General features: G+C 38.7%; 10 protein-coding genes, 1 long non-coding RNA gene and 1 pseudogene across 25 annotated transcripts; 5 read left to right on the forward strand and 7 right to left on the reverse strand.

Moving 5' to 3' along the window:
• Positions 1–7,000: 7,000 nt before the first annotated feature.
• Positions 7,001–10,896, forward strand: WDR5B (WD repeat domain 5B). 2 transcript variants are annotated; one of them, XM_037525450.2, is made up of 2 exons: positions 7,001–7,143; positions 7,365–10,896. In XM_037525450.2, the coding sequence occupies exon 2, from the start codon at positions 7,572–7,574 to the stop codon at positions 8,559–8,561; it is 990 nt and encodes a 329-aa protein (XP_037381347.1). In that variant the 5' UTR covers positions 7,001–7,143; positions 7,365–7,571; the 3' UTR covers positions 8,562–10,896. The 2 variants fall into 2 exon arrangements, with proteins under 2 accessions (XP_037381347.1, XP_037381349.1); XM_037525452.2 differs by having other exon boundaries at positions 7,001–7,092.
• FAM162A (family with sequence similarity 162 member A) lies at positions 10,126–34,201 on the reverse strand. Of its 2 annotated transcripts, none has more exons than XM_037525453.2 (5): positions 34,051–34,201; positions 18,914–19,036; positions 15,933–16,041; positions 13,384–13,492; positions 10,126–11,295 (listed from the first exon to the last, which is right to left on the reverse strand). In XM_037525453.2, exons 1-5 carry the CDS (start codon positions 34,073–34,075, stop codon positions 11,203–11,205), a joined length of 459 nt encoding a protein of 152 aa, XP_037381350.1. In that variant the 5' UTR covers positions 34,076–34,201; the 3' UTR covers positions 10,126–11,202. The 2 variants fall into 2 exon arrangements, with proteins under 2 accessions (XP_037381350.1, XP_054556496.1); XM_054700521.1 differs by lacking the exon at positions 34,051–34,201 and adding an exon at positions 33,567–33,699.
• A 207-nt stretch (positions 34,202–34,408) lies between these two features.
• MIX23 (mitochondrial matrix import factor 23) lies at positions 34,409–55,233 on the forward strand. 3 transcript variants are annotated; one of them, XM_054700522.1, is made up of 5 exons: positions 34,409–34,625; positions 40,987–41,112; positions 47,194–47,340; positions 51,168–51,227; positions 54,930–55,233. In XM_054700522.1, exons 2-5 carry the CDS (start codon positions 41,002–41,004, stop codon positions 54,978–54,980), a joined length of 369 nt encoding a protein of 122 aa, XP_054556497.1. In that variant the 5' UTR covers positions 34,409–34,625; positions 40,987–41,001; the 3' UTR covers positions 54,981–55,233. The 3 variants fall into 3 exon arrangements, with proteins under 3 accessions (XP_054556497.1, XP_037381351.1, XP_037381352.1); XM_037525454.2 differs by lacking the exon at positions 34,409–34,625 and adding an exon at positions 35,193–35,270; XM_037525455.2 differs by lacking the exon at positions 34,409–34,625 and adding an exon at positions 35,285–35,685.
• A 5,671-nt stretch (positions 55,234–60,904) lies between these two features.
• CSTA (cystatin A) lies at positions 60,905–72,136 on the reverse strand. The gene is made up of 3 exons (XM_037524566.2): positions 72,045–72,136; positions 63,197–63,298; positions 60,905–61,124 (listed from the first exon to the last, which is right to left on the reverse strand). Exons 1-3 carry the CDS (start codon positions 72,108–72,110, stop codon positions 60,999–61,001), a joined length of 294 nt encoding a protein of 97 aa, XP_037380463.1. The 5' UTR covers positions 72,111–72,136; the 3' UTR covers positions 60,905–60,998.
• Positions 72,137–98,953: 26,817 nt separating this feature from the next.
• CASR (calcium sensing receptor) lies at positions 98,954–168,096 on the reverse strand. 2 transcript variants are annotated; one of them, XM_054700523.1, is made up of 7 exons: positions 167,976–168,096; positions 125,485–125,911; positions 122,964–123,270; positions 118,679–119,557; positions 106,456–106,686; positions 103,344–103,467; positions 98,954–101,813 (listed from the first exon to the last, which is right to left on the reverse strand). In XM_054700523.1, exons 2-7 carry the CDS (start codon positions 125,667–125,669, stop codon positions 100,318–100,320), a joined length of 3,222 nt encoding a protein of 1,073 aa, XP_054556498.1. In that variant the 5' UTR covers positions 125,670–125,911; positions 167,976–168,096; the 3' UTR covers positions 98,954–100,317. The 2 variants fall into 2 exon arrangements, with proteins under 2 accessions (XP_054556498.1, XP_037381353.1); XM_037525456.2 differs by lacking the exon at positions 167,976–168,096 and adding an exon at positions 140,983–141,139.
• LOC119257475 (uncharacterized) lies at positions 109,650–120,335 on the forward strand. Of its 2 annotated transcripts, XR_008553859.1 has the most exons (4): positions 109,650–109,688; positions 111,715–111,911; positions 119,051–119,594; positions 120,019–120,335. It is a non-coding gene; the product is annotated as an uncharacterized LOC119257475 (long non-coding RNA). The 2 variants fall into 2 exon arrangements; XR_005128034.2 differs by lacking the exons at positions 119,051–119,594; positions 120,019–120,335 and adding an exon at positions 112,114–112,472.
• A 26,197-nt stretch (positions 168,097–194,293) lies between the features above and the next one.
• On the reverse strand, positions 194,294–253,430 carry CD86 (CD86 molecule). Of its 6 annotated transcripts, none has more exons than XM_054700524.1 (7): positions 234,524–234,598; positions 219,291–219,340; positions 211,477–211,809; positions 208,563–208,874; positions 205,809–205,958; positions 198,038–198,080; positions 194,294–196,543 (listed from the first exon to the last, which is right to left on the reverse strand). In XM_054700524.1, the coding sequence occupies exons 1-7, from the start codon at positions 234,565–234,567 to the stop codon at positions 196,447–196,449; spliced, it is 1,029 nt and encodes a 342-aa protein (XP_054556499.1). In that variant the 5' UTR covers positions 234,568–234,598; the 3' UTR covers positions 194,294–196,446. The 6 variants fall into 6 exon arrangements, with proteins under 6 accessions (XP_054556499.1, XP_037381354.1, XP_054556500.1 ...); XM_037525457.2 differs by having other exon boundaries at positions 198,038–198,083; XM_037525458.2 differs by lacking the exon at positions 234,524–234,598 and adding an exon at positions 253,305–253,430 and having other exon boundaries at positions 194,295–196,543; positions 198,038–198,083.
• Positions 253,431–258,679: 5,249 nt separating this feature from the next.
• On the reverse strand, positions 258,680–271,889 carry LOC119258109 (ATP-dependent RNA helicase DDX18-like; annotated as a pseudogene).
• ILDR1 (immunoglobulin like domain containing receptor 1) lies at positions 271,888–305,553 on the forward strand. The gene is made up of 8 exons (XM_037526609.2): positions 271,888–271,942; positions 287,013–287,183; positions 288,606–288,755; positions 293,005–293,124; positions 293,405–293,551; positions 300,119–300,250; positions 300,475–301,295; positions 305,410–305,553. The coding sequence occupies exons 1-8, from the start codon at positions 271,888–271,890 to the stop codon at positions 305,449–305,451; spliced, it is 1,638 nt and encodes a 545-aa protein (XP_037382506.1). The 3' UTR covers positions 305,452–305,553.
• Positions 305,554–317,511: 11,958 nt separating this feature from the next.
• Positions 317,512–352,580, reverse strand: SLC15A2 (solute carrier family 15 member 2). 2 transcript variants are annotated; one of them, XM_037524567.2, is made up of 22 exons: positions 352,397–352,580; positions 351,272–351,359; positions 350,535–350,676; positions 346,445–346,537; positions 339,754–339,853; positions 337,874–337,964; positions 337,510–337,587; positions 334,683–334,765; positions 334,183–334,269; positions 333,917–334,006; positions 333,779–333,823; positions 332,741–332,773; positions 331,934–332,022; positions 330,784–330,865; positions 329,925–330,059; positions 328,664–328,828; positions 328,466–328,509; positions 326,865–326,975; positions 325,279–325,375; positions 320,635–320,781; positions 319,955–320,059; positions 317,512–319,313 (listed from the first exon to the last, which is right to left on the reverse strand). In XM_037524567.2, exons 1-22 carry the CDS (start codon positions 352,529–352,531, stop codon positions 319,137–319,139), a joined length of 2,217 nt encoding a protein of 738 aa, XP_037380464.1. In that variant the 5' UTR covers positions 352,532–352,580; the 3' UTR covers positions 317,512–319,136. The 2 variants fall into 2 exon arrangements, with proteins under 2 accessions (XP_037380464.1, XP_037380465.1); XM_037524568.2 differs by lacking the exon at positions 334,183–334,269.
• A 10,016-nt stretch (positions 352,581–362,596) lies between these two features.
• On the reverse strand, positions 362,597–387,644 carry EAF2 (ELL associated factor 2). The gene is made up of 6 exons (XM_037524569.2): positions 387,459–387,644; positions 381,459–381,553; positions 375,160–375,296; positions 373,314–373,459; positions 370,598–370,858; positions 362,597–362,721 (listed from the first exon to the last, which is right to left on the reverse strand). Exons 1-6 carry the CDS (start codon positions 387,562–387,564, stop codon positions 362,675–362,677), a joined length of 792 nt encoding a protein of 263 aa, XP_037380466.1. The 5' UTR covers positions 387,565–387,644; the 3' UTR covers positions 362,597–362,674.
• A 108-nt stretch (positions 387,645–387,752) lies between these two features.
• Positions 387,753–434,575, forward strand: IQCB1 (IQ motif containing B1). 3 transcript variants are annotated; one of them, XR_008553860.1, is made up of 17 exons: positions 387,753–387,854; positions 388,625–388,707; positions 392,425–392,536; positions 392,756–392,918; positions 395,348–395,477; positions 398,968–399,061; positions 403,205–403,304; positions 410,503–410,681; positions 412,907–413,010; positions 413,619–413,728; positions 418,047–418,189; positions 419,880–420,028; positions 425,374–425,505; positions 429,265–429,288; positions 429,511–429,667; positions 430,849–431,625; positions 433,878–434,575. XR_008553860.1 is itself a non-coding variant. In XM_054700526.1 (16 exons), exons 3-16 carry the CDS (start codon positions 392,437–392,439, stop codon positions 431,076–431,078), a joined length of 1,815 nt encoding a protein of 604 aa, XP_054556501.1. In that variant the 5' UTR covers positions 387,753–387,854; positions 388,625–388,707; positions 392,425–392,436; the 3' UTR covers positions 431,079–433,841. The 3 variants fall into 3 exon arrangements, 2 of the variants coding, with proteins under 2 accessions (XP_054556501.1, XP_037381359.1); XM_054700526.1 differs by lacking the exon at positions 433,878–434,575 and having other exon boundaries at positions 430,849–433,841; XM_037525462.2 differs by lacking the exons at positions 429,265–429,288; positions 433,878–434,575 and having other exon boundaries at positions 430,849–433,839.
• Positions 434,576–441,506: the final 6,931 nt, after the last annotated feature.

The following is a 441,506-nucleotide window of genomic DNA, read 5'->3' on the forward strand; positions in this document are numbered from 1 at the left end:
CAGTATGACTTCTTGGTGCTAGTTGGCTATCTTGATTCAATGTTGGGACACACTTATCAGAGAAGATTTTTTTGTTGATGTGATGTTAAAAATGAATTCTGAAGGAAAAGTCACTTCTGTTTAAGAGAATACCCTTTTAAACCTCTTTAATCTTGTCCTCTTACTAGAATTTATTATAACTCCAAAGTGTAACTTTTTAGGATTTCCCCTGACAAGCTATTATACATCTCTGATAAATCCTACTGAATGTTAAGGATACTCAGAGCTTTCATACCTCATCATGTTATTTAAGCAGCCAATTTATGTGACCTGATTTAAACTAAAAAATCCACTTCGTTCAAAGTAGAAAGATACAAAGACAAAGGACATTTATCAGCCAAGTGTGTGAAGCATCCTTCGCATCTAGTCTGTAGTTGTGTCTGTGCTCTGGATGGATACCGTCTGCTGTCCCTCTGTTATTGATGGAGCAGCCACTGCAAAACTAGTCAACTTCCATCGATAACTGTTACTCTTTCTAGTGCTGCTTTGTGCTGAAAGAACAATTTAGTTTACTGCACTTGACCTGTAAAAGACTTTGATTCTTTGTAATTATAGGGGCAAATTAGGTGGTTAATTTAAAGAAAAACTTTCAATGTTGCCTTTACATCACATTAAAATATACTTCTTTCAGAAGGGTAATAGAAGCACTGATTCATAGTAAAAATCTTGTTTTTAGCTTTGACCTTTTTTGTGGCTGAGTTTTTTTAAATTGTAAATTACTGGTAATACGTGATTTCTATAGGATGTTTTAAATTATGTACCTTTTATTGGATAATTTAAAATACTTCATTTTGACAAAAACTAGTTTGAATGAAAAAAATCTAAAGCACATAAGGCATTTCCCACGTTAGTAAGAATAGTGTAGACTAGAAATTTTTGCTAGTGATTGTAGGTGTCTCAATGATGAATTAAAACAAAGAAAAATTGATTTAACTAATGTGGTCTACTTTCTAGCTAAAACAGTGGATTTTATCTTACTCATGCCCTAGAAGTGTGTGAGCTATGAGATCTGAGCTAAATTTTGTAATAAAATGTTTTTTTTTAAATATAAAAATTGGAATTGACTAAATTTAAATCCCAGCCTAGTTGTTGGAAATGATAGAGCAACATTTGTGGTAACAAAAGATATTTTAGGAGGTAAGTGTAAGTTCTATTTTCAGTTCTCTGCCTGGCAGATTATTGATGTCAATTTATTGAATACTCTTCACTAAGATGTTACTTATTACAAAAGCATGTAAATTTCAATACAGGAAAACTCCCGCAGTTTTAACTACTGCTAGGGGGAGGGAGAAGTGGTTTGATTTTTTTTCCCCTTTCCCTTTCTTCCTCCAAACTTTCAAAGTATATTGCTTGTAATGACAACCTTGGTGGAAAAAAATGCATCAAGAACATTTGGGATGTAAAGGCACCTTGTATTTTAAGTACCAATAGGTAAACGTGGTTAGATTGAGAAATACCAGGAAAGGTAAGATGAGATACATGAAGAAGGATGAGATTTCGGAGACAGAGTTCTTCACGGAACCACTTTAATTCACGTTCTTGTCACCGAGTAATTAGGACCATTTAAAACTTAATTTTATCAACTGTACTGATTTTGAAAAAACTGTTGCCCTAGGACTGTTTCTTCCATCTGCCAGATAAAGCTAATTGGGCTCTCTGGGTCGTTTTCATCATTATTGTCGCAGGTATAAACATTGACAATTACCCCATAATAAATCTGAATTATTCCAGATTGTTGCTGATTTTACCTAAGAAAAAATTTGTAGTATATTTTAAAAGTCAGACTTTGTCAACTAAATCCTGTTGTACCTGACTGCACATGGGCAACTTTAACTTACTTCTCTAATGCTAAATAAACATTTCAGTATTTAATCCCCCAATTTGGGGTTTCATTATGAAAGGGTTTTTCTTGGGTTAAAGAACTGTCCTTTTTGCTGATTAGTTTTTTTTAGATTTTTTTTTTTTAATCAGTAGGTGGTAAGTCATAGCTATTCTAAAGCTTGGGGCTTTTTATACATAATGGAAATTGTGATGTCAAAAGATGATGTCCAGTAAAGGAAAATCCACTTTTAGAATGGGGCATTGTTAGCTTTTCAGTAGATTTACTCGTTTGAATTTCTTGCCATCTGAAATCAACAGCCATTTCTGTTGTGAGATGAACAGAATAAGTGACCCATTGGGAAATAGGTTGGGCTACCTTTTTTTGCTGGTAGTTATTTTAAAAAGGTAACACCAGTGCAATAAGTCTGCTTAAGGGGAGAATATTCTGTAATATCCCTTATTGGCATAAAAGGTAAGGTAATAACAGTGGGTGCCAAGGTATCAGAAGAATGTGATATCCTAACTTAAAAAATATCAAATTGCTACTGGAGGGTTGGGATAAAGGAAGAATAGATGAGGTTTTGTTTCAAGTACAGGTGGGCTAAGAAATTATTTTCCTATAGGTTAAATAAAGGCTTGTCTTTGAGCCTCTCCTCTGGCTTTCACTATTATTTAATTCTCCAACTGTTCTTTGAGGTGAATAATTGTCACAATGTCACAGATGACAAAAGTCAAGGCCAGAAGAACTGACTACCAAGGTCGCAACCCTGTTTGCCCAAAGATGGGGAAGAGCCCAGCATATGTGTCTTGAAAAACAGTAGTAGTCCTGGAGGTGTTCTCAGCCAGGAACTCCTAGAAAGAACTTAAAACAGCCACAGCTGGACCAGCTCTTTTTTGTTGTTGGATCATTCTTGTTCACACTTCCTCATAATCAGCACCCTTAAAAATGATTAACTTCATACATAAATTGCCCCTAGATACATCTACTGGCCTCTACACCCTCTCAGAGTATCTACCAACATCTTACTCTTTCTGTGGTGCTAAAATTCTGAATGACCTGATAAAACAGCAGAAGTTAAAAAAAAAAAAAAGCCAAATGCTGATGTTAAGTTTAATGTAATGGCTAAACTCGGAAATGTTTTCATTTAACACTCAAATGCAGAAGGTACTGACACAGAAGTAAAGACTTTCACTCAAGGAAAACAGTGCCATAGATGTGAATTTAACACAACTGACTTCCTAAAGGTACACTGTACTAGTCAAGTTAAAAGATCACTGAATATGTTGGGTTTACCACATCATTTTGACTATTCTCTAACTTTTTCAAAGTACTCTGAGAAGCTTTCATTTGAATGGTTCTAATGATTCTTTGTATTTGAATGTGATGAGCACCTTGGGGAAGACCTTGCAGTAAGCAGACATGAAATACTTAAGGGACTGAGATATTAGCCAAGGGTACTTAGTTACCAAAAAAAAAAAGTTCAAAGAAATTTCCTTTATGTGCTGTTTGAAACCAGGACTAAACTCTTTGAGCAGGCATGCAACATGTGTTTTTGTGTAACCTTTCAGGAGTCATAATCTGAAAAGTTTACAAAAGCAAACACTGTCATAGGAGAGGTTATATAAAAACAAAAAAAGCTATGCTCTCTGATAAAAGGCAGTATGTTTTAATATAAAATCAACCTAATGTGTTTATATATACTAAAAATAGCCCATCAATATGGCATAGTCTAACACTAGGGGAAAAAAACTTCTTGCTAATTAATCCAACTAATGTGGAAGGTGACTTAGGCTAGGTAGGAATTTTTCACATACATTGTTTATTGCATGTGAATATGCAATTTATCTTTTTTTTTCCCCACCTCCCCTGAAATAGGCAATTTCTTTACCCATTCCTCCAATTTAAGTGACAGATCAGTAAAAACAAAGTGGTGTATTTCTTCATTCTAGGATTGTTTTACCACCATTTTCGAGATTCCACTGGCAGGCATTTTTTTTTCCTGAAAACTAAATCTTTATTAAAGTGAAACATAACCTTAAGTTCCTGCAGACCACAGCCATCTATATACAAAATTTGGGGGCTTACCAGTTTATTAAAACTAGCTTAAATCACTGTTGTGCCTATCTCATTTGCTGGTGTGAAAATATTATTTTCCAATTTAAAAATATAAATACTACTGTAAAGTCATTTCTGTGACCCTTAATGCTTTTGCAAAGAATAAAATTACTCCTATACACCCTTTTATCTACCCACTTAACTTGAGGAAGCCAATGGAGTTCAGTGGCTGCCCACATTACAGGTGACAGGCTTATCTAAACCACTTGGGCCCACCATTATTTCGAGAGATGTGTAAGGGGCGGTGGGGGAGACCACAGTGGTGGGGTTGAGAGATCTGAGCAGGCTAGGGTGTAACCACTATATAAAGAGTAGAATTTTTCAAGATTAAGTTGTAAATTGTGAAGACAATCCTCAGGAAACAGGAGTGACTACTGGTTTGCTAGGGACAGTCCAATTTTTAGATTAACAACTAATAACTTTAGAGACTTTCAAGTGTCTCAGTTTACACAATAAATAGCCAGCCCATATTTAACCTGACTAGATTTTCATATATTTAAATGGCTAAGTGGTCTTAAGCAACTCGATAGGAAAAAAGAGCATAGTTCTATTAATCTTGATTTTTGAGGACTGCATTTGGTAACGAGTCTAGTAAAGATGTCAACATTCCTTAATATAGTAATCACTTCCAGGTCATGGTTAGGTTTGACAATTTTTTAAAAATAAAAATCCATTTGTTAGACTATTTGAAAACTACACTGAAGGGTGAGTAATAAGTCAACCACATGAGATTTCCAGTTCTAAAACTTGTACGGGAAACTTGAAAGCTAATTTCTATAGGGAGAGAAACTTCCTAATTACTTCATTAAAGGCAGCAAAGATAGAAGTTGTTAAAAATGGCAGCACCATATAAGGCACTGCTCAAGGATCCCAAATCCAAGTCTTTTTGGTTTGTCACTTTGGATTCACCTGTATTTGTGTTCCCTGCTCCATACCTGCACACACGCCACTGTGTGTGTTGCTCCCCTCCCCCCCCAGGAAGTAACCTGAAATTCTATTTCATAAGGACTGCAATATTAGGACTACATAATAGTTTTACAACACAACTAATGAATAAAGATTTTAGTTACATTCACAGATTTAATGTTCTTTACTCAAGTTCCTGATGTTTATTTGTAAACAAATTGTGACATCAAGAAATGGGATGCTGGAAATTGCTTGAGTCAAATTCTGGGGAAATCTCAAAAACAATTTCTGGATACTCCTATGATGCATTCTTAACTGTGTACCCCAATATCCCTGTTTGTATTTCTAGTGGGCTACGTGTGTTCCAGCACCAACACCCCATCCTAGTCTTCTTGTCATGTGTTTGTTTAATTTCTTTCCAAGAGCAGTTATTGGAAAAACTTAAATTCTTTGAAACAAAGCCTAGAATTTTTTCCTCTGAAGTGCTTTAAAATTTACTTTTAATGAGTTAACAAAAATGGGAATAGTTTCAGTTGATGACGTTAGACTTTCTAAGAGTTCCAGTAAAAAAAAAATAATAAAAAAATTGAACTTTAAGAAAATGGGGGAGAAAGTTTTCTTTTATAAAAAATGTTACGGAAGGGAGGTGCAGCATGTCCTTGCCAATAGCCAGAAAATCCTAATGTATACATGAATGCTTGGGGCTGTTTTAAGAGATGTTCTTCCCATTCCCAGCCCTTCCTCATTGTGCTTAGACCACTAATTTCCACTAATAAGACGAAAGCATCCACTTCCTGCCTAAATTCCAAAGTAGAGTAGTAGTCTTCAAGTAATGAAGTTTTTTAACTACAGTCAATTAAAACAGAGGACATAATTATGCTGTTGTGTCTTGACTTTCAATTACCCCTAATAGCATATCTGACCCCTTGTTTCCAAATGCTTAAATACTTGATAGAAAATGTGAGACATCTGCCTCCTGACTTCAATTCTGACTTTTAAACAGCACACTTACTGCGTCTCTCAGGTATTCTTTATTTACCAATTACCAAGCTTGCAGTATTTTGGTAAATCTAGTTAATTCTCCTTTCAATGTCTTTAAAGCTTACGTCTGAATAGCCTGTAGGTTTACCTGATACTTGAACGACCATAAATTATTCCTTAAGGGGGTAGGGGGAAGCAAATATTGCTTAAAAATGAACAATGATGTAAAAAAAAAATTAATATAAAAATATAAAATATTCCTTAAAATTAGGGAAATTTCTCTAAAACCTAATTATGAGTAATCTTACCCATTTTTAACCAACTTTTTAAGTATTTAAACCAACTTTTGTCCCTTTTGTCTCAAGCTCCTGTACGGATCTTAACTCCTTTCCCTCATTTTTCAGGGAGTTTAAACCACAAGGAAGCTGCTACACGCTGGTCAGCAAAGGCCCTTTAACATCTTACCCTTCCCGAAACGTTTAGGGAAAACTTTAAACCAGATGTCTTGCCATCTGAGTATAAACTCAGCAACACCCTCCCCGCCTACCCGCAGCCTAGGGAGCACCCGCCAGGCTCTGCACGAGGAGCGGCAGCAGAACTGCACCGCCGGCGGGCCAGCGGGCGACACCGGGCCAGCCGACACCGGACAGTGGGCGACACCGGGCCAGCCGACACCGGGCCACACCGGGCCAGCCGACACCGGGCCAGCGGGCCACACCGGGCCAGCCGACACCTGGCCAGCAGGCCACACCGGGCCGCCCGCGCCGCGCCGGACCCCGCCAGCCGCGGGGACGAAGCGCCCTCCGCCCGGGGCGCTCCCGTGCCAGACGTGCGCTGACCCCCGCGGCTAAGGGCTTCGGACAAGCACTCCTCTCTCGTGTCAGTTTTCATAAACAAGTGAATGGTTTGGGAAATACTAACTGCCTTCCACGCCGCCGGTGAGGTTCGGCAGAAGCCGCAGTCACTTCCCGGGTCGGAGCTTCTGACAGTCCAGCGGCCCCCCGCGGCGAGACGGCGGAGCGAGGCGGAAGAAAACGCGGAAGCCGCCTTCTGCGCAAGCGCGGGCACGCCTCTCCCATTGGTTATCTCGGCCCGGAAGTATTGCTGGGTCTCCCTCTGCACATGCGCACAATCGTTCTTCCCTTTGGGTTCCTGATGGACGCGGCGGTCTGGACCCGTCAGCCTGCAGAATGTAGCCCCCAGCACGAGCCTCAAATAACTGTGCCTACGTAGGTTTTTTTTCTTAGCTTCTGAAATCTTCTGTTTAAAGCACTGCTCAGGTACCTAGAGTCTGTGTGACTGGTAGGGTCGCTTACTCTTCTGAAACATTTCGGAGCTGGGGGGAGGGGCGCTGAAAAATACTTTGGACCGAGCTCAGCTCGGCCCCCTCGGCGTCTCTTTGGAAGGTTTTATGCATTCGCAAGATACCCGACATTAAAACCTTTTGGCTGGCAACGCCTAGGACCCTTTTAATAATATTTCTTATGTATTTGTTACAAAGGATGAAGAGGAAAAATTGAAGTGGTCCAGGACGTACTCCAAATCAGTGTATTATCGTAAAAACGATCCAGAAATTATAATTATTAAAAGACCGTGTGTTTTTGGGTGCATTGATTTTATCTTCATTTTGCTGGGCAGAAAGCCAAGACACCAGTCTGCCTGGTTCAGGGCGTGACCCCTAGCCAGCCAGGTTTGGAGCTTCAGAGCCATGGCAACTGAGGGGTCAGGAGATGCCAAAGCAGATTTAGCCCTCTCATCAGCCGATCAGATCAAGCAAGTGTCTGAAAAAACAAACTATGCTCTCAAATTTACTCTTCTGGGACATACGGAAGCAGTATCATCAGTTAAATTTAGTCCAAATGGAGAATGGCTAGCAAGTTCTGCTGCTGATAAATTAATTATAATTTGGGGAGCTTATGATGGAAAACATGAGAAAACATTTTATGGTCACACTCTGGAAATATCAGATGTTGCCTGGTCATCAGATTCCAGTCTTCTTGTTTCTGCCTCTGATGATAAGACTCTGAAGATTTGGGACGTGGGATCTGGACAATGTTTGAAAACGTTGAAGGTGCACAATAATTATGTCTTCTGCTGTAATTTCAATCCACCATCCAATCTCATTGTTTCAGGATCTTTTGATGAAAGTGTGAAGATATGGGAAGTGAAAACAGGAATGTGTCTTAAAACGTTGTCTGCTCATTCTGACCCAGTTTCTGCTGTTCATTTTAACTGTAAGGGGTCCTTGATAGTGTCAGGTAGCTATGATGGTGTCTGTAGAATCTGGGATACTGCATCAGGTCAGTGTTTAAAAACACTTGTGGATGATGATAACCCTCCTATCTCTTTTGTAAAATTTTCTCCTAATGGTAAGTATATCCTCATTGCAACTTTGGACAACACTCTTAAACTGTGGGATTATAGCAGAGGCAGATGCCTGAAGACATATACTGGCCATAAGAATGAGAAATATTGTATATTTGCTAATTTCTCAGTTACTGGTGGAAAGTGGATTGTATCTGGTTCAGAGGATAACCTAGTTTACATTTGGAACCTTCAGACTAAAGAGATTGTACAGACACTACAAGGTCATACAGATGTTGTAATCTCAGCAGCTTGTCACCCTACAGAAAATATCATTGCATCAGCAGCATTAGAAAATGACAAAACAATTAAACTGTGGATAAGTAATTACTGAATCCTTTAAAAATCAAATTAGTATGGCCAAGTTGGCAAAGTTGCATACTTTAAAAGGTGGTTTCTCCTAATTTGGAATGGTTTTGGATTTTTTTTTTAACATCTTGGATTAGAAGATATTAAGACTTACATTCTAAATTTACAAAGCAAGATGGTTGGAAAGCAGAGCTAGAACTGAGGGTGCCTGACTTAATCTCGAGGTCTGTTAGAATCTTTTGTGTCTATCTCCATGTATTTCCATTCACTTCCGCTTAAAGACTAGAGGATTTTCATATTTGAGAAATATTTAGTAGTAAGGTTCACAAGACAACTTAAGAAGGAGCAAGGAATTTTGTAATACAAATTTGTAATACAAAATCTGGGAGCTTAGATGAGTAAAAGCATAAGCCGGAGATTGTGGAAGATTAGAGATGTGTATTAATTGCCACCCCCAACTTTAGGTGATAGCCCACAAACTGGACATAAAATGGTTCATAGAATCAAGTGTGCAAATTGGGAAATAAGTCATGCTTAGGTTCATTCCAAGTAAAAACTAAGTTGTTACAAAGATCAAAATTGAAAACGGCATTTCCTGAAGGCCCTCTTACTACCTTGTCAGGTTGTGCCCCCATGATCTTCAGGCAAGCTAAATGTCTGAATGTTAAAGGTGCTCTCTTCCCTTCTGTCAGATCTACTCACTTCTGTTTCACACTTAGCTCAGAAATCACCATTTTGTGGAGCTATCAGTGCTTCTCTGACTTCAACCACAGTTGATAACCAAGTTAGGTTTACTTCCTTTTTCCATAACTTGTTATATATAAAGATCAAGACATATCATTTACCACTTGATAGTGTATTGGTTTCATGGGCCACGTTTCCAGTAAATAAGATACATGCCAGGTCTGCAGTTAAGAAGTATGTTTTACTCATCTTTGTATTCTTGGTTTTTGTACATAGAAGGGACTCCAGTAATGTTGGATGAATGATAATGATGCCAGGACTACAACTTCACTGATTCCCCACCTGCTTTCAATAAATTTTAGTTATCAATACCCTATACTATTGACTAAAATGTATCTGACCACAGCCTTACACATACTCACTTTATTCAAACAGGGCTTCTAGGAAATACAGAGTGGAAAACTTTACCTGAGGAAACATGATAAACATGCAAAAGTATATCTCCAAATTAAGCAAAAAATAGCGTAATTTAACAAAGCAACACAGGAAAAATTGTCGTAGTTCCTTTGTATCTTTATCTTAAAAGAATACTAATTAGATTTGTGTGAAAGTTCTGAGAAATACTGGGGTATGATTAAGTTGTTAATGTTAGGACACTGGGAGAGATGTGATTAGATAAGGCTATGGACAAGTCTGAAATTCTGGCCAAGAAATTCCCATTTAACCCATACAGAGGTAGTCACTATAGTTAAAGAACAGGGGAATGACACAAGATGAAAAATTATATAAACTCATACTGCATGGTAACATTGGTGTGCTCTGATTTAATGAAACATTTTTATTATAATTTCCAAGATAAAACAAATGTTTCTTCAGAAGAGAAAATACTATTCTATGAAGAGAAAATACTTTATTTTAAAAGAAATACACGAAGATTTACCCATATTTAAAATACTGTATTAGTTAAGATACAACATTCATAAGTGTGCCAAAATAATTAAGAAATCTGATAATACATAAGCAGTTCCTTTTGATAAATTTGCAAGTGGTAACAGTCAAGGAATGTAGTATCTAAAAAAAGCTAAGGTTAAATTACTCAAAGTACATACACAGATATTAATGCCATCAGATGGATTATAAAGCTATAGATTGGTTTTATTAAACTGAGTTCCCAAACAACTGTAGCTATTACTTTCTAATGTGTTATAACCCTCTGGGGAGAACTAGCAGGTTAGGATGGCTATGAGAACTTGTCATCCACAAATACACATGAAGCATGTGAGAATAAATGTTTAAAAGCCTGCATTCACACTGGACAACTTGGCACCCCAAAGTGTAAATAAGATACATACCAGGTGTAAGTGATGCTGGGATTTCAAAGTCCTCAGAAACGCATGGTCAGACCGTACCCATCACCCTGGCAAGACTTTTTCAAACACTGTTCTCCTAAAAGCTTGTCTGCTGCCCCACCCCCCAAGAGGGCAAAGTGGGTTCGGATGCTTCCCAGGTTGCTGAGAAGCACCACTGCACAGGGGGTGGTTGGCTCTTTATGGGGCACCTGAGCCGTGTACTCAACTGACTTTCCCCAGAAATGATGTTAAGAGGGAAACACAGAACTAGACGTCACTTTGGCATCTAGGTAAAGTTATTTTGGCAATAGGATTTAAAGTAAGATATGGCACCTGACTCTAAAAAGAGAGTTAATATGAAAATTGAAATACAACAACAAAAAAGTTGAAACACACTATCTCATTTTTCATTCATTTTCTCCAAAAAGCTGAGAGGTTGCATTTTAACTTGGATCAAGCCATAAAGTACAGACAAGTCATTTCTTTCAGAAAATTTATTTGTACCTCCAGAGCAAAAATAGGGCAATGGTATAAATTTGTGCAAACCATACTTTTAGGAAATGGATCCTTACACCACATTCTTGCTGCAGCATTATCCTGGATTTCAAAATACAGCCAACACAGATACCTCCGCTACTCTGTTTTGGCCTTCATAGCTGCTTCCTCTCTCAGACGTGCTTTCTTTTCTAAATTCATGCTTGTTAAAGACTCGTGTCTTTTTGCAGCCTACAGTGAAAAAAATTTGAACAGGTGATTATGCCAGTTTGGGGAGGACTGACGGCAGCAGGTGAACTAGCGCAGTGAAGGCATGGACTGCTCTGATGCTCACGCACTGGACACAGGGGGCGGGGGGTGCCCGCCTGTGAGTCCTTGCTTCACTGTTCCACAATAGACCATCTGTTCAAATGTAAGGGAGACATACCACACCTCAAGCTCTCTTCTTTGTGACTTGTCAGTCTTCTAGTCTCCCATTACAATTTATCCCGGCTTTCCCTTTTTCCAACTACCTTATTTCCCTTTCTGTCCTTTTTTTCTTTGTTACCGTCTATCCTTCCCCAGCTCATTGTGTACTATCACACCCCTGTAGCTCCTTTTTCCTCTTTACCAAAAATAGTCAGCTATGGAAAGCCCAAACTACCAAAGCATACTACAGATGACTTCTAGCAGTATCTACCCTACTACTACCTCTTTTGAGGGCAAACAGGAACCATTCTCTTCCCTTGTTCTTCCATGTGACCTGGTGCATTTCTGAGAAACTTAAACACACTATGCCAAGTAAAGTTAAAGTAGGCCCCTATAAGGTAGCATTTTCTTGTATCTGTAATTTCATATGTAAAGAATTAGGTATGAGTATGGAGAGAGGAAGGAGAGTAGAATGGTACCTGATGATGAGGATGGAACATACAATGGCTAATTTCTTCCAAATTGTATTGTTAAAATTTTCTCCAATTCAATAGTATTTACTAATTTTTTAGAAATGGGTAATTCTATAAAAGATGAATAGTTCAATTTTATGCACTAGAATGGGAAAGGAACTCTTTAAAATACACAATGCATATCTCTGGATGATGCTAAAGGGGATCCTTGGGCAGAAATTTGTTTTCTGGAGTACTTAAACTCAGTAGTATAATCAAATATACAAAAACAATGAAACTTGGAATTCCAGAAGCTTGTACGTCCTGTCCACATGCTGCTTCTACTCAATCTGAGAACAGGAGAGGCGAAAGTGGGAAAAAGAGAAACTGAAGTAGGACAGCAGTAGAGTTGTCAAGAGAATTTCACCCAGGTCTGCACACATGCCCTCTGTTCCCACAAGGGCAGCCTAAATGGCCAATATTTCCATTTAACTGCAATACTGAGCAGCCAGAAATTCATTTCCTTTTACCCTGAACTCCTGCAGATAAGAATAAGGATACTATGATCAGATTTAAAAACCTTTTAAATATCTGAATATAAGATGTGAGACATCTCCTTCTACACTGATATACAGTATCAGAAATGGATTAAAACAAGGATGTGACCAGTGCTGCTTCATAAAAAAATAACTATCTCAATCATATGACAATATTTTATCAAGTTTAGTAACTTACAAACTTGGCTCTAAATTTTTACCTATATAATAAAGTACTCAATAAATGGGAACTATTTACTGTCACCTTCACTAGACGGGGCTAGGTTCAACTGTGGCTCTAGCATTAGGAAGATGTGAGACCATGGACAACTTACTGAAGCTTTCAAAGCTATAGTTACCTCATCTATAAATGAGGTCCTCATAGCACTACCTATCTTGCAGTGTTCTGGTGAGGTTAATATGAGACAACTGTAAACTTCCTACAATAGAGTGAGTATTCCATCAGCGACAGTTGTTAATATGACCTTTGTTAGAGTTTTAGACTTAAATTCCTATATGACACTTAGGAGTGATGATCCTTAGACACAGCCCAGATGGGCTGAGCTTCAAGTAAAGAACAGTGATAAGAACACTCACCAGGATTAAGGCAGTTAGAGTTAGGTTAAAATAAACTCATGTAGAGAGTGCTCTATAGACATGCAAGGGGTTATCACAAAGTACACCATGTCCTAATTCTTGTTTCACATTATTTATGATATGTGTAATAAGCACTTTTTTTTTACTTCATATGAAATCTAGTTGTCCACCTTGCCAAAAGTTGGATGTGCAATTTATGCCCTAGATTTGTCTATCTACTCTGTCTTTGTTTCTTTCATAAAAAGTAGAAAGAATAGCCTCCTTTTCTCAGAGAATATATACAAGGAACAACCCCTAACTTCCTTACATAGAAAGTTCACTCTCACCTGCTTTCCCTGAATAACCATCAGGATGCACCCTGCCACTGTCAAGGCGATCATTATGTAGCTGACCTTCACCCGGACCTTATTCTTTGCAGCATCGAGCATCTCAAACCTAAAGACACAAGGAGATCATGAGAGAGAGTTAACTTTTATTTTTCTGATGTTTCCAGGATACAAAGCTCTGTGTACCACAAACCAGAAGTGCAGCAGTGCCTGTAAATATAAAAAAGGAAGTGGGGCTTGTAGACCCACAACTTATTACATGTTTATATATGAAACACAGTGAAATAACACAGATTTAAAGTGGGGAAAAAAAGAAAAAGGTATGAAGACAAAGTGGCCAGGAATGAAACAAAAAAGGGGAAGAAAACAATGTATGTTAATCTATGCTTGTCATGGCTGGCCCTGATTTTAGATCTCAATTTTTTTTTTAAGATTTATTTATGCATACAAGAACTGGGGTACAGGCCAGAGGTGCGGGGGGTGAGAGGATTCACCAGAGACAGAGTGGGGAACAGAACAGGCAGATTGACCGAAGTACACTGCTGTGGTTAGCTGTATTTCACTGCTGTGAAATATACCATGTGGGTTGCTCCCTGGCTGGGGATTGAACTCGTGCTGCAGTGGTTGTGGATAGCTTCGTAAGTTGCATCTTAACTCCTTGCACCACCAGGGAAGCCCAGATCTCAATTTTTACATTAGCAACCAAGGCTCAAATTTTACATTAGCAACCAATGCTTAAAAGTGAAACCAGGAGTCATTTCTCTCTGAGGTTCTTAGGAGATGTTACATGATGTTAAATGGTCAAACAACATTCTGACAATGAATACTTCAATGAACTTCCTAAGTTTCAACACAAAGCACAATTAAGAAAGAAAACACACATGGGGGAGAATTAAACAATTTGCTCTCTATATCCATCTTTTGCTCTCTGACTTAAACCAGGTATATATTTGAGAATATTGTAACAGTAAAAAGATCTTTAAGCAATGTTCTCTTAAAGTTTATATTTTAACTAATGTTTTGCTAAAAGTGACAATGAACTTGAGGCTGTGCTCTAGGGCAAGTGCCTCTTTAACCTGTCTGCAGAGTGCAGTCCAGGTGCCTTGACAGAGAGCTGAGTTGGATCATTCTTGTATGAAAGCTAGCAGCCTGACAAGGAAGAGTGAAGGAGAAGGCCCCTCTCCACCTTGCTGATCATGCAGGGAGACAGTGGGTCATGGCTCTTATTACCTGAGTGTCAGAGCCTCAAGGCAGGCCATGTGGATTTCAAATGGGCACAGGATAGAGTACTGGCCTCCTCAACAGGAAGTGATTTTCTCTAGATGACACAACTGGAGTGCTTTCTTTAACCACCTCCTCCCCCTAGTTTTTAACACATACCATTTTTGAAATCATGGGGAATACATGTTATTTTTTTAATGCCTAGAAGGAGATACAAGGTCTGGGACGCTGGAGAAGAACCCTGAAAGCATACACAATGTGATATAAGAACTGGGACCCAGTGAGCTAGTAATGTGAGCAGAATTCTTCAGGCACTAAAGCAGGGTCTGCAGGGTGGTAAGAACCAGGGACAACTGCTAAGGACAGTGAATTGCTCAAATGACAACTGATAATTCATCAGCCATAAACTATCCATGTAGACAATATGAATTGGCATTTCCATGAAAAGCATATTTTAAAGTTGAGGGGATACTGAAAACATAAAATTCATTTTAGTAAGATCATGAGGTTGCACTCCACTCTACAGGGAATAATCAGAATGGGCAAGTTAAGCAGTGCCTCTTCAAAACTACCAACATACGGATAAACAGTTACCTAAGCCTAGAGACAAACCTCCCAGGTAACTCAGTAGATAGAACATTGAACTTGAAGGGATCTTGGAACCGCCTACATGGCAGACTGATGGTGGTGTTCCACAGCAAAGTCTAATTGAGCACCTATTAGGGCCATGGATTTATAACAACTTGTTTTCTCCTGGAGATATTCAGGGAGAAATTTATCAGCAAGAACTTCATGTCAATGTTATTTCCATTGTGTTCTTATTTCCCAGGAGAGTACACTTGAGCTAAGAAAGACCAAGTACTTTCCTACTGACATAATTTTAGTGAAAATAACATGTTATTTACTTTGGCAGAAGCAGAAAGGATGTGTTGAAAGCAGAAAAGCAGTACTACTAATCTCTCTGGAAAAAGAAATTCTGAATGAACCCAGATCCTTTTCAATCATGATTTGAAACCAGAAGCTAGAAGTTCCAGGAATAGTTTCATGCTAAAAGGAAATGTCCAGGAGCTTTGTCCCAAGTCCCTGTCTCTCCACAGTATGATGCCCTATAGGGGAGACAGGATCCACTTCCCACATTAATGGTAAGAGACAGATCTGTCAGCACTGTTGTTATTCCAGGTACTTGCCAAAGAGGAAACACCTGTCACAGTGAAAACTTAAAATCTGTTTGAAAGATTTTAGATAATCAGACTCAGAGGAACTGTTTTTCCTTTAAAACAGATCAGTGAAAAATATAAGAGCTGCTTACAACCCTAAGTTGCACTCACGAGATTGTCTCTGGTATTTCATCTTCCTTTTTGAAGCGACCTGACCATATCAGGATCTTCCTCTCCCAATCCGTGGGTTTGTGTAATGGCACTCTGTGGCTATAAGTGTCTAGGAGGAAAACAAAACAAGATCTTACTTACAGATTATGATTCTCAAATTTTGCAACAGAAAAATTCTATTTGTGCTTTCTAGCTGTCCACTAAGTATAAACATGAAGAAACCAACCACGAGCTAATTAGAGTTTTATTTGGATGGAATTTCTATGGATGGCTCCTATCCTAAATGAGATCCTAAAATTCTGTGAACACCAAGGTAAAAGCATTACTTCCCGGGCCTCCCCTGGTGGCGCAGCGGTTGAGTGCTGGGCTGCGAATCTGCCTGCAGCCTCTGCAGCGCCGGTTCGATCTCCGGTTGACGGGCAAGGGTCCCACATGGCCCACAGACCTCTCCTGCTGCCCACTGCTCCCCTCAGCAGTGTATTTTGGTCCTTCTGCCTGTTCTGCTCCCTGCTCTGGCTCTGGTGAATTCTCTCACCCTCCTGCGCTTCTGACTGTACTCAGTGCTTGTATAAATAAATAAATAAAATAAAAAAAAAGGTCAGTCTTAAAGCATTAACCCATTAAAAAAAAAAAAAAGCATTACTTCCCAGCAAAAGTCCTAGCCATTGAAAACTGAAAGGACATGGTAAGCAAAGACATGAAGGTAAGGATGAAATAAGAATGAGCAGTGAGGAGCTTAACTGATTATAGAAGACATTGACTGTCACACAAGTTCCCTTTGATTTGGGAACTTAGAAGCATGTAAGAAGTTCATGTTTTAGGAAAATCAATGTGCACATTGGCTGGAAGAGAGAACAGAAGGAAAGGATAGTGTGGGCAACAAGTCCAAACAAGAGATTGGGATATAGGGTAAGGTGATATGCTCTGAAATAAAGTGAAACAGTGAAAAGAGACAAAAGAACCAATCTGAGGATAACTGAAAGAATTTGGAGAAAGATTAAATTAATTTAAAGACAGAGATCATGAAGAACCTCAAACTAAGCTGACTAAGACGACTAAGACAAAAGCGGTACTGTTAATCAAAATAAGGAAAACGTGAAAGAGCCAGTTAGGAAAGGAAAAGCATGAATGCCATTTTAGATCTAATGGGTCTAAATTTATGTCATCTGAGTCAGTTTCATTTGATTTCACTAATAAATCAGGAGTAGAGATATCCATTTATGCAAAGGGAGAGTCAGCAAGGGTGATAAAGAAAGGCTGAAGGTCAAAGGCATCGCCCAAAAATGGAGATGGGAGGGAAGGAGGCAGGGGAGAAAGAGGCAGCAGAGACAAGTGGAGTGGTCAGACAGACAGAAGAACAAGAGAGATACAGAAACACATACTGTCAGAGTTGTTCACAGAAAGAGGAAGTTGAAGATAAGGAGGAGAATTTGGGAGTCACAGAACATCATCTCACAGAATGGACAATCTCATCCAACTTTCATGTCCTGTATGCATCTCTCTTGCGATGAGACCATCCCCTTGACTGTTAACTCTGTCACATTCATTTCCGCCTTCCCACCTCTACATCTTTGCTTATGCTACAGCTAAAGGAACAGGAGAGTCACTTGGAAATACACTCACAAAGAACTAAAGATGAGAAAAAATGTTTAGTGGTATAGATACAGCATTGCTGTAGTTTTATCTTTTAACCCTTTGAGAACTAGGAGCAATTCTCTCCATAGGTTTTTTCATTTCATTTTAAGTACTAAATATGCACTGAAGACAATTCATAAAATATGGATGTGAAAAAAGAAAGATAAAACCACCCCTAATTCTCTTGTCATAGCATAATCATTTTATGTTGGTGTGTTTACTAATTTTTATCCCCATAAGTCTATATGCATGTGCAATTTACATGTGTCTCATGCTTGTGCTTACACAAAAAGTTTTGCATCCTGCTTTGTTCTAACATAAAAATAAACTTTTTTTTATCCTGGTATACGGTATTTCCAAGTACCACTTCTAACAGCTGCATAAATTCATCCACATAATTAATTATTCTTGGATTATATGACATTTAATATTTCTCATTTTCCTATTTATATATAGGAAAATCTTTATATTCAAAGTTTTTCTACATCTAGGGACAGTTAGGACAAATCCCAGAATTGAAATACCAAGTCCACGGGTATAAATATTTTTAAAATTCTTGATAAATACTCTTTGAGGATAGTTCCTCTACAATCACCAATACCTACCTGCCCCTAGAGTATTCCCATGAAGAAGCAATGAGCAAACAGGTCCTGGGACCCTACAATTTATAGATTATGTCCCTTCTTCCAATAGCCAATTCCCTTAGTGACAAAAATTTCACTTGTTGATAGGGCTAAACATAGCTGATGTAAATGCTCAAGTCAGAGCTTAGCCCTGGTTATATTTTACCCAAAACATAATTTCTTAATTTGGTTCATTTTTGAGGTGAGTCTTTTTTCTTTTAAGATTTATTTTATTTATACATACAAGAGCTGGGGTACAGGCCAGAAGTGTGGGGTGTGTGTGAGAGAGGAATCACCAGAGACAGAATGGAGAGCAGAATGGACAGATCTACTAAAATACACTGCTGAGCAGTGGATGAGAGAGGAGAGGTCTGCTGTGCTATATGGGTTAGCTCCCTGGCTAGGGACTGAACTTATGCTGCAGTGGCTGCTGATGGCTTCATAGTGCTGGACTTAACCTCTTGTACCACCAGAGAGGCCCCCTAAGATGAGTCTTAAAAGATAATTTCTAGACCTTTCTTTGGTGCATCTATTCTGCTATATAATATTCCAATCTAAAACCTTCAATCAAGAAATAAAAATTACAAATGAGGAAATCACAGGCACAATTGGGAGGCCTGGATGACAAGATAGGGTATGATCACTTCTTTTAGGTTCTTTTGGTTTCAAGTTAATCTTTGGGAGCTGCCTAAACCAAAAATAGAAAAACAAATGAGAACTTACGGGATGGAGCTTTTGGACTTCCCTGTGGTTTGGTACAAAATCCATTTATTCTCTTCAAGTAAGAGTTTCTGGTAAGCCTCAGCAATGAGGAGGCATCTCTTTCACATAACCTAAAACAACTTCCTAGAAAAGAAAGAAAACTGTTTCAGAGAAATAAAACCTAATGTCCTAAAATGAGAAATAACTTGCAAGGTATACATTTCATAAAAGTTAATGCATTTAAAAATACACACTCTGTATGGAAAATACATAAACTATTTTAAGGTGCTACACTTGCTGCTGCTTTTAGAACCTAAACAGTTTATCAATAGAATAAGTTTTATAAAATTACTTCTCGTGTATGCCTTTTCATTACAAAAATGGTTTTGGTGGAAATATTCTGTATCGGGGACCCATCTGTCTAAGTAAGTAGACAGAAGTGATAAACCAAGAGGCCAAGTTGCTAACACTATTCTAGTAAACACTGGTTAAGGGGGCTGCCATGGCCAGCAAGAGGCTCTAGAAAGCCTCATTCTTTCCAAGCCATAATTCTCTAATTAGAAATCAACCATAGATGAATTGTATAATTTTAAAATTATAGTCATGAATTGTATAATTTTAGTCATGAATTGTATAATTTAGTCATGAATTGTATAATTTTAAAATTATATAAATACACAGAACTATATATGTAAAAGTGTATATGAGTATACATAGTTAAGTTTCAAAATCTAAATTTTAAGCACCTATAGAGAGTAGCATTACAAAGCTCCATGGATGGCCTCCCCTGGTGGCGCAGCGGTTGAGTGCTGGCCTGCGAGGCTGCCCGCAGCCTCTGCAGCGCCGGTTCATACCCCCGCCACCGGTGAGGGCCCCCCCCCCAAAAAAAAACCTCCATGGATTCACTACCCAGTTTCAACAATACATGGTCAATAAATATTGTTTCCTCTGAACACCATTTACTCTCTAGACCCTAACTGGTTTATTTTAAAGCAAACTGAAAACATTTTATCACTTCATTCATAAATATGTATTTAGTACGCATCTCAAAATAACTTTTCAAAATCACAATAAGAATACCATTAATACAACTAAAAAAATTGTCCTTGATATCAACATTCTGTGATCAAATATTTATAACTCAATTTCCTGAAGGGTTGCATAATTTTATTTTTACAGCTGGTTCATTCTAAAAAAGTACATATATTGAATATGATTGATGTGTCCTGTGTAAATCTCCCCTTTTTTTCTTGTCATTTATTAGTGGAAGCAAAGTTATTAGTTTTTTAGAATTTCCCTCATTCCAGATTTTGCTAAATGCCTCCCATAGTGTTAACATATTTTTCTAACTCCCCTATTTTTTGTAATCAGATTTTTGAGGTTTGATCATATTCAAGTTAGAATTTTTAGCAATGTCACAGGTGGGACTGTGTGCTTCCCACCACAAGGCGTACATGCATTTTGTTTTCTTGTGATAGTACAACTGATCAGTAAATGCTCTTAGGCTGACTCATCTCTTAAAAGTTCCCCATGTACTTTTTCGTGTGATGTTTTAGCACACACTAGTCATTGTTACCTAGAGCTATTTTTTCATTAAAGGTTGAAAAATGGTAGTATTTTTTTCCACATTAACTATTTGATTATGCCAAGATAAAAGTCATATAGGAAATGCAGAATAAATGCTTGATTCTTTCCCTGTATGTGGCAGTTTTCAAATTAATAAATTTGTTTCTATGCAACCTCCCCTAGAGACCTTTTGTTTGAAAGTAGCACAAGGGACCCTTACATGTAATGTGCTCCAGTCCATTTCAATACATTTTCTTTTTGATGCTTAAATGCTATCACATTTAGTCACTGGGAACCCTTTTAATTTGGCTCCTGAGTTCTTCAACACGTGTCATTACAGTCTTCTCACTTTCTAACAAAATGTTCTAGACTCCTTTTGGTAAGTTTCCTGGCCTTCTATTTGGAATTAGACATTTCTCCAAGGTGCTCTGATTTCTTTAAATGTTTTTAGACAGGCCCCCGGGAGGCAACGTGAATTTTTTCATTGTTTCCAGGCCTTTTGAGGGAATAAAAATAGACCTGCTGGGTTTTTTTTTTTCCTGTCTTGCCTCTTAAAACCCTTTCGAGGTAACACTGGTTTGTAACGTTACATAAGTTTCAGTTATACAGTTTAATATTTCAACACCTGCATACACATTATATATACCATACATGAATACTTCAACATCCATATATACAATATACAGCACAGATGGCAGGAGTATAAAAAGCCCAGTTTCCATCTTAAAACAAATGTATGCTGAAGGACTTAGTTTCCATTAGTAGTCTTTAACTTTAGCCTTAGCATGAAAAATTTCCATCAGTTGATAATAATTCAAAGCAGATACAGCCAGAAATAATTCTGATGTGGGTGACAGAAAAGAGGGTAACCTTGAGTATGTGGGGGAGGGTTATGGTCTGAGAGAGCAGGAATGAAATAAGATTTCAGAGTCAGAAGACCACAAAAGAGCGGTAGCATGCTAAGGAACAGAAGAAAGGGAGTACTGTGAAATAGAATGGATCAGAAAAGCAAATGGGAAAGGCACCAATAATACACCTGCTGAGGATGCTGGCAATTCACTATGCCCGAGTAACAAAAGGAATGCCTGAAAATTGCCTTAATGCAAAGAGCATGCCCTCACAGCATTGTGGTTAAAAGCTCAGAGTTCAATAGTTTCTAAATCTATTTGTTAGGCGGCTAACAGTCTGTATCTTTGATGTTCCAAACTCATATTTGGTCTTTCTAACTTCAATTTGGAACAATAAGGGGAGGCAAGAAACAAACAACACACACAAAAAAACCCACCCCTTGGGAGTGCAAACTGGTCCAACCACTATGGAGAGCTGTGTGGAGATTTCTGGACCTACTAAACATAGAGCTTCCATATGATCCAGCAATTCCACTCCTAGGTATTTACCCAAAGGACACAGAAACATCAATTCCAAAGAGCACCTGCACCCCTATGTTTATAGCAGCACTATTTACAATAGCTAAGCTTTGGAAACAGCCCAGATGCCCAAAAATAGATGACTGGTTCAAGAAGATGTGGTACATATATACCATGGAATATTACTTAGCATTTAAAAAAGATAAACACATGCAATTTGCAGCAACATGGATGGCGCTGGAAGGGATCATGCTCAGCGAAATAAGCCAGAAAGAAAAAGAAAAATACCGGATGGTCTCACTCATAGCAGGAATCTAGAAAACTTAAATAAGGGACCAGGAAAATGAATATAAGAAAGTGAAAATCAAAATCAACAAAAAACTATGAACCAGAGACACTTTTTGGGGGGTGGGGGGGGACTGGGGTCAGAATGGGGGGGTTGAAATTGTATGGGGAATATAAAAATAAAATTTATTATTAATTAAAAAAAAAGAGTAATGGAAAAAAAAAAACCCACCCCTATATTTGCATCAAGATTTAAAAATAAGACTTTTATTGATACATAATACCATAATTCTAAAATTCATCCTTTTAAAGCTTTAAAACCACAATTCAGTGGTTTTTATTATATTGACAAAGTTGTATACTGATTGCTATCTAAGTTCAGAGGATTTTCATCCTCCCAAAAAGAAATCCCAAATCCATTAGCAGTCACTCCATGCTAACTACTTCCTTCACCCTTCCCTAAGACACTATCTACTTTCTATCTCTATGGATTTGCATATTCTAGATGTTTTATATGACATAATATGTGGCCTTTTGTGGCTTGCTTTTTTCCCACAGCATACTGTCTTCAACTCCTGTGAGTGGCTTCTTTCCCTTAACAAGTTTTCAGGTTTCATCCATGTTGTAGCATTTATCAGATTTTTTAATAAATTTTTTTGCACAAATTTTATTCCATTGCATAGATAGCCCATGTTTTAACTACAGAAAATTTTATTTGATGAAGTCTAACTTAACCATATTTTCTATTGTTGCTTGAGCTTTTAGTGTTATGTACAGGTCACAAGGGGTTAACGCCTATGTTACCATCTAAGAATGTTATAGTTTTAGCTTTACAATTAGGAATGTAATCCATTTTGAGTTAATTGTATTGTAAGAATGATATCCAATTTCACTCTTCTGCATGTAGATGCTAACTTTTTCCAGCATCATTTGTTGAAAAGACCATTCTCTCCCCTCTTGAATTGTTTTTGCAAATACAAAAAAAAATCAACTGATCATAAATGTGAAGGTTTACTTCCTAATTCTTAATTCTATTCCACTGACTTCTATTTCCTTGTATTCTTTGTTGTGTCTTGCTACACAAGTCTATGTTCTATGTTAGCTTAATGGTCAGCTAATAACTGGACAGAGACCTCCTTAAACGTCTTTTATCAGTAAGTTGCCAAGCTTTACTAAAGAGCTTTGTGTGAGTGCTGGCACAATCCAGGGTGGGGGTAAGCTGTTTTAAAGTTTTTTTATTTATTTATACAAGAGCTGGTGTACAGGCCAGAGGCGTGGGAGGGTGAGAAGATTCACTAGAGAAAGAGCCGGGATCAGAACAGGCAGACGAACCAAAAGCACTGCTGAGGGGAGCAGCAGGTGGGACAGGAGAGGCCTGCTGCGTCATGTGGGTATCTCCCAGGCCAGCCAGGAATCGAACCTGTGCAGCAGAGGCTGCAGATAGCTTTACAGCCCGGTGCTCAACCTGCTGCGCCACCAGGGAGGCCCTGAATTAATTTTGAGTAAGGTCAAAAACAAACAACAACAAAAACCCAAACAGTAACAATTCTCTTGCCCTGGAAGGGGGGGCTCCAAATCCATTCTTCCTTTTCAGTGCCTGCCAGCCTACTGGTTTTCATAGCTGTGGTGATCTCAAGATTTCAATGCTACTGTGAAGCTGAGGAGACCGGAGTCAGTTCAAACTCCCCAAGGCTTGCTGTTCTTACCATGACTCAGGCATTTTTCTTTCAGATGGTCACAAGCCTCTGGTTATTTTCTGGACTTGTGAAGAAGCTGATTTTAATCATCTTTGGCAGTGTCTTTATTGCTTTTACATGGGAGCGGATTTTCAGTGGTTCTTATTATGACACACCAACAAAAATGTGTGGTTACCTATTATCTGACTTCTTTCATAATTAGTCTCATTTATTTCAGTTTTCTAGGTTGGTGATCCCAGAAAGCTTGGCCAAGGTCTGAGTCACCACACTGTTAGCACCACCTAGTGGCAGCAAGTGTACACGCGAAGGAAAGTAGATACGGGCTGGTTTCCTTTTCTTTGCCAGGGCTGATTTGAGAGTTAAAATGGAAAAGCAAACATGAAAGCATTTGGCAAGATGCTTGAAAAAAAGTTCTGTTTTGTTTTTTTTTATAAAACACTTATGAAAATATTAATCTTTATGGCATTTCTTGAGCCCTTTCCAATTTTACTCCTCAGGTGTAAGAATTTCTGACCAAGGTAATTACATGTTACCAGGGCATGAGGGGATTCTATGGAATTCTTTTCAATAATTTTTTATAGCTCTTGATTAAAATGAAATTATTCAATGCTGTGATTCTCAAACATCAGTGTGCATCTGCACTGCCTGGGTGGCTTGTTAAAGACACACATACCTCCAGTTTCAGAACCAATAATTCTGGAGTGAAGGTTGGAAATTTGTAATTCTACCAACTTTCTATAGACACAGCTACTGCTGGTTTGGAACTACATTTTGTGAACTGTGTTTTGGGTTTTTTTTTAAAAAAATGTAAAATATACTATCACAAAATTTAGCAGTCTAACCATGTTTAAGTAGACAGTTCTGTGGCATTAAGTACATTCACACTGTTGTATCACTATTACCACCATGCTTCTCTAGGGCCTTTTTTAATCTTCCCCAAAGAACTACTGATTTAATGTGACTGACAAGGCCCTGTCTCACATCATCCTGCCCTATCCCCTTCTGGCAGACACTGATACAGAAAGGATCAAGGTTAACCATGAGTGAGCTAAAAGGGTTCTGTTCTCTAAACAGGAAACAGAAAAACAAAAATTATCTCTAGGTGTAACTGTTCTTTCCCATCCCTCTTAACTGGAACAGAGATTAGGTCAGAGACTAGATCAGAACAGAGAGTGTAGACTATAAGACAAACTGCCTCTCAGTTCAGTTTGGGTAATACACAGAGCCAGAGAGGAAAAACAAATGATGGAAACAAGAAGTATTTGTGTGCTTGGAATGGGGGTGTGTGTGTGTGTGTGTGTGTGTGTGTGTGTGTGTGTGTGTGAAATTTTAGATGAGACAGGGGAACTTCTCTTTGAGAATAACACTTTCAAAGCAAGTAACAGCTAACCATTCAGATACTTGGTAAAGTCTATTTCAAATGGAAACAATAGTAAATACAAAGGCCCTAAAGAGGTTCTTGGGACCACAAAAAGGAGGCCAATGTGGCCAAGATGAAGTGACTTATGGGAAGAGAAACAGAATTTGAAGTAACAGATATACTTGGTTGGGGGAGGGAGGTGGCCAACAGGGACTTGAAGGCATGAAAGGATTACATAAATCCTCCTGCTTTTTCTTAATACAACTTCATACTGGATGCCAATAATTTTTACTTCCCTAAAGAATGAATGCTGATTAAGTCAGCCACAAGTACGATCATATTATACACATTAGAAATAACAGACCAATCTGTGAAATAATTTAAAAAGGTCAACATTACTAAAAAGGATCAAGTACTTGAGATGATCTTGGTCGGCATTTTATAATTACAAAAAAAACGTAAAGTATAAAAGTTTTAATATCATCAAGATCTTTTTCTATCTCAAAGAAATAGAATATATTGTCCCAAACATCCAAGTCTCAAATTTTCCATCTTCTAGTGGATTACAATTGAAAATAAACATAGAAACCAAAAGAAAAACAGCCCTTTAACCCTCTGGCTGCACTTGTAGCCTTTCCCTGGCTGGGCTGACCAGTTCTACATCTCCAGGGTCCAGCAGGAAGTCAAGATGAGGCTTCACAGCTTCTCTAATGCTCTTACTGGTAAATGACTGCCTAATCTTCAGAGCAGAGGTTCTCAAGTCATAGTGTGCATTAGAACACCCAAAAGACTTGAAACACAGATCACAGAACCTTATTTCCAGAGTTTCTAACTTAGTATGTATAGATGGAGCCTAAAAATTTATAATTCTAACAATTTTCCAGGTGATGCGGCACTGTTGGTCCGGGAAGCTCATCATTTGAAAACCAGTGCCCTAGGGGGTTATTACTGTTAGCTGGTGGCTGTAGCAGGTTGAGATGAAATTGCTTAAGTGCTGGCTTCTGCCCTGTTGTACCTTTCGGTAAAAATCCTTTCCAACTCCAAGTTGGACAGTGCAGAGAAGTGGGGATACCTTTTTCTCAAAAACTTTCAATACTCTTGTAGATATAACCAACAGTGATATGATCTGGGACATGACTAATCTTTGGAAACCAATATCACATATCTAAAATCTAGAACAAAGCCTTTCAACCTTGGCTGGAAGCTTCATAAAAATACAAATTCTCAGACTCCCACCCCAAACCTTCAGGAGCCCCTGGGATGGGGGCTAGAAAAATAATTTTACAAGACCTTCAAGTGATATTTACAGATACTAAAGTTTGGAAACACTGCCATAAAAAAAAAAGTAAATTTCAAACTTTGCATATTGGAATCACCAGAGTACCTTTAAAAAAACAACCTCAATGCACAGGGTCATCCCAGATCAATGAAACCCCATTTCTGGGAGCAGATATTTTTTTAAAGATTCTCTTATTGGGTCTCCCTGGTGGTGCAAGGGCTTAAGCACCGCACTATGAAGCAATACTCAGCCTCTGTAGCACGAGTTCGATCTCTGGCAGGCCAGTGAGCAACCCACATGGTGCAGCAGACCTCTCTTGACTCGCCTGCTGCGCCCCTCAATCTGCCTGTTCTGTTCCCCACTCTGTCTCTGGTGAAACCTCTCACTCCCAGCATCTCTGGCCTGTACCTCAGCTCTTGTATGCATAAATAAATTTAAAAATAAATTAAAAAAAATAAAGATTCTCTTAGTGATTCTAATGTGTTCCCATGCTTGAGAACTGCCGCTCTTCAACACAACCAGCCGGGGGGGCCTATGGAACACAGGCTATGGGAATGACCAGGGCATACCTACGAGCTTAATACCTATGTCTCTGGCTTGGTTAAAAACCTTTCTTTTCAGCTAATTTACCAAAAAGAAATATGAATTTATGTCTAACTTCTGCATATTAATAAGTGACTCGTCACATTGAAAGTTTAGAATCCCTGAAAAATATATTAAAATATGGCTACCTTTTGGATTTCTAGAACTTGCAATCTCAACTAGACTACTCAGTGCTCGATGACAAGCAGTATGAATTCTTCCACCGTTTTCTTACCCATGGAAAAAAGATTTCGCTTCATTTCACATCCCTCCTCCACAGCAGTTGGCTGCCCTTCATGGTTAAACACAGCCACTGTCTCATTATCTCACACTTAATGGCCTGAGTCAAGGCTGATCCTACTGAAAGGTTGTGAGACTGTTTGCCCAACCACTTCATTCTCTTTTTCTAGTGTTCCAGGAGGCCTGTATCTACCATGACCTTGGCTGGGGGAGGAAACTTATTTCTGGGGCAGCAATGTTCCTTTTTCATGTCCCATGGAAAGATTTTTATTTTTTTATTTTATTTTTTGAAAGATTTATTTTTATACAAGAACCGGGGTATAGGTCAGATGCGCGGGAGGGTGAGAGGATTCATCAGAGACAGAGCAGGGAACAGAACAGGCAGACTGAAGAAATACACTGCTGAGGGGAGCAGCAGGCGAGACAGGAGAGGTCTGCCGCACCATGTGGGATTCTCGCTAGCCGGCCGGGATCGAACCCGTGCTGCTGTGGACAGCTTCACAGTGCGGTGCTCATCTGCCTGCGCCACCAGGGAGACCCTACCCATAGAAATATTTTTAAATTTAAATATTTAGCCAGTTCTCATGTTAGTCTACCAAAGCCTATTTAATTCTTTTAGCACTGAAGTAGGATACTGCTAGTCGTAAACTGTTTGCTATAAGTTCAGAAAGGAACTTTGAAAGTTTGTTTTATGAATCAGTCACTGCTAAGCCTTAAGAGGAAAAAGCTAAATGTATGTTTATCCCAAGGAGAGCAAAGTTCACACACATACTATCTAATCAATGTTTTATAATTATGATAAAATTGCATATTAAATGTAGTTGTTCAGTAGAGCTAGTAGGAAAAAAATGATTGTTATGGTAATTACGTCAATCAGAGAACTTGGGACTTTTATTCCTATCCACAGCTCATGTCAAACATCAGAACCATGATTTAGTTTGTATATTAGAAGCAAGCTGGGCTGCCCTAAGGGCTAAACACACCAAACAAATGAACTAACATGAAACATTAACTTGCTTTGAGCTTTTTCAATGATAGGACCTGACCAGCTTGATTTCTCTGTAACTATTCTGACAAGGGATGATTTTTTCTGGCTTCAAATGCCGATTTGCCAGGTACTTGTATGTAAGAGATTTCTGGATCTGCTTGTCACACTACCAATGCTCACAAGTCTTAACCTTTCCTTGTAAATGAGCTCCATGCTGATGTTCTGTGCTCAGATTTTAAGTGATGATACTGGCCTAACTCACTCAGGCTCTGGGTATTCTATCCATGCCGCACCCCACAAGGGCTTTGGGAAGCAGGCAGGAACAGTTCTGAACAGGAACATTAACAATGGTGTGAAGACTATAGGAAAGGCCTGGGGTACAAAAGTTGGGTAAAAGGAGGTGTGGAAAACATGAATATGGACACTCCCTTTTGGATACTTTCACAACACTGTAGTATAAGTGGGTGTGTAAAGGCAAATGGAATAGCTATGGTCCTAAAGGAGAGGCCCTAACAGAGGCAAGAAATACTAAAGGAGAAAAATGTGAAGACAGATTAACAGTATGAGTTTCCCTCGGTTTGGCTAGAACCCTAATCATCATTTGTAATGTTTCTATGGGAAAAAAAGTTGAGTTAAAAAAAAAACAAACAGATTTACAAATAGACCTTTGAAAACTAGCCAGTTTTTAAGCTGTGGGGTATTCATGTGTGCGGGGAGAACTCTGGGGAAGAAGTTGCAATTCTGTGTATCTGGTGACCAAAGTTCAGTGAGATGGGGTCACTTCTTGGTGATTTTTTCCTATTAACATCCAGCCCACCCTTACCAGTGGTTGTTTGAAACTCTCTCAGCTTAGCTGTTGACATTAACCTGCTTAGTGATAGAGACAGATTCCCTATCTCTCCATCTGCTTTCTCATCCTTTTCTGCAGGCTCCAAATAACCCAGTCCTTCCTTCGCTCTGAATTAGTGAACCCTTCCATCTGTTACCCTCTCACCGACTTATCTCAAAACCACTAGATTCTACTTTCTACCCCCCTTTCCCTGCCCAAAGTTTGTTTCCTCTCTTTTAAGTGATATTTGCTCACTATAGGTAATTTGGAAGTTATATAAACATATGAAGAAAAATAACAGCACCCATAATCATACCATCCGGTATAACAACTTAGGGTTTTTCTTCTCAGACTTGTCTTATGCTTATATACAAGATATATACTTTTCATAATTAAATAATACTAGATCTTGCTGATTTCATAAACACATTTCTAACATTAACTAAAAAACACTTTTGATAAGTGTATAAAATTCAACGAATGAATATAACCTGAACTTAATCATTCCTTATGGCTGGATTTGTTTCCCATTTTTCAAAATTATAAGTAATGTTTCAAAGAACATAAATTTTTATACATTTCTGATTATTTTCTAATACAAAATCCTGGTAGTGAAGGAATAAAAGATATGAGGGTTAAAGGTTCTGAACACTTTTAGATTCTTAACATATATAACAAACTGCTTTCTAAAAGGCTGAATTGATTTACATATCTACCAGTCTCGTTATATCACGCTGGGGTCGAGGATTTATTATCATGAACAAAATATTCACTTGTTCTTAACAGCTCCTATAAATAAAATACTAATCTCTTTTTCGGTCTTAGATCAGATGACTGAGTAAGAGGTATGTATCTGCTACCTTCACCTCCCCACCCATGAGTTTTACTACAATGTTTCTTCCCCCACTCATTTTATAAAAATTGCTCTAACAACTTGAGTGACCTCTAATCTTATGAATATATTTTTAAAATTCTCATCATTCGTTCATTTGACTAAATTGAGTCTCATCCTTCTACAAAGACACAGACCCTCCTTTCATTATAGCTCTACACTCTCTCCCTTCACCTCTGACCTCTATGATCTACCTTTTTTAATGTCCTCTTTGCTACTTTCTAGTTCTCACACTATGTTAGCCTTCCAAGTTTAGTTTTACCAAGTTTAGCAGTAGTTTTATATGACTCTCAGAGAGGACTCCTCCATTCTGGTTTAATAATTAGCTCCACACTGATGGTTCCCATATATTTCCTAATTTTACTTTCGTCCTCAGGCCTTTCACTGAGAGATTCCATTCTCACCTATAACTCAATTTGCACCCTCCTTTCTGCCAAACCAGCATATCCCCAACTTTCTTACTTCTGACAGTGGGGCAATACTCCTTTACAAAAAAAAAAAATAAATAAATAAAAAATCAGTCTTTAAAGTCCTTCCTTAAATTACTGCCTGAAAGTCATACTAGTAATTTCTTCAAAACACTTCCTATGTATGTATTCCTTTGTTATTTCCATCATCATCTCACACATGGATTACTGTAATATCTTCACAAGGAGCTATTTGTGTTATATACAGTGGCAATGTTAATCTTTCAAAAATATCTCTTTAATAATATCTGCTTGAAGGCTTCTTTTTTGTCCTTCATATGGTTCAAAATCCTCAAAAGGCCATAACTTATCTCCTATACCTCCTGGACAAAATTTAAGGTAATCCTTTTCTTTTCTCCCTGGATACTCTCCCAGGCTCATAATTTCCCCTCCCTTTGTTCATTTCACTTGCCCATTCCATCCTTTTCAGTGGAGCCTTCAGTAGATAACTCTAACCCCCATTACTTTTCCTTTCTCTGAATTCTTAAAGCCAGAGGTATGCTGGCTCTTGGGAGGTGGTTGGCAGAGGAAAAGCCAATAACCCTCACCATGACCAATTTCCAGCTAACTCTGTAATATCACTGACTATGAGATTGGGAAGAGATGCGCACAAAGACAGTAGGGTCTGGCTACCAGGCACTAGAGTAGCACTGAAAATCTGTTCTATAATCTGGAATTTAGTAATATATACTGTCTTGGTATAAGCTCTTTAGGTATATTATATAGGTATGGTCACTGCAATGCACTCTAGCCTTAGGAAGCTCATGGCAAGCTCATTTTAGATATTTTACAATGTACAGGGCACTGTGTACTTAATAAAAACATGCGTATCTGGAGATATTGATAAGCAAAGCCAAAGACTAAAGCAGTAAAAATGGGCATTCAGAATTGGTTAGTTAAGAACATGAAGCAGAATGTAATGGAAATTAGAAAGGGAGTCAACAAATGGTGATTATGTTTAGACTTATACCTTTGTGACCCTTGGCAAGTTAGTTTCTTCTTGGGCCTAGGTTTCCTCATTTGTAAAACTAAGGGAACAGATAACATGACTTCTCAAATTATATCTGGATTCTAATGCTCTGGTATATGGGTTAAACTGACAAAGATATTGCTTACTGTCCACTGCATTGTTGGGACAATACTTCATTTTAAAGTCTGGTGGTTAAGTCAAAGGAGTTGAGGGCAATAAAACTTCTTGAAGGTGTAAAGAATCATCCTAGTAAGGCTGTTCCATTCCTTGAACTAATAATTATTCTATAGAAAGATAATGTTCTGAAAATAGTATCTATTCTATTCTACTTTTAGAAAACTCACTTTATTTATATCTGCAGCATGCTTCAAGATATTTCTTGGTGTCCCTCATTTGTTGCCTGTATACTATGGGATGGACATAGTATTCATCTGTTGGGGGTTTAGTAAAAACAAAACAGACCCAGTCTTTACTCTCATGGAACCCACAGCAGTATAGAGCAATAGTTCCAAATCACCTGTATCAGTGCTTTTTAACTTAAAGAACACACACTGCTCTGAGTAATGGAGGCAAGATACGGTATCATTCTCAAAAGAGGTATATAATCCTTAATTATTTGAATGTAATTTCACTCACAGAACCTCTCATCTGTGACTGGATCCAAGAACTTCAAATTAATAGCTCTGACCTACATGTTCAAAACAGTAAGGCTCAAGTTCATAAAAGTACATTCTGTTTGCTAAGGAAATATATAGCAAAGATTTCCAACAGAAACAATTAAAAATAAATTTTTGTCACTTAAAGAATTAAGCTTGGTTATTTGAAACTTCACTCACCCAGATTATCTTATTCCAAACAACATTCTGGATGAGAGAGGTACATTTCTAGTTGATCAACCATTCCTTTGGTTATAGTTGTTTGTTAAATTGAGATTTATTTGTATGAATGTGTCTTCTATTTCACAAGTAAATCAGCATTTCATGACTCTTCCATCTCACATCAAAGAATTCCAACTAGCCACAAAAAATACATATATACATGTATCCTGAATAAGTTTGAACAAAGTCAAGAGAACAAGTTCCAGAATTAGAGGGCACTGTAATATTTTCTGACAAAGTGATCCTGGACAAGTGATTTAACACTCTGACCTATGAGTCATTTGTAAAATAGAGAGAAGATAAGGCTTACCTGAGAGGGCTGCTATGAAAGGTCAATCAAGTAAAATAGTGTTTGTGATTAGCAATAAAATGGTCAGAAGTAGGTTAAAGAGAGCAGATCATTTGAAATTGACTCACCCAAACTATTCAGAGATCAAATATTTAGAGATCATGTGGAAACTGTTGCTCATATAAGTCCTTAGTTTATCTATTAATAAAGGAACCTGTTCTTAAGTTGCTAAAGAATTTAAACGTGATTGCATGCCCAACAGTGAAGTTCTTAAACACCAAAAGTCTGCAAAGGGGCTTTGTAATCTTTCTTAAGGCGAGATGAAATACTTGCACACACTCAATCTTAATTCCTATGTAGTCAAGTCCCCTTCACTCAGTTTTTTTGTGGCACAAATCATTCACTCACTTGCCCTATTGAAAAGCTGTTTAACAGTTAATGGAATGTATACCAAAAAATTTAGGCAAATTAGCTCAACAAAGATGAACAGTGTCAATGAAGCTAATCTCTTTTAGTGGGGGGAGGTATTTGTTTTAAAGGATATAAATAATATTCTCCAGTTTATAGGATGTTTTCCAGTGTATTGTTCAAGGGAACACAACATAAATCAGGTAAAGGGTAGCTTGAAAGAAAAATTACTTCGTTTACAATGCATTGTACGTTATTTCATTAGCCAAGTTTAAAATCTGAATTAACTTTTAATGTGATACCACAGAACATAAGTTCAATTACACCTATTCAGGCCCATAAAGGTGACCAAAAAGGAAGATCTGCCTGGGTGACTAAAAAAGAGCCAAGAAAAACCAAAGAAGGCCCAGTAAGTTGACTCCAAATACCCATTACACAAATGTCTACTAGGAAAACCAACTGGGTAACATAACACTTTGCTCCAAGAATCTCAAAACACTGAACTATAGAATTGTTTACATGCAGGCCCTATTTTCAGAACACAACTGCTATTGAGGTGAAACCTTAAACCCCTTACCTAGTAGAACACTGGATTGGTAAGAAACCCTACATTTTCTCTTGAGAGTAGGAATAAACTCTCGAGATGAGGCGAGGAAGGGGAAGAAAGAAGGGTGTCTCAGGGCTAGTAGTAGCATAACAGATGACAAAGGTAAAAGGGGGAAGCTGCATCACCCAGGCAACGGGGAGCTCTGAGGATGCTAAGAGTATTAAGAACCGAGCTGGGCAGAGCTGTGGAAGGGGGGGGGGGGAGAGTAGGGAACCTTAAGTTGGATGTGAGCCAGGTGCGATGGTCCTTCCCAGCTGGCCCGAGTCTGCTAGTCAGCTGCTCGCTCACTTCTTGCTCTCTCCGGTTACTACCACCAAGGGGTAGAATCCTGAGCACCAGAGTGAAGCGTTGGGTGAGCCAAGCGATTCACCCGGGGCCAGGGGAAGCGCAGGATCCCGGCACCCCAGCATCCGAGATACTTCTCCGCCCTCCCCCGGCACGACCCGCGTCTCACCCGCCAGCAGGCGGAGGGTCCCCATTGCCGCCTACTTCGTCGGCCCAGACGGCTCCCTGGCGTCGGCGGTGACGCGGAGGAGCTCAAAGTCACCGAGCGCCGCGGTGAGAAACGTGAGGGCAGCGGCAGGCGGGTCTTGTAGGACGTGTGGGCGGAGCTAGCGGGTCGTGCGGGACGCGCCTGCGTGTGGGCGGGACGTGGCAGACGCACGGGTCGTGTGGGACGTGCGTGACGCGCAGAAGGTGAGGGCGGATGGCCCTCACCTGGCGCGCCGGCTGGGGCTCGGCCCGGGGGCTGTCCCCCCGCGCGCGCCTCGGCTTGCTCTGTGGCGTCTGCTTAACGCGGGCCTTGACAGTAGAATTCGCGGTTCCTAGCAAACCACTCGTCTAAGTAGAACTTTTGTGAACTGCAGAGTCCGGAGATCACCCAGCCTAGATAAAGGAGTATTTCACTGCACGGCTCTGCCTGTGATATTGAGAAATTGCACGTGTGCCTTTACAGAAACACACATAAATGGGCTCCTAGGGTGCATCACTTAATGACTTGGGAGGACCTCAGGCTCCTCGGAGAAATTAGTATGTATTCTCCCCACTATGCTTTCCACTTAGCTATTTTAATAAAATTAAACATTTTCACCACTAAGCACCCTACTCAACACTTAGTTAGCCACTTAGCCACCAACACGGCCAGAAATGTTCTTTTTTTCCCTTGACATCTCTTTTGGTCCCAAATTCGTAACGAACAAAGGCGCCTCTGCTCTAGGGACTGGAGGCAGGGAACGGAATAGGAGGCTTCAAGAAAATCTCTTCTCTAGAAAGGTCCTTGTCGAGCCACCTGGTTGGTGTGATATGGAAATTGTTTCTCCTTTTTTGTAAGAAAAGGGGACTGGAGTAAAACTATCCCTTCAAGTTCTGGCATTATTCGATCCAAGCATCTGGGCCAGTTTTAGGAGAACACATTGAAAGAGCAGGAGTGAAAATGACCAGGGTTACAGGATTCGACAGACAGACATCTATACAAATGGGGCGGTGGGGGGGAAGATCTGGGAAAGAAAACTCGGCTCTGCTTTCTCGCTGACTCCCCTCGGCATATTATTTGGTCAGGCTGCGCGGCAGACACCTTTGCCTCGCGGGGATTGGCTCGCGGTGGGGGCCTAGCGTTCGTCCAATATGGCGGCGCCCAGTGGCGGTGTGAACTGTGAGGAGTTCGCCGAGTTCCAGGTGATGGGATTTTCCTCATATTGCAGACTTATCCTTACTTTGTCCCCGAATCCTGTTCTCTGCTCTGGCCTGGGGGGAGAGTGTGGACCAGTTGTGGAAGAAGCGGGCAATTCAAGGCTTATTTTTCGAGCCATTGGAGGTCATGGGGGGCGCGGGCTTGGCGTTAAGGAGTGAGGCTCCCGAGTGGGGGTCATGGTTCTTCCAGAGCCTCCCAGGCCTTGAGTAACCACATCGGGAAACCCCGGGTGGTTCTGCGGTGGTGAAACCGAGCTCGGGTCCGGTAGGTAGGGATTGTAACAGTCTTGAATTCAATCTCTAGCCTCTGTCATACCCCTCCAACTTTAAAGTTAGCATTTATAGGCGAGAAGAAAGTGAAGGAGATCGATCTACCTGACGACAAAACAAAAAACTCGGTGTAAGTTTTACTATTTTGATGGGAAGAAGATTTGGAGCCTTGGAGGGGCATTTCAGTCTAGTACCTATTGGCAGTGTACTGCCTTTCTAACCATTAAAGAAAAGGTAACACTTAAGAAAAAGGCTGTTTCTTGTATATATTCAAACACCAGACTTCTAGGGCTAATTATTAATCCATAAAATGAAGAACAGGGGTCTGGATTTTTACCAAGTTGTTGTGAAAGCTGTCTGTTCCAATGTAGGCGTGAGTGTGCAGCTGTCGATAATAAGAATTTAAAAATGAATTAAAAGATCATGGCCGTACAAATGTGTTTTTAACTAAAGATATTGAAAAGTCATTTAAGGTGTTATTGACCTGTCTGTAGGAAGCTTTGTGTTTTGACCATTGTTTTGTAGGGAATCTTCACAGACTAGTTATTTCACAAACATCATTTAGCCAAAAGAAGTTTAGCTTCCTACCATCATTTGCACCCTTTTCGCTAAAGCTTCTTTCTTAGTTTACATCAGTACAACAGCAACCGACTTCAGATGTGTGATCAGAGTGCCCAACAAATACAAACACTTACAAAAATCCTAAGTAGGATAACAAAAAGACTGTTCAATTCTAAAACAAATTATGAAGTTAACTGGTGCATTTATTGCCTTGGTCTTGTTACTATGATTTTACTTGAGTTGACGAACTCAGATAATTCAGTAATGATAACCTTAAAATTTATGGAGAAAAGCCCTTGAGCTAATCACTGTAATTATTGAATCTCTAAAACCAGATTTCAAAAGCTCTCATAGCTGCTTAAGCATTTGGCAGTGCTTAAAGAACAATGATTTTCCTTTTGGAATGTCAGATAAGATGTTATAAGTAGAGTAAAAGCTAAACTGTCTTGCAAAACCATTCTGTTCACAGAGAGAATATAAGGACACAGATAATAAAATTAGTCTAGTTAGTGAAACCTTTGAGAAGTTTTTATGTAGTTCCTCTAGCACTTTTCCAAATATGTAATTTATAATGGAGAACACCCCAGCTTAAAAATCAGATCGGTTTTCAAGAACTGGCTTGGCAGGTCGTTTAACATCATAAATGAGTACAAGAACATTTGCTTCTTTTGACTCAGAGGTATAGAACAATGTAAGTGAAGTACTGTAAAAATGTATGACATGTAGGTTTAGATGAGCTTGGTAAAATTATAAAATGTAGTTAACTGGCATACTCAGAAATTATTGGTTTTTAAACCTATGAAACCATTACATTTTGTGTGGGTACATAATCTAATTGTGAAAACACTACAATGAGTACTGTGGAAGAGAAACAGGATCATGTACTTCCTTTATAAAGATTAGGTGCATTCCCCCACCCCAGAATGTTATGAAAATATTGAAACACTACAGGAAAGTTGAAAAAAATTGTACACTTGCACTTCCAGGACTTAGCACTCCTGGAAAATATCCCTCATCCAATTGAACTCATGTATTTATCAGCTAGATTCTATAGTTATTTGCTGTATTTACTTTATCACATATCTGTTTTTCAGTTTACCCATCGATTCACCTTTTATTTTTTTTATGTTTCAAAATAAGTTATAAGCATCCCTACTCTACCCTTAAGCATTTTACCATACTTATGATTAACTAGAGTTCAGTATTTTACTTTCTCTGTAAAATCTGCATACAGTGAAAAGCACAAATCTAAAGCTCCTCATCCAACTGAGTTTTGACTTTTATATACATATGTAGTGCAAACCTTCATTAACATAAAGAATGATACCATCACTTCCAAAATTTTCCTCATACCCCTTTCAATTCCTGTCTGTATCCTTTCTCCTACTCCCCTCTTGTAACTACTATTCTGACTTTGTTCTATATTATGCGTGCTTTGTAGTTTAAGAGTTTTAAAAATTTTTAATTTTGCAATTTTTACTTTCCCATTATAAAAGTTGACTTAGCACTCCTGGAAAATATCCTGTTTTCAAAATGAGATAAAATTCAGAAAAAAAGTTTAAAATTGAGGGTCGGGAATCCCATTGTAACATTTAACAGCAAAAATTTATGGATATTGTATTAGTCTGTTTGGGCTGCCATAACAAATAGCACAGACTGGATGTAAGCTTAAACAATCAAAATTGGTTTTTTTGCAGCTCTGTTTTTTTGCAGGCTTGAAGTCCAAGATCAGGGTCCTGTTGGTTTAGGTTCTGATTTGGTCTCTCTACTGCTTTGCAGATTGCCACTATTGTTCTGTACTCACATGGTCTTTATACACAGAGGGAGAGCGAGCTCCCGTGTCTTTCCCATAGACACCTGTTCTATGGGATTAGAGCTTCACCCTTATGACTTCATTTTACCTTAACCTATCTCTATTACCTCTGAACTTGTATGCCTTTTTGTGTATGATGTCTGCTTAGGGGCATCTTCCTTTTACCTTCTTGATGAATTTGTGTGAGAGAGAATATGCTATTGGAGCTAGACATCAGATATTCAGTCAGTAATTGATTTTGAGTTGTATGATAATTAGGTACAGACTATTATTTTGTGTCATTCCCTAGGAATGATACAAATGATTTAATGACAACACTTTTGTACCTGCACGAACCTTAATTTGCTCCCTATCTGTGAGGGTCATCCAAGCTTTCCTTTAGACTTTGGAGTCTAATGTAAAGAATAGTGTGCCTACTGAGGTAGTTTATAGTTCTTTTCCTTCTCCCTTTGCAATTTTGAAAATTTTCCTGTTATCTTTAGCTTTTCTGCGAACATTTAAGACTATAGTTTATAGTTCTCAGCAATTCCTATACATAGTCAGTTTAAAGAGTGTTCAATTTTCTCAAATTCAATACTATCCAAAAGAACTTCTGTGATAGGAGAAATACCTGCTGGCCAATGTGGTAGCCACTGGCAACATGTGTCTCTTCAGTACTTGAAATGTGGCTCTCAACTAAGGAACTAAATTTAAAATTTATTTCAAATAATCTTATGGGTAGTTTATCATATTAAAAACCAAGTTCTAGATCATATGTTAATGATTCTTTAGAATTTATGTATTTGATGATTTACATTTGTAGATACCATTGATAGGCTGTAGCTGATTGCTCTGTTACTGACTTAATGCAGATAAATTCCCATTGCTGTATAAAGAACTTGATAGTATGTTCAAATTGTTTTATTGGAGGGGTCTATGGCTACATAGCTAATGATCAAATTTAAAAACTGGTTAAAGTTCAGAGTAAAGAACTCTAGGGCATGTCAAGCTACATAATGTTTCGTCAATGATGAAACTATCAGTGATGATACTACTGACAAAGGAAGGTACAAGAAGAGATGAGTCAGTGAGTTGAACTGGTTTTAGACCTGATGTTTGCCTGTGTTTCATTTATCTAAATTATGCACCTCCTATAAGGTATTTTACTTCTGAATTGAGATTAGAAAAGGCCAGTAAATTGCTAATTAAAAAAATCGGGCTGATAGGAACAAAATCTAAACTGTAAACTTAGACTGAATGGCCTAGTTGGTTATTATAATTGGAAACAATCTAGATGTTCATTAATGAGTGGTAAAATAAGCTGTGATACCTCCAGGGGGTAGAAAATATATGTAGCTATTATAAATGTCTTCAGGCATATTTAGTAACAATAGCAAAACACTCATTGTATAATGACATAAAGCAGGACTTTAAAATGTTACATAGTACCTCCATTTTACAAAGGTATTCAGAGATAAATAGAAAAAAATTAAAGGGGCATGTTCAATTACTGATAATGGCTAACTGGATGAGTTCTTTAAATTTTTTTCTAATTTTAAAAAATGAATGTATAATACTTTAGTCACAATAAATGTTTTTATTTTAACAAATGGATAAAGAAAAATGAAAGAGGTGCTCTAAGTCGTGGAATTTTAAGTTTGACAAAGGAAAGCGTTCTGTTGATAGAGATCAAGCAAAGTTGTGTTTAACACAATATTCAGTGTCAGTGTCTTAGATGTTTTCAGTAATAAGTGTATTTCTAGTATTAAATGTTTCTATTTTCCTGATGATTTTTCAGTAATCATGGATTTGGGAGAGTTAGTTGTTTTTTTCACAGGAGCGTGTAAACTTTAACATTTTCTGAAGTTTATGCTCTCTGGAGACAGAATCTAGTGATACCTAGCCTTTTTTTTTGTCATAAGTAAAAAAAAAAGTACCCTAGTCCAAATGTGGGGGAAAGGGACTGTGCCTTATAGGTCTGCTCACCAATCTTTCTAAATCTCTGCCCCTTTGGTTACTTTCCCCGTTTTTCAAATGGGGAAATCCTTGGGAAATGTGAGGTAGGATTACTAAGAAAAGGTAAAACTAATTCCCACTTGTTCTGTGAGCAAGACAACTGGGAAGAGATTTTCATTTTTTCTCTAGCAGTATGTTTTGTCTTAACTTATTTTTGTTATGAAATTAATACATAAACCAAATATAAACTGAAGACCTAAAAGGGTACAGATTAATTTCTGCAAGTTAACCACGACTGGTAGTTTCTTGTATATATGTTTCCAAAAGTTTTCTACCTAGCATCACCTTTTAAAGATAGAGAAAGAGGGGTAAAGCAAGCAATTACACTGATTATTTTTGGAGAATATGTGACAATCAAGTTCAGTGGCACCCTTTGTTGACTATATACTGCAGATGGAAAGAGCCTGCAATGTTTGACAAGTGGGGTTTTTAAATGAATAAAACAATTTTTACCTTTGTTAACCTTCTAAGTAAAGTTAGTGGGGAAGCTGGCATGTTTATTTGGAAATAGCAGAGAATTGCAGTTCAGGGTACACAGATTTAGGCAGAGGGAGGGATCCAAGTTTCCGGGAAAAAGAAGGATGAGGTAATGATCAGATGCAGAAGTCACAAGGTGAAAATGGTCAGATGGAGGGGTCACAAAGTAAAAGTTGGTAAAAGTTCTGTTGATCAGTCCTTTCAAATGCAATATTCTTGTTCTTGTTGGCTTCTTGGAGCGTTGGTAGTTTGGCCCAGTCCAAGAGTCAGATCCCATTTAAAGTAGGTGGCTTTCCCCAGTCCTATTTTAATATGGCTCCAGTGATGTCACTTCTCATGGCCTTACACTGGACCCAAGAAAATAGAGTTGGTGCCCACTGTTAAAATTACTGTTTCATATTCCACCTGTCATGATAAAAATAAAAATAAAGGTTTTCCTATGGCAGCACTGTATTGGCATGGTTTCCCCACTCCTGACTTAAAGAGTTGTAATATATCCAAAGCTTTACTTTTTGTTCAAATGCTTCTTTTTTATCACTTAACTTTTCCATTCAGGTTATTATTTTTTATTTTAAATATATATAGGAATTACTCAAGGTGATGAGGACGATTGATGACAGAATAGTACATGAATTAAACACAACGGTTCCAACAGCTTCCTTTGCAGGGAAAATTGATGCCAGCCAAACCTGTAAACAACTTTATGAGTCTGTAAGTGTATCTTTTGAGTCTTTCTTTTGTACTTCTTTTGTGGCTTTCTTTGCAGGTAAAATAAGAAATCATTTGATATATAATTAAACTGGATACAGCTACAAACCAAAGAAATTAAAGAAAACATGTCATCATGTGCACAAGTCTGAAGACATGGTTATAAGAAATGATAGCAGTTGTTTTTTGCCCCCCTCGTGGGCAGCCTTTAATTTAAGGAAAGTTTAGGTACAAAGAAATGAAGGAGAAAGTGAAATAGAGGGACAAGAGGAAGTGCTTCAAAAGAATCAACCCTAGGTACTCCAGATAGCTGATATAAGAATGAAAACCCTTCATATCTGTTATAGCTTCTTTCTTTCCTTACTCATCAGGAAGGAGAATAGAAGCAGTTGTCAGGAGGGAGAGAAGAAAAGCCATAGATTAATTGTCCTTTCCTAGGACTTTGGCTTCTTTTGCTTTATTTCTTTTTAGTTTCCAAAAGCAGAAGGAAGTAATGATGTAGTTAAATATTTTTACAGAATTATATCTTTTCATAAATTTGGGAACTAAAGTTTTCCTTTCTTAGGGTATAGCACAAGATTATTTGGATTCATGGTCTTATAAAGAAAATATTACTGGGCCTCCGTGGCGGTGCAGCAGGTTGAGCATAGTGCTGTGAAGCTGTCCGCAGCCTCTGCAGTGCCGGTTCAATTCCCGGATGGCCAGGAAGATACCCACATGGCACAGCAGACCTCTCCTGTCTCACCCCTTGCTCCCCCCAGCAGTGTATTTCAGTCAGTCTGTCTGATCTGTTACCCAGTCTGTCTCTGGTGAATCCTCTTACCCTCCCACACCTCTGACCTGTACTCCAGCTCTTGGATAAATAAATAAAATCTTAAAAGAAAAGAAAGTATTACCTAACACCTAAAGTTCATTTCTCAATTATGAAAAAGGAATCATTTTGATATTTATATCTGTTGAATTTAGAACATTAACTGTAGATACTTTCTGCTTTTATATTATTTTATTAGTGGTCAGGTAATTTTTATGACTTGAGAAAATCTCAAGGTTGCGGACTTCAATGAAAACAATCCAATATTGAAGTAGAGAATGTGGTCTATGTCCTCATTTATTCCGAGGTTGTTTGATAGTTCACTTAGTGTCTTGAGGTAGCTCTATCGAAGGAACTAGATATTTATGGTCACTTCCCCCAATGCCCATGTCATCTATAATCTATTCAATTGCTTCCGTTTACAACTTATCTACCTAGAAGTTTGTAGTATAATGATTAACACCATGGATTCCAGATCTATTTTAAATCTCACCTCTGCTGCTTCCTAAGTGGGTGGCCTTGAGCAAGTTCTATAATCTCTGCCTTAGCTTATTTGTTTAATGGTGTCATAATAGTACCTACTACTTAGAGTTATTAGAGGTTTAATTGAGTTAAAGTGCTTATTATATTAAATGTTTTATATATAAATGCTGGCTGCTTCTGCTATTGTTATTATTTGTTACTCCTTGTTAAAAGGAGTACATACTAAAGCCTTACATACTAAATTGGAGATCTTTTTGCTTTGGAAATCGTTGTGTTTGGATTTTCTCTGTCTATATCCTAAATGGATCCAACAAAGTGAACATCATATAAAGGATTGTTATGTATTTTTGCATCAGGTAATTAACCTGCGGCAGAATGTTCATGCCATTAAGTACCATGAGTTCCCTTAAATATTGTCTTGGTTAAGAAATGGAATTCTGTGAAACATCCAGGTTGTTCATGGTCACCCCAATTTATTTTAGTCCCTAACTTTTCCTTCTGTAGCAAGGCATGAATAATTGTACTCTGTAGTGATAATACTTCTTCATAGATGATCTGCAAAGTTATTTTGAAGCCTAATTTTAGAAATTCTAAATCTTAAATGTGTACTATTAGTAAAAATTTAAAAATTTCAATGAAATCCCCTTATTAAAGCATACTCCCTTCAATCTGAAATTTTTCTAACTTCACATTGTTTATTCCCACGATAAGAAGCAGTTGGCAGGAGGGAGAGAAATCAACATTGAACAAGAAAAATTTTATGAGCATGAAACAATGCTTAACAAATGCAAAACAGTTACTGGTGCCATAGAGATTAATTTAGAGTAGTATTTCTTTAATGTAATAAACTTTTGGTATATATGTTTAAATGCAATGCTTCCCCTTACATCCTTTTGTCAGGAGTTCTGGAGGAAGATTTAAAACACAAAAAATACCATGAAAGAAACTTAATAATTTTTAGTTTGTTTTTAATGATGATTAAACTAAGGGTTATTTCAGGTTTCCAAATGAAATGATGTTTGAGAAATGAGAATATGAAGTTAATTTAGAGTCAACCTTTCTTCTAGACAGAAAAGCACCAAAAAACTACAATCAGGAGAACTGTCGACTTTATATAGTCCTTGAAGGCAAAAAGCATTGTTTTATTTATTTGTTTACTTGTTTTTTCAGGTTTATAACTTACTGTATAAATTATCATATGACTTGAAATTAGCTTCTCCAGGCATGGGTACTGAACAGATGGGCTATAGTTTAGAACCTCTTTATGTTGCTTTCACAGCTAGAGTCTTAAAGTATAAGACCAGCAAAGTAATTCTTCTTTATAGGTAGAAATTCATTCTACCATGCAAGCATGTATAAGAGTTGAAATACTTTTGATACCAGTGAAGTGGAATAGGATATCAGTTTCTGGACCTGCCATGATTTCAATTTTGTGGAATGCACAAATCCCATCAAAAACATTGTTTTAAATAAGGGATCAAGGAAAAAAGACAAAACTAGCAGACAACTATAAATCAGAGACATTCAGCAGGGGAGGAGGAGGGGAAGGGAAGAGCACAAGTGACTAGTAATGGTGCACAGGTGACTTAGTGGTGGGAATTTTACGGGGACTACACCTGAAAGGAGAAATCAAACATTGTACAAAAATGAACAATGATGTAAAATATGTGTGTGTACATATATATTCACATATATATGTGCACACACACATATATACACACATATATAAATATTAAAAAAATTAAAAAGCATGGTTTTAAAATAATGATTGAGGGGCCTCCCTGGTGGCGCAGGCATTGAGCGCAGCACTGTGAAGCTGTCCACAGCCTCTGCAGTGCCGGTTCGATCTCCACCGGCCTCGGAGCAACCCACATGGCCAGCAGACCTCTCCTGCCTCGCCCGCTGCTCCCCTCAGTAGTATATTTCGTCAGTCTGCCTGTTCTGTTCCCTGCTCTGTCTCTGGTGACTCCTCTCACCCTCCCGCGCAACTGGCCTGGACCCCGGTTCTTGAATAAATAAAAATAAATAAAAAATAAAAATAAAATAATGATTGAAAGATAGTAGGTGAAAATTTTAGACCAAAAGAAATCCTTAAGGCTCAGGTAAAGTAAAACTGAGAGACGTTTTAGATGCAACCGCTTTAGGTTACCTTTTGAATCATTCTTCTGGCCCACCCCAAATGCCTTCAAGTTGGGTACTTGCATATCAGAAATAATTCTCATGTGATCAAATCCTTGAGCATATATATATTATTAGTGAACTAAGCCTGGTTTAGTGCTACATTTTTCTCTAGTAGGCTTACATTTTGTTTTCTTTATAAAGCATATGTATTTTTAAGATTTTTATTTATTTATTTTGCATAGAACTGAGGTATAGGCCAGAGGTGCGGAGGGCAGGGAGAGGATTTACCAGAGACAGTGGAGAGCAGATCAGGAGGATCTACTGAAATATACTGCTAAAGGAAGCAGTGGGTGAGACAGGAGAGGTCTGCTGCACCATATGGCTTAGCTCCCTAGCTGAGGCTCAAACTCAGGCTGTCATGGTGGGCCTTCGAGGTCATAGTGCTTATGTAATGCAGTATGCTTATGTAATACAGTCTATTAGTTATCAAAAGTCCTCATTTCTTTGACATACTTGTACTGGAGTCCATGCATATTCCTTTTGCATATGCCACTTTGTTCTGAATTTTATTGAAGGCTAGTCAGGCAAACCATACTTAGTAAGTGATTACACAGAGTAGAAGATGATTTATGTAGTAATTTCTGTCCATATGGAAGTGGGTTCCCAGTGGAGCTCATTTGAAGGCATGGTAGGCAAGTGTATCCATAGGAACGGGACCTGGTTAAAGAGGGAAATAGTGAGGAAAGCCCAACCAAGGAAGACAGCTTTGTGGTGAGAGAGACTAAAAGTAAAGTACTGAACATTTCAATAAAGTATACACAATTTGAATTTTCCTTTTTGAAATTTTTTCTATACATATAGAAAAATAATATTGTGACAGATTTCCAATTGCTACTAGTGCTGTTTCACAAATTGCTGGGGTGGGGGGTGGGTAGACAATAGCTAAGTGATGAGCATCTGATATCGGAGCTGTGGATCAAGTCATGTTTCCCTTAAATTTTAGAGGTAGAAAGAATATCAGAGTTTATTTATTATAATCTATCTAGCTTAATAAAAGAGGAAAATGAAGCCTGGAAAAGCAAATTATTTAATCAGTCTCAAACTGTTACTGGGAGAGCTTAATTCTGAGGAGTTAGCTTTTATTCTGTTTTAGGAAAAGTAGTTCCCTAACTTCAGTCTTCCCTTTAATTTTCTGTAATTGTACCTAAAGGAGTGAACAAGTAACAGAAGGAGCATATTAGGCAATGAAGTATGGACCTTGAGCGACTGCCTTTGTGAATCTTAAATGGTACAATGGAAAAAGCTAGCATTGGAGAAATTTACTATAGATGAAGTTAAAGTGTATTGGGCAGTTTAAAATTTTACTCTGTTCACTTGGATACAATTTATAATTAATGCACTTTTAATTTTACAGTCAAGAAACGCACGGGCCTCCCCTGGTGGCGCAGCGATTAAACGCTGGGCTGTGAGGCTGCCCTCATGGCGCCGGTTCGTTCCCCGGCTGTCGGCGAGGGTCCCACAAAAAAAAAACGCAAAGGTTTATTCTTTCCTGGTGTATATTAGACCAGAGGTTCTCAACTGCAGGATTCCAATATAACTCAAGAGATGTATTTTACGTAACTTATTTTGAAGAATACTTATAGAATGGTTAGGTTATCCCTATTATAACTGTTACTAATGTAGCATTAAAATATTCTTCAGGAGGAGGAAGGAATGATACTACAAGATTACATGGAACAAGTTAAACATTTAAATTTTAGCTGGAGGTAAACCTAAGTACCATTGCCTGGTACTTAAAAGTCATGTTATAATGACAAGTACATATTATATTAGTATTACTGCTTTTCCTCTCCTCCAGGTTTTTGGAGTGTCACCAAAATTTGGCTATTTTCATGGAACCGTATTTTAAAACTTGACTATCAGACTTTGTGAATCAAGTCAGAAAGCAGATGACAGCTGTTGTATTAGATTTGTTACATTAACATGAAAGTTAGTAAAAAATTATTCCGTCAGGTATCCATTCTTTGATGTAACCAAAATATGTGTTTCATGTGCAGTTTTTCCTTGTTAATTATTAAACTTTAAAAATCTTGGCCAGGATTCTGCCTTTCGTAGGTAAATGTAACATTCTTTGTTCTTCTTCACTGTAACTGAGGCTTCTCTGCATTTCTTAGTTTATAATTTCTTCTACATGGTTACATTGCACATGATGACAGCATGGGCCTTTAAAAAGTATGAAAGATCGAAATAAGAGGAAAAACCAACAGGAAGTTGCTCAGAAGGTACTTGAGAGTGGGTGTCAGGTAGAGGAAGAACACATGGATGTATTGATGGGGAGAGAAGATGGGTATGGGGAAAAGGAGACTGCAATCAATGGAAAGTCTGGTGCTGAGAGTGCAGTGGGAGGAGTAGGAGCATTGGGAGCAGACCGAGGAAGAAGAGGCAGAGTTCACACCTCCCCCATCAGGGTGCTTCCTTTGGGCTGGTTCTAAGTGATTTAGCCAATTCTACACAATGTTCTCTTCCATAGATTAGGTTTTTAAAAATTGTTTTAGAAAATTCTAAATACCTCTAATCTAAAAATAAAACTTTTTTTAAAAACAAGTTAGGGAGTACAGTGTCACATCTCAACATGTGATTTTTCTCTTTTCATTCCTTTTTTCTTTTAGTTGATGGAGGCTCATGCCAGTAGGGACAGAGTTATAAAAAATTGTATAGCTCAGACCTCATCAGTAGTAAAACACCTCCGAGAAGAGAGAGAAAAGAATTTGGATGATTTAACGTTATTAAAGCAACTTAGAAAAGAACAGACAAAGGTAAGTTCTCTACTTCTGCGGTGAAGTTTTTCCTAACTTAGTCTTCAAAGTGAAGGCAGTTTTTAATATGAAAAGTTTAAAGTAGATTAATTTTTTAAAAAAAGGACCAGGATATTAATACTTCATTTTTAGTGACCTTTATTTTATTACATTAGACATTAATTGGTAAGTTAATGTGTATGTCATAATGTAATAATGATGTGCTGTGTAGCAGCTTTAGCAAAAATAAGCATGTAATCATTTTTCATTCCTTTATATATTTTATTAAAGAGAAAAGGATTAACACAGAACAATACCACATCAGGAAATTAGGGAAATCACATCTATATCTACTTTTTGAAGCTTGACTTGAGAAGAAACGTTGCTTTAATGGTATTTGTATTTTGAAGGTTTTACTTCTGGTTTCATTCTGTAGAAATCTACTGAAATGTAACAGAAATTTAGCTTAAGGCTATAACCCTTTACAGTCATAAAAATATAGTACTATTTTAATATAACCAGATACACTAGAACTTCATTATAATTTGCCCCCACTACATCCCCCCACTAGATTGATATAATTTTAAGTTTACAGAAAATTTTCAAGGATAGTATAAGAACTCCCATGCACCCTTTATCTACAAGTCACCTATTATTTATTTTGTCCCACCTGCTATGCAATCCTTTCCACCATTCCTTCTCCCTCCTTCCTCTTTTGCCCTGTCTTCCTCTTCCCTGCTCCTCCATGTACACATTTTTCCCCCAGAACCATTTTGAGCATATCTTAGGCAACTATATTCTTCACTCCCCCACACACATTGGTATTTCCTAGAACAAGGGTTTTTCCTTCCATGATTACTGTGCAATGATCAAAATCATGTCTGTACTTTAAGATGGCCCAGTAGGTTATTGAAAATACAATGTGGGATACAAAGTTTGCCCATTAATTAGTAGATGTGACCAGCCTCTAAAAAGGGAACCTGTCTCAAGCCTTTGTCCTTGTAGCTGCACACAGGTGAGTATGTGTTTTCTGCCACTGTTGGTTCAGTATTTCCCAGTGAATATAGTATTCTCCCACTGTGTTTCTGCTCTTTGTTCGTTACTGCTGTCAGCCCTATATCCCCTACCTGTTCGTTTATCAGGGAGTAGTAGGTTCTGCAGAAGGTGAACATAGGCTGTACTGGTTATCTTACCCTACCCTTGACATTTATAAAAGCCTTTGGATAATTTATATAAAATTGCTTAAAATCTAGTCACTTTTGGATGGTGGATTTTAATAGATTCTTGAAGTCACTGATAAAGGAAACTGCAGAGCAGGGCTGTTAAATTAGAAAATGAAAAATCACTATTTGCAATTAAGCCAAACAAAAAACAGTAACTCTTGTTAGTGGAGAGCAAAGTTCAAAAATCACTGAGTGTTTGCTCAGCCCTCTTTTTCGGGCCCAGAGAGAGTTTACCAATCATTTGCAGGCAGGTTTTAGAAACCAGTCAGTGAATTAAGAAAGGCTTTCTTACCTGTTAATGTGCAGGAGTAGAGGGTAACTATAGGAGTACTTAAACAAATTAGGAAACTTATAAGTTGAAGATTAGAGAATCAGAAAGAGATGGCTCTCAGAGATGTTCCAGCTCTGGCTCTTCTTTTTCCATATGAAGCAACTGAGATTCAGAGATACTAAGTGACACCTCCAATGTCACAAGCTAGTGAGTGATAGAACTGGGACTTTAACCCATCTCTTTTGACTCTGGGTTCAGTCATTGTTTTTAAAAACATTGAGTTGTGACTAATCAAATTCTGATTACGTCCTTACTAAATCCTTAAATCAGAGACTGCACATTCCTTGCCGGAACTAAATAGTTGATAATGCCTGTTAGCAGCCTTTGTGGAGAAATTTACCTGTTGAAGACCTAAAGTCTCGGAAATATCTGAGAGGTAGCATTTTGTTAGTGGCACTGAAATTGTATTAGAAGTTGGCTGTAATATCTGCAAGAAAGAAAAAAGCATGAATTGTCAAGACAGATAGCTCTAAGGAAATAAATCTGATTTATTGCTCATGTCTTTTTTTAGTTTGTAAAGTGGCTTTGACATTTAATAATTTATGTTTTTTTTTGAGAGGGTGAGGATTAAACTAATGTATATAAAAGCTAGCATATTGACTTTTACAGAGTCAATACAAAACAGCCTTTTTCTTTTCCTGCTCTCTGGGACTTCATATTTGTTACCTTAGTCTTTTCTAGATGTCCCCCAATCATAAACTGTTACCTTTTGTTTGTTTACTTAAAGGGGTGGAGGGAAGCTCACAGTCTTCTCTGGCAGTGCATTCCCATTTTTGGACAGATACAGTTGTTGAAAGATTTCCTTATATATTGTGAAAATCTGCCTCCCTCTAACATATCATTACTACTTCCCTCTGGAACTGTATAGGATAAGTCTTAACCCATTTATACATGACATCCTTTTAAATTTGACAGTAGTTATGAATTATCTTAGTGGCATGTTGTGACCCTATTCTTTGAAGATGTTATTTCTTTGGCAATAAGTGCAGGTTTTGACAGAACAATGAGGCTTTAATAGTTTCTGGCCTATGTAGGTGATTAAAGTCTGAGACCAAAGTTGCTTTGATTTAAGGGGTAAACTTCTCTAGGCTGTTACTATTCCACAGTGACCAAATGTCAGAAATAGTTCTTTCCAGCTTTCTACAGTGTCAATTCCATGTACCTGAGTCTAGGAGTAGAGTTTTCAGGGATCTCTTGGGCCAGTAACAAGTTACAGTCTTAACATTACATGCACATTACTCAAACCTCCTGCCCGAGTTACACTCCTCGCTGTTGAGATTTTTTGGCCTGAGTCCCAGACTCATGGTTGCCTAGCTTTCTGGCATTTGTCCTCCAATCTCCTGCCTGGGTCTTGACTTTTGGCCTGGTTTTATCTCAGCCTGTAGTTCATGATTTCTATCTTAATTTTCTTGAGTACTTAAGAAACTAGCTAGCATTTTTCTCCTTTCTCTCTGATCACAGGTGACTACGAGTGTGATGGATCCTGCCATCTAGGTCTGGCAGTAGGATTGACTACTTTTCTGATGGAGTAATTAGGGTAATAGTTATAAAGAAAGTTAGAAAGGCCTCAGCATTTTTAGCTCCAGGCCTCTGGCTGGCTATACAGTTAAGTAAGGTATAGGGAACTTAAGATGCTTTCCAGAGGCTTGGACTTTCTTTACCCTCTTTTTTTCCCCTGATTTTTTTTTCTCTGTTCAGTCAGATTGCCACTTCTCCTTTTTATTCTTCTGTGCTGTCGTTGCAGATCCATTTTGTAAGATTAACTCCTAGAACTGGAATTATTGATGCTAGAATATCTGAATTTGTATTTTTGATAAATTTTACCAAATTGCTGTCTATTGAGGTTGCAACAGATTATGTTCCCACTAAATATGTGCATAAGTATATCTTTTCCCATGCACTCACTAATGTTACATTTTATCAGACTTTATTAAAATTTTTTGTCACATTATGGCTTTATTTGCATTTCTTTATAGTAAGTAGGATTTTGCATTTAAACATGTTTATTGGCCATTTATATTTCTTCTGTGATCCACCTGGCCATTTTAGCTCTTTAAAAACTTTCAAAGTGATTATAATATGCAACAAAGATTGAGAACCATGGTGTTGTAAGAGTTAACAATTGATTAGAAAAAATAAAAAGACACTGTAAAAGAAGATTCCAAATTCTAATGGAGGTAATTCCATTAACAGAAAAGCAGGAGAAACAGCTGGTTTTGTTGGAAAAACATAATAGTTTGCTTTTAACTTTTAACATTAAAGTTTTCATAACTTGTTTTTATTTTTCCTTACAGTTGAAATGGATGCAATCAGAACTGAATGTTGAAGAAGTGGTAAATGACAGGAGCTGGAAGGTATAAAATATGTTGATTTTCAGAGAGAACTAGAAGGAAAACTGAAATGGCAAGGGGAAACTTAGGGAGGCGTCCCTTGAGGCCCCAGAATACTAGCAAAAGTTCACTTATAAACAGCTGAAGGTTTTAACTGTGGCATAAAGTGGTGGTGGGGGTGGGTTCTGGTGGTGGTTAGCCTCTGGATAGAGCCATTTTTTGGATGCTATTATTTTTTAACTTTTTGTTCTGATATAACTTCTTATAGAAAAATTGCAAGAGTAGTTCAAAGAATGCCAGGTGGCATTAACTAGATTTCCTGGATGCTTAGTTTCCCTGTTTGCTTTACCCTTCTTTCTCTATAGCTCTTAAAACTTTTAAAATAAAATTTTATTACCATTGGTTTACAATACTGTTTAAATTTCTGCAGTGCAGATCCACACCTCCCTATGAGCATATGCCTCCCCTCACCCATCACAAAGTTCTGTTACCATTCTCTGTCAAATTGACCACCTCTCCCCTTTCTTGTCCCTGCTCTTCTCCCCCTCTGAAATCCACTGTATTTTTTAGGGTCTAAGAGTTGTTTTTATTGTGTTTTGATAGTTTGTTCACTTTGGTTATTTCCACATATGAGAGAAACCATCTAGTAATTTTCACTTTCTGACTTATTTTGGTTAATTTGCATAGTTCCATGTGCATTGTTAAAAAAAAAGGGTAAGATTTTATCTGTCTTTTAATAGCTGAATAATATTCCATTGAGTGTATATGCCACACTTCTTTATCTGGTCATCTATCAATTGTTTGTTTCCATGTCTTGGAACTATGAATAATGCTAGAGAAATACCTAGGAATGGTATCATTGAATCATATTCTCATATTTAGTTTTTTTGAGTAATCTCCATATTATTTTCCATAACGGCTGCACTAATTTACAATCCCACCAATGTTGTACAAGATTTCCTATTTCTCCACACTCTTGCCAGCACTTTGTCCCCCCAGTTTTTTGATATATGCCATTCTCACAGATGTGAGGTGATTTCTCATTGTGGTTTTGATATGAATTTCTGCAGTAATAAATGAAACTAAGCCTTTTTCATTTCACAGTCATGTGGTAAGATTATGGTATCATAATTGGAGATATTTTTTATGCCTCCTAATACCAATTTAATATTTAGAGTTTTTACTCTAGTTAATTCAGACTCTTCAATGCGGTTATTGTTAAAATTAAATTTTCTGAGCTCAGTTATTTTTCACAAATGTTCCTATCATTAGCTACCCTTCACATTTACTTTTATTCTAATATCTGATGGAAATTTTTTTTGTATATAGCTTTATTGGTATCTAATAATAGGACTTATTATGGCTCCTAGAATCATATGACTCTTACTACCACTTGAATGTTCTGGTTAGCAATAGGGGAACTAGGATCCCAGGACTTTACATGTAGTCAAAAATCACAAAACTCTTTTTCTGAAAAAGTTTATATACCCCTCTAAAAGTTCAAAGATTTACAAAGCACAAAATTTGTTAAATTTGAAAGAATGAACTGAAAATTCTGTTTTCTCCTTTGAAATTAACCGATGGAATGGCATTAAATCCAGAGAGAGGTTAACTGAACCAAAAACTAGAATGTGCCAACTCACCGGGCCATGAATAAATTGCAAAATACAAACTAATTTTTGTATTTCGCTTTATAACATTTCTTCATCCTATTCTCTTTTTCAACATTTCCTATACCTTCTCTTTCCACCAATAAGAAGTTTGCTACTTGAAAGATTTTGGCAATATTTGTCCATTATGGTCTCTGAAGAGATATTTACTCTTGGGGTGGAATGGAGGAGGGTTATAATGAACATCTAGTTTGAAAAACCATGTCCAGAAGTTGGAAAACCAGGAAACAGTTTTGGATTTGATAGTAAAAGTTTTAAAGAAAATGTTCATCTATTCTATAGAAAGTGAGACTCCCTAACTTGTCCTTAAAAGAAGAAATGTAGCTATGGTACAGCGGGCCACTAAAAGTGGTTAGGAAGGCATTTAGGAAAAGTATGTAGAGAGGCTCCACAAAAAGATATCATTCCAGTGAGTGTGTTAGGGCCACTAATGGAAGCCTCCTTTGAGCATTGGTAGCTTTAAGGAAATTCCAGGGCTGGAAACTGACATGAGTTGAACTATAAAGAAGAACGAGCAAGAAAGAGTCTATGTCATTTTTACATGTTTTCTTTTAGTTTTAATACCAGAACCTTAAAAGCTACCTATGTAGTTCTTTTTTTTTTTTTTATGATCATCCACAGAGGCCAACTTTTTTTTTTTTTTTTTAACTTGTAAAAAATTTAAAAATGATTTGCAACTTACATCTTGAAGTCTGAGGGTAAATTCTGAAATTCTTTGATATTTTTTATAACTTTTTTTTAAAGATTTATTTATTTATGCATACCAGAGCTGAGGTGCAGGCCAGTGGCGCGGGGGGTTGTGAGGAGTCACTAGATACAGAGTGGGGAACAGAACAGGCAGACTGACTGAAACACACTGCTAAGGGGAGCAGTAGGCAAGACAAGAGAGGTCTGCTACACCATGTGGGTCACCTCCCTGGTTGGGGATCGACCTGGTTCTGCAATGGCTGTGGATAGCTTCATAGTGTGGTGTCTTAACCCCTTCGCCACCAGGGATGCCCATTTGTAACTTTATTAATGGAACACTCAATTTCTAAATATATGATTAATTTTTTTTAATATTATAGGCCATACAGTAAAAAATGCTAACTCTTGTCTTTCAGCCACCTCATTTCCCTTCCCTCTGAAAAGATGTATATACTTTCAGATGTTTGTATCTTTTTAAATTTTATGTTTTTGTATGATTGTATGTATGTATACACACACACACACAGATTTCCCCTTTGTTATACAAATGGAAATGTATTGTCCACATTTGTTTTTCCTCTTACTGTATCTTGGAGAACTTTTCAGTCAGAACCTAGTTTCCTTCTTATTTTTTATGCTTGTATTATATTCCATTGCGAATAGATGGCTCTGTTTTCTCAAACAGGATTAAAGATTTGGATATAAGATCCAAAACCGTAAAATACATACAAGGAAACATAAGTCACAAGCTCCTGGATATCTACTGCTGAGATGTCTTTGGGGACTTGACTCCTATGGCAAAGTTAAAAAAACAGATTTTTATTGAGGGGAGTTCTGTAATGATGGAACTTGATCATAGAACATTCTGTTGACATTTATTTTGTTTATTTTTTTTAGGAAGTAGGTTAATAGAACAAAAAATATATTTAAATTTAATATATAGAATATACACAATTTAACAAAGAAACTGACCTCTCTTCCGGTATACCTACTTGTGAGAAGGATCTGGCACTCATTTTAAAAAGCACAGCAGTTACCCTAAATAAAACATATGCTATAAAAGGGCAAAAAAACTTTGTCTTAAACTTATTTTAGATTTTTTTCCTAATTGTCAAAAAAATGTCCAGAATATATGTTCATGAACTAGCTTATGATGATTTTTCCTTGAGTAATTTAAATTTTACTAGCATATTGAAATTGTTAATAAATGGGTATCAAGGCCTTCTGTGTTCTTTGTGCTCTTAGCACTAATAAGTCAGTTTGACCCATGAGGAAAATGGTATCCTCCCAATCAATGCCAAATGTAATTTAGTTCTAGGCCTGTTTATACAGGATGACTTGACTACTTTTGTTTGTTTAAACATCTCAGGTGTTTAATGAACGCTGCCGAATTCACTTCAAACCTCCAAAGAATGAATAAGAGGATACTGTTTTTAAAAGGACCGAATCATCTTAGAAGAGCAAAGAATGACAGACATTGGCAAGGTGGACATCCTAGAATGATTTCTGAGCCAACAGTCCAAGACATTTGGTTGATTTCAGCCCTACTTAACCAAGACCTCAAGTATAAATAATTCTGATAATTATGGAGAAATCAACTGCTATTTTATACTGATTCTGTAAAAAAGAAAAGATGTTTTATAACTATTAAAATAATTTTCTGACTCAGTGTACATATTTATTTGATTGTTTTACAGATTGAGATAATAGGTCTTGAAAGAGTTTGAATATAATCTCAATATCTGATTTGATTTGTATTGTGCCTTTTTTGATTTTTATAATTTATTGTCATGCACATGAACTTTTTTGGCCATTGGCAATTTTACCCCTTTATATATTTTTGTGGGTTTATTGCTTTTAAGTAATACTTAAAATCTTAAATACTGTCCAAAGAAAGTTTGTCTCAGTACTGTATTTTCATCTGCATAAACTGAATTTGAGTATAATATATTGCCTGGACAGTATTTCCATGGACAATGAAAATGGTAACAGTAAAACAAATTCAGAAAAGGAGATAAAAAGATGGTTTACATAATATTCAAATGAGTCATTCCTGTAATTGTAGCATGTCATCATTGCAAAAAACACATTTTAATAAGCATGATTGGATTACTGTTGCGCTTAATTTATTACTGCAGTTTAGCAGCTTAAAATCATACCTCTTTATTATAGTCCCATAGATCAGATGTTCAGGCAAACTTGACTGGGTTCTCTGCTTAGGCTATCAACAGGCTGAAATCAAGTTGTCAGTCCAGTAGTCTCTTGACTGGGAGGAATCTTCTTCTAAACTCATTCTGTTGGCAGAATTCCTTGGGGCTGTAAGACTGAAGTCCCCATTTTTTTCTGGGCTACTCTGCTGCTGGAAGCCACCCATATTTTTTTACTTGCCCCCCCCCCATCCCTCTTCAAGCTAACAACAGTCTGGAAGTCTGGAATCCTTCCAATTCTTGGAACCTTACTTTCTTTTTTGTGATAAGTCAGATGAACTGCTTTTAAACATGAACCATGTCTTATGTTACAGCGGTTCTTTTTTTTTTTTTTTTTTTTTTAGATTTATTTATTTATTTATACAAGCACTGGATACAGTCAGAAGCGCGGGAGGGTGAGAGAATTCACCAGAGCCAGAGCAGGGAGCAGAGCAGGCAGAAGGACCTAAGTACACTGCTGAGGGGAGCAGCGGGCGGCAGGAGAGGTCTGCGCGCCATGTGGGACCCTCCTCTGGTGGCCGGGGAGCAGCCGGGGATCGAACCGGTGCTGCAGAGGCCACGCACAGCTACGCAAGCCAGCGCTCAACCGCTGCGCCACCGGGGAGGCCCAGATGAACTGCTTTTAAAAGTTTTATATAATTAGATTAGGGTGAACACAATAATACTCCTTTTGACTAACTCAGAATCAGCCGATTACAGTTGATTATATCTTCAGATCCTTTTGCTAAGAAATGTAATATCACTGATGGAGTGTCTCATTCAGTCTTGAGTGATAGGGTGGGATATCTTGGCTAGCCATTTTAGCATTCTGCCCCCCTTTAGAAGCCACCTGATAAGAATGACCACCTGTATTAAGGGTTGGCCTTGTGAGTATGATGCCCCTCCTCAGATTATGTCAGCAATAAATGGTACAAACAAAACTTTTGAGCACCTAACTGGGAGTCATACTATTCCAGTTACTGGAAACAAAACCTTTTGTGGAGATTGTAATCTAGTCTCATCAAGAAGAAACTTAAAACCAGCAGTGAAATAAATTTTCTATAGGACTTAGATACCAATATTAACTGGCAGAAAGTTGAATAATAATTGGATGGAGGAGTGAATTGAAAGGGTACATGACAAAATAAAACAGGACTTAGCAAAGATCTGGATGCTCAGTAGAGAATTCAAAAACAATCCTTAGAAAGGACTCCTAATAGCCTTTATAGCACTTCAGTTCTGCTAAAAATATTGCCTAACTAATCCAATTATGTTTGTAGAATGTCTTTTCATTCCAATATAACATTAAAAATGTGCAGTTATGGCACAGTGAAGTGACTGAATATTTGTGATGAATGGTATTTAAAGCCTCAAATATGAAGAAACAGATTGTGTGTTGCTCTTGAGAGTTGATTTGCCTGCTGAAACAGTCTTCCATGTTATTGCTGCTTTACAACAGTTGATTTTGGTGTTTGAAGGGTCAGCAAGATGTTGATAAGGGAGGAAAGAGAATGTGTAAAAGCGCAGAGATTACTTTGACCCTTCCTCAGCAGTACAGAAGATTGTCTCACAAATGTCAATAATAATCCTTTTGCAAATTCTTCTAATAATTGATTGCTGTTCACATTCTAGGATCTATTAGCCACTACAAATACATTACTAAACCAAATAGGTAAAGCTATCTGTTCCAAAGATCTTAAGCGTAGTGTAGGGAGATAGGTGCGCACAGCTGAGCGAAGATTCTGAGCATTTAAGGGGGGGTGCGGCAGAGGGCTGTTTGACAGAGTGCGGTGGAAAGGGGTGAAGTGCGTGGGAGAATGGCTACAAGAGGAAAAAGTATATAGAGGTTCCCAGAGGTCCCAAATTGCTGTCTCCCAGCTGGCTTGTCCCCCTAACCTGTGGGGATGATGCCAAGGGCTCCAAGGTTCTCTTTCAAGCTGCCTGAACTGACGATGCACCTACCTGGCCTGGGATGGTTGCAGAACACCTTGCAAATAATTTAAGTTCTTATTAATGGATAAATAGATAAAGTGACAGCATACGTGCACATTAAAATGGAGGAAACTACTATTTGTGACAACTTGGATGGAATTTGAGGGCTTTATGCTAGGTGAAATAAGCATAAATAAGTGAAATAAGTCAGACATACAATGATTTATGATCTCACTTGCATGTGAAATCTAAAAAAGAAATGATCCCAAAAACAAAAGCAAAGAGATCAGACTTGCCATTATAAGAGGCAGAGGTGGGCCTCCCCTGGTGGCACAGAGGTTGAGCGCTGAGCAGCGAGCTGCGAAGCTGCCCACAGCCTCTGCAGCACCGGTTGGATCCCTGGCCCTCGGCGAGGGTCCTACATGGCGTGACAGCCCTCTCCTGCCGCGCAGGCTGCTCCCCTTGTAACAGGGTGGTTCCCAGGAAAGGGGGAGGTTCCAGGTTTCCTGCCCCACCCAAAGGAGGGTGGAGCTGAGCAGATAGAGAAGAAGCTGAAGAGGAGAATGAGGAAAGAAGGAAGCAGGATGGAGCCAGAAGGAGACCTGGAGGAGGCACATGGAGCCTAGGGACACGTGAAGAAACTGCACTTGCCTTTTGGTCGTGGACTGGGTGACACAGATGTGGGTGAGACCCGTGGGGAGGGGCCATGGCAGCTTTTATCTTGATTTTGATTTTGCTCTTTTCCTTCCGGGCTTGTCTGGTTGTTTCTGACCCTTTTCTGTGGGTCCCCACTGGAAGATGCTTTAGACTTGTGGCAGGCTTTGGGGCCTTGCTCTGGGCCAGTCCCATTTGGATGGACTTTTACCCACGAGGGGACGGGTAACTTTGGGTGCTTCATTTAGAAACTAGATTCTTTGCCTTTCCTGTCTTGTTTCCTAGTTGTATTAAAGTTCCTTCCCATTCAAGTCTCATATGATTTGTGTTGATGCGGCGGGTGGCAGAACCCATTTAGAATAGGCAGGTTCGCGGGGTTTGGGCTGCCCCTCTCTCTGCCCTGTAACACCCTCAGCAGTGTATTTCTTCATCAGTCTGCCTGTTCTGTTCCCCGCTCTGGCTCTGGTGAATTCTCTCATCCTCCCATGCTTCTGACTACCCAGTGCTTGTATAAATAAATAAATAAATCTTTAAAAAAAAAAAAAGAGGCAGAGGTAAGGAGGAATTGAAGGAAGGTGGTAAAAATTATAAGAGAAATACTTGAAGACATCACGACTATGTCTTCAAATGGTATGATATATCAGAAATTGGTTAAGAGAGAAAATCCTTAGGGTGCCCATATATGGGGAAAATTTTATTTTCTTTTTAAAATTTTGTGTGAGATGATGGCTGTTAGTTGAACCTATGGTGATCATTTCACAATATATGGTAATCAAACCTTCAAGTGGGTACCTTAAATTTATAAAGTGATGTATGCTAATTATTTCACAAAAAAACTGGAAAGGTAAATAAACAAAAATATAGTCTGGCAGCAAATTCTGGGAGTGCCTGACAGACAGCTGGGGTTGAGTCCCTCAACTTTGCAGGGCAAAAGTGTATATTCTCTCAGTCTTTTGACAGCTACAGGGTGTGGGATTTTTTTTTTAGAGGGAAAGGGAAAATGTTTTAAAACTGGATGGTTGCAAACATTTTGAATATACTAAAAACCACTGAATTACATACTTTAATTGGGTGAATCGTATATGTAAATTATATCTCAACAAACTTGTTACAGAAAAAAATGGCAACTAAATGAAATACATGGTTTTGCACTGGCTCTTTTTGCAATAAAGGACATTTTGGGGATGATTAGGGAAATTAAATGTTTTCTGAGGATTAGGTGGTAGCAAATGTTTCAGTTTTTTTTTTTTCCCTGGTTGTATTTCATTTATTCAGGAGAATATACTTGTCGGCAACAGACACTCCAGGTCCGCTAACCCTAAGCGGCCTGTTCGGCCACCATTTTGTTACCTACAGTTCTAAATCCTAAGCAAGATCAGAACCGCCTAGTCAGTTAGGTACAGGAGCCCAACCCTGCAAGGTGCCTTTCAAATCAATCAAGAGCACAAAGCTGGGAAGGCTATGCACCACGAGGTATGGCCGGGAACGCCCTGGGGGCCGAGGACCGATGAATAGCAAGGGACCCCAGAAGCTGATCAGTGGAAAACCTTGTTGATAAGAATGAAACCAAGGCTGGGAACTAGAGCTTGATCCTAATTACAATACCAAGTCATCAAGCAGATTAGAAGTGCCTGGAGAGCCGACTCACAACCCCTGATACTATAGATGACAGAGCACTTTTTCTAGTTACAACCTCTCTTTTCTCTTTGTCCTCTTTCCTCTCAATTGATGCTGTATAATTCTTCTATCAATAAGAAAGGCCAGGATCTGCTCTTCGGCAGCATCCTGTATTATGTAGCCTGCTCCACGACTCCCGTTTCCTTATCAGCGTGGTGTTGCCTGATGCAACAAGACACTAAAGTATTTTGGTGATGGGGCATCTTTATAGGTAAGTTACTCTCAAATGTCCAGGGAAAATACTTTGAAACTTTTGAAACTTATCTGTAAATTTGATATTGTTTCAAAATACAAATATATTTTGTAAGATAACTGATTTAATTTTTCAAATAAGAAGAGAGTGTAAATGGAATGTTGGATTCTCAGCAACCACAGGGCACCGGTTGCTCATGATCTGGCCTGTGGCAGTGGCTTATCTTATATTAGCCAGTTATAGTGTGCCCAATTTTTATTAGATTTCCAATTGACATTAGTTTGTATGGAGTTTCTACTTTAAAGCAATAATATTGGCTTTGAGGGCCTCCCCGGTGGCACAGCGGTAGAGCGCTGGGTTGCGAAGCTGCCCGCGGCCTCTGCGGCGCCGGTTCGATTCCCGGCTGCTCCCCGGCCACCGGAGGAGGGTCCCACATGGTGCGCAGACCTCTCCTGCCACCCGCTGCTCCCCTCAGCAGTGTACTTCGGTCCTTCTGCCTGCTCTGCTCCCCGCTCTGGCTCTGGTGAATTCTCTCACCCTCCCGCGCTTCTGACTGTACCCAGTGCATGTATAAACAAAAACAAATGAACAAACAAATAAATAAATAAATAAAACATGCCTCTATAAAAAAAAAAAATAATAATAATATTGGCTTTGAGAAATAAAAGGCAATTACTCTTTAATACAAAAGACCACAAATAGTTGATGAAATCAATTTATTCATTACAGTTATTAGCTGGGGTCGTGAACACGGAGCCAGTGGAAGGACTCAAACTACCCACTGTGGAACATGACCTTAAAAGCCTGTCAGCTCATCATCCTTGCTTTTGTCAGTCTGATAACCAGAAAGTGACACACCCTTTTCTCGCTGAAGACCGCTGAAGACCTTCAGGTGAATGTAACGATTATCACCTACTCGCACCTGGAAATTAAACAAAGAGGAAAGTCATTCCCATGGCTCTACATCAAATGAAGGATCTGCAGACCTATAAAAACGTCACAGTAGTAAAAACTGATTTTAACAAATGACGTTTATCAAATGTTTGCTGTGAGTCAGACACTGCGATGAGCACCTGGTGTATGCGATTATATTTATTTCTTACAGCCTGAAGAAAGGTGGAACAATGTCACTTTTATAGGTTCAGCAGCATATTCAGAGATAAGTACTTACCATAAATCTCTCAGTTAATAAATGTCAGAGCCAAAATTCAAATCCAGACTCCAACATCTATGTTTCTTACACTCTGCAGTGTAACCCTTTAAAAGCATATATTCTGTGCTTTGATGCAAAGGGCATCAGTCTTCGCTTACATTTTTAAGATGTCACAGCTAATTGCTAAGCACAAGTCTCCTTGGGTTCAAGTCCTGGCTCTGCTCTCTGAGCTGTGTGACTTTTTTTAGCTACCCTACCTCCCCAAGTTTCAGTTATCTTTTTAGGAACACAAGGGAAATGATCATACTTTTCTCACACATTCAGTGAGAGGATTAAATAAGGTAATACGTGGCCAGCTCTTAGAACAGTGTCCAGCACATTGTAAGTGCTCAGTAAATTACTTTATTCAACACAACACCCTAGAAGTAGGTTATCATTATCCACATCATGCTGATAAGAGAATTATCTTCAGAGAAGACAAGAAACTGCATCACACAGGTTTTGACAAGTAGAACAAGTCCAACGGGGACTCAAACTGGAGACTGCCTGACACCAAAGCCTGCAAGGCTTCCATTTTGCCACTTACCCCCTGATAGGTAAGTGAGGAAGGCTTTGAAGGCAGTATTTCATTCATGTGCAGGACTTGGTGTATAACAGGAGCTCAGATTTGGTAGGACTGGGATGACCCATTTACATAACCCACTAGGAGATTTTCTCATACTGAGCTGGCTGGTTTTTTACTATCTTTTTTTTTTCTTTGCTGAAAACATTAGAAAAATTATATCTTACGTAGTTATTGTTTGTGAGAGAAATAAATCAGACTGTATTCTGGTCAAATGGTTTAGTAAAAATTAAGTAAATACATTAACATGTCTCTTGTTATTATGTATTAAATCAGAACAATCATCTTCTCAATATAAAAGGGTAGAAATGACTCCAAAATATCCAAGGCTGACTTACTAGATTGGTTTCTTCTCAATTTCTTCACACATAGTTTCTTCAATTAATTTTTGATACAGGTACAATTAATTTAAAAAATACTTTAAGTGTTCCATTGCTTTAAACCAAATTTATAGAGTCACAAGTTGAAACTACTTATTTGAGTTGTGAAAATATTAAATTATATTAATCAAACGCATGTTTAAAAGAAGGTTTAGTGATTCGTGTTGTTCCTTTAATCTAGACACAGAATCACAAATCTTTGAGACTAAATAAGCTTCTAGTCAGCCCAGGCCTTTTGCCAATTGAGATATTTTCTTCTATTTTATGAAGCAGCCAAGCTAAACATGTTCTTAACTATTATGGTATTTTTTCTTTGTAATTTCTGGAAATTAAGAATCAATATAGGAGGGACTTCCTGGTGGTGCAGGCGGATGAGCGCTGCACTGTGAAGCTGTCCACAGCCTCTACAACGTGGGTACAATCCCGGCCGGCTGGGGAGAAACCCACATGGCGCAGCAGACCTCTCCTGTCTTGCCCGCTGCTCCCCTCAGCAATGTATTTCTTCAGTCTCTCTGTTCTGTTCCCTGCTCTGTCTCTGGTGAATCCTCTCACCCTTCCGCACATCTGGCCTGTACCCTGGTTCTTGTATAAATAAATAAATCTTAAAAAAAAAAAAAAAAGAATCAACATGGGAAAACTTTCTAAATTCACAAGAAAAAGATGGTATAAAAATACCATCATCTGCCAATCAGAAAGTCTGTCTCTTGGGCAGTATCATGCTAGGTAGACATCTTGATTGAAGGTAAGAAGAAGAAACTACATGGGAGAGGTGACAAGAAACCATCACACAGAGACAAGTAGAATATCTTTTAGTGCCAAAGTACATCTTGAACACTAACCTTGATGTAGTAAAATATTCCAGCGACCACTTGGGTTTTGTATTCTACAGCTTCAAATTCTTCATAAGCCTCATTTGTTTGTTCCTCAAGCTGTGGTTTAACCTTAAGAAAAGAGATGAAAAATTATCTGAGCTATGTTGGAATCCATTTATGTGACTTATATATCCAGAAAATCACATTCTTGAAAGTTCTCCATGATAATGAGCTCTATTAGCTATTTTCAGCATTTCAAAGAAAGGAAAAGACCTATCTTTAATAAGATTGAATGGGTTAACTAAAATGTCCAATTTTGTTTCTAATTCAGCCTAAGTTGAATTTACATCAAGTTGATGTGATCATATAATAATATCCACTGTGCCACAGAGCCACCTAGAAAATAGAGTAATATGCCAACAAGTTAACACTGACTAGTAAAGTTCTACTATGTCTGATTCATTAAACAATAAAGGGGGGGGGCAGAGAATCATAAGTACCACTTCATTTCAAAATCATTTATTTTGAAATTATTTCAAACTACAAGTTGTAAAAATAGGATAGTCTCTCTCAGGATTTCATTTGATTGCAGCTGCAAGTCCCTTTTACATGTGTGACTTTTGTTACTCTACCTCCCCAAGGCGCAATTATCTCATTATCAGAAGAGATGAGGTAACATATATTTAGGACATTCAGGGAGTAAGATATGACCATCTTTGGAGGGCCCTCAGGCTGTTTACCTCAGAGGGATACAAGCTCAGATGCCATCATTGCTGAACCAAGTGTGAGAAAGGAAAGTCAAATTCAATATGTCAATTTCTACTTAATCCACTAGCATCCCCTCTAAGTCCCTCTTTGCTGCACTCTTCTGGGCCTGATCTGCCTGCGTCCACTCAGCAAGAGTGGACTGAATTTCTGCAAAGAACACAGCTCCAGTCTTCTGCAGAGATGAGGGTACACAGTACTTTGCCTTCCAGGGTGGTGAAGTTGAGAGAAAAGGATGCGGGGAAGTCAAACTACTCCTCACACGGATCTCCCACGAACCCCTGCTTCTAGCCCCATCCTCACTCTCAATTTGGTGAGCTCTGGTGTGGCTAGTGCTGGAACAATCTCGGAGTTCTGAGCATGAACCTGCCTGCTCTGACCCAGACGTTCCCCCTGGAGTTGAGGCACTCTCCAGATGTTTAGTCACCTTCCATTGTTCACCTGTTTTCCATCTTGCAACATCTGGTTATATCTCTGAGGTGGTATTTGCCACTCTCCTGTTGTCTTTATATTTATAGATTGGTGCCCTTTCCTCCCAATCCTTTCCTATCATGCAAAAGGAAATTAGTGTGTGGGTTTTTTTTTAAATCAACTTTGCTTATTGGGAAGTTGTCTCCCTGCCCTTTGCTCAAGCACTTGCTGTGCTTACAATGTCCCTGGCCGGATCTTCCAGCGCATCGAGGGTTCTTCCGAGGCCACCCCATCCTTTCGCATCAGTAGGCAGGTATTTTGAATCCTTTGCTATTGGTGCCTCAGCTTGGGGACCAGAACTGTTTTCAAAGATATAGATATTGGCAGATTCTTTCAGTTCTCACCAGTGAGTGGCAAACACTTAACTTGCCATTCCTGAACTACCAACCATTTCTCTTCTAGACTCAGAATAATGGGAAGCATGTGATTGCTTCCTTGAGATGGAAAACGACGCTCCAAAGTGGAGACAGGGAGAAGACAAATAGTGAGGAAAAAAAGAAAGAAAGAGAGAGGAAGAGGCAGGTACAGGAGAGAGGAGAAAAGTGGATAAGGCTGCAGAGAGAGGCTGAATCAGGAAAGGGGTTGCTGTCTTTTTGCGCCCCCTGGTCTAACCCTTTCATGCCAACATTGACTTATTAGTCTAAGTAGGAGCTGAGTTGAAGAGGGTTGAGTCAACACTAAACCCAAATTATCAATATAAACCTCATTTGACAAATCAGGATCTTGAGGTTATGAGAAGATGACAAATTAAAGCTGATCTAGTTATTTAAAGTTTAAAATCTCTTGCCTGACAACTTAAGCATCTGATTTATCTGTTATTTTTCAGATTTCCTGTCTTTTGGTCATGTTTTCTTTTAAGCACGTATCAGAAGTTCTTATTTCTCTCTGTCCTGAAAATAGATCCAAGTCTATAACCTTTCTGTTGTAGCTGTGCTGTCCACAAGTCCAGAATTTTCTGGGACAGAGTTGATTTCCAATGACTTACTTTGTTTGCAGACATGCACCGGCCCTTGTCAGATGGTGTGTCCTGGTCTCAGGCTCACTGTACTTCTTACCTATAGCCTTACTCCTGCTTTCCAGTAAGACAGATTTGTATTGTTCTGCTGCTGTATAGATGCCATGACCCTAGGGTGTAAGATCTAAGCTGAAGAGCAGGAAAAGGGACAGAGTAGAAAGGAGGTGGTCAGAAGGCAGCCTGGTGCTGAAAACCACCCCAGGATGGATGCTAGGAGGGCGAAGGTGGCTGGGAGTGGTGGTCTGGCTGGTAGTAAACAGACAGACGTCAGCTGGCACAGGTGGTGTTCACCTTCCTCAGTCTGCCATGCGTGGTGGCAGCAGAGGTGCTGAAGGAACAGTGTGGAGTTGCTGCTTGGGCCGCAGCCAGTGGAAAGATGCTACCAAGGAGGAGCTGCTGGTAAAATCCAAGACTGAGGTTTTGTCATTGCCACAGACACAAATCATCTTGGTGGAGTCACTTCTCTGGGACCTGTGACTTCATGCTGCTCCCAACACCCAGGCACTTCTACCTATAATCATTCTATGCAAACACTTGGGCTGTGCCTGATTTAGGAAAAAATGGATTGAGAAGCTGGTGGCAACATGGATAGACCATATTTGGAGAAGTTTTACAGAGTGATGAAGGTGGGTTTGGGCAATAGCTTGAAAATACAGTAGGGCTGATGAGAGTTGACTAGTTGACATTTACCATCTAACAATGTTTTGAGGGAAGGGAGAAGTCTGGGCCATGGTGCCTGGTATGCAATGAATAATGCCACCCAGCATGAGAGGAAGGGTTGGCTGAAAAAAACACAGAGTCAGGCTGGAGGGAGGAATGAACTCCAGGAGGGGAGAAGTAAATCGGGGTATTCTCACCGAGGGGAACTCAGTCTGCTAAGAGAAGGCCTGGAGACACCTGCTGGAGGGACCATGGGATGGAAGGAGCAGGAAACAGGAGAAGAGACTTCTAGAGCCACCTCTGTGGAGGTTCTAGAGGGAGGCTGCAGGGCAGCTGAAAGGGAGCTCAGCATTCCCAGGGCCCTGCTGGGATTGTTCTATGGCATGTGTGAATCCATAGACTTGTGATGGGGGAGCTCTCTGTGGTTCTGCACCTTCCTTGGGCTCAGTTCTGCGAACACAGGGCAGAAGCTGAGCAGGAAATGGCAGTGGTGGGAGTGACCTTTAATTGAGGATTGTATTGCCAAAAGCTCATGGGGTCATGGCTTTCTGGGGTGGAGGAGAGTGTGAAACCACCTTCCTGGGGTCCAGGCTGTGAGAGGGATTGAGTGGGCCCAGACTTGTTCCCATGAAGATGGGAGGGTGAGTGCTTGGAGGATTCTGATGTTGAATGGCAGGTTCTCTGGCTGTGGGAGTGGGAGAGGTGAGTGATGAGAAGGCTGCGGTGAGGAGAACAACAAATTTGTGAGTGAGTGAGAACCATGACATGCTGAGCTCCAGGGTGTGCCCAGGATGGTATGCAGATGGGGCGTTTATGTGGTGTCCTGGGAGACCAAAGTCATGATCTGTGGGTATGACAGGAATGGTATTCAGCAATCAGGTTCATGACTTAGGGACGTTGCATAGGTGTATGTGTGGCTGTACTTGTGCATGTGTAATAATAGCACTTGTTTCTGAAAATAATTATTGCAATAGCATTTCTTTGATACACATAAACATACTAAGAATTCTCATTCAATTTTTTTTTTACATATAAGATAATGGATCAGCAGTAATAATTGCGAGGCTTTTGCTAGTAGATAGCCATTGGTCTTCATTTACATATATTATGGCTTTTTGGGATCACGTATGGCTCCTTACTTCCCTGCGTGTATCTCTTATATCCAATCTGTTCTGTTAATTTCCTTGGGGGGGCAAGGACTATTTTTTATGACCTTCTCCCCCAAAACAATTCACAGTACTGTGCACATAATATTCAGCAATTCACAGTACTGTGCACATAATATTTTCTGAATGAAGAGACCAGGATTGGTTCCCCAAAACAGATAAGAAGGTAGAAAAGGAATATTGCAATGAATCTCAACTGATAGAAAGAATCTTAGAAGAGGGGGTTTCTTCCTGGTACTCTGGACGTCAGTGTCATTTCACCCTGTGTTATGTGACACCACAAACACTGTTCTGTCTGGCTTTCTTCCAAATGGAGAGATTTTTCTCTTCTGACTTAAAAAAGGTTCAAGTCTTAAATCCAAGCCCTTTGTCTTTCTTCTGTTAATATTTATATATTTTTCACTTTAGTTAAAACTACATTTGATGGTTTTGTTAGAAGGATCTACATCGTAATTTTTTCCCCATCTCCTTTTTCCCAGTTTTATTGAGATAATGACATATATCACTGTTGAAGTTTGGGTACACAGCACAAGGGCTTGACTTACATGTGCTGTAATAGGATTACCACAGTAAGTTAATTATCTCATATAGATACGTCTTCATCCATGATCTCATATAGATGCAATAAAAAGAAAGGGCAAAAAAAAATATTCTTTTTGACAAGAACTTTTTGGATCTACTCTCTCTCTCTCTCTTTCTTTTAAAGATTTATTTATTTATGCATACAAGAACTGGGGTATAGGCTAGAGGTGCAGGAGGTGAGAGGATTCACCAGAGACAGAGTGGGGAACAAAACAGGCAGATCAACTGAAATAAACTGCTGAGGGGTGCAGCGGGAGAGACAGGAGAGGTCTGCTGCGCCATTTGGGTCCCCTCTCTCTCTGGGGAACGAACTCCTGCTGCAGTGGCTGGGGATAGCTTCATAGTGCTGAGACTTAACCCCTTGTGCCACCAGGGAGGCCCTGGGTCTATTCTCTTAAGTACTTTTCTAAATACCAGGCAGCAGTGTTAGCTTTAGTTATGATGCTGTGTTCCATCCATAGTATTTATTTATTGTATAGCTGGAAGCTTTTACCTTTTAATCAGGTGTCTTCAAGTCTGATCTCTTTTCTGAGTTTTTTAAAATTAGATTTTACGTATGAGTGAGCTAATATAGCATTTGTCTTCCTCTGATTTATTTCAATTAGTATAAAGCTTTTAATGTTCATCTTTAATATCTTCTCTTTCTGACATTCATTTTTTATTTTGATGTCAAATTTCTTGTACCTGCAGCTATTTATCTTGATATTTTCTCCTCTTCTACATGATAACCTTCCCTTCCTTCCTTAACTGAATTCTTCCTTCAGTTGGCATTCCACTAAGAACCTCTCTGAAAAGGACAGAGAAAACTGATACATTTCAGCTCCTCCAAAAACACTTAAGCTCTAATTTTTTTAAAAAAAGAAAGAATTTTTAATACATTAAAAAAAATATCATAGAGTAAATGACAGGCAGTGGAGGCCATTCCTCGGACCCTCTCCAATCATCCTGGGGATGTGATTACCAACACCTACCCATTGCCTGGTCCTTGCAAGGGACTTAACGAATTCTGTAATCTTGGAGGTGTGGATTAAATCTCCTCTACCTATAAACAGGCAGTAATACCTGCCTGTTGGGGTTGTTTGTGGGTAATAAATGGTATAATTAATGTTAAAGTGTCTCTAAAACTGACTGTTCCTCTACGTCCCACACTTAGTTGGGAATTGTCCCCTAAGGCTGTCTCCTGTTAGGGAGGGCAGATAAATCATAATTGGTAATTTTATACCTAAGAAGCTGAGCTATCAGCCAGTTATTATTTACCTGAAAGGAGGTGTGACAATCTCTAAAGTCCTTGCAGATTCAAAACTTATGATTATGAAAAAGTACTTAATTGCAGACTGTTGTATGGTATATTCTAGATATCTTGACTTCTCTAAAGGGACTGTAAACTCCTCAAGAGCAAAGGCCCTATCCTTACGGGTCTTCTATGACACTTAACACAATGCTGGAGATATTCAAGAAATGCACCTAACCTTGATTCATTGATACTTATTTATCATGTGGATTTAAATCTGAGGCTGGCTGCTTGCATAGAGTAGGCAATTTTTTTTTCAAAGATTTATCTATTTATGCATACAAGAGCTGGGGCACAGGCCAGAGATGTAGAGGGTGAGGGGATCACCAGAGACAAGAGTGGGGAACAGAACAGGCAGACTGACTGAAATACACTGCTGAGGGGAACAGCGGGTGAGCAGGAGAGGTCTGTCTCACCTTATGGGTTGCTCCCTGGCTGGCTGGGGATCGAACTTGTGCTGCAAAAGCTGTGGACTACTTCATAGTGCGGTGCTTAATCCCTTGTGCCACCAGGGAGGCCCAGAGTAGGCAAATTTATACCACACTTTCAACTCCAAGTCTCTACCCACAGACTTTTCCATGTTCTTGCTGTTGTGTGGTAGAAAAGTCAGGTGGTCAAAAATCTGGAGACAGACTAGCTTCTTATGCAGATGGTTCAAATCTTGAATCTCAGTGTCATCATTTGAAAAATAAGCACAACCCTTCCCTCCCTGGCCCAGAGGTTTTGAAGATCAATGAGAGGTTGATTAGAGGGCAGGCTTTTAAAATGGCAAAGTATCTGATTTATTTCAATTAAGCTTTGAATGTCCATCTATGTCTTCTCTTTCTGACCTTAGCTGACATTCCTTTTTTATTTTGGTGTCAAATTTATTGAATCTACAGTTATTTTTCTTGAATTTTCCTCTCCTCCATGGTCCTTAGGAACTGAAGTAGCTACTATTAGTACTTATCTTTCTTATTTTTTTTTAAATGCTTGTTTTTTTTTTTTTTATTAAAGATTTATTTATTTATTTATACAAGCCCTGGGTACAGTCAGAAGCGCGGGAGGGTGAGAGAATTCACCAGAGCCAGAGCGGGGAGCAGAGCAGGCAGAAGGACCGAGGTACACTGCTGAGGGGAGCAGCGGGCGGCAGGAGAGGTCTGCGCGCCATGTGGGACCCTCACCCAGCGGCCTGGGATTGAACTGGCGCTGCAGAGGCTGTGGGGCAGCCTCTCAACCCAGCGCTCAACCGCTGCGCCACTGGGGAGACCCAGTACTTATCTTTCTTATTCTACTTCTCTGTCAGGGTTGGAGACTGGGGTAAGCAGCAAGAAACACACTTTCACATTAATTTTGTAATTTCAGAAATAACTCACAGTGGGATATTATTAACAACAAAAGGCCTTCTGACAGTTTCCTATTTAAAAAAAGATAATTATTCTTGCTAACCAACATAGACTTTAAAAAATAATTAAAATTTCCAGCATTAGCTACATTTCAAATCTCTCTTACTCCCCATCCATTTACAGCTCTGGTCCCTGCAACGTCTCAAGGGGATTTTCCAGGGTCAGAGATGATTTTAGGCAAAAATTTGGGGAAAAAAACATCTGTGACACCTACCTGTGCATATTTCTTTCTCATTTTAGAGGCATTTTTATGATCTCACTTAGTCCCTACAGTTTTGAGATTAGCAGGGCAATAGGTGTTATCTTCATTTTATAGATGCAATTGAGAATTTTTTTGGGTTTTTTTTTTTTTTTTTTTTTTTTTGGCAGTACTCTGACTTTAGAAAATACATCTCCCACAGGTCCCTTGGACATTATGAATCTCTGGTCCTGTAGATAAGTGAAATCATAGACAGCATGGGTATCATCTGGGAGATGGTTAGAAACACAGACTTTCAGGCCCACCCCAGATCTACTGAATTAAAATCTGCATTTTAACAGAATCCCCAGGTGATTCATGCAGTGTTCTCATGATTGCAGTGTTCTCATGATTGAGAGCACTGACCTAATATAGGGATTCAAATGAAGATATTAAAAACTTAATATTATCTTCTCCATGAAATAAGAATTCTGAGTTATTTGTATTTTGAAAATAGTTAGTTTCAATGTATGAATGGTAGAGTTCTAGAATATATTCTCTTAGAGAAGTTTCCGGTGTTGATACAGAGAATCCCAAGAAGCTATATTGTTTGCCAGTGTCATAGAATCAAGTTAAAGAGAGAAAGAATTAAGAAGCGATACCCCAAAATAAGGCAAAAAATTACAAACCTGAAATAGTAATTCATAGACCATATTTTTTCTTCTCAGAAAATATGCAATACAATAAACTTGTTACATTGGTAGTAGCTAACCAAACAACACTTAAAAATGTATCACCTTGCTAAAGACTAAGTTCTATTTCCAACATAATCAATTTTGAAAGAAACCATGAACTGTGCTACTTCTCTAGTAGTTTAATCCTTCTAGAACTACTAAAAGCCTAAATATTGTTGATTTAGTCAAATTTGCAGGAAGTTTGTAAATGGATTACCTTAACAATATTGTTTTTCATTAAATATATTTTAAAAAATTCTTTGAAGTACAGGGAAGTCCAGTTCATAGAATTGTTAACAACCTTAGACTTTAATTACACATTGGCTCCACTCGGTGAGATTAAAAACATTTCACCAGAAACTGAATTAGCAATCCTAGACTCATCCTTTGTAAAAATTTTAGAGATGGGGAAACTGGGGCTCAGAGAAGCGACTTGACTTACTCCTGAGCACGCTCACAGTTGGGATTACTAGAGATTTCACTGAATAGACTTTTAGCTGTAAGGAAGCCTGAACACAAATGCTACTTCCTAACATTTCAGTTTTCACACTTATCTGTATCCTTGCCATGGGGCCAACCTAGAAAACAAGATTTTGGATCAAACCTTTTCATGGATGTATCAACGTACCTCATTAGCAATCTCCTGGATTTCTTGAGTAGCAGGTTTGACTTCACTTAAGCCTCCAGGCATCATTTTGGCTAACTACTTCTTTGCTGGGCAGTATGCTGGAACAGAAATGATCAGGTAGGTGTGGAGACTCCGTTTTTAAAGAGGGTGGTTGTTCACAAGCTCCGCCTATAGAGTAAAAAAGTGTGTCTTGAGTCAAGGCTCCGTACCACCCCTACAAAATATGCTAGCAGGAATTTGGATTAATGAGGGGCTAGGGAGGGGTGAATGGGTGTGTGTAAGGAGTCACACTTTAATCAGTTAAACTTCCTTTTTTTTTCTTTGGACAATGTTTCTAACATGTTGCATCTGAGGTATGAAATCCGAGGTCACAACCAGAGTTTCTCACTGTTTTAAAATCTCTAACACAAATTTTTACTTTTTAATGGAATGCTTACTAACAATACCAAGGCTGACTGTGTAGAATTTACTTGATCTTTAGATAGAAAGTAAAAGGATCTGTCTGGAGACCCTTGGCTGGATATTTGTTCTTTACTTTCATTTAAATTTCTAGAACTGTTTGAAATACAGAAAAACACAAAGAATAAAACAAGAAACACATATTTCTGTCACCCAAAATTAAAACTTTGTTCTGTCATAATTGGTATTGATAGCCATCTTTTAAAAGATTTAGTTTTTTTAAGGAAACTAAATATTACAGGCTCCCCATTCCTACCCCCCACAGAGGTAAATCACACTGTGATTTCTAATTCATGTTTACATATTAGTGTGTTGTTAAAAGTGTGCTTAAATTGCATGCTAAACATATATTCTATACTACGCTCTTTTCATTTTCAACGTGTTTTTGAGCCATTTCTTGTTGATACACAGATCAACTTAATTTACTTCCTTTAACTGCTGTTCTATGATCTATCTATCTATCTATCTATCTATCTATCTATCTATCTATCTATCTATCTATCTATCTATCTATCTCACTACCTACCTACCTACTTATCTCTCTCCTCCTCCTCTTCCTCCTTAATCATCATCATCATCATCTATCCTCTCTAACTCTATGCTTTTCCATAACTTATATACTCATTCCCCTAAGGATGAAGATTTTTGCTATTCCTGTTTCTTTCATCCTTATAAATAATACGTATTCTTTTCCTTTTGTATATCTATGAAGGGCTTCTGCAGGCAACTTATTTTTTTGTAAATATTCATTTGTATTATTTTATTCAATTTTTGGATTACGTAACACATACACATGATAAAAATAAAAGGGAACAAAAGTTTACAGTATAAGGAAATTTCCAACTTCTCTATTCCTCAGCCACTCTTCTACACTTCAGAGACAACTGTCATCAGTTCTTGTATTCATCAGAGGTATTTTTACACATACATATATATAAATAATTAACTGCACATACATATGCGTGTATATACTTGCCACTTACACAAATAGAACCTTACTACATAAAGTATTATATCTGTTTGCTTTACCTCTAACAGTCTATTTTGGAGATTGGTTCATGTCATTGCATGGAAAGGTGCGTCATTCCTTATAATGTTTGGCAGGGGCTCAACAATTTCTTGGAAGTGTTTTACAATTTCTTGGAAGTGTTTTACTGGATAACTGAAGGTATGCTATTCAGGTAGCTCTCTGTGGATTGCCTTCACTCACATATTGAGAAGAATAGCAAATGTGGGTGATGTGGTGTTGATGCAAGAGGCAAGTTGTCTCAAGACATTGGCTCAGCTTTGGCCACAGATAATCCTTAACATCTTCCTGAGACCTTTCCAAGTCAGTCTTTTCATACCGAAACCTCCAACTTTTTTCGAAAGCTCTGCCCATTTCTATTCCTCTGTTCACCAAATAGTCCGGGTTCTCCTTGTCTTCACCCCAGTGCTCAGATATGAGGTAAATAGCATCTCTTCAGTTCTCTTTCTAGAGTTGTGCCCTGTTATTCTTTAGGTATTCATTCTTGAGACTCAATCATTTGTTTTAGAAGTAAAGACTGTCCAAAGCAAATAATGCTTTTGTGTTTGAGTTCCAACTGTGATATTACAGGCATTCAAGGTAATAAGGGTGCTGACTGATGGGAAGAGTCATGTACAAGGAAATTCAGAAAAGAAAAGCACAGTTACTGTTATATCTGTGTTAATCATTTAATTAATTAAACATAATTAATTAATGCAATTTATTAAAAGCACATTTATTTCTAAAGTACCTTTCAGATTGCTCTATTGGATCTTTCAAGGTTTCAATTTTCAGGCTAATTTATAGAACTGTACATTCTTATATCTTTTGCATTACTTATCTATGAGCTCATCTTTCAAAGGAATTATTTTTTATGGAAGATTTCTTTTTGTGAGAGGCTGGGTTGTGGGCTTCCCTTTGGGGTAGTAGTCTCTACTGGATCCCATGGGCTTAGGTCTATTGGCCTACAGGACTTTTGGCTTACAGCTCTTAAAATGATGAAGATACTGAGAATTTGAGTTTGTCTCCAGCTTTTGGTACTGACTGACCCAGGTCTCTGAATTTCCGCCAGATGACTATGCTTCCACCAATGGCTGGGATAAATGTAGGGCCCCATTCATGAGACAGCCCATAATTCTTTTTTTTTTTAAAGATTTATTTATTTTATTTATACAAGCACTGGGTACAGTCAGAAGCACTGGAGGGCGAGAGAATTCACCAGAGTCAGAGTGGGGAGCAGAGCAGGCAGAGGGACCGAAGTACACTGCTGAGGGGAGCAGCGGGCAGCAGGAGAGGTCTGCGCGCTATGCGGGACCCTCCTCCTGTGGCCGGGGAGCAGCCGGGGATCGAACCAGCGCTGCAGAGGCTGCGGGCAGCTTCGCAACCCAGCGTTCAACCGCTGTGCCACTGGGGAAGCCCAGCCCATAATTCTTATTCCTAAGTATTTATGTGAGAGAAAGGAAAGAGATTTCCACACAAGGACTCATGTACCAATGTCCATAGTACTCATACTAGGCCCAAATCAAAACTTATCCAAGGCTGTCTGGGGGTGGGGATGGCAGAAAGGATTGAATGGAAAAGGGCACCTGGAAAAGTTTCATGGAGAGGAAGTTGTCCTATGTGTGGATTATGTTGGTGGCTACACCGTGATAAACAATTGCCAGAATTCATCAAATTGTATACTTAGAATGGGTGACTTTATTCTACATAAGTTACACTCCCTAAAAGTTTCTTTAGGTGTCTCCTGGTCTTGCATTTATAATTCTCCCTCCAGTGTTTTTCACTAGTCTTAACTACCATTGCATCGGCATATTGCCTTAAAAAGCAGTTGTAAAGGCACCATTTGAAGTGTGTGCTCAAAAGAAGGTTATTCTTGGGTGGAAACAGAAAGATTGATTAAAAAGTTATGACAATGGAACAATAAAAAGTTAATCCTACTGCAATGTTGTGGGAAATGGACTGGGGAGGAAGAGAAGAGTCTGATGACTTATTAAAATATTATTAGGAGGGAGGGAGGGAGGGACAGGAAAAGTCAGGTGACCAATTGACATGCTTTGGATGACTAAGAAGATAACTGTACTATTAATAGAATATGGACTACAAAAGAAAGAGCATGTTTAAGCAAGGAGGCCAATAGTAAAGATATAATATTGGAAACTATTTCTCCCCTCTTGTGGGCAAATCCTGGGGTGAATAAAGATCTTAGTACAATAATTTAATCAAATTATTTACTAATGCAATTACTTTATTAATGTAATGTGGAAATCAGAACTATTGGGCCTTGATACGCATGACTAAGTTATAGAAATTTAATTTTTAGTAATATTTCATGAAAGCTTTCTTTTATGCCATTACCTTTTCAGTAAAGATGAGGTAGTAAAGGATGGAGACCATTAATATACAAAGCACAAAAATCAACAATGGGTAGATTGTTTAATGTAAATTAATTCCATCTTAGCATGTCATCAATAATTTAAATTTCCACCTGTTACTTTACTAAGAAGTACAAGAATTTCTCTCATAATAGTCATATGTTAGCTATAAAATGCATATACCATATACCTATAACTATAAAATATAACTTTTCAAATATGGTTTAGGACAGAATCTTTTTATATGATATAGTTCATTATCTCTTTCTGAGAAGAAATTTTCTTTCCTGATGAAATACGCAAGCAACTTTCTGATGAGATTTAAGGAAATTGAGACTTGTTCTGATCACCTACTTACTTTCTCATAAAATGATTAGGTTTTTTTTTTTTTTTTTTTCATAAAAAACCTCATTAACTTGAATGTCTTAAATTTCCTACGCTATGAATTCAGCAAATTATTACTGTTCTAATAAAATGTTCAAAATTACATGTCCTACTAAATTGAATTATAATAACTGCTATCTTAAAATGATTTGTCTTATAAATTTATTTGCTGCAAACCATAAGGATTTAGTTATTACCTTTATGTTGTCTAAGTAAAAGTTTTAAATGCCTCTTTGACAAACTTTCAATATCAACTTTTGTTTCTCTGTGGTTTGTCACACAAGGGAGAAAATAAGAGAAGTAAAATTCAAGACACAGATTTTCCTGAGATTGGCAGGGGAGGAGGAAAGTTTGAGAATAATGAAATATTAAAAATAAATTAGTTACACATGTGAATGTATTTAATGGCACTGAACTCTACATTAAAAATGGTTAAAATTATATATGTTATATATATTTCATCACAATTTAAAAAAAAAAGGAAGACCACAGTGGGGGATGCAAGGCTAGTGATTTAAACCTGAGGTTGTTAACATCTGAACCAGAAGACAATGAATTGTTTTCTGTGTTTGGTGATTGCTGTGGTATAGGTATCACCTTGCATTACAGTTAAGTCCTTCTCCTTGAATCTCCTGCCTTCTAGTGCAGGGCACTGCCACCCAGCCAGATGTTCAATCTGTGCTTTACTGCCATCTTTCTCATCTAATCCATCAGAAAATTCTGTGGACAAGATTTCTTGGACAAAGAACATTATGTGCTATTTGTTCTCCATAAAATATTCAGAGTGATATCTTCCAAATTAGATTTCTTGGACCAAAAAATATTATGTGCTATTTGTTCTCTATTAAACATTCAGGGTGATGTCTTGTAAACACTAATTAGATTGTGTTAGATTGTATTATCCTCTGATAAATCCCTTTAATATCTTCCCCCTGAATTAAGAAAAGAAAAAATCCACCCCCTTACCATGAACTACTAGCCTTACATAATTCAATCTTTGCCTAACTCTCTAATCTCATCTCATGACATTTCCTACCTAATACCTTTAAGATACAATGGCCTCATTTTGTTCCCAGAATGTGACAAACTTTTATTCACCTCAGCCTCTGGGCACTTGACATTCTGCAAGCTAGGAGTGTGCCTTCTCAGGTTCTTCACTGAGTCTTCATCACATCTCAGCAGAAATACTATGTTGCCTTCTTCTACCCTGCCCCGCCATTTTCTCTTATATCATCTTCTTTGTTAATAGTACTGTTCACAAGCTGTGCATATTTTAGTTGCTTTTGTACTCTTTTTTTTAGGGGGAAGGGCCTGGAAAGACTACTATATTTCTAAAACCCAGAACCCAGAACATGGTTGGCAGTTATAGCCATTCAATAAGTGTCTCCTGAATGAATAACTAGTTGCCTGCTTACTATTCTTTCTCCTCCATTAGGCTGTACATACTGTGTGTGGACGATTCACTGTTTGTTTTCCTTGTCGTCTTAGTGCCTAGCAAGAACGCCCAGCACATGGTAAAAGGTCAATAAATATTTGTTGAATTAATGCACATATTCAACCTCTCCATCTGAATTCGAGTATGGCTCTATCCAATAGCTCTTTATCTCACATGGGAAGCAGAAACTGGAGATTACTCAGTGGCCTCCTGGGAGAGGAGGGCAATGGAGCAAGGATGTACAGGAATAGGGTCTGATGCCCCATCCTGCTTCAACTGGAGCAACTCTTAGTTGTCTTATGAAGTATGGTTCCATGCAAAAATTACTTACTCCTAACTCTGCAACCCCTCTCTTTTTATTTGCTTTTATTACTGCTAGTTTAAACTAAGCCCTTCTTTTTATCATGAGAACACTGAAGCCAAGAGGCAAGAGTATCCTGCTCAAGGTCACATACTAATCAGTGACAGAACTGGACTGGAGTTCAGTCAGCTGATATCTGCTCTCTCAACTGATACCCCTGGTTCTCTCTGTCCTGTCCTGAGTACTATTGGCAATGACCTATAACAGTGGGATGTGGGTTGAGAGAAAGGTCTGGTTTGTGTGTGCACTTGAAGGCAGATGGATGATTGATCCTCCAGGCGTGATTTTGGGGCATGGATAAATTCCCACTGGACTTAAACCAACCCTCTGTTGGTTAGCCAGCATTAGAACATGGGCATGTCCTGTAACTGAGTCCTGAGCTGCTCTCCTAGCCGGTTCACATGAGCTCAGTGGGAAGCTCAAGGTACACATATGTGCCAAAGTAAGCATATCCTGGTTACCACCTAAGTGTATTGATCATCAGCTCCGTAAGTAGGTCCTTGATGGCAAAATCTGAAGTAAGAAGATGATCAGCAGCTCTGTTTGCTCCACCTTACTCATGGGATTGATGCATATGTTAAAAAACAGGTTGTTCTCAACTGATAGGAAAGGTGTTTATAAGTCAGTTTTATGGAACTTGGTATTTCCTTTAGAAGTGCCATCTGCATGGTGACACATAAGCTGGCTTGTCAAACCCATTTAATCTACATTGCATCTACCTTGTGCAAGGAAATCTCACTGTTGAGTAAACACATGTCATTGATTTTCCCACTATATTCCATATGGATCCCATAGATCAGAGAGGAAGATGAATACATGAACTATGCTTATAATTACTGCATAATGGATTCCTTAACTGGGTCCCACCCTACCTGGAGAGTTGCAGAAGGTACTTGAGAGGAAGAGGGATGTGGTGAGCTAGCCTTGAAGGATGAGTGGAATTGGTTTGCACTTCTGCATTTCTTTGTTTCTTTCTTTCTCTTTTCTTTGCTATTGCTCATTTAATCTACTCCAATGTATACCTAAAAACAAATAAATCCCAAAATTATTTTTTTAATTTTGCACGTAGAAGAACTAGGGTATTGGCCAGAGGTGTGGGGGGTGAGAGGGTTCCTGAGAGTCAGAGTATGGAGCAGAACAGGGAGATTTACTGAAATATACTTCTGAGGGGAGCAGGGTGAGATAGGAGAGGTCTGCTGTGTCATGTGGGTCAGCTCCCTGGCTGAGGATCCAACTCAGGCTGTTGTTGGCACCAGATGATGTGAAGAGTCCCATGTTGGGCACCATATGATGTTGTTTTTGAAGTTAGAGTGGGGTCCTTGGGTTCACTCTGGGAAAGTTTTACCAGAGCTCTGGTTTTGGTGGCACTTGGTGAGTTTCTCCACGAGACAGAGACGGTAGTGATATTTAAAGAGCAGGTTTATTAGAAAAGGGATAGGATAGTAAAAGACACTTGCATAGAAACAAGTGGGCAGGAAGAGCTGCCCCAAAAGAGATAGGTTTGCTAAGAGATGCTCGCGTGGTTGCAGGTGGGAGGCCTTGAGGAGAGCGGCCTCCACTGAGGGAGGTCAGTGAAGAGAATTCCTGGCATAGACAGGTCACGAGCAGGCAGGGAGGCTGCTGCCCTGCAGAGGGAGAGAGCTGGTGAAAAGAGGCACCTGCATTGTCACAGGTGGGCAGAGGGAGTGCTGCTCTGTGTTTCTTTAAGTGTCATTTAATCTTTTCCATTCATGTATCTTCTTTGGCGACTGATCTATTTAAACAGTTTGCCCATTTTTGAGGGGAGATCTTTTTATTTTCTTACCAGTAAATTTTGAGAGTTTTTAAAATATATTTTGAAATATATTATGGATACAAGTCTGTCAGATATATGATTTAAAAATATTTTCTCTCAGAAAAAAATTCTAACTAAGACAAGACAAAAAAAAAAAAAAAAAGGTCTGGCCACAGAAGTCTCTGTGTTTCCATTGAGGGTAGTTTCCAGTAATGGGTGGAGTGAGATCTCAAATAGATCCCCAAAAGATGAATGCTGAGCCTTCCTAAGTTAGAAGTTAGTACCATTTAGTGGGTTAGGGGTAGAGAGGCATTAGGGGGAAGAAAGACTGGGGTTCAGATGTGGGGTAATTGTTTAACTTATTCCTACTTCTATGGTCTTTGACTTGGCTAACTCAATGAGGCCTTGGAGATATGCTGAGACTGAAGGTGGGGACTAAAGTAGCTAAAGTCAATGAGTCTGGATACCTTGGCTGCCTGGGACACTTCTTTGTTGGCAGGAATCTAAGGGTGAGGGTGGGAGCATTGTAGAAAAAATGTAGAAAAAATGCTGTTGTCAAGCAGTCTTCAAGAACAAAGCTTTCAGTAACATGTTTTTATTGCTTCAAAAATCTGTGGCAAATCAATAAAATCCTATTAAAAAGAAATGAAAGTGAATGTACGAGCTATCATCTCCTCCTTCCTCACAGGATGAAGAAGCTGTGATCTCAGCAACCCCAGAGGATTTGGGGACTCAGAACAACACAGAAAGCTAGTGTGACTGCACACATCACTCAAACTTTGACTCACTAGGCTGATCTATGAATTGAATTTTTCTTTTTGCCCTTTGAGGGGAATAGGGAAGGAAGTTCCTGTCCTAGATACTCTTCAAGTAGCTTGGCCATATTGGAGTTGACGCAGTCAATTTTTATGAGTAATCATAAATGCCAGTAATAATATGAAGTAATAGTATACAGTCAATATTACTGTACCTCCCCTAGGGAGAAAATTTGCCCCTGCTAACATTACCCACTGGGATCAGAGGCATCTCCCAGAATGACTTTGCCTCAGCTCAAGCCCTGTTCAAAGCAGACATAAGTCACAAACACAGGCCATGCTCTCACAAGCTTCTTCTTCTTTTTTTAAAAAGATTTATTTATTTATGAATACAACAGCGAGGGTATAGGCCAGAGATATTGGGAATGAGAGGATTCACCAGAGACAGAGTAGGGAATGGAACAGGCAGACTGACTGAAATATACTGCTGAGGGGAGCAGTGGGCGAGACAGGAGAGATCTGCCACGCCATGTGGGTTGCTCCCTGGCTGGCTGGGGATCGAATTCATGCTACAGAAGCTGTGGATTGCTCATAGTGAGGTGCTTAACCACTGTGCCACCAGGGAAGCCCTCACAAGCTTCTTGATAATGTTAACTTATCAGTTTAACTTTGGGATGGATTAATTGTGTTGCTGGATTCAACCTAAGCAGTGTTTCCCAACATATGATTAGGGAACCACATACACCAGAACACCCTGGGATGCTTGTTCAATGAAGATTCCTGACCCCCATCCCAATTTATTAAATTACAGTCCCATGGGGGTTAAGTCCTAGAATCTGCATTCAAAGAAAGCTCCCTAGGTGATTCTTGTGTGTATTAAAGTTGCTAATGTTGGCAAATTTTAATGATGGCATCCTTTAATGTTGGCATCCTACGCTTACAGATGGAGTAAGGAGGTGAAAAGGTGGAAATCTGGAAGAGCTGTCCATTTCAGATGGAAACCATTTTCACAAAGAGAAAACAAATGGAAAGAACCCAAGGAAAGAGTTAAAGGAAATATTGGCAAAATTATACTCATATGACATTAGATGCAAGTCCATTCTGGGTTCATGTTATAGAACACCAGCAAGGGGCATGTTCTGAGCCTGTTAGAAGTATTTGCCTGGCCCAATGGCCTTACCCCCAGTCCTGCTGAGGACCCTGTGTCTAGGCAAGTGGAGCTCTGTAAGCTGCAGGGAATAGACAATGGTCACAGCATCATAGCAGCACCACACAGTCAATAAAAAAATCAAACTGATCACTATTTTCCACAATCAGTAGATTTCCTTGGTTTTCTGTGTCATTTGCATTTTAAACTTCCTAGTATTCTTTACCCCTGCACTGATCCAACCCTCTGGGAAGGAAGGGAAGGCAGAGTTAAACGTTAAATCTTCTCTTAATATACATTCATTGACATTTAAATGTAATGTATTCTTATAGAGACCTTTTAAAGACTGAAATAGAACATTAGCAACTCAAACTTTACATCAAATTGAATAAATGAGGTGTTGGCATAATACTTCTGAGATGCTGGAAATTCCAACTTAATGGTTCATTGCATAGAAACCCAGGAATAATATTACTAGGAATTACCCAAATATTCTGGAAATTATGATTCCACAAGGTGTCTCAAATTCTCCCCTTCTAACATGTTTTAGTATGTCACTCCATCAAAGTTTTCATCACCCCCTTACTGGATTCTTGCTGACACTTCCTTTCTGGGTCACTCTTCTTGTTTCTCCTGAAAATCGAACTCTTTCTTGCGCACCTTTAAAAAATATTTGCTTTGTAAGTTGGGAATTTCCTGTTATCTATCTAATCCATTCTAAAATCTTAAGAATTGCACTCAAGAATAGCAACCCAGGATGAGCTGGGCAGCAGGCCAGAACTGAGAAACCTGAGGAACAGCTGAAGCAGGTTTTGAAATTTCAAACTGATTATCATTTCTTACATATGTGGATTTAATAGAATTCACAACACCCTAATGACAATTTCTTGTCTAGAATTGATTATTTATTGCAATCATGCAATATTCTACAAAGGATTTGAGTCAGCATATCTAGGTGCTTAAAACACAGCAACAAGATAAACTTGTACTATATGTAGTCTGGGGAAATTAGGTATGAAAGACAAAAGAAAATAAGGGCAAGAAGAAAAAACACTGATGCCAAGGTGAGGTTATTCCAGTAAATGCTGGTTTCTCTAAGGTAGGGTTATTTGCCAGAGCCATCCTACAGATTTGGCTTTTAATGTTCTTGGATCCAAAGAAAAGAGAGGAAAAAAGTCAAGTTCACAATTCATAAAAAATAAATAAATAAAACTTGTTTCTTATTATAAGCAGAGCTACTTTCTAATTACAAGACTTGATGAACACTTCTCCCACAGTCCTGGAAAGAGGAGATACCCAAAGTAGTGAGGGCTGTCTTCAATACATCCCTATGCTCAATGCAAATCCCACAAGACTTAGAAATTCTGTTTCTTACATATGGGTTGGAGGCAGTTCAGAAAAAGCTGTTTAGAGTAGCAAAATGATGACTATGAAAATCCCTTGAACTAGCTTAGTCCAAAGATAAAAGTATCTAAAGTATCTAGATACTAGTATCTAGATAAAAGTATCTAAAGTTTTTAGAAAAATGGATTCATTGGATCTCCTTTAGGCAGTCTTCCATAAATATCTCACAGGTAGGCAGCCAAGAGTTCAAGATTATACCTACTAGTGAATCAGGGGCCTTCTGGTTTTCTGCAGTAGATCTGCTGGCCAAGGGCTGGTCCAGATGGCTTGGCAGTTTGATCTGTCATTCATCTGATCTGTTCTTATAAACTGTTGTTTGGCAGTCTGTATGCTTTGTCCGAATTGAAATAGTTTGATCCAAGCCAGTGCAGAGCCGAGGCTAGAGGCACAGTTCCAGGGGTTATCATTCATGCTGCTGTCTGCAATGAGCTCAGATAAAGATTTTTAAAGATTTATTTTATTTGTTTATACATATAAAACCTGGGGTGTAGGCCAGTGGCGCAGGGGGTGAGAGGATTCACCCGAGACAGAATGGGGAGCAAACAGGCAGATCTACTGAAATACACTGTTGAGGGGAGCAGCGGGCCAGTCAGGGCACAGCAGCGGTTGTGCCATGTGTGTTAGCTTCTTGGCTGGGGATCTAACTGGTGCTGCAGTGACTGGGGATATCTTCACAGTGCTGAGACTTAACCCCTTGCGCCACCAGGGCGGCCCCTACATGTCTGTACAAAGCATACTGTCTTACTTTTCAGAAAAAGTATATGTGAAGGGCAAGAAATCTTTCATGAGTTAGACTGAAATTCATCCTAGTTCTCAAAGGAGGACTCACTGCAGATACAATAGCACAGAGATTAATATAGTGGGTTTTGGAGTCAGAGGTGGTTGGAATTAAGAATCTATGTGGTTCTGTGATCTCAGGTAAATGACTTCATCTTTCTGAGCATTAGCTCCTTATCTGTTAAATGTAAATAATAATAAGTACCTCACAGGGTTGTGAGGATTTTTAAAAAAAAATGTAGATAGAAGATTCACCTCAGTTTCTGGCATGTACATTGATAAAGTTTCACAAATGGAAGTTAGCTGCATTTTGATTTCCAGACATCATTACATTTTGCATCCACAGCTGCATCTTGAAAGAACTAGAAATGTTAAGAGAGAAGAGAGTAAAACAGGATAAAAGAATACATTTTAATTTTGGATTCATTTTTAAAATTTGAAATAGATGGGGTAAAAAGTCTCAGAGATTATAAAGTCTCTGTTATAATCAAAGTAAGCTGGGCACTGGAGCATCTGAGTACTTTTTTTTCTTCATATGAGTGCGGACCTTAGTGGAGGTGTTGCATGGATAATGCTGAATGGGTTGCAGCACTTTGCTATGGTAGCTGGTAGCTCTAACTGTTAAAAGGCCTAAGCCATTTGGACACCCTCCCCTCACTGCCCCTCCCCTATCTCTGCCTCTGCTGCATTTGCCTGTAGCACTTTATTATAATTTAATTTCTCTATCAGAGCTCTGTTTTTTAAAAATATTTTTATTGTTTATTTTGTATTTACTTTTTGGTCTGTACTCCTATCTAAGGCCTAAGCTTCAAAGGCAAGGCCTGTGTCTGTTTTGCTCATTGTTTCATTCAGTGGTAATTAAGGGAAAATGAGTGGCTCACGTGGTGACTTGCACATTCCAGGCATTCAAATAATAGTTGAATGAATTGAGAATATCTAAAATCCTAGAAGTTAAACTGATGTTCATCAAAATTCACCTATATCTCGAGACCCAGGATGTACTTTTGAGGCTTTCTCTAAAGAGTCAGGGTCAAGAAATAAGTTAAAAGTACATTAACAAGGTTATGGTTCTCAGCACCAGTGATAGAAATCATCCCCTTTCTACCACTGGTTGTACACTAACCCTAAAACCAAACAGAAGAAAGCAGAGGATGGCATTGATCTACTTTATAAATGGAGCAAAAGATAAATAATTCAGATAAAGAAGAAAAATAAAGTGGTTATAGGTAAAGGCAGGCTGAGCTCCAGATGAACTCATACTCTTCACAGCCATATTTCTTCGCTAGAGTGCTGGGAAGTGCCATTCTACCTTCTGAGAACCATTGCTCTTCATTCAGCCTGTAAACCTATGAGAAGGTGGGGCTGTCAGACAGAGAAGAGTCTGGAGACAGAGGGTAGAGTCAGGAATTATGAAATCCAAGACAAGTAGTCAGACCAGGTTTTGATCCAACAGGTTCTCAATGACTCACTTAACCTCTGAATCAGGATATTTATAACCTGCAAGATTGTACAGGCTTTTCCTGGTTCTTCAATCACCTATTGGGAAACTCTGCAATCTAGTACAGCTCTTCTTTGGATCAGCAGTTAGTGAATATGTGATTTGCAAAATGCTTTTATTAAGACATTATTATCTGCAAATTTTAAAAAAGCACATTTTTTACTATGGGACAGCCAAGAAATTTAATTAGCACAAAAGGTTTTTTGGTGAGCAATGAAGACCAACCAGGACTAAGACTATCTCGAGACATTTTTTCTTTTCCTTTCTTATTCTTATTGATGAAGGTCCTTGCTCTTGTTTATTTTCCAAAAAACTTTTATTGAGATATAGCACATACATGATACGCAAATCATAAGCTCAATAAATGTGTGTTGCTTTTCAATAGCATTACTTTATTTCTCTGTTTATGAAAACAAGATATGTGTATTGTAGAAATATTTGAAAATATGGAAAGAAAAGTGATCTCATTCGTAAACTCACCACACAGAGATCCATTTTAATATTCTGCTAAGGAAATTTCCAGCCTTTTCCTATAGGCTCTATTGAAGTATATACTTTAGAAAATTGTGATTGTACAATTCAAGCTGCTTTTATTAATTTTATGGTGAATATTTTCCTATATTATCAATATTCTACAACTTAATGTTTAACAGTTTGACATAGAATTCAACCAATTCTTATTATTGAAATCTGTTTCTAATGTCCTGCCAATATAAATAATGCTGCTTAAACATGATTTAAACTCCTATTCACATGTTTATTAGAGGATATTAGCATTTCAGTTTCTTCAGTGAAGATGATTGGATACCCTGATTTTTTAGGTCAGGTTTAATTTATGTAGTGATGGGAATTTTGTTACCCCTTTGCAGCAGGAACGCAGTGAGGGACACAGCAGTCGTGGAGCAGGTTTGCAAGGCAAGACTCTGCTACTTGAGCAGAAGTTCTTGTGCCATTTATTGAAAGCGTACAGGCTGGTAAAAGCTGATCATGCAACAATGGTATGAGGAATAAAGTATGGAGGATGGGGTAGGAATGCGGACAAAGTTTTACCAGGGACATGGAAGGAGACATCGTGACCATTTGTTAAGAGACATTTGCATCACCAAAGTATTTGATGTTATCACGGGCCAACTTATCCCAAGACCACCATGGAGATAGTCACATAATCAGGTCAACAGCGGCCTAGGCTTCCCAGGCCTGCCTCATGATACAGCTATACTCCCTAGGTAGTCAAGGAATGCTCTGCTGTGATTTGCAGATAGCAAATAGGTCACAGTTGCCCATGAGTGGCCAGCTTGTAGCCAGCTCATAGGAACCCACAGATTTATGCTTGTAAGTCCCAGGATTCTTGGTATTGTGGTATTATGGCCAGAGTAGGGAGAAATACTGAATTGAGAAAAATGGGATTAGAAGTAGAAAGCAAGGGCCTCCCTAGTGGTGCAAGGGGTTAAGCATCAGCACTATGAAGCTATTGGCAGCTACTGAAGCACAAGTTCCATCCCTAGCCAGGGAGCTACCCACATGGCGCAGCAGACCTCTCCTGTCTTGCCTGCTGCTCCCCTCAGCAGTGTATTTCAGTCAATCTGCCTGTTCTGTTCCCCACTCTGTCTCTGGTGAATCCTCTCACCACCACCACCCTTAACCCCCCGGCCCGTACCTCTGGCCTGTACCCTAGCTCTTCTATGCATAAATAATCTTTTTTAAAAAAAAGGAGTAGAAAGTGAATTTACCAACTTATTTTAGTAGAGATGATAAGAGGTCCAAAATTGTGTGAGCCAGGCATCTAAGGACCAATGAAAATGCTGCAAAATAAAAGTTTGATCAGATAATATTTCAGATATTTACCTATATTTTTGCTCTTCTTATATATCTCACCTGCCCATTCAAGTCACTGGACACCCTGTCCTCACTGTCACAAGAGAGGACTGTTACATGTTAGAAAGAGAAGTCTGTAAGACTTCTAGGAGGTTAAATTTTAGAGAAAGGGGAGGCTGGGCTAAGTATCTGAAATAAAAGTGAGAATTTTTTCCTGGCTACAGGGAAGGGAAGTGTTGAATGAGCAAAGACCTCTGGATCTAGAGCAAAATGGGTGGTAGCAAAACCCTGAAAAAAAAGTAGCCTCAAGAAGTAGCACTCAGGCATATGGGATGCCAGGCAACATGCAAAGATCCCACAGGATCTAACACTCATCTAATTTTATCCATTTTTCTATGAGGAGTGTTCTGTTTAAATTTTTTTGTCTCTATTGTAGTCAATTTTGATAGACATGAGTTTAGGAGGAGATAATCCATTTCATGCAACTTTACAAATGTGTTTGAATAGAGAGGTACAAAGCAGTTCCTTATGATTTTAAAAAACAATTTTCTGCTTTGGTGGTTATTTCCCTTTAGTAATTTATTATTTTGTTTTATTTCTGTTAGTTTTTCAGAAGACCAGAATTTTTTTTTAAATAATAAATTTTATTTTTATATTCCCCATACAATTGCAACCCCCCCATTTTGACCCCAATCCCTCCCCTCCCGCCCCCCACCCCCCAAAAAGTGTCTCTGGTTCATAGTTTTTTGTTGATTTTGATTTTCACTTTCTTATAGTTATTCATTTTCCTGGTCCCTTATTTAAGTTTTCTAAATTCCTGCTATGAGTGAGACCATCCGGTATTTTTCTTTTTCTTTCTGGCTTATTTCGCTGAGCATGATCCCTTCCAGCGCCATCCATGTTGCTGCAAATTGCATGTGTTTATCTTTTTTGAATGCTGAGTAATATTCCATGGTGTATATGTACCACATCTTCTTGATCCAGTCATCTATTTTTGGGCATTTGTGCTGTTTCCAAAGCTTAGCTATTGTAAACAGTGCTGCTATAAACATAGGGGTGCAGGTGCTCTTTGGAATTGATGTTTCTGTGTCCTTTGGGTAAATACCTAGGAGTGGAATTGCTGGATCATATGGAAGCTCTATGTTTAGTTGGTCCAGAAATCTCCACACAGCTCTCCATAGTGGTTGGACCAGTTTGCACTCCCACCAGCAGTGCAGGAGAGTTCCTTTTTCTCCACACCCTCGCCAGCATTTGTTGTTGCTAGTTTTTTTAATATGTGCCATTCTCACTGGTGTAAGATGGTATCTCATGGTAGTTTTGATTTGCATTTCCCTGATGACAAGTGATGTTGAACATTTTTTCATATGTCTGTTGGCCATTTGCATTTCCTCTTCAGAGAAGTTTCTTTTTAGCTCTTCTGCCCATTTTTTTTTTTTTTAAATAGAGGCATGTTTTATTTATTTATTTGTTTGTTTGTTCATTTGTTTTTGTTTATACATGCACTGGGTACAGTCAGAAGCGCGGGAGGGTGAGAGAATTCACCAGAGCCAGAGCGGGGAGCAGAGCAGGCAGAAGGACCGAAGTACACTGCTGAGGGGAGCAGCGGGCGGCAGGAGAGGTCTGCGCGCCATGCGGGACCCTCCTCTGGTGGCCGGGGAGCAGCTGGGAATCGAACCGGCGCTGCAGAGGCTGCGGGCAGCTTCGCAACCCAGCGCTCAACCGCTGCGCCACCAGGGAGGCCCTCTTCTGCCCATTTTTTGACTGGATTATTTTCTTTGTTGTTGCTGAGTCTCATCAGCTCTTTGCAGATTTTTGTGATCAGTCCTTTATCATTAATGTTGTGTGCAAAAAAGTTCTCCCAGTCGGTGGGGTTTCTCTTTGTTTTTGTTATTGTCTCTTTTGCTGTGCAGAAGCTCTTTAATTTGATGTAGTCCCAGCTGTTGATCTTTGCCTTCACTATCACTGCTTTGGGTGATGTGTCTGTAAAGATGTCTTTGATGTGAATATCACGTAGTGTTTCGCCTATATTTCCTTCTATGTATTTTATGGTTTCAGGTCTTATGTCTAGTTCTTTAATCCATTTTGAGTTGATTTTTGTGTATGGTGTGAGGTAGTGGTCAAGCTTCATTCTTTTGCATGTAGCAACCCAGTTTTCCCAGCACCATTTATTGAACAAACTTTCTTTGCTCCAATGCATATTCTTTGCTCCTTTGAGAAGACCAGAATTTTGATTTTTGAATTTGTTCTCCCTTGCCAACTCTCCTCAGGTTTTTCCTGTAATTCAGTAGTGCCCCACTAGGTGGTAGCAGATATCTTGACTGTGCCATTAATGAGATCAAATTATAAATTTTTTTACTTAAATTCCACTGTAGATGAAAATAAATTCTGGTTTATTTTATTTCTAATTTATTTACTTGATATTTGGAAGTGCTATTTGAAAATACAAATTGTATTTTATAAACTAATTTCTGGCCTCTGGTGCTCAGCTTTTTAATTCATGGCACCAGGCCCTGACATTGTCCAGGTGAAGCAGGTTGACCAGTGCTATTTTCCAGAGCTATGGAGGCATCAGCATCTTCTGAAGTTTTATTGTCATTGTCATTTTCCTGTGCTGTCTTTGGTTTACAAAAAGCTTTGTCCTCTTTCACACATCTTTTTGCTGGTCTACTTTGTTGAGATTCTTTTATAGTTAATGTCCTTTCACTCAAAGTCCTCTCTTTACTGACACATGTCTTGTTGGGAAGATTTTCTTCCTCCAACTTTGTGGAGTTCCACTCCTTGCCTTTTGAATTCTCCATACTCACAAAAGAAGTTGAGGCTAATATAAACTTCTCAGTTCTGAAATGACCAATGAATGGCCCAAGATGGTTCTTTAAAAGCCTCCTCATTTTCAAATAAAAATGAACTTTATTTTAGTAAAAAAAACCTTAAATTATTAAGTATTGCTTTAACATAATTAGAATCAGTATTAACCAATCATGTTTTTTAAAAAAAGGCTAATGGGCAAACTGTTCAAAATTATTTTTCATGTTTTAACTAGTTAATCCTGTTTTTATGTCTCAACTGATAACAATGCTATTCCTAATTCTGATGTTCTCTTACAGTACTATGTCAGTAAGAAATGGCTGACACAGCTCTGGGATCCCAGTTTAACTGGGTAACACAAACTTTCTGCAGTTTCTTCCTGTGGCCGGTTCTAGGATATTGGGGTTTAGGGGATAACTTTTTTTAAAAAAAGATTTATTTATGCATACAAGAGCTGGAGTACAGGCCAGAGGTGTGGGGGGTGAGAGGATTCACCAGAGACAGAGTAGGGAACAGAACAGGCAGATCAATGGAAATACACTGCTGAGGGGACCAGTGGGTGAGCCAGGAGAGGTCTGCTGCACCATGTGGGTAGCTACCAGGCCAGCCGGGGGATTGAACTCGTGCTGCAGAGGCTGCAGACAGCTTCATAGATTGCGTCTTAACCCCTTGAGCCACCAGGGAGGCCCGGGAAGAACTTCTTTTGTTTACCTTCTTTTACTTGTCTATAAGTTTCCATTTCTCAGTTTTAGAACTTTGCTTTGATCCTTTCTACTGACAAAATCAAGAAATGAAAATCTTCAATCTTTTGTGACCAAAAATCCCCATTTCACCAGGTTACTTTCTTCAATTAGAAGGCAGTAATTTTCCACTGATTCACAGAATGACATCACTTTCTTTCCCATCAGCTTTCTCACTGAAAACTCACTTAAGACTATTTTACATATAATAGCACATATCTTGCTACATCTTACCTGCAAATCAGAGTTGCTACAAAAAATTTTCAGAAAGTTCTATACAAAGAGAGCATTTTAAGCCAAAATACAAAAGTTCCTGAGCAATAGTTCAACAAACATTTATAAATAGTTTTTAAAAAATAATTCCCTAACTTTATTATAAAATGTCTAAACATTCAGATAGTGGAATAAGCCCTCCTATACCACCACTCAGATTAAATAATTAATATTTTGCTATCTATTCTAATATAAATCTATATATTTTTGTGAAACATTTAAAAGTATATTGTAGATATTGTGACCTTTTAAAGTAAGGACATTCTCCTATATAACCACATTATTATCCTTAAGAAAATTAACAGTGCTTCCTTAATTTTATTTAATAATCAGTCCATATTCATATTACTCCAATTTTCCTCATATTCAAGTTTTACACATTTCTTTTGGTTGCTATTTAGAATTTTAGAATCTAAAAAGGCCTATTAAAAATATATTGACTTTTTGAATAAACCAGAACAGGTGTCTAACTTTTTCTGGCAGTTTCATTTAATTCTAACAGCATGTTGTCAAATTAATTTTATGACAACCAACTGCTATTCTTTTTGCAAATTTTTCAGAAGTTGTAGTGACTTGAAGCACAAGTCTTGGTCTGACTAATTCTCAGTTCAGGAAGAACTGCAACTATAGAAAGTCAAGAACAGGAAAACCTGCTCCCCACTGACATATCAGAAAGGGGTAATTTTAACAGCTTCCTATTGTTGCTGTAACAGGTTGTGCCAAACACAATGGTAGAAAACAGTAAGAGGTTGTGCCAATCATAGTGGTAGAAAACAGCACAAATTTGTTATCTTATAGTTCTGGAGGTCAGAATTCCAAAAAAGGCCTCCCTGGGCTAAAACCAAAGTGATGTCAAGGCTGTGTTCCTTTCTGGACACTAAGCAGAAACTGTTCTGTGCTTTTCCCAGCTTCTAGAGACCTCCTGCTTTCCTTGGTTTGGGGTCCCTTTCACTGTCTTCAAAGCTAAGAGTGCAGGTTTTCAAATATCTGATTCTGACCCTGAATTTCCTGTTTCCCTCTTCCACTTAAGGACTCTTGTGATTACATTGGGCCCACCTGAATAATCCAGGATACGGTCCCTATCTCAAGGTCTGTTGATTAGCAATCTTAATTACATATATTTAAATACATATACAACTTAACTCTTCCTTGCTGTGTACATAACATCACAGGTTCTGGGGACTAGGGTGTAGACTTCTTGGGGTTATTATTCTGCCTACTACAGGAAGTGACCTGATAGAGATTTGTAAGTTACTCACAAGAGTACTTTCTGCAACTTTGTTTGTTTGTTTTGCATTAGAATTCTGTAAAAGTTGATGCTATGTTGAATTCTATTTGAGTCTGATAAAAGAGATGCTAGAAGGCTTTTCTTATAAAATTACATTCTCAAGTGGATCTACAAATTGGTTCTGGAGGATAGATTTGTACATGATTTATCTGAAGTCAAATTTTTCACTTGTCAGTTTTGTTTCATTTTGATAAAATAGTTAAGTGCTCAGGCCTCCCTGGTGGCGCAAGGGGTTAAGACACAACCTATGAAGCTACCAGCAGCCACTGCAGCATGAGTTCGATCCCCGGCCAGGGAGAAACCCACATGACGCAGCAGACCTCTCCTGACTTGCCTGCTGCTCCCCTCAGCAGTGTATTTCCATTGATCTGCCTGTTCTGTTCCCCACTCTGTCTCTGGTGAATCCTCTCACCCACCACACCTTTGGCCTGTACCCCAGTTCTTGTATGCATAAATAAATAAATCTTTAAAAAAAAATAGTTAAGTGCTCTCTGTGACACTCAATAGAGAATCCAAATGGCTTAAATCTTATTGAATTCACTTTAACTCAGCACTTTAAATTCTAGTTCTCTTCTTCTATCATTTCAAAATATAGTAGAAGAGTCCAAAAATGTAGGTGGGGTCATGTACATCTCCTCCTGGGTTCAAATCTGATCAGAGGTGGATCTTCCTGCTGACAACCCAGGTTCATGTTGTATGACCTTGGCCCACTCAGTGCCCAAAGGGATCACAGGAGGTCCTCTAATTTTTATAACTTTTAATGCAAAAGAAAATTTTGTTTCTGTTTCAAATATTTTGATCAGCTTTAAGAAAAATCAGACTCTGATGTCTCATTAAATACAATAAAATCTGTCCCACTAATGCTGGTGGCCTTTTTTGATGTAGTTAAGTGAAAATTTGGGGGTATTATTGATCAGGTAGGGAATCTAGTTTATTGACAAAGGGAGATTAAGTGGTTTTAGTTAGCAGAAGGGAAATACTTTAAGTTAGTGAATACAGAGGGGTTATTGGGAGTCAGAAAGCATAAGAGACTTCAGAATCTTACACAGCAGGGAGCTGAACTGAGAAAATAGAGTTGAACCAGGTGGATTTTAGTTCAGTTCTACTTCAAAATCTCCATTGTTGAGTGCCTGAGTACGAGGCCTACTCTACATTATGACAGCATGGAAAGGAAAAAGCCACACTGTAGGGTAAAGAAAATGTCAGGCTTTTCTGCCCTCCCGCCATCAGGATAGATGACGGATCCTTGTGGTCCTGAATGCATGCCTGATGGCGGGCGCCTGGAGTAGGGTGTGGGCATAGGTAGATGGGATTCACCTGGGCTAAGACTATGCTTTTAAGGGCGGCGTCACGGGGACGCCAGCAGAAGCTGAGAAAGCAGCAGTAGTGATCGACAGGGCTGGGGGGCAGTTGTAGCAGGAACAACCCCATATGTCATGTGCAAAGTTCCAGTTCTCCAGGCCAGAAACCCCAGCCACACAGCCCCCCTACTTGGCTGGCAACCGCAGGGGGTACGTGGACTCAGCACAGGGACGAGGCTAGGCCCAGAGGCAGGTGACAAGGCCACTCAGCCCGCCAGGCCACCCCATCACCCAGTGGCAGCAGAAGCTGAAGAGAAGCCAAGAGAGAAGCAAAGAAGCAGAAGCAGAAGCAGAGAACGCCAGAGAGCCCAGATAGAGTGAGGATTTGCTGGGGGCTGGGAGGACTGCCAGCCTCCCGGCCCTCCAGCACCCCTGCCTGCCATGTGCCTGGTGAACCCCAATAAAAGACCTGCAAAAAACCGACTGAGGACTCTGATTCCTCCTTTACCCGGTCTGCATGGGATCAGAAAACCTGCACCGTGTCCAGTCCTGCCCCTTACACACACCTTTTATGGGAAGCCTGGAAGGAGACGGGGCGGGGGGTGGGGGTGTGTGGCTTTTGCTGTGGACCAACCGGGTGATCTTAAGGGTAAATAAAGGTGATTATGTTACTGGCAATAGGCCAGGGGTCTGCTGCCTGTCTCTACCAAAAAGCCAACAAGCAGAGATGGAACTGAATCTCTAAGTGCTTTCATTTTTCAGAATCGCTGACCATTGATCTGAGATAACACAGGGACCGTTCTGCCTCGTCATCGTGAGCTGGCCTTTCTACAATGACTTAAACAGAAACACTCATAAGCAAACAGCCCATCAGAACAGCCCATCATAGTAGATGTTCTTGGTATTCTTCACTTTCTGCTTCCAGAACTTGTTATCAGCCTCCAGGTTATCTTGATCCTGCTACATGGGTGGTATCCACATCTGGTTCTCATTCAGCATCACCAGGGCAGGAATTTCAGTTTTAAAGCAAGAGTTTTAATTTAAAGATCATTACTCATATAGTGTATACGTGCAGTCTGTGCCGTGTGTGCAGATTCCTACACTAGGTATGGTGCCTTCCCTTCCTCCTTAGCCCCTGTCACAATCACTAGTATGCATTTGTCTCCAGGCTATTAAACAGGCATAAATACTCCCCTCCACCCCCGCCCCATACACACACAAACAAGCATATGCATACCATGTAAAAAGTCCAGTAGTACTAATGGGCTTATAACAAAACACGGGTTCCTGTCCTCCCAGCCCCTAAACCACTTGCCCCTGTTTGCTTTCTTCTCTGCCAGCAGGCTATCTCTCCTGGCAAAATGCCAGCTGCAGCTGTGTTTTCAGCATACTAGCCTTCTGATTCAGCATAGTATCTTTCTGATCTACCACAGTTGTTAAGATGAAAGGACATCGTTTTGTTTCTTTTTCTCTGGGGAAGGTTTTTTATTTTGTGTTTGATCTTAAAAATACTTTGTGGGTGGTGCATGTTCAGATTGGCTTATTCATCACCTCCATTGACCCTCCAGCATGTCTTCCTATTCTATTGAGGCAGGAAGCAAAAGCCACACTTCCAGACTCCCTGATAGTTAAGGGTCCGCGAGTGACTGATGTGAAACTTGGAAGGTGGAGTGAGGAGAGCGAAGCACAATGGCAGGGGCTTTGGTTCTCTAGCTACAAAGAAGGTTTTGGTGTCTAGTTCTTTGTGTCATGGGTGCTAAGTGGAAGGCAGGGGACATAGTGAGGTTTTTGCCAGAATGAGCCCATGATTATGCATTTCTCTTGGCTGTTGTTTCTGATTGTGTAGCATCCGCCCTTGTGTCATGGGATATTCATAGACTTCCTAATTCCCTATAATAAATCCTTTTCTGTTTAAATGAGCCAGTGGATTCTATTATTTCCAAATAAGAAACTCTATAGCAGAAATCACTGAACTCTACGATAATTCTCAAGTATTCAAAAGCAAACCCTCTACCTTTCACTCCACTGTGGTTTTAATGATCATCCATATTTTATCTATGGTCCTAAAGGTGATATTTTCACAAATTATTTTCGTTTTCAAATAACTATAGTTGATAATTATGTCAGATAATAGTATAGTTACATTATATAAGAAACTGAAACAAAGAACTCGAATACCTTGGGGGGAAGCTGCCTTTGCTGGCCTGCAAGAGACACAACTGCATAGGCACAGGTGGGCAGAGGGACTGCTGTCCTTGCCAGTGCAGAAATTACACCGATACAGTCTTCTTTCTTCGGGAGGGGCTAATTCCTTTGTGGAGTCGTTAACTTCTGTTAATCTAATTACTTCTAGGGTGTGACTGGGTTGATTTGTAAGGACCATTCATTCATTTTCTACAATGGCACTCCATCTCCCCACCTCTGCCCTGCGCCTGCCTCATCCTACTTTCTGTAGCACCTGATATTTCCTATAACAGTTGGCGCCTAAGGGGCTTTAGTTTCTATAACTGGGTTAATAGTTTTCATTTCCACAGCTGGTTTAATGACTATGTTAATCACTTCTACCCCCACCACCAGCTTTTGGACTTATGTGACCCACGTTTCTGTCTTGTGATGCCTCCTTTCCCAATTTTCTATTCTTAACCTCTATCACTTCGATACACAGGCCTCCCAGAGGCCCCACCTGAAAATGTACCACACTGGTGATTTGTATCTTGGTATTGGCATTTGAGCGCTGTTGGTGCTCGTGATGTATATACATGGTTTCCTGAATAGACTTGCTCACACATTACAGCCACAACTAAACTGTAAACTTTCAAGAGTCATGAAGCCTGTGATCCTTCAAGAAGGTGAGTGTAGTCATTATCTGGAACCAACAGTAATTGTAGTAAAAGAAGATGGTGGGTGTAAGGGGCTCAGGTGTGCTGTGCCTGCTTTTGTTACAGGGAGCGAGAGGGGCACCCCAAACCCCGCAAACCTGCCTGCTCTAAATAGGTTCTGCCATCCTCTGTATCAACACAAAACATATGAGACTTTAATGGGAAGGAACTTTAATATAATTAGGAAACAATACAGGAAAGGCAAAGAATCTAGTTTCTAAATCAAGTACCCAAAGTTACCCATCCCCTCGTGGGTAAAAGTTCACCCAAGCAGTATTGGCCCAGAACAAAGCCCCAAAGCCTGCCCTAAGTCTAAAGCATCTTTTAGTGGGGACCCACAGAAAAGGATCAGAAACAACCAGACAAGTCTGGAAGGAAAAGAGCAAAATAAAAATCAAGACAAAAACCGCCATTGTCACCTCCCCACGGGTCTCTCACCCACATCTGTGTCACCCAACCCACAACAAAAAGGCCAGTGTAGTTTCTTCACGTATCTTTCAGATCCACATGCCTCCTCCAGGTTTCCTTCTGGCTCTCCATCCTGCTTCCTTCCCAGTCTCCTCTGCAGCTTCTTCTCTGCTCAGCAACACCCTCCTTTTCGGTGGGGCAAGAAATCTGGAACCTCCCCCTTTCCTGGGGACCACCCTGTTACACTTTCTCTATTGTACTGATACTAAGTGTAGGTCTGGGGGAGCAACATCAGCACAAACAGGGAACTTGTTAAAGATGCCAATTCATGGGTCTTGCTCCACACCTGCAGATTTACTTTTGTTTTATGAAGCCTGGAACACAAAATAATTTCTATACGCATTAAAAGTTGAAACACCAACTTACATGAGTGATCTCAGTCCTGACTTACAATAAAGAGCAGATAGTGAGTTTTAAGAATGACCATCACTTATGCCCTCCCTCGCCAATCTGTTTTGGTCTGCGTAGGAGCAAATGTCATTCAGTGTTACAAGTGGAGATTTTAAGTGAGTATGGGTTAAGCCCTTCATATCTTTCCATCCACTTTAACTCACTGTGCCCATTGTGTTCCCCAGCCTCTCTCTTACCCTGCGCCACTTTCCCCTCTGGTTGAAGCACTAAATTAACCTGGGATTCCATTCACAGCCAGGCATCCCCCTTCCATCCCTATGATTTTTTAAAAAAAGATTTATTTATTTATGCATACAAGAACTGGGGTGTAAGCCAGAGGTGTGAGGGGTGAGAGGATTCACCAGAGACAGATTTGGGAGCAGAACAGGCAGAGTGAATGAAATACACTGCTGAGGGGAGCTGAGGGCAAGACAGGAGAGGTCTGCTGAACCATGTGGGTAGCTCCCTGGCCGGCTGGGATCGAACTTGTGCTGCAGTGGCTGCGGACAGCTTCACAATGCTGTGCTCAACCCCTTACGCCACCTGGGAGGACCCCTAATGATTCTTCATCCTTACAGATGTTAAAATTGCTGGGCCTTGTAACCAAACTTGCCTGAGAGTTGAGCTGCTACATATACATGATGTCAAGGCCGCCTTTCTGATGGGATTATTGGGAGAGACTACTTTTATTTGCAAACACTTAGTGAAGTTGAGTTTAATGTAAGTGTATTTTCCTGGGCCAGCTTCCTTCTCTAGATCAGCTCCATGGGGGAGCAACACACTGGAGCAGCACTTGGGACAGTTGAGGGTATGACATTTTGCACAGCTAAATAGGTATTTCCATAGAGCTATTTTGACACATAAAAGCCAATCCATAAAACTTTCATGTTTTTGTTCTTTTTTTTCCAAAAGGTCACGTAAAATGTTAGATATAATTCTTCACTCAGCTCTGCTGCCTTGCTCAGAGGCATGACCAGGGTGGCAGAGGCAGGCTGGGCCTGGCTGGACCTGGCACCCCCTCCTGCCCTGGAGAAGCAGATGCCTCTCCAGGATCTTCCTGTGGGAGACTGTGTCTCACATGGCACCCTCTGCTGCCTTTTCATCTAAATGAACAACCAACACACAAATAAGTTACAGCAAAAAATCATGGAAAGGCAGCCCTTTGGAAGAAAGTGCTCAGAGGAAGAAGTCACAAGGAGCTGTATATTCTGAGGCCTCATGCAGATTTAATTACCGCAGTTTGGCCTCCACTTAAAAGCAGCATTTAGAGTGATCTGAGAAACTACCATGAGACGGGTGACAGTGTTCTTTGGTGATGGAGACGTGGGTGTGGACACCATGGACGCGTGGAGCATGGGGCCTTCGGGGGACTGATTTTCTGACTTCTTCACCATGAGAAATGTCACTAGGACTGACCCCCGTATCCCAGAATTCTTGGGTTTATTATGGAGAAATGTATTGCCATCTGTGGGCTTGTCATTAAAATCTGAATGGTAAATAAGCTTAGTACTTTAAACAAGTGAAAAACAATAATTACAACATTTGTAGTAATTGTAACTAATATTTATTGAGTGTTACTATGTGCTAGGCACCATGCTAAAGTACTTTACATACATTATCTCTTTTAATCCACGTAAGAGCTCTGAGGGAAAAGAATGATTACCTCCATTTAAGAGACGAAGAATCTGGAGCTGAGTGAGGTTAAGGTTCCTGGCTGTGGTCACCCAATTTGTCAGGAAGAACCCAGATCCCTCTGACTCCAGAGCCTGGATGCTCAGCAGTATGGCACTCAAGCCTTTTAACCACCCTGGGACATGCTCTGCTGGCGGCAATGTAGTTATGGCACTTGGGGGTGAAGCGCTGGGTGACTGTCCTGTGAGAGCTCTCTTGGAACCACATATTCTTACCCCAACAACTAGCAGGGGGCCATGGACTGAGAGCTTATTCTTGTGAAGTCAAGGACAGGTGTAGATCTGGCTACCAGAAGCCTTGCAGTCAGGGGTGGGGGAGCCTCTGGACCACTGGGGTTCACAGAGGGCTTAGATCATGGATGGAGGGTGGGGGGCAGGGAGAATGGAGCTCAATAATACTGCCTCATATAAACCAGACCGTGACATTTTTTTGCAGTTTATATTGTCCATGGATTATTATAACAGAAACATTTTTAAAAGGATAAAGCTACATACAGCAATATTAATTAAAGATACAGCTCATTGGATTCGTGTAGTCCCGCCCCAACAATTTGAGGTGATTCTTGTGATCCTGCAATCTAAACACGGCATCACTATCACATTCTGGACAACAGCAGGTGCTCTGATACAGAAGGGATGCTAATCTAGATGTCACATGATAGCAGCAGCAAGTAAGAAACCAAATATCTATGGTCTTCATAAATAGGAGGGGACACACAGCCTTAAGATCTTGAACATTCATTCTGTTGTCAAGGTGTTGGGCAGCATTGGTGACAGTCTATCTTTTGGTGTCTCAACTTAAGTGGGGAGCAGACCTGGCATCCTGCCCCTCTGCACATGTTTGTTTCTGGGCCAGGCTGTCCACAGCTTCAGGGCAGGTATTTCAATATGAAACAGGGAGGGGCTAGGCAGGCAGCCTAAAGCCTTGGTTTCATCTCTGGGCCGTTGGGTGGGAAACGCAGAGGAAGAGAACAGAGGAAGAAACATAAACAGCAAATCTGTCTATGGTGTTTTCACCTCCCTTACAAACCTGACCACAGAAGCACAAGGCTCTTCTTTTTATTTTAAACTTTAAAGGGAACATTAGTCAACTCACTGTCATTTAAAGCAGTGCAACTATGCTTAGGTCGTTTGGCTGTCTATCATCGCTCCTTCCCCTGAGGAAAGGAGTCTGGCGCAATTCTTCACTCTGGTTGGAGAGGGTGATACCAGGAAACTTCTTGGATTCTTCTGGATTCGCCTTTGTCTAGATTACGAATGCAGTATGTTTTCTGTGACAGTGCTGCCTCCGCCGCTGATGACAAAGCTCTGTGAACTGGACACGACTAGTGCCGGGGACATATCGTCAGTGTCCTTCATCTCTGGTTGACAGTCCCCACCTACAGGTCCTGGGAGGCCTGGCTCCTGGGGGCTTGGTTCTGAGTCTACCTCCCCACACTGCAGTGGGAGCAACGCCTGGTGTTTGGTCAAGGTATCGTTGCTTTTCTGGGCCTCTAGGGAGTTCTGGTGTGTGGAATTCCCGTGAGCCATGGCGCTCTTCTGAGGCTCATCAAAGCTCAGCGAGAAGGTGACTGTGCCACTGCCGAAGATGACCTTCTGCTTGCATCTGGGCTGCTCCTGCTGCTGGAGGGTCAAGGGCTGCTGTGGCTGCGGCTCTTGCTGGGTCAGGGCGAGAGGCTGCTGCTGTTTCTGCCTCTCGGGCGGTGGGAAGGGGTCTTCGCTGTTGCTCTTGCTGCTGATGGAGGAGGAGGGTGTGGATCCCGTGGAGCCCCCCAGGCTGCTGGACCGCTTGCGGGAGACGTTGCTGCGGCGCAGTGTGGCCCGGGCTGCCACCTTGAAAGCGTGAGCAGCGGTGCTGCAGCGCACCTCCTCGATGGTGTTACGGGATGGCTTGAAGAGAATGATGTAGACCTTGTTGAAGAAGATGCAGGCCAACAAGCCAAAGCTGGCTGCCAGGATGGCGATCACCTCCACAGCAGAGACAAACTTGCCATAGGTGCTGGCGTAGGCAGGAATGAAGGAGATCCAGACGATGAAGAAGATAAGCATGCTAAAGGTGATGAACTTGGCTTCGTTGAAGTTCTCTGGCAGCTTCCGGGACTTGAAGGCAAAAAAGAAGCAGATGGCAGCCAGCAGGCAGGTGTAGCCAATCAGGAAGCCCAGGGCCATGAGGGAGCCCTCGTGGCATGTGATGAAGATGATCTCGTCCTCCAGCTCATGGTTGCGGTAGCTGGAAGGGGGCGCAGTGTAGAGCCAGATCACACAGATGACGATCTGCATGAAAGTGCAGAGGAAGACCAGCAGGAACTGCAGGTTGAGCCCCCACCACTTGCGGTGGAAGCTGGTGGGGATCTTGGCCTCAAACACCAGGAGAACACGGTTGGTTTTCACCAGGATGCATGAGATGCAGAGCACAAAGCTGATGCCAAAGGCTGGCTGGCGCAGGCGGCATGTCCAGTCTTGAGGCTCACCGATGAAGAACAGGGAGCTGGAGAAACAGCAGAGCAGGGAGAAGAGGAGGAGGTAGGAGAGCTCCCGGTTGGTGGCCTTGACGATGGGCGTGTTGCGGAACTTGATGAAAACACCCAGCACGAAGGCTGTCAGGAAAATGCCCAGCACTGCAAAGAGGGTGAGTGCAATGCCAAAGGGCTCTGTCCACGATAGAAACTCAATCTCCTTGGCGATGCAAGAAGTGTGGTTCTCATTGGACCAGAAGTCACTAGGGCACTTGTCACAGGCACTTGCATCTATAAAATGTCCCAGTGAAGAATTAGTTACTGTGTGGCCTAGACTAACCTCTGTTAGTGACGATGTGGTGGATGAGTGTACACAGGCTGTTGGATGCAGTCACCTTAAATTTCTTTATTGATGAAATAATTATGATTTCTTTACATTATCAAATAATATATTAAGGCCTGACTTATGTTTATTAACATACTTAGTTAATTTTATTTTTGCCCTTTGTCCAAGAGGTGAGGGCAGAGAGCTAGCAGGTTTCTTTTAGTACTACCTGCATATGATCAGTTTTGCTGGAAAGGAGGCTGTCTGAATACCAAAGATCTGGCATAGTCCATGCACTTTCATAGTGATTCAGGCCCAGTTTGGGTTATTCTGGATATAGGGATGGAATTTGTGGACATGCCAGAGCAGACGTCCTTTTAATCAAGGGAATGCATCCTCCACAGATGACCTGTGCCAACCTCATTCCACATCCGTGGTTTTCCAGTGAGGAAGGCTTCAGACTCAGTCAATGAACACTTATTAAGTCTGCTATGTCCCAGAGAGCGTGCGTGCCTGGGTGTGAAAGAGGCATGGTTTTGTGGTCCGAGATCTGGATGGGAATACTGTGACTTTGGTCAAGCTCCTTAAACTCTCTGAGCCCCAGTTTCCTCAGGTGTGAAATGGAAGCAATCATAACCCCATCATTGTGATGAGAATGATATAATGATAGTAATAATAACTATAGGTAATTTCTATGGAACGCTTCTAATATGGCAGTTGAGGTTTTTATTTAATAAATATTTGTCTAGAATTTACTATATGCTTCACTAATACTAACTAATTTAATCCCCAAACTCTATAAGATAGAGTCATTATTATTCCTACTTTATAGAAGAAGAAATTGAGGCATAGGAATAAACATAAGATAGCAAGTGACGTGCCCACCACCCAGCAGGCAATCACAGCCTAGTAACTCTGGAGGCTGGAATAGACAGAACCTTGCTTACACAGAGCCACCGAGCTATAAGAAAAGGAAATCAATATGGAGAGCATCATGACAGTGAAAGAAAGATGTGGAACAGATGTGTTTATAAGCTCTTATACAAAAGGACTATTCCTTTTTTTTTTTTTAAAGATTTATTTATTTGTGCATACAAGAGCTGGGCTGCAGGCCAGAGGTGTGTGGGGGGATGTGTGTGAGAGGATTCACCAGAGACAGAGTGGGGAGCAGAACAGGCAAAGTGACTGAAGTACACTGCTGAGGGGAGCAGTGGGCCAGTCAGGAGAGGTCTGCTGCTCCGTGTGGGTTGCTCTCTGGCCGGCCAGGAAACGAACTCGTGCTGCAGAGGCTGCAGACAGCTTCATAGGTTGAATCTTAACCCCTTGCACTACCAGAGAGGCCCTTTTTGATCCCCTATCTGTGCCAGCCCAGCATGATCCGTGGGCATGGCCTGTCAAATGAACATCAACTCAGTCCCGTCCTTCTAGGGACTTCACTGACCCCATGACCCCAAAGTGGAACAATCCCTGAAAGGATTCATGGGCTGTTCCTTTACCTGTCTCATCACTGTACTCCCCATCTGGACACGCTACACATTCAAAGCAGCAGGTGGGCTCCCCCTCAATGATTCCTTTCCTGGTCCCTGCCAGGCAGTCTCTGCTGCAGTTGGAGAAAGGCACCTGAAGGACAGAGAGTACACAAGTGAGTGTTTGCAGTTTTGGGGTGAGTCTTACAGTTCTTTTGACACATATGGCAGGGATTTGTTGGGCACAAGGACCAGGATGGGAGATTTGAGTTCCTTCCAGGCAGTTCTTACTTTTGTTGTTTATGAAGGAAGGGGAATGCCTATGGGCAAGTGCATGCACGTGCATGTGTGCACGTGCGCGCACACACACATACATTCACACTCACACTCCTCACTCACATCCATGAGATGCTAGGAAGATTACTTGTTGGGAATCTACAGAATGACCCAAATTCTCTTTAAATACTCTCTCCTTTTATGCCTTTCAGGTCCCAGAATGAGACACCCAGTCACTCTCCATGGAAGTAAAAGCCCGAGATAAACAGAGATAACGGGACATGAACCTACACACTGGGGGACTGTCACAAAGGAAGATGCTGAGATGAGGGAAATTTGACCTGAGTTGAAGGGGGTGAGGTTTCCACACTTCCAAACCACTCATTGGTTAAAATGCATCTCCTGGGAATGTAAGCTCTTAGACTCTTCTGCCTCCCTGAACCTGTGAGCCAAGTGGGCTCCACTGACCTGCAGGCATCTTTTGTGAAAAAGAAAGCAGCAAATTCTGGTTATTGGAAGCAAAAATATACATAAGTCCTGGAGACACATGTAGAATGTTAGGGATCTGAAGGGATCTGGGAAGAGTATAACTACTTCCCACCATTTGAAAATAGATGAAAACCATTAAAACATCAAACAAACAAAACACACAAAAAAGAAAATATACCATGATCATGTTAGATTTATGCCAGGGATGCAAACACATTTAAAACTAGAACATGTGACTGTATTAGTAAATTTACAGAGAAAAATCATATGATAATCAATAGATAAAGAAAAAGCATTTGGTGAAATTCCATACAAAGTAGTTACAGGAGATGTGGTAGAAAAGAGTGGGAAGAAATCTCTTCAAATCATGAGAAAGGGTAACAAAAATTTTCTAAACATATTCTATAGAGAAAATTTTGAAGTATTTCCTTTGAAAAATGCAGATGTCCATTATCACTATTATTAAATACTGCAGTGGAGTGCCTCAGTGATGGAATAAAACAAGAAAAATAAGGAATATTGAACATAAGTAAATTACACATTATATTTTCAGTCTATATGACTGTCCACATAGAAAAAGTTTAAAGAATCAAGAACCAAATTATTAGAAATAACTGGAGGTCAACCTCAGGTTAAAAATGTCATGGCTGCTGCTGTTCCTTTGTCTTTTTTTTTTTTTTTTCCAAATTTAGTAATAATGAGATTTCATTTTTTGTTATGCCCAAGTTTTGATGAACGAAGTTTTTTGCTGTTACAGTGAAATGAAATATAGTAATAGAACATGAAGGTCAAACAGGTAACCTGCATAACAGAAAGCAGAAGTTGCCAAACAAATGTAGTTTCTCATCAAGTGGGGCAAGTAAACTTTGCCATACTTTTGATAAGCTACAGTGTCATTGTCAATTTTACTGAAATTCTCTAAATCTTGGCATTAACAGAAATATATATATTATATATAATATATATATATATATATACACACACACACACACACACTACATAATTCAACAGTGGGGAATAGGTGATAAGAATAGTTGATCACTTAGAACCTAGCTAGTTGAAATGTGATCATTTAGAAAAAGGTATAATTAGTGGGCAGAAGAATACACTTGCTGGTATCCCCAAATCTTTGGAAAATGTCTTGGTGTTTATATTTGAGATTTTACCCTCTGAGGCAGAAGCTAATGAAGACTTACTGGAACAAGTAAGTCCTGTGTGGGTGAGTTTCACTATCTATAGACTCACTCACTTGGGTAATCTCTCCTATATGTTGAGAAACAATGAAATTGTAGCATCTTATCAGAAACCCATCAACCTAAAAAGTATTTGGTAAAAAAATGAAATTGAGTTTAGACATGTTATAAAAGAATGGTCTAAGATTAGCAGCTCCAAAGAAATCATTTAAGGTAAAAGCAAAGCAAAATGTAATCAGTCTCATGCAGTCTTTTTGGGACAGTTAAAAAAAGAGGCCTTTTTCAGGGACCATTCCTACAGAAAGTCTGACTACCAGGCAGCCTACTGCATTCTAAGACACAGCCATTACAGAACGGCCATTGATTCAGCATAGTGTGTCTTTTCCCGAAGTGCAAATTCATGAGGTGATGGGTTTCTCATTGTTAATCAGGCATCTAGCTGCAGTGATATTCAGGGAAGGGGGTTCCTGATCATGGTCATAAGCATCATCCGATTTTTTTTTAAAGATTTTATTTTTGCATAGAAGAACTGGGGTGTAGGCCAGAAGTGCAGGTAGAAAGAGGATTCACCATACAGAGCGGGGAGCCGAGCAGGCAGATTTACTGAAATACACTGCTAAGGGGAGCAGCAGGCAAGACAGGAAAAGTTTGCTGCACCATATGTGGGTTAGCTCCCTGGACAGGGATCGGACTCAATTGGTGGAGGTGACAGTGCTGAGACTTAAGCTCCTAGGCCACCAGGGAGGCCCCATCATCCTATTTGTTACAGATCTCCCATAGTAGGAAAATAAATTGTCCTTTGATATACAATGTAGCCCTACGCCTTTTGGATGATAGGGAATGACCTCATGTGAATTATCAAGGCCCTCCCTCGAGTAATGTTTATGTTTTCTTAAATAATTTGCTGTTGTTGGAAAAAGTTTTAGCCAAGGAAACTGTTACTAACCAGAGAATCATATTTGTAAAGAGTAAAACAGTTTTAGTCTTGGGGCTCAGATTCCAAGGAATCTGTACACTAAACACTCATGGATTCCACAAGGAGCCCTGGAAATGTGGAGTTAATGTGTTGCAGGAAATGGACTTATCATTTTGGAAGTCCAGTCGTGAAACTCAAAGCCCTCCCAAAGGCCCAGCAGTTTCCTGTGCACAGTGGTGGCATTGGCGTTCTCATGGACAGCACATACCTCCCTGGAGAACCCACTCCACAAGATTTTCTCCTCATTGATGAAGAGCCTTTCTCCCTTCTTTGCATAAACGTTGTAATATCCGACCTCCTTAAACACAATGGAACCATCCTCGGGGGAGAGGTGCCAGTTGATGATGGAGTAGTTCCCCATCAGGTCACCACACTCATCGAAAGTCACTTGTTCTCCCATGTTGTTGGTAAAGTTTAGGTGCCGAAGGTGCTTCAGGACCTAAAGAGGAGCAAAGTGGATGTTCTGAGGATAAGCCACAAGGCTGCCAAGTATAGTTACACAGGTTGTGTACTGCACAAGGACAATAAACAATCTTGTTCTAAAAAAGTGGAAGGAACATGACTTAAAGAAGAGGTGTCTTTTTCTAATTAACTAAGGATTTGCCTGTGTAAGTAGCAACCCTGGTAAACCATGGACTTTACTTACCTTGGCCATTGGCCAAATTAAGGCTTCTGCGGGTGCACCATCACCTGGTTATGCCTTAGGATGGGTGGGGTTTGTAAGCCAGAGTCCATTCCTGGCATCTTCTGAGATGAGCTTTGGGGAAGGGCTGAAGGTGCTAAGTACTCTATGACCTGCACTGTCCTTCCCTATGGTACTGCTTCTGTGGAAGTGTCTTGCTGCCCGAAATCACAAAGAAGGGAATGGAAGGAAGAAAGAGATGAGGCTATGGGTAGAGCCCTGACAATCACTATTGCAATGGTCATGACTCATTCCTTAATTTTTACATGGTTTTTATGAGTCACAACACCCTTGTATGAAACAAATAATGATAATCATCGCTAAATTTTACTACTAGTCATTTTACTCACTTTGAGGCACAATGCAAATATTCACCACCTAATCTAATCCTCACAACAAATAGTACTATTACCCCATTTTATTGCTGGGGAAACTGAGGCATAGAAAATGGAAGCCTTGCCTAGGTTCACACAGCTAACAAGTGGTGCAAAACTTGTGTTCACAGCTGTTCTCTAAGGCAGTATCCACTGGCTCCTGGCTCTCCATGCCAGCCACTCACAGGGGTCAAGAGGAGGCTGTGGGCACTTAGCAGGTTGTATTTTATATGGGACCTGTTAGGATCAAGGGGTCATGGAGGCGCAGAGAGAGAGAGAGAGACAGAGACATGGTCGACCTTGTGATTGTGGGGGCGTTTGCACTGCACCTCCTGAGTTACCAAGGCTCAGCACTCTGGCTCTCAGCAGAGCGCAATGGGCCAGAGAGGCTATAGGCTATAGAAGCTCTAGTACTTTTAGAGATTCTAGAATGTCTCTCTGTTTTGTGGTTTGGAAGCCCCAGGAGTACATATAGAGGCATCCTCTTCCTCTTGTCAGATTCATTATATTTAAGGTACCTAAAAATCTGACATCTAATTTGACCCTGGGGGAAAGCTTTCGTGGAGTCCAGCTGCTGGGTGGCCTCCCTGGGCCTCTCTGAGGCTCAGCCCCAGCTCCTATTATCCACACTGATCTAATGCCCATGACAAACTGACTGAGCTAAAACTCCAAGGGCACTTTTCATGCTCCACTTGACTCTGGAGTTGCCACTGCTTTTTGGCAATTTGCATCTATATTGATTTTATTTTTAAATAAACATTTATATAAGGAAAATTACTTAATGAGGAGTCACCTGAATTTGCCCATGAACACCTCTGGAATGAGATGGGGGAGGAGTCTGTGGCAGACAAAACATGGGTGCCTCACACTGTTGCATTGGGCAACACTACACTGACAAAGTAACGGGAGTTGGGGAGCAGGCCACATAATGCAGGATGCTGCCGAAGAGCAAGATCCTGGCCTTTTTATTGATAAAAGAATTATACAGCATCAGTTGAAAGGAAGGAGGACATAGAGAAAAGGGAGGGGTGAAACTAGAAAAGGTGCTCTGTCATCTATAGTATCAGGGGTCATGAGTCTGTCCTCCCTGCGGCACTTGTCAGCTGCTTGATGACTTGGTATTGTAATTGAGATCAAGTGCTATTTCCCCAGCCATGGTTTCAATCTTATCAACAAGGCTTTCCACTAATCAGCTTCTGGGGTTCCTTGTATACATCAGACCTTGGCCCCCCTGGGCGTTCATACCCCTTGATGCATAGCCTTCCCAGCGTAATCCAACTTTGTGCTCTTGATTGATTCGAAAGCACCTTGCAGGGTTGGGCTCCTGTACCTAACTGACTGGGCCCTTCTGACATTGCTTAGGATTTAGAACATAGGTAACAAAATGGTGGCCAAACTGGCCACTTAGGATTAGCAGACCCACATCACATCACTGTGTAGAGTTTATTCTTTCAGTGTCCTCACTGCTACCCTGGCTGCCCTGGCTTTTGTTCCAGCCTACAAAGGACTAGGGTTCCTCAGTTCCTGTTACCAGGTTCTTCTGTTTTGCAACCAGAGTTGCCAAAGCATCCTCAAAAAGGGTGGCGAATGCATCCTACTGGGCTGGCTGTGTTCTTCAGATCTTCCTTGATAGTCATCAATATCATATTTTTTCCTTAATTTTTACTGAATCCTTGGGTTCACTTGGCTTCCTCCTGTTTTGTTCACCTCTTTTCTCTGCCCCAACACATCCCTGTCTTGTCATATCCGTTTTTCCCTTAGAGAAGTGCACAGCCTTTGTGCTCTATGAGACAGACCCTCTCTTGTAGCACTTAGTACCTCACTTCTCCCACCTACTCTGGGACCTGTTTGCACAACCAATGGTGCTTCTCCCTGCCAAAGTCATACCCTCCCACTTCCTGCTGGGGACCTACCATGGTTCAAACGACATAAGCTTCAAATTTCTCTAGGTATCTTCCAAAGACTCCCATATTTGGGGTCCACATACCTACCATTACTTGTCAGTGCAATTATTTTTTTAAATCATTATTCCACTATCCTTTCCACAATTATGCTAACTCTGTTTTTTCTCTGATATGTGTAAAATGACATGAGAAGAGTGGCAAGGAGAAGTGATACATCTTATTTGCAATTCCTGTGTGCCAGTCACTATACGAATGCTTTACTACACTATTCCATTCAGTTCTCACAGCTCTGTGGATAGGAACTATTATCATCTTCATTTTGTAGTTGAAGAAACAAAGGCATAGTGATGTCAAGAAACTTACCACCATCACAGAACTATTAAGTGCTGGCTGGAGTTGTGATGTAAGCCTGGTGTCTCTGTGACACCGTTAGCTTCCAATATAAATTGTTTAGAGTGCCCATGGCAAGTGCTTGTCAAAGGTCAGTAATTTTCCCTCTCTCGCTGTCTTGGCATACACACACACACACACACACACACACACACACACATTTAAAGTTTTCTTCAAATAAAAGTGAATTTATACAAGCATCACTTTTATTTGTGGGCATATGTACAGTAAAAAGCATATACAGTAGAATTTGAGTATTAGCATAAAATTCCTTCCTCCTTAGTTCTTTGTTTCTTAAGGTATCTAGTAACACAGGTATCTCTCCACAGGTTCTCTGCAATGAAACTTTCCAGGCACAATGGGTGTATAGGGAGGGGACCTGAAATTAGATATTTTCATAATTTTCCATAGTGATCAGACTAAAAAGATAGGTATCTTAAAGATCATCACTGACTATAAATATTATGCCTTGCTATTGGCATGGACTGGAGATTTCCCCATAATCCTGCTATGAAAGAAGGAACTGTACCTTATTTATTTATTTTTTTCTGATTTGAAAAGAAACCCTCTAGAAAAGCAAACAGGCAAACAAGTGAGCAGGGAAATATTAGCAGAATGTTTTGAAATGTGCTAAAAGATTTTATTTAAGAGTGGTATGGTAGACATATCAGAAGAATTGTTGTTTTCATAAGGTAGAATGTCAATTTTCTCTTCATAAAGGAAAAAAGAGGAGCTTTGGATTTTTCTGGGAAAAGAATTCCTTTGTTATATGGGGTTTTTTTTTTTTTTTTTTTTTTTTAGAAAGGTCAGCTAAATATATTTTGCATGTCACAGTTTTGGTTATAGGCATACATTTAATTCTCAGTAAATATTCAAAACATGGAATGAACTGATGATAATACTTCCTCTAATTTGTTGAGGAAAAGAGAAGTTGGACTCACCATAGTAAAATAATGTTGGAGTAATGGCTAAGAATTGCCTAAGAGAAGGGTGTTTCCAAAAAACAACTGTTCTATGTAAGAATGATGACAGGAATACTCCAGAAAATGAAGGGAGCAATCAGCACCTAAAATCTAGAACTGAAGTCTCTTAACATAGAGAGAAAACAAAATTATTCAATTAGCTATAATAAATTAATTCAAACCAGTTACAGGAAAAACCAGCCCTAAATTTCTAAATGAAAAAGGCCAAAATAGATTTAAAACATTTTCTTTTCTGTTTATAGGTGTGTTTATAAGGAAAAATTAAGTCAACAAATTGTTCCTGATAAAGATTCAATGTAAAAATTAAGCATATTTTCAAATAATTATAAAATTAAATTAAGTTTAATCTAAGGGTTTCTCTCAAACTGAATTGGGAAAAAGACAAATCTTGCAAGTTGACCATATAGCTGAGGCATATAGCAGGGGAGGGGGAGGGAGAGGAGCCAAAACAGGGGAGGGAAGAGCACAAGAGTTTATGGTGATGGATCATCGGGGCGATGATGGAGGGAAAATTATGGGGACTACACCTGAAGGGAGAAATCAAATATTTTCAAAAATTAACAATGATTTAAGAAAATAATAGGAATTTTTTTTGCATTTTTTAATTTTATATATATAATTCTTACATCATTTTTCATTTTTGCACAATGTATGCATTTTCATTTTGGTTATTTTTTAAAAATTAATGGTTTTCAGTCTCTATGTCTATCTCAATAGACTTGCTTATACTCTTTACATTCTTACCAGTGATATTTCTCTCTTTCATTTACTTCATTGGTAGTGAAGAGGTAAGTTTCAGTCTATATTCATGAAGCCAGAAGTACTGGGGTTTTATCGCATGGGAGTTTTCTCAGAGAAGCACGCTCACCTCCTTTATCTATGCCTGTATCCATGTACTATCCATGTAAGCCATCTTCTCAGTATTTACCTCTGCCTCTTTCTCTTCCTTTAGTTATGTGTTCATTCAACAAGCATTTATTAAACAATCAATATGGCCCTAGCAGGCACTTTTATTAGGGACAAGAGATACAAAAGTATTCAAGATGGACACAGAGAGATGTTCAATATAATCTAACTCGGTCAGTTGTGCCCATTGTCACCTACTGCTTTCTCTTTGTGTCTGTGTATGATCAGAGTTTTGGGACCATCAGTGACCTCTAATGAACATCCAGAGTTTTAGGCTATGAACCGGGGTCTTCACTCTGAAAGCACTGGCTGACCTGACCACCTCTGGGGAGCTAGAAAGCTTATGTCCAGAGCGACAAACTGGATACCTGATCCCTTTACCAGTTACCTTGGCTCCATCAAGGAACAGATAACCTCTGGCAGAGGTAGGCTTTCTTACTCGCTAAATATATGAACATAGACAAATCATTATTTGCTTCTCTGGATCTTACTTTCCTCACCAAAGAAAGAATAATACTCAGGACTAACATTTACTGAATATGTGTTATGTATATCATAAACACCATACATAGTAATTACTAGCATCTTCATAATTGACTTATAAGTTTCATTATCTCCATTTTTCAGGTGAGGAAAGTGAGGCCCGGGCACATTAAATGACCACACAAGGCCTTCAAGCTGTTAGGCATCAACTGGGATTTAAATCCAGCTGGTCTGGCTCTAGAGTTCAAACTCTGTCATTTCACTATATACCATGGACCCTGATGCAGAAGTATGATCAGATAGTCTCTCTCTAGTTACAACAGGGTAAATATTATAAAATTTAGGTTGAGAAGATGGACATAACTTGCAGATGAGACAGTGGGTAGATGAATAATACTTATAGCAACACAAGAGGTTGTGATTAGAAAAGTGGTCCGAATCAAATAGCATCCTGATCTCCATGCATGCATGGCCTGTACTGTTCCACAGGGACTTTGCCAATGCTTTCTAATTTAGTCAGTTTTATTGCAGTATAGTTTACATAGGATAAAATGTACCCATTTTAAGAGTATAGTTCTGAACTTTGGCAAATGTGTATGCTTGTGTAAATACCACTACCATCACCCCAATGGATTCTGTGATGTTCCTTCTGAACCAATGCCCACCCCACTTGCAGCCCTAGGCACCACTGATCTATTTTCTTTTTATCATTAGAGACAAAACTTATATGAATAAGTCATACCGTATGTACTTTTTGTGTGTGTAGGATGTTTTTGTGATTCATTTATGTTGTATATGTTGCCTTCACATTTGACACTTCCTGCAAGGAATCACACACACCTAGATGGTCACATATTATCTTGTACGTGGTAATATTTCCATCTAGTGGCTTCTTATGGTATTTCCTCTAAAGGGTTTTAAAGTTAAAATTGTTACTCATTGTAAGCATACATGGGAATCACCTCTTGGCTTATACTCAATTGAATTAAGTCAAAGACTAGAGCTCAGAAAGAAATTCCACTGGAGCCCAGAATTCTCCACTCTTACACATGGCATCACTTCACAGCACCCCATTCACACTGATAAAGTTCCCCACAGATGAGGACTGTATTGCTTTTTGTGCTGTATCACTTAATGTGCTATGAGTGTAGGGAAGACACAGGACAAATTCCCTTTTCTAACCTCACTAATTTTTTCTTCTCTCTCTTCCATCTGTTCTGGCTCTTATCCCAATAATCAGAAAGTGTGTGTGGGAGTATGATTTGAAAAGACTTCAAGGACAAAGTAAATTTTGAAAGTGATTTAAAAGTTTGTGGTGGATAATGACAAAGGAGACAAAAACTGATAACCTTTCTAGTGCAGGATACTATCTAAGAAAATATGCTATGCCAAAAGCTAGTAAGTGATTGGTGGGGTGGTGCCAGGCAGATTGGCTTACAAGAGAATAATTGAGAGAAGGTAGAGTGAAAATCCAGGCTAAAATGCGTGGATTAGATTGTATAGGTGATAGGTTTCCATGTAGATCTTGAGTGAATTATTGACAGCTCATTTCTTGATCAATAGAGACATGATCAATATCTTAATTCCAGAATGCCCACTCAACTGTCTGGCTTTCTGAGGCTCTCATGAGATTTACAGCAAGTACACAGGACATTCTGGGAAATGTCCATATGTTATTCCTCACTAGAGCTCTGGCTCCCTGTTCTTTCTGTTTCCTCTCCTGGATGGACAGTGCGGGACAGTGCCATATGTGAGCCAGGAGGACATATCTTTACTTGTATTAGGGTCAGCTGAAGGGTCCATGTAGTAGATACTTTTTATTTTGGCCTCTTTTCTTCTCTTTCTTTTTTAAATTTTTTTTTTCATTGAGGTAACTGGTTTGAACACTAAATGTCATTTGGAGGTATGGGTTCATGTCTCTTCTAATGTATGTTACCACATCCACCGCCAAAGCAGATTGATATGCTTCTGTTTTGTTTTTAATTTTGGGCAATTCTCAAATGGTATCTCAAAGATACCACTCTCAAGGAGATGGTATCTCATTGTGGTTTTGATTTGCATTTCCCTGGTGATAAGTGATGATGAGAATTTATTTTTGTGCCTATGAATTTCTATGTATGTCTTCTTTGGAGAAATGTCTAGCTTTCCTGTCCATTTTTTAAAAAACATTTATTTATTTATGCATACAAGAACTGGAATGTAAGCCAGAGGTGTGTGTGGGGGGGTGAAAGGGTTCACCAGAGATAGTGGGGAGCAGAACAGGCAGATCTACTGACATACACTGCTAAGGGGAGCAGTGGGCGAGACAGGAGAGGTCTGTTGCGCCACGTGGGTTGCTCTCTGGCTGGCTGGGGATAGAACTCGTGCTGCAGTGGCTGGCAACAGCTTGATATTGCTGTCTTTAGCTCCTGAGCCACCAGGGAGGCCTGCTTTTCTGTCCATTTTTAATTGGGTTGTTTTCTTTTAGTGGAGTTATATGAGTTCCTTGTAATCTTGGCTATTAGTCCCTAGTCAGATGTCTGATGTGCAAATATATTCTGTCATTCAGTAAGGCTTCTTTTTATTTTAATGGTAATTTCTTTTGCTGTGCAGATGTTTTTTAGCTTGATAAAGTCCAATTTGTTTAATTTTGGCTTTGTTTCTCATGCTGCAGGAGTGGAGGGAACTAAGATATCTCTGAAGCCAAAGTTGTGCAGTTTTGCCTATGTTTTCTTCTATGTACTTTATAGTTTCAAATCTTACTTTTAAGTCTTCAATTCATTTTGAGTTAGGTTTTGTGTACAGATTAAGACAGTGATCCAGTTTCATTCTTTACATATGACTGCCAGTTTTCCCAACACCATTTGTAGAACAGACTTTCCTTTATCCATTTTATACTCTTGACTCCTTTGTCGTAAATTAACTGTCCATGTAAGTATGGGCTTATTTTTGGCCTCTCCATTCTATTCTGTTATACTACAGAATAGTATAACTTTGTAGTATAATTTTGTAGTATAATTTGTAGTATAATTATAGTATATACTATACTTTGTAGTATAATTTGAAGCTTAGGCATGTGATACCTCCATTCTTGTCAGGATTGTTTTTACTACCTAGGGTCTTCTGTGGTTCCATAGAAATTTTAATAATGTTTGCCCTATTTCTTTGAAGAATCCCATTAAAACATTGATAGGAATTACATTGAATCTGTATATTGCCACGAATTAGCATCAGTAAAATGCTAATTCAACTAATCCGTGAGCAGGGAATACCTTTCTATTTCTTTGTGTCATCTATTTTTTTAAAACAATATCTTATGGTTTTCATTTGGTCTACTTTGGTCTACTTTGTTAAGTTTATTCCTGGGTATTTAATTATTTTTTTGATGAGATTATAAATGTGCTTTCTTTATTTCTTTCACTTCTAGTTTGTTGTTCGTATATAAGAATGCAACTGATTTTTGTATATTGATTTTGTAGCCTGACACTTCACTAATTTATTGTTTCTAATAGTTTTTAATGGAGTCTTTCTATGTAAGTTATCATGTCATCTGCAAATAATGATAGTTAACTTCTTTTTCCATTTAGATTTTTTTTTTATATCTTCCTCTTTCCTAATAGCTCCAGCTAGGACTTCCAATACTATGTAGAACAGTAGTGGTGAATGTGGACATCCTTGTCTTGTTCCTGATCTGTGAGGAAAAGCTTTCAGTTTTTCACAATTGAGCATGATGTTATCTGTGGGTTTATCATATTTTCTTTTACCCACATTTTTGAGTGTTTTCATCATAAATGGATGTTGGATCTTGTCAGATGCTTTCTCTGATTCTCTTGATATGATCATGATTTTATCTTTCTTTTGGTGATGTGGTGAATGTGTCATGGTCTAGATCTCACTGCATTTAGATAATCAGGTTTTCCTTAAGCTTCATGGACTTGTACACTTCCTTCTGGTTTGGAGGTTTTACACTATTATTTCCTTGAATAAATTATCTGTTCTACCTTCTCTCTCTTTGTCTCTCTCCCCCTTCTGGGATACTCATGATCTTTATATTGCCTTACCTAATAGAGTGGACAATTCTCAAAGAGTTTCTTCATTTTTTTTTTTTCTTTGTAATTCTGTCTCTTTCAGTTGGTTCCTTTGTGTATAACTTTCCTCAAGCTTTTTGATGCCATCCTCAATTTGATCTATTCTGCTTCCAAAGTTTTCTCTAGAATTTTAAAATCTTATCTATTGAATTTTTTACATCCACATCTCTGTTGTTTTCTTAGTAAAAGCTTCCATTTCTATTTTCTATTCATTAATTTGATTTTTCATTTCATTATTTTTTTAAAATTTTTTGAACTCAGCTTTTCTGAGTTCTTTTCTTCTATTTGACTTCTCTTTCTGCATTTTCCTCCACATCTTTGATTTTTTTTATTATGGCAATTTGAACTCTATTAGATAAAAATCTTCCATGTCTTTGTGATTAGATTCTGGAGAGTTATTCTTTCCCTTGATGTCATATATTTGATGTCTCAGTGTGCCATATATTTTTTTGTTTGCCCATTTTGGTGCTTTAAATTTCCCTATCTTTTAAAAATATCTATAGCAGTAACTTACATCATTGAAATACTTTTACTTTTCCAGCTGGTGGCGCTGTGGTTTTGTTTTAGTATTTTGGCCTTTGTTGGCTTCCATATGTACTAAACCATTTTTGCAGTTGCTTAGTCACAGGGTGAGGCAGAAGCTTGGTGGTGACCATTCTCTGGTGTAAATGTCAGGAAGAGCGGTCTCTACTCCTAGCTTCAGGGATGGATATGTGACCTTATACTAGTCAACCAATATGGTTTCTGGAACTTTCTTAGAGATACTGGGAAGAAAGAAGACCCTTGCAGTGATGATTCTATGAACCTGAAGTTCTAATCTGAGTCTGAAAATGATTAAATTCAAAGAATAAGCAAGAAAAAGATGGAGATGAAATCATTGAGTTGTACCTGAAATATTTCTGAGATTTTCAGTACTATGAGTTACTAATAAGTGCCTTCTTTTACTTCAGCCAGTTTTGTTTGGGTTGTGTATAATATGTAAGTAGAAGTCTCAATCTTGGCGATAGCCTGATTCTTAGCTTCTTTCTCATATGCCCAAGCTTTGGTCTTTACCAGCTGGGTCTTATTTTCTTGTTTGAAAGAGAAGTCTTTGAAGAGCTGAACTGTAAAACTACCCACATGAAACCTCTTTTCTCTTCAAACCCAAGCTGGTCCTACAGACTTTTTAAGAGATTGGGGGTGGGGGGGTTCTCCTTCCATGGGACATGTAAGGAAAGGGAGGAAAGACAATAGTTTTTACTACTCAGAGATTGTCCCTTTTTCCCTCTTTCAACAATGATGTCAGAGAGATTCTGCCCCATCTCCATCCCTTCCCTGCCCCTCTCCCCCCACCCACACAAAAAGGGCTAAGAACTTGTAGGTCCTGGCTCATTCTACCAGTCTAAACAGTCACTCCTCATGTCTAAAAATGACTGACATAGGATATATATTCTTTGTTTCTTGTTATCTTTTCCCAAGGGTCAGTTGTGGTTGGGATCTTTGTATAAAGTGGTTTCAGTTGTTATTTTTTTGTCTAACAAACTAATTAGAGGCCTACTGAAATCTTGCTATTAATACTCACCATCTGTTTAGAGGTTGAAATATCTACAAATTGCTTTCACATGTATCATTTCATTTTGTAAACAAACAAAAAGAAACAGGTAGAAAGTAGGTTAGATATTAAGGCCATTTTACAGATGAATAGAATGTGACTGAGAGCAAAAGTTTGGTTAAGATAACGCAGCTAGTAAATCAGAGAACTACAGCTAAACTTGGAAGCTAGGTCATTCAACTCATTCCGGGAGCCCCCAGCACCCCCTTTGTCATGCATTCTATCTGATAAGTCAGTAGTCTGAAACTGAAGAGTGCAAAGCAAGGTCTGATTTAAATATTAAGGTATATATGCATGACATGAATAGTTATGTAGCATATAGTCAGATCATACTTTTATCTTCAGATGTTCTATGAAAAGAAAAAGATTATGAAGTTACTCTTAGTATAATTGCAAAATACAGAACAAGACTAAATTATAAAATGAGTGTAGGAATTCCACGTTAGTTCTAATGATTTTCAATGATAACTATTTCAGTGCTTTTTTTAAACATCCACAATAAAATTGTTTTAAGAAAAATTTTTATGTACCTTTGATTTCCTTATATCCTAAGTTTAGCTGGCCTGTTGGGTGGTCTAGCACAGTGTGTAACACAATGGCAAAAGTATGGTTAATCACAATAATGCTAGTTTTATGTCCTATAGGAAATGGAATGTAATAGTATATGAAAGTAACAAATCCTTATTTACTTATAGGGAGACTCAGAAAAAGATAGCATTAGATAGCAAAAGATAGCATTAGAAAAAGATACTTCACTCAGTAGTACATCTGTTTTAGGGTATTTAAAAACTTTTAGGGGCCATTCTCTAGAATTTTGACCCACTGGACTAAAGAACAGTTGAGATTTTAAACAGATAATCACAATAAATTACTATCAATGTTGCAGAAATCAGTTGCTCAGATGTTTGAAAACACAATTTGAATATAAAACTACACTTAGTAAGCTCACTTAGATATTGCCTTTTTTGGGTAACCATTTTATCTGTCTCTCTTGGATCATCCCAACTCAGTTTTATCATACAATGAACTGTTATGTATGTAAAGGATGTACCTGCCAAGCCTCCACCTTCTTTATGTCTGCACAGGAACCATTGGTGAAGAGCCCTCTCCCAGGCAAACAAGTATATATATCTTGCAAGGCATGAGCAATAGAGTAGACTGCTAAGTAGACATTGTAGGATATCCGTAAATGTGTATAATCCATGTAAGGGGTCTCAACACTGCTGATGTTCTCATCTCCTGTACAGAGAGGTCGGAAGGCAGTGGAACTATTGTTTATTCTGCCGCCACCTTCTTCTCTCAGGAAGGTGTCCATGGGTAATGGTCCTTTAGCACCTTCTTGGAGGTGGCAGTTAAATGTTTCTTCCCAAAATTCCTTGGCAAAACCATTGTGGATAGACTTCCTGGGATGAACTTTCTGCAGGAATTCCCGGAAACCTGGGATCTGGCCGGCCTTCAGAGCAAATCCAATGGTGCCTCCGACCACATGGAAGTACTCGGGCATAGCAATCAGGGAAGAACTGGCCCATGCCTCGCTGGCTAGCCAGATCCTGCCTGTGATATTGCGCCGGACAATTTCCTTGATGAGGGGTTCAAGGTCTGGACCACTGGAGAAAACTACGATGACTTTAGCTGTGGAATTCTGGATCACCTCCACCACTTGCTGGATCTCTTCCTCATCAGAGTACTGGGAGATGAGCTCACTGAAGTCAATACAGATGTCCCGCTCTTCAGCTTCCTCTCGAAACTTCTCAATCCCCGGCCGGCCATAGTCATCATCAGCAGCAATTGTGCCCACCCAGTTCCAGCGGAAATATTCGATAATGTCTGCCATGGCAGTGGCCTGGTGTTCATCATTGGGGATGGTACGGAGGAAGGACTTGAATTGATTCTTGTTGCTGAGTAGTCTACTGGAGGAGGCATAGCTAACCTGGAAAGAATCAAAACCAGAGTGAATGAGATGCCAGGTGGGTGTTAAAGCTGTATGTGGATGGCTTTCTGAGTTTTCATTAATTCTCATTTACTTTATTTTTTTATATTTTATTTTATATTTTTTACATCATTTTCCATTTTTGCACAATGTATGCATTTTCATCTTGGTTATATTCCCTGTTCAATTCCCACCTCCCTTATTTTCACCCTAATCCCTTCTCTCTTCCCCCCTCATTTACTTTAGTACTTAAGATAAAAGTACTCTTCATTGCAGTCATTTCTAAGAATTGTTTATCATTTAGGCTCAATTAGTCACTTGGGTTCATTAGGCTTACTTCCTCTGCACTGCAATAACAATGATGTATGTCATCTAATGTAGTAAAAAAAAAAAATCCTTTCTTCTGGCTTCACAATGAATTCAAGCACCACCCAGAGCTCTTTCCTCTGTTCTTTTTTCAGGTGATGCCTGAGGCTACTTTAATAGGCTTTTGCTGTGGGTTTCCAAAACCTAGAGAGGCTGAAAAGGAAGCCTGGAGAAGTTGCCTTGGTTATTTCCATTTTCTAAGATATAGCCAGTTCTTCATCTGAGCATGGGTATGGGGCACCAAGGAAAGAGAGCCTTTAATGGTGAAAGATCGTTGTCTGAAGAAATACTCAAAATCATGCAAAGCATCCCTTAGTGCAGAGCTTCCACTTATTTTCACATTACAGCAAACAGAAGATGGAATGAATCGAAGAGGCTGACCCAACCTGGCAGGGAGTGCGCTCACCACTGTAGGCCCCACTAGCCAGCCCAGAGGACCACATCTTGGTCGTCTCTGGCCCATCAGCCACTCTCTGGTGTGTCCTGGATCACCAGTTAGGAAGCTCCAAGTTACTGGAAGATTTTTTTCACAAGTGGAATGCATTTTTACACTTTATAGAATTTTTTCTTGTTAGAGAATGAGTGTTTGCTATCTCTTGTTCTATAGTTTCCTAGAGATAGGTTAAGTCTAAGGAATTTGAGGGAATGCCTTTTTAATATTTCTCACCATTGAAATAATTACTTCATATGTTCAGCATTTCAAATGATTTTCCCATATATTCCTTCTTATCAATACTTTCTACTTCAAAAAACTTAATAATTACTGTGCTTAAAAGAACTGGGCCAACTTTAAGAGTGGACTTGACTTTTCTGACGAGAACATTGTGAAATTAATCTTTTTTCTCTTATCAGAATGAGCCCCTTCTCATTCCCACTCTACTGTGGGAGCTCACAAGGTAGGTAGTTTATTTTGAAAAATGGGCAAAAAAGAGCTTAAAAGGATAAATCACGAAACAAATATATCCCTATGGGTATTTTTCTCACAGAGAATGTATTTATGGTACTTGTCCAGTTTTTAAAAAGCAAATTAAGAAATTGGGGGTAAGTACCACTTTGTACCCCTCAAAAAACCCCTTAAAAACACACAAAACTTTTTTTTATTATAAGCGGGGAGAATTTCATGAATGACTCAGAAAACTGTTTCAACCACAACTTGCTCTACCTGGTCTGTTCGTTCCATCCACTTGGTGGCATGTGTCTCCCGAGAGATGCCACTGGGCTCTGCCCCCATGCTGCAGAGCTGCACTTCACAATAGCTTGGGACATTTCCAAAACTCCTGCTGCTCAGGTTGCATTTTATGTCAACTAAACCAGGATTTCTGGGGGATGTGTGTGAGACCCAGGTATCCATATTTTAAAAGTCCCCCAAATGATTCCAATGTGCAGCCAAGGCAGAGAACCACTGCAGATACAATCTTGGTTCAGAGTGGTAATCATGAATATCTCGGCATTTTTATAATTCAAATTCAGCCTAATTGTTTATCCAAACCACAAGGAAACCTTTCCTTTCAGGTTCTTTGTTTGATGGCAATTACATCGTATATCTATTGGCCATGACAATTTAATTATGTATTAAAATAATACTGCACGATACTTAAAAGATGCTTGTTTTCATATTGCCCACCACATTTAATGATGTGTGCCTTCTTTGATCATTTTGGGACAAAAGTTGCAGAGCCAGGGCTTCCCCATGGGAAGCACCTTTAATTCTCTGAAGTAAGGATTTGAGAAGTGATGACAAGACTTTTTCAGTTGCCATGTGTATATAAAGGGATAATGGCTATCACCAAGGACAGACTCCCAAGCTAGAAATGTTGAATTTATCTAAGTACTCTTACAAATTTCAAATCTTAAACATTGAAATGTAAATTTAAAGTGTGATTTATAATTTAACTTGAAATTTGATGTAAGGAATGCCTCACAATTAAGCTGTTTCTCCTATCTACAAATATCTAGGTTGGCTCCAATTTTGCAATATTATAAAATAATGCTATGGATCTATAAATATTAGTATAAAAAGATTTTTTTCTATAATGTTAAGGGAAAAATAAAATGGAACTTAGAATTTGCTGTCTTTTTGCTTTGGTGAAAAAATTTTTAACAAAAATGTTCATAAATAACTTGTTTCAGTGAATTGTCAATATTTGAAAATGGAGATATCTTTTCACCGAGACTGAGTTTCTGAGGAGTGGAGGCTGCTTATTCATATACACTCTATAAATATCTACTGAATGAAATACAATATTTTCCAATTCTAGAAAGTGCATGACAATATTTGCATATTTTTTGTTAGAAATTGGACTGTTTCCTTATGGTTGAACTAAATTTTCAGTCAAACAGTAGAGAGACAGAGACTTAAGGAAGTAGGGTTAAGGATAAATGTTTTGGGGCCTCCCCGGTGGCGCAGTAGTTGAGCGCTGGGTTGCGAAGCTGCCCGAGGCCTCCACGGCGCTGGTTCTATCCCCGGCTGCTCCCCGGCCACCGGAGGAGGGTCCTACATGGCGCGCAGACCTCTCCTGCCGCCCGCTGCTCCCCTCAGCAGTGTACTTCGGTCCTTCTGCCTGCTCTGCTCCCCGCTCTGGCTCTGGTGAATTCTCTCACCCTCCCACGCTTCTGACTGTACCCAGTGCATGTATAAATAAATAAATAAATGTTTAAAAAAAAAAAAAAAGGATAAATGTTTTGGGTTTGAAAGGTATGATTTATATTATATAACTTCATCCCTTTTAGTAAAGGCCAAACAAAGGCCACTTATTAAAGGAATTTAATGGAAAATAAATAAACAATTTGGTGAAAAAAACAAGTTTTATACAAGGTATATTTAAAGGAATTTTAGAAGATTCCCAAAGATCTAGTTGACATTGTAATCTCAGAATCCTAAATGGTCATAATATAGTGCCCTGGGGACTTACAAGTTTCTTTTATGCCATGGTAAAATCAGATATAGGAAATTAGCTAACTGCAAGGCCACTGGGCATGGCACTACTTGGAGCGCGTTTCCTGACTCCTGCCCACAAAGCCCATCTAGGAGGCACAGTACCTGGGGAATGTAGAAGAGCCCCAGCAAGTTCGCCACTGCAGTGGAGATGCCAGAGCCAGTGGCTCCCACCACTGCGATAGTGGAGGGAATGTGCTCTGAGCAGTTGCAGAACTCATCAAGGTTCAAAGAATCGATTTTGTTCTGGGCCACAAAACTCAGCGTGGCCTCCAAAGCTTTAGAAACAGTGTTGCAAGTGTCAAATATCCTGTATCCCAGAGTCATATTAGGTAGAAGCGCAGGGCTGCTGTTTATTTCCTCTATGGCAAATATCATAGCTTGTAACCAGCGAAATCCTCGGAAATTGTACCTGGAAGAAAGAAGGAATAGGAAATAGAGATTTTCTGTTCTATTCCATTAAATGCAGATTGGACGAAGCTGGGCTTGGCGCTTGTCTTTGTTAGCTTTGGTTTCATGACATGGTGTTCCTTGAGACTCAGTCCTCACTGTAAAATGGGGAGCACACCTACCTCACAGGGTGGCTGTGAACTTGAGATAATTATGCACAATTGTCAGCCTGGGCCTTAACAGAGCTAGGGCACAATAATAATGAAGACTGTTATTAGTAATAGAATGAGTAATTTCTATCTGCCTCATCTGGCAAAGAATTCAAAGTAGCTGATGTGAGCTACTTTACTGAAGTAATATATAGAGACTTAGGAAGAAAAAGAGCCAGATTAAGGTTTTAATACATGGAGCTTAAATAACCTCAGAATGCAGAGTAAAAAAATCTAGACTATGACAATCCTGGAGGCCAAAGGGAAAGAAAGGGCAATGAGTGGTTGTATTTTTGAAAAAGAAAGATTATATGTAGAAGGCTGTACATACACAGTGGTTATTTCTGGGTTGTGAAATAATAAGTTTAATATATGTGCTTTTAGCATGTTTATACTATTTTAAAAATGAAGATATTTTTAAAGAAGAAAATTATTTTAAGTAAAAATCAAGCCAATTAACAAAGAAAAATAGGGCCAGAGACATAGCTTTTGTTCTTTTAAGACTTAACTCTGAGTGAGGGCTTGACAATTGTGAAACACTCGTGTATCTGTGACCAAAAGAAAAAATAAAAAACTTTGCAGTTTCTTTATGTGGTGGGTGTCACCACTTGAACTAAATGACTAAATGAAAGAAATGATCGTTTACATTCCATAGTACTGTTTAGGTTCCTAAGAGTGCTGCGTAATTTTTAATGCAACGGCTTCTCTTAGTCATTTTCTTGTTTCCTTCATTTATTTGTTTCATTCTTTCTTTTAAACCCACATAAAACATCTATACTGCCAAGCTGATTTTACTACCTTTAATCTAATTAAGAAAATAACCTATTTCAGGGCAATCTTCTTTCTTGATTTTTGGGTAAATACGTGGCACATGCACAACTCTATCCAGCAGGTTACAAAAAAGAGGACATTTGTCCACACAGGTTATGCTAAGGATGTAATCAGCTTCAGTGAAATTCTGCTTCGTTTTTTGCATTCATAAATGTGAAAAGGTTACCTATTATTTTGTGAGATCACACTAGAATATGAACAGAAACCCAGTTTTATTGCAACAATTCTAGTTTTCCTTTTCATTTTCCAGTTAAAGAGATATTAGTGAAAAGTGCTGGATCCTTCTGGAAGTGGCAAGTCTCAGAGAGAAAGTGCTAGTCTCTCTCAGAATGTGGGTTAAGATTTGTGGTGCAGTAGTGTTCTCCAGATTAAGGGAAGTGACATATTGAAAATTGTCCTCTGCAAAATCAGATCCCATTTGAAGGAACTGGGCCTAGTTTTAGATGCCGTATTCTAAAAATATCATAATAATTAGTGAGCAGCAGATAGAGGGCAACTAACAGTAGTTGAGGGGTCTGGAAAACTTGTCATGGAGGAACTGGTGAAAAAACTGAGGCTATTTGGCCTGGAAGAGAAACAATTTAAGGAGATATGTTATCTGTCTTCCAGTGAGAGAGTGAGATGTAACTGTGTTAGGGGCAGGTTGGTGGGTGTAGGGGTGGGGAATGGGGTGGGGTTTGTGCTCAGATTCTCTAAGGAAGACTGTCTAATGGGAGTGATTCCAGCATGCTATGGGCTGCATTTTGAAGCTGCCTGGGTAGTGTGGACCACTGAGTGCCTTACACTATAAAATCCTTAAAAAAAAAAAAAAAAAAAAAAAGACTGGGACAGCCCACACTTATTTAAGTATTAGTGACAGTGGGGTATGTAAGGCCAATGGGAAATTTTACAACTCAAGTTTGCAAATTAATTTCTTCTCGGTATTTATCTCCCATTAGGCAACACTTGCTGCCAGGTAAACAGGAATATGCTCTGACAGGACATAGGGGTTTTTATTCAGAATCTCTGACATTTTGTATTTGGAATTTTTTTTAGAAAAGGGGAGAGGGAAATAGTAAGCTTTTAAGCATGATTTTAATCACCATTTTTTTTTTTTTGAAAAGAGAGAACAAGTTTGGAAAAATAATTTGGGTTTGTTTGGTACAGCATTTCTTCAATCGCCCAAAAAAGGCTCTCTGACCCACCTCTTCCCTTACCTGATACATTCCACAGACTCTGGCCTTGATTTGAGATCTTGATCTTTGGCTGCTACTCCAAAATGAATAGGAAAGAGTCCCCCAAGGATAATGTCCCCTTTCTTCTGGGCTCGCTGATCAGGCCCATAAGCAGAAGCATGCCAGGTGAATGCCCAGAGGATCAAACAGCAGCTATAAAATGCCATAGTTCTGCTTTGTCTCCAGGGGGAGAGACAAAAATACTTGTGGTTTGGGGGCCTTAAGAACTTTCCCCCTTGGTGCAGTTTACTCCTTGTGGTGGGGACACATGTCTATATAGCTATGAATATCAAAATGGAAGCTTTGATGTTTGAATTTCCATTTTTGTCTTCTCCACTGCAAACTGGCAATTTAGGTAGTTCTTGAGTTTTTAAAAGCCACATCATGCAGAGGCCATCTTTGATGCTTCCTAAAAGGAAAGAGATACAATGAATTTAACTGACCCTAAATCCCATCTTGTTTTGATGACTGCCACAGAGGTGGCTCAGAATTTCCATTTAGAGAGGCTGAAGCTCTTAACCATTACCATATGTTGCTCCTTGTCCCTTAGGGACCCACTTCCTTTTCTTTTTTTTTTTTTTTTTTAAGATTTATTTATTTATGCATACAGGAGCTGGGGTACAGGCCAGAGGTGTGGGGGTTGAAAGGATTCACCAGACACAGAGTGGGGAAAGAGAACAGGTAGACAGACTGAAATACACTGCTGAGGGGAGTGGTGGGCGGGACAGGAGAGGTCTGCTGGTCCATGTGGGTTGCTCCTTGGCCAGCCGGGGATCGAACTCATGCCTCAGAGGCTGTGGGTTGCTTCACAGTGTGGTGCTTAACCCCTTGCGCCACCAGGGAGGCCCCTGGACCCACTTCCTTTTCAACAGTGATTCCAGTAGAGGGTATGGGGCCACCCCATTTTGAAGGAGTATTCCAGCAGACACTCAACATTCTTGGAATTATCTCTGATAATGTCTAAACATCCATAACCATTCTGCTTCTCTGACTCTAGTCCTGCTTTTGGATTTTTGGCTGCATTCTTTGGCCCTTGGTTATATATTCATCCATACATTTAATATGTACATGTGTGAAAGCCTGGGACTATAATGGTAACAAACACATATCCCCCTTCCTCAGTAACTCTGAATCTAGGGGCAGGCACACTAGTGATGAGGATTAGAATTTAACTCAACATTCGAAAGTGAAAAAAATATTGTAATTTTTTGTTTTCTATGACTTAAGTTCAACTTAGCAGCGCGTGGAATAGTAACAACTGAATGTTTGTTGGATGAATGCATAAAAAAGAAAGTACTTTGAAAGAAGATAGAAACTAGCATTTATTGAACCAGGCATTGTATCAGATCTCCAAATATTCTATGTATTTGAAACCCCACAGTTGTAAGAGGGCAGTAACAACTCCATTTTGTAGATGAGAGAATAGATTGTCCATATATTCTGCTTACTCAAGTGAAAAATTCTAGCACTTCAATTAAGAATGCCTCAAGAACTCAGAATTTAAAGGAGTTTCATGTAGTGTACTGAATTAAGAGAGGGGACATTACAACTGGTTAGGGTGAGTCATTAAGATCTGTTAAGTTTTTCCTGTGAAAAATTAACTACTTGGAGAAATTTATTAACTTCATTAGTCCATTTAATAGAATATTTAAGGCAAGAAGTAATAGATGAGAGATTTCTGGTCAATTTACACCAATTAACTCTACCAGTCTAATTGTAGTCTCCAAACCACCAGTTTTAGCCTAATTACCAGAGTCTAACTGAGATTCATTCTAGATCCTCCCTTTCCTTTTCCTCTAACATCTATCACCCTGTTGATAGATGGTAGATCTCCCTGGGAGGGGATCAAACTTGTGCTGCAGTGGCTGCAGATAGTTTCATAGGTTGAATCTTAACCCCTTGTGTCACCAGGGAGGCCCGCTATCTGTAGTTCTTTTAATGCTACAATAAAAATAATTTTAGCTGGCAAGTTGTTGTCCAAAATAAAGCCCTCTTTCCCCAACTTTATAAAACGTGTGGTCATGTGACTAAGTGTTGGCCAATGGGATTTAAGGTGAAGTGCTCTATGGCTGCTTCCAGGAGCATTAAGTAAGAAGGAAGAGCTGTTCTATCATCTCTCTCCATTTTCACTTCCCTATTCCATTCCTGTTGCCACTGCCTTAGTCAGCCTTCCATTGTGGCACCATCAATCCCACCTCACCCCCAACTTCCCTGTTGCAAACGCTTTCTCTTCTGTGTCCTTACTCCGTCCATCCTCCACCTACATATCAACAACCAGAGGAGTACCAAGCATGATCGTAGCACAATGGATTAACAACTGGAATTCATACCTGTGACTTCCGTTGGCATTAATTAGAACACAAAAGTTCTCATATAATCACTAACACTTCAGTTTTAGTGTGGTGGAGTCTTTTAACTGTATCCCTTCTATCTGTAGTTCTCTTAAATATTTTTTTAAGATGTATTTATTTAAGCTAAGCTAAGGAAGCAACCCAAATGCCCAAAAACAGATGAGTGGATCAAGAAGATTTGGTACATATACACTCAGCAATCAAAAAAGATAAACACATGCAGTTTGCAGCAACATGGATGGAGCTGGAAGGGATCATGCTCAGCGAAATAAGTCAGAAAGAAAAAGAAAAATACCGGATGGTCTCACTCATAGCAGGAATTTAGAAAACCTAAATAAGAGACCAGGAAAAAGACTAATCATTACAAAGTAAAAATCAAAATCTACAAGCAACTATAAACCAGAGACACACTACAGGGGGTGGGGGTGAGGGAACGGAGGGGCAGGGAAAGGAAGGACTAGTGTCAAAATAAGGGGGGGTGCAATTGTATGGGGAATATAACCAAAATGAAAATGCATACATTGTGCAAAGATAAAAAAAGATATAAGAATTACATAAAATAAAATATTTAATTAAAAAATAAAATAATAATAATAATAATAATAATAATAAAAGATGTATTTATGTACACAAGAACTGGGGTACAGGCCAGAGTATTGTGTGTGGGGGGTGAGAGAATTCACCAGAGTGGGGAACAGAACAGGTAGACTGACTGAAATACACTCCTGCGGGGAGCAGTGGGCGAGGCAGGAGAAGTCTGCTGCACCAAGTGAGTTGCTCCCTGGGCGGGGATCAAACTTTTGCTGCAGTGGCTGCAGACAGCTTCATAGGTTGAATCTTAACCTCTTGCACCACCAGGGAGGCCCGCTATCTGTAGTTCTTTTAATGCTACAATAAAAATAATTTTAACTGGCAAGTTGTTGTCCAAAATAAAGCCCTCTTTCCCCAACTTTATAAAATGTGTGGTCATGTGACTAAGTGTTGGCCAATGGGATTTAAGGTGAAGTGCTCTGTGGCTGCTTCCAGGAGCATTAAGTAAGAAGGAAGAGCTGATGTGTGCCCCGTGTCTCTTCAAGGCCCCTTCCTCCATTCTGCTGCACGGAGGTGGACATGGAAGTTGGAGCCCATCCCATGAGCTACATCCCAGGCAATGACACTGCCAACAGCTGAAGATTCACGGGGCACAACCACAATTTCAGGTTATTCCTGGACTTTAAGATGAAAGAGGAAAAGAAGCTTCTGGTTTGTTTAAACCATTTGTTTAAGTATTTTTTCATACAGCATTATATTAGCAGTATCTATCTGAGAAGTACAAATAAGCTCATTTGTTCTCTTTATTTAAGCTTATTTGATTTAAATCATATGTAATCATGTTTGCCTTACTGCAAAAAAAGGATTGCAAATGAAAGACAAAGCAAGTATTTGTTCTTTTCCTCTATGGCAGATATATTCTGGAAGAAATGACCCATAGGACCAGATGGTTTCATGTTTAAAAGGTCCTTGAAATCATGAGGAGTGTTTCAGTCCTGACAGATGATTACTCATTCAGTTCACCACCCAAGAGACATGAGCTGGAAGATCAGGCCAGACTGGACCATGATTCCATAGGTTCATAAACTTGTAAATTCATGCAGTTGTTTATTCATTCAAAATACATTAACCTGACTGCGCGGACACTACAGAGCACAAAGCTCTTGGGGAAAGAAAGCTGAGATTCCTGCCTTCAAAGTGCTCATGGTTTAAAAGGAGACAGAAAAATGTATTATAATCACAGTGATGATGGGCCTCCCCAGTGGCTCAGGGGGTTGAGCGCAGTGCTGCAAGGCTGTCTACAGCCTCTGCAGCGCAGGTTCGATTCCCGGCTGGCCAGGGAGATACCCACATGGTGCGGCAGACCTCTCCTGTCTTGCCCGCTGCTCCACTCAGCAGTGTGTTTCAGTCAATCTGCCTGTTCTGCTCCCCGCTCTGACTCCGGTGAATTCTCCCACCCTCCCACGCCTCTGACTATACCCCAGTTCTTGTATAAATAAATAAATGTTAAATAAACAAACAAATAAATAAATAAAGTGTGCTATGGTTTAAAAAAAATAATCACTGTGATGCAAATGTTCTGGAGGGGCATGAATGAAATGTTGAAGGAGCACAAATGAGTGAGTGATTTTCTTTATGGTAACTGCCAAGAGAGCGAATTAAGTCAAGGTGGGGACTGGAAGTTTCATGAGGGTGGGCTCTGTCTCTTCCTCAACATTGTAACCTGCCACGAAGCAAAGTGCCTGGAACCTAGTAGATGCTCCACAAATACTAGCTGAATGAGTGAATGTAGCATAACCAGTAAAACCAGGAGCTGGTGGAGCAATTTTAGGATCGAACTTTCCTCTAAGACTGAAGATTCACAAGGGCAGGGTCTTCATCATGATCACAGTTGTATCTCTAGTCTGGAGCTTGGATGGCTCAGGCCATCCAAGTTCCATGGCTCATCCAAGTTCCAGGCTCAAGGACAAATTAAAAGAGGACAACGAGGTAAGTTTAGGAGTCAACATCCCAACTTTTCAATTTCATGAAAGTAAAAACCACATCTGGCTCTTAACATTTCAGAGATCTGGTAACTCTGGAAAATGATTTTGTCCATATTTCAGCTAGGAAAACAGAGTTGAACATAAAGCCATTCAACAGAGGTACTACAAACTCAAAAGCTACAATTTCTTACTTCTTGAAATGCAGAAAAAAATTTCTAGGTTGTCAAGAGAAAGTAAGGTTATGAAACCAAAATCAATTTCCAGTAGGTAGTTAGTACACTGATGTGTCTCTGGCCTACTGTATGGTGATCTTTACCTTCTTGTCACTAATTGTAAGGTGTGAAGCCACCAGTGCAGAAAGGTGAAATGTGCATGTTTTAATGTAGATAAATAGGGAAAAATCTGAGCAAGTTCAACCAATAATCACAAACCCTGTGTACCTGGCTCTGGTTACAGCTTTCTTTACCTCTTGCTGAGGACAGATCCACAATGTGGGTTTTTAAACATGCCAGGTACACATTTGCCAAAGAATTAGGGACATCTTCTCTGTCATCACCTTTGTGACCAAACTCAATTCTATGTCAGACTTCATTTCTTCTGTATTAAAGTAAAAGACATTTTGCTTTAAAATGAGGGCCCTCTTTCAGCACTGGGGGAACACAAACTGCCTGGTCACACTCGGCTGCCTCCCTCCACCCTGCTTGCCGTCCACCTGCCAGCTGCACGCGCTCTTACTCTCCATCTCCCTGACAACAAGTGTGACTTTTGGAGAGTCCATGCCTCATTTAGCTCTGGTAATGGCTTAATTGAGTCGGAAAAATGCAAGGACAGGAGCGTGATAAAAACCAGCTGAGCTGGGTTCCTGTTAGTCATTGGAAAAAGCTATTGGGGAAGGGAGAAGAAAGGATGAATAAGAGTTGGGAGGGGCAGCATGGGGCATGGGGCAAAGTGGGAAGAAAGAGCCCAGACAGAGCAAATAGAGATGATAAATGAGAGGAAACAAACAGGCTTTAATGTGCTGGGAGCTCCTTGACGACAGGGCCTGGCTGGTCCTGCTCCTGGTGGAGCACACAGAGGGCTTCAAAATGATGGTGAGTGAGGAATTGAGTACATGTGTACAGGGCCCATGGCATGATAAACTCTGTCTTAGCAATATATGAAGCTGTCTCAAGAGAGAAAATGACAGAAGGAAAAAGGAGATAGAAAGGGAGTTGAGGAGGTGGTAAATTCAAGGTTTAAAAATGATGAGAAATGCCCATCTTCTTTAGGGCAATCACATGATATAGTTGTGAACATAGTAGAACAAGTCTCAAAACACTTCCCACTTTAACTAAGGGAGATTAAGAAACTTGATGCAATCAAAAGCAATAATCTCTCTGATATACTCTACTCTCACATTGAGACCAGAGAGAAATTTACTTCAGTTTCTTTATCTGCAAATGGGTTTCTGACCTCTCTCAAGGATTTTCAAGGTACAACTGTTAAAGGTTATGATGAATCATTCATTGCTAGGAAAAGAATAGAAGTTTCAAATTTTTTTTCTGTTGCCTCTACTTGGAAAATGTTTTGTTTTATAGAGTCCATAAGATGCTATTGATGGTCAAAAATTTTAAAAGGTGCAAAATCATTAAAAAGGATTTTTAAAATTCTGTTTAATTTGATTGCAAGATTTTTTTTCTTTTTTTAAAATTATTTTTATTTATTTATTTATTTTTTGTAGAGGCATGTTTTATTTATTTATTTGTTTGTTTTTGTTTTTGTTTATACATGCACTGGGTACAGTCAGAACAGTCAGAAGCGCGGGAGGGTGAGAGAATTCACCAGAGCCAGAGCGGGGAGCAGAACAGGCAGAAGGACCGAAGTACACTGCTGAGGGGAGCAGCGGGCGGCAGGAGAGGTCTGCGCGCCATGTATATATATATATTTTACACCATTCTTCCTTTTTGTGCAATGTATGCTTTCTCCTCTCAGGAGTAGTCTCCGTAGAGTTCTCACCACCAATTCACCTGTGCACTGTCACCATAGTCCCTTGTGCTTTTCCCTCCCGTTTTGACCCCGCTCCCTCTCCCTCCCCTGCAGAATGTCTCTGATTTATAGTTGCCTGTTAATTTTGTTTTTTGATTTATTATTTTTTTCCCGGCCCCTTATTTGTTTTCTCTACATTCCCCCTATAAGTGAAACCATCCGATATTTTCCTTTTTCCATCTGGCTTATTTCACTGAACATATTCCCTTCCAGCTCCATCCATGTTGCTTCGAATGGCATGAGTTTATCTTTTTTGATTTCTCAGTAATATTCCATTGTGTAAGATACCATGTCTTATTGATCCAGTCATCTATTTTTGGGCATTTGGGTTGTTTCCATAGCTTACCTATTATAAATAGTGCTGCAATAAACCTAGGGGTGCAGGTATCCTTTGAATTAATGTTTTTGTGTCCTTTGGGTAGATTCCTAGGAGTGGAATTGCTGGGTCATATGGAAGCTCCATTTTTAGTAGTTTGATGAGCCTCCACACAGCCTTCAGTAGTGGTTGGACCAGTCTGCATTCCCACCAGCAGTGCAGGAGAGTTCCTTTTTCTCTACATCCTCGCCAACACTTGTTGTTTCCTGTTTTTTTAACATGTGTCATTCTCACTGGTGTACCATGATATGTCATTGTGGTTTTTGATTTGCATTTCCCTAATTACAAGTGATGTTGAACATAAAAAGAAAGAACTTTAAAGAAGACAGTTTTCACTTTTCCTAATATGTTTCACTGGTGACAGTCATGATAATATTTCCATATGTAACACAGGGATGATTGGAAAAAATAAGATTATAAATAACACAGTTTCTTAATTATAAAAAGTGATTAAGTAACTAATTATGAAATAATGTAATTAATATTACAGAGCCACTATCTGATCCTTATTCTGCTAAGAATATCCATGTCTTACTGCTTCATGCTCATCCTGGGGTCCAGCCCGGTGTTTTCAGGAAAACACCACATTCTCTCACGCTCCATCTTTTTATACACTGTCCCATTTGCCCTTACTCCCTTGTTTCTCCTCAAGTCTCAGCCCAAACTTTGCTTCCTCTGTGTAGTCTTCTTCTTTTTTTTTTTTAAAGATTTATTTATTTATTTATACAAGCACTGGGTACAGTCAGAAGTTCTGGAGGGTGAGAGAACTCACCAGAGCCAGAGCAGGGAGCATATCAGGCAGACTGACGAAGTACACTGCTGAGGGGAGCAGCGGGCACAGCAGGAGAGGTCTGTGCGCCATGTGGGACCCTTGCTGGCAGCTGGGAATCGAACCAGCGCTGCAGAGGCTGCGGGCAGCTTCGCAACACAGCGCTCAACCACTGCGCCCCGGGGGAGGCCCCTTTGTGTAGTCTTCTTGACACTTCAGTTTCTTTATGGGCATATGGGTTTCTGACCTCTCTCAAGGATTTTCAAGGCACAACTGTTAAAGGTTATGATGAATTATTCATTGCTAGGAATATAACAGAAGGTTCCACAGAGGTGCCCCCTCCCCCCACCCCTATTCCTCCAGGGCTCCCATAGCACTTTGTGTATACTGCCATGCTAGCGTTTATTTCCCAGGGTCTTGTAATGTTTGTTTCCTACACTTGACAATGAGCACCTTGAGGCCAGGGATAATCTTTGATTCCTCATTATATCCTTAATAAATGTTTGTTCAACTAAAAGAAGGAGCGAAAGAGAGAGAATGGGCATGCATAAGAGCAAGCAATGCTTCTTTGTCCATAATCTTGTGAATCAAAAATGTATGCTGTTGGGTTTTGGCATTGCCAACACCTGGTGTGGCATGACAGGACTGGGTTCTTGGGGACACAGACTGTGAGTTAAGAAGTATCTCATACACCAAGATTGAAATCATACCAAGCATCTTTTCTGACCATGAAGGCATCAAACTAGAAATAAACCATAAAAAGAAGGCAAGGAACTCTCCTACCTTATGAAGATTGAAACCCACACTACTGGAAGACCACTGGACTAATGAGGAGATCAAAGAAGAAATTGAAAAATTCTTTGAATTGAATGACAAGGAGGACACCAATTTCCTAAATATATGGGATGCAGCAAAAGCAGTAATAAGAGGAAAATATATAGCAATAGAGGCTCACATCAAGAAACAAGAAAGAACTCAAGGAAACAACCTAATCTCGAAGCTCAAAGAACTAAAAAAAGAACAACAAAAAACCCCCAAAACCAGTAGAAGAAAAGAAATAATAAAAACCAAAGCAGAAATAAATGAAATAGAAACTAAAAAAACAATCCAAAAGATCAATGAAACCAAGAGCCGGTTCTTCGAAAAAACAAATAAAATAGACAAACCCCTAACCAGGCTCACAAAGGAAAAAAGGGAGAAAGCACAAATAAACAGGATTACAAATGAAAGAGGAGAAATCACAACGGACACAGCAGAAATCAAAAGAATAATCAGAAACTACTATGAACAGTTATGTGGAAACAAGTTCAACAATCTAGAGGAGATGGACAAATTCCTACAACTCTACAACCAACCAAAGCTAGATAAAGACGAAAGAGAACACCTAAACAGACCAATTACAAGCAGCGAAATTGAAATGGTAATCAAAAACCTTCCCAAAAACAAAAGCCCAGAACCTGATGGATTTACAAATGAATTCTACCAAACATTCAGAAACGAATTAGTGCCTATCCTTCACAAACTCTTCCAAAAAATTGAGAAGGAAGGGATAATACCAAACACATTCTATGAAGCCAACATTACACTAATATCAAAACCGAACAAGGACAACACAAAAAAAGAAAACTACAGGCCAATCTCCCTAATGAACACTGATGCAAAAATTCTCAATAAAATTGTAGCTATCAGAATCCAACAATGTATCCATAAGATAATTCACCACGACCAAGTAGGATTCATTCCAGGGACACAAGGATGGTTCAACATCCAAAAATCAATCAACATTATCCAACACATCAACAAAAAGAAATATAAAAACCATATGATAATATCAATAGATGCCAAGAAAGCTTTCGACAAAGTGCAACACCCATTCATGATAAAAGCCCTTGAAATTCTTGGGATACAAGGAACATACCTCAACATCATAAAGGCTATATATGACAAGCCAACAGCCAGTAGCATTCTCAACGGTGAAAAGCTGAAAGCATTTCCATTAAGATCTGGAACAAGACAAGGATGTCCACTCTCACCACTGCTTTTCAATATAATACTGGAAATCCTAGCCAGAGCAATAAGACAAGAGAAAGACATACAAGGAATCCAAATAGGAAAAGAAGAAGTCAAACTATCACTATTTGCAGATGATATGATAATATACATAGAGAACCCCAAAAACTCCACAGAAAAACTAATTCAACTCATCAATCAGTTCAGTAAAGTGGCAGGATACAAAATCAACACGCAAAAGTCAGTAGCCTTCCTATACACAAACAATAAATCTGAAGAAGAAGAAATCAAAAAAACCATCCCTTTTATTATTGAAACAAAAAAAATCAAATATTTGGGAATAAATCTAACAAAAGAGGTAAAGGACCTATACAAAGAAACTATAAAACACTGTTAAAAGAAATAGAAGACACAAAGAAATGGAAAGACATCCCCTGCTCATGGATTGGCAGAATAAACATTATTAAAATGGCCATCCTACCAAAAGCAATATACAGATTCAATGCTATTCCAATCAAAATTTCAATGTCATTCTTCAAAGAAATAGAAAAATTATTGATGAAATTCATATGGAATCACCAAAAACCCCGAATGCCCAAAGCTCTCCTGAAAAAAAAAAAAGAAGGGAACGGAGGCATCACACTCCCAGACTTCAAATTATACTACAAAGCCATAATCATCAAAACTGCATGTAATTGGCACAAGAACAGACACACAGACCAATGGAATTGAATAGAAAATCCAGAAATAAACCCACAGATTTATGGTTAACTAATCTTCAACAAAGGAGCAAAGAATATGCATTGGAGCAAAGAAAGTTTGTTCAATAAATGGTGCTGGGAAAACTGGGTCGCTACATGCAAAAGAATGAAGCTTGACTACTACCTCACACCATACACAAAAACCAACTCAAAATGGATTAAAGAACTAGACATAAGACCTGAAACCATAAAATACATAGAAGGAAATATAGGCGAAACACTACGTGATATGCACATCAAAGACATCTTTACAGACACATCACCCAAAGCAGTGATAGTGAAGGCAAAGATCAACAGCTGGGACTACATCAAATTAAAGAGCTTCTGCACAGCAAAAGAGACAATAACAAAAACAAAGAGAAACCCCACCGACTGGGAGAACATTTTGCACACAACCCTAATGATAAAGGACTGATCACAAAAATCTACAAAGAGCTGATGAGACTCAACAACAACAAAGAAAATAATCCAGTCAAAAAATGGGCAGAAGAGCTAAAAAGAAACTTCTCTGAAGAGGAAATGCAAATGGCCAACAGGCATATGAAACAATGTTCAAATTCACTTGTAATCAAGGAAATGCAAATCAAAACTACCATGAGATACCATCTTACACCAGTGAGAATGGCACATATTAAAAAAACTAGCAACAACAAATGTTGGCGAGGTTGTGGAGAAAAAGGAACTCTTCTGCACTGTTGGTGGGAGTGCAAACTGGTCCAACCACTATGGAGAGCTGTGTGGAGATTTCTGGACCTACTAAACATAGAGCTTCCATATGATCCAGCAATTCCACTCCTAGGTATTTACCCAAAGGACACAGAAACATCAATTCCAAAGAGCACCTGCACCCCTGTGTTTATAGCAGCACTATTTACAATAGCTAAGCTTTGGAAACAACCCAAATGCCCAAAAATAGATGACTGGATCAAGAAGATGTGCTACATATACACCATGGAATATTACTCAGCATTCAAAAAAGATAAACACATGCAATTTGCAGCAACATGGATGGAGCTGGAAGGGATCATGCTCAGCGAAATAAGCCAGAAAGAAAAAGAAAAATACCGGATGGTCTTACTCATAGCAGGAATCTAGGGACCAGGAAAAAAGAATAAATAAGGGACCAAGAAAAAGAATAACTATAAGAAAGAAAATTTCAAAATCAACAAACAACTATGAACCAGAGACACTCTATGGAGCCTGGGGAAAGAGGGATTGGGGTCAAAATAAGGGGGTTGTAATTGTATGGGGAATATAAAAATAAAATTTAAGTAAAAAATAAAATAAATAAAATAAAATAACTCATTAAGCTGTATGTTTTGGAGCTTTTGCCTGTACTTGGATCTTATTTTACAATAAAATGGCAAAAAAAAAGAAGTATCTCATATTGAAATGTTCCCTTCATGCCTTAAGTAAGCTCTGCTGATGGATGTGAAGATAACCACAGGCTCAATGAAACGGTTAGAGAAAAAGCAAAGACAAACAAGTCATGATTTCATTAAAAAATAAAAGAAAAAAAGCAAGAGTTTCAAGTCCTATATGAAAGAAGTATTTCTGTGGAATCCTGATGTTGCCTTTCAAAATTGCAAAGAACACTGACTACCCAGGTAGTGGTTTGTTTTTTCAGTCTTGTGTCCTACGATGTGCCATCACTAAGTGTTCCAGGGTAAAAGAAGTTCTGGGTTTGGTGTGCATTCTGTACCACAAGGGCACATTCACCTCCCAAGAAAGTAAGAAGTCCTGCAGTAAGGAGACCTGCTGAACTCTAATCCATTCACTCCTAAGTTGATAGGGGACACTCTCCACTTATCTGCCATCTACCACTTGTTAGCATGCTGTGAAACACAGGCTTTGAGAAGGGCTGAGTAGTGGAAAAGTATAAACTTCTTCATCGGCACCTCTCCCCATCGCTATGGATGCATTTTTTGAGTGGGGAGATAGATCTGCCCCTCACTGGACATAGCATTTTTTGTTACATTAGGTATGAAATGCCTGGGTAGTACTGGTAAGGAGGGTTGAATGAGCAAGGCAGATTCGGAATGCTGATGCGGAGACTCCTGTCATTCTCTAGCCAGGGCATATGTTCCTGCACTCTGCTCCTGAGAGAGGTGCCTGCTGCACACTGAGCCTTGCTCCCCCTGCTTGCAGCAACTCTGGACTTGCATAGTGCCTCTCTACAAGACCACTGGATCATGCAGTGTTGTGCTGGTAAACTGGCTCTCTGAAGACAAAAAGGTTTTTTTTAAAAAAAAGGGGAAGTAAAGAAGGAAGGAAGGGAATAAGGCCCTGATTTATAGTGTTTGCTGAATATTTCCTGTGGTTGATTTCAAGCTAACAATGGTTTAATACTTATCTTGCAAAAATTCTTGATAGTTAACCACTGTCTCTCATGAGCTGGTAGAAGCCTGCTCCAGCATGCCACTTGGATATATCTTTAAGCAAACAGAAACACTGGTCTTCTTTGGAAAAATTATTTTATGGTCCAAATTATTTTATGCACATTGTGAATTTCCATCTCCTCCTTTTTCCCTCTTTGCTTTATTAGGAAGCTGCAAACCATATTTGGGGCCCAGATTTAGCAAGATAAACCAAAAGCATGCATTTTTCTGTTATTATTCATGGTCTTACTTTTTTCTCCTGCTCTTATTTCATCCCAATTTCCTTGCCATCAGACATTTCAGTTTTTTTTTCTTTAATTGAGGTAATGCTGGCTTGCAACACTGTATATGATTTAGAAGTACAGGTTTACACCGCTTCGGATATGACTTACCTACCACACCTGGACCATCACCCAAGCACCCATAATCCTCCATCACAGTCCTTGGGGTCCCCTCCACTCTTTACTCCTATCATCCCTCCCTCTAGTAACCTAAGTTTTATAGACACAATCCAAGGATTTGTTTTGGTTTGGTTTTGTCTGTCCCTCTGCTTTATATTATTATATTCTACTTGAGTGAGTGAAATCATCTGTATTTGTCTTTCTCCTTCTAACTTATTTCTGCTCAATGTAATCCCCTAAAATTCTACCCATGTTGTTGCAAATGGCAAGATTTCTTTTCACAGTTGAATAGTATTCCACTGTGTATATCTGCCACAACTTCTTTATCCCCTTATCCACTGATTGGCATTTAGGTTGCTTCCACATCTTGACTATTGTTCTTCCAACAGGCCAGTTCTTTATTGTCTCTGGCACTTCTCTCAGCTGCCCCCTCTGCTTGGAATGCTACTCCTGCACCTTCTGCTCACTTCATTCCTACTTACACTGTAGGGATTGGCTCAATTCCCAATTCTCCAGGAAGCCCCTCCTGACTGCAGGTTCACCCTAAAAGTGTTCTGTGTGTCTTCTGAGCACTTCCCTGCCAGTGTCTCCATGCAGTCAGGGATCTGTCTATAACATTCAGGCTGTGTGGCCAGGGTACGGCAGACACGCAATCAGGAATGCATACTTTTCCCCAAGACTAGTGGAGTTTCCACAACTAGAATTTTTTTTATAGTCCAAAAAAATTATACTGAAATCTTTTCTTGTAGTCTCTCTATAAACTTAGAATCTGGTTGTTAGTTAAGAAAACAACAGGCTAAAGCAAAAATGCTGAGTTGCTGTAAGTAGGTCAAGGATGAAGTTGATGATCCCATCCCAATGCTGTCCTTCCTGTGATTGCTATCTGGGCATGCGGGTGTGCTGGAAAGGCCGTTGTGCAGCCAGGAGCCCTTCACACCAGAGAGAGGTTCCAGAGTCTGAACCTGCTATTGCCTCATTATTTTAAATGTTAGAAGAGGGTGTAGATCACTTAAGATGAAAAAGGTAATCCTACCAACTCTAAATTGAGGATTCTTATGTGACTACATTGGGAGTAAGGGGGGAAGGGTTATAAGGTATATAAATATCTCCAAGATGCTGATGAAAACTCTGGCTGCTCTTCCCATGAAAAAAAAAAAAAAAGCACTACTGCACAAAATTTTATTGGTTTCAGATATTTCATATCTGAAAAGCAAAGTTATCTGATTTGCCCAGAGATAGAGCAAGAATGGGAAGCCAAATTTCCTTATTCACCTTCTAGTATCCTCTCCCTTACAGTAAAATATTTATTCCATCACAAGTGGCAACAGAGCATAGCGGTTGAAGACACAGATTCTGGATGAATCTGGGGCTTAACTCTCTGCTTCTATAACTATTAGTTGGGGACTTGGAGCAAGTTGTTTAATTTCTGTGCTCCTTGTTCCTCAGTTGTAACACAGGAATAACAATATCAAGCTCCCTGAAAGAATTATATGAAAATACTTTATATGAAAATACCTAGCACTTAGTAAATGTTCAATAAACACTCGTTAATACAACCATAGAAAGCCTACCTCCTCTTCCCCACTAGAACAGAACAGTCATTTTGTGTCTCCTTCTGAACCCCAGAAAGTACCTGATTTAGCTCAGCCAGGACATGGGTACCATCTTAAGAAACAAATGTATCAAATAGGACTGGACAAAAAGCCAGACAAACTCTCCACAGCTACACTGGAGAAAAGGTCCCCTTTGAGATGCAGTTAGCATCCTGTCCACAGGGTGGATGAGATTAGCTATGTGACATCCTACAACAGATGGTGATCAGGACTTTTCCCAAGTTCTCCAAGGTGACCACAAGCCTGATGATGACACTCATAAACCTACAGAAAGTCTGACCTGATGGCAAGCCGAATACCTTCTGCTGTAGATTCCATAGAGAGGGATTTCAGCTCCAAATGAGCAAATCTCGCACCATCCTTCATGTATTACTCTAAGAGGTCAAGGTCACCGTTTGCAGCAATGAAAGCAGAGGACTAGGCTTAGACGGGGCAATTCTGCCTGTCCCCTCCCTCGCTCTTTTAGGGTAAGGAGGTCTCCCTCCTCCCTTAACCCACGGGCCACCCCCCGCTGGGGTCTCAGCGACCGCGATGAGGCTGGAAGAGGGCGCGGGGAGAAGGGGAAGCGGGATCTTTCTCCCGCGTCAGCAGCCCCCGCCAGCCGGTCCCGCGCAGCCTGCGCAGTTCCGCCCGCGCGTCCACGCGCCCGCATCCGCCCCGGGCCGGCTGTGCTGGAGCAGAACGATCGGAGATCGATTTTCAACCCCAGCGGGGCTGTGGCGTCAGCAGGGAGAGAGGTTGTTTTGACTTATAATGCCTGAAGCTCTGTGGCCGAGGGCAGCCACACCCGTGGCGAGGGGACCCGGCCTTTGAGATCTCCCGGTGGAAGGGGACCTCGATGGCGACCCTCGCGCGCCGCCCCTGGGCTTGGGGCCTCGCGTCCCAGTATCTAGACTCGCTGAGAAGTTACTGACAGCTTAAGACCAGAGACACAGGCTGAGCAAAAGAAAGACATAATTGGAATGCAATAATGCTCGGGCCTATAAGAAAGAAAAAATCAAAATCAACAAACAACTATGAACCAGAGACACACTATGGGGGGGGAAGGCGGGAAAAGGAGGGATTGGGGTCAAAATAAGGGGGATCAATTGTATGGGGAATATAAAAATAAAAAAAAAATGGAAATATATATAAAAAAAAAATTCTCGGGCCAGAAGGCATCTCAGAATATGTTCAGTCTAAATCATTAACAGGTAAACAGGTTCAGAGAAAAGAAGCGGCTTGCCAAAATCAATGGCCGGACTCCGCCAGGAGCAGGATGTGAATGTTGATTCTTTTGCTTCATTGAGCTAACTTAGGTAAAAAACGGAAGGCTTTTTACTTTTAATTTTCAGTCCGTAAACTTTTTACAAAACAAAGTAAACCACAATGGAAAGATCCATCTCTCTGGAACATTGCAATATAATGTCCAAAGGATATAGATTTTTAAATTTGGAGTCACCTCCGAAAAGAGGGCTTGTACAAGCTTACCCATTTCAGTTATGGACTGTGAAGTGACAGAAAAGAACACAGACCACGGGTTGTCTACTGCCACAGCAGTTACTACATCTACAAAGGAGCTCACCTTAATAGAAATGCAAATAAACTACACACACACACACACACACACACAAACACACACACACACACACACACTCTAGTAAGAAAGTAGAAAATTTTGCTTCTAGCCTGTGCAGGGATTTTGAGGATGGAGTGGAGGGTGAGGGAAAAGTACAGCCAGACCCAACTGAGAAGGATGTTTAGCAGACATAAAAAATGTATATTTTTAAATAAAAGACTGTTTAGAACAAAATATACACGCAGCTTAGAGTATCTTCATGTTGTAGTGGTTTATTAAATGTTAAGCTTGAACATGTGGTTTTCTATCTCATGGGAAAGGCTGTATAAATCAACTGTGGTAACTCTTAAGAATCTGAGTTGGATCATTGACAGTAAAGTGTTAACTGTCGTGAGCATCTGATAGATATATTTGGGAGGAATGAGGGTGTAGGGGGTGGAAGGAGAGAGGAGAGTCTACTTGGGAGGAAAAGGCATAGGAGGGAGGGTGGCACAGTGGGGGGTCCTGGTCCCCTCTTAGTTTCCCCTCTCAACTTAGTCCTTTATTTAGTTCAGTTCTTGCTAAAACAAATATAATGAGGATAACCCTTCCCCTCATTGGGTTACTGTTTTAACACAAACAAAATTGTCTCATCAGTCCAATAAACAAATGCAGCTCCTGCCCTGTTTTATTTAGGCACTTTTTCTTTTCTAAGAAACCAGCTCTCAGTCCTTTCTGTTTGAGGGACTCCTGATTCTAGCCTGAGATAGGTGGGGCTATGTAAAAAAAAAACACAAGGGGTGTTTTTCTCTGATCTAACAACACTATTTCCAACCGCAAATAATGGAGCTCCATGTCTAACAAGTCAGTATTGGCGTGAAAAGATGGTATAATCTTAGAACTGAAGGTTGTACAGTCCTTAAAAATATAATAAAAAATATAATAAAACAAACTTATGGAACTTCTACAGTGAAAACAATTTTTTTAAAAAATATGAATAGATGTAGGAAGAAAAATGGAGCATTACTAAACACCTGCTGAGCTAGACAGGAAAGAGATTACTAGTGTTAGCCCCCAAGGTGCTGAAAACATGCAACATCAACAACAAAATTTCATGAGATGCAGGGGGATTAAGTGACTGGTTCAAAACAGGCACACCACAGAGATACTGTGGTTTTGTTTCAGATAACTGCAAAAAAGGGAGTAGCTCAATAACAAGAATCACATGATTTTTTTTGGTTCCTATTGCATATAAAAGTTATGTTTATACTATACTGTAATCTATTTCGTGTGCAATGTACATGTACACTGTACATACCTTAATTTAAAAATACGTTATTGCTAAGGATTGCTAACCATTATCTGAACTTTCAGGGAGTTGTAATCTTTTTCCTGGGGGGAGGATGGGTGACTTGCCTAGATGTTGATGACTGCTGACTATTAGTGAGGTTTGCTGAAATTTGGAGTGGTTTGGCAATTTCTGAAAATAAAACAACAATGAAGTTTGTCTAATCTATTGACTCTTGTTTTCACAAAATATTTTTCTACAGTGGGTAATATTGTCTGATGGCATTTTACCCACAGCAGAACTTCTTTCAAAATTGGAGTGAGTCTTCTCCAACCCTGCCACTGATTTATCAATTAAGTTTATGTAATATTCTCAATTACATAACAAGTTCTCTTGTTATTTCTACCACATCTCTAGTTACTTCCTCCACTGAAGTCTTGAACTCCTTAATCATCCACGAGGGTTGGAATCAACTTCTTCCAAACTCCTATTAATGTTGGTATTTTATGAATCATGAATGTTTTTAATGGAATTTAGAATGATGAATCCTTCCCAGAAGGTTTTTAATTTTACTTTGCCCCAATCTATCAGAGGAAGCACTATCTATGGCAGCTATAGCCTTATGAAATGTATTTCTCAAATCATAAGACCTGAAAGTTGAAATGACTCCTTTATCCATGGCTGCAGAGTGCATGTTGTGTTAGCAAACATGAAAATGAATCTCCTATGCATCATGAAGTTTTTGGGTGATCATGTGCATGGTCAATAAGAAGCAGTATTTTGAATAGGATCTTTCTTTTCAAAGAAATAAATCTCAGTAGTGGGGCTTAAAATAGTCAGTAAACTATGCTGTAAATAGGTTTGCTGTCACCCAGGCTTGATTATTACAACACTAGCAGAGTAGATTTAGCATCATTCTTGAAAATCCTAGGATTTTCAAAAGCAAAAAATGAGCATTGGCACATTATCAAAAAACAAGCAACAACAAATGTTGGCGAGGATGCGGTGAAAAAGGAACTCTCCTACATTGCTGGTAGGAGTGCAAACTGGTCCAACCACTGTGGAAAGCTGTCTGGAGCTACTAAAAATGGAGCTACCATACGATCTGGCAATTCCACTACTAGGGATCTACACAAAGGACACAAAAACAGTGATTCAAAAGAGCACCTGTACACCTATGTTTATTGCAGCACTATTTACAATAGGTAAAACAATCCAAATTGGAAACAACCCAAATGCCCAAAAATGGATGACTGGATCAAGATGATGTGGTAAATATATATATACAATGGAATATTATTCAACAATCAAAAAAGATAAACTCATGCCATTCGCAGCAACGTGGATGGAGCTAGAAGGAATTATGCTCAATGAAAAAAACCAGAAGGAAAAAGAAAAATATCAGATAGTTTCACTTATAACAGGAATATAGGGGAATCAAATAAGACATCAGTGTAAAAAAAATAATAATAACAGTACAAAACACAACAAAGCAAAAACAGACAACTATAAACCAGAGACATACTGCAGGGGAGGAGGAGGGAGAGGGGTGAGAGGGAGGGAGTGAGGAGCACAGGGGACTGTGGTGATGGTGCATGGGTGCCTTGGGGAAGGAAATTCTAGGGGGACTCAATCTGAGGGGGTCGGGGGAAGCAAATATTGTCTAAAAAATGTAAAAAAATGATAAATGTTAAAATAAAATTAAAAAAGAGAAAAAAATGAGCATTGGCTTGAACATAGTCGCCAGCTGTATTAGTTCCTAATGAAAGAGTCAGCCTGTCCTTTGAAACTTTCAAGTCAGGCTTTGACTTCTCTCTAGTGCAAACATCCTAGACAGCATCTTCCAATGGAAGGCTGTTTCATCTACACTTAAACTGTGTTGTTTGGTGTAGCTACCGTCATAAATGATCTTAGTTAGATCTTCTGGATAAGTTTATGGATATGAAGGCAAAGGCTGTTGGGTTCACTGTTATATCTCCTGTGGATGGCACAATGTCTCATATATAGTACACAATAAAAGGAATTTGAATGAATGCAAATAAAAATGTTCCAAATGATGAAATTTTATTTATGCTATATATGAGTAAGGGTAGCTCATTGTTGATGGGGTGCTCTTTCATGTACCAAAAATCACCAACAGAGTATACACTGATATCTTTCTAACTTATAGTATCTTATAATTCTAATCTTTCATTAATAATACCAAAATCAGTGGCCTCCCCTGGTGGTGCAGCGGTTGAGTGTTGGGCTGCAAAGTTGCCAGCAACCTCTGCAGCACTGGTTCGATCCCCAGCAGCTGGCGAGGGTCCCACATGGTGCGCAGACCTCTCCTGCCGCACCTGCTACTCCCCTCAGCAGTGTATTTTGTCAGTCTGCCTGTTGTGTTCCCCGGTCTGGCTCTGGTGAATTCTCTCACCCTCCCATGCTTCTGACTGTACCTAGTGCTGGTATAAATAAAATAAATAAATCTTTTAAAAAAAATACCAAAAGCAACAGATAACATTTACTGAGCAATTTTTAGATGCCAGGCTGTTGTGGTGCCTAAAATTTAGTCCTCTAACCACTTACTAGGATGATATAGTTATTATTTCCACTTTTACAGATAACTATAAATTTAAATCTTTCTCTTTTCTTATGCATCATGGAAATTCCTCAGAAAGCTTTTAGAGCTCAGATTCCCTTGTTCTGTGAAAGATGAGTTAATGAATTTCAAACATTAAAAAGAACTTTTAGGCAAACAGTATATTGATCAAATTCTTTTAAAATTCCAAAATAAAGCATAATGGACTCTGGGGATGGACATTGGGTAACTGGTGGTGAGAGCGCTATGGTGGTGATATCTGATTGGGGGGTAGTGGAGGATCCTAATATTACCTCAATTAAAAAATTTTTTAATTAAAAAAAAAATCCAAAAAGAAGGCCCAGGTTGAACTAATTCAGTGCCCCCCACCCCATGCCTCTGGTTACTGAAAGCTAGAAATGGTGTTTCAAACTGTGTCCCATCAGCCTTTCCTGATTTCCCTTACCCACAATCAGATTCTGGATAAATCAGGTAAAATAATCATGAAGTCAAAGGCAAGGTAGCCTTGAAACATGCAGCCTGAGGAGAGCAAATGGGGACAGAATAATCTTGTCCACTTGTGTTTCGATGATATGAGTGTCCATGGAGTGAATAGGAGGTGTGCCCATCAAGAAACAAGATTAATTTGACTAACATACTTAAATAATAGTGCTTTACATTTATGTAGAGTTTGCTAGTCTGCAAGAGAGCTTTAATGTGCAAGACCTAATTTGATTCTCATTACAGCTTGTGAAAAGTGGACATTATGAACATCCAATTAAAGATGAGCAAACAGAGGCTTTACAAAGTTAAGAACCTCACTGAGGCCCACAGCTCTCAAGGGGCAAAGCCCGAGCTCAATCGCAGAGGTTAAGGTTCCCAAGACTTCAGTTACCCCACGAACATGACCTTCAGAGAGAGTCATTCAGCGGGCAGTTCTTGTTGACTTAGAACACTTCTGACATGGCTGCCCCACTTAGAATCAATTTCTGAGCTGTCCAAAAAAACCAATTACACCTGACTTGGCACCAAAATCTTGTTACTCAGTTTAATAATTACCTTATTTATCAGGCTTAGCTGGCTCCTGACAACTGTGACCTAATTTTCAAAATCAAATCTTCCCTTAAACATGGAAACTTTGCCAAAACTGATGCTATTCAAAAGAATGAGATACAAGGCCTCCCCTGGTGGTGCAGCGGTTGAGTGTTGGGCTGCGAAGCTGCCCACAGCTTCTGCAGCGCCAGTTCAATCCCTGGCCACCGTTGAGGGTCCCACATGGCGTGCAGACCTCTCCTGCTGCGCCCGCTGCTCCCCTCAGCAGTGTACTTCATCAGTCTGCCTGTTTTGTTCCCTGCTCTGGCTCTGGTGAATCCTCTCACCCTCCCGCGCTTCTGACTGTACCCATGCTTGTATAAATAAATTAATTAATTTAAAAAAATGAGATACATAGAGAAATGTCTGGGATAATTTTCAGCAAATATTAATGATATTAAAAAAAACCTTTAAGTCTTATTATTTTCTGCATTACTTGAAACTTCTACAGGTCATATTTAATAGGAAGCAATAGAAATTTCTTAATAAAGAAAAATGTTGGAAGCAGATATGCCAAAATGTTAATGCAGCTAATTCTGAGTTGTAGATTTAAATGGTGGTCGTGTGTGTGTGTGTGTGTGTGTGTGTGTGTGTTCACCTATTTCCCCAATAATCTTTTGAGCAACAGAAAGATAATGGAAGAAATGGTAGGATTTTCAAGAGCCTTAACTTAAAAGGAGACCACACTCATTTCACTGTGTGCACACCAGTGTTTTGGTTTAAAATAAATTATTAAGTTATTTTATGTCTATCCATAGCCCAACCATCCCATTGTGCCAATGGCTCATTCCTGGAAGCTGAGGGCTATAATCAAAGCATGCCCCAACATTCTCAAAGGTATAGGCAGAAACTCTTTATCCAATCTATCATTCAGGGTGGTAGAGGCAGCCATGTTTGGGACCGTAGCAGAGGCAAGGATAAGCTTGCTCTCTCCTGTCTTCCAATCTCACCCTTGGAGGTTCAGAAAACTCTGGTTTATGTCCTTTCAAGTGGGATAGATTAGTCTCTTGGTAATGCATTCTACACTCCTGAAGTTAATAAATGACTGAAGAAAAGCAAGTCATTTATCATGGGATTTTGCGTGACCCTCAGTCCAGTCAATGAAAAAATAATATGCTATGAGTGCTTTCAAACTAAGATTTGGTCTTACTGCCCCAGTGCCACGTGTCCCATTAGGGCACATGGTTTTTTCACTCCAAGGACTCCTTAGCAGTCAAGAGAGATTTTATTTGGCTAAATTCCATAGAGTCTAGACTGTCAAGCATGCCTGTAACAGTCTAAGTACAAAGTGAAGCACAGTGAATGTTACTACACCTTTCTCTGTTGAGCCAGAGTTGGGATGCAGATATGTTTAGCATGTGGCATAAGATGATTGCTGTGTTTGCAGTCCCCGGTATCCCCAGCTCTATGAGCTCCCTGAGGTTTATGAACATTGCATTAAAAGAAAATAGTAATATTGTGTCTATCTTCTTTCTGAGTCATACAAGTAAGATATAGGAGAACCAGGTTCTCTTACTGATCTGAAAATGCTTGTCTACATCCCTGCAAAATACCATAATGCTATTGCAGCATATTTTTAGAGAAGTTTTGAAGAAAGTTTTTATTCTCTTTAAGTAGAGAGCACAACTAAAAGATTTTATTGTGTTAAATGGATATTCTCCACTAAAGAATCTTCAAATACTCTTCAAATGGACACTGCAGGTAGCTAAAGAGAGAGCAGAGTAAAAATGTAGAATTAACAAGCCTAAGAGAGCCGATGACAGATTCTGGCAAAGGGATCAGTGGAATAAGAAAAGAGTATGCAACAACAACAAAAACAGGCACTTCCAAAAGTCATTCTGGAGTTTTCAAGAAGGGGAGATGACACAGGGTGAAGAGTAGAGGTGTTAGATTTGCGTAGACAATCTATTGAAACAGTAGGACAATTGGCACAATCTGGTCTAGAGGAACAACCACTTGGAAGAAATTAGAAAGATATTTTCAATTAGAAGATATTTTCAGGGCCTCCCCGGTAGCGCAGTGGTTGAGCGTTGGGTTGTGAAGCTGCCCGCAGCCTCTGCAGCGCTGGTTTGATCCACGGCCGCCAGGTGAGGGTCCCACATGGCACGCAGACCTCTCCTGCTTGCCCGCTGCTCCCCTCAGCAGTGTACTTCAGTCTGTCTGCTCTGCTCCCTGCTCTGGCTCTGGTGAATTCTCTCACCCTCCCGCACTTCTGACTGTACCCAGTGCTTGTATGTATAAATAAATAAATAAATAAATAAATAAATAAATAAATAAATAAATCTTTTTTAAAAAAGATATTTTCAATTAGAAACCAAGCTGAAATAGTGGGGAACTAGCTTGAGCAAGCCACCCTACACCATCTACACTATACTGTCTATGACCTCTCTTTGCAGCTTTTTCAAGATGGGGGGAAAATAAACAACAGTGCTGGCTTTAGTCATTCTGATAAGTGTTATGATATTGGCTTAGCAACTGTACCTAAATAGTAAGTAGAAGGGTCTATAATGCCTGTAAGCAAGAGATGAGCAACAGGTGAGTGCTAAAGCAGTGGGTTGTTAACATGATCCAGGAGGATCAAGAGCCCTACTGTACTCAGCTGTGGCCTGGACTTCATATGTGGAATGATGTGTAAGTATACATATTTTGGTCTTAGAGAAGGAGACTCTGACAAGTTGGTCTATGTCCAGGGAAAGCAAACAGAACAATGTAAGCTTGGAAATGATACCACGAAAAAATTTATGGGAACTAACCCTGAAAGCTTACTTGGAGAAAAGAAATTTTAGTGGGGAAATGACTGAGGTCTTCAAGATGAAGAATGTTTTAGATTTTTTCCTAGGTTGGTATGGAGTACAAGACTGGGCAGATAGGCAGAAATTTCATAGAGACAGATTTTGGTGTGATGTAAGGAAGAATTTTCTCACCATAGAAACTGTACAGTAATGCACTGGGTTTCCAACACAATTGAGAAAAAAAAATTATCACAGTTAGGACAATGCCACATTGGGAATACATGTCTCCCAAAGTAGAGGGCGTTCAGAAAGAGGCTGGATGAGCAGGTGTGAAGGAAACTGATTGGGCATCTGGCCCTAGGTGAATGTGGAGCCAGATTCGCATGTCCTACTAGAAGAATCTGCATTTCCAATAACTATCTTGGATTTATATTGCATGTTTCTTTCTTGGAATTTAAAATGCTTTTATTTTTATTCTCAACAGTGTCAGTGATTCACCAAATAATGAAGCAACTTTAAAAAAAAATCGTTTGTAGCTAATTTGAATCAAAACCCTTTCTAGGAAAATGTCTCATTGGTTCTATATTGGTTCACAAAGTTACTTGATTTATGTAGGCAAGATCCTACATAAATCCAAGGCAAGCATTTCAGATTTATCAGAGTAAATATGCAGGACTGATCTATATATTTTAATATTAGTCAACAAATGGAATCAAGAGATCCTGATGACAAATACACAAAATAAGTAAGTGCACTATGGTTGACTTTCAGCAAATCACTCCTGCTTTATGGCTCAATGAGGATCATCTATGGTTCCTTGCATTTCTGACAGGTTACACTCTTAACTAATGAAACCAAAGGCAGCTTTAAGACATGATATCCCTTGAGTGAGGCATGTAGACATATGGAGGTGTGACGCTGTATTCCCTGAATTATACAGTTAAGTAGTAAGTGGAAAACTGGTGACACTTAAGGGGCAAAACAAACAAAAAGGGGACCTGATGTAGGAGATAGTGGGCTAGCCCCTTACAGACAGGTGGCTGGCAGCAGATATGGAAGGGGAATGGAGAACTTATCCCTTCTATTTTAATAAATTGCTTATTCACACTGTTGGTAGGTAAAATCCCAGTATTGAAGGTTTCATATGAGTCCAGTACTTGGGCAAACTTAGCCGCTGCTCTGCTTGACACCTCTGGTATTGCTTTCCATCCAGCAGGGCAATGGCCCCAACCTCTTCTTCCTTGTGACTGTCCCATCAACCCTGCTTTTTCACTGGCACTGAGCCCAAGTCAAAGTGTCTGTGGCAAGGACTGCAGCTCCTGAAGCGATTAATGTGATTTTAAATCCTGTTTGCTTGTAGTGCTTCCCCTTTTCTTTGCTACTTTAGGAATGAATCCAGTCTTCTGCTTAGTAGGAAACTTGCATTAACTCTCTTACCTCCTTGGGTTTGGTTTCTGGTTTATTCAGCACTTGCTGTTTTACTTGACAGTGGTCCATCTCCATTTGGAATAGTCACCTAAATGGTTTGTTCCCTTCTACAACTATGAGGTGTGTCACACACTGTCATCCTTTCCCCTCTATATTCTTTGTGGGATGCGAACTTAAGTCATCCCTACCTGGTGTATTATTTGTAGTTCCCCTCCATACATTTCTATGTGTTCCTTCCATTATTCTCTCTCAAATCTCCCACTTTCTCTTGCAGCTCCCGCTCCTTCCATTCTCCCATGTTTGTAGGTGACCCTGTGTTACCCTCCAAGAGCCACCGCAAAGAGCTGCTTTACTCTTTGTAGTATTCCTCCTTCTTAGACACTTAAATAATTTTGTTTCTTAGTTTTGGAATGTTGCATATTTGGGGTTTTAAAGGAGAGAGCATTAAGACCTTGGATTTCAAAGTGTGATTCCAGGACCAGCATCGGCATTACCTGAGAACTTCTCAGAAATGCAAATTCAGGTCCCACTTCAGACCTGTTGAGTCATAAACTCTGGTTGCGGTCCAGCAGTGTGTGATTCTGATACCCACCCACTGCATTAGGGGACTCAAAATTACCCAAATCCAGTCCCTCAACCTTTCAGAGGAAAATGCATGAACAAGAAATTGTTAGCTGGGGCTTGGGCCCCAAACCCAATGTCAAATTCCAGAGACTGGTGGACTACACAAGCAGTCTTTACTAGATTAGCCTAAGTAAACTAGATCTAAGGCATGCACTCTTGCCTCCTTGTCCAGGGCTAAACTCAAATTGAGCTCTTACAATCATGTAGGAGAAAAGTGTGCTTTAAAATACACTGCAGGGCCTCCCTGGTGGCACAGCAGTTGAACGCTGGGTTGCGAAGCTGCCTGCAGCCTCTGCAGCAACGGTTCAATCCCTGGCCACCGGGTGAGGGTCCCACATGGTGCGCAGACCTCTCCTGCCGCCCGCTGCTCCCCTCAGCAGTGTACTTCGTCACTCTGCCTGCTCTGCTCTCCCCTCTGGCTCTGGTGAATTCTCTCACCCTCCTGTGCTTCTGACTGTACCCAGTGCTTGTATAAATAAATAAATAAATCTTTAAAAAAAAAACACAAAAAAAAAACCACTGCAGTTCAGTGCGGGGAGTTCCAGAAACCATAATTAATGATGAAATGTTAAAAACTTTGCCTTCAAAATCAGGATGAAGACAAGGATGTCCCATCATCATTTCTCTAACATTTTCCCTGAGATGTTAGCTAGTTTAATAACATAACAGACAGATTATCAAAAGTGTAAGATTTAGGGAAAAAGTAACATTTTCATTAGATAAGACAATGTAGATAGTCTTAGACTCTACATACAGAGTTGGAATTAATAAGTGAATTTACCGCAGTGACTAGATCTATAGTACATATACATAAATTGTATTTATGCATTTATGTTAATCATCAATACAGAAATACGCTTTGAAATAGATACCACAGAAAAAGTAATTTTCTCATGAACAGAATGAACTAAAGATGTGCAAGGAATTTATGAAGAAAATTTCAAATGTCTAAGAAAGACATTAAATAAAATCTAAATACATGCTCTAACTGTTCATGAAAAGGGAGATTCAATATTATTAGGTTGTTAGTTCTTCTCAAGTTGATCTATTGATTAACTGAAATCCTAATAAAAACCTCAACAGGCACACACGCGCGTGTGTGTGTGTGTGTTGCAGGCATACAACTTGACAGATTGATTCTAAAGTTTATATGGATAAGCAATGGGCTGAGGATAGTCAATACTTCTGAAGAAGAGGAACACTGAAGGTAGGTTCATTCTACCAGCTGTCAAAACAATAATATGCTGGAATAATTGAGACAGTTGATAATGGCAGGGGAGATAAGCACTATAAAACAGAGAGGCCAGAGACAGACTCATGAATACATGGATCCTTGACAATTTGGACCTGTACTCACATCACCACACACAAACACCTATTGCAAATGGCTTGAAGATTAAATGTGACAGGCAAAATTTTAAAAATTTAGAAGAAAATGTAGAATATCATTTTAGCTTCACATTGAAAATATTTTTGAAAAAATAAAAAGCACAAACAATAAAAGATGATAAATTCAACTCTATTAGGCTACAAACTGTTAATAAAATGATCCTAAAGAGTGAAAAGACAAGTTGCAATTAGAAGGAGAATAGTTCCACCAATATAACTGGAAAAGGAGTAGTATTGAGAATACAGAGCATTCCAATGGAAAAACAATGGGCAAAGACACAGGCATGTCATAGAAGTCAACAACTATGAATACACAAAGAAAGAAACATGTTCATGTTGGTAAGCAATTAAAACTGTAACACTTTGGCAACACTTCAACTGTTGACAAGAATGTGGGTACATGAGAACTTTCATAACTTATGGTGTAAGTTTAAATTGGTAAACTCACTTTGAGAATGCATTTCTCGCTGCCTAGTCAACATGAAGAAGTACATACCCCAAGCCTAGTACTTTTACTGTTAGGTAGAATGTTCTAGAGACTCTTGCACATGTGCAAAAATTATGTACAAAATGTTTATAACAACGTTCTTTTAAAATAGCAAAGAAATTGCAAATACCAATTGCTGATGGAGCAGAGAAAAGACAAAATTTTGGCATACTCATATAATGAAATTCTAAAGAGCAGTGAAAATGAATGAACCGCAGTTATAGTCATTAACATGTGTTACTCTCACAAGTATAATATTTGAAAAAATGCACCTGGAAAAAGAATGTAAAGAGCATTTGACTATACAAAATTGAAAACAATGCAAATTAAACAATGTTAGGGTTACAGGTTTTTCTGATATAATATATGTTTTTAAAAATACAACACTCTCATTCTGCAAAACCATGCATTAAAAGTAGCAGATTAATCAAAACTGCATGGTATTGGAACAAGAACAGACATACAGTCCAATGGAATTGAATAGAAAATCCAGAAATAAACCCACAGATTTATGGTCAACTAATCTTTGACAAAGGAGCAAAGACTATGCATTGGAGCAAAGAAAGTTTGTTCAATAAATGGTGCTGGGAAAACTGGGTCGCTACATGCAAAAGAATGAAGCTTGACTACTACCTCACACCATACACAAAAACCAACTCAAAATGGATTAAAGAACTAGACATAAGACCTGAAACCATAAAATACATAGAAGGAAATATAGGCGAAACACTACGTGATATGCACATCAAAGACATCTTTACAGACACATCACCCAAAGCAGTGATAGTGAAGGCAAAGATAAACAGCTGGGACGACATCAAATTAAAGAGCTTCTGCACAGCAAAAGAGACAATAACAAAAACAAAGAGAAACCCCACCGACTGGGAGAACATTTTGCACACAACCCTAATGATAAAGGACTGATCACAAAAATCTACAAAGAGCTGATGAGACTCAACAACAACAAAGAAAATAATCCAGTCAAAAAATGGGCAGAAGAGCTAAAAAGAAACTTCTCTGAGGAGGAAATGCAAATGGCCAACAGGCATATGAAAAAATGTTCAACATCACTTGTAATCAAGGAAATGCAAATCAAAACTACCATGAGATACCATCTTACACCAGTGAGAATGGCACATATTAAAAAAACTAGCAACAACAAATGTTGGCGAGGGTGTGGAGAAAAAGGAACTCTCCTGCACTGTTGGTAGAAGTGCAAACTGGTCCAACCACTATGGAGAGCTGTGTGGAGATTTCTGGACCTACTAAACATTGAGCTTCCATATGATCCAGCAATTCCACTCCTAGCTATTTACCCAAAGGACACAGAAACATCAATTCCAAAAAACACCTGCACCCCTATGTTTATAGCAGCACTGTTTACAATAGCTAAGCTTTGGAAACAGCCCAAATGCCCAAAAATAGATGACTGGATCAAGAAGACGTGGTACATATATACCATGGAATATTACTCAGCATTTAAAAAAGATAAACACATGCAATTTGCAGCAACATGGATGGCGCTGGAAGGGATCATGCTCAGCGAAATAAGCCAGAAAGAAAAAGAAAAATACCGGATGGTCTCACTCATAGCAGGAATCTAGAAAACTTAAATAAGGGACCAGGAAAATGAATAACTATAAGAAAGTGAAAATCAAAATCAACAAAAAACTATGAACCAGAGACACTTTTTGGGGGTGGGGGGCGGGAGGGGAGGGATTGGGGTCAGAATGGGGGGTTGCAATTGCATGGGGAATATAAAAATAAAATTTATTATTTAAAAAAAATAAAAGTAGCAGATTGATGGACTATTTTCTTATAGGGGTGGGGAGGGGGAGCAGAAAAAAACCTACATAATTTTGTAGCCAAAATATTAATAAAACTAATAAAAATCTTAATAATTCCAATGAACTAATTTTCTTAGGATTATGGTTGCTCAGGTGTCTTTTATTATTATTCTTTAAACCGTATGTATATATTACATATTATCTCAACAAAGAATAACATATTTTGTAATAAAAAGGCAGGCAAACAATATTTGATATATTCATGGTGAACTGTTGGGAAAATATGAAAGAAACAATCAATATGAAAACATGAAAGCGGTAATGCAATTTTCTAGGTAAAAAAACTAAGATTTTTTTGGTTTAAAAACAATACTAACTGTGCAATACACAAACAATACATGAAAGTATAAGAAAAACATGAAAAGAATCCCAGAAAATTAAAAATCACCAAGAAGTCCATCACCAAGACACCTCATTTTGGTGATTAGTATACATATACATGAATAATTTTATGAAAATGGAATCGTATTACACATTCTGGTCTGCAACACATTTTTCCTCATTCATTAATTTGCATTTATTGCCATAAATAAAAATAATAATTTTTATTGACTTTATAGTGGCTTATGGCATGTCTGAATCAAAATTTACACACAGCTAATCATTACTTACCTAGAGGTATGACAGATGCTATGTCATGAATCCTCCACCCTCTTAAATTTTTGATTGGTCAGGAAAAATTCACTCTTCATAAAGATAATTTCCTTTTCAAAACAATAATATCTTGGGTTTTTCTTTTATAGAGGGAAAGCTAATTGATGTTTTGTATCATACCTTAATTTGGCAATTCCCTTCTTTTGGATATGAAGCCCATTAAAAATTTTTCGAATAGGGCCTCCCCGGTGGTGCAGCGGTTGGGCGCTGGGTTGCGAAGCTGCCCGCACCCTCGGCAGTGCCAGTTTGATCCCTGGCAGCCAGGTGAGGGTCCCACATGGCACGCAGACCTCCCCTGCTGCACCCGCTGTTCCCCTCAGCAGTGTACTTTGTTGCTCTGCCTGTTCTGTTCCCTGCTCTGGCTCTGGTGAATTCTCTCACCCTCCCGCGCTTCTGACTGTACCCAGTGCTTGTATAAATAAATAAATAAATCTTTGAAAATAAAAATTTTTTTTTCTGAATAGTGCTTCCTTAGGGTGACATCATTGCACATATTCATGGTTATAAATATAATAAATATATAAATTCAGATATGGAAATTATTAAAAGATAAGAACATGTTAGAAGTTTTCAATATGTATTGCCAAATAATCCTTAGAAAGGATTTATCCTTTTATACTGTCTCAGCAGTGTATGAAAGAACTTAGGGCAAAATCATTCTTTTTTTAAATTATAGAAGAAAGCTCTCATAAACTTAATTTTGATTACGGGCCTTGGAATTATATGATGCAGCTCTGAATCCAGGTTGTTTCACTTACAACACTTGAGATCTTGGGCAAGTTACTTAACCTCACTAAACCTTTGTTTCCCCACTGCACTGAAATAATACCTAACTGAAGGTTTGAATAGGATTAAATAAAAGCATATAAAGAGGTTTGACACAAAGCCTGATACATTGTAAACACCAAATAAATAGTAAATGGTATTTCTCAGAATAATTTTTCCCCCTACAATTCCATTATGAAAGCTACCAAGAATAGTACAAGAAAGGAGGGCTCCCCTGGTGGCGCAAAGGGTTAAGACGCAGCCTATGAAGCTATCTGCAGCCTCTGCAACATAAGTTCGATCCCCAACCAGGGAGCTACCCACATGGCACAGCAGACCTCTCCTGATTTGCCCACTGCTCCCCTCAGCAGTGTATTTCAGTCAGTCTGCCTGTTCTGCTCCCCACTCTGTCTCTGGTGAATCCTCTCACCTCCCCCCCCACCTCTGCCCTGTACCCCAGTATGTATAAATAAATAAATCTTTTAAAAAAAGAAAAAAAAGAAATGAAGCACCACAGAGAAGGAATTCATTGCAGGAGACAGTGAAGGGGCACAGCAGGGCCACCACAAAGCTGATTCATAAATGTGGGTCACAGAAAAGCTGCCTGCAAGAAAATTAATCACATCTAAACTTATATACTAATGGTGGTGTCAGCTGAAGCTGTGTGAGAAGTAAGGCAAACACAAACAGCACTTTCCTGCTAACAGATAGGGAGGAAATGACGGCACCATGAGAAATCTTCCCCTTTCGCTAAAGACCCAGCTGCAATGTGGACCACTTATAAAGAGATAATGACAAGTCTTGGGAAAATTACCGAAGGAAGATTACCAGCCCTGAGATGTGTAAGCTGTCATAGTGGGCTGATAGCATCAGCCAAGCAATAACAGGAATAATGACCTCAGGAAGAAGGAAGGGAGGAATAGTGGGGAGAGGGAGGGAAATGTTATTTATTATGGTAGAGGGAGGAGAGAGAAGAGGAAGGGAGAGGAGAGGGAAGGAAGAAAACAACCCAACTGTACAAGTGTGTGTGTCCCATCATACTGGACCCAGCAGCAATCATGAAGCTGGGAAGTAGCTCCACGGATATATGAGCTAGGAGTAGGCAGGTGAGAACTCTTGGCCTAACTTAAATGAAGACAAGGACGCAGAGTGAAACTGGGAAGTTCAGTAAATGTGGAAGGAGGAGAGGGATGTCTGGAAACACTGATGAAAAGCCACGGGTTACAGGCATTGCCAGTGCTTCTCAGCCAAGGATCGGACCTTCTGGTTAAGTACCTTGTCATGATTCTATGGAACAACAGGATAAGCACCATACACTGCTGCAGATGAGGGAAGGGGATTGTGAAGGGTTAAGCCTGGCTATTTCCTGCCTCCTTGGTGTGTCTTGATTTTGCCAGGTAAGAAAGACCAAATGGGGTCAGAAAGGGAGAGTGGGAAGGAGGGTATAAAGGAGGCAATCAGTCCCCACCATGGCTACTCCCAGAAACAGGCTCTGGCTCAAGAAGTCCCAGATCCAGTTAGGAAGACAGATCCCTTGATGTGAAAATACAAAGACACATGATAAATGGCCAGGAAAGAACAGAAGATTCAGCGGGGTGTAGGCTGCGGGTAGGCAAAGTGGCCTGAGTGGGATCTGGATAGATGAGGGGAGAGGCAGTTCCAGACTGGGGACTTGGCAGAAGCCAAGCAGCCAAGCCAGGACTGAGCAGGCAGGTCAGACTAGAGACCTGGCAACCTGCACCACTCAGTGGAAAGGGCAGGATAATAAAATGGAAAGAGTTTGTGCTTTGGGCCAACAAAACTTGTTACTCCCACTTAGTAGGAGTCCCAGGAGCTCTAAAATGAGGAATATAATACCCCTCTTTCAGGGTTGTTGAAAGGATGAAAAATATCCTTAGTACTTAGAATAAAGCAGTAACATAGTTACGAGCACATGGTCAGTGCTCAAAAAGTGATACTTTTATTATATTACTATTCCCCGAAAGGCCTACATACTTTGTCCACTTTTTTGAAACAAAAAATTATAATAGATGAACAAAAACTTAATCTTCCTATTAAATTCTATGAGTTCTTTAGAAAATGAACTTTTATCCTTTTGGCATATTTGCTGCAATTTTTTAAAGACTACTTTGCTTTTAATTTAATTATGACTTTTTGCATGTAAGCATACCAGCACAGCTTAGAAATGAGAGGAGAAGGAAATAATAATATAAAAAATGAGTTGAAGATTTCCAGAAATAGAAATATTCAAATTAAAACAGTAGTGTGTAAGGGGAGATCAAGATAAAAGGAGGGAGGATGAAAGGGGGATACCTAAAGTGTGGTCCTGCTCAGCATCTTCAGTGAGCTGGAGACATCTACAGACATTTGGGCCCACACCACATCTCCTTACTCAGAATTTCTGGTGTGGGGGTGTGGAACTCAGCAAACTACATGTTATTTATATTCCCTGAAGGATTTGGAAAATTTTCTTGACTAGAGGTTAGCTCAAAGCAGAGACACCTGATTTCAGTTAGTTTTGACCTCAAAATTAATCTTTCACATTTGCCTGAGGTTTATTAATTTATTGAGAGAAATCTGGCAATTCTGCTAGGAAAGTGAAACTATGGAAAAAAATTAAGATTGACTACAGTCACAGTAACTGAATAAGGTTACATCAGTTTTATGCCAGATCTATTGTGTTTTGATGTTAATGAAATTACCAAAAAAAAGAAAACCTTTAGGTTTTTAGAGCTTTAAGGATTTTAAAATTGTAGACCTATATTGACTCTTTTAACCCAAAAAACAACCCCGTGTGGTAGGAACTCTTGTTTTCCCCATTGTACATCTGAGGAGAGTAAGGCTTCCAAGGTTGCAGTTATGATGGCTTCCAAAGCTGCAGGATTTGATCCCAGGTGGTAAGAGCCCAGAATATATACTTTTAGTGGCCAGTCACCCTCACATAATTTATTTAATATACTGGGCACATAGGCTGTATCTAGAATTTCACAAATAAATATGATGAAGAACATCTTAGGTCATATTCTTAGTCATATATCTGATGATTTCTTTAGGTTGGTTTCCCCAAAATGGAATTCCTTGGTCAAAGGCTCTAAATTTTAAGGCAATACTTTTCCAGATAATTTGTTATTTTATCCCACTCCACCACCATTAATTTTGAAGACTCGGTATTCTTGATAAGCAAATTGATATACCTTTAAATTTTTTTTTTTTTACTCTACAAGTAAAGTTAAAATATTTTTTTATGTACCCCAGTCACATACTTTTCCTCATTTGAAAACTGTTACATCCTTTGTCCACTTGAAATCAAGATCTTAATGTCCCTCTTGTTAAATTCTATGAGCTCTTTAGAAACTGAAACTTTTAACCTTTTGGTATCTCTGTCACAATTGTTAAAGTTTCTTTTTAATTTAATTATGACTTTTTATACATAGTTTTTTAACTGTTTGTATAATAAAACATCAATATTTTCCTTTATGATTTTTTGCTACATTCACACTTACAAAGAACATGCTCATTCCCATAAAATATCTTTTGCTTTCCTTCCACTCCGCAAATAGAAACTTTCCTAAATTCAAGTTCCAACTTAAAGTTAAAATTTGTGTGTATTTACAGTAAGAAGTCCATATCTTCAGAAAGCTAAATATGCTGTGTGTTCAATTTGCTGGTGGATATCCCTTGAGTTCCATGAAACCTGCTTAAGGTGGAGAGGCAGCCAGGAAGTGGGAAAAGCAGGTTAGGAATAAATGGAGTCAGAAGCCCTAATCAGGTCTGTCATTTATAAGCGTGCTTTCCTTGGCAAGTCACTCCACCTTTCAGTGCCCTGGTTCCTCATTTGTAAAACAGAGAGGATGATACGTATCTTCCCATATTCCTTATTATCTTTTGAGAAGTTCTGAGGATCAAGTGAGTTAATGATAGGAAAGTGGTCTGTCAATCACTGACTGTGATACCAATTTGCATATTGAGATTTATCTGCTCATTGACTCAGCTCCTCCAATGTACCAGGTACTGTGCTGGATTCTGGGCTTTCGATGTTGAATTAGACTTGCTCACTGTGCTTGATGAACTTGAGCAATGTGTGTTAGCTCATTTAAATCTTTTAACAAGCTATGAGGTGGGTAATATTAATAACCCCAGTTATAGATAAGGAAACTGGGGCACAGAGAGGTTAATCATCTTGCCAAAGATCACACTAGTTAGCTGTAGAGCTGGGATACAAGGCCAGGCAGTCTACCTCCAAAGGCTGCATTTTAAACCAACTATACTGTGCTACTTCTCATAAGATAGTGTGATGATTTTATAGAGCAAAATTTTATTTAAGATATTTTCATTTTCAAGAGTACAGAAACAGGGCCTCCCCGGTGGCGCAGCGGTTGAGCGCTGGGTTGCAAAGCTGCCCGCAGCCTCTGCAGCGCCGGTTCGATCCCCGGCTGCTCCCCGGCCACCAGAGGAGGGTCCCGCATGGCGCGCAGACCTCTCCTGCTGCCCGCTGCTCCCCTCAGCAGTGTACTTCGGTCCTTCTGCCTGCTCTGCTCCCTGCTCTGGCTCTGGTGAATTCTCTCACCCTCCCGCGCTTCTGACTGTACCCAGTGCTTGTATAAACAAACAAACAAACAAATAAATCTTAAAAAAAAAAAAAAAAAAAAAGAAAGTGGGTGATTGTGCAGTGAGCACTTTAAAAAAAAAAAAAAGAGTACAGAAACAGAAGACTACTTGACTTCTTCACTACCTCTTTCTTTGATCTCTCAAATCACAAACGCTTAGCACAAAAGGGCCCCTGTGGGCAAGGACTTGGGGTGTAGTAATCTGGATCCGGGCTGGAAGGAGCCAATGATGTGATGCACTGGCAGTCTGTCTGAAGCTGTGGTAGAGAACCTTGGCCTGAGGGTTCCCGGCTCACTGGCTCTCTCAAATCATCTGGCATCCCTCCCTCCTCTCCCAACCAATCCTCTTCCATAGGGACTACCAGAAGGAGATCTGGGGCACCAAGGCGACCTCTCTGAGTGTTTGGTGCCAACTCAATGCCTGACATGCAGGTGGAGCTCAAATGATGCTTGTGAACTAAACTAAAATCTTCTTCCAAATTACAGAATATTTAGAAAGACCACACTGAGAACTTCATAATTCTTTCAGCCATCAACTTCTATTAACTGGAGAAAAACAAAACCTTTTTTTTCCTAAGGACAAACAGCTCTCAATTATTCTGGGACACAACTACATTCTCTTTGAGTCTGCTTTTCTTTTTACATGAAAATCAAGAAATAAACTAGCTGGGCATTGTACCCCCCCAAAATGGAGAGAGAAGTTGTATCATTCTTTTTTTGTATTTGTTAGTAATTTTGCCTGTATGGATGTGAAAGACCTGTTGAAAGAAGAGTAGCTAAAATTAGAATCCTCGCTGCAAGTATCATATTACCTTTGGCCCCACCATCACTGATAAGAGTTCCCTGAGGGTGGAGGAAAACAGGTTTCTACCAGGTTCCCAGGGAAAAAAATCAATTATAGATGAGAAACACATAAAAGCCAATTAATTCAGGCTATTTAACCTGAGAAATTGTCATTCTTCCTGATTTTTCAAAGTAAAGACCTCAAGACTTGCTGAGCCAAAGGGATATAGGCCAGTTAAGCACTTCCTGTATGCCAGGCCAATATTCCATATAGAGCTCATTTAAATCTCATAGCCACACTTTGAACGAAACATTACCTCAGTTTTACAGATATCAAAGGAGTATCCACTAGTAAAGACTGAGGCTCTGAGAGGTTGGATATCCTGCCTAAGGTTACAGAGATAGAAAGTCCACTTTAAACCAAACTCTGGAATGTCCATGGCACAGGAAGACCTTATTTTTTTCTCATTTCACATTTTGTCATCTCACACTTTGGCCCTACAATTATAAAGTCTGTTCATTTCTGTGGCATCCAGTAATGATACAGTTGTTTAAGCAACTGAATTTACCAATATGACATTTGATAAGCATTTCCCAGAACCCACAATTGTGGGAAATATTTGTTTATCCATATAATGGATGTTACCAGCAACTTTTCAGCAACACTACGACACACATCTACATTATTTTTAGTCTTATGGATGGATGGTGTGGTTACCAAGGCTGCACTATAAAAGAGGGACCACGTATATCCTCTAATACTTTCTGGCTTTAATAAGGCTATCCCAATCAGTGCTTATTGGGAGGACACTTAAGAAAAAAGAGGAAAAATCAGTCAGGCTAGTGTTACGCAAGAGTTGAATCAAAACGAGAAATGAATAGAGTTATATGTTCAATGACAATGGCAAATTGATGAAGTAGTCTAGTGTTCATTCACCTTTAATTGAAATTCTCCTAGTAGAGAGAAAGAATTAAATTATATTTGTTATGGATCAACTATACCTTTCTTATCCCATTTTATGTTACAATATAGATGTTACCAAGGTGTCTTCTGAATAAGAAAGACAGCTTTTCTGGTACTAATCATTAAGTCCTCTGTGCATAAGCACTTCCCAGATACCTTATCTCCAGTCCGGTTAATACCAGGCTTCCTTTTGTTTATCCTGCAATCATTTTGATGACAGAACCAAAGGATGATAGACCAGAATCCCACTGCCCACATCTAATGAGTAACTGAGTTCTGCAGAGTCTACCTCACAGACATTTCAAGCATTTGGCTCCTTTTCTCCATGGCCACTATTATAGCCACCATGGTTCAGGCCATAATCATCATCATCTGAATGGCTATAATCTTTTTAAGTGGTTGCTCTGCTCCAAAGGTATCCCTCTTTAACTCACCATGACCACAAAGCCAAAATGATTTGCACTTTAAAAAAAATTACTCAGTCACTTCTCTACTTGAACCCCTCTAGAGACAACATTTACCCTAAGGTAGATAATGAAAATAACAGTCAATGGTAATTGGGTGCATCATCTACATGAAGTCTCAATTCTTGCAGCAACCCTCTGAAGGAGGAACAACCCCATTACCATTACTTATAGAGGCTAATTAACTTTATCAAAGCCCTACAGCTATAGAGTGGCAGTGTGGTGACACAAACCTTGGAGGACATACTTTAACCACCTTGCTATTCAGGTGATGGGTGCAGGTTCTCTGTGATCTGGCCTGCCCACCACTCCAGAGTCATCTCTCAATGAGTCCCTCTTTGCTCCTTATACTTCAGTTCTATTGAGCTACTTGCAGATCCTGGACCTTGACATGCTATTTCATGTCTTGGTTTTTGTTCATTTTTTGGACATGAATCCCCCTTCTAGAATGCTCTCTGCCTTTTGTCTATCTTGTGGAATGTCACAGTTTTCAAGATTCAATTCCAGTGTTAAATCTTCTTTGAGCTTTTTCTCCATCCCTCTTCCCCTTAGTAGAATTTATCACACTTCTCATTATGCAACACTGTCCCAATATTATGCTTCCTTTACAGCCAGATAATACTTTCCTACCCTTACACAAATGGATATGACTTCCCTCTCTTAAATGTCTATGAATTCCTTAAATGGTGGAACTGTCTTACCAATTCATTTTATCCACAGTATCTAGCACAATGCTGAGACTATAGAAGGTTTATTGTAAATATTGCTGAATGAATGGAAATACTTGTTTTCACAGGACATATGTTGCTTGTTCAGAGTACCCCATGCCAAAATGTGAGATTTTTACAACTTTGACTTACAACAATTATTATTTTTTTCTTCACCTAAGAACTGTATATGAAATTTCAAAGGGGTACATGTAACTTTAGGGTAACTGAAAATTTTGAAATCCTTTCAATGGTGGTTAGAGGTGAAGAGAAAATATTGTAGTTCAACTGCCACACCTGGAAAAGTACTGTGATAACAGTGTTGTCACTGTACAAGCCAAATTGGGTATGGTAGTTATATACATATATCTACCTTAGCAATGGGCATATAGATGATTCACATTTGAATTACAATGCACACATTTCACTGTGTGCAATAAAATAAACTGCTCAGAATAAGATGAATTTAAACATTTAATCTTAAAGCAAGAATAGCAGCAATGGAAAACCATGACCAACTCAAGACAACACAAAGTTGTGATACAAAGCGTCTTTCTCCCAAATTCAAGAAATGCCAACTTTAGTGCCTCCCTGGTGGCACAGGGGATTAAGATGCAACCTATGAAGCACTCCGCAACCACTGCAGCACGAGTTCGATCCCTGGCCAGGGAGCTACCCACATGGCGAACAGACATCTCCTGCCTCGCCCACTGCTCCCCTCAGCAGTGTACTTCAGTCAATCTGCTTGTTCTGTTCCCCACTCTGTCTCTGGTGAATCCTCTCACCCTCCACACCTCTGGCTTGTACCCCAGTTCTTGTATACACAAATAAATAAATCTTTAAAAAAAAAAAAAAGAAATGCCAACTTTACAAGTGTACACCTGAAGAATGGAGAACCCTCCATGGCTGCCAGACTTCCTTGATTACTAACAGCCAAATGGCATTCCTAACAGATACATTGTAGTCTTACCTCAAAATTAAATATATCCTCAAATTCCCACCTGCCCTTAAATGTCAAAGCAAAGAAAACCTTCTTTAGAAAACTTTCCCTGGTCTCCCAGTACAGTTTGTATATTCAAAGAACTTTATTTTCTTTTAGAGAGCTTATTTTAGTTTGTAATTACACATTAAATACTTAGTTATATCAGTAACCATTATCTCCCCAAAGCAGCTCTAAGCTCCAGATCAGGGACACTTCCTGGTGTCATTCAGCCATTCCCCCTCTCCCCAGCGAATCCACATGGCAATCTATAAACAAGTTGAATGAATAACTGATGAATAGCTCCTTCACCTCTCACTCATTTCTCTGTTGTTTTAAGAATTATACCTGATTCCTTACTAGACTCAAGCTGCTGCTAAATCCATTCCTCCTCATCATTCCCCTACCCAATCATAAGAATCAGTCCGTATTGTCTTATGTTCTCCTTTGCCAAGCCTCCATTCAAAAGGTTTTTAGAAGTGGCATCTTCTAACCATCCTGAACTATATGACATGTGGAATCCAGGTAAGGACATACAACATGTATAACTGAACAAAGTAAAGGAAAATGTAGTCTAACTAGAGTAGGTAGTAGTTCTCTTGAACAGGTAACGCATCTCATAAGAAACCCATTAATTCAGTAAAAACTAATTTAAACCACATCCATTTTATCATGTAGATAAAAATGGATTGATTTGCTAGTTTTGAATTTGCATAGAAAAGGTCTTGGAGGCCTCCCTGGTGGCGCAAGGGGTTAAGCACAGCACTATGAAGTTATCTGGAAGCCTCTGCAGCAGGAGTTCGATCCCGGCCAGCCAAGGAGCAACCCATATGGTGCAGCAGACCTCTCCTGACTCACCCCCTGCTCCCCTCAGCAGTGTATTTTAGTCAATCTGCCTGTTCTGCTCCCTACTCTGTCTTTAGTGAATCCTCTCATCTTCCCATGTCTCTGGCCTGTATTCCAGTTTTGTATGCATAAATAAATAAATCTTTAAAAAGAAAAGAAAAGGTCTTGGAATATAGTTGATTGTAAGAAGCAGTCACACATGTTGTCTCCTAGCAAAATTTTCTGGAAATTGTTAGTAAATGACAGCAATCTGAGGTCTGGGATTCTTCTTCACCCAAAGGTCTGTTCCTTTCTTCCTACTTTCTGCTCCCCTCTCACTCCTTCTACATCTCCCTTACCTCTGCCCTTGTCTACCACAAATCTAAGTACCTGAGCCCTTTCACAAGTGTAAAACATCTACCTGTTCAGGGTCCTGTCCAGCAAAAATCTTATGCCTGACACTGATTGTCCTGGGTGGAAGGAGAGGCAGTAGAAAAGGTGTAACTGGTAGAGTTCTGCTTTAAGGAAAGGTGTTACTTTTTGGAAATCAAAGCATTTAAAGGAATGCCCTTCATTAATTCCCCTCAACAACTGACTCTTTTTAAATTGCATTTGGGAAGTCCAATACAAGAGAAAGAACAGATAGAACAGAATTTGTCATGGATTATTTCTTCTACTGGCTAGTCAAGTTATGGCAAATAAATGAAAACATTCTCTCAACAGTGGGTTCCCTACCCCAGGGCCACCCCAGTGAAGACAGCAGTGCTGGAGCCAGTGGGAACACCAGTGATTAAGGGATGCGGGCTGTGTTGGTGACGTCATTTTCCTATGGTACTTTCATTAGGCAGGAGATGGGATTAAGAATCAAAAGGAGGGGACAGAACAAGAAAAGGACATGGTTTAAAAAAAACTCGAGGGCAGTATAACAGACACAAATGCGAATATAGATAGGCATTACCTCTGAAAGATACTATTTTTTTTAAAAAAATATGCATGTGTTATCTACTGGGTCTACAATTTAAAAGTAATTTTAAAAGCAACAATAAAAGATTCCATCAGTCTGGTACTGTTTTCCTCCCCAAGGAATATGGCGGCTGGTCAGGTCAGGAATGACACCCTGATGTCGTGCTACTGAGGCAAGGACCCCAAGAAGGCTGGGGGCTTACGCCTGCGAGCCCTCTCTTCATCTGCGTAGAAGCTAGAAAGCTGCTTGTTCTCTAGTTAACACACAGAAAGGGAGTTTCTTCGGACCCTGTCACAGGTAGAAAAGTGGAGGCACAGAATTCTACGACTTCCATGCAACTGGGCGGCCCACCGCCCCCTCTAGAAGTAACTGAACAGTCCGACCATACACCCTAAAAGCCAGGGGGTCCTGTAATCTGGGCCCTGAATTCCCCCGCGCCCTGCGCCCCCTGTGCCCAGGGCAGAGCTGCTCTGCACACCCCTCCTTTGGGCCCCCGCGCCCACACTCGCGGCCTCCCCACCGCCCCTCCCTCATTGGGGCGCTCTCCGCCCGCCCTCCTCGCGGCCCCTGGCCCTACCTGGCGCCCGGACTGGGGCTCCCTCCCCAGGGGCTGCGCTGGCCGGTCCGCCACGAGTCTCCACGGGCGTGGGCTTGAGGTTGAGCTCTGGACGGCGTGCGGTTCCCCTTTTCGATGCCAAAGTGAAGGACTCAGAGAGGCGCCCGCCCTCGGGTCGGGCCCCAGTAGCCCCCGCGGACCCTCTGGGCGGCCGCGGCTGCCCCGGCCTCGGAGCTCCGCCCCCGCCCGCCCCCCGCCCGCGCGCGAGCCCTGCTCCCCTCCCAGCCCTCTCGCCCGCTGCTCTCTAACCCGCCACCCCCGGCGCCCCGACGCCCTCACCGTCTTCCCAGCGCGGATCCAGCTGCGCCGACTCCGCGGAGTCTCCCCGAGGGCGCGTCTTGCCTCCCCCGAGGGCCGCGCGTCGGGTCTGGTCCCCTGGGGCGGACGGCGGCTTTCGTCCTCTCGGATCCTTTCCGGTGCCGCCCTGGGAGTTCCCGGACCCCAAATCCCGCTCCTGTGGTGGGAGACCACCCTTCCCCCCACCTCTGTCCCTCCTCCTTGGAGATGGATGGACGTTTCTAAGGTGGGAGGCTTGCTGCGCCTCCAGCGTTCCCTGTGCCAAGAGTGGGAAACTTTCTTTTCTGATATAAGGTCAGAGAGTCACAGTAAAATAAATATAAATCCTATGCCAGAATTCTTATTCATTCTGTAAGACTCAGGTCAAGCGCTGCCGAAGCTGTGAGACCTGGATGCTCACGGGCCGCTCTCCCTCCCCGCCGCTGAGGACAGGCGCGGAGCTCCCTGCAGAGGCAGGCACCTGGTCCCCGCAGTCTCCTCCACAGACCTGACCACGGGCTCCCTGAAGGCCGGGCCAGTCAACCTTGCTCATCCCTGTCCCCAGCCCCTGGCATGGTGCCTGCCTCCTATCATTTCCTCAAATATTTTATGTATAAGTGGAAAATTGATTTCTTTTGTAGAAAATCCGTCCCCGCCCCGCCGCCCTTTACTCTCGTGTAATACATACTCCCTTGAGTGGACAATTTACTGGTTTCTGTAAAAAACCTCAAAAATATTACCGCCTTTGTTCTGGAAATTTCCTCAAGAATGGCATTACTGGATGAAAATAATACTCATGTGCAGATGTTCCTAGCAGGATCGCTTATTACAGAAACTAAATTTTGAAACCACAAAAAACAAAAACAAACAAAGTTATACTGTCGACAATAGGAAATTGGTTAAATAAATTATAGTTGGGTAACCTAGTGGGATATTATAAAAGCCACTCTCAAGACTGGGGTGCCTCAAAATGTTTTTAGAACAAGGGGCAGCATTTATTTATAAAAACAGAGAAAAATATGAAGTAACATGATGAAGTAATATTATTACAAAATAATATTAAGCCTAAAAGGTAAAAAATTGCAAAATTACCACAGTTAACAACTTCAGATAAAAATGTATATTTCCTCTCTGAAGAACGCTTACCTTAAGGGGTTCTTGGAGTATTAAATGAGATATGCAAGAGAAGGTCCTGATACAAGTGGATGCTCAGCAAAATATTTCCTCTACCTTGCTCTTAGGGAGCACAGATTCACCTCTAGAGCTCAAATATATCCTGTCATAGCCCAGTTCTGCTCACTTGACTTCCTTCCCCTCAAATGCAGGGTAAGAGACAGAGTCAAACAATGTTCAAGCACTGTGTTAAAGTGAAGCAGAGAACCAAAGTGCCAAGTTCTTCCTCAGACCCAAATGCCCAGCCATACACTTTTACAATAGGGGATTTGACTCGGTATAGCAGTACACTTAATTATCTTTTTTTTTTAAATAATAAATTTTATTTTTATATTCCCCATACAATTGCAACCCCCCCATTCTGACCCCAATCCCTCCCCTCCTGCCCCTCACCCCCCAAAAAGTGTCTCTGGTTCATAGTTTTTTGTTGATTTTAATTTTCACTTTCTTATAGTTATTCATTTTCCTGGCCCATTATTTAACACTTATGTATCTTAAGAGACTTTAGTTGGTTCCAAGCACAGCCTAATCAGTACTCAAAAGCTGAATTAGTTCAGCCCCAAGCTGAATGACCCTGTAATCTTCGACTGAATTAATTCTCTTCAATGACCAGCTTATACCTGAGCATAATGTTCAAATATCTTTAAGAAAGCATCCCTCTGAAGAGCTATTATTACTCCCATTTTAAAGATGAAGAAACTGCAGCTTACAGAGGTTAGCATCAGGCAGCTAGGAGGTGGCAGAATCATGATCTAAATCTGATTAGCTTGACCACAGGCAAGATGCTTGACCACCTCGCCAGTGGGTCTCAATGTTTAGACTAGAGATACAGGAGATGCTGTTGAGTGGTACACGGACAATGATGCTAAATAACATTGGATCACATGATGAACATTGTTGTGCCCTGTTCAATTCTCTTGATCCTATGGATTATGTCAATGAAGAAGTATCATTCTTGTGGTGCTGTTTCTTTATACCTCTCTAACACTTGCTAATCTCTGTTTTAACAGAGAGAGACTGTCTCAGGCTCAGCACATTTTCTAGGCAGTAGTTCTTAAATAGACTTTAATAGCATCTTTTTCTCTTTTGATATATTTTCTTATGTGGCTAATATCTAAACGATATGTTTTATGTATGATGACGTAGCTTCTATTTTTAAAACACTTTTAATTGTGGTAATGTTGTTGTACACCATTGTTTCTATTTTGGAAACATAGGATCCCTCCTTTCTGGTTGTTACCATAGTGCTCCTACCACTGACACACCATAGCCCACCATTTTTGCTTTTTTACCATATCCAGATATCACTGGTTCTATTAATTCTTGGGTGGTTTGAAAGAAAGATATAAAGGATTAATAGAATTAATAGGACCTGTGATCTTTGGATATGATAAAAAATGCCTAAATGGTGGTGGTGGTGGTACACACCTGTCTGAAATTTGGGAAACAGTGCCCCATGCTATTAAAACCAGTGAATAAAAGGTATAGTGAGGCAAATTCCAGTTCAAAATGAATGAAAATTTTCTGACAATCAGAGCTGACAATCTGAGAAGATGCTGAAAGGCTACCTTGAAGATATTAACCACATTCCCATCACTCTAGGAACTGAAGCAGAGATTACATGTCTGTTTGCAGAGAGGCTAGAATCTTTTAAGTTCCTGCTAGTGAGGAGAATCTGTGATTCCTGGCTATAGAGATTCCCAGGCACTGGACCCTGGAGAAACTGAAATTTAGAGTAAGTTGCATCAACTCCTTGGAGACAGATCCCAAAAAAAGACTTCTAAGTGATTTTTGAGCAGTAATAGCACCACTAAGACAATAGTATAACTTAAGGAAAATCAACAGATTATATCCAAAGAGGGTGCTTTAAAAGAGACAAGATTTGAGGGATTTGAAAATTTTAGGGTCTTTGTTTACAAGTCAATCATCCACCTTTTATTACACTTCCTTCTAGAGTACCCTCTATTCATAACCATCCCCAAGGACCAAGATGGGGCTGCTCCTCCTTCCTTCCATAGATCAGCATTTCCCAGCTCCAGGCTTCACTTTATGTGGTGTCACTACCCAAGACAGTTGCCACTGATGTTCATTTTCATCTATTTCGCCAGTTTAAAAATGTGTATGTGATGAAAAATGCACAAAGCAGCTGAAAAGTTACTTTGGAATAGAAAATTGACTTTGCAACCAATTATTCTATAAATCCATGATGTACAGAAACATGTTTGGACTGCTTTAAAGTGCCAGAATATTTGGCACATGAGAGAGCTTGGAGGTCCTCTGTGTGCATTGCCTCCAAGGATAAAAATCCCCTCAAAAGTGTATTTGGCAGGTAAATTATAGGGGGAAGAACCTTCAGTTTACCATATGGAAGGAGTAACTGCCTCCATTAGAACAACTATATCAAGGTGATGCTCATTCAATAGTCAGGCAGCTCTTTGGGTTAAGAAGGTCTTTCCTGAACTATTCATGATGTCTCTCCCTCACACTCTATACCCAATCCATCTGCAAGTCTTACTGCTTTAATTTCAAAATATATCTAGAATCAATCTCTTTTCCCCAACTCCACCACTACCAGTTTCACCTGAGACAGCATCTGTATCTCAGAAAATATGTTTCCTGCTCCACTGTTCCTTCTCTACAGTTCATTCTTCCCACAACAGCTGGAATCATATGTTTAAAACTTAACATGGGGCCTCCCTGGTGGTGCAAGGGGTTAAGCACCACACTATGAAGCAATTTGCAGCCTCTGCAGCATGAGTTTGATCCAGCCAGCTGGCCTGCCAGGGAGCAACCCACATGGCATGGCAGACCTCTCCTGTCTCGCCCACTGCTCCCCTCAGCAGTGTATTTCAGTCAGTCTGCCTGTTCTGATCCCTGCTCTGTCTCTGGCGAATCCTCTCACCACCCCCCTGCCCCACATCTCTGGCCTGTACCCCAGCTCTTATATACACAAATAAATAAATCTTTAAAAAAATAAAATAAAACTTAACTTTGATCATGTCATTCATTTCCCTACTCAAAACCCCATCTATAATGGCTTCCTATTTTACACAGCTGTCCATTGCCCATAAGGCCAGCATTATCTGGCTTCTGGCTAGTTCTGTCTCATTTCCTACAATCTTTCTTGGCTCCACACAAACTGGTTTCCTTGTTGGTCTTTGAATGTGCCCAGCACATTCTGCATTGGAGTCTTCGCATTTAATTTTCTCAGTCTGAAATGCTCTTCCCTCTCACTCTTAGTGCTATTTATTACCTTTTCAGAAAGGGACTTCGCTGGGATTCCTATCCCCCTACTCCATCCCTATGGAGCTCATGTCCTCTTTTAATCTAATTCCTTTAAAGATACTCTAAGAAATTCAAATGGGATCTATCCCCTTTTTAAATGTTTAAACTAGTAAAACATTTTAATAATATTATTTCTTCCAATCCATGAACATGAGGTATCATTCCACATGTTTTTTGTTATCTCTTATTTCTTTCATTAATGTCTTATAGTTTTCAGTGTACAGGTCTTTCATTTCCTTGTTAAGTTTATTCCTAGTTAATTTATTCTTTTTGATGCAACTGTTTCTACATACAAATAATGTATTTCTACATACAATGAATTTTTTGTACATTGATTTTGCATCTTTTAGCTTTACCAAATTTGGTTTATTAGTTTAAAAAGTGTTTTTGGTAGCATCTTCAAGGTTTTCTATATATAACATGCCAACAGAGACAGTTTTCCTTCTTCCTTTTCAATTTGAATGCTATTTCTTTCTTCCTTTTTTTTTCTTTGCCTAATAGCTCTGGTCAGGACTTTTAATATGTTGAATGAAAGTGGAGAGAGTGAGCATCACTTTTTTGTTTCTGATCTTAGAGGGAAAGCTAAAAGCTTTTTCATAGTTGAATATAATGTTACTTGTGAGTTTGTCATATAGAGCCTTTACTATGTTGAGGTATTTCCTTCTATATATACTTTGCTGAAAGTTTTTATCACAAATGGATGTTGAATTCTGTCAAATGTCTTTTTTGTATTTGTTGAGATGATCATATGATTTTGTTAATGTGGTGTATTACAGTGACTGATGTGAGGATGTTGAATCTTTGCATCCTTGGAACAAATCCCAGGTGACCCTGGTTTATGATCCTTTTCATGTATTGTTGAATTTGATACTCTGTTGAGGATTTTTGCATCTATGTTCATTGGATATATTGACCTCTAATTTTCTTTTCTTGCAGTGTTCCTGTATGGTTTCACTGTGTGAAATATTTGTCTAGTCAGTTAATGTAACCACGTATACTCTATTGCTCCCCTCTGTCTCATGCTGAGACTCTGAATATTTGCCACTTCCTCAAGCTTCACCCAGGAAGCAATCTGAAGGTCCTCTCTAATCATGTGTCCTTCAACTCTGTCTGGAGTTTTCAGTAAGTCCTCTAATGATAGCGAGTTAGTTTAGCTACCTATTATAACATCGGTATTCTCACAAATCTGTTTTATGGCTTTGAGTTTCTAATTCATTATGACAAATCATTGAAACCCAGGCACATGCAACTCAAAAAATTTTGATTTTCTTTTATTTTTTTTTCTGCAACAGCTCCCCTCTCTTGAAACAATGAATTATTCAAAGTCTAATTTAAATGGAACAAGAAACACTGGGGGAAAGGATATTGCTAAGAGCAGAAAGCATATCAGTTAATATCCCATTATTATCTTGAAACATAAAACAAAATGTACTAGAAATATGAAGATTATTGTCAAATTGACACTCATAGAGGGAGAATTAAGACCTTTAAAAAGATGTTAAAAGATCAAGTAGAAAAAAATAAGGACATAGAGCATATGAGTACTACAACTGTGCTTGAGTACAAACACAGAAACAGATGTATAAAACTTTGTATTCAAAGAGAATGTTCATTCTTTTTGGCAACTTCTAGAATATATTTTAAAAAGTAATAGTGTATTAAACCACAAGGAAAATCTGAAGAAATTTTCCAAAGTATTCACATTTCCTAATTACATTAAAATAACCTAAACACACACAATTTAAAATCTCTACAGTTGGATATTAACAAAAAGTATTCTTACTCTTGGGTTATTTTTCATTTCTTCAAAAGGAGAAATTAAAACTGGATGTAATAGTTTCAAAACTATGTGATTGAGGCTAACAAGAAGTTGATGTAAAACAGAATAAAAGGGAAAATCTAGAGAATAACATGCCCACATTAAAAAGTTCTGACATATTCCTGGAAATAGAAGGCAACAGGTATGTGCAAGGCTATGCAAGAGCCCAGGAAAGACTTGAGAAGGCTTTCACTTCTCACTTCTGACCTTGACGTTTTGCACAAGCAGGAAGTAAAGGCTAAAACAGTTGTAAATGACCATCGTAGGCACATGCCACACATAGAGTCCTTCAGCAAGGCTGAAAGGCTTATGGGGTCCAGGCACTTAAAGAAATCTCTGTACAATCATTAGTTAACCATTAAATTAACTAAGCAGAGATTTCACTGTTCACAGGCAGGGATGAACTTTATGGTATGTTAATGGTACCTCAATAAAGGCATTAAAAGTTTCATCAAGACAAAATAAGAAATTTGAAAACATTTATAAAAACAGAAGAAATAGAAAAGGAGTCCAATAAATAAATACCCAGTAAACATATAAATAGAGAGTATGCTATTTTATGCATAGAAAGATTTAATATTTTTACCAAGGTATTTTTATTCCCACATTAATATGTAAGTTCAGTGTAATCTCAACTAAAAATTAATTGCTTAAAAAAAATCTTCTCTAAGATGATTCTAAAGTTAATCTGGAAAAGTAAACACAAGAATTGCCAATTAAATTTTAAAACAGGAAAAAAAATCAAGGGGTTATTTGTTAGAGCATAATAAAACCATTATGAAGTTAATTAAAGAATGTAACACTAGATCCTAAAAGACAGTGGATTCAGTTTGTGATAGATGGACACATACTAATCTTTTTTTGAGAACTACAGTAAAATCATACTTTGAACTTACATAAACTAAATTCTGTATACTTAAATATAAAGAACAAAATTATCAAAATAAAACTTTCGAGAGTAACATTTTAAAAAGCCAATTATACATGGAAATTTAGCTGACTTACAGCAAAACATGTGATCACATCATTTTCATCAAACTTTTCTCCATAATCTTCAGTCTCACAGTTGCATGTTTTTATTCCTTTCAAAGAATACCCATAAGAAAATTCTTCTTCACCTAAGAAAGTAACTTTCATTTAGTCATTTTCAAACAGTCCCAATAGCCCACATATTACCTCCCTCTTAAACTAGATAAAAACACAGGTGGCAAAGGTAAAGATGGGTAGATCTGATTACATACAACCAAAAATATCTATATAGTAAAAGGCATTAGAAACTAAGAAGACAGGGAGAAAATATTTGCAGTATATATGATAAGCAATATATTTTGCTAATATGTAAAGGATTTCTATCATCCAATAAGTGAAATATGAACAATCATATATTAATGAACAAGGTATGGGGACAGGCAATTCACAAGTAAAAATAAGACAAGGAATTAATAATATGAAAAGATGTTCAGCTACTCTAGCATTTGTGAAAATGTAAATTAAAATAATAAGAGCTTTCGATCATCAGATTGACAAAAAATAGTTAAGTTTTATAATACTAATGCTCATATACAAGTGGAGGAATGAGTATTTTATACACTGTTGAAGGAGCTTTAAATATAGTTTGTTTAGAAGGTGATCTGGCACTATTTACCAAATGTTCAAGTATGAGTAGATTTTGACTTAGTCATTTCACTTCTGAGAATGTAGCTCCTAAAAGTATCTATTGGTCTTAACAACATCTCCCTCCAGAGCATAAGTGGAACTTAATAGAGTTGCTTTTATGCAGAGAAACTGGGATTCCCATCAGTATTGTTGAAGATAGAAACAGCTTTATCAATATTTGTCAAAAGTTAAAAAATTTCATATCCTCTGACCTAGTAAATTCCATTGCTGGTAATTTATCAAGAGGAATTTATCCTAATGATATGATGACAAAGATTTATACAAAAAGATATTCATAACATCCTCATCCTTAATACTAAAATTTTACATTTAAAAGTCCCAATGAGAGAATGTTAAATAAAGCAAGATAAATCAGCTCAAAAAATTGTTATGACATCACTGGAAATGAAACTTCTGAAGATAGAAAGTGCTTCTGAGGTTATATTTTGCAAAAAAGCCAGGGTACTAAATTGTATATGAATTATCATCACAAATATGTTAACCAAGTAAATGTCAACCACTTGGAAATCCCCTTTCCATATAATAATACAAAGCTTTCTACCCCCACCCTCCAGTTTCCCAATTTCTAGGCCCCCTGTCAGCAGGGTTATCTTATATCTGTCTGTGCTTGGCAACTGACCTCTGCTGTTTTCCGGGCTTCCACCATGTCTTTCAGTATCTGCAGCTGTGGCCCCCTCTACTCCAGGCTTCATACCACACAGGCACTTCCTTCTTTTGTTCCTGAAGACTTCAGGGGTACAATATGGGTGTCTACACTAGGCTTTCACTGAAGAGTTAGATACCAGAGGGGAATTTGAAAATAGCACTGAAAGAGCACCCAAGTGAATGTATTGTTGCCAGGACTGGTGATTCTGGTCCCTCAGTGGGATTCTGATGCCGACTGTTAAAATAATAATGTTTGTCTCTCCTAGAGAAAAATAATATGCACCTTTGAACTGAGAAAATATATGATGGTTTAATCACATATGCCTTCTGTGGTTGGTGGGACTGCTAGTTGCTCTGTGTTCTGAGGTTGGGCCTATGTTCAGCCAGGATCAGTGAGCTGTCTGTGCTGGCCCAGGCAAGGGCTACAGGAGGCCATCTTAGTCAGGTTAGTGTTAGCACTCTGTGATTAAAGAGCATTCTATACTAAGCCCATTTCCACAGGCAACAGAGGAAATGAAATTCTCTAGCCTCAGAACAGGAACAGCCTGTGCTGTCCCAAAATCAGACAAAATAAAACTGCACTTTCCTGTGAAAAGGCATTGCCTTCATATTCATGTGCTGAAAGAAAGATGAATCATGCTGTTCGGTGCCCTGGTCAGCCATGTCCACAGGCTGCAGCTGGTAGTCAAGAGAAGGCCAGGAAGTCACCCCAAGTTGTTCACCAGAATTTGCTGCTGGGGAGGGAAGCAGCTAGTGTCTTCAGGATATTTAAAGAGGGCTACAATCTTATTAAGCTCCAGTTAATAAGCACAACTTCCTTATTTATCAGGATAATGCAGTGTATGCGTGGAGAGGGAGAGAGAGAGAGAATGTGATACAAAAACATGGATTCATCAACTGCATGTTGTTCTGTCTTCTATTTTTTTTTTCACAATCCAAATATTTAGGCTTGATTTTGTGACAAGACCGACCTCTGTTATTGTCAGAGACTTTCTCAAGGCATAGGAGGCATTTACCTGTCACTGTTTCAAACAGTACTCAAAGTGTACTTTTATTTACTTCACTATCTGTTTGTTCATCTAACAGAGTATTTTATCTGGATCAGGTTCATCTGACAACCCCGGAGTGATTTTTCCACCCCTACATGCCCCAAATCCCTTACGCTAGGAGTTTTATTTTTCTGTCACCTGTTTGTTGGCTCAGTTTTCTTAGAACTTCATTTCTCAGAGCAGGAGTGACTCATGCCATGCTAAGTCAGCAGGGAAGTGAGGGACAGGAGTTCAGTCTGGAGTCTACCCTGTTAGGAATCATAGCTCAGAGAAAAAATATATTGGTGGATGAGAAATAAAAATCCATAGGACTATTAGATATTTAGAATTAGACAATGAGAATTAATTGTGTGAGAGCTATTGTGGAGGTAAAGCCAGACACAGAGGAAGCTCCAATATCCATTCTCTCAGCTACTTGTTCTTTTCTTTAATTATATTTACTGCAATGTGCAATTCATGTGTACACTTTGCACTAGTCTGTGAGCTCCATGAGGGCAGGGGTCATGTCTATTTTATTCCATTATATGTCCAAGTCCATGTGCATGGTACATGGTAAGTACTAAGGATTAATTGAAGTCGAAGAAATGAATGAATGAATGAATGAATGAATGAAGTAAAACAAGGTTGTATCTTGTAGGAAATTTAAATTGAAACAACCACTTTGGAAATCAGTTTGACTTTATCTAATAGAAAAGAAGTAAGTGTATTCCATGACCCTGGGTATGAACCCTAGAGATACTCAAGCATATGAGCGCTAGGACATTGAATTAAGAATGTCATTAACAGTATTCTTTAGAACAACCCTAATATGGGAAAATTTCAGCTGTTCACCAAGAATAATTGGATTCTTACAACCATGTGGAATGAAAGAAGCCAGTCACAAAAGAATATATAATGTGTGATTTCATTTATGCATAATTCTTGAAAATCAATCTAACATCTATTAACTAAGCTATAATGATCAAAAACAGATCAGTAGCTATTGGGGTCAAGAAGGGAGGGAGGGATGATGGACTGCTAAGGGCCTGAGAAATCTTTTGGGGGTGAAAGTGGGTGTTGTGTGATGACATACACCTGAATAGGTGTGATCCTATACCTCTGAATCATATACAGTGCTGTAAACCAATGTTACCTCAGGGGTGCTCCTGGAGCAAGAGCAGATCCTACCGGATACTTCCCCACCTCGTGCAACCCTGAAATCCACCAACTGCTGGGCTACTCCTTCTATCAGCTGCCAAAACTAACCCCCAAATGTTGAAGCAGTGATCTCCCCTTCCCATGAACCACTATTCTAACTTCAATGTACTGCAACCTCTGTGCTTGGTTGTGCTAGGTTACTGGACATGAGTAATAATAAGAGGCTTGCATCCACTAACGCACCTACAAATTCACTTTGGCACTGCCAGCCTGAGGCATTATACCCCATCCCAGATACCGCATGGCATACCCCTAACCCTATCTGTATGCTTGCCCAGGTTCCCAACGGGGCAGCAGTGGTGGTTGGATGGGGCAGGAAGGGGAAGCTTTTCTTGGGATGCCAGGGGTGGAGATAGGTTGGCTGAGAACCATTTCAGGAAAGCAGTAGAAGTGATTATTGGTTGTGAGCTAAGGCTCTGAGCTCCCAAGACACGGCACTTTGTTCCTTTGGACTTTCTTTATAAAACTCAAATTTAAAGACAAAATTTTAAACCAAGAACAGCCCTTCTGCACACAAGGCCTTGTAGGACTGCCCTGCTTGCATGCCCTGTGAAGATGATCCTGTTTTGGAAGTTCATACTGTAACTGGTGGCTGAAATCAGACTGTTACTGGTGGAGCCCCCTGGAGCAGGGTGCTGATGAGAATGATAGCCCCAGGGAAAAGGTGAACGAAGTATCAGTGAGGTTGGAGCCTCTGATAAGAAACATAAAGGACTGCAGAAGCAGCCCCCAGCATTCAGTGTTTGGGATTCAGTATTTTCAGATATTCAGGGATTCTGGGGTCAGCGATTTCTGCCCCCACCATGCTGATCTTTTAAAAGGCCGTTGTGGGCCTCTGAAGAATGTCGAGAAGCTTCCAGCAGCCAACCTCAGAGAGGAAAAGTTTGGAGGATTTGCGAGCAGCCAAGCAACTGAAACTGTTCCCAGTTTTGCTCTTGTTACAGTCTGGAAGGCAAAGACCAGGAGCCAGACACCTTGCTGAACTGTGAGTATGGCTGTTTTTCCTGTAGTTCGTCTGCTGCAGCTGCTGTTTTGAGTGTTGCTTGTCTGGTGCAGTGCTGGCACATCTCCGCAGCTCTGTGAACATCTCCTATGTCTTCTGCTTTCCTTGTGAGTTGGAACCTGGCCTAGAGTCTGGCTGCCACATGCAGTGGTGGGATGATGCCATTGATACCGGAATTGTCAGGTCTAGTCTCCCAGCCAGGAACGGATTCCAGGCTGCAGGGCAGCGCTGAGAACCAGCCGCTAGACCCCCACGGGTTGGTGTCTCACGAAGCCGCAGCAGGAACTTCGCAGACAGACGCTCAGGCAAGCAAGCGAGAAGAGGCAGGGCAGGTTTGTTTAGAAAAAGTTTATTGAGAAGAAAAAGAACAGAAATAAAGTGGGACTCCCAGGCCAGGGAACCAGGCCTGGGAGGGGCAAGGAAGCCAAAGTGGAATTGTGTTTCAGGGAATATATACCTTTTTTCCCTCATTATTCTAAAGCTTTACCAGTCTCTCTGTGATTGGTTAGTTCTCGGCTGTCTCACTCAATTTGCTACTGAGTGGGGATCTTCACATTCCTTATCTAACAGCTTTTTCTTTTCCCATTTGTTGCATCTTTAAATTTATGGCCCAGTCTTCTGGATGGGCATCCCTGCATTGAAGTTAAACAGTTGCCCTTCTAAGTTGTCCATAAATTAAACCACTCTCCATTTCTCCAATCTCCGCCTCCCTTTACCACCTGAAGGAAACCAGGACCAGCATTAACAATGTTGTCCTTGGTCCTGGCATGTTTGTTTTTCCTAATGGAATTGGTTATATTTCTTTGGTTGTCCTTATCTCTGAAGCCTCCCTAAATTCTTCAGAGGTCCCCTCCTGCACTGTCCCTAAAACTGCCTAATAACCCTAGCTTGCCCTGTCTCACCATCTTGGGAATGTGGCTTATTGTTCAGGAGAGGAGCTCTGTGTCTTCAGTGGCAGGAAGATGTCATCTAGGGAGCATTGTGTTTAGGACTTTAAAACACTGCACACTGTTTCAGGTGCGGTAAATGGCCATTTTGGGCCTCAGGAACTCTTTGTTTTTCCCTGGTTTGTTAAATAAATCCCATTGTTGTTGTTCTCTGAGCCTGTGTAGTTGTGCAATTGTGTGCACAAGAACTCAGACGTGGGCCTCCCTGGTGGCGCAGCAGTTGAGCGCTGGGTTGCGAAGCTGCCCGCAGCCTCTGCAGTGCCAGTTCAATCCCCGGCTGCTCCCTGGCCATCGGAGGAGGATCCCACACAGTGAGCAGACCTCTCCTGCAGCCTGCTGCTCCTCTTGTTATAGGACAGGGAGAGGGGCAGCCCAAAACCCTGCAAACCTGCCTATTCTAAATGGGTTCTGCCATCCGCCGCATCAACACAAAACATATGAGACTTTAATGGGAAGGAACTTTAATAAAACTAGGAAACAATACAGGTAAGGCAAAGAGTCTAGCTTCTAAGTGAAGCACCCAAAGTTACCCGTCCCCTCATGGGTAAAAGTCCATCCATATGGGAATGGCCCAGAGCAAGGCCCCAAGGCCTGCCATGAGTCTAAAGCACCTTCCAGTGGGGACCCACAGCAAAGGGTCAGAAACAATCAGACAAGCCCAGAAGGAAAAGAGCAAAATCAACATCAAGATAAAAGCTGCCATTGTCACCTCCCCACAGGTCTCACCCACATCTGTGTCACCCAGTCCAGACTAAAAGACAAGCGCAGTTTCTTCACGTGTCTCTAGGCTCCACGCGCCTCCTCCAGGTCTCCTGGCTCCATCCTGCTTCCTTCCTCAGTCTCTTCTGCCGCTTCTCCTCTTCCTGCTCAGCTCCACCCTCCCTTGGGTGGGGCAGGGAACCTGGAACTTCCCCCTTTCCTGGGGACCACCCTGTTACACTCTCAGCAGTGCACTATGGTCCTTCTGCCTGCTCTGCTCCCCGCTCTGGCTTTGGTGAATTCTCCCCCTCCCGTGCTTCTGACTGTACCCAGTGCTTGTATGTATGTATCAATCATTCAATCAATAAATAAATCTTTAAAAAAAAAAAAACTCAGACGGTGACCTGTAAACTCTTTGGCCGGTGTCCTTGGCCAATTTTAGTGCCTCTTGCTGCCCTGGATCAGTAAGTACAATGTGATAATATGGAACAAGAGAAAGGAAGATTCTGTAGGTATACATACAATATGTATAAATCTCAGAGCCAACATATTGAGTGAAAGAAATGAGTCACATACACACAAAACATATAGTATAATTACTACTTATATAAAATTTGGAAACTGGGCAAATTGAAATATATTGTTTAGGGTCCAGTTTCAGGTTATAAAGCAATAAGTCAAACAAGAACATGTTTATCACAAGGGCAGGATAAGATTTACCTGCTTCGGGGGAAGGAGGGACCTCACTGTTTTCATCCATTCTGAATCTTAATATTTATATTAAACAGGACCACTGAGGGCGATCCATGTCCTCACTTCTAGCGATACCATGATCTATGAGATGTTTCTAGGCATCTCTGAGGCCTCCCTGGCTGCTGTCCCAAACTTGGCTTCTCATCACATTAATCATGGCCATTGTCTCTGATGTTTTAAGATTCCAGGATGATGTGATTCCCATAGAAATTGTAAAGCCTAATTCTGTGACAGCATCTTCTACTGTCATTCCTGGCCTCAGAGAGCAAATACTACTGGACTTAAGAACAGTGCATGTCCTCCCTTGCACCAGCAGACTTTAACTGCCTTGTTAACTGCATGTCTTCTAGGCTCTTCTGAGAAACAGACAGGTTTGTATAGATTTTTTTTAAAGATTTATTTATTTATGCATACAAGAGGCCAGAGATGCTGGGGGTGAGAGGACTCACCAGAGACAGAGTGGGGAACAGAACATGCAGACTGACTGAAATACACTGCTGAGGGGAGAAGCGGGTGAGCCAGGAGAGGTCTGCTGCACCATGTGGGTTGCTCCCTGGCTGGACAGGGATTGAACTCGTACTACTCCCTTGCGCCATCAGGGAGGCCTGGTTTGTATAGATTTGTAGAGCAGACTCTTTCTAGCATTTCAACTTCTCTAAGCTTTTTGAGCCTTTCCTCTACAGCTTGCCTCTCTTGCATTTACTAAAGGACATTTCCCCTTCAACCATCTGTAGTTATCTTAGTAGTATATTAGAACTGTCAACCCGGATCCTATAGCAACAAGGTGTTAAATTCCTTATTTAAATTTTTATTCTCCCACTCTTGAACCAACACCCCCAGTTCCTGCCAGTATGTTAGCCAGATTCTGTAACTGTTGTGGTATCTTTCCTCTATTTTCCTTTAGCAAGTCTAGTACGTCCCCACTCAGGTTTTGCTGAGATATGATCTTAACTATGTATCTGGGGGTGGCCGGTGGAGTTTGGGCAGACCCTGAAGAAAACAATGATTGCCTTGAGGATATAGTTGCCAGTTTAGCAGATAATAACAAAGGATACAGGAAATTAGAATACTAAAATGCTATTCATTGTTTATCTGAAATTAAAATTTAACTGGGTATCTTGCACTTTATCTGTCTCATTTGAGTCTTTATATCTTGAAGCAGTGGGGGCGCTCTCTTCCAAGGAAGATTTGGTGACGTCCATAGGCCCAGAGGCTTCAGGCGATTCAGCCTTATTAAATCCTCAGCCTGATCTTCAGCTATTCCTTCCCTCAGGCTGTAGGAAATGAGCATCTCTTGAAGTGCTGTCAAGGAGATACTCTGATTCTTTAACTGCTTAAAGTTGTTGAGTAATAGAGCAGAGCCTGTGGTTTTCTTTCTGCAAAGAATAGTGGTTACCCACTGCTTACCAATAGTGGAAATCAATAGTGATTACCAACCACTAACCAATTCCACAGTATTTCCTTACAATTGCTGTTGCTCCCATACTCCTTAACTGCCTGAGACTGTAGTTCTGAAACTTGTCAGCACATTGAAATCACCTGGGAGCTTCTAAAAACATTAGTGCCTATGTTCTATCCCCCAAAATTGTGATGTAATTAGCCATAGGTACGGACTGGGCAGACTTGAATGCTTGGATACTGTATGAGTTAGCACACCCCCTCAGATCTCTATCACGTTCCAGAGCACTCCAGCTAAGTTGTAGTAATCGCTACCATAGTACCCCGTCAGAATAATCCAACTACAAAATCTCACCTTAGTGTACACTTTCTAGGACCCTTCCTGGTATCAACTGTCTTGGTTAGAGTTCTTTAGGAAATAGCTGAAGATAGACTTGCTGGGATGCTCTCAGGAAAGGGAGTGAGGAAGGCAGGAATAGGGCAAGAATAAAATCTTGCAAGAATGTGATCCTTGCTGGAGACTAGCAGTAAAATTTGACCCCATGGAGAACTCTAGAACACAAATTCTTGTGCAGTTAGTCCTTTCTTGAGGCAAGGGGGCTGACCTTTTGTAGCCTTACATTGGTTAATCAATGGCTAAGTTCTGCCCGCCAGAGAGGTGAGAGAAGATAAAGTGCAGTTTCTTAGCCAGGGTCAGGACTAGCTGAAAAAAAAAATTTTTTTTTTTTACATTACTTTATTTTTTTATTTTTTTAAATATTTTATTTTATATAATTCTTACATCATTTTTCATTATTGCACAGTGTATGCATTTTCATTTTGGTTATATCCCCCATACAATTGCACCCCCACCCTTATTTTGACCCTAAGTCCTTCCTCTCCCCGCCTGCCCCCCCCCCCCCGTAGTGTGACACTAGTTTATAGTTGCTTGTTGATTTTGATTTTTACTTTGCATTAATTAGTCTTTTTCCTGGTCCCTTATTTAGGTTTTCTAAATTCCTGCTATGAGTGAGACCATCCAGTATTTTTCTTTTTCTTTCTGGCTTATTTCACTGAGCATGATCCCTTCCAGCTCCATCCATGTTGCTGCAAATTGTATGTGTTTATCTTTTTTGATTGCTGAGTAATATTCCATGGTGTATATGTACCACATATTCTTGTGTATATGTACCCATCTATTTTTGGGTATTTGGGTTGTTTCCAAAGCTTAACTATTATAAATAGTGCTGCTATAAATATAGGGGTGCAGGTGCCCTTTGGAATTAATGTTTCTGTGTCATTTGGGTTAATACCTAGGAGTGGAATTGCTGGATCATATGGAAGCTCTATCTTTAGTAGGATGAAGAATCTCCACACAGCTCTCCATAATGGTTGGACCAGTTTGCACTCCCACCAACAGTGCAGGAGAGTTCCTTTCTCTCCACATTTGTTGTTGCTAGTTTTTTTAATATGTGGCATTCTCACTGGTGTAAGATGGTATTGCATTGTAGTTTTGATTTGCATTTCCCGAACAGGGTAAAATTTAAGGGGTGCCCAAAACTCAGAAGTCAATATGATGCTATTGTAATGCCATATTTGAAATAAATCACGATTAATGGAAAATATTCACTTTGAACTGAAATAAATTTTAAATAAAGATAGAATTAGAGCAGGAGACTTCTGTTTAGCCAAGTGCAAGGATAAGAGAGAGACATGGGGGGCAGCTATTATCAGTCAGTGGTCATAGCATCTGGGGGATGGGTGCTTTGGTCAGGGAAAGGGGTCTTCAGTAGAGCACCAACAACATCCAGCAAAGCACCTTTCCCCTATTCCCTGCATTTTACTTAGGGAGGTAGCAGGGGAGGACAGTACTTGGGCCTGCTTAATAAGGTGCAAAATCCCTGGCCATGGTGATTACTTTACGGATGAACTTTAAATCCCAACAACCCCATTCTATACCCTACTGAGGATGAAGCTAAAAGATGAACTGGACAACATAATATGAAGCTGTTTGTGGCCACCTTCCCCAGCTACTTGAAGGGATCTACCTATAATAGGTGATGAGATCAACATGTGAAGAAGCTCTAAACCCAAAATGAAGCCAGGAAGAGAAAGAGTGGTCTGAAAATACCATCTGTACCTTTGGATTCAACTGTTTTTTTGTTTGTTTATTTGTTTATTTTTGCTCTATGATGTATCATTAGGAATATTTTGTATAGGACAGAAAGTCTCATTTAAGGAATAAAACCAACTTGAGGGATAAAAAAGGGATTGGAGGAGAAAAGGAGAGGGAAAGAAAAAAAAAAACCAAAAACCTCAATTCATTGGCTGCCATAACTGAAGAGTCCAGGGATAGATTTGTTGGCTAGAAATGGGGTCTGCATGACATACCCATGCTGGATCTCCTAGATTTCTCCTAGGACTGACTCCAACTTCCTGTTACACATTGTAAAGGCCGGACTGGACATGGTGCAGGTTTTCTGATCCCATGCAGACCGGGTAAAGGAGGAGTCAGAGTCCTCAGTAGTTTTGCAGGTTTTTTATTTGGGGTTCACCAGGCATATGGCAGGCAGGGGTGCTGGCTGGGGGGCTGGGAGGCTGGCAGACCTCCCAGCCCCCAGCAAGTCTTCACTCTATCTGGGCTCTCTGGCGTTCTCTGCTTCTGCTTTGGCTTCTCCTTCAGGTTCTGCTGCTGCTGCTACTGCTGCTGCTGCTGTTGCTACTGCTGCTGCTGGCGTCCCCCCGTGACGCCGCCCTTAAAAGCACAGTCTTAGCTCAGCTGAATCCCATCTACCTATGCCCACACCCTATTCCAGGTGCCCGCCATCAGGCATGCATTCAGGACAAGGATCCATCATCTATCCTGATGGTGGAAGGGCAGAAAAGCCTGATTTTCTTTACCCTACAGTCCACCCCCTCAGGGTTTTCTGCCATACAGTCTATATACATATATACAATTTTCTAAGCAAACAAACAATGCAGCCATGGCCCACAAAAGCAAATACATCAAATATTACAAAATACAATATAACAAAATACAACAGAACACAAGTAAGTCCAGGCAGGGCACCAACCTAGTGCAAAAGACAATTATTGGTACCAGCAGATGAGCCACCAAATCTGCTGCCAAAGGCACTGCTCATACGAGGGAGGGGAATCACTCACGGCATCTATTATATCACACCAGGAGCCGTCAGGCTTCCTGGCCTTCTCTGGCTGTAGTCTCGGCTACAAGGCACACACAGCATCCACCCCCAGGATGCACTAGCTCTGGGATTGGCAATTTTATTCTGTTGGGGGTAATCACCAACCCTCAGGGTTTCTGTCTGCAGTCGCTCCAACACTCGGCCTTCACGGCCACCAGTGCGACTCACAGACCCCTGCACTCAAGCCAACCCACTGCACAAGCACATGGGTCAAGGATCCAAACTCTGCATTCGGCTTGGGCTCCACCCCAAGCCACGTTCCCCACCCGTCCCCCAAGGACAGGTTCCTCAGCTCCTCACCCTCACTCAAGAATGAACAGGGCATCACCCACAGGTGATTTTACGAGACTCACAGTTCTTCAGCATACCCAGGCTGCTTAACAGCCACTTAGGGCTTCTCAACTTAGCATCAGTACCAGCTTTTGCCTTCTTATTTGGCTTTTCTCCTCCACCTGGCTGCTGGGCATAACAGGCTGCTTTTGGCCATCTAGGCCCACTGGCCACCCCCAGATTCTCAAAAAAAAAACATAATCTGCCAAGGTCCTCTGCCTTCTGGCGGGATTGTCAGTCCAAGTTTATCAGTCCATGTCCATCAGTTGAAGTCCATTGGCCTCTCCTTGCGTCAGCAATGGCCTGCTACCTCAGGGGTCATTGGCTGGTCCTTTCCATTGTCGTTGGCTGGTCCTTTCCGATGTCGTTGGCTGGTCCTCTGGGGCGTCTCCTCCATGCGAGGTCTCGTCCCACAGCTCCGGACCGTATCCAACTTCTGTGCCGCCATGGCGCCTCCAGCGTCTTCACAGGCAGTCTGTTCTCCTTAGTCCCTCCAGGTCTTTGGAGGGCTCCAATACCCGTCTGCATGGATCCTGCCGACTACGCCAATTGAAAAGGCCGGACTGGACACGGTGCAGGTTTTCTGATCCCATGCAGACCGGGTAAAGGAGGAGTCAGAGTCCTCAGTAGTTTTGCAGGTTTTTTATTTGGGGTTCACCAGGCATATGGCAGGCAGGGGTGCTGGCTGGGGGGCTGGGAGGCTGGCAGACCTCCCAGCCCCCAGCAAGTCTTCACTCTATCTGGGCTCTCTGGCGTTCTCTGCTTCTGCTTCGGCTTCTCCTTCAGGTTCTTCTGCTGCTGCTACTGCTGCTGCTGTTGTTGCTACTGCTGCTGCTGGCGTCCCCCCGTGACGCCGCCCTTAAAAGCACAGTCTTAGCTCAGCTGAATCCTATCTACCTATGCCCACACCCTATTCCAGGTGCCCGCCATCAGGCATGCATTCAGGACAAGGATCCATCATCTATCCTGATGGCGGAAGGGTAGAAAAGCCTGATTTTCTTTACCCTACACACATGAATCAGTTAATAAACTGAGTGACAATACTCTGGTTTCCCCAAAAGTCTATGTACCTCTTTAGAAAATAGTTCCAAGATTCCCGAGTCAAACATCCATATCTGGACCTGGATATTCCCTCTCTCTTCTCCCTCTCATTTTCATTGAGGTATAATTGACATATCATATCAGTTTCAGATGTACAATACAATAATTCAATGTTGTATATATTGGAAAATGATCATCATAGTAAGTACAATTAACGTCTGTCACTGTTCATAGTTATAAAATAATTTTTGCTCATGATGGTAATTTCAAGGTTACTCTTAACAACTTTCAAATATATAATACAGTATTATTAAATATAGTCACCCATCCTGTGTGTTACATGGATTCTCTCTTTCTTTAGGTACTAGGAATTATTTCCTGTTTCTACCACTTCTTCTTCCCCAGCAATCCTCTCTTCATGAGAGGATTCCTGTATGCTGGTAAAGGACAATTTAAGTTCAAATTACACCTCTGCATCCTGCCCCATGCAATTCTTGTTTACTGTTTTGCTCTAATTTTCTCTTTCTTTTTCAAATTCTTACACTCTCTTACTTCACATCACTTTCCCTTTGGTTCTGTATTCTCTTTTTAAATGACTTCTTAAACTTTTACAAGATGATGCAACCACTCTTCCTTCTATCACATGAAAAAATTCTTTCCAAGATAATATATGTCAGCTGTTTAACATATTGCCCTACACATGGCATGCTCAATAAATAGCAATGATGATGGTGATGAAGATGATGATGACAATGATGAGGCATCACTCCCAAGGTGGGTTTGGGTATATCTGACAATTGTTTCCAATGCCTAACACCTTGATGCAGACTTTTCTTTTTATCTTACCTATATTTCCTGCAGCAAATCACTTCTGCTAAGTTCTGAATAAAGCAATTGCTCCAGGAGAATAAAAGTTCTTGAAATTTTCATTGATCTGCCATCTTGTTTCTTTAAGTCTTGCTAGAATATATTTTTCCCCCAGTCAAGACTCTTTAAACCCTGGGGATATTCACTCATGTTAATATGCATGACTGGTTTGGATACAGAGCATGATTATTTTAACATTAAAAGAAACACTCCTTTTTTTCCCCTCTTGCTTAAAATTGACAGTCTCCAGTATAATTCTGAGACTGTGACTCCAAGAGTGTTTAACAAATAAATTAAAAAAATGGAAGATAAAATGTATGAAAGGACCGATTTAATTGTTTGGATTAGTTTTTTAAAATAATTTTAACAGGATGAACTTGATGTTTTCTCACCAAGTGGGCACAGTGCAACTGTTCTTACAGAAGTTGTGAAGCCTGAAGCCTTAGGGCAAATACTTTATGTGCAGTTAAAAAGTAGCAGGTGAACTGGCTGAAACAGCATGTAACTAGTTTGTGTTATCAGTAGAACTGGCAACCATACTCTGGCATGTTCTAATAATACACTTCAGATTTATGCTCTGGTTTGTAAATATGAATTTAAGAAAGTTTTAATTATTTTGCAGCCAGTGATCTACTTCCTGTTCTGTGTCTCTGACCCCTTCTCTGAGCAAAGTAAACCTTTGCTCTGACTCTATGCTGGGTCTATGATATAGAAAAAGATCTCTTCACCCTAATGACAATCATAGACCGATTTGCATACTATTATCAGTCTGTTAGCTGTGCCTCGATCATTACACTTTTCCAGCATCATGTTTTAGGATTTCTTTCCTCCTTCTGATTGAGTGCAGAGAACTCCTGTGATCCATGTCTCCTAATGCAGCTCCCTTAAGTTTCCATTTCCTGTCACTTGGGTCTGTTTCTGTAAATGGGGTCTATTGCCAATGGCCCTGGATTGATGTGTCCAGGTACCAGGATGCACTCTAGAAAATTTCAGGAGACTTCTCCTAGTTCAGCTCCTCAGAAATGCCAAACTTGTAGGAGCTAACTATGCCAGTTTCCTAACTGGTTTTCCTGCCTCCAATTTACAACAAACCATCCTTTGAGATTGCCCTCTAGGAAGAGGTTTCTGACTATCTTGACTGAGACTCTTGGCCCTTACGAGACCTTTTTGCTTTGAGTTTGACTGCTAAGAACTTCATATTATGTAAAGACAGCGCTCTCTGCCACCTTGGCAAAGAAGTAGATATTATTGAATGTCTCAAAATAATCTCAGCAAAGGGAAGTCTTATAAAGGAAGTCTTATAAAGATGGCTTTGGTTTCAGACAGTAAGGATGACCTCATGAATCATCTTAGTCTCTGCATTGAGATGCTGAGAGAGCAATATGGTCGAGTGAGACTGATACAGGAAGATATGTGGGAACATTTCTGGCTGTAAGAATTATATGAAGGGACTTCTGGGTTGAATGTTAAATGAAAGAATCCTGTAGGGTAAATGGTTTTCAGGCTTTTCTGCCCTCTCACCTTTAGGGTTGCCCTGCCTTACGGGGCACCTGCAGCTGTTACACTGTTGTGTTGTTTACTTCTGTGGGCCATGGGAGGAGTGTTGAGATATTCACTAAGAGAAGCAGAAGAGGCAGGAGAGAGAGAGGAGGGAAAAAAGAATGCCAGACAAGCCCAGATATAAAGCTCACTACATATAAAGCTCAATAAAAGCCTGAGAAAGCCACCGAGGGCTCCAGGACTCCTGCTTTACCTGCCTGGTCTGCTTGAATCATAGAAAACTTGCTGAGTGGCCTGTCCTGCCACTACAAATCCCCACCACTATTATTCCGTGAGGGTAACCATTACTCTTCTCCCACTACTAGTTCTCACTCACCACCCCCAGCCCACCCTGCTGTAACAAGCTACTCAATTACTTGTTTGCTGGGCTTTTCGTCCTCCTTCCTCTCCTCTCTTCTCTAATTATATAATTCTCATATCTTTTGAATCTTTGATTATTCCTTGATCCCATGAGTTGGGTAGACATGATTAATTCTATTTTACACATAATAAAAGTGAGAATCAGAGATACCAGGTAATTTTTCCAAGGTTACATGCCAACAATAGCAGTGTCAGGTCACCTGACACAGCATCTATGCTCTTACTGTATTAGACTTTGTTAATGCCCTTTTCCCAGCTCTTCTAACTAACAAGTGCAGAAGGGCTTGGTAAGATGGAAAGCACCGTGACATGAAGATTGGGAACCTGAGTCCTGGTTGTGGTTTTTCTTGATGTTTGGTGAATCACTCTATTCTCTATCTTTGCCATACGAAAAAAATTGAAGGACTTTTTTGGATGTTTTCTACATTTCTTTCATTTCACAATGAGCTCTGAGGATAATATGGTGACTTTTCCTCTGTATTCTGTGTATTAAAAAACCCATGTGTTCACAGCATTTAATCTTGGAAACAATGATATATGATTATATATATGTGTGTGTGTGTTTGTGTGTGTGTGTGTGTGTGTATACACATACATAGAAGGTCCTACAAATACTAAAATATATTCTCCTTTCCTCATCCAATAAAAAATTTATTTATCACTATAATAAAGTGTAGGTTGATAGAAAATAATTAGAGAAAGGAGAAATATTATGTGCCTCTTTATAAGATGTGAAAAATTACTGAATCTGATATCCTTTCTTTTTCCTTCATTCTTAATGTTTGTTTATACACTGTTTGCAGAAAGATATTTTTTAAGGAACAGAGATAAATGCCTGCATAATTTGAGGTGTTTTGTTATGTGTTGGCAACCTAATGTGTAGCAAGATTCAAAAATGTTGCTGTAAAAGAACATCTTCCCTGTCTTAACCTACTTTAGCCCTGCTTCCACCCACTATCTGTAAATGAGTTGTCACTTTCTATTTCCCATCTCTCCAGATTCTGTCCCCCAATTCCTGTGGTATCCAGCCTCCACCTGCCATGAAGGCCACAGACTATTTTACTTCTTGTAAGTTCTAAAATTATATGATTCCAAGAAATGAGAAGCTTTAATTTAGTTAATAAGGATGTCTACTAAAATTGAGGGGTAAGCACTGGGCACACCTTTACCTCTTGTGCAGAGCCACGTACTCTGTAATTCTACTACCTGTTGGCTGGGCAGAGCCAGTCTGGTGTGAATGCTCTGAAATAATGGGTTCTGAAACTGAGATGGATAAGGCAGTGATTATTCTGGATGACCAGAGGCAGCTTTTTTAGGGAGATAATCCAAGTCATACTTAGAGTGGGAAACTGAAGATTGAACTTTGGAATGAGAGCTGATTGTCATTTCTAAGTGGTGTGGCAAGGACAGAAGAAAACCACGTGGTAGAAAGCCAAAGTCTGGATGATTTGGAGAAGGCAAATGTAGAGCATGAAACTGCCCAGACTAAGAGGTTTAGGATTAAGGCCATGCACAAAATAATAGCACTGCTTATCTGATGCCTTGAAGTCACCTCTGGGAAACCTGGAGTTTTTTTTATAGCTAGAATCATGCTTCTTGGTGGAGAAGGAATCCACAGTTTTTGGTCTTTCATGGACAATGGAAAACTCATTGATGGGACTTCTGGAGGCACCAGAGGGCTGAGGTAGTGCAACAGGTAGTGTAAGCCCTCAACCTACTGCCAGCCAAAATGCTTTCTCTTCTGTGGCCAGAAAACACACAGCAGGAGATAAAGTGGTAGAGAGGGTGATGTTTCATAAAGTGGCAGAACAGCCACTTTATGAGTTAGTGACCTTCGGTAAATTGCTTTAACTTCATTGTGACTAGGTTTCCTCATCAGCAAAATGGGCATGTTATCCCTTACCCTACCTGACAGGGACTAAATAAGATATTGAGTTGAAAGGTTTAGACGAGTGCCTTGGACAAAGTAAAAACAAAATTACAGCAGTAATTAGTACTGTTGTTATACCTAGTGACCTTTCCTTAACTTTTCTTGGTTTGCTTTCTCCCAAACTTGAAACACAGAATTGTGGGAGAATTTAATATACACAGGAGGGATGTTTTCACCAGAGGGTTTATTAATTTTATATTTAATCTTTAAACAAGTTTCTTTCCCAATTATGTTTATTGATGTAATGTTGGTTTACAATGTTCTATTTGTTTTAGGAGTTACAGGTTCAAATCTCTACTAATGTATGTTTTCACACCATGCCCACTAACAAAGGTTCATTGGACCTCCTCACTCCCCTCCTCCCTTCTGGTTGTCTCAGTTTTGCAGTCAGACATCAAGGGTTTCTTATTAAGTGTTTTTTCTCTTGACCCTTTTTTCTCTATATTCCATATATAAGTGAAACCATCTGCTATTTGTCTTTTCCATCTGATTTATCTTGCTTAATCCTTTTTAGTTACATCCATGCTGTTGCAAATGACAAGAGTTCTTTTTTTTTTTTTTTAATATAGTTGAGTAGTATTCTATTGTGCATACACACAGTTTTTCTAATCCACGCTTAATGTCCTTGGGCACTAGAACTGTTTCCATGACTTGGCTGTTGTAAACAGTGCTGCTTTGAATGTTGGAGCACATATATCCCTCAAATTAGTGTTTTTTGCATTCTTTGGGTAGATACTTAGGAGTGTAATTGCTGGGTCATACGGAGATCTATTTTCATTATTTTGAGAAATCTTCATACCAAATTAGATAGTTTTGAGGTACTATCTTAGGTGCCTGGGATCCACTGGTGAAGAAGTTAGCCATCCTTGCTCTCACAGAGCCTGGGCAGTTTTTTCCCCCTAGAACTGCCCGGGTTCTTCTTATATGACATATATATATTTTACTTAGAAATAACTGACATGTAACATTGTATTTATTTTAAATGTACAACATAATGATTTGATATATATGTATATTATGAAATGATTATCATGATAAGTTTAGTTAATATCTATCACCATACATAGTTACAATTTTTTTTTCTGTAATAAGAACTTTTCTATTCTTAGCAACTTTCAAATATACAATATAGTTACATGCATTAGTTTTATAATGAAGCTATTTTCAAGGAATATTTTTACATAAGTTTTTGTTTAATAAACATATAAGTACATACTTTTAAAATTGCACAATATAAAACGTTACAAACTGAAAAGCAGGTATCCCCTCCTTAACTCCAAATTTCCCAGTTGTCTCCAGAAATACCTCTCTTACTCGATTTTTAAAAATGTCTCACTACTGAGACCAACCTCTGTAAGAATGCCCCCCTTTCTTGTGCAATGGTTAGAGGAAAGGAAGGGAAAGGGCTTGGGATGAATCATAGGCCTCTGGCCAGGGTGGCTAGAGAATGGGGCTGCCAGAGACATATTGAGAAGAAGGAAGTGAGCTACAAGGACAGTGGGGAGTAACATCAGACTACAAGGGGTGAAGAGTAAAACTAGAAACAGAAACTGTAGAAGCAGAAACAGAAAATGGAGACTTGAATCAATTTAACAAAAATTGACTGAGAATTACTCTGTACAAAACATGTTAGGAACCAGCAAATGCTGCCTAATGAAGGCAGGGGGAGGACCCAGCAGACAAATGGTAATATTGCAGGGATGAGCTTAGCTTGCACAGCCATCTACAACCTTCGAGGGCCGTTACCTAGAATCAGAACTATTTCTTAGTTTGGGTCTCCCACACTTCTCTTTCAGTTTGGACAGAGCGCTCCATTCCTTAGAGATGCTGCCTTCGAGCTGTGCTCTGCTAATTCACTTCCACTGGGCTCAGATATTCCTCTTTGGTGCTCAGATCTCTCAGAGTTGAGAATGGCACATAGATAGTCCTTAGATACAAGTTCGTCAACCTTACTTTGGATCAGCCTATATCTTCTTCAGACATCTGTAGGCTAAATCAGCCTCTGCCTGATTCACTTCCAGGTCCTCTGAATTTCATTCCCGCTCTTTTTCTCTCAGCCACTAGTTGAAAGGATTCTAAGGCTACTTCCATGCATCCCATTAACAAGATAATAGCTCTCTCTTTCCAATTCTGCCTCTAGCCAGATGAAACATCACAATAACTTACATATCATCAATTTATAATCATCAAAACTCCTCACCAATCAATGGGGGACACTGCAATTTTCTTAACTCCGTTTGGACAGGCTGTTCATCTGTGGCTTGTCCCAAAGCTTGGCAAAGGAATGGACAGATGGCCAGCAAGGTGCATCTTTACTGTCAAGATCTTTTTTTTCCTCTTTGGAGTATTGTAACCTTTCTATTGGCTCTCACACAGGACCAGGCCTGCTCTTCAGTGACTTTTTACAAGCAGAGAAGTAGACTCATGATGCACAGTGCTCTCTGCTAAGGCTTGTTAGGCAGGTTGATCCTCCTGAATATTAGCAAGAGCCCAGAAAGAAATGGGGTGCGGACCCAGAGCTGCTACCACTTCTCTCTTAATTTCCCAGATTTTAAGTTAGTCTGCCCTTTGTTGTTAGGACACAAAACACCACTTACTTTACTGACCCTCAAAGTGGGAAAAGGGAAAAGGAGTTCTTAGCAGATGTTGGAATTTTCTCAGCGCATAGTAATTACATTATTATTGTACACTTTTCTCTATATGTTAAGACATTAATATTAATACTGCAAAGCAAGTGTAAAATACTCTGCATAACACCACAAAGCCAATGTAACACTACAAAGCCAGTTATATAAATATGTAACTCCCACTCAGATCGAAGGTCAGGAGTTGTGCATTCCCAATTATGTCTGATCGGAGGGGGCTCTACCTCACAGTTCAGAGGGTGTAAAAGTCACTACTCCAGGAGTTGGGAATTCTGCATAAAACACAGTTTACAAACTTAACAGTCTGAATCTGAAACAAGTGTTAGTCCTCAACACTATTCCCAAGCCAGGAATAAGGCAGATGGATTTGGCCCACAAATGTGCTCTGACATGAAAAGAAGTAGATAAAATCTTCTTTTGGCATGGGGAACAGAGCTGGTATTAGAGGAAGGCTATTTCATTTGGAGGAACCCTGGAGCCCCCACCATTACTGATGGTAATATTTTCTTGCCTTCTAGAAGGTTTAGAGACATAAGAAAAAAGAAAGGAAAAGTGTATAAGAAATAGACTGTCATATAGACTTTACTCTTTAATTAAAAATGTGTAGCACTTTTGTCATCTGTGGCTGTCTTCTGAGTGTTAACAACACAATGAGCTTCATCAGAACTTTCAGGTACATGGTATTTTACCCTGGAAAGATAGAACAAAAAAGAATTGAGTGAGATTTTACAGTAGAGTTACTTTCATTTCTAGATATCTGTGACAGGGCAGAACATGGAGGGCCACTGCAATAGCAAGGAGAGGAAACAAACTATTGAAAAGCAAGGTTGAGAAGTGTTCAGTATCTGTATTGTCCTTCAGTTTTGTCTAGGCCTGTCCCTGCCCTGTGCTGATTACCTGTCACATTCCCTTTGTAGGCTCATCTGAATGATTTCTGAGCCAGGCCTGATAGGACAGGCAACATCTCAGAGCCCTGGCTTACCTTCCAGGATGTCTAGATTCATAGTAGCTGGTGTGTCCTGGTAAGTGTGGGGCACTCTGGGGTCTCTGTGACTAGGCTTTTCACTGAGAGTTGCCTTGGGGCCACAACTATTTGGAGCCTTGATAACTGAGAGACCAGTTCCTCAGGGGGACAGAGGTATAGACAGTCTGAGTGTACCATGTTGTGAAAGAACAGGCTACCAGCAGTCTTTGTGCATGCCTCATGCATACCTTTACTCTTTCAACACATTTATTGAGCACCTCCTATATGCCAGACTAGGTGCTAACATCACAAAGATAAGTCGAAGTTATATGGTCCTTCCTCTATAGTTTAGTTTAATAGTGCTTAATAATATAATTATACATGTATATAGTCTTATGTTATGAAGAAAAAATATAGGGAGCCACGTGATGCTATAGTAGTCTGACATAATCTAGTTTGGGAAGGGTTTTAATAGAGTGGTGCTGGGATCAAGAGATGAAAAATGAAGTGAAGTTTGTGTCTTTGTATTGACATGCTTTTATTTCTCTTGGGTAAATATCTAGGATTGCTCTGTTGTATAGCATGAGAATTTCAGTTGTTTCAATCCCTCTCCAATAGTTGGTATTCATCAGTTCTTTTAATTTTAGCACTTCTTGTGGGTTTAATGGTATCTCTTTATAGTTTTAATTTATAGTTCCCTAAAGGCTAATTTATGTGACTTTGTGACTATGCTTACTAACCATTTGTATTTGTTCTTCTGTGAAGTATCTGTTCCATTCTTTTGCTTCCTTTATTTTGTTAAATGGATTGTGGCAGAAGAACATTCCAAGCAAAAGGCATAGCAGATACAAAGATACTGATTCACTTATTCATTTAGTCACTCACCTATTCATTTATTCACTTCATAATGTGTCTAGCCCAGGCACCGTGCTAGCTTCTGGGTTTCTATGATGAATAAATCCATGTTCACCATGTCAGGCCCCTTTGATACTTATTTTTTCACTTGACCATGACTGAACTTGCCATGCCCTTGGTAACTATGTGCTGGATATCTTGCCATCCATTTATAACTAGGACATTTCCTTCCAGGTCCTAATCAGTCTCACTTTATTCTCCCTCTCCATTAGCTTGTGTTTGTTTGGTTTCAGCATGGCTCAGGCACAAGCGAATGTAAGTTATAGACCTTCTGGGTGGCATAGCTGTTTAGGGTCAGGACTCACCTATCTTTGAGCCGCCCACGCTCTCCCTCTTCCATTCGAATGGCTGCTGAAGAGAAGAAAAACAAGCCCAGTTAAGGTATTGGTCATAGATACTAAATGAGGGAAAGTTTGGGGAAGATCTGAAGTCCTAGGACTCAGAGAGTAATTACTGTAACCTTATATGTGGTTACCTAAATGATGCAACTTCCGGGAGATGGCAAAGGAGCTCCTTGCATCCCTAAAGTAAATAACCTGCCCTCGCTCACTGTACCTTAAGTTCTAATATTGGAAATAGGTTTTCCACTTATAGTTCTATTCTTTGCTAAAATAAAAATACTACTGGGAGGGGTAACTGATTTAATTGAGCAATCATTAATGATTGAAAAAGAGTTTGCAATCCTTTCGAAAGTAAGGTTTTGAAAGAGGAAAAGGGAATCTTGAAGATGTAATTCCAAAGTGGATTAGCCAGCTGACACTGCCAAATATTACACAGTGTTACAAGAATGGGCCTAAGCGTGAGCAATCTCTAGCTGACTAGGTCTCCTAAAGCTTGAATAGCTATTGGTATGGACTTACTAGTGATGCAACTTGGGGTGTAAATTCTAGGTGAATGTTGTGAAGGTGCTATTGTCCCACTTAGAGGTGCAGAATTGGGTTGTTAATCTGGAAGAATTTAGGGGCTGCAGGAATCCTTAAAGCACCACTGATGGGTTTGAGCACATCCTATCACCAGCAGTTTGTGTGTGTGTGTGTGTGTGTGTGCGTGTGTGTAAATAATCAGCTTTATTGAGGTAAATAATACACAATAGAATCTAACCATTTTCAGTAAATACTTTGGTAAATTTAACAAATATATGCAGTCATGTAATTATCACCATAATCAAGATATAGAATATTTATACAAATTCAAAAAATTCCCTCCTGCTCCTTTACAGTCAACCCATTTTCTCCTGCCCCATTGCTTAGTAATCAGTGATCTGTCTGCTTATTGTCACAAAAGCTTTGCTATTTCTAGAATTTATGTAAATAGCACCATGAAGAGATAGACTCTTGGTTCCTGACATAATGCTTTTGAAATTCATCAGTGTCGTAGCGTGTTACCATCAGTCTGTTCTTTCGTATAGCCAACAGTGTTTCATTATGTGAATATATCACCACTTATTCACTCATCAATTGATGAAAAGTCTGGAAGCCAGGCTTTTGGTCTTATGAAGACCGTGTGTGTGTGCGTGTGTGTGTGTGTGTGCATCTTTGTTTTGACATGCCTTTATTTCTCTTGGGTAAATATCTAGGATTGCTCTGTTGTATAGAATTTCAGTTGTTTCAATCCCTCTCCAATAGTTGGTATTCATTGATTCTTTTAATTTTAGCACTTCTTGTGGGTTTAATGGTATCTCTTTATAGTTTTAATTTATAGTTCCCTAAAGGCTAATTTGTGTGACTGTGTGACTATGCTTACTGACCATTTGTATTTGTTCTTCTGTGAAGTATCTGTTCCATTCTTTCACTTCCTTTATTTTGTTAAATGGATTGTCTTCTTATTATTGAGTAGTAATATATAACTATATATTCTGGATATAAATCTTTTATCATATATATATATATATATATATATAACATATATATATATAACATTTCCTTTCCAGTCTGGCAACATGGTGAATTTTCAAAATTTAGAATGTTGAACCTACCTTGTATTCTTGGAATAAACCCTACTTGATCATGATGTGTCATATTTTCAATATATTACTAGATTTTAGTTGCTAAATTTTGTTAAGGACTTTAGTGTCTATGTTCAGAAGGGATGTTTGTGATTTTCTGTTCTTGTAATATCTTTTTTTTTTCTTGTAGTATCTTTTTTTAGTTTTGATATCAGAGCTCCCCCTGCCTTCAGAATAGCCTGAAAACTGACTTCAGCAAGTTGAGGGGCAATTCTAGGATGTGCCTCATCTTCTCTCTTTCTTCAGGCTAAAGTTTTCTGTCTGAAAATGGTTGTTTCAGATAGTTTGTCTGATTTCTAGTTGTTTATAGCAGGAGTGCAATTCCTGGAGCAGTTTATCCTTCATAAGAAGAAGGAGAAGTCAGAGTCTTCAGTATAAATTTCAAAGAGCTTTAATTGCTTAGAAGTCTCTCTTTTTGCCGCACACCTTATTACCTTTCTCCATTGAGATGCCCTTTACAGACAGTTAAGAACAATCTTTGTAACCTATGGCAACTCTTCAGGTGTTTAAAGGCCTTACTTGTGTCCAAGGTTTTTTAATTTTTTTTTTTTCCTGGCTAGTCATCCTTAATTTCTTGAGCTATTTTTTATTTGACTAAGTTTCCAGATACTTCATAAAGCTGGTTAGGTTCCATTTTTGTCAAAGATCCTTTTAAAAATAATGATGCTTAAATATATAAATAAGTATAGATGAATATGTACAGCAAAATGGAAGTAACCTGAGCATACTATTCAAAGCAAAGAAAGCCAGAAAGATAAAGACAAATAATGGAGCATTTTCACATGTATGATCTGTATAAGGAAACAAGGCAACAAGGCAAATGCACTGAGCAAATAATGCTATACAAAGAAAACAACAACAACAAAGAAACTGACAAAATTAAAACACTCTAGAAATATGGCTGCAGGATAAAGGCTACTGGAAAGTGAGGTCAGGGGTGGAAACAAAGAGAGAGAGGGCCAATAGTCAATGATAAAGAGAGCAGGTGCCTTGGTGGTGGTGGGTGTGGGGATATACATCTGAGGAGTGCATCTATTCACGTGAATCACGTACTGGGTTGTAAACCAAAGTTACCTCAGTAAAAAACACCACCACAATAAACTTAGTGGACATTGATAATTGAAGGGAGCTTCCTGAGGTCAAGAGGTGGGGCGGGCAGGGGTTGGAGAAGGGTTAAAGGAGTACAAGGGGTGGTGGTAGGGAAAAATAGAAGATGCCATCATTTTGGTATCTTACTTGACCAGATTCTAAATTTTAGTAAAAAGCAATATTAAAAAATTACAAAGATAGGGCCTCCCTGGTGGCGCAGCGGTTGAGCGCTGGGTTGCGAAGCTGCCCGCGGCCTCTGCGGCGCTTGTTTGATCCCCGGCTGCTCCCCGGCCACCCGAGGAGGGTCCCACATGGCGCGCAGACCTCTCCTGCCGCCCGCTGCTCCCCTCAGCAGTATACTTCGGTCCTTCTGCCTGCTCTGCTCCCTGCTCTGGCTCTGGTGAATTCTCTCACCCTCCCGCGCTTCTGACTGTACCCAGTGCATGTATAAACAAAAACAAAAACAAACAAATAAATAAATAAAATAAAAAACATGCCTCTATTTAAAAAAAAATTACAAAGATAAAAAATAAAAGGGGAATACAGAAAATAATAAGAATACAGAATATATACTATAACAATAATGATGGTTATAGCTGAATATTTCAGATGTCTGTAGACCAAAACAGAGTCATTAAGTCATCTTTTTATACTTATAACAAAATCATCACCACTAAAAAAATTTTTTTGCTTTCAAATGAAGGCAGATAGTGAAAAGGCAGGTTGAATTTGAGTATAAAATTAGCATTTTGAAGGGCAGGTGTGATGATATCATCAACTTTTTGTTTTTTCCCAAGAAAGTTTCTGTTTAAATAATTTATTTTGGGAAAAACACTTGCCCTTTTAAGAAACCATTCCTGAGAGAGCTCAGAACTCTCCTGGGTTTGCAGAGAAAGGCAAGTTGTAAAAACTGTTAGGTGCTAGGACCCTTTACATATAGATATCAGTCACACAAGACCCAAATGAGGAAGTAAAACTTTAGGAGGAGCTTTTTTAGTCTTTCTCCCCACTGGTAAGCTGATAGGGTAACTTCTGATTGGGAAAAGACAGCAATTCAAGGCTACAATTTCGCATGCCTTATCTGCTCTATTTGACAAAACAAAAAAAGAGAAGAAAGATTAGAAACCAACTAGAATAACCATGGCATTTCCCTTTTATTCACTTAACAGGGCAAATGTCTGTTTGGGCCATAGAACAACTATGCAACTGGTCAAATACTCAAAAGGACGTTGAAGCCAAGTTTATCAGGGGGCTATCTCCTCTGAGACAAGGATTAATTCTGGATTATGAGGAAGCCCAATTTTTGGAGACATTCCTAATAGTTATCAATAGACTTGTGCCTCTGTGGATGGGTCATGACTGCTTCCCTTCTGTGTCTTTCTGTTGGCAGAATTTAGTTTCTTATGGCTATAGGACAGAGAGGCCCATTTCCTTGCCTGGCTCTCAAGTGAGGGCCATTTCCAGTTTCCTGAGATTGTCCATGTCTTTGACTCAGGGGGCCCTTTCCTCCATCCTCAAGGCCAGCAACACTGGGTTGAGCCTATCTTAAACTTTGGTTCTCTCCACCTTATTTCCTCTCTTCTCTGTAACTCACTTCGAGAAGGTCCTCTAATGATGTGATTAAACTGGACACACCTGGACAATTCAGGTTAACCTCATCATCTTAAAGTTCAAACCTTAATCACATATTCAAAGTCCCTTTTGCCATGTAAGATAACATTTTTTAGGTTCTAGGGTATAGGAGGTGGACATCTTTTTGGGGTGATGATTCTGCATCTTATGCTGCCAGTGCTATAAATATCCACAAGGAAAAGGTAGACATTTCTGTAGATTACAAACATTTAATATCTCCGTGGCAGGGTATCACAACACATCTCTGTTGATGTCAAGGCTCTTTGACCAAACTCACTAATATAGGTGACCAAACAACTTTTGTCTGAGCGAACAATTTTTCCCACCCATATGCTTTCTCACATTCTTTGTGTGTGTGTGGGAGGGGGGGGAGGATTATATGTTTGCCATGTTCCTTTTTTGTCTTGACTTCTGCCTTTTACCACTAATAACTCAGTTTCACCACCTCCTATGAATGCATGCAGCTTCTGGAAGCCTCCTCCAACTCTCACTTGTGTACACTAAATAACTCCCTTGATTAGTCTCCTTAATGTTTCTGACTGCCTCTTAGGAACAGAAACATTCTTATTCTCTTTTCTCCATTTCTTCTTTTTGTTTCATTTGTAAGCTAATCATTCCAATTTGAAATATATTTAAGAAACAGCTTATTGCCAAACTGAAAATTGCTTCTTCATGTTTAGTTAATTCTGACAATGAGACTGTTAGAAAAAGCTCAAAACTAACCTTGAAGTCAAAATCTGGACTAACACACACACACACACACACACACACACACTTACACATATCTATAATACAGCCATACTCTGGGGTGGATTCTAAATTTTGTACTTTTATGTCAAAAATCTCTCAGCATATCCTGTACTTAGGGATTTGAATGCCATATGGTTTCTGTTAATTTATTGAGATGGGATAAACACGGCTCAATTTCCTGTTTTTAAAGTGTAGCAAGATGAAATGAATGGCAGCTAATGTCATCTATTTCTCACATGGATCTTAAGTTCAGTACATTGAAATTGTAGCTAAGGTGCTAACCAGAAGTGTTACTCATCTTGTGCTTTGTTACTCATCCTGCGCTTTGTACCATCAGTGAATAAGAAGGTTCCCTTAATTATTAATACCAGCTGTACTTCTACAGGAGGTGATTACTGAGATAAAGTCCAACTTGATCTTACAACTTCACCCAAACCAGCCCAAACCACAATCAGACATGGGATTATAAAGGCAGGAATCACTTTGCCCTCCAGTGAACACAGACCACTTTTATAACAGAAGCCAATAAGAAGTCTGCCCAGTGTTTACAACAGCAAGACTATGGGAACAACCAAAGGTCAGGCATTATAAATTAAGGTGTGTCTGTAGGGTAAGTAAAACAGTATCAGGCTTTTCTGCCCTCCCGCCATTAGCATCAATGATGGATCCCTGCGGCCTTACATGCATGCCTGCTGGCGGGCACCTGGAGTAGGATGTGGGCATGCAGAGGCACACATAACTGGGCTGAGACTGGCTTATAAGGGCAGTGTCACGGGAACGGAACCAGGAGAACGAGAGCAGAACCAGCAGAGCAGCAAAGGAGAAGCAGAGACTACGAGAGAACACCAGAGAGGCCAGAAAGAGTGAAGATTCGCTGGGGGCTGGGAGGCCTGCCAGCCGGGCCACACACACACCCCGCCCCCGCCCCAATTGTTAGGGGGAAAGGATGTCCTGAGCTAATCCCATACAGGCTTTGTGGACTCCACCCCCACTCCAGACCAAAGTCATCAAGACATTGGGAAAGACTAATCCCGTCACCACCAAAGGGAAGGTGGCTGGGACCTGAGGGTGGAGTTAAGCAGCCAGGTTGGGTATAAAAAAACCAAACACGTGGGCCTTGGGGTCTCTCGCTCTGTCACTCGCCTCCTGGCTTCACGGCTCCTGGCTCGCGGCCAGCACTCAGAGTGCCATTTGGGATTCCAGATCGGCAGATCAGGTAGGATGCATTTAAAACGTTGTCTCCCACTTTTCTCCCTGAGTTGTACATTTCCTCATTTCCCCTTCCCTTGTAAATAAACCTTTTATTAACCTTTCGCGTGTGCCTGCAGCAGAGCATTGATAAGTCCTTTTAAGCGCGCGGGTGAGGACCCACAGTCAGGCACCCCGTTTTGTATCGGGGCTGCCCTATAACACCTTCATTGTAAAAAGCTCAATAAAAGCCTGACAAGCCACCAAGGGTACCAAGATTCTCCTTTATCCATCTGCTCGGATCATAGAGATCTTGCTCTGTGCCTTCCTGCCACTACAGTGCCCATGTAATGAAATCTCAAAGCCATTTAAAATGATTACATTTAAAATGTAGAATTATATTTTATGACTGAAATTTTTTGCCTACATTTAGTACCAAAAAATTAGAAACAGTAAACGTGACACTATCCAAATTGTGAAAAAACAATCCTCATATTTCTCCACTAATGGAAAATAACAGATTTACACACAGAAAAATAAGCACTATTGCCTGCATAGTCATTAGTTTCTTACTGATGGAACTGTAGGTGATTATTATTTTCAGTCCATTTGGTAATGGATATATATTAACAATAATTGGTAATCAATAAGAGTTAATAATACTCTTTAAAAGTCAGTGGTGATGGGCCTCCCTGGTGGTGCAGCGGTTGAGCGCTGGGTTGCAAAGCTGCCCGCAGCCTCTGCGGTGCCAGTTGGATCCCCGGCTGCTCCCCGGCCACCAGAGGATGGTCCCACATGGCGCGCAGACCTCTCCTGCCGCCCGCTGCTCCCCTCAGCAGTGTACTTGGGTCCTTCTGCCTGCTCTGCCCCCTGCTCTGGCTCTGGTGAATTCTCTCACCCTGCCGTGCTTCTGACTATACCCAGTGCTTGTATAAATAAATAAAATAAAATAAATAAATAAATCTTTAAAAAAAAAAAAAAGTCAGTGGTGATAATTCATCTAACTTACTTCTCAGGAAACCTAGACTTTTAGACATGAGTAGACCGAATCTTATGGTTACCTAACCTTCCCTTGCCCCACCAAACAATCCGGCTTGAGCACTTTTAGAAGTGTTTTCATCATTTTCATTGAATTCGCACAAAGACCTCGTGAAGTAAGTAATAACACCAGCTGTATCTGCAAGCCTGAAGTTCATCTGGAAACCTTAGGTTAGAAAAGTTGCCTTCGCTAGAAATCCATTACAATGGTACCAGTGCTGAATCTCAGTGTAAGATTCCACCCCCTGAGGGAAAACCTTTTTCCTCCAAACACTGACTTTGTCAGTCTGGGCTCCCCCAAGAAGCTCCTGAAGGCAGCTGATTGGGAAGTAGGTGCAAGTGGTAATCTGCAGAAAAGATAAGCACTGACTCACCATTTTCATGAGAGGGAGCAGGCTGCTTCTTCTTCTTTTTCCTTTGTATTACAAAGAGCACCATCACAACCACAGTGATCACTACTACAATTATAGCCACTCTCCCGAGGGTGTGGTCTGGATCAGACGGTGGTTCATATGGCTTTACATCTAGAAATGACCACACGTTTTCAATCAGCCAGGAAGGTTGATTATAAAAACTTTATAATTACTGCTGCTGTCTTTATTTATATGCCAGCATCTCCCCAAGGCTCTACTGCCAGAGGAGCCTGACATCCACAACTTAAGGCCAAAGGAAGTTGCAGTCTCATGGCCTCCGTGGCTCACTCAAAGAATCAAGCCTGTGCCTCTGGACAAATGCCTGGACTGAGCTGCCTTCCCTCTTAGTGGTGGGGATGACAATGACGGGTCAATCTGGCCCTTGGTTCTAGATTTTGAGTAAGGTGTCTGTACTGAGATTCTGAATGTATAGTCCCCTGTGTAGTACCTGCTTCGTTAGCCCCCTAGGCCATCAGACCATAAGTCCTGAAGTTTACCTTGTAATAATTCCTCCATCCAATATCATCTCTAGACTAGGCTCCAGATACCTTTAACTTGGACAAACAATCTCCACAGATCTCCTAGTTCTAGTTTTGTTTATTTTTCCATTGATGTCTCAGAAGACTTCCACCAGCATGGCTTCCAGCATGTCTCACTAGAAGACTTTTGCTAATGTCTTCATGCCCTACAGACTCAGGGCCAGAATCAGCTGGTCTGATTTTACCAGAATTAACTTCCTTGCACGAGTGCCTAAGTGTCTGGAAAGTTGAAAAATACTCTTGGTGGGGAAACTAAGAACTGAGTGGCTCACTTTATAGATATTTATGGGACAGTTCGGGTAGTTAATCTCAAAATTATAGGAAAATAGGACCAGCTGGGCTGGTCCATTAATTTAGCTGCAATTTGAGGGGCACATGCTCTATTCCTGGCATTAAGAAAAAGAGTTGTTGGCATTGAGGCTATATTCAACAGTCTTCAAGTCAATTTGAACCTATTTGGCATGCCCAGTAAAGGCAGTTGTATTTATTAACATGGAGACTGAACCTTTTGACACCCAAAAAGATTCTTAGCCTCAGGGTCTACCTGTCTAATCAAGTCATCAAACAGGGTCACAAAGGCAAGCTCCATCTTCCTGAGACTGCGTGCACTGAAACATTTCTGAAGATGGTGGTAACTGGAAGGATTTGACGGTAGTTGAAAAGCAGCAGGAAAGTTAGCCATGATAAGGCTGTAGTGGTAGCCAGATCCTGTTCTTCTATAGACTGTGGGAGAGGCAGAGAGCTGCAGAACATGTCATGTTTAGTGATGTGGCTCTGAGAAGGTGCTGAACTTTAGGAATAGCTTGGGAGAAGCTTCTATCAGGCCAAGAGAGGGGTTACAGTAGAAGCAATCAGGACAGGCTAGGTGGCCTCATGATTTATCAAACTCTCAGAGATGGAAGAGTCTGAGTAAAAGGAAATCAGCACCAGGAGAGAGGATTGACCCACCGGTAATGCTAGCTAGGGGGATGGGCACTGGGTGCTGCCTAAGAATGTTTCCGTATGCCAAGTTATATATAAACAATGAGATACCAAAAGAGAGAAGGCAGCAAAGCCAGAGGATGGGCAAGGAGCTGGATGGAAGCCTCAGGAGGGGGTGAACCAAGAGACCAGAGGTGGGGGAGGGGTCAGGGTCAGGGTCAGGATTAGAACAAGCAGTGATGGGGCAGCACGGGCACAGAGTGCCTTCATTCCAGCAGAGAAACTTGCAGCTATTGTTCTTCCAAAGGGAATCTAAAATATGGCTGCATTCCCACCAGGCTGAAGCTGGGACTTACAAATGACAGGCTCCTCTTAACAGATATTGCTGAATTTCAAGACTTTGCCCCAGCTGGATTAGTCCCATATTACATCATCAACACATCACAAACATTTCTACTTCTGAATCTTTCCATGAATCATGCATACTGGTGCCTGGCACCATTGCCAGTGCCTATGTCCTCTTACTTTCTGAGTCTGGATGCTGTCTCAGGATTTTTCTTTCTGCTCAGGAAATCATCACATATGTGAGGATCTGTCATCTCCTCACTGCACTTACTAAGCTCAATTATTTCTTTGATAATATTGTAAGGTCTTACTTCCTTTAGAAAGATTTCCCCGATCCTCAAGAAACTGCCTATTCTGAATGCCTATGAAACTTATTATCAATCATTCTTGTCTGAAATTTAGTTACATATTTCCATGGGATATAAGTTAGACTCCAATTTCATCTTTTTCACTTCCAGTTTTCCATATGTGTACATAACTGAGTTCTGATTCTATTGAATTCTCTTTAAGGGCAGAGAATATGGCTTATACCTTTTAGTTTTCATTCCTCTAGCTAACAATGTCTAGAATGGTCTGTACTCACAGTATGTGTTGTATGTATGTGTGTATATTTGTGTGTGTATGTGTGTTTGTGTACGTGTGTCAATGTTTTAACAAATCTTCTAAGCAAACATAGCCCAGATGACTGGGTCAGTTTCAGGGCTAACATCATGCTTCCTCAAGTGCAACTTAGGTTCATAGCTTTCTGGACGTTACAGCATTCAGATGAAGCAGGCGTCCTTTCTCTGGGTTCCCCCTAATTGTATGACAAAATGGCCCAGTTGAAGGTACCCTGGCAAGCAGGATGATCTACCTTAATCATTTGTATATAATACCTGATGGAAGAAATAATATTGGGAAGCAGCTTTACCTATAGAGAGAGATGAGGAATAAAGCATTGCCACTGTTGCTTTAGATTCCAGGGCACAGGAGACGTTCACAGTTTTTGCTTCAGGAGGGACTGGAAAAGACAGGCTGGCAGAAACGGTGTATAATTCTGTGACATTATCTTGATATTTATTCATTTCAGCCTCAGATGTGTCAGATGAATTCTCTGTTTTTATAACAAAAAACATTCTGATAGGTTCTGGGTAACCTTGTTTAGATGAGCAGGTAACATTTATGATGCCTGAATTTTCTGTTCCGTTAGAAATTTTCATTATTTCAGGTTGACTGAAGTTAGCTGAAAGAATAGAGATATAAAAAGTAATCAATCCAACTTTGGATATAGTTAGAAGAAAACAGCCAAAAACTAGGTACCTGTTCAAGGAACTCACCTGGGCCATACCTGGTAGCCTATGATTGTCTAAAGGGTGGGCTCAGCCCATGGCGAGAACCACATAATGACCCCATATTTATTTTTCAAGAATGGAGTTTAGGGCCATTTTACTTCCTGCTTACCCTGCTTACCTATCTACTTACCCAATCAAGGGGTGTACTCTGAGTGACAGGAGGGCTGAAACTGAGTTACCAAAAACTTATATACCAATAAGCTACATGTATTGTGAGACTTGTGAGGCTGTACCTAGTGAAAACAAAGAGGTCACTGTTTTAGGGAGTAGAGTCTTGACAAGGAGAAGTGGTTTAACTTTAGAACCCAAGCATTCAATTGGGGATACTCCCCTTGCCAGACTAATGGGCAGAAAGGGATTGAGGTTAAAGTCCCACCAGGAACACAGACAATGGCTAGGTCTGGGTCTTATCTTCCAGAAACCCAAGCAAGTGAGTGGATAGAGAATTTGCAATAAGAAATTCAGAATACTGGTTTTTGGAATAACTGTCAAGATGTCTTCATCATATACTATAGTATATGATAAAGTAATGGTTTAAGTAGTTTTCCTAATATACATATTAAAATAAATATAAAATTGTTTAAAAAATTATTGTCTGTGTCCCACCTAAAACACATCACATTCTTCTATGGTACCGGGTCACACTTGGAAAACAATGATTTAGCACTTAAATCTTGCAAAAGCCCTGCAGCTTGGTTTGAATCACACAACCACACACAGGGTTTAAAGGGAACAACTCTCCATTCTATTTCTACTTTTGCTTTTGCTTTAGTCTGTGGTTTTAGAATCAGTGTTGATCTATCTTCTCCAGATTCATAAAAAATTAACTTGGATCTAGTCATCCCATTCCTGTGAAACTACCCTAGAGAAATGAAAACTTCCATTCACACAAACCTTGTACAAACCTTGCAGCTCTATTCATAATAATCCCAACTGAAAACAACCAATGTCTTTCCATGGGTTCAATGGAAAGCAATAGAATGATACTCAGCAATGAGAAGGAACAGACTTTGGATATGTGCAAAAGTTGGATGAATCTGACAGGCATTGTGACGAATAAAAGAAACCAATCTTAAGAGGCTATTCACTGTTGACTCCATGTATGGGGCATTCTCAAAAAAGACAAGACTATGGATGCAAGGCAACAGTTAAGGATACGGAGAGGGTATTATTATAAAGGATGGCATGAGGAAACATTTTTTTAGAATAAGAGAATGTTCTACATGCAATTTGCAGCAATATGGATGGAGCTGGAAGGGATCATGCTCAGCGAAATAAGCCAGAAAGAAAAAGAAAAATACCGGATGGTCTCACTCATAGCAGGAATCTAGAAAACCTAAATAAGGGACCAGGAAAAAGAATAACTATAAGAAAGAAAAAATCAAAATCAATAAACAACTATGAACCAGAGACACACTGGGGGGGAGCGGGGAAAGGAGGGTTTGGGGTCAAAATAAGCGGGTTGCAATTGTATGGGGAATATAAAAATGAAATTAAAAAATAGATAAAAGAATAAGAGAATGTCTTATATCCTGTTATAGTGGCAGTTACATAAACCAATATGTAAGTAAAATTAACAGAATTGTGCACCAAAAAAACCCCTGGCTTTACTATATACTATATTATAATTAAAAAAAAAATCTGTGGTGACATTTAGGTGTTTCAAAACTTGGAAACAGTTGTTGGTTTATCGGTTTTTTAGTTATGTGCCTTCGGGTTTTTTCCCTTCTGCCTACCCAGCTCAGGGTTAGGCAGCAAATAACTCATAAGCAGCCTCTAGGAAACGGAAGGGAAAACCCAAATCAGTCGGCTACCACCCTCGCTAGGAGTTTTAGGCAAAGATAGGAGTGTGAGAAATCATGGACCAAAGGAGAAAATGAATGTAAGAAAGAGTGGAGGTCTATCTGGTTATATAAACTTAGTAAAGACCAAACTATTCATGGCTTTCACTTAGCCTTGTTACCTTTGTTTGGCTAGCTCTATTTCGCTCCAAAGCAGATTTTTACGGCTATATATGCTATATAAAAAATACAAAGGATGGGCCTCCTGGTAGCACAAGGGTTAAAGTCTCAGCACTATCAAGCTATCGTCAGCCACTGCAACTTAAGTTTGATCCCCAGCCAGGGAGTGGACCCACATGGAGCAGCAGACCTTTCCTGCCTCTCCCACTGCTCCCCTCAGCAGTGCATTTCAGTAGATCCACCTGTTCTGCTCCCTACTCTGTCGCTAGTGAATCCTCTCACCCCCACACCTCTGGCCTACACCCCAGTTCTTCTATGCATAAATAAATAAAAATAAATCTTTAGTAAAAATGTAATACAAAGGACTTTCAGTTCCCTATTCCCAAACTGCATTCCCTTCTAATGGATTTCCCAAGAAATGGCTGATGCCTGCCTTCTCTCCACAGGCCCCCCCAGCCCCAGCCAAATTTCTCTGGTTATTGCAGTCTCTGCTGAGAAGGCCAGGGATCTGAGCCCCACACTGACTACATACCAAGAACTGATAGGACAATATTCATCTGGTGGAGGGGAACCATTCCGTTGGGCTGCAGACGATGGGCATAACAATGATATGAACCCTTGTCCTTGATCTCAATGTTGTGGAGGTACAAGGTCCAGCTGTCCAGGTCAAAGCTTGTGCGACCCTTGTATTTGGGATGAACATTGTCGGGCTTTTCTTTGCCTTCGTATAGCTCAAAAAGAACCTTATCCTGGTTCTGCCAAAATACGACCAGCTCATTCAGGCTTATATTCTGAGGATTTTTAAAGCGGCATGGCAGCTCTCCGGTGTCACCGAAATATGCCTGATTCCTCTCCGAAGCAGAGTCTAAAAAAAGGAAAGGTGGACATCAGGGATGGATAAACAAGAGAGAAGTAAAATTCTAACTAATTCTAATTCTAATTTCTCTTTATACAATCCCAGAGACTTCCTTATCAATGATGACACTGAAGAACTCAATGTTAAATTCTGGAACTCTGTGTACACCCAGATAGCTGAATGAGCTTCAGGGACGCTTGTTCTCATGGCTCTGCTAACTAAATGTGAGGCCCTGTGCAAACTGCATCCACTATGAGGTTCAGTTTCCTTCTTGTTTAATGAAGGGGAGGACTACCTAACTGTTCTAAAAATCTTTCCAGTACTATGGGTCTGTGATTTCAAATCCCAGATTAGGGAAAACCAGCAGAATCAGGGAACTTATTCACCCATCTATTACCTTCTTATAACCTGAATGCTGATTGATGCTTTTTCCTGTAGCTTTGGCTTCATCACTTCTACACCATCACTAAAAGGTCTCCCCTCCCTATCCCTTTATTCCTTGGCCTGCTTTAGCACAATATTTGATGATCATAGCAAGATAGATATCAGCCCCTTTCATTATGTCTCAGTAGTTGGGACCCACATTGAGTAAATATCTTTGAAACTCAAATAGTTACCTTTATAAAGCTGTCTGCATGACTACTGATTCCAATGATATGAAATAGTTTGGAAATAACACAATAATCAACCAAAGTCTTTATCCTTATTGACCTCTCTAAGCTCCTTCAGGGATCAGAAAGAGAACTGGGCAAGTGTAATGGTTGTTTTAGGATTGTGGTCATAAAATATCATTTAAGATACATGAATGAAATGCTTAAATGAATCAAAGATGGGAAGGTCTGAATGTGCTTCTGGAGCATGGGGAAACCCCAGCTACCACAAACTTGCTCTTCCCAATATGCATTGTCCCTGGAAATTTTTACAACCTGGTAGAATTTAAAGAAAGGCTTTGTCCCCATGGGCATATCGAGGCTTGTGCAAAGGATTTGGGTTGCCTTACTTCTTAAATGTGGTTGATTACAGGGGTTTTGTAGGACTTATTCTGGGTCATAGAATTACTTGAGACTTGGCCGAGAAGTTAAGAAGTTTTGGGTGAAAAGTGCAGGGTGAGGGGTAAATGCTGTTTCTTAGTTGATATGAAGTTAAATGACACTTTGGGAAGGAAGTTAGGGTGGGATCTAAATAAAGCTTCATTATTCAGGTCAGGACATAGTAATGGCGGAATGGGGAAAATAGGTTAGTAAGAGAGATGAGAGGGGTTTCATTTGAGGAGTTCTTTGGGGACTGGTAGCAATCATTAAATTGATTGGATCAATGTATATCTATTCCAAGAGGGAGTAGAAGGACAAGTAACAGTGGTGTGCACTTAGCAAAACTGACCCCTGTGCACACTGGTATGAGAACACATAATAAAGAGGGCTGGTAGTCTTTAACTCTCAGAGAAGAGGACTCTAGGCATAAGTGAGAGTTTGAATTATTGCCTATTATATTATACTCATGAGAACCCTGTAAAGCACTTGGAAGTATAAAATGCAACATTTGAACAAGATGTTTTCTCATAATAAAGGGAGGTGAAAAATCTACTTGGGTACCTGGAACAGTGAAAGGGGGAACTAAGGAAAATTTGCTGTATTCGATAATTACCTTACAAGGCAATAATGGGACCCTCACTACTCCTTTGTTAAATTCTGAATGATAATGCAATAGTGCCACCTACTGTGAAAGTGTCTAGCAGCTACCTCTGGGTAACTCATTCTGGTTTTAGCACCAATTTGCCATATGACATAGGGCAGATGACCTAATGGAGAAACCAAACACGCAGTTGAAAATTCTGTCAGTTAACGGTCAACATTATGTTATTACTCAGCAGTCAGTTGTGCCTTCTGAGCCTGGAAATGACTTATCTGTCTTCTTCTGTTTTGATTTATGCTTGCTTCTCTGCAGAGCCTCACAGTACCTCCCTCTTTCCCACTCACCCTCTCCACTCACTGAGGGATTTAATTGTCTCACCCAGGCCCCTTCTTCCCAATATATTTTTTTAAAGATTGATTTATTTATGCATACAAGAGCTGGGGTACAGGTAAAAGGTATGGGGGGTGAAGAGGATTCACCAGAGACAGAGTGGGGAGAAGAACAGGCAGACTGACTGAAATACACTGCTGAGGGGAGCAGCAGATGAGACAGGAGAGGTCTGCTACATCATGTGGGTAGCTCCCTGGCTGGCCAGGGAGCGAACTCGTGTGGCAGCGGCTGTGGATAGCTTCACAGTGCTGTGCTTAACCCCTTGCACCACCAGGGAGGCCCCCCTTCTTCCCAATATTATGAGACTTTTTTTTCCACCAATCTAACTGCCTCTTCTTTCCCTACCAACAAAGAGTATGGTCTGTTCTAGAGGCATTGATATCACCTAGGGGTGGTCAGAAACACAGACTCTCTGGCCCATCCTAGACCTAGAGAATGTGTATTTTAGCAAAAGTTCTTGTTTCAGAAGCTGCAATAGAGGATCACTGTTACTGTCTCCAGAGTGGAGCAGAGAAGATAATGACAGGAAAGATTTGTTTCCGTCTATCCCTCCCCAAACCCTTTCTTCTCCCTTTGCAGTGAAAATCACTCTGAAGCACATTCTAAATGGAACTGAAAGTATTTCACAACTGACTTTCCATAGTTCCTCATCAATCACTGGTTCCATGACATGACTCAGAGATCAGCAAGCTAATCCCCTCTCCGAATTTTCCTCAGTGCTGTCTTCATCGTCTCTCCTGTTATGATCCCAAATATCAGAACACCCAGGTAACGTAGTCACTGGGACTCCATTACTGGGTAAGCATTGAATTCTCTTCCTATCCCTGTACTTGGGAAATAGAAATGGTCTGCATCTAGTTAAAACTAATTAATATCATTAATTAATTATAATTAATAACATTAGAAACTAGGCACTCAAGACTCCATTTGGCTACTTCCCTGATCGAGTGGAGGAGGTTGTTTCAAAAGATATTTGAAGTCTTCCTCACCAATATAATGTCTGATGTCACACAAAAGCTATAGTCTGCTGACCTTATGAGTCTCTGACCTCATCTGGCCCTTCAGTTTTCCCATGTTGAAATGCAGGTCTTACGTATTCAAGGGCTATCTCTTCTTCAAAGTACTGTGCTCATGTGCACACATGAATCTTCCTTCTTCTGCTAAACTTTTTCCAAAACTTTACCAGGTGTTCTGGAAGTCTCATTCCATTGTTTTTTGTTTGTTTTTTTGTTTTAAGAATTATTCCTTTATTCTAAGATTTTTATTTATTTTGCACAGAAGAACTGGGGTGCAGGCCAGAGGTGGGGGGATGAGAGGATTCACCAGAGACAGAGTGGGGAGCAGAACAGGCAGATTCACTGAAATACACTGCTGAGGGGAGCAGTGGGCGAGGCAGTAGAGGTCTGCTATGCCATGTAGATTTGCTCCCTGGCTGGGGATCGAAGTCAGTTCACTGAAACTTTGTCTCAAAGTTCTCTGCTCTTTTCCACTTCAAAGATCTTCATCCATAACTATTTCATCAGCCCTGTCCTGTGACATACCCATGAGCTTTATCACCAAGAACAGCTCCTCTAAACTCTTAAATCTCAAAGTACTTATCTCTGCCCATAGGATATGTTCCACTAAGGTTTTCTCATTATTACTCTCCTTACATCTATGTTGAGAACATCTGTGAAATGTTCTCATCCTTACATCTATGAGTGATAACAATCTCTCTGTTCATTGACTTCATCAAAATCTCAACCCTATCCCAGCTAGGACCTATAGAACAGCGCTTTGCAAAAGAACTCTCTACAATGATGGAAATGCTCTCTATCTGTTCTCGCCAATATGGTAGCCACCAGGTACTGTGGTCATTGAGCACTTGGTGAGTAGCTTGTATGACTGAGAAACTAATTTTTTTTAATTTAATTTTAGCTAACATGAGTTGTAATAGTCACATGTGACTCGAGGCTATCTTATTTGATGGCAGTGATAGTACATCTTTTTCAATCAATCTTTTGCCAATAACTTCAATAAACATGCATCTTTGTTTGTGCAGTTCTTCCCAAGAACACTCTACTTTTGTTCTTCATAACCGTTCTAACAACTGAATGGGTAAGCATTCCTGGAGGAAGTTATTCAGGTAAGAGTGGCGACATTACAAATCTGTCATTTTCTCAACCCACTTAACTTGGCTTCTGGGCTTCCTACCTGCTTATCACCCTCTCCCTCCCAGCAGTTACTTCAGCAGCACCCTCTTTGTTACTGCTTTTAGTTTCTCTTTCATTTAGAGTCAAAGTTCCTGAAGGAGTAAGCAACAATTTCTGTCTCCACCCCCATACACCATTCCCCACCTCCCCACCAAAACTTCCCAGGCAAAGGTTGTCAGTGACTTCCCACCATTTCCAAACAGAACTCTTTTCAGTCCTCACTTGATCTGACCACTCCATGTAATGTCACACTGTTAGCAATCTCTCCTTCTTGAAATTTTTCTTTCCCAATCTCTGTGATCCTGATCAATTCTGATCATTCCTTTAATGGTGATTCTCTTGAGTGCTTGCTCTTTTTTTTTTTCTGTGGGACCCTGGGGCGGGGGTGTTGGGGAACTAACTGTTGCGCCACCAGGGGAGGCCCTTGAGTGCTTGCTCTTAATCTTCTCCTTATTCTCCACACACTCTCTGATTTTCCTGCTCTGTCCTCATGGAGTCAACTGCCAAGGATAAGCTAATAATTCAGAGATACTTATCTGCAGCCCATCACTTTCACTAGGGTTCCAGATATCCATATCCAACTGCCCGCTGGATACTACCCTTTAGATAGCAACAGGTGCTGTCTTCCCTGTATTTGAACCTCCTGTCCTCTATTCCAGTGAATGATTCCCCTGATCGGCGATCATCTGAATCATCTGTACAAAATACCTGTGTGAGGGTCTGCACAGCTGTGGCTGAGAACTATAGCAGTCAGAGCTGGACTCCAGAATGGTAAAGGAAGGATGAGGAGATAGTATGGAGCAAAGAAAAGGAATAATGAGAGGATAACATTTTTGTATTTACCTGAAGTTCTAGAAACATTATTTTTTAGGTTATGACAAAGATTCTTTGCTTCATCAAAATTTAGGCAGGCTCCTTACCTTCTCCCAGGCCCATCTATTCACGTCCTTATAAAATACAATGTTAGCAAGAATCCTCCTACATCAGTTTCATCAGAATTCCCCACCATCTATATCTGATAACTCTTGAATATCTCACCAGGTTCTTTATCCTCCATCAACTATAGGGTGATGTCTGACCATCCTTGCCTGGCTTTAGCAAGAATTCTATTAGGTCAATTTAGCTGGAACTCCTCTTATCTGTGATGTTTTCTTAGGAATTTTCCATCCACTGAGCCCCCATTCTTTTTTTTTTTTTTTTAAAGATTTATTTATTTATTTATTTATACAAGAAACCAGGGCACAGGCCAGATGTGTGGGAGGGCGAGAGGATTCACCAGAGACAGAGTGGGGAACAGAACAGGCAGACTGACTGAAATACACTGCTGAGGGGAGCAGTGGGCGAGACAGGAGAGGTCTGCCATGACATGTGGGACCCTCGCCGGCCAGCCTGGATCGAACCCATGCTGCAGAGACTGCTGACATCTTCACAGCACTGCTCTCAACTGCCTGCAAGGGGAGGTCTCCACTGATCCCCCATTCTGCTCCTTGGCTATACATTCCCACTTGCCCATGCTGTATTTGGAGTTAAATATCTCGCCTTCACAGTGAAGTCCCATTGCAGTGGTCTTTATGCCTATCTCAATACATCACCTCCTTGAATAAAGTCTTCTTTACTGTGCTGTATCAATTACTGATGAGAGAGTCTCTGCTACAGGGAGGCAATTGTTCTCAAGAGTTTTCATGACCTAGATGATATATCCACATTTCTTCCTTGCCATTACATTGACAACTATATTCAGTCTTTCCCAGAGCCTACACCATCTCATGTAATCTGGTCCTTGATGCCTTTCAGACTCTTTCTCTTACTCTGCTCCAACCACACAGGTTACTTGCCATTTCTCTAAAAGGTTAGACACACTCTATCTCAAGGTATTTTCTCAGATTTATCCCTCTGCCTAGAAGATTCTCCCTCCAGACAGTCTTAGAGTTATTCCTTCACTTCATATAGGTCTTTTACCAAATACTACCTCCCAGGGAGATTTCTGTGACCAGCCTATTGAAGATAGCATCTTTGTCAATCTCTATTCCTTATGCTGACTTATTTATTTATTTTTATCACAGTACTAATTATCATGACTGGACGTAATATGGTATGTTTGGTTATTGTCTATCTCCTGAGGAATCTAGCTTCAGATTAAAAGCCTTTGTGTGCTTTTTTTTTTCAGGCAAGTTAGTCAGGGATATCCTGCACACTGGTATAACCAAACTGTAGGCTCAGTTTATCCTCCCTGTTTGATTCTAATCAGCACTGGGACATCTTCTTTCTCAGACACAGGATGCGTGACAGGAACCTTAGCCAACCCCAATTTACAGACAAAAAACTGAAACTCAAATAAGAACAGTAAATAAGGAAGATTCAAGTTTTGTGAGGCCTGATGATTAAAAATTTCTTTTGTAGGGAAAGTGGCTCTTTAAGAAAAAATACAGAATTCAAAAACAAAATGCCATGGCCACTACACCACCACCCAACATTCCAAGGAGGAAAATGTGATGGAGAGAAAAGTCACAGTGCAAAGAGACAGAGGTCTTAGTATGGTTAAAATATCTTACAAAAATTTTCCAAAGCATGAGGCACAAGACCACACTGCTAAGACCCCTGACCATGCCCCAGAGTGGGGTTTGTGCATATGAGGAGCCCTGAAGCTCATTGGTATCATGGTAAAATGATGATACAACTAGCTGAAAGTCACTGGAGTAGGTGGAGCAGGGCTGGGTTTCTGGATCCTTCTGGTGAACAGTGACAACTGTGATATATGGGTGTGGGCTGGTGAAGAAAGCAGTAGAGGGAGAGAGGGAAAGTAGGGAACATGGAAACAAACTTTCTAACAGCAGGAGATTTTTTTGAAGCCCAGCAACTATTGTCTAAGTCTGAGAATGTCAGAAATGGGGACAGAGACCAGAAAGGAGTATGTATTAAACAAAAGTGCTAAGCCTCAGGCGTGGGGTGTCAGGACAGGGTCCTTTTCCTGGCTCCCAAGCACTGCTGGGCAGGCCAGTCTACCTTACAGCATCCAGGCCTCTGGGTGTGGGGTGGCAGAGGAGGAGGATGCACAGAAGAGGTGAGTCTCCACCCCAGGCAAGGCCTGCCGTCAGCTGAGCTACCTGTTCTCCATCATGATGCTGCCTTTTTATCCAGAAAAATCTTTTTAGCATGTGGTGATGTGCAACACCTGTGAGAAAGTAAGTAAAACTCAAGACCCAGGCCTAGGGTTGGAGTGGTCAGACAAAGACAGTGGAAGGATTCTAGGACATTACAAAGCCAAAGTGTTCTTACCAGCAATCAGGAGGACCATCACGAAGAGAGCATACTTCAGTCCCATAATGCTAGAGTTCAAAAAAGAAACAGTAAGACTTAATTAGAATATGAAACCGAAAATCAAAACAAGACAAGTGAAGTTTGGGACTCACTTAAGTCTATGGGTGTGGCAGAGATCTCGCGATATGTTCCCAAACCCATTTCCTTTTCCTCCCAGCTCCACAGCCTTTTCTGCAGTTGCTTGGGCCATGTGATTGGGCTCTGGCTAGTGCACTTGTGGACAGAAAAGATGGTGTTACTTCCAGAGCCGACTGCCAAATTTTCTCTCTTTCCTCTTCCTCTGCCTTTTTAGCTTAGAGATCCAGAGGAGAAGGCTCAGACCTAGAGGACGGCAAAACCTGACTCTGACAGGAAACTGGCTTGCTGAATAAGTTACTAAAACGCTTTATCCCACACCTACCCATACTGGATTGTGACATGAACAAAAACTAAGCTAGTGAGGATTTATTGTATTAAGCTAATGAGGATTGTTATATTGTTTAGTATAGTTGCTACATTATACCTTGACCAAAACAGTGGGTATGATGCAGCAAATGGAGAGTATATGTTTAGAAATAAACTTTCTTTTTATTTTCCTGGGGTTCTCACACTTTAATATAATTGAAAATCTCCTGGAGAGCCTGTTAAAGCAGTTTCCTGGGTCTCATCCACAGAGGTTCTGCCTCATTAGGTTGGGTGGAACCTAAGTTTCACAAACCACAGGTGATGATGATGTTATAGGCCTAAGGATCCCACTTTGAGAACCAGTGCACTGTAGTATACACTTAATCCACATGATGGCATTGAGGAAAATGACAGGCTTACTTGATAACCTCTGTCCATTCTGCCTCCCTTCTCTCCCTCCCTCTTTTCTACTCACCCATTCACCCCAACTTAGACTAAAAGGACTATGGAGTGATTTATAGGAAGCAGAGGATAAGGAAAAATAACCAACATTATAAACAGGAGCAGAACAAACCAAATACAGGACTATTAAATGGAGCCAGGTATAAAGTGGATGCTAAATGCTTACTATAGAAATCCACCCACATTTCATGGCCTGAGTCTCAAATTTGGCTTGTAGCTTTGTCACAGCCAAAGTAAAAAGGAAAACCTAATTGGTAAATTAATTTATAGACCTGTTCATACCAATACCCAGGAGAAGATGCAATCCAATAGCAGAAATTTCTTATTTGCAGGTGGTTGTTTAGAAGCCATCCAAGCCCCTCAGACACCGTTTCTCTGCTCCACAGCACCCAGAGCTTTGCACTGGATGTCATTTATGTTTCTTCCCTTAAAGACTGTTTTTTTTTTTTTAATTTAAAATATAGAGTATACCAGCATGATACTAAATTTAAAGGGTAGAGGTGAAAAATAGTGGAATGCAAGTCTTTTCTTCTACTCCTGTCCCCAGGTGTCTATTTGTCCCCATAGACATAAGTGGAGTGACTTTGGCTGCCAGTTTCTTGCCTTGACTTAGTTATTTTAGGCCAAAAAAGTGAAAGAATAGAGCCATATTTTTTTTTAATTTTTAAACACAAGTAGTAACATACTATACACACAGTTTTGTACACTTATATCACCTCGGTGATTGTTCTGTATCAGCAGGTATATTCTCTTTCTAGCAGTTGCATATTGCTCTACTGCATTCAATTGGTGGCAAAAATTTACTTTACCAACCCCTACTGATGGACATTTACATGGTTGCTAATATTTTGCTACATTAAAAATGCTATTGGTATGCCAAATTACATGTGAGAGTATGTTATCTTCCTTGACATAGAATGACTTGACCAATTTTAATCTTTACAGATATTGAAAAATTGTCATCCCCAAGATTCTATGCTTATGTTCCCACCAACAAAACATGAGTGTGTTTATTTTCACATTGCTCCTGCACAGAGTATGTTTTCTAATTCATGATCTTTACTAATAGGGAAAGTTAAAATGGCAACTTTGCAAAAAATTGCAAAATCACTTGCAGTTTTTAAAAATCATTTCTCATTGTAGTAAAATACACAAAATTTATATCTTACTCATTTTTAAGTACGCAGTACTATTAAGTATTCATGTTGTTCTGCTACCATCCATCTCTAGAACTCCTCCTCTTGTAAAATTGTAACTCTATTCCCATTAAACAATAACTCCCTGTCCTTCCCTCCCAGCCCCTGACAACTGCCCTTCTACCTTTTTTCTCCATGAATTTGACCACTCTAGGTACCTCATACAGAGGGAATCACATAGTATAGGTCTTTTTGTGATTGGTTTCTTTCACTTAGCAAAATCATTCAAGACTCATACATGTTGTAGCATGTCAGAATTTCCTTCCTTTTAAAGGCTGGATGATAGACCACTATACATATCACTATATACCACATTTTGTTTATTTGATCATTTGTTCTTGGACATTTGAGTGCTTCCACCTTTTGGCTATTGTGAATAATACTATGAGTGTGGGTGTATAAATATCTGAGACCCTGCTTTCAATTTTTTGGGTGCATACTCAGAAGTAGAATTACTGAATCATATGATAATTCTATATTTAATTTTTTGGGGAATCACCATACTGTTTTCTATAGCAGGTGCACCATTTTACATTCCCATTAACAGAGCACAAGAGCTCCTTTTTCTCTACATAATTGCCAACACTTAATTTCTGTTGAGAAGTATTAGCTCTCACTGTAATTTCATTTTTTTTAATCTTTGCTCTGATGTCTGAATTAACTTTAAAATGAATTTCTTTTACTATGTTTCTTTTCAAATGTTTAAGAGATAATATTTCTTTTTCCATGTACTGTCTGTACTTTTCTTTCACCTCCTTTTCATTTGCAACTCCTGTCTTTTTTTTTTTTCTTGTTGATTTGTAGGAGCTCTTTCATATAAAAAATTGGTGCCAATTAGTAATTAGAAAATTAATATTTTGTGACAATGAGTTGCAAATATATTCATTTGCTGACAGGCACTGTAGGTTTTCAATAAGTGAACCTCACACTGGTTCCCAATTATTTTTTTCCTTCTCTTCCAATGACTTTTATAGATTTCTGTTGGGCCAAAGCTGACATGACAAGGTGGTAGAGCCTAGAAAGTTCTCCACATGATTTCCTTGTACTTCCTTATACCAAATCACCTCAGCATCCTCTTTATCACAGAATCTGAGAACTGGGAATTTTGAGTCAAACTTCCACCAAATAGAGGGCTCTCCATTGTTGGTAAACCAAAAATCAGTATGCTTGACCTAACCAAAGATAGTTATTTTCAGATAAATATGGGGTGATGTGTTGAACAGAGACACAAAGTCAAATTGTATTTCATTTTAAAAATAAATTTAACAAATCACCTTTAATTCAACAAATTACCCAAAACCAGTAGGCCCTGGGAAGCTTGGACAAGTGGTCTCTACAATTCACATGGCAGGATGAAGCCTTGGGTCAGATAAGGAAGTCTATACCATTTTAACTTCTCTATTTGGGAACTATTTCTTCCCTTGAGTGAAAAACTGACTCTCCTTAACTTTCACTACTGACACTGGTTTTGTTTTCTGAACTACCCAGAATAAGCCTAACACACTTCTGTCAAAGACTTTCAAGGACATGGGGACAGCTATCATGTCCATCCTTGAAATCCTGGCCCAGCAGTTACAGTCCTTCTAGTTAACTTCACTAACATTAATTTGGAGACGATACACCATCCCACTGTTCTGGATGACACTTCTGATGCTTAGTTGCCGGGTCAGACACCCTGCTAAAATATGGTGTAAAAATACATGAGATTGACGTGATCCTTTTTTATAATCAATGCCCCATGTAAAGGATTTCTCTCAACTCTAGCCAGGAGGAGTCTGACAGTGGGGACTGGGTTAGGAAGTCAGTTTCTCCAATGTCCTTGGCACTGAAGAGGAGCAGAAATGTCAGTGCTCCCTCGGGAATGAACCCCCAACAGCAATCACAAGTCATTGCTTTCTCCAGGTGGTCTATGAAATGGAAACTCCTGCTTTTGGAAGGAGAGAGCAAAAAGGGGAAAGGGAGAGGAAAGACCCTAAAATTTATGAGGGGATTATCAGAAAAGCTTTCTGTAATCTGTGAGAATCTGGTTTGTGAGGTGAGTGAACTGGCCAAGAACCATGAATGAGCAGCCTCTGTCTAGCTGGAGGTTCGCTTCAGAAACCAAACAAGAACACCCACCAGACATCACTTCCCTTTATTTTGTGTGCCTGGGCCATCACAGACCATGAGAGAGACAGCTGAATGACTAATTCTGTTATTATTTCTTACAATATGGGATTATTTGCCCCCATGTTACAGAAGAAGAAATGAAGTACCAGAGAGATTAAGAAACTTGCCTCAGGCCACCTGGCTAGAAGGTGGTAGAGTTGAGATTTAAACGCACACAGCATCACTGTATTCATTTAACACTGATGTCATTCCTTTAAAAGTTCCAGCCAGTTTCAACTGTGCTTAGAGCAAGGATTTCAGTTTTACCACCATCACGATAACAGGGTAGCAGCACATCTCCAGGGTGAGGTCGATGGAGGCTTCTAGAATTAGATTGGGACACCCAGGCAGATGAGCTATGATGGGGGTGGGAAGAGGCCAAATGTGTCACTTTCAAGGGAATTACTGTCCTGACCTCCCATTCATTCTACAAATACTGCTGGAGCACCCATAATGTGTCAGGCAGAGAATGTTCCTCTCCATTCCAGTCCTACACAGGTAAATTCAGTTACTTAGCATGGGTTTAGCTCCATGCATGCATGGCTGTGTTCCAGCTCAGCCTCACTAGAAGAGCTCTGGGGAGATATGAGTATTTGAACAGAAAAAAAAAAAGAGAGAATAAAGAATGGATCTTTTATATCTCAGGTCTGAATGAACATATGGGATCCAATTCAGGCAAAATGGTACATGAAGGGACACGCAGTGGTTGGTAGTGGCCAGAGTGGGGTGGGGTCAGGTGTGTGTGTGACACGTCAGGTGATACAGGGAGTGAAGGCTTCCAAAGCAGAAGTCGGGAAGCAATGAAGTTCCCTATTTAACAACTTGGAAGGCAGCAACACCTTCTCCTCCTGGAACAAACAAGGATCCTTATTCCGGGTAAAGCAGGAGATGCCACAACCTCCGTGGAGGGAGGACTAGGTCAGCCTCAGGTGGAGGCTCAGTGCCTGGCCCTTTGCCTTCTACCATAATGTGACTAGACAAGCCAGGCTTGCTGGACTGGCACTGTGAGCTGGGTGAGGAGAGTGAAGTCCAGGAAGAGCACAAGCTGTCCAGGGGATTGGCTTGCCTCTAGGTATGACGTGCACATATTTACCTCTCAGAGCTCCAAAACCTAAAAGTATCTCTTTGAAGTAGCAATCATTACCTTCAAAGCTCTGGGAAGGAGAGTAGGCTCATTTCTACTTTTATAAAGTGTCTGAACTGCAAAATAAGAATGTGGCTAGGAATTGAATATACCTGAATTTTAACAAGTTTCTGACAAAATATCTCATGATGTGCTTGAGAGCAATATGGAGAAATGTGGGATCAATAATAGCACAGTTACTTGGCTCACAAGTGCTGCCGTTATATCATCCATTCAACAAGTATTTGTGGAGCCAGCCATTGTGCTAGGTGCTGGGAATGGATCCATGAGCAATACCAGACAACATTTCTTCTTGTGGCTGCTTCCTGTTTATTACTCAAGCAAGATAATGATCAAATAATCATATAAATAAATGTGAAATTATAACAAGGACTAGTGCTACAAAGGGGAGGTCCGTAATATTTTGAAAGCCTATAACAGAACGAGTCTAAATTGAGATTTGCAGAATGATGTGGTAGATTTAAAAAGGACACATATTCTTTACTACTCCTCCCATGAAGAGGTGGAGTCTAGTCTTCTTTTCTTGACCTGGGGGCCTTAGAGATTTGCTTGAACAATAGATGCAACAGAATAGATATTTGGTATTACCGAATCTTGGTCGTAGAAACTTTGCAGCTCATATCTGTCTTTGGAATAGTCTGTCTGGAGCTCGGAGCCATGATATAAGATGTCCTATTTCTCTGAGACCAGCATGCTAGAGAGGGCATATGTAGGTGTTTGGCTCTGCTTTCTCTGACCAGCTGAGCCCAGCTTTCTCTGCCAAACCACAAGACAAGACATATAAATAATATCCTGTATCCTCTAAGTCAGGGGGCAAATGCAGCCTGTAGACTAAATCTGGGTACAACCTATTTTTATAAATTGTTTTATCAGAATGCAATCTTATTTATTGTCTGTGGCTGCTTTTACACCACAATGGAAGAGCTGAATAGCTGTGATAGACACCACATGGATTGCAAATAGAAATTTAACACAAGCCATATGTAAGTTGAAGTTTTCTTGTAGCCATAATAAAAAAATTAAAAGAAATAGGTAAAATTCTAATTTAATATTACTTAATCCAATCTAAAATATTATAATATCAACATGTAATCAATAGAAAAAAATTATTAATGCATATTTTATATTCTTTTTTCTGATTTTGATTTCTTCAAAATCTTGTGGATAGTTCATATTTTCAGCACAGCTCAATTAGAGCTAGCAAGTGATCAGTAACCACATGTGGCTAGTGGCTGCTAAATTGGAGAGTGCAAGTCTAGATAAGTTTATTCATCAATACCACCTAGTGACCTCAGTTGATAACCTGAGGTACAGAGGACTCACTCAGAAGTTTGCCCAATTTTCTGACTTCACCTTTATTGTGAGAGAAAGCAAAAGATTCATTATTTTAAGTTGCTAAATTTGGAGGCAGTTTGTTACACACTAATAGATAAACAGAACAGATTAAATAGGTGTTAAATAGGTGAAAGGTTGTGGGGGGTGGCAGTAGCTTAGAAGGATTCTAGGCAAAGAGAACAACATCTACAAAATTTCTGAGACTGGAGGTCATATGAGAGATAATTGATGTGGCTAAAATGAAATGACAGGTGGAAACAAGTTTGGAGAGTTCAGCAGGGGCCAGACCAAGATTAATTTATGGCAGAGTTAAGGATTTTGTCCTTTATTCAGAGAACAATGTGAATGTGAGCTGGTGAGAAAATGAAAGCAGAGGAATGACATAATTGGGTTTACATTTTGAAAAGATACCGCTGGTCACTATTTAGCAAATGGATAAAAGGGGAGCCAGAACAGAGGCTGGAAGACTAATTTGGCTACTATAGTCACTTAAGAGAAAGCAGATGGCTGTTTGGTCTAGGATGGTGGCAGCAGAAGTGGAAAAAAGGAATAGATTCAAGCAGTGTTTAGGAGTATAAGTAACAGGATACAGGACAGATTAAATATGGAGGAGGACGAGATATTGATTGACTGAGTCATTCATTCATTCATTCATTCATTCAACAACTGAGTGCCAGGAATCATTTTAAGAGTCTGTGACTGCAGTGAATGTGACAGAGCTGTTTTTCATCTTTCCACTTTCACATATTCAGTAAAAATATGAATGAAAGCAGAGAAATTGCACTTCTGCTTTCAAATATGCAGATGAGACAATGAACCAGATAGTCATTAAGTTGGCCAGCTTAATTAACATTCATAAAGCCTGAAAAGATGGATCTCATGAGGATAAGAATAAAGATGTGTACTTAAGTTTTGAAGTAACAACTGTGGAGTAAGTAAACAACAAAGAAATTACACATTCATAGTAAATATAAAAATTACATTTAGTGTGGCATGGTTAACTTGGCATTAATTCAATCTTTGTGTAGAATTTAGTCACCATACTCTACTAATCAGACCACATCACTTGTAATATAATTTGGATGAGGTTGGTTCTATTTGAACGACACTGCTAATTAGAGTTCATCAAGAGAAGGAACAATATGATTCATTAGGGAATAATGAAATTATGTCAAATGAGGAACATTGAAACAGACTGGGGGTAATGAACTTGGAGAAGAGTAGCTTACTACATAATGGCCATCTGCAAATTTTGAAGAGCCCTCCTGTGTGATAACACATGTACCAATCCTGAGGGGCAAGTAGTTCAGTAAGTAGAAGTTATAGGGAGGCAGATTTCCATTTCGGATAATGGAGAACTCTGAATAAAGTGCTGTGATCAAAGACTGGGCTTTCTTGTGAGGTAATGAACATCTCATCACCAAAATTGCTCAAGCAAAAGTGGGATGATAATGCAGGGGAGACATGTGAGGAGGGATTCTTGAATTGGGTGGGTGGTTGAACTCCCAAATTTCTAAATTTGCCTTTAAAACTCTCATTACCTTCCCAGGAAGAAAGAAAGTTAAAGGAGAAAACCTGGACACATAGCCTTTCCTTGTCCTCCACCCTGAGTCCTTCCTCATTTAGAATCGTAAATAGTGTGGTACATTTAGAAGATTCTACTGTTTGTGGGGGGAGGGGGTTTGCTGAGCTGACTACAAGTGAACCAGTGATTCAGAAGAGATGGAAAAGAGGAAGCAATCCTGCAGTCCAGAAGAGAGGGGTGATAGTGGTACCATCTGAACTGGGCCTTAAAAGTGCTCAGACTTAGTCTCAGAACTATACACTGGTCACAGAAAGAGGGAGTCAAGCATGCTAGTGCATATAGGAAAGTCAATTTCTATTAGGGCAGATGAGACTTTTATCTTATATTGGCTCTAACTAAGCCCACTTATTCTGATACTCCCACTCCTGAGAGTTGTCAGCCTTGGCCACAGCACTGCTTAATAAAATCTTTCTGAGAATTGCTATCTCCCACTCACAAAGGCAATTGTTGGTTTTCTAGAACTCAATGCATTGGCCATCTGCCTCTGTCTTTGAAAGGCTTTGCAAACTTACAATTCTTCCCATGACAGTCCTTCAGACAGGTCCCTAAAGAGATACAACCCTGCCTCCTTGCCATCCTGTTAATGGGACTCAGAGACCTACTGCTTTCTGATGTATCATCATTACACATTTGATTAAGTTAGCTAGAAAACTATCAGGCCATGCTCCTGGACACATACTTATGTGTGCACATGCATGGAGGAACAGAGGCAAAATCTTATGTTCAATGCTACTTATTGCCATAATATTTTTTGACAACTACTTTCTGAACCACAATCAAATACAAAAAAGACTCTAAGGACACATGGAACTAGTGGAATGACCGTGACCTTTATATAGGACAATAAGAAAAGCTAACTGAACTTTAGGAGAGGTTGACTTTGGACAAATAATGGTAAATTAGTTTCTGTAAGTAGAGGAGGATAGCTTAGTAGGATCTGAAAAGTCAGACAAAGAATTTATTTGATTTGATAGAAAATTGGGATTTTGGTACTAATAGTTTGGGAGCAGAAAGCAAAATGCAGTGAAAGTTTAAAGAAAGTAAGCCTGTCAGGGGCCTGAGAGAGGAAGTTGGGGCTATTATTAGGAATCAAGAAAACCAAAGCGAAGGCTGGTAGACCTGAGGGGAAGAGATTGAGCAGGTGTAGGAACACTGAGCATAACCAGAAAAAGGTGAGCAAGAGTCATGCCTTGACAGAAACGTGAATAGCACTTGGTGTCTGGTGGACACAGAGATGATTGCAGTGGATACATGTCACCCAGTATGAGCTCTGCTTCCCTGGAGGTCCCTTGCCAGTCTTGTCTCCTTCTAGCACAAGCTGGATTGAAAGGTTGATATGATTTCTAATCTCTTGCTGGAACAAATATTCCTGGGGTCCCATTTGTGGAGAATTTTCTTTTTTTTTTCTTTTTTAAAGATTTATTTATTTATGCATATGAGAACTGGGGTACAAGCCAGAGGTGTGGGGGGTGAGAGAATTCACCAGAGACAGAGTGGGGAACAGAACAGGCAGATTAACCGAAGTACACTGCTGAGGGGAGCAGCGGGCTAGGCAGGAGAGGTCTGCTGCGCCATGTGGGTTGCTCCCTGGCCGGCCAGGGATCAAACTCGTGCTGTGGGGGCCACGAATTGCTTCATAGTGCGGTGCTTAACCCCTTGTGCCACCAGGGAGGCCCTTGTGGAAAATTTTCTACCTAACAGTTTCTCTCCTTTCATTAGCTGTCTTTTCCCAAACCCATTTGGGAGCACAGGGTTTGACACAGTTATGAGGAGAACAACATCAAAGATGCACAGCAATGAAGAAGGCATGTTTATGAAGATTCACAAGAGCAGAAAAATGCTTTTATAATTTCCCAATATTATAGGTAACTGACAGCATTACAATCAAGAGTATGTTTTCCTCACTAACCCAAAAGAAAGAACATAGCATGGCCCTGGCATTATTAAGATTTTCCAGTCCCCCAAAAGCAAGTTTGTGTATGAGATAGATGCCCAGTTCTTGCGGGCATATTTAGAATTGGTCTTGTCTGAGTTAAAGAGAACACCCTTTCAAAGGATCAGTGGCTTTAGAATACATTTTTCCTTTTTGCCATAAAAGGCCTATTAAGCATCATGAAAAGTTTTACAGATACCTCGTCTTTGAGTCTGTATCCATCTCATTAAGGCTCTGCCTGCCATTATAAATCCCATAGAACTCACTAAAATGCAGCTGTGCCAATCCTGACCCGTGAAGGGAGCACTTTTCCATTGTCTCAGAACCAGAATCATGGTCAAAGACAGAAGCCAATGCTTCAAGGGCACAAATGAGGGATGTCCCCCTCTCCCCATGCGAGTACCAGCCTTACATTGGTGCTTGGAATTCCCAAATTACTCATTCCTTGGGTTAAGGCATTTTTGAAAGCCCCTGTTAAATGCTAGCTGAAAGGGAGAATGTGTTGTTGTTGTTTTTTTCAAGTCACTAAGTTAATTTATCTAAATAAGGAATGAAACTCAGAAAGTAATCATACTCGTGAAAGGAGGGAAAAGAATATGGAATGTTTTTTCCAGTCTTGCTGGAGAGATGGCTGAGAACACACTTTTCTTTCTCTAACACATTTCAAAATGGTGTCTTGTCCCTACACCACAGCCCAATTGCTCTGCTGTATAGTTCAGAAATAAGTCTCTATATTAGAGATGAAGATGGGTCCAATGAAAGAGCATATGCTCAGCTGGTGGCCCTATCCTTCCTTCCTGCCCCCAAATATTATTATCTGACTGGCCATGGAAGATGAATTGTCAATCCTTGCTTCAATGCTGGATAACGACCAAGTAATCTTCTCATCACCCTCCTTTCTTGTTTCAACTATTTCCCTCTAGTTCTACGCCTTCACAACTTCAATCTCCTGGCCCAGAGACTCCTACACTCAATTCCCACTTCTATCTGATTTTTGAAACATGGAATTTGATTTTCCCCTGAAGACTCTGGCTTGGCTGACTTTTTCACCTTATGTGTTCTTCCCCCGCCCACTCTAGCCTCAGTTCCATAAAACCCAATCCCACCTCCACCAGGAAGGGACTTTTGATATTCAGGGATATTACAGTAACTTGAAACATCAAGCTCAAAGACACAGTTAAGAAAAGTGAGCACAATCATAGAACCAGCTTTTCCCCTTTAAAGCAACATTCCTATATAGTCATTTTTACTGTGATTATTTAATTCATGCTAATTTTCCACTAGGCTAGGAGCTTTAATAGCTCAGGGACCATGTTTCTTGAGTTCCATATTAAAAATCCAAATTACTCAATAAATGTATTTAAAACATGCACATGAACAGTGATTTTTAAAAATGAGTCATTATAAAAGTTACCAATATACATGTGACAGATAGCTCACATAAATAGCTTGAATGGCATCTGTAGTAGCAACGAGAAGACATAAAGAACTGCAAACTTGTGCACACATAACTACGTAGACACATTTTAGTCCATGGCCTTTGTCTCAAAATTGAGTTTGGATGTCAGAGGAATGGATCATCTCTTAGTTATTACAATTTGAGAGCAGCAGGAAGTTCCCTTGGCCAAAAATTATATTCACCTGTCTTTCCAGAACTTTAAATAAGTATTAATGGAGGCACTATTTTAACCCTATTTGCAAATGCAAATATGTTCATGGTATACAGAACATGGTGAACCACAGCTCAGGCTCTTTTTTTGACCTAAGGCTATTTTTTTTTCAAGTGAATTATTGGTCTCTCATGCCAAGAGGGTCTAATATTGGGATGGGGTAATTGGATGGGAAGGAAAACTGGGGAAAATTTTCTGGATAGAATAAATATCCCCCAAAAAATATCCCAAAATATCCCAAAAAGAGGCCTCTGCAGAGAGACTGGATTTTACCCCTGCTTTCTGGATTGACCACTGGCAACAGGGGGTCAGACAGGCCCAGCAGCTTTGGATAGCTGCTCCTGAAAAGAGCTGCTTGGAGTCCACAGCACTCCAAGAGTGGCTACCAACTCTAAGTGGTACCTTCTATTTCCTGCCTTCCTTTTAGTTCATCAAAGCAGATGAAGAAATGTTCTGAAAGAGACAAGTTTTTGTAATGTCTCACCTCCAGTGTAGGTAGTCTGAGAATCAAGCCTGATGATCAGAGGTTTTAAGCCCGTTCTCCATACCCCCTCTTACCCACAGCATGATCCCCAGGCATGTGGGCTTCATAGAAACATACCTGTCACAAAGGCCCATCCACTGCAGCTCCCAGAGACCAGGTGCATAAACCCAGTGACATTCCCGAGGAATACAGAAGCAAGGTATTAAGAATCAACTACAAGGAGGGCCTCCCCTGGTGGTGCAGCGGTTGAGCACTGGGCTACGAGGCTGCCCGCAGCCTCTGCAGCACCGATTCGATCCCCAGTCACCGGGCGAGGGTCCCACCAAAAAAAATAAATAAAAATAAAAATAAAAATAAAAATAAAAATCAACTACAAGGAGCAAGCACACTTTACAAAGAATCGAATAGTGTAGAGCCAAAGCTAGAATTCACATACAGAAAGGGGAACTGACAGAGAGAAACAACACCGCAGACAGAAGCAGTTTTCTTGCTGGTTCCAAATAATTTCTGCTGGCAAGTGGGCATTTCCACTGATGAGAATGACTGCAAATGCAGCCTCAGAGAGTGAGCGAATGTAAAGCCCTGAGGAAACCCCCCAAAGACAACCCCAGCCACAAAAATGAAAAACACACCTTCCCTGACAGATTGACAGATCCAGGAGTACAGCTTTTGAGCCCATAGATAAAGATCCATCTCAATTCAACAAATGTTTTACCAGGCAGCCATGTGCCAGGCACTGTGTCTGACTCACAGAACTGCAGGAGACTTTCCTCAATCAGAGAGATCAGAGTCCAGATACTGCTCATCTCAACTCATTCACTGAATACCTCTCCATGGATATATTGCCTGCTAAAAGGTAATTAATATGCACAACCCCTATTTGCAGATTATCCCAATCAAATCTTAATCGTCCTACTCTAGAGTTTTTCTGTTACCTTGGTCCACAATTCCTTGAAAGTGGGCAGTGTACTTGAGTCTGGGGGTGGTCACAAGCAAAACTCTGAAAAGCATATGGATGCCGAGTGGATTTTTCCAAACCTAGTGCCTTGGCAGGGACAGCTTTCTCATTAAAATGCTGCCCAAATCTATGGCTTCTTATCTCACCCAATCAAACGCTCCAATCTATGTGGGGTGCATTTATGTGCCTCTGAGTCTGCAGCTAGCTGTTCCCTGCCAGGCAGGAGAAATGAAAAGTGAGTAGGTGAAAGCTGTTACAGCTCCCCAAGCAAGGATAGGCGGTGCAGCATAAGTAGCTTGGGTTTGGAACTGGCAGTCCAAGGTCAAATCCGGGCTGGACCACTGGGCCCTGAGCACATTACTAAACATCTCCAAGTGTCAGTCTTCTCATCTGTGAAATGTGATTAATAATATCTTCCTTGTTGCATTGTTGTGAAAATAGAGATCTCACATGTAAAAATCACTTGGCACAGAGCATGTCACACAGCAATTTAGTCTTTTATTACTTTCCTATTTTCTTTTCAGACTGTCCAATTCTCACTTCAATCTTTCCACAAAGATCTTCCTTCTATCATAGGAGAGTTGATGATCATTCTTCCCAAAACAAACCCTTTCACCATCTGTCCAGGCTCTTATGTGGGCTCTGGGTCCTGACTCACAAGGTCATCACTTCCCCCCAGCCATTCTATATGCATACCTTGGAAACTTTATCCTTTATTCAGATAGGCCCCACCTGGGGTTTTCCTCTGGATTTTACGATAAGATAGTTTTTTTTTTTTTTTAATTTGAAAGGGTCCATTTGGTTTCTTTATTGTAGCACTTAAAATTACCCACCTACTAGCACACAGAAGAATTCACTCACACTTCACTTATTTTTTCAATTTTCCTGTACTCAGTCAAAATAGAAGCTAGGCTAAATTGGAAAATTCTGATAGCAAAATATTTGGGATAGTATTTCCTAAATTTAAGTATTTCCTAAATTTAGCTGTTAGTGCCACTTTATATCCATGTAAAGTCTATACTTCTCCTTAAATGATATTTCCCTCTGAACTTACTTTATATAAGTAAATTTACTTAAAAGGAATCTTAATGTTAAAAATTTTTTTATAGCAATATCATTTGCCATAAATAAAGGATGAGTAAAAATAATTTATCACACTGGGCTTTAGAATCACAGAGACCTGTTTAAACCTATTTAAACCCTGGTTCCACTAGTTAATATCTGTGTGTTTTTTGGAAAGTTACTTAACTTCTCTGGACCTTAGTTTCTTCACAGAAGTAATACTAAGCATATCACACACTTGTGATATAGATGTATATAGAGAGATACACTCACATTAGCCCCCCATCCCATAAGTAACATTTAGTTGTTACTGTCCTATTTTTTAGAACTCCCAGAAGATAGATACATGTGTGCATATTTACCCTTTTATGTAAAACCTCTTAAATAGTTGAAAACATATATTTAAATTGCCTTAATAATTTCTTCTCTTAGCTAAATATTATCAGTATCTTCAACTGTTTCTCGTATGATGTGCTCTCTAGAACACTAATCAGTTCGGCACCTCTCCCTCCAGCCCGGGTCTCCCACAATTTGTCAACACACCTCTTTGCAGAGAGGCTCACAGAATGGAGTGGGCAGTGACAAAATCACTTTCATTAATGAGTCACAGATCAAATTACCCATAAACAGTTCAACTGGGAGGTTGGCTGACCATGACTTTTTTCCACGGCAAGTCAGATCACCACTCCCTGGCCCAACTTGCTTGTGTGTCAGTGTCTGAGGCCAGTGTTCAGCCAATCAAAATTACTCTAAATCCCATATATGTCATCCATTTTACTAGCCACCCCTCCAAGTCTTATGTCACTCGAGAATCAATAAGAAGGCCTTACCCAAGGGTCATCAGAGCCAAGAACACAGAGGTCAACAGTATCATATGCTGAGAGGAGGTGAAGCAGAATGAAGAAGATCAGTTCCTTGTGTTTAGTAAGGAGGAAGTTGCTGGTAACCTCAGAAAACTGCTTTCTGTGTGGGGCTGCTTCCTCCACTGTCACTCCCGGATGTTCTCAGGCCTGAGGAGGCTAAGGCTGTAAGGAAAACCAGCAGGAAGGGAGTGGCTAGAGATGGCATCTAGCTGAGGGAAATATACTTAGCTGCTGTCCTTGTTCAGCTTTGCCCAGGAGATATTTCTCTGGGATCATAAGTTTGGGATCTACTCTGGAGGCAAAGCTAGAAACCTGTGGGCATTTGGAAACATCCAAACACCTGGTTGAACTTCCCAATTCCAGTTACATATTTGTTGCTCTATATAAATAAATACCTACCCATGGTCAGTGGTCAAGAGGCAGCCTAAAGGTATTTTAGGTGATAGTGGTGCTTCTTTTTTTTTTTTTTTTTTTTTTGTGGGACCCTTGCCGGTGGCTGGGGATCGAACTGGCGCTGCAGAGGCTGCGGGCAGCCTCGCAACCCAGCACTCAACCGCTGCGCCACCAGGGGAGGCCTGATAGAGGTGCTTCTGAAATAGAATAAAATGGTTTCCACAAATAATTATAGCTGCCTTGTTCATCTCAATGTTGGTATTTGCTTTCTGAGCTTTCTTGACAGAGATCTTTGCATGGGAGAAAACAAGAGGCCTAAAGTCTAAGATGCTTCTGGACTTCTGTGAAAGCCCATCGGAGAAATAATATAGATGCACTACAGAGAGGGGAAGAGAGTGCTTTTAAGATGCAAGAGAAAGGAAGGGAGTGGCAGAAGGGTATGGATCGTGCGAGTAGTGGGGTCTGAACACCCCTTTCTCAGTGTTTTCACTGGGATAGAATTCCCAAGGATGACGGCGCATGCCTACAGAGGCAGTACTCTTGGCTCATGTTTGGAGGCTTGGAGGCATGGGGGCAGAAATCTGTCAGAATTTACAGGCCATGGTGGACTTAGATGGTGAGGTGGCCAATAACAAGCAGGACAGACTCGGGACTTGAGCCCTTCCACCACTTTCTAAACATCTGACAAACTTTATGCACTCTAACTAGACTGCAGAAGGGGACAGGCACCCCAGTATGCACAAGATGAGATCTCCTATCCAGCTGGCAGAATGGGCATATGGAGCTGGAATTAGGCTGAATTAAAGGAAGTGAGGAAAATGATTATTTCTTATGTACTTGGGTTGAAAGACAGAAATTAGCACAGTTTGTATAGAGTAATCCATGCAAGGAGATCCAGGATTGGACTGTAAATACAGTTCCTGAATTGTTCTTAATCTAAAAATGATACAGCTAAGGTCCAGGCCTTGTTTTTCCCAGAGCTGCTGCAATATCTCTAAGAACACAGGATAGTCAGTCACAGCACCCAAGACCTGACTCTCTCCTTTAAATAAAAATTCTAGGTTCACAGACAGGAACCCTATCACCACATGAATGAGATCATAACTGTTTACTATGAAATGTTGCATTTATTGCTGTTATGAGATTGTAGTTTTAAAAACTTTTCTCAGTAAAGCATAAGAACACACTAACCACTAAGCAAATGAAAACAAAAGTCAAAGACTGGGAGAAAATAATTGCAAAATATATATCTGATAAAGGACAAATATCCAAAATGTACAAAGAAATCTTAAACTTAAAGATAAGAAAACCAATAGCTAAATTTAAAAAAGGGTAAAAAATCTGGATGTACATTGTGCCAAAGAAATTACACAAATGACAAAGAAGAATATGAAAAGATGCTCAGTATCAAATGCCATTAAGGAATGCAAATTAAACAATGAGCTGCTGCTACATACCTATTAGAATGGCTTAAAACAAAAACCTGACAATTGCTGATGAAGGTGTGGAGCAGTAGAAACTCTTATTCATTGCTGGTAGGAACGAAAAATGATATAGGTCATTTGGAACAGCATGTGGCAGTTTCTTACAAAATTTAACATAAACCTGTCATAGGACCAGCAATTGTGCTCCTAGATATTTACCCAAAATCTGCACCTAAATATTTATGATAGTTTTATTCATCATCAACAAAACTAGAGTAACTAAGCTGTCCCTCTATAGGTGAATGGATAAACAAACTGATATATCTGTACAATGGAATATTATTGAGTGATAAAGAGAAATGAGCTATTAAGTCATGAAAACACAATGTGAAACCCTAAATGCATATTAATTAGTGAAAGAAATCAGTGTGAAAGCCTGGATGATTCCAACCACATGACACTTTGGAAGCAAAAAGATCAGTGGTTGCCAGGGGACGTGAGGAGGCATAAATAAGTGGAACCCAGGGATTTTGAAGGCAATGAAATTATTCTGTTTGATAATATAATGGTGGATGCTATTATAAATTTATCAAAACCCATAGAACTATAGAACACAGAGGAAATCTTACTGCAAAGTATGAATTTCAATTAATAATATTGTATCAACATCAGTATATTAATTTTAACCAATATACCACACTAAGGCAATATGGTAATAATAAGGGAAACCTTGTGGAGAGGAGGAGTATGTGGGAATTCTTTGTAGTATCTGTTCAATTTTTCTGTAAATCTAAAACTGTTCTAAAAATAAAGCATATTAATTTAAAAAAAAGTACACATATTAACCACATGTACTGATTCCTGGTAAAGCCACTAAATTAATAATGTGACATTTTAGAGGGCTTCTGGATGAGGGGGTAAGAAAATTAGCATTTATTTTACAGTCCAAAGGTTCACTTCTCCATGTTGCATAGTTGTAATCAAATGTCATACATAAAACCTTGCTGTGGGGCCTGCCCAGTGGCGCAGTGGTTGAGCGCTGGGCTGTGAAGCTGCCTGCAGCCTCTGCAGTGCCGGTTCGATACCCGGCTGCCAGGCGAGGGTCCCACCTGGCACGCAGACCTCTCCTGCCGCCCACTGCTCCCCTCAGCAGTGTATTTCGTCAGTCTGCCTGCTCTGCTCTCCCCTCTGGCTCTGGTGAATTCTCTCACCTTCCTGTGCTTCTGACTGTACCCAGTGCTTGTATAAATAAATAAATAAATCTTTAAAAAAAAATATTCCAGCAGCTCTTTAAAAAAAAAAAAAAAATTTAAAAAAACCTTGCTGTGAAAAATCTCCAGTTTTGTATTTCTGCCATTTATCTTTGTAACAGGGTGGTCCTCAGGAAAAGGGGAAGTTCTGGTTCCCTGCCCCACCCAAAGGAAGGTGGAACTGAGCAGGGAGGAGAAAAAGCTGGAGAAGAGACTGAGGAAGGAAGGAAGCAGGATGGAGATCCAGAAGGAGACCTGGAGGAGGCACATGGGGCCGAGAGACATGTGAAGAAACTGCGCTTGCCTTTTGGTTGTGGACTGGGTGACACAGATGCGGGTGAGAGACCCGTGGAGAGGTTAATGATGGCAGCTTTTATCTCGATTTTGATTTTGCTCTTTTCCTCCCAGACTTGTCCAGTTGTTTCCGATCCTTTTCTGTGGGTCCCCGCCAAAAGGTGCTTTAGTCTTGTGTCAGACTTTCAGGCCTTGTTCTGGGCCAATCCCATTTGGGTGGACTTTTACCCATGAGGGGATGGGTAACTTTGGGTGCTTGATTTAGAAACTAGATTCTTTGTCTTTTCCATATTGTTCCCTAATTGTATTAAAGCTCCTTCCCATTAAAGTCTTATATGTTTTGTGTTGATGCGGCGGATGGCAGAACCTATTTAGAGCAGGCAGGTTTGGGAGATCTGGGGTGCCCCTCTCCCTGCCCTGTAACATCTTGACATTTTCTGACTTTCTTGTACAGAGCAATAGATTTTTATGTCAATTCCTTAGGTAAATTAAAGAAAAAGCCCCATTGTTTTCTAAGGGCCAGATCAATAAAAAATAGCTTTCAGTTCCATGTTTCTGGAGGAACATTCTTAGAAATGTAGTAAGTTTCTTTTTTCTTTGAGGGGGAGATGCAATTTTGACCTATATTTAAAAAGTAAATTACATACAGAAAAGCATTAAAATTGATTTTTTTTCTTGGTCTGGCCAAAATTTTGCAGCCTTAGTATTTGTGTCCTACAAGTGAGTTACTAAGATAGGGAGGAAACCCCCTCACTCTTACAATCTCTCCCCTTAGGCTGGCTTGTTCTGTCTCCATAGCTGCCCTGGGCTGCCTTTTTTTATCACTTTCTCTTGATGCAAATTCACACCCATCATTCATACTTACTAAGAAAGAGGCAACATGTACTGTTTCTTAATTGGTATTTGATCACCTTCTGAACACAGAAATTAGGACCCAGTGACACACTTTTGCATAGATGTCCTATAAGGAGAAGTTAGAAAGGCAAAGGACACCAATAATTGCTTGCAAGATTCTATCAACTGAATGCAAAACTTTCTTGTCTGCACTTTTGTTTAATATCAAACGTACTTGAACTTCAGCTGCAAAGTACATTTATTTGAATTAAAGATTAAATTAGCATGTATTAAAAGGTAGGTTAAGGTGAAAAAATTGCCCCTGAAATTGTCAAAAGTTGTCAAAAGCATTAGGATACATGCATTTTAAAAAAAAGAAGTTCTAATATAATCAAAAAAAAAAAGAGAGAGAGAGAGAGAAAAAAGAAAGAAAGTACAGGCCTGGGTGTGGCCTGTAGATGAGCTGCTACTTTAAAGGCGTGGGTGAGCGGGGAAGGTGAGGAAGGTGGGACTGCTTACAGTTCAGGTTAGGGACAACCCTGGCAGGGGAGGAGCCATCATCCCAAACCCGGTCCGAGAGGGGTCTGTGATCTGATGGAAACATGGCAGGGCAGGCCCGGAGTGTGCTGGGACACACCCCAAATCAGGAGTTCTGGGACTTGTGAGAGCTACAATGTAGTGGGTAGAGAAACTTGATTGTTTCTGTGGAGCAAGGTCACTGGATGACAGGCCTCAGGGGCTCGTGGGAAACTGGAGCCCACGTCAGGAAGCAAGGCTAAGCCAGAAAAGAGCTGCAGCCTGGGGAGCCGAGGGAGTCATGACTCACCCTATAGACATTAGAGACCAGGTTTACAGCAGCCAGAACACATCCAGAACACCCTTCCTGCCAACAAAACTATTATCAGATTCAAAACATTTCTTTTCAGTCTTTAGTGTTACATGGGCTCATTAAACCCAATTTTAAAATATTGGGGTCTCTGAATCTATAGGGCCCATTTGGGTATAGTGTACATTTACACATTCTGAGAAACTGTCATTTCTTTCACAAAGCCTCTGACATTTGCAGTTTCCTTTATAACCTCACTTAGAAGAAGTAAAATGAGGTAATATTCTAAATGTAGAAGTTTTTTGAAGAGTTAGGTCCATATGTTTTTTTCTATGTGTGCAGAGGAGGGAAAATAATACATAACAAAACTAACACATTTTAACAAATTGTAGCATATCTCAAATTTAGGGAAGCAAGAAGAGCTGTGAAAACACCTTTTTATGCAAAATATTTATATAAGAGTATAAATAAAATGTGCACTGCAAAGTAAAATGAAATAGATTGGGGCATACAGAACACAGTCAATATGAGTAAGCTTGTTCAAAAAAAACACTGGATTTTTTTTAAGCTTCCATTTCATAACAGGGGCTGGAGGGGAGCATTGCACCTTCAAAGGTTCACTTCCCTGGGGCTTCTTTGTAACTTAAGCAATGCACAGAGGATTTCTGTGAATCCTTAACATAGGCATTTTCAACCTGGATTTTCAGTTTTCAAGTTGATGTTGCAGAAGGTGGAAGTGTGATTTTTGCAGTTGTCCCACATACCTTTATTTTATTAATTTTTTAAAAGACTGTTCTGCTTTATTCTGTCACAGGTGGCCCTATTGCATGTTTATTTAATCAATCTTCCCATAGCCACCGAGTTAGGGGTGGGAAGAGCCTAAAGTTGGGAGCTGGGAGGGCTTGGTAGGACTATGCCCACTTCTTATCTAAGTGGGTTGTTATATTTCACACACCTTTATGTGGAATTTTCTAACAATCCACCACGCAAAAGTGTAGCTACTTGAAAGAAGTTTTCCAGTAATGAAAGATGTCGTTCCTCCTACTCTTGTGAGTAAGGAATGACCTTTGAAAAGTGCCTTAAATAGCTTTCCTTAAATCTACTTTAAGATTAAAAAAAAAATCTCAAATAAGTCTTGTCCTGATTGGCCAAAGTTTTAAAGTCAGGAGATTTGCGCCTCCCCTGCTGGCGCTGGCAGTTGAGCGCAGTGCTGTGAAGCTGTCCACAGCCTCTGCAGCACGGATTCAATCCCGGCCGGCCTGGGAGAATCCCACATGGCGCGGCAGACCTCTCCTGTCTCACTCGCTGCTCCCCTCAGCAGTGTATTTCGTCAGTCTGCCTGTTCTGTTCCCCACTCTGGCTCTGGTGAATCCTCTTACCCTCCCGCACATCTGGCCTGTACCCCGGTTCTTGTATAAATAAATAAATCTTTCAAAAAAATAAATAGGAGATTCGAATTTTTAAGGACTGTATTTATAAACCAATTTGATCTCTGAGTTTCATGGACTGACGACAAAATATTGCATTTGTCATCACACTTGAGTTGCATTTTCACTGTGCATGGCCTATTTGCATACAAACAAAAGAGATTATTTTTTAAAGAGGTTTTCTGTGTTTTTGTTTTGGTCCTTTGGGATGACTGTGGTAAGAAGGGACCAGTTCATTTTCATACCTTCACTTTGATACATTGTGTTTATGGCACCCTTTATCTCTTCATCCTCACCGCCCACCTCCTATTCCTTAGCATACAGTTGTGGGGTCTTGGTCACCTCCTGCAAAATCTACTGGCTGACTGGTTCGTCTCTTGATCTTTTAGGTTATGGCTTTCTTTCATTAAAAATAGTATGATTATGAAACTCAGTTGCTTTAAAGATTTGCTCCTTGTTCCTTCTGGGCAACTGGTTATACTTCTTAGCAAGACACAAGGTCCTACGCAGCCTAAACCCAATTTTTCTCTTATCAGTCAACCCATATAACTTACCCCCTAGTCACACTCAAACTGTTTGTTATTCCCTGTCCCTCTTGGATCCTTCAGGGATTTTGCCTTCTTTGAGAAAGCTCTTCCTTCTGCCTGGACTGCCTTTCTTGCCTTCTCTGTCTGCAAAGCTTTCTTCCTTCAAGGTCCAGGTCATAACTCATAACCAAAAGTTCCCTGCCAGCCTTCTCTCCTTTTTTCCCCCATATCTGTGTTTTCCTCCCTCCCAAATCACACTATTTATTCTTCTGTTATAATAGTTTCCTTGTTGTGTTAAAATCTCACCACTCCTATGCCAGTGCCTCCCCGAGCACCACAAGACAGGAAGCATGTTTTATTTCTCTTTAATTCTTGCTACTTAGCATTGTCACAGGTTCAGTAAATATTATTAAAGTTGATATCTGTTACCCCATAAGCCAGGTACTCTGCTAAGTTCTTTCAATGTGAAACTTCATTTAATCCACATGAAATATGTACAAAATTTCTGTAGATGAGGAAACTGAGTTTCAGAGAGGTTAAGCTAGAGGTTAGGCCAGAGACACAGAGCTGGTGACCTCAAAAATTTAACAAAATATAGAGGCTGAACTTCAATCCAATTTCTATCATTAATTTCTAACTTTATGACATCATTAAAATGTCATATGTCAGTGTACTTTTTTGGTCTAAATTTTGTAGGCATGGGTTCATACTTTTTGAGTAAGTCTCTCACTCTCTCCCTTACTAATAGTGTCACCTTGAGTAAGTTACTAAACCTCAATTTCCTCTTTTTTTTCTCTTCTAAAATTGTATTATTTTTATTGAGCTAACACAGTATATGATTTAGGGTTATATGTTCAAACGTCTTTAGATGTATGTTAACACAACACAACCACCACCTGGGACCCAGAATTCTACATCAGTTCATATACTCACTTCCTTCTTCACTGAGGTTGAAGAGACCTGTCTTGCTGAGGTCATGCCATCTCCATGGAAAGGGTTACCTCAGTCCTAGAGAATCCTGGTATAGGATCAGCTGAGATATCTAAGTAACAAGGTCACTGTAAGGACCCAAGAAAAATTCCTACGTAAGGTTTCTAATCCTGTCTTTGCTCATTACAGCAACCACTTGTTTCTTCCTAATGTTAAATGTGTGCTTCATATTTTCTCCATTCTTTCACTGAATATTCAATCTCTGAAAACTAGGAAATTTTGAACCTGGACCTCCCAGGTGCCACAGCGGTTAAGGTCTTGGAAGTGTCCATCTACCCTAGGCACTGTGGCATGAATTCGATCTCTGGCAAGAAGCTGACCCACATGGAGCAGCAGACCTCTCCTGTCTCGCCTGCTGCTCCCCTCAGCAATGTATTTCAGTGGATCCGTCTGTTTTGCTCCCCATACTGTCTCTGGTGAATCTTCTCACCGCCCTGCACATCTGGCCTATACCCCAGTTCTTGCATGCATGCATAAATAAAATAAATCTTAAAACCTTCTAACAGAGGAAGAAACTCTTAGGCTTAGCAGAGTAATCTGCCTAAATTACCTTTAATCTAAGGAAATGTTTTTCTTAAGCCTCCATAGAACTGAATGGGGCCCTCAGATCAACATCTAAGAGATGTATGCAAGGGATCACTCTGTTGGTGCATATGAAAATTAGACTAGGGCATTCAAGAGACTGGATTTTGTTTTCCTTTTATTCCTGGCAACCAGGAAATTTAATAAGCCAGAGAATTCTCTTGGAAATAGCTAGGGAATTTTGGATGAGCCACTGAATGGGCACATTTATATTTCTGTCCCCTCCTGTCTAAATTCTCCATGTCTCTCAAATTTCCGCCTCCTTCTTTATTGAGCCCTCAATCAGGTCCCCCCAAACCAACTCACATCCTTATAACCACGAGGCAAAGGTCTTGTGGCCACTTCCTACCCAGTCAGGGGAAAAGAGGAAAAATGGCATCCTCGGGGAATTGTCTTACTGCGTCCAGACTTTCAAAAACCCTTAACTTCTATATTCCCAACTCTCACCTGCCTTGTTCCATTTAACTGTTCCTGCCCACCTGCTGATGCCTCACTTGCTAAGTCAGTGCCTTTAGACTCAAGCAACTTCAAAGTCCTTACAGATAATGTAAATGAGCAAGGCAGGCCTCACAGGAAAAGTAAAGTTTATATCCCACTGGAAATTGGGCAACTTCTGCCACGTTCATTGGTTATTATTATGTAGGAATTTGGCCCCAGTATTACCAAGTAAACTCTTCAGATTTTTTCAAGTATTAGCAATTAATTATAATTGTTTTTTTCAAGCAACTGTCTGTACATTCTTTTTTATCTTCCAGTCTTTAATTTTCAACCTCTACTGCAGACAACTGGTTCCCTAGCTATTACTGACATTATTTATTCATGAAAGCTCATTTTGGACCCTGACCCAATATAGCTCTGCCTAAGTTTCCATGCACAAGTCTTTCTTGTAAATTATTCCTCCCCTGATCTTCTATTATATACAGTATACTGTTTAGATGTTAGATCTAGAGTCAGATTGGGGTCTGGAATCTTGGCTCTGTTAACCAGCTATGTGAACTTCATATCTCTAAAATTAAGTTTTCACTTGTGAAAAATGGAAGGTAATACTATAACTAACTCCTGGAGTTGTGTGAATTAAATGAAACAATATATATGATGTAATATAGTATACCATCATGCCTGCCATATGGCAAGAACTCTTAAGTTATGAGGAAACCTCTTGCTTAGTAGCTTCTATTTAGGATCTCTTATCTGTTTCATCTTTATTTCCTCAGCATTCAATAAAATTTTATTGAATAAAATAATATGCAACTACTCCCTCCTTTCTAACCCTGATTCATTAATAAAACCTTCTAACACACCTCTAACAATGACCTCTGTCCTCTGAACCACTATTGCCTTAACAAAAGTAAGAGGTCAAAACTGGTGGCCTGAGGCAAACCATCCCCTCCAGATATTGGAGTATTTTGTAAATATCAGGATATTTCACCTGGAAGTCTGCCTTTGAGTTCTCTTGAAAAATCAGGTTAGCAGTCCATCGCCTTAACCACTCCGCCACCTCGTCCCACTGAGCGCTGCGCTGAGAAGCTGTCCACAGCCTCGGCAGCTGGGTTCGATTCCCGACCAGCCAGGGAGAAACCCATATGGCGCGGCAGACCTCTCCGGCCTCGCCCTCTGCTCCCTTCAGCAGTGTCTTTGGTCAGTTGTCTGCCTGTTCTGCTCCCCGCTCTCTCTGGTGGATTCTGTCACCCTCCTGTGCCTCTGGCCAGTACCCCAGTTCTTGTATAAATACATAAATCTTAAAAAAAAAAAAAAAAAGAAAAAGAAAAATTAGGTTAGGTTTTTCTAGACCACGTTCCTGCATACAGGATGGAGTGGTGACCAGCAGGTCTCTGGAGATGGGGCTCCACTGTCTGCTGATGAGGAACAACTTCCACCATTCATACGTCATGGGGCAACGCTAAACCACAGACTACATCACTTACTTCTGTTATCTCAGGGTCTCTGTAGGCGTTCTGTGTTTCCCACTCCTCAATTAAGAGTCTACCTCATCAGCAGAATACTTTGAGTTTCATCATGATTAGCCAAAAAATATAAATTCACTGTCAATTGGGCAATGTTAATCAAAGGATGAATTCTATTTCCATACGCTCATCAATCTAGAAGAAAGGGCTACGGTTATTGATATATTTCCTCACTAATTTATTCCTATGTACTTTTTCATTTATGTTTTCTTCTGTCATCATCAATTTTATTTTTAATTTACTCAACCAATCACCTACCATGCTAAATTTAGGCGGATTCTTATATTTCATTCTATTAAGTAATGCTATAATAAATATTTTGGTTCACAAATCTTTTTCCATGTTTTTTAATACTTAATTATCTAGATACCTAAAAATAAAACTATAAGAGCAAGATATCTAAGCATTTTTATGATAAAGAAAAATGATAAAATGTATATATCTTCTGGAATTAGAAATGCAAATTTGCATACATTACTCATGAACAAAAAAAATCTTTATAAATTAAAAACACATATATCAGATGTAAAATATTTGAAGTCCAGAAAGCTAAAGAGGGAGTTGCATAGACAACTTCAGGAAGACATGTGTATGATCACCAATTACAGGACAGGATTTCAACTTAACTTTTTTGTCATACTTCCTTACATAAAATTATTTTAAGTGGACTTGTCTGGATTTCCCCTTATTTATCCTGCCCTCCTCGATAATTAGCAGAGCTACTATAGCAACTTCTGGGTTATAAATATGAATTCATTTGCTAGAATTGTATCAGATATGGCTGAGTTAAAAACATTTAAGACTTAATTTAGGGCCCCCCTGGTGGGATCCGCAGCCTCTGCAGCAGAGTTCGATCCCTGGCCAGGAAGCTACCCACATGGCGTGGCAGACCTCTCCTGTCTCTCCTGCTGCTCCCCTCAGCAGTGTATTTCAGTCAATCTGCTTGTTCTGCTTCCCACTCTGTCTCTGGTGAATCCTCTCACCCCCTGCACCTCTGGCCTGTACTCCGGTTCTTGTTTGCATGAATAAATAAATCTTTAAAATATATACTTAATTTAAAATATAAGAAACAGCAGATTGTAAAGCCTAAAATATTTTATTTCCACATGGCTTTGTACCCTTTTAAATTCTTATAGCCCTCATGGCATTGGTAAGTGTATTATGGCTTCACTTTACAGAGGAGAGCACTGAAGTGCAGGGGGCTTCCCCAGGGTGATGCTGATAACAAGTAGTTCTCTGCTAATTAGCTACCTATTATTTGACACCAGCCAGACTGACTTAAAAATCTTATCTAAACATAATACGGCCTATAGATAAATGGAAAACAACAATCTTTGTTTTCCTGTGCTACTTTGTACATGTCACTGGAAAAAAAAATCATCGCACTTTGTATATTTCCACTCAACCTAGCTCCTTCAGCGCAGAGATTATCTCTGTGGTATTTCTAATGTGTAGCACAATTCCTAGAACAAAGGTGTTAAATGAACTGAAAACATTTCTAAGAACATAAAGAACATAAGCAGTGATCAGGTGTTTACTTGTGTAATCAAATCAACAAGCAACTATAAACCAGAGACTCACTATGGGGAGTGTGGGGGGCGGGGAGGAGGGATTAGGGTCAAAATAAGGGGGGGTGGGAATTGTATGGGGACTATAACCAAGATGAAAATGCATACATTGTGCAATAATGAAAAATGATGTAAAAAATATATAAAATTAAATTAAATTAAAAAATAGAAAATAAAAATGTAAAAAAAAATTTAAGGCCCTTTATATATGCTGTTAAATTGCTTTCCAGAAAGATTATAGCAATTCATCATTCCACAATCAGTAGTATATGAAAGTATTCACTAGCATTATTATTATTTCCCCCGCCCCCCCCGATTTTTTTTTTAAAGATTTATTTATTTTTTTATACAAGAGCTGGAGTACAGGCCAGAGGTGTAGGGGGTAAGAGGATTCATCAGAGACAGAGCAGGGAACAGAAAAGGCAGATGACAAAAATACACTCCTGAGGGGAGCAGTGGGCGCATTATAGAGAGGTCTGCGGCACCATGTGGGATTCTTGCCAGCAAGCCGGAATCGAACCCGCACTGCAGAGGCTGCCGACAGCTTCACAGCATGGCACTCAACCCGCTGCGCCACCGAGGAGACCCCCCAATTTCTTTTTTTAAAGAAATTTATTTATTTTCTTACATCGTTGTCATTTTTTGGACAGCATTTGGCTTCTTCCCTCAGGTGTAGCTCCCGTAGCTCCCCACCATGATCCATCTCCACAGTCCCTTGCGCTCTCCCCTCCCACCTGTAATTATTGTCTCCCTCTCTCTCAACAAAACACAGATTTTAATTTGATAGATGAAAATATCTCATTGGTGTTTGCACTGGTTTTTCTCTAATGTTTAGTAAAGCTGAACATCTTGGATTTTAAAAAATTACTTCTCGTTTTTTATTTGACATAATTAAAGATTCAAGGGAGGTTGAAAAAAAAATGTACAGGGGGGTTAGTTTTTTCCAGTGCTAACCTCTTGCATGCCTGTAGTACATTATCCGAGCCATGAAATGGACTTTGGTATGATCCACAGTGCTTATTAAGAGTTCACCAGTTTTGTGTCTTATGTGCATTGTCTGTGTGTGTGTGTGTGTGTGTGTGTGTGTGTGTAGTGGTAGGCAACTTTATCACCTTTATAGAGTCACATAATAACTGCTATTATCAAGATACAGAACTATTTCACCGTGGCTTAATTTTCCTTTTCATAGTGGCTTAATGATGAACATCTTTTTGTTGTACTTATTTGTCATCTGTATCTCCTATTTGGGGGAAGTGCTTTTTTATATCTTTTGTCAACTTTCTAACTGGTTTATTTGCTTCTTACTGTTTAATAAATGAAAAGATCTTATTAGTGTTCTAATTGGTATGTCTATAATAGTTAGAATAAACATTTTTGTGACTTATATTTATTTTTTAACATCACTAAATTATTACCTGCATTGGATTGCTTTTGTAATTTCATATTTTTTTTCCATTTTCAATCAGACTATAAAAATAACATGTCCGGGGCCTCCCTGAGGGCATAGGGGTTAAAGCCAGTGTTATAAAGCTATCACCAGCCATTGCAGGTGGGCCAGGGAGCTAATCCACATGGCGCAGCAGACCTCTCCTGTCTCACCCACTCATCCCCTCAGCAGTGTATTTCAGTAGATCTGCCTGTTCTGCTCCCCACTCTGTCTGGTGAATCCTCTCACCGCCACCCCACCCCACACCTCTGGCTTACACCCCAGTTCTTGTGTACATAATAAATAAATTTTTAAAAAGTCAGCTATTTTTTTCTGTATTCTCCACAGTGCCTTAAAACTATCAGGTTTTTGATAAATATTTATTGTTTAATTAGTTGACAATAATTTTAAGATGGAGGTGATGATTAAAATCATATTTTTGGTAGTTATTTATTTCAGATTTTACCGGTGGTCAGTTATGATAAACCTGAAACCAGTTGACTAATTGATTTACTCAACTAAATGTCATTCTTTTTTATATGCATTAGATCTTTTAGTAAAGTCAAATCTAATTATTTTTATTCACAATAATATAGAACTATAACATTTGAATTGTTTGGCCTATAATATCTCTGAGACTACAGAAAACAAACTTTAGACTCATTTTGACTTCAAAATCTTCAATAAAACTTCTAATAAAATGCTTTAATACTTCAATGTTCCAATTCTACTCTATTTATTCTGCTTATTGACATAAATCTAAGTGAGCCTCCAAATTCCATGTGGTCTAGTTTCCTTTTTTACATGACCAGATTCATCTCAAGCTTTTTCTTTGAGAAGGCTCAAATGACAACTCTCTTGTGACTTAATACAACAGAATGGTATCTGTGTCAAAACCAAAATTCCAACATGTAAATGACTGCTGAAAAATCCTTTTTTTCTTGAAATCCTTCCCAATTTTGGGTAGACAGGAAATACTGACTTTTCTCTCCTTTGTTTAGCTATGAAAGCAGAGAAGAGAAGACTCGGATCTGGCTAATATGTGTCCATGTTTCTAGGTAGCTCTTTAAGGACAATAGTTGTGTTTGGTCTAGCAAAGAGGTCCCCATTCATCACCAAACATTGACAGGAAAGAGCTACTTGTGCTGTCTCTGAGTTCTCAGCTTTCTAAGATCTCTACCTCCACTCCGTTGGGAATACTTTGGAAAGGTCAGTGAGAATCTCTGGACTGACATTTCAGTCATAATTTTACTTCACCTTTCTGCAGAACTGACACTATGACTACCATTTGCTTTGGGAAATATCGTTTTCCTCTTAGCTTAGGTGACCTAATCCCTTCTTGGTTCCCCCAACACCTCTCTGATGCACTTATTCAAAGTTTCTTTCTCTGGCTGTATGTGCTCTCACCAAAGTATTATGCACACACACCTCGTTCACTAGGGTTGTGGTTAATGTGGTAACAAAGCATAAAAAATGGACTGTTAGAAATTGATTGTCTCACGGTACTGAAAACAAGAAGTTCAAAATTCACATTCTGTTTTTCCTCTCCCTCTGCCCCAAATCCATTCCACTTCCTATATCCTCCATTTTTTGTAGGATGTGACAGTGTGATCAGACCTTTCCTTCAAAGTACCACATCTGTCAAAAACCAAATGCTGTCAAGGCTAGTGTTCAGTCACCTTCCAAATGCATCCTCTCCTCTCCAATTCCACATATAACTGTCCTGGTTTCATGTCTTCAACAACTATACTTAGATTATTACTATAGTCTCCTAAAGGAGCTCCTTGTTACTCCTCCCCCCCCCCCCATCAATCCTGTGCTTTACTGCCAGAGGAATTTTTTTAAAGCAACTGCTATCAGATCTTTACTTGTTTATGAAGCTTAGGCTGTGATGCTAAGATAATCACTACTGGATCCCTGAGCTCTGGGAAATCTTTGCTCATTTCATTCTCTATTATGACTGTCAGGCATCTTCTTGCAGTTCTACTTGCAATCCCTCTCCTCCCCACTACCCTACCCCATGCGTCGAGACCCGATTTGTCTGTTTAATCACCCAGGCATTGGGTCTTTATTTATTTATTTTTAAAGATTTATTTATTTATGCATACGAGAGCTGGGGTACAGGCCAGAGTTGTTGGGTGGGGGGGTGAGAGGATTCACCAGAGACAGAGTGGGAAACAGAACAGGCAGACTGACTGAAATACACAGCTGAGGGGAGCAGAGGGCGAGACAGGAGAGGTCTGCTGCGCCATGTGGGTTTCTCCCTGGCCAGCTGGGGATCAAACTCTGTGTTGCAAAGGCTGCAGATTGCTTCATAGTGTGGTGCTTAACCCCTTGTGCCACCAGGGAGGCCCGAGGCATTGGGTCTTTAAACCACAATGACCCCAGTGAAGCCCACAGCTGGTGATCTAGAAAAGCCCCAGCAAGCTCTCTGAGTCATCCCTTCTTCGCCTCACTAGATCCCAGCTTCATCCTTGCACCTAAATGGGCTCAGTTTCCTTAGCTTCACCCTCCTTTCCACATTCTTGGTGTGATCACAATCATTCCCTGGAAGTGGCTGACCTTATCCTTGGGTTCTGCCTGCTCCAGTTTATCTCTCCTGAGAGACCAGCTTGGGTTCATCCTGCCAGGCCTAAAAGGTATTGGAAAATGCTGCTGGAAAAAGCCTTCCTGAATTCTAGTTCTAGCCATACAATTAAGTAATTGTATAATTTTTGCCAAATTATTTCCCTTCTATTTCTTCATTCTAGCAGTAATAGTAATAAAAACATCTAATAATACTACTACTACTTATGGAGTACTTACTAGAGCAAGGTTCTGAGCACCCTCCTTGAATGCTCTCATTAGGCACTCACAGCCATTATGAAATAAAATGATTTTCCCTACCGTACAGATAAGAAACGGAAGATGTCAAAGATTAAGCAACTTGACCAAGATCACACCACTAAAAAGTGGAAGAAGCTGGGATTTAAACCCCAGGGTCTGGTTCCGAAGCATGGCCTTGTACTGTTCTTCCTCCCAATATACAACTCACTCTAGAGCCATGACATCACATCCATAAAATAAGGAAATGAATTACTGGTCTCTTCCATACAAAACATTCTATGAAAACAGGCCTATTGAAATCGGGTGAGCTACGGTTTGAGTGAGCATTTTGAAGAGGAATCAAGACTCCAAAAAGTCGATCACAAAGGGTCAAAACCTTGACAATGGGAGTCCACATATTTTGAGTGATCACATGCTTTTCAGAGAGAAGCCAGCCATTAGTTTCTTTTTCTTAAATATCTAGCTTTATTTTCTTAAATTTCTAGCTTTTTATTTTCACAACAGTGTGATCTATTTTCAAGACTAAGAAGTAAAAATCACCTGTATTTGTGATTAACATTGTGCGTGTGTAGATTTCCCATATAAAACTACTAGCAGTGCACATTCTATTTATTCCTTAAGCTAAACACATTAAGAATTGTTCTACAAGATGATTTTTAACGATCTCATGGTATTCGGTGATGGATGTTCTATAATGATCTATTTTTAGTCATTTAAATTGTTTCAAGATTATCTCTATTGGAAACAGTGGCAAGAAAACTTTGAAAACATATATGATTAAGTTCTTCCAAAACTTTAAAAACATATATGGATTATATTCTTCAGATACACTCCCAAAAGTTGAACTGCTTGGTTAAAAGGCATGCACAATTTAAGGGTTTTGATATATGTCACCAAATTATTATTCAAAAATTTTTTTATTTGTATGTATTTTAGATCATTATTCATATTATTATCCAGAAAGATTACCTGCTATAATCAGCAGGTGGTAAGTGTATAGATGTTCCTCCATTCTTAGTGTAATTTTCTCTTGCTTGCTTTTTCAAAGAAAAATTTGCTGTTTTGATAAAAGTATTTCTCTGTTTTAATGTGCATTTCTTTTGACTCTGGTGAGACTAAAAATTATTTTACTGGTCATTTGTATTTTTTCATTTCCTGTTCAGGATAAAATTTCAGGCTCTGTGAAGATGAATTTTAACAACAATATAGATACTCATCTGTGGTTCTATAGCCATTGTAGTGTGAACATAATTAATTAGTCCAATCGCTATGGTTCCACAAGATTTTTAATTCTAAAAATTATTTTCATACATCCTTAAATTTCACTGAAAGGAAAAGGAATCTTTATTTGAAAATTAAATTCTAATCTTCTGAAACAAATCAGCAAAACTGTTTCCCATGCCAGTAAGCACTGGGTAGGTGAAGATTATTTCAATTTTCAAAGAATATTAGTAAATAATGACTGGTTCCAGTTGCCATTTCCAAGAGAATGATGGGTGTGACTTCCAGTAAGTTCCTGCCGTAGGGGCCTGCCACAGTGTGGGGGAACCTTGTGGTGTAAAACAAAGCAGCTAGAAAGATTTTAACTCTACTTCTTATGTACTTATGACCTTAAGCATGTTATTTAGTCTCTTTAAGTCACCATTATCTCATCCATAAAATTGAATGATGATATTGTCTGCCTGAGAATCATTGCAAAGATTAAAATTCAGTTAAATAAGACAAAAAGTCACAGCATGTCATGCATTTTCAAAACTCAGTAGCTAACTCAATTATTCTACCTCTTTCCACTACCTCACCCTGTTCAGAATCTCCCATGGCTAGTTTATGAGTCATTATCTGAGCTCTATATTTTCTTATGCCTCTTCTTCCTCTTCCTTTTCCTTAGTCTCTTCTTCAACTTCTCTATCTTATTCCTTCATCCCCACACCAAACTAACCTTGTTATACACAAAACTTACTCCCTATCACTTGTCTTACTTAAGTAGATATTTAAATTTCCTCATTCTTAAAATAAAAACTGCAACATTTAAATATTTTTAAAAAATTACAAAATGAAAATTAATCACTTAAAAAAATAAGCTTTTTGGCACCGCAAGTAAGTCTCAGCTTTGAGCACATACATCTTTGGTACAAATCTTTTTTTAGGTTTTTCTACCTTGGAGCTAAGAAATCAACCTAGAGTGAATGCTCCAAGAAGGGGGCAATGATTTTGGCACTTCAGCTAATCTTTCTCAGCATAGACCTCTCTTTTTCCCAGGTGTTCCTTGTTTTGGTTTCTGTTAAATATGACCTTAACACACATTAGCATTCTTGGGCACGAAGGACAGAAAATGGAGCACCATCCTAAACCTTAGCCTGCCACTGAGGTCACTTAACTCATAATGACTTTTGAAGAATAATTAAAACATCACTCACCATCCAAGGTCCATCCTGCCTGCTTCTAGTATTGGACTCACGTCTGGGAAAGATCCCACTTGTCTGCTTGCCTGTGCTGATAATTGTTACAATAGAAGGAGGAGCAGCCCCTTCTTCGCCTGTGAAGCTTCCTCCTTAATGACCATAGAGCCTGTTAGGTTTCTTTAATATTTGCTGTTCCTCTTTTTTCTACAGATATTGCAGCACTTGTGGAACAAACTTAACTCTTTCCTTGCATTTGAATGTATTGATATAGATCTAAGTATATATATATATTTTAAAATAATTCAGTGGCTTGAATATCAGATATGTTATTAAGGTGAGACTGATTAAAGATCCCCCATCTTGAAATTCCCTTTAAAAACCTAAAAAAATAAGATAATTCAAAAGAAGGGAAAAAAAGCTATGCATCTATAAGATAGAATAAAGGAGTATTCTATAGATTTTTAGTAAGACAATAAATTGTTATATATTATCTATGCAGATTAGGAGTGAGTACCCTCCCCCTTGTGATTTCTACCACTAAAATGAGAGGATTTCACCCAAATTTGGTTTCCTCCTGTGAGAAGGAAACTAAACACATGAAACTAAACAGAAACTACTACTATTAACAAGGTTAAATTGATCAAGAAGTTTCCTGAAAGAGAGGCCTGAGAAAAGGAGCATCTTCAAATTGAGAGATGTTCTTGAGGGAAAACACAAAACTCATCAAGCAGAAACAATTACTCAGAGAAAAGAAATTTCTGCATATGAACTAAAATGGGCACTATTAAGGAATTCAAAGGGTTCACATTGTCAAAAAAGTTTTTAAAAATGAATGTTTATCAAGATAAATCATTGTGAACATTTTAAATTCCAAAGGCAAAGAAAGTTAAAAAACAAAAAATTATTACTACAAATCAAGATAAACAAGCTTCACCTCTTACTCAGCCCAAAATGTCAGAAAAACACAAAATATTGACAATTTTGAGGTAGCATTCTCTGCCCAGAAATGTTGTCAGTTAAGTATGAAGTTAATAGAAATATTATCAAGCAGATGGAGAGACACCAATAACAACAACAAAATAACACTACCAATCTAACTTTTCCCCAAAAAATTACTTAAAGGAGTGTTCCAGAATACTGACAAATGAATTAAATTGAAAACCTGAGAATGGAGAATCTATATAATTAAAGGAAAAACAATAGTGGTGAGCACTTTCCCAAGTAAATTACTTAAAGATGTGTTCCAGAATACTGAGAATTGAAATAAAATTAAAAGTCTAAGAATGGAGAAGCTGTGTTTGAGGAAGAAAAATAGTGGTGAGCTTTGCATTTTAAAGCCAGTTAAATATACAGAGATAAGAGTAAATAATGTTTGTAAATTAGTTTAGAAGATTGAATGCTAAGAAAGAATAAGTGGAAAAAGATTACCTAAACTATTTTTAATGAGGTTTGGAAAACCAGATGATAGAGAGGATGAAACGAAGATGAGAGAGTAGGAAGCACCAGGAATCTGTTTCCCCCACTTTTAGACACTGGCAGAATTGGTCCTGTGTAACTATTTTAAAACTCTGTAGTATACTTAAGGCTTGCAGCTTCCAGGGGAAGACCTGTAGTATAAATTGTGGTTAATTTAGTCAGTTCCAGTTCTTAGCACATAGTAGCTACCCATCCCTTGCATCTTGCTCCATTGCAAGCAGTTGTATACTTGTTTCTAGAATAGCTTACACACAGGCTTCAGGAGCCAGATTGCACAAAAAAGACCTTGGGATCCTTCTCTGGGATCTATTCTCTGATCCTTTATTGCTGCTTCTGATAAAGAAGACAAAGAGAAAGGCAGCCAGTGTTGATGCACCTGCCTCCATTATGCCTTCTTCTCTAACAAAGAGACTAAAAGGGAATTTAAAGAGCTGTTATACTTCTCTGTTTATTTTTCTTTTTCTCTTTTTTTGATGTCACACATTATAGACTAGGAAATTCAAAAGCAATTGCATATATAGAGAAAATTAGAGAATGACATTTCATCCCCCCAGAGAAAAATACAGGTTCAGAAACCCTTAAGTGTATACCTCAGTTTGATCATTAGAATAGAGACAGATCACAATAATTAAAAAGGGAAACCAGTAAACTAAAACAATCACCAAAAATAACAAATACCAGGAAAGGTGAATAATCTGATTTTTACAGTTAACACATTGTTAGATTCAAATGTACAGTTTACAATAAAAAAGGGAAAAATATGACCCATTCAAAAGAATAAGAGAAATCAATAGGAACTATCCCTGATGAAAACTTGCTGGCAGATCTACTAGACAAATAATTTAAAATGATTGCCCTGCCCTACAGATGCCCAAAGAGCTAATGGAAGATATGGAGAAAGCCAATAAAACAATAAGCAAAGTGTAAATATCAATAGTTAGAAACTGAAAAGAAATATAAAAAAAAAATTGTTGATCTGAAAAGTACAAAGGCAAACTTGAGCAGGCAGAAAACAGAATTGGTGAACTTGAAGACAAGGTAAAGGAAATTATCTGAGGAACAGAAGAAAAGATCAAAGATTAAGGAATCCATGGGACATCATCAAGTGAACCAACATACTCATTTTGGGAGTTCCAGAAAAAAGAAGAGAGTGAGAAAGAGGCAGAGAGTATATGTAGAGACATAATGGTTGAAAACTTAACAAATTTGATGAAAAAACATCAACATAAATATCCCAGAAACTCACTGAACTTCCAGTAAGATAATCTCAAAGAGATCTACTCTGACACATTACTATAAAATGTCAAAGCTAAAGACAAAGAGAGAATGTTGAAAACAGCAGAAAATATGTGACTTGCCATATATAAGGACTCCTCAATCAGATTATCACCGTATTTCTCATCAGAAACTTTGGAAATCAGAAGTCAGTAGGCCAATATATTCAAGGTGCTAAAAGGAAAAAAAATAACTGCCCACTAAGAATCCAATATATTAAAATTTGCCTTTTGAAAATGAGGGAGAGATTAAGATATTCCCATATAAACAAAAGCTGAGAGAGTTATCGGTAGAGTTTCCTTGCAAAGAGTCCTGCAAGGTGAAATAAAAACACACTAGACAGTAACTTGAAGCTGTATGAAGAAATAAAGGTTTCAATAAATGTAAATACATAGACAATTCTGGAATTATCATAACATTGATGTGTAATTCTAGGTTGGTCTACGTTCATAATTCTACCCCATCGGTCTGTGAGTTTAATTTTATTCCAATACCGGTATACAAAACATAGAAGGTTACAACATACCAAATAATCATTTATTTTTAATCATTTATTTCTACTTAGAGATTAAATATTCTTTTCTTGGCTTTTGCATATTTTGAGAATCATGATTATTTCTGAAATAAACAAACAACTAGCCCCTCCTCAAAAAAAACAAAGAACAAAAACCTTTGGGACAAGTGGTTTTTATAAAGCCAGGAGCCCAGTAATCAAGATCTAAAACCCAGGTCGGTCCAGTTAGGGTGAAAACAATAAAGCCTAGATGTGGAATATCACTCATGATCTTTCTTACTGGAATGCTCTAATTTGATATCTCAGTGTAGTTACAATTTAATGTTTAACAACCATTTTGTAGTAATAAAACTCTAGAAATAGGACATATAATACATCTAATAAGCAACTACAACAACAATGAAAAAATGCATCTTCCCAAACCACATTGTCTTTGATGCTCTTTTCAACCTTAGTTCTTTTTCAATTTTCACCATAAATTTATTTTTGTTTTGTAGTTCTGGAACAGGTAATTTTTCTCAAAAAGATACTAACAATAGGGCCTCTCCGGCGGTGCAACAGGTTGAGTTCCATGCTGTGAAGCTGTCTGCAGCCTCCGCAGCGCGGGTTCGGTTCCCAACCGTCCATGGAGATTCCCACATGGTGAGGCAGACTTCTCCTGCCTCACCCGCTACTCCCCTCAGTCTGCCTGTTCTGGTCTCTGCTCTGTCCCTGGTGAATTCTCTCACCCTCCCGCACCTCTGACTGTACCCCAGTTCTTGTATAAATAAATAAATCTTTAAAAAAAGATACTAACAATAATACACACTGAACACTGTCCAATGGCCTGACTGTCATCTAAGTACTTTGCAGAGTTGTTAGGGCTTGCCAAGATCCAAACTACTTGAAATCAACAAATTTGAATGAATTTGTTCATTTAATATATATTTTTTAAAAATAGTCTTTGCTAAGTTATCAAGTGAAGACCATCAGATTACATCTATATTATTATAAACACATTTCAAGAACCTCATATTTACACCCCCACCCTAAATATTATGTTAGGACTGCTGGGGGTACTTTACATAAATAACAATGATAACTCACATATCTTGCTCCCTAAAACAATTTTGAGACAGACCCACTGTTTTTATTTTTTTTTTTAAGATTTATTTATTTTTGCTTACAAAAACTGGAGTGTAGGCCAGAGGTGCGGGGCGGGGAGGGATGAGAGGATTCACTAGAGACAAAATGGTGGGCAGAAAAAGCAGATCTACTGAGATTCACCACTGAGGAGAGCAGTGGGCTAGATGAGAGGTCTGCTGTGCCATATGGGTTAATTCCCTGGCTGGCTAGAGTTCAAACTTGTGCTACAGTGGCTGGCAGTAGCTCTCTGGCTGGCTGGGGTTTGAACTTGTGCTGCAGTGGCTGGTGATAGCTTGATAGTGCTGTGTCTTTAGCCACTGCACCACCAGGGAGGCCCCTGGCCCCATTGTTTTAAAATCAGGTGCACATAAAGAAAAAAAAAAATCAACACCACTTTTAAACTAAGGTGCTTAGGGCCTCCCTGGTGGCACAAAGGGTTAAGTTGCAGCTTTATGAAGCTATTGGCAGCCACTGCAACATGAGTTTGATCCCCGTCCTCTGTCCTTTTACACTGCAGCATTTTCAAGAGGGGAGAAAAACCATCATAAGATCCAAAAAGCAACCAAAACCAAAGAATTATGTCATAGAGACAATTTCCACCACCACCTGTCTAGGTATGAGGGTATCTGCCTCTTCCAGCAGGTAGGCGTAAGCAGGTATACTACAGAAGTCTCCAGATAGCAGGAAGGAAAAGTGCATAAAGAGTTCTACTAAATCAATGACAAGTTTTTGGAGGAAAATATTTAAATTTAAAATAATCTATCATCACAACAAAGATCACAGAGATTCCTTGTTTGGCCCTTGAGCAATCAGGAGAAACAAAATTTTTTTATGTCCAAAAATAAGACTCGCTGGAAATAACTGTGCTCAGTGCTCACAACCTAAGTCAAATCTTATTAGATTAGCCCAAATCCTAAAGGTACAAAAATTCCTTTGTTAGAGGAAGGGGAAAAAATCCATTTCAGAACAAAGCTATTCAAGATGAAAGGACGGCGCATCTTCAGTGAGAGAACTGACTACTGTATGATGTCTTCTTGCTAATGTGCTTAATGATCTTGGACTACACAATTTTTTTGGCTTTCTCCTAGCCAATCCACCTCCACCTCCTCTTTTTCTCTGCTTGTCTTCATTGGTGTTCATGCTCAAATCAACAAAAGGAGAAACCTTTTGAAACTTAGTGACAGAGAAACATGAGGCAAATCTAAATTGTAACATTAGAGATCTATTTCAGGGAATGAGAACCACACACTGGTATGTGTGACTTACCTGTTTCCTGGGCTGACAAATGAAGGAAATAGCTCTTTTCAATCAATTTTTTTAAGATTTATTTTTTGTTATTTATGCATGCAAGAACTGGTGTGTAGGCCAAAGGTGCGTGTGTGTGTGTGTGTGTGTGTGTGTGTGTGTGTGAGAGAGAGAGAGAGAGAGAGAGAGAGAGAGGATTCACCAGAGACAGAGTGAGGAGCAGAACAGGCACGTCTACTAAAATATACTGCTGAGGGGAGCAGTGGACTAGACAGGAGATGTCTGATGTGCCATGTGGGTTAACTCCCTGGTCGGGGATTGAACTCATGTTGCAGTGGCTGCGAATAGCTTCACAGTGTTAAGACCCCCTTGTGCTACTGTGGAGGTCCTCTTTTCAATCAATTTTTAAAACTGAGACTGAATGCAGAAATTTTGGACTAGGAAAACTCAAATTCACTTAATTAAATCTTGAAATGCTCCAAGTAATAAAGGAAACCCAATTCTTTAGGATGTGGAATGAGTAAGGCATGCCCTCTTGGCAATTAGTCCTCAGGCTTCCTACTCACACGATCTATATATTCCTTGGGGTCATCTGCACGGTCATACTGAGCAATCCAGACAACTTCAGGAACATCCAGCCCTCTAGCTGCCACATCTATATCCAACAGTATTCCTATATCTGCACTACAGAACTGGAAGAATGTAGTTATTTGCTTATTTTGCTTCTGCCTTCCCTGAATGGCCAAGACAGGCAAATAAATGTTGTTCAGCAACTTGTAGTGGCATTTCACAAACTTACAGGATGAAAAAAAGACCGTTAATTTTTTATTTTGATTCTTCTTAAGGATAATAAAGATCAAAAGGGATCTCTTTTTTGAGGAACAAATAATATATCCCTGCTCAAGACCATCCCCTATTGTATTAGCTTTATCATCATCAACACCAACATACAGTGAGTGGCTCCCTTTTTAAAGAAATCCTTACCAAGACTTCAACTTTTCAAGTTTGTGTGACAGAAAAGAGCATGGTCTGTTGGCTCTTTTGGCAGAAGTCTAATAATTTGTCTTAATTCCTCTTCAAACCCAGCATCCAAAATATGATCAGTGTCTCCAGACACTGGAGTATTCTGCAGATGGTCCAAGAGACAACCCGATGTGGAAACACTGATGTTGAACCCATTAGAAAGCTAGTTCGATCCCTGACCGCAGCCTCTGCGGCACAAGTTCAATCCCTGACCAGCCACGAACTAACCACATGGCATGGCAGGCCTCTCCAGTCTCACCCACCGCTCTCCTCAGCAGTATATTTTGGTCCATCTGCTTGTTCTGTTCCCCACAATGTCTCTGGTGTATCCTCTGGCCTGTGCCCTGGTTTTTGTTTGCATAAATAAATAAATCTTTAAAAAAAAAAGAAAATTTTTGTGCTTCAGTAGATCTAATACTGTCACCCTTTAGTAACTCATAATGTGTGAACATGATGAGTCATTAGCTCCTTGGAAACACGAAGCCTGCATGGCCAGGTCCCTAGTAGGTGAGAGGATAAGTACTTCTGTTACATTCCTGGGCATGAACTTTAATTTAATAATGAGTTCTGCTGCAGGGATGAGAAATGCCAGGGTTTTGCTACTGCCTATTTTTGCAGCTGCTAGGAGATCCCTGCCTTCCAGAAATGGTCTGATATTTTATGTTGAATTTCAGTCATATTTACAAAGTCCATTTCTCTTATTGCTTTAGAATATTCTCATCTACAACAAAACATGTGCTTTTTCACAAGCTCTTGTCAGTTCCAGAAGTATGCTGGGCACCTCACTGTCATCTTCTTATCTCCTGGCTTCTCCATACTGTTTTCCGTTTCTTCAGGAGTCTGGGCACCTTATTCTTCAGATTCCCTTTTGTTTCTTTTTTTGTTTTTTTGTTTTTGTTTGTTTGTTTTTGGGATCAGGCCCAACATCATCCACCATTTTTCTCTTCTTCATTTTCTTGTCAATTCTGAATTGGGAGACTGGGTTACTGCCTCTCCACGTATTCAAATGATTCAGACTTCTCAGGGGACCTTTCTTTACTTTTGCATTTTCTACTATTTTTTTTTTTTTTAGATAACACCACTTTGAGTTTCTGACAAGCCCACTCTCATAGACTTTTTAAGGGATTTTAAAAACTTACATTTTTTACTTCCTTTAGCTATATCTCCATATTAAGTTTCTGATAGTGTTACCTTGTAAGCCTTCTGTAGCTTTAGGTTTCATTGGTGCAATTTAAGATTCTATTTCTCAATCTTGTAGTTTCACATGTGGATGTGACATAGTTTCTGCTAAGCACCTTCATCTTGGAGCCACGGTCTGGCTTATCATCTCTCTGGGGTGACATTACTTCCTCTTGTCTTGTTCTTGATATAGATTTATATTTATATTAACTTCATTCTTAGTATTGCTTCTGCTGTATCCCATCAGTTCTGATATTCTTGTCTTCATTTTCTTTGTCTCCAAATACTTTTTTTTAAAAAGATTTATTTATTTATACAAGCACTGGGTACAGTCAGAAACGCGGGAGGGTGAGAGAATTCACCAGAGCCAGAGCAGGGAGCAGAACAGAACAGAAGGACCGAGGTACACTGCTGAGGGGAGCAGCGGGCGGTAGGAGAGGTCTGCGCGCCATGTGGGACCCTCGCCCAGTGGCCAGGGATTGAACCAGTGCTGCAGAGGCTGCGGGCAGCTTTGCAACCCAGCGCTCAACCGCTGCGCCACCGGGGAGGCCCTGTCTCCAAATACTTTTTAATTTCTGCTTTAATTTCCTTATTGACCAATAACTGTTGAGAAACACGTCATTTAGTCTCTGTGCATGTGAGGTTTTTCCAGTTTTCTTTTTGTGATTGATTTTAAGTCTCATAGCATTATTATTAGAAAAATATTTGGTATGATTTCAGTCTTTGTAAGTTTATTGACAGTTGCTTTTTGTCAAAGATATATTGCTGCTCCCATGTTCATAGAAGTATTTTTCACAATATCCAGAAGACAGAAGCAGTCCAAGTGTCCAATGATGGATGAATAAACAAAATGTGGTAACTATATACAATACAATATTATTCACATTAAAAGAAAGGAAATTTTGACTCATACTACAACATGGATTAACCTCCGCGATGTTATGCTAAGTAAATAAACCAGTTTTCAAAGGGTATTGTATGATTCCTCCTACAATAATCCTCCACAATAGTCAGATTCATAGAGATATAAAGTAGAATGGTGATTTTCAAGGGCTGGTGGGAGGGGAGGATGGGGATTTAATGTTTAATGGTTGTATAACTTTAACTAGGAAAGATTAAAAAAGTTCTGGAGGTGGATGACAGTGATGGCTGCACCACAATAAACTTAATGTCACAGAATTATACACTTAAAAATGGTTAATTCTATGTTATGTATATTATGGCAAAATGCCTCAGATTGGGTGACCAAAGAAATTTATTTTCTTACCATTCTAGAGGCAGAAAGTCTAAGCTCAAGGTGTTGGCGGGTTTTCTCCTGTGGCTTGCAAATGACCATCATCTTGCTACACCCTGCATGGGCCTTCCTCTCCACTTGCTCACCAGTGGTCTCTTCTTCTTTCAAGGACAGTAGTCCTAAGGGATCAGGTCACACCCTATGGCATCATTTAACCTTAATTGCTTCTTTAAAACTGTTTTTTAATATAGTCACATTAATGGGCAAGACCTATATCTGATTTTCTCCCAGGAATTAACATTTTTTCTGTTTTCCTCCTCCTGTGACAATGGGCATCCATCAAGGGTAGTTTTTATTTGTATAAAATCTAAAGTCAGATATTTATACATATGGACACTTTACCTTTGGAAGCTGACATTGTTTAGAAGTGGGGAAAGGAATTAATTTTCAATAATTTGGCTTGGTCAACTGGATAGTCATATGAGAGAAAATGAGACTTAACCCCTACTTATACCTCAGTTTTATCTGGAATGCAGATATAAATATAAAGAGCAAAGTACAGTGTTCCTAAAAGAAAATAAAAGAGAATATCTTCATGATCTAGGGGAGGCAAAAATTTCTTAAATAAGCTGCAATAAACTTAACAGAATTAAAGGAAAAAGGTGATAAATTAAAGTTCATTAAAATAAATAATAAAATCTATTCACCAAATTATATCACTAAGAAAGCAAAAGGGCAAGTCACAAAATAGAAGATGTTTTTTATGTATATAACCACAAGAAGGACAATATCCAGGACACAAGGAAACTCCTACCAATCAATAAGGATAGAAAACTGAACAGAAAAATAAGCAAAAGTTTCCATAAAAGTAAAAAAAAAGGTATCTAAAAATCCAAAATGTAAAAATTTCAAAATAGGAAGAAGTCCTCAACTTTAGTAAACCTCAGGGAAATGCAAATTAAACCACAATACAATACCATTACATACCCACCAACAAAGCTATAAATGAAGACTTGATTACAAATATTGCCAAAAATGCGGAACAATTATAACTTTCATACACTGATAGTGTGTAGGTAAATTTGGAACAACCTTTGGCATGTCCTACTAAGTCTCAATATAAGCCAGTAATCTATTGTTACATAATAGCAATATTGTTTTAGTGACTTAAAGCAATGACCATGTACTTTCTCATTCTTTTTGTCAGTCAGGAGTTGACAGTAGTTTAGTTGTATGGTTTATTGGCTCAGGGTGACTTGCTGGTTTCCAGACAAAATGTTAACTCTTTTGGGGGCCTCCCTGGTGGTGCAAGGGGTTAAGCACTGCACTATGAAGCTATCCGCAGCCACTGCAGCATGAGTTTGACCCCAGGCCGACCAGGGAGCTAGCCACATGGCACAGCAGACCTCGCCTGTCTTGTCTGCTGCTCCTTCAGCAGTGTATTTCAGTCAGTCTGCCTGCTCTGTTCCCTACTCTGTCTCTGGTGGATCTTCTCACCTCCCGGCACCTCTGGTCTGCACCCCAGTTCTTGTATGCATAAATAAATAAATCTTTAAAAAAAAGGAGATGTTAGCTTTTCTAAAGACTTGGCTGCAGCTTGAAAGTTTCATTCCAAGATGGCTCACTCACATGACTATTGGCAGAAAATCTTAGTTCCTCCCCAAGTGGACTTCTCCATAGGACTGCCTGCACATCCTCATAATAGGGCAGCTGGCTTCCTTCTGGGTGAGCAAGGAAGAAACTGCGATGCTTTTTATGACCTAGACTTGGAGGTAACACACAGACACTTCCACTATTCTATTCCTTAGAAATGAGTCACTAAATCCAGCCCACACTTAAGAGTCATGGACTTAGACTCCCCTTTTAAAGGAAGGTGGGTCAAGGAATTTATGGACATATTTAAAATCACCACACATAACTGATGACCAAACAACTTTATCCTGAGTTACAGAAGCAAAAAATGGGTGGGTGTATGGCCCCCAACACATTTACAAAGCTTTTTATAGCATCGATAATCATAAAGGCCAAATAGTAGAAACAAAGTGTATGTCAATAACAAATGGATAAACTTCAGTATATTCTAATAATGGAATACTATTCAGAAATGAAAATTATAAATTATCCATAAGGCAAAAAGCCAAAGATGAATCTCATTAACAAAATATTGAGCAAAATAGACAAACCTTAAAAGCTTATGCTAATTATTTCCTTCATATAATTGTTAAAAGAGGCAAAACCAATCTATATTGTAAGAAGTCCAGATGGTGGTCACCTTTGGAGAAGGGAAAGGAGGGAATGATTAAGAAAGTTTATGAGGGGGAGCTTCTGAAAGTGATAACTTGCCCAAATGGTGACTGCAAAGACACGTTTACATTATGATAGTTCACTAAGCCATCTACCTTTGATTTGTGCACATTAGAGCATTATCTTATGCTTCACATTTGTAAAGGTTTAAAATGATATCAAGAAAAGAAAAACTTACTCTTTAGGCAAACATAAAATAAATCTGTGCTGAATCTGGCTTGCAAGTAGCTAGTTTGTGATATCTGCTTTAGACTAGAGTTGGGAACAATACTCTTCAACAGGCCTCAGGGCATGTGGATTAAGATTGACTCTGGTAGGGCCTACCCGGTGGCGGTGGTGCAGCGGTTGAGTGCTGTACTGAGAAGCTGTCCACAGCCTCTGCAGCGCCGGTTCGATTCCTTGTCGGCCAGGGAGAACCCCACATGGCGCCTCAGACCTCTCCTGCCTTCCGCGCTGCTCCCCTCAGCCGTGTCTTCGCTCCGTCTGCCTGTTCTGCTCCCTGCTCTGGCTCTAGGGAATTCTCTCACCTTCCTGCTCTTCTGACCTATACCCCAGTTCTTGTATAAAATAAATAAATAAATATTAAAAAAAAAAAAGATTGACTCTGGTAGTAGCATATATCTATTCCTGTAGTGTATAGAATTATAGAATGTTGTTTCTGGAATACAGCTTTTGGCTCACTGATTCTGTGATTTTTCAAACCCACTTCTCTGGCAAAGGCAAGCGGCCCTTAGGTACTCCACAAAATGCTTGAGCATCTCAGGGCACAATCTGAAGACAACTAACATAGCCTAACTCCCTTGAGTTAGAAATAAAGAATCTGAGGCTTAGAATGACTGTGTTAGTGTACAGAGCTACAAAGCTACTGGGTGGCTATGTCCTGAGTTCACTACTTACTGACGTTACCATGAGTATGTTATGCTATCCTGGTGGAAAAGTCAGCAAAGTTACACACCTCCATACCATTTGGTGTAGAAATTATTTTATTATGTCATTGGAAGTAGTGGCAAAGCAAAATTACCAAAAAGAAGTTGAGGTAGGAAATGTGTCGGAAAATGTCCCATTTAGGGACTGTCCTGGGGAATGCCCTATTTGGTAACAAAAATATGGGGCATTTACTCAACCAGCTCATCTTTCAACTAGCTTGTCAACTCTGGCTACACATTAGAACCACCTGGGAACTTTTAAAAAATACTGTTTCCTGGGCCTTCCCATACACGAATAGAATCTGGCCCTCTGGAGTGAGCTGAAAATAACAGGCTATTCTGAGTTTTGCTGAGATGTATATAGCCAGAACTCAGGAACTCTGTGTCTGAACAACAAATTAGGCTTTGCCACAGAGGAAAAACCTCTAGAGAAAATAAAAGAAAAACTCTAGTGGTAGCAAAACTGCAGATTCTCTACCTTTGTTGTGACCCAAGCACTTGGACCTCTTCTTTATGGCATCAGCCTTAGGATTACGGCCCCCTTTTGCCCCTGGCTTCCCTCTTTATAATAAAATATTGAGACCAGAATGTTAGGTCTTGTGTGACAGGTGCAGTTGAAGTTCCTTGGTTTCATTCTTGGCTTTGTCAGAGCAAAGAATCTACACCTCTGCTTACAATGGATAGACTTCCCTCTAAGGGAAGTCACCTTTAGAGATGTGTTAGCTTTGCATTCCTCTGTCCAGTCCAGGAAAATAACATCTTCCATATCTGGGTCCACCTCAACTTTGGACTACAGGGTGCCAGAGATGGAAAGGGTCAAAAAGTTTTCTCATCCACTTTCCCATTTTAGATAAAAACATACTTGGCCCAAAGTGACCTAGAATGTCAGTGGAAATGTCATGGCACAACACAGTTGATCTGATTCTACATGTAGTGCCCACTCTTTCTTGTTTTAAAAGTATTTTTTATCATCATATAAGTCAGATAGAGAAAAAGCACATACAATAATATAATCAGCTCCACTTAATCCACCTAGTCTGCCAAAATTTAACTGATTTCATATTTTAATGGGCTTGTTTTAGATATTTTAAAAAATAGGATGTTACAGATTTAACTACAGACCCTCCTAGCACATTCTCCTCATCTCTTCCTTTCAAGAGTAACAACACTCTAAGATTGGTGAGTCCCATAGCCCTAGATGTTTTGTTACACACACACACACACACACACACACACACACACACACACACACACACACACACACCCCTTATTTACTAATCCAGCATCTTGGGTAAATTTAAATTCCATTTAATTTTAGGGACAGATTGTGAAGTTCTAGGGAATTATTTTGTATTTTTATTAGAAAGATATGGAATATATTGATTAATTTGGAGAGGATTATCACCTTAATGATACTGAGCGTTCTTATCTATGAACATAGAAAAATTTTGCATTTATTTAGATTTTTAAAAATATTTTCAGTAACTTCTCACAATTTTCTACCTAAAGCTGTTCCACATATTTTGTTGATTTCATTCCTACTTACCTTATATATTTATTGCTATTGCAAATTTATATTTTAAAGTCATATCTTCTAAAATCCATTGATATTACTACATTGACCTTGTTTCCAGCAACGTCTATTAGTCCATACATATTTTTATAGATTATACATAATTCCTATAAATTATACATAATTAAACATTCTCTGAACTGTGAATAACAATGTATTTTTCTATATTGCCAACATTTTTATTATATTATTGTGCTAGTAAGACTATCTAGTATAATGTTGAATAGGAGCAGTAATAATGAACATGTTCCCAAATTCCTTTCACATGATAATACCACCTCTTCTTATTAATGAAGAAGTAGGTCTCCCAGTCCCTAATGAGGCAGAGCTTCCTGTGCAGGTATGTAGTTCCTATCAACTTCATTCAACAGATTGTACTTAATAAAGGTACCCAACTATAATGTGCCCAACTGTCCATAGGAGTTTCACTGGATAGTCTTCCATTCTCTCATACGGAATGTGTCTGACATAATTCAAATCCTGCTATCTTTTCTGTGTGTGTTCTTTAAAGATATCATCATCCACATAGCTTTAGTAGTCAGAAACTTATATTCTTCTCTCAACCACCACATCTTATTCATCATCAGTCTTATCAATTCTACATGCTAGATATCTGCCAAAGTGTTATCCTCTCCTCTTCATTTCCAACATCAATGATTGACTTGTTATCCTCACTGTTATCCACCATAACTATAGTAATAGTTTCACAGTTGGTCTTTCTGCCATCCATGTCAATTCCTGCTTACCACTCTTCTCATTACTGTCAAGTTTATTTTCCTAAAGTACAAGTCTGGTCATGACTTCCCTAAATTAAAACCTCTCACCCACTCCCCATTGTCTGCTGTATGAATGGAGTTCTTAGTTCTCCAACTGGTCATACAAGGCCTTTTGTTTACCCTGGCTAGCTCTTTAACATACTTTTCTCTATACCTTTCCCTATAGTCTAGCAAAACAGAAGTGCTTAAAGTTCAGCTATGTTATTTCCTGATGCTATGATGTACATGTTGGTCTTTCTGCTTGGGTTACTCTAGCAAAGTTTTATTCATTTTCAACCCAGCTCACATGTCACTTCCTGCAGAAATTTTAGATAAAGAGCTCAACAAATCCTTATTAAACACTACCCACATTCTAGCTATTATATTAGACAGTACATTCAGAGATGAATAAAATAGAGTCCAAATGTTCCATCATCAGTTAGTTGGCTTTACTGCCTGGTACAATAATTTTCATTTACATGTTTCTTTATTTTCTTTCCTATGGGTTCACAAATATCTTCTCCATTCTTAATAAGATCAAATAGAAATGTACAAATGTCACATTATTCTCAAATATAGATATGCACATACAGCCACATTATTCAGAGACATTCATGTACACAGTTTCAACTAGGAAGTATATTATAAATGATGAGATCATGAGCCCAGTATCTATGATTAGACCCTGGACCAGTCAACACAAAGAAGTACAGTATGGTTAGAGTAGTGATTAAGCATGTCTGCTCTGAAGGCAGGTTGCTTGAGTTTGCATCTCAGCTCTACTAACTTTTAAGTTGGTGTCCCCGAGTAAGTTACTAAACTTTTGTGTCTCAAGTTCCTCATCTGTAAAATGGGTAAAATGATATTCCCTGCCACATAACACGGTTGGGAGAATTATTGAAGTTAGTACAAAAAGAGTTTAGAATAGTGAGTAACACAATATAAATGTTTAATAATGGTCGCTATTGTTATAATTTTGTACATGAAAACACCTTTGTCTCAGTCACTGTCATTGACTGAGTGACTTGTACTTCTATCTAGCAAGGAAAGAATTGTTAGTTGTTCTGACAAATACATTCTCTTGTCTAATCTTTATTGTAGCAGTGGTACATGTTGGCAGGATGACTGATCCAGGAGACCTCATAATTGTGGAATGGACTTTTCCTTTAAGTAGAGCTAAGTGACATATAAAAAGAAACTTCATTAGCATACACTTATGGTCAACTTGCTGTCAATACAGATTGAGGCACAGCTAGGTGAAAGTCTATGATGTAATAAGCACAAGGTCTGGAATCAGACTGTCTCAGTGAGACTCATAACTGTACCACTTACTAGTTTTGTTATCTTGGACAAGTTACTTTTTTTTCTCAATGTCCACATCTGTAAAATGGGATTGATAATAACAGTTCCTTATTGTGAATATATAATGAGATAATGCATGTAAGACACTTAGAACATTGCTTAGTACATAATATATAAGTGATAAAGAAAATAAGATGCATGCAGTAGACAGAGAAACAGGCAAGTTGACCTAAGTGTTCACTTTCAAACAGTGAAGGTAGATGTTCAGCTGAATGAGTAATTTCCAAGAAAAATAATGAAATTCTGACTCTACTGCACTTGCAATAACCTTTCTTTTCTTTTTTTAAAAAAGATTTATTTATCAATGCATACAAGAATTGGGGTACAGGCAGGAGGTGTGGGGGGTGAGAGGATTCACCAGAGACAGAGCGGGGAATAGAGCAGGCAGATTGAAATACACTGCTGAGGGGAGCAGTGGGCAAGTCAGGAGAGATCTGCTGTGCCATGTGGGTAGCTCCCTGGCCTAGGGATCGAACTCATGCTGTAGTAGCTGCGGATAGCTTCATAGGTTGCATCTTAACTCTTTGTGCCACGAGAGAGGCCCATAATACCCTTTCTTAAACTCATTTTTCTATTGTTCTTATAGAAGTCTCCAATACATCTCCTTCAGTTGTTTTATTTAGACCGCCAGGATTTCCCAAAATGTGTTTTAGATGACATCTGCCTAAGATATGTATGAGAAAAATGAGTTTCATAGGTGAATAATGCTAGGAAATGCTGCATAACACATCTATTCCCTTGGAAATTCAAATGTACAATAGCACCCTAAGGGTTTGTTAAGTTCTATAAAGGATTAGCTACATTTAGTTTAATTCAGCATTTCTTTATTTGATCACATAGCCCTTTTCCTCTATCCTATTTACTACATTCCATGGAATTGTTCTATGGAATAAACAGAGAAATGCTGACTTCAATGAATATTAAAATGACCTTTAGAGCAACACAAAGAGTGAGAAGCTGGAGATAGGTGTGGAAGAAGAGGGCTCATACCTTTTAGAACAACCACACAAATCTCTCAGGGTCACAGACACTCAAATATGCACAACATTCCCAGGAGCATGTGCAGGATCTCTGGAGGAGGCTGAGGAGCCTTGGTCCCTCACATTATATCCTGCTGCTGCTGCACTAGGGTCCTACTGAGCAAGATCTAAGGGCCCCTAAACACATTGTACTATCTGCCTCTGGCCATTACTTCCTGAATTCACTTCCTACTTTCTGGAGGAGAAGAGGCTGCAAGAAAAACATTTAAAGTGGAGAGAACCAAAGGCCAGAGGCCAGACCCAGGAGTGGAGTAGAAGGGGAGGAGATATGGAGAAGGAACAAGGTTGAGACTTCCAATCAGATTCAGGACAAATATGCTTACTCCTCTGGGTGGAGGTGAGATAAGGACAACAGTAGCACCAGCGAAGAGGACCCTTCACAGCAGAGGAGGGCAGAACTACATTTAGCAGAAATAATATCAACTGCTAAGGTCGGTGACCAGAGCGGGAGCTTCCTGAGGGACAGAAAGTATGTTTAATACATTATAATTTTTTTCTTGGCTGGGAGGGAGTGGATTTGTGCTTGTTATTGAAGGGAGAGGACAATGAAAAAAACCTAATAAGGGAAATGTATCTATAATGGCTTGCTGTCTGTTTACATTGACCAGAATGTAGATGTGACTTTTCAAATTAAGTCATTGGGTGGTTAGTTCCTGAAGACAAGTGTGCCTCCCTCCTCTGTTTCACTTTACTCTCATTATGCATTTCTACAAAGGATGAAGGAGAAACTGGATGACATCCTAGGTGACCTGGTGCAAAGAGACCTACAATCTTCCACCTTAAAAGAGCTCAGGTCTGTGGTAGGATGCTGAGATACATACAAAATGGGAAATAGAAAAATGATAAAAAAAGAATATACCGACATTAACAATGCCTACCTTTGGATAGAAGCTGGATTTTTTTTTCTTATTTCCATTAATTTATATTTTTCTAACTTTTCTATAATAAGCATGCTATTTTTATAATTGTGGGAAATTAAGTCTATCTCTCTAGTTCACGGCCTCCATCGTTAGTTACTAGAAAACCTGAGTAGACCCTACATGTAAACTTCATATTGGTGTTTTTAACGAGGAAAACATTTTTCCAAGCACATATGAGTGAATGGAAGTGTGATGCAGAGAACACTCCCTAGGAAGCTATATCCACTGAATTCTACTTGCTGGAGAGGGAGAAACTTGCTGGGGGTAAGAGTTCCTGAGAACTGGGAAAAATTGTTAACATCTCTATGGGCTGGTGAGGTCACTGGCGAGTAACTGAGTTTCCATAATTACCTGGCAGCCTGCAGAGGGGGCAGTGGCAGGTAGGAAAGGTGGCAGCGGTCCTCCGGGACTGGGGGCGGAGCAGGAAACGGAGGCGCGGTGCGGGAGGCGGGGCCACGGGGGGCGCCCAGGTGGGGATGAGCCCCGCGGTACCTGCCCGCGGGCCAAAGCCGGCCCTCCCGCTGCCTCGCCTCGGAAGGGGAAATTTAAGGGAGTCTTTGAAGTGGTTTATCCTGGTTCAGCAGCTGATGAAGAAAGACACAGTGCCCTCGGAGACCCTGAACTGAAAGGGGCCAGTGAGGGCCGTCATGGGCCCTGGGCTGCGCGCACCTTGGCTGCTGCTCGTCACCTGGTTCCCAGCAGGTGAGCCTTGGGAATAGGGGGCCTCCTGGGCCCAAGGAGACTGAAGCCAGTCTTGGGGCCTGGCCCGGGCTGAGCTGGTCAGGCAAGGCAGAGGAGGCCTGGGCTTCGCTCTGGTGGCTCTTGGCACTGGAATCAGGAGGTGCGGAAACTGGATCGGGTTTCTGCCTGTGGGAAGCTGTTGTTTTCCTCTTTTATTAGCCCAGGCCCTTCAGAAACAGGTGCAACCGAGAAAGAAACCTAGTCTCTGCGGTTGCCCTCCTGTAGTCTATAGGCACATCTCGGTCTCAGAAGCTGAATTGGTCGAGGCCAAGCCACTCAACAATTCCTAATGTCCCTGGTTTTTGCTACTTGCTATTAGTTTGAGACAAACATACTGGCCCAGAAGTGCATTTATCGCATTACTTGAATGTTATAATGTGTTCTCACTATATTACCGAGTGTACAGTATAACTCAGAATCTATTGTGTTTTACCAAGCTTGTGGCTCTTTGGTAATCATGTTCATCATAACTTTTCTACTTGATTTGTATGGACCTACTTCCTAACTTTCCCACTGCAGAGTAGCTCCCCACCCCACAACCTCTCCTTCATTGTCTTAATTCCTCACTAATCCCATATCTGCATCAGAGAGTGGGATTTTGTGTATCTCTTGGACACATGACAGGGTGTGTATGTGATGAGTGAAACCAGGTAGGAAAGGAGGCCTGGGTGGCAGGATGTCCAGGCTTTTCCAGCCCTTTCTAATTAGGATGTAGGAGTGATATTGCAAACAACAAGGTGTAAGTTCCCTTGAAAATTCTGCCATTTAATCTTTTTTTCCCCCCCTCTGTCTCTCTTTTAGGAATAGTTTACTTCTAGGTTATCAGTGGAATGTCAGCTCAGTTTGTTCACAGGATAATTTGAGTCTTATATTTTTCTGAGGGAATAGATGTAATATGAAAGCACAAGTCGAATTCCATTTTTACAAATTTACATCAAAATTGCTAAGATGGGGCCTCCCCTGGTGGCACAGGCGGTTGAGCGCTGCACTGTGAGGCTGTCTGCAGCCTCTACAGCATGGGTTCGATCCTGGCCAGCTGGCAAGGGTCCCACATGGCATGGCAGACTTCTCCTGTCTTGCCCACTGCTCCCCTCAGCAGTGTATTTCAGTCAGTCTGCCTGTTCTGTTCCCTGCTCTGTCTCTGGGAATCCTCTCACCCTCCTGCACATCTGGCCTGAACCCCAGTTCTTGTATAAATAAATAAATAAATCTTTAAAAAAATTGCTAAGACGTAGCCAAATCTCATTCAGACAAGGTTCTATAATATAAGCTTAATGTTGAGAATAAAGGGGAGGGAGTATTACATAAAATTAAGAAAATGAGAAAATCAGTATCTTTAATGTTCTCTGTTTACAACATTTTCTGTAGAATATAGATCCTTTAAATTATTTGAAGCTGACAAACTAGATGTGGACATCCATGAGACACAAGGGTCTGGACTAAAACTAACTGAAATTGAAGTGCCCAAAATTCCACAGGATCAGTCACCAGCTTTTGAAAGCCAACCCATAAAAATCCCACAACTTCACACAGTCTCCTCTCCTATGCCTCACGTGTTCAGACTCCACAGCAAGTAGGGATTTCTGAAGCTGCTTAAGCTGCCTTTTTAGGAAAATAGAATCTATTCCCACCTCAGCCCCTGAGCACCTCATCCCCAGAGTTAGGACTTTTTAGGCAGCAGTCACCTGGATCAACAGAATAAGGCAAAAAACCCTTTAAGGTAAAATCCCCAATCCTTGAGTCACCAGCATAACGTTTTACAAATTATCCAATTTTGGGGAGAATGTTGAACACTGAACATTTTCTAATACAGTGATGATAACCAAAGGATATGTTCTTATAATAAGCAAATTGCTCAATAGGGTCTTCAGAAAGCAGAGCTCCAGGTATTTATGAACCAGTGTGAGTAACAAAGATGCTATGGTCACATTTACTGCTGTTCTTTAAATGGAAATCTATCTGCACTACATTTTAGAACCAGAGAATGCAGTACATGCAAAAATCCTAAGTAAACATCTAAACTCACTTTTATTTTATATTTGAGAAATTGAGATTTCAGCTGTTTTCTCTGAGCGAATGAGGGGAATTTGCCATTTTGGTGGATAATTTTCCTGAGAAAGTAGGACGTGTAAATAAAGCTGCATTCATCTATTTTATGGACATTTGTATCTTGCACCCATAATGTTGATAAGACTGATCAAGTTACTGAACTGCTTTTAAGGCTCCTAATACAGTGCCTAAAACAAAACAAGGGTTTAGTAAGTATTAGCTATGGTGATTATGGTAATGATGATTTAGATCCAAGTAGAAGTTTTTAAAAGTTAACTTTAGGGCCTCCAGGGGTTAAGACACAACCTACGAAGCTATCTGCAGCCACTGCAGCATGAATTCAATCCCTGGCCAGGGAGCTACCCACATGGTGCAGCAGACCTCTCCTGGCTCACCCACTGCTCCCCTCAGCAGTGTATTTCAGTCGATCTCCCTGTTCTGTTCCCCACTCTGTCTCTGATGAATCCTCTCACCCCCCCACACCTCTGGCCTGTACCCCAATTCTTGTATGCATAAATAAATAAATCTTTTTAAAAAAGTTAACTTTAAAATAACAACATAAGCTTCCCTTACCCCTCCTTACCCTACAGCTAAGAAATTGCAGTTCTTAAGTTAGAACGTAAAGTTGGAATTTGGAATCTGCCTTTTAGCTAGTCATGACTTTGGAAGAATTTCTTTAGCTCTATTCATCTAGAAAAAAAAAGGTGAAATTCCTTACAAGCTCCTCCCTTCTACCTCCTCCCACCCCACTCCTAGGCCAACTCTTGATGGGTGAGTGAAAATCAGGCACAGTGTCAGGAAATACTGGGTCCCTCCCTGCTGCCACCCCATCTTTCTTTATTTTTAAACCAAACTTCCTAAAATGTCTCTAAAATCAAACTGAAGATCAAGCTTCCTCTCTCACTTCCAGTATCTACCAAAGCTGTGCTTTTCAAACTTATTTTCACAGATCTCAGTTTGCACTGGGACATGTACACACATATACAACATTTAAAATCAAAGTTTTACAGAAAAAAATCTTTTACTGTGTTGAGTAAAAAAAGTTACATTGACATGAAATTTTATTTTAATAACATTTAAATTCCTATAAATAATTTTCAAATTAACCATATTAAATAGAAAAATCCAGTAAGTTGATTTTCTCAAGATCTGTTGTAAACTTCAATATGAACTTGGAAAGCCCTGCACTAGAACAAGTTCATTTTGGTGCCTCACTCTGCTCTCCTCTTTCTAAAGAAGAATCACCTAAACCTCTGATTAACCTCCAAGTTTCCACAATGACAAAGCGTAGGTCAGAAATGAAATCACTCCTTGCTAGTGGGTGTGGCTTAGGGTCCCTCTGAGAAGCGTCTGAGGTCAAAGAGCCCGGGGAATTTACCATAGTCCTTATGCTCTGAGCTATGGAGAGATTAGTTGCCTGCATCTTCTTCCGGTTTGTTTGTTTTTTTATATCTCCAAAGCTTTTTTCTCTAAAAAGAAATACATTTTTATACCTAAATGATAGTTGATCCTTACAACAAGACATTAACATAAAATGGAAGTAGGCACTGCAGCCCTTTGCATTGTTGGCTAATATCTCTGGTTACATTCATCCAACCTCAAAGTTTATTCCTAGAATGAAAGTTGAGTCCACCCTCTCCCTCACACACACACACACACACACACACACACACGCCCCTTTCACCCCATTCTAAAAGGCTATGTGTCTTTTGTGCTCTTGCAATTTTTTTTAAGTTATAGAATGGTGTTAACTTATATATCCACATAACTATCAACTTGAATTACCATTGTTTGGGAAATTGTAAAGCTGATTGTTAAAGCTTAAGATTTTTTTTTTTTTAAAGTAGTAACTTTTTTTTTTTTTTAAGATTTATTTATTTATTTATACAAGCACTGGGTACAGTCAGAAGCGCGGGAGGGTGAGAGAATTCACCAGAGCCAGAGCAGGGAGCAGAGCAGGCAGAAGGACCCAAGTACACTGCTGAGGGGAGCAGCGGGCGGCAGCAGAGGTCTGCGCGCCATGTGGGACCCTCCTCTGGTGGCCGGGGAGCAACTGGGGATAGAACCGGCGCTGCAGAGGCTGCAGGCAGCTTCGCAACCCAGCGCTCAACCGCTGTGCCACCGGGGAGGCCCTTAAAGCTTAAGATTTTTATAGAACATCCAGACCAGTAAGTTTTACTGGGGGCTTAAGAGGAGAGGTGGGAGATTGGAATCGTATAGAAGACTTAGTGACAACTTGATCCCTTATCTAAGACACAGTAAAGTGGAGCTACTCAGGGTGAAGGAGATATGGGTGGTTCCTTCCTTGCCCGCAAGGGTCATCTGAAATACCTCTCCAGCGTTCCAGTATCCTATTGAACACAAGTAGAAATCACTCCATTTTCTGGCTTCCTCTCTTGGCCAGTTTTACAAATCTGTTTCCAGGGAAGTCATGTGTCTGGGGTTTATACAATGGAGTTAGTTGGAGAGTTGGTACCAGAACCCTGGCATCCTCACTCTTAGTCCATTGCTCTTTCGCCTTTTTCTTCTTCTTTTTTTTAATTTTAAGATTTATTTATTTTTATTTATACAAGAACCGGGGTACAGGCCAGACGTGAAAGAGGGTGAGAGGATTCACCAGAGACAGAGCAGGGAACAGAACAGACAGACTGACGAAATACACTGCTGAGGGGAGCAGTGGGCGAGACAGGAGAGGTCTGCCACGCCATGTGGGACCTTGGCCGGCCGGCCAGCCAGGATCGAACCGGCGCTGCAGAGGCCTCAGACAGCTTCACAGCGCGGCGCTCAACCGCCTGTGCCACCAGGGAAGGCCCTCTTTCACCTTTTTCATACCATGGAGCAGGTTAGTTTTTCTAATTCAATCCTGGTATGCAGAAATGGAAATAGACTGTCTCCAAGATGTCTAACCAGTTACTAATTATATGTTGCCCCAACAACAATGTAGTGGAATGAGATGCTGAGTAATTAACAGCCTGGATTTTAGGATAATTTTTTCCCCCACTATCTGAAGTCCTTGGGGTGAAATAAGATTATATGTTTTAAGAATTGGAAAGACTCTAGCCTGTCTTTTCTTTCCCTAGACTTTATGTCTAGATCTTCCTATCTGCAAATCAGAGTAATTTAGGTGGGTAAGAGGAAAGCAATTTTGATGTTTTTTTTCTTTTCTGAAACTCAATTAATCACCAAAGTCTGTTGTTTAATCTTTGGTTCTGCCCCTCTATTTTTATTCCAAGTGGCAAAACTTACACACTAGCCTACCTTATGCACCTTAACCATCTCAAAGAGTCTCAAAGTCCTTTTAGTCTAATTCCAAACATCCTCTACCCAGATGATAGATTACCTGGGTTAATCTTCCCACCTTTACTTTAATCTTTCCTCACATGATGTCCACTAGATCCTTATAGCTTGTAAGAGGTGATTAAAGCTCCTTGTTTGGAATTCAAACACTCTGACCTCACCAACTGGGCAGCCTTGTCCACTGATATGGGCATGTTCTTTTGCTCCTTCTCCCTCCACTTCCCCCCCAACACACACCCTTCTTCCTAGCTTTTTGTTTGGCCATACTACAAATGGTTAGTTTTAATTATTTATTTTCAATATTTTAAGAGCACTTAAAATTCATTCCAAACTATTTAGCCTGTCTTATAAGAATTTATTTGGCTTTTTTATTCAGCAAATATTTACTGTACACTATGTGTACAGCATGCTGTCAAACAAAACAGACATGGTCTGGCCCCATTGGTGTTTATGGACTGAAGACATACAAGCACATATAGGAATACGACTGTGGCAGGAACCATGAGAAAGAGATGAAGGTACTGTCAGAGCATATAATAGATGAATTTTGCTCATTGGGAATGCCCTCCCTGAGGAAGTGATGCTTGAGTTAAGAGCTGAGAAATGATCATTCCAAACTAAAGAAATAGCCTGTGTAAGACAGCTTGGATAGGAAGCCAGTATGTATGAGGGGTGGGAAGAATGTCAGCGTCATGGAAGGAAGTCACGGGGCCTATGGTGGAAATAAGGCCAAAGGAATGGGTAGGACCAGGTATGCATAACTTCATGGGTCATGGTAGGCGGCTTTGTGTTTATCATAAAAAAATGGAAAACTTGGAGATTTTTATGCAGGATTTGGGAGACCGATAGAAGTATGGAGTCCATATTGTGAAGAATCAGAGTATATGGGTACCAGTTATGCTGGAGCAATATCCAGGCTGGAAATGTTGGAACTTTAGTGTGGTGGTGGCGAAGATAGATTCCAGAAATATTTAAAAGATATAGATTCTGTGTATGGAGAGGGAGGGAGAAAGAAACATCAAGAAAGACATCAAGGAAGAATCCTAATTTTTATTCTTGCCCGTTCACTGAGTGGGCAACATGGGAAAGATCAGTTTTGTATAGAAGAATGATGACTTAGATTCATAACTTGATTTAGAGTCTGAAACGACCAGGAAGAACTACCAGGAGCAACTGGATCCATATGTCTGTCTTGTCCCTTATTGTATACTAGCAGGACTTAATATTCAAAGTTCTAGCAGTTCCTGAGCAACCCAATAGTTTAGGAAGTATCTTGTGAATGTGTTTACTTGTTTATTGTTGACTCTCCCACCAAGAGTGTAAGTTCCAAGAACTGAGGAAACTTGTTTTTCTTGTAACTATGTCCCCAGTATTGGGGATAGTGCCTGGTTCAAAGTAGGTATTCAATAAACAAAGTGAATAAGTGACCTCTGAAAGCTCAGGGCACACACTCTCATTTTGGTGAGACCCAAATTTGCATGTGCTCTGAGATTAGTCTGTGGGGACACGGATGAGTCACTGATCTGAATGACTTACTTTGGGAAACCCCAAGCATCTGCCTTGCAACAGATCTAGTTATCCAGCACCCATAATAACCAAAGGAATATCAAGTTCAAACCACCTGAGTGACTATTTTTTCACATAGTGCTTATCAAAAAAAATTTTTTTAAGTTGATTTTTTTCCCCTGTTGGAAAGATTGTGGTAAAACATGGGACTGTTACACACTGTTCATGGGAATCTAAATTTCTTTCCGATAGTGTTTATTAAACTATAAAAGCCTTACTCCCTTGACACAAAAGTCTCACTTTGAGAAATATATCCTGCTGGGATGGAAGCATGAACATGAAGAAATATTTTTGATAAAGCTATTGATTTCTGCAATTCATTTCAGCATTGTTTGTAATAGTGAAAAATCAGAAACAAACTAAATGTACATCATTAGGAAAATGGCTTAATAAATATGGGTCATTAAGGTAGTGAATTTTCATGCAGCCACTAATAAATTATATCTCTATATAATTATATCTAGATATACTGATAATGATAGATTATAAGTTAGAAGAAAATAAAGCTGTAAGTTAATGTGTATAACATGATTAATTTTTAAAAAACATTATGGGAAAAGATGTGGAGGGGTGTACACCAAATTATCAATAGTGGTTGATACTTACTCTGGAGAGTGACCATTCGTGGCAAGCAAAGAGGAGCTTTTTCCTTGATACCCTTCTCTATAGTTTGAGATATCTTATTTTTTAAATATTTATAAATAAAAAGGCAAAAAGGATTTCTTTACAAATGGTTAAAATAAATTTTTGTGAATGTCCGTTAACTTTGTGAATATCCCTTAAATGATTAAATCTCCACCCTTAGAAATTTTGTCTAGAAGGCAGGTGAATCACTGGAAACAATGTAGCCTTTGGAATTTTAAAGGTGTAAAGTTAAATCTAGCTTTTCTCTTTACTTAGCTGTGTGATCTTAAACCAGTTACTTAACCTCCTGAGGATTGTGCTCATCTTTATGAAATTGAGATAAAAAATAAGGCTTCTTTCATGGGGTTTTTGCAAAGATTAAATAAGATTCTATATAATAAATCACATCATTATCTAACAACATATAAGTGCTCTATATGTCAGTTTCCTCCCCAGAGTGGCCTCCTGCTTCGTGTCACCTGAGCCTAGCACTATTGAGTTGCACAGGCCAGACCTTTGTTAAAAGTGTTTATAAACATAATGCCCCCTCCTCCCCACCTCCCCCCCCCAATCTGCTTCTTTTTGGACCCTTTTCTCCTCTTCTAACTTTCTCCACCCCTTCCTTCATATTCATCCTCATTGCCAGGCCCTCTTCTGCCGATCGCTCTCATATTTGCACTGTTATCTAAAGCAGTTTAACAAGCTCTGATGGCAAATATACTTGGGGAGATAGCTTGCTCAGCCATAAACCCTGATATGAGTAACCTATGTACTTTTTGCTAATCTGTTTAGTGCAACAGAGGTGCCTGGGCACCTGAAAAACAGTCAGGAATTGAGACTTACTCTCAGAGGCAGCACTAGGCCACTGCCCTTTGCCAGGAAAGAACTTATTCTCCCTTTCACTTACCAGCACCAGCTAAACAAGACCCTTCCTGTGGGAAAGCGGGGAAATACCACCCAATCCACTGAAAACAGTTTTTGGTTAAAAACTACACCAACATTTGCACCTGTACCCTATGTAAATATGGATAATGTGTAAAACTATAAAACATCTTGCCCAATCTGATACTGTTGGGGTTCAGATGATGGGGTTCAGTAGGTGGGGTTCTTGGGTTCCTCTAAGAAAGAATTCAGCAGATGTTCCTGTTTTCAACATACAGCAAGTTTATTAAGGAAGGGAAAAAGGAAAGAGAGACGCCTGCATAGACGCAGATGGGCCATCTTAAAAGGCAAGAGCTGAATTTTTGACAGGGTTAAGTTTAGGAAAGAGATGCCCACATGGACATAGGCTGGCAGGAGAGCCAGAGCAAGGGGCATTCTTTCATAGTATTCTTTGTTGGAATTATTGTGGAAATTATCACCTTGGGGTCAGATAGGGTTGTTCTTCTGTGAAGGATAATCCCCTCTGGCTGATATTTGATATTTTTTCTTTTTTTTTTAAAGATTTATTTATTTATGCATACAAGAACTGGGGTACAAGCCAGAGGCGCAGGAGGGTGAGAGAATTTACCAGAGATAGAGCAGGGAGCAGAACAGGCGGACTGAGGAAAACACTGCTGAGGGGGGCAGTGGGTAAGACAGGAGAGGTCTGCTGCGCCATGTGGGTTGCTCCCTGGCCAGGCCAGCAATCAAACTGTCTCTGCTGAGGCTGCGGACAGCTTCACAGCGCTGCGCTCAACCCGCTGCGCCACCGCGGAGGCCCCTCTAGTGTTTGTTCTTGTGAGACCTTCCATCCTCAATTTTTCTACTCTAAGCTTCCATCGGTACAACACATGGAAGTCAGAACGTCTAAGTAAATGCCCTGAGGTAGGCCTGTGTTTGGGAATACATGGCATTTAGTTGTAAAGATATTCTTTCTTGGTATGTTTTCCTTCCACTTTAATGTAGGATGGTAGTCCCCCTCTGCACAGTAGAATGGTCTTGGAAAGTACCTCATGGCGGGAAACAGAGAACCCCCGTCCCTCCTTCCCATGAGCTCTAATATCTCGTCTGCTCTTTCCACCCTTAAATAACAGAGCTTCCTCCCTCTTTCACAGAAGAGGCAAACTGTGAATGGGCTTGCCAGGGTACATTGCTACACAACTTTTAAAGCTTTTAATGCACTAACAAATCTTGCAAAGACAGTGATGATAGTTCATTTGTATCATTTTAACTCTTCCAAATGCTTTTATGTGTTGGTCTCAGCTATCTCAACCTCTTAATGTCGTCAAGATACGTACATTCATACAAATGATAATAATGTTTACTGAGTGTCCACTCTGTGGTGAGAACTTTTCCAGATGTTGAATATTTGTTATAATTTAATCTTCACTATAACCCTACCAGGCAAATACTGTTACCTCAGTTTTGCATACAGTGAAACAACTGTAGTTTGAAAATGAGTTTGCTCGGGTCTTTTAGCTAATGGGGGGTGGGGAAGGGTAGAAGCAGAATCTGAACTCAGAAAAACAGTTTCCAGAATTAAAGTTTTCAAGAGGAATGGATAAAGACAGCTAGGATATTAATGAGGTGGTAATAAATTGGGAACAAAGACAAGCCACAGAATGAAGGAAATTTAAAAATAGAAAGAACATTTAGAACTTAAAAACTCAGGTACTAGGTTTAAAAGAGCAAGGGTGCAACCAGGACATCTGTAAACAGGATATTTATGTTTTTGAATCTGTTAGTATTTTCAGCCTAGATTTTGCTGACATTGTCACTTCTTGAGAACCTTGCTGACTTAGTGTTATGTATGTCTGCCTGATGTGGCTAGTTTTCCAGAGAAGTTGGAGGCTAAAGGAAAACAAAGGTAGGAGGTTTTTGCCTTTGGAATGGATTGTCTTGCGTCTTCCTTTTTCTACCCCAACCCCCATATCCCAACCCCCAATCTGGAAAATTCTTCTGCTTTTGTGAGTCTAGCACCAACTTCCACTAAGAAGGTCAAGCTTGTCTGCTTGGGAAAGTTTGGGTTTTGGTGTCATCAAGACCCAAATTCAAATCTTGAGTTGGTGAGATCTCTGAACATTTACCCACATATATAACCAGGACCGACCCTACATGTAGGGGGCTTTGTGAGGTTTAGACATCAGGTATGTACTTTGGTTGGCCCACAGAACATGCTGAGACCCAGAGCAGTAGCTGAGAAGCGGGTAGGAGGTTTGTTGTACCTTTTGTCCAGAGATCCAGTCTCTGTATATGCTGGGGGTCACTAAGAGAAGGTCTGAGAGCCGTGCAGGATTCTGTGGGGTCACCAGACCCCTGAAGTGAGTGTGTGTGGGCTCAATATGGCCAAACATATGGACATCTGACTGTTTTCAAGCTTTGAAATTCACAAAAAGGGATGAAATTGGAGAAATACCCAGACAGGAAGCCAGTGCTGATGTTGGTAAAGATGATTCATGTCACCCCAGGTGTGGGTGGCCCTTAGTAAGGGCATCATTCATGGAAGGGAAGCTGAGGGAGGATTTAATGATGAAGGTGATCACCTGGTGCCCATTTTGCTCCCTCAGGTATCAGATACAACAATCTTTAAAGCTGCCCTAGAGTGGCTTCTGGGTCCAACTAAATTCCCTTCTCTGACCCCCAGCGAAACTTCTCCCTCCAAATACTCCACCTCTAAACAAATAACATTTACCAGAGTCCTTTGAATACTGTTGCTTATCTTGAATTACCATTCAGCAAAATAAAGAACATGTATGTTATTAATCATGATATCAAAGTGACTGCACCTAATTACAACTAATTTCCAGGCAGAGTGACTTGAACACTGCTCAGGCACAAAATCTTGACTCAGACCTCTTTAGAAGATCAATCATCACACACAGGCCACTTACCTTTTCCAATCTCGTATTTGCTGTGTATGGAATGGACTTCACTCCTCCCAAGGATCATATTTATGTGCAAAAGAAAATATTTGAAAGTGCTGTGTGAACCTAGGTTTTGTTTAGACCACAAATCAGTGTTTTCCTCTCGATTCTACTCTATATTGCAGTCCTGAAAAAATAACCTAGGATGACGGTGGCATCCTGTTCATTGTCAAAATCAAAATCTTATCTGTAGCTCCTTTTGCTATTCAATTAATATGTTATTGGGCAAAAGCTCTAAGATATATTTCAGGTGAGTTCTGAAAATCAAAGGGTTGGCAAGAGAAGAGAAGCAAGTTTAAGAAAGCAGATTATGGGCCTCCTCGGAGGCGCAGCGGTTGAGTGCTGGGTTGTGAAGATGTCCACAGCCTGTGCAGTGCCAGTTAGATCCCCAGCTGCTCCCTGGCCACCAGAGGAGGGTCCCACATGGCGCGCAGACCTCTCCTGCCAGCCGCTGCTCCCCTCGGCAGTGTACTTCGGTCCTTCTGCCTGCTCTGCTCCCCGCTCTGGCTCTGGTGAATTCTCTCACCCTCCCGTGCTTCTGACTGTACCCAGTGCTTGCATAAATAAATAAATAAACCTTAAAAAAAAAAAAAAAAAACAACTCCCAGACATTTAAAAAAAAAAAGCAAGCAAGCAAGCAGACTACAAATATTCCATTTTGAGGTTGGGATGCTGGTCACCAGTTCTTTCATTCTCATTGCACTGATTTCCAGGAATCCTACAGCTGGTAGATACAGCAAGTATTTTCCCCCAACCTAGTCAGTGTATTTTCAAAATGATGTTCTTTTTCCATTCACAGCTAAATAAGGAAGTCTTCTTAAAACATTACTTTTCTAATATTCCTAAAAACACTACTTTCACCTTCTCCAGAAAGATCTTCTGTGATTATTCCATTAGCTAGAAATAGACTGGGGTATGATTTAGCCCCCACCCATCTTCCCACCTTCCATCACAACCTCCAACCCTTCCTTATTTATCCCCTCTGCCTCCCATAATGTCAGAGACACCAACTAGGTTGGTTTCCTCTAGGTTCCCTGAATAATTGCCCTTTCCTGATAAGTGCCTTTGTTCATTCTTTTTTTTTTTTTAAAGATTGATTTATTTATGTATACAAGAATTGGGGTACAGGCCAGAGGTGTGGGGGGGTGAGAGGATTCACCAGAGACAGAGTGGGGAATGAACAGGCAGACTGAAATACACTGCCGAGGGGAGCAGCAGGCAAGTCAGGAGAGGTCTGCCACGTCATGTGGGTAGCTCCTTGGCTGGGGATCTAACTCGTGCTGCAGTGGCTGCAGACATCTCATAGATTGCATCTTAACCCCTTGCGCCACCAGGGAGGTCCCTTTGTTCGTTCTTTTTCTCCTTCCTTCCAGGCACTGGAAATGATGAGCCTGTCTGTTTTCTCTCTACTTCTCATGTAATTTTAATCCTGTCTAAATTTTATGGTTCAGCTTAAATTTCTTCCTTCTGTGAAGTCTTTCTTTTCCTTAGGCCTCCCCAGCACTCTCACAGACCTTCTTTCTGTCACAGCTGTCATGGGCAGATACATCTTCATTACAATGGTGAGATTTTTCTGGTCATTTCTAGGGACCAGAGACTATCCTAAGAAGCATTCTGCTCTCTCCCCATGGAAATGGAAAAAGCAGGTACAGATGCCCATCATAAGCCACAGTGAGTGGTCGAATGAGGACTGTGTCCAGAGGCTAGGTAGGGTTCAGTGCCATGTGGCTCTGACCACTGAGACAGGTCCATCCAGCTGCTCCAAAAGGGGTGACTGTATTTTTTTGTTTATGGATGTAACTCAGTCAAAATGAAGGCAGTTCAACCTGAGAACTCTATTGGAGAGAACCTCAGTTTGAACTTTGGATGAAGGAAAAGAGAGAGATTCGTATGCTGACACTAACATGGCATCCCATGTGCCAGACAACGTGCCAGGCACTGGAAATGGATTACCTCATCACATGCTTACTAGGACCTGGTGAGGTTAGTATTGTAATCGCCATTCATAGATGAGGAAACCCAAGCTCAGACAGAGTTTATAACTTGTCCAATATCCAAGTAGGTAGTAAAGTTTGGTTAGGACCCAATTGTATCTAAGTTCAAAACCTGGGTTTTTAAAATCTGGTCTATACCAATAGTTATCAAAGTATGGTGCCCAGGGCTATAGAATCAGCATCTTTGAGAAATCATTTATTAGAAATGTAAGTTCTTGGGCCCCACCCAAGTTGAATCAGAAAGTTCTACAGAGTCAGAAACTCCTCCTGATAGTGATATGGTCTGTCACAATTCCTGCTGGAGCAAGCTCAAGTTTGAGTACACCTGCTCTATACTAAACCTCCCAGGGAATATCTGTTACTCTGCCTAGTACCATATTGGCGCAGGAGCATTCTACAGTGCTAGTTATGGGTATATTTCTGACTGTGCCAGTTTCACCTGACATTTTTGTGTTACCTGGTTCCTCATCAAGACAGACTTGCAGCTCTAAGTATGTCTGAAGGTTTAGGGGTAGGGTGTTAGGGAGAGGAAGTTTTTTTTTTAATTTTGGGGTTTCATTTTTGCTCTTCCATATGTACAGGTGTTCTACTCACTCTCCACCAATCTACCGGTGCTAAAACATGGGAAAGGGAGTTTTAAAAAAGAAAAATTCCTATTTCCTTCAGATCTCATTTGAAAATTGTCACAGACTGGCCATTTTTTGCTATTTGCTTTGTGTTTATGTTGGCCAACTGTATTACCAGTTTTCATTGGTTAGTATATTTTTGGTCATTCGTTCCATCATTTATTCATTCAACAAACATCTATTGGGTGCCATGGAGGTGATTGCAATGAGGAGCTTGTGTTGAACACTGATTTCAGCATTTACAATAAGCAGGCATCACTAAGAAGTCTGAAAAGCATTGATTGGAGGTCGACAAGGCACCTTTAGATAACATAGGGAGGACTTTGTCCCAGACTTGCAGTCAAGGAAGCCTTCTTGAGGAGGTGAGGGCACAACTGGAGACCTAAGTAATAATTAGTAATGGGTGTAGTGAAAGGAACAGTCATGACTGTTGACCAGGAAGAGTGCTCCAGTGGAGATATCCACATGTGGGAGACGTGGGGAAGAGCAACCTTACCTTGGGAGGCTGGGGCAAGGTCAGAGTGGCTGAAGCCCTGAGTGTGAAGGGAGATGAGGCAGCAGTGAAAGGCCAACGGCAGATTTGATGGACCTCATAGGCTTGTTACAAAGGTTGAACTTTTTATCTTTAGGGAAATGTGAAAACATTTAAAGTCATGATTGAGATATATACAAGTAGTATCACCCTGGGATACATGCACAATCTTTTTTCATTATCATTTCTTTTTTTTTTTTTTTCATTATCATTTCTTTATAATTGTCATTGGATGCATTATCAATCCATGGATGGAGCTCTCTGGGAGTTGCTCTTTCTCTTTTTTTCCCCATTTCCCCCTCAGGGTATCTGCAGTCTCCACCTCACACTCTGCCAACGTTTGTAAGAATTCAAGCTCTGTCTATGAGCTCCTAAATAAACAGGCAGTGTATTGATATTTCACTCATTTGCATTGCTTTTATTATCCCATGAGCAGAAATAGGTTACCTGTCAGAGACCCGGTCTCCCCTCAGCATTGTCTTCTGCTCTTGGCTGCAGGTTGCCAGTCCTTGCTGGTGACAGTCCAGCACACAGAGCGCTATGTCACCCTGTTTGCCTCTGTCATCCTCAAATGTGACTACACTACCTCTGCCCAGCTCCAGGATGTGGTGGTGACATGGCGCTTCAAGTCCTTCTGCAAAGACCCCATCTTTGACTACTACTCTGCATGTGAGTACCTCCCCTTCTGGCTCTTTCTGGGTCCCTCTGTGCATACTGCCATTAGGGTGTAGGAATTGTTTAGGATCACAAATCCTTACAATACAATGAGAAGCAATCACAAAAATCACTTAATGCTATCGCCTCACTTCATATTGGGTTGTCAGAAAAGTCATGATGCATTTTTGCAACAAAAACAGAAAAAATACATTGTAATTTTTCTTACAACCCACAGATAAACGGAGCCCAGGGAAATGCAGTTGCTTCTTCAAGGTCTCGTATTACATGATTTATTTTAAAATTTAAGTACCACCTCATTGTAAAAAGATTAAAGGTAACTCAGACGTGAAGAGGCAGGGGGCCATTCCTGGTTGCATACTAGTATGCTGAGGCGAGGATGTAGATCTGTCTCCCCTTACCTGTCACCTTACAAGAAGATTGCTCTGGCCCCCAGGATGCATGAGGAATGGTCCTTTGCGAACCTCCTCTGCTGACTGCCTTGTTTCCTTCCCTGGTCAGCTTTTTTGGTGAGCAGCCTTTCCCCCCTGACTAGATACTCCTGGTGATGGAGAGCTCACCGCCCCCAGCCTGGTCCTTGCTGGGCATCTTTGAGTGCTGCCCAGTACCCCCTGTATTTAGCCAAGTCCTGTCTCTCAGGAGCAGCTGTGTCAGTTCTGCTCTCTGGAACCAAAGCTCTTTCCTAACCTAACCCACTCTCTCTCTCAAGTAACGAAGGAGCCCCAGATACCCACCATCAGCCAAGGACAACCCACCCTGTAGAGGTTTTGAGAAGAAAAGCAGACGCCCTGTTCATAGGAAGCGAGCTTCCTGAGATGAGGAAAGGAAGCAGGCAACATCAGCTTTCCCTCTTTTTAGCCCTAATATTTCACGGTATGAACCCCAAGCCTGTCTGAGCCACCCACTCAGCCTGATATTGTCCCCAAAATATCCCTCTCTAAATTGTGATGTTGTTCCCTGGGGGCTATTCTTAAAAGGCCTGGGTTAGGTGGGAAGGTAGGAGAGACAGGTAGTAGGCACTTGGCAACAGCAGATTTAACTGCTCTTGAACTCCATGTTGTAAGGGCAGGTGGATGATCCCTATGGGAGCAGAGTTAAGGGTGACTGAAAATGAGGCAGTTAAGTTGGGGTGGAGAAGGGGTTGCAGTCAAGATTTGGAAATGATAGGCCCTTAGGAGGGGTCTTCCTGCTCAAGGTGTGCTTCATTGTTATCACCTGGGATCTCAGTAGACACCCAGAAACTCAGATCCCCACCCTGACCTGCAGCATCAGAATCTTTGTGTTTAACAAGTTTTCCAGGGGAAGAGAGGCTCAAGGAAGATTGAAAAGGTTCCCTACTCCAGGGAGCAGCAAGGACATTTATCTGCATGGGAACTCCCCATTGAGGTGTGACTTGGGTGTGAACTCTTTCCTCAGCTTACCAGGCAGCTCTCTCCCTGGGCCAGGACCCATCCAACGACTGCAACGACAGCCAGCGGGAGGTTCGTATTGTGGCCCAGAGGCGGGGGCAGAACGAGCCGGTGCTGGGGGTAGATTACCGGCAGCGCAAGATCACCATCCAGAACCGTGAGTGAGAGGGAGGTGGCAGGGGACAGGGTGGCAGACCAGGCCTCACAGGCTGAGTCATTGTGGGGATTTCCCTTTTATTTTCTTCTGCCTGATGCTATGCTTGGTCAGTTTCACTGTCTGAGGAAAAAGCCATGTACTTGAATCAGCTGCACCTCTGAAAGCTGCTGCCCTGGGTATCTTGCAGCTATGGCTCAGGGTCTGGGAGTGGGTGTTTTCCTTGCTTCCCTGAGATTCCAGGCTAAGGGGTGGATCAGGCTTCTTTCATCTCTGCCACAAACTGCTCAAGCCTCAGGCCTCTGGGTTCCCCTCCTGTTGCCTCCATCTAAGGAAATAGGGGTTTCCAAGTAGATGACCACCTTGAGACCATAACCCTCCATTGGTAGAGGAAAGCATTGTGCTTAGAATTAAAAGGCCTGGGAGGATGACCTAGTGCTCCTACTCAATAGCTCAGTGATCAATGAGAAATCCATTATTTCATCTGGCTTCTGTTACCTCATCTGAAAGATGGGTGTGATAGTATGTCTCCCACACTGAAGTGCATGTCACATGTGACCTATCTCCTAAAGAGCTGTAAGGATTAAGTGAGATGATATGTATAAAGCATTTAGCAAATGGTGAGTGTGCAGTGAAATTTAGTTATGATTGCTCAGCACACTTTTGGACGGCTGGACCCCTTCCCTGCCCCATTCCTATCTTGTAATCCAGGATCGTTGGCAAAGAATTCAAATAAATTTCAGTGAACTTTATGTGCTGGGTTAAATATTTGCTGGTTGAAAAGAAAAAGGGAGGAGAAATATATCCAGCAGGTTACTCAGGACACCCATAGCAACACTGTAAGGAAATCAGTGAATATTCTGTAACTGTTGAGGGAGTCAGTTTAACAATTGCTTCCAACTTTTTCTGTAATACCTTAAATGTAATATTTAAGTCTGAACCTATTGCACTCAACCTCTGATTTCCCCAAATCAGCCCTTGAACCCTGGCTTTAAGGGAACATTGACTTTCTTTTCCAGTCTCTAGGTGCTTCCTCAAGGAGTAAGAATGGTTCTCCTTTCTCCAAAAAGCTCTGATCTAACTGCAAAGTTTAAAGCCTCTTTAACTCTCTTTATTGTTTTTGGAGGATAAAAATCCCTGCTCTTCAGTATCCTTTCCTAGCTTTGAGCAGTGCTGTCCACTAATTCTACTCAACCACATTGATCAAACTCTGTCTCCCTTTTACTCTCATAGGAAAGCAATATTTTCCTTCATTTTCATTTCTACCTCCAGGCTTGTTGTGACTTCCCGGAATCCTTGTTTTCTGAAACTTTTATGCCCATGTTTGCATCATTTGAAATAATCATGTCAAATCAGTTCTTGAATCAATTGAAATATCAACATATCTTTATACCCTCATTACTTTGATATTCCTAAAACAATCTCTATGTCTCCAATAAAATTTGGGATAAATTTATAATACACATTAACCTTTGAGGGAGAATTGCCTTCCAAAGCACTTTTACCATTCTTCCAAGTCAGGGCTAAGTTTAATTCTGGGAAAGGTAGTAGGTTTGGAAAACCTTGGGTAGGAAAAAAATCGTAGCGATTGACGTAGAAAGCAAAGGAAACAGAAGTTGAAGTTAGCTTTACTGTTGCATGACCTCGCATTTTTGTTTCATTTCCTCAATAAATATATCTTTTTTTAATTTAAATTTTATTTTTATATTCCCCATACAATTACAACCCCCTTATTTTGACCCCAAACCCTCCTTTCCCCGCCCCCCACCCCCCATAGAGTGTCTCTGGTTCCTAGTTGTTTGTTGATTTTGTATTTTCTTTCTTATACTTATTCTTTTTCCTGGTCCCTTATTTAAGTTTCTAGATTCCTGCTATGAGTGAGACCATCTGGTATTTTTCTTTTTCTTTCTGACTTATTTCGCTGAGCATGATCCCTTCCAGCTCCATCCATGTTGCTGTAAATTGCATGTGTTTATCTTTTTTGAATGCTGAGTAATATTCCATGGTGTATATGTACCACATCTTCTTGATCCAGCCATCTATTTTTGGGCACTTGGGTTGTTTCCAAAGCTTAGCTATTGTAAATAGTGCTGCTGTAAACATAGGGGTGCAGGTGCTCTTTGGAATTGATGTTTCTGTGTCCTTTGGGTTAATACCTACGAGTGGAATCGCTGGATCATATGGAAGCTCTATGTTTAGTAGGTCCAGAAATCTCCACACAGCTCTCCATAGTGGTTGGACCAGTTTGCACTCCCACCAGCAGTGCAGGAGAGTTCCTTTTTCTCCACAACCTCGCCAACATTTGTTGTTGCTAGTTTTTTAAATATGTGCCATTCTCACTGATGTAAGATGGTATCTCATGGTAATTTTGATTTGCATTTCCCTGATTACAAGTGATGTTGAACATTTTTTCATATGCCTGTTGGCCATTTGCATTTCCTCTTCAGAGATGTTTCTTTTTAGCTCTTCTGCCCATTTTTTGACTGGATTATTTTCTTTGTTTTTGTTGAGTCTCATCAGCTCTTTGTAGATTTTTGTGATCAGTCCTTTATCATTAGTGTTGTGTGCAAAAATGTTCTCACAGTCAGTGGGGTTTCTCTTTGTTTTTGTTATTGTCTCTTTTGCTGTGCAGAAGCTCTTTAATTTGATGTAGTCCCAGCTGTTTATCTTTGCCTTCACTATCACTGCTTTGGGTGATGTGTCTGTAAAGATGTCTTTGATGTGCATATCATGTAGTGTTTCGCCTATATTTCCTTCTATGTATTTTATGATTTCAGGTCTTATGTCTAGTTCTTTAATCCATTTTGAGTTGGTTTTTGTGCATGGTGTTAGGTAGTAGTCAGGCTTCATTCTTTTGCATGTAGCGACCCAGTTTTCCCAGCAGCATTTCTCAATAAATATTTCTTGACAAACAGAATTGCAGCTATGCCTGCCAAGTAAGCAGGAGCAAGTCTGTAATGTTGGGTCTTTAGAGATGTAAAGATGTCCCTTAGCGCTCACTGCAGGTAAGACATCAGGGACTTAGAGCCTGTGTTAATGACTCTGGCAGGACTTTAGGCTTTCAGGAAGGATCTCCTGAAGTAGTGTCTGAAATAGTGCTGGACCCACAAAAGGCCTTTAGTGAACATTTATTGCATTTACTACACTTGAACATAACCACTCATCTATCATAATGGGTAGCTCAACTCTTGGTACCTATGAAAACTGACATTCTTTTCTTAAGTAACATTTACTCCTAACATATTGCATTTTACCCTTACTTATTGAGGTTCATCTCATAACCTGCTCCTCTAACATCCATAGATTACTTTTTACTGTAGGCTGGTAAGGGATGCAGGCTGTAGAGTTTTCCATACAGTTTGATGAGGACAGTAGAGCATAGTGGTTGAAAGCCACAGTTTTGAGGCAGAAAAACATGGGTTTCAACCTGCTTCTGTTAAGCATTATCTGTATGTTGCTAGTCCAGTTCCTTAGCCTCCTGTAATCTTGGTTTCCTTCTATGAAATGCAGCTAATTATTATACCCACTATATCAGGATTAAGTTTGATTGCAAGTTATCAATAACCTAAAATATTAGTGATTAAACCAATAAAGAAGTTTGATTTTCTTCTCATACATAATTCGGATGTTAACAGAGGGACAAAACTGGTGTGGTGGCTCTGTTCCATTGAGTCCTCCTTTCAGCTTACCAATAAGTAAGGGATTCAAGATGGTAGCCATCATATTTGCTTTCCAGATACCAGTGTAGAAAAAATGAAGAAGAAAAGGGCAAAGGTGTTGCCAAATCTTTTTAAAGAATATTCCTCAGGGGCATCATGTGACACTTTCATATACAATCTATTAGACAGAACTGAGTCACATGTCTATGCCCAGCTGTATGATAAAACGTGATACATTAACTTTATTCTGGAAGCCTTTATTCAGCACATAATCAAAAACTCTATGACCATGGGAGAAAGGGAAAATAGACATTGGAAAACTCCTGGTAATCTCTACCTCACCCACTTACAGAGTTCTGGTGGGAATTAAATGAGATGAGGTACCCAAAATTTCAATGAGTGGTCAGTTATGCCATCATTATTCTGTTTGGAGAATGAGAAAGATCCCCAAGGAAGAAATGGAGGTCTTTCTCTGAATTACCAAAGCCCTCTTAGGATATGAAAGGACAGTTCTGGAGTCTCGAGCCTTCTATAGTTCAGAAACCACTCCCCTTTCTTTTAACCACTAGCACTTTCTTCTTCCTTCCTGGCAGGAGCCGATCTTGTGATTAATGAAGTTATGTGGTGGGACCATGGAGTGTATTACTGCACCATTGAGGCTCCAGGGGATACTTCAGGAGACCCAGATAAGGAGGTGAAGCTCATCGTCCTGCGTAAGTGCTCTTGGAACTTCATGTCTGACCTCCCCACCACGATGGCTCTTTGACATATAAAATAAAACAAAAACAGAAATAAGCCCAAGTCATTGCTATTGGATTGCCAACCTCTGCGGTTTTCTTACATTTGTTTAAATTTAAAAGAACATTTAATGTTCAAAGTGTTTAGTGGCTAAACACTTTTTTGCTCAACCTTAACCTATAGGTGCGGAGCTGCACAGCTGGAAGCTTTCCCCTGCATGTCTCATTCACCCCCTGCTAAACTTCTCCCCTGCAGACTGGCTGACAGTGATCTTCATCACTCTTGGAGCCCTCCTCCTCCTCCTGCTGATCGGAGTGTGCTGGTGTCAGTGCTGTCCCCAGTATTGCTGCTGCTATGTTCGCTGTCCCTGCTGTCCCGACCGCTGCTGCTGCCCTGAGGAAGGTGAGAGGAAACGGACAAGCACTGGGCTAGGGAAGTGTTGGTGCCCAATACCCCAATCAGATCAGCTTCATACGCCCTTTGGTTTCAGGTTCTCCTCTATGCCCTTTCTCTCATCACAGACTTCGAGGCCTTTAAGCTTAGCCCAGAAATGATTCTTGGGGGAAGCTATGGAGTCAAGTAGAAGGACTTCTGCTTCTCCACATCCTAGCCTGCCTGAGGCCTCCTTCAGATGGCTCTGTCTACAGATGGCATTTCCTCAGTGGCCCTGGTTTGCCTTGCTCCTAGCATAGACCTTGCTGGGACATCAGGTGACTGGAGGAAGTGGTTTGAATATAGCAGTGAGAGACAAGGCCACTTCTTGCAGATGACTTGAAAAGAACGGAGCCGAGACAGGTGGTTTTCAAAATTAAGAATCACCTGGAGGGCTTGTTAAAACGGAATCACTGGCTCCACCTCTCAACAATCAGCGATTCTGATTTAATTGGCCTGGGGTAGACCTGAGAATTTGTATATCTCAAAAGTTTTCAGGTGATACAGTGCTGGCCTGGGGGCCACACTTTTACAAAGAAAAGAGGCATTAGAAAATCTTGCTTTAATGTGATCTGCCTTTGAGTTAAAATTTAACCTTTTTTTTTTAAAGATTTATTTATTTATGCATACAAAAACTGTGGTATAGGCCAGAGGTGTGTCAGGTGAGAGGATTCACAAGAGGCAGAGTGGGGAACAGAACAGGCAGAATGGCTGAAATACACTGCTGAGGGGAGCAGCGGGGGAGTCAAGAAAAATCTGCTGTGCTATGTGGGTAGCTCCCTTGCCGGGGATTGAACTCGTGCTGCAGTGGCTGCGGACAGCTTCATAGGTTGCGTCTTAACCCCTTGTGCCACCAGGGAGGCCCAAAATTTAACCTTTTAAGTATAATTAGGACAAGCCCTTAAAATTTGGCTGCAGAATGCATGGTGAAGGCAAAAAGAATATAACATTATTCTTCATAGACCTTTTCTTAGTCAATAGATGGAGTGGGATCAACTGCTTTAAATGGAACGAGTAAGTGTTTTTTTAACATTTCCTTTTTCTGATGATGTAAGTAAAATATTACATTGTAGAATATTTGAGAAATTCAGGAAAATATAAAAACTAATCTGTGCACCCAGAAATAACTGTTCTTACCATTTTAGTCCATTTGAAAAAAAAAATTAAAGGAACAATAAGGAATTGCCTCTTAAGATAGAAACTAAACCTAAATTATTGTGTCAAGAAGGTCAATGGTCTGTGTCTGGTTTCAGGCCTGTGTTCCGAGGTTGCTGTCTTACAGGAAAAGAGAACTAACTTTTGTTGGCTGTCTGCCATTTGTAAAGCCCTCTGCATGTATTTTCTTATTGAGTCCGTACAACCCTAGAAGGCAGGTATCATCACTAACAGATGAGGAAACTGAAGGTCAAAGAAATCACATTAGTAAGTAGCGGAGGCGGTGCATGCTGAAACTCAGTTCATCTGACTTAGCACTGCCTGAATCTCCTACAACAGAGGCTGCCACAGCTTCTGTATGTGGATTATGCGGGCCTGGCTGAGACGCCAGTGAACTCTTTATAGAGAGGAAAAGTAGCAGAGAGCTCAGGATTGAGCCATGGAGCTCCCTACCTGTTAGCAGCCTCTGGAAGAGGCACCATGAGGTCACAATCACAGGAATAGTAATACATAGAATGAGGTGAGGGGAAAATTTTCCATAATGCCTTCTTAGACTCCCGAGGCAGCGGGGCACTCAAAACAGGCAGGACTAAAGACAAAGCCTGCATAAGTGATAACTACATCCACTGTCAGTAACCTGATAAACAGGTTCTGGGGGAAACTGCGTTCTCTTAAGTGGTTAGTGTTCATTTAGAAGAACTGGTAAAATAAAGAAATACACAAATAAAGATCCCTGGGCTTAAGCAGATGAGGTCACTTTCAAAGTGAGTCACTAGGGCATACTGTACTGAGAAGTTCATTGAGCAGATTACATGATGGGGACAAGGGGCTGTTAAGGAAATCTCGTGGAAGGGAAAGGGTGTGTGTGTGACTATTGCTCTTTTTAGAATAAGATAATCCTAAGCATATTTGTAGACAAAGGGCCAAGGCCAGCGTAGGGTCAGGAATACCACAGAGCAGGTTTTCTGATCCAACAGACCGGGTAAAGGAGGAGTCAGAGTCCTCAGTGGTTTTTGCAGGTCTTTTATTTAGATTTACCAGGCACATGGCAGGCAGGGATGTTGGGCGGCCGGGAGGCTGGCAGTCCTCCTAGCCCCCTGCAAATCTTCACTCTATCTGGGCTCTCTCTAGCGTTCTCTGCTTCTCTTCTTCTTCTCTCAGCTTCTCTGTTCCTGCTGACATCCCCATGACACCATACTTAAAAGCCCAGTCTTAGCCCAGGTGAATCCCATCTACATATGCCCACACCCTATTCCAGGTGCCCGCCTTCAGGCATCCATTCAGGACTGCAAGGATCCATCATCTATCCTGATGGTGGGAGGGCAGAAAAGCCTGACATTTTTCTCCTTACCCTACACCAGTATCAAGTGAGTAAAGTAAGGTGATTACTAAGGGTTGATGGAGCCAGTGGGAATGACATCAGCTTACAATGAAAGGACTCCCTTTAGAAAGGAAAGATAGCCTTACCTCTGAAGAGAGAGAGGACGTTGTTAAAATGTGGAACATAATTATAATATAAGAGAAGAAGCTACAGGAGCAAGCTCACACCAGCATGTCTTGATTTCAGCAAATCATAACTCTAGACACAAAAGAAAGCCTTGAGAGTGATATCTGTGGTTCTTGAACTTCTCTGACCACAGACTACCTCCCCAACCTACTCCAACTTTCCACTGAGAGTTAATAGAGGACCACAGATGAGAAAAATGAAAATGACACCAAATTTCAGCAATTCTTGATAATTCACCTAGTGGTTTACTAGTAAACCACCCACAGCAGAACTTAAAGATGAAGGTTATTAAAAGTGAATCTTATTCCATAACAACTGAAGAAAGAACTTTCTCCCTATATTGGTTACTGGCTGCCTGATCACAGAACCCCTAGGCACACCCTGCATTGGGTCACGGGAAACTCTGAGAATCTCTGATCTCTGCCACCCACCTCCCCAGGCCTCTTGCAGCTGAGGAAAGTGAGGTCCAGACAGACTGTCCAAAATTACACACAGCTCATTCGTAGTGAGCCTTGGACTAGACCTAGGTCTCTTGATTCTATGTCCAGGTTTCCTTCCTCTTCCTCAACAAAAACAATACCATCAGCTGAAAGTTCACAGAGAGGGAAGGCATGAGAAGTGGGGAATGTTTAAGCTGCTCTGGAGGGGGGAACACAGTTGGTAGATTAGTCAAGGAAAGGCATGTTTGTGTGGAGGTGAGTTATCTGACTGTGTAGCCAGCTCTCCAGCATGGGGTCAGAAAGCATCTGCTGGTGGTTCCCTAAAGCTGAAATGATAAGAGTTCAGGGACATGGAATTCTAGGAAGCTCCTGAGGCTTTCACTGGCCAGCCAATTCAGAGGGGGTGGTAGTATAAGAAAAAGTGAAACGACTGCATGGCGATGCATCAAGAGGTCAAAGAATAAGTTCTGTAAGCGTGGGGGATTGGTAAGGAATGGTTCACAGCTGGAGATCTTCAGGTGCACCCCACATGATGTGATACTGGCTGGGCAGGGGAGCGGAGAGGGAAGCACAGGTGTCTGGAGGGGTGAGGCTGACTGTCATTTCTGTCACAAGGGGAATGTCTTAAAGACTATACCTCAGTTTTCCTCAGAAATGAGCATATGCCTTTGGTGGTTTACTCTCTACATGTGTTTGCTATCAGATCTAAGGCAAAAGAAACAACTTAATATAATGATTTCTTTTAATAATGAGAGCTACTATCTATTGACTACCTGCCATATACTAGGCATTTCATACATATCACCTCATTTAACCTCAGCAATCCCTACTACCAGATGAGGATACCAGGCTCAGACACTCTGGAAATAAAACCACACAGCTGGTATAGGATGCGACTCAAGTTGCAGTCCCTCTGACCCTCAAAGCCCATCTTTCTCAAAATGCTAGAGAGAAAACTCAATAGTCAACTCCCGTTTGGCTCCTTGAATTAGAGTCAGGGAGTATGTTGGAAGCACAGATTTTCTCATGTTGTATTAGACTAAAGGAGGGTCTCTGGACATGGGATCCAGACCCCTATGGGGCTACTTCCAAGGACAGGAGGGCAGTGGAGCTGTTGAGAGAATGTGTTTTTTCTTCCGATCTCATCAGTTCTTGTGCATCAGCAAAAGGAAACGCCTTGGGGAAAAGGTCATAGCAAATAAGAGAGCCTGTGGATTCATCAGGAGTGTGAACATTTAATGGGAAGACTCATGGAGCATCTGGAGCAGTCTTAGAAAGTTCCCTGTGCAAAAATTAAAAAAAAAAAATTAAAAAAAAGTATTTGGAGGAGTAAGGAGTAAGTCCAGCAGTTTTCTCCATTTATCTCATATTGAATTGGGAGAGTAAGAAAAGAAAGGGGCCAGAAGAGGTAATAGTACCATCTGGAAGAAACCAGGATTCATGTAGAGGGGTGAGGTGAGAGATGAGTGGGTCGGATGTCCCCAGGCCTTGAAGCAGAGACTAGCCTGGGGTGGGTTTTGAAAGGTGTAGAGCTGACTGGAGAGAAATAAAGTGAGGACGTTCTTCTGGGAATGGTTTTGTGGGTTTTTTTCTGTTTGGTTGGTTGCTTTTTTGCTTTATTACAAAAATGAAGGGTCTGGGGACTTGGTGGTTTGAGAAAAAACAGAGGTTTCAACACCAGACACTCAGGGTCATGCCCTACCTCTGCCAGTCACAGAGGGACATTGGCTGGGAAGGTAACCCCTTCGAGCCCAGCTTCCTCATCTGAGTCCCACATTAAGATATTTCTCTGATGACACACTGCAGGGGAGGAGGAGGGAGAAGGAGCAGAGGGAGGGAGAGAAGAGCACAGGGGACTGAGGTGATGGTGCACGGGTGCCTTGGGGAAGGAAATTCTATGGGGACTCAATCTGAGGGGGTGGGGGGAAGCAAATATTGTTTAAAAAAATTAAAAAAATAAAAATAAAACATATTTGAAACTTTAAAAAAAAAGATATTTCTCTGAGGATTGGTTATCTTACATAGAGTGACTGGCATGCATCAGGCAGGGCATCTGTGTCATGTGTTAGAAGCTAAGGGGTGGCATCTACTAGCAAGAGGGAGACGAAAGTGCTGAGTGTGTGGACGTATCTTCACGGGATCTGGAGAGCTGTCCGTTGGCACGCAGGTGTGACAGCTGTGTGAGCTGCTATATGTTTGCATCTGATTTCCTCCAAGCTGGTCTGTGACTCAACATCAGGCCTGGAGCTCCGGACATTTCTAAGGGCGCTGCTGCAACCACTTCCTGTTGTGCTGGAAGTGTGGTTCACACTGGAGCCACTGGGTAGCCGCCATCTAGATGACCCCTTACCTGCTGGCTTTGGCAAATCCCTACCCTGTGCAGCGGGGTCTAGAATACCTGCCTGCTACCCCTTCCTACTCTGGCAGGGGGAAGGCTTGGGCAGAGGCACCAGGCTTGGAACCCAGGAGGAGGTGAGTGCCAGGCTGGGCACTCAGTGAGGCACTTTCTACATGAAACAAAGCACCCAAGTATATTTCCTGCATGCATGGATAGACAGGGGCCTTGGCACCACGTGGCACTGAGTCACAATTGCCTCAAAATAGAAAGTCATGAACAAAAACAATGAATTGCTTTTGTTTTTAATTTGCACTCTCTGGGGGTTGTGTGCTCTAGAGCAGCCACACATAAGCAACTGGAGTAAAATTTCTATGGCTCCTGTATGCTGTTTAACATTATTTGCTTTGCTCTGAAAGGAGATGGTATTTCCCTTCTCCCTTTTCCGCCTCCTTCCCTCCCACCATAGAGATTCCACCAACTTAGGGAAAACCCCAAAAGTTAATAAGGTGAGAAGAGCAGAAAGGGTTTCCTGGGATCCACTTCAGCTTTTTTGCAATTATCTTGTCATCTGCCCACTGGTTTGCTCTTTTGCAGGCCTGGTCTGCTGCTCCCTTTACCAGTAATTCTGCCCATTGACCTCAACATCTACATCCTTTTCTTTTTTTCACTCTGAGCAGGTGGCCCTGAGCTTCCCTGGCAGCCCCTGACTCACAGTGCCCTTTGCATCTGTACCTTCTGTATTTGGCCTGTGGATCAAGGCCTTGTTGACCTGGGCCTGCTAACACCCATGTGTCTGCCTATATATTTTAGGTGACCCTGGAAAAGGCCGGGATGATGAAATGTTTTTGAGCCTAGGAAGTCAAATTTTAAGAGCAGGGGTGCAAGACTTGCACCCTTACCTAGGAAATTTGTTCTCAGCTCCTTGCCAGAGCGATGATTAATTTGCTATTCCCTTACTTCTTATTCTGGTGCAAGAACTCTGAGGAGCGATACTATGATGGGTCTCTTGGAAAGGCTGCCAGGTGGAGAGAAGTGAAGTGGGAGGTATGGACCTCGCCCTGGCTGAGGGTCTGCATTTCTCCTTTTCCCCCCTGCAGCCCTGACCCGCCACCGCTACATGAAGCAGGCTCAGGTTCTAGGCCCTCAGCTGATGGAAAAACCCCTATACTGGGGGGCGGACAGGAGCTCCCAGTTCTCATCTTATCCAATGAACCCACTGCTGCAGCGAGGTAAACCTTGCCAGAGATATGGGGGTGGGGGGAGAGGGCAGAGGGCAAGGGTAGGAGCATGGGCTATATCAGGCCCTCAAGATAAATAGGGTGTGGGTATCCTTATGACTGGCGATGGGAGGGGGTGGGTACAAGCTGAATAATGGGGCATTTTGCTCCCCTGATTCTGAGGAGCATGTTTTGAGCCAGACATTCTGCATGTTCTTGTCCTTGTTTCCATTCAGATTTGTCCCTGAGATCCAGCCTCGCACAGATGCCGATGACCCAGACCACCGCTCCCCCGCCCATCCCCAATGGTGTCCTAGAATATTTGGAGAAAGAGCTGCGGAACCTCAACCCAGCCCAGCCTCTGGCCCTGGACCCTCAAGCCAGATCTGGCCATCCCTGCAGTATGCTGTCCTCCCTGGGCTCTGAGATTGTGGAACGCAGAATTATCCACCTGCCGCCGCTGACCAGAGACCTGCCATCCTCACAGAGGACCAGCAGCTCCTCCCACCAGCAACGGCTCACCCCGATTCCTCCTGGACCCTGGGATATGAGGGAGGGGAGAAGGCAGCACTACTATCCTGATTTCCACCAGGAGCTCCGAAACCGGGAACCTAAGCGCTGGGCATTGCAGCAAAGGGAGCTGGACCAGCTGCGGAGTAGAAGTCATCACAGCTCCAGGCTGCATGGGTCACCCACACCCTGGTCAGACAGGGACAGCCTCAGTGATGGTCCCTCGTCCAGTGAGGCCCGCTGGCAGCCTAGTCACCCTCCTTTCAGGAGCCGATACCCAGAGAGACCCCACAGGCCCAGCCCCCGGGAAGGCAACCGGAGGCATCAGAGACGCAGGCATCGAAGCTACTCCCCTCCATTGCCTTCTGGCCTCAGTTCTTGGAGCTCAGAAGAGGAGAAGGAGCAGCAGCCCAGAAGTTGGAGGGCACACCCCCGTCGTCGCTCACGGTCTCCAAACTGGCCTGAGGAGAAGCCACCGAGCTACTGCTCCCTGGATGTCATTCCAGACCAGAATGGCAGGAAAAAAGGAAGTGTGGAGAGGCGCTCGGTGAGCCTGGGGCATTCAGTTCAGGGTCAGGTACCGGGAGGAAGGAACCTTCAGCCAGTCTCGGAAATAGCTGACATAGGCCCCCTCACATACCACCGCTGAGGGTACCTTTCCCCTGTTCTGTACAATTTGCCCTGTGGGCTTTGAGACACCGTGTAGAGCGAAAAGTGACGCAGTGAGTGTAGAGGGCAGGGGACAGGCTCCATGCTTGCTGCTAACAAAGGGCCTTCTCATTTTTGGTCTTGCCCATGAGGCAGATGAGGCAGGTCCACCCTCCCCCAACATTTCACAGATGAGGAAATGAGACGCAGGATAATAAAGCACCATGTGAGTAGTGGAACTAGACCTGAACACCAGCCTTCATGACTCGGCTTTACTTCCTGTCATAGCTGCCTTGCTCTACTTAGCAACGTATTTCCATACCCCAAATTAGAAACAGACTGAAGTGTGCCACTTCTGGGTGCTGCAAACCAGTGTGCAAAGTCCTGTTGTGTTCAGGGTGAGGCTCTATGAGACCCTCACAAAGGGTCATTAGTTAAAGTGACTTTGAAAAACAAAACAAAACTTAATATCCCAAATATGGGTCAAGACTTTAGAAGACTGAACAGGCAAAGTGGTGATGGGTGCCCATCATAACCTTAAGAGGGTACAAAGAAGGATGCAGACCTTTTGGCCCTCTGGTTTTTTCAGATGTGACTTAAAAATAATTTTTTATGATTAATATATTCAAATAATAGTATTCCTTTAATGTTGTCACTTTGCAAAGTTGTGTTGCCATCATTAAAAAATAGCCATGACCTGCCTTCGGAGTCAACTTACAAGCTACCCATGAAAAAGGATTATTTGACAAAAATTCTTTTCTGTTTTTGCATCGGTTGAGATAAAGTAGTAGACTCAGTAGTAGATACGTAGTAGACTCAGGGGAAGTTCCCAGAGTTGAGGGGTATTATGGGGACAAGAATTGCAGAATAACAACTGTCATTTGGAAATGCAAGTTCTGCTGATCTGGTTTGAGAACCAGCCACACACAGGGCATGTGCAAAGGAACAGGAAGCTTATGACAGCCACAGTGTTGGATTTTCCAGAAAAGAAACTTCTTGTGAGAATGATACATGAGGAAGGTAGCAGAGGCCTGCAGGCATTTGTGAAGTAATCACTGACGATTATGGCCTATTCTCACAGATGTCCCGTGAGAGGAAAAGACCAGTAAAAATGAAAATCAGGAGTGTCTTTTTCCTAAGTGTTATTTAGCTGTAGACATATATGTAACATCTTTCTTAATCCTTATAATATCCTGTGAGGTTTGCATTATTATCTTCATGCTATAGTGGATAACTTTTCCATGTTACAGTAAAAAAATTACACCCTGGATGAAAATACAGAATCAGTCAGAATCAGCACAGCTACTATGACTCTATTAATAGAGTGATTAAACTATCTCTTCATTTTAATAGAAAAATGTAATTGAAAACTCAGGTTTTGGTTCAAAATCCAAGTCCTATTCTCAGCTTTTTCTTGAAGTTAAATTAGGTGGCTTTTTATAAGTAGGAGAAGAGTAAAAAGAATACCAGTTATGTTTTGCAGACACTGGGGTAAAGCATTTTCAAATCTTATTTCATTTAATCCTTGAACCCACCCTGTGAGGCTCAGCCAGATATAGTAACCCACCCAGGAGACACGGCCACTAGAGGGTGAAGCCAGGGCTTGAGCATAGCCCTCTGGCTCTCAAGGCTGTGCCTTTATCAATAATTCATGCTGCCTCCTTAGAGAAAAAGAAGGGAATCAATCACATAGGACAGTGATGTTTTCTGTTGACTTTATTTCATCCCATTTTATGAAAGTATCACAGCTTCCTTTATCATCGAGATGTACACAGGAATAATTCACGAGCAAACTCAATATTCAGTTGTTAAGGTGCTCTCAAGAGGCAAAGATTTCATTCAAGATACTTCTAAAAGCCATCATTGTTTTGGAACTCTCTGAACTTATCTCCCAGAGAGTTATTTTACTTTATCACATTCAACTGAGCATACATATTCAGAGTGAACAGAGGCCCAGGACCAAAGTTTGATTTGGAAGATTGTTTTATTTGAAGGGCACAGTGTGTTGTTTGTAATTTGAATTGTTAATGCCTTTAGGTGGGGCCAGAGTCTCCTATTTCTCTCCTCTCCTTGGCTCGACTGACTGCTTCCCTGACACCTTCCTAGCCTCCCAAGAATCTGGCATTTGCAGCTAACTCCAGAAGTTGTAATACAATAAGGCCACTAGATGGCGGTCTTTGATTACACAGGACGTGAAGTTGAGTCCCGAGTTAAGATCAATGACTTTCCTAAAAAGTCAAGCTTTCAGCAGTACCAGCTGTACCATAACTTTTTAGAAAATACTTTTTCTAAATGTTTTATTAAATATTCAGAGCAATATTAATTAACCAAAAAAAAGCATTGACTCACCTGGAAACCTTTTCTCTCAAGAACAACATTTATTAAGTAGATTCCAACAGACAGGGACTCATGCATATGATTTCTTAGGAATCTGAAACACATAAGAACCATTCTCTGTGGGTTGCCCATTAGAAAATGCCAGAGTTATGCTGAGGAATTTCCCATAACCTCAAACTTTAAATTCCAGTGGTTTCCAATGGTGGTACCTATTTCCTGGTCTCCTTCAAATGGACTGTCTTTCTTTCTATCTTGCCCTATCAGAAAGGGATTCACAAAAGGTGTTTCTGTTTTGTTCTGAACTTGACTTATACATACCTATTTGAATACATGTGAAAACTACCACATTTTTTTTTCTCAAAGCTAAACTCATACTTTCTGTAGAAAATTCAAAATAATCTTTTCTACTTTTCTTGACTCTGATTTAATTTTAAAAATGTTCTTTTAGATTGAGATGCTTAATCTTTTACTTTCAGTAAAGAAGTCTATTACCCAATAATGTCTAGATTTTTCTTCAGTGAGCCCTGGACAACTTCCTTTTGCCCTATCTTTCCTTTCCTTGTTTCAGAAAGCAACCATGCCACAGCATTTTGATTAGAAATCATGTCCCCTAAAATTCACTCTCCTGATAAAATGAAAACATTTTATAGCAACATAAATATACATACATATATAGTATTTTAGGACAGATATCTTATTTTGCCATTTCAATGAGAAAGGTCACAATCATGGACTCTGGCTGTAGGTATTCAAAACTTACATTAAAAATGATCCCTAGGGCCACCCTTGTGGCACAAGGGGTTAAGTCTCAACACTATATAGCAATTGGCAGCCACTGCAGAATGAGTTCTATCTCTGCCAGGGAGCTGACGCACATGGCACAGCAGACCTCTCCTGTCTTGCCCGCTGCTCCCCTTGGCAGTGCATTTCAGTCAATACGCCTGTTCTGCTCCCCATTCTGTCTCTGGTGAATACACACACACACACACACACACACACACACACACACACACACACCCCTGCACCTCTAGCCTTTACCCAAGCTCTTGTATGCATAAATAAATAAATCTTTTTTAAAATGATCTCTACAATAATAAGAGAAATGTAAACCATAGTCTTAGCCTTCACAGAGCATTTAAAAAAAAAAGCTGAAAGATCAAGTGGACGAAATGTCATTGAGTTTTGTCAGTAGAAGATAGTTAATGATGTTTGAAAAATAGCTTCAGAGAAACACTAAGGTATGAAGGTAAACTTTGTAGAAAGAGCTGAGAAGGAATGGTTCAGGAGAATATAAATAAGCCAGGGAAAATCGAGCCATGTCTTCATGAATGAATGGTAGAGACGGACTATGAACAGAACGGGGAGCCTTTTCCTCAGGCTAAGGGAGACTGCAACTTGTTAAAAATCAGCAAGAGGCAGAATGAATGAGACTGTGAGCAATGATAAGAAATTAAAGGTATTTGAGGGTGGCTCCAGAGAGGTAGGAAAGAAGAAAAATCTAAGCCCAGGGAAGAGTGGCTTCATGAAGAATCAAGAAGTATTTTTAAGGTTCAGATCTGTCTCAGTGGCTACCACTTACCAAGGATTTACACCAGAATCTAGCGCCTCCTACTCTATGCGTAGATAGTAGATCCCAGCTGACTGGATTTTTTTGTGTGTGTTTTTCTATTCCCCAGGACAGAAACAGCTCCCATAGTGGAAGGAGTGTGGTCATTTAGTCACCGGGCACAGCACTACTATGGCTACGTCTGTCTCAGCTCCCACATGTCATCAGCATCACCTAGATTTCCAGCTGACTTGGAAGGGACGTTCTGTTGACCTAGGAGGGATAATGCAATCCTGTGTCTAACAGTTTTGGCTTAAATTTTGAGAATCAAATAGAATATTAAAAACAAGAATTTGAGGAGATAATGAGTGTAGTTTTAGCCTTGGCTCACACTCTGCAAATTTAGAAAGTCTATGACTTGTAATAAACTCTAACTGGGATGTGATCTTTCAAGAACTTAGCCTGAATCTTCAAGTAGTTTAAACTGTTCAAACCGTGGCCATCCTTAAAATGAGAACTCAGGAATATTTTAGAAGAAATGAAACATGTTTCAGGAGCAGGACTCCATAGAGTATTATAGGGAAATTTCCATGGGGCCTGTCTCCCTCTGTAGCGTATCTAGAGGATCCATCCAGGTTAGGAATCTGTCTCACTGCCCCCATATCTCCTGGTCCTGAGTGCTTCTGAGGATACAATCAGAGATGTCAAAGGAAGTATTCCAGCAAGGTCCCCTTTCACAGACTATGTGTTGCAAGTAGGGAAAATCACAGAGAAGCAGTTTTGCATCAGCTTTATTCCTGTTCCTTTTTTCTCTTACTCTTTTTTTTCAACATTGAATTAATATTTTTTTATATATTATGCATCCATTAAAAATGCTTTAATTTTTTCTCACAAATAACACAGTATATAAATAAATAATATAATGGCCTGAGTATAACTTAATGGACTTGGTTGGATTAAGCTGATTCCACACTAAAGGTGAGAGAACAACCAGGCCTGCCTGGGTAGTTCTGGAGTCACCTATGTCCTGGCACCATTCTTCTGGCAGAGTTGAGATTCCCCAAGCAGAGGCATCCAAGTGGGTTCTGCCACTCATAGCTCTAGAGGGAGGGAGCTGTGCCCTCCCGATAGTAGACTCTACCACAGCCTCCCATTTTCCCAGGTTCCTTTGAAGGTTTCTGGAATCCAACTGTGCTTGATGTAAAGACCCTGCTTGAGACTGGAAGATGATGGCCTGAAAGGAAGGGTGTGTGAGGTATACGTGTGTGTTCCTCAGCAGTACCTTTATACACACACACACACACACACATCTCCTTACATAGAACTTTGTTTGATCCTATTGTGTTGACATATCCATTTTTTTCTCCCAATGTCATTAACATTACATGTTTGAGAAAATGTTTTAAATGCCTGTTTGGGTAAAGGTCTCTGGGATTTTCGACACCCATACTGTAACCATGTCTAAGTTAGCAAAACAGGAAAAAATATAAAAATTTTAATACCTCGGAAGACATAAAATTCAGTAAGTGAGGGGTTTCTGGCCGGGAAAAGATGGCATTAACTTCTTTTTCCTATTCCTCTCACCATAAATGGTAGTGTAGATATAAAGAAATAGGAGTCTTCATAACCACCAATGGAAATGTAAAATGATGTAGCCACTTTTCAAAGTTGCAACTTTAGGCAATTAAAAAACAAACAATAAACATAAATTTAATATATGACCCAACAATTCCACCCTCTGGTATCTAGCCAAGAAAAATAATATATCCACAAAAAGACAGGTGCATGAATGTTCATAAAAACCTCATTCATCATAAATAAAACAAAAAATCTAAATTTTCATCAGTTGGCAACTGGATGAACAAAATGTGGTATATTCATAATTAGAATTTTATTCAGTAATAAAAAAGAACAAATTACTGATACATGCTACAATATGGATGAACTTCAAAAACATGCAAAATGAAAGTGCCAGATGCGAAAGAACACACACACATATGATTGTGTTTATATGAAATAGTCTGAAAAGGTAAATCTCTACAGATCAAAGTAAACTACTGGTTGTTCTGATCTGTGTGGGAACAGAAATTGGAATGCACAATAGGTTTCTTTTTAGGGCAATGGTAATGTTCTAAAATTTAGATTATAGTATTGATTGCACAACTTTGTTAATTTACTAAAAATCATTAAGTTGTACACTTATGAGTAAATTTTATTATGTCTGCTACACCTCAATAAAAATTTAAATATAGTATATGAACAACACATTCCAAAATGTTTTCTTTGCATGTATAGTAATTGATAAAAATCCTTTTAAAATGAGCAAATATGAATTCTACTTTTAATTACAATTTGTTCTATTTGTCTTTTTTTTGGCTTATTGAAGCTATTTATGTTTATATTAATTTTTTTATTTTTTACATCATTGTTCATTTTTAAACAATATTTGCTTCCCCCCACTCCCTCAGGTGTAGTCCCCATAGAGTTTCCTTCACCAATGCACCCGTGCACCATCACCTGTTCTTTTGTCTTTCATAGAACAAAAAGAAATTGAAGTGAAACTATAGAAATTGTTAAACTTCAAATCTTTCATTTCAATTTTACTTTTTAAAAGAGTCCTTCCTTGCCATTCGCAGCAACATGGATGGAGCTTGAAGGGATTATGCTCAGTGAAATATGTCAGAAGGAAAAATAAAAATACCAGATGGTTTCAGTTACAGGAGGAATTTAGGGGATCAAGCGGAAACAACAACAACCCAAAAAAAAACCACAACAAAACAAAAATAAACAGATAACTATAAATCAGAGACATTCTGCAGGGGAAGGGGAGAGAAAGGATCAAAATGAGGGCAGGAAGAGCGCAAGGGATGATGGTGATGGCGCACAGGTGAATTGGTGGTGGGAACTCTATGGGGAATACACCTGAGTACAGAAAGCAAACATTGTAAGAAAAATAAATAAATAAACAAACAAATAAATAAATAAATAGATTTTAAAAAATAAAAAAAGAGCCCTTCCAGATTACGGAAGAAAAAAAAAAGACAAAGGAAAACATTGAGCAGTAAGAGTCACTGCTTAAAAGCCTGCATTTCAAATGGACTTCCTGGTATAAAAAAAAAAAAAACGAGAACGCTAGCAACTCTCATATTTCCTCTAATCTCTGCTTCCCCCTCCCAACTTAGTTTTATTGTCAAAGCAAACAAAGTTCCCACTTATGTTTATTTTGGAAAAGCTGAGAAAGACCTGATTCTTATTCAACATTATTTTCCAACTTCTACAGAAGGGATACAGAGAAATCTGATGGCCATCTTAAAAACCAAAAGCTGGGCCGGCCTTTTATAATTGTGTGTGGTAAAATGCTGTGCCTTTCTGGGGGCTAGTTTCATAAATGACAGAGTTCATTTTACATTCAGATACATCAAGACTTGAACTAGACAGGCCTTCAGACTTCTTTTCATTATCTCAAACATTTCACAATTCTTGATAAACATAAAGATTTACATTTGAGGTGAATGATTAGTTTGGTAGCACCAGAGCCATAATTTCTTTAGCTTGATTAGAAGAAAACACAGCAGAGAAACTAGTTAAGATAGACCATAGTCAGGCATTCTATCATTGGAGATCTCATCTGAACCTAAGTCAGTAAATATAGCTTTTTTTTAGATACTCAGGTCAAAAATATACTGTCCCCTCTAGATCCTATTATCAGAAAAAACAAGGTGTGTGGGAAAAATAAGTACTGTCATAGCATCTGTTATGAATTTTGATCAGTTTCCTTTGAAGTTAAAATTGATGTCCTTGAAGGAAAGCTCAAATTTTGGTTCACATAATTTATTCCTTATAGATGAGATAAATTATTCTGCCTCCATATAGGTAAGTATTATTTTATCAAAGTTTATATTGATTATCTGCTTGTCAATCATTTTCACAATTACTTGGTATTGGCTATATATTTAACACAGCTTCTGCATTCCTGAGTTCTCTACCTTGCTTATTTGGATTTCTTCATCAGGTAACTTTGCCAAGAGATTCTTATAAGTAACAATTCCACTGAATTTGTTTGTGTTTATGAAAGCAATTAGCCCTAAAATTGCAACCTATTTTGGTATAGATTTTTATTAAAAGTATTACAGCAATTGCTCCATTATCCTTTTGTATTGAATGTTTCTGTGGAATTTTTTCTCTTCTCTGTAGATCAATGCCTCTTAAATTTGAGGTTGGTTCCTGGATCAGCAAAATCAACAGACTTTGTTAAAATGCAAATTCTCAGGCTCCATTTTACAGATAGTGAACAAGAAACTTCAGGTACAGAATCCTGCAATCCTTTCAAACAACCATTCAGGTGCTTCTCATGTATACCAAAATTTGAGAACAAATTAAATATTTACTTCTTTCTGCCTGAATACTTGTTTTCTTATCTTGAAATTCAATGACCTAATTCAGGATATCTTAGAGTTAGGAGCTCTCTATCAAAATTTCCTGGATTCACGTTTCAATATGCACTCTGCAGGTCGAGGATGTACATAGCACTCGGCTATTATGACTAGATGACTATACCTCTCAGTTTTAATTATTTTTTTAAAGTAGTTTTTTTAAAAAGATTTATTTATTTATTTATACAAGCACTGGGTACAGTCAGAAGCACGGGAGGGTGAGAGAATTCACCAGAGCCAGAACAGGGAGCAGAGCAGGCAGAAGGACCAAAGTACACTGCTGAGGGGAGCAGTGGGTGGCAGGAGAGGACTGCGCGCCATGTGGGACCCTCCTCTGGTGGCCGGGGAGCAGCCAGTAATCGAACCAGCGCTGCAGAGGCTGCGGGCAGCTTCGCAACCCAGCGCTCAACCGCTGCGCCACGGGGGAGGCCCCTCTCAGTTTTAATTTATGCCTGTTGTCCCAGCATGTATGACTTGTGCCTCCTTTTACTCTCAACACTGCCCTAATTTGGATTACAGATTATATGGTCATCATACTTATGATCAGTGAGTCAAATGACTTGTAAGTATCTTTCACTGATCAGAATGGCGAATGGCCTCTGCAGAAGCTCTGATAAGAGATTCAAAGCAGAGGCGGGTAGGGTTTTGGAGCAAAATCATGCTGTTTTGACAATTATTCTCATCTTGAGATACAGCTCTTGGCTTGCTGTTGGGCTGGTGGTAGACTGAATACCCACTTGATCATGGAATATCAGCTGCTTCACATGAATTGGGTGTCTCATCTACTGAGACACAGAGTCAGGCGTGCCCAGCAATGGTCCTTCATCATGTGGGCTTGAGCAAGTGTAAATAAGATGAGCAAATGGTGCTCACTTTCTAAAGCACCTGCTCCCATAACACTGCCCTTCTGTCCTCATTCTATGCTTAACCCAGCTGGAAAGTTTTCTATGGTTTGTTGACAGAAAAAGAAAAAAAAAATATGAGCCTAACTTACAGATGGTGTCACATAACAGCTGGAGGTGACTTCTGCATGCAGCGGCCCCTCAAAGGAGTGGCCCTGCAATAAAAACAGGGAATTCCATCCACTGGCAGAGTTTTAAACAGGTTCTCTTAATGCTCATTTTCCCTATAGGCAAGCTGGTCCGAGGAGCAGCTCTATAGTAAATATATTGATAAGAGCTACTGATTTGGTAGGACAGACAGGGAAATGAAAGCAATAAGATGAGGTTGGTGTGGAAAGAGAGTTAAGTGAAGGGGTCTTTCAGAGTGAACTTGGAGTGTGAGATTTGTGTCCTATGCAAATGCTCACCAATGCCTTTATTTCAGAACAAATATTACCCAAACATGATGACCCCCCCCCCATTTCAGTGCTAAAGACCCTCTAAGCAATTTTTCAATGCCAAATATTCCTGGGAGTCAAACAACCATCCCAAGTTGTCTCTGAAAATTTGGTGATACTTATTATCCTCTGCCACCCTGAGTTGCCATCATCCTTATTGAAATCATAGAACTTAGTTCAAATTATCAGTATTTTCCACTTTCATCTCTGACTTACAGAAGACAGCAATTATGATACTTTTCAAACATGTTGGCACTACCTTCATTAATGCTCTTATGAGAGGCATGTCCTCAGGGCTGGGATGTCGGTAATCCACAACAAATCTAACTTTGACATTATTATCTCCCTAAGTCTTTTTATTCCTTCCTCTACAAAGGATTTCTGACATCTCAACTCAGGACAGGCCAGAAGTGAATCCAATGTTCAGGAAAGAGAAACCATTCACTTTGTTCAGCAAAGTGAATCCAATGTTCAGCAAAGAGAAAACAATTACAACTGTGCAGTGTATGTACATTGAATCTGGAATCTATAGGTAAGTGCACATATATAGTAATTTCATCTTATTGATATTCTTTTCTTCCATTTCTGGTATAGTACCCATAATTCAATTCCATGTATATTCTCCTGGGGTTTTTTTTTTAAGATTTATTTTTATTTATTTATACATACAAGAATTGGGGTTTAGGCCAGAGGTGCAAGGGGTGAGAGGATTCACCAGAGACAGAGTGGGGAGCAGAACAGGCAGATCTACTGAAATACACTGCTAAGGGGAGCAGTGGGCGAGATAGGAGAGGTCTGCTGGACCATGTGTGTAGCTTGCTGGCCGGGGATAGAACTTGTGTAGCAGTGACTGGTGATAGCTTGATAGCGCTGAGACTTAACCTCTGCACCACCAGGGAGGCCCTCTCCTGGGTTTGCGGATAAATATTAATGCATTTTGTAACTCTTGCCATACAATCCTCTTGTTCTCAAATTTGAGTCTACAATTGGCCCTTTGAGCATTTTAAGATCTGCCTCTATTTTTGAATGTGGAGGCAATGAAGAGAGTTGGGCATGAGGTTGGCCATGAGGAGAACTGCCAGGTAATCACCTCCCATGGCATCCATTACAGGATCTTCAAGCAAGGCAGGATCTCCATTCATTAGAATAACAGGGCTGCTTCTGCTATCAACAGAGATTTGGTGGTGTTTGAATTAAAAGACACTTGGATCTTTTTAGGGTGACCCCCATTGCAATTCTTGGGTCACGTATTCTCCCATTTAATGTCCTATTATCTTCTTTATTCCCTGCCCCCCAGAATGCCTGTTTTCTTGTCTGTTTTTTGGATTTCTGCTTCTATTTTTGTCTTTCTTTCAAATTGTATATTCTTTTACATCAGTTTTTCTCTGTATTTTCTCATCTGTCTTCTCACCTGATATCTTATTTTACAGGATTCTAATTTCACTCTGTTGTAATTTTTGCTTACACAGTTGCCATGGTGCCAACACTCCCCAACCCCAACAATCTAAACAGTGTTTACTGTGCATGTCCTATATCATCTGACTGACCCTGAATCTTTGTCTCAATTCTAATTTTTTGAGAGATTCTGATGTCCCCTACTTAGGCTGACATCGATCCTGGTTCAGTCTCCAAGCATGGCAGAGCCACTTAGTACTAAGGCTTCTCTTTTCTGTGTTCTGACTGGAAAGTTTCTTTAAGAGGGAAGTTTTGGTAGGGAGGAGCCTGCAGAGAATGTAAAAGGAATATTAGATGTGGTCCTTGCCTTTCGGGAACGTAACACCATGAGCTCAGAGCCTATTGTGCTTCATTATTAAAATTCTACTCCTTTTGAGTTTCTATAACTGGATACTGCAGAGATAATAGATGGAGTTAACCCAGAATAGGTTTATAGCAATATAGTTCAAAATTACTGCAGGTCTGAACTTTCTTCTCTACTTAGTAAACTTAATACAGTAGACTGTAGTGTTTGTGGAATGTCTACAATATCCTCAATGCTTTGTATGTATTATTTTATTTTAGTCACTCAGAAGCTCTATTAACAGTTTCTGACACCCTTTTCCTAAGGTTCAGAGAGATTAAGAAACTTTACAAAAGAACCCACAGTGGTCAACAGAGATTCAGACCAGAGGTTCCTATTTCAGAGTGCATGTTTTTCCTAATGACAATGAGAAACTGCTTCCCTAACCAGAGCAATAAGGAACTCACCTTTAGTTAGGACTACATCCACCTCTTTCAGAGGTCCTAGTGTCTTAGATGACTCCAAAGCAATGCACAAAACAGGCATGTTATATAAATTGATTAGGCTGTCTTTGTATGACATGGCCTTGCCGCGAAGTAAGGCTGCATGACAGTGCTCAAGCTAACCAAGGTTAGAAAATGTTTATAGCAGTCAGGAGGGAAGGAAGGAACTTTAACTTCACTTTGTAATTGATTTGGTGCTGACATTTCAACTAAATGATGGAGGCCAGAATACAAGATATGAAAGAAAATAACCATTAATGTCTACGGCCATACCACCCTGAACGCGCCCGATCTCGTCTGATCTCGGAAGCTAAGCAGGGTCGGGCCTGGTTAGTACTTGGATGGGAGAAAATAACCATTAATCTTGAAATATGGACCTTCAAAACAGCAAAAATATCCTCCCAAAATAGAGGAGAAATAATGTGTCAAACAAACAAAAACTAAGATTACATTCCCAGTAGAACTGCACTAAAAAAAAAACTAAAGGAGAATTTTAAAAAGTGATTCCAGAAAAAAGCATGGAAATGCAGGAAGGAATGAAACCAGAATAAGCATATAAGTGAATAAATCTAAATGAATAAATCTAAATGCACATTAAGAATATTAATAATATTGTCCTGTGGGTTCAAAATATGTACAGAATTTATTTATTTAGAATTTAAATGCTTAAAAAACAATTTTAAAAATGGTGTAAGAGAGTAAATGCAATTGCAATACTCTAAAATTCAAGCATTGCCAGGAAAGTGGTTTAATCACTTATGTTTTTTTACCACAAGAAGTCCAGGGTATATGTAGTGATTCCAAGTATAATCAATAAATTAAAAAATTAAAGAATGTATAGCTAGAAAAAGTGAATAGTGGGGGAAATGGAACAAAAAATATTTGATTAACCAAAAAGAAGGCAGAAAAGGAATGCAAAAGGTACATATCACAAATTAGTTACACAGAAAACAAAGTGACAGATAAAACGTAAATATACCAGTTATTGTATTAAATATAAATAGACTCAATATTCCACTGGAAGACTTAGAATGGATTAAAATACACACACAGACACACACATATAGTGCATATAAGAGACATTTTAAATATAAAGCCACAGGGAAATGGAAAGTAAAAGGATGGGGAAAAGTATCCCATATAAACATTAACCAAAAGAAAACTCACTTAGCTATATTAATATTGAAGTAAAATTTTAAGCAAGTAGCTTTCGTGAAGAGGAACATGACAAAGTAAAAGAATCAATTTACCATAAATGATATAGTAATCTTAAATCTACATGTACTCACAAACATAAGTTCAAATATATTTAAAGCAGGCCTCCCCTGGTGGCACAGGTGGTTGAGCACAGCGCTGTGAAGCTTTCTGTAGCCTCTGCAGCGCCGGTTCAATCCCGGCCGGCGGCGAGGATCCCACATGGTGCGGCAGACCTCTCCTGTCTCGCCTGCTGCTGCCCTCAGCAGTGTATTTCATCAGTTCTGCCTGTTCTGCTCCCCGCTCTGTCTCTGGTGAATCCTCTCACCCTCCCGCGCATCTGGCTTGTACCTCAGTTCTTGTATACATAAATAAATAAATCTTTAAAAAAATATATATATAAAGCAAAGTTAGATAGAAGTAGATAAACTTACAAGCACAGCAGGGGATATTTGCTCTAACTGACATATATGGAACAGGGCATCTGACAAGACAGAATGTATATTTTTTCAAGTGTACATATACTATTTACCAAAACTGACCTGAATCCTATGCTGGTTTATAAAACAACCTCAACAATTTTTTTTTTTTACATCTTTGTTCATTTTTAAACAATGTTTGCTTCCCTCCACCCACTCAGGTGTAGTCCCCATAGAGTTTCCTTCACCAATGTACCTAGGCACCATCACCTCAGTCCCCTGTGCTCCTCCCTCCCTCCCTCTGATCCCTCTCCCTGCTCCTCCCCTGCAGGATGTCTCTGATTTATAATTGTCTGTTTTTGTTTTGTTGTGTTTTGTACTGTTGTTATATTTTTACACAGATGTCTTTCTTATTTGGTTCCCCTATATTCCTCCTGTAAGTGAAATCATCCGATATTTTTCTTTTTCCTTCTGACTTATTTCACTGAACCTCAACAAATTTTATAGGGTTTCATTTCATTGAGAATATGTTCTCTGATCACAATGAAATTAAGATGAACATCAATAACAAAAAGGATAATTTAGACTATTTTCAACCATTTGAAAATTAAGGAATATACTTATAAATAATCCAAATGTCAAAGAAGAATTCCCTAGGGAATTAGAAAGTATTATAAATTGGATTGTAATGAGAAAAGTTAATTGACAAGTTGGGCAGAGGAAATGAAACACTACTATAAGATAGAAATGATGAATATCTTCCACCAAATAAGAAATAGACCACTCCTGAAGTTAACAGTTTGGGACAACCCTGCCTAGAATCCACTCTGCTACATTTCTCTTGACCATCATGATGGGTTGCCTCATGCTTAATGACATATTTCTGTTCCTTACAAGAATGTGATTGCAGAAGATAAGGCAGCATAAGATCAAGAGTCGGATACTACAATTAGCAAGACACAATGCTATTAAAGAAAAATTTTGAAAACTGAAAACTCATTAAGTTTATTAATAGCAAGACTGTGTTTCATTCATTTTTTTCCTGTCATGTGTATAGCACATGTGGACCTTAGCAGGTGCTCAACAAACATTTTCTGATTGAACGACCTATACTGTCTTTCTGTCCTCTGAAATTCATATTTATACATGTTATGGTAGGTGACTATTTCAAATTGAGAGGTCATGTGATGAAGAACTGACATATTAACTTAAGAACCGAGGAGTGAGAACAACCAAGAAAGATTAGGAGAAAGTGCATTCCAAGCATTGTGGAAATCCTAAGGCAGAAACAAGTTTGACAGGTTTGAGAATCAGAGAAGGCATGAGTGGTTTTAGCATAGTAGTCAAAGGAGCTGAGGCTGCTAAAGATTAGGTTAGGCAAAAGTCAGGTCTTTTAGGCCTTGGATTTTATTCTGATTGAGATGAGAAGCACTGGTGGGCTGCGGGGGAGGAAGTTAGAAAAGAATCAAAATTATAGCTGTTGAATTAACATACTATTATATGTCATCTTTTTCAAACTTATCTCTCACTACTACTTTGTATACTTGACGCAAATCAGGCTATTCATTTCCCCAATGCTTTGTTTTCTTTTTTTTTTTTTTATGTATTCTTTTTTTTTTTTTTTTTAAGATTTATTTATTTATACAAGCACTGGGTACAGTCAGAAGCGCAGGAGGGTGAGAGAATTCACCAGAGCCAGAGCGGGGAGCAGAGCAGGCAGAAGTGTTATAGAGCAACCCCGATATTAAACGGGTTCCAGGCTGTGGGTCCTCACCCGCGCGCTTTAAAGGGACTTATGAATACTCTACTACAGACACACACAAAAGGGTTAATAAAAGGTTTATTTACAAGAGAAAAAGAAATAAGGAAAATGTACAACTCAGGGAGAAAATAGGGAAATAAAGTCTTTAATGCGTCCTACCCGATCCGACGACCTGGAAACCCAAAGTCACTCTCCGAGCTGGCCGGATGCTGCGAGCTGGCGGGGAGCCCAAAAATGGAGAGCCCCCAAAGCCCACGTGTCTGCCTTTTGTATCCACCTGGCTGCTTAACCCCACCCTCAGGTCCCAGCCACCTCCCCTTTGGTGGTGATGGGATTTGGAGTTCCCAGTGTCTTTGGCTTTGACCTGGGGTGGGGGTGGAGTCCACAAAGCCTATATGGAATTTGCTTTGGGACATCCTTTTCCCCCTAACAGAAGGACCCAAGTACACTGCTGAGGGGAGCAGCGGGCAGCAGGAGAGGTCTGTGCGCCATGTGGGACCCTCCTCTGGTGGCCGGGGAGCAGCCGGGGATTGAACCGGCGCTGCAGAGGCTGCGGGCAGCTTCGCAGCCCAGCGTTCAACCACTGCGCTACCAGGGAGGCACTGCTTTGTTTTCTTAACTTTTCAGCATTGCTTATGATGGACTCTTCCTGGAATTCTCTCTTGCCCCTTGCTTCCATAAACAAGAGGAAGATTTTAGTTCCATATAAGGAAGATTTTCCTATTTCAGTTTTTCCCAAACAAATGTTTTTCAGGACATTATACCATGTCAGGCTAAAGAAAGTATCTAGTGTCTTCATTGATCTATAACATGCAAATATTAAGAAGAGAATATAATATGCTTCATTCCCAAAATTTATTTGTACATAGAAACTTCTATTCACAGAGAACTGTTAACATCTCTTGAAACAAAAGTTCCTAAGAACATAATGAGTTAAACTGCTTAAAAATGAAGAGAATATCTTCTGAAGGAATATGCTCAGATTTCTAGGAACGTTGCTGTTGCCATTACTTTTGTATTTTTGAAATCTTGGTCACATAAACTAAAGTATATTACATTTGGGAAGCACACAACTTTCCTTACTTGTTAGCTTACCAGTTTGAGATTCAACACAGATGAATCTCATAGATGATAATGATGAAGAAAAACCATGGAAATGGCACAGTGGTTGTGAAATTTTTTCCCCATCAATACAATGTAGAGTAATGATTTTCCCAGGTCTGTCCAGTGATTCATACACTATGTACATTCACTAAGGGAAAATTTCTCAACATCTTTCACCAACAAAGAAACAAACAAATATTTTCTCATGTGCTACCTTTTCTCCCCTGCAATTCACATGGAACTCTGCCTCTCCACTGAGCACCACCATTTTAGAAGCTCCAAACTAGAGAATTAATATAATGTTTTGAATAAACAAGGAATTCCCAGACCTAAATGAAGAAGTGACATTTTAAAATTATTGGAAAAGTAAAGTAAGAATAAAAAAATCAAAACAGAGCCACTACTTTGAGATTCAAAAGAGTAATATTAAAAAAGGAAGTGGGACTCATGAAAAATATTGTTCTTAAATATTTGTTGAATAAGACATGATGTAATAATTTTTAAAAACTGGCTAACAACATTGAAAAGGCAGGATTGGAGAATTATAATTAGTGTCTACACATCTGACTATGGGAGGGCATAACCAGGGCTGAAACACTATATTCCCTAAGAAGAATGTGCACAGTAGATTCATCAAAATTTCTGCAATTTACACCTGTTCTGTTTTTCCCAACCATGTTTACTATCTTTAGCTTGGTTTCTGAAGATCTATCATACTAAGAAAGGAGTGTTTGGGTTAGTAGATAAAATGCTATAGTTATCAGAAAGACATATCTTCTCCTATGGGTTAATAAAATGTTATTCTGTCTCCTATCATATGTGCTGAAAAATGTACTGAGGTCTTATTAAAAACCTAGATATTTGGCAAGTTAGTGTCTGGACCAGATTATACTAGACATACCATTTCTTAAGGTCCTTGTGAATAGTTTGATTATTCTGCTTAGGAAGAAATTTGCAGTATCATTTTTCTGTCATTCAGCAATTTTACCCATATATTAGCACCTCAAAAAATGGAGTCATTGGTTCTAAATGACAGGTAAAGCAATTCCAATGTTAATTTTGAAAATGTACAAAGAGTAATTTCCCTTTCACTATTGTGCTTTTCATGACCATCTAGAGACACCAGCCCAGCTTCAGCAATACTACACAAGGTTTACCAACTTCACTGATAGTCTCAGAAGTCTTGCTCTTTAATATTCTGGAAAACTCAATGATAGAACTGCCTCTATAATGGGAGAAAAATAAAGGGGACCAGCTCAGATATGATGGTACTTCTATACCTTCATCAAGCAGGAAAAAAGATTCTTGAAGATGGGTGATGGCCAAGACCAGAGCCAGGAATTGTGGGCAGAGTCCAGGGAGACATTAGAGCTTTGTACTCTTGGTCTCCAGGTTGATCATGTTCCCTTGGATATGAGGAATCTGCTTCTCTGCTGGCCCCTGAATATCCTCTGGCTTTATGGGAACATAGTAGTAGGCCATGATTGAGAAGATCAGGCAGACCACCAACAGGAGGCAGGAAAACAAAATGAATTCAGCCCACTGTGGAAAGAAAGACATAAAAGATAAGACTGTGGGAAAATTAAAGAGATCTTCAGGGGGCCTCCCTGGTGGCACAGCGGTTGAGCGCTGGGTTGCAAATCTGCCCACAGCCTCTGCAGCGCCAGTTCAATCCCCAGCTGCTCCCAGGCCACTGGAGGAGGGTCCCACATGGCTCGCAGACCTCTCCTGCCGCCCGCTGCTCCCCTCAGCAGTGTACTTCGTCAGTCTGCCTGCTCTGCTCCCCGCTCTGGCTCTGGTGAATTCTCTCACCCTCCTGCGCTTCTGACTGTACCCAGTGCTTGTATAAATAAATTAAATAAATAAACAAATAAATAAATCTTTAAAAATAAAAATAAAAAATAAAGAGATCTTCATAGGATGAGAACTGGGGACTAAATTGACCCAGGGTCACCAGTGTAAGCAGAAGTTTGCTAGAAGCCTGGGTTCAAAGGCCTATCTTCACATGGGTCTATGTTGGCTACTATTGCCACTTACACATCTGTTTTCCTGAAAAAGTCTGTACATCTATCACATCTCACATCACAGCACTGAGTGGGGAATGTGGGATACAGAGTGATGTGGCAGCAGCAGAGAGTCAGAGGAACTTCTTGGGCGGACAGAAGTCTTCCTCAGAACCATACCTGCACCAGGCCACTGAACTGTGCCACGACAAGCACGATGATATTCCCAACAGCAACTGTCAACAACCAGGCTGCCTGGAGGACAGATTTCATGCTAGCAGGAGCCTAGAGAGGACACAAGTTTGTGAGCAAAGAAACTCCTCACACCACACTCATGTCCCAAGCATCTATCCAGAAAATGTTTCCCACAAGAGCGTCCAGATCCAAACTTCCCCCATTTAGTTCAGGTATCACATGATTCGGGGGTGATAACAATGTTAACAATAATAAGAGAGAGTTCTTAATTGAATATTTTAATTCATTATATGTTATAATCTCCATCACAATTCTAAGAGATAGGTTCTGTTGGTATTCTTATTTTATACATGAAGAAAAATAGCATCCGATATGATAATTCTCTTGTTCAAGTTTACACAACAGGTTGTACAGGCAGAATTTGGACATAGACAGTTTGACTTCATATTCCTTACTCTTATTCTGTAAGTATCCCTTCCTGGCTGCACTGCCATGATCCTAGGAGTCAAGATGACTCTCTGTTCAAAATCATATATAAAAAATCTAAGGCCAAAAAATATGGAGGTACTGACCAGTGTTTCATACTGACTTAAGGGAATGACAGAATTAAAACTCACCATCCTCTGAGCAAGTTCTATCTTTACTTTCCACTTGCAGAAACCTACCTGAGAATAAGAAAACTCAAGTCCTGTGACAGAGAACATGACCTCTGCAGCTGTAACCAGGGCATATTGTGGTAGCTGCCACGCAATGGATATTTTATTGGGTGGAACGTCTTCCATTCTCCAGGCCTGAGGACCCTGATTGGTGTTCTAAGTGAGGGAAAGAAGAAACTGGCTCGTCAGCAGTCCTCTTTCCATCCTCTTGCTACCTTCAAGAGACTGAGCAATTTCTATACAATTTGTGGTTTTGAAATTCCTTTTGGTAACATTGTACTTACTTGCCTGACTTCGGTCAATTAGATATGTTTTTTTTTTTCACAGAGTCCTTAAACAGTAGAACATTTTAATATTGTAGTTTAATACTCACTATTATATCCTATTGGGTATTTTGATCCTGACTAACATTTAAAATATAAAATGGCATTTGAATTATACAAACAATGAATTTTCAGAAAGCATGTACTGGAGAAAATTTAATCCTTGTCCAAATTTCTATGTTAGTCACTACAATTATACTGCTTTTAACAGTGGCATTAAAATTTTAATTTTACTAAAATTACCTTTATTTGAATGAATTATTTTCTTGATAACCCTAACATTGAGCATTTTGTTGATCAATTTTTAAAATTTCTTATCAAATACCATTTGATGTTTTAAATTCTATTTACTGGCTATTTAATGCAAATTGTACTCATTCAAATTTTGTCAATAAGATGTAATTTTTTCAATGGGCAGAAGAGCTAAAAAGAAACTTCTCTGAAGAGGAAATGCAAATGGCCAACAGGCATATGAAAAAATGTTCAACATCACTTGTAATCAGGGAAATGCAAATCAAAACTACCATGAGATACCATCTTACACCAGTGAGAATGGCACATATTAAAAAAACTAGCAACAACAAATGTTGGCGAGGGTGTGGAGAAAAAGGAACTCTTCTGCACTGTTGGTGGGAGTGCAAACTGGTCTAACCACTATGGAGAGCTGTGTGGAGATTTCTGGACCTACTAAACATAGAGCTTCCATATGATCCAGCAATTCCACTCGTAGGTATTTACCCAAAGGACACAGAAACATCAATTCCAAAGAGCACCTGCACCCCTATGTTTATAGCAGCACTATTTACAATAGCTAAGCTTTGGAAACAGCCCAAATGCCCAAAAATAGATGACTGGATCAAGAAGATGTGGTACATATATACCATGGAATATTACTCAGCATTCAAAAAAAGATAAACACATGCAATTTGCAGCAACATGGATGGCGCTGGAAGGGATCATGCTCAGCGAAATAAGCCAGAAAGAAAAAGAAAAATACCGGATGGTCTCACTCATAGCAGGAATCTAGAAAACTTAAATAAGGGACCAGGAAAATGAATAACTATAAGAAAGTGAAAATCAAAATCAACAAAAAACTATGAACCAGAGATACTTTTTGGGTGGTGGGGGCCGGGAGGGGAGGGATTGGGGTCAGAATGGGGTGTTTGCAATTGTATGGGGAATATAAAAATAAAATTTATTATTTAAAAAAAAAAGATGTAATTTTTTCTACCAAATATAGTCAAAAAATTTTTTTCACGGTCAATTTTTTTGTTATCAATGTTACCAAATATATACGATTTTTATAATTTTTAGTCAAAAATTAGTTTTACTACATGTTGGTTATTAGTTTGGTTTTGTTTTATATAAAGTATGGTGTACTCTCTCTATATATGAAATAAATTTTTTAAATTTTATAGACCTGTAGTAAAAACACTGTTAGTAGGTATAATATCTGGTTATAATGAGATAAAAAAAATTAAGGTCAAAAGCCCTTAAAATCAAAAATCTTTAGTGTCCAAATGTCACTGACACTCTGAGCCAAAGAGCTACTGGAATTTATAATAGTAAGGTAAATTTTACTTTAGTTGATATTGTGAATAATACTTGCTCTTATGTTTGGGTTTTCTCAGTTTAAGAGAAGACCATGATCTGAACTTGGAAATCAAGGTCACATACTCAAATACCCACAGGCAGGTAATTAAATAAGTATCTCAGGTTGAATGGAACTATCATTAACTAGATAGCATAAACTCCACCTAAAGGGTACTTACATTTTTGATGTCAAAAGAAAAAATAGATAACTTGAACACCATAAAAATTAAATATGTGCTCCAATGAGGCACCATCAAGAAAGTTAAAAAGACAATTTATTGAATAAGAGAAAATATTTGCAAAGCTTATATCTGATACAAAGCAGATATACAAATGGCCTAGATGTACCTGAAAAAATACTCAACTTCATTAAATATCAGGAAAACACAAATCAAAACCACAATGAAATGTCATTTTATACCTTTTAGGATGACTATAAAAAAAAAAACAAAACAGAAAGCCAAGTGTTAGCAAGGATGTGAAGAAATTATAACCCTCATATACTATTGGTGAAAAGTGCCCTACTTATATACCCAAGAAAAGTGAAAACATATAATCTTGGCATGAATATTCATAACAACATTACTTGTAATAGTCAAAACTAGAAACAACCTAAAAATCCACCAAGTAATGAACAGGTAAATAAAATGTATTATATCCATTCAATGAAACATTATTTGTTAATTTAAGAATGAGGTACTGTGTCTGCTACAATGTGGATAAACCTTGAAAATATACTAAATGAAAGAAGAAAGAGTCCAGATACAAAAACCCACATAGTTGGTCATTCTATTTATATCAAATGTCCAGAATAGGCAAATTTATAGAGACAGCAAGTACAGAAGTGGTTGCCAAGGGTTAGAGGGTTTGGGCGGAAATGGGGAATGACTATTTTGGGAGTTTTTGGAGAATGAAGAAAATGTTCTAAAAGTCCACAACTTTGTTTCTATATTTAAAAATCACTGAGCAGGCCTCCCTGGTGGCGCAGGGGTTGAGCACTGCGCTATGAAGCAATCTGATAATCTGCAACCTCTGCAGCATGAGTTCGATTCCCGGCCCACCAGGGAGCAACCCATGTGGTGCAGCAGACCTCTCCTGTCTTGCCCACTGCCCCCCTCAGCAGTGTATTTCAGTCAATCTGCCTGTTCTGTTCCCCACTCTGTCTCTGGTGGATCCTCTCACTCCCACACCTCTGGCCTGTACCCCAGCTCTTCTGTGCATAAATAAATAAATCTTTAAAAAAATAATAAAAATAAAAATCACTGAGCACATATATTCTACATATATTGACTATATATTGGTATATATTGGCTGTTAATATATTTAAACCATAGTACACATTAAATGGGTGAATTTATGATATATGAATTATATCCAATAAAGTAATAAAAATGGCATACCAAAGATATCAGGGCAATTAAATTAATTAAGATAAACTTTTACAGACTATATTCATCACACCTCTAGAAATGTTCCTTTTCAGTCTTCTACTTATATTTAATACAATGTCATATGTAAAAATGTAATGAAAGAAAATAAGAATCAAAGTGGACATCAAAATTAAAGTTCAGAGATAATCCTGCCCTTGAGACAGCTGCTTTTGAAGGACCATCATTAATTGATCCCCCAAACTTGTGCTAGCAGATATGCTTTTCCAGGGAGCCAGGAAACCTGCATGTGGAGTCAATAAGAAGACATATATAATCTTTGTTTACTTGGGACCATAATGAGACCATGTCACCTCATAGCAGTTACTCGAGATAAATTCTGTCTCTGTCCCTCAAGATCTTGTGTAAAACTACAATGAGATACCATCTTACACCAGTGAGAATGGCACATATTAAAAACTACCAGCAACAACAAATGTTGGCGAGGTTGTGGAGAAAAAGGAACTCTTCTGCACTGTTGGTGGGAGTGCAAACTGGTCCAACCACTATAGCTGTGTGGAGATTTCTGGACCTACTAAACATAGAGCTTCCATATGATCCAGCAATTCCACTCCTAGGTATTTACCCAAATGACATGGAAACATAAATTCCAAAGGGCACCTGCATGCCAATGTTTATAGCTGCACTATTTACAATAGCTAAGTTTTGAAAACAACCCAAATGCCCCAAAATAGATGACTGGATCAAGAAGATGTGGTACATATACACCATGGAATATTACTCAGCAATCAAAAAAGATAAACACACGCAATTTGCATCAACATGGATGGAGTTGGAAGGGATCATGCTCAGCGAAATAAGCCAGAAAGAAAAAGAAAAATACCAGATGATCTCACTCATAGCAGGAATCTATAAACCTAACTAAGGGATCAGGAAAAAAGAATAACTATAAGAAAGAAAAAATCAAAATCAACAAACAACTATAAACCAGAGATACATTATGGGTGGAAGCGGGGGGAAGGAGGGACTGAGGTCAAAATAAGGGGGGTTCAATTGTATGGGGAATATAAAAATAAAAAAAAATTTAAAAAAAAGCTCTTGTGCCTGCTGCCAGTGTTAATGTCTCCTATGGAGACCTAGGTAGCTTTCTAAAGTCTAATGTCTTTTTAATGTCTCCTGTGGGGACATAGGTAGCTTTCTAAAGTCTGTATAGAACCCATTACCTTACTAGAAATAAGTATGTGATCCTCTCTTGCCAGAGTTTTCTTTGGATCCCAGGGTAGATACAGCTAAAGATAGACATAGCTGTAGATATAAAGATCAATGGAAGGGTAATGTGGGCTACTTACATTAGTAATAATGAACACATATGACACACCAAAGTCCAGTAGACCCAAATTCAATGAAAAGTTCTTATCTTCTGTCCTACAATGCACTGCACGGTAGCTGGAACAAGACAACTTTAGTTTAGAAAAAAGATCACAGTTTAGAAAAATACTATCTCCAGGGGAAAGAATGACTGCATTTTTCTACTGATGGTGAATCAAGCAGTGAAGTTACTATTTCTTTTTGAAGAGACGAGTCTCTAAGAGTTAATACTTCTCTTTTTTAGCTTGATTGTCTTTTTTAAAATTTTATTTGATGGTGTATTACCCTTTTAATGATTCTTAAATTTTATTTGCTAAGACTTTGTTGAGGACTTTTGTATCTGTTCATCAGGGATATTGTTTTGCAGGTTTCTTTTTTTGTGATATCCTTCTCTCCTTTTGGTATCAGGGTAATGTTGGCCTCATAAATTATATTTGGAAGCATTCCCTCTCTAATTTTTTGAATGAGTTTGGGAAGGATAGGTATTAATTCATTTTTGAAAGTTTGGCAGAACTCCCTGCTGAAGCTATATGGTCCTGGTGTTTAGTTTTGGGATGACTTTTGATTGCTGTTTCAATTTTCTTACTTGTAATTGGTCTGCTCAAATTTTCTATTTATTCGTGATTTGGTCTTAGTAGATTGTATTAGTCTAAGAATCTTTCCATTTCTTTGATATTTTCCAATGTTGGCATAAACATGTTCATAGTCTCTTATTCTCTGTATTTTTATGATGTGTGTTGTAACTTCACTCTCATTTCTGATTCAGTTCAATTCATTCAACTAAAAAAAGAATTTCTCTCTCTCTCTTTTTTGGTAAGCTTAACTAGAAGTCTGTCTATTTGGTTTACTTTTTCAAAGAACCAGCTATGGCTTCATTGATCTTTTGTACTGTCTTTTTTATTTCTCTTTTATTTACCCTTGCTCTAATATTTGTTATTTTCTTTCTCCTACTAGGTTTTGGTTTAATTTGTTCTTTTTCTAGTCCTTTAAGTTGTAAGATTGGATTGTTTATTAGAGCTTGTTTCTTGATACAAACCTGTATTGCTATAAACCAGAGTAAATAATGTCATACCTGGTTTTTCTGCCTCTTATCTGAATAAGGGTTTTTTTTTTTTTAACTGTAAGCCTGAAAAAATAGGTATAAATCTCCTTCTTTTGTGGAGATCAGGTTCTAAGTCTTCTAACCTAAGCATTATGAAGTTTTCTTTTATGGGTCTGATGAATTAGTGGAATAGTATAAAACAGTGAACCTGAAAGAATAAGCTCAAAGTAATGAAGTGCCAATAGGAGGTGCCAAAGGTAGAAGTGAGAGTCAATGATAAATGGCAACCTCTGAGAGATGGCTTTGTTAACTACACAGTATGGCCTTCACTGCAATCCTTATCTCAATAAATCTTGCAGACAAAGGTAAGACTGAGAGATGGCCTCAAGGATAGAAAAAGAGCAGGAGTCTGGATATACTCAAAATTAGCCAACATACATCTCTGATTCCTCCACCAATATGCAAAGAAAGAATTTTAAAATAGTTGTTAATAAAAGTAAATGTCCACTAGGATATTGTTCTTACTCTCCACTTTGCACAGTTCTGTAAGCAGACACACCATAGTCTTCACCAACATTCAGGAAAATACCTCTACCCAGGGAGATGTTGACTTCTTCATATAAAGTGTTTACAAACCTAAAGATGGAGACATTGTCACAGATCAGACAAATAATCCCAAACAGAGACACCTCTTGAAGGGTAGTAGCCTTTTTGTTTTGCTTACCACTTTATCCCCAGTGCCTAGAATAGTGGCTGGCACATAAAAGGTATATAATGCATATTGTTAACTGGGTGAATTAACTTGCATTTAAGAAGTAATAAGAGTCTAGCTATCCCTAACCTTCTCTCTCCTGAAGTAATAGCTTTCTATCTGCCACATCCTCACCTGATCTCTAAGGTGGACTCTGTCATGATCAACCATGGAAGTTTGAGTTACTTCACTAATCTATCTTAGGTGAGCCCAGATTTTCCCTCTTGTAATGCAGGGACCCATCAGTTGAGATTCCACTAAGAAATTATACACAAACATGCATACACACCAGTATATACATAAAGTTGGAATTTTACCCTCATAAATGAAGTCTGACTTGGCCTATGCAAAACTCAGACTCCCAGCCCTAAGAGTTGAATTATTATCATTTTTTCCAGGTTGGCAGGGAATGCTGGACTCTTACACAGGGATCTTTCTGGTTTTCTGAAATTGGGTGCCTAAATTGTCCCCTCAGTATGGATTTTTGACAGATTTCTATTTTGATAGCTTTTGTCTTGATCCTTGAACCAGGGGATAAGAAGGGCAGTTCCTTCTAGAATCCTTAATGTTGATTCCTAAACTTTAGATCAGTTACAAATTGCTTTCTTTCATACATCTGGATGTTCCTAGTGCTCTCTGACCCAGGGAAGCTTATCCTCACTGTTATCTTACTTCTTTTGAGCCATTTATTTTTCTCTGAAGTACATCAAAAGCAAAGTATTATGATTCTTCTACCCTCAAGTGAAATTCAGATTTCTAATTAAAAGTTTCTCCTCCAAATGCTATTGTCAACAACAACCACCTAATTTTGAAGGTCAAAGGCATTTGTATCTGTACATGTCAGATTCCTGCTGACTTCTTCAGTGCTTTATCTGTGTAACTTTCCCAGGCTGCATGAGAAGACCTTTAGCCTTATGCAGATTAAATGCAAGGTCCTTTGAAACCAGATATATTATATTATACACCATGATACCTCCATAGGCTTATAATAAAAACTATACTTTAAAAACAAAGTAACAATAATTGATATTCAATTACCAATAATGAAGGGAAAATTGTTTGCTCAGTTACAAATTTCTTTCTGGTGATCACAGAGAGAAAGGTACTCCTGAGAGCAAGAAGGGATTTATGCATCAGAACACAGGAACATACATAGATTCAGGGTCATCTCTGAATATCACATGGGAAAGAAATCCTATTTGCCTTTCACATTCTGGAAAATCCCTTTAATACACATGCCCCTGACATCCTAGGGAAGAGTATACTAGTTTAATATAAGTAGAATGTAAGGATTCTTCATCTAAAACCCCACTGGTCAAATGAAACACAAGATTCAAAAGAACAAAGTGCCCTAGGTTCTCCTGGACATCCAAACCTCACAGCTGTCATCCCATTAGTTGTTTTGTTTTCATCTTTCACCTATAATGGAAGAAAGTGAAAATCAGTTACAGATGACAACAGGGAATCAACAATTGAAAAAATTGATCACAGGCATGTTAATGGTAAGATACTGATGATCTAGTCATCATACTGTAGGGTTACAATATGGAAACTAGGCCATCTCCCAATTTACCATCATGCTGGAAATATTTTTCCCGTCTTCTCGAATAATCAGACTGTACCAGTTCTTTTCTTCCACAGAATTGTTGGTATTGACAGACAGATTATGATAGTTGAGGTAAAAGTGGAAATTCTGGCTTTCTGTCTTCAGGTGGAGTTTGGAATAGTGTGGCATTTTCTGTAGAATAAAGAATATGTCACACTCATCTCCTGCTTATCTTGAATATCACAGTCTCATAGTACTCCAGGCAGGGTAACTTCAAACTATGCGATTCTTTCAGCATTACCCACTAGACTAATAATTTCATTTCTAGGAATATATCTTAGGAGTAATTAAAGGCATGTATAATGATTTAGAAGAAGGAAGGTCATTATAGAATTATATATAATAATAAAACTTAAATACCTATAAGAAAATATTTAACAAAAAGTAATATATCCATGAAATAGAATATTATGTGTTCATTAAAATCATGTACTCAAATATTATCTAAGGGCATGAGAAAAAACTTATGATGCAATTAATGCTAGGAAAATATCAAAACAGTATAAGGAGTTTGAATGTTTTTAAAAATTTGCTCATTTACACAAAAAAATTATTGGTATCTCTGAGTGATGGAATTATAAGTGGTTTTCATATCTTTCTATGTATACTCCAATTTTCAACAATAAATGTATATTACATATATATTTATATAAAATTTATATTTATATAAAAATTTTAATTTATATATAAAACATCTTAATTATATATATATATATATATAATATTCATCCAGAGAGATGTGAACCTGGAACTCTGAATCATATAGTGTTGTAAACCATTACCTCAACAAAAGAAAATAATACAATATACAAAATATTTCAGAATATGTACAGTAATAGGACTGACAATACACAATTAAAAATCCAGATGATGATTATTAGGAGGCAGTTTTAAAGAATAATACAAATTACAACCTACTGAGAGCTTATAATCACCCAGATACACACATAATGTAGTGATAAACAGATAAACACTACATTATGCTAAACATTATGCTAAATACATAATACTTAGCCTTAAAACAGCTTACGATATTAAAATTATTGTTGAAACTGATGTTCAAAGATAAAATAACTTGTTCAGGGTCTTAGAAACTAGGGAATGGCGGAACCCAGAATAAGACTAGGGCAGTTAGATTCCATAAATGCATGCTCTTAACCACTATGTTATGCTGCTGACTTGGTGCATAATCTGAATGTCTTTCTCTTCATTCAAGTCCATACCTCACCTGAAAGGACTTGATGGACTCTGCCAACATAGAATTATTGTCATTTCCCAGCACTGTCACCTTTACTTCATCATCTGCTAGATTCAAGACTTGTAGGAAAATCTCTTGGGGGCCTGGCTGGGGTGTAGTCATTCCCTTGGAACAGAAAACACAAGTGAGATTCACTAACAAACAATCCTTTCAGTACACTGAGTACACAATTCTCAGTTCTATCTCTGGCAGCCTAGCTCATCTAGTCAGGACACATTTTTCTTCTTTTGAATAACAGTTGACTTACAATAACACTGAAAGCAGTTTGGAAAGGGTACCTGAAGCCAAGTAAGACTTCGTAATTTTTGACTCAGATCGCTTCTCGGCTAAGATCACTTTTGGCTAAGGTCAAGTGCATAATATTTGACTCAGCTGTGGCCTCATCTGTCATTCCGCAATAGTGGTTATTCAATATGCCAAAAGGTGGGGGGTTTGCAATTGTATGGGGGAATATAAAAATAAAATTTATTATTTAAATAAAAAAACAAAACAAAAAAAAAACCAAAGATGAAAAAAAAAAAAAAGGTATTCATTTCAGTATCTCATAGATCACATATACTTGTGCTCTCAAAGAAATGGCCAAATGCCTTCAATGTCAGTGTTTGGGAATTCCTTTGCAGTTTACTCTGAATCAGGAGGGTAGAGCTGGGCCTCATTTTGCATGGTCTCTCTACCCCTCATATCCTCACTTATCACAATTATCTATCATGCAACTTCTATAAGACAAGTACTGTGCTAGGTCAATGGGAATCGAAATTGAATAAGTCAGAAAAGCGAACAAGATAGATATAGTACTGCTTTCATAGAATTTAAGACTCATTAAACTCACATTAATTTTTATCTCTACAACTGCTGCAACTGCAAATGCCAGGCATGCTAGGATCATACCTACAGCCATTTTCCTAAGTGATCTGTGGAGAAAAGGGAGAGACAATGACACATAAACTTTAGACACTAAAGTCCAGCCCTCACCAAAGCCTATATACCATTATAGACTTTTTCTGATTTGGTACTAATTACAGTTCAAGTATTCCCTAGAACTTGTCTTCATATATTCTTCTTTCTCCTTTCAACAGAGTAAAATAGAACTATTCTATGTAATGCACCACATCCCCTACCTCTTCCTTTATGATGGCTTTTCTATCTAGTAAGTCATAATAACAAAAATAGTAGCAATATAGTCAGATATTTACTATGTGCCAGGTGCTATATATTATTACTTCATGCTCTTCTTCAGTAGTCTTCCTTGACCCTGGCAGCAAGGAGGACTCTCTTCCTTCTCTACACTTCCCTGGCACTTTGCCTTTTCCTAGAGCACTTAACATATTTCACCTTGTGTAATAGTTATCCATGTACATGTTTTAGCTCCCTTTCAAAACAGTAAATTTCTGGAGGGCAAGATTTGTGGTTTAATATCTGCTCAATGAATGAGTAAATAACAACTATGAATATGATAATCATCAAAAGGAAACAGATTTTAAATCAGGAAGTAGAGGATGTTTGAAACTTTGCAAAGAATAACACTTCTATTTCTAATGGGGGGCAGCACTAATTAGGAACAATTCTACCCCCACTCTACCAGGTTTCCCTTTAGTTTCATAGAGACAATAGGGATTAGTTGTCATCAAAGACTTTGGACTTCTTTGAAGAGGCAACGTTGAAGAACGAAGCCACAAGTTTAGGAAAATATTTTTGACTTGCCATGAGGCTTAGTCTTACTCCTTCACCATCACATAGTTTTAAGTCTGCAGTGATGACTTGGACTTTCTACAATAAGAATTAATTATATCTAATTTCTACCCTCCAGTATTAATAACTATTTACTCTAATATGGATAAATAGAAGCAGAAAAATGATATTTGGTTTTATATAAACGAAAATAAATCATAACTAAAGAAAAAAGTATTGACACTGAATGTTTATTAAAGTGGGCAAAGATTGAGTAAGTTTAGAGCAACACAGGTAGGGTGAGAACTTACGAGAAGTTAATGCCACACTTGGAGATCAGACGGTAAATGACAAGGTCAAACAATGGGATGAAGATAAGAACCAGAAAGGGATTTATTACCTGTAATGCCATAATAAAAAGGATTAGTTACAAGTGTCTTCTATCATGAGTGTGAACATGTGGCCTCATGTGTTTGTTTGCACACTTTCTCACATTCAAACACATTTTCATCATACTAAGTATAGAATGATTCCACATCTCTCAATCTTTTGCACACAAAACTCTATCTCTCATCTATGAGATTTAGCTTCAAATAGCCCAAGGAACCCATTTCACTCTGAAACTTTTTCTGTGATTCAGTTGGAAACTCTTCCTTCCTATTTTCACTTTACCTCTCCAGTTCTATAGCCCAAAGGGAAGTGTCATGACTGGCAGAAAAAAAATAAAGGAGAGAAGGAAGAATTGGGAATAGTTGAACAAGGGATTAAAAAAAGAACTAGAGCCAACAAATAGTGATCCTGACTTTTTTGCTCATTCTACAAAGTCTTATACTTGCTTTGACAATATTTCCAACATACCACCTTGGCCTGAGGGAGAAAAAAACCCAATGCTTATACTTTTCCTATAAGCTTGAAACTCATTCTCCTGGAACTGGGCAGACTATTTACTTAAGAGAGAATGTGAAAGGGAAGCACGGAGCTTAAAGAGAGTATTTTCAATCTTATGTTTAGCATTCCTTAGCATACAAGGAAAAAATATCAAATATGATTGGTGATACTAATATTACATATAGAGATATACAGATGAGGAAAGAGATGACTATAGAGAAGTCTCCTACCTGCATCTGGTCAGGTTGAAGCACAAAGAGACCCTGAAACAATATATCAAACTACATTTAGATAATGGCTAAAGACAAGAAAAGCCTAGGTTAACATTCTTACTAATTAGCAGTTGAAAAGTGTAAGAATCCATCAGGTTTTTGGTTCAGGGCCACTGTCTTGCTTGTATGTTATGTGAGGGCCGACTGGGGATGACTTCTAGCTCTGTTTGCTCAAGACAGATGTGCCTAAGGGAGATTTTTCTTTTTTATTCACTTAGCTGGAGAGAGAATAGAATCAGTGTGTTTTTATTAATGCCAGTAGCTGCATTTGTAGATAATGATAATGTAAAAGACATCATGTTTAAGACTCCCATTGACACACAGAGCTTTCAAGTTTGTCTTCCTGGGGGGTTTACAAAAGGACAACCATAGTAATTCCTGGACAGCTAGTGGAAGGGAACAGGTAAAATTATATTTTGTAGGTTCCAAATAGACTGGTTAATAAAACACTGACATCATACCACCTTGTCCACATTGTCACAATTAAGACAATGGAAAAAAAAACACAATGATCTAGGAAGTGTAACAACTGAGAGAGATGGAACCTTGAGTTTGCCAAGAAGTGGAGATTGGAGAAGAATAAATGATGCTTACAACTTTCCAGATCCTTTCCATATTTATGTATAAAATATCCCACTTCCAGGTCCTCTGCTATCAACCATGCCTGAGCGATGGGGCCAATAGCACCAATCAAATCTGTCCCTGCTGTGTCCTGGGCAGGAAGAAAGCAATCACTATGCCAAGTCTATATCACTTCATTAGCCAACCTCTCAGTATTTCCTTGCATATACTTAAACCTTTCCCATCCTTATGTTCCTGATTTCTAAAGTGAAGAGTGTAGCTTTTGTTTCTAGACCAGATTCTTGGTTTGCCTGCTCTGTATTTTTATGCTAAAGGCAACTTCTTATGATCTTTAGTCAATTTTTAGGCAAAATCACAAAGAAATTTATTTTTTCTTAATAGGAATAGATTCTGTGGAATATCACTTCTACTCACCAAATTTCCATTCATCTTGGTGGCTTGCAAGGTCCATCGTGAGCCCTGAGGCAAGACAGAGGCTTTTATGAAAAATCTCTTTCCTGTGAGAGGGAAGGGGCCAGTAGAAAGGGTAGCTTTGAAAAGAACTATTCTTACCTGCTGATCCAAAAGAGCCCAGAACATGGGCAATGGGATATAAAGGAATAGTACCCTAGTCAATGCCTTCACATCCATAATGAGCTGCTTCTGCAAGGGGAAGAAGGAACAGGCTGAATTGTCAACTAAAGTTTACTGTCTTGGTGTTGAAGTGTCCCAGAACATTATGAGACATGGTCAAATGCCACAGGAGAGAATCAGTTAATCAGTTTGGATAGTAGGAAAGGCTCTATGGAGGCATAGATATTTCTAGAGTTCCAACTCACTGGGTATTTCTCAGCTGCCCAGTCTAGCCAGTGCTGTCGTTTTGGAATGTCCCCAGAACGGTTCTTGAAACGGTTAAAAATAGCAAACTAGGGCAGAACATAGATATTAGTAGAGAGACTAATGCCCCAACTTTTCCAATCATTATTCTCCCCTTAAACATACTAAAATGACCTACTCCAACCCTCTGATTTCACTAGACATTGAATTTCAAAATAATTCAAAATAATAATTTTGAATTATTTCCTGTTGCCAGAAATACATAAGTATTTTACAGAAGATTTTTTTTTTACCAGTTTTTTAAAAATAGTTACATTATTGACTTAATGGTTAAGTAGAGGCCCAGAGGGAGATTGATTTAATCTCAGTTTGCCAAAAGGTATAAAAGTAGAATAAAGGTAATTGAGAAGAATGTATTCCAATATTTGAAAGTCTGTATGTTCAGTTTAGCATTTCTTCCCCTTTGATTGGAAAAAGGCAGGTAAAAAATTCATGGACTTACCCAGATACATTTGACAACTCGAATCACTATGTTTCCTTCAGGAGGTGGTTTTTTGTATATTTTGCTTCCCATTGCAAACACAGCTGCAGTGACACACAAACAAAGTTCTTAGCTTCTTTATCTTGCCTTCTTTCTACCTTATTTTCCTTATCTTTTAGTTATTTGATCTATTTTCATGGCTTAGTCACTATCCATATATTAATAGTTCTTGTTTGTTATCTACAGATCAAACCTTTCTTTTGAGCTCTAAACTATATTTCTAGAAAACTGGTAACTACAATTAGATATTCCAATGTAACAAGTCCAAAACAAAATTCATTAGTATTGGCCCAAACCTGTTCTCACCCTACTATCCACTCAGGAAACGTACCTTCTCCCTCGCTTCACATATTTAATCCTATCAAGTTAAATAGGATTTAACTTGACTGGGGTGAGCTGAGTAAGTACTCACCTTGAACTCAAAATTAAGGGAATTACAAAAATTTAGTAAACAAGATAAGAAAGTATCCTTGCTCACTCTTAAGGCTTTATTTCTCCACATTACATTTGTATTAATGGATACCATTGAAAAATAAAAGCCTAATGTTCATTCCTCTGTTCAAAATCCTTTTGTAGCTCCCCATTGTTCTTCTGATGAAGTTTCAATTTTCTAATGACCTGAAAGTTCCTTCATTATCTGATTTCTGTCATTTTCTCCACATTATTTTCTCATTTACACTCCAGGCTATCTTAATTCCTCTAAGATCCATGAATGTATCATACTGCCCTTTACCTCCTTATCTTATTGATACCAATAGTATCTGATTTCTGTTCACTTCTTTGATTAATATCAGTTAATCCTTAAGGTCTCACCTTATTTCTTCAGGCAAACCTTTTCTGACCCACCTAGTCTTAGTGGGATGTCCTCTCTATATGTGCTCATAGCTTTCTCTACTTTCACAGTTGTGACACTGATCATACTATTTTGTACATTCCTTGTTACTTGTCTGCTGCCCTCTTCCTGATAGACTAATAAATTTTCTCAAAATGTGAACTCTATAGCAGCCTAATTCACTGATATGACCCCCAATTCTTGACACAAAATCTAAACCATAATAGATTCATTAAATAAACGTTTGTTGAGTGAATGAAAAAAATAAATGAATATAAATTACAGTGAATGGCCAGAGAATTGAGAGACTTTTAGGACCCAGAAAACTGAAGAAGTTGACTAATAAAGATGGCTAACACTAACAAAATATTTTATAATTTATAAAAATTTTCACTCACAGCATCTTTTGATCTTCAAAATTATTCTGATATATAAATATTATTATTGTGCAGTGATCCAGAAAAGGAGACATAAAACTAATCAATGAATGAGGAAAATGTTTTGACTTTGAAGGAAGAAGGAAACAGGGAATATATTATCACAGTTCTTCTGCAATAACACACAGATTTCCTTGGAATTGGAATTGGAAACTGACTCTCACTATCACGCCACCCGTACTCTGCTGGTAAAAAATAATTAGGCTGAACACTGAGTCACTGGGCTCTTTTTTCCTCTACTGAGTTCTTTATATGTTGGTACTGGATATCTTCCAAGGGGGTGTCACCCAAAGGCTCAGAGTGAGAACAGGTTTCCAGGTCAATGGTTAGAAATAATCATGTCCAAGCTTCTCCTTAGACTGTGTAAACTAAGCAACACACATATCCTCCTTCCTTTTCCATTACTGGGTTCTCAATGGTAAAGAGAATGGCACTCAATCTAAGTGACATCAGTTTCTAAGAATGTTCCAATTCTTCTTACTCTTTTTGCTCAGTAGCAAACTGCCTGGGAGCAGAGCAGGGCAGAAGTAGTTAAACTTAGATGCCATATTACTGCTTTTTAAATGTAGCTGTTAAAATCTTATTTTATTAGTTTAATAATTTTTTAAAAGATTTATTTATTTATACAAGAGCTGGGGTAAAGGCCAGAGAGAATTCACCAGAGACAGAGCAGGGATCAGAAGAGGCATATGGACCGAAAGCACTGCTGAGGGGAGCAGCGGGCAAGCCAGGAGAGGTCTGCCGCGCCATGTGGGTATCTGCCTGTCTGGCTGGGAACTGAACCTGCACTGCAGAGACCGTGGACAGCATTACAGTGCTGTACTCAACTCACTGCACCACTGGGGAGGCCCTATTAGTTTAACAATTTTTTATGGTAAATTGTTTTACAACACAGTCTAAGTTTTAGGAGTACCAGCTCTTACCTCTTCATATTATGATACCACACCACATCCATCACCAAGATTTTAATAAATCTCCACCACAATCCAATGGACCCCTTCTATCAATTGTTTCCACGCCCCATTCCCTTCTCATCTGGTTAGTACAAGGTCCAAAGAATTTTAAATGTCTTCCAATTATCAGAAAAATAACTATTTAATGAAATAAGCTAGTTTGAGAGAATTAATTATCTCTCTTGCTTTCTTTCATACTGTAGCATAGAGTAGTAGATCTCAACCTTGACTGCACATGACAATTATATAAATATTTAAAAAATTAAAAATTATATATGTTAGGCCCTATCCTGATTTAATTGTTACTACAGGGGTTCAGAGGTCATTCTTTTCTAAAGTTTCCCAGAAAACTTCTTAGCTGTTTTGTAAACTTGGGCATATTTTTAAAAGGTCTCTGACTTCATTCAGTTACTTTATCTGTCCTGTCTAAAGGATACCCCTCAATAACAATTACCTAATAGGATTAGCATGAGGATTGAACGAAATAGTTTGTGTAAAGTACTTTCAAGATGCTTTACATATGACAGACATTAATGGTCAAGTTTTCTCTGTCACACTACACTTACCAAGAGCTATCACCATAAGCAATCCTGGAACTCCAAAAGCCAATGCATAGCAATCTTCCCCAAAACACTTCACATCTCCTAAAAAAAAAAAAAAAAAAAAGGAACCTTGAAGCTTGAGTCTTTGATACTCCATTCTGAGAGCTCATCTTATTTAGGTCATAAGCATAGTCATTCTTTCTCTTTCCTCCCATCACCTAAGTCCATAATCCTTCTTTGGGGTCAGACAAATCAAGATTAAAAAAACACTTATTTCCCATATTTTCAAGCCCTTATAAAAGGAGATTATGGACAGCAGGAGGCCTTGAATAGATTTTTGGATGGCCAGATTAAGGCTTATAAAGGGCCCCTCAGAAAACATCCTAACCTCTCAGCATGGGTGTGATAAATGTAGAAATCAAGCTCCCTGCATTGATGGAGAGGTAGAAGACTGAGAAGTATCTAGTCCGTTCCTTTGCCTGAAACAAACAGGACAAATCATCAGTTCAGTGTGCCCCCAGCTCCATCCCCACCCTATAATCAGACTCAACTGGATGTAAATACAAAAAGGTAGAGTCAAATATTACCTCCACGATATCTGTGTATCATGTTAGATATTTTAACACATACTTGGCTGACTCCAGATAAATATTTACCCATATTTCTAACTCCAGTGCAAGAATCTTTAACATCTTTTTACTGCTTTACCTGGACAAAAATGATTATCTATACACTATCCCACTACTGATTTCTATACATATCTATTCTGGTATTAATTTCTTTGCATTAATTGCCTGCTTCATTCAGGACATTGTGCATTCCTTTAGGGAAGAAGTCATACCTTACTCATTTCTATATGCTCTACTACCTAGCACAGTATCTACATTTTATTGACTGAATTAAGTGAATCATTGATTGAGTTCAATAATATAATTTGTGGAATGTGTGGTAGGAATAGAGGAATAGAATAAAGGACAATGGAGTGAACTGTTGATCAAGCAAGGAAGTTTGCCAGAGCATAAAAGGAAGTCCATGGGTTTAGAGGGGGTTGATGGAAACTTGAAGTTGAGTTTGACCTATTACTGAAATATCTTTATGAATATTCCATGTACAGTAACCAAATGAAGCAACTTTTAAATAAATTTGCTGATGCTTTATTCACTGTGCATTGCTGTGGTTCATTCTGATACCCTAAATCTTTTCCTGATGATTTAGCACAATCTGTCCTTCCCCATTTTCTATTATAGTATGTCTTGCTTCCTCTTCCAATTTGCATGCTTCCTCTTCTGGTCTACCTTATTCTATTCATCTATCTGTACCCAGTCATTGTGCATAGAATCCCACTTGCCAGAGTTTGTTTTTTCCTCCAAAGTCAGCAATCAATTATAATCTATGGCCTTCTGGACAGATAAAGAACATAGTATGTTAACTCAAATGGTCTAAAGGGTAAGAGAAACATAGGATACAGGATACACAGAGAGAGAAAGACCAGATAATGATAAATAGGTATGGAAGGGGGAATAGACACATAAAGAGAGACAAAAAAAAAAAAAAAAGAAAAAAGAAAGCAAAGAGAGAAAGTCAGAAATGTTAGCTGACCTAAGCTTGCCTGTTGTCATGCTTTCTCATATGGGCTTTCTCATGCTGTTTGGTTTTGTTGTTGCTGTTTTCCTATTGATAGTGGAAAGTAGTAAGGAAAAGTTTAATGAAGAAATTCATTTCATTTTATTCTGAATTTTCATTTTCCCCTTTCATAAGGATAATTAAAGATAGGGATATTTAAATTATCACTATGCTGCCTATCACCTCCCATTTCCAAAGTGCTCACCACATTTCTTCTTAAATGCTTTAAGTGAAAGGAAACTCACTACTTCAGACTCTGACAATTTGAAGTTTTTCCTTCCATCAAGCAAAAAGCTAAGTTACTATAGTTATCACTCATTGGTCTCATGTTTAATTATTGCCATCTGTTTGAAATTTATGGAAATTTATAATACTCTTTAATTTTTAACCTTATACAGGTTAAATATCTTCATTCCCCTCAACCTTTTTTCATAAAACATGTCTTTTAATCCATCTACCACTCTGGTCACTTTCCTTTGAACATTTTAGTTTCTCTATTAATTACCAGTGCACAGCATTGATCACAACTCCCAGATATGATCTGAACAGTGGATTGTTTCAGTACTAGCAAATAGTCATTCGTCAGTTATCTCTTTTAATGATTCATAAATTATTTTGAAAATATAGAAATAATAGGAATCTTACATGTTTTTCTTCAAACTGGTCTCCACCAAAAGCTGCCACACAGGGTTTGATACCTCCTGTCCCCAAAGCTATTAGACTCAAGCCAACCAATGACAGTACTCTGAAATAGAGAAGTGAGGATACTAACCACATTGATACTAAATGCAAATGAATAAATTTAATAGAATATAGAACTACAGGAGGGGGAAAAATGTATACATGGCAAAGACCTGCTCCATATTTTTATCCTGTGGTGATTTTCCATTTGCCTTCACTCTCAGGGAAGGCTCAGGAATATTTACAATCTTTTGACCCTTGAGCCTCTGCCAGAATGCATAAATTACATGAGAATATGTTGTCCCTGATAGTTCCATTTATCTGTTATATGCAACAGATAGAAACAGATATTGAAGGAAGTCCAAAGTTAAAGCAATGATTCTCAGTCTTAGTGAAATAGTATTTGGTATTAGGCACCCTACTGCCTGATTCCTTTCTATCTATTTCTCCTTCCCAGTACCTATTCTCCAATTACTTCAATAAGTGCAAAAGCAGTAGTCTAAAAGTCTATTCCTATCCTAATTCAAAAAACCTAGAAATGAAGGGGCCTCCCTGGTTGCCTAGGGGTTAAGTCTCAGTGCTACTGCCTGAGTTTGATCCCCAGCCAGGGAGCTAACCCAGATGGCTCAGCAGACCTCTCCTGTCTTACCCACTGCTCCCCTCAGCAGTATATTTCAGTAGATCTGCCTGTTCTGTACCCCACTCTGTCTCTGGTGAATCCTCCCACTCCCCTGCACCTCCGGTCTACACCCCAGTTCTTCTATGCAAAAATAAATTTAAAATTTTTAAAAAACACTAAAAATGAAGAAACAGAAAAACATCACAAATGCTACCAAAAAAAAAAATCCAAGAGAAGACTCAATCCAGTAGAACCACAGAATATGCCTGAGAAGGAGTCCAAGGCAACAGTTATAAAAAAGGGTCTCAAAAAAGGAAAGAAAGAAAAAAGGAAAGAAAGAAAGAAAGAAAGAAAGAAAGAAAGAAAGAAAGAAAGAAAGAAAGAAAGAAAGAAAGAAAGAAAGAAAGAAAGAAAGAAAGAAAGAAAGAAAGAAAGAAAGAAAGAAAGAAAGAAAGAAAGAAAGAAAGAAAGAAAGAAAGAAAGAAAAGAATAAAGACAGAAAATATGAGCCAGTTACAATCATAATGAATGGATCTAAAAAATACTATAACTGGAAAAAGACAGAGGATAGAGGACAACAATGGAGAAAATTAGAGAACTTGTAAGTATAAAGTTGGAGGACAAACAAATAGAACAACAAAAGAGAAAAAAGAATAAAAATAAAATAGTTTAAGAGCTCTATAGAATAATCCAAAGAGAAATAGCATCTGTATTATGGGGATGCCAGAAATAGAAAAGAGAGAAAAGCACAGAAAATTTATTTAAAGAAATAATTTCTTAGAACAATCTCAACTGGAAAATAAACTAGATACCATGATCCAAGAGGCCAAAAAAGTTCCGAACAAAATAATATCAGACAGACACACACCAAGACACATTATAATAAAACTGTTGAAAGTCAATGACAAGAACAGATGCTAAAAACATCAAGAGAGAAAAGGGCAATCTGTAAGGGAACGTCAATTAGATTGCCAGTGAACCTTCTAGTAGAAACACTATAAGCATGGCGGGAATGGCAGAAGATATTTAAAGCACTTAAAGTAAAAGATTTCCAGCCTAGAATCCTTTACTCTGAAGGATCAACATTCAAGATAGAAGGGAGATTATGGAACTTAACCGAAAAACGAAAACTAAAGGAATTTATTAACACCAAGGGGCACAGAAAGAAGTCTTAAAGGGGCTATGAGAAAGTAACAGAACAACAAATAGAGTGGCAACAGATACCTAATTGTATAAGATGAAGGAGGAAGAGAGTAACAATGTGGCCTTTCAGAACCAGCTTGAGACCAGACCATTCACAGGTCACACAAATAATTCGTCATATACTAACATCAGTATAAGCTTCAAACAAAAAACAATAGATGTAAATCATAGACCAGAAATAGAAACTAAGCAAAACATAAAAGGGACATGAGAAAATAAAAAGACAAATTAAAAAATAACAAAATATCAATAAGCATATGTCTCAAAAATTACCTGAAATAAATGTTTTGAATTCACCATTCTAAAGGTATAGAGTTTTGAACGGATTTCAAAACTAAGTCCAAGCTTCTGCTGTTTATAAGAAGCCCACCTTAGCAATAAAAACAAGCACTGACTTACAGTTAAAAATTGGAAAACAGGACCTCCCCTGGTGGCGCAGGCCGTTGAGCACAGTGCTGTGAAGCTGTCCGCAGCCTCTGAAGCGCGGGTTCAATCCCTGCCAGCCGGCGAGAAGCCCACATAGCATGGCAGTCCTCTCCTGTCTCGCCTGTTGCTCCCCTCAGCAGTATATTTCACTCAGTCTGCCTGTTCTGTTCCCCACTCTGTCTCTGGTGAATCCTCTCACCCTCCCGCGCGTCTGACCTGTATCCCTGTTTTGGTGTGTATGAATAAATAAGTCTTAAAAAAAAAACAAAACTGGAAAACAATCCTACAAACAAATGCTTATCAAAAATGTCTGGAACACCTATATTTACATCATATGAAGAAGAACTCCAATTAAAAGAGATAATAAGAGCTAGAGACAGGCATTATATTATGATTAGTGACCTAATACAACAAAAAGAAATAACACTCAAATTTATATGCACTGAATGATGAAGCACCAAGATACCTAATAGAGCTAAATGGAGACACTGACAATATCACTAATACTAGGGGACATTACAACTATGGACAGATCAGCAAGACCGAGAATAAATAAGGAAACAATAGCCTTTGATGAAAAATGAGACCAAATAGATTTAACAGATATCTCCAGAACACTCATACATGTTTTTCTCAAGTGCTCATGGAACATTTTCAAGACTAGACCATATGTTAGGACAGAAGTTGATTGTCAATAAAACTACAAAGGTTGGAATTATACCGGGTACTTTCTCTGAGTACTGCCATAATGACAGAAATCAACTGTGAAAAAAAAATAAAACAGGAAAAACTATAAATACATGGAGACTAAACAATATACTACTTAACATCTATTGGATAAAAGAGGAAATTAAAACAGAAATTAAAAAAGGCCTTGAGACTAAGAAAAATGAGGCTACAGCTGCCAGAATCAATGGGATGCAACAAAAGCAGTTTTAAGAGGGAAGATAATTGCAATCCAGGCACATATTAAGAAGCAAGAAAAATCCCAAATAAACAATCTAAGAGTAAACCTAAGGCAATTTGAAAAAGAAGAAAAAAGTAAACTCAAAGTTAGTGGAAGGAAGAAAATAATAAAAATAAGAGCAGAAATGAACAAAATGGAAATCTAAAAGACTATACAAAGGATCAATGAAACTAAGAGTTGGCTCTTTAAGAAGATAAGCAAATTGGACTAACTTCAATCTAGGCTAATAAAGAAAAGAAGGAAGAAAACATTAATATAAAAAATCAGAAATGAAAAAGGAGAAATTATCACAGATAACATAGAAATTTCAAAGTATTGAATTGCTAAACACAATAAATTTGATAACCTTGAAGAAATGGACAGATTTCTGATTGATATAGTTTACCAAGACTAAGTTACCAGGAAGAAAAAGAAGAATTGAACAAATCACAAGCACAGAAACTGAAACAGCAATAAAAAATCTTCCCCCAAACATAACCATTTTTACAAAACTTCAAAGAAGAACAAATGCCCATATTGTTCAAATTGTTTTTTAAAAATACTAAAGGAAAGAATGCTCTCTAATGCCTTTTATGATGTCAACATTACCTTAATACTGAAACCAGACAAAAATAGGACAAGAAAATTATAGACAAATATTCCTGATGAACATTGATGCAAAAATCTTCAGCAAAATACTAGCAAATTTAATTCAAGGATTATATATCATGATGATGTGGGATTTATTCCAGGGATGCAAGGATAGTTAAATATATGTAAATCAATCAATGTCATACATCATATCAACTAAAGCAAAGATAAAAATCACTTAACTAGATGCAGAGAAAGCATTTGGTAAGATTCAGCACTCATTTATGATGCAAACTCTAAGTAAGATGGGAATAGAAGGAACTTACCTCAATATTGTAAAGGTCATATATAATAAGTCAATATCCAATATAATACTTAATAATGAAAAACCAATAGCTTTCCCTTTCAGATCAGGAACAAAACAAAGATGATCACTGTCACCACTATTGGTAGTGACTCTACTTAATATTAGATGTTTTAGCCACACAAAAAAAGAAATAAAGGTAATACAAATCAGAAAAGAAATGAAACTGTCACTACTTACAGATTATGTGATATTATATATGGAAAACCTTGAAGAATTCACCAAAAAGCTATTAGAAATAATCGATGAGTACAGCAAAGAGGCAGATTATAAAATTAACATACAAAAAATCATAGCATTTTTTATACAAATAACAAAGAAGAAAAAGAAATCAAGAAAATAACTCCATTTACAATTATCTCAGAAAGAATCAACTACCTCGGAATTAAGCTAACTATGGTGGTGAAGGACCTTTACAAGAACTCCAAGACATTATTAAAGGATTTAGTGACAGAAGGAAACAGAAGCACATCACATGCTAATGGATGAGGGGAATCAATATACTCAAAATGACTATCTTTCTTAATGTGATGTATAAATTTAAAGCAATTACCATCAAAATATCAGTAATATTTTTCAAAGATATTGAACAAAAATTATTGAAATGTATACGAAAACATGAAATGCCTTGAATAGCAAAAGCAATCCTGAGAAAAGAAGAAACAAGCATCATAGAAAGAAAACCTGCAATTATTGTATGTAAAACAATGTTAAGGCATAAAAGCAATATACAAACATAGTGTTTTTCTTCTTATTTTATGAGCAAATAAAAATACTTTTTATTTGGCTCATATAAAGAAGGGAAATCTGAATGTCTGCTTTATCATTTGTGTGTCTAAAAATTAGACATATGCTCTACTTCAAACTAAAAATCTGAAAAAACAAAACACCAGACTTCCAATCAATTCTTCTAAAATTCACACTCCCACTTTTCTAATGGATACGTTTGTTACGAAAACAACCAAAAAATCTAACAAACAAAAAAATATAAACCAAAAAACCCCCACAAAACTAGGAGCTTGAAATGGAACTAATGGGACAACACTCACACGAATGAAAAAAAGCAACAAAAAAATAGACAAAGTTTGCATAAAACAGTTGTAACGGATTTCATGAAGGGTAATAGAGGATTGACCATCTCTCAAGACTACCCTAAAATTATAAAGGACTTTAAAAGTTTAAGCTCACAAAGACAAAGAGAACTGAAAAGAAACACCTGTTGATAGATGTGTTACGTGTCAACAAATGTTTGAAAGACAAAGTGGATAAAGGAATTCTGGTTCCAGTAAAATAGAAAAAAATACACCCCACCCTACCTTTTCCACTGAATGCACCTATAAAACGTAAACAGAATGTGTAAATCAACTATATGAGAACTCTGTAAAGAAAATGATAAATTGGGGAGTGGAGGAACATAATACAAAGTACTATGAAACCATTATTTTCCTAGTACATTTCAGCCTGGATCAATACAGTTAGAACCTGCAATGGGCATTGCTACAGACAGAGAGAGCTTCAGGACACCCTTCTCTGTTCTGACTTGAGAAGCAGGAAAGGGGTTTTCTAATGCTCAGAGTAAGGGGATGAAATAGTGCCCTCCAGTTTTTTGTCCTCTATTCTCTCATGCTCCTGCCCAGTGGGTGGCAGAATTGGACAAATAAAGTCTCAGCTTTGTGACATGAAGGAGTGAAAAGTGGACACTCTTGGAATATGTAGTATCTGAGAGTTTGTAAAAAGGCAGAAACTAGGGAAAGTGAAGTCATAAAGTTATTTATGAACTCCTGGACAAATCTCTAAGTTGTGCCTGGATCTAATCCTAAACTGCCTACTGAAGCTAACGAGGATAAACCACAGCCCAAGGTGTAGACTGCTGCTGGTAGCGCTCATTTAGGACAGATCTGATAACACTGCAAAGACTTTGGAAATGGAATGGACATTGGAACTATTACCCACAGATCTGGTTGGAACTTGCAGCCTTAATCCAACTGGATAGATAAAGGTTTAACGCCTAAAACAACTATAAGAGAAAGGGATAGGTTATAGAACCTATATGGTGGTAAGTTCTCCATTCCGCCTGAAGTAGTAAAATATTCTAAATAGACTGAAATATTAAGTATGTTTACTGTAATCCCTAGCTTAATGATACCATACAAAGATATAGTATCAAAACAAGATAAACTAAAATGGAACACTAACATTTTTTTAAACTATTACACAAACACGCATAGCAATTTTATTAGTAGTGGTCAAAAAGAATCAGTTTAAGAATCAGTTTGAATCAGTTGAAGAATAAGTTCTTCAATGGGTAAAAATGCAATGAGCTCAGATAAAAGAGGAAAAAGTTAAACTGGTTCATAAATATTTTTTCTTAGCCAATTTGGTAGTAAAAGACTAAGTCGACAAATAAAGGGATATTTCCAGTAAAAAAAATAGAAAACTGTAATGAATGCATGAGGCCAGTCAAATATAAGAAAATTGATTCAGTTTATTCCATGATTTTACTCACGTGTGTAACATATATCCCCCCAGTATTGGTAAGGCACCCAACGATTTGATCACATGGCCAAGTACATACACCAGGGAAAGGTAGATGATTGTCCTGTTGAGAAAATTAAGTAAGTCAGTTTACAAAGAGAATTCAGAGACTTGAATAATACACCCAGAACATGGTTCATACTATTCCTAGTACCAGAATAAAAGGAATGGGAAGAGGAAGGGGTGGAGGTGGCAAAGAATCACCTGAGAAAGGCAAATAGAAATGATAGTGAATGAAGTAAAGCAACTTAAGGAGAGGAAATCTTTACCCTATAGGGTTAGAGGTAATGGGTACCCCCCTTAAAACAGACTGTACAATAATAAAGACCATTTATTTGGCAGGGACTTCCTGGTGTGCTATTGTCTGAGAAATCTGAATGGCAAACACAAAGTAGAAGAGTGAAGAATTCCAGTAAGAATAAGAACATATGTAAATGCAGTGAAATATGACACACAATAATATATAAATATAGTTGTTAATATTTTCCTTATAAGTGGAATATTAGTACTGGAAGGAAACTTGGAAATTATATGGTTTACATCTGTAGTTTTAATGTGTTATATGCTAACATGAAATATAAAGGATGGAAAGAAAATTGTAGAGAAAGACTAGAGATGCCAGAAATCTCAGGATGTGGATTTATCGTTCTCAGTGCCTAATATTCCTATGATGGCTCTCCAGGGAAAGGACCTGAGAGAATTTATTATAGCAAGTAGGGATAATTAATCTAAGGTTAATTAATATTAGGCAAGGGGGACCAGCTTTCTGAAAAGAACTTAATCTGTATTCTAGAGATAAGTTTTTGTTTTGAGATTAAAAAGAATAAATAGAAAGGAAAGAAAAGACATTGAGAAAAAGTTAATCTATCATAAACCCAAAAGAGATGATCTATGCTAGACTTTCAGAGGGAAAAACAAAAGAAGCGTGAGCTAAAGTGAGAGAGTCTGAGTAGGAACATCAGAGCCATATAGGATTTCTAACCGGAAGGTGGATTTGAGAGTAGTCCATAGACTCAGTTGTAAGAAATGAGTATGAGGGCAGTAGCTCTTCCAAAGGACGCCACCTGTTCCAGGACCTTTCCCTGGGTGTCCAAAATTTTATTCTGTCTGTAAAGAAACTCTGTTTTTGCTTATGCTAAAGGAAAAAGGAAAGAAGGGAGGGAGGGAAGGAGGGAGGAAGGAAGGAAGATGGAAAACAGTAAAACATTTTAAGTGTACATTTTCAGTGTCGAATGTACGGGCAATGAAGACCAACTAGAACAGTGGCAGTTAATGGCAGTAGGATTCAGTAGTGAGAATAATAAATGTGAGAGATCTTATAGAAAGCGAACTGGTAGAGTTGCTAACTGACTAGATGTGGAGATATAGGAGAAAGAACAGGTTTGAGGAAAGAAGATAAGGTGGAACATCCAGGAGATGAATGTTGATATGCAGTTACAATACATACTGGAGCTTGAGTGACATGTTAGAATTAGAAAGGCTGAGGAGCTCTCTGAATATAGCTATAATTGACACCACAGGGCTTGCTAAATGAAAATCTGGAGAATGAGAAGAAGGTGAAAGATATACCTTGGGGAAATGCCTACATTCAGGAAAGAGTGGAGTAAACTAAAGGCAAAAGACAAACCAAATAAGGAAGAATCAAAAAAGTAGGAGGAAGAGAACCAAAAAATACAGTGTTAGAGAAGCTCAGACATTTTCAATATAGGAACAATATGCAAACTAGAATATTAAAATAAGTTCAAAGTAAATAAGTGTGCAAAATTTAGAAACGATCACTGGAATTTGTTAACAAAGATCATTATCAGTGATCTTAGAGAAATTTCAATAAAACGAGAAGATAACTCATGCTACATTTTACTGCACATACCACAATCTGTACTGTATTAAATCTAGTTGTACATGAACAATGTGAAGAAAGTATTGTGTCTTCTCATCTTTTTCTCTCCCGAGATTTTTTGGTAAAAAAAGAAGATGCTTGGCAAACTTTTAGTAAACTAAACTCGGTCAGACTAAATTGAATTTAATTGACTTCTATTGCATTGTTTTATATTACTGTGCCCTAACAGGTGATAAAGAAAAGTGAGAAAGGAAAGCAGCAAATATAGAAGATTCTTTTTAAAAATTGGACATAGTGTAATAAGACAAAGAAGATAGGAAAAGGAGAGTTAACAACAGTTTTGTTCATTTACAGCTATCAGATTTATATGTTTCTAGATACAGTTTTATATCTGTTTCTAGATACAGTTAAAGACTGTGTCAGAGGGAGAATTTAAAGTCAAGAGAGGGGACTATTGAGGGTACAAAGATTCTGGGAGAGCAATCCGGATAATGGTGATTCACATGTAAAAATTCATCAAGCTGCATACTTGGATTTTTGTGCTTTATGTAAATTATATCTCAATAAAATAAATTTTAAACATTAAAAATACCTCAAAAATGATTGAAATTGAGAGTACAAGTTAAATTTTATTTGAAATAAGCAGGAAGCTATTGTTCACCAATCCCAGAATTATACTGCTTCAATTTTATAGGAAATTATTTAAAAATAAATAAATGTACTACGTCGTGTATGGGCTTTCATTCTACAACTGAACAAAGACATGACTTATACTTTTATTCTCCACACTGTGCCAACCCCCTATCTGCATGGACTTGCTGACTACTACCACATAAATAGCAAACACAGCTGCTCACTCAACAATCTCTCCCAAGTCAAGAAATTATGTTTAATTGTCTTGTGTTTACAGCTGTGTATTAAATGCTGTTAAACACTTTAAAACAATGAATATGTATAGGCCAAAGTAAGAGATAAGCCAGTATTTACTAGGTCCACATATACTGTGAAAATTTCCCAATGGTCAGAAAAGTTTAAGAAACATTATATATCATAATCTTCTCTTGAAGATTTTACAGTGCATTTTAGCTATGTTAAAGGCTATAAGAATGTATGTAGTTCATTTATAATAGCCAAGACCTGGAAACAACCTAAATGCCCATCAATTGACATAGATAAAGAAAATATGATATATATATATATATATACACACACACACATAACAGAATACTAATCAGTTATTTTTAAAAAAAGATAAAATTCTGCCATTTGAAACAACATGGATGGACCTAAAGGTTATTATGCTGAGTGAAATATACGGGGTGGAGCAAGGCAAACACATTTGATTTTACTCATATGTGGAATATAGAGGAAACAAACAGGTGAACTAAATAAACTAAAAATAAAACTTAAAAAGTCTTCTTAAAACTTTGCTCAGTCGAGCTTTGTTCAGCCTAGCATTTTCCAAACTTATTTGACCGTGAGAGCCTAAGTAGCACTTATTTATATCCTCTACAACTGATTTTCAACAGAACGGATTTTGAGAAATACTAATTTAGACCAATTCAGAAAAGAAAATTCTATAGAAAATAACTGGGTGATGGATTTCAAAGGTCCCTCTCCAGCCTATGAGGATAATGCCATCAACTATAGTTAAATTACAGTTGCCCTCTACAACATTTTCCCATAAATGTCTTTTGGTGGTATTTTTAGGCATTTGTAAGAAACTGAGCTGAATAGACCATTAGTTTAATTCATGAAAATAATTATCATATTCTTATGAAGGAAACTACAGAAAGAAATTAGAGAAGAAAAACAGAGATGGTTAAAGAGTTGAAAAGAGAAGACTCATAAGAACATAAAGAAGTTGGATATTTCAATCTGGAGAACAGATGGAAAATATATCAAATAACTATGTTAAGGTCTCTAAAATTATAAATTTTCTGATGAGTTGCATCTCTATTGTCTCTGATATGAGAATAAGAATTGGTCCTAAACTATAGAATGAAAGATAAAAATTAGGTTTAATTAAAAAAACTACTGACTGAAAAGGCTGCAAAAATGTTAGAAAAACTGATAATAAAGAAAAATAGCCCTTCTGTATTGTCAAGTCTTAGAGAGACTTAAAATTTGTCATGGATGGCACAAGAAGCAAGAGGCTAGAAGTGATACTGTGCAGTATTAATCTGTGAAGATTTGGGGGATGTGACTTCCATTTCCTTACTTGAATTTTCCCAACCATGAGTCAGCAATGGCTGCTCCCAGGATTGGAGTGAAATAACAGAGGCTGCTGAAGGCATGGTACACGGATGTGGAGGTGTCTTCATTCCAGTGCAGGAAATACAGGAAGTACAGAGTCAGCACAGCTGAGGTGAAAAAAAAAGGGAGACAAAACAAGATAGATGCATTAAAATGACTTATGGAATAGAAACACATTTAATCTCTGGTCTTTGAAGTGATCTTTACCTTCAACATTTCTATCAGTGTAGTGACAAAGAGATGGTGCTGGGCAGCAGAAACAGGACCCATAAAAGTAGGAAATGTTTAGTGTCTAAATAATATACTCCCCCCTTTGGTCTATGTGTACTCATGACATCATTTAGGCCAATCACAAAGAACACATGGTCCTTCCAAAATCTCCTCCTTTCTCATCCCAGTAATAATATAGCTCCTAGACATGAGGAGCAGGTATGAAGAATAGAATCAGATGATAAGAGCATTCCCACTTGCATTCTCATAGGCTCTGTTCTGTTTCTACTAGGTCTCTCTGTTCTTTAACTGCATGAGTTACTAGGTAAAATTCTATGAGGCATTTATTGAAATCTTGACCAAAGGAAAGAATAAATTTGATGAGGAAAAAGGAGTGTATAAGGGAAATAAGTACATGCCAGAAGATCAGATTTTTACAAACAGGGGCTAGGTATGAATAAAGAAGAGTAGGACACTGAGATACAAAATTACCTTTCATGCCATAATAGGAAAAACGCTCACAGAATTCATTCACCACAATGAAGGCAATGCTCAGTGGATAATTGGAGCCACAAATTTTCTATGAAACAAAATGGCAAATGTTTCAAGCTTGCGTTGTTTATTCTTCTTTAAACTAGTAGATTGTTTCACAACAACAACAAAATCATTTATTGAAAATCTATCTTAGGTAATATGAGTTGTTTGGGGAGAGATATAACTGAGCACATCTGCAGAGAAAATAATAAATCAATGTATTCATTGTGTCACCCATATGAGCAGATATAAACAACCCTCCTAAATGTGAATATATGTTACTACATTTTGATAGCTTGCTTGAAAGACAATGAATGTCTTCTTACCTTCCCAGCTTACAGAACTGTACAACATGGAGTTTAGTTAACACACTTTCACTAGCTCTATAACACACTCATGTCACATAGTAGTATACACACTGTGAATAAATTTTAATATCTTATCCTGGTCATGTCAATACACCTGTCCTTATGCTAACTATTACTTTTTGGTAAAAACTCAATAAGCAAAGACTATTACTACTACATCCTCTTCACTTCTGGGATTTTGATATAAGGATTGATTATGAAAATAAATTTGGAAGTGCTTTAACAGGTAGGTATATTAGATAAAACATTATTTGCTACTTCTTTGTTTCTCTGTTCTGTGTCCCTCTATAAACTAGAACACATAATAATAAACCGGATCTATTTTAAAACTTCTCTTGGTGTGTGCATAAGATTCTGCACACGGAGGAACTGAATTTTTATATTGGTAAAGAAAGAACAATCATACACAGTTCTCTAAGGAGTACTTGCCAAGTTTCCCTGGATATTGCTCTTTTTCACCCCAGAGAAACTCAGATTACACAATGAAATAGAGCAAAGTCCTGGATCCCTAATGAAGAACTCTACTTCTCCCTGCTACTTACTCTCCTAAGTAAAAGAAAATCTGTTTAGATTTTGTTTTCAGGTTAATTCTGACTCCAAGTGAGAATAGTTTTTAGACTCTAATACAGTTCAGACTGAAGCTCCAGAGGCAGAGTAGGTAACCAAAAGAGCAAATCTATTCCTGTGAGAGGCAGAATTGAATCTGGGAACTCACCGGAGGTGGCTTTGGAAGGCTGGGTGGTTGGGAAGATATCTCATCAGTGGAGACAGGTGAAAAAAGAGTTTCCTTGGACTCATTTTTCTGGAACTGATTCATGGCTGGCTCTTTACTCTCTCTTTCCTCAAGCATTTGGCTTTAGTAGGCAGTTGGGACAGCTGCCAGCCTAAAGTGAAAGGGGGTACTGGGAGGAGAAGAGGGGGTGGCTTCAGCAACTAGGTTTAACCCTATTGGTGTCAGCTTCAGTAGCTGCCTGTTCCAGAGTAAGGCAGAAAACTACAGGCAAAGAAAGGGTTGGGCTTCAGAAACTAATTTAAAAGAATTATTATGCATGAGGTAGACTGTGGGGGAAGGAGAAGAACGTATCACAGATGGGACAAGACAATGCTTGAGAGTTGCAAATAAGTATAAAATAGAGTATAATACCTTAAGTTCAATTAAAAAATTTATTTCAGATTGGTGGTTGCCAGAAGCAGGGGTAGAAGTGGGAAAAGGGGGTGAATGAAATCAGTGAAGAGGGTCAAAAGATACAAACTTCCAGTTAAAAAATAAATGTCACAGCATGATGGCTACAGTTGTAATGCACAGCATGATGGCTACAGTTAGCAGTACTGCATTGCATTTTTGAAAGTTGCTAAGAGAGCAGATTTTAAATGTTCTCATCATAAAGGAAAAATACTGCAACTAGTTATGGTGACAAATGCCAGCTAGATTTTCTCTGGTGATCATTTCATAATATAAACAAATATTGAATTATTGTGTTGAACACCTGAAAATTTATGTCAATAAAAATTGATTTCAGGGTAATAATAGCTGTTATTTATTGAATGCATATTATAGACAAGTTAATATATATGAATTACACCTATATTTATATCTATATATTCAATTCTTATTTCTGGCCCCTCTAATAAGAACTAATGTCCGAAGAGATTAAGTAAGGCGTCCAAAGTTAAGTGGTGAGTAAGTGACAGATGTGGAGTTTTCACTATTCCTTCACAGATGGGAGAGATTTGTATCAGTATTACCTCTAGTCATTTTCAGGTACAGAGGTTATGGAAATGTAAATAAAGGAGTGTAGGGGGATTGAAATGTACTGTCAAGGGAAAGTCATCACAAAGTTGAAGAATTTGAAGAGATAGAAAAGTTGTTTATTTTGGGTTTGGAACATGATAAAATTCATCTAGAAAAATCCTACAAGGAATTAAAGAGTTGAGGCTAAAGGAAATTAAAGAAATTGGTTGGGGATCATTTTTGTCCTATGCTAAATTCATTCCCTGTGCTTTTACTTTTTTCAGGCCATCATTTCATAAATTTAAAAAAATTAAGCAAAAATTATGACATTTCTAGGTTTATGACAAACAACATTTTCCTTGATTTTCAGTGGATGTATTTCCGATTAACTCTAGATTATATTTAGTCCTATCAAAGAGGAAAAAAACAGGCATGATGATGATAAATGCATTTTATATAGTGTCATTTTGTTGTCAATTAGGTAAAAGAAGAGCAAAGGAGTATGTTGCTTTTCCAGTCGTCAGTCAAAAAACAAAAAGAAAAAGAATGCTACAGAGATACAATAAAAATTAGAAATGAACTATCAAGGAGGTCTGGAAACAGGAGCACATTTTTTTGAGAAAAGCTATTACTCTATCCTTCAGAAAATTGTTGCATTACCTATTTGATAATTCATTAACAAATAAGGTCCTAATAAACTTTACTCTTTCATTCCTCCCTAAACTCTGCCTTAGACTTTGACCACATGGTTTCAGCTTCTTTACACTTATCACTCTCCCCCCACCCACCAATCTTTGCCCAAAGAAGAGCCCAGATTCATTTCTGATGTGACATTAATGATTAGGTTGTAGTTATTCTTTCAGAAAGTATTGACCTTTCTGACATAGTTTGATTAATGACTCTGGATGCAAAATAAATGAACAGTTGTTAAGTTACTAGCCCAGTTTACTAGTAGTGGCACAGACGCCACTACTGTGGGTCTCCCTGCTCTGGCTTTATACCTCTAGACTAGTATTTGATCATTTGTACTCATAGGTATCTAAAATGCCAGATTTTAGAGTATTGGCATTGATTGATACTCCTTTGTTTAGATGAAATTCTTCTTTTGATATAGCAATATAATGCTAGCATTCATGGAATCAAATCATATCAGAGATGGAATCTTAAAGATCTTACCCTTGAACTAACTTCCCTGGTAAGAAGCATTTAAGGTAATATACATACATGTAATATTAATGTATATGTGCATATATGTATATATGTAAGGTAATATATACCCATACACATATATATAAGCTTACAGATATTTCTCTAGAAAATTCTTATTCAACAAATCTAAGCAGAAATCTAAGAACATGTGTTTTTAACAAGCACCATGATGGTTTTTATGACAGATTTGGGGAATACTGGTTTGAAATTCATCACCCAGTCTAGCATGAAGAATATTCCAGAAGAACTCAAAAGGACAAAGTAAGAACTAAAACCTAGTCTCCCAAGGTCTATTCTGGAGTCCTTCCTATCATTTCAAGATGCCTCTTGTACCCTATTATTTTTGCTAACTTGAAATCAGATAGAAAGACAAAAGGGAAAAGATTAATGAGAAAGGAAATGATTAAAGAAAAGCAACTGCTGGATAGAAATGAGCACAGATTTTTCAGAGATAAAAAAGAGAATAAAAATGGAAGAATCTAAAATATCAGCAAGAAAGTAAAAAATAGTTAAGGACCAGTGAATATGACAGCAGAGTGATATTTTAGTCATATAGAAGAAGACTGAAACTCTAAAATGGTAGATACTGCTAATATAGTCATATAAAAGACATAAATGCGAACTTAAAGAGGACATGTGTTTAGCAGGCATAGGATATAAAATCAGCATACAAAAATGAGCTATATTTAAATGTCAGCAACAAATAAAAATGGAAATTAAAAAAGATAATAACTATAATAATAGCTTAAAAAATACCTAGCAATAAATCCAATGAAAGGTATTCAAGACTTTAATACTAAACACTATAAAACATTATTGAAAGAAATAAAGAACAATCTAAACAAATGGAGAGACATACTATATAGTCAAGATATGGTAGGTTGTTGTTGTAAAGATACCAATATTCCCCACGTCAACCTATAATTTCAACAGGTTGTGTGTGTGTAACAAATGACAAGTTCATTATTTTTTTGGTATCATTGAAGAAATATTTGCTTATAACACTGTATGTGATTCAGAGGTGACACTTGATTTTTAGACTTCATAAGAAATTTAAGCAGCAGCAAAAAGTAAAGAATAGTATGGTAATCCTGAAGAACAAAAAGACTTGAACTACCCAATATAAGATCTATTATAAAGCTATAAAGTAACAGAGTGGAATCAACACAAACTAGATAGGCAATCTATTAAGTAGAGAAGTTTAGATTTGTACATATACTAAGATCCACAATATAGTAACGCATCATTTATGACAAAGGTGACACTGTAGTACGTAGGGGATATGATGGGTGTTTTCAACAAATATACACCATCTGGTGATACAAATTAAAAATTATTTCAACCTTTATCTTACATCATACACTAAAACCAATTCTATATAGATTGAAGATCTACCTGTTCAGTTTTTCAAAAATAAATCTTATAACAGAAAACATAAAAGGACATTTTATGACTGTGGAGTAAGTCTAAATTTCTTAAATAAGACATAAAATATGGTAACTATAAAAGAAAAACAAGTGAAATGTCAGACAATTTAAAACTAAGATATTTTGTTTACCAAAAGACACCATTAAGAGTGAAAAAAGGGCCTCCCTGATGGCACAAGGGGTTAAAACGCAACCTATGAAGCTGTCCGCAGCCTCTGCAGCACAAGTTCGATCCCCGGCCAGCCAGGAAGCAACCCACATGGCATAGCAGACCTCTCCTGACTCACCCACTGCTCCCCTCAGCAGTGTATTTCAGTATATCTGCCTGTTCTGCTCCCCACTCTGTCTCTGTGAATCCTCTCACCCCCTGCACCTCTGGCCTGTACCCCAGCTCTTGTATGCATAAATAAATAAATCTTTAAAAAAAAAAAAAGAGTGAAAAGAGCTTTCAGGGTAAGAATACTACCAAAATTGCAAACTTGGGCTAGTATCTGAGAAGTCACTTCCATGGCAACGTTACTGGGCAGGAGTGTCACCTACTCCTGCAAATCGAGTGAGTCTACTTCAGAGGGGAAAGTGAGGTGACAGATCTCAAAATATTAGAAAGCTATGAAACTTTTTAGAATAACAATTTAAAATTTTTTATCATATTTGGGTCCTTAATTTTGATTACTTCATTAATAAGTTGAAAATTAAGTAATTACTATAGGAATGGTATGTGATTGATATAATTCCTGAATTCTGACATGTTTAAAAATACTCAATTACCAAACTGTGGGTGACATTAAGCAAATACATAATTCATAGGTCACATGCAGATGTACCTTTACTAACCATTAATTTTTACTCCTTTACAGCAACTTAACTTTCCTATTTGCATGCTTATATCATCAGTTCCATCAAACCATTCACAACAGGTCAAACTAAAAGGACATGTGCTTATGATTACTAACTTTACTGTAGTAATCATTTCACAATATATACTCACCATATAAATGACATGTAATCTATGAATAAACACACACATATATACACATATATACATGTAATATATGCATAAATACACACCTTAAGTCATACAATGTTATAACATTGTCAATTATATCCCAATACAGCCGATGGTTAAATATATGTACTTATAATCATGGCATGATCAGCACATGGTTCTGGTAGAAAACCTCCTATCTGAGAACTTGTCTCATCTACAAGCTCCCTACTAAAAATGCACCCAATAACAAGTAATGAAAATATTATTTATTCCTCTATAAGCTACTTATACTTACTCTTAAGGGGTATAAACAAACAATATACTAGGTATTCAATCCATAAAAAATGTCTTTAAGAACATATTTCATTTATAGGGGAAGAATTAGGGTGGTGAAGATGAGCTGTGTCAGGCGGTATAATTTGATTACATAATGTGTGCTCTAAGCTAGTATTATCAATTTATGTCACCGTGTACCCATTTCTGGTACAGTAAACACTAATAAAAGAAATCTCAGAATGATGACCTTCAGAAACAATCATTATAATTTGTATTCCTATATTAAAATGATAATTATGTTTTACTGGCTTTTTGAATATTTGAGCTTGCTCTAGTTAATAAATAACATAGTTGTGGTTCTCAGCTAAGTATTAATAAATTAAATAGAAATAAACATGAATACACAAATAGATTAGAGCTGACAGTAGACCAGAGAGAGAAAGCAAGAACAAAGTAGGAAACCAAACCTTACGGACTAAAAATATAATAATAACTGCAGAAATTCCTATGGTAAAAGAACTTGAAAAAAAAAGATATTCGTAACTGTCAAAACAAGGATACCACAATCAAGATTCCTTCAGTAGGTAAGTAGATAAATAATCTTTGGCACATATAAACAATGTAATATGATTCAGTACTATAAATAAATGAGTTCTGAAGTCATGAAAAAGACCTGGGGGAAACTTAAGTCGTGTATGGCTAAGTAAAAGAAGTCATGGTACCTTCCTCCCCCAAGCCAGAGCAGTACCATTCTGAGAGTTCTTCCCTAAGCCTTGGGTTCCTCCAGTGAGAAAAGAGAACCAGACAATCATCCTCCTATCGCCAGCATTCAGGGAAGTTTTGTGTGAGCCCCTTACTCTGACCTCATACCACAGGAATTGCAGTGAAACTGCAGGGCTCAATCACTAGAAATCTGAATGGGAAAGAGAAAGGGAGAAGGGCTTGCAAAAAGCAGCACATGGGATCTTGGCAGACCAAGTTTAAACCTACAGTACCCAAGCACCCAAGCAGTAATCCCAACCAGAGGTTTTGCTCATCTGCAGAACCAAGTCAGGGACACAATCTTACCAGGGAACTTGGAGGGGTTTAGATTTGTTGGATTTGGATCCTCAAACAAACTTTGCTGATCCCAAAGCTGTTTTGTCCAAGTGCAGGCACAACCCACTGTGAAGAGTGCCTTCCTGCACTCCCAAATAAGTGAGTTTGTTGGGAAACTGAGAAGAGCCTGGAGAGATACCACCACTTTCCACCAGGCACACTTATTATGGAGAGTGCTTTCCGGCCCCACCAGGCCTGAAGGGCTAGTGACTACACATGAAAACTATGCAGCCCAGTGGTTTTTCAGACAAAAGAAGGACAGGCAGAACTGGTATTTGCAAAGAAATGTAAGTATCCCTGTCCAGCCCTAGAGTTAAGACAATAAAGAGCTTTACTAATTTTAGAGCTTCCTTCTTAAAAATAAATAATTTTAAGAACAGCAAGAAAAAAGAGAGATGCTGTCTATAAGAGAACTCTCATAAGGTTATTTGCATATTTTTCAAAAGAAATTTTCAAGCCAGGAGAGAATGGGATGAGATATTAAAAATATTGAAAGAAAATAATTGTCAACCAAGAATCCTATACCTAGAGAAGCTGTCCTTCAAAACAAAGGAGGGGGGAGATTAACATTTTCCCAAACAAAATTTGAGGGGGTTCATTACCATCAAACATACATTACAAGTGATATTAAAGAGAATTGTTTGAAAAACAGAACTAGAAGAGTCACAGTTAAAATCATAAAAACATAAAAAATAGTAACTCTTACTGGTAATAATAAATATATAGTTATAGTTAGATTCTGCAATATGACAATACCAAGGCATAACTCATAAGTCTTGTTTAAAAGTTTTAAAAATGACTGTAGTAAAAATAACTAAAACTACAATAAATTGTTATTAGTTGCACAACATAAAACATGTAAATTGTCACAGCAATCACATAAAATGTGACGTGGAGGGGAAGTGAAACTATAAAGTTCATATATTCTATTGAAGTTAAGTTGTTAACAGTTTTAATTAGGGGGCTACAAAAGTATACAATTTTTTTTTAATTTAAGGTGTTTTATATAACTTTCATAGTAACCATAAAGGACAATCCCATGTAATCTCCCTTTCTCTCTCTCTCTCTTCTCTCTCTCTCTTCCACACACACACACACACACACACAAAAGAAATCAAAGCACATTAATACCAAAAGATACCAAAATACAAGAACAGCCTACACAAGAACAATGAATCTGTAGAACAATCAGAAAACAATGAAAAAATAGAAACATTAAGCATTTACCCTTTAATAAGTACTTTAAATGTAAATATTCAATTTTATGGTAAAAATAAATGGAATGACTGAATGAATTTACAAATTTCCATCAATATGTTGCCTACAAGATATTCACTTAAAGAAACACATAGATTGAAAGCAAAGGGATGGAAAACAACATTTCAAGCAAGTGGTAACTAAAACAAACAAAAAAACAATGATAATTATACTTTTATCAGATAAAAATAGACTATAAATTAAAAATAATTAAAAAAAGAAAAAAATCTTTTTCACACACACGTGTGTGTGTGTGTGTGTGTGTGTGTGTGTGTAATCTCACATAATGATAAAGGGATTAATACCTTAAGAAGATATAACAATTGTAAATGTTATGGGGTGAACAGTGGAGAACTAAAAAAAGAAATAAACAACAATAAATTAATAATTGGGGAATTTATTTTTTATTTTTTATATATATTTTATTTTATATATTTTTTATATCATTTTTCATTTTTGCACAATGTATGTTTTTTCATCTTGGTTATAGTCCCCATACAATTCCCAACCCCCTTATATTGACTGTAGTCCCTCCTACCCCCCCCCACCCCATAGTGTGTCTCTGGCTTATAGTTGCTTGTTGATTTTGATTTTTACTTTATTATAATTAGTCTTTCTCCTGCTCCCCTATTTAGGTTTTCAAATTCCTGCTATGAGTGAGACCACCTGGTATTAAAAAAACTAGCAACAACAAATGTTGGCAAGGATGTGGAGAAAAAGGAACTCTCCTGCACTGCTGGTGGGAGTGCAAACTGGTCCAACCACTATGGAAAGCTGTGTGGAGAATCCTCAACCTGCTAAAAATGGAGCTTCCATATGACCCAGCAATTCCACTCCTAGGTATTTATCCAAATTGGGGACTTTAAAACCCCACTTTCAATAATGGATAGGTCATCTGGACAAAGAATATGTAAGAAACAGCAGATTTGAATAACACTATAGACTAAATGGACCTAACAAATATAACCAAGACATTCTATCCTAAAACACCATACAAGTTCTTTCAAGAGCACACAAACCATTTTCTAGGATAGACCATATCTTAGGTCACAAAACAGTTCTTAGCAAATTAAGGAGTTAAACCATAACAAGTATCTTCCCTGACCATAATTGCATAAAACAAGCAATCAAAAACAAAACATACCAGAATTTATGGAATGCAGCAAAACCAGTTCGAAGAGGAAAGTTCATAGCAATAAACTCCTACATTAAAAAACAAGAAAGGGGCCTTCCTGGTGGTGCAAGGGGTTAGGACTCAGCACTATGAAGCTATAGGCAGCTACTGCAGCTTGAGTTCGATCCCTGGCCAGGGAGCTAACCCACATGGTGAAGAGGACCTCTCCTGTTTTGCCCACTGCTCCCCTCAGCAGTGTATTTCAGTTGATCTGCTTGTTCTGTTCCCCACTCTGTCTCTGGTGGATCCTCTCACCACTACCCTCCCACACACCTCTGGCCTACACCCCAGCTCTTCTATGCATAAATAAATAAATCTTTAAAAAAAAAAGAAACAAGAAAGATTCCAAATATACAACCTAATTCTATGACTTAAAGAACTAGAAAAAGAAAAGAGTCCAAAGCTAGCAGCAGAGGGCCTCGCTGGTGGCGCAGCGATTGAGCCCTGGGTTGCAAAGCTGCCTGCAGCCTCTGCAGCGCCGGTTCGATCCCCGACTGCCAGGTGAGGGTCCCACATGGCGCACAGACCTCTCCTGCCGCCCACTGCTCCCCTCGGCAGTGTACTTCGGTCCTTCTGCCTGTTCTGCTCCCTGCTCTGGCTCTGGTGAATTCTCTCACCCTCCCGTGCTTCTGAGTGTACCCAGTGCTTGTATAAATAAATAAATAAATAAATAAATAAATAAATAAATAAATAAATAAATAAATAAATAAATAACATTGAGAACAAAAAAGATTAACCAAACTAAGAGTTGGTTCTTCAAAGAGATAGATAAATGACAAACCTTTAGCTAGACTAACCAAGAAAACCAGAGTAAAATATTGCCTCATGCCTGTTAGTGTGACCATCACCAAGAAGACAAGAAATAACAAATACTTGCACAGCTATAGAGAAAAGGGAACCCTGTGCTTCGTCAGTGGGATTGTAAATTGGTACAACTACTATGAAAGCAGTATGGAGGATCCTCAAAAAATTAAAAGTAGAATTATAGTTTGATCCATCAATTTTACTTCTCAAAATATATCCAAAGTAAATGAAAACACTAACTCAAAATGATAGCTGCACCCCATGCTCATAACAGCATCACTTGCAATAACCAAATGATAGAAACAATGGAAGTGTCCATCAATGGATAAATGAATAAAGAAGTTTATCATTTCATCTATAGATGAATGGATAAAGAAGTTATGACACAATGGAATATTACTCAGTTGCTAAAAATGAGGGGATCCTATCACTTGTGACAATATAGATGAAACTTGAAGACAATATTTTAAATGAAATATATCTGACCACCATACTGCACTATGTCACTTAAATATGGTATTTTTTTTTAAGCTAAAAAAGAAAAGCCAACCCCAAAACCCAAACTCATAGAAAAAGAGATTAGTGTTGTGGCTACCAGAGATTGAAGGTAGTGGGAGGGGGAACTGGAAGGAAGATGGCCAAAATATACAAAATACTAATTATAAAATAAGTACTATGGATATAATATACAACATAGTCAACATAGCTGTATGATATATAGGAAAGTTAAGAGAGTAAATCCTAAGAATTCTTATCACAAGTAGAAATTTTCCCTTTTTCTTTTCTTTTTACTGTATTTATAAGATGATGGGTGTTAGCTGAACCTATTGTAGTAATCATTTCACAATATATGTAAATCAAATCATCATGTTGTATGCCTTAAACTTATGCAGTGATGTGTACCAATTATTTGTCAATAAAACTGAAAAAAAACTGAAACATTTTCCACTGTCTTAAGGATTTTTATTCTTAATAATACAACAAATTATCATGTCTTGTAAGTTTTAGATTTGTAGCTGAATGTTTCTTCAGTCATCACTGTCACTTCCTGATTCACTCAGCTGCAAATCATTTCCTAAAATAAAAAAGCAAAACTATAGCAATTAAATGTTTAATATTTTCATATTTAATATATTTATTTTTAAATTAAAATATTATGCAGAAATTAACCCCTAAGGTGATTCTGCCAAACCATCATCAATAATCAGACTGTTTATCCTATAGTTTAGTCACATCATTAGTAACTAAAATACTATCAATATTCAGCATGCTTTTAGGATCACCTGGTATTGATTTTAGTGTTCTCTCACATACCAACATCCTCCTTCATTTATACCACTCATTTAATTACAGTGGGAATTGAGAGAAAATATGTCTTAGACTATCAGGCTATATTGTTTTGAAGAGTGAAAAAATTTTGTGTGTTTTTTTACTTAAAATGCAGTCAAAATCATTCAGTAGTATGTGTTAAAAGTAACTCACCAATTCCATTTTTTGTTAATTCATGTGCTTACAGTCATGGGACTTACATTCAGTGGAGGAGATAGACAGTAAACAAAGATATAATGCCAACTAGGGGGAAATATTATGAAAAAAGTATGGGGAGGGTGGTGGGAGGTGCTATTTTAGATAGGAAGGTCAGGAAGACCTCCTTGAAGGGTGACATTTGAACAGAGATCCAGATGTAGAGAGAAAGTCATGGAAATATGGAGTTGGGGAACTGTCAGAATCAAGGAACAGCAAACACAAAATTCCCAGGGTAGAAGCATGCTTACATATTCTCTGGCTGATAGAAGGACACTGTGGCTGGAATGGAATGTGTGAAAAAGACAACAGTAGAAAATGATATCAAAAAGAGAGATAAAAGATTATAATTTCTAGGAAATTATAAAAACTTCATATTTTGTTTGAAATGTAATGGGAATTCATTGGAAAATGACTAATAGTCAACTGACTTAAACACTTTAGTATATCAGTGACTCAACCATGATGGTGTGGAAACATGAAATCAGGGAGAGTAGTTATGAGGCTATTGCAGTTTCTCATGTAAGAAATAATACTAGTTTTAACTCAGGTGGATCAGATGGAGATGATGTAAACTGATCAAACTGATCACACATTCTGAAGTACAGCTTACAGTATTATCAAAAGCATTGGCTTTAGTATGAGAGAAAGAGAAAAATAAAGAATTCTCCCCAAGGTTATCTTGTCTAACCAACTGTTCAAATGGTAGTTACCATTTACTGAGATGAGAAACACTAGAGGAACAAGTTTGTGAAAGAAAAAAAAATCGCATGTTAATTTTTGAAGTGGTAATTTTGTGATACCTAGTAAATATTCAAGTACATATGACACAGGTAATTGGATATGCAAGTCTAGATCTGAAGGTAGAAGTGGGAGCTGAAAATAAAGATTTGAGATTTCTTGATTGCAGGGGTTTATTTGAAGCTATAAGTTTGAATAAAACCTTATCAGTAGTAAATTACAATAGCTAAGAAAATTCTTGTATATCATAATCAACAAAACCTAGCATATTATGAAGATAATACCCAATTTAAGAATTTTTACATTATATGTGAATTATAATATATTTCAGTCAATTGCACAAATCCAGAACTGATTAAATCTGTTAGTTTATTCAGTGCTTCTGGTTTTTATGACCATTTTAATCATCTTAACACTCTGCTTATTATATTTCATGACATAAGAATGTTCAACTTGATCTGATACTGAAGTATGAGTTTCTCAAATGACATAAACTCAAGAGTTCTACTTTTTATAAGATACTTCATGTGACAGAGGTTATATGCATGGTCTCACCATGCTGTGATTTGCAATGTTTAGTCAGCTTTGAAGACATGAGATTAGTCTTTGAATATGTGATGTTTAGTAAAGGAAATATGTTTTTAATCAAAATGGTAATTTCAATTTGGAAAAAAAGAGAGTTGATCCATGGCCATTACATTCAGACTCTTAAATCAGTGATTCTCAATGAGAGCAATACTGCCCCCTAGGAGATATTTCAAAAATTTATGTGAGAGGTCACTTGTCCAGATGATTTGCAGCTTGCTGGTGACATTTAATGGAAGGGAAATTTAGAATTGCTAAATGTTTTACAATGCAAGCTAAATGTCTTAAATAAATGCAGGTGGCAGTCATACACAATAAGAATGCACGCAGGTGGTTGAGCGCAGCACTGTGAAGCTGTCCGCAGCCTCTGCAGCAAGGGCTCGATCCTGGCCAGCCAGCGAGAATCCCACATGGCGCAGCAGACCTCTTCTGTCTCACCCGCTGCTCCCCTCAGCAGTGTATTTCAGTTAGTCTGCCTGTTCTATTCGCCGCTCTGTCTCTGGTGAATCCTCTCACCTTCCCACGCATCTCGCCTGTACCCTGGTTCTAGTATGCATGAATAAATAAATCTTTTTAAAAAAACTTTTGAAAGTCTAAAGAGATATGCATGTATTTGGAAAATCTTTTAATTTTAAGGCCAGAACAAAACTGCATTTTTATAAACTAAAAGTAATATTTTGCACAGATTTAAAATTCAACTATATTTAAAATATGCAACTATAATGTGAACTGAAAGAAATTTTATATAAAGATTTTCTTTTTAAAATTGTTTTGTAAAACACTTTAGTGATATCAGTGTTGTTCAATGTATTTGGATCAGTAATATAGCACCTCAATACTTGTCTGTATATGCATGTCTATGAATTTCTATGCATGTCTATATACTTTTCCAGTCATTATTTCAGCAAGTCAATAAAAAGAGAAATTGTTAACATTATAAATTGTATGGTGGTGTCTTGCTTCTATCAAAAATTATTCATTAAAATGTAAGTTTAAACACAGAAATAAAACCCTCCAAAATCCTAAAATTTGTATAGAATAATGAAAGACTACAAATAGTCTAAACAATCCTGAGGAAAAAAAAGAACAAAAATGAAGGTATCATATTTACTGACTTCAAACTATACTACAAAGATACACAGCCACAAAGAAAAACAGCCATACAGATAAATGGAATAGAGTTGAGAACCCAGATATAAAACCACACGTTTATGAACAACTAATGTATGGTAAAGGAGTCAAAAGCACACAATGGAGAAAAGGAAGACACTTCTAAAAATGATGCTGGGTGTTGGACTTTGTCGAACGCTTTCTCAGCGTCTATTGATATGATCATATGGTTTTTATTTTTCTTTTTGTTGAAGTGTTGTGGAAAGCTGTCTGGAGGATCCTCAGGCTACTAAAAATGGAGCTACCATACGATCCAGCAATCCCACTACTAGGGATCTACCCAAAGGACACAAAAATAGTGATTCAAAAGAGCACCTGTACACCTATGTTTATTGCAGCACTATTTACAATAGGTAAAACCTGGAAACACCCAAATGCCCAGAAATAGATGACTGGGTCAAGAAGATGTGGCATATATACACAATAGAATATTATTCAGCAATCAAAAAAGATAAACTCATGCCATTCGCAGCAACGTGGATGGAGCTAGAAGGAATTATGCTCAGTGAAATAAGCCAGAAGGAAAAAGAAAAATATCAGATGGTTTCACTTATAACAGGAATATAGGAGAACCAAATAAGACATCAGTGTAAAAAAATAATAATAATAGTACAAAACACAACAAAGCAAAAACAGACAATCATAAACCAGAGACATACTGCAGGGGAGGAGGAGGGAGAGGGGTGAGAGGGAGGGAGGGAGTAGCACAGGGGACTGTGGTGATGGTGCATGAGTGCACTGGGGAAGGAAATTCTATGAGAACTCAATCTGAGGGGGGGAGCAAATATGGTCTAAAAAATGTAAAAAATGATAAATGTTAAAATAAAAAATCTTTAAAAAATGACGCTGGGGAAACTGGACAGCCACATATAAAGGAATAAAACTAGCCCTCTGCCTTATACCATACACTAAAATTAACTCAAAAATGGATCAAAGTCTAGAACTGATATCTGAAACGATAAAATACATGGAAGAAAACATAGGTGATAAGCTCTTTGATATTGGTCTTAGTGATGTCTTTGTGGATCCATCTCCAACAGCAAGAGAAAAAAAAGGGAATATAAATTAATTGGAACTATATTTTTTGCTTCTGCACAGCAAAAGAAACCATCATCAAAATGAAAAGGCAGCCTATTTGACAGGGAGAAGAGATTCGTAAACCATATATCAAAGTAGGGGGTAACATCCAAAAATATATAAACAATTCAACTCACATATATGTACTCATATATGTACAACTCAATAACAAATAAACATATACCCTGATTAAAAAATGGATAGAGGATCTAAACAGACATTTCACCAAAGAAGATATACAGATGGCCTACAGACACATGAAAAGATGCTCTACGTCACTTATCATTATGGAAATGCAAATCAAAACCCCAATGAGATTTCACTTCACATTGGTTAGAATGGGCATTATCAGCTTTCAAGGTCTAGTATTTTAAGCTTGTCTTTATCTGACCCTTAGTTTGGTTTCTATATATTCCACATATTAATGATATCATTAGTATTTATCTTTCTCCTTCTGAATTATTTCACTTAGTATTAGCCCTTCCAGCTCCATTCATGTTGCCACAAATAACATGAGTTTTAATTTCATTTCTATATGATCTTCTTACTTTGCTTTCTTTAAGATTTCATTGCAGTTTTCTTTTAACATGAATTATTAGGCATGGGCTTTTCCATTTCAAAGTTTCCATTTTAAACTCATATTTGTTATTTGTTTATAATTTCATTGTATTGGTAATATAATAGGTAAAATATAAATTTTTTGAAATATATTATTTCCTTTGTCTGAATAGGTGTAATTTCTTTTTGATAGTCTGATTCTTTTCTTGTATATATTTTTAATTGAAGTAACATTGGTTTATAATACTGCACATGATTCAGAGGTACAGGTTCACACCTATTCAGATGTGTATTACCACATTGTATCCACCACCACGGCACCCAGTCCAACACAGTTCATTGGACTCTTTCCATTTTAGTCTCCATCCACATTCCCTCTTTGGTAGCCTCAATTCTAAAGTCAAATTTCTAGAATTTGTTTTGGTTTATTTTTGTCTGTTCCTTTATCTCCCCTAAATTTATTTACTTATTTTTTGTAAATTATTGTTCATTTTTGTACAGTAATTGGTTTCTTGTTTCAGGAGTAGTTCCCATAGTTATCTCACCACCTATCACCTGTGAACTATTACCATAGTCCCTTGTGCTCTTCTCTCCCCTACTTTGACCCCTTTCTCTTCCCCTCCCTGGCTGTATGCCTCAGATGTATGGTCAGTTTGCAAGTTTTGTCTTTTTTTTTTTTTTACCTTTTGTTCAGTTTCTCTGTATTTCAAATATAAGCAAAACCATACAATATTTATCTTTTTCTTTCTTTTTTTAAAAAAAAAAATTTAAAGATTTATTTATTTATTTATACAAGCACTGGGTACAGTCAAAAGCACAGGAGGGTGAGAGAATTCACCAGAGCAGAGTGGGAAGCAGAACAGGCAGACTGACGAAATACACTGCTAAGGAGAGCAGCGGGCACGGCCCCATGTGGGACCCTTGCTGTTGGCCAGGGGATCGAACCGGAGCTGCAGAGGCTGAGGGCAGCTTCGCAGCCCACTGTTCAACCGCTGCGCCACTGGGGAGGCCCTATCTTTTTCTTTCTGACTTATTTTGCTTAGCATAATCTTTTCCAGCTCCATCCACATTGCTGCAAATGGCATGCATTTCTCTTTTTTGATCTCTGGGTAGTGTTCCTTTGTTCTGTTTCTCCATATTTCACATACAAGTGAAATCATCCTGTATTTGTATTTCTACCCCTGACTTATTTCACTGAGCATAATTCCCTCCTGTTCCATCTGTGTTGTTACAAATAGCAATATTTTGTCTTTTTTTATTATAGCTGAGTAATATTACATTGTGTATATATATCCATCTTCTTATTCACTGCTCTGTTGTTGGGTATTAGAGTTATTTCCATAACTTGACTATTGTAAATAGAACTGCAATAAACATAGGAGTGCATATATCCTTTCAAATTAGTGTTATTTTATTCTTCAAGTAGATGCTTATGGGTGGAATTGCTGGATCATATAGCTTATTTATTTTTATTATCTTGAGAAACTACCGTACTATTTTCCACAAGAGCTTTACCAGACTACATTCCCAATAGTGTATGAGGGCTCCTTTTTCTCCATATACTTGCCAACACTTGTTATTTATGGTCTTTTTGATATGGACCATTCTCACTGGAGTGAGATAGTATCTCATTGTGGTTTTGATTTGCATTTCCCTGATGATAAACGATGATAAGTATTTTTTTTTTTTAAACCTACAGTGTGTGGGTCTCCTTTTTTTTTCTTTTCTTTTTTTAATTAATTAATTTATTTATACAAGCACTGGGTACAGTCAATTCACCAGAGCCAGAGTGGGGAACAGAACAGGCAGACTGACGAAATACACTGCTGAGGGGAGCAGCGGGCATAGCAGGAGAGGTCTGTCATGCCATGTGGGACCCTCGCCAGGCGCCGAGGATTGAACCGGGGCTGCAGAGGCTGTGGGCAGCTTCACAGCCCAGCACTCAACCACTGAGCCACCAGGGGAGACCCAATAAGTATTTTTTTCATATGTCTTTGGCCACTTAGGAGAAATGTCTCTTTAGCTTTTCTGCCCATTTTCAATTGGTTTATTTATTATGTTTTTATTGCTTTTCATGAGTTCTTTATAGTTCTTGGCTATTATCCCCTTGTGGGATATATGATGTGCAAAATATTTCTCCCATTTAGTGGGGTGTCTTTTCCTTTTAGTTCCTTCACTCTACGAGGCTTTTTAGTTTGATGTAGACCCGCTGTTTATTTTTGCTTTTGTTTCCCTTGCCTCTGACCCCAAAGACATCATTGGGGTCAATGTTGCAAAGTGAACACTGAAGCCAATGTTGCAAAATGTTCTGCCTACCTTCACCTCTATGTATTTTAAGGTGTTAAGTCTTACATCCAAGTCTTTAATCCATTTTAAGTTAATTTTTGTGAGCGGTATGAGATAGTGGTCTAGTTCCATTATTTTGAATATGGTTGTCCAGTTTTCTCAATACCATTTGTTAAAGAAACTTTCCTTTCACTAGGAAGTAATTTCTACAATGTTATATACACATATATATATATTTGAAGATATATATCTTAGAGAGATATGTATCTGAAAAAGAATGCCTATGTAGCATTTTTGGATTGTAGGATTCTATGTATTGTGTTAATTATGTTGTTTGTGATTAGAGATGCATTAAATCTTTCCCTACTTCTGTTAATTTGTTTAATATATATACATATACATATAACTGCAGATCCTAGTATATATGTACATACAAAAAGACATAGTATTATGACCATACAAATTTATAGTTGCTTATCCTCCTGGTGCATTGAAGAACATTTTGTTATTATTTGACTATTCAGGAAATAAGTTGCTCCAATTTTACCTCCCATGTCTGGAATAATAGTAATAAAACTATAATTCTAGGTCCTTTTAAATTTTTGTCCATACTCCTTTTTCTTTTGCAATCAAGACATATATATATATATACACATGTGTGTATATATATATATATGTGTATATATAACTTATATATATAACTTAAAGTTTGTGTCCCTGACCGAGAACTCTTAACTCCACACACAAGTCCAACATCATCTCTTTAATGACTGAGTAGATGATTATAAATCAGAAAAGTAAAGAAGGAAAAGTATATAGAAAGATAGGAGAAAAACCAAAAATGTATATGTTAGAGTCAAAAGAAAATGAGTAATTCAACAAAAAGGTAACAGTTAATACCTTCAAATGAATAAAACAGGACTCCTTTTTAAAAAAAATCCATAATTACAATCACTATGTTTCCACTGTGAATTCTTTCTTTTTCAATTACCCATGCTTTTTATACTTACTTAAAGTATTCATCAGCAGGCCACTGTTGTCATGATACTTATTATGACCAGCATCAATATCAGGCATGCTGCACTGTGGCATGGAAGGCAGGGTAGGATGTCCTGAGATACAATTTCCTGCATCAGAAGGAGAGGATCTGCGCTCTTCATCTTCAGTGTCACTGGAACTATCCTCACTACTTGAAGATGATGAACTTTTGGAGTCTGATGAACTATCACAACTACTCATCTGATCCATTAGACTAGCTTCTGCCTTCAGTTCTGAAAATAAAATAGAAATTAATAGGCTAAATAGATATTAAATAAGTATACTGAAATTTGAATGTGTTCATTTCACATCATTCCCTTGTTCACATAGATGCAAAAAATTTAAACAAAATTTTAGTAAATTGAATTTAACCATATTAACAGTGGTTCTCAACTATGGGTGATTTTGTCCCTCAGGGAGACCTCTGGCAATGTCTAGAGACATTTTTAATTGTTACAACAGTAGGGGCAAGGGGAAATAGGGACTGGTGCTACTGGTATCTAATGTATTGCAGCTAAAGATGATATTAAACATCCTACAATGTCCCCTGACAAAGAATGTCCCAATCACAAATGCCAATATTATTAAGGCTGAAAAATGCCAAATATTAAAAGGACAATACCTTATGACCAAGTGGGGTTTTCTCTAAAATTCAACCAATGCAATCCACTATATTAAAAAAACAAAAATTAAAGCTATTGCAAAAGAGCAGGAAGAGTATTTGACAAATTTCAACAGTCATTCTTGATTAAAATAAAAAACAACTCTCAGCGAAAAAGAAATAGAAAGTTAACCTGATGAAAGATATCTAGGAAAAATCTTCAGCTGAATCAGAATAAATGCTAAGAGATTTAATGGTTTCCCTCCAGTATCAGGAGCAGGAGGTTTTCCACTCTAACTATCTCTATTCAATATTGTATTGGAGATCCTCATTGGTGCAATAAGTTAAAAAAAAGAAAAAGAAATAAAAGGCATCCAGATTGGAAAGAAAAAGGCAAAACTGTCATTATTAACAGATGGCATGATTGTCTACATAGAAAATCTGATGGTATCTACAAAAAAGTTAGCAGTGAGACAAGCAATATTAAAGGATACAGGGGAAATGAGCAAAAATAAGTGCACTTCTATGTACTTGCAATGAGCAATTAAAAATTAAAATTATAAACCAAAACATTTTGTATGTGATAAATTATGTATGTGATAAAAATGGCTTTTCATGTCAGCATAAGTGACACTTATTCAAAAAATGGATATTGCTCTACTCTCTTTTTATCAATACCATATTTGTAAGTTCTCTAACTATATGCATAAGTATTGATAGAGAATATATATGTACATATATATGTATATACCTACACATACATATTGTTGGGGAAGAGGCAATTTAGATTCTTACTAGAAGTGTTTGCTTAAACTAAAGTTTCAGATAGCTAAAGACGTAAATGTAAAAATTTAACTACAGAAACATGAGTACAACTGCCATCTAGTCATGAGTTTAAAAAGATGATTCAGTCCTAGCAGTAGATGTTCAGAAAGTAGGATCAATAAAATATTTAAAAGAAGAGAGTCTAAGGAACATGCTATAGAAACTTCTCAAGGCAAATTCTTATACAAAGTTGGATCTTAAGCTTAAATCATGTTAACATAACCTACAATACAATGACTTTATTATGGTGTTTGCTAAAAACTGTCACAGATTGGAACTTCTTGGTGTAAAATTATTGTTGAAGATATGATACAGTTTAATGTTCCCTAGAACAAGTTCCATATGATGAATTCCTTTTAGAATTTAGTGGCATGGAAGAGTCTGATTCTTTGATATTGCTTAGATAATATAAAATATGCTACTTATATATTCATTTTTATCTTGGTGGCTAGGAAGTTCAGATCTAAATGTAATGTTTTAGAATATTTAGTAAATTTGATTCCTCTTTCCCTTCAATATCTTGATTTTTATGTTCTAGTATTTCATTGTATATATGTATTAATGACATCATTATTCAAATACATTTTGGAGGATATGCTATAATAATAAAGTAAAATTCAAGATCTCTTATAGGAACAAGGATTCTGAGTTTATATCTTCCTCACTAATTGTTAAGAGAATAACATATTAGGAAACTAATACTATCCTGGTTATAGAAAGGGTAAATGGAACTGGTGAGCTACATGCATGTTATGAAAAAAAAGTACAAAACAAACATACTTTGGTGACTTTCGAAAGGACTGTGTCTCCCTGGAAATACCATTCTGCTGAAAACTTAGTAGCAATTTGGAAGAACTTGCCTGCTGCTTCTGCTTACTATTGATATTTCTCCTCACTTCCCTGTTGGTTTGGTGACATCTTAGACAGCTACAGTCTGGCTATACATAAAGTACTTCGACAGGAAGGTGTGAAGAAATGAATTTGAATCATCACAACTATCAAAAAGAAGAAAACTTCAGTTATGTACATCTAAATACTTTTCCCCGAGTAATCAAAAGATATAAATTCTCCTGTATACAGTCTTTCTTACATAATTCCCTAAGTCATAAGCTATACTGCTCCCCCAGAAAAAATTAAATGGAAAAACTTATGCCCTTAATGAAAGCTTACAGTTAGTTCCCTAGTTAATTAAAACAAAAAAATTCAGTTAATATTTCTTAGTAATAGCCTCTAAAGGGGCATTAAATACACTTAGATTTTACCTCTTTCAATATCATCCATCAGAGAAGCTGGGGACATCTTATCTTCAGATGGAGAATGTTTTACAAGATTGGGAGTCCTAGACGAATTCCGCATTTGTTGCTGCTGTTGCTCTATACGATACTGAATTTTACTGCTTCCTTCAACTCTGCAATTAAGTATATCAAAGATTGAAACAGATATGATAGCAAGGTAACAAAAATTTCAATTTACAAAATTGACACTCTTTCCCTAGAGAGCTTTGAAATTATATTTAAGAATCAAAACAAATTTAATTCATTATGTAATAAATATTTATTGAGCCTTGATACATGTATAACACAAACACAAGTTCATTGAGGGAAACAAATGTTAACCAAAACAAAACTATTGTTAAAAATTGAAGTGATAAGAGATTCACAATTTATATACTAAAAGAAAATGAAATTACATAAAAGTACATAATAGGTACAATATATTCTCTAAATTCTAAAATTAATCACTTCGATAAATCACTTCTACATTTTTCATTTATAGCCTAAAGCTATGATACTAAAGGAGATTCATATACTTTTCTTTCAATACTATTAAGAGCATATAACAATTTTATTTGACTTCTGCCTCTCCCATTGCTAGTCACCAAATCCCGTTAGGTCTTTCTTTACAAAGCACTACAAACTTTAGTTTTCTTTTCATTCCTACCCTCAAAAAATTGTGGTTTATGCATTTTTCTGTCTCACATTGTTTTACTTTATTCAGTTTGTTTGGCAAATTAGTGTTTAAAACAAAATATACTCAAGTTAATCCCTAGTTAAAAAGATATTATTCTATAACCACTGTCAACAAGGCAACATCCTAATTCCTTGGATACTGAAAACATTAGCTTCAGCCTATCTTTATAACCTGACTTCTAATCCACTGTCAGCCTCACTCTCCACTTGCCAATACACAGGCACAAAGACAAATCTCTTTTCTATTCAAACAGGTCTTATTTATTGGCCCTAAATAAGTCAGATATATTCCTCCAAACCTTGCTTATATCTCATGTTCTCTCTGATCAATCAAATCAGTATTTTTAAATGTTCCTACTAATAAAAAAAAAAAACACCTGGTGTGAGGGCAAATTAAAAAATAGAGCTCCTAGACTCCTTTCCTGATCCAAGGGTAAATTTGGGCTCATATACTTAATGAGTACCCAAGGAGATTTTTATCTTTAAGTATGTTTGGGGAAAAAAAATTCTAAAACTTAACCTCCTCTTGTAATACATTAATAAGAGCTCCCTGAATGCTCCAATTAACATAACCTTCCTTTAATTTTTAGAATGATGTTTGTTTATGCTATTTGCATGACTTTTAGAGAAAGTTTCTTGTATTATATGGTAACCAATGCAGCACTTATTCCAGAAAAAGGATTTGAGATGGGTATATTATCTTATTGACTTTTTTTAATGTAATGGTTCATTAATCCAAATAAAATGCAGATATTTTGAGGTTAATATTTGTATAGAAATTTTTTTCTGTGCCTTACATCTTTTATGTGTCCAATAAATGTTTACTAATGATGAAATTATTTTGGAAAGTATATAAATTGCTCCAATTCTATGAAACCAGGTACAATAGAATAAAAGGTATAACTATATATATAGGAAATATTCAGAAACAAAACAAGCCTTTATATATCAAAGAGAGAAGAAGTGGTAGAAGTTTTTAGAAAAGAATCTCAACCAAATTTAAACTCGGTAAAGATTTAAATCTTTGTACCAAGAGAAAAAACCCATATATATGTGACAATTCATAATTTTTTTCACTAACAGTTCTGTAGTAGTAACCTTTTGTGTGGATAAAATAATTTATTCATTAACCACATACCTTGTTTTTTTTACAGTGATGTTGCTGCTGAGTTTTTCTAGTCGGCATTCTCCAGTATCATGGTTAATAATCAAAATGCATTCTTTTAAGTAAGGTTTCTTTGAACCTTTGAAAACACTTACTGGTGTAGTTGAACCCTGTTTAGAAAGTTAATTATCATTACTTGAAATTTATCATAGAAATTCAGTTGGGAGGGCCTTTGAGATCTTTCGTGTTTCTCAATCTATGTTACAATTCAAGTCACCTAACCACATGTTATTGCTACTCTGACAAGAATGAGTGTAGTCAGAGAAAAAGAGAGAGAGAGAGAATTAAAAGGCTAAGATCTGAAAGCTGCTATCACTAAGGAAATCGGATAGAGGAAGTACTTTGGTTCATTTGTTTTTATAATTGGCAATTTGGGATTCAATTCTAATACAAACAATACATTTTATGGATAAGTGAACAGAAACCCAGAATCATATTTCCTACCTACTCCTTACTCCTTCCTTCTTACTTCATAAATTTAATCTTTTTAATCTGGAATTTTATTCAAGTGGTGCTTCCTTATGCAAATTAAGGAAAACCAATGTATCTAGGAACACACATTACACTAAATCCACTGATTAATTTTAGTGTCATTAAAAGTGAGACAACCATTGGGCCTCCCCGGTGGCGCAGCGGTTGAGCGCTGGGTTGCGAAACTGCCCGCGGCCTCTGCGGCGCCGGTTCGATCCCCGGCTGCTCCCCAGCCACCAGAGGAGGGTCCCACATGGCGTGCAGACCTCTCCTGCCGCCCACTGCTCCCCTCAGCAGTGTACTTCGGTCCTTCTGCCTGCTCTGCTCCCCGCTCTGGCTCTGGTGGATTCTCTCACCCTCCCACGCTTCTGACTGTACCCAGTGCATGTATAAACAAACAAACAAACAAATAAATAAATAAATAAATAAATAAATAAAGTGAGACAACCAGGCATTATATGCTTCGTAATATAATACAGAGGACAGTAGGCAACATCACCTATATTCTTGCCTAAAAACCCACAAAAAATCCAAGTCATCAACATAGCTATAACTTTAGATATAACTACAGTTTATAGGAAGTATAAGGAAGAGAGGAAGAGTTAAATAATAGCAAACAAATAATTAGAAATCCACAATGTGACATACTCCTTTGGACAAAAATCCTGGGAAAGGAGTTTTTATAGACTAAAAGAGACTTAAGAGAATAATATCAAAATATAAGAATCTTATTTGAATTCATAGGGGGGAAAAGCACTGTAAAGATAATTTGAGATCATCATAAAAATGTGACTATGGACCAGATATTATAATTAATTCTGCAATATGTAATAACAGCATGGTACTTAGGCAAAAAATAAATATAGCCTTATAAGTTATAGATGCATATATAAGCATTTATGAAATGGCATAATGTCCAGGGTTTGCTTTAAAATATGCCATGAAAAATTTGTGGTAGGGGAATAGATTTAAAAATTGGCAATATCCATTATTTTTGCTTTTTTTTTTTTTAAAGATTAGCAAGTGATAACTGTTGAAGCTCAATGAGTACATGGCGATTCATTATACTACTCTATTTTCCCTAATAAAAGGTTAAAGAAAGCAAGTTACTAATGTTACTTGTTGCTAATCACACACAACTTCCTATGTGCTCCTGCTCTATCTTTTGTTGCTGCCTCCTTCAACCCCAAAGAAATTTTATGTTTATTATTCCCCTACTTGATCCCAAACATATATATATGTATATATATATGTATATATATATATTCTTAAACAGTACGTTATTGTTTGTTTTTGGAACTTTATAGAAGTGTGTTAAAATTTTTAAGCAATGATTATAATAATTTGACAACTCCTTCACAGATACTCAATGAACACTGAATATAAACAAAAGATTATATTTTATCACAAGTTACAACTGAAGTTTTTCATAATCTCTATAACTACCTTCTATACTTTGAGCAAGTTTTTTTTTTGTTTTTTTTTTTATTAAAGATTTATTTATTGGGCCTCCCCGGTGGCGCAATGGTTGAGCGCTGGGTTGCGAAGCTGCCCGCAGCCTCTGCAGCGCCGGTTCGATCCCCAGCTCCTTCCCGGCCATGGGAGGAGGGTCCCGTATAAATAAATAAAAGGAGGTTCACATTTACAAACACAAAAAGGAGGTTCACATTTACAAACACAAAAAATTTATACAAGGAGGGCTTGTATAAATAAATAAAAATAAATCTTAAAAAAAGTCTTTAAAAAAAATTATTATTTATTTATACAAGCCCTGGGTCCAGTCAGAAGCGCGGGAGGGCGAGAGAATTCACCAGAGCCAGAGTGGAGAAGAGAACAGGCAGAGCGACTAAGTACACTGCTGAGGGGAGCAGCGGGCAGCAGGAGAGGTCTGCGCGCCATGTGGGGCCTTCGCCCGGCGGCCGGGGATCGAACCAGAGCTGCAGGGTCTGCGGGCAGCTTCGCAACCCAGCGCTCAACCACTGCGCCAGCGGGGAGGCCTGAGCAAGTTGTTTTTTAATTAAACTTTTTTTCTTCATGAAACACTATTTCTACTTTAAGTTTATAAATAGGAGAATTAAATGCCTCAAATTAATAATCATTACATTTACACAAAATATTCATAAAATTAAGAACTCTGAAGAAACCTAAGCCTTCTTTTCTTTTTCCCTAAAGATTTATTTATTAACACAAGCACTGGGTACAGACAGAAGCGCAGGAGGGTGAGAGGATTCACCAGAGCCAGAGCAGGGAACAGAACAGACAGACTGACGAAATACACTGCTGAGGGGAGCAGTGGGCGCGGCGGGAGAGGTCTGTCACGCCATGTGGGACCCTCGCCGACCGGGGATCGAGCTGGCGCTGGAGAGGCTGCGGGCAGCTTCGCAGCCCAGCACTCAACTGCTGTGCCACCAGGGGAGGCCCGAAACTTAAGCTTTCTACTTGTTTAAAGACATTCTTGAGCTGCCCCTCAGAGGGAAAGCCGGGTAACACACGAAGGTTGGCTGATGTGAGCATCCACAGCTATCTCGAAGAGATGACGTACTCCACTGCTATTGGTTGCCAGAAGCCCTCTAAAACTATTCACTGCTTTTAACGACAGGTGGTCATTTTAACAATTCTCTTTCATTTGAGCTGACTAATAGAATTACAGGATAAAATTAATATTCTTTTGTATTACACATTAGGCCTTTTATTATTTAATTTCTAAATACCTTTCATTTTTCTAGTATATCACCACATGTACTCCTTCAGTTCTTCAAATGTAACAATATCTTTTGTTGCTTTGTCTTAGCCCATGTCTTTTTCTCTGCCTAAAAATGTCTTTACCTCTTTCCTTTACCTGGATAACTTTAACTCATCTTCAAAACAGCATATATTGATTTTTCCGCTCCTTCCACCAGCTGAGTTACCTCTCTTCTGTACTCCAATATAATTGTATATAAACCTTTGTAATAGTCCTTGCATTTCTGTGTTTTAATCAGTTATTTGCTATCTTCCCCATTAAATGGTATTTTTTCAGGGGGGTACAATGAACATGTCTAGTCTACCCCTTATTCCCAATAGCTACTACCACTGGATTTACCACACAGAAGGTACATGTATGTATGACCTGTCAGTCTTTCATTAATAGGTTCACATTTACAAACACAAAAAATATTGAGGCTTATAATTTTTGGAAAAATCTCTGGCAGGCTGGCATGGGGAGGAAATTACTTTTGCCCCTAATGATTTCTACACTGTTTCACAAATTTACAATTTGAAGACTTGAAAATTTTCTCCTATAGTTGTCATCACTTTAATAAGTATTTGAGGACCTCCCTGGTAGCTCAGGGATTAAGTCTCAACACTATCACCTCTACAGCCTGAGTTCAATTCCCAGTCAGGGAGGTAACCCACATATGGCACAGCAGACCTCTCCTGTCTTGCCCGCTGATCCTCTTTGCAGTGTATTTCAGTAAATCTGCTTCTTCTGCTTCCCACTCTGTCTCTGGTGAATCCTCTCACCACCCCCCAAAACTTTTGGCCTACACCCCAGTTCTTCTATACAAAGATACAAATACTTTTAAGTATTAGAGTTGCAACCCTAACTAAACACATAGTGATGGTAACTATTAATTAAAGTGAGATATGTGTGAGTGAAAAAAGTTTATTAATAAATGTAAGAATCTCCATCTGCTTGAAGTAGGAAAGCAATACAAGGGATAAGCCTGCAAGAATCACACTTTGGGAAAACAATGTTCAACATGGCAAGGAAATACCCACCTAAATATTTTCTGCCAACCAATCATAACTGATCAGTAAAACTATAAAATAAGACCAGACTATAGGGGAACCAAATAAGACATCAGTGTAAAGAAATAACAACAATACAAAACACAACAAAACAAAGAAAATTATAGATCAGAGATATCCTGCAAGGGAGGAGGAAGGAGAGATATCAGAGGGAGCGAGAGAGGGAAGAGCACAGGGGACTGAGGTGATGGTGCACGGGTACATTGGTGAAGGAAATTCTATGGGGACCACACCTGAGGGGGTAGGGAAAACAAATATTGTTTAAAAATGAACAATGATGTAAAAAATAAAAATTTTTAAAAAGACCATACTAGACTAGCAGTGCTTTTCACTCAAAGTTTTCAATAACTTTTAAAATCAAGTGAATGGTTTAAGTTTTTCTGTAATAAATATGATAAAGCAAAAAACCCTTAGGTTATTGGGTACTAAATTTTCAAACTATTTTCAAGATGATAGAATCTGAACACTTTTTCGCCATAGTGTAATTAAAAAGCCTTATTTGGGCCTCCCTGGTGGTACAAGGGGTTAAGCACCGCACTACGAAGAAATCGAAGCCTCTGCAGCACAAGTTCGATTCCAGGCCGGCCAGGGAGCAACCCACATGGCGCAGCAGGCCTCTCCTGCCTAGCCTGCTGCTCTCCTCAGCAATGTATTTCAGCCAGTCTGCTTGTTCTGTACCCCACTCTGTCTCTGGTGAATCCTCTCACCCCCTGCATCTCTGGCCTGTACCCCAGCTCTTGTATGCATAAATAAATGAATCTTTAAAAAAAAAGAAAAAGAAAAAAATAAAAAGACTTATCCACAATACCTTATAATGAATTGATTTTTTATTTCCTTTTAAGGAAGTATTTGAGAAATACATATTCAAAAGCCCCTACAAATTTAACTAACCTTAGGAAAACTTTCATAGGCAGCAATGTGACATTAACAGTGAAGTTTGAGTTTATATAGGGTTGATTGATAAAAATAAGAAAAGGAAGACTAGATAGAGAGCTTACTTGCTATATATACTTCTAACCATGACAAGACAGCTCATAATACATACATGAGAACGTGGATGAATCAGAACAAAACAAAAAAAATCTCAGAAAGTCCAGCATTTTCTTTATAGGTTAAAATATATAGTCTTGGTTTTCTCTGATAATAGACCAAGTCAGCATAAAAAAAAAAAAAAAGACACAAGTTGAATGCTAAGAAATTTCTAACTCAAGGACAGAATAAACTAAAACATTCAACAAAGAACTTATATATTTATGTAAGCAGTATTTGATAGTGTTACTTGAATACATCTGGAAATTTAAAAAATAGACAAAACTTTCAGTTAATGCCTCCCTACTTGCTTTCTTTTCCAACCCATTCACGAAACTCCAAAAGCACAAATCTGAATATGAATATGTTAGCTCTCTGCTTAAAAACTTCTAATTGTTCTCTACCACTTATGTGATAAAGCCCAAATTCTGCAATACGACATTAAAGATTCTTCACCATCTGATCTCAGTCTACTTTTCCAGTCTCTACTCCTATTAATCATTTTTCATATTCTTCAATCTACTAAATTTATTCCACAAACTGCTTGTTCTTTCTTCATAAAGCCTTTCAGGATTCTACCAGGCAGAATTTTATTCCATTTACATGCTTGCATAGAATTTTATACATGCTTTAATGTATAGGACTAGATGTTCACATATTTCTTTGCTATAACAGGTTAAGACTTGAAGGCAGAGAATATATTAGTTTTAGTTCAGAGTCAAAAATCTGTCTTATAATAGTAATTTAATGATTATTTGTTAGTCTTAATTTGATCCAAATTATTTGATGTTAGAGTTCTTGAAACTTATAAAATAAAGTATACTAAGATCATTTTACCTAAAATAGTTTAAGTTTTTTTGTTTTGTTTTATTTATAAATTACTTGATTCTCACTATAAGAATGGTGCAATTATTTTCAATGAAATTTAGTGTGAATTCTGAAAAAAGACCCATTTAGTCTAAAGATATAGAAATACTCACTTCAATATTTGGCAGAGTTATTGTCACCTGTTCACCCTTGCCAACTTCAAGGTCTCCTTCACAAGAAGTGTCAATAGAAGCAGGCTTGAAGTCATCTAAAAAAATAAATAAATACAGATTTTTTTTATACCTGGATATGAAAAATATAAGCATGTTTCAGGTTAATAACTCATTTTTAAAGTCAGTAGTTAAAATGATTTAGAGATGTTTTCATATTACAATTAAACAAAATATAATAGTTTATTTCTGCATATATAATTCTGAAGGAAAAAAAAGAAATAGCTATACTCAACAACAGTATTCCTCAAACCATGCTCCCTCAGAATCCTATGTAGATCGAGATTAATTAGACTTGGGTGTTGAGAAATTTCACAAGCTGTCGAATAAGTTTAAGAGCCTTTAAGACATGAAAGTCACTAAAACATAATTCACATCAATATATAGCAGTGATTAATTATTCTGATATAGAATTCCATGGTTTATATTTACATTTTCTAAATTAACTCTTTATTAAAATATAGCGCACATGCAAAATAGAACACCAACCATATAAACTGGACGAATCCTCACAGAATGACATGGGAGATCAGAATCAAGTGAAGAAATAAAACATTATCAGTTACACAGGAGCCCTGCCAAATACATGTACTGAAAAGATCTATTTTTATATAAGCAGGGAAGTCCCAAAAGCAAAAATATCTAAATCTAATGTAATGAATAATTATTAGTGAAATTTAGGGAACTATGAGGGGGCAGATCTTGGGCAAGAAAAATCTTTCACTATTTATCAAATCATCACTCTATCGCCATTGCATGTAAACAAAAGCTGACCCTGTTTTACAGTGACAATTACAATAGCTAACTAACATTTATGGAACACTTACTATGTGACAGGCATTTTGCTAACATTTCATATTTAATTCTCATAACAACTCTATGAAAAAAACTGAAATTCATTCCTCTATTCCTTGAACATATAAATATAAATAATTCACACAAAGTATTCTTTGTATCTTATTCATGTTGATTTAATTATAAACTGAATATATGCAATAATCATCTCTTAAAATAACACTTAGTCACAGATTTAAAAACAGCCAAAAAATAATATAAGTAACATGAAAAAAAGTGAAAGTTTGATATAAAACACACACCCAGGTAATGGTGTTAGTAGTAGAAAGGTAATGAGTAACAATAATTGAAGAACTAAGTTATAGATGCTTGAAAGCGGTTTTGGACTTAGGGAAATTGTGCTAATTGATGTCAATTGGTGAAAAGATAATGATAAAAAACAAGGAAAGAAATAAGAACTGAGCCTTGAGTGTCATAGAGCTAAATAGAAAATAGAAAGCAGAAAAGACCAAAAAAAAAAAAAAAAACTCAAGAGAATGAACAAATATATAAAATAAAACAATAATACTAGCAGCTATAAACTATGTGCTAATTGATTTATTAATTTTATTCCTTATCATTCTTATTTCAAAGCTTCACAATTCTGTAAAGTGATGAATATCCCTATTTTACAGATAAGGGAAGTAAGGGTAAATGAAATTAAATCCCTTGTCTAAGATGATGCAATTAACATTTGTTGCAGTAACAATAAGGAACCACATTTAGCTGCAGTAAAAAGATAAGTTGGCCAACAACCTCTGATGTCAGTCTCATTGATAGCAATACCAGGGAGTGAATGCAACTTCAGTTTAAGCCAGTAAATATATATGATACTAAAATAAGAATGAAAGTCATTTTATAAGAAAATATGTACCTTGAAGTCACCGTGATTTAAAATATTTTAATATAAATAAACTATCATCATGGCCTACAAGGGTGGCAATAATAATAGACTTTGTTGATGATAACATGTCAACTTTCAAATGTTAACTTCCTTTAAGGTTCTGCTAATCAATGTAATATTCTTCTAAATATTCCACAATCTTCTTACATCACTCACATCTAGTTACTGTCTTCTTTCATAATATCTTTCACAAACATCTCCTTGCATTCTTGCCAAGGACAAAATAGTTTTCAATCAACAAAAGCTGAACTATCAAAGTACTTCCAGCTTGCCCTTCTGCTTTTCTCTGTGTTTTTGCTTGCAGAATTTGAAACCTATTTCAAAGTTGCTCTTCTCTGAAGCAGTATCTGGGTGCAGAGGACGCAGCACATACCCTACTCTCCAAAACACTCAATTTCTTATCTACTTCTGCAGCACTTATTATACCACCCAACAAAATTTAACATATTTACCTTTATGGACATGTCCTATTGAACATACAACTTTTAGAAGCACAATGCCTCTTACATGCATTCCTCCAGAACTGTGACCCCCCAGTACAATGCCTTTAATATAATGGTTACATAAAAGACCTTTATAATTTACTCCAGTTCATATTCTTTACCTACTCTGAACCAACTCCAACTTATTTAAAGTATAAACTTATTTAAGCTAATAATGTGTAAAAGCTTGTTTTCTGATTGCTTCCTGAGGATCAGGTTGATCTCTACTTTGACTCTCATTTATTTAGGGTAAATAGAGTCATACTCCTTTTGTACTTCTCACTAGTTCACTTTTGTTCTCATTGAAGGCATCTATTACTCAATATTGACTATAAATAATTCTGGAGTTAACCTTGATCTACAAAGCTATATAATTGTACGTAAATTTGGGGAGTCTATGATCATCTCTATGTACGTACAAACCTTACCTTACCCACTACCAAAGTTCTAGTGTTGTTCCCACTATCAAGTTGACACCCTTTACTCTTTCCTTCCATACCCCTTCCCCTCTGGTAAGCACTGTATTTTTCACAGAATCTAAGAGTTGTTTTTGTTGTGATTTGTTAGTTCATTTGCTTTGGTTATTTATAGTCCACGTGTTGAAGAAATCATCTGATAATTGTGTTTCACTTTCTGAACTTACTTCACTTAGCATAACACCTCAAGTTCCTGTGATATATATGGAACATTAGAAATGGAATCAGAGAATAAAACCAAGGCTCCCTGACCTCTCATATCTTTCTGATTTTTACCTACTTACAATTAACTCATGAATTAATTTATAAAACAACAATGGTGTGGGTCAAACATAGCATCTCAAAAGTCAAACTACAGGCTGTTAAACTGTAACTTCTGTTTTAGTGTTTAAAACCTGATTCCTTTTTGATCTGAGTAGTATTCCATTGTGTATATATACCACATCTTCTTGATCCACTCATCTGTTCTGGGACACTTGGGTTGTTTACATAGTTTAACTGTAGTAAATGGTGCCATTCGTGGCAACATGGATGGAGCTTGAAAGGATATTGCTAAGCAAAATAAGTCAGAAGGAGAAAGATAAATACCAGACAAGTTAAACAACTACTTTTTAAGGAGTGGCTCCATTTAAAGCTTCAGACAATCTTCCTGTAGTCATTGCCCATGAGTTCATTTTGTGACAGCAAGTGTATACCCTTATCTGGATATAAATTGTAAAACTGGTGCTAACTGAAATGCAAAATTTATTCTAGAGGATCCTGTTACTCAAACACATCTACCCAGTGAAGCATGTCGTTTACTATTTAGCTTATCATTTATAGAACATCCAGTGTCTTCCCTACCATATGTCAGACTATCTTTTTTTATATGTTTTATTGCTAAGCCCTGATAAATGCATCTTGAAAATCCAAGTAAAGTATATACAGACACTAATATGTACATGAATATAATCATGAAGAATGGTGACTATTGTTTATTCTCTATCATTCACTAAATACTTGTGTTAGGTTGTTAATGCTCTTATTTAATCTTTAAAAATTCTGAAATGTAGACATCATTACCACCATTTTTCATATAAAAAATTGAGACTGAGAGCTTAGATAATGTTCTCAAAGTTGTATTATGTTACAAAGGTGGTGGAAGCCAGAATATACTAGATTCTCATAATTATGTCTGCATATAAAAATATTATTTTCTTCCAGGTTACATTGACTTTGTTATAAATCATGTTCACCTGCCCTGGGTGGAAGTCAAATCTCCTATTTTATAGTTTCCATTCCCTGCTCTTGATTCCTTAAGAATGAGCATTATATGGGAAATACATTTATCCTCAAGGATAATGACTGGTTTATTTGAATCAATCTAAAAAGACTATGCCTGCTTCAACAACAAGAATAAAAATAAGGTCCGTAAACCTTTCTGATGCCTGCCACAAGCCTAACAGTGTTGAGTAAAGTTCTTGTTATTGTTGTTCAGGTTATGTTCATTGTAGCTGGATCATCTGATTGAGGACATAATTCCAACATTTTGAGAAATTTTATAAATGAAAGGCCTTGAAGCACCAACAAAATACATTTCAAAGGCCATTTTTTATTCTTTTAATTTGGGGTTCATGTCCTTAAAAATAAAATATATGTCCAAGTTATTTTAAATTTTCATGAGCAAATTTTTATAATCTTACACCCTGTAATTTGAAAAATTAATACTAAGACTACTGCGTGCTTAACAAAGAAGAGGAAGAAGACAGAAGATAATATTTGACAGAAAGACATGGAAAAATCAAATAAGAACTATATCATACTTTTGGAAAATAGGACTGAAGTAGGAAAGAAACTGTACAGTTAATACGAACTACCTCACTGTAGGAAGAATTGAACACAGAGCATGGAAAAGAAGAATAAACAAGGGACACTTTTAAAGATCTGTTTATAAATATCTCCCCCATTTATTCTACCAATTGGATGTTAACTTTGCTTATTAAAATCCTTTTATAAAATGTAAATATATTCGGAGTGTTAAACTTAATACTTTTCCTGTGAGTTACTATATTTAGATTGTCTACAACTTAAGTTTTTGGAGAATGTAAATTTTAATTTGACATTTTGATTGAAGCATGGAACACTTCAGAGTAAAACTGTAAATTCTCTGGACAGTTAAAGGACAGAATGACTGAGAAATGTGTATGATTAGACACTAAGAAAGGACAGGGCTAAGGAAAGGAAGTGAAAAAATACCTACTTTACAATTTTGCCACAGGAAAATAAGAGGTTATGATTTAACGGTCTCAAAGTTTCCTTTCCGCTCTATCATTCTCCCGGGGCTACCATGCAAAAAAATGAATTATTTACATACAAATCATAATATGCTATATTTTCCTTCCTGGCTCTACATCATCCAATTAATTAAAGCAGAAAAGCTTCCTTTTCCACCTCAACAACACAAAAGCGAGTAATTTATCAAAACAAGTTCCAGAGGACAACCAAATGGAGAAATCACAGGGAGGTAACTATCTTTCTAATAAAGAAACTGAAAACACTAATACTTTGTTAATCAGTATTTGATTATTGATGCAATTAAATTAGGGGTTCAAAGTGACACAGATCATTGGAATAGTTTAGAATCTCTCCCACGGAACACACTAAAGAATGCTCATCATCAAGGACAAAATAAGAGTATATTTCTCCATCAGCCTCAAGGTTTTTTCTTCTTTGCGTAACTGTCCTGTCTTTGCTCCCTTCCTTTTGTCACCTTATTATTTTCCTTTCCACCTCTGTACCAAACACCAGTCACATCTGTCTCCACAATCACCCCAAAGGACCTATTTCACAAAGTTTCCCTTTCTGTCTATTGGCGTCATTCAAGTATCTCTGCCCAGATTAATTCAAACCTGCTTAACTCCGCCTTCTCCCAACAATGCCCTAGGACCTCAAACAGGACAGCGGGTACCCCATTCTCCAGCAAAGTAAAGGAGACTGGGGGACACAGCTGCGCCCCATTCTCCAGCAAAGCAAAGGTGAACTGGGGGACACAGCTGGGCGCCCCATTCTCCAGCAAAGTAAAGGAGACTGGGGGAACACAGCTGGGCGCTCCATTCTCCAGCAAAGTAAAGGAGACTGGGGGAACACAGCTGGGCGCCCCATTCTCCAGCAAAGTAAAGGAGACTGGGGGACACAGCTCAGAGAGGGCTGTCCCATCCACACCTCTAAACCCAGTGTCCGCATTTCCCCCCGAGTCGTCCTCACTTACAGCGCACAGTGTGGAAGGCGCAGCGCGGCTTCTTCTCGAAGCTATCTCCTAATTTAAGAACCCGCTCGCGACTGTCAATGTGCCAGGGTCCCACTGCTCCATTCATCTTTATCCTCGGGCTCCCGCTTTGCCTGGGTCACGGACGCTCACGACCATCTGCCACCTCAGCCCCAAGCAGCTGCATTTGCAGCCGCGGGAGCAGCCACTACGGACTCCGCCCCCTCGCGTGCTGATTGGTTACCTGCGAGGGGCGCCCCGCCCCCTGGCTCCAAGGAACTTGGTCCCGCCTCCAGAGCGCTTCCCACGTTGCGACGCACGCAGCCCCGGGAAGGCGGCGCACTGAGGTGCGTGGCCGGAGCGGGGTCTTTTGGTGGAGGAACGCCGGGCGAGGATGAGGTAACGGACCTGAGGTGGCGGCGGAAGGAGAGGACGCAGGGCCCAGGTCGCTGGGCCGAGTCACCCGGCACCTCGGTGCTCTTAATGGGAGACGCGGCCTGCTCCACGTCCTTTCTGTGGAGATTTGGTGTGGAAACTGAGGCCCGGCGGGGCGGGGCGGGGCGGGGCGGAGGCCGGGCACGCGGCCTAGTTTCTTGCGCTAGGCCTGGCGGCGCCAAACTCGGGTCCAGCGTGAGGAGTCAAGGGAGTGCGCGGCCTCAGAGGCTGGGTCCTTGGCCCTGACCGGAGGCACCGCCGTTACCTTGGCAGTCGTTTTCTGACCTGAAGTATCTAGGGACGTTCCCGGCGGTATTAAGACCGAGAGACTGGGGCTCCCCGGTGGCGCAGCGGGTTGAGCGCCGCACTGTGAAGCTGTCCCCAGCCTCTGCAGCGCGGGTTCGGTTCCCAGCCGGCCAAGGAGAATCCCACATGGCGCAGCAGACCCCTCCTGCCTTGCCCGCTGCTCCCCTCAGCAGTGTATTTTGTCAGTCTGCCTGTTCTGTTCCCCACTCTGTCTCTGGTGAGTCCTCTCACCCTCCCGCGCCTCTGACTGTACCCCAGTTCTTGTAGAAATAAATAAACCTTTTAAAAAAAAAAGACGGAGAGACTGCGGAACAGGGGAGAGGGAGTGGGGAATGGGGGAGAGATTCAGACTTCGGAACTGCAGCTATTTAGGGTCAGTTGGAACTGCGTTGCATTAGGTTGCCTTCTTTTATTTATTTCCATCGTAGTGACCCGTGGCGGCGGTAAACGGAACGGCCGGGAAGACTAGAGTGCCAAAGGCTCAAGGCTGGAACTCGTACTCTTTAGTAGGGTAATAACATTAATAATTTTTAAATAATAAATATTTTTTGGTTAAGAATTCATGAGTTTAATGGTAAAAATGAAAGAAGTGTTTTATGAGTGGAGAAACACCCACGAGAAAGTTGACAAATGAGTACCCTTAACAGGTGGTTGCTTTTTAGAGTAATTCTGTAATCACACTGCTCCCTGACTTACTCTGACTTACCTTAGTCGAATTTGTCAGTTCAAGCAGGTAGATGAATGTCTTCCCGCAGCTTATGTTTGTCTAAATTCTACTCTTTCAAGGCCTTCTGACACTTTTGTTTGTATTAACTTAAGTGCTCAGGTTCTGGAGCCAGAATCATTTAAGTTTGCGTTTGAACCCCAACTTTATGTTTTCCAATGTGATTTTGTACAAACCGAAGTTAGGTATGCTTATTGATGGAAATGGGGAAGAAATAGTAGTACTTATGTATGCCTTAGACTTGTTGAGTTTAATGAACTAATACCTGAAGGCATTTAGAACAATTAATGGCACATAATAAAAGCTCTCCAATGGTTATTAAGGCTTAATTCTTTCAATACCATCGTATCGCATTTTAGGACCATTCTGGGTGGCTGCCTTCTCTTCTCAATCTCGAGTTATTTGTCTACTCTTGTCTACTGCTGAATATAAAAAAAACTGATTTAGGGAAGCCATTCCTTTGACTCTGTGGTCTGTATTTTATCATTTGTTATCTATTTGGCATTTGATGTATTTTACATAATTTAATTTTATGTGTGTATATATATATAAGTGTGTGTTTGTGTAATTTTCATTCCCTACTAGAACAAGAGCAGGGACTCTGTCCTACATAAAATCTTTGTGAGCTTTACATCTACCATAGTTCCCCACACATGTTAGCTGATGAGTTCATGTTTCAGTGATGTTTTATTAAGGTAGCCAGAGAGTCAGAACAGTGTTTTAAGTTTGTTTTAAAAATCTTCCAACCGGAAATCCAAATATTGGAATGAATAGGAAAACAGAGAATCTAGGAACTGAGTTTTAGAATGCTCAAGATTCATGCACTTATTCATTCCTTCAACTTATATTTAAGCACATGTCACATGCTAAACTCTAGGCTGGCCTTCAGGAATATATCTTACCCAGAAAGAAAAGGCAGCAGCCACCAAGAATGGTATGGTTTTGCCCTTGTAAAGCTTACCTTGTAGTGCAAATTTTCTCCAAAGGTATGTTAACATGAGCTATGTCCAGTAAAAATAAATTAATAAATTAAATGGAGTCCTAAAATATACATAAGTAGCATTTGAAATTACATTACAGATTACTTACATTTTGGATAACAGCTACCTGCACTTGTTCTTTTTTCACCAATCTACAGCCTCATCTTCCTTGAAAAATTTACATTCCAGTCATAAACTATTCACAAAAATAACTCACATATATATTGAAGATCTAGAAAAGTAATTCAAGGTATAACTAAAAACAAAACCATAAAAATACTAGAAAATTTTGAGAAGAATATATTTTAGCTCTTGATTTTAACTTTATTATAATTAGTTTTTTTCCTGGTCCCTTATTTAGGTTTTCTAAATTCCTGCTATAAGTGAGACTATCGGGTATTTTTCTTTTTCTTTCTGGTTTATTTGGCTGAGCATGATCCCTTACAGCTCCATCCATGTTGCTACAAATTGCATGAGTTTATCTTTTTTGATTGCTGAGTAATATTCCATTGTGTATATGTACCACATGTTGATCCAGTCATCTATTTTTGGGCTTTATAATAAATTAAAAATCAACAAGCAACTATAAACCAGAGACACACTGGGGTAGGGGGGAGGATCAGAATAAGGGGGGTGGGAATTGTATGGAGACTATGACCAAGATGAAAATGCATACATTGTGCAAAAGTGAAAAATGATGTAAAAAATGTATAAAATAAAAGAAATAAAAGAACAAACAAACAAAAGAATATATTTTAGCTCTTGGGATAGGGAGTGCCTTTCTAAGCATGACGCAAAAGGCAGAAACAATTCAGAGAAGGATTAATATACTTGACTACTATGTAAAACTGGTAAGAATACCATAACCAAACTTAAGAAAATAAATATAGGAGAAAATGTTCCCAGCCAATATGAAAGATAAAGATTGATACATCAGTGTTGGTTGGCATACCATGCATTCTGAATGATCTCCAATAGAGAATGTTTAAATATATTTTCATGTGCTCTTGCAAAAGAAGCAAACATAGTGCAGCCATTAGAAAGAATCAAATAATTACATCCACTTTCTTGGGAAATTGTATACCTACAACTTTGTGCAGGCTTTCTTTAAAGTGTTTTCAGAAAACTTGTTTCCTAATGATTTATATTTTACGTAATGAGGGATAACTTTTGGATGTCTGTGCTGTGGCTAGCTAAGTAGGTCACTTGGAAATATAATTTGTGTTTACTATTTTATATAGGAGAGAAGATAATGAACATTGTAACTAAAATCATAGACTTTAGAGTCAAAATGATCTGAACTTAAATACCACTCCACCACCACATATTGTTGGAACCATGAGAACTTTTAATTTCTTCGATCTCTGTTTTTCTTATTTGTAAAATGGAATGATTACAAGTTACACCTCTTAGTTCCTTTGTGAGGGTTAAGTAGGATGCTGTGTGTAGAAATATTTAGCACAGTTCTTAGTTCATAGCAGATACTTAATATATATTTATTATAAGTAAAGATTATACATTTTGATTAAATGATACTGTTTAGTTTGGAGTGCTCAACAACCTTAAAACTTTTTTATAAAGAAGAGTTTTAGCAACAAATTGACTTGAGATGTGGATTTTTTAAATTCTAAGGTAGTTGATCTTATTCACGAGCTTTGGTTATGTTATAATCACATAAAATTTCTGAGTTGTGCATCTAGGACTCCCAGGACCAGCCCCAGGTTAAATGATTTGCTAAGAGGGCTCACAGTTCTCAGGATATAATCATATTCATGGCTGTAATTTATTATAGTGAAAGGATACAAAGCAAAATCAACAAAGCGAAAAGGTACATGCAGTGAAGTCCAGAGGAAAATTTCGCCCAGTGGAGTCACACAGGAAATGCAGGAATGAATTATGACACGTTGATGTTTTTCTTTCAGGAAAGCTCACAAGAGACTCACTGACCAGTCTATATTGGAGGATAGCCATATAATCATTCTCTGCTACCATATACCGTATACCACTATTCCAGATCCTAGAAGGAAAACAAGCATTTAACATAAACCACATTCCTTTTACAATTTAGGGACATTGAGCCACTTTTATTAAGGAATGGTAGAAATCTTGACGTCCAAGTTCCTAGACACCAGCTAAGAAATAAACTTGAAAGAATAGTCTCAGGCCCATATTAGCTCTTTTTTTGTTTGCAGTCTTCTATGATTAAAGAAAATTAACTCCTATTCTGAGATTGTTTTGTAGATTAGAGAGTAAATATGAAGCACTTAGCACAATTCCTCACTCATAGTGAGTGCATGATAATACTATGTAGCTATATTTTAAGTTACAGTGGTTTTGTGTGCTCTTAGAGAGTTTCCTATGGGAAAGAAGTTAAAAAAAAAAAGAGAAGTTAAAAATAAACCCTACCCTTTTCAAATAAAGCAAGCAAAGCTAAATTTTCATTTATATTGAAACTACATCTCAATTTAAACTGAACATTTCAGGGCTGTTTGACCTTTATTTCTCTGATTCTCCTCAAATATAGGTGATAGATAAAATGAAGCCAAAAGGTACAGACCCAAGGATCTTATCTCTAGCTGCTGAAGTTGCAAAAAGTCCTGAACAGAATGTCCCTGTTATACTGTTGAAGTTAAAAGGTAAAATCTTTTTGTGCTTGGCTAATACTGTTTCACAAAAGAATGCCATCATAGGCACAGTTACAGTGTTTTTTCCTCATTTGTTCAGAGAAATCTTAACATTGTGATAAAGCAGTGTTTTTTTTTCCTCCCTTAATATAACATTAATATTCAACCTAAAAAATACAATTAAGTCTTATATTTACAAAAATAAATATATCTTACTTCCTTTTGCCTCAGAAATAATACACAACACACCTTTAGGAAGTTCAGAGTTGAAGAAAATCAAACAGGATATATATTGTTATGACCTCATTCGATATTGCCTCTTGGTCCTCAGTCAAGATTGTTCTCGAATCCAGGGTGGTTGGACTACAGTATCTCAGCTTACACAGATACTAAGGTAAAATGAAGCAATAAGTCAGCTTGTTCTTGAGGAATGTAATGGTAGATTTTTATTTTCAGCATATACGACTGCTTAATCTTGTATTTAACAGGCGTTGACAACCTCCTGTGGCAGGTTTTGGTTGTGCTCTTCCTTCATACTATTACTGTTTATATATTTGTGAATGTCTGTCTAAAAGTTCCCTTCATAAATCCTATGAAGATGGTAATGAAGTCTTTTGCTCACAACTGAATCTTAAGTGTCTAGTAGATTCTTTATTGACCATGGGGTATTGAAGAAGCTAAGGCATTGACTCTGTACTGGAGAAACTTACAAAGAGATAGTTTGCAGTCATGTGAATTCATCCTCCAAGGCAGAATGAAACAGGTGCTGAAATGAAAAGCATAAGCAAAATATTGTAGAAGAGATACAGAAACTGTTTCCAGGATTGATTTAGCTTTTAACTGTTTTTCTTTTCACTAAATAATCCAAATCCTGTCAGTAAGATTTAAAAACGATATTGACTAATCTACTGCCATGCTCAAAATTAACAGAAAAGAGATCAAAATTTTTTTTTAAAGAAGGCAGTAAAATAAACTGATTGTTCTTAGTGCCTAAGCCACTTCCTAGTTAAGTAATTGAAAGTGTATTACTTATTGGATATTAGCTTTTGCAACTGCTTATACCTTATTTGTTCCTAGATAAAGGTTAAATTTCAGGTATACATTTACAAAATCAATTAACAAATGCACATAATACTCTTTTTATATATATATATATATATATATATATACTTTTTTATTTTTTATATATATTTTTTAACCTAATGTAAATCAGGCATTTTGCCTTTGTTTTAATTAGATATGTTAACTCATGAAAAATTAATTGAAGTAGGCTCTCTGGAGTGAAATCCAGGTTTTAAGAAATCCCATGTTTGTGAATATAGAGTAAACATAATTTCATTAATGTCCTCAATCAAAATTGGTACTCTTAAATGATTGACTTTAGGAACCAGAGAGAAAAAAAACTGATGTATGTGAGCATTAGTACCTTAACTTTAGGAATCAGTCTGAAAAAAAAAAACCCACAAAGCATTAAACATTAGCCTTTTGGGTTTTTAGCATACGTAATGTATCATCACTACTGCATGTTTTGTTGACAAGCCTCTAATAGCTTCTTAATCATTAGAATATACACATAGAGACCTTACTTGGATTTGTGATTCATTCTGGAATTGTTCTACGCAAATATTTTTTATTATTGAGATTTTTGAGTGTGCTTATTTTACTTCCAGGGGGAGACTCACATGCAGTTTCAAAAAGACCCATTTTTTAAGATAACTTTCTTTTAATGTGTATTATAAAGTGTTCCTACTAGAACTGACTAGTATTAGGTTTTTTTTGTTTTACCTTCTAATAATAAGGAATACATGGTCAGATATTTTGCAGATTTATACAAGTAGAACTGGTATAAAATTAGAGTGTATGATTTTGAATGTGATTATTTTACTTCCAGAAGAGACTCACGTGCAATTTCAAGAAGACCCATTTTTTAAGATGACTTTCTTTTAATGTGTATTGTAGTGTTCCTATAGAACTAACTAGAGTTAGGTTTTTGCTGTTTTGCCTTCTAATAATAAGGAATATGCGGTCAGATGTTTTGCAGATTTATACAAGTAGAACTGGTATAAAATTAGAGTGTATGATTTCTAGTTTGTTCCTTGCAGACTAATCCTTCCCTGTGTATTTTTCAGTTATGAGATATCTAAAATATACCAGTTAACTAAATGTTATTCATCAATTAAGACTCTTAAGATATCCTTTTGCTTTTGGAGTGTTTGACTCTTTCACTAAAAGCTTGCCATATTTCTCTTTATTTTGAATCAAATATCTTTTCTTTCCAGTATGATTAACAAGTAGGTTTATGGATATATGAGTCCTGCTCTGAGGATGATACAAAGTCGATACCACTGTTTACTTTTTTAGAAAGTTGTTAGATTAATTTTCCAGCAAAAGCTCTTTATTGATTTGGCCACAAAGGATACTAAAAGTTCTCATTAAGACAGTGTCTATAGAAGTTTTAGCATCAGCTAAAATTTATAATAAACATAACTAATCAGGGCCTCCCCGGTGGCGCAGCAGTTGAGCGCTGGGTTGTGAAGCTGCCTGCGGCCTCTACAGCGCCGGTTCGATCCCCGGCTGCCAGGCGAGGGTCCCACATGGCACGCAGACCTCTCCTGCCACCCGCTGCTCATCTCAACCGTGTACTTCGTCAGTCTGCCTGCTCTGTTCTCCCCTCTGACTCTGGTGAATTCACTCACCCTCCCGCACTTCTGACTGTACCCAGTGCTTGTATAAATAAATAAATCTCTAAAAATAAATAAATAAATAGTAACTTCTTTAAAAAAAATAAACATAACTAATCACAAATTTGTCCTCTTATTTTAGCCATTGCTGTGTGGGCCTTGAGCCTGGAGAAGATGCAGAAGAATTTTACAATGAATTACTTCCATCAGCAGCTGAGAATTTTCTGGTGTTGGGCAGGCGATTGCAGACATGTTTCATCAATGCAGCTAAGGTATATGTCTATATAGTGATTTGTAGCCAAAACAATTTAATTCCAAAATATTTTAGATACTCCAAATTATTTTTCAGATGTGTAATGTTGGGCTAAAAGTACAATTAGAAGTGGATTTAATATTTTTTAAATTATAACAAAAAAAAGTTTCTACATTTGAAAATTATAAAGTGCTGACTGAAGCATATTGTATGACTCTTTGAAAGATCTACCTTACTAACTCAAACAGCACATTTAACTATATTTCCATAACATCTTCCTAAAATATGCCTTCTACTTAAATTGCCAATACAGGAAAATATTGTTTTCCAGTCCTAAGGCTTTTCTCAATAGGGGGAAAAGAATAAAGGTGAATTTTCTGTTTGATCTTTCATATCTTCTCTAAATATTTCAACTGAAACATAGGATTGTTTCAGTCCAACAAGTATTTCTTGGGTGAATTGTGCTAGGTGCTATATGTGATGTTTTAAATTTTAAAGCCTTGGGCTGTAGAGAAGTGTGTTGTTTCATTTCCATATATTTGTGCATTTTTTATGCTTTATTATCATTTTTTTTTTAATTTTAACAAGTTTTTTTTTTTGAAAGATTTATTTATTTATTTATACAAGCACTGGGTACAGTCAGAAACGCGGGAGGGTGAGAGAATTCACCAGAGCCAGAGTGGGGAATAGAACAGGCAAAGTAATGAAATACACTGCTGAGGGGAGCAGCAGGCGGCAGGAGAGGTCTGTTGCGCCATGTGGGACCCTCGCTGGTGACTGGGTATCGAACCGGCGCTGCAGAGGCTGCGGGCAGCTTTGCAACCCAGCGCTCAACTGCTGCGCCACCAGGGGAGGCCCTTTATTACCAATTTTTAATTTAATTCTTTATGATTAGATAACATACTCCATCAATTTACTCTTTTGAAATATTTTCAAACTTGTTTTATGGTCTTCCATATGCTTTATCCTGGCAAATGTTCTACCGTAAACAGTCCTTGCTTAGAACTGTGCCATCTTAACTGATGAGAATGCATGCATACCAGAACCATGCAAAGGATTTGAAATGCACAAGTTTCATTTAACATGGCATTATGCAAAAACAAGGACTAACTGTATACTTGAATGTGAACTCTGCAGTTGTATCATACAGTGTTAATTAAATTGATTTGGCTATAGAATTTGTAAGGAGTGGTTAAGTCTGTAAGATTGACACTCCTTTACCTTGGAAGCGTTCTTGGCTGTATAAATATGTATTTGGGGCTACTGCTACAACAGAGATTGAGCAGATTCATAAATTTTGTGAATTATGAAGATAAGCAACTAAGTCTCCATGGAATGTTAAGTTCCATTTGAGATTATTTGAGTGTACATTAACCCAGGAGTAAAATAAGACAAGATCTTTAGATATGTATTATAATTTTTTATTGTAATTTTTTTATTAAGTTAACCTAAGATATATTTTTAATTAAAAAAAAAAAACCAAAAAAATGTATGAGTGAAATTGAACAAGACATACATCTATGTAATCAACATAGTGGTCTGAGTATAGAAAGTAATATTGGCAGAGAATTTCACTTAGTGATAGAACATATGCTTTCTATATAGTAAGTCATTAAGTTCCATTTTGGCATCTCCGTTGGTGTTTTGAGGGATGCTGGCACTAAATAAATAATTTCATATTTAATTCAGGTCCTTTAAAGCACCATGAAATATGGAGAATTCTGTTGGTTTCTTTTTCTGTCTTTGTCAAACTGAATTTTACACAAATCACTTGTTTCACTGTACCTCAGTTTCCTCCTTTGTAAAATTATTTCTGTCATGAATAGCCCAGACCATTATGAAACTTTGTTTTCTTTAAAGCACTTTTATTTAATATTGCCACTCTAAGGATGAAAATAATTATATTCTTTTAACTTACATAGTCTTTAACACTTTTCATAATACTTTTCCTTTATTGCTGTATTTATTTTTTACTTTAGTATTGAGGTAAAAAATTCTTTATTACACATCCAAGAGAATAAATAAGCTGTAGAAAAAGAAGGATCACTTAACCACAGGATAAAATCAAAATGGGGGAAGAAATGGATATGGCAAGAAAAAGGAATTTATTTCTACCGTTTATATAGGAGCTTCCCAATCGGATTTTTTCTTTAATTTGTTAGTGCATAGGTAGATCACTAGGTGGAATATATGCATGATTTTCTGGCCTAAATTGGTTAGAAGATAGAGAGAGAATGGAGGGGCAGTATCAGAAAAGCCACCTATTCAATATTTTTTTAATGATACAAAAGTAAATTTTGTTAACCAGTAACAGAATGCAAAAAAATCTTGGGTAATATTATCTAATGGAATTTTAAAGGAAAGTAGAAAGTGGGGGAGTCCAGCCCTGTCCTTTTAGATTGACCACAGCTTTCTACTGTGTCTTTTGGTAAAATTGGCAAAGACACTTTACTGCATTAAAGGAATTTTTAATCTAATGTGACATTTCTTTTTTATTGTTTTTATTTAAGTTAGCACATGTTTATTTAAGCATTTCCTAACCCAATGCTAGAATAAGAAAATGTTCATTATTGTGAAGAATATTCCATTTTTTGCTTCTGTTGTAATTTTTGTGCTGCAGTGCAACCATTGAAAACATGGATAAGATTAGGGACCTATATACAACTTTCTGCAAAGTTAAATGGCCAGAAAATGACAGAGTTTTAGATGGAATCATCTTTTTTATTTCCCATTCTGTACATACTTTAATATGGAATAATTTTGGCAGCTCTCCTCCCAAGACTGCCTGCCTTTATGGTGTCCTTTCACAAGCCTTTTCCTTTCAAAGTATTAATAGCTCTCTGCCCACCTTTCTCTTTTTCCTAATAAACCCTCCTTTTAATATGTTTTTTAAAAAATTAATTTTCAGAAAGGAAGAGCCAGAAAAATTGTCATTTATTGAGTAAAGTTGATTGAACATTAACTAGCAGAATCGTTTTAGACACTGAGAATTAAGTGGGGAGCTAAGTGACATGGTTTCTGCTCTCATGAAATCTTAAAAGTAGTAGCTGCAACTGAAATGCATTAATCATAATGGCTTATATGCTGACATCTCTATTAGTATATTGCAGTGATTTTCTACCCTGATTGCATAACCAAATCACCCACCTAACTGTTAAATTACAGATGTCCAGGCTTCTCTGATTATGGCGATTGAGATTCAGTGTGTTTGGACTAAAGCTTGTGCATAGGTTTATGTGAAAAACTTCACAGTAATGAAAGCATAGCCAGCTCTGAGAAATTCTCCTGTATTAACTTGCAGCTTCTTTCTTATCTCATTTGACTGCTGGATAACAACCACTTCCAGTGGATAGAATAGGTATTACTAGTTGTACTGGTAAGTTTTATAAACTAAAAAACTGAAAACTACAAGATCATGTACCCAGATCCTCTGATTCCTCAGAGAAAAGTTTCTCTTTTTAATAAAGCAGTTGCAAGAAAGTAAATTGGGTTTTTATGTGCATGTTAAGGGTGAAGAAAAAGATGAATTACTACACTTCTTCCAAATTGTGGCTGATTCTCTCTTCTGGCTTTTGGGAGGTCATGTTCAGCTCATCCAAAATGGTAAGAATAAAGATCTTAAATTTAACTGATAGTCATTATAGAATTATCTACTAACAGTTTCATCTTACTTTTTAAAAATATCTACCTCATTACCTGTCCAGATTACCATAGTTAAATAAAATCATATTGAAGTAACTCCCCACAAAAATTGGACGTTCTGACTTTATATAACCACCATTAAGGGGAAAAAACTGACTTTCTCCTTACATTGTACTATTTAGCAAATCCAAGATAAAGATTAATGAAAAACTTTACAGTTTAGAGAAAGAAATTTTTTTAAGTTTCAAAGATTATAGTTGTATTTTAGACATACTGTGAGAGAAATTTCTGTTTGGAGTAACTTCATACATGAATTACAAGCTTTTACAGAATACCTTACTGAACTTGAAAGTTACTGAAAATTATAAGATGTTTCTACATTTACTTTTAGAAATATAAGTATGTTGGTTTCAATTATGTTTTCTTAAGTCTGAGAAAGTAGTCCTTAATCTTAACGATGTTTCTACCCTTTTGTAATATTTAAGTATAATACTTATAAATAGTGAAAAGAAAGCAAGATAGAATACGTATTGTTTTTTAAATATGCCATACTTCTTTTAAAAAATTTTTTAAATGTTCCTTTTTAAAAGTTCATTTATAACAAAAATGATAATGCTCCTTGATTTAATCTGTAGATTTAAAATATCAGTAGTTACTAAAACTAGGTGTGAAATTCATATGCAAAAATTAATGAATACAATATTGAGGTTTCCAACAACTTTTCCCTCTTAAAAAAATAAACTCCATGGAGAAATAACTGATTTTAGGTCTGGAGTAGAAAACAGATGAGACAAACCTGAAGTTTCTTGAATGCCGAATAGAAAGGAAGCACTCAAATTCTATTAGGATTCTGTGAAAAGGATTCAAGAGCCAACATAGGAGGCTTCTACTAGCCAAAGATGGAAAATTTGAACAGTAGTAAGGATAATAACTATAATGGTTTGAAACACATCAAATGTTATCATCAACTATTTTAAATATTACTCTTAGAGACTGTTAAGGAACAAATTCATTTTGAAAACTGGTAAATGCAGTATCCAGGGTTTATCCTGGTTCTTCTTACATATTGAAAGAAGAAATTTCTCCTTATGAAAGTATTCCAATGAATAAGTGGAAAAGATAAGATAAAGCCATTTTGCAACCTTAGTGAATTAAAAGATTTAAGAATTAGTCATCCATTGCTGTCAACATAGCAAAAGGAAAGACAACCAGATATCACTTATTAAGTGCAAAAAATTCAAACCTGAGTTATTTTATTCCTTTACCTTCAATTAAATTATAGAAGGACAGAGAGACATGCAGTTAGTAAATTTTATCCCAGACATGCAGTTAGTAAAACTAGGGTATAGAAAACTCAAGATAATTGACACAACAAACATAAATAGCAGGGAAAAGGGGGGAAAGGTAGATGAGGAATCCATAGATAAGAGGAAATTTGAAAGATAAACAATTACAATGCATGGAGATTACTTGGATCTTACTTGGATCTTGATTCAAACTTTTAAAAATTCACAAGAGAATTGGAAATTGGAGCATTGACGAGATTCATTAAAATTAAATTGCCATTATTTAGGTTGAATATTATTATGTTCATATTTTTTAACAAATCATATCTTTTAGAAATATATTAGGATATTTGTAGATTAAATTATTTGATGTCTTTTGTTTGCTTCAAAATAAAATGGGAGGCAGGAAGTGGATAGTTAAGTGAAACAAGATTGGCCTTGAGTTGGTCTTTGTTAAAGTCGAGTAACTGGTAACATGGAGATTGATTGTAGTATTCTATCTACTCTTGTGTATTTTTGAAACTCTCAGAAAAAGTTTAAATAAGTGGGTAAAAAAAATCACGTTTTACTTGGGGAAACCAAGTAGTTATCTGAATGCACTTGAAAAACAGAATAGGGGGCCTCCCTGGTGGCACAAGGGGTTAAGACACAACCTGTGAAGCTATCCACAGCCACCAGCACAACTCTATCCCTGGCCAGGGAACTACCCACATAGCACAGCAGACCTCTCCTGACTCGCCTGCTGCTTTCTTCAGCAGTATATTGCAGTCAATCTGCCTGTTTTGTTCCCCACTCTGTCTCTGGTGAATCCTCTCACCCCCCACACCTTTGACCTGTACCCTAGTTCTTGTATGCATAAATAAATAAATCTTTAAAAAAAAGAAAAAGAAAAACAGTAGGGATTCTGCAAATAAGTTATATGATAATGTTTTATAAAACAGTATAAAAAATAGGGCCTCCCCGGTGGCGCAGCGGTTGAGCGCTGGGTTGCGAAGCTGCCTGCGGCCTCTGCGGCGCCAGTTCGATCCCCGGCTGCTCCCCGGCCACTGGAGGAGGGTCCCGGATGGTGCGCAGACCTCTCCTGCCGCCCGCTGCTCCCCTCAGCAGTGTACTTCGGTCCTTCTGCCTGCTCTGCTTCCCGCTCTGGCTCTGGTGAATTCTCTCACCCTCCTGTGCTTCTGACTGTACCCAGTGCATGTATAAACAAAAACAAACAAACAAATAAATAAATAAAAACATGCCTCTATTAAAAAAAAAAAATTTAAAAAAAGTATAAAAAATAAAATAGAATATTTGATAAATTATTTTGTATAATTTTTCCCAATATAGAAAAATGCAAATTTATGTACATAGTATGCAGTGATGATTTTAGTTAATTCAAAGTTAGAAATAGTTATTAATAAAATATTTTTAGGGCCTCCCTGGTGGTGCAGTGGTTGAATGCTGGGCTGTGACCTGCAGCCTCTGCGGCGCCGGTTCAATCCCCAGCCGCCGGGCGAGGGTCCCACATGGCACACAGACCTCTCCTGCCGCCCACTGCTCCCCTCAGCAGTGTACTTCCTCAGTCTGCCTGTTCTGTTCCCTGCTCTGGCTCTGGTGAATTCTCTCACCCTCCTGCGCTTCTTACTGTACCCAGTGCTTGTATGAATGAATGAATGAATGAATGAATGAATGAATGAATGAATAAAATATTTTTAAGTAGACAAAAATAGAATATCCCAGCTACCAAAAATTTTTTTAATGGTGAAGTAATGAAAAGTGAAAACTCATAAAAATAATTAACAGTAGTAGAATTGTTTCTTGAAATTATTAACTTTTTAAATTGCTTTTCTAGTGAAATATTAAAATATTGGACTTTGTAATAGAAATGAAAGACAATCATTAAGAAAGAAATCAAGTATTTTCTCCAGGAGATGGAAAGAGTAAAGATGTTTTGTAGAAGTTAGTGTAGTGTTCACAGAACTGATTTGCCAGCATACCTGATCCTACTTTAATTAAAACTATGATCAGTTAATAGAGAAAGGAACAGAAACTGATATTCACTGAGAATTAGTCTGTTTTTGAACATTGTACAGTAGCCTGTAGAGGGCTACTATTTCTCATTTTACAGATGAAGAAATAGATGTTCTGCAGTTTCGCCACTTACATCAACATCTACTGTCAAGTCTTCATAACTGGCTGCTCAAAATCTAAAACTTACAAACCAATAAAAGTAAAAGTATTTTGAAATTAATGATTTAATTATTATTTTTAAAAGATATTTAAAAACATTATGTAAAAATGCACTCATCTATATCATTTTTCATTCCTTCATGCCCTCTTCTTCACCATAAATTTGATTTTATTCATTGAAATAGATTGCTAGAAAAAGATACAAATTTAGAATTTTATATTTTGTTTTCAATATTCCCATAGGATCTACAGTCATAACTTAGCTACAGAATATGCTACAGATCAACAGGTGACTTGGTTTTACAAAATAATATTAATTTTTTAATTTTGATCTAAAGCATCACCAATTTTATTCCAATTTTGCTGAAATCATGATTGCATAAAACTTATATTAATAGCTGGGGAGCTATCAATATATTCTTAGGTTGGTATTTGTGGTGTTCTCTGTCACTGTTACCAAAATGGAATGACTATTATTTATGGCTATTAAAACTGCTACATTTTAAAATCTTAGTTGTAAAGCTTACCAAGGCAAAAAGTTTAATAGAAACTGTCATGCTTTGATTTGGTTTTGAAAGAACAGGTAACATCCCAATTGTGTTGTAGAATCTTTGTTTTAATTTTTCTTATTTTCCTCTTCCTTTAGTATTACAAAGTGATCATTTCTTGCACTTACTGCAAACTGACAATATTCAGATAGGATCTTCAGTCATGACTATGCTACAGAATATGCTACAGATCAACAGGTGACTTGGTTTTACAAAGTAATACTAATTTTTTGATTTTGATCAGAAGCATCACCAATTTTATTCCAATTTTGCTGAAATCATGATTGCATAAAACTTCTATATGATACTTATAGGTTCTATTATTGTTGTTGTCATTTAGGAAAAAAAAATATAAAATACTGCAAAAGACTTGAACTTTATTATTAAATTGGTATCTTATCTCAGAGCTTAAGATTTTAGACCAAATCTCACTTAGGAAGAAAATTACTGTGGTATCTGAAGAAAAAATACTGGGATCACAATAAAATGTGTTTTATCACATTTATTTAGCCAAACTGCATGTTCAGTATTATGCTTATAAAAGCATATAAAAGAAGTAATAGGCATTTTCTCAGATTAAAGTGGAAAGGCAAAGTATACATAGTTGAAATTATTGATTACTTATTTCAATATGGATGTATTAAGCAGATAATTGTGCCAAGTCTGTGTCTGTCATTGGATTTACAAAATTTGTCTTCAAATAGCATAGCTACAATATAATGGACAAGACTGACATAGGGACATAATTATTTTATAGTGTTTTATGTTACAAGGAACATAAAACACAACTGTTAGAGGAACTCCTAATCCAAACTGAAGGCATATTCTTCTTGGAGAAGCTAACACCTGAGATAAAACTTTAAGGATGAGAACTTAGCCAGGAAGGAAGAAAGAAAATAGCATTTTTAGATGGAGGTAACAATATAAGCAAAAGCATGAGATAAGAAACAGTATGTTGAGGATAAAAAGTAGGTACAATTTATTTTTGCTGGCATTTAAAATTTGATATGGGGAGGTGCTAGCAAGTTCAATAGCAACTTAAGTCATGAAGAGCTTATATACTGTTAAGAAAACTGAGTCTTATCTTGTAAGCAATATATACCATTGAAATATTTTTATATTGAGCAAAAATGTTACTCTATGACTGTGGAGGAAATCTTTAAGGGTGACACTTATTCAGATAAAGAAGGTAGCGTAAGCAACCATACTAATCCAAGTGAAGTACTATAATCTTGGCTTTAGGCACTAGTACCAGGGTAATGAATTTTTTAAACTAATGAATTAAAATCATAAGGACTGCATTTCTACTTGTAATCATGATAGAATCATAGGTATGGATTTATCCTCCTACCTGAAATAAACAAACACCAGGCAAAATGTAAAACAGTGTTTTCAAGAAACTAAATGTCAATTAATGAAAGACAGTGAACCCTGAGAAAAAGAAATGAAAAGTTGAACCTAACAATTTCCCTAACACATTGCATTGAGAGAATTTCCAGACTCTGGCACAGAGGTGGGTACCCCCTAGCCAGATTGAATTTCAGAAGTGAGAGCATGAGGAGAAGAGAGAGCTTCACTTAGAATCCCAGAGATCATCAGAGGGTTCCTTTAAGGACTTAGCACACTTGTGAAAATACCACCCAATGTTAGGGAATTCAGTAACCAAAAATGCCAGTTCTTGTATTCACAAACAAATAAAAATAAATCTTTAAAAAAGATGAAATAAGAAACATTAAAAAAAAAAAAAAGTGATACCAGAAGTTTACACAGAGCCAGGAATGCTTCCTAATGCCAACAGCCAAATTGGATAAATCTATGAATACTGAGGAAGAGTTTACCTCAGTGTTGGGGAATAATTAGCATTAGACTTAGCACTATTCTGGACCATCTAAGAAAATCATGAAGACCCAAAAGGATCAAGATTATTTCTAAGTAACTTAACTACATCTGGTTATTGAACTTGCTTACATCTTAAAGTCTTTATTATTAGGCTATACAAATATAGCAGAAATGTCACTGGCTTTGATTTGACTTTAAAAAGACAATTGCACTTATACCATCATAGAATCTTTCCTTTGATCTTATTTTTTTTCTCTTTCTTTAGTACTATAACGTTATCTTTTCCTGCAGTTACTCACAGTAACAATGTACAAATAGGACCAATAATTATAAATATGCTACAGAACATCCCAACATAGGTGATCTGGTTTTACAAAATGTTACTGATTTAAATTTTGAGAAGCATTAGCATTTTGGTTTTTTTTAATTATTATTTATTTATTTTTTATTAAAATATTTTTTTTAATAATAAATTTTATTTTTATATTCCCCCATACAATTGCAACCCCCCCATTCTGACCCCAATCCCTCCCCTCCCGCCCCCCACCCCCAAAAAGTGTCTCTGGTTCATAGTTTTTTGTTGATTTTGATTTTCACTTTCTTATAGTTATTCATTTTCCTGGTCCCTTATTTAAGTTTTCTAGATTCCTGCTATGAGTGAGACCATCCGGTATTTTTCTTTTTCTTTTCGGCTTATTTCGCTGAGCATGATCCCTTCCAGCGCCATCCATGTTGCTGCAAATTGCATGTGTTTATCTTTTTTGAATGCTGAGTAATATTCCATGGTATATATGTACCACATCTTCTTGATCCAGTCATCTATTTTTGGGCATTTGGGCTGCTTCCAAAGCTTAGCTATTGTAAACAGTGCTGCTATAAACATAGGGGTGCAGGTGCTCTTTGGAATTGATGTTTCTGTGTCCTTTGGGTAAATACCTAGGAGTGGAATTGCTGGATCATATGGAAGCTCTATGTTTAGTAGGTCCAGAAATCTCCACACAGCTCTCCATAGTGGTTGGACCAGTTTGCACTCCCACCAACAGTGTAGAAGAGTTCCTTTTTCTCCACAACCTCGCCAACATTTGCTGTTGCTAGTTTTTTTAATATGTGCCATTCTCACTGGTGTAAGATGGTATCTCATGGTAGTTTTGATTTGCATTTCCCTGATTACAAGTGATGTTGAACATTTTTTCATATGTCTGTTGGCCATTTGCATTTCCTCTTCAGAGAAGTTTCTTTTTAGCTCTTCTGCCCATTTTTTGACCGGATTATTTTCTTTGTTGTTGCTGAGTCTCATCAGCTCTTTGCAGATTTTTGTGATCAGTCCTTTATCATTAGTGTTGTGTGCAAAAATGTTCTCCCAGTTGGTGGGGTTTCTCTTTGTTTTTGTTATTGTCTCTTTTGCTGTGCAGAAACTCTTTAATTTGATGTAGTCCCAGCTGTTTATCTTTGCCTTCACTATCACTGCTTTGGGTGATGTGTCTGTAAAGATGTCTTTGATGTGAATATCACGTAGTGTTTCGCCTATATTTCCTTCTATGTATTTTATGGTTTCAGGTCTTATGTCTAGTTCTTTAATCCATTTTGAGTTGATTTTTGTGTATGGTGTGAGGTAGTGGTCAAGCTTCATTCTTTTGCATGTAGCAACCTAGCTTTCCCAGCACCATTTATTGAACAAACTTTCTTTGCTCCATTGCATAGTCTTGCTCCTTTGTCAAAGATTAGTTGACCATAAATCTGTGGGTTTATTTCTGGATTTTCTATTCGATTCCATTGGTCTGTATGTCTGTTCTTGTTCCAATACCAGAAGCATTAGCATTTTGATACCGACTTTGCTGAAACTGTCGGTTGCCTATCATTTGTACATGACACTTAAAAATCTCTTATCAGGGTCTCCCCTGGTGGCACAGGCAGTTGAGCGCAGCACTATGAGGCTGTCCGCAGCCTCTGCAGTGCTGGTTCGATCCCAGCCAGCCAGCGAGGGTCCCACATGATGTGGCAGACCTCTCTTGTCTCGCCCGCTGCTCCCCTCAGCAGTGTATTTCGTCAGTCTGCCTGTTCTGTTCCCTGCTCTGTCTCTGGTGAATCCTCTCACCCTCCCACAATTCTGGCCTGTACCCCAGTTCTTGTATAATAAAATAAATCTTTGGGGAAAAAAATCTCTTATCAGAAGAAAACTCAAAAATATATTTGAGGAATACAAAATTATTCAGCTCCTAATAAGATTTATCTCCTAATAATAATTTATATAAGTGTCAGACGTGCAAACAAGCGGGAGAGCAGGACTCATAATAAAAAGAATGTTCATCAAAACTGACATACATGTATTCAAACTTATAGACAGGGACATGAGGACAGTTAATATAATTATATTCCATATGTACAGAAAGTTGAATAGAAACATAAAACTCAAACTGAATTTCTAGACATGAAAACTTACAATGTTTGAGATAGATATACTGGATAGGATTAACAGTAGATTTAATAGTGTAGAAGACTCGTGAATTTTAAAGTAGCAGTAGAGCCTATCCGAAGAGTACAGAAATCCAAAAAGAAAGGAAAACACCTCAGTGAACTGTGGAACTATTTCAAGAAGCTTTGTATAGGTATAATCATAGTACCTAGAGGTAGAGTCAGAAGGAAATACTTGAAGAAATAATGATTGAAATTTTTCCAAATTTGATGACTGTACCTGAGGGGAGAACAGGTAACTATTGAAGGTAAAGCTGACTTTTGGAAGAAATCTGGAGAAGAATTATAGGCATATAAGTCATCAGTCTGCAATTGGTAACTGAAAATATGAGAGAAGATTAATTCAATAGGAAATGTGAATAGAGTAAGAAAGGAAATAAGCTGAAAATGAAATCTTAGGAAATAATCTTTAAGAAATATACTAGGGAAGCAGGGGAGACAAGGAGTGGTTGTAATCTCTGGGAGGAAGTGGGATCACAGAAATATTTTTATTGCAGAAGCTACAAGTGGAGAATATCAAGTACAGAAAAGGTCAAGGAAAATATGTGACTTAATGTTTGGAAGTTATACTGATGAGATAAAAATCCATCAAGGGCAGGTTTAGTGAAGTAGTACATCAGAAGGTCAGATGCAGTACTTTCAGAAATAAATGGGAGGTGAAGAAGTATAGACAGGAAATTTTGGATAAGGAAAGAAACCGAAAGATAAGATGGTGATGCACAGAGAATTTTTTAGGATTAGGAAATTAAAGAGCATTTTAGACCACTTTAACTAGTGTATTATAGCATAAACTCTATGGATTGTGGAGTAAAGAAATGATCAGGTAGAGATAGGGGTATATGTGAAAAGCTTTCTGAAATGAGCATTTTTTTTTTGTTTGGATGGTTTTTGTTTTTAGTTTTAAATATTTTATGTAATTCTTACAGCATTTTTAATCTTTGCACAGTGTATGCATTTTCATTATAGTTATATTCCCCATACAATTGCACCCCCCCCTTATTTTGACTCTAGTCCTTCCTTTCCCCGACCCTCCCTTCCCCCCCAAGTGTGTCTCTGGTTTATAGTTGCTTGTTGATTTTGATTTTTACTTTGTATTGATTAGTCTTTTTCCTGGTCTCTTACTTAAGTTTCCTAATTCCTGCTATGAGTGAGACCATCCAGTATTTTTCTTTTTCTTTCTGACTAATTTCGCTGAGCATGATCCCTTCTAGCACCATTCATGTTGCTGCAAACTGCATGTGTTTATCTTTTTTGATTGCTGGGTAATATTCCATTGTGTATATGTACCACATCTTCTTGATCCAGTCATCTATTTTTGGGCATTTGGGTTGTTTCCATAGCTTAGCTATTGTAAATAGTGCTGCTATAAACATAGGGGTGCAGGTGCCCTTTGGAATTGATGTTTCTGTGTCCTTTGGGTAAATACCTAGGAGTGGAATTGCTGGATCATATGGAAGCTCTGTGTTTAGTAGGTCCAGAAATCTCCACACAGCTCTCCATAGTGGTTGGACCAGTTTGCACTCCCACCAGCAGTGCAGGAGAGTTCCTTTTTCTCCACAACCTCGCCAACATGAAATGAGCATGTTTTTAACCAGAATTTTGAAAGGAATGAGCATACTAAGCATTGGTAATAGCATAAGATACACAGTGGTGCAGGAAGAGGTGACACCAAGATTGCCATGTATTTTGATTGAATGACCTTTAAAATATTTCTATCCTGTGATTTCCTTATATAGGATAAAATACTGTTTTTTTCTCTTAAAATCATTTTGATTACTGATACATAGTTTTCAAAAATTTAAAAGCATGATTCTTAACACAAATGTAAAGTTAATTTGTAAAATAATTGGTAAACCAGTAAGATGTTTATATAAATTCAAAGGAGAATTTGAAGAAGGGATGATGGATGGAGTTGATTTATCATGGAATTTAGAAATCAATTTGCTGATTGATAAAAAAAACTTATAGATCGTAACCTTTAGGGTTATGTTTTCCTGCTGGACAAAAGTCATTTATATTGCTGTTGAACAAGAACCTATTTGTATTACTCTCACATAAGCATCATTACCATTATTTGCTCTTTACAAGCAAACTTTTTATATAGTTGCAAAGTATTCTAATGAACAGCAAATAGTCAAACAAAGGTGCACAGAATCTAGAAAGTCACAGAGATTAGTAAAAGGACACTCAGTAGGGCCTTCCCGGTGGTGCAGTGGGTTGAGCACCACGCTGTGAAGCTGTCTGCAGCCTCTGCAGAGTGGCTTCGATTCCCGGCTGGCCAGAGGGAGAAACCCACATGGTGCGGCAGATCTGTCCTGTCTCTCCCACTGCTCCCCTCAGCAGTGTCTTTGGTCCATCTGCCTGTTCTGCTCCCCACTCTGTCTCTGGTGAATTCTCTCACCCTCCCGTGCCTCTGACTGTACCCCAGTTCTTGTATAAAAGAATAAATCTTTAAAAAAAAGAAAAGAAAAAAGAAAAAAAGGACACTCAGTACTTTTGAATATTTCTGAGATATAAATTTTTTTTAAGTCATCAATAGTACAAAATGAGTCTCAGTATAATGGAGAGTTTCTCCTATATCAAATGCATGATAGTTAATTTCCTGTAGTGTTTTGTCTTCATACATTACTAAGCAATGAACTATGTACCGTTTTGTGTTTTTTCTCTTATTGCATTGAAGTTTTGGGATTTTTTTTTAATATTTTGCACACTTATCTTAACTCCATAATTTTTATTGCAGGTTTCTCTGAGAAGGGAGCCTTTGGCTACTCTGAGAAGGGAGCCTTTGGCTACTTTCCCTATTTTGCTTAGCATGGTGCTTTGTGCACAGTAGGAATTCAGTAAATATTAACCAATTTAAAGTGGTGTATTCTCACAACCCAAGCTATGTGTTTAAAAGCTTGGTTATCCTGTCCCAGTTCTTGTATGCATAAATAAATAAATCTTTAAAAAAAAAAAAACTTGGTTATCTTCTTGGATCAGGCCACAGTCAGGTGTCAAGTTGCTAAACTTTTATGTTTGACTTGTTGTGATACCTATGCATCAGTTAGTAATGGTACACTTTTTTTTTATTTTGTTCTATTAGTGGTGGTTTACTCAGAATAAAAGGAAAAACCTTGCATTCAATTTTAGATGAAGTTGTTTTCAAGCTTTTATCAACTCCTAGTCCAGTCATAAGACATACTGCTACAAAGCTCCTACTGTTGATGGCTGAATTCCATCAGGAAATTTTGATTTTATTGAGACGAAGTGTCTGCTACAAAGGTACTGCACATATTCTTTTTGAGAGTCTCAAAAAAACATCGTTATTGATGGTTTATGGAAAACAAAATTCAGGTGATTTGAAAAAGTCAGTAATGCAATATGCAGCTAAAACCATATCACAACAAATGCCAGTCCAGGAAGAAATCTTTCTGTACTCAGACTATCTTCATGTCTCTGTAGATGGCATATGGTACTTTGTTAATGAGGTTACAATAAATATTTACTCCATCTCTGACAAAAAGTTGTGTGTTATATGTTGAATATACCATAGCATAGTAAAATAATGACCAAAAAGTTTGGTGACATTCACATTTTTGTATTATAAGTGACAGAATTAAAAAATGTATCTTCCCAAGGCAGTTAAAAAATAGTCTGACCAAGGGGCCTCCCTGGTGGCGCAGCGGTTGAGCGCTGGGTTGCGAAGCTGCCCGCGGCCTCTGGGGCTCCGGTTTAATCCCCAGCTGCTCCCCGGCCACCAGAGGAGGGTCCCACATTGCGCGCGCAGACCTCTCCTGCCGCCAGCTGCTCCCCTCAGCAGTGTACTTGGGTCCTTCTGCCTGCTCTGCTTCCCGCTCTGGCTCTGGTGAATTCTCTCACCCTCCCACGCTTCTGACTGTACCCAGTGCATGTATAAACAAAACAAACAAACAAACAAATAAATAAAAAAAAAAAAAACATACCTCTATAAAAAAAAAAAAATAGTCTAACCAAGACTAACTTTACTGGAGAAAATAAAGCTGTGTTTGAGAAACTGACAACCTTTCTGATCCCCACGTCAGCTTATTACTCTTCAGCTCTTTCAATGCTTTTTCTCAAAAAAAAAAAAAAATCTTCCACACCTTCAGCATTAAACATATGTGAATAAAAAGTCAGAAATTTTCAAAGTGCGAGAACTCCAGGCTTACTGTCCCCATATAATAGCTTTCATTTAATTGAACATTCACTTTGTCAAACACTAACACATTTTATGTGTATCAAAATATCTAATCTTCATAATAAGAGAGATTTACTCATCATTTTATAACATTGGAAACAGAGGCATGGAAAAAATTTGGTAATTCACCAAAGATCACATAGATAGGCCGTGTTTTGTTTTTGTTTTCAATATCCATGTAAAGTTTTATGTTGGTTTTGTGTTCTTTCATTACTAGTGAGAATTAATTGTATTTTATTTTCTTATTTAACGTAGTTTGGAAATGGGTTTCTATTTTAGTTTGTTAATGTACTGTTAATGCAGAATTATATTTAAAGGAATTTTTAAAGCTTAGACTCTAATGTGTATTTAACCAAAGCAGTTACACTGGCTTTTTAATCATTTTTGATAATTTGGAAAGCATCATCACCCTACATCAGTCATTACTATGGTCATTGCAGTTACTGTACATTAATTTCAGGAACTCTCTAGAAGACATTTTGCCAGATACACATTTTTAAATTCTGTCACTTATTATACAAAAATGTGAATGTCCAACAATTCATTATAAAGGAATATTACCTTAACAAGCTATCTCCTTTTTCTCAGTTGTGGCATTTACTCCATTTCCTCACATTCTTTTTACAATTATACTGGTGAAAACTTGAGTCTTGAGAAGAGAATAAGGGATGGAAAGATCTATGTAGTTGCTTTCCCAAATGTATAACCCCATTGCCATTTTACCTTTTTATTAAATATATATATCACTCCAATATGCCCTGGAAATGGTACTTATTTTGTACATTATACTACTAACTCTGATTTATTTGGGATGAAAATGCAGTATTTTAGTGTTATAGCACTTCTGTAATATTTGCTCAGGAACCTGTTTTCCCAAAATTATATCCATTACTGTATTTTTATTAAATATAATTTCCTTAGTTACTAATGACTAATAACCCATTTAAGTGCTTTCACAGGGTATGCATTTATTCAGTATGTTTAACACAGAAAAAAAATTACATATCTTTATTTTCGGACTGACCATAGCTGTTCCACTCCCCTTTTTTTAGTTAGATTGACAAGACAGGTTTTGTATCAGCTGTCACAAGTTAACAAATAAGAAATCTTAGGACAGAGAAATATCCTAACAACCTTGATCTAGAAACTTTGAGAAAAGTAAGAAGAAAAATCATGTGATTAATCTTGTTTTGTTCATTTGTTCTAAACTTGATGTTTAAACCTCAAATTAATATTGATTAGATAGCAAAATCATGTTTTATTTTTAATAGCTATACCTTTGTTATTTCAGGTCTCAGGAGTTTACTTTATCAACAGGAACTTGGGACAGAGTTTAATCAAGAACTTAGACAGCTCATTGGCCTTCTGAGCCCTAATAAGGAAGTAGAAGAACAGGTATTAAATTACTTATCAGGAAGTAGAAGAACAGGTATTAAGTTATAAAAATAATTTGCATGATATTTGCTAACCATTCAGTAAACATTTTAGTTCCAAATATTGGAGAGATGTAGTCTCTTGAATCTTTCATTTACTTTCTCCTTTTCTTCTCTCCCCTTAACATCCCAAACAGTCATAGTTTAATGGGGGAAAAGATTATATATGGACTAAATTTTTACTATGAGCCCTTTTTTTTTAAAAACCTGTACAGAGTTCTTTTAGATGCTTAAAACCTTGAGTAGGTGAGGCCAGGCATAAGAAGCCAAGCAAAGAGGTTTGCAGAATTAAGAAATCTTTGAAAAGAGAATGAAGTGAGATTAATCAGAGAGAATTTGAAGCTAACCGGCCTATAATTTGTATACATTCTGGATATTGCCTAACTGAGCCCAGCATGTCTCATTTTGGAGGTCAGGTTTAATATTCTTAGGCCTTCCTTGTCCTGGACCTATGAAAATGTTTATTTCTAGAGACAGAGATTAACACTTGTATAGACCTGCCATTTTAAAACTTTCTAAAAAATGCTTTCCTAAAGATGTCGCTATGTTAATTCTGGCCTTTAATTTTAGAAACTACATCAAGCAGCTTGCTTGATTCAAGCTTATTGGAAGGGTTTCCAAACTAGAAGGAGATTAAAGAAGCTTCCATCTGCTGTGATTACTTTGCAGAGGAGATTCAGGTAAAAAAATATTGGTGAGAAGACTCATGATCTGCGAGTGGGTAGATAAATCATATTAGAGTACAGCTGAAAAAAAGTTATGGAAAGTGTATGTATGCGTGTGTTTTCAGGTCCAAATCTGTTTCTTTGCTTTTGCTTTCATTATTCTATACATTTTTGAGAACCAATACTAACCACATGCACTATCAAAGCAAAGGACATAATGGAAGATAGAAGTATGATGTACTTAAAATCAAATTACTTAATGTTTTGAGTCAAGCCTGTTGAGGGGAAGCCAGTGATAATCAGTTATCTTATTAGCCCTCAGCACCAAAATTTGCCATAATTGTTCAAATGTAGTTATGGTAAAAACTTGTATAAGTATATAAAGATGTAAGTATATTAATATGATATTCCTCAGTAAATAGAGCATGAATGGATATGATTATTGAGTTGTTTTTGTTTTTAATGTTTTTTGTTTTTTTAAAAATTTTATTTATTTTTGCGTGGGACTGGAGTGCAGGCCAGAGGTGTGGTGGTGGGGGTAATGGGGGGAGTGAGAGGATTCACCAGAGACAGAGTGGGGAACAGAGCAGGCAGACCTACTGAAATATACTGCTAAGGTGAGCAGTAGGTGAAACAGGAGAGGTCTGCTATGCCATGTGGATTAGCTCCCTGGCTGGGGATCAAACTCAGGCCGTGGAGATGGTAGTGCTAAGACTTAATCCCTAAGGCTACCGGGGAGGCCACAGACTTTAATGTTGAGTCCCACAGTAGTTACCAAATTTGTCATTTTACTTTTTCTTACAATATTAAAAGCTTACTTTCACAGGATTACAGATTTTGTCTTTTAAAATAGAAACTCCATTTCTTTATGTAACAAAACCAGACTAATTACAGATATTCCCTTTAAAACAGCTGTGAAGTCAAACTTATTTAAATCTCATACTATACTGAGTTTGGTCCCCACCCCCCCCCACCCCCAGTATTTTGAGTTTGAGCTTTTAGGACACACTGAAGTGTAATTTAAACTTTTGGGTTATATTCAATTTCAGGTTTGCTCCAGACTTCAGCACTTTTTCACTTCTATTAGTTGCAGCTGTTTATGCAAATTTCTCTTGCTGCCTTTGTAACTGGAATTTCAGCAAAGGTTATTTCTGTCTCTTTGTGGTCAGGTCATTATCTCCTTCCCCTTCATATGTTTTTTTGCAGGACTGCTCATCTCTCAGAATTGTGAGTCCAGATTTGTCAGGATCCTTTAGTTTCAGCAAGAGATAGTCTTTTACAGTTATACCCTTGATAAAGTACTTTCTTGTAGGGTTCCTTTTTTATTTAATAACTTCATAGTTGGAAATTTTATTTTCCGTTAAATACTATTTTCCTCAGCAAAGTTTTCTGAAACAGATAACAACTACTTCAGTTACCTTCTACAAACCACAGTTTACCAACTTTTGTCATGGTTTTGATGTTTAGATATCCCAATTATATTTGCTTGACTGCATATGAAAGTATTTTTTTTCTCTATACATCATAAGTTAATTGAATGGTGAAATGACAACATATTAACAAGAAAAAAGCAATTACTAATACTTGCAACACATGTAGAAGAAACATTGTAAGTAATGAGTAACAGGGGTGGTTAGCACTTGGGTTTATGTAGCATCTTAAAGAAAATTAAATTTGTAATTTGTAGAGAAGTACTAAATTTAAAAAAGGATGTAGACTTTCAAGGGCAATAAACTGTAGAAGGACATATTGGGAAAATAATGGAAGATGGAGGTTATATATGCAGTTCCATCTTGGCACCAACTTTTCATCATCTCATCACTTTAAAGCTTTTTTGGGAGAGGGCATTTTGGGCAGTCCTCACTGCTTAGACATTTCTGCTTCTAGTCTGATAAGGGACACTGAGAGGGTTGCTTTCTGCACCTGTTGATTCTCATTTGCCTCCTGCTTAAAATAATAATTTATGTCAAAATATCATATTCTGATGTCCTTCAGCTTCATCTTGAAACTGAGTACTTAAGAAAACTGTATCTCTTGTCTATTTGCCTGAGAGATAATACCAAACAGCAATCATTCAGATAAATGTTTATTGTTAATGAATATAGTCCATCAGCTACTTTACCCATTAACTCATCTGGCACTCAGCACTTTCACTTAACTCTACAGCAGAGGAATTGCTGACCTCTTGACAGTGAATAGTTGGTCACTTCCCTCTTTGATGGTGAAATTCCACGTTGGTAAATGTAATTCATAAAATGCACTTATAAATTATTTTAAGAAAATAGTGTCTACTCTATATTTTTCTTTTTAAAAAGGCAGTATAGATACCAGATGGTCATATGCCTACTCTTTCTTGCAAAGAATCCAGTTGAATGCACAAATCTTTTAATTTTTTTTTATAGAAACCATTACCCACAGAACAGTTAGACGGGAAATATAGCATCCAAAGTCACATCAATTCCTAAAAATGTTCATGTAATTCCAGAAGCACACATTTACAAACTAGAATTACTAGTTTGAGTCCCTGAACCTCACTTTTCTTCTGTCTCTGGTTTATCTCACCTACATGTTCCATTGTCTTTTCAGTTTTGTCATATTGATTAACCTTCATTCCTAAGCTTTTTCCTGAACCCAGTTTTCTGACAAATCAAATGTCCTTGCAGTGCAGTTTTAATGATTACTGTGTTCTTACACTAATACGATATCAAAAATACTGATAATGTCGAAATAGACATTATAATCTATGACCAATTAGAAGTTAGAAACAGGTGGGGTTGTGTTTTGTTGTTAATCATTTTGAAAGGCAATTTTGTTCAGAGGCTCTTCTCTTTTCCTCCATAATAGGTAAAAGGCAAAACATCCTTATCTACATGCTGTATAACCCAGAAGTTTTGGGGGTAGTTTGTAACAAAGACAAGTTTCTTTGGGAAGGAAAAAACCCTTATTTGATCTCCAAACTCTCAGGAAGAATAAAAAACACTTAGAAACTATTCAGCTAAACCCTATATCCCCTCTAGAACACTTGTGAGGTGTTTCTTACACTTGTGAGGTGTTTCTACCTTTTATAACAGGTTTATAACTCTGGCATAAGTGGGAAGCCAAAGGAGATTTAAATTGGTAACAGATAAATTGTTAAAAACAAACGTAACACATAATTCTATCTAAATAATTTGGTGAGTTTTACTTCACTACCTTAAATGGTTTCTTTTTAAAGTTGTAGTACACCTTATTATTTTTGCTTTTTCAAAACAAATTGAGTTAAAAATCAATATAATCCTTTCTAAATATACCATTATGAAGTCTGCCTGTCCTCGGAGGTATAGCCAAGGTGCCACATTTGTTGGCAATTTAATTCCTCTAAGAGAGAGCAAATGCCCTTGAGTTGGACATTTGCAAATTAGAGATAAATAATGCATTTTGCACCCCGTCTTATTCTTTTTCCCCTCCATGAGTATTTGAAGGCATTTTGAGTTTCTTTACTAATCTACTAGTAGACTAATACTAGTGATGTTCTTGCAGTGTCCTTACATAGTGATACAGGAAGGAATCAAATGTGGATTGAAATGGCTGACAAATTTTGGTGAATAAAAGCAAATACAGAAATGCCAGTGAAATAACTTTGAGACCATATGAAAATTTTTATAGTCAGTTATAAAAATGTTTAATAATAATTGAAAATTAGGTAAAAATGAAGAAAATAAAAAGCACATATAATCACACCATGCAGTGAACATTGCCATTGAAATTTTAATGTTTTTTAATCATTTCTTTCTATATAAGAAATATATTTTCTTATATATTTTGAATCTCTTCTGTATCCTGATTTTATTTTCACTTGACATTGGATTGTAGCTGTATGTTTTCATGTGACTGAATACTCTGAAGTTTTTATTTTTTCATGGTTCATAGAATCCCATACATTGAATAAACCAGTATTTATCCAACTCCCCATTATAGGAGATTGTTTTTAATTTGTTACTATTGTAATGCTATGGGAAACATCCTTGAATATAAATCTTTATAGATATGATTATTTTCTTAGAAAAATTATCAGAAATGGAATTGGTCAACATTTTTAAGGCTTTTGATACATATTCTAAGTATTTCTCTGGACGTTTGATGCATATTTCCAAGTATTTCTCCAGAAAGGAATGTATAGCAATGGTACATGAAAACATAATTTCATCATCCAGCACTAGGAATTCCTCTTTAAATTTTTTTCCATCTTAATTTATGTGATTATTGGTGAGATTAAGTGTTTTTTTCATGTACTCTTGAGTAGACTTATGATTTATGAAAGTTGTGTGTAAAGTGCTTACTGTTTCCATCACAGATATAAACGAGCAAAGATATTATTGAAGCAAAATAGTCAGAAGGAAGAAGAAGACCGCAAATTACAGTTGCAACTTCAAAGACAGAGAGCCATGAGACTTTCCCGTGAATTACGACTGAATATGCTTGAAATAGTTCATCCAGGTGTGTGGCAGTGTCAATTTTATAAGTATAACAATATTTAGAGCATCTTTTAATAAACCAAATTTCTTACCGATCTAATAATTTCTATTTTAGACTTTTCCCTGTTTGTTTTTTATTTTTTTCCCAGATAAAACTTAAGTTCCTTGCATCAAACAAAGTTATTATTTTTTCTTCTCAAGGCCTGTTTGTTGATGACACTCTCTCCACTAGTTATTCTTGTATTACGGATAAATTAAGCTTACATATAACTGAGAGACATCAAGAATCCTCTTGAACTTAGAAAGTAGAATATTGCTATGTTCTGCCATTGGAACCTTATTCATAACTCAATACAAATCTGTGACATATTTTTGCCACCTTTGAAATAATAAGCTGAAATTAATATTAAAGTGTAGTCTGGAGTAGTTTCAAGATTTTTTATTTTTGCTATTTCCCCTTCCCTTCTTACTACTCATTCCCAGTGTCCTTTGCTAGCTTCTTAATTCTCTTCGTTTGCCTCAAATATAGATATTTCCCAAGGTTTTGTCCTCACCCTATCATTTTCATGTTACTCTTCCTGGAGTTATCCTATCCTGAAACTATAGCTTCAATTGCCAGCTGAGTAGGTGAGCACTCTCAAATCTTGTCTGCATCCTCAACCTTTTTCCTAAGCTCTAAACTAGCACTGCCAATGGACTTTCTACAAAATAAAATGCTCCATATCTGTGTTGTGCAATACAATTGCCACTGACTAGAGGTAGCTATTAGTACTTGAAATGTGGCTAGTGCATACAAAAACCTGAACTTTTTAAGTAGCCTTTTGTGGCCAGTGTCTACTATATTGAGTAGCTCAGCTTTGTCCCCAGCTGCCTATCAGATAATTTTACAATAGCTATCCACATCCCAAAACAGTCACTATCTTCCCCTCATATTCTGGTCCCAGTATCCAAAACAGTCACTATCTTCCCCTCATATTCTGGTCCCAGTATCCAAAACAGTTTCTATCTTCCCCTCATATTCTGGTCCCAGTATCCTCCTTAGGTATTTGCACCAACAGTCTACTCAGTTTCCTGTCTATTAAGACATCCTAGAGTTCTCTTAACCTCCAGCAGCTCCAGAAAGTAAAGTGGAAGTCATTCATTGAACCAGTTGAGTGACTTAAAATAATTGTTTTTGACAAATTACAGTTTTACTCACCTAACATAAAAAATGACATTCTTAAGTGTATCTCAATGTATGCAATGAACTCATTAGTATATTTTTTTCAATTATGGTAAATTTTTTACTTTATTGAGGTAACATTGGTTTACATCACTATTTATAATTTAAAGGTATTGGTTCATTCTGGCATAAAAGAAACTTGGGAGCACAACTTGGAAGCAAAATTTATAACTTTTGCTCTTCTAGTGGTGTTGAGTGACTTCCTAATTATGTACTCATAATTCTTTTTTGTAAATGTTCTTGCGATTGGATTTTCATCCCTTTTTTCATTGATCCCTTCCTCTAAAGAAGTTGCATAATCTAAGAAAGCTTTTGGAGCTCTTTGTTTTTCAAATCTTAGAACCATTGTGAGATAATAGTTTTGGAAAATAGTGAACAACATTGAGAGGGAAAAAAAGGATTGCAAGATTTTTAATATCACTGTCCTAATTCCAGAACTTGAGAAAGCATAGTAGTGAGTATTTTGTAATAGTGTCTGTCATCTTTTTAGGTCAGGTGGAAAAACATAATCGGGAACTAGAAGAGAAATCAGCATTGATTATCCAGAAACATTGGCGAGGGTACAGGGAAAGGAAAATTTTTCACCAACAGAGGCCATCTCTCAAGGAGTATAAAGCAGCTGTCACACTTCAGAGAGCAGTGAGTCTGATGTAGCAAAAAGAGTACTAAATAGGAGGCAGAAGCATGGGTTCAAACCTAACTTTGCTGTTTATGTACTGTAAAGGCTTGACCAAGTCACTTAGCTTTCTTGAGCCTTAGTTTCTTCCTCTACAAATTAAGAATCTCCTTATCACTGACCAAACTGATTTAGAGATTTGGTCCTTAGATAAACCCTTGTACATCATTCACCATCTGTAATATTGTTATTTGTTAATTTTTTCTTTCTTCAACTGTGAACTCCTTAAGGAACTAATAAGTCTATATTGTTGTTGTTATTAGCTCTCAGCATGTGCTTGATACATGAATGGTTGTTTACCCTTCTATTTTTATTCAATTATTTGGAAAAGATGACCTAATTATGTTTTGTAAATTGCAAAGTTCATTGTGTGTGCAACTTACCATGTTTGATTTTTATAATGTACAGATGATATATTAGATATAATTAGATCATTATTTTTTTTAATGGGTATCTCTATAGCTCCCTTGGAGTGGGCATTTATCACAAGTCAAGAATCATGTTACAGGTTTTACTTACAGCTCAATTTTTAATTTTTACAAACAACTATGAGGTAGGCTTTGCACATAACAGTAAAAAACAGCAAAGTTCTTGGGTTCTGATTCTGCTCCACTATTTACCAGGTATATGATCTTTGAAAAATTATTTCAACTCTGTATCTCAGTTTCCTCATGTGTGGATGACAATAATACTAGTACTTATCTTAGGAGGTTATTGTAAGGAATGAATGAGTTAATACAGGGAAAGAGCTTAAAGTAGTTTCTAAATTGTGGCTTTTCATAAACAGTATGCTAGGATTTAGCTACCCACCTCCCCTTATGCTTATATTATGTCAAAGCCAATATGGAAACATTACCCTTTAGACTTTTTTTTTTATAGTATTCATGTCTTTTTGATATATTTATGAAAGAAAGTGGTATAGTCTTGATTGACTTATTTATGCTATTTTATCATTTTCTCTGTTTTATGTAAGATCTAGTACAAGGCAAGGATATATACTTTCACCACCACTATTCAGTTTATTATTGGACATCCTAATTGTAGCAGTTAGGCAAATGAAGGATATAAAAGGTATCCAGTGAATGTAAAAGCTATCATTATTTGAAGGAAACCATACAGACACCATGAAAAAAACAGTTGAAACAATAAATTAGTTTAGCAGAGTTACAGGTTACACAGTCAGTTACAAAAAGTTGCCTTCCTGTATGAGATAGAAGAGGAAGAAGTCAAAAAAAAAACCAGTTCCATTTACAATTACATCAAAAAGAATTAACTACCTCAGAGTAAATCTAACAAAGGAGGTGGAGGACCTATGCAAAGAAAGCTCTTAAGATACTGTTAAAAGAATAAAACACACAAAAATTGAAAGTTATTCCTTGCTCATGGATTGGAAGAATTAACATTGTCAAAATGGCCATCTTACGCTAGGCAATTTATAGATTTAGTGCAATCCTTATCAGAGTTTCAGTGGATGACTTCAAAGAAGTAGAACAAACACTACTGAAATTTATATGGAATCACAAAAGACCCTGACTAGCCAAAGCAATCTTGACAAAAAAGAATGGTGTTTTCACACCGTCAGACTTCAAACTATACTGAAAAGCTACAATAATCAAAACAGGTTGGTATTGGAGCAAAACACACAGACCAATGGACTAGAATTGAGAGCCCAGAAATAAACCCATACTTATATGGACAGTTAATCTGTAACCAAAAAAACCTTGTTCCTGGAACAAGGAAAGCCTCGTCAATAAATGTTAGAAAAAACTGACAGAGGGCCTCCTGTGGTGGTACAGCAGTTGAGCGCTGGGTTGCGAAGCTGCCCACAGCCTCTGTAGCACCGGTTCGATCCCCGGCCACTGGCGAGGGTCCCACATGGCGCGCAGACCTCTCCTGCCACATCCACTGCTCCCCTCAACAGTGTATTTAGTCAGTCTGTCTGTTCTATTCCCCGCTCTGGCTCTGGTGAATTCTCTCACCCTCCCGTGCTTCTGACTGTACCCAGTGTTGTATAAACAAATAAATAAATCTTTAACAAAAAGAAAAAAGAGAAAGGTGCAAAAATGAAATTAGAATCTCTCTCATACCATATACAAAAATCAACTCAAAATGGATAAAAGACTTAGATTTAAGACCTGAAATCACAGGAAACTAGAAGAAAACATAAGCAACACCATTCATGACATAGACTTCGGAGATGTCTGTGGATTTGTTTCCAACAGCAAGGAAAACAAAAGAGAATATGAACAGTTGAGACTACATGAAAATAAACAACTCTGCACAGCAAAGAAACTCCCTAAAACAGGATACCCTGTTGAATGGGAGAACATATTTGCACACCATGCATCTGACAAAAGTCTGATAGCAAAAATCTACAAAGAACTCATATATCTCATCAACAACAACAAAAAATACCCAACCAGAAAATGAGCAGAAGAGCTAGACACTTGACATTTAGATATTCAACAGGCACAGGAAAAAATGCTTGTCATGACTTATCAGGGAAATGCCAGTCAAAACCACAGTGAGATACCACCTCATACCTGTGAGGAGGGCCCATATCAAAAACAAGTGTTAGCAAGGATGTAGAGGAAAAGGAACCCTATTACACTGTTGATGGGAATGTAGGCTGATCCAGCCCCAATGGAAAATAATGTGGAGGTTTCACAAAAGATTAAAAGGGACCTACTGTATGACCCAGCAGTTACACTACAGGTTATCTACCTGAGGAATGCAAAACCACTAATTTGAAGGGGTGTATGCACTCCTCTGTCCATTGCAGCACTAGCCAATGGAATAGCCAAACTGTGGAAACATTCTCAGTGCCCAAAGACAGATAAGTGAATAAGGAAGATGTGGTCTATATACACAAAATGGAGTATTGCTCAGCTAGCAAAAAAGAAAAACTTACTGTTTGAGACTACATGCATGGAGCTAGAGCAGATTATGCTAAGAGAAATAATAAAGAAGGGGAAAGACAAACATCAAATGTTGTCATTATATGTGGAATATAGAGAAATAAAGGGTTAGATAAAGCCAAACTAGTAACAAACCCTAGAAATCTGACTATAAAACTGAGGCTATCAGTGTGGGAGGGAGAATGAGCAGGGAAGTGGGAAGAGAAAAGGGAGGGAATACAATGTATTATGGTAGTAAACTTAGGGCAGTGGGTGAGGTATGATAACAAATCGGATATCCTGTACCTCTAAAACACAAACAACATTGTAAACCAACGTTACCTCAATTACAAAAAAACAAGGCTGAGTAAATATCCAGTACAGTGACAGAAACATAACCCCATTTATCTCAAATTACCTAACATACACTGTGGACAAAAGTACTTCTCGTGCTTGAGGGAAAATGATTTCCAACTCAAATTTTATGACCAATCAATCAGACCATCAGTTAAAAGCATGGATAAATTAAAGATATTTTTAGCTTCATAAAGTCTCTAAAACAAAGAAGTGACCCAAGAAAGAGGACAGGGCCTCCTGGCTGGCGCAGCAGGTTGAGCACTGCACTGTGAAGCTGTCTGCAGCCTCTGCAGCACGGGTTTGATTCCCGGCCAGCCAGGGAGATTCCCACATGGCGCAGCAGACCTCTCCTGTCGCGCCTACTGCTCCCCTCAGCAGTGTTCTTGGTCCGTCTGCCTGTTCTGCTCCCCACTGTCTCTGGTGAATTCTCTCACCCTCCCGTGCCTCTGACTGTACCCCAGTTCTTGTATAAATAAATAAAACTTTAAAAAGAGGACAATATGAAACCCAGGAAACACAAAATGAAAGTAAGTCATCTCAGAATGGAGGTCTCAGGATGACAGTTAGGAACCAGGCATAGAGACCTATCAATCCAGATTAGAGTAACTCAGCTCCAAAAAATGTGTTCCAAAAAATGGATTTGATAGCAAGTCTGATCTGTTTTATTGTATTGACAGGGCACAGTTTTTGATCTATAATCAGTGCTTATGCTTAGAAGACTAAGCACAGAAAAACAATTATTTCCAGCAAAAATTAAAAAAAGTGCAAGAAAGAAAGATAATCATATACTATGTGGTTCAAAAATTAGCTTTCATGTAGTCATAATTGTGTAAACACTAAATACTGATTTAACTAAATTTATAAGAAAATTGAGTGTTTGGGGGATATAGAAGGTAGGTAAGAATACAGCAATAAAAGAACTAAATCCTTATCTTCCATACTGTAAGAAAGTCAATACATTTTAATACCTGTATCTGAAAAAAATCAAAGAAAAGTAGATAATCATCAAAAAAATGTTAAAGTTCTCTTTGGGGGTGGGCCAGATAACTATAAATTTTTTGGTAATCATATAATACTGATACATCAACAGGCATTTTCTGGAAAGCTCTAAATTGTAAAATATTTTAAACTTTGTAGGCCCATGCAGTCTTTTTTAATAATTGAACATTACAGTTGTAGCACAAAAGAAGCTATAGACAATCTGTAATAAATGAGCCTAAAATGTCAGTAATACCTTATTTATAGATACTGAATTTTGAATTTCACATCATTTCACATCACAAAATATTTTTTTTTCTTTTTGAACTTTTTAATGTAAAATGCAAGAAGCCATTCTTATCCCTTAGCCCATATAAAACAAGCAAGACTGGCTTTGACCTGTCGACTATAATTTGCCAGTCCTTTTAAAAAAAATCAGTGTGTAACTGATGAAAATAAAAAGAAACTGCAAAGAAAGGAGAATAGGGGGAATATTGGGCAGAATAATTTCACGTTTGTCCAAATCTTACCTGTTAACAAGACTTCTTGTTTTATCATGAGTTCATTATAAAGGACATAGGGAAAAAGATTCAGAAAATGCTGTTGTCAGCAACCCATACTTTATAATTTTATATTTTCTCATTTATCAAGCTTTTTCTTTATATACTGTCTTTTTGATCTCCTTAGTCTTGTAGGCGCAGTATAATTCATATTTCTGCTTTCTTTAGACATAAAAAATCTCCTATAGAGATCACGTGACTTGCCCCAAATCATATAATTTATAAGGGGCTAGATTTAAGACAATGCTTATTGCCTGTATTTTCCTTTTTCATTGCCCATTATTCAATAATACATGACTATATCCTTGTAAATTTTAAAACACTACAAATAATATTTTGTAGAAAATTACTGTCTTCCCTTTCCCCATTATAATTCTATCCCTCTCCCTGTACACACTTAGAATTAACAACTGTTGTAATGTTAGGCTACCATATGTCGTAGGAAAAAAATAGTTTGTTAGGAAAGAAACAGAAAAATTAAATAGCTTTTTTTTTTTCCTCTTTTTTTTTCTTAAGACTCTTAAATTCCTAGCAAAATGCCGTAAGAAAAAACAACTGTGTGCCCTTTGGCAAGGACTCCCAGAACTCACAGACACCCGCAGAGTTGAACTGAAGCGACAAGTGGATGAATATGTCAGAAGACATCCAGTATGTAGGCCCTTGTGCCATGGTATCATTGTTACATTATTCCAGTTATGATATTTACCAACAAAGCAGTGTCTCAGATCTATATGTACACTTATTGTTGGTATAAGGTAAGGCAGTGGCTTTATCATAGAGTTACTTGATTTGGAGTTTTCTTATAATTACCCGTGCATAGAGGTATAGTCAGTAGTAAAGGAAACTTTGCTTCAAGTCAGTTATTTGCCTTTCATTTGTTGTTTCTCCCATACTCATATTTCTTTAATATCAGAATTATTACTTCTTTTATTTAAACTTACCACTCATAAAAAAACTACTTGGTATTTTTCATATTCATTTTGTTATTCTGTTGTCTGTCTCTTCATTGATACCTCTGTTTTTCTCTCTCCTCCCCAGTCTCTTTCCTACTCACCTCAACAAAACATACACACTCTTAATAATAAAGGTTCTGGGTAACTTATATTAGAGATTTGATGTGATATTTAGGTAATCCTGTCATTCACCCTTCTACTCTTCCACAACTCTTTAAAAAGAGAACTTTATGCTAAAAAGCCAAAAAACAAAAAAACTGTGATGGAAGTTAGGAGTACTAATGCATTGTGGCTGAACATGCAACTGTTAACCACTGGAACAGAACGTTGGTAAAAGCTGAATTGAAAAGCATGGCTCAGTCCAGAGGGCATAAGTAAGACCTCCTACAACCTCATCCACTAATATGAACTTAATATGCACACAATCATGCGAGCTGTAGGGAGAAAAAGAGGGCAAGCCTGGCCTACTATATCAGAACTCTCTGTGGTTACCACTTACAAGTCAACAATAGGAAAAAATTCTAACTCTAGCCAAGATGGAGTAAGGGAACTGGATTTTCTTCCTACATGAAACAATGCAGGCAGAGGGAGGGGGGATAGGGAATGATAAAATACATGATGCAATGGTTTTTAAGACCATGGATGTCAGACAACAAAGATAGCAGTCCCTGAGGAGGGGGGAAAAAGCAAGTCCTACTGCCTTGAAAGAGTTTCTAGGTCATAACACAAGGAAGGAGAAATAGAGCAGTTGATCTTTGGAATCATCAAAGTAGAGAGGTGGCACTGAGAGTCTAGGAAGAGCAAGACAGCTAAATTTCATAAGATAGGGATTATGAGGGTAAAGGGAACTACAAAGAGAACCCCAAATATCTGCAGAATGTTGCCCTTGAGTAATTCAGAATACTGATCAGCAAATGCATGTAAGGAAAACCACGCAGGGCTAAGAAAACAGTCTTCTGAAAAGATAAAAGGGAAAGATGCCTGATATTTACACAAGTTAGAAAATAGTACCAGAAAAACTCATAATTTATAGGGCATTGGAATGCAGAGTCATGAAGGTCTTGCCTTAGTACAAGGAGAGTTTAAATTACAAAAAAATCAGAGTGTTTTTCATGTAACTTAAGAGCATTCCAGAAAAATGCTCAAGATTTTAGAAATATCAAATGCCTCGCACCCATAAAGGTAAAAGTTACAATGTCTGGTGTCTAATCAGAGAGTAATAGGCATGCATCCAGGCAGGGAAACAAAACCCATAATGCGGATGCTTCATGAAGTCAACCTTATTACAGATAGTAGAATTAGCAAAGAGAGACATTAAAATAGTTATTTTAACTAAAGATATCTACAACTGGCATTATACTTAATGGTGAAAGACCTGAAGTTCCTAAAGTCAGGAACAAGACAGTGGTAACATTCAGTACAGTCAAAATCCCAGCTCACCTTTTTTTGGTAGAAATTGATAAGCCACTTCTAAAATTCATATGGAAATGTAAAGGTACAAATGATTGCAAAAAGAACAAAGTTGAAAGGCTAGCACTACCTGATTTTAAGAATTATAAAACTGTTGTAATCATAGCAGTAGCATTGATGTAAATACTTGAAAAGCATAAATCAATAGAACAAAATTGAATCTCAAAGTAAACCCACATATATGACTAGCTGATAATTGACAGGAATATGCAGTTAATGTTTGGAGAAACTAGAAATCTGGTTATCCATATGTTAAAAAATTGAACTTGGATCCATATATTATATATAAAATTTAACTCAAAACTCAATAGTAAGAAAACAAAGTAATTTGTTTTTTTAAATTGAGCATAACAGACATTTCACTCGAAGGAGATAAATGGATGGCAAATAAACACACCATCAGTCAATAAAGGAAATGCAAATTAAAATCACAGTATCTGTTTAAATGACTGAACTTTAGAAGATCTACTATACCAAAGTTTGGCAGGCATATGGAATAACTGTAATACTGTCATATACTAGGATGGCAATGTAAAGCTAGTTGTACTTTGGGAACAGGCATTTTCTTAAAAAGTTAAATGTATATCTAGCACATTATTCAGCATACCACTCTTGAGTATTTGTATGTTTTTGGGTTTGTATGTATACAAACATTGTACGTAAATGTTCATAGCCAAAACCCATTAAACACTACTTTCCTATTCTCTTTCCTCCCTGCTCAAGACAACCATATCTGTAAGTTAAACTACATCACAGGTGGAATCACATAGTGCTTATCTTTCTGGGACTATTTCATTTGGCAAAATGTCTTAAACATGAATCCTCCTCATATGTCAGAATTTTATTCCGTTTTTAGGACTGAATAGTATTCCATTGTATGTATATAACCCCATTTTTTCTATTCATCTGTCAATGAACATAGGTTGCTTCTGCCTTTTGGCTGTTATGAATAATTCTGCTATGAATATGATGTACAAGCATATACTTGTGTCCCTACTTTAAATTCTTTTAGTATACAATCAGAATTACAATTGCTGGATCATATAGCAATTCCATTTTTCATTTTCTGGGGAAATACCATGCCATTTTCAATGCACTAAACCACTTTCTTTCTCACCAGCAGTGTGCAGCTGTTCCAGTTTCACCATATCCTTGCCAATACTTAATTCATCCTAAGGGATATGAAGTAGTATATCATTGTTATTTGGGTTTGCATTTCCCTAATGATTAATGATTTTGAGCGTCTTTTCATGTGTTTGTTGACCATCTGAATGTCTTCTCTGGAGTAATGTCTGTTTGAGTCCTTTGCTCATTTTTTTAAAATCAACTTGGTTTATGTTATTGAGTTTTACAAGTTCTCTGTGTATCTTGGATATTAATCCCTTATGAGATATGTGATTTGTACTATTTTCTCCTATTCTGTGAGCTCTCTTTTATACTGGTCTGTTTTTTGTTTTTGTTCCTTCTTCCTTCAGTGTCATATTCAAGAAAGTTTTCCCTTATCTTCTGAGTGTTGTATAGTTTTAGCTCTTTTTTATAATATGCCTTGAGTGATTCTGATGCATACTCTAGTTTAAAAAAGAAATATTGCTTTTAGCCGTATTGTTGCAGTATGTTTAGTGCAGCTGCTTAAGATTACTTGACTGGAAAATAGTGTTAGCTGGAATAAACTATACCATTTTAGGAATTAGAATATTTGAGAAAGCTGTGGTGACAGAAACTTTATTAGCTTTAAAGTTCATCCTTGTCCAAACTAATTTGTTAAATTCTCTTTAAAGTTGCTAAGGAATATAGTCAGTCCTTTGACTGGTTTATAAAATTACAGGGAGTGGGGTTGGAATGAGTATAAAATAAAGCAGTCTGTAAACTAGGGTACAGAGCAAACATTGGTCTTGTTATGTATGCCTCTTTCTTCCAGGCCTGTGTCTTTACCAAGCCATTTGTGATTTTCACTATGAATTCTCAACCTTATCTTTTTTCCTAGAATACCAGTGTGTTGGCAAGTAAGGTATGACACATACCAAGAAGAAACTTCCTCGTCATATTTTCATCTAAAACTGCTTTTAAGAGGCTCTTTAATGTTTGCACAAAAGTTCTAGATGTCAATCATAAGATTCAATTGATAAGATGAGAGACAGCTAAGTATTCTGGAACTAAGTGGTTGGGTGAAATGTAGTTTGATATATTTGTCATTCCTGTGACAGGTTTTTTTTCTGTCCCCTGTTCCTAGGCCTCTCAAATATCAGATATGACCAACAAGGAGCTCCATGCCCAAGCACAAGAACACCTGCAACACTACTTTATGGGCAGGGCCCTAGAAGAGAGAGCCCAGCAGCACAGAGAAGCTCTGATGGCACAGATCAGCACCAATATTGAACAGTTAATGAGTATGTGCTCATTCCACTTTTATTTCTTAAAAGGAACAACCTATGTACAATTTTGTGATACCCAAAAATCTTTAGAAGGTAAACCCCCATTTAATGATATGTTAGCCTATCTCCTGTTCTCAGAAATCTCTACATTTAGGTCATACCAGCACACAATATTTTCAGAGGATACAGATCCCGTACCAACCTTCTTGACTGCTCTCCCTAGTCTTGCTATCACTCTTATTTATCGCTCAAAGTTATTGACTTTAAAGATGCTGAGTCCTGCTATCCAAATTCTGTTAAGCAGTCTCAAAAGATTTTGTTCATATTTTAGAAGTAGATGATGACAGTATTTACAGTGCTGTTCAGTAATTTTTAATGAAGTGCTTTCATTAAAAAAAATAAAAATAACAAAAACCTCATCTGCCCTTCACAACCATTTGTACATTTAATGAGACATCACAGCCATGAGAGCCAGTGTTTCACTCAGCCTCTGAAACACTTTTAGTATAGTATATGTGGAACAGAAAGGACCAGGGTCCTCTATTTAATGCCATTGCTTGTGATTTTAGTTTGTTTGATTAGATACGTCATTGGACTATAACTCAGCCTCTTATCTACAGGATGAGATTCTACTTGTAAATTTTCAGTTCTCTGAATAAACCATCAAGAAAAATCTACAACTTTTTTATTTTTTTAATTTATTTATTTATTTATTTAAGTTTATATAAGCACTGGGTACAGTCAGAAGCGCGGGAGGGTGAGAGAATTCACCAGAGCCAGAGCGGAGAGCAGAGCAGGCAGAAGGGCCGAGGTACACTGCTGAGGGAAGCAGCGGGCAGCAGGAGAGGTCTGCGTGCCATGTGGGACCCTCCTCTGGTGGCCGGGGAGCAGCCGGGGATCGAACCGACGCTGCAGAGGCTGCAGGCAGCTTCGCAACCCAGCGCTCAACCGCTGCACCACCGGGGAGGCCCTACAACTTTTTTATTTTTAAACACATAATTGTAGGGGTGGGGAAACAGTTGCTGCCAGCCACAGTTACAACTTCTGGTAGTCCTACAGCTAACAATGATAATAGATTCACAGTTGAAACCCCACCCTTGCCTACTATAGTAGAGTTCCAACTCCCTAGTTTCCAAGTTTCAGCTTTTTTGGTATAAAATTCTTTCACTCATCGGTTTGTTTTCTGTTTCCTGCAGAGGCACCAAGTTTGAAGGAGGCAGAAGGGCAAGAACCTGAGCTCTTTCTAAGTAGATCCAGGCCGGTGGCAGCTAAGGCCAAGCTGGCCCATCTCACCACCCTGAAGCATGTACAAGCACCCTGGTGGAAGAAGCTTGGGGAAGAAACAGGCGATGACATTGATATCCCAAAGGATGAACTTAGTGTAGAATTAGAAACTTTGTTTATTGGTGGAACCAAACCCCCTTAGGGAGTTACCTTAAAAAAACGACACAAATCCTATATTTCATGAGATTATTTTGGTTCTGCCTCTGATATACTAGTAGCCTAGAGCTATCTTAACTCATGGTTTTCTAGAGTTTCCTTTCCAAACAAGACTTGCAGGCAGTAAGCAGAGTTATCTTCTACCTCTATCTCAATACTTTACTTTTCTCCACACTCCATCCCTGGCCTCACCTACAAATAGGTGTGGCTTTTATTGTGAGACTAAACTTAGCATGGCATTCTAGGAAGTGTGATAGTTCTTTTTTTCCTGCTGTTTTCCAACTTAATGTGTTTTCTAAATAAATATTTTCAACAGTTGTTCTGAAAAACTTGTCAGGATTACTTTAACTTTTCACATTTATTATTTAATATTCCTGTTTTTCCATTCCTGTGGTGAGGAAAAGAATGGTCAATTGAAGGATATTTCACTGTATTCTACAAAAGTGGTTGAACAAATTTTCTATCTTGTTACTTCTAAAAGAAACTACATTTTGAAATCCTCCTAGGATTCAATGCAAGACACATTTCTCCAGGTAAAATTACAATCTTTCTATTAAACTATGAGAATTGTAAACCCTCTGTTTCCCTTTATGTCTTCCAAGAACCTCAGAGCTAAATATAATTTTTTTTTAAAATCCAGGTACCCATATGATTTTTTTGTTCCATCCTAATAATTTATGATTGTCTTATTTATCTTTATGTTTTAATTCCAGAGATCACCTCTATTTGTATTTTTAGCAATATGTACTTTAAGTTAAAAACAATTAACAAATCATGTACTGCATAGAAGTACCTCGGGTTACTTCTCTTTATAAATGAGTGGAATATCAGTATTTCTGGATGGGAAGACCAAAGTTAACCTATACTCTCAAAATTAAGTTGAGTAAAATTCTAATCAAACTTGTAATTCTTAGGTTATTTTCATAATTAGAAAAGAGCTATAAAATTCATCTGTAAGAATATGCTTATGGGAGTTCTGATTTCATTTAGAATGTAGATAGCTAAGTAAAAATGTTGCTCCCACCTTAATAAACAAGTGCCACTTAATATATAAAAATATTTTTTCTTAAGCCTATCAGATAGTTGAGGCTTCAAGACAACCAAGTAAATTGAGATGGGTCTAAGTCTTAAAGTTAGTCTTGAACTATTTCATCTCTAGTAGAGCAATGGAGATAAATGTAACAATAAGAAAAAAACTAAAATTTTATGAAATTTTTACAGGCCAAATATGGGTTACCATGTTAGTTTAGAATTTCTAGCAGCCTCACATATCTAAGGAATTCAGATCTCAGCAAATACAAGAAAGGTTGAATGCAGGGCAAGAACGTTGAGAGATACCCTTAGTGACACAGGCAAGCATGAGGTGATAGGCTGCTACTGGGTCACGTGCTCAAATCCCACTTGATTTTCAAAACCTTTTTCTTGAAAACCTGAAGCAGCTAGAGTAATGTAGAGTACCTCCTGGACTCAGACCAAATTCCAGTGCCTGTAAGGAAAAAAAAAAAAAAAACAGAAACCTATCTGCCCCTGAGGAAACAGGAAACACTAGTCCCAGATACAAATAGAAATTGAGCATTGCTGAGCTCAATCAGGAAATCATCTTGGGTTCAGAATCCCTACACCAATACAAAGTGAAAATCTGTTTCTGCCAAAAGATAGAAGAGACTTTGTTATGGGGTACAAGGATAGGAACCTTGAGAAAGCCCACCCCAACCTCAGGAAGAAGAGACCTAGCTTAAAGTATAAGCTGGGTCAGTACCAGAGAGCACCATTTCCCCACAACCCAACCTAACCCCAGTAAGCAATAGGAATTTACTGCTTGGATGAGAGAGGACCCATGGAGAGACACCTTCTCCACTCTTGTGGCAAGGGCATATAGGGATGGTTGAAAGTGAGGGATAGAGTAGGAACACAGAAAAACTTCAAGCTTTCCATGCCCCACTCTGAGCATGGTTAATAGCAATGAAAAACTCAAGGAATTTAAAGTCTATGGTGCATTGAAGATAAGAGAAATCCAGCTAAAAGTTTCACTCAACCCTTCTACAGTCTTATAATTTTTTTCTTTTAATTGATGACAATGCTTTTTTTCTGACAATGGTGTTATATTTACTGTATTCATACAACAAAACTATTCTGCAAAGCCCTATGGGAAACAGTATGGAGTTTTCTCAAAATATAGATGATCCAGTAATTCCACTTGTTGGCATTATTTCCAAAGAATGCAAAGATACTAATTTAAAGGTATATTCGCACTCCTGTGTTCATTGCGGTATTATTTACAGTAGCCAAGTTATGGCTAAGGTAGATCAATGCATTTTAAAAGCCTCTTAGATGATTCTGATTTTCACCCAGGGTTATGAAACTACTGTTTGTTGAGTTTTGGTCTGAAAGGAATCTCCACAATTTTCTGGAAAGGCCATTAAAATGTTCCTCTGTTTTCTAATTGCCTATGTGCAGTTGGATTTTCTTCAAGAACTTAAAACAACATATAGAAGATTAAATACAGTAGATATGAGAATTCAGTTTTCTAATGCCAGATACTAAGAGTTTTGCAAAAACGTGAAAAAGTCACTCATTAACTTTAAAGCTTTTATATTAGAAAACAATTATATTTCATGAAAGTTTGTTAACATAATTTTTAATGAATCACTATTTTTAATATTTCTCTGTTTTAATCCTAATATGGGTAAATATGAAGAGATAACAAATAGTGGTGTGCTGGAGCCTTTTCATGTTGGGTTTTACCCAAGCTTATTGTTAAATTTTTCATAATATTTTGAGCTAGGTATATATAGAGGAGCCTGACAAGAAAGGAAGATGTCTTTGTGGATTTATCTCCAACAGCAAGAAAAACAAAAGAAAATATAAACAATTGGGACTACATCAAACTAAACCGCTTCTATACAACAAAAGAAACTGTGAGTAAGACAAAAAGATATCTTAGTGAATAGGAGAAAGTATTTACACGCCATACTTCAACAAGGGCCTGTATCAAAGATCTACAAAGAACTCATACAGCAAAGAAACCAATCAAAAAGTGGGCAGAAGATCCTAATAGACTTTTCTCCAGACATGCAAATTGTCTAAAAGGCACATAAAAAAAATGCTCATTATTGCTTATCATCAGGGAAATGCAAATCAAAACCACAATGAGATAACACTTCATACCTATAAGAATGGCCATATCAAAAAGCCCAGAAACAAATGTTGGTGAGGATCAGGAGAAAAAGGAACCCTCGTACACTGTTGGTGGGAATGTAGACTGGTCTGGTCCCTATTGAAAACAGTATGAGATTTTCTCAAAAGATTAAAAATGGATCTACCACATCACCCATCAGGTCCATTGCTAGGTATCTACTTGAGGAATGCAAAAACACTAATTTGAAGGGAAATAGGCACTCCTGTGTTCATTGCAGTATTTACAATAGCCAAGCTAAGGAAATAACCTAAGCGCCAAAAATAGATGAGTGGATCACGCAAATGTGGAGGTGTATATATATATATTTATATATATATATATTAGGGGACATACATATATACACACACACACACACACACACACACACACTGAAATACTACTCAGCGCTCAAAAAAGCTGAACTTTGTAGTATAGTTTGAAGTCTGGGAGTGTGATGCCTCCATTTCCGTCTTTTTTTTTCAGTAGAGCTTTGGCTATTCGGGGTTTTTGGTGATTCCATATGAATTTCATCAATAATTGTTCTATTTCTTTGAAGAATGCCATTGAGATTTTGATTGGAATAGCATTGAATCTGTATATTGCTTTTGGAAGGATGGCCATTTTAATAATGTTTATTCTTCCAATCCATGAGCAGGGGATGTCTTTCCATTTCTTTGTGTCTTCTTCTACCAGACTTCAAACTATACTACAAAGCCATAATCATCAAAACTGCATGGTATTGGAACAAGAACAGACATACAGACCAATGGAATCGAATAGAAAATCCAGAAATAAACCCACAGATTTATGGTCAACTAATCTTTGACAAAGGAGCAAAGACTATGCATTGGAGCAAAGAAAGTTTGTTCAATAAATGGTGCTGGGAAAACTGGGTCGCTACATGCAAAAGAATGAAGCTTGACCACTACCTCACACCATACACAAAAATCAACTCAAAATGGATTAAAGAACTAGACATAAGACCTGAAACCATAAAATACATAGAAGGAAATATAGGCGAAACACTACGGGATTTGCACATCAAAGACATCTTTACAGACACATCACCCAAAGCAGTGATAGTGAAGACAAAGATAAACAGCTGGGACTACATCAAATTAAAGAGCTTCTGCACAGCAAAAGAGACAATAACAAAAACAAAGAGAAACCCCACCAACTGGGAGAACATTTTTGCACCCAACACTAATGATAAAGGACTGATCACAAAAATCTGCAAAGAGCTGATGAGACTCAGCAACAACAAAGAATATAATCCAGTCAAAAAATGGGCAGAAGAGCTAAAAAGAAACTTCTCTGAAGAGGAAATGCAAATGGCCAACAGACATATGAAAAAATGTTCAACATCACTTGTAATCAGGGAAATGCAAATCAAAACTACCATGAGATACCATCTCACACCAGTGAGAATGGCACATATTAAAAAAACTAGCAACAACAAATGTTGGCGAGGATGTGGAGAAAAAGGAACTCTTGTGCACTGTTGGTGGGAGTGCAAACTGGTCCAACCACTATGGAGAGCTGTGTGGAGATTTCTGGACCTACTAAACATAGAGCTTCCATATGATCCAGCAATTCCACTCCTAGGTATTTACCCAAAGGACACAGAAACATCAATTCCAAAGAGCACCTGCACTCCTATGTTTATAGCAGCACTGTTTACAATAGCTAAGCTTTGGAAACAACCCAAATGCCCAAAAATAGATGACTGGATCAAGAAGATGTGGTACATATACACCATGGAATATTACTCAGCATTCAAAAAAGATAAACACATGCAATTTGCAGCAACATGGATGGCGCTGGAAGGGATCATGCTCAGCGAAATAAGCCAAAAAGAAAAAGAAAAATACCGGATGGTCTCACTCATAGCAGGAATCTAGAAAACTTAAATAAGGGACCAGGAAAATGAATATAAGAAAGTGAAAATCAAAATCAACAAAAAACTATGAACCAGAGACACTTTTTGGGGGGTGGGGGGCGGGAGGGGAAGGATTGGGGTCAGAATGGGTCGTTGCAATTGTATGGGGGAATATAAAAATAAAATTTAATATTTAAAAAAAAAAAAAAAAAAAAAAGCTGAACTTGCTATTTGGGACAACATGGATAGAGCTGGAGGAGATTATGCTAACTGAAATAAGTCAGAAGAACAAAGACAAATACCAGATGGTGTGTCAAATAGGAAATATGGAGAAAACAAAAGATTAGATAAAGCCAAACCAATAATAAACCCTAGAAGGGGAGGGGAAGGGATGAGAACAAAGTGGAAAGGAAGCACAATGGACTATGGTGGTGAACTGGATGCTTGGGTGATGGTTGTTTTGGTGGTGGGGCTGGTATAATAATACCTGGAAGGGCAGCTCCTATATCTCTAAAACAAAAAAGTCGTAAACCAATATTACCTCAATAAAAAAATTTTATGCCACATTTCAAAGACTTGAATGTAAGATATCTAAAACTCTTTATGATTGCATGTTAAACAATGTTTAATATGTTAAAATGTATTATTATAAAAATATAGTAATATGTGGAGAAAAATCTCTAAAACATGTAAATCTGATAAAGATCAAGGGGACACACCTAGGACAATTTAGAGACAATTAGTCCATAGATCTCTCCAAATATGTGCTTTAAATGTAAATCTTTCAATTTATCAGTTATATCATCAAAGATGGTTTAACTAAATTTTGGTGATGCTTTTTGCTAGAATACTGATGGTGAATGTAGGCTTTAGTGATAGAATCCTTGAAAGTACCTATGAATTGTATCAGAGATGTGTGTTTGATGTGCAACTTGAGTCTAGTGACTTCTTTGTGCTATTATGTGAATGCATTAAATATAGCCAGGGAACTTTTATAGTACTTGGGAGTGCTCCAAAAAAAGGAGCCTGCCACATTCCCTAAAATACATGATAAGAAAAAATAGTAATACAAAACAAAAACAATTATAAACCAGAGACATCCTGCAGGGGAGGGGGAGGGAGAGGGATCAGAGGGAAAGAGGGAGGAGCACAGGGGACTGAGGTGATGGTGCATGGGTGCATTGGTGAAGGAAACTCTATGGGGACTACACCTGAGGGAGGTGGGGGGGAAGCAAACATTGTTTGAAAATGAACAATGATGTAAAATATATATAAATTTTTAAAAAAATCTTCAAATTGGTGGACTAAAGATGGCCCTACTAAAAAACTTCCTGAAAGGCCTGGGATTTATTTATTTTTCTTTTAGGATTTATTTATTTATGCATAGAAGAGCTGGGGTGTATAGACCAGAGGTGCAGGAAGTGAGAGGATTCACCAGAGACAGTGGGGAGCAGAACAGGCAGATTGAAATACACTGCTGAGGGGAGTAGCAGGCGAGACAGGAGAGGTCTGCTGTGCCATGTGGGTCACCTCCCTGGCTGGGGATCCAACTCATGCTGCAGTAGCTACAGATTGCTTCAAATTGCTGACGCTTTACCCCTTGAGCCACCAGGGAGGCCCCTGGGATTTATTTTTAGATCCTACACCAGTTACACCAGTGCCTGGCACATGGTTTATGCTTAATAAGTTTTATGTTGAATAAGAACTTTATGACTATACCTCCTAGTGAATTTCTTCAGATTCCTTGTGCTGTTGGCTCTAGGTGCCTTGGGATGAGAAAATAACATTGCTGTGCATATGATAACCTTATATGTTGTAGGTGCTCAATAATGACTCACAAAATAGTATCTGAATTATTGTGGTATAAATGCTGCTTCTCTCTAAAATACCATGTTTTCACCCCCTATGGAGAAAAACCCCACTTGTCTGAGTCATTCCACACCTATTGCTTACCATGCCATCCAAGGGTTTCTTCCTGGTTCCACATACTCCATGAAATACCCAGAGTCAACTGAGTCTGTGAGGAAGATCTTGAAATTAAAAGAGGCCTTCATCAATTCTCCTGAAGTCTGGCCTATCCTCGGTCTTTGATTTAAAGAGCTCTAGTATCTCTAGCCACTGGTGACAGGATGGGAGTTTTAACAGTAATCTCTCCTTCAGCTGTCAGAGCGCAGCTCCAGTCAGACCATGGCTGAGAGATAACTTGCCTTCCACAGTCAAATATACCTAGTTTCTTTGACTCTTCAGCTCTCCCATGTATCATGGTTCCTGTTGAGACCTGCATATCTTGGGGCAAATGTGTGCTGCTTATAGATACTCACCAAGAGCTAAAAGAAAGACACTAGAATTTTAATATAGAAGCAGTAATTGGCAAACTCCTGCATCCCTCAGCCAAGTGTAATGCCTCTAAGAAGCCTGCAACCAATATATCTGATTATTCTACACTTATAGTCTTGCCAAGATCTAATCTGTCATCTTAGTTCCCTTTCCAAATCTCATTCAGCAGAAGGCAAAAAAAAAAAAAACCTCTAGTGCAGTAGATAGAATAGGTCCCCAAATTGCAATTTCCTCCATCCTCAAAAATAGACTATACACAGGGACCTATGGAGACCAGAGCCTGAAGGTTGGCAGGAAAATCCACATCCAGGACTGCTATACTTTCCAAGTTTTAAGAGGTACAAGAGGATGAAACAAAAGTCATTAGATTTAGTTTCTTTTCCTCATGCCAACTCAGTTTCTCCATAGGTCTAATACCTAATGAGGAGTGCCAGCACTCCTAGGAAGAAAATCAGGAGAACAAAAGCCCTGATTCCTATAACGAGTGTCTGGCATCTGTTTCTAGAAGCCAGTTGGTATGAAGTATGACTACCAACTGTGACATGGAGACAAATGATCTGAAATATACCCCATGTCATATTGGCCTGCTTGGGACACCAAACAGCACTCAATTCATAGAGCATCATTACCTCTGTTCTCAGTAAAGAAGGGACAGAAGTTCTCATTTGTCACAGCTGCATTCTGCAGGCAGGCCCTAGTCAAGAGTTTCAGAAAGATGATCATCTATCCTTAGGTTTTGAGTATGAGGTATTTGGTAGACATCCTGGATACTTCTGGGATTTTTGCTGATAATCAACAAGGACTTAGAGCTTTATAGGGTAAATATACACATATTTTCCTAGAAAATTCAAATTTCATAATTTTTCACTCCTATGGAATCCTGATTAGTGGAATTTCATTTAACGACTATTTTCCGTTACTTTTTTATTAAAAAATTTTAAAATTATTTTTACTGAGGTAACTGGTTTACAACACTGTAAGTGATTTGAGGGTATAGGGTCACATCTTTTCAGATGTATGTTACAATACCACATCCCACCACCAGAATACCCATAATCATCTACCATAGGCCTCTTCCCCCATTTGGTCCTCTTCCTCCCACCCTCCCCACCACCCCGCCCCACCCCACTCCTCCGTAGCTAGTGACTATCTTTAAATATAACACAGAGATCAGCTATGTGAAGGGTCAGCACATCAACAGGCAACAGTTTCAGCTGTTAGGCAGTCCACGGCACCTCACTCTGAAACAGCTGCAGCTGTACTCAGCAGTATTTCCTTGCTCACTGACCTCAATATGAAGCTGGTGAAGAGCCTGTAGAAGACATTCCTGACCATCATTTACCTGACACTTCCTCTCCTGTATAATTCATATGGATGGTATGCTTCCAGGTAATTTGTGCACTACCTTTGTTACAAATTATGAACCAATATTGATGCACCACTAACTGAAGTCCAGAGTTTACTTTGAGGTTCACTCTGTGTTATACAGTTCTAGGGGTTTTGATAAACGAATAAATAATTGCAATACCATGCAGAATAGTTCCCCTCCCTCAAAAAATTCTTGTTCAGACCTCCTTCCTATTCCCCTCTGTCATCTCCTCCCAATCCCTGGCAACCACTGATCTTTTTACTGTCTCTATAATTTTGCCTTTTCCAGAACATTTTGTTGTTGGGTCATATTGTATGTAGTCTTTTCAGATTGGTTTCTTTGACTTAGCAATATGCATTTAAGTTTGGTTCCTCTATGTCTTTTTATGACTTTATAGCTCTTTCTTTTTTTAAATCACTGAACAACATTCACTGTAAGGGATGTATTACAACTTATCCATTCACCAACTGAAGAACATCTTGGTTATTTCCAAGTATTGGAAATTATGAATAAAGCTACTATAAACATCATGTGCAAGTTTTTATGCAGATGTAAATTTTCACTGATTTGGGTAAATACCCTAAAGCATGGCTGATGGATCATATAATAAGTCTATGTTTAGTTTTATAAGTAGGATGTATGCGCAGTAACTTACATCTGAAGAGGTACGAACCTATATCCCTAAATCATATACAATGTTGTAAAACATTACCTCAATGACAAAAGAAAAGTTTAAAAAATTTTAAACATCACCTAAAAAGATTAATTTTGAAAAACAAAAAAACAAAAACTGCATTGTAAATTATTACCAGTTCTTTAGTGCCCTTGGAAAAAAGCTCAGTTTAGCTCTTTAGCCTATTCACCCACTCTTATTCCTTCATTCTCTTGTTTATTGTAATTCTCATCACACGATGTTTTGTGTGACCCCAAAATAGAAGGCAAAGCCATAAGACCTACTTGACAGACGATATTTTAATTTCTTCTGCCATAATAAAGTTTCATTGTTAAGACTGAGAAATACCCATTATAAGGCTGAATGAGGAAGTAGGTAAGTATGTAGAAAAACTATGTCTATGTCAATAGAGCCCCCAGGTGACAGTTTCTGTTTTCTCTGAGATAAAAGCAAGTTCATATGCTAGGAATGTAAGAGTATGGGGTTGGGACTTGAGGAGCATGTTAAAATTTGAATGACTGTTGGGAAAAATGGAGAGGAATCTTAAGACACCAAAAATTTGGGAGTGTGCTGAGAATGCAATAAAATTAGAAATTGTATGTACTGTAGTGACAATTTGCCTTAAGGTAGAAATTTCTCCTGCAGCATTCTGTGCTCCTACAGTAAAAATGGATAAGACCAGTGGTTGGATTGATCTGTAATTAGATTTTGCTGGGATTTGCTGGGTGAATATAATAGGGGTATGAGAATATGATGTATTGATGAAGTGCTGTAGCTTTGGCATTGAAGAACTACTTCAAATTCTGGCTCTGCTCCTTATGTGACCTTGTGCAATCTATTTAACCTTCTGAAACTTTGTTGTACTACAGGTAAAATGTGAATAAACATATACTTCATTGTTTCAAAACATACTGAGTGCACTACTGTATTTTTTTTTTTTGGATGTGGAGATATGATACAATTACTGCCTTTTTGGAA

This window comes from Talpa occidentalis, unplaced genomic scaffold, assembly GCF_014898055.3.
Source record: "Talpa occidentalis isolate TD23 unplaced genomic scaffold, MPIMG_talOcc4v2.1 talOcc4.4, whole genome shotgun sequence".
Taxonomy (NCBI): domain Eukaryota; kingdom Metazoa; phylum Chordata; class Mammalia; order Eulipotyphla; family Talpidae; genus Talpa; species Talpa occidentalis.

Coding starts and splice junctions, on each gene's coding strand:
- WDR5B (XM_037525450.2), top strand. CDS start 7,572: ATGGCAACTGAGGGGTCAGGAGATGCCAAAGCAGATTTAGCCCTCTCA.
- FAM162A (XM_054700521.1), bottom strand. CDS start 33,684: ATGCTACTACTAGCCCTGAGACACCCTTCTTTCTTCCCCTTCCTCGCC. Junction 16,042..18,913: donor AAGTCCAAAAGCTCCATCCC/GTAAGTTCTCAT, acceptor TTTTCCTCCTAG/ACACTTATAGCCACAGAGTG. Junction 11,296..13,383: donor TGGTTATTCAGGGAAAGCAG/GTGAGAGTGAAC, acceptor TTTTCACTGTAG/GCTGCAAAAAGACACGAGTC.
- CSTA (XM_037524566.2), bottom strand. CDS start 72,110: ATGATGCCTGGAGGCTTAAGTGAAGTCAAACCTGCTACTCAAGAAATC. Junction 63,299..72,044: donor TCCAGGAGATTGCTAATGAG/GTACGTTGATAC, acceptor TCTTTTCTTAAG/GTTAAACCACAGCTTGAGGA. Junction 61,125..63,196: donor GAATATTTTACTACATCAAG/GTTAGTGTTCAA, acceptor TTTAATTTCCAG/GTGCGAGTAGGTGATAATCG.
- CASR (XM_054700523.1), bottom strand. CDS start 125,669: ATGGCATTTTATAGCTGCTGTTTGATCCTCTGGGCATTCACCTGGCAT. Junction 123,271..125,484: donor GAGTCTGTGGAATGTATCAG/GTAAGGGAAGAG, acceptor TCTTTCTTCCAG/GTACAATTTCCGAGGATTTC. Junction 106,687..118,678: donor AGAAGGTGGAGGCTTGGCAG/GTACATCCTTTA, acceptor GCTCCTCTTTAG/GTCCTGAAGCACCTTCGGCA.
- MIX23 (XM_037525454.2), top strand. CDS start 35,220: ATGGCGGCGCCCAGTGGCGGTGTGAACTGTGAGGAGTTCGCCGAGTTC. Junction 47,341..51,167: donor TTAGAAAAGAACAGACAAAG/GTAAGTTCTCTA, acceptor TTTTCCTTACAG/TTGAAATGGATGCAATCAGA. Junction 51,228..54,929: donor TAAATGACAGGAGCTGGAAG/GTATAAAATATG, acceptor TAAACATCTCAG/GTGTTTAATGAACGCTGCCG.
- ILDR1 (XM_037526609.2), top strand. CDS start 271,888: ATGGGCCCTGGGCTGCGCGCACCTTGGCTGCTGCTCGTCACCTGGTTC. Junction 288,756..293,004: donor CAAGATCACCATCCAGAACC/GTGAGTGAGAGG, acceptor CCTTCCTGGCAG/GAGCCGATCTTGTGATTAAT. Junction 301,296..305,409: donor GAAGTGTGGAGAGGCGCTCG/GTGAGCCTGGGG, acceptor TCTATTCCCCAG/GACAGAAACAGCTCCCATAG.
- IQCB1 (XM_054700526.1), top strand. CDS start 392,437: ATGAAGCCAAAAGGTACAGACCCAAGGATCTTATCTCTAGCTGCTGAA. Junction 410,682..412,906: donor ACGAAGTGTCTGCTACAAAG/GTACTGCACATA, acceptor TTGTTATTTCAG/GTCTCAGGAGTTTACTTTAT. Junction 425,506..429,264: donor AATATGTCAGAAGACATCCA/GTATGTAGGCCC, acceptor CTTTTTTCCTAG/AATACCAGTGTGTTGGCAAG.
- SLC15A2 (XM_037524567.2), bottom strand. CDS start 352,531: ATGCTTGAGGAAAGAGAGAGTAAAGAGCCAGCCATGAATCAGTTCCAG. Junction 332,023..332,740: donor TTCAACCTGACCAGATGCAG/GTAGGAGACTTC, acceptor ATGGCATTACAG/GTAATAAATCCCTTTCTGGT. Junction 326,976..328,465: donor AATGGGATGACAGCTGTGAG/GTTTGGATGTCC, acceptor CTCCATCTTTAG/GTTTGTAAACACTTTATATG.
- EAF2 (XM_037524569.2), bottom strand. CDS start 387,564: ATGAATGGAGCAGTGGGACCCTGGCACATTGACAGTCGCGAGCGGGTT. Junction 373,460..375,159: donor ATCACTGTAAAAAAAACAAG/GTATGTGGTTAA, acceptor ACTTAATTGCAG/AGTTGAAGGAAGCAGTAAAA. Junction 362,722..370,597: donor CCTGCTGATGAATACTTTAA/GTAAGTATAAAA, acceptor TTTTTATTTTAG/GAAATGATTTGCAGCTGAGT.
- CD86 (XM_037525457.2), bottom strand. CDS start 234,567: ATGATACTGTTGACCTCTGTGTTCTTGGCTCTGATGACCCTTGG. Junction 219,341..234,523: donor TTGGCTCTGATGACCCTTGG/GTAAGGCCTTCT, acceptor TTTGAACTCTAG/CATTATGGGACTGAAGTATG. Junction 198,084..205,808: donor TGCTCCCTCTCATGAAAATG/GTGAGTCAGTGC, acceptor TCTTCTCTTCAG/CAGCCATTCGAATGGAAGAG.